The sequence below is a fragment of the Papio anubis genome, chromosome 7, assembly GCF_008728515.1.
Source record: "Papio anubis isolate 15944 chromosome 7, Panubis1.0, whole genome shotgun sequence".
NCBI classification, from domain to species: Eukaryota; Metazoa; Chordata; class Mammalia; order Primates; family Cercopithecidae; genus Papio; species Papio anubis.
The window spans coordinates 96,822,048-97,398,763 of record NC_044982.1 but is presented as its reverse complement, the minus strand read 5'-3'; the positions used below and the strand labels follow the sequence as shown (position 1 = coordinate 97,398,763).

General features: G+C 43.1%; 1 protein-coding gene, 3 long non-coding RNA genes, 1 other non-coding gene and 2 pseudogenes across 12 annotated transcripts; 4 read left to right on the top strand and 3 right to left on the bottom strand.

Moving 5' to 3' along the window:
* The first annotated feature begins 34,388 nt into the window (after nucleotides 1-34,388).
* Nucleotides 34,389-47,795, top strand: LOC101010239 (annotated as a pseudogene).
* Nucleotides 47,796-109,257: 61,462 nt separating this feature from the next.
* LOC101010603 lies at nucleotides 109,258-111,906 on the bottom strand (annotated as a pseudogene).
* Nucleotides 111,907-169,363: 57,457 nt separating this feature from the next.
* Nucleotides 169,364-203,594, bottom strand: LOC103886026. The gene is made up of 6 exons (XR_004185005.1): nucleotides 200,123-203,594; nucleotides 197,031-197,279; nucleotides 188,789-189,011; nucleotides 176,060-176,237; nucleotides 170,270-170,431; nucleotides 169,364-169,678 (listed from the first exon to the last, which is right to left on the bottom strand). It is a non-coding gene; the product is annotated as an uncharacterized LOC103886026 (long non-coding RNA).
* LOC116276270 lies at nucleotides 202,900-203,003 on the top strand. Its single transcript, XR_004185693.1, has one exon. It is a non-coding gene; the product is annotated as a small nucleolar RNA U13 (small nucleolar RNA).
* Nucleotides 203,595-221,410: 17,816 nt separating the features above from the next.
* Nucleotides 221,411-571,775, top strand: SLCO3A1 (solute carrier organic anion transporter family member 3A1). Of its 7 annotated transcripts, none has more exons than XR_002523199.2 (11): nucleotides 221,411-221,806; nucleotides 285,141-285,606; nucleotides 472,947-473,045; nucleotides 482,682-482,945; nucleotides 499,458-499,622; nucleotides 505,039-505,237; nucleotides 507,335-507,473; nucleotides 521,045-521,220; nucleotides 526,413-526,477; nucleotides 529,277-529,400; nucleotides 538,283-541,429. XR_002523199.2 is itself a non-coding variant. In XM_017960938.2 (11 exons), the coding sequence occupies exons 1-11, from the start codon at nucleotides 221,627-221,629 to the stop codon at nucleotides 571,336-571,338; spliced, it is 2,034 nt and encodes a 677-aa protein (XP_017816427.1). In that variant the 5' UTR covers nucleotides 221,411-221,626; the 3' UTR covers nucleotides 571,339-571,775. The 7 variants fall into 7 exon arrangements, 4 of the variants coding, with proteins under 4 accessions (XP_017816427.1, XP_017816426.1, XP_017816425.1 ...); XR_004185004.1 differs by lacking the exon at nucleotides 538,283-541,429 and adding an exon at nucleotides 530,986-533,260; XM_017960938.2 differs by lacking the exon at nucleotides 529,277-529,400 and adding an exon at nucleotides 571,301-571,775 and having other exon boundaries at nucleotides 538,283-538,525.
* On the top strand, nucleotides 330,291-347,110 carry LOC108586807. Of its 2 annotated transcripts, none has more exons than XR_002523202.2 (2): nucleotides 330,291-330,681; nucleotides 346,420-347,110. It is a non-coding gene; the product is annotated as an uncharacterized LOC108586807 (long non-coding RNA). The 2 variants fall into 2 exon arrangements; XR_002523201.2 differs by lacking the exon at nucleotides 330,291-330,681 and adding an exon at nucleotides 344,345-344,375.
* On the bottom strand, nucleotides 511,319-516,143 carry LOC116275766. The gene is made up of 2 exons (XR_004185006.1): nucleotides 513,431-516,143; nucleotides 511,319-511,597 (listed from the first exon to the last, which is right to left on the bottom strand). It is a non-coding gene; the product is annotated as an uncharacterized LOC116275766 (long non-coding RNA).
* Nucleotides 571,776-576,716: the final 4,941 nt, after the last annotated feature.

The window sequence follows — 576,716 nt, the reverse complement described above, 5'->3', positions numbered from 1 at the left end:
AGTGACCTAAATCAGATACCATCCTGCTGTGGTGCCCATAGTGGTGACGGAATCAGAAGCAGAAAATACAGGATTACTCAAAATGGGGCAAGATGCTATTGAGAGCCAGGAAAGAGCACAGATCACAAAGACAAGGGACTAACCATCTCCCCTTATGAAATGCAACATTTTTTTCTTTTTTAAGTAAACTTTCTTTTTCTTTTTATTTACTTATTTTTTTGAGACGGAGTCTCGCTATGTCGCCCAACTGGAGTGCAATGGCACCATCTTGACTCACTGCAACCTCTGCCTCCCAGGTTAAAGCAATTCTCCTGCCTCAGCCTCCCAAGTAGCTGGGAGTACAGGCATGCGCCACCACGCCCAGCTAATTTTTGTATTTTTAGTAGAGATGGGGTTTCACCATATTGGCCAGGCTGGTGTTGAACTGCTGACCTCAGGTGATCCACCCACCTCGGCCTCCCAAAGTGCTGGGATTACATGTATAAGCCAACACGCCTGGCCTACTTTAAGTTCAGGGGTACGTGTGCAGGTTTGTTATATAGGTGAACCCATGCATGTCGTGGGGGTGGTTGTGTAGATTGTCACCCAGGTAGTAAGTCTAGTACCCATTAGTTTGTTTTTTTCTTTATCGTCTCCCTCCTCCTACCCTCCACCCTCCAATAGGCCCCAGTATATGGTTGTCCCCCTTTGTATGTCTATGTGTTCTCATCATTTAGCTCCCAATTTTAAGTTGAAAACACGTGGTACTGGGTTTTCTGTTCCTACATTAGTTTGTTAAGATAATGGCCTCCAGCTCTATCCATGTTGCCACAAAGGACAAGGATGTGATCTTGTTCTTTTTTATGGCTGCACAGTATTCCGTCATGTGTATGTACCACATTTTCTTTATCCAGTCCACCACTGATGGGCATTTAGGTTGACTCCATCTCTTTGCTATTGTGAATAATGCTGCAATGAACATACATGTGCATGTGTCTTTATGATAGAACAATTTCTATTCCTCTGGGTATATACCCAGTGATGGGATTGCTGGGTCCAATGGTAGTTCTATTTTTAGGTCTTTGAGGAATCACCACACTGTTTTACACAATGGTTGGACTAATTTACCATTAGGTTGAACCACACCTGTTATGTTTTGACTTCTTAATAATGGTCATTCTGACTGATGTGAGATGGTATCTCACTGTGGTTTTGATTAAAATGCAACATTTTCTAAAAAGAGGCCACAGGATTAAGAAGGAAGAACATGGGCTTCCAAATTAAGCAAATCTGGATTCACAATTTGTCTCTACCACTTAATATCTGTGTATTTCAATGAGGAACATATGCTGGCTGAACATCCTCTTTGGTGAAACTAGGCTATAGAATCTTCCTTGGGAGTGTGCTCATGTCTCTGTTTACCTGAAATGCATCCCCCAAACAAGATGGACCAATACATGGACAGAGGGATAGACAGATTGATCAATATGTGATCACACAAGATGTCAATGGTATAATAAATCTAAGTGGTTGGTATATAGAGTTGGCTGTACAATTCATTTGACTTTTCTTTATATTCCAAAATAATCAAAATACCAGTCTGAGTTGATGTGAGAATTAAATATGATGGTATACAGGTGTTTGAAACTTGGTATCTCAAACTTCTGTATTTTTTCAGCGGCACACAGAAGGGTCTCACGTCACTCATGGAAGGGGTCCGATAACATTTTGTAGTAGTGATGGGACCCAGATCTTTCCATAGTCCCTGTTTCCCACCTAATTCCAGCTCTTATGTTTGTCCTGCATCACAGAAAAAAGTAGAGATGCTTACTGGATGGCAAGATAGAGGTTAGCATAAGAGTAGAGAAGCTTATCTCACTTTGGGCAAATCTTCCCTTTGTAAGTGTTATTAAACTGGAAAAAAATGAGGTGCCTTAGTATTAACCCAAGAAGAAGCACAAACTGCTAACAGTGATAACTCTAAAAGCAAGGCTGTGTTGATAAATCCCACTGGACAAAGGTTGTACTTAACTAGCTGAGGTCTCTGCTCATTCTTCATTCTACCCCATCTATCCTCCTTAAGGAAATTATGACAAAGAAGTGTTTCCTGTATCTAGTTTGCACTGTGGAGAAAACAAAATATGAATATGAAATGTAATGATTAGTTTCAGTAAAATGTCTATTTTTCCTATTATCAAAATTTTCACTGATTCTTGCAAAATAATATAATCAGTAACATGTTTAATTCCTTAAAGTCTGCAATGCATAGCTTATTTTTAATAAAATGCAGAGCTCCTTGGGGAAACAGCTGATTCTAGGGCAAAAGTAATACAAAATGAGGATCTAGTTAAAAGGACACAGCAGCTACTTTGGAGGGGCTTCCACTAATCAAACGTGGAACAATTTGAGCAACAAAATAAATAAGTAGAGTAACCAGTAGAATAAAATAAGAACCCATGAGTCCTCACTGAGATAAATGTGTAAATAAAGTTGCAGAAATAAAACACTTTCTTATGGAAGTATTCCAACTAAATGCAGAGGAAATGATGGAATTAGAATATTCCCATTTGGCAACCACTATAGTAATAATTATTTTAGATAAGAATCATCAAGGATGCTAAAACTAGTGGACAAAAGTATGATGAGAAAGGGCACATGTACCTTGTCTCTAAGTGTCTCCTCACAAGATACCTGATAATTACAAGGTAAACAACAACAACTTCCCCCAGTGGAGAACCCTGAAAGATGTTACCTTAATCTATTGATCAAAGTTAGTAGTACCAATTATCTTAGTGCAGGATGCTTAACAGAATAGCATAGACTGAATGGCTTATAAACAACAGAAATGTATATCTTACAGTTCTGGAGGCTGGGAAGTCCAAGATTAAGGCACCAGCAGATTTGGTGTCTGGTGAGTGCCCACTTCCTGCTTCATAGATGGCACCTTCTTGTTGTGTCCTCACATGGTGGAAGGGTGAGGAAGCTTCCTGGAGTCTCTTTTATGAGGGTACTAATCCCATTCATGAGGGCTCCATCTTCATGACCTAATCAGTTCCTAGAGGACCTACCTCCTAATACCATCACCTTGGAGTTAGGATTTCAACATGTGAATTTGAGGATGGGTACAAATATTCAGTCTATAGCACCAATAATGAGAGAGAGAAATCATCATCATGTGCCTCCTGATATCATGCACTAGGAAGGACACAGACCACTTCCATGACAGTTCCAACAAAACAGCATATGGTGAATCTAAACACAAGGAAGTGTTAGACAAAGCCAAACTGAGGGAAATTCCACAAAACACTTGTATATTTTTCAAAATTGTCAATCATGAAAGATAAAGACTAGAGACCATTTTGGAATAAAGAAACGTAAAGAGATACCATGTATAAATGTAGCGTGTGATTCTGAACTGGATCCTCAAGCAGAAAACCTTGTATTTTGCTATATAGGACATTAGTGGGACAATAGCAGAAGTTTTAATATTTGTAGATTAGCTAATATGGACTCTATCAAAGTTAAGTTTCTGATTTTGATAATCATGTTAGAGAATATTGTTGTTTTTAGGAAATACACACTGAAGTACCTAGAGGTAAAGAATATAATTACACTTTTTCTCTAACTGCCCAGAAAAAAATAATTGAATAGATACTAAGACACACACACACAGACACACACATATACACACAGTGAGAATCAAGCAAAGGTGTTAAGATGTTAACACTTGAGGAACCAAGATAAGGGTTATATAGAAAGTCTAAGTACTATTTTTGCAACTTTTCTCGAAGTCTGAAATTATGTCAAAATTTAAAAATAGAAAAAATCTTTTTCACAAAATGTATATATTTGTAAGTTCTTAAATTAGTCAACCTTTAAAAGCACATTATACATTTGGTTGGTGCAAAAGTAATTGCAGTTTTTGCCATTACTTTTAATATGTTTTAAATTTCCCCAAATTTCTAATTGTTTGTCTCCAAATTGGCAAAAAAAAAAAAAAAAATCTGAATTTCTCATGACGTCTGAGTTTTTGAGAATTTTACTTTTCTTGCCTTAAAAAAAAATTCTAGAGCATTGATTTTCTCTGATAGATGACCAAAATTCAGACTCAAATTAAAACTCCCACAGAGCTCAAGGTGAGCCCCCTTGTGACATTATGCAACTTACCTGGTGCTGTTGTGAAAGGATTTCACTGCACCTGAGCACTGAAGTTCTAAGCTCCCTCAGTATATCTGTATGCCCCTCTAAAGATTGTGATCTTGTGTTGTGCTTGTTTCACAGACCTTCACTTCATTCCCTACCCGACTCCCACTACTTGAGGACTTGGAACTTGAGTTTTCATATTGTTTCCACCGAGTCTAGCACAGTGTTTAAAATTTGGAATGCTAAAAATGACATTTGTTATGATCCCACATTTTTTAGGTGTCTCTTCACAAAAATATCCCCTTAAATGTCTACATGTCGTGTTTACTCACAGAGCTATTCCTTGAGGAAAGGGCACTTTGATTTACTGAATGCCCACCATGCCAGACTCTGCAAATCTGCCATCTAGTTCAGTCCTTAATATTACCATACGACTGTAGGTATTGATATGCTCACTTGGCAGATGAGAAAATTGAAGTACAAAACGTTTTAAAATTGCTGAAGCTTATACAGCAAATAAGTTGCAGAGCTAGAATTTTAACTCAGACTAGCCTAACGGCAAAGCCCATGTATTTCCCTTTGATTATCATTGGTTACTCTCAATTTCAATCAATTATTCTATTTCACAGCTTAGACAAACAATCCCATTGAACAGGCACCTACTTGTACAGCTGGTCCTTACAGATGCTTCCTTCGGTTCTCCTGCAGATTTGGGGGAGGGGAGATGGAAAATAAAAACATGGTTGTGGAGGAGAAAATTGAAAATGAAGCTCATAACTAGTTGGAATTAAGGAATAAAGTGGTTGCTTATTGACATGCTTTCTATGATATCTCCATTGGAAAATAATTTATAGGGATATGTTCTCTCATATTTTATCATTGGAAGGAAGTGAGAGAAAAATTCCAAGAAGGACTGAGAGGCACCTGGGCCTGGATTCATGTTAGGTATCATTCATCAGAACAGCTGGTTTGTCCAAAAATAATGATAGCCCAGGCTGCTGTTTTCCCTCAGCACCTGATACCCCTTCTTTACGTTTAGCAGAAAATAGAAGCTATGATGTTGGGAACTGCACACCTCAGAGCTGCTAGCATGAATGGCAAGGCTTCAGCTCACTCAGTTCCAAGCCCTAATGCTCCTTGCTTCCTTCTGACATGGCCACATACCAGGAAAGGCAAATGTTCCAGGGTCTCCAGGAAGAGTTGGGCCATTCATCCACCAAGAATGAGAGAAGCCACACATACAAAGGGAAGCATGGGAAAATAATAACAAAAGGGAACAGCTAAAAACTAATAGATGTTGACCTGAGAAGTGAGGAAGAAATTGATGCAAGACCTTGGAGGATATTGAAGACAAGCAAAATGCTCCTTGACACCCTGTCATCACATATTCCATGACATAGCCTAGGAAGGTCATTGGCAAACATCTTTGGAGAGCAATCTAGAATTCTCCAAATGACCCACTCACCTTGGGAGAGATTCTCTGTAGCTAAATAGGAGTTACCTGGTTTGAAGTCTAGGGAGATGAAAGGCTCCTTCATTGGCCAAATAATAGCTAGTGATCACAGGCATCACCACATGGAGGAAACGAACCACCAAACTAAGCCCTGTCAAAATTCATGAGTCACAAAATTGTAAACTATACAGCTGACCCTTACAACATGGGTTGTAAATGCTCAGGTCTACACTTACATGGATTTTCTTCTGCATCTGCCACCCGTAAGACAGCAAGACCAACTCTTCTACTTCCTCCCACTCCTCAGCCTACTCAATGTGAAGATGATGAGGATGAAGACTTTTAAAATGATCACTTCCACTTAATGAATAGTAAATATATTTTCTCTTCCTTATGATTTTCTTACTAACATTTTCTTTTCTCTAGCTTATTTTATTGTAAGAATGTAGTATATAACACATATAACATACAGAATATGTGTTCATGACATGTTATCGGTAAGGCTTCTGGTCAACAGTGTGATATTAGTGGTTAAATTTTGAGGGAATCAAAAGTATTCATGGATTTATAACTGAGAAGGAGGTTGGTGCTCCTCACCCTGTTATTGTTCAAGGGTCAAGTGTAACAAAATATTTCATTTCTTTGTACTCAAAGCCTCAATTGTTGCTGTCTTAAGCATTCAAATTCGATGATAGTTTGTTACGGATGACAGGAACACTGGGCCTCAGTATCCCCATCTGTAAAATGAAAGGATTGGCCTTCATGCACTCCAAGAGTCCTTACAATCCTAAAGAATCCCTTGATACGCACTTTTTGTTTCTTTTACCTGAGTAATGCATAAATTTTTGCTAAAGTGACTCTGTGTTATTCCTGCTAGCATATAAATTGCAGCGAGAACTAAATTTTTGAGCTACTGCGTTGGCCCTGAGTGTTTACTATAGAATTGAAATGTTTCACCAGATGGGAGCCTCAGCATAAACCATGTAAGTGGGGTCCACTCTTCCAGCATGCAGGGCACCCTTGCTTATGGTGTTAGACTCTCATTCAGAACTCTGCTAGCTACAACAGTAAAACAAGGAGGCCAAAAGCATCCCCCTCTCTCACTAAGAAACTGGTAGGAGGCAAAGAAGAGCCATTCCAAAAATGTTGAAATGAGAAAATGTACAAACTAGAAAAAAATTCCATAAATAGAAGTATATTTCTCCTACATTCAATTTTCCTTAATAATCTCTTTAAGGACTGTCATTTACAAATTTATCTCAGCCATCTTTGAACCTATTTACATTTTCACCATGTTGAGAGAATGAGCTCCATATCATCTTTACATTTATTTGTCCTAAATTTACCTCCTTTAAGCTAGTTTTAGTAGTCTACCACCTCTTTCTCTCTGTATGACTAGGTTGAGCAAATCCAAAAATCTGAGTTGTGAAACAAAATATACTGAAAATTAGCCATGTCAAATCCTCTGTAAACTGAATTATAATATAAAAATGCATAAAAATTGAATAGGTAGAGTTTTCCCATCCAACAGATACCCATGAAAGTCTCTCAGGAAAATATCACACAAAAGATGAAAGAAGCAAACTTGTTTGTAGCCTAAAGGGTCACCTGGTTATGACTTTAGGTTGTACAGTGGAAAGGACTTACAGACAAGAAAATCTGGGAGGGAGTCATGTTTCATCCCTTGCTCTCTATAACTCTTTGAGAAGTTCCCTGACCACTCCATCACCCTAAGACAACATGATTGCATATGTAAAAGGAGGGCGCCCTCCTGGTTAAGACTGTGGCCCAGGGAGCCAGCTTGCTTGGACTACATTCTATTCTCTCATGGACAGCTGTGTGACTATGGAAAAGGCGCTTCACTTATCTGTGCTTCAGTTGCTTTATCTGTAAAATGTGGAACTAATACTACCTACCGCATGGTGTTTTCATAAGGTTTAAATACATAAAGCTCTTGGAACATGTCTTGGACTTGATGAGCACCATAAAAGTATTAGCTGTTACGATGACAGTCAGATACTAAATAGATATTCATTTTTTTTCCTTCTTCTGCAAGTTTAGCAATACAAATGAAGCTCTATTCCATTCTGGTTCCAAAGAGGCTATGCTTGTACCATGCAAATAAAAACTGCTAAGCGTACATAGAGGCTAGTTTGATTGTTGATAAAGTAAATAGCAATAAATGACTTAAAAGTAGAAAAGACTTTGAACAAAAGGAAGAGCTTCCAGACTGCTAAGCTCACTAAGACAAGAGAATCTGATGCATTATTTCCTGGGAGTCTTTAAGAAGAGAGTGCATAATTAGGTGTCCTGGTTGCTATTTAGGAAGTTACCTAACAAGCATATGGTAGCATGTATTTGGAGAAAGAATGGCATCGAATGGCAGCTGGACAAGATGTTTTCTAGGCTGTTCTTCCAACTCATGAATTCTTATAAGGTCCTAAAAATGTAAAGCACATGGCATATTTCATTTCTTCGTATGTAAAGCTTCATTTCCTTTAGGGTGTCCTTGGTTGGTTTCATTGACTATGACCCATTGTTGGAGGGCTAACAGCCACTCACCTGGCAATGCAGGGCCAGTGGCTTGCAAAACACTAGAAGGATCTGAGCACTCTTGCCCAGGGCTGTGGCCAGGGGCTTAGGACCCAAGCCTAGTTACTGAGGCCTGTGGACCATACAGCAAGCAGATGTCAGCCAGTTTTACTCACAGCCCTCAGCGAATGCCATCATGACGAGCCCATATCTCCAAGGCCCACCCTGGAATTCACCTGCTGAAGTTTCTTCAGCTTCCTTTGTCTGTGCTTCAGGGTGTTCTCTGGCTGCCAAGTGTGCTCAGCCTGTGCTAGGGGCTGGCGTGAACTTCACCTAACCAGGGAAAGATGTGATGAAAAAATACCCCAACTTCCTTGCCACTGTGTTAATGAACTGAATGTTTGTGCCCCTCTCAAATTTATATGCTGGCTCTCAAATCCCCAGTGTGGCTTTATTTGGAGACGGACACTCTAAGGAAGTAATTAAGGTCAAACGAAGTCATGGGGTGGAAACCTGATCCAAAAGATTAGTCTTCTTATAAGAAGAAAGCAAAGCTGGGTGCAGTGGCTCATGCCTATAATCCCAGCACTTTGGGAGGTTGGAGGATTGCTTGGGAGGTTGGAGGATCACTTGAGGCCAGGAGTTTGAGACCAGCCTGGCCAACAAAGTGAGACCCCCATCTCTACAAAAAATTTAAAAATTAGCCAGGCATGGTGGGTCATGCCTGTAGTCTAAGCTACTTGGAAGGCTGATGGGGAGAATCCCTCAAGCCAAGAGTTGGAGTCTACAGTAAGTTATGATCCTATGATCACACCAGTGCACTCCAGTTTGGGCAACAGAGTGAGAATCTGTCTCTTAAAAAAGAAGAAGAAGAGAGCTACAGAGTTCTTGCTCTTTCTCTCTCCATGGGCATGCACCAGTGAAAGGCCAGGTGAGAACACAGTGAGAAGGCAGCTGTCAGCAAGCCAAGACAAGAACCCTCACCAGAAACTGAATTTGCCAGCACCTTGATCATGGAGTTGGCTCTACAACTGTGAAAATACATTCCTGTTCTTAGGAGGAAAGTCTACAGTTTAGGCTTAAGGAGGCCTTGAACATTATGGAGTATCATTGAAGGCATTATGTGAAGGGCCAAGTGTGTTTGTGGAAAGGAGAAGGGGAAGACCTTCGATAGGGCTCCTGGGCTGAATGCCCACAGGTGTGCCTCAGATTTTCTTTACCAAACATGACATACCACCTTCTTTCACTCTCCGACCTCCTTTGGGTGAGAATGAATTATATAGAACCACATTTCTCCCACGTAGAAACAGCCCAAATCCCGGGTACAGAGTAATTCACTGTATACCAGGGAAGTAAGGGTTCCTGAAGGTCTTTCCAACTCAGGGGTTCTAGGATTTTATCGTAAGACTACCCTTCATTTACATATGACATCATAACTCCCTGAAGGGAAGCCTCATGGGCTTACTGAGGGTTGGTTTCTGAAGGTGACACTTCCAACATGAAATGGTGGTTGGAGTCCCAAGTAGAAGGACTTGTCAGTTGGCATCTATGGAAGGTGGACTCGCCTGCCTCAAGCTTGGCAGTCGGTCCCAATGCCCTGTTGTCATGGCTCTAGATTTACTGCTTTGTGCATGCAAACATAACTTTGTAATAAAGTCAGTGGGTTTACATTATTTAACAGCATGTGTGATGCACTAACTGTTTGTGAGGGAAATGTGAAATCCTGTAACAAGTACCTTCCTCAAGAAAATGGGTGATTTTGATCATCACACGAGGAGCCTGGGCTAATTTCCCTGTCAAGGATATTTTTCCAGAGCATTAATCTAGTATAAATCACTTAAGTCAATCTCCAGAACCACTTTGGTCCTCATAATTTTTATTTGCATAATTCATCAATTAAAAATATTGGAGGAGAAATAAATTTGTTACTGCAGAACACATTCTTTTGACTCTCATAAAATTATATCGTATAAATTTTAGGCTTGCCTGGGCTCAGAATGAATTTGCTAGTCCCCTAGATATGCTACAAAGAGGAATCCTCATTTTTCAGGCAGCCCTTTTCTGTAGATACTTTGTAGACTAACAAACCTAGATTTGCATTCTCATTTCATGTATAACCTTGAAAAGTTGTTTCAACTCTCCAAACATTAATTCTCTCATCTAAATATTGGACACACACACACTCTGAGACTTAATTAATATAATAATATTTACTATTACTAGGGGTTGTTGTAAAAATTAATAAGAAAATGTACTTTGGGAAGCCGCAGCGGGCGGGACATGAGGTCAGGTGATCGAGACCATCCTGGCTAACACGGCGAAACTCTGTCTCTGCTAAAAATACAAAAAAAAATTAGCCGGGCGTGGTGGCGGGCGCCTGGAGTCCCAGCTACTCCGGAGGCTGAGGCAGGAGAATGGCGTGAACCCGGGAGGCGGAGCTTGCGTGAGCTGAGATCGCGCCACTGCACTCCAGCTCGGGCTACAGAGCGAGACTCTGTCTCAAAAAAGAATAAAATGTATGTAAAGTGTCTAATAAAAATCATCACATAATTGGCACTTTTAGTACGTATCTGTCATTCTTTGTCCATGAAGCATCCATATTCCATTCCTGTCTTTAAGCAATTCCCTACCTTTTTCATCTTGGTGGGAAATAGAAACTGACAATTCCAGATAACAACTTTCCCAGGATCCCTTGCAGTGAGGCCGCCACACCCACAAGGTTAGCCAATCAGATACACATACCCTAGGTTTGACCAATCAGATGCATCTGCTTGGACTTGAGCCGGAGGACTGTACTGCACATAAGCAGGACGCTGGAAAATCCTTCCACAGGGCTAAACTGGTAGCAGAAGCACATGGCTTGTTGAGGCACCAGAGACAGCAATGTCAGCTGTAGTATCTGGTGACCAGTGCTCAGTGTAAGTAGTGATGTTCTCACTGGAATAGTTCTAAGCCATTATTTGGGCTGTGGTCCTGGCAACATGACTTTCTGCCCACTTTTCAAACCCAGTTCTCCAATCTTCCTGGTAAAGCTATACGTAAGTCTATCCCTGTTACTTTTAACTGCCGACACAGATATGTGTGGTCTACTTGATTCAGGTGCCTTTCTGTAAACATACCTAAAAGCATGGCTTTAGCCCTAGAGTTTGATAAAGAAAACCAAAATGTAGGTTGAGAATGATGAACCCTTCACCATGAAAATGTTTTTCAAGCAGAAAATTACAAAGGGTAAATGACAAACATGATCATTGGTAGTCGAATATCAATCTTTATGCTAAGGAATCAATGAATTTCTGGTCATGGTAGCTGAAATGATCTTTAATCTTGCCTTGATCTTGGTTCTCTCCACCATTCATCACCTTTTACTTCCCTCTCTGCTTATCTGCTTCAGCATCCATCACCAGCCCACACTCCAATTGATCTGTTTTGTGTGGGGCTGCGCTGAGGCTTAGTTGTTCTTTGTAGCAGGTAGAGCTGATTCATTAATTGCAGGGCATTCTCAAGGGCCGTCGACAGTTGCTCTAAATTCAGTAACTTACACCTGGTCAATTACATTCCTTTTGCTGTAACTTTGTGTATACCTATTCACCTTTGCCCAAACCCATAAAATGTTGAAATTCTGAAATTTATCGTCTATGAAGTGCAAAAGCACCCTGATAAAGATTGCTGCAAAACATCAGCTTAAGCCTGGCAGTCTCGGCCAGGTATCATATCTCAGGTGGCCCATAAAAGTAAGTGAGTCTTATTATCAATGAGAGTTTGAGGAAACCAATCAGAAGCCCCTGCACAGTCCAACTGAACTCAGATTTTATTTACCTTTTATGTTTTCAGCTTTAATGTCTTGGCTCCGTGACCTAAACTTTATTTTTATTTGCACGATGTGACACAGTGCATTTATGAACACACATGCACATCCGTGCACACACACATATACACACACACATACACATGCTGTCTTACAGATTTTATCAAATCTCTTCCACTTAAAAAAATAACAGTGAATTATAAACTATTTCAGACATACAAAGAGGTACAAAGAGTTATATGGTAAACATCTACATGCCTTACTTTCCTTTTTGCCTTTTCCATGTGATTGTGGATTTAGCCAAACTTTCCCTGGCATTTAAAGCAGGCATTTCACTTAGGAACTTCAGATTAGCTTACTCTATTATTTCCAGCAGGGATTTTATACTATAGCTTAAAAAATCCACTGAAACCTTTGTTGCCTTTCCTAGATAGGGAGACATATTTGAGAAATTCAGAATTCTGATTTAAAACTTAAAGTGAACTTGGAGGTCAATGAATAAACTGGGCTATCTCCACACTTAGTATATATTCATCTATCCAGTAGGTCTATTAATGCCTCTACTCTGGTTTGAATAACAATTGATGCTTTGAAATGGGACTCCAAAACATACTAGCATAAAACAACCATTTTATTATGATCAGGGCACCGGTCATAATAAAATGGGGGCAGTTTATCTCTGTTCTGTGAGATCTGGAACCTTAGCTGAAAAGATGCAGTGGCAGTTGGTGACTCAAATGCTGGGCACCGGAGTTACTTTAAGATGAACTCACTCACATGTTCAGTGATTGATGCCACCTGGGACTACTGACCAGAGCTCTTATATGTGGCTTCTCCATGTGGCTTGGGCTCCCTCCCAGCATGGCTGTTCCTGGGAAGTCAAGTTTCCTACAGGGTGGTTTAGTGTTCTAGACTAATGATTTAGTAAACAAGGTAGAAGCTGTACCCCCTCTCCTATCCTAACCTAGCCTTAGAACTCATCTCTGCCACATTGGGTTAGTTACAAGTGACTCACAAGGTACAAGAAGGAGTGGCAAAGGATTCACAGCATTTTTATTTTCTATTTTGAGACAGGGTCTCACTCTGTCACCCAGGCTAGAGTGCAGTGGTGTGACCACAGCTCATTGCAACCTTGACCTCCCAGGCTCAAGTGATCCTCCCACCTCAGCCTCCCGAGTAGCTGGGACAACAGGTGTATGCCACCACGCATGGTTATTTATTTTATTTTATTTTATTTTATTTTACTTTATTTTATGTATCCCCCCTATGTTGCCCAGACTGGTCTTGAAGTCCTGAGCTCAAGAAATCCTCCTGCCTCAGCCTCCCAAAGTGCTGAGATTACAGGTGGGAGCCACCACGCCCAGCCACAGCATTTTTTTTTTCAACAACAACAATCTTAAATGGTCTCTCTGCAACTTGACCTTTAAACAACTCCCAGCATACCCACACAAGCCACCAAAGGACAGAGAAAGCAGCCCGTCTAGCCACTTACCCTTAAGAATGGCACACTTTAGTTTCCCTTGCCCAATATTGTCCTTTGGATTTTCCCCATTGCTAACTTGCATCTTATTTGCCTGCACACGTTGGCGAGCCCATTTAGATTGTTGACCCCAAGTCTAAACTCTCTCCCTGGCTCTCACCTGATTCTGCTCATGAAAACAGCCTCCCTGATGAGGTCTGCGTTCTCCCAATTCCAGTGCATCTCTAGCCCTTGAGGTTAAAGGCATGAGGAGTGGGTATAGTGCTTTGGAAATGAAAAGAAGAAAACAGGTTCAGGCCTTGCAAACACTTCTGAAAGCCTTATTCACATAGATTTAAGGTACGCTTCTTCTCATTAAAAGCAATGCGAAGTCTCTAGATTATATCTGGCCAAATGTTTCCATTTTAATAACAAATATTGTATTTGTTATTAAATATAAGTTATTAAATAACTTATATTTAATAACAAATGAAAGAGAGAGAATTCATGAAAGAGAGAGAATTCATGGGTTACATGAGGCAACCAACTACATCGGATTTCTAAATTGAAAAATTATTTATTCTTTCAAATGATTATTTTCTGAGTTCACTTGAAATCAAAGTCTATAGAGCACCCAATCATTTCTAAATAACAGGCTTGGGGATTTTACTGGAGTCAGGACATTGTGTTTCCCATTTATCATTTATGGTGTGTTTGTTTTTCAGAGGAATAAATCAGCCTAGAATCAAATGTTTATATTTATTCTTCAGATACGTCCTGGCTGAACTATCACCAATGTCTGCACTGTAGTGTGGAATTAAACATTTTCTGTTTATCTTGTCTCTTTACACATAAAATTTTTATTCTTTTCAGGGGCCTAACATTAACAAGGGTACTGGTCTTGGGATAAGAAATGAGAATCTACTCAGATCTCAATCCTCTCCAGAAAATCTGCTTTATAATTCCCTAACGCTACAATTACATGCAACCTGGATTCTTGAAATAAAACACAATTGAATTCAAATGACATCTACATGAGACCCAATAACTCGATTACATTGTTTTAATGTTCTTAATGTGGTCAAAGGCAGCCCATGGCTTTATCATAAATTAGGCAAGCTTTTGAGGGAAATGCTGAAAAATTGCAAGTCCTCACGTATGGACTGACAACTGAACAATTTGCTTGCTGTGCTTCAGAAAGAGGGGCCAGCTCTGTGAGGTGCTGTCGAAATGACTGAAAACCACCCACTGCGGATTTCTACTTCCCTGTATGAAAATCAGCCTTCTCAGGGATTATCACCACTGATAAGAGGGGAAAATTGCCTTCGCAGTTGATGATTGTGGTTAACTGGTAAGGGAGGCTTCACGTACTGGATCTTGGAAAATTCATAGGGATACAAAGATGCCAAGTGACAGGAGGAGGCTAGGGCAACCTGTGACAAAAGAGAACACAGCCACTTCTTCTACAGCAAGTCCGTGTAGAGCACCTATTATGCTTGAAACGCCCTTTCAAAAAAGCACATTTCAGTCAAAAGAATAATGCTCTGACTTCTAAAAGCACCAAATGTTAATTTTCAAGGAACCATGGCTCTTTTCCTTTGATAAGATCAGAAAAAAATTGTATGTATCTGTAAAATTGAAGAATGTTTGACCAAAGAAAAAATCTATAATTATTTTTGATTTTTAATATTTCCTCATTTTTGCTTATGTGACTAAATATTGATATAAAAGTTACAATCAGCATGGATATAATAATTTGTAATTCTTGGCTTAACAATATAGTTAGGATATTTTGTCTGCTTTTTTAATATTGTCATTATTAATGAACGTGAAACAGCTTGTCTATTTGAGGTAACCGATAGAAAAATTTGCAAAACTTATGGTTATTTCTAATTGTGAATACTAAAATCTAAAATATGGTCACTGTTTGTAATTGTTTACCATCATGGATAATAGTTAATGAAGTTTTTTTCTTCTACAAAATTCTCAAGATAAAATTCTGGGACGAGAATTACTGAGGCATAAGGCATGAACCTTATCTGTTGGATCTTCAAACAACTTCTCGCAGATTTTGTGCACAGCACAAGTCCAAGGGATGCAATTCACAAAGCTCCTTTCACCCAAAATCGTATGTTGTGAACAGAACCCTCGGCTTGACCCACCACGACCGTGCATGGCCACCCAGCAACACACCTTGAAATATCAGCCTACTGTTAAGTTGCTTTTTCAAAGAGTAACCCAAAGAATTTCAAGGAAAAAAGAGAAAATCCCACTCTCCTGCTTAAGTTGTTGTTTAAGGAGTTAATTAGGGATACAAGGACAGAATATTTAATAGTAATAAATTAATATAGGGCATTTCACTATAAAAACCATGGGTGGTTAACAGTATAATACTTAAGATGCAATTTCTTCAGGAAAATTAGGCACTTGTGAATTCAGTTAGAATTTTCAAATAATAAAAAATAAACATTTCAAGAAAAATTAAAAGAAATAAATAAAGATAAAAGAAGAAACAAATTTAGACAAAGATTAAAAAAACAGCCAAAATGATAAATATCGGCTAGGCACAGTGACTCACACCTGTAATCCCAACACTTTGGGAGGCCAAGGCGGGCAGATCACCTAAGGTCAGGAGTTCAAGATCAGCGTGGCCAACATGGCAAAAATCCATCTCTACTAAAAACACAAAAATTAGCTGTGTGTGGTGGCGGGCGCCTGTAATCCCAGCTGCTTGGGAGGCTGAGGCAGGAGAAACCCTTGAACGCAGGAGGCAGAGGTTGCAGTGAGCCAAGATCACACCACTGCACTCCAACCAGGGACAGAGTGAGACTGTATCTCCAAAAATAAATAAATAAATAAATATAAAAAGATAAATATCATGACAATATCCCTAAAAGTGCTAATAAAGTAGACTGATTGTTGATAAATCTAACAAGCAAGTACAGAAAAACAACAAATGAGCCATATAAAACTGAGAAAGGATAAAAAACCAATATATTACTTTTAATGCCATTACCTTTTTTTTGTTTTTTTTTTTTTTGAGACGGAGTCTCGCTCTGTCGCCCAGGCTGGAGTGCAGTGGCCGGATCTCAGTTCACTGCAAGCTCCGCCTCCCGGGTTCACGCCGTTCTCCTGCCTGAGCCTCCCGAGTAGCTGGGACTACAGGCGCCCGCCACCTCGCCCGGCTAGTTTTTTTGTATTTTTTTAGTAGAGACGGGGTTTCACCGTGTTAGCCAGGATGATCTCGATCTCCTGACCTCATGATCTGCCCGTCTCGGCCTCCCAAAGTGCTGGGATTACAGGCTTGAGCCACCGCGCCCGGCCTGCCATTACTTTTAATGGCAAAATACCACAATTTTTTGCACCAACCTAATAAAAGTGATTATGAATACTATGTTAATAAATGAAATTAAATTTGAAAACTGTAATGAGTAATATGTCCAATTACAGACCCATAAATTCAAATATTCATGAAGGAAGTAAAGAGTCTAAGCAGACATATGACCAAAAATAAATAAATACAATGACAAAGATATTGGAGTTTACCAGTTTAGAAAAAAACAGAATCTCATTCTTAAATCGTTTCAGACATCCAGTGAATAAATAAACCACTTGTTACATAAATAAATTGATGGCAAAAATAAGATCCGATGATAAAACTCTTCTTGTAAGGCAAATTTTACTGATTCCTAAAGTTGGAGCAGATGCTATAAAAATTTAAACCTGTAATAACTGCAAACTGCTCATTTTATAATATTAATTGGCAAAAGCAGAAATCAAGGTTGTGTATACACTGTGATTTCAATCACGTAAGGAAACCAACACTGCATGTTACAAACAATGAAACTGGGGAGAAAAAAATGTCAGAATATTCAGAGTGGTTCACTCTGGATTTAAGAGAGTGATTTCATTTCTCCTTTTTCTTTGAAGGTTTCCCTATTGCCTCTTTGAATTGGAGGGGCAAGACGGGCTCTCAGAAGGTGAATTGTGTCCCCCACAAAAATTCATATGTTGAAGTTCTAATTCCCAGTACCTCAGAGTGTGACTGTATTTGGAGATAGAGTTTTTAAAGAGGCAATTAAGGTAAAATGAGGTCACTAGTGTGAGCCCTAATCCAATGGCAGGTGTCCTTTTAAGAAAAGAAAATGTGGGAAGGAGATGTGAAGAAACAAGAAGACAGCCATGTACTAGCCAAGGAGAAAAGCCTGGAATAGATCCTCCTGAGAGGTGAAGGCAGCTGGCCTTCTGGGTCGGGTGGGGACTTGAAGAACTTTTCTGTCTTACAAGAGGTTTGTAAAATGCACCAATTAGTGCTTTGTAAAAACGCACCAATCAGCACTGTGTGGCTAGCTAGAGGTTTGTAAAATGCACCAATCAGTGCTCTGTAAAAATGCACCAATCAGCACCCTGTAAAATGGACCAATCAGCACTCTGTAAAATGGACCAATCGGCAGGAAATGGGCAGGGACAAATCAGGGAGTAAAAGCTGGCCACCCCAGCCAGCAGCCTCAGCCAGCAGCCTCAACCAGCTGGAATGCCCTACCACAATGGGTAAGCTTTGTTTTTTCACTCTTCATGATAAATCTTGCTGTTGCTCACTCTTTGGGTTCGTGCCACCTTTAAGAGCTGTGACACTTACGGCGAAGGTCTGTAGCTTCATTCTTCAAGTCAGTGAGACCGTGAACCCACCGGCAGGAACAAACTCTGGACACGCTTCCTTCACAGCTCACAGAAGGAACCAAACTGGCTGACACACTTTGATCTTGAACTTTAAGCCTCCAGAACCATGAGAAAAAAAAAAAAAAAATATATATATATATACACACACACACACACACACACACACATACATACATATATATATATGTATATTTTGGTGGTGTTGTTTAAGCCACCCAGTCTGTGGTACTTTGTTAAGGCAGTCTTCACAAATGAACACAAGGTCCTCCCCTTCCTTCCTTCCTTCCCTTCCTTCCTTCCTTCCTTCCTTCCTTCCGTCTTCCCTCCCTCTCTCCCTTCCACCCTTCCTCCCTTCCTCCCTTCCTTCTTTTTCTCCCTCTCCCCTCCTTCCCTTTCTCCCTTTCTCCCTTCCCTTCTCTCCTCTCCCGTCTCTCCCTTCCTCCCTTCCTCCCTTAGTAATCTCATTGGAGAACTTGAAAACAATTTAAAAAGCATGTATTACTTCTACATACAAATTTTCATTACACTACCTGCCAATACCCGTGGGGGCAGTTATTTGAATTACTGGGAGCTATATTAGTAATGTTATACTCGATATTTGGAACTCCAACTAAGGGAAAGCCACTGGACTATGTAGCTATGTCAATTCTGTTTTAGTGGCTTTGAGCTTTTTTTCATCAAGTAATAAAAATGAAAAGAATGGATGGGCGTCTTTGTGCCAAGAATAGTGTCAGTGGGGATAGAAAAGGAAAGGTCATTACCTCTGCATATAAGTTCCATCTGATCAAAGCTGCATTACTCAGTGATGTCGGGTTTTTATAGCTGTTCTTTTATAGCTATAAAAATATCTCTACTCTTGATATTCCTGAAGGGAAAATAATGCAGTTATTGCCAGGCTGAAACCCTGAAGCACAAAGCATCTTTATCCCCATTGAATCAATTGCCTTTATAATTCAAGTCTTGGTAACGCAAGTATTTTATAAAATACTATAACAGAAAGAAAATTTGGTTATGCATCCAAAGAGAGAACCCTACAAGGATCGAGTAGGCGATTCATACCCTGCAGCATTTCCAGTCCCATCAGGGGACCAGGCAGGTGACTTTCGTACTAGATGTACTGATGTAAACTTCACTTCCACAAAGAAATATGCTTTCTGCCATCATCCCTTCAAGTCTACCTTTTTCTTTTCCCATTTTTCATAAGGGCATATTTGCAGATAACTATTTCTCTACTATAAAGAAAAATGCCACTGTGAACAGCTGGCAAGTGGCACTGACCCTAATCTTCATTGAGTAGAGGGTGGCTGAGACTTCACGAACCTGGCAAGCATGTGCTCCCTCCAAAGGGGTATAGCTGCCCGGCCAAAGCTGACTCTGCAGAATATTCATCAGTAGCTAATAAATGAAAGAACATTTTTGATGGCTATGTGAATTCTCCAAGTTTTATAAATGTTGGCTCAAAACTTGTTAAAGTACCTTATTTACCAAATCAATTACTCTTGTGAGTGGGATGCAACCACTGCTAGTGGAATAAACAAAGTTCTGCTCTAGAAGTCAGAAAAATGAAATCCTGGCTCTGTGTGTGACTGTTGTGTGGTCTGAGGCATTACTGGACTGCTTGGCTTTCAGTTTCAGCACTTGCAAAATTTATGTTTTTTTGGGTTTTTTTGTTTGTTTTTTATTTGTTTTTTTGATAAAGCTTCTAGCAGAGGGTCTGATATTTACCAGGTCTTTAATAAATGTTAGGTGATTATAAATACACTTACAAAAATCTATTATCATGAGATGATGTATCAATTAGATGAGGCAGATAAAGCAATGGACAAAATTCAGTACCCATTCTGAACAAAGAACTTATGTTAAATACAGAGACACTTTCATAATAGGGTTACTACTTATACCCAAAGTAATTTAAACCTCATGAAAGATGCTTTCTTGAAATTTCATTTAATGTTTTCCACTGTAACCTATATCTTATTCTTAGTTAACCTACCTAAGATCTAAGACAGAAAAAGCTTGAGAAGATTTCCACTCCCCAGGTGGGCAATCAAAGGCTACATGATTTCCCTAAGATCCCACAGTGAGTCACAGAACGCAGGCAGCATTAGATCTCAGTTTTAGTCCACAAGATGAGTGAGCAAAAATATTTCCAACACAACATTTTAAAATGTCTTCCTTGGGTACCTGATTACTTCAATTATTCCAGGATGATCTGGTGATCTCTGGTGACTTAGTATGGATTCCAAAATGCCATCCTGAACTCAATAGGTGGATGTCCTTTATCTTTGGATTCAAGGAAGGAACGAAATACCCAAGAAGCAAAGGGGACTTGAAATGCAGAAGAGTTCAAGAAGGTAGCGGAGTAGTATTTGCCAGTTTCCAGTGTGTAAATTCTCCTACCATGGCCGATTTCAAGCTACCACTGTGGTGTCAACCAGACTGCCAATTTTTTGAAACTTTGGTAATCAGCTCTTTCATGCCACTTGAAGTAGGCTCCAGTACAACACCAGCTCTGCCTGTCTTCATTTCTGTGAATTACCACCTGAAAACGTGGCTTTGATGATCACATACTTGAAATAATACTCTTGTTTTTGTTGTTGCTTTTTCAATTTATTTTTAATTGCCCCAAATTATTTTTTCCCAGTACCACTCATATGTAAAATGCAAGTAATTTGCTTTTTGGCTGTGATATGGGTATAAATCCTGCCATATGAAAGAAGAGAACATCTTATGGCTATACCCTTTCAAGCATCTCTCTTCCAGCTCTTCTGGCGTAATGCCTGATGGAAGGGAACAGCTCATAAGCAGGGACTGGGAAATATGGTAATATTTTGACTTATAAATGTTTGTGAACATTTCTGTCTGTCAGGATTGAACTAATAAAATGTCCTAAGATTCCTCTAGTCAAGAAGTTGTTGTATTACCTTAGGATACAAAAGAACCTCCAAACACCATGATGACTAAAATAAGAGGACAGAGGGAAACCCCGGTTACCCTGACAATAAGAACAAAATCAATATATCATATTTTTGTGGCCTTTTATATTACAAAGCACTTTAACACACATTCTCAGAGTTCTGGATATTGCATTTTAAGAGGACATTGATAAATGGGAGAACATCCAGAGGAGACCACTAACAATAAGAAATACTTACACTGCAGGATTGTGTACAGTGGGGCATGGACTCTACCAGTGGTTTTACCTGTTCAATCTTATTTAATTCTTTCAACTCTCCCATGATCTTATAGAGGAGGAAAACAATAATCGGAGATTATGATTAGTAATTTGTCTTATGTCATGCATTTGATGAATGATGAAGCTGATATTTAAAACCAAGGAGTCTGATTCCAAAAGTTGTTCTCTTAACTACTAGATAGTATTCAAACCATATTTTGCCTGACATAGAGATTAACCAGTGAAATGCTAAATGTTTCAAGTTCTCGAAAGCTCCTCATCTAGATTGAGGAATTACATCTATGAGTGTCCCCAGAGGAAGGCACTAAGACCAGAGTGTAGAAAATGTGCTAAAATGCTGATGTGGAGACAAAATAGGCTCATCTTTCTCTAGCAGAAGCCTAAAATGGAAGGAACCATCTTGGGAAATCATGATTTTCTCATCATTAAATGACTCCCAAAGACTGGATTATAGGTTTGGGGTACTTCTAGGAAGAATATGGACTAAGAAGTGTAGTTTGGATTAGATAACCTTCCTATGCTGTCCAATGCAGTAGCCACTATCCACGTGTGGCTATTTAAGTTTAATTAACACTGAGCAAAAATTAAAATTCAGCTCCTCGGTCATCCTAGTCATGCTTCATGTGCTGAATAGCCATCTATGACTAGTGACTATTGAGTTGGTGGACATGTTGGGTGTGCAGATGTATAGAACATTTCCAATATTGCAGAAAGTCCTATTGCACAGTGTGGTTCTAAACTATAAAATCTGCCTTTTAGAATTCTCTGTGATTTTGAGAAAAGCAGGATAAGTAATAATTCTAATTTTATAAATGAGAAAATTGAGGTTGGAAACTTTTTTCCTAGCTTAAGTGTTAACACTTCATGACCCTCTGATGCCTACACACACCTTGCTCCCCACCACCAAACACCTGTTTCCACTGCTGCAGCCGCTGGGCTGTGGGTGTTCAGGCAGATTCTCTTAATTATTTCCAGTGCTTCTTTTTTGTGGCCAAAGGAGAACCTGGTAATGTGCTGTTTGGTGTGTAGATAATTATCAGTTATCCGTGACTCCCCTTTCATTTGCCCACAGAGCATTTCCTGAGATCTTTGAAAGCAACTGGGCCACAATGCTTTGTGGGCAAAGAGAGGAATTATAGCGGCTGGGAGGAAAATAAATTGTGATGTCAGCTTGATTACAGTGTTGGTTACTGCTCAGTCAAAACTTTGTGATAAAGAGCCTTTCCACAGGAAATTCATTTACAGATACCATCTACCATCTAGCACGGCACCTCCTGCTGACCACCTCAGCAGCAAAGGGAGTGCTGCAGGAGTACCTGTGGTCAGCTTGGTGTTGGCATTAGGGCAGATCCCTATGGAAGGTACAAGCCTTGCAGGACTTCCTCAATCCAACAGATTTGAAATTTATTCATCTCAACATTCAGGCAACTGATTTAAGAGGAAAAGCATTCAAGACCTGAGGTGCCTACTCAATAAATCCACACTAATCTATTATTGACTGGCTGACTTTCTAGTGGGTTCTGACCTTTATTTATGTGTCTTAACAATAAATCAGAAATAGTCACCGTGGGGTGGTGCATGCTTTAATTTTGGATAATGTTCAAGAAGAAACACTTGTGGAGCCTTCTCTATGCCAAATAGTAAGCTAGGTATTTCTACAATACCTTATCCCACTTAATTTGCATATCATCAACACAAGAAAGGTATTTTCCTCATCCTGATTTTATAAATGAGGAGACTGTAGTGTAATGAGCAGTAGAGCTGGAAGTTAACCTCGAGTCTTCAGATTAGAACTCTAGGGCGTTTTCTACTAACACATAGCTACCGCTTAGAAGAAAGGTGGCATAAGATTTTGATTTGAATATCCTATTCCTGGACTCCCAGGATATCTCATTGTATCTCATCAATGCCTCACTAACTTATTGCCTCCCTATGCCCCCAGATAATGCCATCAGTAACAATATTACTCAAATGCTACCAATATATAAGTTGGTCATTCTTTCTTTTTGTTTGCATATGACATTTCCCCTACCTAAAAATGTGTCCTCCCTTCCCTCGTAACTCTGTATTAATCCCTGAATTTCAAGATCATTTTAGTAATCCTATCACTTCAAGACAGCCACTTGGGGCTGGGCCAGGTGGCTCACGGTTGTAATCCCAGCACTTCAAGAGACCGAGGCGGTCGGATTGCTTAAGGTCAGGAATTTGAGACCAGCCTGGCTAAGATGGTGAAACCCCATCTCTACAAAAATACAAAAATCAGCTGGGTGTGGTGGCGCACACCTGTAATCCTAGCTTCTTGGGAGGCTGAGGCAGGAGAATGGCTTGAACCCGGGAAGTGGAGGTTGCAGTGAGCCGAGATTGTGCCGCTGCACTGCAGCCTGGGGGACAGAGTGAGACTTCATCTCAAAAACAAAAAAAAAAAAAAAAAAAAAAAGAAAAGAAAAGAAAGGAAAGCCACCTGGAGAATGCTGACAATCATGAGTTATGCAGGACCCCCGAATGGACCAACTTTTCCTTTAAAACTCATTTATAATGCTTCTATATCATTAATTAGTTTTCATGGCCCAGGTGTTTTAATGTGTGCATCTTACATACTTTAATTGTGTATCTCTTTTGAGGAAGAAAGCTATCCTTCATTGCTGGTGCTTCTTTCCTATAGTATGCTCACATTTTTTATCAAGAGAACATCCAGTATTTGAATTTAGAATCAGAGCTCAAGTTGTCTAAATGGGTTGGTTCCTTTTTTGATTTGAACTCTAAGGCTTTTTTATTCTGCTGGGGTTTTTTTTTTGTTTTCTGTTTGTTTGTTTGTTTGTTTTTAAGCCACCTATCTAGTTTAGTCCTCTCACACAGTAATGAATTAGAATTCATACTGCTTATTATATTAGATATTTCTTTCTTTAATACCCGTAATGATTCTTGGCCACTAAGACACACATCAAGTCAACAACTTGATGTATACATTATATCAACGATGCTTTATTCCTGTCATCTGAATTATTATCAGAGACAAAGTAATTGGGGAAGCCCTGAAAGGCAATAATCACCACAAACCATTATAATAGTTTATTGAATTTGATGAATAATATTACTTTGACCTCATATCACATTTATCTTTCAAGTAGTTGATGTACCTCATAGTAATTACTAAATACCTAGAATTTACTGTCACTCAGTGTATGGAGACCATGGAGGCATCAAGGAATGACTTGAATCTGGACATAATTAGTTCTGGACATAATTAATAGTAACACCTGAGATATCCGGAAGAGTAAGGAATAATCCACTTTGAATGAGAGAAACTTAAGAAATTGAAGACTATCCTTCTAAGTCATGAGGGCTTTTTAAATTTTAATTCATTCTAAAATAACCTTTCTATTTTCTGCCTAAGAAAATAGGGTGGCTTGTAAGAAAATTTAAAATTTATCCTAGTCTCCTGAGTGAGGGTGATTGTTAGGAACATTAAGGAAGACCCACATAGGTAAGATATGTATAGTTCCAAAGGGCCTGGGCTTTGAAGTCAAGCAGACCTGGATTTAAATCCTCTTTTTATTATTTAGGATGCTTTGGGGTGCAAGTGACATAAAATCCTCAACTCAAGTGCCTTACGCAGCAAAGAAACTATGATTTCATAGCAAGAGGTTGGGAGTAGGGTGGTTTCAGAGTCAGTCCATTTTTCACATCAGGAAGTCATCACAAGAAAGACCCAGATTCTTTCTTGTTTCTTTGCCACTCTTAGTGCTTTGAATTTGTCCTCAGGCTATGGTTGGACAGTAGAGCAATGGCATGTATCATTGCCAGCTACAGCAACATCCAGTAAAAGAAGGGACCGTCCCTCATCTAGAATTGGGTCACACCCATACCCCTGAGCCAATCACCGACAGGGGGCTGGAGGCATCAGGATTGCTTTAGGGCAATTAGGATTCATCTGCTGGAACTGAGGCACATGGCCCCACAGAGGAGGGCGGGCAGGAAGGGGCTGTAGCAAGAGGAAGGAAGGGACGGGTAGCAAGGAAACGTAGCTCACTAGCTGCAAGACCTTGGGCGCATTCATTGACATCTTTAAATCTTAATTTCTAAATCAGAAACGTGGAAATAATACCTACACTATACCTCATAGAAGTGTGAGAATTAGATCAAGTGACCTTTTCGCAGTGCCTGACACACAGGAAGGTTGGTAGATCGTTTTGTTTTAGGAAACTCCAGACTCTGCTTCCCGGTTAATGCTGCTTCTGTCTGGTCTTTTGTGAAGAAACATACCATTCCCAGTCGTGTGCGTGTGTGTGTGTGTAGAATATATCCATGGTTCACATGGGAGAGAATTTCTTTTACTTAGAAAACACCTTCGGAATCTGGAGGAACCTGCACTTATTTGAAGGTAATCAAAAAATTTTCTCTCTAGATGTCTGTGTAATTATGTATTTAATACTACATTTCAAATCAGAATTGGTTGATTGAGATAAATGGAGATAAGCAGAAGGAACATTCAACAAAGATTTCATGTTCAAGTGATTGTGCAAAGTACTAGGACAAAGGTGAGGCACAGCAAAAGTGAAAGAAATGTGGAGGAATGGTGAGTTTGTATAAAGCAATAGAATAGTGAGCAATAAGATAGAAAATGCCGTGTGACAACACAATTGGCAAGCTTTGAGTGTTAAGCCAGAAATTTGGGACTTTATATTCTTAGCATGGGGCAGGGGACAGAGCAGAACCGTGAAATATTTTCATTAGAGATGAAACATGAAGAAAACATTCTTACAGAACCTAACCTGGCAGTGGTATAAAAGAACAATTGGAAAGTGTATAAAGTACTTCCATCAAGCCAGTTAGGAGAATTTAAGTCAGGTTAGTTAGTCTCAAAAGACAAACCACCTTCAAACTCTCATGACATAAACAAACAAGCAAATGTTTATTTCTCATTCATCTGACCTGTTTGTTTCCAGGAAGCAGGGAACTCTGTTCTTTATGTTCACACAGGGATCCAGCCTGGTGGATAGTGCCAACACCGTAAATGGTGACGATTACCATGACAAAAGGAAAGAAAGCTCTAGGGGGTATCACACCAGCAATTAAATGCCTTGGCATGAAGCAACATACAGTGGTGTGGTGGGGCCAGCTTATGCCAGCTCACAAAAGCCAATTGTGTGCATCTCTTCCCAACTCCACATCCAAGTCTGTCATGTTGATAGCTCTAAATCAGCCAGGCTGGGAACATTTACACTAAAGAAACTGGCAAGCACTACAAATCATGGTTCACTCTTCCTCCCACTCCTCCCCACCAAAAAAAGATACCTAGTAGTTAAACTTTTACCAACACGCCTCCGGATTCACTTCACTTTCACTCAGGACTCATTGGCCAGAACTAGGCATGTAGCTCAACCCTGATACAAAAGGATCAAGAAGTTCAATCCTGCTATTGCCTCAAAGGGAGAGAGCCACAAATATTTAGTGAACACTAATGACAACCACAGGTTAATGCCAGAGCTTAGGTGTTTATTCATTTATACATTCATTCAACAATCACATCTAGAGCACTTTAGACTTTAATCTGGGAGCAATAAAAAAGAGAAGCAGAAGAGTTTTAAGCACGGATGGGATGCCAGTTATCAACTTATTGCCTCTCAACTCCTAATCTACCCTCCATTGACTGGCTTCAGAGACTGGAGATGGATCCTGTAAACATTTTCTTCTGCTAGTAGAGGCCGCAGGACGGACACTGAAGAAGGAAAGGGCTTATTCCTGGTTCCAGTGAGATTTCTCTGTTTTTTGATCCTATAGTACTCCTCTGGTATGAGAGATGCTAGTATCAGTGGCGCTCATGTCCAGGAAGTTTCAGAGGCACCCTGAAGGGTAACTTCTTAGCAAGTGTCATGGAAGCCTCAGTCAGTTTCCCAGCATGTACAGCAGCAGCCCCCCTCCAGGTGGCTTCCTGGTGGCTCTTCAGTGAGTCCTACTGATGCTGCAGTTTCCCGATGAGTTCAACAGCATGCCCCACGGGCAGCTTCCTCGCAAGTTTTTCTAGCACATGAATATAGATGGTTTCCTGCCTGCCAGGAAAATATTTCAAGTCATTTCTGGTACCTGGCAGTACCAGAACAGGAGACTTCCAGCTTGCCAGCCTCATCCCATAGCTCTCTGCCTGCTAACCTCCACCTCCCAACTGTGGAACAGCTCTGGTTAAGGCCACTTTATGACCACGAGGGATGTGGCACATGAGAATAAATCACCACCATGGAGATGAATGGAGAGCAGATAAATGATGTCTTCATAGGTTCATTGGAAGGTGAAGGAAATGTCTAGAGAAATTGAAAGTGAGGTGACGTCATTGATAATGGAGTAACAGCCAGGATTCAACAGGATTGGGATTAGGGTGAGCCCACCAAGACCAAGTCATGCTACTGCATGGTTAGATCCTGTTTTTATTTAAAATGTTGATATTTTGCTCATTTTGATGTATTTTACATTAATTTTCATTTTTTAAAACATAGTACATTAAAATAGTATTTATCTCGATTACCGATTTTTTGTTGTTGTTGTTGGCACCTACTTAAATTTTGCATGCTTCCCTCACCCTTGTCCTGGCTCTGGCAGCAGTGTCAGAGGGTCTGAGAGAGTTTGGGAAACAAGGGGGGTGGGAGGCAGGCAGAGTGGGCTGCCAGATCCCAGGCCAGAAAATGCAGAACATGGTGAAGACAGCAAGAAGCTTAACTAATAGGTCTGAGGCTAAGTAGTGATGGCAGTCAGAATGCTTTTAAATATGGATATTAAGGACATAGCAAGAGAAAATGGATAGAACAGAGTGCATATGGCAACTTTTTATATTGGTGATAGAACTAGTAAGCGGGTAATTAAAGATGATCCTCTTCATGAGGAAGACATGGTAATACATGCAGTAGGAAAACAAAAGACTTAAAAGGAATTACAAGGACTAATAGGACCTGGCAATTACTTTGGTGAAGATGTGTGGTGGTAGAAGGCAAATGACAGGGAGGGTCCAGAAATGACTGCATTGATGAACCTGGAGGACATTATACTAATTGAAATAAGCCAGACTTATAAAGACAAACATTGCATGATCTCACTTACATGTGGAATCTAAAAAAGTCAAACTCATAGAAGCAGAGAGTAGAATGGTGGTTACTAGATGCTGGGGGGAGGGGGAATTGGGGAGGTGGTTAAAGGGTACAAAATTTTAGTTGTGTGAGGTCAATTCTGGAGATCTACTATGTATAGCATAGTACCTATAGCTGGCAATACTATACTACATACTTAAGATTGATAAGAGGTTAGATCTTATGGTAAATGTTCTTACTAAAAAGCAACAAGAACAACAACAATAATAATAAAGGGAGTGGGAGAAAACTTTGGGAAGTGATGGATATATTTATAGCCATGTTGGTAGTATAGTAATGGTTTCACAAGTATATAGATTCCCCAAACTCATTGAGATGTATATATTAAATATGTGCAGCTTTTTGTATGTCAATCATATTTCAATACAGGGGTTTAAATAAATAAATAAATAGATTTTTTTATACTTTAAGTTCTAGGGTACATGTGCACAATGTGCAGGTTTGTTACATATGTATACATGTGCCATGTTGGTGTGCTTCACCCATTAACTCGTCATTTACATTAGGTATATCTCCTAATGCTATCCCTCTCCACCTCCCCACAATAGGACCTGGTGTGTGATGATCCCCTTCCTGTGTCCAGGTGATCTCATTGTTCAATTTCCACCTATGAGTGAGAACATGCCGTATTTGGTTTTCTGTTCTTGTGATAGTTTGCTGAGAATGATGGTTTCCAGCTGCATCCATGTCCCTACAAACGACATTAACTCATCCTTTTTTATGGCTGCATAGTATTCCATGGTGTATATGTGCCACATTTTCTTAATCCAGTCTGTCACTGATGGACATTTGAGTTGATTCCAAGTCTTTGCTATTGTGAATAGTGCCACAATAAACCTATGTGTGCATGTGTCTTTATAGCAGCATGACTTATAATCCTTTGGGTATATCTCCAGTAGTGAGATGGCTGGATCAAATGGTATCTCTAGTTCTAGATCCTTGAGGAAATGCCGCATTGTCTTCCACAATGGTTGAACTAGTTTACAGTCCCACCAACAGTGTAAAAGTGTTCCTATTTCTCCACATCCTCTCCAGCACCTGTTGTTTCCTGATTTTTTAATGATGACCATTCTAACTGGTGTGAGATGGTATCTCATTGTGGTTTTGATTTGCATTTCTCTGATGGCGAGTGATGATGAGTATTTTTTCATGTGTTGGTTGGCTGTATGAATGTCTTCTTTTGAGAAGTGTCTGTTCATATCCTTTGCCCACTTTTTGATGGGGTTGTTTGTTTGTTTCTTGTAAATTTGATTGAGTTCTTTATAGGTTCTGGATATTAGTCCTTTGTCAGATGAGTAGGTTGCAAAAATTTTCTCCCATTCTGTAGGTTGCCTGTTCACTCTGATGGTAGTTTCTTTTGCTGTGCAGAAGCTCTTTAGTTTAATTAGATCCCATTTGTCAATTTTGGCTTTTGTTGCCGTTGCTTTTGGTGTTTTAGACATGAAGTCCTTGCCCATGCCTATGTCCTGAATGATATTACCTAGGTTTTCTTCTAGGGTTTTTATGGTTTTAGGTCTAACATTTAAGTCTCGAATCCATCTTGAATTAATTTTCATATAAGGAGTGAGGAAAGGATCCATTTCAGCTTTCTACTTCTGGCTAGCCAATTCTCCCAGCACCATTTATTAAATAGGGAATCCTTTCCCCATTTCTTGTTTTTGTCAGGTTTGTCAAAGATCAGGTGGCTGTAGATGTGTGGTATTATTTTTGAGGGTTCTGTTCTGTTCCATTGGTCTATGTCTCTGTTTTGGTACCAGTACCCTGCTGTTTTGGTTACTGTAGCCTTGTTAGTATAGTTTGAAGTCAGGTAGTGTGATGCCTCCAGCTTTGTTCTTTTGGCTTAGGATTGTCTTGGCAATGTAGGGTCTTTTTGGTTCCATATGAACTTTAAAGCAGTTTTTTCCAATTCTGTGAAAAAAGTCATTGGTAGCTTAATGGGGATGGTATTGAATCTATAAATTACCCTGGGCAGTATGGCCATTTTCACAATATTGATTCTTCCTATCCATGAGCATGGTATGTTCTTCCATTTGTTTGTGTCCTCTTTTATTTCACTGAGCAGTGGTTTGTAGTTCTCCTTGAGGAGATCCTTTACATCCCTTGTAAGTTGGATTCCTAGGTATTTTATTCTCTTTGAAGCTATTGTGAATGGGAGTTCATTCACGATTTGGCTCTCTGTTTGTCTGTTACTGGTGTATAAGAATGCTTGTGATTTTTGCTCATTGATTTTGTATCCTGAGACTTTGCTGAAGTAGCTTATCAGCTTAAGGAGATTTTGGGCTGAGAAGATGGGGTTTTCTAAATACACAATCATGTCATCTACAAACAGGGACAATTTGACTTCTTCTTTTCCTAACTGAATACCCTTTATTTCTTTCTCTTGCCTGATTGCCCTAGCCAGAACTTCCAACACTATGTTGAATAGGAGTGGTGAGAGAGGGCATCCCTGTCTTGTGCCAGTTTTCAAAGGGAATGCTTTCAGTTTTTGCCCATTCAGTATGATATTGGCTGCGGGTTTGTCATAAATAGCTCTTATTATTTTGAGATACATTCTATCAATACTGAATTTATTGAGAGTTTTTAGCATGAAGGGCTGTTGAATTTTGTCAAAGGCCTTTTCTGCATCTATTGAGATAATCATGTGGCTTTTGTCTTTGGTTCTGTTATGCTGGATTACATTTATTGATTTGCATATGTTGAACCAGCCTTGCATCCCAGGGATGAAGCCCACTTGATCATGGTGGATAAGCTTTTTGATGTGCTGCTGGATTTGGTTTGCAGTAGTTTACTGAGGATTTTTGCATCAATGTTCATCAGGGATAATGGTCTAAAATTCTCTTTTTTTGTTGTATCTCTGTCAGGCTTTGGTATCAGGATGATGTTGGCCTCGTAAAATGAGTTAGGGAGGATTCCCTCTTTTTCTATTGATTGGAATAGTTTCAGAAGGAATGGTACCAACTCCTCCTTGTACCTCTGGTAGAATTCGGCTGTGAATCTGTCTGGTCCTGGACTTTTTTTGGTTGGTAGGCTATTAATTATTGCCTCAATTTCAGAGCCTGCTATTGGTCTATTCAGGGATTCAACTTCTTCCTGGTTTAGTCTTGGAAGAGTGTAAGTGTCCAGGAAATTATCCATTTCTTCTAGGTTTTCTAGTTTATTTGTGTAGATGTGTTTATAGTATTCTCTGATGGTAGTTTGTATTTCTGTGAGGTCGGTGGTGATATCCCCTTTATCATTTTTTATTGTGTCTCTTTGATTCTTTTCTCTTTTCTTCTTTATTAGTCTTGCTAGCAGTCTATCAATTTTGTTGATCTTTTCAAAAAACCAACTCCTGGATTCATTGATTTTTTGGAGGGTTTATTGTGTCTCTATCTCCTTCAGTTCTGCTCTGATCTTACTTATTTCTTGCCTTCTGCTAGCTTTTGAATGTGTTTGCTCTTGCTTCTCTAGTTCTTTTAATTGTGATGGTAGAGTGTCAATTTTAGATCTTTCCAGCTTTCTCTTGTGGGCATTTAGTGCTATAAATTTCCCTCTACACACTGCTTTAACTGTGTCCCAGAGATTCTGGTATGTTGTATCTTTGTTCTCAATGGTTTCAAAGAACATCTTTATTTCTGCCTTCATTTTATTATGTACCCAGTAGTCATTCAGGAGCAGGTTGTTCAGTTTCCATGTAGTTGAGCGGTTTTGATTGAGTGTCTTAGTCCTGAGTTCTAGTTTGATTGCACTGTGGTCTGAGAGACAGTTTGTTATAATTTCTGCTCTTTTACATTTGCTGAGGAGTGCTTTACTTCCAACTATGTGGTCAATTTTGGAATAAGTGTGATGTGGTGCTGAGAAGAATGTATATTCTGTTGATTTGGGGTGGAGAGTTCTGTAGATGTCTATTAGGTCTGCTTGGTGCAGATATGAGTTCAATTCCTGGATATCCTTATTAACTTTATGTCTCGTTGATCGGTCTAATGTTGACAGTGGGGTGTTAAAGTCTCCTACTCTTATTGTATGGGAGTCTAAGTCTCTTTGTAAGTCTCTAAGGACTTGCTTTATGAATCTGGGTGCTCCTGTATTGGGTGCATATATATTTAGGATATATATTCATCTTCCTGATGAATTGATCCCTTTACCATTATGTAATGGCCTTCTTTGTCTCTTTTGATCTTTGATGGTTTAAAGTCTGTTTTATCAGAGACTAGGATTGCAACCTCTGCTTTTTTTTTTGTTTTCCATTTGCTTGGTAGATCTTCCTCCATCCCTTTATTTTAAGCCTATGTGTGTCTCTACATGTGAGATGGGTCTCCTGAATACAGCAAACTGATGGGTCTTGACTCTTTATCCAATTTGTCAGTCTGTGTCTTTTAATTGGACCATTTAGTCCATTTACATTTAAGGTTAATATTGTTGTGTGTGAACTTGATCCTGTCATTATGATATTAGCTGGTTATTTTGCCCACTAGTTGATGCAGTTTCTTCCTAGCATCAATGGACTTTACATTTTGACATGTTTTTGCAATGGCTGGTACCTGTTGTTCCTTTCCATATTTAGTGCTTCCTTCAGGATCTCTTGTAGGGCAGGCCTGGTGGTGATAAAATCCCTAAACATTTGCTTGTCTGTAAAGGATTTTATTTCTCCTTCACTTATGAAACATAGTTTGGCTGGATATGAAATTCTGGGTTCAAAATTCTTTTCTTTAAGAATGCTGAATATTGGCCCCCACTCTCTTCTGGCTTGGAGAGTTTCTGCCGAGAGATCTGCTATTAGTCTGATGGGCTTCCCTTTGTGTGTAACCCGATCTTTCTCTCTGGCTGCCCTTAACATTTTTTCCTTCATTTCAACTTTGTTAAATCTGACAATTATATGTCTTGGAGTTGCTCTTCTCGAGGAGTATCTTTGTGGCGTTCTCTGTATTTCCTGAATTTGAATGTTGGCCTGCCTTACTAGGTTAGGGAAGTTCTCCTGGATGATATCCTGCAGAGTGTTTTCCAACTTGGTTCCATTTTCCCCATCACTTTCAGGCACTCCAATCAGATGTAGATTTGGTCTTTTCACATAATCCCATATTTCTTGGAGGCTTTGTTCATTTCTTTTTACTCTTTTTTCTTTACACTTCTCTTCTCACTTCATTTCATTCATTTGATCTTCAATCGCTGATACTCTTTCTTCCAGTTGATCGAGTTGGTTACTGAAGCTTGTGCATTTGTCACATAGTTCTCATGTTATGGTTTTCATCTCTATCAGTTCTTTTAAGGTCTTCTCTGCATTGATTATTCTCGTTATCCATTCATCCATTCTTTTTTCAAGGTTTTTGGTTTCTTTGTGCTGGTTATGTAGTTCCTCTTTTAGCTCTGAGATGTTTGATTGACTGAAGCCTTCTTCACTCAACTTGTCAAAGTCATTCTCCGTCCAGCTTTGTTCCATTGCTGGCGATGAGCTGCGTTCCTTTGGAGGGGGAGATGCGCTCTGATTTTTTGAATTGCCAGCTTTTCTGCATGGCTTTTTCCCCATCTTTGTGGTTTTATCTGCCTTTGGTCTTTGATGATGGTGACGTACTGGTGGGGTTTTGGTGTGGGTGTCCTTTCTGTTTGTTAGTTTTCCTTCTAACAGTCAGGCCCCTCAGCTGTAGGTTTATTGGAGTTTGCTTGAGGTCCACCCCAGACCCTGTTTGCCTGGGTATCAGCAGTGGAGGCCGCAGAAGATAGAATATTGCTGAACAGCAAGTGTTGCTGTCTGATTCTTTCTCTGGAAGCTTCGTCTCAGGGGTGTACCCTGCCGTGTGAGGTGTGAGGTGTTGGTCTGCACCTCAGTTGAAAATGCAGAAATCACCCATCTTCTGTGTCACTCACGCTGGGAGCTGGAGGCTGGAGCTGTTCCTATATGGCCATCTTGGGCGTGCCTCCATAGATTTTTAAATAACAAATTTAAAAATGACTTCCATTATGGACTAGGACATTAGGAGACTGCTGGTGCATTTAATAGAAATAAGGGTGTTAGTAAGAGAGGATCCGCCATGCTGAGTTTGGAGGAAGCAGCCATAGCAAGATGGCTTTTCAGTCTGGGCTTAGTTCCTGTCAGGGTTGAGGCTGGAGATGTGGGTGGTATCCAAGTGGTATTAGTGATGGCAGAGGTCTCTGAGGGCCTGTCTGTGAGATGGCAGAGGTCTTTGCAGACCAGCGCAGAGCAGGTAAGGGGATGCTCAGTGGGAAACAATCGCTTTTGAAGACCCACACTCGGTTCTCTATCCTCCCAAGAGTCAATCCAGGCTTCATAAACACCAACCTGGCCTCAAAAGACACCCTGATTCCTCCTTGGACCTGGACCCAGTATAAAAACTCCCCTTTCCTTCAGAGTTTGATCAGAAGAATTTAGTTTCCCAAAAGCAACTTTTACGGGAGAAAACTAACAACAATCACAAAAATTCCAAAAGCCTAACAATAAGATGTTTTCAGACTATACTCTGCTCATTGAAACTGAAATGTAATTAGACTATATACAAATCAGGCACCTGCAGTCCTGCCCCACCAAGCTCAGATTCATCTTCCTTGACATATGCACACCTATGTCTCTAGCCTGCTTGTTTCATCTTAAGGCTTGGTAAAGCTGTTTATACCAGTTGGAGAAGTGATGGCTCCTCTCCAATTCTAAAATAGCATCTTAAGGTCTCAGTGGTGGCACACACAGAGATATACCATGAGAAGAAAATTAATGATCCCTCACCAACGCCTGAAAAACCTTGGTTGAAATATTTCAGAAATCTGCAAAAGAAAATATTTTTCCCTAGCTATTTTTGTGTGTTTTCCACAATGAGAGTGTATTACATTTTCCATGGATAAAAAATGAATTGCACTTAAAAGTAATTAGAAAACCACAGAGCTTAGAGATTTATCTAATACAAAACAGAATAGTCAAGTTATTATGTGTAGAAAATAGCATTTTTGCTTCTGCAGAGGAGTTGGGCATTTTCTATAGGTAGTCTAGGGTACGTTTGAGAGAAGTCTATGAATTCTTGTATTATTGGGTACATACACCATTAGAGAGACTTGAGGAAGGCTTTTACTGATTAAATATTTACCAGTAAAGGCTTGACAGCAACCTAACCACCTCTTAAGCATTCAAATAAGTGGTGAAAGTGTCCCAGAGGAGAGAAACACAGGGAAATTATATAAGACAGAATTTCTAGCAACTCCTTTAATACATGCTTTATGACCTCTGGAAAGCTAAGAGAATATCTGGTTTGTAATATATTTCACACCTTTATCTTTCAAAGGCTGTACTTAGAAAATCCTCCACATTGATTGGTATTGCATAACTAATTTCATAGTTTTGGAAAACCAAAGAGTTGCCTCAAAATGAAGAAAAAAGCCGGGAATTCCAAGATGACCTGACAAGGAACCTCTTGGCATGCCTTGATCCTTTTTCCACCCAACCAACATGCATGCATTGAGATACATATACTCGGGTAAGCAACATACTTAGTGCCATGGAGGCTGTGAAAATGACTAAGTCACCCTGAAAGTGACTTGCATTTTAGTAGGAAAGATAAGATAGGAACACAAAGAACTAGAGCAACACCAGGGAGCCTGTGACAGGTGCCCCAGATCTTCAAAGATGGTGCTGTGAGTAGGGAATAATCATGTTTTACTGGGAAAGCCAGAAAAAGTTTCGATTCAGAATTAGTTGAAGCATCTGAATTTGGGGAAAGTATTTCCTTCAGCACGCTTGTATGGCAGGCAGGGAGGGACATCTAGGCAGGAGAAAGAAGATAAACAAGAATCAAATTCAGGTTTTGGAAGGACCTGGAGCTTATATAATTATCATAGCCTTCTTTGAGAAAAGTAACATCAAAGTATTTTTTAAATTGATAGGGCCCTTCCACATCCATGAGTGGCCCTAAAGCTTAAGTTTCCTGAGCCTCATGGGTCCTCCATTCTAGAGACCAGGCTGCAGAATCAAGCAGACTGAGTCCAAGTTGGTTTCGTCACTTGCGATGAGCATTCATTTCTTCAAATAATATCTACTTCATATAATACCTACTTGTAAAGTTAGATATAGCAACCTGATTCTTCTGCTAAGGAACTATTTCTCCCTTACTCTCAGACAAATTGCCTGAGCCCAACTCTCACTTCATGGGTGGGTTATATGGTTTGGCTCATGAAATAACTGTAATCTATTGGGCATATGACCTGAACCAGGTCAAACTGAATCAATCTTCCAAGATACTGCTGTAGCCAACAATACTGCCTTGTCCACTGGGGTGCTAAAGGAGTAGAATGTAAGCCTAGAGCAACTGATGGAATTTGAAGCCAACAGAGAGAACTGCAGAGGCTAAAGACAGAGAAAGTAGTTTAACAGCACATCTGAGCTGTGCTTGCACCAGTTCAAGACAGTTTCTGTTGTTTCCAGTCACTAGGGCCCTAATACACTACAATGATGGCAATCCTGTGATGTTGAACTACCCAGCAAATATCTAACCATTTGTTGATCACCTGCTATGTGCAAGGCAGGGCCTTCTGTGCCAGTCTCTGCTAGGAACACAGAGATGAGGTTCTGCTTTCATAAAATGTTTGGGTGCTGCTTGACCATATGGAATGGCTGGCTTTAAGTCTGTCCATCCATACTTTTCCTTAGTCCATCATAGCACTCTTTGAGAAAAGCAATAGCAAAGTGTTTTTAAAATTGGTAAGTCCCTTCCACATACATTAGTGGCCCTAAAGCTACTCACATATATGTCAGCTATCCCCTTCACATACGTGACAGTTATGCCTGAAAGACAAACTGATCCACCATTTTGCTGAAAAAAACTGACTTTATTGATAACATTGGTCAAACAGAGATGTGATTGATGCTTTCATATGTAAATTTAGGATTGTGTAGATTATTTTTGTGTGTCTTATCAACAATTTCCAGCCATAACTCTACCTCTAATTTTCATCAAGTGCTGGAATTTAAGTGAGCAAGTGACACGATTTTTGGCATAGCTTTAAGTACACCATAATTTATTTATCTAAAGTCAATTATTGGCAAACTTTTATGCTATAGTTATGATTTGTAACATATTCCTTGTGGCAAACTAGCAACTGATCAATCTCACCAATGTTCTTGAGCACCAGCACTGAGAACCATCAATGTGTAGATGACACCAAATTCCAGATCACACTGTGTATCTGATTCCTGCCCCAGAGAGGGAGCTGAACACAGAACCTTTTGTTCAGCACAGTACCCTTATCACCTAGCAGAGTGTTTGTCACTCAATGAATGTTTATTGAATTTAACTGAACCCCACCTCTTATAACAGTTGCAACTGCACGCTCTGCTTTATCAAAGCAAATAGTATAGCAGTTCTAAGCTAAATCCTCCCTGTTATTTCTTCTGCTCGGAAAACTCGTGTAGAGCAAATCATATCCCTACCACTGACAAAAAATACTTACAGCTCACAGCACAGATGGTAAATTTTTGACCTAGTAGTTTTGAAACTTAACTGTACACTAGAATCACCCAAGGAGCTTTTAAAAATCCTAATGCTCAAGTTGCACCCTGGACCAATTGACTGAGAATTCCTGCATGAGACCCTGGTGTCAGCATATTGTTAAAGCCTCTCAGGTGATTCAGATGATTCCAATATGTAGCCAAGGTTGAGAATCAGTACAGTAGAGCAACAATTATATGGTTTTGGCACTATTTCTGTAATTATCTCACCTTATTATTTGTCATCTATGTTGTCTTAGTGCAGACCAGCCCTGAAATATAACGGTTTTATAATACTAGTAACAAAATATTAGCTATCTGATACCATCTTCATTGTGGAATGGTTAAAATCTCAGCTGCCTCTCTTAAGATCCAAGAGGGAGGAATAATAGGCAACTTCTGGGGTTTGTTCCCTTCCCAACTTCCTTCTTTGAGAACTCTCTGGGCTGTACCCACTCATGGAAATGGACTACTGAAGCCATGATTATACTCTATGACCCTGCTCCCCACACTCCTAAAACCAACATACCCTGTCCTCTTACCATCGCTTAGAGGATCTTAAACCTGAGGATGCATTGGAGTCATCTGGAGGGCTTCTGATAACAGATTCCTTGGTCCCACCTCCAGAGTCTCTGTTTCAATAAGACTAAAATAGGGCTGAGAATTCGCATTTCTGGCACTCTGCAGGTGTCGCTGATGCTGCTGTTCTGGAAACTACCCTTGAAGAAATATTGCCATTGCCTATAGACCTAACCCAGACTGGGTCGATGATGTTTCACTCCCGACTCAGATGAAAACTCTGCAGATTGGCATAGCCATTTCCCAGGGCTACCATAACAAAGGACTACAAACTGAGTGGCTTAAAACAACAGAGATTTATCCTATCACACTTGCAAAAGCCAGAAATTCAAAATCAATATGTCAGCAAGGTCTTACTCTCTCTGAAAGCTGAAGAAGTTCGTTTCTTGCCTCTTTTAGCTTCTGGCTTTTGCTGGCAATCTTTAGCGTTCCTTGACTTGTAAGAGCATCACTCCCTCTCCACTTGTGTCACCACATGACCTGGGAGTCAGAGTCTCTTCTCTTCTTATAATGGATGAAGGGTCTACCCTATTTCAGCATGACCTCATCTTAAATAATTACATCTGCAACAAACTTATTTCCAAAAAAGTTCGTATCTGAGACATTTGGGGTTAGGGTTTCAACATATATTTTTGGGTTGACACAATTTGACCCATAACAACAGGTATATCAAAAATTTCTGGGGCTCCTAAATTCCATCATATGCCCACAAGAGTGGAGGATTCTGTCTGCACAAGTGCTGTGCACAAGTGCAGAGAGGAAGCAGAGAGCTGGAGCTTGTCATGCTGGGGGAAGACAATGGACAGAGCAACTTTCTTGATTCCATATGTGCTCCTGCCCCTAATCACAAGCCGTGCTGCAGTTCTCACCCTCAGTTTCCATGAGTTATAGTGTTCCTTTGATTCAAAAAGTCTCCCTTTTTGAATTAATCCATTCTTATTGAGCTTCTATTACTTGCAACCAAAAGAGTAGGTCTAAGATAGGGTATGTCTCCCCTGTACTCTAACAGGCCATGACTGACTTCTTCCACTCCAGGCATTTGCTATTTCTCCAGTTATTGCAGATACTTAACCTGCTATTTCTGTTCTTGTTGCATTTTCCTGGAATGGAGAAATAGCCTTCCTTTGGCCATTATAGATTCTGGGGAGTCTACAGAGTGCTTGACATCTCAGCTTTTGAAATACGTTTGATGACATTTTTTTCTTGCTTTCAACTGGCTTTTTGAAATTCCAGCCTCTTTCTGTGGTGTAGCCTCCCCGGAGCTGGGTGGCTGGGACATGGGAGAACACACCGGGCTGCTTTCTAAGTGTTCTCTCTGTTATGACTACCATACAGTGCTTGGAGACTATGTGGACTCAACTTTCTCTCCACTCAAGTACCTTCAGTATTCAAGATCCTTCCTGGAGGGTGAAGGAGTGGCATCATCTCTGACTTTGGGGGACTCTTAGTTCTGGCTGTTGGAAAGGACTTGTGCTGGGTATTTTATACTTGCCTCTCAGGTCTACTGTCTACACTTCTTCGTGTTGCACTGGGCTTTAGGAGTTCGACCCACACGGACTGCATGCATGGGCTCCCTTCCCCTCTGGCTCCTGAGTAGGCTTGACCAAGAGGGCGCACTGACAGGATATTGGATGAAGGGAGGGAGGAGAGAGAGACTAGGGTGTTCACTTCCCCTGCTCACTTCCTAGGGTTGCCATTGGCTGGCTGCTTCCCTCAGGTGAAGGTGACAGCCCTGAGAGGTGGCCCTTTCTGCAGAGTCCTCTCTGTCACAGAAACTGGTCTCTCCCTTACTTCTCCAAGTCTAGGGATGGTAACAAGACCCAACTATCACCCTAGATATCATATCACCCTTTAAAATCTCCTTATCCGCTGCCCATGTCTGTAAACCCTCTTAAGCTTAAACCATTTGAATGTGTTTCTCTTTCCTGATGGGACTCCAACCCATACAAAGCCTTGACCTTAATGTGACCAGTCACTGCCCCATTAAAGGCTCTGGAAGCCCAGGGAGCCTACTGATTCTTGCTTTATCCATTCACAGGGAATGTCATGCTTGACTAAATTTTTTTTGCTCAGACAGAGACTCCGGGACTCTTGTCATCAGCTTTCTGTTACTTTCTCCTTTTGCATAGTCCAGTGATTTTCAACCTTGAATATAAACCAGAACAACCATAGTTTCTTCTTGTTAATATGAGCCTCTCCTGTCTTTTTTATTATGTTATAATTATTCCAAATCAGAAGCAGTCCCTTGTCTTTTGATTCATACCTTCCTACAACGCCTACTACAGGGTCATGCACACTGTAGATTTAACAAAACATATAAACTTAGTGATTGTGTACTCTAGATGAAGTTCAAATTAAGATTAAAATTCTTTTTTGGCACACTATTAATAAATGTTTCTCTTATACACTAGTATATACTAAGATGTTTTAGATAAAAGGAGATAGCTACAATTGTTGTTGATGAAATCAGTTTTCAAAATGTCATTCACTATATTTGTACAACGATTTCATGAAAATAAAAATTTTATCTCTGAGTGTCCACATGAAAATCAGCTGATGTGGGTACAGACAGATGATATTCATGTGAATAAAACTAAACATAGGTGTTTTCTCTCAAATTTTCTTCTTAGAATTTCAAAAAATTGCTCAAGTTTGTGAATACAAAGTGAAAGAAACAACCATTACATCAGAGTAAGAATGTTTATGACCAAGTCTCCATTTCATAAACCCTCTGTTAAAATTCAATTTCTATAGCCTACACCTTCGCCATCTCTTAACTGGATTGCTGCAGCAGTGTCTTACCTGGTCAACTCATTTTCTCTTTTCATATATATATTTTTTCCCATTCTTCACATAGCAGCCAGAATGGCCTTTTAAAAATGCATGCCATAACCTCTATTTCTGGCAGTGATTGAGTGACTTGTGCTGGATTAGCTCTCTACCATAAACAACTAGAATACTGAACAAAATAATAAAAATAACTCTTTTCAGATGTTAAATAATAGACAGCACAGGACTCTGATCTTCAAGGGAAAAAAAATGTGAAGCAATCTCCTTCATCACTTTGAATTTTTGCCTAGAGGTATTTTCCATACTGACTTTGAGAAGAGAAGCCCCAAATAGAATGCAGTAATCTCATTGACTCAGCAGAGAGAGCTCAGAATTTGGGGCTACTGAGGCAGCAAGAATTTGCAGGTCAGGGTATCAAAGAGAGAGGAGCTGTGCAGAGAAAAAGGTCCAAAAACTATATAGCCATGCCCCTGAGTCTTTAGTCAAATAATAAACTGTGCATATACAGAGTGAGACTCCATGAGACAAGGCAAGAAACTAAGAAGAAAATACAACTAATGGAAAACAGTGACCCAAGCCACTACTGGAGCTTTCACAGGAATGGTAGACATGTGAGTTCCAAAGAGCTAGAGTGAATAAATGTATTGAAAACCTCCAGCACTCAGTAGAAGTCTCAGCAAAACCAGGCGTTAGGAGGAGGGCTAATGTGTCCTAAGCTAAAGGCTATGCTAGTGCTCGACTCACCTTAACAAAGTTTAAAAACAAGCCTTGAAAAAGCTACTCTCTAAATAAATTACTGCCTATGAGACAAGACACAGACTATTACTAAGAAAACAAAATGCAGATACTCAACAATGTAGCATTCATAATGTCTGCCATAAAACAAAAAATTACTAGACTTGTGAAGAAGCAGGAATGTGTGATTCATTATCAAGAGAAAAATCAGTTAATAGAAACAGACCCAAATGACAGATAATGGAACTAGCAAACAAGGACTTTAAAACAGGTATTTTAAACATGTTCAGGAATTTGAAAGAAAACATGGATGTAATAAGGGAAGGAACAAATAGAGAATCTCAGTAGAGAAAAGGAAACTATAAAACAGGACAAAAAGAAGATTTTGACCAGAAAAAGACAATACCTGCAATGAAAACAGTGAGATTACAGAAGAAAAGACCAGTGAGTGCATTTGTAGATATAACAGAAACTGTCTGAACAGAAGCACATAGGGGAAAAAAGGCTTAAACACTGAGCAGAGACTCAGTAACCTTTCGGTCGGTATCAGGTCCTTAACATACATGTACTCAGGAGGAGAAAAGATAGATATTGAGGGGAAATATAAGAAGATATAATGGCTGAAAGTTTTTCACATTTGATTTAAAAAATAATAAATCCACAGATGCAAGAAGCTCAATAATCTCCAAGCAGGATAACTATAATGAAAGTTATACCAAGGTACCTCATGATCAAATGGCTGAAGACTAGTGATAGAGAATATTAAATGCAACCAGAAAAAAACCTGATACATTACTTAGTGGAGAACAAGGGTAGGAAAACTATAGATTTTCATTAGAAATTATGCAAAACAGAAAATAATGGAACACTATCTTTAAAGTGCTGAGGAAAACAGTCAATGTCAAATTCTATATTCAGCAAAAAATATCCTTTAAAAATAAAGGTAAGATACAGACATTTGCAAACCAAAAAGAGAGAGAGAGAGTATTTATCACCAGCAGAATGGCACTAAAATAAATGTTAGAGGAAGTTTTACAGGCTGATAGATGATGTTACTGGAAGGAAACTTGGATCTAAAAGTAATAAGGAGCACAAAAATGATAACTATGTATTTAAATAGAAAATACTTTTCATTCCTTAATTTATTTAAAATTTAATTTTACTTCTTAACTGTTTAAAATGTTTAAAACAAAATAAACAGTAGGTTTTACAACATAAATGAAAGTAAAATGCATGACAATAATGACAAAAGATAGGGAAGAATGAAAGCATACTGTTTCTTATGTTGTGTATGAGTAAAATATTGTTATTTGAAGGTAGTTGTGATCACTGTTCTATAGCCTGCTGCCCATTCTGAGTATAAGTTAGAGAATTACCTAAGTAATAGAAAATAAGTGAAATGTGACAAGTGCCATGACAGAAATGGAAGGGAAATCCTAGGATGGTTCAAAGAGAAAGCCCTTATCTTGTTTTAGGGAATCAGGAAGGGGCTAACAGGAAAAGGATGGCATTGGGTGGTATTCCAGGCCCCAAAAAGAGTATTAATTTACCTATTTAACAAATATCTATTGCATTTGTACCTTGATCCAGTCACTGGGCTGTTCTCTTATAAATAAAAAAGTGGTCCTTCTTTTTGATGAAAGTGTTCACAGCTTGGTAAGATACTCTTATGTGAAAAACAAAAACAAGCAAAAACAGTGCAGTAGTCAGATTGTAGCAGCAGCTGCAGCAGCTCTCCTCTTCCTTGGCTCTTCTTATCATCTTTTCACTTCCAAAAACAAGGCTTCCAGGGTGGTTGCCTCTGATGGCATCACAAGGTGATTAATGACATAAAGGGGTGCAAGTCTTTGATGCCAGAGGAGATGGAGATGCACAAGAAGGAGGTGCTCTTCTCTTTGAGTGAGGACAGGAAGATCATCATCCTGGAGGGGGGCAAGATCCTGGTGGGTGATGTGGGCCAGACTGTCAGTGACCCCATGCCACCTTTTCAAGATGGAACCAGACAAGGACTGTCACTATGCTTTCTATGATGCAGCTCAGGAGACCAAGGAGAGCACGAAGAGGGAGCTGGTGTTTATCTTCTGGGCCCTTGAGTCTGCTGAACAACTCCTGTACCCACCAGAGTTTCCTCCTCCCTTGATCTCTGACAGTTCTGACCTTCTCAAACCACTTTAGGTCTTGATTCCTCTTGGGTTGGCGCAGATCAGTTTCCCCCAGTCATCCCAGTTTGAGGAAGGGGCTGTGCTTTTTTAATAACACCCTCACTCCCCACCTGTTTCCCCCTTCCCATGCTTCCAACTTCTGAGCACAATAGTGACTCTGTGCTTGTCTGTTTGGTTCTGCATACAAATAGAATGTTGTGAGATGACTCCTCCCCATGCTGGCTAATTCCTCTCCCTGTTCCCCTAGTCATAGCCACTCATGTAAGCAGAACCAGACAGGGACTTTCAATTAAAAAAAAAAAGAGAGACAATTTTTTAAAAAGTGCATGTTCAAGGAAAATTTGTGTAAACTACACAAAGGAAAGTTGAAGAAACTATTGGAAAAGGTAGCTGGGACAATGCCGTGATTGCTTTTGAATGTTAGCCTACATAATCTTCCAGCACAATATTATATAGTAGAACCTCGTTTATGTGAAATAATAAAATGACATTATTAGTCAATCTTATTGAACACTTCCTATGTGTTGAGGAATGCATTAGGCTGTTTCAATGTATTATCTCAAGCCTCACAACAGTCTTACTTATAAAATAAATAAAACCATTATTAGATGCAGAAATGAGGCTTAAAGGGTAAAGTTGGTAGATGTTAAGATATTTGCATTCATGGATTCCAGCTTGGTTGTGGAGTATTACCCTTTAATGGGTAATATTAATGGGTTCAATTTGTTATTATTTCACTTAGTATTTTTCACCTATGTTCATGAGAGATATTGACAATAATTTTCCTCTCTTATAATGTCCTTATTAGGCTTGATATCAAAGTTATGCAGGTTTCATAAACTATGTTATGAATCCCTTCCTCTTTTTGTACTCTCTGGAAGAGTTTGTATAACATTAGGGATCTTTATTCCTTAAATACTTGGAAGAATTTATCTATGCATTTCCCTTTTTTTCCCTTAGATTTTGACCTCTGAAGTCCTGACTGTGTTGGCTACTTTGTGATGTTTTCACACAGTGGTTTTTTATATTTTAACCAGCTTTTATAATTATTAGCAGAAAGATGGTTGGTCTGATACAACTGAGTCATCACAAGGTCATATTTTCAGGGCTACATGTAAATGACGCATAGATTATTAACACTGAATAGTTGGAAACATATGCACATTGGTATTAAATCATGAAAAGCCTCAGTTTCCAGAGAATACTAAGCAACTCCTAATAGTTTTTGAGTAAAGACACAGTATGATCAGGGACAGAATTAGGAAAGTAGACGTGGCAATGATGTATGCAGTGAAAGGCAGAAAATACAAGTAAGTGTCCTCCAAAAATGCAGAGAAAAGCAAAGTAGTGTCTGCCTAGGAGAGTGTCAGTTAAAATATAAAAGACTTCCTTTAAACCAGTGGTTCTCAAAGTAGGTCCCTGGAACAGCAGCAGAAGCATCACCTGGGAATTTGCTAGAAATGCAGATTCCCGGCCCTGCCCCAGACCCACTAAATCGGAATGTCTGGGGCAAGGCCCAACAACCTGTGCTCTAACAAATCTTCCAGCTGATTCCCATGCTCACCCAGGTTTGTAGCCCACTACTTTAAATCAAAGTTTAGCCTGCTTCACAGCTAGCAATGACTGTGAGGCCCCAGTTCTGGCCAATGAGACATACGGAGAAGTCTGCTTGGGGGTACTTGTAGGTGAACGTTTGCTTTCCTGATCAAAAGGACAGATGATGCTGGGGCTGCCCATTTTCCTTCTTCCTCCCATGAATGCTGATTGGCATAGTGAGTAAGAGGCAAAAAGCATAAGAACTGAGAAACCCAACAGGTTAAAGATGGCAGGGCAGAGATATATAAGAGTCAGGGTTCTTGATAACATTACTGTGCCCCACACCAGTCTGGACAGTTACAGTCACATAATTAAATGAATTTATTGTTCAAACCACTGGCAACTCAGTATTCTGCTACTTGTAGTTAAAGGAATTCCTAGTTGACGTCTGTGTCAGTTTATATTTGGCAGCTAGTAGGAGATCATAAGTGATGATTCCACATAATAAAGACAGAAAAGAAATGTGTGGCCTGTTGGTGGCCCAAATTTAACCCATTTCAGAAGAGATTTCTGCTAAGATTTTTAACCCCTTTGAGATCACAGCTTGAAGGAACAGTTTATCTCTTAATAGCTTGAGCAGAAAAAGCAGTTTTGAATGAAGACGTTTTTTCACTGGATGAAGTCACTTCTGCATGCGAACCCAAAAGGCAAGGGGCCACAGTGCCACTTCCTTGGTATTACCATTTGCCTTATCTTCATCCAGAAAGGGTGAGCTCCACTGGGGGGAAAAGTCCCACCATGAAATTCACACCAGAGATGAGCCTTGTTACTCTCTCATTCCTATTGTGAGGATACATCACTGAATACTACTTCTTGCTTCCCCAGGACTTTGTGGAACAAGAGAATGGTGACTTGGGGTGCCTGGCAGCTCCCTTGCAATGCAGCCTTACCTCAGTTACCAAACACTCCCTCTCCAAGTGGGCTCCAGGTGAAAGCAGGGACCTCTCCAAGTCTGACATGTGTGGGTGGCATTTATTACTTGTGCATGACAGTGCCCTGTTCTAAAGGAACTGACCTCCAGTACACAAGAAGACTGTAATGGGAAAGAGCAGCTGAGCGGCTTATAAGGAAGTTGCCTGGAGTGTCACCCAAATCCACCTTCTGGCTTCTAATTTCTGCCCTGAGCTGCAGGTACCACTTTGGTTCCCATTCAGGATATTCTGTGAATGGGTACAAATCCCAAATCACCTCCGCAGGGAGCTTTCTGGCACTAACCATCCTGTTGAAAATAATAAACCCTCCTCCAAACTCCAGCATACACATTCCCCACTCTTTGCTTTATTTTTCAGCATAGTACTTATCACCATCTGGCATGCCACTTGCTTTACTTTGAAGTCAAGTTTTTATTGTTGTTCTTCCTCCACTAAAGTGTAAGATTTACAACAGCAGTAATTGTTGCCTGTTCTTCATTGCTACATCCCCAATATTTGAGAAAGTACCTAGCATGTAGTAGATGCTCAATAAATGCTCAAGAATGGATGACTCTAAACTAATTGGCTGACAGGTCTTAACAACGGCATACCCTCTTCCTGGTCTTTGCCATTGTTTCTCCAAGATACTGTTTGTTTTGGAATATTTTTCCCCAAAGCTCTAAATTCTGCTTAATTTACTCCATATTGACAGAGACAAGTTGTATAATACTACTGATGATAGTAACTATTATTCCTTTAGACAAATGCTAGGTGCTTTAGATGCATTATCTTATTTAATTCTCAGAACAACACTAGTAGTTTTAGTCCCATTTTACCAATGAGGACAAGGAAGCTCAGAGATCTCAGCTGACTCATCCAAGCTCCCACAGTTCATCAGTGGCAGAGCTGGGGCTTGAACTTGAGACGGTCTGACTCCAAAACCTGTGCTTTATTCACCTCCTCTTTAGAGAATACAGCATTTACTGACACATCTATGTTTTCCTGATTTCTCCCCCTGTCTTGCTAAGAAAACATGCATTTTTATGCAAGCCCAGTAATCAAATGACTGATCAGAGAGATGCTTTAATCAGACCTCACTCCTGCCTGAATCAATATTCATCAATCTTGGCAAAAGTATAGTTTTGCTTAAATGCTTACACTTTTTGGATACTTACATATATGTTGGCAAGGGTTTTTTTTTTTTTTTTTAAAAAAAAACAGTATCCAGGCAGACAGTTTCAGAGTCCTATTTCCTAAAGAAGTATCTAAGAATATTCATGAGTGAAAGTCTTAAAATTAATAAAAACCATAGTGACAAACACCTGAAGAGTGCATATTGTATATTGGGGCTTAACACCTACAACAGCCCTATGAACAGACAGAGGGGTAAACTCATGTTCTGACCTGTTGCCTTTGCGGAAATGGCCAAAGTGAAAAATTACTTAACACCCCTTATCCCCCGACGAATGCTGTTTACTTTGTAGTTTAGGCTCTGCAGCACCCAGATGACACACAGGTCCTCTGTTGCCCCATGGGGTTTCATGCTTTTAAGCCTTCAATCACACAGTCCTCTCCTCATGAAGCGCCTTTCCCCCCTTCTTGGCGTTGAAACTCTCATATATCCTTCAGGACTCTTCTTGGATATTGTGTCACTTCCCCTGTGTAGCCTCCTAAACCCTCCAAGTCTTAGTTATTGGTTTCTCCACTGTGCACCCAATGTCCTGTACTTACCTGTGTCTTGCACAATGTATGGTCATTTTTCTTTTTCATGAAGGAACAAGCCTCATGAGGGAAGAGTCTGTGCCTTGTTCATCTTTTCAGTGGAAGCATGTGGTATAACGCTTGGAGAATGAAAGTTGAAGTACTGAGCTGAAATCACAGGGGCTAAGATTAAGTAACTCATAGCATGACTAGTCCTAGAGTCAAGGAGACCTAACTAATAATATATCAAATATGGTGTTAAGCATCCATAAGCAGACCCCCCCACACACCCTAGATTCTCTCAAACATCACCTTTGCAGCCTATGATTCTGTAATTTTGAGCATGCACCTGGCTATAACAGTGTGTTAAGTAAGCACTATCAGGGCAAAGGGGAGATATAAGACATGGTCCTTGAACTACTCGAATCAAAGGAAAAATGACCAAAAACGAAGGTACCAGTGGACTGCAGTCTCTCTGTTTCCTGGTCTAAATCTCTAGCAGGTGATAGTGCAATGCCACATATATGGAAAGAAATTCCTTTGACCTTTCATGAGGCAACACTCCAAACTCAATGCTTTAATTATTTTAGTCTAGACTAAAGAATTCCTCCCCTAGAACTCAGACACACCACAATGGATCACTTCAGCCAGGAGACAAGTTGACTGGCATTTTAATGGATTTCTCTGTAACAGATTGCCAAAGAGTCCCTAGACACAGCATGCTCAACCAACCGAGGGATGCAAAAGGCTTGGCTTGGGTTCCAAAAACTTTGTAATCTTTAGTTTAGGAACTATCTCTGTGAAGATGATGATAGAAATACCATTTAAGTGTTCAGAGCTCAGCAGGCTCCATGCAGGGAGAAGATCATGTGTTTATTAATAGAGGAACATTTAGGATAGGAATATTGGAAGACAGCCATCTATTTGAGAAAATTATTGAAATAAAATGAACCTTTTATGTGGGAAATGGGTTCACCTCCCCTTTCCAAATTTCCATCTCTATAGTCTGCTGTGTACCTCCTATCCTGGTCATCTCTTTGTCCTGTTAGCACAGGGAAAGGGGCTCTTTAGCCTGGACTTGGCCCTAAATGTGACTGGGAAATGCTGAATTAAACAAAGCTGAGCAGGTTTCTTTGAGGCAGGACTTCTCAGAGTCTTCAGTTTCCATGATATATATAAAATATGCAGTGTTTCCTAAGAGTATTTGACCATGGAATCATTGTTTTCCTTTTCAATGGAGTATTTCATGGGGCTGGTAGGCTGCAAGTGTATACTTTGGGATAATCAGAAATTAGATCTCATGGTTCAAAAATGAAACTTCAGTCTTCGTTGAGCTGTGGAGCAAGAGACAATATGCGTTCATTTAATATGGAAAATAGTAGTTGGCATTCAAACTACTTACTGCTCTCCCAGAAGAAAAGTCCTTTTCAGGAGAGCTAGCTCCTTTAACTCTTTCCTTTCCTGCCACCTGTGAGATACAAAGGCAGCAAAGAATATAAAGCATAAATACACTTCATTTGTTTGCTAGGGTTGCCACAACAAAGTACCACACCTGGGTCACTTAGGCAACAGATATGTATTATCTTGCAGGTCTAGAGACTAGAAGTTCAAAATCAAGATATTGGCAGCTTGACTCTTTCCAAGGGTTATAAGGAAAGAATTCATTCCAGGTCTCTCTCCCTGGCTTGTAGATAGCTGTCTTGTTGTTTCTTTACAACAAATTTCCTCTATCCATGTCTGTCTCCATGACCAAATTTCTCCTTTTATAAGGACACAGTATATCGGATTAGGGACTACCCTAATGGCCTCATCTTAACTAATTACATCTGTAATGACCCTATTTCCAAATGAGGTCACTTTCTCAGGTCCTAGGGATTAAGACTTCCAATATACAGAACACAACTCAACCCATAACAGATGTCAATCTCCCCACCCTGATTTCTGAGAGAGGAACAGAGACAAAAAGAGGGAGAGAGAAAAAGACAGAGAGAGAGAGAGAAAGAGAGAGAGATACAAAGAGACAGAGACAAAGGAGTAAGGATTCACTATTGGAAAAAGCAGAAAACTATACTGAAGACTCCCTAGGGGGTTTAGCTAATCTTCTGTGGATCTTTCTGTCTCTCTAACAATCAAGGCAACAGCAATCATTCACATTCACTGGTAAAACCCTGCACTAAGTCTCTGGTGAAGATTGTTGTCTGAAAAATATGGCGGCATCCCTCTGGGGCCCTGCAGTGAATTGGTGGGCACTCAACCTATCCAACTACCTATTTTTGTTTTAGTTTATTTTTTAATTTACAAACATTGTAGATATCAGGCACAACATGATGTTTTGAAATATATGCACATTGTGGAGTAGCTAACTTGAGCTAATTAACATATGTATTGTCTCACATACTTATTTTTTTATGATGAGAACACTTAAACTCTGCTCTTCTGGGCGTTTTTCAAGAATATAATGCAATGAGAGTAATTATAGTTGACATGTTGTATAATCGGTCTCTTGAACTTATTACTCCTGTCTAACTGAAATTTTGTACTCCCCCGTATTTCCCCCCAACCCTGATAGCCCACTACATGTTTAAAAACAATCAACAGTGATATTGTACCAAATTAAGCCAAATACAAAGGAAAGTCCAAAGCTCTCTTCATTGGCACATTCAGAGTGTTTTTACTTACAAGGAAGATCAATAGTGGCTGATCAAAGAAAATAGAACAAGGAATCCATGAAGAAAAGGAAACCTATATTGTTTTGTTTTTGTCGTGTTTTGTTTTGTTTTTCCAAGTAGCACCAAGAAGAGGTCACTCAGAAAGAATTTCCCTATACCAGGTCTTGTAGAGGCATCTTCCGGTTAATGCTGATTGCTAATCTGCCACTGAACGTGTATTGTCGGTACTTAAGTGCAGCTGTAAATCATGATGGAAGGGTCTAGACTCTGACACATTGACTGCAATGTTCACTTGAGTATATGGGGTTGTGAGGGGGTGATTCTTGAAGATTTATAGTAATATCCAACATGATTAGTTGAGAAAAAAAATAGGCTGTTAGGAGATGAAGTCTATTCTGTTATATGGTGTGACCTGCTCATAGCAAGCTGCCTGTAGACATCACTGCAGCCTGGACTTGGCGTTAATGATCAGTGCTCACTAGGGCATGAGCAGGCACTTGCTGAGTACTAGCCAGGGAAATGTCTCAACCTTGGTTAGGTCTGGGTTGTACTGGTTTCGTTTACCACATAGTTGCAAGTTGCCGTCACATCCCACTCAGCATTGCATGAAATTCCGTGTTGCAAACTATTCAAAATAGACCTTTAAATCAGAACTTCTGTGCTACTTAAGAAGTATTATCAGTCTCTACCCTAGTAACTGCAAAATTTCTCTGTTCATGATAGTAGTTTCATAAAAAATATTTATCGATGTTCCTCAATCTTCTTCACAAGACTTTGCAAAACTGTAAGAACTTGAGAGATTCTACCTGCCATTAACATTTGCTCTGCCAAACATCTGTAATAAGATTCCTTCTTCTCTGCCTCCCTGCAGTTAGATGACTTCTATAAACTCTCCTGCCTTTTAATAGGTAAATGAAACCTTCTAATGTAAAGGCTATTCCCATTCTTAAGTGACTTCTTCCTTAACAATTCTTATATACCTGGCTGGAAGCAAAACTTCCTCAATTTGATATTTTCTTCAAGTATGGAGCAAGAACTCCCTCGTTCTTACATATGTAGAGTTTGGACATCACATTAGAGAAAACTAGAGGATGTCTTTTTTATACATGCAACACAGATTTAGGAAAGATAATTCTTTTGTATCTCCAATCTTCTTTCCTCACATTTTAAATCCCATTTAATTAGTTTTTCACCTTCAAAATAAAAACAATTATCTATGAAAATTCTATACTAAATCAGGAATGAAAGAGGGGAACAACACAACTGACCTTATAGAAGTAAAACAAAAAGATTATAATGGAATACTGTAAACATTATGCCAACAAATTTAATAACAGAAGAGTTCCTAGAAAGACACAAACTACTGAAACTGACTCAAGAAGAAATAGAAAATTTGAATAGACCTGTAAGAAGTGAAGAGTTGAATTAGTAACAACAACCAAAAAACGCCACAAAGAAAATCCCAAGCACAAATGGCTTTACCAGTGAATTCTGCCAAACTAAAAATAATTAATACCAATTCTTCATCAACTCTTTCAGAAGTAGAAGAGGAGGAGAAAAATCCCAAGTCATGTGATGAGGCCCCTCTTACCGTGCTGCTAAAACCAGGCAATAATATCATCAGAAAAGAAAGCTACAGACCACTGTCTCTTATAAATATAGATGTAGAAAACCTCAACAAAACAGTAGTAAGCAGAATCTAATAGCATATTAAAAGGATTATATACCACAACCAAGTGAAATGTATTTCCAAAATGAAAAGTTGGCTTAATGTCTGAAAATTTATTAGTAAAATACATCAGATCAATAAAGGACAAAACCTACATCATTATCTGAGTAGATATAATAAAAGTATTTGACAAAATTAAATACTCTGTAATTATAATAACACTCAATAAACTGGGAATATAAGAGAACTTTCTCAACCTGATAATAGGAATCTACAAAAATCCCACAATATCATACTCAATGTTGAAAGGTGGAATAGTGCCCCCCTGTGCAAGATCACAAATGAGACAAGAATATTTGCCCTCAGCAAATATTCAACATTATAGTTAACATTCAATATTCAATATTCAAAAGTATATTCAACATTATACTAAAGTTCTAACAAGGGCAATTAAGCAAGAAGATGAAATAAAAGTCCCTCAGATTGGGAAAGAAGCAAAACGTTTTTAATTGCAGATTATATAATCTAATATATTAAAAATTCTAAGAAATGTATTTTTAAAACCATTAGAACTAATAAATGAAATCAGCACATGTGCTCTCTATAAGCAAAGTATCCAAAAATCCATTTTATGTCTAAACTCTTGCAATAAACAAAAAGAAAATGAAATTAAGAAAATTCCATCTATAATGGCATCAATAGAATAAAATATTTAGATATAAATTTAACAAAAGAAATGAAAAACTTAACACTGACATTACAAATACTGCTTTAAAAATTAAAGAAAACTTAAATAAATGGAAAAACATTCCGTGTTTATGGATCAGAAGATTTAGGATGTCAGCAAGTGTCAAATTGCTGTAAAGATTCAATAAAATTTCTATCAAAATCATGCCTGCATTTTTGTTTTGAGACAGGGTCTCACTCTGCTGCCCAGGCTGAAGTATAGCAGCATGATCATGATTTATTGCAGCCTCAAATTTCTGGGCTCAAGTAATCCTACCAGCTCAATCTCTTGAGTAGCTGGGACTACAGGCATGCCACCACACCTGACTCAATTTCAAACATTTTGTAGACAGGGTCTTGCTATGTTGCTCAGACTGGTCGTGAACTCCTGGCTTCAAGTGGTATTTCTGCCTCTACCTCCTAAAGCGCTAGGATTACAGGCGTCATCCTGTGTCCAGCCCTGCCATGCCCAGCCCTGCCTGCATTTTTTAATAAATTGACAAGATAATAGCAAATTTTATAGGAAAATTCAACAAACCTAGACTGTCCAAAATGATCTTTAAAAAGAATAATAAAATGGAAGGACTCACATTTCCCAATTTTGAAACCTATTACAGAGCCACAGTAATCAAAGCAGTGATATTAGCATAAGAATATACATATAGATCAATGCAATAGAATTGTGAGTCCAGAAATAAACTCTTAGATTTATTGTCAATGTATTTTTGACAATGATGCCAAAAAAATTAATGGAGGAAAAATAGTCTTTTCAGAAAATGATGCTAACACAGCTGGATATCCATGCAAAAGAATGAAGTTAGACTCCTACCCCCACCTTGTACACACAAATTAACTCAAAGGAGATCATAAGTCAAAATGTGAAAGCTAAAAATTGTAAAACTCTTAGAAGGAAACATAGGCATAAATACTTGTGACCTTAAGTTGGCATGTTTTTAAGATATTGCACCAATAGTACAAATGATAAAGAAAAGAATAGATAAAGCAAACTTCATCAAAATTGAAAGGCTTTATTTCCTTGAAACGATGACATTAAGAAAGTGAAAAGACAATTCATAGAATGGGAGAAAATACTTGTAGATTATACAAGATAAGATACAAATATCTGATAAGAATCATATGCTGAACACACACACACAAGCTTTTACAACTCACTAATAAAAACATAACTAACCCATTTTTTAAATGGGCAAAAGATCTGAATAAACATTTCACTAAAGAAGATGTACAAGTGGCCAGAGAACACATGAAAAAAACTGGAGGTCTTATAGACACCGCTGGTAAAAATGTAACATGGAACATTCACTTTGGAAAGTAGTGTGGCTGTTTCTTAAAAATATAGACACATATCGGGCCACCAAAATATAGACACATATCAGGCCGGCCGCGGTGGCTCATGCCTGTAATCCCAGCACTTTGGGAGGCCGAGGTGGGTGGATCACAGGGTCAGCAGTTCAAGACCAACCTGACCAACATGGTGAAACCTCGTCTATACTAAAAATACAAAAAAAATTAGCTAGGTGTGGTGGTCGGTGCCTGTAATCCCAGCAACTTGGGAGGCTGAGGCAGGAGAATCACTTAAAACCAGAAGGCGGAGGTTGCAGTGAGCTGAGATTGCACCACTGCACTCTAGCCTGGGCAATAAGGAAAAAAAAAAGTATGTGTATATATATTTTATATATATATATATAAAATACATACACACACAGACACACACACACATATCTACCTATTACTGTCTAGCTATCCCTAGTTATCTATCCAAGAGAAATGAAAACACACATCCACACAAAAATATTACATGAGTGTTCATAGCAGCATTATTGATAATAGTTCAAAAATGAAATCAACACAAATGTCCATCCACTGATGAATGGGAAAATAAAAGATGGTATATCTGTGTGATGGAATATTAGTTGGCAATAAAAAGGAATGCAATGCTGATACATGCCACAACACAGATGAATCTTGAAAACATTATGCTATATGAAAGAAGCCAGTCACAAAAGGCCGCACACTATTCAATTCCATTTAATGAAATGTTCAGAATAGGCATCTTCAGGAATAGAAAGCAAGAGAGTGGTTTCCTAGGGGTAGGAGTGAAGAAGGTGGGGAATGAGGAGTGACTGCTCATGTATAAGAGGTTTCTTTTGAGGTGATGAAACTGTTGTAAAATTAGATTATAGTGATAACTGCATAATTTTATAAATATACTTTAAAACCATGCAATTCTATGCTTTAAATGGTATGGAATTTTATGGTATGTAAATTATATGTCAACAAAGCTGTTAAAATTTTTTTTGAAAGATTCTATAAAGATTTCACTCCTGCTAATTAAAGTAGTTCATTTCTCTTTACCTTTCTTCTTTTTTCTTCCCTCCCCAACCTTCTGTTGGTCTGCTGCACCAATTCAATTCCTTCCCTTCCATTTTATCAAATACAATATTTTTTATTAATAAGTAATATATGAGCACAGTGTAAAAATTATAATAAACAGTGTAAAATCAGAAATAAATGCTTCCCACTGCTCTATAAACTGCTGTCCCACTCTCTAAATGTAACTGCTGTCAACGGTTTCTCATGGATCGCTTTAGAAATTGTTTACACATTCATAGCCCATGTCCATATGGTGCCTATATTTTTACACAAATTGGACCACATGCTATTCTGCATTTCATTTGTCTCCTTTAGTGCTGTATTTTGGAGATCTTTTCATGTTTGCATATATAGACCAATCACATCTATTTAGTAGCAGCATGGCATTCATTGACTCTTTGTGCCATACTTATATCACTGATTCTCTATTAAGAGATATTTAGGTTGTCTTCAAATGTGGATAGGTTTTGTTTTATATGTTTTACTATTACAAACCATACTACAATGAATACCTTTGTGTATTTCTGTGTAATTACAAGGAAGCACTCATGGGTTAAAAACCATGTGTTTTTGAATGTTGATAAATGTGACTAGATTGCCCTGAAAAATAGTGTCTCCTGTGTAATCCCATTGTTGGGGGATGAGAGAGCCAGTATGTATTCCAAAAGCTACCTTAGCTTAGAACAAGTTCCACCCTCTCTGACTACAGCCTTGACCACACCCAACACATTGCCCAGGCTGAAGTCTTGTACGGACGTTGTCATGATGTGTTTTGGACTCAGCAACTCATCCTCTCCATAGAAAGAGTCTTGTTCTGCTCTGTTCTCTGCAGTTTTCCTTCCTGGCAGCCAGGTCTCCATGACTTGTGCCAGAGACACAATCGATATGCAAGTGGCCCTGTCCAAGCAAAGGCCATGTCAGCTCATGTTCTGATTTTGTGATTCTCTGACGGATGGTCCCACCTCTTCCTTTGCATATTCCTGCTTAACCTTGAGGAAAGTCACTTAACTTCTGACAACTCCTGCATCAACTTAAGCAGCTGGTGGGGATGATAGTGGCAGAAGGTAATGTGAGCCACGTGTGAGGTTTTGAGCATTTGTGTATGGAGGGGTTCAGAGGAGCATAGAGATGGGAATAATACTAAATGGCTATTTTCGAGTTTATAGGAAACCAATAAAAAGATGGCTAGAATAATATTGTAGAGCAGCAACCCCCAACTTTTTGGCACCTAGGACCAGTTCATGGAAGACAATTTTTTTTTCATGGACCAGGGGTGGGGTTGTGGGAGGGGTGTACAGTTTCAGAATGAAACTGTCCCATCTCAGATCATCAGGGAGCATGCAACCTGGATCCCTCACGTGCACAGTTCACAATAGGGTTCATGCTCATGTGAGAATCTAATACTGCTGCTGATCTAATGGGAGGCGGAGCTCAGGAGGTAATGTTCACTGGCCTGCTGCTCACCTCCTGCCGTGCAGCCTGGTTTTTAGCAGGCCAAGGACGGGTACTGGTCTGCGGCCCAGGGGTTGGGGACCCCGTCTTTGATTCTCTTGCAGATGCTCTGATATAACTAAAGGGGGTGTGATTTCAGCTGTGACGCAAGTTGTTCCTTTTTTTCTGCATACCTTTTAAAAATGTTTTTGATTAACACTGTATATATTTAAGGAGTACAACATGACTTTTAAGTGAAACTTATTTTATTTTATAATGCAAGTACATGATGGTTAAGAACACACTAACTTAGACTAATACAGTTTGGTGCCATCGCTCTGATTCTTGCAAAATTGCCAGCAGTTTTAACCACCATTTCTTTCTTGCCCATCAGCAGAAATTTTATGGCAAAAATTCAAACAATATCTTCATGTTATTACAAAAACAATTTTGACCTCACAGAACCCTTAAAAGTCTCCTAGGGACCTCTAGGATCTGTGGACCACACTTGGAGAATCTCTGCTGTAAACAAATATAGAAACAAAATGCCGCAATGAAAAGGCATTTCAAAACGACTAAAATTCTTTGTGTTTCTTAAGCACCATGAAATAAACATATGATTCACAACAACATTTCTAAAAGTCTACAACATGATTTTTTGATATATATTAAAAATTCGTATACACATAATATATTACTATAGTCAAGCAAATTAACATATCTGTCTCCTCATATTTTTTTGTGGATGATGATAGCACCTGAAATCTACTCTCTTAAAAATGCTGGAAATTTTATATATATACATAATTTATAAATATATAATTTATATATGTATATATAAATGTATATATGTGTTTATATATGTATATATTTATAAATACATATATATTTATATATGTATTTATATATATGTACACACACACACACGCCTGTGTGCATGGTTTTATGTATATGTAGTAATATATGTGGTAATATATATATATTCCATATATAAGAAAATATTATTCAGCCATGAAAAGAAGGGAATCCTACCACTTATAACATTGATGAACCTGTTAAGTGTTATAGTGAAATAAGCCAGACACAGAAAGACAAATACGGCACAACTTCACTAATATGTGGAATCTAAAAAAGTGGAATTCCAGGCTGGGCACGGTAACTCACACCTGTAATCCCAGCACTTTTGGAGGCTGAGGAGGGCGGATCACAAGGTCAGGAGACTGAGACCAGCCTGGCTAACATGGTGAAACCCCATCTCTACTAAAAATACAAAAAATTAGTTGGACATGGGGGCGGGTGCCTGTTGTCCCAGCTACATGGGAGGCTGAGGCAGGAGAATAGTGTGATCTCAGGAGGTGGAGCTTGCAGTGAGCCGAGATTGTGCCACTGCACTCCAGCCTGGGTGACAGAGTGAGTCCCGCCCCCCCCCAAAAAAAAGTGGAATTCCTAGAAGCAAACAGTATAAAGGTAGTTACCAGTGGCTTGGGAGATAGACAGGTGGGGGAGTTGGGGAGGTGATGGCCAAAGGGTTCAAAATTGCAGTTATGTAGGATGAATAAGTTTAGAGATTTAAGGTACAGCATTAGGACTATAGTTGATAATTTCATATTGTAGACTGGAAATTTTCTGAGAGGGTTGTTACTCTTAGGAAAAGCCTTCTGTGGAATAGAAAAATCCAAGCGGGACTAAGGCTGACCACACTGACACTGCCAGAATCAGGCCATTGTCTTATCCTCAGGCTGTTAGAAGTGGCCCTGATTCTATCATCATTCATGTTACCTTCTTCCAGGGTCAGACTTCTAGCCCTGGCTAGATGGAGTTTTGATATATTGTTAACACTATCAGTTGCCCAGAAGTGACATCAGATGAAGAGAAAATACTCCCTGTCTTTAAACTTTGAATCAAATTAAGCTCCCACCTCCATTCTTAACATGCAGGTTTGAAGATCAGTTCTGACACTAACAAGCTGGGATGGGGTTGGGGTGGAGGGTCTGTGGGTGAGGGACAGCACTTAATTTTGCTAGACATGTGTTTCCTCAGCTGCAAAACAAAAGTTTTGGACTAGGGTGACGACCTCTATAATACACTGCAATTATCCCCCGTTTTACAGAGGAGAAAACAGAGGCTTAGAGAAATGAAATAAATGGCCTGACACTGCATTTCTAGCGACAGGTCGAACTAGATATCAGTCTCAGGAAAGTCTGACTTTCCTCTGGGCTCCACACCACTGGGATGTGTGGTACCCTGGTGTGGCCATTCCTCAGCCTAGCCTTTACAAATTCCCTTCTTTCCACAGCTGGACCATGTCCAACCCTGCTCTGTGGGCAGAACCCAGTCCTTAAAAGTCCCAGCCCAGTGCTCGAGGACTCAACATAAATTCTCTTGGGTGGCTGGTCCCCCCGACCTAGAATCCAGTGAGGGTCTCAGCATAGTACCCTTCTTCATGTCCCCGGCCTCTGCCATAGCTGCATCCCAGTGATGTACTGAGCAGCTCCACTACATCTCCCAATCCTCACAGCTCCTCCGAACCTCCCAGCTCTCCCAGCAGAAATCTGGATATTGAAATAGTCCCTGTCAGAACTCCTCCACCCCTGTCAGACACCCGACGCCAGCTTCTGTTTCAGGTGCTGCCTTCATACTCACCCTGGCTGCTGTACTGGAGTTCTTCTCAGTGCCTGGAAGGTGGGTCCAACCTGCTTCCCCTCTGGAGTGGGACTGGGTCCGAGCTCGGTTTTCTGTAGTCGGCTGATTTCTGGCACATTTAAATGGTCCCCGTACAAGCGTGTTCTTTTTTTTTGAGACAGAGTCTTGCTGTGTCACCAGGCTGGAGTGCAATTGCATGATCTCGGCGCACTGCAACCTCTGCTTCCCGGGTTCAAGCGATTCTCCTGCCTCAGCCTCTTGAGTAGCTGGGATTACAGGCACATGCCACCATGCCTGGCTAATGTTTGTATTTTTAGTAGAGACGGGGTTTCACCATGTTGGTCAAACTGGTCTCGAACTCCTGACCTGGGGATCTGCCCTCCTCAGCCTCTCAAAATGCTGAGATTACAGGCATAAGCCACCATTCACGGCCACAAGCGTGTTCTAAGACATGCTGTAATACTGATTCCCACCCCCAACTCCTTCAAAAATAGGAGACAAGAGCCATCATAGGTCTTCCCAGGCCAAAGAACATGCTGCAAGACATCACTCCTCCAAGAACACAGGGATTTGGGGAAGAAAGGACTGGTGAGTATTTCTAAAAGTTCATTTCTGAGGAATTCTGTAAGTAACATTATAAGGAGTTAAATAAAATACTAGCTGGAGTTCTAATGGGTATTTCCATTGACAGACCAAACAGCTGGGGAAAAAAAAAAAGATGGGATATGCGTAAAGACTGCCTGGCCTCAGGCAAGCCACACAACCACTTTGGACCACAATTCTCCGTCTCTAAATGCTCGTCTTGACCCCTGCTCTTCCATACCCATAAGCTTATTGTGAAATCAAAGTGGTTTATAAATCCTAAAACAGTGGTTAAAGATGAAGTATTTCTGATTCCCTGACATGAACTTGCTATAAAATGAATTCAAAGTCTAGGTAGGACTTATCCTACAAGAATTAGATATCATTCTTTTTGAATTAACATAATTTTGGTTTGGATTTAGATGGGTCTTAATTGACTGTTGTATGAATATGTTTCCTATCACATGTTTGAAATTCTCTTTCTTTAGATTAAATAGCATTTTGCTTTTTAAAAATAAAACTGAAAAGCATTTTAAGAATAATCACTTTGGTCTTGGTCCTGGTCTATCCATATTTCTGCCTTAAACATTAAAATAGAAAGTATTTGGGGAATAATTAAATTGTATCTCATGGGATATCTCCCCCCAATAAGAGAGGAAATGGAACAGGGAGATTTGAAGCAGGCCTAAGAATATAATACTGTGCTGCTGAGCTACAAAAATCCTGCCTGATTTGTAAATTTGCGTTTCCATGGCAACGCAAGTGTGTAGTTAAATAATCCTCACTCGTCTAGTACTGAATTCCAGCAACTCTTCCTAAACCTTCATCCTATTCTAATCCCACAGCTGTTGCCATGGAAATGATCAGATAAGATTCAGTCCTAGAGGTAGATGGGCCAACGGTGGGAGCTAAGTCCTGGCCTACATATAGCCACTGAAATATTAGGTTTTGTTTTGCTTCCTCCCAATCTGCAAATCACAGAAAGCGGTCGCTTCAAATGAGAGGTTAATTTAGCATGATGTCCTGACAATCAGTCTTGGGGTTTGGGCATGTGGAGTAAATGAGGAAAAGTTAATGCCCAAAAACTGCTGGGGAATGGAAAAAATCAGAAATGCTTTCCTCTAACTCATCTTTGGAAACTTTCTCCAAGAATCTATTACACCAGGGTATTCTCTCAGGAGTCGGGTATCCCAGATGCAATATTCCTAGGCTGGTCCCTGCCCTACCAGGAGGGTAGGTCACACGGGGCCACTCCCCAGGTTTTGACAGCCGAAGAGGTACCTGTTTGTTCGTTCTGCATTGTTCATGAGGAGTTCTGTTTTTCATGGTTGATGGGAGTTTATAGTGTGCCTCCAGGGTTGACTCTGGCTGTGTCAGCAATGGCTTTAGGAGCGACAGAATATTTCGATGCCTCTATCAACATCTTTGTATTGTGTGCATTCTTGCAATCAGATTGTTTGGGAAGACCTAAAATTTAAATCATTGTTTCTAAGCAATATCCGTAGGATATTTTGTTTAAATATTATAGAAAGAAGCAATACTTTTTCTCTTTGAACAGTGTGATCTCATTTATTGTGAAATCTTTGCAGGATACTTCCCTGAAGGGGAGGGGTTAGGCCAGAGTCCAAAGCAATTTTGCCTTTCTGTGAAGCAGATTCCTCGCAATGTGTGAGCCCTAATATGTCATATGAGAACAAGACACACCTCACAGTAAAATACGAAATCCCAGTAAAATATGGAGGGGACCTTAAAGGGTCTCTGGAAATCCAATGAGCAGTTTTCAGATGAAGACACTGAGGCTGGGGTTTCCAATATCTCACAGTTTAGGACCCATGAGTTTTTCTCTGAACTCCCCTTCATGCTGCCACTGCTTTAGCGAAAGATCCAATAGGTACAGCTATCTTTATTTTTATTCTCCTTTTTCCTGGACAGCTCCAGCAGAGTTCCTATAGTGTAATTCTTATTATTTCCTCTTAGAAGCTTCAATCATACATGCTAGACACGGTTTCATAAATTTTCACATGCCTATAATTTGTTCAATAAACACTTGCTTAGTTAATTTATATATTACATGATTTGAGATATCGTTGGGGTGTGATATAGCTTGAATTCATGTCCCCACCCCAATCCAATGTTGAAATGTAATCCCCATGTTGGAGGTGGGTCCTGGTGGGAGCTGATTGAATCGTGGGGGCAGATCCCTCATGAATCGGTTTAGCACCGACCCCTTGGTGCTGTCCTCGCAATAGTGAGTGAACTCTCGCGAGAGCTGGTTGTTCAAAGGTGGATAGCACCGTCTCTCTCTCTCGTTGCGCCACATGAGATGCTTGGTCCCCCTTCAACTTCTGCCATGATTGGAAGCTTCCTGAGGCCTCCCCAGAACCGGACGCCTGTATTCTACTTCTTGTACAGCCTGCAGAACCGTGAACCAATTAAACCTCTCTTCTTTGTACATTACCTAGTCTCAAGTATTTCTTTATAGCAATGTGAGAATGCTTTAACACACAGTGTTTGGAGTAAGAAGCTGCTATCAACCTGTTCATATTGACCTTGTTCCATGTGGCTCCTCTCACTATAGTGACAGAGCGATAGAGTGGCAGCTTCTAGGACCTGCTTAGACGTTGTACTCTCTGAGCAAGTTGCATGTTTTAGGTGGTAAAGGTTATGATTTTCAATGACATGGAGTAGAATTTGCTCTTCTCTTGATTTTCATCATTGTAAGTCACGCTGAAGAGAGACAAGAGCTGAATCATTTCTTAAATGAAGAAAAATGAAAAATTAGAACTAGGAGCTTATCTTCTCCCACTGACTTCTGTGACTCTCAGCAGTACTGTGAGGAGGAGGTTGTGCTCTCTCTCTCACAGCAAAAACGCAACTATGTAGCTTAGCGGTCATGCCTCAATAGAATAGAGCCAATGCAGATAACATTCTGATATGCTGTGTGCTATTCTGGTCCCTGCCCTACCCCTTATGTTAATTCAAACTTTGTAGACACTCTGTTCTGTTCTCCTGAAGCTGAAGTCTATCTGACTGAAGAATACTCTTCATGTGAAAAAAAAAATGTGTACTTGTTACTATGGTGATGAATACTGTCATTTCCACAACGAGGAAAAGTTCTGAAATGGGGGAAATAGTCCTAGACATGACCGTGTTAAGTGCTCATCTTCAAATCCTTCCTTTCCAGATCCAATCAGGCTCCAAATCTCCATTAATGCACTTCTGAATATATCCAAAAAATCACTCTTTCCCAAGCCACCATCATCTTTCTCTTAAAACGACTGTAGTAGCCTGTTAATTAATCTTACAGATCTTTTCTTAGCCCCATTCAAAGCAGGAAACAAAGCAATGCTTTAGAAAACTGAAACCTGATCTTGTCACTGTCTTGTTTATAAACCTTTCAATGCATTTCAACTTTTTAACCTCTGCCCCTTGGAATAAAATCCAAAATCCTCAGCATGGCACAGTATGAGTGGTCCATTTCCCGTCTCCCCAGGGCAGCCTGGAGCCACCTTTCCTGCATTCCCCATGCCCCAGTCATCCACCGGGGTCCCCAGTATGCATACAAACAAGGAGTGCTCCTCCTGCCCCTTGCTCTGGCTGACTCTGTTCACCCTTCAACCTAAGCTGAAAAGTTATCTCCCAAAATAAGCTTTTGCTGAGCTCTCAGATTGCAGAGTCTCACTCTTGCAAGCTCTCCCGCACAATGAGTATACATCTAAAGGAATTCACCACAACTGTAACCACAGAGCACTGTGTGTAATACTTCATCTGTAGTAGTCTCTTGTAGAATGTAAGTCCTGTGAGGACAAAGACTATGTCTTGTGCACAGATAAGATGCCTAAGAAGTAGCTATCAAAATAATGAATGAAAGCCTGTGGCTAAATGGAGAGCAAGAACAGTCACTGGCAATGAGAAGGTCCAGGCAGTTAGAGGCAGGTTATTGGAAAGGTCTCTAATGTCCCAGAATGGACAGGGAACAAGGGACACCTTTGGTTCAAATATTGAGCAGATAGGCCAGGCGCGGTGGCTCACGCTTGTAATCCTAGCACTTTGGGAGTCTGAGGCGAGCAGATTGCCTGAGCTCAGGAGTTTAAGACCAGCCTGAGCAACATGGCAAAACTCCATCTCTACTAAAAATACAAAAAAAATAGCCAGGTGTGGTGGTGTGCACCTATAATCTCAGCTACTTGGGAGGCTGAGGCACAAGATCACTTGAACCCAGGAGGCAGAAGTTGCAGTGAGCTGAGATAGCACCATTGCACCCCAACCTGGGGGACAGAGCGAGACTCTGTCTCAAATAAAATGATATATTTAGAGAGACAGCAGCTATACGTGCCATACCCTGAACCAGAGGAATGAATCGGGGATGCAAGACAAGTCACAGTTCCTTCTGTCACAGATCTCACAGTCTTCTGAGGGTGACATTTGCGTAAATGTAAGTCACATCATACATACTTCTAAGTTAAATGAGTTTAATTATATTGATATGGTTTGGCTCTGTGTTTCCACCCAAATCTCACATGGAAGTATAATCCCCATAATCCCCACGTGTCAAAGGCAGGGCCAGGTCGAGGTAATTAAATCATAGTGGTGGTTTCCTCCATGCTGTTCTCGTGATTGTGAGTGAGTTCCCATGAGATCTGATGGTTTTATAAGGGACTATTCTTCCTTCACTTGGCAATTCTTTTTCTTGCCGGCCTGTGAAGAAGGCACCTTGCTTCCCCTTTGTCTTCCACCATGATTGTAAGTTTCCTTAGGACTCCCCAGCCATGCTGAACTGGAGTCAATTAAACCTCTTTCTTTTCTAAATTACCCAGTCTCGGGTATTTCTTTATAGCAGCGTGAGAACAGACTAATTCCTGTCTTACCCACAAAAAGACATTCTGCATGTCATGTTTTATACTGCAGGATACAGAATGATTTGGCAGATCTAAATATTCTTTCCCCTCATAAGGCTGGGTTGCTACAAACATCTTTTTCTAGGGAAGTTGATTCTAGTATTTGAAGATGAGTATTTTTTCTTATATGACGGACTCTGAAGTCAAGCCAACTATTTCATCTGGTGCTCAACTGAAGCAAAGATGATTTGTTCCAGGGCTAGAGGGAAAGGAGCTGGAAGCAGCCTTAGGAGAGTGGGGAGCTGAGCTGCCATGCAACCTCAAAAAGGCCTCAGCCGATCCCACGGGAAGTTCGAGAGTTGAGAGGACCCTCCAGAGTTGTCTTGAATTGAGGCAATGGGGCTGGCCATTGAACCCCTACACTGACCAATTATTAATTGTAGGCTGCCTCAGGAATCGGTGTATGCTTGGCTGAGGCAGCTCCCTTACTCTGAGGGCAATTCCTGGGGAGAGATTCAGCTGTGCACAGTCAGAAAGAAGCACCCCAAGCAGTTAGGGGAATGAGTGCCTTTGTCCTGAAGGCAGGACCTGGGTGGCATGTCACAACATCTACTACGTAGAGATAGGCACAGTGTTTTCTAATTTTCCCTCTTTTTTCTCTGCCCTTGTCCATACCCAGATTTTCTTCTTACTTGAAAGGATTTCCTAGACATAAGCCTATTGGTTGATGGCAATGGTTCAGCGGAACTTCTACAATGCTCTAGCTCATAGAACGTTGAAACCATAGAACACTGGTCTGGGGAGGGGTAGCAAAAGATTTTAGGCACTGCTTGCTTCACATAATTCAATCTACTCCCATCTCCAACTGGTGCTGATGGGTGGGTAAAGGCAACCTGAAATGTCCTGTCCCTCCAAGAAAGAATTAAATATATTCTCTAAGGAGGAGAATATATGGATTATTTTGGCTTTAGGTATAGATAATGGTAAATAAAGATGAGTATAAGGCAGTTTTGTGGCCCTGAGCAGTGCCATGGGGCAAAGTGTTTGCTCTCTTTGGACCCTTCCATTTTGGAAGGAGCTGTTTGTCCTCAGCTGAAGTTTGAGAATGACTGGCAGGGAGACTCCCAGAGCTTCAAGTGGTCACTGAGTTCTTGCCTCAAACCAGGCACAGCTGTAGGCGGGTTTGGCTAGGGAACCACATAACTGAGACATACGCCTGCTACCTTGTCTTTTTCAAGAACCCACATGCTTGGTCGGGCGCGGTGGCTCACGCCTGTAATCCCAGCACTTTGGGAGGCTGAGGCAGACGGATCAAGAGGTCAGGAGATCGAGACCATCCTGGCTAACATGGTGAAATTCCATCTCTACTAAAAATACAAAAAATTAGCCAGGCGTGGTGGCGGGTGCCTGTAGTCCCCGCTACTCGGGAGGCTGAGGCAGGAGAATGCCATGAACCCGGGAGGCGGAGCTTGCAGTGAGCTGAGATGGTGCCACTGCACTCCAGCCTGGACAGAGCGAGACTCTGTCTCAAAAAAAAAAAAAAAAAAGAAAAGAAAAAAGAACCCACATGCTCCCTAAGTCAGGTTCAAACTACTCATCTCTGTGGCATTGCTTCTAGCAGTGACGGGCTGTCCATCTTGGCCCACTAATTAAACATGTTAGTCCAAGGGCAGTGATTTGTGAACACTTTGTTACATAAACCATCAGTGTGGCCACAGCCCTTTCAACACATATTATATTTTTTCAGGTCTCCGGACTCTTCCACATTCCCTCCCCCTCTCTCTGTTCTTTCTCTCCTAGTTTTGGGGCTGTGGAGTTGTCACAAAGAGAGTGCCTCATTGCATACGAGGGATGAGAAGGTCTACTAGGTTTGTCTTTGCCATCCACCTCTGCACCGTTCTAGCATAACCCCTACCAAGGCCAAAGCAATTAGATGTTCAAACTCTTCCTTTTTAAGCTTTATTACAGAAGTGTTCAAAGCTCTTACATCTTCCCTAAAAAAGTGTTAAAAACCTTTATCATATTTCTGGAACTCCTTTCCCGTGGGAACCAGCCTGCCACTGAAATCTCATTCTTTCAAGTCCTGACAGTGCCATATTGGAGTCTGGATGGAATCCAGAATCACAGACACACTTAAAAATTGGGTAAACTTTCTGGAAATAAAGTTAGTTAAGGGATTTTTGTTCTTTTTGATCTCACTAGATGACATCTCTTGTCACTCAGAAGAAGGACAACCTGCGAGCTTCTTTGTGCTTACATATCTTCATTAAAAATTGAAACTTGAGAGCCCAGCTGAAATTTATTTCTTTTGTTCTCACTTCTCACCTGCAGTCCCAACTATTCATTTGTTCAGACATGTATTAAGCACCTGCTGTATGTCAGGCTCTGTCTTGGGGGCTGGAAACATGGAGAGGAGAGAGACTCTCTCTGGCTGTTCCATCAAAGAGAGAAAACAGTGGGAGGAGTGGCCCCTGGAGCTGTGCAACTGGAAGGACCACCAGACCTTAAGGACCTCACTGACTACACCTGCACTGCCCAGTATGTAACCCAGCCCTGGCCCCCTGCAGTTATGAGCACTTGAAATGTGACTGATGCAACTGAGGAACTTCATCTGCCATTTTCTTCAATTTCACTTAATTTTAGCTTAAAAGTGAATACTCAATTCCATTATTGGAAAATGTTTACATATGCTTGGAAGAATAGGAATGTGAGCCTCTTTTATAAAGTCTAAATATTTTGAAATCTAAGTACAGGTCAAGCATTTCCAAGGTAAGTTTAGCATCCTAATCAAGATGTGCTGTAAGCATAAAATACATACTGGATTTTTAAGACTTAATGTAAAAAGGAAAATTTTAAAAGTCTCATTAATAATTTACATATGTATTACATGTTGAAATAATAATACTTTGGATATGTTGGGTCCAATAAATATATTACTAAAGTTAATCACTTGGGACTTTATTCGAACTTTTTAAAAATGTGGCTACTAGAAAATTTAATATTACATATGTGGTACATGTTATATTATTAATTCTCTAGGAGAAGAAATAGATAAGGAAAATGGGAATTAATTTTATCAGGATAAATGTTAGAGAAGTAAGGGAAAAATAGGTGGAGCATATTATATGGGGGATGTATAGAAGCTCACAGGCCTAACAAAGTAGAGAAGAGAGAAAAGAAATGTTCCAATCATACACGCGCAAAGACACAGAAGCAGACATGAATCTCCCATATCTGGAACGCAAATGAATTGCAATTAAAAAAAAAAAAGACTGGTGATAAAAGCAGAGTCAGAAATGGAAGGACTTTGTACACCAAATTAAGGGTCCTGAGGTTAATCCTAGAGACAGCGAGGCACCATTGAGATGCTTTGAGGAAGGCATGGCATGGTCAGAGCTTCGTGTAAAATGCTCTCCCTGGTGGTGGCGTGGAGAATGGGTTAGAGCAGGTGAACTGGAGACTTTCTGCACGTGCACAGGCAGCAAGACAGAAATCCGGGGATCCATTGCTACCCGCTGAAGGAAGGGATGTTCCATGAAGGAGGAGAGGAAGGGAGGCAGCAATCCAGATTGCTGCTCATGCTATAGGTAAGTGAAGTCAGCCATAAATAGGAATCTTGAGTAAAAGAAGAAATATTAATGTTCTTGTAACTTCTGTTCTGAAAAAGATCTAGTTCCTCTTAGTACAAACCAAACCTGTGAAAACAATCATGTATATTTAGGAAGTCAAGACTTAGACAACCAGAGAACCATGAAAATATGAGTTTCTGACAAACCAAATCAATTAATGTATCCCCTATGGTATGGGGAAAAAAAATGCAATTATGAGAAGAGGGAAAAAAAAAAAAACTGCCCATATTGTGAAAACCAATTTTCCAGGATTATGTCCAGCCTCGACATCCCTCTGATCCTGTGTATTTGACTGGTCTGTGTGGTCAAGCCTCGCTTTCATGTTCTTGAACTTGGGACCCTTTGGGCAAATGGCTTTGAATACAAATATTCCAGATCTTCCTTGGGACTCTCTCATTATGTTCTGACTTCATTATTGGTTCTAACCTCATTTCATTACTAACTTACATTTACTTTCCTAGTAGGAGGTCAGAGTTTTAAAAATAATAATAATAATAATAAGGAAATGTAAATCAGTATATTTCTGTTTTTCCATTAAGCACCTACCACTTGGGAATTGTGTGTCATTCTATGCCTCCTAAGGATGGTTGAATGCATCAGAATTCAAAATATTTAAAATGCCTCAGGCTTCTTAGAAGAATACTGTTCTGGGAGTAAAAAATAGAAATATACATTAATAAGTATCACAGAAAATGCTCCAAGTTTAATCATCACAAATGGTACCCATTACATGGCAGCGGCATGCACTGGTCTGGGAACAGGAGTCAGGAGGCTGGATCTCCAGTCCTACTGTGCATTTGGCCGTTGTGCCAAATGGGCCATTCATTGATCGCCCTGAGCTTGCACTCCTCGTGTGTGAAATTAAAATAATAATATCTGCCCTCTGTACTCCCACAGGGCTGTTGGGAGAAGCGAATAAAATATCCTCCCTAAAACCAATGGAAAAGTAGACACTTTCAGCTGTGCATCACTAGACATGGCCAATTTTTGAGGGTCATGATGGTGATTACGGTGGTGGGTGTCATTGTTGTTTAATCTCTCCAACACCAGCACAGACCTCAGCATATGGTCTATTATAGGCACTCAATAAATATTGTTGAATGGAGCCATCATTTCCCAGGGGGTTCTTTTCATGACTTTTTTTTTTTAGAAATACTTCTTTCCACCATAAGCTTTTTCTTTCATGAATTCTTAAAGCCATCTTCCTTTGTCTACATAACATCTTAGCCTCTGATTTTTCAGGGCTGGCTTTCTATGCTAATTTTTCTCCCTGCCCCTCTTTGAAAGCTCCCTTGTGGATCTAAGGTTGCCTCCGATTTGATCTCATCTATGCCTTTCTCTGTTTGCCTAAACTTTGCTTCTTATTCCTCCCAGTTTGAGTTCTAGGAAATCCGTGGCCTCCTTCTTTTTTCACACGCCCACAAATGACTTTGAAAATTTTAGTCCTCACTTAAACACTCCTTGCTGATTTCTCCTGCTTTTTTTTTCCTATGAATCTTTGCCTCGTTGTCAGTGAAATTCTCTATTTTCTTTTTTTATACAGTTCAACCTCCGCACCACTATAATCTTTCTCATCATATGGTTTCTCTTTTGGTTAAACCCACTATTTTGACACAGTTTATAGACCCTTTCCTTCCTCACCTTCAGTGCTTCAGCTTTGATTTAATGCTGGGTTTACATTGATTGTTTTCTTGGGGGCTAGAACCATTATTGATGCCATGATATTTTATGGTCACAGAATATTTAGTCTCTAAGAACCTCTACAAGCATAATGAATTTTGGAAAGGGCAAGAGAGATAAGACAGGCCACTATTTTAAATACACAATTGGTGTTTCTATAGGAAACTTGAATGGCATCACAATCTATTCTCTGAAGTGTTAATTAGCACTTTGTCTCACTAGACAGATTGCATTTTAGGACTACAGGAGTTTGTATTCTTTCATATCTTTATTCTACTTATTCACTGCTTTGCTCAGCATTATTCCATTGTTCTAGGCCAGCGATGTGAGTGAGCACAGTAAACCAAGGACAAAAAGAGATCATCATGGGAACAGTTAGTTAAATAGTAACTATATTTCTTCAGGCTTCACTAGATAAGCCAGGCACTCTTCTAAACACTTTATGTGTTTTAACTTATGTCGTCCTCACAGTGACCCAGTGATGTGGGCACAATTATTATCCCAATGTTGTATCCTAATATGAGAAGTTGAGACATTGAATTTACATAACTTGTCCAAGTTACACTGCTAGTGAAACTGCTAGTTCATTGATGAATTTGTACTCACCTTCAAATTGCAGGTCATTCAATACCTCTTAGGAAGATCTTTAATTACCCCAAACAGCATGAGATACACCTTTCTCTATATTTCTATACATATGCTACTTTGTGCTTCTTTATGATAGCAGTTACCATATTGCATTATCATTCTTTCTTTATTGCATTGCTCTCTGTAGACTGTGATTATCTCCAGGGCAGCAACTCTATCATATAGAAGGTATATTATAGACCTTTATATGTAGAGTAAGTGGATTACCATGTAACAGATGTCCAGTAAATGTACAGATGATGAATGAAAATATGAATGAACAAATAAATAGGACCAACTCACAATCTAACTTTCAACTATTTTAAGTCACCTAATCACAGATGTATCAGTGTTTGAGTTTTAAAAACAGAATCAAAATGAGTAATACAGAATGAGAGAATGAGAGATTTACTATTATGAGAATTAGACCTTAAAAAACCGTGAAAGCTTATTAAGCAGTCTATGTAAAGCTATTTCTTCTATATCTGAGGTTAGAGCTGAAGTCAACAGTGGAATAAATCAGAAAGAAAAGATGGACACGAAACAGAGGAAGCGAGGACAAACTGGAACCCATGAGAACGAATCTGGACACACTTTTGTTTCCAACCTCAGTGATGCAGGTCATACTGCTGCCTTTTACCAGGGAGTTGTATGTATACCTTGACCAAGATTCAGAGAAGTTGACGAAGGAAATCCTACACAAACTGAAGGAGATGTAGGCTTGGCAGCAGCACTGTGCCAAGATCATGAGCGACAACAGTGCCTAATGATATGACTCTTAACTTCCAAAACTGGGACATATTTCTCTCTTAGTCACCCTAACCAGGGCTCACTGAACACGTAAGGGAATTCCAGAAAATGTAGTTCTAGTTTAGCCAGGTCAACACTGCACAAAGCCACCACAAGAAATATAGTATCAGTGGCCCACCTGAAGTGAGACCTGAGACTCATTTTGAAATTTAAGGTTTCATCTGTTAGCGCCCATCCAAATGAGGAAGAAGAAAATGGAAAAAAGGATCCATAGAATGAGGTCACCAAGATGGCTGTAGTAGATTGTATTATTGGCTCCAATTCCTCAACCCTCTCTGCTTTCACACCTTTAATGGCCTCATTGTGGGCAGGTTGTATTTTCGTGAGCCTTGGCTTTGGGCTTGGCCATGACATTTATATTGGCCAATAACACAGCCAATGGTTTCGAGCCTAGTCCTTAAGAGGATGCACATGTTTCTCCCACCTTCTGGCTCTTTTGCCATCTCTAGGAGGACATGCTCAGGACAGGCTGCTGGTCCTAGGAGCAGTATCAGAAGCAAATGGAGCAGAGCCACACCAGCCCCGTTGCAGATCCATGAGCAATGACAATTCATGGTTGTTTTAAGCTCTGTGCTTTGGAGTTGTTTGTTACACAACAATAGTTAATACAACTCAAAGCAGACAGAGGAAGGGACTAGTTGGAGGCCTCGCTCTGAACAGCCGAAGTTTAGCATCTGCAGAAGTATCAATAACAACAGTTCTGTGTCTAAGCCTTTGCAATTGTTTTGGTGTGATGAGCCATGTAGAGTAGGAAGTGCAGTTCTTGGGGGAATGAAAGTGTCTCTGTCGTGGGTCATCTCTAGCCAGCGATGGAACCAAAAGGAGACACATTAATCACTAGCCAGAGCCTGGTTTTCAGGTGTGATTTGCCAGACAGACAGCTGAGACGCTGGTGACTTCATAGCTGCTGCATAAGCAGCTTCTCCTGATGGCTCCCTGTCACCTCCAGGATAAATGTGAAATGCCTCAAAGGACGTGTAAGATTCTTTTGTGGCCTGGCCTCCTCTTACCTTCAGAGACCTCTCTGTAGCCCCTATTATTAATCCTCTTTCACACCATGGAGTTCTCCTTGCCTGGAATGTTCTCACTGTTCTACCTAAAAAGCTACTACTTGTTCTTCAGAAGCTACCACAAATGTGCCATTTTCTCTGCAGATTTCCCACTCTTTAACTACTTCAAGCCCCCTAACCCACCCCTGGACAGAGTTATGGCTCCTCCAAGTACTGTCTTGGCTGCCTCCTCTGTTAAATTATGACCTCTTGTAGGCAGGAACTCTACCTCCTTCACTGCTACATCTTGTAACATTTAACCCAGGAGCCTGGCCCTCCCCTGGAAAGGTAAGCAGTAGATCATAGCTATTGAGATTCAGTTGCTAAGATACTTTCTAGAGGACAAAAGATTTTCTCTACTGAGGCAGATGTTGTTATCAGAAAAGGTGACCTACTAGGGTTTTGTTGATAATCACCGGATGCCAAGGCAGAGATATTGAGTTCTCACTTCTTTTTAGAAAGGAGGTCAGCTGGGAATAAGAGAAGACTCTGAAACTTAAAATATACCTAAAAATCTCAAACATATAAGATGACTAAATTCCTATCTAATGAAAAAAATAGCTTAACAGAACCTTATGTTAAATGGACCACTTAAATAGATGCTGACACGAAATGTGCTTATCAAGGCTTTCACTTGGTTTCAGATCCTTCTCTTTCAAGTATCTATTTTATTCTTTTTCCAGAATTCTGACTCATTTCCCAAACACCACTCCTTAAGCTTTCAACCCTTAAAAAAGCTGAAGCAATATTATGTTTTTTTCCTTCCTAAATTGACATTAGAGTAGTCAAAGCAATGTTTTGGCAAGAAAGCGTTAGGGCCGTCTCTTCTTTCAGTTTCGGATTTGGCAGAAGGAAGTGCTGCCTCTCCTTGAGCTTCAGGCTCTTGCCCTTATCTAGGCTTAATCATCTCCCACTTCAAGGGGCAGCCTTACATCATGTGCAGAAGTGTCAATGCTCTGAGCTCTCTGCAAGGCACATTTCCATTTGGTGCTCTAATAGGAACTACCAATAGTGGGCGCCAGAGGGAGACTGTGCAGCAGCAAGAGAGATGAGTAACTTGCTCCTTCGTTTCCCTCGTATTCTTTCAGGCTTGTTACAGTCTCCTTCACCTTGCTGTCTTCCCCTCCACAGCAGCAGTTTCCTCCTGTGGCAACAGCTGAAACTAGTTTTTTCACCATTTGCAAAAAGCAGCTGATTGCTCTCCTCCATCCCCATAGAGCCTAGCTGCAACCAAGCAACAAGGCTCCTGAAGGACCTGAGTTTCAGTTCACAGGATTCCTCCTCGGAGTTTCTAAGTTTAAAAAACTTAAGATCTTCCCTTTGTTCCTCCAACCCTGGAAGAGGTTGCCACTTCTGCATTTCTGACACCTTGAAACCTTTGTCTTTTTTTTACCCTCACTTAACTAGATAACAATTTTATATCCAGATAATAATTCTTGTTGTTTTTTTTAAATTCTTTAAGGTCTGGGGTACATGTGCACGATGTGCAGGTTTGCTACATAGGTGTACACGTGTCATGGTGTTTCACTTCACCCATCAACCTGTCACCTACATTAGGTATTTCACCCAATGCTATTCCTCCCCTAGCCCCCCACCCCCCTGACAATACCCGGTGTGTGATATTCCCCTCCCTGTGTCCATGTGTTCTCATTGTTCAACTCCCACTTATAAGTAAGAACATGCAGTGTTTGGTTTTCTGTTCCTGTGTTAGTTTGCTGAGAATGATGGTTTCCAGCTTTATCCATGTCCCTGCAAAGGACGTGAACTCATCCTTTTTTATGGCTACATAGTATTCCATGGTGTATATTCCAAATCATGAGTGAACTCCCATTCACAATTGCTACAAAGAGAATAAAATACTTAGGAATACAACTTACAAGGGATGTGAAGGACATCTTCAAGGAGAACTACAAACTACTGCTCAGCAAAATAAAAGAGGACACAAACAAATGGAAGAACATTCCATGCTCATGGATAGGAAGAATCAATATCATGAAAATGGCCATACTGCCCGAAGTAATTTATAGATTAAATGTTATCCCCATCAAGCTGCCATTGACTTTTTCACAGAATTAGAAATAATTATTGATGTTAAATTCTCTCTGCTCAAATAACTGGTGTGCTTTCTGTCTCCTTGTTGTGCCCTGACTGGCACAGGTTGAAGTCTGAAAACATTTCAGCTGCCTGTTATCTCCCCCATATGGCTTCATATGGTACCAATGTCCTTGTTAGGATCGTCTGATTGGCAGGACCCCTGGGCTTTCCTGGCTGCATCACTCCTCTTGTAGTGTTTTCATGCTCCTCACCCAGTGCCTTAGCTCAAACTGCTATAAAAATATATCACAGCCTGGATGATTTAAACAACAGAAATGTATTTCTCACACTTCTGGAGGCTGGTACTATAAAATTTGGTTTATTGAGAGGTGAGACCTCTCTTCCTCAAGACTTCCTTACTGTATCCTCACATGGTAGAGAGAAAAAGAGCCAGCAAACTCTCTTTTATCTCTTCTTATAAGAACACTGATTCCATCATGGAGTTTCCACCCTTATGACCTCATCTAAATCTCCCAAAGGCCCCATTTCCAAACACCATCATACTGAGAGTTTGGGCTTCAACATATGACTTTGGAGGTGGTGCATAATTCAGCCCATGGCACTCAGTCACCACTCCAGCCCCCATTCTGCCTCTGGAAGTTCCATGCTCAAGTCCCCAACACCTGCCCTTATATCATAGTTCACACCCTAGGCTTCTGCTCTGGTCTTCCTCAAGATTTTCTAAACTGCTAAGTCTGTTAAGTATCTGGTTATTGACAACTGGTTCTCATAGGGGGAAAAGTTCTGTTTTGAAGCTTTTCCCAATTTCTGTGGTGTGTTAATACTCCTACTGTGGTCAATTTCACTGAACACAGAATTGGGTAGAGATGTGCAGTAGCAATATATTTATATATTGTAAGATATATTAGTTACATATGTTATATATTAGTTTTGCCTTATAGTTAAAATAGATATATGGAATCTCAAGAGCACAGATGATGGAAAAATGTAGTAAAATAATTAAAAATGGTGAGTTTTGAGTATTTTTCTCTGTTTTTACTAATTTATTTAATTGCATGTTTATTTACTTTGAGTTTTAATGGTTTTGTTTAACAACCAGATCATAGAATTTGTAAAAAAATAACAACCGGCTATTACCAGCTAATAAAAGCAAGTTCACTTAGACCACTGGTTGGAGCTGCACCCTCAAAGTGTCCCCATTCCCTTGTGTATCTATGGAACCCTTGTTCTACGCAGAGCAAACACAATGTGAAAACCACATCCCTGGGGTCCAGTGAATCCAGGCTATTATTCTACTTCATCCTATCACCACAGCCACACATCTCAGAAGTAAGTCAGTGATCTCAGGGAGCAGCCATAAGGTATCCAATTGCAGATGCTCCAGAACTCCAGGAATACCAGCCTCTTGCTATTAGAAAGGGATACAGGCATCCCCTCCTGCTTTGCCCAGAAATACCTGCGTTTCCCTTTTGTGAAAATTCATCAGCTGACTTGGGTAAGAAAATAGAGAAGAAGACAAATTAAAAAGAGGTAGGAGCAGGGGACTATTTGAAGTGGTGGAATTCTCTACTCTTGGCAGAGCAGAAGTCCAGGCTGGGAACTGTGGTACAAGGGCAGGTTCTGGGGACTTGAGCATGGAACTTCCATAGGCAGAATGAGGGCTGGAGTGGGGGCTGGGTGCTATGGGCTGAACTGTGCACATCTGCCCCAAATTCATACGTTGAAGCCCTAACCCCTCAGTGCAATGGAATTTGGAAATTGGGCCTGTGGGAGGTAAGTAGGTTTAGATGACATCCTAAGGATAGAAACTCCATGATGATAGGTCAACCTTGAAGAAGACCTATCAACTTTTTATACTCCAGAGCTGTAAATTTCCCATAAGTCTTGTGAAGATCAACTTATCTTTTCAGCAAAGCTTGGTCTCCCAAACTCCCTTGAGGTCTTGACCCTCTCAGGGACTCAAAACCAGGAATCAGAGTTCAGGGTCAAGTGCATTTCTCTCTTCAGGACCCACTAATATCTGTATTGCCCTCACTTACCATTCCTCATTCCAATCCTTTCCACTTAATAGTTCAGAGGCACCTGCATTTCCCTTAAGGCTGGGAATTTTGGAAATGAAAGCAAAGCAAACTTTCTTCCTGCCTTCCCTGAACCAGTGGATGGTCACTCCTTACCTGTTGAAGAGCAAAGGAGGGAAACTCAAAGAACAAAGCCAGTTAATATTAGTGATGATTTCTACAAATCTCAAATATTATAAATATTAACTCTTCTGATTGTAATGTGAAATCTTATTGAAATTATTGGTGCACTTATAATGAAAGCCTTTGCATTGGGCTCCCCACTGCATCAAATGTCTTACCGTCTTACCTGTAATATTTACTTATACTGTTCTATCTCAGGGATCTCTAAGATCAAAATCAAAGTGGCTTCATTAAAATCATCAAAGGTATTTGAACCACAGCAACTCCATCTTAAATGGGGGCTGGGTAAAATGAGGCTGAGACCTGCTGGGCTGCATTCTTAGGAGGTTAGGCATTCTTAGGATGGGATAGGAGGTCAGCACAAGATACAGGTCACAAACACCCCGCTGATAAAACAGGATGCAGTAAAGAGCCAGTCAAAACCCACAAAAACCAAGATGATGATGAAAGTGACCTCTGTTGGTCCTCACTCCTCATTATATGCTAATTACAGTGCATCAGCATGCTAAAACACACTCCCACCAAGGCCATTACAGCTTACAAATGCCATAGCAATGTCTGGAAGTGACCCTATATGGTCTAAAAAAGGGAGGAATCTTCAGTTCCGGGAACTCCCCACCCCTTTCCCTGAAAACTTATGAATAATCCACTTCTTGTTTAGCATATAATCAAGAAATAATCATAAGTGTACTCAGTCAAGCAGTCCTTGCCACTGCTCTGCCTATAGAGTAGTCATTCTTTTGCCTCTTCTCTAATAAACTTGCTTTCACTATATTCTGTGGACTTGACCTGAATTCTTTCTTGCACAAGATCCAAGAACCTTCTCCTGGTGTCTGGATTGGGACCCCTTTTCAGTAACGAAATTACAAAATGGAAAAATGTTGGCCAGACTTAATACTTGAATAATAAGATGTCAAGTTATAACCTTGAATTAATTCCAGAAACAAATTAGTTCCTGATAGTCAACTAAAATGTTAAATTTGTCTTGCTAATTTGCAGACAAATTAGCAAGTCAGTTCAGGTCTGTTAACAGTTAACATTTTTAAATATTTGCCACATGCTGAGCACTGGACTAAGTGCCAATTACCCAGAGAAGCAGTCACCATTTTACACCCATTTTACAGATGAGTATATGAAGGCACCTAATTTAACTTGCTTAAGGTCACAGTTAGTAATGGCGGAGATGGAAATTGAACCCATCCAGTCTGGGTTTACAGCCTCTTCACTTAACCATTGTGCAACACTGACTACATTAGTCTACGCCACTTAACCCTGACTACCAAAAATTTTCTAGAATCTGAAAGCTGCAATAAAAAAAAGCTTGAGACTCTCCCTGCCTCTACTCTCTTTTTGCCTCTGTTTTTACTGCTGATTTCCCACAGCATATTTGATTTTGAAGGTTCAGTCTTCAATTCAGAAAACAATGAAAGTGTTGCCATCTACTTAATGCCTCCCTCAAATCTCTTTTGACTCACAATCTCACACATGAAAGAATCTATGCAGGATGCGTGAGTTTTCCCAAAATAATACCAAGGGTTAATGTCCATGGCGTGCCTACCATGTCCTCAGATGTGTCATATTTTCAACATATGGTAGTCAGTATCATTTGTCACATTACCAACTTTCACTCTCACAACTACACTGAAATATAGGTGTCATTATCGTCACATTTATCCATGAGGAAATTGAGGCTCAGTTAAGGTTAATTGCCCTGTAAATGTCTCACAGCTAGTAAGTGACGCAGCTGAGATTTGAACTCTTGATGATGCCAGGCTCTGACATAGCTAGCTCCTCACTGTAGTGCTCTGCCTCTTGGAGTAATGATGGAGAGAGTCCCCAGGCACACATTGCGCAAATTATACTTAACTACTGCAGAGCCTTATTATGCATTTTCATCTTCTTAGTGCTTTCTAATTAAAAAGGAGGGGAGTGGTGATCTTTTTGCTCTTTAACTTCTGTTTCCTCTGAGTGGAAAGCAGAGGGCCCCCTGTGAGAGACTTTGCAGAATAGACCTCATTGTATTCCAATCAACTGTTTAAGTGCAGAGTTTTCCTCTGTCCCTTTTTACTGGAGAAAGTTAATTAACATCATAGCCACTAATCACTTACCCATGCTTAGTCTTGATTATGAAGAATATGGGAATGCATTTAGTCGCCTGAAAGTCTAAAAGTGCACTCCTATTGTAAAAGGTTTTAATTAATAGGAGTAATAACAATATTAATAATATACTACTACTTAACATCAACTGGGTGCTTACTAAGGGCCAGGTACTCTGCAAAGTGTTTTTTTGTTTTTTTTGTTTTTGTTTTTGTTTTTTTTTTTGCTTAATCCTCACAAGAACTTTAATTTGAAGCAGACACTATTATTTTTCTCTTTATCTGGACCATAAAAAGTCCAAAGTGAAGGTTACTGTGAAAATGAGAGATCTGAGAGAAAAACCCAGGGTACACAACATGAGGGCTGGCACTGAGCCTTAATGTTGCCATAGCTTCCGTGTCTGAGGCAGTAGGGATAATAAATCAGTTCCTTTTCTATTGTACCAAAATACTCCTTTACTCATGCAGAACTCAAAGTCATGAACTCTAAGAAACTGAAAAAAGACACAGCCACAAACTGAAGTTACTGACCATTTGACTATAACTAAGGAGACCTTTTCCAGACCCTTGAGTTTGGGTAAATGGCAGCTAAGACCAAAGCAAGTCACATTAATCTTCCCAGCAGGTGCCCCTCTGACTGAGACTTAAGCAAAGCAAGGGTTGGTGGCCTTGAGTGGCCAAGTGCAAAGCTGACTGAGTGGTACAAATGATCAGCTCTTCTAGACAAGGCTGGTCCTGCATGGTACAGATCCTCCAGGACTGATGCTCGGGTGGGGTGGGAGGAGGAAATTAGACAGGCATTTGGAATCAGGAGGCTCTGCTGAACACTGACATTTATGGGCACATTCGGGCGCCTGGCTGTCTCCTCTACCTTTCCCCACACCCCTTCTTTTTGTCCTTGTATTCTTGATTTCACAAACTGTTTTCTTTCCCCAGAATATTTGTGCATGATCATAAAATACCCTTCCCCAACTCCTGAGACCCTTTTAGCCTCAGCTTTAAAGCTCGTTTTTTTTCATGGAAACCTTTCCTGACCCCCAGATGAGGTTAGAATCTAGTGTTCCTGTGCCAAGAAATTCTCTTTTATTTCACAGTGTATAGCGCAACTGTGAATATTTATCTGTGGACTTTTTGATTAAATGTCTGCTGTCAGTGCTTGATTGTAAATCCTGCATCTTATTCTGTCTCTAGCCTAGTGTGGTGCTGGGCACCTGATGGGCACTCATAAATAATGATGGTATTTGTGTCCCAGGGCTGTGCTAGCAAAATACCCAAAATGGGGTGGCTTAACACAGCTGAAACTTATTGTCTCATGTTCTGGGGGTTAGAAGTCTGAGATCAAGGTGTTGGCAGGGCCATGCTCCCTCTGATAGGTCTAGAAGAGAATCCTCTCTTGCCTCTTCTACCACTGGCCTTTGCTGGCAATCCTGGTGTTTCTTGGCTTGTGCATCACTCTAGCTACATGGCTAGCTTCTCCCTATGTGTCTTCACACCATCTTCCCTCTGTTCATGTCTGTCTCCGTGTCTAAATTTCCCCCTTATATAAGATGTTTTAGTCACATTTCATTACTATAAAAAGTACCTGAGGCTGGGTAATTTATAAAGAAAAGAGGTTTATTTGGCTCATGGTTCTGCAGTAGCATGTTCTTCTGGTGAGAGTCTCAGGAAGCTTTTGGTCATGGCAGAGGTGATGGGGAAGCAGGCATGTCACATGGCAAGAGAAGGAGCAAGAAGGAGAGGAGGAGGTGCCAGTCTCCTTTAAACAACCAACTCTCATGTGAAATAACTGAGAACTCAGTCATTACAGAGAGGATAGCCTGAAGTCATTCATGAGGAATCTGCCCCCATGACACAAACACCACTCACTAAGCCTATCTACAACATCAAAGGTTACATTTCAACACGAGATTTGGAAGAAACAAATATCTAAACCATATCATAAGGACAACAGTCATATCAGATTAAGGTTCACCCTAATGGCTTCATTTTAACTTGATTGCCTCTGTAAATAATTTATTTCCAAATAAGGTCATATTCACAGGTACTGGATGTTAGAACTTCACATATATTTTGGGGAGGGGACATAAAACAACCCGTAACAAATGATTAAACTAATAAACTTGTTTGGACATACCTCTTAACCTTTCTCTGCTATGGTTTTTCTCATTTGCAACATGAGAATAATACCTGTTTCAATCCCACATAGATTCATAGATTTCTGAGATGAAAGAAGTCAGTGGCAAGAGAATATAACATTCCTCTGCCCACCAGTAAATTTTATTTGACTGACCAACATGTTTTTGAACATTTTAAGTATAGTTAGACCAAATTATAGGCAATATCGGAATAAGTTCCAAACAGCTGGAGAGCAGAAGTTATATAATACTCAGAGTTGAGAATTTTTAAACCCAAATCAGGCATGTGGCATGACAAGTGCAGTTACTGTTGGGGTAATGAAAGTGACTCTACAAGAGGTACTGGAGTTAATAGCAGAGGCTGTTGGTTCAGAAAGACCTGGGTTAGAATCCTGGATCTGTGGCTGACTTTAGCTATGGAAATTTAGTCCCCCTGAGTCTTAGTTTTCCCACCTGTAAAATGGGTTAATAAGCCTTTAATAATCCCTGCCTAAGGTGATAGGAGAGATTGAATGATGTGTTTTTATACATGCTTAGCAGTGTCTAGTACATAATAACCATTCACTAAATGGTAGAATATGTCAGAACCACATATGATATATATTTAGACTGTTCATAATTATGTGGCAAACTGGAAAGAATAAAGGGATGATCTATGGTGGCGCCTACCTGTAACAGATCTCTCAGGCCCTCAGCAGCCCCTCGGTGCAACCAGGGGAGAATCATGGGAAACCTTCCTTCCTTCTGTGTTTCTTTCTTCTGCTATCAGCAGACACCCAAGAAAGGCTTAAAAACCAGTAACACAAAGTTGTGTCAGTGGTGAATGTCTTTGATATGGTTTGGCTCTGTGTCTCCATCCAAATCTCATGTTAAATTGTGATCTCCAGTGTTAGAGGTGAAGCCTAGTGGGAGGTGATTGGATCACAGGGGTGGTTTCAAATGATTTAGCACCATCCCCCTAGTGCTGTCTCACGATAGAGTTCTCACAAGATCTGGTTGTTTGAAAGTGTGTAACACTTCACCCTTTGCTCTCTCTCTCTCTCCTGCTGGCCATGTAAATATGTGCCTGCTTCCCCTTTGCCTTCTGTCACGATTGTAAATTTCCTGAGGCCTCCCCAGAAGCAGAAGCCTGTACAGCCTGCAGAACTGTGAGCACAATTAAACCTCTTTTCCTTATAAATTACCCAGTCTCAGAGAGTTCTTTATAGCAGTGCAATAACAGAGTAATACAGTCCTGAATCTCTTGGAACAGATGTGAATGGATTATCACATCTAATGAACTGGGGCTTCTTTTTACAAGAAATAAGGGACAAAAAGATGAAAGCAACTCTGCTGAGTGTTCCTAGCTGAATCTCAGATTGTTCTTTGCCATCAGGGAGAGTGAACTGAACCATTGCTTGAGATCAGGAATGTTAAGACATATACTTCAGTGACAAAGGGCATTGTGAGCACAGAGCTCCAGCTGCCCAGGGAGCAGAACTACAGCCAGTATGGCTGAGTGTGTCAGTGCCAAAGTGCTGGCAGTTTGTTAGGCTCCTCAAGGTGTAGGGCTTTCGTTGTGAAAACTAAGTTGGTGTAGCTTTTTGAAGTCCAACAGACCTTGATTCAAATATTGCCAGTCTACATCCTAACAATGGGTAAATTACTTAATATCTGAGTCTCAGTTACTTCAACTGAGAAGTGAGGCTGACTCCTATGTCCTAAGGCAGTTGAGAGAATTTGATGAGACGAGATATGCAAAGTGCCTAGCACAGTGCCTAGATTGAGATAAATAGCTGATAATAGAATCAGTGCCACTGCATGTTAGAGGTAGAATTGAGTACAAGGAGAGACGCACACTCCAGAAACCAGACCCCAATTAAAATAGCCAGGGTTCAAATCCTGGCTCACTTACTTACTATAGGGCCATTTATCCCACTTGGCAGAAATATTGACAGTGATATAAATATTTCTTTATATTTATCCCATTTGGTATAAATATTTACATTGATTATGAAGTGCTGCCCGAGACCTCACTAGGAGCATTATATTATATATGGTATGTGAATCACATTACCTTCCTAAAATTTCAGAACTTCTCAGTTCTGAAATCCATCTGGCCTCAAGGGTCTTAGATAAGGAACTGTAGACCTACATGTAGAACTCACTCCATGGGGCTGGGTGGACTGTTGGAGTGATCTATGTAGAATAGAGCCCTGCAGCACATAGAAGGGCTCAGAGAGTGCAGGCAAGGGCAACAGGAGAATCTGAATTCTTTTTTCATGCTTGCTGCATGACCTGGGGTGAACTACATAGCCTTTCTCTTTCCCCTTTGGAAATGAGTATGATGATCATGATACTTACCTCACTTGTTATGAAACGAAATCAGCTGATATATGTAAAGCACTTGGCAAAGTATCTGGTACATATCAGTAAGTGCAAATTCTTGTAATTATTGCATTTTATGTGTACATGAAAATTTCTCTTTTATAACAGGCATGCATCACAGCAAAACTCAGGAAACAAGGCAGACCAACTTGTATCGGTATTCCAAGAATTTTACAGAGAATAGAAAGGTTACACGGTATATTAATCCAAACTGACCTTTTGTGCCTTCCTTAATCCGATTAAAGCACTTTTCATTAAAATAATTTTCTTTTTACGTAATGCTACTGATGGATTTTTTTTCTCCTGAAAGTTCTGGTAAGACAAAAGCAAGAGGAAAACCGTTATCTCCTGCTTGTAGCTACACAAGTTATTTCAGATGAACACATGAGGAAGGGGTGATTGAAGGAACACCCAATGAGGATGCTGTGCCACATATTGTTGAAATCAACAACCATTTATTTCTGTTTCCACCCCCTCTATCCCTCGTGGGGTGGCTATGGAGCTATGTCACTCCAAGAGAACCTGCAGGGAACCTGGTTGGTGAACAATTCCAGCTGCCCCCTGTATTTGCATCTGCCACATTTGCCCTAAGACTACACTTTCCCACACCATTGACTACTGGTGAAATAAGCACAGTAGGGTAGGGGTCCTAGTGCCAGCCTATTCCTGCCCAATGTGGAAATCCTCTAATGGGCAATTTTTGCATGAGGACTCCCCATCAACCTGGTCAGGACGTTCTAGAACTGTGCTGCAGCCTGAGGCTTGCCCCAACCAATCCTTCCTTCCCTCTCTCCTTGTACAAGTGTCTGATCTGCATTGTGGTCTGAAGGCTCTCCCTACTTGGTTGTGCTTTCTCCCATTTCATCATTTAGAGACAATTCTCCTAGTAAATATCTTGCACATCTAATCCCATCTTGGTGCTTGCTCCTTGAGGGACCCTAATTGACACACCCTGTGTTTATCTCCTAGTTTTCCTTGCCTTGAGGGTTCTGGGTGTTATGTAAGTTTTGCCTCTGAGATGTTCTTGCAAGAGATTTGGAAAGGGAAAGAAAGGGAAGCATCAGTCTCTCCATGGCAGTGGAAGCTGATGACTAGGCTCCAACAGATACGAGTTTTTGGAACAGCAGATTCCCCATTCCACTGTCCAATTACCAGCCTGAGGGACTTGGGCTGCTGTGACACTGGCAGTATTTTTCTGATGCTTCCTGAACTTTGGACTGTAGCAGCAGGGACCTCAGATCAGAGCTGCTGTGGCAGGGTTTTGAAGCCCAGGAGCCACTCCTTAGCTCCTGCTTTCCCAGCTTTTTAAATAATGTCATAAGCACTCATTGTCCTGAGTGGAATTTCCTTCTGCTTAATTCACTGGGGTGATTTGTGTTTCTTGCATTGAATGATGACTGATACAGAATTCAGTTCAGGCCTTAAAAGCAAGCCTCACATCCCCCAAGTTCTTATCATCAGGACTGGGCTGTACAATCTACACGACTACCGGGGAGACCTTATTCCCTAGTCCCCACTCTAGATGTGGCTCCAGAGATTAATGGACAATCAGGAAGTTTTCAGGGGCAGGGGCAGGGGCAGGGGACATGGAGAAGAATGGGTGGAATTTCTCTAAAAGAACAGAGCCAAAGTCTGACCAAGGAACTCACTTCCCTGCCAGGGTAGTGAGTCTTCACAAGGTCTGCCCTGTAATATTTCCTTGGTTCTGGACCAGTGACTGCCATGTGCTCCCCAATCTTCTCCTCTCTTTTTGAATTTTTGCAGTTGCCCTGTTCCTGCTTTACTATTGTATATTGAGTGTGTGTTGAAGGGAGAAGGAAGTGTGCAGATAAATTGTCTTTTTGTATATATAGATTACTGAACCATGAAGAGACAAAGTTAGGCCTGAGAATCTTCACTTTGAGCTTAGTTCAGAAATGAGGCAGTGCTTTAGATGGTCTCCCTTGAAGAAGAGTGGTTGTGCTCTTTGTGTGGGAAGAAGAATACACATGAATAATTGGTGGCCAGGGGGTGAACTGTGTTGGAGACTGATTATTAGGCATAAAAAATCCATTCTCCTCTTCTTATGCATTTTAATCAGTGTCTGATCAGGAAAACACAAACCATGTCAGGTGTTTCAAAGAGAGGGAATTAACACAGGGAAGTGGCTTCAAATATATGGAAGCATTGACAAGACAAACAAGGGAAAATGTAGTAATCAAGAAATTAGCAATATCAGAAAATGGCCCTTCCCCTTGGGGTTAAAGGGACAAAGTAGGAGGTGCTGTTACTGTAGCCCAGGAAGCCAGAACCACATGGGCATGTCTCAGGAGAGCCAGGATCATGGAGGGTAGGACTATCGGGCAGGAGGCAGAACCATGGAGGAAATGCAGCTAAAGCAGAGAGGTAGAAAACTACACTGCCTTTCCTTCTGCTCCTGCCCTACAGTCCCCCACCAATGTCTCCTATTGGCCAACCCTACCCCAAACTAAGGAGCAAAGAAGCCTTGAGTATGAGGTTTCCTGTGATATACACCAGGACACAAGCCAGGCACTCTGGCCATAAGGCTGGGCTGCATTTCCCAGCATCCCTTGCAGTTAGCTGCATCGTGTGATTAGGTTATCTTCTTTGGGATGTGAGCGGAGGTGATGCCTAACCCTTCAGAGCCTGGGCCTTACGTCAGAGAGTGTGCCCCATCCACATGGTCTTTCTCCTACCCACTGGCTCCCATAGGAGAGATTCAGCATTCCCCAGGCAGAAAATAACAATGCCCTAGGAAAATCGGGGCTTCACATGCAAGCAGCTGTGTTCCCTGAGTGATTATGTGGAGCAGAGCTGACCCACTGATGTGGATAGCTCATCTGGAAACAGGTATGAAAAAGAAATAGACTATGTTCTTTAAGCCACTGTATTGTTGAGTTTCTTGGCTACCACAGCTTAGGTCTTTATCCCAACAGATGTTTTCAGTTTTTCATCCATTTATTCAAGGATTAATTCCAGCTACTAGACCTAGGCACCTAGGCACTTAGGTACTATGGATAAAAATATAAATTAGATGAGTTCTTATTCTCAGGGAGATCACTACCTACTAGAGGAGACTGACAAACATACAATGTTATAGCATAGAGTGCTAAATATTATGAAAGTATAACACACTGCAACTGAAGAGGTGACACAATTTAGGAATTATTCTTAAAAGTCAGAGTTGACAGACAGGAACTGGGAGGTTTACAACAATCACTACTAGTGAACAAAATTCTACTATGTGCCAGACCCTATATCAGGTTCTTAAATCCATTGTCTCACTTAACACTTACCTTTTGAGACAGGTGTTAAAACTCCCCATTTTACAGATGAAGAAACTGAGAATCAGAGAGTTTAAGTAAATTATCTAGGGTTGCAGAATTAATTGCTGAGATTTAAGCCCAAGTTGGCTCTAAAACTGATGATCTTTCCCCATGGTAAGCCATCTCTCTATCCAGTGAGCTTTGATTTTGTGCTACACTTAATAGTGCGCCCACTGGGTAGATGCCTGCTTGTCTGACCTGCCCTAAACATCTATTTAACTCATTGCTCAGGTCCACAGGAGAAGACAGAAGAAAGCGGGGAGACAAGAGGCTGCTCTTGTTACTTGATTTATTTGCTTTATTTCTAACCAGAATAAGGTGTTCACCACTAGCATGACTGTCCTCCTTGTTTTATACCAGATTTGTCCTAAATGATTTTAGACAATTTCCCAAAAAAAAAAAAAAGCTAGACTTAAAGGACAAAGATTTGCCACCATGAAGGATATTCAAATTAAACGCTCTGGGCTCTGGTCACGTTTAACATTTCTATCTCTGAAAGTTTTGGGGCAAAAGAAAGAGCATGGCAACTGCTTTCCACTGGGTCTGAGGACCCCATTTTTAACCATCTGAAAAAGAGACATGTGAACTGGCATTGACTCTGGGACATCTTTCAGTGATCAAAAATATCAATGACAATGCCAACGCTAATATCTCCAAATACTGGATTAATAATTGAACAAAATTGTAGCACCCCTTGTGACTCTCCCCTTCTAAATTTAAAATGATAAAATGAGACTGACTGATCTCAAGAGGAATTTTATTTATGTATCTCCTTGACATTCTAAGAGAGAATGCAAACTGTAGTTAACTGTTGGAAAGGAGCAACATAAGCCTTTTCAAGGTCCAAAGGCCCTTGCTCAGCTTTGAATGATGCTCAGTTGCCAGTCTCTGCCACTTTTGCAAATGATCATTTATTAAATAAGAAGGGACATTTTGAAGACAGCTGAGTCTTTAAAACATGAAAAAGTAACACAGTCTCAGAGCAAGAGAGTTATAAATTATGTCATGTGAACCCAGCCATGGTGTGCCCTGAATGCTTATAGAAAAGTCATTGTGTAACAGTAAATAATGGGTGGATCATAAGGTGTTTTCTTCCAGAGCATTCACAATGCTTCACTTGCTCTTCAGTTCACAAAGCATTACAAAGTATGTGAGTGGTATAATAAGACCAGTTTGGCAGGGGCGGGGACTAAGACCTGAAGTGATTATGTCCAAGATGACAGAGACAAACACACTTGTGGGTACAGAGCCTATATCTCCTGGGTCGAATACCCATTCTAAATATCAGCTCACCTATCCTTCTTGTTTGGAAAAAACCCAAACTACTTTTCCCTCTTCTCCCACCACAACAGTCACCAACGCAGAAGACATCCATGACCAAATGTTGGGCGTAGGGGAATGTTTCTCCCCACCACCAAGTGAGCAATCAGTTTTGCAGTGGATACCAACTGGGCATCCTCCAGTTCAATTCCAACACTATCTATGTGAAGCCAGTGCCAGATCCCACAGGTTGAGGGTCCCCAAAACTTGCCCTGCTTCGAATAGCAGGCACAAGTCCAGGCCTCTGGAACTTCTGACCAACCAGCTTCAAGTTGGGGTTCCCAAAACCTCCTCTTTGGGTTCCATTAGTTTACTAGAGCAGCTCACAAAACTCAAGGAAACACTTACATTTACTGGTTTATTGTAAAGGGTATTACAAAGGATACAGATGGAGAGATGGATAGGACAAGGTATGGGAGAAGGGGCATGGGGCTTCCACACTCTCCCTGGGTATGCCAGCCTCTAAAAACTTCCTCGTGTTCAGCTATCCAGAAGCTCTCTGAATCCAGTCTTCTTGGGTTGTTATGGAGGCTTTATTACACAGGTGTGATTGATTAAACCACTGACCACTGGCAATCAACTTGACCTTCAGCGCCCCCCACCCCAGCCCCCACAGGTTGAGGCGTGGGGATAAAAGTCTCAATCTTCTAATCATGCCTCTGTCTCCTCAGCATTTCTGGCAACCAGCGCTATCCTGAAGCTATCTGTGAACATTAGTATACAAAAAACACTTTGGAGATTCCGAGGATTTTAGCAGTTGTATGCCAGGAAACTGGGAAGAAGATTATATATATATATATATATTCATATCATACTTCTCTATCAGGCATTTTTGCTAAAATCCAATAGTGCTCAGGGTAACAAATTTAATCAAGATCTTATGCAAACTTGACTGGATATTGAGCTTGCCAATATACATATAAAATAAACTAGCTCACAAAAAGATAAAAAATTCAATAAAAAATTCAATCTCCCACCCTCTTTTAGGGCAATCCACAAAAATCAAATAAAATCAAATCTGTATTTTCCCTACTGTCTGGGCTTAGATTATTAGTAAGAATGAATAGATGAATACATCTTGATTAGTTTCATTCTTCTTCATATCCTAAGCATAAGCTAAAAACTGAAGATATTTTAGTCCATGTAAAATCATTTAATTTTTTTTCTCAGATCTTGAAAGAGGCTTCCAAGCCTAGTTGAGGGTTTAAGGAAAAAAGATAACTTTGTCCAGCTTCTTTGACAAATGAGGCTACATTGAAGATATGGCTCACCAGAGACCTGGAGAAGTCCATTTTGTCACCTCCCTGTGTCACTGGCTCATTGCACAAGTGGTCTTTCAAGGCAATTCCAAACACCATTTTGCAATATCTCACTCTTAGGATTGTCCTAGTTAGCATGTCTGGGGATATCTATTACCTTGGACAATACACATTTCCCCAAATATATGCACTCCCAAAATTAAATAAAAGGGGCATAACAAACAGTAGATTAAGAAATATTAAGTCAAATAAATGATATAGGGGAAAACAACAAACCTATGTGTTTTTACTACTCTCACACTCCAACCAATCAATTCTCCAGCAGATGTGAGTAGGGCTTTCCCCACACACCAACCACGCAATTCTGCAGTGGACGCCAGCTGCGTTTCCTCTAATTCAAGTCAATTCTGACACCATCTGCCTGAAGATATCATCGGACCCCACAGGTTGAAGGCTCAGTCCCAGAAGACTGTCTCCCCACTTCAGATACCAATCAAAAGCATAGGTTGTGACCTGTGCTTTTGACCCACTGGTATAAATCAAGGCTCCCATGACCCTCATTTGAGTTTGATTAATTTGCTAGAGAAGCTCACAGATTTCAGGGAAATACTTTATGTTTACCCATTTATTTTAAAGGATATCAAAAAAGATACAGATGAACAGCCAGATGGAAGAGATGCATGAAGCAATGTATGTGGGAAGATGCATGGAGCTTCTGTTCCTTCCTCAGCATATCACCCTCTAGAAACTTCCACACGTGAACATACAGAAGCTCTCTGAACCCAGTCTTTTGTGATTTTATGGAAGTTTCATTACATAAACATAATTGATTACATCATTGGCCATTGGTGATCAACTCAGCCTTCATTTCTTCTCTCCTCCCTGGGGGTTGGGGATTGGGGCTGAAAGTCCCAATCCCCTAATCATGCCTTGGTCTTTCTGATGAGCAGTCCCATCCTAAACTACCTACTCTGGCCACCAGTCATCTCATTAGCATGCAAAAGACACACTTATTACTTCAGAGATTTCCAGAGTTTTAGGAGCTGTATGTCAGAAAATGAGTCAAAGACCTATATATTTTACAACGTCACAATTACCCTATTATATATCATTAAGCCAAGAATCTCAAAATGTTCTGGTTTTCCATGAGTGCATACTTTATGTACATATCTCCATTTCATATACTACCAGAAGAGGCAAGGAAGAGGGCAGGGGGCCTGGAGCTGGGAGGGCAGCAGGTCTCTTCTCCTTTAATCAGCCATCCCTCCCTACCTCCCTACCAGTGGGTTATCCTCCAAGTGCCCCTCTCTCCAAAGGAAGAGCTCCTCCATTCCATCACAGCATCTCCACTACCCCCCTGTTCTCCTCTTGTACACCATCACTACCTCCTCCTCTCTTTCCCTTTCTGCCACTCCATTCCTGCAACTCCCCCAACTGGGCCCATGTGCCCTCCAACTCCATCCACATGATGCTTTGGTAAATATTCTGCACTTCCTGGGTTGCCTTCAAGATCCTCCCCTAGATGGTTTCTGCCTGCTCCAGTATCCATCTCATCAACAATGGAAAAACTGAGGCCAAAGCAGCCACAGGACTCTGGAGGCCTGAGCACAGCTATGTCCAAGAGGAAATAACCTCACCATAACTTGTGGACTCCCCTGCTAGGGATGACCAGGAGGCCAGTGTCTATGCTGGTCAGGGTCCTGTCAAACTCAGCTACTTCCCATTCTTTAGAAGTGGAGAGAGCGAACAGGTATGAATTTCCAGTGCATCTTTTTGAGCTTCCATTATTTCTTTGAACTGTTTTTTGATCTTCAGGAAGCCAGTGGGTATTGCCATGTAGGCTGAAGATGGAGAGACCCTGCAGCCCCCAAGGCCTTGCACCACCCTGTTAGCTCTCATGGCCTTTCCCTTTTGTTTGTTTGTTTGTTTTTGTTGTTGTTATTTATGGTGGCTTTGTTTTTCTTTCTGAGATAGGGTCCCACTTTGTCACCCAGGCTGGAGTGCAGTGGTGCTATCTCAGCTCACTGCAACCCCCACCTCCCAGGCCCAAGGGATCCCCCTACCTCAGCCTCCCAAGTAGCTGGGACCACAGGCTGTGCCATATGCCTGGCTAATTTTTTGTATTTTTGGTAGAGACAGGGTTTTGCCATGTTGCCCAGGCTGGTCTCAAACTCCCTGAGCTCAGGCGATCCACCCACCTCGGCCTCCCAAAGTGCTGGGATTACAGGTGTGACCCAAAGCACATGGCTGGCCTCTTCCTTTTCAACTGTGCACCTCTAGTCCAGAGCCTTGCATTTACTTCTCCAAATTACTCCTCTTCATGGAGAAGAAAAGGAGCTCTTTGAGTTCTACCAAAAGTAGACAATCAAGTTCAAGGACCTAGCATTAGACTTTTCTGAGACCTGTTTTTATTAGTTTGCTATTGCTCTTAACACTCTTTCATGCACAATGATGTAAAGTCTCTCAGGGGTGAATATTAATTAGCACCTGCCTATTTTGGCATCTTCCTCAGTGATTGGAGACAACTCAGAGACAAAGAGCCAATATGTCCAATGGCTGGACCTTTGTCAGCTCTCTAAGGACCCAAACGTTGAAAGAGATGGACCACAGAAAGGGCCTCTGAATCTGCAGTCCAGAACAGAGAAGTGGTAGGTAAGTGTTAACAGGGTTAGGAGTGAAATAAATCCAAGTCAGAAATAAGAATGAAGAGCCAGAACAGTGAGTGAGAACTGGGCTCAGTGAGGATTGGCAGTGGAGACATTAAAGCGATGTTCTTCTTTGGCCATAAACTCTTCTGAACACTTTATATATATTAAGTCACTTATTCCTCACCAAAAAAACCCCAGCAAGTTTGGTGCCATAATTATTATTCAGTTGAAGAAAGGGAGGTGCAGAGAAATTAAGTAATTTGCCCAACATCACACAGCTAGTAAATGGCATTGTGGTGTCCCAGTCTGCTTCATATTTTTTCAAATTTTTATGAAAATATACAAACTAATTCGAATAATAAGTCAGTGATAACCTATTGCTCACTACTTAGCTCCAATAATTTTGCCAGATTTTTATCCATATATATGTGTGTGTGTGTGTGTGTATCTTTTTCCTGAAACATTTAAAGTTTTATAATACTTTACCCCTAAATACTGCAGTACCTATATCCTTAAAATAGGGTGTTCTAAATAACAATATGATTTATTACACGTAAGGCATTGGAAAGTCTCTAACATAATCCAATAGACAGTTTATATGCATATATCCTCCATTACTTAAAAAAAGGCGTAAAGCTTTTAAAAGAACAGAAAAAAAATTCACACATTACATTTTAGCTTCTTTCTTCTTTGTTAGTTCCTTCCTTCCTTCTCTTTCTTTCTTTCTTTCTTTCTTTCTTTTCTTTCTTTCTTTCTTTTTTCCTTTCCTTCTTTTCTTTCTTCTTTTGAAATAGGGTCTCATCTTGTTGCTCAGGCTGGAGTGCAGTGGCACAATCACGGTTCACTACATGTTCGACCTCCTGGGATCAGGTGATCCTCCCACCTCAACCTCTACAGTAGCTGGGACTACAGGCACGCAACAACACGTCCAGCTTTTTTTTTTTTTAATTTTATTTTGTGTAAAGATGAGGTCTCACTTTGTTGCCCAGGCTGGTCTCAAACTCCTGGGCTTAAGCAATCCTCCCACCTTGGCCTCCTAAAATACTGGGATAACAGGTGTGAGCCATCACACCTGGCCTTGTTTTTTTAGAGAACAGCCCTTCCACTGCATTTTTTCATGACATCAAGTTTTTGAAGAGGCCAGGCCAGTTGACTTCTGAATTGTCTGCGACTTCTCTGAAAAGACTCACACTGGTTCTCAAGTGCATCACATCCACATCTATCCAGAGCTGAGAATGGAACCACTTCTGTCTTCTGCCAAAACCTCCACCCTTCCCCAATATGGCCTTCCCACAGCCCATTGTAGACTATTATGTTTAATGTATACAGACTCTTTGTCTATTTTAACAGCAGCCAGCAGTTTCCTTAATTTGTCTTTGTATACCTGAGTTCTGGCATAAGGCCTGGCACAGGGTGGGCCCTCAGTGGATGATTTGATAAAACAAATGAGCCTAATCTCTCTTTTTAAAATGCTTCAAAGAATTGCACTATAATATATATTCAGAAAATGCATAGATCTTAAGTGAACAGATCTAAGAACTGTTACAAACATGTGCTCTGTAATGGCCTGTACCAGAATAGAAAGCATTTACCAAACTTCCAGAATGCTGCCCCATATCCCTGCCCACCACCCACCCACAAGGTAGCCACTGCCCTGACTTCTGTCATCATAGTTTAATTTTATCTGTTTTTCAATGAATAAATAATGTCATAAATAGACTCTTTAGTGTCTCACTTCTTTCATGCAAAATTTTATCTGCAAGAGCCATCTGTGTTGTCCCAGTATTGTTCATAATGCAGAAGTTCATTACTTTTTGCTATGTTAATATCCCACTGTAAAAATTAACCATAATTTATTTCTTGATTTCTGCTTTTTGGGTTATTTTTCCATTTTGAGACTATTAGGAGTAATGCTTCTAGCAACCTTTTGAGTGCATATCTGTGGTATAATTTCTGGGACTTAGGGACACTGTATATTCTCATTTAGTAAATTTGATCAAACAGGTTTCCAAGGTGGATACTCTAATTTACACCAGCAGAAAGTTTAGGACAGTTCACCTATTCCACATCCTCTCCAACGCTGGGCATTGTTAGGCTTTTTAATTTTACTCATTCTGATGGGTATGTAAATGACATATCATTCTGGTTTGAATTTGTAATTTTCCATTATCACCTTTGCTTATCCTTATCGGCCATCTGTAAATTCTCCTTTGTGAAATACTTGTCCAAGTATTTTGCCTTTGTTGAACATTAGGTTGATAGTGTTTTCCTTACTGATTTAAAGGACTTCTATATATGCTAGACACAAATGTTTTCTTCCTGTGTGGTTTGCCTTCGCACTCTCTTAATGGTATCTTAATGACATTTTAAAGTCCTATTTTAAAAATTTTGCCTAACCTAGGGCCATAAGGATATTTTCTCTTTTTGTTCTGGAAGTTTTATTGCTTTACTTTAACATATTTACATTTGTGACCCATCTGGAATTCATTTTTGCCCCCTGTAGATATCCAGTTATTACAACACCATTTGTTGAAAAGACATTCTGGACTATAGTAGCAATTTTGTCATAAATCAGCAGACCACATATATATGGACCTATTCCTGGACTGCCTATTTTGTTCTTTTGGTATGTTTGGCAATTATTACAATAATATCACTCTGACCTGACTACTGCAGCTTTATAATAAATCTTAACATTTGGTAGCAAAAGTTCTTCAATTTTGCTCTTCTTCAAGCTCTTCTACAGTATTCTTGGTCCTTTACATAGTCACATACATTTTTAAATTGGCTTATCAATTTCCACAGAAATACCTGCTAGGATTTTAATTAAGATTTCATTGAATTTATGGTGAAACTAGAGATGATTTAATGTATTTACAGTATTTAATCTTCTAACTCATGAACATTATGTATTTCCTCCATATACTTGGGTCTTTTAGAATCTATATCTGTGATGTTTTACGACTTTATAAGTAAAAGCCTTTATAGGCCTTTCATTAAATTTATTCCCAGTGATTATTTTGTATTCTATTTTCAATGGTGGTTTTTAAAAAATATCATACTCTAATTGTTTCTACCTAGTATACAGAAATACAATTTATTTTGACAAGCTGAGATTGTATGCCACAATCTTGCTGAATTAAATTACTAATTCTAATGGCTTATTTGTTTACTTTTTGGTAAAAATAAAAAATAAACACATTTTTGCATATATTATGTTATCTGCAAATAACAGCTTTATTTCGTCCTTCCCAATTTTTGTGCCATTTATTTGCTTGCCTTATTGCACTATATAACACCTTTAGAAAAATGTTGAGTAAAAATAGTGACAGCAGAAATTCATGTCTTACTCCTAATTTGAAGGGGAGAGTTTTTAATATTTCATCATTAAGTATAAAATTAGTCATAGAGTTTTTATCAATAACCTTTATTAGATAAAGGAAATTCCCTGTTATTTCTATTTTGCTTAGCATTTCTATCACCAATCAATGCGAATTATATTACATATCTTAATGCATTCATTGAGATAATCACGATTCCCCCCATATTCTCATTTATTCAGTAAATTGTGTCATTCGAGATTCTAATTTTTTTTCTTTTTTCTTTTGACATTTGGAATTATTTTCAATAGTCAAACCAGCCTTGCATTCTTGGAATAATTCCAACTTGGTTATAATGTATTATCCTTTTAATATGTTACTAGATTCTGGTTGCTCACATTTGGTTAAGGACTTTTGTACCTAAGTTCATGAGGAAGATAAAAAATAATTTTGTTGTAATGTCTTTGTCAGTTTTATTATTAAAGCTGTTTAACCTCATGCCAGGTTAGGAACATGTTGGAAAATGTACATGATTCTTCTTTTTTATGCATGATGCAATTTAGGCTCACTTCTCTACAGTCCTTTTTTCTCTGAGGTCTTGGCTTTACAAATCCTGTCTTAACGGCCCTAAATTCCAATTTTATTTTTACCTCAGCTGTAAGCCTTTGGTCTCTGTTCTGTGACATACATCTTCAAGCACCCTGAGGAGAAATGTGGCGGCCACCATAAAGCTCATGTCTATCTGTTCCTCTCCTTTTAGGATCTTGGCCACTCAAATCTTGGCTGCCTTGCTTGCTCTGTGATACTTTCAACAGCTTTTTAAAATCTCATTTTTTATAGTTGCTCCTGGCAGGCACAAGTTATTTATCATAACCAGACTAGGAAGTCTAATCTTCATCTTTAAAGTTGACATCAGATTGGACCATCTCTCATTGTTCCTTCCTTGGTAATAGAATATTGGGATAGCAGTACCCACAAGAACGACTTCATGGTATAAGACAAAGATATGAAGTAGTGATTGCATGAATAGCATCATAGCCAGGCCTGGGCTTGTATTTCAGCTCTGCTACACCTAGCCATGTGAGTTTTGAAAACTTTTCTACACTTCAATACACACATTTTAATATGGAATTACAATAGTATCTACCTCATAGGCTTATTGGGAAGACTAGCTCTAGTGAAACAATATATTTGAAGTAGGTACTCTGTGCCTAAAACAGAGTAATAAAATAAAGTGCTGGCTACCACTAAATTAATTTTTTTATTATTTGAACTGATTTCTGATGTGTCTCTTAAACACTTTTTATTAATATTTTACACAAATATAGAAAAGTCTAAAGAGTTTGTGCTTTTTCTTGTGTCTGGCAGATAGTACGCACTCAACTATTCAATATTTGTTAAACAGGCTTAGTATTGAAGGGATTTAACTCCACACATGGCTAGTGATGGTTTATTCAATTCCCTTGATTCCAAAATCATGGTGATTTCCATCAGCAGTATTAAATCACGAACTTATCAGCTACTCTCCTTTAAACCGGGCACAATCTCAGTCACTGTAATCATTTTGAGACACCATCAACTGTTCTCACCTCCGTCTCAAACAACGTCGGGAAGAAGAAACCTAATGCTTTTTTTTCTTTTCATTTCTTTTCTTTTTTTTTTTTATTAATTTATTTATTTATTATTTTTTTATTTTTTATTATTATTATACTTTAAGTTCTAGGGTACATGTGCATAACGTGCAGGTTTTTCTTTTCTTTTCTTTTCTTTTCTTTTAAAAGGATCTCGCTCTGTCACCCAGGCTGGAGTGCAGTGGCGCCATCTCTGCTCACTGCAACCTTCGCCTCCTGGGTTTCTGGGTTCAAGCGATTCTCCTGCCTCAACCTCCCAAGTAGCCGGGATTACAGGTGCCTACAACCACACCTGCCTTTTTTTTTTTTTTAGTAGAAGATGGGGTTTTGCCATGTTGGCAGGCTGGTCTCAAACTCCTGACCTCAGGTGATCCACCTGCCTCGGCCTCCCAAAGTGCTAGGATTACAGGCATGAGCCACCACACCTGGTCAAAACCTAACACTTTTAGGGAAAATTATGAAGTCCCTCTATCTCTAAGGAACACAGTTCTTCTAAAAAGAGATAATTTTACTGTGATTTTATACTGTATAGTCTTTAAGAATAAATGTGTTTGGACAATAAGTTTTGTATGCATCCTGGCAATGGAACCCATAGCTGAAAAGAACACTCAAATGGGAGAATTAGCCTCCCTTGCCCACCCAGCTGAGCCTATCCTCACCCTTAGTGCCTGTGAAATATTATTGCCCACCTGGCTGGAGCACAGATATGTCTTGGAACCTGGAGGATAAGACGAGAGGAATCTCTGAGGGTAGAAGATGAGATTTTTTTGTGGAAGGGGTGGGCTTTCCCTAGGCAGGTGATGTTTTGTCACACTTTGAGAGATTGGAAGTGGGATGCGCTGCTGTGCTGAAGACAGAAGGAATACCAGATACCCTGCAGATGGAGAGTCCCTGGGCACAGGGCAGCTCAGGAACTTTACAGGTCTTGGAACATATGATTTAGGAGTCCTTATTAGAAAAAAGAATACAATACTAAAGATACAAAAATCAGCCTCAAAGATGATCATTTATCTAGGATGCAGAAACTACAAAAAATCACAAATTTTCAAAAGTTGACCAACATCACAAATACACAGTAAATAACACTTTGAAGACTTCATTATTTGGCATATTTCTCTTTTTGTTCACAGTTTTTAAATTTTGTTTGTTTGTCCAGTTTCTGGCTAAATATCCTGGGATTTTGTAACATTTCCTATAAAGAAATTAGGAAGGTAGTTCAGTCTCTTCATTAGCATGATAGCGTAAAATTTATTTTTTATTATTGAGAGTTTAGGAAATTTCATTTTGCTTCAAAAAGTATTGTTGGTAATGTCACATGATTTTTTTGAGACTGTTGCAGACACCAGAAAGCTAGTATCTACTTTCTTTCTTTCTTTTTTTTTTTTTTTTTCTTGGTATGAGCTGTTAGATTTGGAAGAATTTTCCAGGCTAGTATTTGACTTTGTACATTTCATCTCTTGTTCTCCCATTATGGTGCTAGGCTTCACAAGAGACCATTCCTGTGACATCAGGCCATGCTCATTTGTGGGATGATGCTAGGAGACCCAGCATGTGGGGCAGCTATTAGCATGGCTAATCCTCCAATCCGCTCCTATGGGCAGCTTCTAGGGACTATATGTGGCAGCAACGGCAATAACACAAAAAATTTACATCGAGACAAACTAAATGTATTCTCAATGCAACTTTCCTCTCACTATTTCACAAATGTCCATGGCCCCTCTATTCCCCCACCCCACCTCTCATGACAATCAGAGGGGATGCTGACAGAGAATAAAATGGAATGGCAATAGAGATGGTCCTTCAACACCTGGAATGAAAATATCCTATTCCTACAAATTGAACAAAAAGCTACAAACACTTGAACACATTTCTAGTTCTCCTCCCAGGGTCACGTAAGGGAGGGGCCCTGAAGCGAAGGCTTTGTTTGCTTCTTGGCAAACACACCTCTACCAGGATATCACCATTTCTGCCTACATCCAGAGTCCAGGTGTATCTTTCCTTGTGTGTGGCGAAGAAGTTCTAAATTCCCTGGGACTTCTTATTTTGCCTTTCTTAGCTTGTCTTTGCCTTCTGGAAACTCCTTCCTCATTCCACAAAGAACCTTACCTGGACCTATGGGTTAGCCTTGTGGAGATGGAGGGGTTAGGGTAGGAAGAGGATGGAGCGTTGTTCCTCCCCATGAGTTCCCAGCCTCCAGGGATAAAGGAGCTTTTCAACCTATCAGGAGAACCAGAGCATGATATTGTCACTAGAACTGACTTTAGTGGAGTCGCCCTAGATCCTTCAGGAGGGTCCCAGAGAGGGCATTAGTGGGGCTAACCTCTACAAAGCTGGGATCTCAGCATGTGGTGGATTTGAAAGATAACAAATGTATCTTCAATTGATGTCCCTTTCCATTGCACCCCCATACAGGAACCCTGAATCTGCCATGTGGCTCTCATGGTGTAGCCAAGAGAAGGAACTCAGAGTCTGATGCCAGTTGGCAAGGCAAGCAAACTGAAGTTATAGTCTCTGTTCTCACAAATTCTGTAACTTTTTTTTGTTTGGGTCATTGTTATGGATAAAACACAAGTTGAATACTGCTGCCTCAAAATGGCCCCTGGCCAGTGACCCTTTGGCCAGTCTAATCTTGAATACAATTGCTTTCATTGCTAAACAGTGCAGAGGGTTGAGAAGATCAGCTGCTGACTGTATCGCACACTCCCCAGAATTTGGAGATTGGCTGCAGTTCCTGTGAAACTGATTGAGGTCAAGCGTACATGGAAACCGAGGAATTAAGATAACCCAGGCACAAAGGTCTCGAAGAACAATGCACCCCTGTTCTTGATGTTTTTCTGAGGAATTTCCCAGTGTTGCACTGGACTGGGACCAGGTCCTTTCCTTGGTTACAAAGGCCCATTATCACAGGCAAAAGGCAGCATCCATGTGCCTTCCTGGAATTCTATGAAACTAAATACCATGCTGGTGTGGGGTGTGTGTGTGTGTGTGTGTGTGCGCTTGCCCACATAGGTCAAACATTTGAAAAATGTCTTATGGCCTTATTCAAGGTCACAGTTACTTAGATGTGCCTGCCTAATTCCAAAATGCATAGCTATTCTGTGCCACAGCTGGCTGTCCCATTATAAGAGATTGCTTAGACTGACAGAAAATAATGGTCTTCCAGAACCACTGAGTCATGCAGACTATGTGATGAGTTGAAACAAAATACACTATCATAAGAATGGCTAACTGTTATTAAAGCCTATTGACACAGTGAATGATAGAATATTCACACTAGAAGAGCTCTTACCATGAATCACAGTTTCAGCTTCTAGCTACTGAGGATCTACTAGGTGCCATGCATTTTTCCACACACTGAGGATACAGAAATGAATGAGATAGATTATTTTCCCTCAGAAGTTTACATCCTAGGTGGGAAGACAGACAATTAGCAAGCAAATGAACAAGACAATTCTGATAATTATAAGTGTCACAATGGAAATAATGTAGATGTGTGGTAAAGGGTCACTGTAAGGGGTGGGAGGGCTTCTTCAGATAGGGCAGTCAGGGGAGGGCTCTGTGCTGACTATCGCTTCTACAGATCCACGGTCCACCTTCCCCGGCTAGCTCTGTGTCCCAGGAGGTGGATCTTCATTCAGTTCTTATGATGCATAAAATCCAATGATATCCAGTGTCAGAGAAAGACAGAGATGCATTATGAAAGCCCTGGTGAACACCAACAGTAGAATCCCTGTGGAGACCCTTAGGGTTTGGAGTGAGACCCCGTGCCTGATATTATATTCCGTTGGGGAACCAGCCACTCAACTGGAAGCAGGGTGTGAAGATGCTCATATCTCATATAAGTGCCCCCAAAAAAGTATCTGTAGTGGAGGAGGATACAATCAAGTGGACAAGATGATACCATAAATGTCAGCCAGTCTCTTTTCCCGTCTATGCTAGTGTTTGCTCAGAGGGCCCATGAACAAAGTGGCTCTCATGGCAGAGATGGAGAAAACACATGGGCTCAAAAATATGGACTTCTCCTTACCGAACCTCATCTGACTAGTGCCCCAGCTGAGAGCCTAAATTCTCAGTAGCATTGAGTCCCTGACATGGTATCTGTTCTTCAGGGCACCTGCCAGTCAAATGACAGTAGATCAATTACACTGGGGTTCCTTACATCATGGGGAGATCAACAATTTTTCACAGCAACAGATACATATTCCAGATACAGATTTACCTTCCCTTCCTGAAGCAATTCTTCCAGCATTGCCATTCACAGATTCACAGAATTTATTTACCCTCATCTTGGTATCCCTCACATAGCTTCTGCCAGCAAAGGAAGTGGGGCAATAAGAACTTATACCCAAGAGACTCTGTTTGATCCTTTTCATGGATTAATCCACATCTCCACCTCATGATACAGGAACTATTGTGCACCTTTTGTAGCTGTGGAAACTGAGACTTGGAGAGGTTAAAAAAATCTTGTCCCAAATGATCAGCTAGCTTGTAACTAACTAGGACTAAAATCTAGATTTTTCTGGCCAAAAAGTATGTGTTAAAGAAACACTGCATTTATCGGAGAAATGGCTGATTCCAGGGTTGGGAAAGGGAAAACAAGATGAGCCAGAAACATCTTAAAATCCCAGAAAGTAAGGAAGGTAGTACCCGCTTCCCCTCCAATAAAAGGAGGAGGGAAGGAAGGAAAGAAAAAAGGAAGGAAGGGAGGGAGGGAGGGAGGGAGGGAAGGAAGGAAGGAAGGAAGGAAGGAACGAAGGAAGGAAGGAAGGAAGGAAGGAAAGAAGGAAGGAAGGAGAAAATGAAGGAGAGAAGAAGAGGAAGAAAGAGGGAGGGAGAGAAGGCGATAAGTGGGACTTGTCCCAGTGACACAGGAGCCAACCCTTTGTTCAGCCCTGGAACAAAGCTGGAAGAATTTGAGCGACAAAATAAAAAACATCATATTCGATTGTAACTCAAATAATAAAACAAATATCCATGACCTGTACTGATATAAACAATTGATCAAATAAACAAACATGTGGAGGAGAATAGATAGATAAATCTTTCTTAAAGAATTCCAAATAATGTTTGTAGATTCTCCCTTTCCCAAGAGGTTGATATTATGCATTCCCTTGTATGGAACAAAGAAAAGGGCACTTCACATCTGTGGTTTCTTCCCCCCAAAGCCCTTAACCCCAGTCTAATCAGGAAAAAACATCCAACAAACCCAAATGGAGGGACCTTGTGCAAAATCTCTGACCAGCCCTCTTCATAACTGTCAAGGCCATGGGAACCAAAGAAAGACTGAGAAACTGTCACAGAATTCAGGAGACTTCGGAGACACAACAAATGCAATCTTGGACTGGATCCTGGAACAAGAAAATCCTGACATGTGTAGAAAAACTAGCAAAATAATATCGGTAGTTTAGTTAATAGTACTGAAACAATGTGAATTTCTTTGTTTTAAAAAACATACCATGGTTATGTGTGATGTTAACACTTGAAAAAGCTGGGTGAAAGGTGCATGGGAATTCTCTGTACTGACTGTGCAACTTTTCTGTAAATCTAAAAGTATTACAAAGTAAAAAGTTTAAAAGTTTAAAAAAACACAGAAAACAAAACACTGTATTAGATCACCTTTGAGTCATGGTATTTGACAGAACTTGCCTGGGTATTTTCCATTTGGGAACATTCACTTGTAGGCCATGGAAAATTTGCCTCTCTGCCCAATTAATAGAGAAAATAGGGAAAGAAAAAAAGGAGGCATGTAAGGAGTTGATTAATCCTCCAGTTTTAAAGATTACTCCAAAGAGACTGTACTTTTAACAAACAATTTAATAAACTCAGTGACTCTACCATCAACTATCAGTTCAGTTGTTGAATTTTTCTCTATGTACCCATAAAAACTACAGGTCTTACATCTTATGATGAAATCTCCCACTTCACCAAAAAATAGAGCACCCAGCTTGATGAATAGTCACTGGTATAAATCATTTGAGACAATCAGAAGCTTCATTATGCATTTTCCTGAAAAATTGGCCTCTTTGGTGAATATTTTTAATGTATTTCTCAAATCTGTCTTCACTGCAACACATCAGGCTGGAGAATCAATATAGACAGTAACTGGAGGCAACAAAAAAGGAGAAGAAGTAGTAGCTACTGAGAAGTAAAACTGAGGCAGCTGGTCACAAGTCGCACGAGGACTCAGTCTCTTCATTGTAGTTGGCATTTAATAATTGCACATTTATTGAACACCTGCTTCTGAAATGCATAGAAATAACCACCTCCATGTGTCAGGACTAAATGGTCATTATTTTATTAACAACCTTACATAATAGTCATTATTATCCCCACTGTTAGCAGTAAAGTGATTGAGGCTCAGAAGCATTAAGTCACATTGTCAGCTGGGCATCAAATTAGATTTCCTTGGCTTCAGACCTCCAGCTTACTCACAGGGAGCAGAGCTTTGCTTACATGGGCAACACAGCACGGAGCCTACACCCCCAGCAAAGCAAATGAGAGCTCGGAGGCAATGACTTAAACAAATCATTTTTTAAAAAACATGGGAGAATCTGTTAAGCAACATTTGGCTGTTAGTTAACTCAAATTGTCCCTGTTTTTTTTTTTTTTTTTTTTTTTTTCCTGCAAAGGTATGCTCTGAGCTCCACGTAAACTTGGAAGGAAGAGAGGTTCTCAACAGAGGAGCCACCTGTTCAAGGTATAAGCCAGGAAAACATCTTTTTAGATTTTTTCCCCTCAAGTCATAAGAAACGTTTTTACTTTTCAAAGGCAGTAACAAAAATGGATCTATGTAATAAGAGAAAACAGTCTCTTGAGCAAAAGCACAAACAGCAGTTTCAATGCAAAGCTACAGCAGCTTTCCCTCAAGGAGAAAAGGTGCAGGGCTGGGGTGAGTAAGCAGCAGCCTACACGGCAGACAGGATCAGAGTCACAATCCAATGGAGCACACTCCAGAAATAAAAGCAGAACTCCAACAGGCAGAGGGGGAAGACACTGGATGATATGGTTTAGCTGTGTCCCCAAATCTCATCCTGAATTGTAGCTCCCATAATTCCCACGTGTTGTGGGAGGGACCTGGTGGGAGACAATTGAATCATAGGGGCGGTTTCCCCCATACTATTCTCGTGGTAGTGAGTAAGTCTCACGAGATCTGATGATTTTATAAGGTGGTTTCCCCTTTCATTGGGCTCTCATTCTCTCTTGCCTGCCACCATGTGAGACGTGCTTTTCATCTTCTGATACAATTGTGAAGCCTCCCCAGCCACATGGAACTGAGTCCATTAAACCTCTTTTCCTTTATAAATTGCCCAGTCTTGGGTATGTCTTTATCAACAGTGAGTGAAAACAGACTAATACACTGAATGACCAAACTTCAGCTCTATTATAGAAATATGTATATGTATGTATATAGTTTGTATATTTTATACCTATATGTAACTAAATTTATAAATACTAAATATAAAACTATATTTATATAAATATATAAATTATATCTAAAATATATGAATTGAAAATATAAAATAAGGTATATTGTGCTAAATAACAATTTTAATTTAAAAATGAATCAACAGGCTCATATTTTATTTGTTTAACTGGGAGTTTAGAGATCGTTAATAAGATGAGGGGGCATCCCCAAACTAGATAAGAAAATCCCTCAGAGCAATGGTGAATAATTGGGGTGGAGGGGTTCTGACTCCTTTGAGAATCTGATGAAAGCCATAAAACACTTTCCATGAAAATGAACATATACCCATTGATGCGAGTTTTCTTTCTGGGTGGTCCAGGAACCCCTGGTGTTGATCCCTATGGAGAGTCCAAGGGCGGCCTAAGCCTTCTCTCATGATCATTTCCCAAGCAGCAAAAGAGATGGACAAACCATCAAGATTTCTAAAAACCAGTTTATAAATGTTTTGTTGAAGGAGTTCTGAGTTTATCTATTTGTATACATGGGGTTTGATTTCTATGCCTTCCAATTTCCAGATAATGTTCCAGATACACATGTCCCCAAATAATTGAAGTCAGACAGATAATAAAAGAGCAGAACAGGGATCAAGTACTCTTACCCTTTGGTGCATTAGCAAGAGACTCCCAAAGTTTAGAAACTGATGGACATCAAAGACTGAAGAATCTGATTCACAGAGGCATGGCCAGGAGAGCCAGAATGTTGCTCCGTCCCTCTCTGCTGCACATCTGTGGCAGAATTGAAACAGGTGAATGATGGTGTTGGAGCTGTGAGGTCATGGAAGCCATGTGCCAAGCCCAGAGGCTGATCCCAAATAACAGAATGGAGCTGTGTCATGTGCACATTTCACTCTCATTCATTCAATGACATAGCCTAGGGAAATAAACGAAAATGCCCACGTAAGAGCAAGATAAAAGGTAAATAATTGAAACAGTGTAGACCATTAGGCCATGCCACTCAACAAGCACAGGCCAAATGGCAGCGGACACAACGCTTCTGGCAAAACATAAAGGACAAGCAAGAACATGTGAAGGATGTTAAGGAAGCCACTGACAAGGAAGCAAGCCTGTGGTTCAGTGAGACCAGCAAGTGAGTGTTCAAGGAAGCAAAGTGGAATTGAGGACCTGGCCCACAAAGAAACATTAACCAGCGGTGAACTAGACAAATGTATGAAATCATATGCAAAAGATGGAAATGCCTAGATATTTTCTTTGGTAATTGGTGGGAGAAGTATATTGGGCGAGTACTCTCCCTCATAGAAACGGGCGGCACAATATTCATTCTTGGCAGAAAACTAAAAATATTTTTAACAAGGAAATATGACTGCAGCCTCAGAGTCACTAGCCACTATATTCCTGGATCAGTCTGGTACATACATAGTCAGATTACATATTTGTTGAACGCTCCTAGGTTGTTGTCACTGAGAGATATTAAAGTACTGACTAAAGTGGATCTTATGGTACACCTGACCTTCAGCAAGAGAAATCAAAAAGGGAAAGCATCATCCACATCAAATACTACCTGAGCTCCACAGGTGTCTCGTGCGTGTATGAATTGCACATGGGGGAGATTGTTCCAGACCACACACTGTCTGTCACCACAACTGATTGAACTATTGCAGTGAAAGACTGTGGTCCTAACCCATAAGGAAAAAGTTTATGCCTCAGATAACACTTCGTCTCTCAACACGTCCTTGAAATTACTTACCAAAAAGTCTTCCAAGGGGCTTTGCACTTGTTATCAACAATAAAACCTCAAAGGAAGTCAAATTATCCCAGAAGAGTCAAAGGACATGAGACAGTCATTTCATTGACTTCAAAAACAAGTGAATATTATTGTATTAAACATCAAATGCAAATCACAGGCAGGAGATGATAATGGGGGAAAAATAATTCCTCCTCTTATTGTGACCTACCTTAGAACTGCATTTGTAGATATAATGGTCTATAAAATCCTGTTATTACACCTGCAAAATTGCTAGAAAAAGCTTTCACTCTTATTCATACAGTACTTTACAGTTCCCAATATACCTTAACACGTACTGTCTCTTGCCATAGAGTGAACTCAGATGCAGAATATAACAGTGAGGAAACTGAGGTTCAGAAGGTTAAGTGAACTGTCCAGGTTCAGGCTTGAAATGGGGAGAGCTATTTGACCATAATGGTAAGAAATCAAATTTAGCCACTAATAAGACCCTGTTCTGAGCTATAAAAGAGAAGGAACAACTGTTTGGCTTCTATTCTCTTGGAGTAACAGCTTGCAAGTTTCCGAAAGAACAACTTGCTAGTAGGGCATTGGCTCCTCGAACTCCATTATTAATCCAGGATGAATGGATGCCCGGTTTTGATGCCCGGTTTTGTAGGCTTCTCTGGAAATGATACTGGCTCTCTGCTCTTTCTTACATCCCCATCTCCTATTCAGAACTGCTGTTTTGTTGTTTTTCATTGTCTTTCCTTTATTTATTCATTATAAAGCCCCTCCAATTCTAACATCTCAAGCTATTTGAAATACAGGCTGGGCACGGTGGCTCACGCCTATAATCCCAGCACTTTGGGAAGCCGAGGCAAGCGGATCACAAGGTCAGGAGATTGAGACCAGCCTGGCTAACATGATGAAACCCCATCTCTACTAAAAATACAAAAAATTAGCCGGGCGTGGTGGCAGGCACCTGTAGTCCCAGCTACTTAGGAGGCTGAGGTGGGAGAATGGCTTGAACATGGGAGGCAGAGCTTGCAGTGAGCTGAGATCATGCCACTGCCCTCCAGCCTGGGGGACAGAGCAAGACTCCGTCTCAAGAAAGAAAAGAAAGAAAAGAAAGAAAGAGAGAAAGAGAGAGAGAAAGAGAGAGAGAGAGAGAGAAAGAAAGAAAGAAGGAAAGAAAGAAAGAAAGAAAGAAAGAAAGAAAGAGAAAGAAAGAAAAAGAAAGAGAAAGAAAGGAAGAAAGAAAAAAAGAAAGAAAAAAGAAAAGAAAAGAAAAGAAAAATACAAATGCAGGAGATGCAGGAGGCATTTGTCACATCCGTGAACATGCTGTGTGACTATATCTACCTCTGGAAGACACTGCAAATGCATGTTAGTCTGCAGCGCCTTTGCTCCTGGAATTTTCTCATTATAGAAAACCAAAAATGGCAGAAGATGGCTTATTTTGCCTGCAGTTTAGGCAACCTTTTATCTACCCTAGTATAACAATAATAATGTCTCTGGAACTCAATATTATATTCAAACCCCCAGCTCTCTCATGTAGTTGGTGGGTTCTGAAAACTAGAATAGAGGAATAACTTCAAGTTTAAAGAAGAAAATAAGCACAGATCTCATAAAACAATTCTAACTTCATGAAAGTTATAACTCTAGTCCAGATGTTTCATGCCCAATAGGCCCTCCTCTGCCTTCCAAATTGAAACTAAATCCACTCTAATCTTCAGTACTCAGACAGAGGACAACTTTCTACCTATGAATCCCACTATCAGAGTAAAATGTTTTAAAAAATTTCTCATCCACATGATGGAATATTATACACACATGCAAGTGGTGTTTTCAAATCATTCATAATGTCATGGAAAGGAAATAAATAAGATATTAAACCATGTATGCTCTCTAATCTCATTGACATGAAATATGTAATATGTAATATAGTTTATAGTTTACAGTTTAAATGGCTGGAAAGAAATACACAAAATATTCATAACAATGATCTCTGCTCTACAATGATGATTGACTTTTGTGTTCGTTATCTTTTCCTTTTTTATGTCTGTCACTTCATTTATTTTATTTAATTAATTTACTTACAGGAGGAGTTGAAACACATTTTAAGAAGACTTTTCCTCTTTTTTCCCCTAAACATGAATCATTCGAGTAAAACCAACTTAACTACAGAAATGTAATAAAGTAAGGAGAGTGGGTGCAGCCCACATGTGTTTAAAGGGCTGTGTGCTCAGGATTGCCTGCCTAGAAGGCAAGCACAAAGACCCTTTAAAGAAGATATTTTTCTCCCCAAACATCTACAAATGTTTCAACTTAGAGCTTAAAATTTTTTTTTGAGGAAAAAAAAAGGTACAAAGGTGGCCGGGTTCGGCAGCTCATGCCTGTAATCCCAGCACTTTGGGATCTGCCAACTTGGGCAGATCACCTGAGGTCAGGAGTTCGAAACCAGCCTGGCCAACATGGCAAAATCCTGTCTCTACTAAAAATACAAAAATCAGCCAGGCATGGTGGTGGGTGCCTGTAATCCCAGCTACTTGGGAGGCTGAGGCTGGAGAATCGCTTGAACCCAGGAGGCGGAGGTTGCAGTGAGCTGAGATCATGTCATTGTACTCCTGCCTGGGCAACAAGAGCAAAACTCTGTCAAAAAAAAAAAAAAAAGAGGGGGAGAAAAATATTAACAACAAAAAACTAAAAAAAAAAAAATCCACACAAACCACTCACTCCTAATCACCTTCCTTAACTGATTATGTTTGTCACAAATTTTACCAACAGATTAATGAAAATATTGAAAACAATTATTTTCTCACATTACATTTGTAAAGATAACAGAATTTAGGAGTTTCTCAGAAAATAGACCAGAAACTGTCATTAAGTTTCCAGACTAGAAAGTCTGGGACAACAGAGCTGCAGGTGGGGAATGGGAAGCCCAGGAGAAATCAGAAAATATTGGACTGGGGTGTGGTCGGGAGCTGCTCCATAGGAGACATAGCTGCGCGAGAAAGGGGAACACGATGTAATCAGAAAAACCTTAACTCCCCGCTGACATACAGCACTGGCTTTCACAACGATTCCAGCAGTTTGGTTCCAAACTGAGGTAAACACTTCAATGCTTATTCACATGCTTTCATTCACATTGTTTTTTCAGACTCAAGTTGTCCAAATTTAATACTTCTGCTAATGTGACTACACATGCCTAAAAAGTGGGGTGAGGTGGGGGGGTGCTTTTAAAATCAGGATGGGAAAAGAGATTTAAAATCATCAAATTAATCCTCTTAGCTCAAAATGAAATGAAGCACAAAATTATTGGTTTCCAATAGGAAATAACCCAAAATCTAAGCATCACTTTCCCTTCCTGCCCTAGTCTCTACCCTACACATAGAGAAGAAATGGGAAACTCAACTTAAGTCCAGTGTGTTTTGTTCTGTTGAAGAGCAGAGCTTCACCCCAGGCCCTGTGGCCAGCCTCTCCTGTCCAGTGGGATGCAGCGCGTGAGATACTTTCGGCTGTAGTAGGATTCCACAAGGCTGGTGGGGTTGAGGATAAGATCTTCAGAATCTTCTTGAGGCTCCCCTGTTAGCTACTCACCCACCATCTTCCTAGTGCTTCTCTCCCCTAGGCAAGAACTCCTGTCAAAACAGCCCCCACTGAGTTGTGGGCTATAAATTATCCTAGGTTCTCTGTCCCACTCTCATTATCTTCAATCTCCCCTTCCTCCCCACTGAACTTGTCATAGGCCCATCTGGGGCTGGTGCTGGACTTCTGAAACATGAACCTCCCCAGCCTTGGCCCTGGCTCTGGCTCACCCACTTCTCTCTGCCTTCAACTTCACGGTCATTGTGTGAGTAACACTTCTTGCTTTTGGGTGTATACTCTGGGTTCCACTGCTAGTCCTGGTTTCTCTTTTGAAAGTCATTGTTGCTACTGTGATTCCAGAGTAGTTGACTCTTCCCAAGCCACTCCTCCTGGCAGGAAATGGGAAGGTTCCTCGAGCTCTTCTGCTCCTCTTTCTCTTGGACCCACAAAGTTTTGGTCCTCAGTCTCAATTTGTCAAAGCCTACGTGCTCTTCTTTCCCTCCTCTGTTTCTTCAGTGCACATTTCTGCTTTGCAGGAGTGAGATGCCTGGGAGGAAGGGGATGATGACCTGGGCCAGTCTGTGTTCTGGCAGCTTTTCTGGTTTTGATCCCTTGAGTTTTCTCTGTTTTCTCAGCTGATCCTTCCCTTGAGTGGCTTGAGTCTCGGGAATCCACTGATTCTCTTGATTTACGTCTTTTAAGATCTTTCTCCTTATGTTTTTTACCATGTTCAATATCAAGGTAAGGATCAATGAGATCTTCTTTATATTTTTCTTTGGCCTTATAGCCAAGTTGCTGGGGAATTCCCATTTAATCATGAGCCAGACCATGTTTTTGAATGTGTTAAGGGAAATGTCTAACCTCCTATGTATCTCCGGGCTTTTCTTGTTTTTAGCTGCATCCTGCTCAGTTTAGGTATTTACTAAAGCATTCATACAATGTCATCCTGAGGAGTGAAAGTGATGCTCCACATCATGGTGAACAAGGGTCACTATCTGCTGGGCAAACAATTCTGAGAGGCTATACTGAGACTGAGCTGACTGTATGTGCTGGAAAATGGGACAAAATTTCTGTTCCTTTTTTTTGTTGCTGTGAACTAAATCCTGACAAAGCTTGTGTTCCTGAGCCAGTAACCCACTCGGTCATGCAAGATCCTCATCAAAAGATTCCATCCGGACATTGACCTGTGTCTCTTGAATAATCATAAAGACTTTCCTGCAGACAAGTCTTCTTTGGCTCCCATGTGTTCTTTCTTGTTCTTGTTGTTGTTGTTGTTGTTGTTGTTGTTCTTCTTCTTCTTCTTCTTCTTCTTCTTCTTCTTCTTCTTCTTCCTCCTCTTCCATTCCCTTAGGTCTCTGCAATAATCACATATTGCTTGTTTTAGAAAAATATTTTTTCTTCAAGCAACTTTTCCTGTATTATAGCAATAATATGTCAATTTGCATTCCTACAACTATCTACTTCAGTGTTCAGCTTACTCTATGCTCAGAATTTACTCTATACATTTTCCTCTAGCCCTCTTCCTTTCCCATTCTATACTCTTCCTAGTCAAGCTCTTCCACTCCCATTGCTTCAGTTACAATCTATATATTTATAACTCCCAAACATATATTGCATATCCCAGACTTCTCCTATGAATGCTAAACCTACGTATCCAGTTGCCTATTTAGTATATATCCACCATGATCACTCACTGGCAATTCAAACTCAGTATATTTAAATCAGAACTCAAAGACCCTTCTCCATACCCAGTCCTCTTTCTGTTTCCTACGTCAGTGAGTGACACTCCTATCTATGCCATTGCATAAGCTAGAAAACTGGTTTAACACCTCCCTATCCAACATACCACATATATCCAATACATTATCAAGTCCTATTGCTTCTCCTTACAAAATATCTCTCAGATCTTTCCACAGTGCTCCATACTCATAGACACTCCACTGGGTGAAGTCTTCGTCTCTCACCTGGATCACTTGTTTTTGGCTTGAATTGTTTTTGGTTTGTTTGTTTGTTTGTTTTTGTATCCACAGATGACTGCCTTCCTCCTATCATCTTCTCTCCAGCCAAATTTATCATTTTGAAAACATTAATTTGACCATAAATTTTTCAAACCTTAAATCTTTCAATAGTTTCTCTTTTGATTTTTAAAATAAAATGTAAAAATCACCAAAATTACAGGACCCCCAGCAATATAACCTCTTTCTTTCTCATCATCCTTATCCTCCCCTGCCCCTTGAGTTTTGCAGCCTTATGCTGTAGGGGAGGAAACCCCACAGATCCAGAATTTGAAAACAAGGCTTTGCTTTTCATAAGAAACGTAGGAGGAAAGAAGACTTCTCACCAGCCATGGGTCGAGGACCACTTCAAGCCCAATTCTTAACACATCAACATGACAGGCTTTATTTTAGATCTGAGCACAACAAATGCTGTTTCCAAGAATTGCCCTGTATCTAGCAAAGGGAGAGAAGGCCTCAGGATGCTCAGGTAGAGAAGAAGGGGCACTGTGCTGCTCACCAGAAAAGAAAAGGTAAGCCTTGTAATAAGCTATCAAACTTCAAAAGGCCAATTGTGTAGAGGCACTGACAACATTTGTTTGAAGGAATTATTTATCCTATAAAGTGTTTAGAATCTATAAGAGAGTGTAATATTTGTCCAGGAAAGTAAAATAGTGAAACTGTACAAGGGAGACACAGTATTTGCCCAGGGCAACAAAACATTAAGGATCTCTTGGCTGATATTTTGATATGCTGAGCCAGGAACATCTGTTGATCTCAGGGAGGCTGACTTCCTCATCTACAACCACAATAACTTTCATTAAGTACCACAAGGGAGAAAGCGTCTTTATGGTTAGGTCCATTTTGTGCACTGTCTGTGTTCTATTTGGAACACTTTTCTCTTTCTTCTCTTGTTCCTTCTCCATGCTAACTCCTACTCTTCATGGAGATCTCAGCGAAACATAATAGCTTCTTGGATAGCTTCCCTGATTAACTGACCATCAGCTGTTAACTGATTAACCACTTCCTTGATTAGCTGCTTTAGAACTCTCTGTCTTTGACCCACTTACCAGCAATATGATTCAATAATTAAATGACTAATATATGTTAGAATATGCCTATCAGGTTCTTCACGGTAGGTCCCTTTCTCAGTACAGGAACTTACACACTAAAAAAAAATTTGCTGAAAGATATGTTAATTCATTTGTATTATTTAATATTTGTTCATCTATCCTATTAAACTGTAACTCCCTTGACCAGGACTTTGTCATAATTCTCTTTGTCAAAAAGGAGATTGATGATTTAATGTGGTGCTTTGTCCACAGTATACATTCAGTCAGTGTTTTATACATAACAAAATAAAAAGGAAAGCAAAGCACTTCTTTACTGATGTCCCTGTGTGGTAGAGCAGCAACTTAAATCTTGGCTTCACATACCTGTACATTATTCAAATTTATTTATGACTTCAAAGAGCTATTGTTTATATGGTTATATCTATGAATATTTTTTCATCTGAGTTAAAACTGTGAAAAACTAAAATATATCTACTTAGCAATTTATTTAGGTAATAACAAACCCATTGCATGTTAGCAAAATCACCGTGCATCTGTATGAAAATACATGCATTCGTATGCAAATACAATGAAAATACAAATGCATGGTATTTTTGTTGACGTGCAATGGGTTTGTTGTTACCTTAATAAATGGAGATATATTTATTACCTTAATGTATTTGGAAATGCACTTTGGAAATACATTTCCAAAATTAAAACCTTTTTAGTTAGAAAAATGGCATTGTTTTGTGTTTTTAAAAAATATCTTTAATGTCTAGTTTAAAGATGATAACTAGATTCTAAAACCTGCTTCTGCTTTCAACCTGCTGCAAGATGTTGTTTTGTTTGAAGTATATAAAGAAAACTGTCATTACACAATTATGCAGCTGGAAAATAAAGAGATTTTAATAACCTTTTTAAATAATTGTGGATTAAATTGTGGATTATATCCTCCTTTACTACTACACCAAAATTCAACAAGTGGTAATTTCTTAAAGATGAATTGAAATATCAAATCGAAACATTATCAGTGAACTTTTTTCATAATGGTTATGTTAAAATCTGTCAGTTCACTTTGCACTTTGAACAGATATTTAACTCATGCATGCTTTTGTAATGTCATGCAGTGGTCACTTAGAAGATATTAATTCACTGAGTTATACAAATCTTCTAAATGTCATATTTCATTATACAATAAAAAATAAAAAAATTACATTTATTAACACCATCTCATTAGAAAAGCAATTATTGGGAAGCTGTCAAGCTTGCAGTGGCAAATACAAATTTTCCAAAAGTCTAACTTTTACTTGAAATGTTAAATTTTATCATAGGCAACAAAAATTCTCAGTTGTTAGTGATAGACCCAATTTATATATTTTTAAGAAAGTGTCTTGAGAATATCCAAATCTGCATAACTACAGTTTGTCTATTAGTCATTGTTCCAGATAAAAATGCTGTTTCCTTAAAAAACGAAAATGCTGACATTTCAGCTTGCAACTCAGACAACTACACAAGTGCTTTTCCCCGGGAAAACCATGATGCTTCAGTATGCAGCAGAAGTGCTTTAGACACTTGACTTTTATCTTGGAGTACTCATGAAATACCAGAGCTCGAGGGGCATTTGCTGGAAATCAATATTCTATCCTCAGCCTCTTTTAACTCTGAGGGAAAACTTATGCTTTCCAGTACCTCTGTCTTCCAAACATCCCATTCAACATACACAAATTATACCTCCAAGCCTGCCAGTTTTATTGTCAACACTAATATCCTTAAGGGCCTAGGTGAGAGAATACAGATGCCAGCCAGGGAAAAACAAAACAAAATCCATTCAAAGTCCAGGTCCTTTCACTGGTGGGTGGGGCGATTGCTTCCATATTAATTCAAAAGCACATAGAATTAGGAGAAAGAAAGATAAAAGACAACTTCCGGGGCTGTGACTAGCATCAGGGAGGATGATGCTATCATAGCGGAAGGAGAAATCACAAAGCAACAACTCAGGAAGGAGGCTTGATGACTGCACTGAAACTGGGGATAGTTTTTGACATGTGCGACCGTGTGAAGAGACCACCAAACAGGCTTTGTGTGAGCAACATGGCTGTTTATTTCACCTGGGTGCAGGCAGGCTGAGTCCGAAAAGAGAGTCAGCGAAGGGAGATAAGTGTGGGGCCGTTTTATAGGATTTGGGTAGGTAAAGGAAATTTACAGTCAAAGGGGGGTTTTTCTCTGGCAGGCAGGAGTGGGAGTCACAAGGTGCTCAGTGGGGGAGCTTTCTGAGCCAGGATGAGCCAGGCACAAGATAATGTCATCGCTTAAGGCAAGGATGCGATGGCTTGGCTTGGGCTCAGAGGCCTGACAATTTTCTTCCCATTAACTAAACGCAAAGGTTTCCCAAAACTCACCTACCTCGTTGATGTGGTGGTTTAGCCAAGGAGTGTAAAACCATTGTCATTAGGGAGTAAGGAAGTAGTTCAGGAAGTTCACAATGGAGCCACCACCAGGAGACAAGAGACCCCACTTCTAGAAGATTGGAGTATCTCCTAGTCACTCTCCCTCCACTGGTTCCCCTCTCCAATGGGCAAAACTTTAAAAAATACTTGTATACATTTTGAGATCAGGATTTGGAAATATCACAGGCCATTTTGGAATTTTTTTATTCACTATGGATTTTCTATTTATTAAATAATTAAGAACATCTTTAAGAGGATAAGCCATGAGAAGGAGGAATATCTTTGTCATGAGAATCTCTTGAAAGATGCTGTTGAAATGAAGATTCTTCAAAGAGAACACTTCTATTACTTTATTTTCAATGAATAAGAGTAGGATGCAACCGCAGCTTTGCATCCTTAAGGAAGCTACTTAACCTTTCTGAGCCTCTGTTTCCTCACTTGTAAAATAAAGATAATAATAGTATTTACCTCCAAAGATTATTGTGAGGATTAAATAAAATATTACACATGCGGTATTTGGCGCTCTGTTTAGCACAAGTAATACATCACAAATAGTGACAGAAGTGACAGTGGTGGTGGCAGTGGCAGCAGCAGAGGTTGTAGTAGTCATGGTGGAGACTGATGGTAGTATAAGCAATGGTGGTTGTGGTGGTGGCCGTGGCAGCAGGAGTGGTGACAATAATGTCAGTGGTTGTGGTGGTGGTGGCAGCAGAGATAGTAGGGTGGTAGCAGGTGGTAGTGGAGATTTTAACCGTGGGGTGGGGGATGATGAATGGTCAGGGTTAAATAACGTCTGGAAGAAAGGAAGGAATTATTAGGAATGGAATGGATGGAAGGAAGGATGGAGGTGGATGGAGGATGGAGGAAGGTGGAAGGGTGGAGGTGGATGGATAGTGGATGGAAGGAAGGTGGATGGATGGAGGTGGATGGAAGGAATGGAGGAGATCTGGTGGCGGTGGAAACGGACGGATGGCGGCGGCGGCGGCGATTAACGGCAGCGGCGGAAATGTGATGATGAAATGGCAGGCATGACAGCCGGATATGCCAGGATGCTGCGATGGGGACGGCGGTGATGATAAGTGGTCAGAACTGAATAAAGTGATGACGGTAAAGCAACAAACGATGATGCGACTTTAAGCGGATGTTAAGATCGACGGCGGCGTGATGCTCACGCATTACCATATGATTTGGCGGCGGTGATGGGGCGGCGGCGGCGGCGGCGGAAATGACAGCGATGCGAAATTGACGGTATGACGTGATATGGCGGATTTATACCAACAAGCCATGATCTACCCGGCGAATCGGCGGCGGAGCCGATCGCAAACAGCAGATGATGTACACCATGGTGATATGATTTGCGTCTGGCGGCAACGAGGATTTATGGCGAACATCGGCGAGCAGAAGAGTGGCGGTTGTCGGCGGCGGGGAGACAGAAAGGGTGGAGGTGGTGGCCTCACGGGGCAGCGATGGTAGTGATGGTGGTGGTGGTGGTGGTTGTGGAGATAGTCGTGGTGGAGGTGGTGGTGGTGGTGATGGTGGAGGAGACAGTAGTGATAGTGATGGAGACAGCAGTCGTGGAGGTGGTGTGATGTTGGCAACTGTGACGGTGATGGTGGTGGTGATGTCTGCTGTGGCAGTGGTGGCAGTAATATGGTGTAGTGGTGGTGGCTACACTGTGTTTAATTATTAAAGCCAGTTGGTTATCACAGAGGGAGTACAACCCTGACTCACTTGGTTATCAGAGTAAGATCAAGTCTTTTCAAAGGCATTGGTGAGAGGAGCTGGAAACCGTCTCCTCATGTGGGACTCACAGGGTTCTAGCTCTGCCGCTTAGGTTATACGTCCTCAGCTCAGGATGCTTCCTGTAGCTGTAGAAAGTCCAGGAAGGCAACTAAAATAACTGATGATGAGACCTGTTCATGGAATGGGCTGAACTTGAAAGAGGGGTAGAAGGATTGATTTAATTATTTTCCCCTTTGTCCCTTCAAACCCAACTTTTTTTCTCATTATGGGATAAAATATTTTATCAGACATGCCCTTCTAATTTTTAATCATTTTTACATAATAAACAAATAATATCTTTGTTTTGGCATCAAAACGTGGAGTCCAATCTAATAATTACATAATTCCAGTGAGACAAAGCACAATTATCAAAACACTGTGAATTCCTCACCCACCTCAAGCTGGTTTCAGGCTGGGTGCCTGGCCTCTGCTGTTCCTGGAATGCTGTTTCTGAATGTTCCTGGCAGGGCCAAGATGGGACGGAACAGGGGGAGAGGAAATAGTCTTACATGCTGGTACTGTTGGCATCTGGCTTTGGTCTCTCTTGGACGGAAGGTGGAAGGCACATATTTACTGAGTTTTGCTGTTACAGGCACTTTTGTAGAGTCTTTGCCAACTTGCCACACACTCACACACACAACTCATGCACACACACACATACACACACTCATCCATACACACACTCACATATACACACACACATACACACACTCATCCATACACACACTCACATAGACACACACTGCCACACACACTCATGTACATGCACACTCACATGCACACTCATGCACACACACACAGAGCAAAGCCTCTCTCCTGAGAACAAAGCCCCTCTTCTCAGCCGCTGGGTTTCTAATGGCCCACCCCTCTCCTGGGATCACAGTGTCTCTCCAGAACATCTTCTTTGGTCCCTTTCACCAAGTCCACAGCTGGCCCCTGGAGAACACTCACCTTTGTTCTTGATCATCTGATAAGGGTGGCATCGGTCACAGCTGCTTCCTTTTGAATTCTCTTGGCTATAGTAAGACACATTTCTATGTTCCCCAAATGCCAGGGGGCACATGCCAGACTCCCTGGGTGGCCCCTTCAAAGGCCTCTCAGTTGACTTGCAGTGAGGCATAAGTTCCCATCCACACTCATATAGGGGACAGGGGATGGAGTACACCACGCTGAAAATGTGTCCAAAGAAACCCTCTTTCTGTCAGCCTCTCTAGCCCTCCTTAAGCCTGAAAACAGATGAAGGGGTAATGCTTGCAGAACTGATTTTCCGATCTCTCAGTATGCTCTGCTAAGGACACGGCAGAACTTGCCACCTACTGTCCTCTTTTAAGGCTTTGAGGCCCTGCTGAAAGCTGCAGACAGAGTGAGTGACATTTTCACATTCTCTTACAATAGGGTTGGAGTGCTGGCAAATAAGAACAGAACAAAACATGATGAACACGCTTGATCTAGGAAGACAAACACAAAGAGAAAATAGTAATAATGAGAAAATACCCTGCATTTGTTGAGCAAAGCTTTTACATGTATTGTTATATAATTTTCAAGGACTGGGAAATGGATATGGAGATCACAGTAATAACCTAGCATTTAGATAATGTGGCAGAGTTTACAAAGAGCTGTCTCCCATATCGACTCATTTGACTCTCATAAGAAGTTGGCTGGGTTCGTGCTATTCATCTCATTTTACAGAGGAAGAATTAGGGTCAGGAGTGGCAAAGGGGGCTAATCTCACAAGCCAACCCATATTAATTGAGCCCTCCTGCCAATCATAGTGCTATTCAAAGTATAGTCCAAGAGCAGAAAATGAAAATAAATACTTGGAAACTCTTTTTTTTTTTTTTTTTTTTGAGGTGTAGTCTTGCTCTTTCACCCAGGTTGGAGTGCAGTGATGCGATCTCGGCTCACTGCAACCTCCGCCTCCCTGGTTCAAGTGATTCTCCTGCCTCAGCCTCCTGAGTAGCTGGGACTACAGGCTGGTCTCAAACTCCTGACCTCAAATGATCTGCCTGCCTCAGCCTCCCAAAGTGCTGGGATTACAGATGTGAGCCACTGCGCCTTGCTGAAACTCCTTTTTTTTTTTTTGAGGCAGAGTCTCGCTCTGTCTCCAGGCTGGAGTGCAGTGGTGCAATCTTGTCTCACTGCAATCTCCGCTCCCAGGTTCAAGCGATTTCCCTGCCTCAGCCTCCTGAGTAGCTGGGACTACAGGCACGGACTACCATGCCTGGCTAATTTTTAAAATTTTGTTTTGTAGACATAGGGGTCTTGCTTTTATGCCCAGGCTGTTCTCAAACTCCTAGCATCAAACAATCCTCCTGCCTTGGCCTCCCAAAATGCTGCTGGGATTACAGACATAAGCTACTGCACCCCACCTAAAAACTCTAAAAGGAATTTAATGTTGCCATGACATCCAAGCATGTGATCAGTAGACTCACTTCACTGAGCACGGTATGGACCAGTTTACATGTTGTCAAACTCATATGGTGAGTCTCACACAGCTTGAGCTCTTTTCTAGTCATGTACAGTAGGACTACATTCTAGTCAGCAACAGATTAGAAATTTAAAAAGAGAAAAAACCAGGCCCTTCATGACAGACAATTTAAGAAACATTTCCCTAGACAGAGCATTGCATTTAAAAGGATTCAAAGTCCAGGAAACAGTGTTGTGGTTGATTAGTGATGTCTGCCCTGAGCAAGGGGGTGGGAGGTGGTGACATGTGTACCACCCTGTGCCTATCAGCTAGGTCATGGTGTCCTATCCTAGTAGAACAACCTCAGATCTTAAAAAGAGACATATATGGGGGAAAGACTAATAAACCTGATTACAGAAACAGCTATTTTCGAAATGCTTTACAAATTTCAAATACACTAGCATGTACTATCTCATTTGAAACTTGGAACAATCCTGTAAAGGAGATGAAGAAGGGATTATTAGTCCCACATTGCAGAGAGGAAGATTGTGAGTCAGACCATTTAAGTTGCTGTCCATAATCACAGAGGTGAGCAGTGGCAAGTGCTGGGCCCAGAACCAACACTTGGTTGCCAGCTGCTTAGTCCAAGTATCCTCACTCCCTATCCAGCTGCCTCCCTGTTGAGGATGAAATAAAGTGATATATGTGAAAGCTCCAAGTAAAAATGAGAATGTCATACGATATCAGTTTTATTATACAGCAGCTTAGATAATTTCATGGATGGCATCCCTACATGGTTTTTAGATTGACATTCCAGAGGACAATCTAGCCTTCCTGATACTAAAAGAGCAATTGCCCCTTTCAAACAAATCTCTGGGCTAGAAAGACACGTAAGTCCAGGATGGCAATTTATCTCTTCATTTGCTATCCTAGTTCCAGATGTAACTACTGAGTGTTATTATAAATAGGACGGTAAAAATGTCCTGTCCAGCAAGCACCTATTGAGCACTTGCTCTGTGTCAGAGAAAGGCTACACTGCACTAGGCACAAGAAACACAGACATGAATGGGACCAACAGATGCATAGACTCTGAGTCCCTTAGGTGGCCCCTGTTCTCAATTAATATGGTTGGCTTGTGAGATTAGCCCCCTTTGGCACTCCTGACCCTGGTTCTTCCTCTGTAAAATGAGATGAATAGCACCAACTTAGCCGACTTCTTATGAGGGTCAAATGAGTCGATATGGGAGAAAGCTCTTTGTAAACTACCACATTAACTGTTCTTGCAATTAACTGTTCTATGTGTAGTAATAAAAAATAGATAAGAGGTCCAGAATTGCTTTCAAGGGAGACTGATTTACTCATGAGTGGAGATAGTGAGTTAAGCAGAGAGGAAAAAGAATTTACAAAGGAGAAGAAACTGCTCACAGCACACATGGAAGGGTGAAAGAGAAGACAATTGGAGAAAGGGCATTCACCCAAAAGGAATAGTACATGCAAAGGCTCAGAGGCTTCAAACCATCTGATGGGTTTGGGCAATATAGATGGTTCTACATATCGCCTGCATGTAACAGGGAAAAAAATCAAGACTGACTTTCACTATGTATTTTTTTTAAAGAAAGTCATCTATTGTTCACATGAATTGCAAACATTTCCCCTACTGAAACTATCCTACTACTTAATCTGTCTTATTTCATCTTTGATAATATAAGGACGCTAACGGAACCTACAGCTCTAGGCTGTTTTGTTAACCATGTAGAGTGCTTAGAACTGTGTTAGTCCATAGTAAATGCTCGGTAAGTGTTTTATTGTTGATGACAGTGGTAGTGGTGGTGATGATGATGATGAAGGTCATGATTTCTACTTTATTTGACTCCTCAACTCAACTGCCACATCTGAGCTTCCACACCCAATATAGAATGAATGTGAAATAATTTGTTTATGCTATGACAGTTTGGCTTATTGCTTTTCTCACATAGGTTCCTTTAAAGTCTGTTATGCTTGGTATCTTTTGGGCTTTGCTGAAAAGAGGCACATCTGAGATGCCTAGAGCTCACAGCAAGGAGACCAGGTTCCCTTGCACAGGCACTGGTGCCCTAGATCAGGTTTAAGCAAACTAAAATCCCTGGGACAAATCAACCCTCCATTTGTTTTTGTAAGTAATATTTAGTGGAACTCAGTCCTTTTTATTCACTGATTATTGTCTTTGTTTGCTTTTGTGCTACAATGGCAGAGTTGAGCTGTGACAAAGATCTTATGGCTGACAAAGCCTAAAATATTTACTCTCTGGACTTTGGTTGAAAAAAATTAGCCATCTCTTGCCCTCAGTGATGCCCAGACTCCTGCTACTCACCATTGGCTATACCAGCCATTCCAAAGCTGGTCAAAGTTAGGGCAGAGGTTGGTGCACTGTTGATTAGAGCACATTGGTGTCCTGATCTAATTCTCTTCTCCCAGAAACCTCACAGCAGTGCCAAACACTTCTTGAAAATATGGCCAGTCCTCATGATTCACAGATTCTATATTTGAAAATTCACCTACTTGCTGAAATCTATGTGTAACCTCAAAATCAATATGCACAGCACTGTCTTGGTCATTCATTGACATGCGCAGAGCTGTGAAAAATTTGAGTCACCCAACGCTCACATGTTCCCAGCTGAAGTTGGACAGGGGGACTCTCTGCCTTCTTGTTTTACTCTCACAATGTAAAACGAGTATCCTTTTTGCAGTCTCTTCAGGGTCATGATTTTCTCAGTTTTGTGCTTTTCGTCCATGGTTTTGCTGTATAAAATGGTCCCCAAGCCCAGTGCTGAAGTGCTGTCTAGCAGCTAAGTGCAGGGTGGCTGTGACACACCTTATGTGTCTTAGACAAGCTTCCTTCAGTCACACGTGACAGTGCCGTTGACCCTGAGTTCAATGTTAACAAGTCAACAATATATATTAAATGAAGTGTCTTTAAACTGAAACACACATACAGCAAGGCTATGTATTGATTGACAGATGAAATGTGACTGGAGGCTTGCAGTAACCCTAACCCTGTGTTTTTGTCTTGGTTAATTTAGTGTTTGAGTTGAATTTGTACAACATAACTACAGCAAATAATGAGAACTGACTATAAGAAAAAAAATGGTTCAGGAAGGCCCAAGGTGTATAATCACCTTGGCAGAGCACTGTGCACAGGGACCTGAGACCTTCCTTAGCAATAAAAGAAGCTCTTTTGTGTCACATTCTGATGGGTGAGAAAAGGTCTCTTGCTCTCTCATCTGCTGACTCCAAGAAGACAGGAGATATTCCACAGTGGTTTGAGTACAGGAAGTCTCCATAACTCATAAAATAAAGGTTTCTGGGAACTGACTCTGGACTTAGGGATATGGTACATGAGCTCTCCTTTCCAGAAAGTTGCTTATGTAGGATTCCAAATGGCTTAAATTCTGATTTCCTGCCTGCCTCTCTCTCTCTTCCCTCCTTCCCCAACCCCTGCCTTTTTTTTTTTTTTTTTTTTTTTTTGAGACGGAGTTTCACTCTTGTTACCCAGGCTGGAGTGCGATGGTGCGATCTCGGCTCACCGCAACCTCTGCCTCCCGGGTTCAAGTGATTCTCCTGCCTCAGCCTCCCGAGTAGCTGGGATTACAGGCATGTGCTACCACGCCCATCTAATTTTATATTTTTTTAGTAGAGATGGGGTTTCTCCATGTTGGTTAGGCTGGTCTTGAACTCCTGACCTCAGGTGATCTTCCCACCTTGGCCTCCCAAAGTGCTGGGATTACAGGCGTGAGCCACCACCCCCAACCCCCCTCCACCCCGCCACCTGCCATTTCTTTTTTCTGGAACTCTGGTATAGCTTCTGAAAAACACTTCATTCCTGACTGGCCAGACCTCACCATGTCTTTTCTTCTTCCAAGTACACAGGGGTGTTAAAAGTCCCCCAAATTATTACTTTGTGCTCATCCTAGCTGATGATGGCACCCATCTCTGAGGCCAGTCCTGGGCACTGCCTACCTCAGGGACGCAATCCTGTGTTTGCACAGTTACAAGAGCAAGTTGCCCCTCTTGCCTCTGTGGGGTGGTGTCTTGAACTGAGTAGGAGGGACATTCTGAAGGGCATACAATGAGCTGAAGTGCCTGGTGATGGTGGTGCCAACATCCCTGGGGAGCATCTAACTCAGGCGTTATCCACAAAGCAGCTCTGCAGGCTTGACATGGGGTCATGATACCCACCACGTGCGTTAAAGGAGATGGCATTTATCAGCTTCCTTTAGTGGTACCTCCTTGGATTCCCACTTTCTCTTCTTTCCTTCCCTCCCCTCTTTGCTTCTTCCTTTCCTTCTCTCTGTCCTCTCTTTATCTTGGTCAACTCAAATGGTATTGAATACTAATGAATATCACACCTAGGCCAGCTGATAAGTAAAATTTAGAGATAGGAGTTTGGAGTTTGATGCCTTCTTTGTCACTCACTAATTGCATTAATTTGATTAGCTCATTCATCAAATATTGATTGTTTACTAGGTGCCAGGTGCCATGCTGGGCACTTGGGCTAGGTCAGGCAAGGAGCAGAGTGTAAGTTAGAGAATGAAAGGAGCCATGGAAGAAAGAAAACACAGATGAGCACAGTGACCCAAAGGGAGGCCAAAACCGATCTCTGAGACCCCACGTGCTCAAACATAAAATGTGGGTGATGACTCTCACTCTCCTCGTGAAGGTGAAATGAGACAACACCTGTGAGAGGGCCACATAAATCATCAACCGTACGAGATGAATGTGTGCTGTGTCAGGAAGAATCATCTCATCCATAGGACCCGAAGGTTAAAATACACTCCTCATTTGGAGAGGAAAGTGATAAGGGATGGAAATCCACATTTGTGGGGTGCCTATTCTGTGCCACCTCCCACCCCTCAGGGACCTCCTCTCCCCTCTAAGGTGGGCCTCACTTTCCCAATTTTGAGGATGAGAAAGGCAAGGCTTAAAGTGAAGTAACCTACCCAACGTCAGGTCACAGCACTAGGAGGATGACAGAGCCGGGCTGAGAATCCATCTTCATCTTTCTGGGGCTTTTTCCTCCAGGGATCTGAGGTATAAACCCGGCTGGGTGACCTCTAAAGTCCCCCCAATTCCAGGAGCACACAACTTCTCAGCAATTCTTCCGGGTAAGGATAATTGGATGACCCAAAGAAAAACACATCTCGGAGGGACCTCAGGGGGAAACAGACATCCACAGGCTTGGATCAGATGGTTTGGAGAGGGGCAGAAGTTTTCACTCAAGGGGCTTCCTCCACTGTGAGGGGTCCCAGAGCCCAAGGAGAAAATAGAAGCATGGGGGATTTCACTGGTGCTTCCAAGCCTCCTAATAACAAAATGAGAAGGATGGGGCTGCAGGTGAAGAAGCCTTGCTTCTGACAGCAGGGCAATTATCAGAAGGGAGCAACTCAGGCTTCTTTCTTTAAAGAATGGAGATCTACACGCTCGACTTAAAGTACAAGGTGGCTAAGAAAAAGAAGAAATACACACACACACACACATATTCACACAAAGAATTGACAGTTCTGTTAAATATTGCTCACCAAGAAGTTGACCACGAAGAAGTGTTTATGTCATGCAATTTTCCCAGTGTTTGAAGTTTTGAGATATTAAATCACTTAATATTATAGATAGCATAGTGTTTTTTGGCTGTTATCTCATGTCTGATCCCTGGCAGGTTATGAATAAAGATAGTGTGATTTACATATTTATTAGCTCCTTTCTTCACAAAAACAGCAGCCCCACATCTCCCATAGTCCACAGTCTGCACTGACTGGCAAGGACATTTAAAATAAGACCTTGTCACAAATTCTCATTTTATACTGGTCACAGTGATAGTGTGCATGAAATGATAATAGGGAATACTCCCAAGTCTGTGCCGAATATCAAGTTTAAGTGCAGTGAGGTCATTTGATGAGTCTGTGATCCCTCTATAGAGGTAAGAAAGTCACTGATACCCCTGAACCCCATCTCAGGAACACAGTGGCCTAGATTGGCTTGCAGAACAAAGGTTCCAATTATAACTGCTCTGTCCAGAGGCTGTGGCATCAGTGCCCTTTGCAAAAGGGCCTGTCACCTGGAGTGGACATTAAACAGAGCAGCACTCTTTGCCTGGGGTCTTAATGCCCATGGTGGTTTGTTTGAACTTGAACTCCTCAGCAGAGTTCCAGTCATTCTCCTGGGAATATGGGCTCCTTCAACTGAAAAGCACTGAACACAATTAATCTCCTTGTCTGGTTCCCTTTATCTTGTAGAAACATATGTGTATAGAAAATTTCAGCAAGGAGTTCTCCTCTCAGACACAGAAGGACCTGCCATGTATAAATTATTTGGCAAGGAAGTACAGGCATTTTGACTTAAGAAGGGTCTGAGAAGGCAGAGCTGTTCCTCTGGGAGGAGACCCCAGGTGCCTTTTCCTCCCCTAGAGCAGTGATGGTCGCCTGTGGATGGAGAGATGATTGCAGGTAGACATAGGAGAAGAAAATTCTGAATGAATCCAAATTTTTATTTTCTAAGTACATCTTTGTGTTTAAATAAAATTTCTTGGACCAGCAGGTTTGTGGTGTCAGGAGTCCTTAAATAACTAAGTAATATTTCTAACTATTGACGTTCTTGAGCAATGATTCAAGTATTATGTGAGCGGCGTAGCCTATAATGGATCCGTATTACTATAGAAAAGGATGTCTCTTTAACACTGTACTACTTGACTGTAAATCCAACAACCCACTGGCCTCTTGCCTACTTCCCTGGGCATGGGAAGAACTGTAAAATCGTATGGACGTTTGGCACACAGTTTCTTTGAGAGAGGTATTTATTATCTCTTTTCTAAAAAGCCTGGAAGCAACTTTTTATCTACTCCAGAAGCAGGCATCTTCTAAGAAGTCACACCAAACCTAATTTGAGTCCTTATCTAATGAGAGCATCTTAGGGCTGCTTCAGAGATTTGTTGGAGACTCGTAAATCCTGTTTCTAGGCCATTGGTCCTCTCTGAGCTGTTTTAGGCAGAGATTCATTCATTTACCCAGAGATTCGTTCTCACAAACAGAGAAAAGAATGAGACGCATGATATAAAACTCAAGATTGCTGGGTGATGCTCCACAGGGCAGGTACTGATGGGTATGAAAGATCTTTGCTACAGTAAACTATTTGTTTCTTCTTTGCTCCAACTATTGCAAATCTGGAATCTTCCAAACTGAGCTTGACCACCTAAGGTGGGGGGCCTCCCACAAATGTGTGGCTGTTTTAGAAGATGAGATACATTCTTTTGTTATCATTTCCAGGCCTCACATGAGCTGGTGCCCTGTTTTGACCACCTGTCTTTCCCCTTGAGTCATTCAAGTAGGTTTACAACTCCTCACAGTAACAATGAGGCCTTCCCTTCAGTATTTGACCTCCCAACCAGAATCAATGTGCTTTAATGAGGGACCTCGTATCTCATTTGGCTCATCAAGGGTTTCTCTGAGATATCCAGTTACAGCATTCAAAAAGCACAAGGGAAAGAGACCGTTGACAAGCCCCAGGAGATCAAGTGAGGAGCAGGGGTTGCTACAGGAAAAGGTAAAGTTGGGATCGGGAGGCAGGTGGGAATCTGACCCTGAGAAAGCAGTGTCTGATTGCTTCAATCTCCACACCACCCTCTCTTCTCCACCTATAACAGAGAGTATTTTCTGTGTCTTTCCTCTCTGTTATCCTCTCAAAATTTTTTACATAAGAAATTTGGAAACTGTGTGTTTGTGTGTGTGTGAGTGCAAGAGAAAATAAAAAGAAATGAACATAACATACATTATGAAGTACTTACTAAGCTCCTGTGCCAGTCTCCCTTGAATTTGAATTGTTCGTCTCTGGGGATTTGATGATGGGCCCCACCCTGATGTGGGTAGGTAGCCTACAACCAGCTAATGGAAGCCAGGTTCTTTTGTGTGCGTGTGTGATGGAGTGTTGCTCTGTTGCCCAGGCTGCAGTGCAGTGGCACAATCTCGACTCACTGCAACCTCTGCCTCCCCGGTTCACGTGATTCTCCTGCCTCAGCCTCCCAAGTAGCTGGAATTACAAGCACCTGCCACCATGCCCAGCTAATTTTTTATGTTTTTGGTAGAGACGGGGTTTCACCATGTTGGCCAGGCTGGTCTCGAACTCCTGACCTCAGGTGATCTTCCTGTGTCGGCCTCCCAAAGTGCTGGGATTACAGGTGCAAGCCAATGCACCCAGCCCGGAAACCAGGTTATGTAGCAGTAAGGAAATTCCAGTTCCATTGGCAGCAGACACCTGGGGAGGTGCCTCATGAAGAACATTTCTAGGTTGACAGCTGTATAGACCAACCTACTGGGAAAGAAAAATGACAAGAGTAAGGAGAGTAACAGCAAGTACTCTACAACAAGAGTAAGGAGAGTAACAGTAAGTACTCTACAACAAGAGTAAGGAGAGTAACAGTAAGTACTCTACAACAAGAGTAAGGAGATTACTCTTGTAGGTCAACTTCTCCACACCTCAGCTACCTCAGTTCAAGGTAAAGAAACCAGCAGAATTTAAACCACAGGGCTGTCATGAAGATTAATTTATTAATATAAAGTTTTTAAGAGTGTAAGTGCTCAGTAAATGCTAGCATTCATATTATAGAAACACAATATGGAAAAGATATAAATGAGGTCCTGTCTACAGAAGCTTGACATCCAGTGGGAAAGCAGGAGTTAAAATAAACAGATGAAACATAGGGTAATTTCTGCAGAGGAGGTGAATGGATTTCAGAACTCAAGAGCTGGTCTCCCAAGTTTTCTCAAGAATAAGAAAAGGCTTCTCAGAGAAGGGGACCTTTGAACTAGAATATCAAAGATGAGCAGCAGGGGGGCCTTCCACAGAGACAAGATATAAGATCTTTTTTATTTTTATTTTTTCAGACCAAGAAAATAGAATGTGCAAAGGCATATAGGCACAAGAGAACAATGGATTTGGGACAAGCCCAGATACTTCAGATCTCGTCTTCTAAGCTTGCTAATTATGAGTCAAACACAAAATAAATCAGCAATATACTTTTTTTAATTGCCAGAAACTTGAAAATGCAGGCAGACAGAAACCAATTCATATTTCTTAACTACAGAGAGCAGGTGATAACATCAGCCTTCTTGTTTAAAAGAAAGCATCGGATATTTCTACTCCTCAGCTATTATTTAGTTCCAGAGCAATGGTATCACATCAAATATACTCTCTGGAAATTATTCTCATTAAGTAAACAATATACAAGATCTGAAACAAACCCTAAGGCAGTCACGCTCAGGGCCACTAATGTCCAATTTAAAGTCAGAAGTCCAAAAAGTTATTTTTGTTTTATTTTAAAGAGTCCAGTCTGCCAGTTACATACCCCTCAGTGTGTTGTGATATTATTTCCTACGTTATTTGTGGGGGTTCTCCAGAGAAACAGAAAAAATAGAATGCATATAGGGAGACATAGGGATTTATTTTAAGGAATTGGCTCACATGATTATGGAGGCTGAGACAAGTCCCAAGATCTGCAGTCAGCAAGCTGGAGACCCAGGAGAGTCAATGATGTAACTTCCAATCTGAGCCCAAAGGCCTGAAAACCAGGAGAGGCCATGGTACAAGTTACAGTCTGAACGCTAGCAAGCTCAAAACCCAGGAAGAGCCAATGCTTCAGTTCAAGCCCAAAGGCAGGAAAGGCCGAATTCCTCCCTTGAAAGCAATCAGGCAGAAGGTGTTTTCCTTACTCCTGGAGGAAGGAGCTGTCTTTCTATTCTATTCAGGCCTTCAATGCATTGAATGAAACCCACTCTCATGAAGGAGGGCCATCTGCTTTAGTCTACTGATTCAAATGTTAACCTCATCTAGAAACACCCTCACAGACACACTCAGAATAATGTATGACCAAATATCTGGGTACCCTGTGGCCCAATCAAGTTGACACATAAAATTTCCCACCACACCTAATTAGTTAGTGTGATATATTGATCAGCAGTTGCATTCCATATGGTGGAATTTTTTTCAGAAACTGTTAATTGCAACACCGAAGATAATTATTATACCTCACACTGAATGCATGAGATTTAAAGTCCAGAAAGACATCTCTGGCCTTCAGAAGACCTGATTTGCGTTACCTTAACTTCCTGCATTTCTTATGATTTTACAGTGAAGTCTAACGTGGCAGAAGATTATTAGAAGAGACACAAATATTTGTAATTTATAACACGAAGTTCTGAGTATTTCAATAATGAGAGAGAGAAAAATACTGTGACATCAGAAGACTTGACCTTGCTGAGTTTCCAAGGCAGTATGTGACCATTCTTTATAAAATATGTATCATTAAAATCCTGCTCCTGGATAGTGCAGACCTTTACATATGCCTACATGGCACAAACTGAAACAAAGTCTTGGCAATCACTTCTCTGATCTGATTGATGTAAACAGTGAATTCTGTTAATTTCAGGCTGAAGTGATTTTTCTTCTGTCCTGCTTTACCAGTCTCGCTTTGCACATTGATCATATTAATTGGTTAATTTTGAGCTTTTCACTGAGCTCCCTGCTGCTTGAAATCCCCAGGGAGTTTCATTTAAGGAAAAAAAAGTGAAATGTCTACTGCAAATATCCCCACACAGAACTCTTTTCCCAAAATAGGAAGAGAGACAAGACTTAAGTAAAATTTTTCTTCCTATGAAATGTGCATTTGATCCCTTCCTTTTGGACCTCATTTAATGCCATAGGACATAGGGTTCACTCTGGCCTCACCTCCTCTTTTTACTCCTGGCCAACTGGTGAAACCCTAAGTCCAGAAGCCGAGGAGCCCCCAACCTAGCCTGAGCTTGAAGAGTCGCCCTCATTGGAGCAGTCACCTCCTAAACTGGATTGATTTTCTTGTAGGTTTATGAAAAGGCTCCTCCAGGGTTGACATGTAAGAGAGGAAGGTTCCCCAAAGAAGCTCTGCTTCTAACTGCATCATATATAGGACTCCCGAAGAAGATTGTTGAGCAGGTGGATCCATGACTACAAAAAGATTCTGGGCAATTATTTTTCAGTCTTCTTCCCCTCACTCCTCATGAATTTTGTTTGGAATCGATTAGTTGATGCTTCTGTATTAATTGAACTAGACTAAGTCAAACTGCAAAAACTCAACCCCTAGATCTCAGTGGCTTATCACAATGGTGGTCTGCTTCTTACTCATACCAACCTAGATGACCAGCATCGATAGGCAGAGAGTTCTCCTCCTTTGGATGCCCAGGGACCCAGGTGGACTGATGCTCCAGTCTGGACTAAGAGTCCAGGTCCTCCATGCCACCATGACAGGACAAGAGAGTGAATGAAGGTCCTGCCCTTTAGCAATTTAAAATCTACACCCCAGAAGTGACAAACACTACTTTTACTCACAGCTCATTGGCCAGAACAGTCACATGATTCCATCTAATGAAAAGAACTGGGAAGTGCAGGTGCCCAAGAGAAGAATGGGACATTTACCACCCCTGGTAACGTCTACTGGAGCTTCTCTCTTTTCTTTTTCCCTTCACCCCAGACTCTTGACTTCCAAGGTCTTCTAACCTTCCTCTGATTTTACAACATTTTAGACTCTTTTCTTTTTTATTTATATTTTCTTTGTTTGTTTGTTTTTATTTTTGTTTTGAGACGGAGTTTCACTCCTGTCACCCGGGCTGGAATGCAGTGGCACAATCTCGGCTCACCACAACCTCGACCTCCTGGGTTCAAGTGATTCTCCTGCTTCAGTCTCCAAGTAGCTGGGACTACAGGTGCGTGCCACCACATCCGGCTCATTTTTTAAAATTATTTTTTATTTTTAGTAGAGACGGGATTTCACTAGACTCTTTTCTAGAATTATTGTCATCAGTAACTCTGTCCAAGCCCTCACCCTCCCCCAGACAAATCATACACACACACACACACACACACACACACACACACACAGAGTGGATAAGAAGGGTCTAACAATTTGTTGACAATGCTCATACACATTAGGTAAAAACAGAAGTCAAAGAGAAGTATAAGCATTCTGATTGCCTAGAAGTTGTTGAAATGACTCGTATAAACTGCTGTCAATGGCCTTCAGGCCCTGCCACTCTTGTGCTCATGTGTGTGTGAAAATGGTTCATTAACAAATCCTCTGGTCACATTCAGTGCCACTACACCTGTATATATTGTAGCTCACAAATAGTATTGATGTAGTCACAGTTAGACATGTCTCTATGTGATGCTCTATGTGTGTGTGTTGAAGGGAGGGGATTGGCAGGATTGTCCCTCTCCAAATACAGAAATAGCAAATTCAATGGAAATGATCTGCAACAATTTTTTTTGGAGACAGGTTCTTACTCTGTCACCCAGGCTAGAGTGCAGTGACATGATCTCAGCTCACTGCAACCTCTACATCCTGGGTTCAAACAATTCTCATGCCTCAGCCTCCCAAGTAGCTGGGATTACAGGCACGTGCCACCACTTATAGCTAATTTTTGTATTTTTAGTGGAGATGGAGTTTCACCATGTCGGCCGGGCTGGTCTTGAACTCCTGGCCTCAAGCGATCCACCTGCGTTGGCCTCCCAAAATAATTTGTAAATTTATAATACTCATTACTGGCAGAGATCTGGGAGACAGGAGTGCTCATATATTACAGGTCAGAGTGAACTGTAGTACATTTTCTTTTTCTTTTTTTCTTTTTCTTTTTCTTTCTTTTCTTTTTCTTTTTTTTTAGATAAGATCTCGCTCTCTTGCCCAGGCTGGTGTGCAGTGGCACAAACATGGCTCACTGCAGCCCCAACCTCCCAGATTCAAGCAATTCTCCTACTGCAGCCTCCCAAGTAGCTGGGACCACAGGGACATGCACCATCAAGGTCAGCTAATTTTTTAAAAATTGTTTAGAGACAGAGTCTCACTATGTTGCCCAGATCAGTCTCAAACTCCTGGCCTCAAGTGATTCTCCCACCTTGGCCTCCCAAAGTGCTGGGATTATAGGCGTGTGCTGCGGTGCCTTGCTCATACAACATTTCTGAAGGATGATTTGACAATATTAATCAAAAGATTTAAAATTGCATATAAACTTTGTTCTATTATTTCCATTTAAAAATTTTTCCTAGGAGAAAAAAAACAAAGATTTAGTTGTAAAGTTCTTCAGTATAGCACTATTTATTATAGGCTTGAAACATCTTTAATGTCCAGCAACAGGGAATTAGTTAAATAAATCATTTCATATTATTGGACACTACCCAACAACTAAAATTATGTTTTGGAAATATATCCACTGACTGTGAAGATGTGCATGAGTTCATGAGTTATTATTATATGTTTCCATTTTGAAAACAACTACACATGCATGCACATGCCCATGCTTTACTTTTGCATAAGGGTTGACTCTGGGTTAATTTTATCTTCTTATTTTAATTTACCTGAAATTTCTTTCTAGCTCACCTACTTGTGTAAAAATACTATTTTGAAAAATTTGAAACGTTGCATTTTGAAGGAGGCCCATGGGTGTCAAAGAGCTCTTATCAAGGAATTTGGCCCATTCACGCATCAACCCACTCATTCTCAATGCCCCCACAGATCTCATGAACACTTGGCAAAAGCTGTTCTTCTATATTGGTTTTACCTAGCAAACATCCTCACATTGATAGTTTACAGCCTCTCGCTTTTGTTAATCTCATTCTCTGACTACTTGAACACGAGTGCCCACAGAAGTCTCCCCCAGCTCCTCTCCCCAATACTTTTACTTTGGAACCCTTCTTTCTTGAACACAATTCTACACTAGCTGCATGGTTTCAAGCACCATCAACTATATGTAAGAGGCTTTCTCCAGCCCACCTGCCACATCCTTCAGAATTCATATTTCAGTAAGTGTGATGTATTACTGCATTATTGAACCATCAGAGTCAATTATCATCTCTTTATACACTTCCCCCACCCAATTATGGGAATGGGATTAAATACAAAATGTAAGTTGTTTGTATTTATGTAAACATATAACTCATGAAAACCTTTGAAAACCACGAAACTCACTTTGGGAATTTGGTATCAAAGAGTTAGTTATACAGACAGAGGAGGCTGAGTGTGGTGGCTAACGCCTGTAATCCCAGCACTTTAGAAGGCCGAGGTGGGTGGATCACTGAGGTCAGGAGTTCGAGACAAGCCTGGCCAACATGGTGAAAGCCCATCTCTACTAAATATACAAAACTTAACTGGATGTGGTGGTGGGCGCCTGTAACCCCAGCTACTCAGGAGGCTGAGGCAGGAGAATCACTTGAACCTGGGAGGCGCAGGTTGCAGTGAGTCGAGATCACATCACTGCACTCCAGTCTGGGTGAAAGAGTGAGACTCTGTCTCAAAAAAAAAAAAAAAAAAAAAAAAAAAGAGGAACACTACTAAGCAAAATTCCTGGTAAAGGTTTATTTATCCTTACCTGGAGTTTGACAATTTAACATTTTTCCAACATTTGTCTTTTGTATTTTGCAAATATGCAGCTAGATCAAACTCTATGCAAACAAGCTCTTCTGTTTCAGTATCAAAATCTGTGAATATCCTCCGGAAAGTTTCCTCTTGTTAAAATCGTGCTAAGTGTACCATTAAGCCTCATGTATGTGGCAGGTATAAATGGAGAAAACAGAGGCCATTTTATTGAGTTGAAACAAATGCCCACCTTTCCATCAGATCAGCCTTTGTTTTTTTGACCTGTGCTCTTCAGACTCCTGTTTCCTTTGGTGATGGCAACACATCCTTGCCTGTAGGGGCAATTTGCCCTTCATCCTATCAGAATCAATGAGCATCGTTTATTGGTTGAAAAGCAGTAAGTGCAAGGCATTGCCCTGGAAGAAAGAAAAATATGACTGTGCTAAGAATTTTTCAGCACATTCCAAAGTATATCTCAGCAATTCTGTGTTCTGGTGGGGTTAGAGTCCTAAGCAAGGCATCCGTGCAAATACAACATGGCACCCTCTGAGGCCAGGCACATGCCAGCTATTTCAGGACCATGCATGTGCGATGATAAATTATCCTGCTGGGTATGTTATCACACATCATGGTAAATCTGAGAAGCAATCCATCTGGAATGGCTTTAAACTCTGAAATATAAGCTTTCAGAATTAGGCAAAGTGCATTTTCTTTGAGCTAGCTAGTTACGAAAAAAGAATTGGCTGCAACAGACATCAAAGCCACAGAGAGATGTTCGATACACAAGTAGATAATGAGGTGACATAAGATTTGTTACATCAGCTGGTATCTCTAAGCTCCATCTAAAAGAGTTTCTTATTTATAAATAAAATACAAATGCCCCACCCCAGCCAAAACTTGAATGGGAGCAAGAGGTTAAACCGCTAAGGATAAGATACCTAATGTAATATGACTTGCACTATAAACCCAGTATCCTTTGGGATGAGCAAAGGCCTCTTTAAATATAAAATTACTATTTGTTGCATATAATCTTGATAGAGACATCACCAAATTTATTATGACTTTTCTCAACAAGATGGCTAATCACTACTGAAAGAAGATTCCTTAATTAAATCAGTAACAAATGGAATTCACTTAAAGCTGCATATTTCACACACTTGCTGAGAGAGGCAATACTGAGTGACTATCATGCTGGCTGTTCTGCTGATTGTCAAAAGCAGTCCCTGAGTTCAAGGCTTGTCTTATTTTATCAGCACTAGAGGGACTGAAGAAGGGGAAGTGCATTTGGAAAGGAATGCACCAGACTGACAGTTACGGACAGTGATGCCCTAAACAGCATACAGCCAACCAGAGGCCACAAGCTCTTTTCACTCTGCCATGAGCTTAGGGTTTCACATAGAAGGACACAGATTTGTCGGGGCAGGGTTGGTCTCCTGCAGCATAAGATTGCAGCAGGACATAATGAAACAGGATGACGTAGCAGAGAGGATACTGGATTGGAACAAAAGGATGTGATTTTTCTGCTATTTATTTGCTGTCGGACTTTGACAAATACCATGACCTCTCTGATCTGTGGTTCCCTTACCTGAGTAATAGTGGTCATAGTGTATTCGTGTATGAGTGTATTAGTCAGCTAGGGCTGCCATAACAAAATGCCACAGACTGAGAATCTATTTTCTCACAGTGCTGGAGGCTAGAGGTTCAAGATTAGGTGTCAGAAAGTTTAGTTTCTTCTGAGGCCACCCTTCTTGACTTGTAGATGATTGCCTTTCCCCTGTGTTCTCGATAGTCTTTCTCTAGGTAAGCATTCCTTGCATCTTTTGTGTCTTCAAATTTCCTCTTCTTATAAAGACACCAGTCAGAATGAATTAGAGAGGGTCCAATGTCATGCCTCATTTCAGCTTAATCACTTCTGTGAATGTCCTATCTCCAAGTAGAGTTACATGCTGAAGTACTGTAGGTTAGGACTTCAACATATTAATTTGGTTGGGGTGGGGGACACCATTCAGTCCATAACACAGAGTCAATGTAAGCATGCAATGAGATCATGAGTCTTCAAGTACATGATAGATTGCAAGGTGCTATACAATATGATATATTATCATTTGGAAGGAAATGTCATAACACAACAGCTTCAGACCTGCACCAGAAGTAGCTGATCACGGGAACCATCTTAAAGCCTTCCTGTTGTAAGGTAAAGTGGAAATGGGGAAAGTGCAGAAAAAACACACAAAATATTTTTATGTTTTTTTTTTTTTTGCCATTGATCATGCTTTCCTTTTCATAAGTGTACCTTGATTTCCTTTGGGTCTTTATCTTTCCAAACCCCTACAGTGGGTACTGTGAAAATGACCTGCATTTCCACCATAAACTGAGAGGTCCCTGCGAAGACTTTCTACTAGATCCTTTCTTTTACTCTATACAGCCAAGAGTATAGAGCACGCAACCCAAGCTGGCCAACTGGTTATACTCTCCTAGGACTTTGTTTCCTGTTTAAAGTGACATAAGGATAGAGAAAAACATTGTTGGGTTTTATTTTTTCCATCTGAAGAGTTTCTGATGGTCCAGTGCATCAGATGGTTCTGCTTCCAAGCCTGTTTTTTTTTGTTTGTTTGTTTGTTTTTACCTTATTACTAATTCTTCGTGCTTCCTAATATCCTTTACTCAAATTCTCTTTTGCTTAAGTTTGCCAGAGTTTGTGTCTGTTGCTTGCAAACAAAAAGCTATAAGGAAATAAGAGTAGAAGAATGAACAGAAAGAAATTTGTAAGAAAAGAGGAAAAATGAAAGATTGGAAGATAGAAAAGTGAAAGGAAGGAAGAAAGAATGGATGGAAGGGATGAAATGGAAGCGGGGTGGATGAAAAATCAAAGGATCGTGAGGCATAGCAACTCAGATCTTTCTCGAGGGCAATCAGTTCCATGCCCAGAGAAAGTAATATGGTTTTCCTCTAATGCTTAACATATAGAGTTACACCTCAGTGAGAAGATCTTTCTGTTCATGGCAACTAGTGCTACCCTCGTCCACCCAGTTTTCACCTCCCTAAGTAGCCTATGTTTATGAAACCTTATATAGAGTTTAAATTTGCTCCCAGTAATCTACACCCTCAAAATAGGTCTTCTGACAATGCTGCAAATATTCCAAGACTCACCGAGAGAGACGAGGTGAAGATATCACAGAGAAATCTTTCAGGAATGTTCCTCAATGAAATCACTATATTCCAGATTTTTGTCTTCAGCTTTGTCACTCCAGAAACTCAATTTAGCTAGGGGACCCAGAATTCCAGAATTGACAAGGTTAATTCAAACACACTCACAAAAGACTGATCGTAGAATAGGTTTCCAGTTTCTCAATATAAAAGTACTAGGTTAGAATCTGATCTGGTTCCAGACTTAGCCAGAATAACAATGTGATTTTGTGCAAGTTAGTAAACTTCTTCTCTGAGCCTCAGTAATGTCTGTAGTTGACATGAGGGTAGCATTAGCTATTACCTGTGAAGTGCCTGGAGCATTGTGGCGACCCAGTACATGTTAGTTGCATTCCCTTACCTTCTATGCCAGGTGCTTCTCCTGAAGCTCTTCAGATACTCTTGGCCTCACTGTTCTCATTCCAGCTACTGCTACAGCAACCAGCTCTGCATGGCCCCTGACTAACTTTATGCAGGCACAACCTAGCAGTCACTTCCTGCTGCCTGTGTCTGCTTCTCTCCATCCTTGGCTTTTCTATTGACTTGGAATATACAGGGCTCTGGGGGTGGGGGGCACTGCAAAATCCTTCTTAGTGCCCACCTGTGCACAACCCTGATATGGTGGGGGTGGCGGGGTTATCACCAAAGGGTGAATCTTTGACTAATGGAAGACAGGACTCAGGATAAACCCTTCCCTCTTTCTCTCCTCCACTGTCCTGAGACATATCTATAAGGCTTCTCAGAGGACTGTACTGTCCCTTTTTGTCTGGGTCCCTTGGCCCCTCAAAATCCAGTAAGCAGTAGCATCTGCTGGTGACTAACTCAGTAAGTTATCCTCATATTGGCTCTGTCTCCTTCTCTGCCTTATTCCCTGAAATGCTTACTCTCTACCTAGTAAGAACACATGAGCCTTTTCTTCATACTCTGTTTTCTAGGGAATACAAGATAAAATGAACTGTAACCCCCTTTCCCTTTCCAGTCATCAGAATAGCTCCATCGGTCTCTCCATTGTCCAGATCAGGCAAATTTTATGGTGCCCAGCAGGTGAAATTAACAGTTAAGAGTTTGCTGGTATATATATATATATACAATGGAATATTATTTAGCTTTGAAAAGAAAGGAAATTTTTGACACATGCTACAACATAGATGAACCTGAGGACATGATGCTAAGTGTAATAAGCCAGTCACAAAAAGATAATGTATAACTCCACTTACATGAGGCACCTAGAGTTGTCAAAGACAGAAAGTAGAATGGTGCTTGCCAGGGTCTGGGGAGAGGAGAAAATGGGGAGCTGTTGTTTAATGGATGCAGAGTTTCAGTTTCGCAAGATGAAAAAAATTCTGTTGTACAACAGTGTAAATATACTTAACACTACTCAACAGAACACTGAAAAATGGTTAAGATAATATAAATAGGGCTGAGTGCAGTGGCTCACACCAGTAATTCCAGCACTTTGAGAGGCCAAGGCAGGTGGATCACCTGAGGTCAGGAGTTCAAGACCAGCCTGGCCAACATGGTAAAACCCCATCTCTACTAAAAATACAAAAATTAGCCAGGCGTGGTGGTGCGGGCCTGTAATCCCAGCTACTTGGGAGGCTGAAGCAGGAGAATTGCTTGCACCCAGAAGACGGAGGTTGCAATGAGCCGAGATGGCGCCATTGCACTCCAGCCTGGGCGACAGAGCGAGACTCCATCTCAAAAACAAACAAACAAAAATAAATATTATATTACAAAGGGAATATCAGAGATGTTAGGGAGAGTTCATGGAGACTCTGCTGCAATAGAGCTCACCTCCAGTGACAGCCATGTTTAATGACTCTGCTTCTGGAAGGTTCTGGGAGACCATTGCCCCCAACCCACTTCATATCTACACTTTTCCTAAAACCCAAGCAGACTCTCTCCTATCTGTGAACACCTTCTTTCTGTAGACATTACATACAATGAGAAAGCAGCAGCTTTGTTATAATGATCACATTCACGATCTGTCTCCATCTCCTTTCCCTAGTCACCTGGATTTTGTTTCCTCAGCTGTCTAGTTTCTGCAAATGATTGTAATAATAATAGCAGCTAGTGTACCACGTGTCAGGCACCATTCTAAACTTTTTACTTGTATTAGTTCATGTAATTCTGACAACACCATTATATGATCAGTGCTATAAATATCCTCATTTTGTAGGGAAGAAAATCAAAGCACAGAGAGATGATATAATCGGCCCACATAGCTATTAGGTGTCAGTGAGCTCTCATACCAAAGCAGTTGGCTCCAAAACCTGGGTCCTTAATCCCCACATTTTACAATCTAATTCCCATTCTCTATGCTTCTTACTCTAACAATGATCTTATTTCCAAGTTATGAGGACATTTTATGGTTGCTCTTTATGGGTTCTCTACCCTACTCTTCACACCTTGCTCACTCCCCTTTGTTTTGAGGTCAAAACACCTCCAGTTCTTTCCAACGTCTTCTACATGGCATGTCCTCGTGTGTCCATATCTAATTATCTAACAGGAAATCCTATCCCATGCTCTGCGTATAGAGTCCAGTAGGAACATTCCTGCTAGAATTTGTAAACCACACTTTCATAAATACAGTCAAAGATTATGCTAGACTTAGTGTAATTAATTAGACTATCAATATCATCTAAGCTATGATTTAGGCCTTGAAAGCCACCTGTTACAGGCTGAATTGTGCATCCTCCCCTTATCCAATTTATATATTCGAATCCTAACCCCAGTACCTCAGATGTGAACTTGTTGGGAAACAGGGTCACTGCAGATATCACTAGTTAGGATGAGGTCATTTGGGTGGATCCTCATTCAATATGACTAGTGTCCTAATCACAAGGGAAATTTTGGAAACACACAGAGAAAACACCATGTGATAATAAAGGAAGAGATAGGGAGGGATGCTTCCCACAAGCCAATAAATGCCAAAGATTGTCAGCAAACCATAAGAAGCTAGGGAAGACGCCTGGAGTGGATTCTTACACACAGCCCTTAGAGGAACCACCCTTGCCCACACCTTGATCTCCAACTTCCAGCCTCCAGAGCTGTAAGACAACCAATTTTGTTGTTTAAGTCACTCTGTGTTACTTGGTCATAGCAGCCCTAGGAAATTAATATATCCCCTAAGATATTTTCTACACGTCAAGTCTTCCCTATCCCGTACTATGCAATTTTTTTTTCTTTTTATACCCAAGGACAGGACTTCATTTATTTTTGTATCTCTATTTAATTTTGGTTCAGAATCTAGCCCATCAAAATCATTCAGCATCTTGATTTTGTCATATATTGCATTTACTTCCCTTCCAGGTTTATATCATCTGCAAACTGAATATTGAACTCCTCTGAGGTAGGGACCGTGTCCTCCTCCTCCTGAGATTTATAAAGAGAACAATGAGTCAATGATGCTTAGAATGTTGTTGGCCTCATAGAAAGATACACATTCTTCCAGTTGAATGAATAGTAGTGGTTTTATTATTAATGTCACTAATGTGTTTATGTGGATGGCAGATTTCCCATAGGCCGACCCAAGTCAGTAAGATGGAAAATCTTATCTCTGTCCACTAAAATGACATGGTGGCAGTGTAATAAAAGACCTCTATAGTTATTACAATTACATAAAAAATAACAGAAGCCACTGAAAAAATCAACAAATCAACAATTTCGCTCATGTCTATACCTGCCTTCTTTCTTTCTTTCTTTCTCTTTGGTGGTGTGTGCTTGTTCCAGGTAGCTCTTGCTAGCTACTTAGTTATCTCACAGATTGGCTTGGCTGAATTCAATACAAAGGAAGGTATGGCAGTGCCTTTTGTTTTTTGCATGCTTGTTGTTTTGAAATACTTGACCTGAAATTTTCTGTTTGGCATGACACAGCTTTTGTGTGTTATTCACATTTTAATTACAAATAAATCTTGCTGTTTGATATTGTGACACATAAAAGAAGCAGCTTAGACTTCATTTTTCTCTCTCCAGCCTGTTGCACCAGTAGCCATATAGCACCTGTTGGCACATGATCTTGCTTCTTAATTTTCGTGGGCTCCCTGAGTGATCTGGAGTCCGTCACTGCACCTCTCTGGGCACCTGGAAAATGAAGAGCTTGGGACGGCTAACTTCTGAGGTCCCTTTTAGCCCTGACATTTTCAGATGTTTTGGGTGGGTGGTTGGAGGCAGAGGGATTTCTCATTATAGATATAAAAATGGAAATTCTCTTCTTCAGAAAAGCAATTCTTGCTAGGAATTTCAAGGGCAACAAAGACAGAATGGGAACAGGTTTAGTAATCATAACTCAAATCTTTCTCAAAACATTTTTCCTAATGTTTGTAAGCAGAAGGTGTCAAAGCATTACATTCACTGGTGTGAATTTTTATTAGATATCAATAGTAAATAATATATAATGGGAGGAAATTTCTATGAAATCTATTTGGGACCTTATGGAGATAAAGCCATTCATTTTGTGCTTGGATTCAATATGGATGCAGCATTAATATTTATCTATGAATAATTCATGGCTATTATTTTTATAGGTGTCTAAAACAATCTATGCCTTTGAAAGACATGTGGGGAATCAGGAGCTTCCCCAAACCTCCAGGGAGCACCGTGGATAATAATTCTTCTGCATGCGTGTGGCCCAACTAGGCTGAGCATTTGTTTGTGATCATTAAAGGCAGGTGCAGCCTGGTGGGGAGAGAAGGCAAGGGATCCCAGCAAGATGTCTTGGGGCCAGTGGTGATGGAAGAGCTTAAAGTTCCTGTTAGTGCAGAAACTTAGTTGGGCAAATGTAGAAAATAAACAAAATTAAATTTTGGCTTGCCCCCCACCCCCCCCAAAACGTAACCTCTAAAAATTGGTTTTGAGGAAATTAACATGTTTACCCTGCACTACAGAGTGAATTACAGCGAAACATTGCATATGCAATTTCAATAAAACTGCACCAGCCCAGGGAAATACTAACTTCAGCTTCTTTGTATAGATCTGCTAGCCAAGTCTCAAAGGGCTAAAGTAGGACAAAAAGAAGCCAGCATTTATTAAATATTTGCCACATTTCAAACAGTAGGATAGATTTGATTAATTCACACAAGAATCCTGTGAGACATGAGTCCATTTGTGAGATAATGAAACTGAGGGTAGCAGAGGTTACGTATCTCATCCAAACAAGAAATGACAGAATCTAAACTCTCCTTTCTATCCTGCTGCATCATGAATACAGTTGGAGTTTAATATTAGAACAATACTAACAACCGTAAAAACATATTAAGATTCAGTAAAATGCCTATAAACATTTCGAACATTGGAGCATTTTCCCAATAGCCCCAAGTTGAGGTGTACTTCAACAGGGCAAACTCTTCTCCAACACAGTTCAGAGCAAGATTAACCTGAGATCTGCAGATTTGCTTCAGATGTCAATGAGCCCTCTGGAATTGCATGCAAAATGATGCAAGTGTGTGTGTGTGTGTGTGTGTGTGTGTGTACTGCTCTCATTTGACTTTCAGAAAGTTCTCAATTTTAAAGAAGGTAAGGAATTAATGGCACAGATTTGTAGAACTATTTTTATGAGCCTCCAGGCTACTGGTGCTTTAATGAACCAGTGAGAAGATGGACAACGTGAGCCACAGAGGAGGTGGTTGCTTGAAATTAAGTAATAGCTATTGAGAGAAAATTCAGAAGAAATTCATTGCCAAACTTAAGAGGGAGTTCCAACAAGCATTTTATGGGTCAAATCACATCCACATTCAGATAATTCAGTCCTGAGTGCTAGTTAGGTAGGACCTTGACCCATCAGAGAGAAAGCAGAGGGAAACAACCACAGTGGGGCTTGCATCAGGAAACCACATCATAGAGAGAAAGATTGGGGAACCAGGGATGAAGGGAACATTCAGCCGTTGTGAGTAGGAGTGTAAATTGTTAGGATAACTTTGAAAAGCACTTTTACAATATGTCATAATCTGAAAACATGCATCTTCTACAACTCAGCACTTCTACCTTTTCGTAGAGAAACTCACTCATGTATGCCAGGAGCCATGCAGAAAAAATGTTATTATTGCATTGTGTGTAGTAGCAGAATTGAAAAGAACTTTTTAAGAGCGAAAAAAAGAAATGAAAATCTATATACTTATCAACAGGAGAATTAATTACTAAAAAGGTGTAAAATTTTTATAAAATGGAAAGTAAGCAAAACAAAAAGTAGCTAAAATGAATGAACTAGAGCTACATTTACCTATATGGAAAATTTCAATACAAATTAACAAAAATTTTTTAAATAAAAATAAAGCAAATAACAAAAGGTTACATACAACATGGATCCTTAATATAAAACTTAAAACTGTGCGAACTAAGTTATATATGGTTGATAGACACATGTCTATGTAGTAAAAGTGTGAAAATCTGCATGGGTGCACCTGTAGTTCCAGCTACTTGAGGGGCGGAGGTGGGAGGATCGCTTGGGCAGAGGAGGTTGAGGCTGCAGTCAGCTGTGTTTGTGTCACTGCACTTCAGCCTGGGTGACAGAGCAAGACCTTGTCTCAAAAAAATAAAAAATTAAAACAATTTTTTAAAAAATAAAAATCTGCATGGGAATGATATCCTCAACATTAAGACGGTAGTTATTTTGGGGGACAAAGTGAGAAATGGCTTTAGAGCAGTTACAAAGGGAGCTTCAGCTTTAAATGTGCTGTTTTATTTCTTGATGAAAATCTACAACATATATGGAATCTACAACATATATGGAAAAATAGTATAGTTTAACAAAGCTAGGTGGTAGGTACATAGTTTTATTATTGCTGACCTTAGTATTCTTTATACCTATCTCTGTGTGTCAAATATTTTATAAAAATGAAGTACAAAACATGTCGTAGGCTCCCTTCACTGGCAGGTTCAGTTTGAGGCTGCACGGGTTTTTTAGAGTCAATCCCTACACCAGCCTGAGACTAAATTAAATGCTGGATCTTTGCAGCTAGCAGCTTGTGCCCCCAGCAGCACCCTAGCATGCCCTTAACCAAACTTTCTTTGCTTTTTACCTGCTTTGTTTTACCTGGGACTCCAGAATCAATGCAGAGAAGAATGCAATGAAATGAAAATCCCCACTGGAATTCTTGTTTCTTTTGAGGACAGGATCCCTTTGAATATTTAGATCCTGTGTGTAATCCCTACACAATATATGGATGAGTGAGTCCTTACAGACTTGATGATGGCATTTCAGGAGGACTCTCCTTACCCATGGGGGATACATTGCAAGACCCCCAGTGGATGCCAGAAACCAAAGTTACTACCGAACCATATATATGTGTGTGTGTGTATGTATATGTATATTAATCTTATGTATATTAAACATTCTTCCTATATATACGCACCTATAATAAAATTTCATTTATGAATTAGGCACAGTAAGAGGAAAACAATAATAAAATAGAACAATGATAACAACATACTGTAATAAAAGTTATGTGAATGTTTATTTCTGGAATTCTGACCCTGGGAAACTGAAACCTTGAAAAGTGAAATCATAGACAAGCGGAGACTACTGTCGTCTCACGGAGAAAACCTTCACATCTTTTTGTTTTCAGAGCGCTGACCAGAGGTTAAATAGGGACAGAGTTTGTCCCTGGTTCCCTGTCCCCCAATTCCTTTCAGCTGCCTTCTTACTCCTCCAAGCAAGAAAACACCCAAACACACCACTCACTCTGCCCTAGAAGTGCCCGATACCTTCAAAACTGCCCTGCCCTGCACGAAGGTCCTCTCCCCTGACCTGACACCCCACTTGTGCCTGGCCTCTGAGCCAGTGCTTCACATTGCCTGTGCTCCCTTCTCACCCTTGTCCCGTTCAGAGCTCCCCTGCTTACCATCTCCTTGGGGACCTGTGTCCTACCAAGGGGAAGATGAGGTGGTGCATTTGCATGTAGTCAGCTGTCTGAGTCTTTAACCCAAAACTGGGACCCAGGGCATTGAAATAGAAGCAGGAAAGATATCTGGGGGCAGGTAGGCGTTTTAGTTTACCCGTATCTAAGGGTTTCCTGAGTTTCCTCCAGAGAAGCTTTAATTTGGGGGAATTCTTTCCTTTGGACCTGGTATCATAGACTTGGCACACACATTGGGAGCCAGTGGATCCTGGTTGAAACTTTGTCTGCTACTTTCTGGCTGGCTGGCCTTAGGCAAATTCCTTAAATATCCTGTATTCTTAAACAAACAGCTTTCCCAGAAGTAAACTAGGGAACTAAATAAGATAAACTGTAAAAGGCTGCATCAGAGCACTGCTCAGTTGATGTTAACTCCTGTATTAGTTATCTATGGCTGCACAACCAATTAGCCCAAATGCAGCAGCTTATAACAGTATGCATTCGTTATCTTACACTTCTTGTAAATCAGGAATCTGGGTGCAACATTGCTGGATCTTCTGGCTTAGGATCCCACAGGCTACAACCAAGGTATCAACGAGGGTGGGTCATCTTAAGACCCGACTGGGGCCGGATCTGCTTCCAAACTCACTCACGTGGTTGTTAACAGGATTCAAGCTCCTTGTGGGCTATCAGAATGGGGGCCTCATTTCCCCACTGGCTGGTGGATGGAGGCTGTCCTGTGTTCCTTGCCACATGGGCCTCTGCAGCATGGCAGTGGGCTCCATTAAAGTAAGCAAACCAAGAATGCAAAACAGAGAGGGAGAGAGAGAGAGAGAGAGAGAGAGATGAAAGTCATAATCTTTTATAATCTAGGCTCAGAAGTGACATCCTCTCCCTTTTACCATATGTTACTCATTAGAAGCAAGGAGATCTAGCCCACACTCATGGGGAGGGAACTACACAAGGATATGAGGCCCAGGAGGCAGGGCTCACTGGGGGCCTCGTTTCAAGGCTGCCTACCACTGCTCCTTTACTTGCCCATTTTGACTCATCCTCCCCAAAAGGACACTCTTATACATTGCTCTTTTTTCAACTTATTTTATTTTCAGTGATTTTGTAATGCATATGCATATCATCATTTAATATTTCTGTAACTTTTCATTCAGATACTTACCGAGAAAGTATAAAGTATTCCCTTATGTGTACCTCTACAGCTTCTTTCCTTTGAGAATTTCTGATACCTCAAGATCAGTGATATAATTCTGCTATTGCCTCCTTTCTTCTAAGCTGGGATCCAGCTAATGAGCCACTGGGGGACCAAGGCTCAAGATCAGTCATGTACGCCCTCCTTTCTGGCCCAGTGACCCCTCACACAGCACGTCTTTGGGCCTGAAGGTCGTTCTATCTGTCCACAAACACAGAATAAGCCACCATCTAGAAACTGCCCTTAATTCACAATGCCATTCTCCCTTTGCTGCCTAGGAAGATGAGCTACGCTGAGTTTCCCTTGCCCAACCCAGGAAGACTGAAGGCAGGCTCTCAGTTCTGTCTCTGCCTATGTCCATCTCCAGACCAGGAGGGCACAGTCTTCCCTTTCCTCTTGTGTCCTAACACAGTGCCATCAGTCAGGGCCCTGCACAGCCCTGCTGAGACACCCCTGTGGCCATACTTGTTCCAACCTCCAACACATGACAGTATAAATTTGTGATCATCCAGAGCATCATAAACACAGCTCCATCTCAGGAAACTCAGAACGCCAAAGTCGTCTTCTTGTCTCTTTTGTGCAGCTTTGTCCTCTGTCAAAACTTTTGGACCTTCAGAGTGCTTGACGAGCAAAGGAAAAATTGCTTAGACTGGTGTCACTTCATCACTTCCTGCTTGCGTGGCCCCATTCTGCCCCTCTCTGTGCTCTCTGCCCACTGTTCTCTGTTGTCAGCCTCACAACATCCAGGAGAAGTTACAGTCAGTATCAGTGGTTGCCTCCTAACTCCCTTAGGGTGATTGATGCCTCTTCACTTTTGTTCAAGTTATCCTCAGTATCTCTGATGCTCTTCTTATCTGACTAGCTCTTCTTCCTCCTTTAGAACTCAGCCAGATGCCAGTTTCAGGAAACTACGTCTTATTCTAAGCTCCAGAGTGGCCCTCATGTGACAGAATATAGTGCCACCATATGACTTAATATATTCTATTGAAATGTTTTATTTGCACACTTATCTCCACGTGGGACATTTGCCAAGATGGGTCCAATGCCAATGTTATCAGCTCATGGTTACTGAGCATTATCTTACATCAACTACCCTGAAAACCTAGGCATTGTTTTTATTTTCACTTTGCACATAAGGAAACCAAGGTGATGTCGCTTGCTGGAGGTCATGAGGTTAAGAAGGAGCAGAAGGAAGTTTCAAATGCAATCTATCAGACCACAAAGTTCATGCACTAAACTATTAGGCTACACTGCCTAGTTCTTCTCTCCTCTACCTCTCAGCCCTCAGCCCTCTGCCGTCTTCCCCATCCTCTTAGCAAGGGGGCCCAGCACTAAGTTGGTGCGTAATCAATGTTTGTCTAATACAACGGAGTTGGACCGTTTTTTACAGATAAGAAAATTACATTCCTACTGCCTTCATCAGAGCGAGGAAAATGAACAGGACTTTTTATATATCGGGGTCTTAAATAGATTTATTTCATGTTTTCCTAAGTGACTGAATAATCATCGTTCTCATCAATACATGCAGGCACAATACAAACTGCAGATTAAAAGGCTGTATACTTACAAATGTAATTTGTTATTGAAATATAAACATCTTGTACTTACATGCCTCTAGATTCAGCTCTGAAACACATCAACCAGGCTAAGGTGCATTATTAAAAATTAGGGGGAAAGAATATTAACTACACTTGCAAAATGTACAGTAATTTGTAAGGTGGCTCTTAACTGTTGCTGAGCCAAGGCTGTTCATCTGCCGTTCCTCACTGTCCCTTTAAATACCCCTCTGTCACTTCGGTGGAAGGAGAATGATGTGTATTTCTAATTATAACCAATCAGACACTTCCACACTCTGTTTGGTTCCCTGCAGGTTACACTATTTGCCAATATCTATTTAACTGTAGCAGTAACAGGAAAAACTCCCAAATCCAACCAGCTAAAAATTCTCTGGCTCTCTTCCACTTTAGTGGAATCATACTTTTGCACTTGCGGTCATCTTTATATATGAGAGGAGAGCAAGGCTGGGAGAAAGCTGGTGTTAAAAATAGAGCAAAGTTCCAGACTCTCACTCTCTAGAGCTCATGGAAGATTCTGGCTTCTTATTATTAATGATTAGCGTTGACACGATCCCCCAACCTCAAGAGCACGCTGAGGATCTTCAGGGAACCCCAGCTTTATCTGGGCAGCTGCCAGGGTTGGCATCTATCCGAAGATTCTGTTCTCCTCCTGCCCATCATGTCAAGGTACCATGCAGGGTGAGTCAAGGTGAGTAGCGTATGTGTCCACCCCCTGAGGCCTGCCTGCCACCCTGAAACCTTTGCCACCTCTCCCATAGCCACCACCTCCCTCTTTCCCATGCCTAAGGCTGCCTTGGCCCTGAATACCTCCACATGCCCCAACATTTGCCACTGAGGGATGGGCTTACCAATCAGCTACATCACTAAATTAAATACTGACAATATGCTACCAATAAGAGAACAACTTCTAGTTACAAAATTCAGCTTTTCTTGATAATGCCCCTGCTTGTGAATCTAACACAAAAGTCTCTCTAGGGATAAAATTCTAGAATAGTGAAGAATGTATTTTTAGGCAGATGAAAGCTTTTTAGAAGATCTTGGATTTGACTGCATCATAAATGGTGCAGGGATGAGCAAGCAAAGGGGAGGGGAACATGGGCTGTGTACTTTCCATGCCAAGCACTGTGCCAGAGTCTAAATTCAGAATATATCATTTCATTGCTGCTCTCACCCTTTGGGTAGATATGAAGATCTATATTCCTTTTTTTTTTTTTTTTGAGATGGAGTCTGGCTCTGTCTCCCAGGCTGAAGTGCAGTGATGCGATCTCGGCTCACTGCAAGCTCCGCCTCCTGGGTTCATGCCATTCTCCTGCCTCAGCCTCCCGAGTAGCTGGGACTACAAGTGCCCGCCACCACGCCTGGCTACTTTTTTTTTTTTTTTTTTGTATTTTTAATAGAGACGGGGTTTCACCGTGCTAGCCAGGATAGTGTCAATCTCCTGACCTTGTGATCTGCCCACCTCAGCCTCCCAAAGTGCTGGAATTACAGGTGTGAGCCACCGAGCCCGGCCTGAAGATCCATATCCTTGTAGTTGTGGAGACTGAGGCTCAAGGAGATCACATAGCTCTTCTGAGGTCACATGTCAAACTCGAAACTTGAGCCCTGCTCAGGGGATCTCCAAAGTGTTGATTTTCCCTTGACACTATATGGGGACCAGGGACAAGTGTTGGCCTGTGTCAAGTAAAGGTGCAGCTTCTGCACATGGAGCCAGGACAAGAGCTGCTCTTCTAGAGAAGGATGCATGGCAAGTTCCAGATTCTCATTATTTGGAGCTCATGGAAGATTCTAGGCTTTTCTTATTAATGTTTAGTACTGACACCATTACCCTCACCTTGAGAGCACAGCAAGGACCTTCACAGCAAGCATCCCAGCTTGATCACAGCTGTCACCAGGGTTGGCATGTATCAGAAAGTGCCTCCAACAGACACCTATAACAGAGTTGGCATCTGCCCAAATCCAGTGCCTAGGTGAGGGACTGTGCCCAGGCAGAGGCAAGGAACTACACAGGAAAGGCCAAGTAACCAGCAGATGCACCAGATGCGCTTGGAGAGTTGCAAGGAAGCAAGAGAAGGGCCCCAGGGAGGGCCGGGGCAGGCCCACAGAAACTGGTTCATGGCTGGAACTCCATCTATTTGGTAACTGGAGGACAGCACAGAGACCTTAGCAGATAACTCAGTCATCTGCAGATGAGAGCCTCAGGACTAGGGAGGGATCTACTCTAAGCCTGGCCTGATGCTGAAGTGCTAAGCATATATGCCAAGTCCTGGATAAGGCAGATCCCTGGGGAATATCCCTGGTATCTTAGGTTACCAGATTGAGAGACCTGCAGAGTTGTGGAGAAGTGAGGACACTGACTCTGTCAAGGCCTTGGAGAAAGCTTGAATATGACCACATTTTACAGAAACCAACAAGATGACCAATGCCCTCCACATGCGGTCAGTCAGCACATTACTCAGTCGCCAAAGCCTTTTTTGGGCACATGTGATTCTTTCATTCTACCAAGAGTTGGTGCCACCTGACTATGCAGTGTGTTATGTTCTTCTCTGGGTATACAAAGCCAAAAGCCAGGTTCTGTGCTAGGTATCACAGGAGATGAGTCAGCCAGGCAGACCGAGATTCTCCTTCATGGAGTTTATAATCTAGTAGAGAAGATAGGATGCAAATTAGAACAGTTATAATATCAAGCTATAATATCAAACTAAGAATCCTAGTGGAGGAGCAAAAAAAAACAAGCTTTGTATAACAGGAAAGAAAGAAGAGAACTTCTGGTACAGGGAGGAGAAAGCAGGGTGCCTGAGTTAATTTGGTGAGACGTCCAAGAACATGGGAGTTTTGCCGTAAAAATTATGAGGGACTAGAAGGCATGGGCTGTAGGACTGAGCTTCAGGTCTGGGGTGACCCTCCTCTACATGGCATGTGCCCCTTCTGTCCTCTCCAGCTGATCCATTCCAATCCAGAAGTCAATGCTCCTTAGCATCCTTCATGTCTATGCTAGACCTCAAAATGCCATCCCCCACTCTCCCTGCTTTTCCAGTGAAATACACTCTTCTCCTGACAATTGCTGGCCACAGTCCCCTCCACCATGAAGTGGTCCGAGATCAGATCTCTCTATCTTGACATCATTGTTGAATCCCCATCCCGCTGAGCATGCAAGACTGGGTGACTAGAGTTAGCAGGTCTCTCTTTACCAAAGTGTACTTTGTGATATGAAACAGCAATACTCCTGAAACAGGGGATGGAAAACCAATCTGTCCTTCTGATCATATTTGAAAAATACTGGAGAACATTGCAATGATCACGTAGGAAATTGTTATTAAACAGAGTGATCATTTGGGACACCAATAATCCCACCTTATGTGTCTATTTTCTAAGTATGAATTCTAGAGAGGATTTTTCTTCCACCTTGTGAATCTATGAGTTCTTGGATATGTCTTTTCATAGGAACTTTTCCTGAAATTGTCTCTGTCTTTAAATTGTAAGAGGACCTTGAGAACAGAGATGTCATTTTTTAACTCATTCTCCCATCTTTGCTACTCTATGAGGCCTGAATGCTGACCTGGCAACCTAGGGGACATACAAGGGGCTTAGTCTTTGTGGACACTGTTGTCTGACTGAATCTAGGGATGCTTAATGCAAGTCAGCCCTTCTGTGAGGACAAGCTTGCTCAGATCCATTTTGCAAGGCCTCCATGGTCTACCTATTCCAGGTAGTAGAATTCTAAAGCCCTAGGAAATTGCATCCTTTGGCTTAAGTTCTTTCTCCTCAATAGCATGAAGCAGCATAATGTAATAGAAAATGACCCTCAAATCAGGCAAGCTGAGCTCGAAGAGCACCTTTGGTAATGACTAGCTGTGTGGGCAAAGTACTATACTCAACCTTTTCAAAGCTCTGTTTATCTTCATAATGAGATTAGCCCATTCCAGAAAGATGTGAATATGAAACAAGTCTGGACTGTTGTAGGCCCTCAGTAAATGACAGCTATATACGACATTCCCTCTTTGAATTTCCAAATTTTAATGAAAATCATTTTTAAGAATGGAATCTATGCTTTTTAAAAACTATTTTGAGTGTACACAATTATATTTCTAACGGGCTGACTGAAGCTCAGACACATCTCCATAAAATATATTTATACACATATTATATATCCAGACCCTATACACTACGTCCCTATATACCTGAGTGTGCAGGGGATGGAAAACCAATCTGTCCTTCTGATCATATTTGAAAAATACTAGAGAACATTGCGATGATCATGTAGGAAATTGTTATTAAACAGAGTGATCATTTGGGACACCAATAATCCCACCTTATGTGTCTATTTTCTAAGTATGAATTCTAGAAAGGATTTTTCTTCTACCTTGTGAATCTCTCTCTCTCTCTCTTTCTCTCTCTCACACACACACATACACACACACATCATCCCAAATTAATTGCAGGTGTAATAAGTATTTGGTTCCAGCATTAACTCCCATTCACTCCTTACTAAGGAATTATCATTGCTAAACTGAATTAACATCGCTGTGTCTTGTATCGTAAACATACCTGCCAAAAAGAGCTTCCCTAGAGTTCCTTAGTCACCAGTCCCTGAACTTAACCCTGGCTGGGCTGGACCTGCGGCAGCACCAGTTCACCTGGTTGCCATGAGAAAGAAACAGAACACGGTCCTTTGACAGAACTAACAAGGTCCTTGAGGGTTTGCTTCAGCCCTCAAATAAGAGGAAGAATGCCACACACAGCTCTGTGCCTCCATGGATGTAAGAAACACCTGCCACACCTTGGGGATAACTTCTACACCTGGCTCTTCTGACATAATTGGCTGTTAACTAGATCATATCACTAATGGAGTTTCATCGTCCTTATTCGTGCACCTGTCTTTCTCCTGTGCAGGACTGTGAGTTTTTGTGCACGTGGAGTTTGTTTTATTTATCTCTGTGTCCCCAGCGCCTGCCTTCTGTAGCTTTTGGCACACACTTTGTTAGTTGAATGAATGGATGGGTGAGTGACACATTTACTATCTGGGTCCCTATATCAGCTTTGATCTAGAGTCACAAGAAAATTTTTAAAAATAATTTTTGTTGTTGTTTTTTGTTTTTGTTTGTTTGTTTGTTTTGAGGTGGGGTCTCACCCTATTGCCCAGGCTGGAGTTCAGTGGCACAATCTCGGCTCACTGCAACCTCTGCCTCCCAGGTTCAAGCAATCCTCCTGCCTCAGCCCCCCTAGTAGCTGGGACTACAGGCATGCACCACCATGCTGAGCTAATTTTTGTATTTTTAGTAGAGACAGGAGTTCGCCATGTTGGCCAGGCTGGTCTTGAACTCCTGACCTCAGGTGATCCACCCACCTCGGCCTCCCAAAGTGCTGAGATTACAGGCATGAGCCACTGCATCCAGCCCTATTTACTCTATTCTTAATGATCATCAAGTATTATCTCCTCCACAACCAGCTGCTGAGTCTTTTGACAATGAACAGCAGGTGATTATGTTGACCTGTACCACATCCTTGCATGTATCAGGTTCAGCCTCAAGGCGATGCCTCATCCTGTCACCCCCTCTACACCATTACCACCCCGAGTCACTCTCCATTCTGTGTCTCTCTCCTGGTCTTATTTTGGACTGTTGGAGATCAAAATGAACTGGGACATGGGCGTCCCCAGAAGGCACTGGAAGGTTTGCCAATGAATACCTTATCTAATCAATATGCAATTACCCAAGGGGCTTAACTACTTTAAAACCCTCCTCTGACACCCTGAAACAGTGTGCCTCACCTGCCAGTCCTTGAGAACAATGCTTACCTATCTGTCTTCTCCTCTTTCCTCCCTGACAGTCATTACTGCTCACTTTCTTTCTTTCTCCCTCTCTTCTTCCCCCTCACTCCCATTAGAAAGCTCACATCAGTCTCTGGAACGAGTTAATATGCTGGCTGGAAAATCTACTGGCTCAGGTGGATTTCCTCTTCGAGAAATCATCAACCCCGATTAAATCATCAAACAGCTCAATCCTTCCAAACAAAAGTGACTGCTTAATGTTCTACACCTTTGATTAGCCTTTTCCTCAACACCCTCTGGTTTACCACAGTCATCAAAAAAAATTAAGGAAGGAGCCTCCAGCCTCTGAAGTGTATTCCTGGGGGAATCATCCTTTATTGATATTACTATTAGCCACCTGCCAGGCCTTGAGGGATTTTCAGAAAACATCTTCCTCTGTGTCTACAGAAGGGCACTGGGGGGTCACTGGCAGCCCCTGCTGTCCCAGCAGGCTCCACAGCTATTGGTCCTGGCCAGACAGGACACTTGCACTTGAAACAGAATCCTGTGCTCAGAGAATATTCCTGTGCTCCCCCAGTATCTTTCAGTTGCCAAGCCGTTAGGTGGTCCTGGTGCTGAAAATGGAGCTGGTATTTTTAGTTCTATTCTCTTCTTTGTTTCTGTTGACTTTCAGGAAGAAAAAGCAGGATTGTTGACTTTACACCATCATCTTCACTGTGGCCTGAATGTTTGTGCTCCCCCCCGCTTCCCTCCACCCCAGGAAAGTCATGTTGATATCTAATCTCCAATACAATGGTATTAAGAGGTGGGGGGCTTCTGAGAGGTGATTAAGTCATAGGGGTGCTTAATGCCCTTATTAAAAGGCCCCATGATGTATATGTACCACATTTAAGCCCTTATCCTCAGCAAATTAATACAGGAACAGAAATCAAACACCACATGCTCTCACTTATAAGTGGGAACTGAACAATGAGAACACATGGACACAGGGAAGGGAACATCACACACTGGGGCCTGTTGATGTGTGGGGGGAGGGAGAGCATCAGGGTAAATAGTTAATGCATGCAGGGCTTATTACCTAGGTGATGGGTTGATAGGTGCAGCAAGCCACCATGGCACACATTTAGCTACGTAACAAACCCACACGTCCTGCACAGTACCTGGGAACTTAAAAAAAAAAAAAAAAAAAAAGCCTCCAGGGAGCTTGTTCTCCCACTTCTGCCATGTAAAAAACACGGTGAGAAGTTGCCATTTATGAACCAAAATGTGGGCCCTCACCAGACACCAAATCTTGCAGCACCTTGATCCTGGGTTTTCCAGCCTCCGGAACTGAGAGGAGTAAATGTATGTTGTTTATAAATTACTTAATTTAAGGCATTTTTTAATAGCTGCCTGAATGGACAAAGACAGTCACCAAAACAGATGTTTTCCTCTGAGTTTCAAAGTAACAGCAGGAAGGGTTGAACCTTCATGTCTATTTCTCCAAAGATGGAGTGAGGCTCTGTCTCTGTGCTGTTATTCTGTCCTACCATCCATCTGAACATCTTTAGCAAACGGTTCCTCTCTCCTGCTGTTCTTCAGCTGTCCTGCTGTCCAGACTCTGACAGCCTGGAGGAGGGTCCAGCCAACCGTGGGCCTGATTTCTGGGTAGACTTCACCCTAGCCTCAGTTCCCTCTTTGGGTGAGCTGGACTGTGTGACCTGAAAGAATAGAGTCTCAAGAGCTTTTTCATTCTCTGCATTCAAAAACAGGCAATGCCCAGGCTGGTTAAAAATGTAGGCTGGGATCCCATTACTGGGTATATACCAAAGGATTATAAATTATGCTGCTATAAAGACACATGCACACATATGTTTATTGCAGCACTGTTCACAATAGCAAACACTTGGAATCAACCCAAATGTCCATCAGTGTCAGTCTGGATTAAGAAAATGTGCACATATACACCACGGAATACTGTGCAGTCATAAAAAAGGATGAATTCGTGTCCTTTGTAGGGACATGGATGCAGCTGGAAACCATCATTCTCAGCAAACTATCGCAAGAACAGAAAACCAAACACTGTATGTTCTCACTCTTAGGTGGGAATTGAACAATGAGATCACTTGGACACAGGAAAGGGAACATCACACACCGGGGCCCATTGTGGGGAAGGGGGAGGGGGGAGGGATAGCATTAGGAGATATACCTAATGTAAATGACGAGTTAATGGGTGCAGCACACCAACATGGCACACGTATACATATGTAACAAACCTGCACGTTGTGCATATGTACCCTAGAACTTAAAGTATAATAATAAAAATAAATAAATAAATAAATTTCTGTTGTTTATAAAAATAAAAAAAAAAATGTGGGCTGGGGAGTCAGATTGCCTGTGTTTGAGTCCTAATTCTGCCCCTGCTGCCTGTGAGCTTTGCACAGGCCACCAGTTTTTCTCAATCCAGCTATCACATAAGCTGTACAGGCTGAACTGAATTCATGTGGACCAGTGCAGTGTCAGTCGCCAAGGTCAGTGGCTGAGCCTGAAGCTGACTCACATTGCTTCTTCCTGGGTACCCATACTTCACCAGGGGCAGAGAAATTTTCCAGTCTCCAAAATGAATCTCCCCAATACCTCAAAATCCATGGCTCCTCCATGCCTGATAATTTTATAATTTGTTTCTTCTACCCTGGGAAGAGAGGGGAGGGCGGAGGAAAAATGGTGCCTGGGTGGGTCATTGTCACTCCACTTTCCAGTCTTGCCATTTAATGGGGGGTCCTTTTCTTCGTAAGTCTTTGGTGACCTCACAAAGGGATGATGAGGGGGACTGTAATGCTACCATGTATCAGCCTTCTAGGGAGTGTTATAGGGATGGTTTTGGAGAGAGGCATTTCCAGGACATTTTATCCCAAAGCTTTCAGCGTAAAACAGAACATAAAGATAATCCCAAAAATCCTAAAACTTTTGGACACATTATCAGACAGGAAGGAGTTTCTTAGACTCTAGAAAGACAGCACATGTTAGGAAAGGAAAGGCACCAGACAACAAGACAGAGACATGGGTTTCAGGATAAGCCTCGTCCATGAGAATTGCAGTCTTGGCCAAGGCAGCAAAACTCCAGGAGCCTTGGCTTTCCAAACTCTAAACCATGGATAACAGTTTCTTTTTCCCAAGTCTGGTGAGAAATTTTCATGAGGATTTTGTTATTAAGACATTTGAAAATAATGATGTGCTATCAATATTATTATCATAAATTATGAATCATTATGGTAGGTAAAAGGGGAGTCTGAAAGTTAGATTTGTTCGGTGCTTCTCAGAATTGTCTGAGGAAAGAGGATTCTTTCTAGGTAAGTGATTTTAAAACTTTTTATTTCACTCTCAATGCAAAAACGTATTTTACATTGTGAGCCAGGGCCCATATATCTGTGTCTGTGGATATACATACAAAAAAAGGTTTCATGAAATAATACTTACCTTGAAAAAAAAATGGACTCTGATGCTTTCTATGCTTTTTTATTCCTCTTAAAATAAAATGCTAGTTATAAGTCTTTAAATTGAAGTGTTTTTTGTTTTTGGGTTTTTTTTTTTTTTTGAGACAGAGTCTTACTCTGTCACCCAGGCTTGAGTGCAGTGGTGCGATCTCAGCTCACCGCAACCTCCGCCTCCCGGGTTCAAGAGATTCTCCTGCTTCGGTCTCCCTGGGAGTAGCTGAGACTACAGGCACATGCCACCATGCCCGGCTAGTTTTCGTATTTTTAGCAGAGATGGGTTTTCACCATGTTGGCCAAAATTGATTTTAAAACTTCTAAAAGGTCACAACTATAGCTTGAAAACTACCTTTCTAGATTAGGGGTTTGCAGACCCCTCTAAAGGACCTGATAGCCCATCTCTTAGGCTTTGTGTGTCATAGGGTCTCTGTTGTAGAAGGAAGCTGTATTCAATGCATGCAAGAATGGGCATGGCTGTGTTTCAATAAAATTTCATTTACAAAAGCAAGTGGCTAGTCTACAGGCCATAGTTTGCTGACCCTGGTCCAAATAAATCCAAGTTCTTCAAGTACACATGTTCCAAAGGACTATAAAAGTGTGATGTTTGCACTTTTGTCTCTAAGTTCATTGCAAAGCTTGCTAACAACTTCAATCTGGCCTCCCGTGGCAATTCTCCCACACAGAGGGAAAGAGCTCTTCCACCAGCAGGAATCAGCAAGCCCTGGGTCTCATGACAAGTCCTTCTCCCAGTGCGAAGTAACAAACTGGCATCTGGTTTACAAATCAGTTCCTTTCCAGTTGAATTACTGTGAGTCATTGCCCAAGAGCCTGATCAGGCTTGCATGAAAAGAGAAATCATGTTTCTGAATGTACAAAATGAAGGACCAGACCCCAAAATATCACGTCTCACAAAGTACTGCCTTTCATTCTCCACTCCCTTCCCCTGAGCCCCAGCTGAGAAAAGTCAGTCAGGTTGGCAGAGGACAAACTATGGAAACCAAAACAATCATATGCTAGAATATGCAATTTTATTTTCCGTCAGGCCTTTGACATTGTGTGACCACGGGAGAGGAAAATGATCACTCTGGTAAAGGAACACATGCTTACCTGAAACTTCCTAATATGCAATCTAGGTAGTTTTTTAGTTTGAATATTCCAAAAAACCATCTTGTTTCCATTCAAAATGAGCAGAAACCATTTATGTCCAATGTTTCTCCTGCAGCTTGCCCAAGACAAGAAGAGTACACCCACCCAGGCTTTGTATGCTTGGTGTCTTAGGTTCCTGCAGACTTTGTTCCAGCTATTAGAGTTCTTTGCCCTTAGTTTGTTTTTTTGTTTGTTTTTTGTTTTGTTTGTTTTGTTTTGTTTTGTTTTTTTGAGACAGAGTCTTGCTCTGTCTCCCAGGCCAGAGTATAATGGCGCTATCTCAGCTCACTACAACTTCCACCTCCTAGGTTCAAGCAATTCTCCTGCCTCAGCCTCCCAAGTAGCTGAGATTATAGGCGCCCACCACCACGCCTGGGTAATTTTTTGTATTTTTAGTAGAGACGGGGTTTCACCATGTTAGTCGGGTTGGTCTCGAACTCATGACCTCAAGTGATCCACCCTCCTCGGCCTCCCAAAGTGTGGGGTTACAGGCATGAGTCACCACATCCAGACTTTAGCCTTAGTTTCAAAAATAATAAAACACTGGGAATAAGATGAACTTGGGTTGTTAGATTTGTGGAATGAGGGAAGCCCTTCAGGGCATATAATAAACGCTGAGGATAAGGCTCTGCTTCATGTCCTCCTCCTCCCTCCACCCCCTTTGCACTTGACGGGAAACAAAGAAAGCCTCTCCCTGCAACCAGGACTACCATTCAACCACAGCAGCACGAATATCATGCACATGCATTCCCCATGCAAAATCAGAGCTACTGTCCCACTTGAGCATTAACATTAGTAGAATCAAGCCTGGTGACCCCTGACATAGCCTCAACTGTGTGGGGAGAACCAATGCTTAAATGAATCCCCTTTTGCACGTTACTTAATGCATAAAGGACACAGGGCTCATTCTGAGTTCACCAAGGGGTCAGCAAACTCTTCCATAAAGGACTACATAGTAAAGAGTTTAGGTTTTGCAGTCCCAGAGGCAAAATCAAAGATATGATGTAGACACATAAAAAACAATTTAAAATGTAATCATTTAAAAATGTGAAAAACCATCCTTAGCTCACAGGTCCTACTAACACAGGAGGAGGGCTAGATTTGGCCCACAGGACATAGTTTGCCAACTCCTGGCTTAGAAGGATAGAGGGCAGGACAGGGGCATGGCAGAATTATTCAACTAGAAAGAAAATGTGACAGATGTGGCTTTGGGGATACACGCTTTCAATGTCATTGTCCCCTTTTGCTGGGTTGTTTTAATGAGAGGGAATTTATGGTACTGAAATAGAGATATTTACTAGGTTAAAAGTTAAGTGCATAAAGTATGCATGGTTAGAAGAACTTAAAGGAAAACTATATGCTCAACTTTGCTGATAAATATTTTGTATGATATGTATAGAAATAAGATTCTAATTTTTTAGGTTTAGGAGAACAAGTCTTTATGAATAAGTTGAAAACACAGGTATGGTGCTACAGACTAAAATTTCATTAAAATTCTATATTTTTGAAACTCCTACAATGAAGTGCAAACAGAAAATGTTTAGAACCTGGCCAGTAGAGCAGAAGTCACCATGAAGATTGGACTTGGTTGTGGTGTTATGGGATCCTGAACGCAAGCTAATGGCAGCTGAAAAGTAAAACCACATGTGGATAAAGTAGAAAGATCATCAGAGATGAGTTGCAGATGGTCTTTTGAGTTCCATTTGAAAGTAATATTATGGAGGGACTGGGGGAGAAAAAAGAGTGAAGTAGTGACAAACTTGGCAGGAAAATACAAAAAGCTGAGACCATGTGAATTGGAGTATTTGGGGACACTAAGCATGCCAGGCATTTCTGCGTAGAACAGCCAAAAATCACCCAACTTCATGATTCCATGTTGTCTTACCTGTTCGGCTCATCACGTGTAAGTGACCAGAGGCAATGTAACCAGAAGAATCAAATGGGAATTTTTATTAAGGAAAGAAGCCATGGCCTTGACTTGGAAAACAGACTCAAACACAAGAGCTCAAGGGCAAGATGAGGCTCAAAGTGGGAGAATGAGCATGAAGATCAGAAGCCAGAAGAAGCAGTGATGAGTACAGATGCAGCACACATACATGATCAGCACAAGCAGCACAGGACAAAATCATGAGCAAGATGAAAGCATGAACACCCAGATGAATATGGTGCCAGTCTACAGTACAGGAATGGCACATGCTTCACAACTTCAATGGCGCAAGGAATACTGGACTTGGATGGTTGATATAACAACATAGCCATAAAGTATAAGAAGCATATGGGATTATCTCAAGATGATAATTTTGATTATTCAACATTGTTATGCTCATAAATACATATTTGTGAAACATCTTCCTCACAGATGGCAGACACTTGACACATGTGCTGTCAGTGGCAGGGATTACTAATTGATCACAGTTGTTTTTTCCCCAAGGCTTGGATACAGCCTCAAAATTCTTCTCAATACAGTCATCCAGTATGTTACAGATAGTTCACTGTAATTGGTACATAAAGGCAAACATATATGCTATCCTAATCTATAGATGATAGATATTGATATGGTTTGGCTCTTTGTCCCCATCCAAATCTCATCTTGAACTGCAATCCCCACGTGTCAAGGGAGGGACCTGCTGGGAGGTGATTGGATCATGGAAGCGGTTTTCCCCATGCTGTTCTCATGATAGTGAGTGCGTTCTCATGAGATCTGATGGTTTAAAAGTGTTTGGCAGTTCCCTGCCAACCCCCTCCTGCCACCATGTGAAGAAGGTCCTTGCTTCTCCTTCACTTTACACCACAATTGTAAGTTTCCTGAGACCTCCTCAGCCATGCAGAACTGTGAGTCAATTAAACCTTTTTTCTTCATAAATTACCCAGTCTCAGGTAGTTCTTTATAGTGATTTGAAAACAGACTGATACAGATATAATATGCAATCTATAGATATATTTATAGATTATTCTGTGTAATCTATAGATACATTGACAGATTATTCTGTATAAACTATAGATATATAGATTTAGCTGGTAAATTTAAATTTTTAGCACAGTGTCCACTGAACTTTTATATTAATTACCACTTTAACTACTTATTACTTTCAGTTCAATAACCTTACTTGAATTCGTGCTGCCAGATTAATTTTTCAACAATTGTCGACACTACACTGAATTTGTCATCTATTGTCCCATTCTTGTTAGTGACATAGACTCTTCAGTTATGAACTGTCAATCATTGTTATATTTATTTACGATGTAATAATCACCTTCCAACTGATATGAAGTGCTCAGGGTGAAATTGGATTCATCTCCTAAGTCAGAAATGGTACTTGAATTAATGTTAGTTTTAATTACTTAAAGTCTCATTTAAAATTTTGAATTTTGATGATATTCTTTCTTTAATTATTTTTATGACATTCACACATTCTAGGATACTCTAGATTGTCCACTCTCATTGAAATGTTTGTCACTGAGCCAACAGCATCTAGTTGCTAAAATTCTTCTTAACTGAATGAAAGGTAGGGAATAAGATGTGATCTGTTTCTGGTAGAGTAGCCTGTTGCAGACCAATCCTTCCACAAAGAAACTGAAATATGTGGTCCAAATATTTTTTTTTAAGTTCTATTTGAAGGCACTGGGGAGCCATAAAAGCAGTAGAAAGGAGAATACTGATGTGAGTCCAACATTCTAGAGTTTTTCCTCTTGAGGTATCTGCCAATTCTGAAACAACTCAGGGCCAAGAGACTAGGAAACAGGGTACAAAGTGGAGTCTAAGAGTCTGAAAGACTGAACAAAGATTTTTGTAACCCACAGAGTTGAGGAGACAAAAATTAAAGATTAGAGCTCACCAAATAATAAAAGCCCTGGTAAACTCCTCAGACCTCTAGTTAGAAACAATAGGAAGGAAAAACTCTATGAGTAAAGATGAGCTGGAAATAAACCATTCCTCGCAAAAACTGAAACCAGTATTCAAACCACTCAACCCCAAACTAAAGGAGATATGACCCTATTCTAACTGACTGCCAGAAAGAAAACAATAAATCCTCCATGGAGGAAGATGTCAGGCAGAGTCTCAGATGATCTAAGTAATTTTCCATAAACAATATTTGACTCTCAATGAAAAAATTACCAGGCATGTTAGGAGTTAGGGAAAGTGACCAAAAATCAAGATTTCATAACTAAAAAAAAAAAAACAGGAAAAAGACAAGTAGAGAATTTCATTAGAATTTGTATTTTAAAGGGTCTAATGAAAATTCTAGAAGTGAAAATGTATTATAAAATAAGGGCTCACTAGGTGAATGAGCAATAGACTAGACACAGGAGAAAAGAGGATTAATAAACTAGAAAAATAGGTCAATTAAAAATAGCCAGACTATGGATGAAGACAAAAAAAAAGCATGTAAAAATAATATAGAATATATGGTATATATTTAAAAGATCAAATATTTAGATAATTGGTGCACCAGAAGAAAATGAGAAAAAGCATGGAGCAGAAGCAATATTTGAAGAGATGATAACTGAGAAAGAACCTCAGAAAACTGAAAAAGGGCATAAAATTAAAAATTCAAAAATTTATTTGAAATCTACATAGAGTTGAAATAACTATTTACAAAGAAAACTCCAAGATCAGATGTCTTCCAGACCAGATAGACTAGATTATCTTTAATGACTCTCCTAGTCTTAAAATTATAACTATAAATAATGGATGTATTGCCTTCATACATGATAAAGCAGAGAAGAGCTGTTTCTCCTGTGCCCTGCCTAAATTCTCAACCCACAGAATTATGATTATTATAAACTGGTTGTTGTTTTACACACAAATACATACACAACCTTCCAAAGAAAATTTCAAGACAAGATGACTCCACTGATGCATTCTTTAAAATATTAAAGGAAGTATGACAGCCTTCAGAAAATAGAGAATGAAGACTTTCTAACTAGTATTATGAGACCAACATAACCTTGGTTCCCAAAACTGACAAGGTATTATAAGAAATGAAAATTCTAGGTAAATTCCTCCTATGAACAGAAATCAAAATGATCTTAAATTGCAAACCAAGATCAAGGATATACTAAAAAGATAATACATTACTACCAATCTTAAGCTTATCTTAGGAATTTAAGATTGGTTTAAGATTCAGAACTTAACTCATCACATTAATAGAATAAAGAAGAAAAAGCAAAGGAGAAAAACTAAATAACTATCTTTACAGATGAAGGATAAAGTATGACAAAATTAACCCTGATTCATGATTTAAAAAAAAAAAATCTCTAGAAACGAGGCATCAAAGGGAATCTCCTTAATCTGACAAAGGGTGTCTACAAAGCACCAACAGCGAATACCATACTTAATCATCAACTATTACAATTTTCAACAGAGATCAGGAGCAAAACCGTGATGCCTGCTGTCTTAGTGTTTTGTGTTGCTAAAAGAGAATACCTGAGACTACGCAATTGATAAAACATAGAAATTCATTTCCTCACAGTTCTGGAGGCTGGGAAATCCAAGATCAAATTGCCAGCATCTAGTGAGGGCCTTCTTGCTATGTCATCCCATGGCAGAAGACACGGAAGCAATAGAGAGAACAAGAACAAGCCATATTCATTCTTTTATAAGGAACCCACTCCTGTGATAAAAATATTAATTTATTCATGAGAGGAGTGCTCACATGACCCAAACAACTCCCATTAGGACCCACTTCCAAACACTACGACGTTAGGGATCAAGTTTTTAACACATGAACTTTGGGGAACACATCCAACCATTGCACCTGAGCTCTCCCGGCCTATTCAACATTGTATTAGAGGCTGTGACCATTGTAATACATCACTAAATAAAATACATATGGTCATATATATATATAAAATAAATGTACTTTGATTAGAAAAAATGAAATAGAAAAAAAGCTGCCATTATTCACAGACAACATGATTGTACACATAGTAAAAATTACAAACAATTAGAATTAGTAAATGAATTTAGCAAAATTGTTGGATACAAGGGCAGTATCATAAACAAACTGCAACACGAACCAGCAACAAACAATTAAAAATGAATTAAACAAGTGAAACTATGTAGAAGAGTATCAAAAAATTCAAATACCTAAATATAATGAATATGAAAGACTTCTACAAATAAACATATATAACAGTATAAGAAGGATATAAATAAGACTTAAATAAGTGGAGGACACATATTTAGGCACATGATACATGGATTGGAAGAGCCTATGTAAATTTGTTGATTTTTCCAAGTTGACCTAAATTCCTGCCAAGATTTCTTTGTGTGTGTGTGGGTGGGTGGAAATTGACAACCTGAATTTTGAAATTTGTATGGAAATACAAAGATAAAGAGTAGTCAGGATAAATTTGAAATACTTCTACCATCAAATATCAACACTTATTATAAAGGCACTGTAATTAATATATTAATTAGTAAATTAGTATAAGGATAGACAAGTAGACTGATGGAACAGAATGGGAGTCCAGGGATCGATCTATACATATATGGACACTTTATTTATGACAGAAGTGATACCACATAGCAGAGGAAAAAATGAATGTGTTGACAATCGGTGATGCTGTATCAACTGGATATTCAGATGCAAAAATAAAACGAAATAATACAAAACTTAAACCTTCCTTTAACACACATACAAAATCCAATTGTATTTATTTATTTATTGAGACAAGGTCTTGCTCTGTCACCCAGGCTGGAATGCAGTGACACAATCACAACTCGCTGCAGCTTCAACCTCCCAGGCTCAAGAGATCCTCCTGCCTCAGCCCCCCGAGTGGTTGGGACTACAGGCAGGTGCCACCATGCCCAGCTAATTTTTTACATTTTTTGTAGAGACAGGGTTCCACTTTGTTGCCCAGGGTAGTCTTGAACTCCTGGGCTCAAGTGATCCTCCCATCTCAGCCTCCCAAAGTGCTGGGATTATAGGCATGAGCCACCATGCTCAGCTCCAAAATTCTGTTTTAAATGGGTTATAGAAGATGTAGGAGAATATCTCTTCAAAGCTATTCATTTTGGCAAATATTTCTTATAAAGGACAAAGTAGATACATTGGACACTATTGAGAGAACGGAATGTCAAGCCACAGAATTGGAGAATATATTTTAATCTGTTTTACCAACAAAAGATTCATATTCAAAATATGTAAAGAGTAAATAAATAAGGAAAAGGTAGACAATTCAATATGAAATTGGACAAAAGATTTGAACAGATGCTTTTTAAAACATATGATAATCACCAGGAAAATGCAAACTAAAGCCATAATAAGATACCACTTACACACTTAGAAGAACATGTACAATTAAAAGGGTTGACCAGACCAAGTATTGGTCAATTATGGAGAAACTGTAACCTTCACACACTCCCAGTGAGAGTGTAAATTAGTGAAACTACTTTGGAAAAGTATTTAGCAGTACCTGCTAAAGCTGAACATACTCATACTTTGTGACTCAGCAGTTCTATTCCTCGGACTAGATATATCCAACAGAAATGCATACATAGGGGGCGAGGGGAGGGAGAGCATTAGAAAAAATAGCTAATGCACTCTGGGCTTAATATCTAGGTAATGGGTTGATAGGTGCAGCAAACCACTATGGCACATGTTTACCTATGTAACAAACCTGCACATCCTACACATATACCCCAGAACTAAAAATAAACATTAAAAGAAAAAAATGTATAACATAGGTTCACCAATTATAGCCTTGTTTAAGAATGCTCACAGCATCTTTATTTATAATAGCTAAAAATTAGAAATGATCCAAATGTCGATTGACAGTAGAATGAATAAACAAAATATTTTATAGTGACAAGATAAATAAGTCTCTTCTATGTGCAAAATATGAATAAATCTCATGAAAATAATATCGAGCAAAAGAACTACATGATTTCATTTATATGAAGTTCAAAACTAGACAAAGCTAACCTACAGTACTGGAAATGAGGAAAGAGGCGACGTTAGCAGAAAAGTACTGTAGTGACTTTAAATACAGTGACCTCCCATCCTAGTTTTCTTTCTTTCTTTTTTTTTTTTTTAAATCATACTTTAAGTTCTGAGATACATGTGCAGAACATGCAGGTTTGTTACATAGGTACACACGTCCCATGGTGTTTCACTGCACCCACTAACGCATCACCTACATTAGGTATTTCTCCTAATGCTATTCCTCCCCTAGTCCCCCACCCACTGACAGACCCCAGTGTGTGATGTTCCCCTCCCTGTGTCCATGTGTTCTCATTATTCAACTCCCACTTATGAGTGAGAACATGCAGTGTTTGGTTTTCTTTTCCTGTGTTAGTTTGCTGAGAATGATGGTTTCTAGCTTCATCCATGTCCCTGCAAAGGACATAAACTCAACCATTTTATGGCTGCATAGTATTCTATGGTAAATATATGCCACATTTTCTTTATCCAGTCTATCATTGATGGACATTTGGGTTGGTTCCAAATCTTTGCTATTGTGAATAGCACTGCAATAAGCATATGTATGTATGTGTCTTTATGGTAGAATGATTTACAATCCTTTGTAAATCCCATTAATGTACCCAGTAATGAGATTGCTGGGTCAAATGGTATTTCTGGTTCTAGATTCTTGAGGAATCGCCACACTGTCTTCCACAATGTTTGAACTAATTTACACTCCGACCAAGAGTGTAAAAGTGTTCCAATTTCTCCACATCCTCTCCAGCATCTGTTGTTTCCTGACTTTTTAATGATACCATTCTAACTGGTATGAGATGGTATCTCACTGTGGTTGTGACCACAGCCGATATCATACTGAATGGGCAAAAGCTGAAAGCATTCCCTTTGAAAATTGGCACAAGACAAGGATGTCCTCTCTCACCACTCCATCGTAGTTTTCTAATAACTGAAGAGTTAACAAGGACACAGGGTTTGCATTGTTAAAACTGAGTTAATACTAAACAAACTGAGGTGGCTGGTTTCCCTAACTGGCAGGGTCCTGGGATCTGTTGGGGTGGTGATGGTTACATCTGGGTGATGGTTACATGGCAATCACTTTGTGATATGCCCTCTGTGATAAACTACTATGACTTGTTCTTTTCTTTTTTCAAATACGCTTCACTAATAGATTTATTAAGCAGTTCAACCTACCTGGTATTTATTGATAAATGTAGAATAATGTAGGGGTATATGGAAAACTACTTATGCTCAAATAATTTATTGATTAATGTGTGCTTTTTCCGCTGATTAAAAAGGCAAATTGTCATCAAAGTGACACTTATCACTACTATGCATTCAATTGGCACCTTCTCCCAGGGAGGTACTCTTCCAGGGCTGTGAATATAAAAGAGAACAATACCCCTATTTTCAGGTAGCTTTCGTTCTAGTGGTAAGGACAAGCAATAAACAAAGACCTGTATTATATAACATTCTGTTAGGTAGCGATAACTGTAACAAATAAAAAGAAAGAGGTCAACACAGAGAGTAATGGGACTGACATTTAGGAAAGGGTGGTCAGGAAAGGCCACCTTCAATGAAGGTGAGATTTCAGTAAAGACCTGCATCAACTCAGGTAACAAGAAAATACCTTGGGAAATGCGGAAAGAAAAATTCCAGAAGAAGCAATGAGTATAACGTTCCTGAGATGGGAGCACAAGTGCTCCATCCCTCATAAGCACATACCACAAGTGAAACTATTCATTTAAAGTTTTCCTTTCCCACCATCCTCTAGTAGCTCCACTGAGACAGGAACTGTATCTGGCTTATTCACCAACATTTTGTAAGCACCACTATCATGCATGGAACATAAATTTGCTCAATAAGGATTTTTATAAAAAATAAACTCAAAAACTCATTTTAATATATACTTTGATTTGTTTCTAGGCCATCTCTTCTGTCCCCGGAATTGATCTGTTCATTTGTGCATCAGTCCCGCACTGTTTGAATTACTGTGGCTTTGCAATTTTCCTGACAATTGTCAGCACAGTCACGGGAGGCATAATTCTAGCACTGGGCTATGCACCGGAGACACAACTGTTAAATAAAAATAGACAGATGGTGTCATTGTCCTCATGAGGGTCAAATCCTTGTAGGATTATGAGGTGAAAAAGTTTAATTTCAAAGAATAAATTGGCAGTTTAGTCTATATGTGATGAGTAAATGCATAAAAGCAGGAAATGAGTAGAATTCTTTGTAAGGATGGATAAACAGGTTTGCAGGTCAGATGCTGGCAAATCCCTAAGATGAGGCTCAAGGTTTTTATCTCAGACTAGCTTCTCGAGAACCATCCTAGGTTCTAAAAAGGGCGTGCTATTTCCAGTCTCAAAACCAAGTGGTAAGTGTTAGCATCTGTGACACAGAGCCCAGAATAAATGCCTACTGAGATTGTATGACCAGTGTGATGCGTGGTCTGACCTGTTCATCTGATCCTCCTGCAGTAGCAGCAACACAAACAGCTCAGATCATTCCTCTGTGCCCTTGCTTTGAACCAGTGCTGACCCAGGACCCAAGGTTGAAGTATGGATTTAAAAATTTAAACAGCTATCTGACACGGTTCGGAGGCAATAACCCAGGTGTGCCCCCATTGGCTGGGGCTTGCTTCCCTACCGCCCCAATGTGGATAATGTTGCTGGCTGCCTCAGATTTTGGGGGTGACATGGCAGGAGGTGAAAATGTCCCCATTTTTGGTCAAGAGAGGATATCAAGGCAGGTTTAGAAACTTCGTTAGCCCCAGTGTGCAGCAGAGCAATTAGACATGTATTGTCTTTGCACCTCAGTTGCAAGTATTTCCAATAGTTTGTGTTTATGTTGCATTCTCTCACCACAAGCTTCCAATTCAGGGTATAAAACTAGGCCTTTTATAGTCAATTTTTTGGTGTAAATCTCAATGCTAACTGAATTTCTACAGCCCAAATCATACCCTATACGAGCTCAGTAGACTGTTTAAATAAATGAAATTGCTTTATAATGCTAATAACTACCCAAGTTCATACATTTTATTTTTTAAAGTTTTGTTTTTTTAAAGCAAGATATAACTTTGGATGGCCTTCCTGCAGAGGGACAGGCATGTGCAGTGTCTTAACTGAAGTCTTAGGAAGGCAGAAGGGGAGCATAGCTGGTTTCTGGATCTGTCAGCATGCTGTGAGCCTAGTGTGCTCTCATCATCTGAGCCGCATTAGCATCTTCATCCATTTGCTTTCAGGTTCTCTTCTTGCCCAGAGATGGGATTTCTCCCAGGGCTTTGGGATGAAAAAGCATCCCTGGCACCTTCCTAGATTCTCTGTCTTCCTCCTGGGAGAAATAAAACCAGCATGGGTAAGTGTTTCGGCGCTGCAGCCAGCACTCCCAGCACGCTGTGAGGTCTCAGCCTCCCCTACCCGAGCTGGTTGCTTGACTCACTACTGTCACGTACCAGATTGTGACCTTCTAGAGGGCAAGGGGCCTACAGTGGTGGATGAAATGAATCAATGATGAATAAGGGAAACACAAGAAGTCATGGGATTCGCTGGAAGCAGTATGATAATGGAGTGAAGCTTCTGGGCTTAGAGATGATGAACCTCGTTCAGGTCTTGTCACTCACAGTCGTTTGACATTTGCAAGTTATTTTGTTCCCTCTGTCTCCCTTTTCTCCTCTGTGTAGAGAGGCCTAATACTTCCTCCACAGGAGGGTTGCGAGCACTGCACAGGATAGCATCGAATCCACAGCACCTTGACCCCCCAGCCCATTAATGAGAAAACCCACCCCTGAGAACTGTTTGTGCCTCAAGCCAGAAGACACCATGGCAACTGGCCTGCTCTCTTCTCTGAGGATTATCAAGACCCCTGCCTTTATCATGTTAGGCCAGCTCAAAGAATGAAGAGCAATGAAGAAAAATGTCTCACCTGTGCATCTTAACAAAAAAGTCTTCAGCACTCATATATCACTGAGCTTTTTGTTTACTGCCCTGTTTCTCAGACAGGCTCTGATCTTTCCAGTGAATCACTGCCTCCTAGCCCAGAGCTCAGTGCTGTTGGTAACAGTCTGTTCACTGCCTTAAAAACAAACTAACAAAATAATAGTTAATAACCTGACTTCAATCCATATGCTCATTGATTGAAGTACACCCAAAAAGGAGGACAAATTATAAGCATAAGGCTCAATGAATTGTATCTTCCACTCCTATTAATCCCATTGCTTCTAGCATTTATTCTTATTGTTACGGGGCAGGAATAATCAATTATCTATCTATAGGTTTCACATATGCTTCCAGTGTTGAGATTCCAGCATGAGGAGGAAAGAGTGATTAACAAAAGTGGTAAGAAGTATGTGACAGCCGAAGTGATTGGGAGCTGGGAACTCTGCTAAATAGGAAGAGACAAGAGGAAAGCAGACTAAAGCAAGTTAATTTGTGTCTATAGAGTCTCCCAAGTTCCAAGCATTAAATACAGTAGAGGATAAAGATTTAGAAAGAGACTAGAAATCAAGTCGAAAGACAAAGGACAGAAGGAAGTTCTGTAGATCCTCATCTTGACCAAGTAATTGATGGAAGAATGGGATTATCATCTGAGATGATTGTCATTGTCTTTATTCTGAAAGTTTAATGACAGTTAAAATGTCACTCATGGTTGTGAATCAGACCTAGAACCCACTAGAATTTAGCTTTTCTTTGGAATCTAATCAGATGCAAAATAATTAGGCTGATGGCAGTGGAACTCACCCCTATATAGTGTCATTTTTGAGAAGGGGCAGACATATAGGAAGAGAACTAGAAAAAAAAAAAAAAATCTGCTATTAGCCCGATGCAAGAGATTCCAAGAAATCCTTGTCAGGAATTCAAAAGGAGACTTAGGCATTTTCAGTCCATACTTGGGGTTGAGGAGAGTGGTGATTTCCAACCTCCTTGGAGAATAACATCTTGTACCTATCACCTGAGTCTTTTCACTCAGACCTCAGGAGATGTCCTGGAGCCCGCGGTACCCTATATTCAATAAACCCCCAACTCACTCATGCAGTGATAAACAGACGTGGGGAAATCATCACTTTCCTGGACCTGAGAGGAGAATCTGTGGGAAGCCCAACTGCTCTATCCCACACTACCTGGATGAGAGAGAAGATTTCAACCATAATATGATACTAATTTTCTATTTTATTGAGATCTTAAGGGGTTAAAATTTTACCTCTTCTTACTACCCAAGTTTAGAACCCACTAAAAGAGATATAGAAGGCAGAGAAACAATGAAGTTTAAAATTTTTTCTTTGTTATTGATAAAGACCCAATGAATGGGCACAGCTTAGATGTACAATGGTAACATGTTCCTAAAACTGCATCCCCACCATGAATCAGCAATACCCACCCAGTTGTAAGTAGCAATAGAAAACATCAGGTCTCCCCATCAAAAGCAGCAGTCTTGACTGCTAAACTAACCATTTGGCACACAGCAAACTAAAGCACAGGTTTCCTCTCAGAAGAAAAGAGGAAGGAAGGAAGGGAGGGAGGGAGGGAGTGAGGGAGGGAGGGTACTTTCTCCCAAATGCACTTCTCAGAAAAGCCACTCACCTTCTTTCAGGGATAAGTAAGCCAGGAAGAGGAGAGAGGCCAGGAGCATTTCTCCAACAGAAGTTCCTCCACATGGAGGGAAACATTAGGAGTGGGATGTAATATTCCCCTATAATAGATTTTTACTTATTTTCTTCCCATTTATCTGACTTTGTTCTTTCAAAGGGAAGGAACCACTTCTTCTCCTTCTTTCTGCTGTGCTTGAAATATTGGATTAGAGTATGTGCTGTCACAGCAATGTTGATAACTAAGGGATTTCCATATGTGCATGGGAACGGCAAATGGCCTGATAAATGAGGAGAACACCACACACAGAATTCCCCAGCACTGTGGAGTTCCCCAGCACTGCTGGCAGTAGGTCTTAGGTCCTTCACAGAAGGGTAAGGGAACTCTTTCAGAGGAATGTCTCCTTACAGGGTTCACCAAATCATCTGAAGAGTGGCTGGCTGGGGAAACAAGGGCAGCAGAGAAGAACGAAGGATGTTGGTTGAAGGAGCAAGGAGGATATAAGAGAATAGATGTGTTTCCAGGTCCACATCTAGATTTGAGCATATAAGTGGGATATTTGACATTCAATAAATATTTGCCAAGCACCTATGAGAGCCAGCTTCTACTGGCTTCATTCAACAAATATTTGCCAAGCACCTATGAGAGCCAGCTTCTACTGAGGACTCAGTGGTGAATAGGACCCAGTCCCTGTCCTAATGGAGTTTTCATTTTGGATGTCAGCAAAAAATAAAAACTAAAAATAACAAATAAAGAAATAACGTGCTATTACTACAAGTAGTGACGTGTGCTATGAAGGAGAATAAAGCTCAGTGAGAGGACAGAGAGTGGTGTAGTTGTCGGGGTACACACATTCTAGGTAGGGGCCCCTAGGTGGAGGAATCAACCCGCAGCCATGGATTGGCACATGCCATTCAGTCTTGTTTCCCATCCAATGAGAAAATCTCAGCACCGGATTCCCTGAAACACCCTCCCAGCATGAGTGTGAATATGTCAAAGGACAGAGTTTTCTAGGTTTTCACAGAAGCTGTTTCACTGCTGGACAGTTCTAAACATGTAATAAATGTTTTTCTTGAGCTAAAATCAACAAGTTGAAGTCCATATGCCAGTTCTCATTTTGGTTTCTGGAACAACCCAGAATAAGGCCTCTTCCTCTTCCATGTGCTGATAATAACAGCTGTTGTTGATTGAGAATGACTCTCTACATGGAGCTGTACTTTCCAATATAGCCAAGTTCCGTAACCACTGCAAGCATCAGTCTCTTCATTGGTAAATCGAGATTAACAGTGCCTGCTTCCCTGGGTTGTAATGAGGATTAAATTAGGTAATGCTTATATACCCACGAACTGAACCACATATTGACATAGCTGATCTCAAATGATACCCAAGAGCCCTGGGCAAACTCTTCAGTGTTGGTTTCCTATCAGGTTCTTTGCATATTAACTTGTTTATCCAACACTTACTGAGCCCTGAGGAGTGTCAGGCAGTGTTTCCAAAGCAGAGGATATAAAGATGAATCTGACATAGTATATGCTTTGGGGAATGGCAAGGTCTAATGGGAGGGACAGGAGAGTAAACAAATAATTACAGTGCAGCATAGGAAGTGCTATAATGAAGCGCTACAGAATTGCGGAGCATGGAGACACCAGCTCTGCCCAGGAAGAAGAGGGACTGCAAAGGTTTTGTACAGGAGCTAATGCTTGATTTGAGTCCTGAAGATGGCTAGGATTTCCCGGGCAGGTGATGAGAAAAGAACTAGAAAGAGATGTAACAAAAAGCACCCCTTAAAAAAAAAAAGGTATGCCATTCAACCACTCAACAGTCTCCTTTTTTTCCTGAAGAAAGATTAAAATTGGAATTCTGACTACTTTTATCATCCTTATTACCTAAAGATAATTTAAAAGAAAGAATTGTTTAAAGGGTTTTAGGCAGGTGCATTAAATTTTTTCATACCTAATTTGCTTACCGTAAATTGGAATGAAATGGAAAATATTTGGAATTTTTAAAAATGCAATTATTTAATACCTTAATATTTAATGCACAAAAGTAATGCCATGTTGGTATGATGTTTTGGTTTTTGCAAAACTAAGAACGAAAATACAACAATTAAAAAATGTTATATTTAATGGGAAGACCAAGAATAATGGTTTGAAGAAAAACATTTCCACCACGTGGTATACTCCAAGAATAGCTTCGTTAATTTAAACGAAACACAGAATTTCTTATCAGGTGCTTGTATTTCCTACAATTCATTAAAATAATTGCATGATTGCTTTTTAAAAATTCCCTTATCTGAGCACAACAGAACATTCTTGTAACCTACCTAAGAACAATTTCTTAGAAAAAAGATAAAAGAATTCAATAAGATGTGATATCCTACAATATCACATGGTTGTAAGGTGATCCCATAGAAATAATAGCAGAATATAAAGGTAACTATCAGTCAGGATCTCTTAAATTTCCTTTCAGCTCAGTGATTAACAATACAGCACCCAAATCCTGTTAACTAAACAGGATTAATTAACAGTCCTCCGAGTGTTTCAAGGGTCTGGCTGATGGTTTTTCCTGTGACTTCCTATAGCCTGTAAGTCCACAAAGACAGGAACCATGATTGTCACTTTCAGTTTATCTCCAGAACCATAGTGCATTCCACCCACACAGTAGGAGCCGAATAAACACTTACTGAGTGAATGAATAATATCATCAATTTTCTATATTTGTAGCTTCAGGAACGTTTTAAAAAGGCAGCCTCCAAATATGGTACTGAGAACCAGTGGAGTCACAGCTTTCAGAGTAGACCAGAAATACCCAAGAACTCACCACTCAATACATATATCACCAATATAGTTTATCAAATGAAGATCTATTTGAGTCAGGAGCTTCTGTTGAAATTTAAAAACCCTCTTGGAGATACAGATATATTGGTCACAGTCTAATGCCATTTGCTTTAATCTTACAATCAATAATAATTATTCAGACTGATATCTGAAATATAATTTTTTCATGTGTGTGGATAAAGGTTATCTTTTTTTTTTTTTAAGCGAAGTATCGCTCTGTCACCCAGTCTGGAGTGCAGTGGCCCAGTCTCAGCTTACTGCAACCTGTGCCTCCCAGATTCAAGCGATTCTCCAGCCTCAGCCTCCTGAGTAGATGGGACTACAGGCATGTGCCATCACACATGGCTAATTTTTCTATTTTTAGTAGAAACGGGGTTTCACCATGTTGGCTAGGCTGGTCTCAAACTCCTGACCTCAGGTGTGCCACTGGTCTCGGCCTCCCAAAGTGCTGGGATTACAGGCATGAGCTGCCATGCCTGGCCAAAGGTTATCTTAAGAGAAGACTTAAGCCTTCACGGGATAGGGAAATTGAAATGACAGAAGCTATCACATTTAGGCACATACCTCAAGCTAGGAAACCTCTTAAGTGTTTATTTCATTCTATTCTCACAAAACTCTATGAAAAAAGTATTACATCCAAGTTTTACAGATGAGGAAACTGAAGATAAGAGAGGTTAAAAGACTTGTTCAACACCAACACAACTAGCAATGATAGGACCAGAATTCCAACCAACCTGCACTTTTACTTACTACAGGAGTCAGTGAAATTTTTTCTATAAAAGTCCAGAGGGTAGATATTTTAGGCTTTGCAGGCCACTTAGTCTCTGGTCTGACCTCTCAACATGACTGTATGCCAATAAAACTTTTTTACTGAACTGTGAAATACGAATGTTAGAGAATTTTCATGTGCCACAAGATATTATTCTTTTTCAACTATTTAAAAATGTAAAAATCATTCTTAGCTACAAGCTATATGAAAACAGGTGTCAGGCTAGATTTGGCTCCTAGGCTCTCATTTGCCAGCCCCTGACCTGCTACAAGTACCTCCCCCTACTTTGGGGGCAGCAGGAGTGCTATGGGTGCTTGCAAAGTGGGTTTGAGGAAAAGTGGAGACCTGAGAAAATTTCTGTCACTTGAAGCCAAGGAATGAGGGGGCCCTGATGTGCCAGGGAAAGTTTATCTTTTGGTTTGATCTGATGGTCTTTCAGTCCGTAGGCTGTTACCATACAAATTGGGGTGTGAGGAGGAACTTATAAATCTTCAAACTCCAGAAAATTCTGATTAAGTCTTACCCATTTTAGGTCAACCCAAGGTTTCCCATGATGCTTCCACTCCCTCATCCTTGGACAGTGGAGAGAGCAAAACAAGAAGGAATGTGGCAATCACGTGTCTGAAAACAACACAGTCCAGACTCCTTCTCTCATCCATTCTTTCTTCTCCACCCGTATTACTTAAATTCACTGCAGACAACTGAAAACCGAAAATAACAGAGGTATAATTAACAACAACAAAAACATGTATTGGACATCTGGCTTCTGGTCCCACATGTAAGGAGGTTGCAAGTGGCCACTCCAGCCTAACAACAAGAAAAAAGCAGAACAAACTAGAAAATGAACACCTCTTCTTAGATCCATAAGAGAAGTGGGGTGACAGGGCAAACTACTGTCCCCCAAAATGGATAGGCAGATATAGAGAATCACTAAATACCAGGGCACAACCTCCTTAGGAACCCGTCCTAGGGCAGAAATTGATGAATTCCTGGAGGCTAGGTGTGGACAAGTCTGAGAGTGAAAAACTCTGGGGAGACCTAGTCATAGGGAGGAGGGAGCTCATGCTTTTTCTGAGTTTTACCTTGAGACGCTCATCAGGTTCTCACAGTAAACATCAGAGAAAAATCCCCTTCTGCTTCTGGCAGGGGTAGGGGAGCAGGAATCGTTATAAAATATTAGGTTGGTGCAAAAGTAATTGTGGTTTTTACCATTAAAAATAATACGAAACCTAGGCTGGGTGCTGTGGCTCGGGCCTGTAATCCCAGCACTTTGGGAGGCCAAAGTGGGTGGATCACCTGAGGTCAGGAGTTCGAGACCAGCCTGGCCAACGTGGTGACACCTGTTCTCTACTGAAAATACAAAAATTAGCCAGGCATGGTGATGGGCACCTGTAATCCCAGCTCTTCTGGAGGCTCAGGCAGGAGAATCGCTTGAACCCGGGAGGCAGAGGTTGCAGTGAGCCAAGATTGCACCATTGCACTCCAGCCTGGGCGATAAAAGTGAGACTCTGTCTCAAAAACAAACAAACAAGCAACAACAAAAAGTAATGCAAAACCTAACAAGACAGAGCAGTCTATCCTTAACAAGGCCTCCTGCCCTCACCGGAAACAAGTTAACCACAGTCTAACCTGCTGTTTTTATCAGAGCTTAACTGAGTTGGGGAAAGGGACATACCCAACTCCAGCCCACTCTAGCAATCCTGTCCTAAATAAAGGAGATGGGGCAGGGGGAGGAACTGAGGAGCACCTGAGGCTCACAGCCCAGGGGCACAGGCCCACTGAAAGACTGGGACCTAATCACAGGACTGTAAAACGCTCCCCCAACACCTTACCACCATGTTATGAAGGCCTATTTCTAGCAGTTCTTTTTACCCTGGACATCCCTGTCCAGCTATCCAGAAAACAGTAAAAGGCATACTAAAAGGCAAAAAGCACAGTTTGAAGAGACAGAGCAAGCAAGAGCACTAGACATGGCAAGGATGTAGGAATTAGCAGACAGAAATTTAAGACAATTATGATTAATATGTTAGAGGATGTAATGGATAAAGTAGGCTGAATGCAGGAACACATGGACAATGTAAGCAGAGAGACAGAAATCCTAAGAAAGAAACAAAAAGAAATGCTAGAGATATAAAACACTGTCACAGAAATGAAGAACACCTTTGAGGAGCTAATTAGGAGACTGGACATGGCTGAGAAAAGAATTTCTAAACTTGAGGATATACCAGTAGAAACCTCCAAAACTGAAAAGGAAAGAAAATGAAGACTAGAAAAACAGAATAGAAGATTCAAGAAGTGTGGGACAATTTCAAAAAATGTAAATATGAAGAATGGGAATACCAGAAGGAGAAGAAAGAGAAAAAGGAAGAGAAGAAATATTTGAAACAGTAATGACTGAGAATTTTCCCAAGTTAATATCAGACACCAAACCACGGAGCCAGGAAGCTCAGAGAACACTAAACAGAATACATTTCAAAACAATTACACCCAGGCAAATCATTTTCAAACTGTCGAAATTCACGGGTAAAGAAAAAGTCTTAAAAGAAGTGAGAAGAAAAAAATACTTACACAGAAGCAAAAGTAAGAATTACATCTGACTTTTCCTCAGAAACCACACAAACAAAAAGGGACCGAAGTGAAATATTTAAAGTGCTTAGAGAAAACAAACAAACAAACAAACAACAAAAAAAACAAAAAACCCAGCAACCTAGAATTCTGTAGCCCGCAAAATTAACTTTCAAAAGTGAAGAAGAAAGACCTTCTCAGACAAAAAACTAGAGGGAATTCATTATTGCCAGGAGACCTGTCTTGCAAAAAATGTTAAAAGAAGATCTTTAGAGAGAAAGAAAGTAATACGGGTCAGAAATTTGGATCTGCATTTAAAAAAAGGAATAGCATCAAAGAAGGAATACGCGAAGCTAAAATAAAAACTTTTTTCTTTTATTCTTAACTGATCTAACAGATAACAGTTTGATCAAAATATTCATAGCAACAATGTATTTGATTTTGTATGGTTACTTGTACAGATAGTCATGATAGTCCTATCATGATTTTTCAACATCACAATGGATTTATCAGGGTACTAAATGCAAAGTGATGAGTCTATTGGAATATAACTCTCTTGTAAGTTGAGGAGCATCTGCATACCTCGAGTGTGTGTGTGTGTGTGTGTGTGTGTATAGATATATTTATGCATGCTTATGTATAACTGAAATGAATAATAGTAATAAAACCAGGGATCAGAGGAAGAATTGAGGTTAGGTTTTTACTATACAGTATTCATTTTGCCCATAAAAGTTGCACAGTGTTATTTGAAAGTGGGCTTGGATTAGTTGTAAATATTTATTGCAAACTCCAAGAGTCACTAAAGGAAAATCATTTTTTAAAAAGTATACTTAATATGCTAAGAAAAGAGAAAAAGTAGAATGATATAAAATGCTCAATTAAAACCAAAAAGGCAGAAAAAGAATGGAAGACAAAAAATGGAAAAAATAACAGGGCAACAAATAGAAAACAATAACAAATATGGCAGGTGTGAATCCAACTATATCAATAATCACTTTGAATATCAATGGTCTCAATGTACCAATTAAAAGACAGAGATTATCAGAGTGGATCAAAAACCAAGACTCAACTATAAATGTTAGCCATAAGAAACCCACTTTAAATATAAAAACTCATATAGATTAAAAGTAAATGTATGAAGAAATATATACCAAGCAGACTCCAAAGCAAAAAAAGATATCAGGGATAAAGACACCCTTCACAAAAATTAACTCAAAATAAATCACAGACCTAAATGTAAAATGCAAAAGTAAAACTCCTAGAAAATAATACATGAGAAAATCTAAATATCCTCTGGGTTGGCAATGACTTTTTAGATATAACACCAAAAGCACAATCCATGAAAAAAAGAGTAAGCTGGACTTCTTTTTTTTTTGAGATAGTCTCACTTTGTGGCCAGGCTGGCGTGCAGTGGTGCAATCTCAGCTCACTGCAACCTCCACCTCCCAGGTTCAAGTGATTCCCCTGCCTCAGCCTCCTGAGTAGCTGGGATTACAGGCACGCACCACCATGCCTGGCTAATTTTTTGTATTTTAGTAAAGACAGGATTTTGCCACATTGTCCAGGATGGTCTCAATCTCCTGACCTCATGATCTACCCTCCTCAGCCTCCCAAAGTGCTGAGATTACAGGCGTGAGCCACTGTGCCCAGCCTGGACTTCTTCAAAATTAAATTTTTTTCTCTGCAAAAGACACTTCAAAAGAATGAAAATACAAGCCACAGAATGAGTAAAAATATTTACAGAAGACGTATTTGAAAAAATATACAAATAACTTTGTTTTTTTTGAGATGGATTCTCACTCTGTTACCCAGGCTGGAGTGCAGTGGTACAATCTCGGCTGACTGCAACCTCTGCCTCCCAGGTTCAAGCAATTCTCCTGCCTCAGCCTCCTGTGTAGCTGGGACTACAGGCACACACCACCATACCCAGCTAATTTTTGTATTTTTAGTAGAGACAGGGTTTCACCATATTGGTCAAGCTGGTCTCAAACTCCTGACCTCAGGTGACCCACCCCCCTCAGCCTCTGAAAGTGTTGGAATTACAGGCATGAGCCACCATGCCCAGTTCAAAGAACTCTTAAGACTCAACAATAAAAAACCAAACAACCCAATTTTAAAAATGGGCCAAAGACCTTAACAAATATCTCACCAAAGAAGATATGCAGATGACAAATAAGCATGACAAAAGATGTTTCACATCATATGTCATCAGGAAAATCCAAATTAAAACAATGAGAAACCACTATGTACCTATTAGAATGGCCAAAATTCAGAACACTGACAAGACCAAATGCTGACAAGGATGTGGAATGACAGGAACTTTCATTTATTGCTGGTGGAAATGCAAAATGGTCCAGCTACTTTGGAAAACATTTGGCAGTTTCTTGCAAAACAAGTAAAATCCTGCCATGCGCAGTGGCTCACACCTATAATCCTGGCACTTTAGAAGGCCAAGGCTGGCAGATTGCTTGAGCTCAGGAGTTCAAGACCAGTCTGGGCAACGTGGTGAAACCTCACCTCTACAAACAATACAAAAATTAGCCAGGTGTGGTGGTGTGCACCTGTAGTCCAAGGTATTTGGGAGGCTGAGGCAGGAGGATCACTTGAGCCTGGGAGGTTGAAGCTGCAGTGAGCTGAGAATGTGCCAGTGCATCCCAGACTGGGCGAGAGTGAGACCTGGTCTCAGGAAAAACAACAACGACAACTAATTATATCCATACCACATGATCAAACAACCATACTCTTTGATACTACCCAAAGGATGTGTATAGAAGCTTCATTTATAATTGCCAAAACTCAGAAGCAACCAAGATGTCCTTCATGGGCGGATGGATAAAAAAATCTGTGGTACATTAGGTAATGGAATATTTTTCAGTGCCAAAAAGAAATGAGATATCAAGCCATGAAAAGACATGAAGGAAATTTAAATGCATATTACTCAGTGAAAGGAACCAATCTGAAAAGCCTACCTACTATGTGTTTCCAACTATATGACATTCTGGAAAAGGCAAAATTATGAAGACAGTAAAACGATCAGTGGTTGTCAGGGATTGTGGGCAAAAGAGTAATGAATAGGTAGAGCATGGAAGATTTTTAGGGCAGTGAAAATACTCTGTGTGATACTATAATGGTTAATACATTTCATTAGACATTTGTCCAAACCCCTAGAGTATATACTAAGAGTGAACTCTAATGTAAGCCGTGGACTTTGGGTGATGATGTGTCAGTGTAATTTCATTGGTTGTAACAAATGCACCAGTCTGATGGTGGATGTTAATAATAGGGGAGGCTATGCATGTGTGGGACAGAGGATATATAGGCTATCTCTACACTTTCCTCCAATTTTGCTGAGAACCTAAAACTGTTGTAAAAAAATTTTAATTAAAAAGTAAGCAAATAAAATAAGTTCAAGAGGAAAAAAATGTATTTCCTTCTCATAAAAATTTAGGCAGCCCAGAACTAGATCCTTCTAACTCATAGTTCTGCTGTCAACTGAGAGCTTTCAATGTGTGCTCCAAGATGACTACTCCTTTCTGTCTATCACATCTGCATTTCAAAGAGAAAATTCTAAGAGAAGAGCAAGACTTCCCCCCCCACATCATTTCCTGGAAATTGCACACACTACCTCTGCTTATATTCTGATAGAACGCAGTGATGGTTGCACCTAGCTGCAAGGGAGTCTGGAAAGTGTGGTCTGATTCTGAGCCTCCAAGTGTCTGGCTAATATCTGAGGTATTTTTACTTACCAAGAAGATGAGAAAAGATGTTGATGCATAATTGACAGTTTCTGCCATGCTATTCATTGGAAGAGAGGAACCTTTACACCTTCTTCTCTTGACATCCACTTCTGCAATCCTGACATAAAGGATTTCAAGCACTAATTCTCTTGGGCAAAGTACAGAGTTGCTCATCCTGAGCTGTGTTTTATACTTTCCTTGTATATCTCTGGCTTTCCTTACCACTAATCTCAATATGCATCCTCCCTTCCTCTTTATTTATCTTGCCCCATTACTGCTGTGGCTCCTCCAACTGTGTTCATGACACCACATTCTGGCAACAAACTCTGGAAGGAGGGTAGAGACCTTTCATGCTGACCTGACACTCAAGACCATCAATCCAGATGACATCAGATGAGTTTTCCATCATCTCTTACATTGAATGCATATCACAGACTGAAGCTATCACCTATTTACCTTCAAACACTGAATCTCTGAAGTACAGACATGAATCCATTTTGATCCCAAAGATACATTAAGAAATTATGAAAGAAGAACCACAAGTACAGAGAAAGATGTCTATTTAGCCATTGTTTCTTTAAAAAATCAAGTCTAAACCCAATCTAAAAAGCTGTGATATGATCTCATCAGGCATTATGAAAGCAGTAGAAATGTATTTGGCATTTGCTTTACTGATGCATAAATCTAAATTTTGAAACACAGCATTAGTTGAACAGCTTTCAGTAACACAACTGCTAAGGTAAGGTCAGCAGTGGAATTTCTAATATAGCCTGGTTTTTCTGTAGGGTAGACAGCAAAATAAGCCATCGCTTTTTGTACATTTTTCTCCCTATTTAGAAGTACAATTTAATGTCATTGGAAGAGATGCTTTTTAAATGTATAAGAGAATCATTTCTTTGTTAAGAAGCAGGGACACTACCATAAAAAGGGCCTTTTTCCTCAGAGCTATCCTCTCCTGAGCTAAATTTTCCTATTATAACAGAATTAAAGTGACATACATATGAAATGTGTTCATTATACATCATGGACTGTACATAGTAGAAAATAGACTGTTCTAGAAATGCCAGTCTTGACTTGCCAGCCATCCAGTATCCTGAGGCCAGCATCACTTCTTAAACTTGTCTCTCTCTTATTGGTCAAATATCTTTGTTTACAATCCGGATATACAACTTTGAGTTTAAGGAATTGGAAACAAATGCATGCATTTGGCGGAAATTATTTTACAAATGAGTCAAATTTAGTGGATCAACCTCTTGATGTTTAAGAATATTTTGATTCACTGTCTTATGTGATCTTTTTCCTCATCTCTACATCCTCGGAAGAACTTCCCTAAATACATTACTTTTCAAAGCTCTTTTGAGTTCAATTTATGTCTTTTGGATGTAATATTGTGCAGAGATTGGCCTCAAGGCCTCCCAGGATGATTCTGTTTATATTTATTTGATTTAGTTTTATACTTTCTGCAGAGATGGAAGCGTGCCCCCAAAATGGCCCTCGGCAATGTGTTCATCACTCAGTTTAAGCATAGGACATAATTGCTTCTTCACTTCCCAGCAGGCAAGGTCAGGCTGTAGCATCAACTATGGGTCGGTCTCGTCTGCCATCACTGTAGCGTTGGAAACCTGAGTGGTCATGGAACTAGGGAGTTAGAAGCACAGGGATTTAAAAAGGATTACCAGACCAGGTGCAGTGACTCACACCTGTAATCATAGCATTTTGGGAGGCCAAGGTAGGAGGATCACTTCAGCCCAGTAGATCAAGACCAGCCTGGACAAAAGTAGTGAGACCCTATCTCTACAAAACGTAAAAAAGAATAATAGCCAGGCATGGTGGCACTCAACTGTCATTCCAGCTACTAGGGAGGCTGAGCTGGGAGGATCATTTGAGCCTAGGAGGTTGAGGCTGCAGTGAGCCATGATTGTGCCACTGCCCTCCAGCCTGGTGACAGAGAGAGACCCCATCTCTTAATATAAATAAATAGCATACCTTTGGCCCTATTAGCTTTTTCAAGACATGTGCCCCTAATCTTTTCAGACTAAAACTAAGACACTTTTCTTGTTTACAAAATCCCTACATGCTATGGTAGCCATTCACCCTTTCAATCTCAAGCTTTCTTGGGCCCACAGTTGTGTATGCCAGGTGGTTAAATGAGACCTTCAGCTTCTCAAAAAACATGATGTCTGAATGCTATTTTTAATTTTTTTAACTCAACAAATATTTATTGAACTCTCACTTATGTACAAATACAAATGAAGAGGTAGCTGAAGCCTTACATAAGAATTGTTCCTGTTGTGGTTTTTACCCTAATGTTCAAACTGAGAGTTAGCTTTGTTACCACCACTGCTCCCCTTGGGTTTAGTTGGGTTTTGAAGGACCCGGAGGAGTCTACCTGTGAAACAAACCCTGGGGCAAGCAGAGAGAGAGTTGAGAAAACTGTTCAGAATCATAGAAGCAGGAAAGGGTATGATATATAGGAAGCATAATTAGCAATCCAGGGTCACTAGAGAATGAAAGGTGAGGGTAAGTGGGAAAGGCACGAAGCTGGAGAATTGTGAATTCAGAATATATAGCTCATATAAAATAATAAGACATAAATTTCAGAGATAGCAGGATTGTGGATTCTTTCAGTCATTATTAAATAAAAGTCAAGGGTTACATAATGAGATTCACCAAAACTATACTACTTGTACTGTCTTGTTCTTATCATGAAAATGAAATAACTTTAACAAGCAATGAAAAGACCACATCTGGGCAATTTCTCTGGCTTCTATTGGTATGAGCCTCACATCACCAAAAACCAATTGGAAGGCAGCAATTATGCTTAAAATCTAAAGCTCTATCATCATCATCAGAATCACTTCCTCTACATGTTGCTAATTCAGAACAGACACAACATGGGCTCTTTTTATGGCCAAAGAGGAATTAACGTTATCTCAGGCTTCGTCCAGGTCCAAAGAAATTTCCATTTTGTAGCACATTTTCTATAATTTACTGTAGAGGCCTAAATAGAGCATTGCAACTTTAAAGAGGAGAAGTCAAGGGCATTTAGGATATTAGATAATCAGAGAACGATTAATGTTCACTGGATCCAAAGGTGCAGGTGCTGTTGTTTGCCTTGGCTTGTCAGGATGCTCCAAGGGAGAAGTGGGTCAAATTCTAAGGGTCCTTGCTGCATGGCTCATTGATGTAACCAGGCTAAGACAAACAGATCTTCTTGGTCTTAACTCTGTGTCCAGTGAGGACATTGTCTAATATGAAAGCAGCCAATATTTTTCCATATGATTTGGAGTGGCTCATGAATTGTAAAAGATTTGGATGTTGCCCATATGAAAAGGCAACAGTTATTTTAAGACTGTGGTTGGACTATGCTTGATGAAAAGGGCCCTAAGCCATAAAGATCCAGAAATCTAACATCATCTTTGAAATTAGCACATGGTTGATTGCTTTGAGTGCCATCACTGAAGGTCCCCAATGTCTTGGTGGGTCCATTCAGTAGAGGCATTAAAATAATCACAAACTTTTTTGTCTTTGTTTCTCTTTCAGTGAGCTATTTCCTCTGCTAGCACTCAGGTCTTCTGGGACAAGCCAATTATGAAATAAAACCATACATATTCTCTGTGCTGAGAATACCCAAGGGTCCTGTGGGGGTGAGGATGGAGCAATGATTAAATAAATGCACCCTTGGATGAGATCCCATTATAAATGGGCCCCACAGTTTAATGGGTTATTGAGCCATAAAAGAATCTTTGATGAATGAGTACCATTTTACCTCTACACATGTTTCTTCTGACATCCACTATCCTGTTATCCTCCCCACCCCTATGGCCCTGCAACATCACCATCCCTAACCCCTCTTTCTTCCTACATCCCACCTCATTCTCTGATTTGCCCATAACCAGCAGCTGGAAGACCTTAAACTCAAGAGTGAGACAATATGATCTATGCCTGGCAGTATTGTCTACAGTCTTGTTTTGGTAGGGACTGGGGAGGTCCAAATAAGAAAAGCTTCTAGGGTTTGGCTTCTGAGAATAGGAGCTAAAGAGAAACAACGTCACATGGTTAAAAGGATAAAGCTGGGGTGTCAGAAGTACCTGGGTACAAATGTCAACTCAACCACTTATAAACTGTCATATGAAAGTAATAGCATATCTATGATCTTCAGTTTCCTTGTCTGTAAACTGAATATAATAAAGGATTATTATAAAAATTACAAAGAGTATATACTATATATGGCACATGGCAGGTATGTGATAAATAAGAATTATTATTTTACCATTATTAGCATCATCAGGGCTGAAGACCAAGCTAAAGATACCAAGCTCAACTGGAAAGTCCAAAGAATAGGAAGAGATTTTTTTAATAGTAGACAAAGCCAAGAATCTGAACAAAAGTAAACTGACTCCTAGGCGGTGTGAAAAACATTGAAGCTGAAATACGAATGGTCTGCTAACACTGGCCTCAAGTCACATGATGTGTGACTGGCTCAAGCTTGTTTATAGTTACAGAGTGGGGTCAACACTCTACCAGTGGGTGAGGTTTGGAAGTCATCTCACTTCCCCAAACCCAGGATGCATTTTGTGTGATAGGAGTTCCTGGGTACCATCCATCCATGAAGACATCATCTTTCTCTTCTCTCCCCTCCTCTGGAATTGGGCTTCTTTGTACATGAGGCAAAGAATAGACAATAGAACCCAGTCCTCTTGGCAACAGGTCCAAATTTAGTTCTTTTGAAGAAGGATTTATACTACTTCATTCATTTAAACATAAATATGAGGGAAGATAGAATCTCAGGTAGAAATGAGAGATGAAACTCTGATGAGGAAAAAGGCATCAAAGACTAAAAATCAAACACAAAAAGGAGGTTACTGGCTTCTTACATTCAGTACTTATAAATCTTGGATTTAGAAAGGAAATGTCCTCATTACCAAAATGAAGAATGGACTTTAAGCAACCACTGACCCTAGGCAAGAAACTAAAGCCTTTTGTTCCTGCATTTCCTCATCTGTGAGATGAAAAAGCACTGGTCTAGAGTCAACTAAAAATCACATTGACTTTTAAGTACAAAAAAGCCACGGTGTTTTTTGAAGGGCTATGAAATGGCTAAAGATTAATACAAATATTCAAATCTTTATTTTCCACTACACGCCTGGCACTGTGTTAAGCATTTTTTTACATTAATTACCCCACTTAATCTTCATGACAATGAAGGCAGTGTATATTATCAACTTCACTTGACTAAGAACAAACTTAAAGCTAGAAAAATGAAAGGAATGTGCCCAAATTCACATAGCTAGAAAATGAAAGTGCTGGAAGTCCAAACCCTGGTGCATTCATGCATTTACTCAGCAAGTATTGATTACACATCTATGATGTCCCAGACACTGTGCTAAGTACTTAGGTGCCAGGGTGATCAAAAACAGACACATTCTTTGACCTCCATCTACCAAAGAAAATGAATAGGAAGTAGTTACACAAACCAACAGGCATTAGAAAAGCAACAAACAGAGGGTGAAAAAGAAGAGTCACATGGTGCTTGGGGAACCAACAAAACCAAACTAGGATTTGACCTAGTCAGGAAGGTTGAACAAGGCTCCCCTGAAGTGCCTTGAACTGAGAGTTTCGAGTGAAGATAGGAGGGAAGATCATCATGAGCAAAGGCAACAACAGAAACTGCATGTGCGAAAGTCCTGTAGCAGGAGGGATCATGAGTACTATGAGGGTCAAGGGAAGGCCAGTGTGACTGATGCCAAGAAAGCAAGAGAAACAACATACAAAAATGCAGATGGAGAGAGGCACAGGACCAGGCAGGCCATGCAGAGCCTTGTGGGCCAAAGTGAGGAACTTCGTCTTCCTCCTAAGAGCAATGGAACCCACTGAAAAGTTATAAGCAGGAAAACATTGAGCTACCAAATTAGATACAAATTGTCTTCTTTACTTTGCCAGTGAAAATCACATCAATTAAACACCAATCTAAGGGAAAGGGAAGGAAACAGAAGAAAGAGGACAGTGTCTTAGGCTTTTTCTTCTGGAGGATATTGACCTAACCACAGATCATTAACAATAGGGTAAATAGCATACAGTGAAAAATATGCCATGAAAATCCACAAAGAGTCCAATGTGGTTTCTAAAATGCTTTGCCAGTGGAAATCTTGCAGTAGTTCTCAGTCATTCTTAAAACACAGTTACAGGAGAAACAGATGAGTTTGCTTTGCTTTGTCTATAAACCAATAGATTTAAGGTGCCTACTCACCCAGTGTGGTGGTTAGTAGGATTAAACACATATAAATCATACACACCAATGCCTGACTGTTGACATCCTGTATTTTAAGTTATTGCAAGTGTTTTGAATGATGTGTGGATAATTTTCTCTCTGTTAAAGGATACCAGGCCCCTTTAAATATAGAAGTATCCTACTAGAAGGAATAAATTAATAAAATGAGGCACATCAAAGGTAGGTTTTATGTGTTTTATTGAAGTAAACATGTTCATCAGCTCTGAGAAAGAACTGTGGCATAAGAAAAAGGGCTTGAGCACCCAAGACGTTCAACCATTTCTAGGAAAACCAGAAGTATTGTGCTCACTTATGGTGACTGAACATACTATTCAGGCTTTATGATTATTAATAAGGTTTTGAACTTAAAGAACTTTTCTTATAGATTAAAAAGGAAAAGAATCTCAAGTTCAGTTCCCTGTGTTTCGCAAAGGACAGAGCTCTTCTCACAGATCTTAAAAGAAGCAGAAATTGAAGGGAAACCAGGAACATTCTAGAAAATGAGTCTTTCGTTAATTTGGACTTTGTACAGCAGAAGAAAGAGAAGATAAGGCCATCTTTGTGATCTCTATATGCCCTGTTTACAGATCTGATACTGACATATCACCCTCTGCAACACTTCTAACAAATGGAATATCCTGGAAGTGACAAGATGTGGCCCTCTGTGTGAAACACTTACTCTGGGGAAAGCCAGTTGCCTTATGAGGTGACTCAGGTACCCTTACAGAGAGGGCTTTATGGTGAGGGCTAAGGCTTCCAGCCAGCAGCTATGTGAGGGCACCATCTTGGAAGCAGATCTTTCAGCCTCAGTCCAGCCTTCAGATGACTCTGCAGCTCCAGCCATCAGCTTGAGTGGCCCTGAGTGAGAACCAACCAGCTTAAATGGCTCCCAAATTCCTGGCCTATAGAAACAAAGATAAGAAGGTTTGTTTCAAGCTTGTAAGTTTCAAGGCTTACTTAGCAATAGATAACTGATAAACCATATAATAATAGTAAAAAACTACAAACATGTATTGAGTTTACTGAAATATAATCTCCTGGTAGAAAGGAATCATGTCTATTTATCTTGCCATTGGCACCTCAGGACTTGGCACAAAGCCAGTGCTTAATACACATGTGGTGATTCAGTAAAAGTATAAGACCTTAGTCACATGGCTGATATATTATGTACTTTATACATATTTCCTAATTTAATTCCCCCAGCTACTCTATGAAATATACTTATTATCCTTATTTATAATCTGAGTCTTGGCAAGATTCTATAACTAGATTCCTGAATCTCTGTGACTCCAGACCCACGGACAGGGTCTAGTCATGCTGATGTATGTTTTCGTACTTGCTGTGCAATCAGTTGGAGACACGGTCTCTCTGCAGTTCTCAAGACTTAGAACTCTGACCATGGGATCAAAATGTGTCACCACTCCTGTGGAGACTGTAGCCAGCTTATGCTTCTGCAGGAAAGCAGAAGGAGCTCAGCTAGTTAGGATGGGAAGATACAAGTCAGCTTCCAGAGGGGGAAAGATGGGCAGGACCTGCACAAGGTGAATAGAAACAAGCTAGTGTCCCTCTCAGCAGATCCTCCCTCTCTCTAGGTGGCTTCACACAAGTCTCATCTCTGCCATTGGCAGCAACTTTTTAGACTGGTTCAAAACCACAGAAACAAAGTGCCCAAGTTTGTGCAGGTTTCACAAGACTTCACCTGGATTCTCCAAACACAGCACACTCTGGGGATTAAGTTCTTGGATCCAAGACCCTGGATCACATTCCTGACCCCTCACTAAGCCCTGAGAGAAAAATGTTGAGTTGTTGAAAATAAGGATAAAAGAGATTAACCTATCAAATCCAATCAACAATCAACACATAGTGAACACTAACCACACTTTTGCGTAACTAAATAACGCCGTTTGTTGGTGGTAACCTGGCTTATCCTTTTAAAACATAAAAATCTGGAGTATTGATGTAATTTATTAAGAGCATGAAGGTTTCCTTTTGTGCTGTTTTGGGTTTTTTAGCTTCATTTCATAAAACACTGTGGCTCTAGGATGAGATAAAATTAAACTTGGAAATAACCTTACCAGTATTTGCCCTTACAACTCTATCTAGTTTTACATTGAGGATGGCTATTCTTTCCTGAATTAAGTTTTAAGTAGAGTTCCAGAAGCCAGTATGCCCCATGGGAGAATCTGAAGGTAATATATCTTAATTTACCCCAATAAATAGCTTATTTTTCTGGTAGAAAGAGAGGAACACGGGAAACACATTTTAAATTTTTTTGTAGTTTTAAATTATTACGGATATATAATACCTGTACATATTTATTTTTATCTCAAAATAATTTTAGAAGAATAATGACTTGGAAAGAAGCTCATATAAATCAAAGGAAAAGGCAGATTACTAAAAAAGTATATTGTGGTGCTCTCACATTAAATATATAGAGAGAAATATTTATGTTTACATATAGAAAAGACTAAGATAAACACTAAATATTAGCTTTGCCCTCCATTTACCCTCCCTCTGTTTCTTTCTTCCAGTGCCTGTAAGTGCCTACTATGTACCAGGCACTGTCCTAGGCTTCAGGTCCCAGAGATAAGGCTCAGGTTTGCCCTCAAATAGCTCACAGTTCAATGAGAAAGTCAGCAAAGTCAACAAATGCTTGGAAAAAAAACAGACTTATAAAAGTCAGCGAAGTGCTTTGGATCTGTGTCCCCACCCAAATCTCATGTTTAATTGTAATCCTCAGTGTTAGAGGTGGGCCCTGATGGGAGGTGATTGGATCATGAGGGTGGATCCTTCATGAATGGTTTAGCACCATCCCCTCAGTGCTGTTCTCATGATGGTGAGTGAATTCTCACAAGATCTTATTGTTTGAAAGTGTGTAGCACCTCCCACCCATCTTGCTCCTGCTCTGGCCATGATGCACTTGCTTCCCCTTTGCCTTCTGCCATGATTGCAAGTTCCCTGAGGCCTCCCCTGAAGCTGATGCTGTCATGCTTCCTGTACAGCCTGCAGAACCATGAGCCAATTAAACCTCTTTTCTTTATAAATAAACTCATCTCAGGCATTTCTTTATAGCAGTGCAAGAACAGATTAATACAGGCAGTGTAGCATAATGGTTCTTAGAAGCTGCTTTTGTGATCAGCAGATAGACCTGAGGACAAACCATAGTTTTATACTTCCTAGCTTAAGCAAATTATCTCATTTCTCTAAGCTTCAATGCTCTTGTGTGCAAGTGGGGATAAAAATAGCTACCCCACAGATAATTGTAAGGGATAAAAGAAATCATATGAATATGAAGCACTCAGCATGAGAGTTGCCTATAGTAAGCACTCAATAAATGGCCCCCATTGACTTTATCACAGAGGGCATAGTGGAAGCCTAGAGGAGGCTAAAAGGCTCATAAAGATCAAAATCCCTGAGTTGATCATCCTATGGTTAACCCTAAGTGGATAATGATCAATCACAAACACAGAGTTTGTGTTCTTTACAGACCCAATCACTGGGCAAAACTTGCCGCTGTTATCTTACAAACATTTCCAGAATCTACATCACCAAACTCCTGTCTAAAAAGACCATTCATTTTTTTCCCCAAAGCTTTTAGCTTCACTTATGTTTGCTGCCCCTTCCGAAGGGTCCCAGGACAGCCCCCAGTAGACAGCAAAGCCAAAAACAGCTCAAAGGCGTCCACCAGAGGCCCCAGAAGGCTGACTTCTCATATTTCTTCCTTTTTTCTTTCTGCTTTTTCTAGAGATTTCACTGGAAAATGTTATTTCTACCATAATTAAAAGAGTTCTTAATCTGAATTTCTTGAGAGAGAGCATGGTGTGAGAGAGAATGCCCAGCCTTCAGAGTCAGCCAGTCCTGAGTCTGAATCCCATGGCTCAGAGCCCAGAAACCTTGAGCAAATAACGCGTGCCAGTCTCTGGCCTAGTGTTTTTGCATAACAGTGAAAATAACTATCTCGTGGATTTGGAAGGTCACTTATGGAAGGTCACTCACTGAGTAACCAAAACTTGGCACATGCTCAATAAATGTTGGGTTTTTTTTTTTTTTTTTTGCCAATAAAAATAATGTGTTGACTGTATTTACACACAGATTTTATAACTGTCACTTAATTCCAATATGCCCTCATTCTCTCATTGTGTGTATTCAAATGCAGAGTAAATAAGTCTTTCAGATGCTTTTAAAGTTGAAGCCCAACTGAATTGATTACGTTTTGAGGGAAGGCTGTGCATCTATCATTCATTTTTAGCATAATCAGACAATACTGACAAGAGGAGAAATGAAAACAACATTGGTCAAATTGGTTGAGCTCCATTAATTACCATTACCCAAAAGTCTGAGTGAAAATTCAGTTCAGCTAAATGACAGTATTCTCATTAGAAATCATATTAAAATTTTGCAACTGAAGGGTTAATATACTCTAAGGTATCTTTTTTGAATGCGCCAGGTTTTGTCAATTTGCCTCTGCAATTTCTAAAGTGTCTTTATCCTTATATCCATCCTCTCTGTAGCCTCCCAAAATAAAGAGTTAAATCTTTATCTTCACTAATCACAGAACCTTTTAACTATTCGCCCCTGGATTCTGTGTATCCTCACTACTATCTATCTAAAACACAGAAGCCAGAGTAACACTTCCATTTTCATATCAGCATCTGGTAAATAGCCACTGACCCAGTCTCCTCAGTGATACCCTGTCAGTCTAACTGCTCCACCATCCTTCCTCTCTCCAGACTTCAAGTTCAAGGAGCTTAATGCATCAGGGCACCTTGCCTTGCACCAACTCTAGTTAATTCATGTCCAGGCTGGCTGTCCCTATATGCTTATAAACTTTGGATACTGCCTATGATCCACCAAATAAAGTCGAGATCCCTTGGCATGGTATCAAGGATTCTCATAATGGGATATCATTTTCAGCCTTATTTACAAATAATATGAATGATATCCTAAACTAGGATATCTCAACACTTAATATGTGCACAAATCATTTGGGGATCTTGCTTAAACTTTAGATTCTGATTCAGTCAGGTCAAAGTGAGGGCCTGAGATCCTGCATTCCTAACGAGGGGATGTTGATGCTGCTGTTCCACAGACCAAAACTGGAATGCCCTCTGGTCTTGGTTAATTGGTTGATAACTCAAAGCCAAGCTCAAATGCAACCTCCTCACTAAAATTTTCTCTGATTTTCTGAAGTAAATACGAACTCTTTCTCCCTGGAATTCTTATATGTTTGATTGGGAAATCAATCACCAAACAGGCCCAACTAGCAGAGTTTTCATATATATTTCCATTTTAAGACAAGTTTTATTGTTTCCCTCTAAGTTGACCCAAGCATACCTTTAAATGATCTGCACATTCATGATTAGTTCTGCCCAGTAATTAAAGTACTGCAGGAAGCTCCCATTCATTCAGGGTAAAATAACCAGAAAAATGTGAACAACTTAAATGGTGCAGAATTGCATGATAATAATTTATGTTCATCGTAATAACCCAGAGGCATAGGGAGCCTAAAATAGCTTCTGAATCATCAAAGAGAGATTAAAATTATATTCGGCATATTTTAGTGTTAAGTGAAATTGTGTTCTAATTCTCTGAAAACTGACATAGGGTGTGTGTGTGTGTGTGTGTGTGTTCTGATTCCTTGAAAACATATAAGAAATGTGTAATTGTCATTGTCAGTTACATGCAATATTTATCACCCTTAGCACCAATTCTGTGCCTGTCATTCCCCTATCACACATGCATACACACTCACATGCACACACACCCATATGATTTCTCAGAAAATAAAATAGGAAAGCTTGGATTCTACTATGCTTCCAAATTCCCAAAATAAACTCCTTGGAGCCCTCTTTTTTTTCCCCCTAAAATTGAAGACCTTGTAGTTATCTGGACTAAGCCTAGATACAGGCTATTTCTCCATCGTTATATATTCTCATAATGAATGCATATTGTTTTTCATTCCACAGGGATTTGCAATGGGCGACATGCATTCCCACACTAAAATCTAAAAAATGAATTAAATATGCAAAAGAGAAAAATAACAGCCAAATATAAATGAAGCCAGGAAGAGCAGTTGCCTGGACATGGATTTCGTAAGGTGTTGCCTCATTGTTGGCCTGGAGCAGGGGTGTCAGTATGCTTAGGTCTGACTTCCTGCCTCCACTACCTCTTTCCTTTCTCCTTCCCACAACCTGCCAGGTAGTTGGATAGGTTTTAACCCGTTCTTCCACTCTGGGACTTGTGTATACACATATCCTCCTTTTTCCAGAGGTGATGTATGCCTCCTGTCCTCCCTGGGAATATATTGGAATTCTTGCTTCATTTACTAGGAGAATAAATCATACATTTGTACAATATTTTCTTAAAACATGACATTCAATGCATTATTTCCCTAATAAACTATTGTTCCTTCCCCCTACCCACCACTTCCACTCCAATGACACTTTCTTTCATCCAGAAATCTACTTCCTTCCAAGGAAGTGGGACATAGGTTTCATTCTGCATGTGTGTATTCATCTTCTAGGCCCCCAGACTTTGGCCAAGTGAGCTTCATTATTGGCTGAAAGTCTCACTTCCTATCAGTGGGGAATCCTTCTCATCCTCTTGGCTTTCTTAACTCTGGCATCATTCACAATGGAGTCTAGCTATACAATCAGGAAAGATTTCCTCTAGTTGGGGTGAGCCTGGAGTGGGCCCTGCATTGCCAGTGGGCCCCAAAGCAGCAGCAGGTGAGGTCTAGCTCTTCAGCTGACACCCTGCTACATCCTGTTTGTTCCTCCAGAGCCTGGCTCAATAAATAAACAGATGATGGCCAAGCACGGGCTTCTCTAGGACTCTCATGGCTCCCCTAGTTACCTTTGGGGGAGGCCTTTCTCAGGACATTTAATAGTTTGTATGCACACATAGCTATATTTTGCATAGTTGACCTGGCAAAAGTTAGAGTGGAGTCTGGGTCAAAACCCTGAGAGAGAGAATAGACAGGCACAGATGCAGGACTCAGGACTGTCAATGGAAGGAGGAAGGGGAGGGCCATAAGCCTTTATCTTTGAGGCCCCTTCATGGATACTTGTCTTTGAAGGAAGAGATCCCCTTCCTAAAGAAAACTAAACTCTACAGAATAAGTGTAGGTCAATGGGAGAGGCCCTGGGACAAAGTTAGAGTGGCTGTGCTGCAGAGGGGAAGACTGGCAGTCATTGCTAGGCTAGAAGCAAGACCCAAGTGAGTCTTGAGTGGCAGGGCCGGGGGTAGCAGGTTGTCCACAGTGAATCTTGAGTGGCAGGGCCCGGTGGGGGTGGGTTGTCTACAGGCTGGGGCCACTGCCAGTGGAATGCCCAGGGTGTCTTGGTCACTAGGAGAAGGAGTGTCTGTATCTTAGTTCTTAAAGCATGAGGGAAGGAACTTCTTTCTAACTGGAAGTTGAGCAGGCCTGGGCTGTTGCTGAGCAATGGTCACCCACGGTAGCCATCAGTCTACCAGCCATGGAGCATTCAGTACAAGAGGCTGTACTGGCCTCCCTCCCACAGCTGACCCATTTTGCCTGTGGACAACCCCCTGTTGTGGCCCTAGATACTTTATAGTAGACTAACAGAGGCTTGACCTTTTGTAAGCGGAAGGGAAACTTTGCACCCTGACAGAATTAGGACTGAGCTGAATGGACTGGAAATTTCCTCGAGCCAGGACAGCAGCTGTACAACATCCTGCCTCTGCTACACAAGCTCTCTCTTGCATTCTCCTCGCCTTACATTCTGTCTTCAGCTCCTAAGAATCCCTTGGTTTCTGATTGCCCACAACTTGTCTCCTGCTTGACTCAAAGCTTCAGGGTTTATGGTGGCCTGTTTCTTATAAATCTAACTTGCTTCTTACACACAATTTACCTTGACCTCCGCTATTTGTCTCTGCTATTTGATTCAAAGCACTGGACTTCCTCTTATCCATGACAAGTACCTGGTTCTTCCAAGTATGTTTTATTTTCCTCAGGCTCACTTTCTTACTCTTTATTTACGTTGACTGCCATTTACATCCATTGTGTAAAAATATTTAAAACCATCATGAAAAGTGCAGTCTTCATGTAGTGAAAAGTTACTAAAGATGAAGACAGAGTCATATCAGGATTTCATACATGACCAAGTTCTTGGCACTATGTCAACTCTTATTATTGTGAGAGGCTATGTGATAACTATGATGATGCATACTCTACAATAGTGGGCCTCATTATTATGTTTTTGTACAATCAAGGCACAATCTGTTAGAATGCGAAGAGACCCTGGAGATAATAAGACACAACCCTACCATTTTACAGAGGGGTAAATTGTGGACCAGAAAGATTAAAGGCTTTGCCCCATATCATAGGGTTAATCAGTAAGGATGCTAAGGTCAAAATCTGGGTCTCGAATTTTCTGGTTTAATACTCTTTCCACTATGTCAAAAGGTGATTCGACATACATAAGTGAGTAGAATTGTATTTTTTTAAAAAGTCAAAGTTTCAACAAGTGAAGCTCAAGAGGAATTTGTTTCGCTCATTCATTCTGTTCCCATTTATTGAATGTCCACTATATGCAGGCCCTGTACTGGGCAAAGGAGGTGAAGATGTGAGGAAGCAGAGGCCAATTCTATGAACCTTAAACATTAAGCAAATATCCATGCAAATAAATTACCCTGTATCTTATTGATTTGCAAATGCAACTACTTTTTAAACATCTCAGCACATTCAAATTTGAGACACGTTGTACCATCAATACGTCTTATGATGCAGTTGGCCTGTAAGGGAGTAAAGTTCTTCTGGATTGTATATGAATTTGCTTCTTTCACCCAGGCCACTTTCAACATGGGATTCCTTTTAAACTATACTCTCCACTTGAGGTTTTCTGGACCACAGAAAACTTGTTGGTGGACTTTAGACCACAAACCCGCAAGATGATCACCTCCTGATTCTCTCCTGAAAAGGAGAGACTTTTCTTTCTCCTTCCCTCTGGAGCTAAGGTTGAAATTGGCAAGTTTCTTTGCTGTCCTTTTCTACATGCTGGGTTCATTTCTCATGTGCCCTTGCTTCAGTAGGCCAGCTTTGCATGGGAAGTCTCATGCTAAATTCTTCACCTTGAGCTTCTTTTCGTGAACTTTCTCAGAGGTATGTACAATAATGGTGCATTTTACAATTAGTGGCATCTTAGGTTCTATAAAATATAATAATTATAAATTGTGATAAGAATTGTGAAAAAAAACAGTTCAAAATGGTACAAGGAAATATAATAGGTGACCTAATTTAGATCAAAGGCCTCTATGAATAAGTGATGGGTAAACTGAGTCCCAAAGACTAAGACAATAGGCCCAGGAGTTAAGCATCTCAGACAGGGAGAACAGTCTGTGCAAAACCCACTTAGGTAAAAAAAAGAAGACAGAATTGCGTTTAAATCTTTTTAGTGTGATGATCTCCAAAGTGTTAATATCCAAAAGAAAATAATGTCTTTTCAATGAATAGCTTTTCCTTAAAACTGAAATAGAAATATGATGGATTCTGATTTCTACACTACTTTCTTAAAAATTGTATTTTTAAAAGCAAATAGAGTTATGCCCTGTAATTATAATTATCACCCACAATTTCCTCAATCTAAAGTTGATTATGTTCTCTGTTGCTGTGCTAAAAGCACAGTGACTTGACATGTGGAACAGTAACAAGATAAATTGTCACCATTACATATGCCTTTTGCATAGGGGAGGTATTAAAACCATTCTCTCTCACTGTTTTTCTAGAACAGCCTCATCTCCAGGGTCTGAGCATTCCAGACAGGGGGAATAGCCCATGGCACTAGAGAATAAAGTATGATTTTTAATAAGTTCATGAAAGGAGCCTTCCCAGTTGGTATATGGAGAACACCATTCCTCTCAGCCAATCCTCTTTAAATCAGTGCAAAAGACAATGCCCACTGCAGCATTCCTCAAATGGTGCTTCCTGAGACTTCAAAAAAGTGATGGTAACAAAAGCACAATTCCTGATATTGTGAAATATATATAGTCATGAACCACATAACAAAGTTTTGGTCAAAGATGGAACATATATATGACAATGGTCCTATAAGACTATATTATCGTATTTTTAATGTGCCTTTTCTATATTTAGACATGTTTGGATACACAAATACTCATTGTTGTATTACAATTTCCCACAGTATTCAGTACAGTAATGTGCTGTGCAGGTTTATAGCCTAGGAACAATAGGCTATACCATAAAGCCTAGGTGTGTGGGAGGCCGTACCATCTAGGTTTATGTAAGTACAGGCTCTCATGTTCACACAACCATAGAATTGCCTAATAATGCATTTCTCAGACCATATCCCTCATCACTAAACAAGACATGACTGTATCTTGTTTCCTGATATACAGCGCCTAAAATTCTTGGAATCTCCAGAATGATAAGAGTGTCTTTTGTATGCTAATGAGATGACTGGTGACCTTCCTAAACTGCTTCAGGAAGGGGGCTGGTTTCCAGAAAGACCCAGACATGATTACAGAGTTGAAACTTTCAATTCTATCTCCCAATCCCCAGAAAGGGGAGAGAGGAGAGAAACTGAAGATTGAGTTGATCACCAATGGTCCAATGATGTCATCAATCATGACTATGCAATGAAGACTCCATAAAAACCTGAGAAAGGACAAGGTTGGACAGAGCTTCCAGAAAGCTAAACACGTGGAGATTCCTGCAGGGTAGAGCACCTAGAGAGGGAAGGGAAGCTCCATGCCCTTTTCCACAGACCTCACACTATGCATCTCTTCCATCTGACTGTTCAACTGTATCCTTTGTAATGTCCTTCATAATAAACCTGTAAACATAAGTAAAGTGTTTCCTGAGTTCTGTGAGCTGCTCTAACAAATTAATCAAACTCCAGGAGGGGGTTGTGGTAACCCCAATTTATAGCCAATCGGCAGAGGGGCAGGCCACAATCTAGGGCTTGTGACTGGTATCTGAAGTGGGATGCAGTCTTGCAGGGCTGAACCCCCAACCTGAGGGATCTGATGCTGTCTCCAGGTAAATAGTGACAGAATTAAGTTGACTCAGAGAACAACCACCTGGTGTCCACTGGAGAACTGGCTGGAGAATTGATTGCTTGGTGTGTGGGGAGAAAAAAACCATCCATCTGGTCACAGAAGCATTGTGTTCTGTGTTGAATAGAGAAGAAAGGACAGGAAAACACATCTTGGTTTTTTTCCACTATCTCCTAGTGTCTTTTTCTCATGCATGGCTCTACAGCAAATAGCACCCAGGGATTTCCTTGCGTTTAACAGACCGTCTTAAAACTTTGAAAATTCCAATTTGTTATAAATGTATTGAACAATCAGTATACTTTTACTTGTATTTTCAGAGTTCTGCTATAAGAGTTTCTTAATAAAAGTAAATGGTAAAGTCCTGTTAATTTACTGCATTGTAGAAGTGCCCAGTTATAGTATAGCTTCTCCAGATGAAATTTCCTTTCTTTCCAATCCAGCTCAGTGATCCTAAGTGACCAAAAGACATTAATTCCTAGGAGCATTTTCAGTCTTTGCTCTATTTTGTACCTAGATTGTGAGACACTCAGACCTAAATGTCAGTGTGTATTTGCTAGGCTGGAATGTAGCATGCATGGAATTTCCTTTGCAGGTCTCTCCCTAAGACTGGGGACATATTCAATCCAGGGAGTCAAGAGACTTACAGAGGGTTGCTTCTTTGTCACTTGTCTGCCATGATCAAACAGAAACAGAAAAAGTGGTCAACAGGGATGAAATTTGTGTGGACAGCTGCCATCTCTGCAGCCTAATCCTATTTTGGGTTGAGGACTTCTCACCAGATGGCCCTTTACCTTATTTCATCTGGACCCCAGGTCAATCATTATTCTCCAGAAAAATAAATTTCCCTACCCTACCCTACCATGATTGTTTCATTCAGAGAAGATCCTTAGGCTTTGATAAAGAGCCATGGATGGCAGATCATCCATCTATCCATTTATCCATTCATCCATCCAAGCAGTGACTGATGGGCACCTACTAGCTGTTCTGTGCTGTTCCATGTCTGAGACATATTCTGTGCATCAAAGCTGCTTGTTGTGTTGTTTATCTTCATCTTCTTCCTATTTTTCTTCTCCTCTACCCTTTACTCTTCCTCCTCTTTCTCAGTTTAGGGTTTGTACTTGCTACGGTTTGAATATGTCCCCTGTAAAATTCAGGAGTTGCCAATATGATAGTATTAAGAGGTGGGGCCTTTAAGAGATGTTTAGGCTATGGGGGCTCCTCCCTTGTGAGTGGGATTGAGGTTCTTATAAAAGAGGCTTCACACAGTGTTTGACTCATTTGCTCTTTTACCCCTGAGGATATAGTGTTCCTCACTTCCAGAGGATGTGCCATGAAGGCAACATCTCAGAAGCAGACACAGCCCTCACCAGGCAACCAAACCTGCTGGTGCCTTGATCTTGGAGTTCCCAGCCTCCAGAACTGTGAGAAAAATAAATGTTTGTCTTCTATAAATGATCCAGTCTGCAGTATTTTGTTAGAGCAGTACAAACATACTAAGACAGAAATATTATGAAAGTTGATTTGGGTGTCAACTTGACTGGATCAAAGGAACCCAAATAGCTGGGAAGGCATTATTTATTCTCAGTGCTTCAGTAGGGCACTGAGCCCATTCCCCTTCTGCTGAAAGGGAAACCCAACTCATTTGGCATTTAATTAGAATAATTCGGCTGCCTTAAGTGTGTCTGTGAGAGTGCTCTTGGGGGAGACTGGCATGTAAGTAGGTGAACTAGAATGGGGAAGATCCACTCTCAATGCAGCAGATGCCATCCAATGGGCTGTGGGCCTGAAGGGAACAAAAAGGAGTAAAGTCAAATTCTCATCCTCTCACTTCCAAAGCCAGGAGACCCTTCTTCTCCTGTCTTCAGACATCAGAACTCCAGTTTCTCTGGCCTTTGACTCACATCAGCAGCTCCTAGGCCTTTGGCCTTGGACTGAGAATTACACTGACAGCTTCCTTGGTTCTGAAGCCTTGGGATTGGGACTGAGTCAAGCTACTGACTTTCCTGGTTCTCCAACTTGCAGTTGGTCTATATTGGGACTTCTCAGCCTCCATAATTAAATGAGTCAAATACTCTAATAAATCCTTCATCTCTGTCTCTATATATACATGTATATGTCTTATTGGTTCTATTTCTCTGGAGAACCTTGACTAAAACAATACTGTTGGCCAATTATTTGATCAAATCATTGTAATTGGTTTGAAAAACAAAAGGAGGCCTCAAAATGAGCAACTCTAACTTCAACTGATAACTTCAGTCTTTGCGGAACAAAGTGATGTCTTACCTCCATGATCAAAACAAGGCAAGCACTCGACTACTGTGGTTCTGAAGCACTTTCAGAGAAAAGATAGTGAACCAGCTGACACTAATAAAGTTCTCCCAAATTTGATTAAACTTAAAACTGCCACTTTTGCCTGGGAAAACCCATAAGCTTATGTGAGTAAATAAGCCTCTTACTTAAAAACTAAACTTTGAAATTTGGAAAGAAAAGTTGCAGAGTTGTTGCCCCAGTATGCAAGGGCTGTTCCAACCTGGAGTGTTCATTGGAATTTCAAAAGGAAATGAAAACAGGTGAGAACATACTCGTATTCATAGGCTGTGGGAACCCACACATGGGATAACATAGAATCCAATAACTAATACACTTACTAGATAACTGATTGGCTTTAATGTGAAAAAGTGTGAGGCACAGGACCCCTGGAGGGAAAATCATCGATCTCACCACCTATGATCCCGAATCAAAGACAAAAACGATTATTTCCTTTCTCCTCTGCCCTTCCTCTAGTTGCTGGTAAATGGCCACACAGAAGCTAGGAAAGGGGAGTAGGTGATGCAGAGCAGTGGTTCTCAAACTTTACTGTTCTGCTGCACACTAGAATTGCCTGGGAGTTTTCAAGAATCCTGATGCCCCAGCCATGTTGAGAAGTGCAGTGAGAGCAACCCATTAAATCAGGATCCAGGAGCGGGTGGGGGAGAACTCACAATTGGCATTTTTTTGCAGGCCTCCAAGTGCCTCCCATGCAGAGCAAGTTTGAGGCCAGAGGTATAAGTGGTGCTTCTCAATGAGGCAGGATCTGAGACAAGACACAAGCTGCCAGTTGGCATGGTCCCCAACTGCACTTTAAGTAACAAGGTGTAGAGTTTCTCTCCCCAATCCAACCCTCACAATGGTGTCCTGGCAAAGTGAAAGAAGCTGAAAGAAAAGAGAAGTGAGCCTGGGCAGACCTATAAGCAGGATGTGGGCAAAGAGGCTCATCAAATCAACACAAACTGGAGAAAGGGATAAGAAAGCCTGCGTGTTCTCAGGAGGATAGAACTACTTGTCGTTTGAGGCAAGACATCCCACTGTCCCATGAAAGCTTTTCTCCTCCCCGACCCCGATACCATGCGCTCAGGAAGAATTCGTTTGTCCTGTATCGCCAACCGGAGGGCCCAAATTCCTCTGCCTCCCCATAATTACGATTGGATGAGAAAGGATTGGACTTAGGCCATCACCTAAGCATTGGCATATGTTCAAGGTTCTCCATTCTTGAAAGCTGAAAGCAAGCCAACCCACCTCCGTGGACTTTTGCTTTCCTTCCAGCCCAAGCTCCCTTCTTTCTTGCACACAGACAGCTTTTAAAAGGACCGATTATGGGCACCCACACTCTTAGTTTTCATCCCGCCAGTATGTAATATGGACATTTTGTTTATCATAGACTTCTTTACATTAATTTTGACTCTTAAAAAACAGTGCCTTAAAATATCAACCTTGCTCCTTTTCCAGTTTATAAGTATGATGATTGGGTTTTCATCCCCATGCGTGAGATGTGTCTCCCTCAAATCTTTTTATGAAGTAGATGCATTATCTGTCTGATATGAAAAAGAAAAAAATTATTTATCTTGATTAGTTCATTTTTGGCACCCTCCTCCCCTTATATTTAGCCCCAAGGCTCTTGTCTCACCCTAGTCTTAACCATTTCCATCTGCTCCTCAACCCACTACAGTCTGTTCTGCTATCAATGCAATAGAAACTAATCTCGAAAGACTCAATAAAAATTCTTCTGTGTCATTTGTTTTAAAGGACAATTTTTTAGTCCCTGTTTTCCATGCCATCCCTTTAAGCACTTCAAATATATCAAACCACAAAACATACACAAATACAATGATCATGAAAAATGTTACTAATACCTATGTCTATTCCTAAAATGTCAACGTCTTGTTTTCTTCCCCATTTCTTAATTTTTTTATACTATGCCTATACTACCTAAGATTATAGCAGTACTTAATCAAAAATCTCAAGGTTATAGTATTCCAGACCAGAAAGAAAAGGAATATCAACTTAGACAGCCAAGGTCGTAGGATCTGGCTGAACCATTGATTCTTAGTTAGGGCAGGAGGCCAGATTATTTCTCTGAAGATTATCTAAATCCAAACCATGGACATCAGGCTGCTACTTTCTTCTTAAGTTAATCTTTTTTTTTTTTTTTTTTTTTTGATTGTGTCTGAGACTGAGTCTGGCTCTGTCGCCCAGGCTGGAGTGCAGTGGCCGGATCTCAGCTCACTGCAAGCTCCGCCTCCCGGGTTTACGCCATTCTCCTGCCTCAGCCTCCGGAGTAGCTGGGACCACAGGCGCCCGCCACCTCGCCCGGCTAGTTTTTTGTATTTTTTAGTAGAGACGGGGTTTCACCGTGTTAGCCAGGATGGTCTCGATCTCCTGACCTTGTGATCCGCCCGTCTCAGCCTCCCAAAGTGCTGGGATTACAGGCTTGAGCCACCGCGCCCGGCAAGTTAATCTTGACTTTTCACATCAATTAAAAAAAAATAAGTCTACATTTTCCCCATGGATTTTAGTTTTTAGTAGCCTGGAATTTCCCTATCAAACATTGATGTCTGTCTTGGCTACCGTAACATAGCCCATTGTCCTGTCATTGTGATAACTGGGCCTGGTCTATTGGTGTTATTAAAAATGTGTGGCTGCCTCATTAGTGTCTCATCCTGAGTGAGACTATCCAGAGGTTTCATCTCTCAGGACAGGTAGAACCAGGGTAGTACAATGCATTCTCCTTCTTAAGATATTTGTTGACTTCATCATCTTGGAACACAGTTTCGATCTTTTTCTAGTTATTGTGTGTGACCACTGGTGCTTAGAAGGCCCTCCTGTTCTTGGTAGAGTTTCTGTATATTTTCCCTGGGTAATTTGCCTAACTCTGTTTCCTGTACTACCTCTTCTCTAGTTATGCAGTTTGACATGAGTTTTATGTCAAACATGAGTTTTATTTGATTTTATATTTTAAAATCAAATAGAGTTAATAGAAGAAATAAAAAACTAATTTATATTAACTTCCTCATTAAAATTAATAAAATATTAAACATATCCCATGATAGCCAAATTTCTATGTTCATCCTAATTACCTTTAATATATATTAACTTTTCTCTGAATATCATTATAAAATTTTGGCCTTTCACAAACTCATCATATTTCAGTTAACTACAACTATTATACCTTTTTTAATTCTCAAATTATAACTTGGCCAGCAGGAGACCTTGAAGCTGGCTCCTTTGTCCTTTCAGCACTGTCTCTGGCATTTTTGAAACTATCTTTCCTATCTGGAAACAATAGGGTACTCTAGGTTCATGCTACTCTTTGTGTATGTGTGATCCAGGGGTGCTAGTTCCTTCTAGTGAGGGTGAGAGATAGAGACCCAAATCTGGGCGTTTAGGAGTTCATGTGAGCATAGGCAGTGACCAAAATGCTACTGAAATGGGAGCGTTCCCTGACCCCCCTTGCAGGATGTGTGACAGGGGTGTGGCTTGTGTGTTCGGCCACTATCATGGCTCAAACCCCTTACAGGAGGGGGAGCATGCAGTTGGGCAGGTGCAGGAGCCAGGGTAAGCTCTTTTGGGCTTCAGCACCACAGTGGCATCTAGGGGTGGGTGCCTGTGACTCCCAAAGCCCCACTGGGTGTGTTACAGTTCTCTTTTTAGCTCTGCCATCCACAGATGGCTTAAGTGTTAACCAGCTCAGTGCCCTCTTGGTACCTGGATCCTCTTCTGGCATCCAGGAAGAATCAGGTCACATGGACAAATTTAAGGATGGTAAATGTGGGAAATTGTATTGCCAGATGGGAGTGGGTCTCAGCAGGATGGATGGGGAGCTGGAGAGGGGATGGAGTGGAAAGAATTATCTTCCCCTGGAGTTCAGCCATCCAGCAGCCAATCTTCTCTCCAACTGTCCCCAGCTGAACTCCTCTTGATGTTCAGATGCTCCTTCTCTTCTCTCATCTGTTGTGCAGCTCTTCTGCTCCTTTGCTCTTTGCTCGTGGATCCTGGAGTTTGGGATTTATATGGGTACAGGATAGGGGGTGTGGCAGGCTAAAAGGCAACATTTGGGGATGAAAACATGAATCCCTGTTCTCATTTAGGGCCGTGGGTTTCCAGGCTCGAGGGTGGGGCCTTTGCCAGGGAACTGCCCTCTTTACCCAGTATTTAATTTCCTTGCCTCCTGTCCATATCATAGGCGGTACCAAATTGCTACTGCTGTTGAAACACATAGCTAGGAAAAAATACTGCTTTTTAATGCTGTGAGTTCACATTGGGTTTTTTCCCTAATATTATTAACATAATTAAATTGCTGTACCTGACTCTTCTCAGAGGATGAGGTTTTATCGACCTCTAAGACTTTCTAATATATTAGTACAACAAATGACCTCAGCTTGAACCTTATCTACTTCATAGTTCCAGCCCTGATATTAATCTGCCTTTGTGCTTGGCTTCACATCACACTGACGTTCAAGACTCAACACTTTGTCTTTGTTCCAACATCTTGTTATGGCCCTTATCTCACCAATTCCCAAGTTCAAACTCTATCCCAGATGACTTCTTGGCCCCTGGGAAATGCATGGAAGAGATTTTGCCCCTGAGGAATAATTGTTCAGGATGGTGGCATGTTAATCTTCTATTACAAGGAAGGCCTGGCTTCACTTCTTGTGAAAAGCGAAGACTTTTTTCTGTTTCGTGATTCAGTTTTGAAGAACCTGGTATTTCCTTTTGTTTGTATTTCTTCTACCATCAGTTCCATATCGGTCTCTACAATTTTCTTTCAACACATTTAAATATAGGAATACAAAGCAAGAATGATGCAGCCTCTGTACATTCTCTTCGATATGAACATTGAAAGGACAGAAGCACTGTTTTTTCCTCTGTCTCAACTTGGTATATTTCCTTCTAGAAGTCTTGGTTTTCCTACATTTTAAAATTATATCCTCCTTAACTGATAACTCCAGATTTGCTGATCATTTGTTCAAGGGATCTGGAACTCCACAAGTGTTGCACTGGCCATAAGTTTAGCTTCCATCCACAGGATGGGGGCTAATGGGGGTGGCCACCACCTTGGCGGTTGTGTCATAGATACCCTTGCTACCATTATACTTAGCAGGACAGCTCCGGACAAGGAAATGGGAGAACATTTACTTACAGAGAAAAGACCTAGAAAGCAGTGAGCACAGGGGGCACATATCTGATCTCTTATTCAGTGTAAGTTTAGCAGGGTGGATTTTGATTTTTACAGCAGCCAAGGTTTCATTTTATGCCTTTGAGCTGTGGCAGAGTGCATGAGATATTTGTTGAAGGCTGCCCATTAGCCTAGGCAAAAATGCATTATAAAATGTGCATACATTTTTTAATACTAAGGAAAATTTTATAAATTGTAATTCTCATATATATATATACACACACACACACACACACACACACACACACACACAAATGATAACTCAATGTATGTGAATGTAAAATTTGCCATGTATGAGCCAGGCTGTATACTAGGCACCTAACACTGAATAACTCTTTAGTCCTCACAATAGCAAGCTGAGACAGGTTCATGATTACCATTTTAAAGATGAGTAAACAGAGGCTTAGTGAGGTTATGTAAATTATTCATGTTCTTAAACTAGTAGGTGGTGAGTTGTGATTCAAATCCAGGTACTTTGATTCTAACTCCAGAACCCATTGTCCTAAATATGTGTCTGTATGCATAACAAAAACTGGATCCTACCCTACATATAATTCAAAATTCTCCTTTTGTCACTTATTTTACTAAGAGCATTTCTTTCATAAAGTTTTAGAAAAGATTTTTTAAATGACTGTATACTGTCTTTTCTTAAAAGGGTAATTTTGCCAGCCTCCCACTAATGAACATGTTTTTCAAATTTTTCAGTATTATAAACAATTATTCAATAAGTATTGAACAATAAGCAAAGCATTATACTTACTTTTGTTCATGTGTCTGATTATTTTCTTAGATTAAATTCACTGAAGGGAAATTACTGAGTCAAAGGAAATGATAATTTGAGTACCTCCATTACCTGAAAGGGGTCCGGATCCAGACCCCAAGAGAAGGTTCTTGGATCTCATGCAAGAAGGAAGTCAAGGTGAGTCCGTAAAGTGAAAGCAAGTGTATTATTAAGAAACTAAAGGAATGAATGAATGGCTACTCCATAGACAGAGCAGTCCCTGGCTCTAGTTGCCCATTTTTATGGTTATTTCTTGATGATATGCTAAACAAGGGGTGGATTATTCATGCCACCCCTTTTTAGACCATACAAGGTAACTTCCTGATGTTGCCATGGCATTTGTAAACTGTTATAGCACTGGTGGGAGTGTGGCAGTGAGGACCACCAGAGGTCACTTTTGTCACCATCTTGGTTTTAATGGGTTTTGGCTGGCTTCTTTAGTGCAAACTGTTTTATCAGCAAGGTCTTTATGTATCTTGTGCTGACCTCCTGTCTCATCCTGTGACTAAGAATGGCTTAACTTACCAGGAATGCAGTCCAACAGGTCTTTGCATTTTTTTTACCAAGCCCCTATTCAATACGGAGTTGCTCCGGTTCAAACACCTCTGACACCTATATACATAGTACCAAATAAATTTTCACAGAGTTTGTGCGGACTTATACTTCTGCCAGCAATTTATTTTAGGGAGTCTTTTCAAACTTCCACCAGCACAGAAAATTTTCTTTAAAAAACGTTTTACTATTTTAATGAGTGAATAAAATGTATCTTGTAACTGTTTTAATTAGTATTTGATTAGGTGTGTGAACATTTTTTTCTGATAATTATATTTTGTATTTAAGTTTTCTGTGAGGATACTCTGCCCATGTCTTTTGGAGTATTTTGTTAATTGATTTGTAAGAGTACTTCATGTACTCTTTCAGTATTATCTTTCTGCTCTGTTACTACAACTACTTCTTCTAATTTGTAATTTGATTGTTGTGAACATGTTCCTTGATGTAAAGGACTTTCAACTGTGTTAACAGTAAGCTCTATCTAACTTTTCCTTTGTAATTACTTACATTGCTTTTATGCTTAGAATATCGTTCCCTTTCCAGAAGTTTGTTATTTATTTATGTTTTTGTCTATGTGTGGGTTCTTTAATCCATCTGCTGTTATTGTTGTTTTTGTCTTGGGCTGCTGGATAGTAAAGCTATAACTTGAGTTAATCAATTTTCCTAACCATTTGAGAAATAATCTCTGCCTTTCTCATTTTTGTTGTCCTTACTTTAAGCTGGAATACATACTAGAATCTATTTCAGGGTTCATTGCTCTGTTCTATCAATCTGCCTACCAGCTGCTGAGCTAGTACCATACTGCTTTGGTTGCAGTTGCTTATGATATATTTTAATACCTAGTAGGATGTGCCTACACAATTGAAATGCTCTGATTCTCCTTTTTCAATACATTCTTAGTTTTTTGCTTGTTGTTAATATAAATTTAAGAATCACAATGTCATATAAGAAAAATAACATCTTTTGATTGGCACATTTATTCATCATGTCATCACAATATTTTAACATGTCATTGCAAAATCATGATAGCATTTATTTTCTTTTGATTGTGCTATTGTCAATTTTAGATCAGTGTTATGTTGACTTCATAAAATGAATCTTTATACACTCAGCTTTTGTTTTTATATCTAGAAAAATCAGATAACATGGTATTATCTGTCTTTCTGAAATTCTGAAAGTTATCACTGGTAAAATTTTCAGAAAATGAAACATCTTTGGAAGTAATACAATACATACATGTACATGTATATCTCCAGAATGTCTTCTAAAAGTTCATGACCCTTTTTCTTAAGGTTAGGTAAACTATGCCATGAAAATATCTGTTTAATTCAACTTTTCAAAGTTATGAACACTACTGTGCTTTAACGAATATTTTTGTATTTGTTAAAATTCTCCTGTTTATTTTTATATTTGTCTTCTACTTTTACATTTTAGTTTTCCTCTTCACCTTTATATATTCTCTAGAGTTATGTTAAAAAGTTTTTGAATTCATATGTTAACTTTACTAATTCTATTTTTAATAATTTGTTCATTTTCTATGCTTATCTTTAGAAAATATTTTCTATTTTCATCGGTTTTGTTATAGACACCTTTTAATTATATATAATACATATCATTTAAAACTTATATATTTTGTCTTTTCCTATTGTCAAAGAGCAATAGTTCCATAAAAGGCTCACATAAAACAATTGCTTTCTGTCCATTTCTTCTTATACACCTTTGTTTTATATATTTATATATTTAATGCATAAAGTATCACTGATGATTTTATATTTTTACGTGTACTTTGCTCTATTGAATATTTTTGGCTATGTACCCGGTCTTGAATAAAGTTAACATTAATACCTTTATTTTTTCTTTGTATTTTTCTAGTAAATCTTCATTCTTTAATTTTTTATTTATATGTGTCTCCTTGTTTTGGATAGGTTTCTTGTGAGCAGGTCATAGTTGGATTTTCTTAGCCCAATCCTGAAGTCTTAGTATTTTAAATATAGGAAGATAAATCACTTAAATTTATTGTTATAACTGGCTATCCTCCCATCCTGGGTAATTATTCTGGGTATCTGTGATTTTGCTCAGACAGGGCTCAGGGAAACCGAGTCTCAACACTGACACAGAAATCAGTTGCAGGCAAGAAAATGAGTAAAAACTCACAATTAATCATGGGTAAAGAAAGAAGCATTATAAAAATCAAGTCTGTGGAATTGATCAGAAATCTAGAACAGGATACAAATCAAAGAATTTAAAAATGTCAGATACAATTGAGGAGTGCGTTCATAAAACAAAGCCAGGACAGCTTCCCTGAGGAAAAGACACACAGGGAGATGCAAGTATTTTTAATATTTTATAATGATAATGAAAAAAAACAATGATGGCAACAAATTACAACTACTCATTTATCAAATCATAATTGGGCCAAACACTGAACAATGTTCTTTAGATAATCCATCCCCACAAGTACCCTAGGAAGTGTACGTTTTTTCCAGTTTTACCAACAAGAAAACTCAGATTTTAAGTAGATAAGTTAATTTCCCTAAGACCAAAGTTAGGAAGTGTGTGAACCAAAATAAGTATCTCTCTCAAAAGTCTGTGATGTTTTCCATTATATTATATGGTTTTTCCCCCTGGTAAAGGTTAAGCATCCCTAACCCAAACATCCAAAATGTTCCAAAATATGAAAGTTTTTGAACACCAACATGACCCTCAAGGGAAGTGTTCACTGCAGGATTTCAGATTAAAGATGGTCAACTGGCATACACTCTGCAAATATTCCCCAATTTGAAAAAGTCCCAAATCCAAAACACTTCTGGCCCCAACCATTTCAGATAAGGGATACTCAACATGTATTAACATTTTTCTTGGTTTTTATTTTCCCCATTTCTATAAGTATGTATTTTTCTTTGACTTCTTCAAATTCAGTTTTTGTTTGTTTGTTTGTTTGAGATGGAGTCTTGCTCTGTCACTCAGGTTGGAGTGCAGTGGTGCAATCTCGGTTCACTGAAACCTCTGCCTCCCTGGTTCAAATGATTCTCCTGCCTCAGCCTCCCGAGTAGCTGGGATTACAGGCGTGTGCCATCACGATCAACTAATTTTTTGTATTTTTGGCAGAAACAGGTTTTCACCATGTTGGCCAGGCTGGTCCTGAACTCCTGACCTTAAGTGATCTGCCCACCTCGGCATTCCCAAAGTGCTAGGATTACAGGTGTGAACCACTGCGCCTAGCCCAAATTCTGTTTTTTAAGATCACACTTGAATGCATACATTCTCTAATCATCAAATTCATGAATGATATAACTTTTGACTCTTTACAAGATGAAGAATTTCATACTCTTCTTTCCCACATACACTCCTTTTCCTCCATTCTCGCCAATGACATTTAGAATTATGGACCTATTTATCACTTTTATTCTATCTCAAGAAAAATTTCCAACTGTACTTTATTTACGACATTTTTAAAACTTAATTTAGTATGTTTAGCTGGGTTATCACAATTCTTTTGAACTCATTTTTGCTATTGAGTTTTTGTCTTTAACATGTTGTTTCACTGGAACGTTTCTTTAATTTTTTCGAGAAAAGTGCATGGGTGGTATCTTTTTTGAACCCTTGACTAGAATATCTAAGAATCTCTTTTTGTTTTCTTTGCAAATTAACATTTCAGTTTGAGTCATAAGCACTTTCTAGTACCATTCAGACTTTATTCGTTTCTCATGTGGCATCTAGTCTCGTGCTGTACCCTTAATTCAGCCTATTCTCATTTTTATCATAAGTAACATTTGTTTTGTCTGGATGTTTGTAGAATATTTTAAAATCTTTTCCATTTGAACAAATTTGCTAGATTATGTCTGAGTACATCTTTAATTTTGCCCTGAACATGGTGCAGTATTTTAAGTTGTACATTTTTTTTTTCTAGCTCAAGTTTTTCTTCCATTTTTCTCCATGTTAAAGCAACGTCATTTGTTCTGGTTATACTTGCCTTGGGTCCTTCTTATCCATAGAGTAAGTCTTATTTTTGATCGACCAAATTACCTATCTTTTCTGTCATCATTTTTTGTTTCTTTTCTCTGCATCGATAGAAAACTTCTCTACCTTGTTTTCTATATTATTTATTTGGCTTTTTGTAATTTCAATTCTGGTCTTCACTTCATCAGAATTGAATTTTGATTCCACAATTTTATTTTTAGTTTACCTGAATTCAATTCTTACATGTCAGTTTCCCTTTCAATCTCAGAATCTCAAGTGTCACCTTTTTCATCAATTTCATTCTTACTTCAGAAAGCACATACTGCCTAGTATTAAGAACACAGAAAAAGCAAGATTAAATCTTTTTTCTGTTTTATGCAGTTAGCTTTTCCTTAAACAGGCATGATTTTTCTCTGCCTCATTGGTCTAGCGAGTCTCCTGCTATATGTTACAGAATATTTTTCATAGACTCAATGTATCTTTATACCATCCCCCAACACATATGCACTTACTCCCTCTCCAACAAGGGAAATCGCTGTCCAAATTGTTTGTACTCTGGATCTGCCAGAATCTTCCTCTTAAATGTTTAACTGGAGAGCAAGCTATGGTGCCTAGCTAGCAATGTGTACCATTACACCATGACATGAATTCCTCTTGCTTCCCTGTTTCTTTGTAAATGAAAGATGAATTCATTACTAAATACTCTGAAACATTCCATAGTCTTTTTGTGGCCTGAAACAGTGCATGGGAAGCTCTGATTCCAAGACACAGAGCTCTCAATGTATCTGGCAGATTGTATTTTCCAAAGATGGCCACTGCAATATATACCTCATTCCTTGGTTCTTCTAACAAAGTGACATCGAACATCCTTCACCAAGAGGTGAAGTCTGTGTTCTCTCCTCTTGAGTCCAGATGGAATTTTGTAACTGCTTCCATGAACAGGACGCAGCAGAACTAACACGGCTGACTTCTGAGGCTATGAAAGTCACGTTCTATGAAAGTCACATGGCCTCCTCTCTGAGGCAGGTACACTGGGAGCCCAGAGCATGCATGCATTAAGTCTGGCTGCCCTGAGGCTGTTATGCTGGAGAGATCAGGATGAGCCCACAAACAGATGTCCAAAGAAGCCCAGCTATTCTGACCCTCAGCTGTTTGTCTTTGTAGCCCAGGTGCCAGGTGCCAAATGAGATGATCCTAGCTGACAGTAGAGTCCAGCTCTCCCTCCTAAGCCCTGTACTGACTGCAGATTTCTTGAGCAAAATACGTATTGTTTTAAGCCACTAAGTTCTGGGGTGGGTTGTTACTCAGCAGTAGATAATTTTTTAAAAGTTTCCCATCCTTATTCCCACTTATATTACTTTATATCCCAGGGCATACTCTGCAACCACCCACCCCTTTCACCGAGGCTCATTGCGCCTTTCTGGGAGTTACAATTGCACAGACAGATTCAGCAAGGTGAGAATGCCATCCTCGGGCAGCCAGGAGGTGACCGTCAGGATTTTTGGTTGGGGAACCACCCAGCATCCTCTCTGTAGAACCTTCCTCTCTTCTTCCTAGAGAGGAAGTAGGCACTCCTCTTCCTTGGCCATCCCATGTGTCCTGTGTGAGGAGTAATTTCCCTGAGAAACTGACCATCCATAGTTGGGAATCCTGGGTTTTCAGCCCTTTTATGTCCTGTCAGCCTCTTTGGATTTTTCTTGGGTAAAGGAAGTTAGGAGGGGGAAATCCAGGCAACCATCATGATCCAGAAGCTCAGCATCTCAACTTTCATTCTGAGATTCAGATATGCCGCCAAAACAACAGTCAGACACAAAATAAAAAGGCAGGTTTCCTCTCTTCCACTCCCCCATTCCCTGGCCATGTTATTAGTCGTCTATGCTCCCTCCCTGCGGGACTCCACGGTGTGAGGATTCCCGGAGAATGAAAATAACCAGCGTCATCTTTAGAGACAATTGTTCCTCTTAGTCCTTTTTTCTAAAGCCCCAAATACAATAAAAAAGGGCAATGAATATAAATACTAAAATACAAAAATTGTCTAACTCTAGGTTTCTTTTGATACCATTCCAAGCCAATTCTTCTCAAGTCATGATGTACACCTGCAGAGCTTGTTAAACTTTAAATTCTGATTCAGCATATCTGGGCTGAGAGTCTCCTCTCTCTCTCTCTCTCCCCCCTCTCCCTCTCTCCCTGTCTCCCTGTCGCCCTCTCTCCCTCTCTCCCTCTCTTCCTCTCTTCCTCTTCCCCTCTCCCCTTCTCCCCCTCCCTCTCCTCCTCCCCCTCACCCTCTGTCTCTCCCTCCCTCCCACTTAATACCTGTGCTGCTACCCAGGGAGACACTTTGAGTAGTCAGGCTCTAGGCAATCCCTCTTGCTCTCACCTCCTGCCTGGCTAGGTGCAGTCTTATAGCTACCGTCAATACCATGTCCCTTTTCTCCTTTCCTCCTAATGTTTATGGGCTCTTCTTGCCATTTTCTCCTGTCCCATACCTATTGGGCAGCTCCAGTGAGGAAGGGTTTCTTCTTCTTGTGTCCTCACTTGTTTGTTCTCTCCCTCACAGTTACTGGCCACTCTGAGCTTGGCTCTTTTAGGAGGCAAAAATATGGAAATGAAAGACACCAACCAAAGGCTAATGAGGGAGAAGCACAGTGAGAGCTCTCCACAATAGGATCCATGCTAGGTTGTGCAGAGGCTGGCTCAGGTGGAAAGGGGAAGCAGGTGGGAGGGAGTCAGAAGGCAGTTAGAGAGTATTCTCTGAGGACTTCCTGGAGGTGGTGACACTAGCTGGATCTTAAGATATTAGTAGGTGTGAGCCCGCTGAAGAAAGGGGGAGGGAAGGACATTCCAAGCAGAGGGAACAGCCTGTGCAAGTGTTTAGAGGAGGAGACTGCATGGTGAGCTCAAGGAAATGTGATTAAGCACAGAAGGCGTACAAGGTGTGTGAAGGGCTGGGAGAGGGTTACGGTTATATATTAGTCTGCTCTGGCTGCCGAACTGGGAGGCCTAAACAACAGAAATGTGTTCTCTCACCATTCTCAAGACTAGAAGACCAAGATCAAGGTGTTGGCAGGTTTGGTTTCTTTTGAGGCCTCTCCCCTTGGCTTGCAGATAAGTGCCTTCCACCTGTGTCCTTACGTGGTCATCTCTCTATGTGTATCTATGTCCTCATCTCTTCTAATAAGGATACAGTCCTATTGGATTGGAGCCATATGAGTTTGTTTCACCTTGGTTGCCTCTTTAAAGGCCCTGTCTCCAAATAGAGTCACATTCTGTGGTAGTGGGGGTTGGGTTTGAAACGTATGAATTCTGGGGGAGATACAGTTCCACTCATAACAGGTCATCAAAGGTTGGACAGACTTCTCGTTCTGTTTGTTCACTCCTCAACCCTCCTACTTGCTGTAGTATGGGAGAGGAGTATGTCTGGAGAAATGGCAAGGAGGCAGCGTAAGGAAGCTAGGGTGCAGGAAACAAATGTATCCTGAGCAGAGGTTTTTTATCTTTCTCCCATTGGTATATGATGTCTCTATAACCCATGCTCTTAATTTAAGTTTTCTTTCTCTGTAGTGGCATCCTACATCCTGGAGATTTTTTTTCATGACCTCCTTGTATGTTCTCCAGAAACTCTTCTTTTTCTTTGATCAGTCCAAGGGTTAATGCACTGATTGCACCATGCCCACTTGAGGTACACAGGCCTGGCACCCACTACCCCTCAGGAGGGCAGACAGCTGTGACCACTTTCTGCTGAGCTTGGAACTCACGAACTCATGATAATCGCTATCCCTCATGCTTCCATTGTGGAAATGCTGTTGGGCCTTCACCTGGTTTCCAGTGCTGGCTCATGTCATTTGCCTACCGTAGCAGTACCCACTCTCCAAATATCAAGGTTTGTGTGCATTTTTCAGAGACGAGGAGCAAAGCTGGGAAAGCCCTCCTCCGAGAGAGAGGATGAGCCATTGTGTCCGGGAAAGGGGCTCGTGGGGACAAATTTTGCTGCAAGAAAGGTGTGTGTGTAGTTGCACAGAGGATGGAGAGGAGGGTCCCTGGGGAGAATGACTGGAAGGAAGTTTTCTATAAACATTGACACTTTCTGGGTCTCTTCTGTCCTAATCAGAGGTATTAAGCTTCTTGGCACGAGGCCTGATGGGCACTGAGGAGAATAAATGATCCTTGTTATTATTGTTATTATTATTATTATTATTTTGAGATGGAGTCTCACTCTGTCACCCAGGCTGGAGTGCAATGGCACTATCTCGGCTCACTGCAACCTCTGCCTCCCAGGTTCAAGCAATTCTCCTGCCTCAGCCTCCCAAGTAACTGGGATTACAGATGCTCACCACCACGCCCAGCTAAATTTTGTATTTTTAGTAGATGGGTTTTTGCTATGTTGGCCAGGCTGGTCTTGAACTCCTGACCTCAGGTGATCCAACTGCCTTGGCCTCCCAAAGTGCTGGGATTACAGGCGTGAATGTGGCCGATCCTTTATTTTTAAAGTAAAACACTTTCTATACCCTTAAGAAGCTAACAGTCTATGTGGATAAACAAATTATATTTATATGAATATCAACAGAAGTAGCAAATGATGATCTCCCCAAATGTACTAATATTGGGAAATATTTATTATCTCTCTTCTTTCTCCTTTACCTCAAAACTCATTTTCCGTAAATATAACACATTCCTAAAACCCTGGTTTTGTCATATCGATTCTTTCTATTTCCATTAATTTTCTTCTTTCTTTTTTCTGTTTCTCCACTTGAATTCACCATTTTTTAGAATTGTATCTACATTGATGTTTATCCTTTTCACTTCTTTGCTGAGCTTTAGGGCACGTTCAAATTAAGAGATATAATTTACAACATGAAACTATGAACATAGTAAGTAGCAAACAGAGGCTATTTGGTAGAAAGGCATATGGATCAGGCTAATTGGAAAATGGGGGTGGGGAGAGAAAAACTCTGAGAAAAAGAAAATAAGCTTCAACTCAGCCCAAATATTAGTTTCAAGCCAAAGAAGTTGGCCTAGCCCCAATTCTATCCTTGGTTGGACAAAATATATGATTGGTGCATTTTCAGAAAAAAAAAAATCCACAGGGTGAGAATCTAAGCATCTATTTTCCATCCCAGTGACAATCAGAAATCATTCTTTGCATTTATTTTTCAACTTTGTATTTGCCTGTGAACGAAATTGTAGCTGGCAAAAGATGCTTCATGTGAATTACTTGAACAACAATTTCTCATTGTGTTGAATTACATTGAAGCTGCTTGCTGGGAAATCTTCCACAGCCCAGTAACAGAGGAAGATATTGTTGTTTTTTTCCACGACCATATAGTTAACCCACTTCTCTCCTACCAAAATGAACAGAGGGTCCTCTCTAAAATGAAGGAGAAAAGTTCTTCAAATCCTAATCATTAAGCATTTACCTATAGCTTATTAATATCTTGCGAACCAAAAGCCAGTTTATCTTCCCAAGTCGCCCCACTTTCTTTTTTGCTTCCCTACATCAGATTTTAACATTACTTGGCTTCTCAATGTTTGGAATACCTCTAGTAGCCAGCAAAGTAAGGAATCATGGAACCACAGCCTTAGCTAGCAATATTTTCATCTTGAAAAGTCATCTAGTCCAGAAAGTAGTTGAGAGGCTGAAATAATCATAAAGGTTCTAGAGTCATTCATAATACCGACCTGTTCCTAAATTCACCACCCACCGCTAGAGGGAGAGATGAATGAAAAAGGGCCAGTGCAAGTGGTGGTTACAGCATTTCTCCAAGGCAACATTTAAGGAAGCCCAGTTGAGGCCTTTAATGGGGTTTAAGTTGTTGGCTTTGCTGCTCACGAGTGTCAACTATTTCAGAGGCTCCTTGGAGGGGGCACTGCAGTTTATGGAAGTGCTAAACCCCCTCTACCTCTCTCCCTTCCTCCTTGGTGCTCCTGTGTCCAGAGTTGGTTCCTTCCGGTGGGTTCGTGGTCTGGCTGACTTCAAGAATGAAGCTGTGGACCTTCATGGGGAGTGTTACAGCTCTTAAAGGTGGCAGGGACCCAAAGAGTGAGCAGCAGCAAGATTTATTGTGAAGAGCAAAAGAACAAAGCTTCCACAGTGTGCTGGGGCGGGCGTGGGGGGGGAGCGGGGGGAGGGGGACAGCTTTTGTTTCCTTATTTGTCCCCGTTCATGTCCTGCTGATTGGTCCATTTTACAGACCTCTAGCTAGCTACAGAGTGCCGATTGATGCATTTTTACAGAGCAATGATTGGTGCATTTTACAAACCTCTAGCTAGCTACAGAGTACTGATTGGTGTGTTTTACAATCCTCTTGTAAGACAAAAAAGTTCTCCAAGTCCCCATCCGACCGGGGAAGTCCAGCTGGCTTCACCTCTCACTCCCACCAATTTGGGGTGGCAAATGTAGACTCAATTCCTGCCACCTGCTGGTGGTGAGCTCCCAAAACCAACCTGCTGTCCTTTCTTTTGAGAAAAAATGGGGCTAATAAGACCAGCTCTCCCTGTTGTGAGCTGAGATATAGAATGTAGAAAGTACTTCATAAGCATTAACGTGCTGTACTGATACAAGCGTGTTTACTATTTTTATGCTGCTTCCTCTGTCTGCACACTGGGCTAGGGGAATGCCAAGCAGAAGCACCTGGTGCTCATAAACCCACCTTATCATCTCTAGAGCCCTGATCTACAAGTAAATAAAGGATGAGCAAAGAAGGAAGGGAGTTGAACTTGTTAAATTCCTTCTTTCTGACTGTTGTGAGGCTGCAGCCTAATTTCCCTGAGGCTGACTTTAACGATTCTTAAGGCTTCAGGCACAGGATTACTTTCATGGCTGCTTACCATTAATTATAGGAAGAATCTACAACCCTAATCCGAAATCCTTTATCTGGCAGCAAAAGTGTGTGATTTCTCTAAAGACAGCTAATTTTTTAATCTAAAATAAATGGTTAAGCTGAAAAAATTGGTGCCTTTCTCAGTGTGTACATGAGGCATTGTGGTATAGAACAAAAAAGGCTGGCCGGGTGTGGTGGCTCATGTCTGTAATCCCAGCACTTTGGGAGGCTGAGGTGGGTGGATCACCTGATGTCAGAGTTCAAGACCAGCCTGACCAACATTAAGAAACCCTGTCTCTATTAAAAATACAAAATAGCTGAGCGTGGTGGCACATGCATGTAATACCAGCTACTCTGGAGGCTGAGGCAGGAGAATCGCTGAGAGGTGTAAGTTGCCATGGGCCGAGAGTTCACCATTGCACTCCAGCCTGGGCAACAAGAGTGAAATCCATCTCAAAAAAAAAAAAAAAGGGGCTGGACATGGAGGCAAGTTCTGTCCCTTTCTAGCTTTATAAAAGAGGAACAACATAAGTCCCAGCCTCCCCACGAGACAAACCACACTGGGTGATAAATGAGATAATATGTATGTAGTTATAAAGAACCTGGGCTATGATGGCAGACACCCTGGTTTTCAAAGACTTGCCTGGCCATTTACTAGATAAGTGACATTGATCAGGTTAACCTTTCTAGGCCTCAGTTGTCTCATCTGTAAAACAAGGCTAATAGCAGTATCCGGTTTAGAGGATTGTTGTGAGGCTTACATTGTAAATGCGGTTGAAGCACTGAGAATGGTGTCTGGCCATAATAAGCACACAGTAAACATTAGCTTTTTTTTAGTACAAAGAACGTAAATAAGAGTTGAAGACTATAATGCACTCTGCACATTTCATTAGCAATGGGGTCACCATTTATAGACAAGTAAAGTCTCAGCTCAGCTTTGCAGCTCATCATCACAGAGGCAGGGAACAGAGCTAGCTTGTCAAGGGTCTTCTCAGGAGGAAGTGGGGAGGTACCCCATGATGCAAAGTGATGGGGAGGGAAAGAGGGGACATAAAGATTCTGTAGAAAAGTTGGCTCCGAGTAATGGGAGGGTGTGGGGAAGAAAGGAGGGGACAGTAAGGATTCTCATTATAGGACTGGCCGGGAATGGTGTGGCCAGTGATTCAGAAAGTGGGGAAAATGGGAAGAGACTTCTGTGGAGGGCGCCAATTCAGATAGGACGTGGCCTAGACAAGGTGGGGGCATCTCAAAGCGACACCAAACCTGGGTGAGATCATGTCTGGAGCCACAGAAGGATGAAGCAGTTTATATTTAAATGCCATGGCAAAACAACACCTCCACCATTACACCCTCTATTCTCATTCAAGTTCTTCGGGAGAAAGGAAAAATATGGTAGGGTTCATTGCTATTCAGTTTTGAAGTTGAGCCTGCATTTAGACACAGGAGCCTGGGAGAGTGGGTCATTTCCTTTGACACACTTATTAAGGAAAACATTTTAAATGATTCCTTGAGTCCCCCAGTGGCCCAGGTGGAAGGTGCTGTTTCCTGGTACCTGTCCAGTCCTCTGAGCTTTTCTCTCAGCTTCCAAACGCTGCAGTTGACAACTAGCAGATCCTATTGGTAGTGCCCTGTGGCCCACCCTCCTTGGTAACGGTGAGAGTGGGGAGTAATTAGGAGCGGCTGCCATGGGTCAGGCATTCAGGTCAAGGCCGAGGATGGTGGCCAGGGCCACAGAGCCAGGGGAGGGTGGGGACCCAGCAGGCCTGTGGCTGGCCGCTTTCTGTGCGCTCCAGCCACTGGGCCCTGGGCGGATAGAGGGCCGCGGCGATCTTGCAGCGCCTGGACACTGAGGCTGGGGCACCAACAGTCCGTGGGGCTCCCGACGTATTCCTCTAACTTCCCCTTTCTCTCTTTTCGGTCTGGGGCCTTTTCAACACCCTCTGTGGTCAGGGAGAGCTGGGGCAGAAACCGGCAGGCGGCAGAAGCCTCAAGCAGCTCTGACCTCTGGCACCTCCCCAAGGCCCAGAGCATAACATCTGTCCCCAGAAATCCCCAGGCGGAGAAGAGCGCGCGCCAAACCCTTCCTGGGTAGTCAGGATTCTCCCTTCCTGGGAACAGCCTGCCCTCTGAGGCTTGGGCATCCGGGTTCCCGAGCGCCGGGTCCGAGCCCCGCGGGGGCGCCTCCGCACCCCATCTCCGCGCCCGGCGCAGAGCCGCCAGTCTCCGCCGCGGGGCCCCGTGACCCGCAGCGCCACCTAGGGGCCGGGCGCCGCCTCCCTCCCTCAGGGGCACCCCCCGTACTCCGCAAGGACTCCCGGTCTCCCCAGTTCTCCCGGCAGCCGGACCCTCCCCGCCTCGGCCGCCGGGCCGCCCTCCGCGTCCCAAGCCCGCCTCCCGTCCCTCCCCGGGGGCGCACCGGCAGCGGGGAGCGGCGCGGCGAGGGCACGCAGCGGCGGCCCAGGCCCAGGCCTCCGGGCTGGGGCTGGGGCTGGGGCTGGGGTTGAGGGGGTGAGAGCAGGCGCGGCCGGCGGGCGAGGAGAAGCGGACGATGGCAGCGGCGGGCGGTCGCGGGAGGCGAGGCGGCGGCGGCGGCGGCGGGCGGCGCGAGGAGCCCCTGTGATTGGCACAGCCGGAGCCGGAGGAGGAGGCGAGGGGAGGGCGGAGGCGGGGGAGGAGGAGGAGGAAGGGGCGAGCGCGGCGGCGGCGGCGGCGAGGAGCTGTGCCTTCCACCTCTCCAGCCCCGGCAGGACGGGGGCGGCAGCCGCGAGCCCGGGGCGGGGACAGCACGCAGCCCCGAGGCGCGCACCCCCATCCGGCAGCGGCCCCGACACCCGGGGCGAGCGGGAAAGCGGCAGCGGCGGCGGCGGCGGGGGAAGGATGCAGGGGAAGAAGCCGGGCGGCTCGTCGGGCGGCGGCCGGAGCGGCGAGCTGCAGGGGGACGAGGCGCAGAGGAACAAGAAAAAGAAAAAGAAGGTGTCCTGCTTTTCCAACATCAAGATATTCCTGGTGTCCGAGTGCGCCCTGATGCTGGCGCAGGGCACGGTGGGCGCCTACCTGGTGAGTCCCTGAGCCAACTCCGCCGTGGGCCCCTTCCCCAGCCCGGCTCCCGAACGGCCGCCTGGCACGAGGAGGGGGCCGCCCGGCGCTGGGGGCAGGCGGGCATGACCTCGGTCCGGCGTGGAGGTTGGCGAGTGGTTCAGAGGCGGCCGCCGGGGGAGCTGCCGGCCGGGGCTGCCAGCGAGCGGGTAGCGGGCGGGACCGTTGATGCCGGTAGCAGCTCGCGCGCGCCCTGCTGGGGCTGGGGGTGCTGGGGGACGAGAGGCGGCGGGCAGGTGGGCGTAAAACTATTCCTCTCACCCGCTTAAGAGCCGAGCGAGACGGTGACTTCAGGGCTCTCCTTGGAGAGGAAAGCAATCGGGGTTTGCAGGTGACCCGCACATGGGAAGAAAAACCAGTTAGCATCCTGCGTCCTCTACTCTCCATTGCATCCTCCTCGAGAACAAATCTATTATGCATCATTTTCTCCGGGCGCTTTCTACATCCGCCAATTACAGGGGGATATAACAGCTTAGAGTAAAATGCTCCCTAGTGTGGCCCTGACCTGAGTCGGGGCTGCAGGGGGATTATTCCCACCCGGCATCCCTATAGCCCTCTTTCAGCGTCTGCGATAAAGTTACGGTACCTAGAGAGCAGCTGCGAGTTTGTGTAGTTCCTGCTATCCACTCTTAGTGCTAAATTCCCCATCGTGGTCTGTCGCCCACAGAAGGTTGCACCATTTTGCACAATGAATATGTATTTTATTTGCCTCCAGAAAGGGGATGTTAATGCTCAGAGGGCCCATGGGTGCATCACATTTCAGAGGAAACAGCTTGTAATGACTCAGCACTGTCAGGTACCTACTTTGTCGCTTTTGCCTCCCCTCCTCAGGTGGTCCCAACTTGAGTTCCAGGGAGCGTGCTTCCACACCTGAGTACAGTCCTGTCTAAACGGGAAAAAATTTTTTAGAGTTTATAGTGTTAAATCATTACTTGGCTATTGACCCGCAACTGGAATCAAATGTCATAGACTTTGAGTATTCCTGAGCAAGTTTGATGGAGATAGAATTGGACAAGATTTTGGCCATTGAATAACCACATCTAGAGATAGAACCACGCGTATCCTGATGCTATGATTAATCCCTCATTCCTGGCCTTGGGGTAAAGTTAATGAGGGCCAGACGCTGGGGGTTCTATACCATTCATAAACTATCTCTTAAGGCTCAGAGCTCACTGTTAAGGGGAAATACAAGCAGTTCTTGGTCTCCGGTGTTAAGTAAGTTAGGTGGTTGTGAGAGAGAAGGTCTTCAAACTCAGCTCTGTTCCTGGGGTGACAATTTCAGGGCTTTTGAAAATCAAATACATTTCTGTTGCTCCTTCTGAGACGAAAAGCGTTTACGTCCCGGTCTCTGTCTTGTGCATTTGTAACTTGTAGACTGCAAGTGAACCCTGTAGTCAAAAGCACACCTTGTTTTCTGTTCTATAAAATAACACTTACTGTGCCTATAGTTATAATATGCAGTTGCAGACAGTACATATTGGCCCTTGGAATTTGAGGGATAGGGGATAATTGTGTTTTGGGAGTCAGTTTATCAGCCTTTCCTTAGGGGGAATTTGACTGTTAAAATATTTAAGTACATGTATTACAGAGATGCAAATACACATTAATAAAATATATGTGGGTCTGTACTGTGACATATGCAAAGTACATAATACCTAACCGGGTTTATGTTTAAAAGGAGGTAATTAGTATATCAACAGCTGCCTCCAGTTTAACGGTTTGTTTGCCTCAAACCAGTTTTGATCAGTAGAGTGCATTATTCATGTGTGGCAAACACCAACAGAACTTTTCACCCCAGGAATGATAAAAGCACGGGCTTACTATTTTTCGGTTGCAGTGATCTAAGGATTTGACAAAGAAATGAAGCCGGGCTGCAACTAGATGAATGACCTAGCTCCTTTAGAAAGTTAAGAAGCCGAGTACTCCTGGAGTGGTGGACTTCTGGAGGCAGGGCTGGCCCCAGGAGATAGGAGGTTGACTTTAATCCCAGAACAGGGGAGTGACAGGCAGAGGAGGAATTTGGTCCACCTGGTGGTGGCATCCTGGCACTTCTAGCCTTAGCTGATGGAAAGCCTGGTTGGGTGGGGTAGGGTAACAGGAGTCAACAGGTGACTTGCAGAAAGCAGCTGGAGGCCCAGGAGAGGACAGGCCTAGGAAATTGAATTCATTTTGATTACTAGGAGTGGAGGCATAAGGCTCTAAGGGCTCTGCTTTGCCCGGCTGCCCTCGTCTTTGCCTTGCCATCGGAGCCTCATGAAAATAAATAGTTGGCTTGTCAGGGTTGACTGACTCAGCTTGCTGTGGGCTTTGCTCTTCTGGGCCACTTCAGAGTTTTCTCTTCATCTGTTATTTGGGAGATGGGGAAAAAAAGTTTGCTCCTTCAGCCATGCAAGACTTCTCTGTGGATAATTGGAGAATGAAATATTGCAGGCTGTTTGCAGGAAAGGCAGATTTCTTCCTTTTAATTCATCGTGGCTTTCTTAGGAAACCTGAGACCCTGTAGGGGACCACAGGGCAGGATCCACGTGCTAAGTGTGCGTTATGTGTGATCTTTACATTGGCAATCAGCCTGCCCCTCTAATGAGGCATTTCCAGATACCTGAGGAAGGGCTTGCCTTGGGACAGTGCCAGCAATGCTCCCTTTCACAGAGAGGAGAGTGATAACAAATTCTATGCCAACGACATTATTTCCTATTAGATTCCCAGAGTCCACCTTCTTATTTCATCTCGCAAGGTGCCTTAAAATTTTGCAGTTTCATTTGCTTATTTTTTCTGAAAAGACAAATTTCCCAGTGTCCTGAATGACACTAGTGTAGGCTTCCCAACTGCAGAACTGAAGCAGAAGGTTGCCTGTGATTTAAGAAGCAACTTTGAGAGGGAAGACTCGTGTGTGTGTGTGTTTGTGTGTCTGTGTGTGTGTGTGAGAGAGAAAATGTGTGTGTGTGTATGTGTGTGTGTGTATGTATGCATGTGTTAGTTTTCCACCAAGAACCTGCCCAGGGAGGAAACTCAAGAGAAAACTGTATTGTATGTAAGAAGGCCATCAATTGTTGACTAGGCTGGGGACCTGCAACTTTTGCCTTGGTGTCAGGGAGTACAGAAAGACACTGATCCTGAAAGCTAGACTCAGTGATCTAGATAAAGTAACCCAGGTACAACCTGGGCCAACTGTGGATTCTGAAATCTATTACAGTTACAAACGTCTTCACTGGAAACCATGCTTCAGATAAGCCAATAGTCACAGGGATGGTCCATCATAGTCACCTAAACCTCCTAACTGGCTATGAAATAATTTTTGCAGCATAAGAGGAGAGGCCTGCTCACTTTGATAGTCATTTTGTATGGAACGGAGAATGCAATTTAATTTTCTTCTACTTGGGTTTTGGCTTCGAGTGACTCCAGTCCTGTTTGCAAGGATGTAACATGTGCTTAAGTCTTGGACTGGTTGGAGAAGATGCAGGCATATGAGAACTGCATGGAGAGAAAGTCATTTGGCCTGTGCTTATTGGTGCTTTGCAGAGACCCCCTAAAATGTTTTAAGCCACTTGCTGAGGGTAGCCCTGCTTATAGAGGTTTCTGTGTGGTATCAAATTACTGAGGACTGGAGTAGATAAGGGTGTGTACAGGAAATTAAAACCTCTGACACCTCTAGATGATTAGATTGAGGCATACATACAAATACATTCGAATTTCCTCAGGTTGAAAACTGAAAAAAGGCCAGTCTAGTTTCCTGGGTGGGGCACCAAGGGTGTTCCTATGAAGAAGGGGTAGGCATTTCCCTATTTAGAGTTATAGAAAAATAAGTTTGAGGTTGTGGTGACAAAATAATGACATCGATGACTGAGTGTGGTTAATGAGGCTCTGTCTCACTGCTTTGTAGTCACACTTTTTCAGCTTGAGAACAGTCAGTGGGCTTGCAATTAATGGGTGAGGTGAAACTGCTAGATTTGTTATTCCTTTTTTTTCCTAAAGAAACATCATTTTGAAGATGAGTTTTTGCATATTCAACCCAGAAGCAGACAGCTGAGGAAACTGTCTGTTGACATTTTCAACAGAGAGAGACATTTTTGAAGTCCTTGTCAAATTACTATGATGACTAAGGTAACCATATTTTATTTAATCAAATTATTTGATACACTTATGCTTACTCAAAGTGACAAATTCCTTGCCATTTCCATAATTACTGTGTAGCCCCAGGTAGTAAGAAATAAAATTACCTTGATTTTTTTTCCTTTATAGCTTGGTTTAAAATGTTAATTATTAAGGGAAAAAGATATTTCTGAAAATTATCTTCAGCCAGCTTTGTGTATTTATCTTTGTTTCTGAAGGAGTTTTTGTTGGTGTACTTAACAATGGGAGAAACTGAATTAGTTGTAAAATGAGCCAGGGCTCTATCCTGCATTTTGTTAACTCTTCCCCTCATTCAATTTTAGACACCTTATGAAAAGGATCGCCGAGAGGCCTCTCTGCAGCAGCACCGCCTTGCTAATCAATTGCCCAGCATTTGCAGCTCATCTTGCGTGCTGCTGGATTCGCGTTTTCTATTATGCTGCATGGGCTTCTTCTTGCACGAAGTCATTGGCGAACTGCTGTGCAAAGGCAGCCTCATCAAGAGGGTCTCTGTGAATTTATTTTGCACACCTAAAAGCAAACTTTGAGGTGCTGCCTTGATCACGGAATGTATTCTCTTAACAGATTGGCCTGGATGAACAAGGGTAGTATTGCAAAAATGATGAAGATACAGATGCATTTCATGCAGAAATAGTGAAGAATAAAACTCCCTACTAGCTGCATTTCTCTGGCTTTAGTTCCAACTTGCGCAGATTTCACTACGTGTATCATTTAATAAGCATGTTTCTCTAAAGTGGAGTCAAAGTACCTCTCTTTTGCATGTGTACTCTATTCTGTACATTGCTGTATGCATTGCGTATTTACATATGTGTTCATGTACAGGGTTGCATGCAATGAATATTGTATGCCATACTCTTTGAAGGTGCAAAGGGACATTTCAATGGTAACTTTGATTGTATGGTTGACACACGGATTTGGGACCCGTTCTTCCCTGAAGAAAATCTCTGTATTTTCTTGCCTCTCAGAAATGCCTTTGATAATCTGTAGGCTAGAAAGATAGCATCTTTGCTCTTTCAGTTTACTTTTATTTTCGGTTTCTATGTCTGTATCTGCAAAATAGATATAAATGGGAAAAACAGTGGAATCATGGCCCTTGGTTCATGGGATAAATGAATTGATGTGATTCAAAGACGCTTGTATTTTATGTAGCCTAAGTGTTTATGTGTTAGCATGAGACAAATTACTGTTTAATGGTTAAAACTCCAAGTTAAATGATTACAGTTCCAAGGTGGAGAATGGCAAGTGTCTGTGGCAGCTGTCGCTTATTCAATGAGTGTCAGAAAACTGGGATTCATGCCTATGTCCTTCCCTTACCTGCTCTGTGACCTTGAGCTGTTTACTTAACCTCTCTGTACCTCACTTTTTCATTTTATAACTGGGATTATAATAGTACCCACCCTCCATTTTGCTGTGAGGATGAACTGAGTCAGTACATGTAAAGCACCTTGAACAATATCTGGCACATAGTGAGTGCCCAGGAAATATTAGCTATTACTATTATTAATAATATGATTATGCATATTTACTGCAAACATAATAACTATGTAGCCCCAACTGATGAGAAATAAAATTATTTCAATCAAACTTTGGTTTTGGTTTAGTGAATTACATATTCAAGTAGTTTCCTATTCTGCATGAACATTTTTGTCTGGGAGGTAAAAAGTTTTTAAGGGCAAGTAATAAGCAAAATATCAGTTGCTAATTCTGTTTATTCCCTTATAAATATGGCAGTCTATTTCATCTTAAAGATGCTGTAAAAATTAGTCACATGGGAGAGGAGCCCATTGCAGGAATGGTGATTCATGTTGATCATTTACAGTCCATGAGTACTTGAAGGAGGTTAAAGCAGGGCAGGCAGGACTGGCTGGGAGGGGCAGGTGCCCTCATGCTTCACTTTGGGAGGTCCTCAGTATCTCTTGCTGTGGTCTATGGCCACTGGGTGCTGAAGGCTGTGGGTAGGTGGAAAGAATGTTAGACTGGGAGTTGGAAGACCTGGATGTGAACTTAGACTTGCTACTTCCCAGCTCCTGGCAACTTGACTTACCTGAGCCTCAATGGCCTCATCTGAAAAATGGGGATAATGATAGAGCTTATCTTACAGATGCTTGTGAGGTTTAAACAAATAGTCATGTGATAGAGTACTTCTCATAGGGTATGGTATTCCACAGTTGCTTTAACAGTAATGGCATAACACTGCTCATTGACATTAGCACCAACAAAAGCCCGTCCTAGGGAGCTGAGGATTTGGAATATTATGTGAGGCCAAGGCTTCTGTTTCCTAAACTGGTGATCTGGGCTCCTGAAGCTTGCTCTGCTTCACTGGCTGAAAGGCTGAGTGACCAATTCAAGGGAGCCCAAGGTGTCAGGAGGGGGAGGACAAAGGGACATATGTTGTGGACATATGCTGCCCTCCAGGCAGCCTTGTTTAAAACGTGCATCCGCAGAGCTCAGCCTTGGTTGCCCAGAGTGGCTCAGGTCTCACGCCTTGTCTGCTGCCTTCACCTTGCCTTCTCTTGCAGTATTAAGTGGACTCTGGCAAGCAGGTCTGTGGGCATTTCCCCACTCTTGGTCTTTTTCTTGGTTTCTCATAAGCAGAACAAGGGACGTGTTCCTCCAATCTGGTTTCCCGTCCCGTGGATTCATCCATCTCGGCTTATGGACATACTTTTTGCACAACACCACTCCTGTTCCTTCTGTAGTCTTAGAAGCAGCCTTTCTACCCCCAGTCTGGTCACACCTGTCCTTGCAAAGGATAGAGAAGGAACTGGGCCTTTCTCAGTGAATCAGGTGGCAGTGTATGTTTTAGGTGAGTTTTTAGATTTGCCTTCAAATGCCACAGGCTTCAGGAGAGCATCTGTACTCAGAAGACCACAGAGCCCTAAAGCCCGGTCACTCTGATGACTTTGCTGAGGGAGTAACTGTGTGTAAAGCACTGAATCTAGTGCAGCCACAGGTGTGGAGTGAGCAAGCCTGGGGAACCTTCATCCGTGAGTTCCAGTGACAACACAGAGACTGGAAACATTCCCGTGGATGTGCACAGAACCTCAGCAGTTGGTAACTCCCAACTTCTTTATTTAGGTTCATTCTTTGTGGTTTTGAGTCGAGTGCCTCTGAAAATGGAAGCCCTTACTAACTGAGGACTTAGCAGCTCAATTGTTTAGTGGAAATGGTGTTACCAGCCTCGTTATTTCCCATATGACTGGGCGTTCCTCTTTAAACATGGATTAGTTGGTCATTAGTATTTTCCTGGACTTAGGCAAAAGTTGCACTTATTCCTCCTAGTCAAGACACATGGAAAATATTTAAAAGCAAAAGGTAACTTAGGCTGCCATAAGCCCTGCTTTTGTTGTTGTTATTTTGAGACAGGGTCTTGCTCCATCGTCCAGGTTGGAGTGCAGTGGCAGGATCACAGCTCGACCTGCCAGGCTGAAATGATCCTGCCACCTCAACCTCCTAAGTAGTTGGGACTGCAGGCACATACCACCAAGCCTGGCTAATTTTCTTATTATTTTTTTTTTTTGTAGAGATGGGGTGTGGGGTGGTTTCACCATGTTGCCCAGGCTAGTCTTGAACTCCGGGACTCAAGTAATCCACCTGCCTTGACCTCCCAAAGTGCTGGGATTTCAGGTGTGAACCATGGTGCCTTGCCAGCCCTACATTTTTCAGTGGGGTAGGGTGGGTAGGGTGGGGCAGGTGGGGCGGGAAGGAGTGTGAACTCATGTTTCCCCTTTGCCCTCGTGATTTCCTTTATAAATACCCCTGTTGTGCCTCTTCAGTACTCTCCTTTTCATGATGTAATAGCCCAAGTGGCATTTTAAGTTATCTGGTAATGGACTCAGCGCACTGACTGTAATGATGAGGTCTTATTTTTTTAATTAATTTTTTTTTTTTTTTGGAGACAGTCTCACACTGTCCCCCAGGCTGGAGTACAGTGGTGCGATCTCAGCTCACTGCAACCTCTGGCTCCCGGGTTGAAGCGATTCTCTTGCCTCAGCCTCCACAGTAGCTGGGACTACAGGTGCGTACCACCACCTGGCTAATTTTTTGTGTTTTTTAAGTAGAGATGGGGTTTCACCATGTTGGCCAGGGTGGTCTCAAACTCCTGACCTCAAGTGATCCACTCACCTCAGCCTTAGCATTGGTTCTTGTTAAAATCTTTGCCCTCTGAAAATTCTGAGAATAGGCTGTGCCCATAAGCCCATCCCAATAGGCAGTGATGTGACTACCACATTTGTTCTGCCAGGTTGTCCTTTGGGACAACTTTTGGATGTCTGGATAACGAACCTGTCCAGATAGCCCTTGAGACTTTCTTTGGTAGCTCTAAAGACTGTTCTGGCTCTCCATCCATCGATACCTAAGTTTCTAGTTGTGCAGAGTGTGAAGAAATGAGCAGGGGCTGATCAGGCTTTCAACAGATAGTTCCAGAGAAAATAATAGAAGGCAAACTAAGTCACTGCTCCTGTAACTACAGGAACTTGAGGAAGTTAGAAGTGATTATTTTTACCTCCATTTCTGCACTTGCAAGGTTGATGTAGGGAGAAGTGTCACAATGATGTTTTTCATTTAAAGACTACTGTAAATATTCATGGGAATGGCTATTGTCTTTCATCCCCTTTGCAAGAGGCTTATGTAAAATAGGCAGGCTGTTTCTAATTGTTGAATTTGTCTCCCAACTTCAGCTGATTAGAAGGAGAAATTACCACCTTGAATATAAGCAGGTTGAAACTGGGAGAGCTGCCCTCGGCTGATTATATAAGCTATAAAATACAGCACCTGAAGTCTTGTGTTTACTCTTCAAAGAATTCCCCTAATGAAGATGAAAATTTCTAAGCAGCATGGACCCATATGTGTTTATTATGTAATATTCAATTATGGCGATCCAACCTGTAAAATAAACAATGGGGTTGATTAGTTAATCTCTTTGTTGGCTTTCGAGTCAGAGAATTGTTTAAAGTAGATCCACAGAGCCACCTAGAGCTGTCCCCCTGGAACTCGGCTGGCTGTGGTGTCAGCACCAGTTCCCCTTCTCTCCAGTGGTGCATGAGGCTTGTCCTGGGTCTGTGGTCACTGTAGCTTTCAAGGTTGTGGAGGGCAGGCCTCCCTTAAGGCTGGCTTTCAAGGTTGCTTGTGCAGTGTGGTGGGATGGTCGTGAGTACAACCACTGCCGGTTGTGACGACACCATCCTTTGGCCGTTTCATTTCTCAAAGTGCTGCTGTGATAGCACTCAGAATTTGCTATGTCTTGTGGGATGATTTGCATAAGCAGCATGTATTCCAGTGTGGCACATCACACTATCCTCTTCTTGAAGCTATACATGCGTGGGGTGCACAGCACACCACACGGTCAAGTTCAGATTTCCATCCGCCTCCTGAAATGTAGGAAAGGAGCATTTTTTTTTTTTTTTTTTTTTGGCCAAAGTGATGATTGAGGAGAAGAAACTTAAAGGGAGCCAGACCCATGAAGCAGATATAGAAGAGCTTCAGACAAGCCTCTCCTGTCCTTATGCAAAAAATTGAAGGCAGGACCCCTGACTTATTGTGTGGCATGTTGTGTCGCCTCCCCAGTGCTGGTAAATACTTATGTAGGTTGGGAGGCTTCACATGCCAATGACAGTTTCTCAGCCAGCCAAAGGGAGGATTTCTTTTGGAAACAAAAACCATAAATTGGCACCATTCCTTTACCTTTGCCAAGCTGTATATATGCATTAGGGAGATGCATATAAATAGATCAAAAAGCCAGTGTGCAGTTTTGCAGCTTTGCAGCTTGCACTTGATGGAAGCAGATGAGGAGGTTCTCCTTGCTGCACAGGCTCAGAGTGGCACATGGAGCCAGCAGTGCTTGGGCTAAATCCAAATACAACCTTGTTCGATTTCTAGAGATGGACATATGGAATGGACTGTCCAACAGGCATATTGTTTCTGTGTCCCAGGGTTGGCCTGTTTTTAGGTCTTCTTAAGTATAACATTGTAGAATCTCTGCATTTGTTGCTTTCATGTTAGGCAAAATCAGGGCACCGAATTGAGGCACTTACCCAAATGTGCAGCCCCACCCTCCCGAGCCAGCTCACATTCCCTGGCAGGTATAAGCAGGTGAGCAGTCAGGAAGCAAAGTCAACTGATAGTTTTATTTTGGGGAATAACAATTATAAATAAGTATAAATAAAAATATTGTTTTGGTGAATGCTGGGGAAAAATTACTTCTCTTATTCTCTTTCAAAATGTTCCTCCTCTTTTTTTTTTTTTTTGGTCTAAGTAGGCTTAATGCTTTCTAAGAGGCACCCTACCTATCCTCAATGGAGTGAGCAGATAATATATATACATTTATATTTATTTGCCTTCTGATACTTAGGATTTCATTGGGGAATACTTCTGTATTTAAAAATAATAGTGACAGGGAGGTGATTAAAAATAGCTCAAGGGCTTGTGGCACCCAAGGCTATCAGGGGAGCTATTTTGTGTGACAAGTGAAACATTTAAATCCCCCAAAAGGAAGCTGAGTGTTCTCCTGTTGCGGTCTGTCGCCTTGGTGGCTACTTTTTGCACCCAGTGAGCCGAACTGGGATGGTCACAGGTGTTCATTTCCGCTCTGTCACCTCCTGATTGTTTGTTTTCTTCCTACCTCCCTCCACTGGCCCCTGACCCCATCAGTGTCACGCCTCACCATCCCTGACAGGATGTCACAGTCACGTGGGTGGGGCCTCTGGGAGTCAAGACCTAGGCCATTCCTGAGTGGGACCGTCATGCCAGGCATTTGCCATGGGCAGTGTCCTTTCTGCCCCTTCCATGGTTGGCCACCCACCGTCCCTATCCAGTGGAGAATGGAGCTGGGTGTGGTCTCTTACAAGCCTTTCAGATCCAATTCCACCTCTCACCACAGATTGTATGTGATTCCTGCCTTCCTGGACTAATTCTGAGGTCTTTTGTACTTTATTTGGGAGCAGGAATAAATGGGGACTTCATATTTTATTTAAACCTCTCCTTTTGTAGAGTTTGTAGGACAGTAGGATTATTCCCTAACATTTTCACTATCTCAGATGTTACACCAAAATTGGGTCATATTATAAGTGAGAAAATGACTTTTACAGTTTATCTGTTGGTGAGGTGGACATGGACCTGGAGGGGAGAGGGTGGAGGAGATGATGGGCATTTCAGAAGGTAAAAACCAGGTATATTTATTAACTAGGGCTGCTGTAACAAATTACCACAAACCGGGTGGCTTGAAACATCAAATTTTTTGTCTCACAGTCCTGCAGGCCAGAAGTCTTAAAATCAGGGCATCAGCAGAGCCGTGCTCCCTCTGAGACCCTGCATAGAACTCTTCCTTGCCTCTTCCTGGCATCTGGGGGTGGCCAAGGGTCCTTGGATTCCTTGGCTCGCAGCTGCATCACTCCCATCTCTGCCTCTGCTGTCACATGGCATTTCTCCCATATCTCTCTCTCCTCTTCTTATAAGGACACCAGTCACATTGGATTAGGGCTCACCCTAATGACTTCATGTGACTAGCTTACATCTGCTAAGTCCTCGTTTCCAAATCAGGTCACATTCACAGGCACTAAGAGTTCGGACTTCAGTATATCCTTTTGGGGAAAACAATTTCAGTTCATAACACCAGAGAAGAAAAAGAGCAAAGGCCCCTAAAACAGTCTGTGTGTACAAAGAAAGGCAAACTGTGTCTTCTTAAGTGTTTGGGTGGGTAGGAAGATTGTCGGATATTCCTAAGAGAGTCATTCATACCCAAAGATAACATTTCAGTCTTCACAGAAATGCTGACAGTCCCTGTTTTCTTTCTGTAAGAAGGTAACCATGTTTCTCTCTGGGGTAGTGGTGGTTAGACTTGCAGGAATGAACCCAGTTGGATGATTCATTAGCTTTGAACACATCATTTGCTCTTTCTGGGCCTAGCTGAATGCTGGGATTGGACTGATAATCACGTCATTTGATTAAGGAGAATGCATGTAAAAAAAAAAAAAAAAAATCCTAGACAGCTATGTGGGTGAGGAATATGTGTTTGTGTATTTACTGTGTGTATGTACATAGGTACTCATCCATGTTCCCATCCCTGACACCCAGAATTACTTAGCAGGAATCAGGGCTGGTAAAATCTCCAGCTGGTACTGTCTCCTTCCTGAAGCCCTATCCAATTCAGTGAGACCAAAAGAGACTTTATCACTGTGTGCTGTGCCAGCCAGTCTCAGATTTGGCCAGGTGTGTATTAAGTTAGGACCAGACATCTGCATTCTGATCTCATTCATCTCTGTGGTTTTTTTGGTAGGGGTGGGAGTGATATGGTTCTCAGAATTTCTCGGCGCAGGCTCCTTTTTTGAAAAAAAATGTCAGCTTGATCTCTGCCAAACTAATTAACTTCGACAACTTCCTTAAGTGCTGCAAGCAATTTAGAGTTGAGTAAGGCGTGTTCTTGGCCCTCATGGAGTTGATATATCCTTGCGGGGGAGATGGCATGTTTATAATTTTTTCATTAATGACTCATTCATTAGGACACTTCAGGTCCTGGGCCAGGTGGCAGCCAAGCCCTCTGGAAGCCTCACGTCTGGTCTAGTTGTGTTACAATAGATCAGACTAAAAATAGAAGCAAAGCATTGGGCCAGGGTGGGAGATGGGCCTAGGTAGACTGGTCAGAGATATAAAATAATTTTCTCAACCTTGGTTGGGGATAGATCCAAGGGTAGCAAGATGTCAAGTGGAACCGTTAGTAAGAGGCTGGCTGCAGAGAGTCATTGGAGGCGGCATGTGATTGGAAAACCTGGGATGGAGAAGGGGAGGGCTGGAAACCCAGGGCCAGAACTGGGCTGGGGCATGTCAGGGCTGGCACTGCGGAGCGCCACTCTAGTTAGCAGCATGGAGGCTGTCGGCATCTCTCTCGGCCAAACTTGGATCCCTCTGCCCCTCCTCCCCTGCTTTGAAGTGGTGTGGTGAAATGTGGCTGGAAGTCAGTCTGCTAGTCTGTGGAGGGAACTTCACCCAGGGCATGCTCAGACTCGGCTAGAAGCAAGCACAGCTTCATCGCATTCTGAGGCCAGGGGGCTGAAGGATGCAGAATGCTTGTTGTACTGGAATGCTGTGCTCACCAGGATGGGTGCCACATGGGGGGGCGGGGAACTATAGGGTCCTGGGCCTGAGGACAAAATGACACCTCTGTATTGAACCTCTCTTTGGCACATATACAAATGAGATTTGTGCAAGATGAGCTAACATTAGGAAAGGTCCTATTATGTTTGACTTTAAAAAAAAAAAAACACTTTTGCTGAACCTCGGATGTATCAGTTCTGGATAACTTTAAAGCTGGTAACAGAACAAACTGTGTTCACACACAGGAAGTGTCTCCAAACAAAAAGTGGGTGTGCAGTTTACAGTTTAAAAATTGGATGAAGGCCCTTCAAACTTCCCCTCCTGTTCTCCTTGGGAAGAGCTTGGCAGGCTGCTGAGAGAGGCCACTCCTCCCTGGTATAGGTAGTCATTGGGGCCTGGGAAGGAAGGTAGCCTGTGAGTGGAGCTACCTGGCGACTGGGATGAGGCCCCAGGTGATCCTGGGGCTGGGAGGCTGGTGGAGGTTTCCTTTCAGCTTCAAGGCCTATGTGAAAGGTTGTGCGAGTCAGGTCAGGAAGCATTTCTGCACTGTTGCTCTAAGCCTGTGGCCAGCCGATCCGAGCACTGGCTGAGCCGGCTGGAAAGCCCTGTGAGCATCCTGTGTCACTATCTTTATATATTCATCACTTGGCTCTAGAACTTCAAGTTCATGCTTTTTTTTTTTTTTTTTTTTTAATGGGGATGGAGTCTCGCTCTGTCACCCAGGCTGGAGTGCAGTGGTGGGATTTCGGCTCACTATAACCTCTACCTCCTGGGTTCAAGGAATTCTCCCGCCTCTGCCTCTCGAGTAGCTGGGATTACAGGAGTGCACTAGCACACCCAGCTAATTTTTGTAGTTTTAGTAGAGTCAGGGTTTCGCCATGTTGGCCAGGCTAGTCTTGAACTCCTGACCTGAGGTGATCCGCCTGACTCGGCCTCCCAAAGTGCTGGGATTACAGGCATGAGCCACCACACCTAGCCGGCTTCTTTTTTTTTTTTTTTTAAATATAAAGACATAACTGTTTTACTTATTACACAAGGAATATATGTGGTGTTGACAATTTGGAAAATACAAATAAACATAGATAACATTAAAAAAATCATCCATAATTCAAAGAACCTGGAGATAAACTGTGAACATTTTGGCGTGGGTCCTTTAAGTCCCTCTCTGTCTACCCGCATTGACGCATGACTTCCAGGCCCACGCGGTGGGAAAGGATGTGGGCTTTGGGGTCTTTGAAGTCCATGTCTGTGGCTGGTTAGTCTTGTGTGGCTTTGGGCATTTTGCTTTCCCTCTCTAATTCTCAATTTCCTCATCTCTAAGATTGGGATGATATTTATACTTTCAATGATCTTGTGAATACCAAATGAGAGAATCCGTCCAAAGTACTCAGCCCGTGCCTCTCTGCAGTATGTGCTACTGTCGTGATTTTTAAAAAGTAATAAAATTGGATCTCACTATAAATTCTGTTTAGGAACCTACTCTTTCCTCTAAATCATTCTGATGGCTTTTCTGCAACATCAGATGTTCTTCTCTGCTGTCATAGTTTCAAATGAAAAGTGACTTTATTGTTTTTATAAAACAATACATATTCATCATGAAGAAAAGTTTACGTAAAAATGTTTTTAAAAATTCCAAATCCCCCATTCAGAAATAATCATGACTGGTGGTGGGGTTTGAGAAGTGACTGTTAACCGCACCTTCCTCTCTGGGATTATAGGCAGGAGCATGGTGGCTCGTGCCTATAATCACAGTACTTTGGAAGGCTGAAGTGGGAGTATCACTTGAGCTCAGGAGTTTGAGACCAGCCTGGGCAGCATAGGGAGACCCTGTCTCTACAAAAAAATTTAAAAATTAGCTGAGCGTGGTGGCTCACGCCTGTAATCCCAGCACTTTGGGAGGCCGAGGTGTGTGGATCACTTGGGGTAAGGAGTTTGAGACCAGCCTGGCCAACATGGTAAAACCCTGTCTGTACTAAAAATAAAAAAATTAGCCAGGCATGGTGGCACATGCCTGTAATCCCAGCTACTCAGGAGGCCAAGGCAGGAGAATTGCTTGAACCCAGGAGGCAGAGGTTGCAGTGAGCCAAGATGGCGCCACTGCACTCCAGCCTGCACTCCAGTCTCTGCCTCAAGGGAAAAAAAAAAAAATTAAAAAATTAGCTGGGTGTGGTGGTGCATGCCACCACCCAGTCTCCCAGATATTTGGGAAACTGAGGTGGGAGGATCACTTGAGACCAGGAGATTGAGACTGCAGTGAGCCATAATAATGCCACTGCACTCCAGCCTGGGTGACAGAGTGAGACACTATTTCAACAACAACAAGAACAACAACAAAAGAAAGAATCATTTGGGAAGTAGACACCCCAGCCAGCCACAGGGGTTTAAAACATCATCTTGGGGGTTATGTGGAAAAAACTGGAGTTTGGATTGGAAAACTCCGTTTGTGTCCAGATTCAGGCTTCTTTTCCCTACTTTGTCCTCAGAATAAAACTCATCCAAGTCAGAACTGCAGGCTTTGTCCCCGCAGGAGCTTACCTGCTAGGTAAGCTCACCTCCTGGAGGAGCAGAGAATATGTGCATCCTGAGGGCTGTTCACAGACTCGGGGGAGAAGGGGGTCAGGGCAAGCTTGCCAGCTTCCTGCTTGCAATTCTATGAATCAAATAAGTTGCTGATCCTTCACTTTGGGGAGGTTTGAGTGAGGAAGTCAGAAGAGCAGATGCTTTTTCTCTGTTAACTTCCAGAAGGTGGACGTTCCTCTAGTCTATATCAAGGTATGAATTCTGGGGAAAAGGAAGAATAATTTCTCCTTATTATTAGGAATATATCATTTTAGAGTTCTTTCTATTCTTATACATGGAAAAATGACTGGCTGACTAGATATACTTATAAAATGTATGTTCTAAAAATAGCAGTAAATTTAATTTCACTGAAATTTAGCAGAAGACTTCAGTAAAACTGGAAAGAGGTAACTATCTTTTCTACTAATGTTGCTGCAGAAGTGTCCAAGGCCAGCCTTATTTTTCCTCCCTTACAGATGATTTATTATTGCCTATAGGTTAGATGTATGAGGAGTCTTTTCTTAATATTTGACATATAATTTAATTCTGATGTATATTACTGCTGTGTGATGTGTGTCATAGTCTTTTTTTTTTTTTTTGAGACGGAGTCTCGCTCTGTTCCCCAGGCTGGAGTGCAGTGGCGGGATCTCGGCTCACTGCAAGCTCCGCCTCCCGGGATCATGCCATTCTCCTGCCTCAGCCTCCTGAGTAGCTGGTACTACAGGCGCCCGCCACTGTGCCCGGCTAATTTTTTTTGTATTTTTAGTAGAGACGAGGTTTCACCGTGGTCTCGATCTCCTGACCTTGTGATCCGCCCGCCTCGGCCTCCCAAAGTGCTGGGATTACAGGCGTGAGCCACCGCGCCTGGCCGTGTGTCACAGTCTTTGGAACTGGATGTGTTCTTTTCAGTCAACAGATGCAATTCTTTATTAGTTTTGGGAGAATTTCCTTACATTATCTCTTCAAACACTGGGTTCTATGCAGTGAATTCTCTGCTGTGAGGCACCAATTGTCTGTATGTTACATTGTCTCTGAAATCCATAGTTGTCTGTTTTGATTCGATTACTTGAATCCCTTGTTTTTATCTACATTCACCATGTTTATTTTTAGCTTTCCTCTAGTCAGAAAATTGATTTTAAACCATCTTTCTTTAGTTCTCTGTAGATTGTTTCATATATTTATTTTCTAGTGTTGGCTTTAGTTTTCAATTTATTTCTTTAGATCTACAATCTTTTTTCCCTTTTTTAGATATTGCCTTTGGGCTCTTGATGTATTGAACTCATTCTTATTAAGTTCTATGGCTCAAAGATCTTTTGGGGGAAATCTTTCTCTGACTGAGTTATGTTTTCTTTTAGTTTGAGTTCTTTGTCTTTGATACCTACTGTTGCTTTCTTGCCTTTCCAGGAGTCTGTGTTTAGAGATACCATGCCTTGTGGTTTTTCATTTTATTCTTGCTGGAGTAAATCAGCCTATATCTCTCTTTGATTTACTTATTTGAAGGCTGTCTTTTTTCTCCTTGCCACCAGGCTGAAGTTTGAAGGCTGGTTGTTCATTTCTGTTCATGCTTTCTGTAGCCTGAAGACATGTGAAGTGTCTTGGGCCAGTTAAGCTGTAGCAGGTGTTATGCTGGGTGCTGAGTAGGCTTGGTTAGATGTGGACTTGGCAGCTTTCACTTCTGGAATCTTTTGAAGGCCCTTTTAAGTGGGTTTGGTTTTCCTGTGTGGGGGCACACAGTGCACACCCTCCAGCGGTATTCTGTGGCCTCGGGTCAGCCTTGGATTTGACTTTGGACTCCCAGAGTCTTCATTCCTTGCAGCAGAGATGATCAACACCACGGTTTATGCATCATCTCATCCTTTTCTCCCCAGCCGGTGTTTTCTCTCTTCTGTAGTCAGAAGAGGAGAATATAGGGATAACTACTCAGGTTGTTTTTATCTAGATGTGGTGATATTGATGAAAACTCTCAGAATGTTTATTTATTCACTGTTTTATCTTCCTGAGGGTGTTAGACTCAGGGCTCTGAGCCTTGCCACACTGGATCCTTTTTCCTTTACTTTCCTTCCCAGGCACCTTTTGAGTTTATAACACCGGGGTGTGCTCATTTTGTTTTTTGTTTTTGGCTGAAAAATCTTTTATTTCAGGTTTATTTTTTTTTAATTCAGATTTAGGAAGAGAGATTTTATGCAGAAGTTGAATTCTACCATTTTAGCTGGGAAATGTCTAGCAACATTTGAAAAGATTATGTAACATTCCATTGTATTCCATCTCCCTATTTCTGCATGGTAGGTTGCTTATGGTTTTGTTTTGCTGATATAAATTCTGGTTGCTCATTGCTTTTCATTTTTTTGCTTTTCGGAATTACAGAATGGGATGATGAGTTCAAGGACTGGTCACAAAAGATGTGGGGAGTCAAATCCTCTGTGGAAAGGGGAATTGCCTTTATCGAGGATGTAGTGTGCCCGGGAGCACACAAGCAGTCTGATCGAACTCTCACACAAATCCCATGCAGTAGATGTCATTATTTATCTTTTTCATATAAGGAAGTAGGGCTCACTTCTAGAAGTTAAAGAATGTGCCAGCTGGGCACAGTGGCTCACGCCTATAATCCCAGCACTTTGGGAAGCCAAGGCGGGTGGATCACGAGGTCAGGAGTTCGAGACCAGCCTGGCCAACATGGTGAAATCCCTTCTCTACTAAAAATACAAAAAAATAGCTGGGCATGGTGGCAGTTGCCTGTAATCCCAGCTACTCAGGAGGCTGAGGCAGGAGAATCGCGTGAACCCGGGAGGTGGATAGGTTGCAGTGAGCTGGGACCATGCCACTGCACTCCAGCCTGGGCAACAGAGTGAGACTCTGTCTCAAAAAAAAAAAAAGAAAGAAAGAACATACCTAAATCCAAATTGGCACAGCTCATGTTTGATCTTGGGTCTCTTGGCTCCAGCTCTAAATTCCCTTCTCTTTCTTCAGACCATACCTTGAAAAGATTCGCAGCTGAATGCTTCAGTGTCTTGAGTGTGTTGATACTGTTTTAACATGTTGCCACTTGTGAGAGAACACTGCTCTCGCTCTCTCTTTTAAACTGAGGTGGGCCGGGCGCGGTGGCTCAAGCCTGTAATCCCAGCACTTTGGGAGGCCGAGACGGGCGGATCACGAGGTCAGGAGATCGAGACCATCCTGGCTAACACAGTGAAACCCCGTCTCTACTAAAAAATACAAAAAACTAGCCGGGCGAGGTACAAAAAACTAGCCGGGCGAGGTGGCGGGCGCCTGTAGTCCCAGCTACTCGGGAGGCTGAGGCAAGAGAATGGCGTATACCTGGGAGGCGGAGCTTGCAGTGAGCTGAGATCCGGACACTGCACTCCAGCCTGGGCGACAGAGCGAGACTCCGTCTCAAAAAAAAAAAAAAAAAAAAAAAACTGAGGTAAAAGGTAATGAACATTGAACATGACTTTACTGGGACCAGAGAATGACTTCACCAGGGCCAGAGAATCTGTTCTCTGTTCCCTTCCTCCCCTTCAGGGCACGGTGGCATCTGCAAGTGACAGGAGTGCTCTGAAAAAGACCTGTTATACATTCCAGGGCTGGTCACAGGGCCCCTGCTCCCTGCATGCAGCTACCTGCGTGCTCAGCACTCGCCTGCGTTCCTGATTTGAACAGCCAGCCACTCAAACACACGGGTCATTATGTAATATTTCTGCCATAACAATTCCCACAAAATTACAGAGTGTTCTGTGTCAGTGTGAACAGACACTCTAATTAGTGTTTACTTGTTCAACAGGTGATCATTTTTCAAAATTTTAGTGCAAAATTACATTTACCTTATTCAAAAAGTATTCCACAGGGCTGAGTAACATGTTGATGTTTGCTAAAAGATGCTGATGGGAGAGTCGTCTATTTACTGTGGGTTTCAGTTTTCTCCTCAAAAACAAAGGTGGGTACCATGCCATCTTACATGTGTCGAGTGTTCAGCCAGTTTCAGTATTGAGGGATTATGTCATTTCAGACTGACAGCAACCCTGGGACATCTGTGGGGCAATTTTGCCCCACTTTTGTTTTTAATTTTATTATGACGAAACAAAAAAGTAGACATTATAGTACAGTGGACACCCATGTACTCACCACCTAGGATTGAATAGTTGTTAAGATTTGACACATTTGCTTCATATATACAGCTACATTCATACACGTACACACACTCATACTTTATTTCAGAACCGTTTTAAAGTAAATATAGAAATGATGACACTTCACACCTAAATACTTAAGTATACCTCTTCATAAAATATGGTCATTTCCCTATAAAACTGCAATGCTACTATCATTCCTAACAAAATTAAATAGTCACTAATTTCAGTTAATACTTCCTACATATTGGATTTCTCCAAAATGTCCTCAAAATATCTCTATTGCAATTGCCATTTCTAGCTCTATACCTAGCTTTCTTTGGAACTATTTGTTTATAAACAGCCACAAACCAATTCAAGATCATACATTTCATTTGTTGTTTGACTTTGTGTCATTTCCTTTGTTTTTTTCTTTATCATGGAAAATTACACATAAAATTTACCATCTTAATCATTTTGAAGTGTACACTGAACTCAGTGGTGTGGTAGTCCCCCCTTGCTCTTGGGGGATATATTCCAAGACCCCTGATGTGGATTCCTGGAACCTTAGATAGTACTAAATGCTGTATATGATATGGTTTTTCCTATATGTATATACCTATGATAAAGTTTAATTTATAAATGAGGCACAGTAAGATGAACAACAATAATAATACAAAATATAACAGTATACTGTAATAAAAGTTACGTGAATGTGGTCTCTCTCAATATATCTTATTGTTGCTCACTATTTTCTGACTGTAGTTGACCTCGGGTAACTGAAAACTGTGAAAGTGAAACTCTGGATAAGTGGGGACTCCTACATTAAGTATATTCACAACGTTGTGCAACTGTCACCACCATCTATCTCTGGACTTCTTCTTCCCATAGGGAAACTCCATACCCATTAAATGATCACTCCCCACTCCCCTTCCACAGCCCGGGCCGCCGCTGTTCACTTCCTATCTCTATGATTCTGACTACCCTAGGGCCTCATAATCAGTGTTTGTCCTTTTGCAACAGGCTCGTTTCACTCAGCATAATGTCCTCACAGGTCATCCAAGTTGGGGGCTGGGTCAGAATTTCCTTCCTTTTTAAGGCTGAACATTCCATAGTATGTATAGAGCACGTTTCGCTTATCCAGTCATCTGTCGATGGACACTTCCGTTCCTTCCACATGTTAGTTATTGTGAATAATGCCTCTTTGATCATCGGTGTACAGCTTTCATCTGGAATAATTTCCCCACTTTTTCCCCACTATGTTAACTTTTTGAAGAGGTTGGGTCAGTTGTCATTCCACAGAACATCTTATATAATATTCCATATTCTGAATGTATCTGATTATTTCCTTGTGGTTTCATTTAACTTGTCTCTTTTCTCTGTATTTCCTGTACAATGGAAGTTAGCTTTTGCTTGACTAGATTTAATTTTTGCTTGATTAGAGGAGATAACTGGTGAGGAATTCTTTCAAGTACATTGTATTAAAACACCTGGTTGACCCCTGCTCATGGTGCTAAGGCTGACCACGAGGTTGAGATGGGTAGTTACATCCACACCACTCCACATGAAAGGGACGTTTGCCGCCTTGAAGTTGGCAGACAGTCTGTGCTGGTGCGCTTTTAATAGATGAGGCAGTTGCTGACATTCTGAGTAGGCTCTGACTTGGTTACCAGTGATTTCCACTGTTTACTGAGTATCCGCTGCATGTACCTGACACATGTCATCTCATTTAGTCCTTTAGGGGTGGCAGTGTTGTCCCATGTTGTAGCTCAATGTAGGAGATCCTAATTGCACTTCTGTTATGAAGCCACTCCTGCCTCCCTTTGCTCTGACCTCTCCCCTCCCACTGTGGATCGTGGTCTCCTCCCCCAGCTCCATGGCATGATGTTGGCACTGCCTTTCCAGTTTACTCTCTCCATGGGGTAAAAACTGGACTCTGGAGCAAGAGATTGCCTGGATTCCAATCCCAGCTCTGCCTGTCACATGTGACGTAAACCTGGGTTAGTTCCTCCCCGGGCAGTTGGAGATGATTAAAGTACCTGCCACAGAGGGCTCTCCTGAGCCTGAAAGGAGTTACTGCCTGGGAAGCACTTGTGTGTAATAAGTCTTAGCCTCGTTCTCTGTCATTCCTTCCTTGGGTCCCTGGAGACAGTTGCTCAGCCCCTGTTTTGCTTTGAAGGTTTTGCCATAATTCACAATAGAGAAACACTGGGGATGACTGAAAATCAGGTAACAAACATAAAGCAGTGACAGTGATTCTAGAGCGGGGTTGGCAAACTATAGCCCATGGGCCAAACCTGGCCTCCTCTCTACTTTTGTAAGTCAAGTTTTTTTGGAACACAGACATGCTGATTTATGTACATATTATCATCACCATGTGACAGAAACCATATTGCCTGCAAAGCCTAAAATAGCTAGTATCTGGCCTTTACAGAAAAGGTTTGCTACCCCCCTGCTCTAGAATCTTAAAGAATTCTTAGAGTTATGGTCTCAGATCTCTAGGTAAAATCCCAGAGAAAATGCCACCTCAGCTGAGTGTGGTGGCTCGCGCCTGTAATCCTAGAACTTTGGGAGGCCAAGGTGGGCAGATAACTTGAGCCCAGGACTTGTAGACCAGCCTGGGCAACATGGTGAAACCCCATCTCTAGTTCTATAAATTAAGTTTTAAAAGCTAACTCCTGCTAAATTCTTGCCTTCAGCTTTCACTCCCGGGAGTGGCATTTCCCAACCTTCCCAGCTGGGAAAGTTCATTTAGTCTGCCTCTAAAGGACTAAATGAGATAATGTGTGTCAGGCACACATAGCGGATGCTCAACAAACACTAGTGACTGTGATCACTGGTAACCAAGTTACAGCCTACTCAGGATTTTGGCAAGTGCCTTATCTATTAAAAGGGCACCAACGCAGACTATTTGCCAACGTCAAGGGAGCAAATGTTTGTCTCACATGGAGCGGTCTGGATGTTACCACCCATCTCAATCCTGTGGTCAGCCTTAGTACCATGAGCAGGGATTCAAGCAGATGTTTTAATATAAAGTACTTGAGAGAATTCCTTACAGATATCTCCTATAATTAAGCACAACAAATTAAATCTAGTCAAGCTTCCTAGAGCTGAAGGCTGACTTCTTTATCTGAGGAGGCCCCTCCCGCAGATCTGAGGCTGGCATGCGTGGATAACTGGTGGTTCTGGAGGCCTCTCAATTGGAACTGTTCTCTTTACTGTGAGTCTTTTCTCCCAGCCAGTCCACTGCTTTTGTTTTGCACAGCACCTCCCAGGTGAGCCAGCAGGGAGCCCCTGTGTACTCTTCTCTGCTGTCCAGCATGGATGTGGCCTATGGTAGAGAGACTGCGCTGTGGGATCACAGGCCTTTTCTGTATTCACATTGCCTGCCCACACACACTAACCATCACAGCTTATTACAGATATTTGACTTTTGCCAATATGTTTGGGCTCCTGCTGTTTGACCCAAATGGATCTGATTCAAATCCTTTCAATGAGAAACCTCAATTCCATAAGTTTCTTCTGCATTTTCACAGAAACAGAACACTTTCCTGAAGTCATTCTCTATTATGTGCAGCTTATGTGACTTGATTTATTTCTTGATCTTTAAGGTAGTTTTTATTGATCTGAAGCATTAAATTGAATTCTGATATGAAAGAATCTTTTCCCTTATATATTATATTGTCTCCTAACCACTTAAGTAGCTGTTTAATCTTTTAATCAACTTGGTGTGAAGCTTCTTGAAATGATGATGGCAGTTCTCCTTGTATATATTTTAAAATTTTGGTATCAGACCTCCCCCTCTAATCTCTCTTAACCTTAAAAATTTTAAGATGTTTGTGTTCTTTGAAGCTACTTTATTAATTCAAGACCTATTTATTGAACTTCTGTGACTTGTCAGGCATTCTTCTAGGTACTGGGGACCCAGCATGTCAAAACACAAGAAATGGCTATATAGGCACTTACATGTGGTGCTTTTACTCATACCATCACTGCAAGGTTTGATATTCTTCAAAGAGTGGTATGGTGGGCGACTGTAAAAGTCCATTGAAGTCACAGAGGAGAAAATTGAAGTGGATCTGCAGAAACAGGCTCCATAGCAGAGGAGAGGGGAGCTCTGTGAAGAGGAAGGGATGATATTTCAGGGAAGGTCTTTGGGAAGGGGAAGGAGGTAACTCCCTTGGCTGGAAGGTCCAGTCAGGTAAGGGAAGGTTTTGAAGTCTAGGCTCATGCTAGTGGGCATAAAGGAGTTGTTACAGGTTTTTGCAAAAAGGAGTGTGGTCTGTAGAAGGAGGCATTTTAGGAAGATAGTAGCTTAATGAACCTACAAAAAAATCTGAGACTTGTAGTCTGATCTAAGCCTGCAGCCAAAAGCTAGGGAGTCAGGTGTATGGATGGCGTCACCCTTCCAGCTCTCCATTCACCAGGTGATGGGACCACACACAGAGCATCCTGTGGAAAGACTAGAATCTCAGGGCTTTCCTACAGGCGAGGCTGCACAGGAACAGAGAGAACTAGGCTGACAACATGAGGCAAGATCTAGCATCCCAGAAATGAAACCATCATCATGTGGCATCTGAAGCAGGGTGTGAATTTAGGCCTTTTTTTTTTTTTTTTTTTTTTTTGAGACGGAGCTTTGCTCTTGTCTCCCAGGCTGGAGTGCAGTGGTGCTTGACTCACTGTAACCTCCGCCTCCTGGGTTCAAGTGCTTCTCCTGCCTCAGCCTCCCAAGTAGCTGGGATTACAGGTACGTGCCACCATGCCCAGCTAATTTTTGTATTTTGGTAGGGACGGGGTTTCACCCTGTTGGCCAGGCTGGTCTCAAACCCCTGACCTCAGGTGATCTGCCCGCCTCGGCCTCCCAGAGTGCTGGGATTACAGGCATGAGCCACCGTGCAGGGGCGATTTAGGTCTTTTGAATGGGCTCCAGGATTGCAGATGTGTTCACTGTCCTTGGTGGTAGCCAAATGCCATCAGAAGAAATTAACTCATGGACTGTTTGCAGGGCATGGTGTCATCTCATGGTCTTCTAAATATTGGCCCCTACAGCTCAGAGACTAGATGATGGGACACTTGAAACTTCTGCTCAGTATGCAGACAGTGTTAAGAATGGCATGGTGACAGGGACAGATCAGCATTCCTACTACACTCTGTTTTAAAATCAGATTCTCATTTTGTGTCAAACCATCCAGAACTGTCATCTCTTAGCTGTCTTTCTCACAACTCAAAGCGTAGATTTTCATGCCCAGAAAAATTTTCATTCACAGACATCTAATCAATGAGATACTTATAGTAACTGAAAAAGTACCCATGCTTCATCAAAAGGGCCTTATGCTTAGAGAGAGAAATGTTGCATTTCGTGGAGATTTTATAATTTTTTTTCTTACACTTGGGAAATAAGAATTTGGGCTTTTTTTCCTCCTTACCAGTTTTATCCATTTCTCTCTTGTGAATAGTTGCAGCCATTCTTCCTGGCATTGAAGTATTTCTGAAATAGCTCTTCTTATCTAGGCATAATTACAACATATCTATGAAGTACGTGACTCTGTTTTGAAAATCAGCCTGTGATCTGCGCACATGCTTCTGAACACACACTTCTACCCACATGCAAATTCTGAGAGGTAAGCACATTGAATTAGGCAGCCACTTTTCCAAAGGAATAGAGTAATCAGATAGGCCACAGTTATATAGAATATCCGTTAGCATAAGGGTTCTACTAAAATATTTATTGCTTGACCCTGAGTTGGTGCCTATAAAGCAGGTACGTTCTGCACACCACTTACACTGTGACATGCTTGGTATCTGCCACTTATTTTTTCTGCCTTTTTTTTTTTTTAAAGCCACCATCTCCTTTTTCTACTTTGAAGTACATTAGTTACTATGGAAACAGTGATGTCATTGGTGGGGGTGAGGGTTAGTAACATCTACAAGGACAGTATAAAATCATTTTATTTAATGGGTTGAAATTTATATGACACTTGGGAGAAATTATGAGTATGCTTGAGAGAATGGTGTGGGTATACAACTGTAGCTACTATGATGCCTATGCATGTAACAAATCAGCATTTGTGTAGGTTGCAAACAAAAATATGGCTGAAAACTAAGAAACATGCAAAGGAGAGAAAATAGAAGGTCAGGGTATTCATATAATTGTTCAAGCTGCTCAGAGCATCATTTTCTGAAGGTGGCCTTCTGGTTAATACAAATATATAGATGCCCCTATATAGATGTGATTTATATCAGCTAATGGCCCATTTTTCTTCTATAGAGGTACTGTCATGGGACAGGTCTTTCGCTTTCTGAATGAAATTGGTGTTCCAGGCAGTAGTGGTTCAATTCTGGCATGCAACCAAGCTCTTAATGAGATTCCTGAAGAGGATCCCATGGTCTCAGAAGCTCCAGACAGAGATTTTATGTAAGGACAGTTGTGTGTCGCAGCAGAGATGGTACAGTGAGTCCCAGGGAGGGTACCTGGATCTCTTTAATAAGATGTTCAGGGCTCTGTGGAGAATGTCTGAATGAAGCTGGCTGTGTTCCTCTTTCATTTATTCTCCTTGGAAAGAAAAAGTGCTCCAGATAGATACATATGCTCCTCAACCTGCTTATATGTGTCTCTATCTTCTATCAATCTATCTATCTATCTATCTATCTATCTATCTATCTATCTGTCTATCTATCTATCTATTTTGAGATGATTGTAGATTCACATGCAACTGTAAGAAATAATAGAGTGATCCTGTACACTCTCTACCCAGTCTCCCCTAATAGTAACATATTGCAAAACTGTAGTATAACACCACAATTAGGAAATTGACAGTGATAGGGTCCACCAACAGATTTCCTCAGTTTTACCTGCACTTGTGCTTCTGTGTGTGTGTGTGTGTGTAGTTCTTTGCAGTTTCGTCACGTGTAGATTAATGTGACCACCACAACAATGAGGATATAGAACCTGCTGCACTTTTATTGCCACAGTCTCTCCTGCTCCCTAACCCAGGGCACCACTATTCTGTTCTCAATCTCTCTAGTGTTGTCATTTTATGCATGTTATATGAATGGCATCATATAGCATGCAACCTTTTGAGATTGTTTTTTCACTAAGCACAGATCTCTTGAGATCCATCCAAGTTGTTGCGTATATCAATAATTCATTTCTTTTTATTGCAGAGTGATATTCCCTAGTGTGGAGGTACTCCTGTTAGTTAACCATTCACCTCTTGATGGCATTTGGATTGTGCTTATCTATTTAAACAGAAGTATTTGGGAGAGGGCTTTTGGGGTCCTAATAGCACAGAATCAGGAAGCAGTGTAAAGTGCCCCAGTCTCTGTCTGTGGTTCTCTTCTTGGTTTTCAGCATAGATCCTTCCAGAAGCAGTAAGGCCCAAATTATTTAGAGTGATGGAATACGGTAGAGAGAGCAGAATGAAGCGCAGAGAGCTGGCTAGCCAGGTGATATGTCTCCTTTCAAATTGGGCTCAGGATGGGGCTTGGGCTGAGGGTCTGTGTGCCCTGAGGCCTGCATTCATGTATCTGCTTTTCTCTTACAAGATTTGATGGGAGAAGGTACCTTTTCTGCAGAGCCAGTGATCAAAGGGGATGTAACACAAGCAGCTTGGCCAGCTTGGTCCCTCCAACCCTTTTGGGGAAGATCAGTACCTGAACCCTTATTCTAGGACAAGAAGGAGAGGGAATCTTTTCCTTGGTCTTACTGATTGATTTTCATTTTGAAAAATGTTCCACCCTGCCTCTTTTTTTTTTTTTTTTTTTTAATTAAATGCTCCAGGATTGTCTAACTGGTCATATGACAGAATTTAAACACCAAAACTATTCTCTGAATATGAGCCACAGGTCTGTATTTCTGGTTTGAGGTTGATCATGAAGTGGCCTGAGCTAACAGACCCAGTGATTTGACATTGCTCTTTCCTTGAAATGCAAGATAAAGAAAACATGTTTTTTTCTTTATCGTGCAGTTTATGGAACCAGCAGACTAACCCGCCCCCCTCCCTTGTCTTCTGCTACTTAAGCTGTTGACCTAAAGAAAGAAAGGGTTTTTAGCCTTGAGATGAAGTTAAAAGCCACTCAGAGAAACTGTTGGATCAGAAGCTTTTAATACCAACAGTTATCAGCGAGCAAGTCAGCACATGGCCTTTCTGTTGGAGCTCAGTGGAGAATTCAAGTCCCCTGTGGTAAATAAGCCAAGTCTACCAGGAAGGGAAACACAAACATATTCCTCTGGCCCAGACTTTAGGAGATGGTTTTCTTAGCACAAGCAGCATGACTTCTTTGCTTGGCAAACTCCTTGTCATCTTTTAACACTGGAATGTCATGCTTGAGTGAGGTAACCCTGCTCCTTCCCTGGCCAGTTCTGGGTTCCCTCTCTTCTGGTCTCTTTTACAATTGACCCTATTATCATGCAAAACCCTTAAGATCAGTGCTTCAAGTACAAATGCTTTTCACTGGAGAGTTTGGTTCTAAAGCAGCCAGTGAGACCAATGTTATATGGAGGTGGAATATTACCTAAGAACATTCCCTTAGTTGCCTAAGGGAAGCAGTGCATTCCAGGATCAGGCAGTATAAGCAGTGCTTACCTCTGAACCCTGGGATCATGCTTAGCATGGTAATAGTGAGATCTGTGCACAGGAGAGGGCATGTGAGGACTGAAAGTCAATGTGAGGATGGGAAGTTTATGTCTCCCTTCTCAAGCACATACTCAGGATATGCATTTGCTAAGTGAAATTGTGGACAAACCATTCACACTCCTTAAATGATATATATTGAACCTGTTCATTTGCTTCTCTGTGTTCTTAGCTCCCAGTTTAAGGTTGGACACTTGGTAGCCTTTGGTAAATATTGGCTAAATGAATCAATGAATGATTAAACAGAGGGACATGAAATTTGCTAATACAGTATAGATTTGGGGGCTTCCCCCCTCCACACCCACCCCACCCCCACTATGTATGACTTCTTTTTTTTCCTTGAGATGGAGTTTCACTTGGTCGCCCAGGCCGGAGTGCAGTGGCATGATCTCGGCTCACTGCAACCTCCACCTCCTGGGTTCAAGCGATTATCTTGCCTCAGCCTCCCGAGTAGCTGGGACCACAGGCGTGTGCACCAGCATGACCAGCTAATTTTTTTTTGTATTTTTAGTAGAGACAGGGTTTCACCATGTTGGCCAGGCTGGTCTCGAACTCCTGACCTCAGGTGATCTGCCCATCTCGGCCTCCCAAAGTTCTGGGATTGTAGGTGTGAGCCACCGCGCCTGGCTGTGACTTCTTAATCCCACTCTGATTTTACTGAATATGTGCAATAAGTATAACCTCATCAAGTTTTCCTTGCAATTAGGCAACACCTGGTGTCCCAAAGAGATGTAATATCACCTTGTTCTTTAAGAAGGTGGTTGGGTTGCTCTATTAATGCCCAGTGAGTAAGCAAATGGCAGATGGGACAGCAGCCACCGTGCAAGCCAGGCAGGCGCCATCCACTGTAAACAGAGAGGAGAATGGTAGGACTTGGGAAGGAGCCATGTACTCCAGCCATTCAGATTCCAGACCTCTCTGTCAGCTCCTCTTAATCTCCAGGTTACTCAGATGCTTTGAGGCTGGTTGATAACAAAGTATCCCTGCTTCCCCTTTTTTTTAACAGCTGGCAGTAAGTGGTCTGGGTTTCACTTATATCAGGTGCCCGGGAGTCTTCCTGTGTGAAATTTGCTTGTTTGGAGACTGAAGAGAGAAACTTGGTACTGGGACCCTAGAATCCCCTCTTTCTGGTTTGCTTTTTCACTCTATCAGCTGAGGTACCACAGGGGATGCCAGAGACCTGAGACTTCTTGGTGGAAGCAGTCCCAGTTTGGGATCAGAACGTCCAATCCCTGACTGGTTCTCTTGCTCTGAGGCTGGGGCTCCCCTGAGGGATGTGCCTTGCTTTGGCTCGCTGGGGCACTTAACCCTTTGCATTTTCTTACATGCAGTAGTCTTCCATAGGGATTTCCACCTCTCAGTTATTTGTAATTATTTTATGCCATTATATACCCTAAAAGTGGCTGTGGGTTCTAAATTCCAAGTTGTGATTTATAACACTTAATAGTTACTAAGGCAATGCATTTATACGTTGTTCATACGCTCATAATCATTTCATGTGTTTCACTGGGTTGTGCATAGAAATTTTGGTTCCAAGTATTTTTTGAAGCAGAACTGTGTTTGTAATATCCTACTTACCAATGGTAGTGTAGCATCCTGATAGTATATCACAGTTACTACAGTCACTTCTGTGGGTCCACACCCCGTGCCAGGCACCGTGTTACATGTATTTCTTCTGTTGTCCGCTTCATCCTCACACTGAGACACTTGCAGAAACATCTCACAGAGCAGGCAACTGAAGGGACCCAGTTTCAGACAAAGGTCTGGCCTGATTGGAAAGCTTCATCACCATAGCATCATACGTACAGTCACATTAGCGACCAAAATAATGATAAGAATAGTGATCATATCTAACACTGTTCTAAGGTTTTCCTATGGATTAGCCTTTTGGATCCTTACAAAACCTTATGAGATACGTACAATTATTATCTTCGTTTTGTAATGAGGATTCTGAGGTCCTGAGAGTTGGAGAAATTTTCTCCCTGTCACATAGCTTGAAAGTGACAACACTGGACATCAAAAATGGGCATTCTGCTGGGTGCAGTGGCTTATGCCTGTAATCTCAGCACTTTGGGAGGCTGAGGTGGGTGGATCACCTGAGGTCGGGAGTTCGAGACCAGCCTGGCCAATATGGTGAAACACCGTCTCTACTAAAAAAAATACAAAAATTAGCCAGGTGTGGTGGGCGGGCCTGTATTCCCAGCTACATGGGAGGCTGAGGCAGGAGAATCACTTGAATCTGGGAGGTAGGCATTTACAGTGAGCCAAGATTGTGTAACTGCACTCCAGCCTGGGCAACAGAGTGAGATTCTGTCTCAAAAAAAAAAAAAAAGATGTGGGGGGCATTCTGACTTCAGAGCCTTTTTTTCTAATGTTAAATTGTTTTAAAATAAAACTTACTGATTTATTCAGCACAGATTATGTGAATCACTATAATCAGAAATTATTATGAAATGTCTATTTTCTAGTATTAAATGAGGCTTAAGTGATTTTTCACAATCTGCATTTTCTAGAAAGCTTTGATAATTAGATTTCAGTTCTAATTGTGACATTTCTTTTTTTTGTACATCATTGGAATTATTTGTTTGGATTAAGCATGTTTTTGTATGCTTACTCTATGCCAGGCCCCGTGCTGCATATTTTTGTATATTATCTCATTTCACTTTTTTTTTTTTTTTAAAGCCGATTCTTTTAGACCTGAGGCAGCTGAGCATCATGGAAACTAGTCAGTGTCTATCTTAAAAACAGCTAGACCCCTGCTGGCGAGCTCACTGTATGTGTGATGTATTCCAGGAGCATGGGGTCTGGTTCCCTTCCTCAGTGAATCGGGAGAGCTTTCTGGGGAAAGGAGTTGTGTGGATTCTCCAATTTTTGCTCCTTTAGAAGTAAAAAGCCTTTCCATCCCTTATAGGGACACAGAAAGGAGGTGATGGGGGTGGTGCTGAGCCTGCCCCCCTGCTCTGCATCACCTGGAAGGAGGGTGCAGAAGGAGCAGGGGTCTTTGTCTCCCTCTTTGCTCCCTTTGGCATCACTCTCCAGGCCCAGTAACGAAACCCCACCCCTGGCTGGGCCTTTTCTCACCATCTTCCTTCTCCAGGGCTACCTCCTGAGGGCTCACTCCTTAAAGGCAGGATGCAGTGGCTTCTCCTTGAGTGAGCTCAGAGGTCAGGGGCTCCCTAAGCTCCTGTATCAAGAGACAGAGGACATCTGAAGCCAGAATGCCCTTCCCAAAGCTGCTGTAGCACCTGTGTCTCAGGACGAAGCCAGGCAGATGCCTCTTTGTTCAAGCAGCCAAACTCCAGCATGTCACAAATCATATATTACAGGAAAAGGGAACCCTTTGCTGCTGGGCAGCTGGGCCCAAGATCCTCACAGTCTTTTAGGGATGCTTAGAATTGGCCCTTGGTTGGTTTGTAGCATTTATACAATATCAACCCTTAAACTGATGACCCTTGAACAAGTGCATCGTTCTCTGTCCTTGATTTCATTCACAGTAGACAGTTTTAGGTAGATCCCTGCTGTGAGCAGACACATACATGCGGTCTGACAGTTCAGATCCCTTCGCCCTCCCCTCCCCTATTTTTATGACTGCTAACAAATGGGTTGGACCTTTCTCTAAAGGCCTTTCTGGGCAGGTGATATTTGAGTAGATTTGAAATAAGTGTGGGATCGAATTGTAAAGCTATTTGGAGCAAGAATGTTTCAGGCAGAGGGACTAGAATGTATAAAGGCCCTGGGGTTGAAACATGCTTGATGTAGTTGGGGAATGGAAACACCAGTGTGTCTCTAGCAGAGAGGGCAAGAGGGAAGCAGGGGAAGATGAAAGAAGAGAGGTGGGTGGAAGACCAGACCTGGCAGGACCCTGTGAGCCACAGGGAGGCAGAGTTGGTCCCTTTTAAGTATTGGGGCTGGCAGATCTGACTAGTACATTTCCCCAGTACTCTTGCTCACCTCTGCATTTTTTTGCCTTTGATTGTTCCCTTTCTTCAGTGTGTCCTGCGCTTCTCCTTGGTCTCCCTTAATTATGCAATGGAAAGTAGTAGCAGAGCACAAAAATCCCACACTGAAAGCTTAGAGGACTGTATCTTTTTCTTACCAGCTAACTCTTACTAATTAGAAATTGACATCAGCGCTTGTCTCCCATGCTTCTCTTTTAATTGAGATTTCCCTCAAGTCCTCTTAGGCAAGATCTGCCTCATATGAGCCCCTGGCCCACTGCACCTGCCTTGGGCTGAGTGGCTCCTGTTTGTCTCCACATCAGCGTGAGTTGTGTGAGTTCCTCAGCAGTGCTGCATGCCTAGAAGGCCCCAGTGAGCATTGACTTGGACCTGGTGAATTTCCTCTTTATGCTTTGCTCTTCCGAAGAGAGACAGAAAATCCAGCCTCAGCATTAGTGTTGTTTCTACGGTGTGACCATATTGATGTGCTTACTGACTCCTAAGTCACCTACTGGCACACAGCACAGATGCATCCAATGTCCTTATCTTTGAGGCTTTGCTTTTAAGACTTCACACTGACTACATCAATCTGAATAATCGAGCTTAACTCCAGACAAGAATTCAGGGGTATGATGTGATGGCCCTCTGTTGATTCTCTTTAAAAGTCGTGAATATGAGTAATCATGGGTATTTAATGAGCTCTGCAAGATGGCAGGTGCTGACAAGTGCCTTATATATTCTGTTTCTAGTCTTGCAATTTGTGTATTATCATTCAGAACCCCAGGCTCAGGAGGTGAAAGAATTCCGCTTACAGCTGAAGTTGCATTTGAGTGGGAGAGGGAGCAGGAGTTTATTCTTCCCTGTTTGTTTCTGCGTGTGTCTGTATATTGGCCAAGCACATTTCCAGTGGGAAATCCTTAGTGGTTTTTATGGTGTTTTGTGAGAGGTTACAGGGGACTGACGTGTGAATGCCAGGTGTCATTATCACTGTCAAGTGTCTAATTCAGTGCTGGGTCATGGACAGGTTTAGAAGTGCCTTAGAATTCAGAGTTAATCCAGAGCGGGCCACAGGTTAATGACATTTTGCTTTATTCTTCAGTGCTTTCCTTTTCTCTTTAGAATATTATCATCCCTTTTACCCCTTCTCCCTTCCTCGGCCATTTTCCCCAGAGGGCAGAATGGCTTGAGCTATTTCCTGCCTGAGTTTTGCGGTCAAGACCCCTGCCTGCCCAATTCCTGCAACAATGACCCTAAGGCACTAATTACAGGCCCCTCTTTGCCTGCCTGCCTGAGACATTGCAGCCGCTAACCCTGCACCCTTGAGGCACCCTCTCCATTCAGTGACATGGTACTGCCTGTGTGCACAGGAGCCCTGCAGCAGCTGACCCAAACAATGCTCATTTTCATTGTGGCATCTTGGCATGGCCTGGCAGCTTTGGCCTTTTAGAACCCAGCTGGTGCCAGGGTTGCTGGCCTGCCCTGCAGAGGTGATTGGCCACTTCATAATAATAAACAGATTTCAATCCTGGGAAGTTCTGAGGCCTGCTGTTCTCTCCCTGTCTTTTGTGTCTTTTTGATAAAAGATGTTCGAGGTAGCCACATGGTTTAATAAAACCAGGCTGGATGCAACTACCTAGGTTTAAAATACCATTCTGCTAGGCTAGCTGTGTGTCCTTGGACAAGTTACTTAACCTCTCTGAACCTCTCCTTCTGTTTCTCCAAATTGAACTTAGTAATACCTACACTACAGTTTGTACCAGGATTTAATAAGATAATGTTTGTGAAAAGCACCTTGTTCAGGTCTTATACACTGTATGTGCTGAGTAGATAATTAGTTTTCTCAGGCAGAGTCCCAAACAGAAGGAAAAGCCAAATAAACCCCATGATGTGCTGCATTGTTCTATGTAGTGATCTGTGTTTGGCAGATTTGAGATTATTTTAAACCAAAGTAAAAGAACTTTAATTATGCTCTTGTTTGTGGTTTGGTTGGTTGCATTATTAACCGATTGCAGAATACTCCCTGCCCTCTCACTGTTTCATAGTGAAGGGCTGGAGCTGGAAGTCAATACTTTCTTTGCAGAACTTCCAGCTCCCTCTGTCTCAGAGATGGGGTTGGCAGTATCATCTGAATGGGGTGTGGGTTCAGAGACTGGCCTGTCAAATCAACGTGGGCTGCCGGCTGTCTTATTACATCCTGAGCATGTGTGTCTTGGGCCTTTATAGATATACTTGCTGTTGCCCTTTGCTCTTCATTCACTTAATTTCAGTCGTGCACATCCAGTTATACAAATGACGTATGCATAACTATTTGATTTTAACAAGCAGTTGGCTAAAGTGTTTAGTGTGACTCTGGAATTAAACTCCTTGGATGCCAGTCCCTTATACCAGGTTCAGAATAGTCTTAGGCATATGAAACCTCAATTTTTTTTCTACAAAATGGGTTAGTGATAGCACTTATCTCATAGGAAATTAGAAGGATTAACCTGTAAAAGCACCCAACATACTACCTGCTATGTAATAAATCCTTAATAAAAATTACTTGTATTAATATTAGCAATAGCTGGCTGGGTACAGTGGCTCATGCCTGTAATCTTAGTGCTTTGGAAGAGAGAGATGGAAAGATTATTTGAGGCCAGTAGTTTGAGACCAGCTTGGGCAACATAGTGAGACCCCCATCTCTATAAAACAAAACAAAACAAAGCAAAATAACAAACAAACAAAAAACACCAATTAGCTGGGCACTGTGGCACATACCTGTAGCTCTAGCTGCTCAGGAGGCTGGGGTGGGTGGATCGCTTGAACCCAGGGGAACAAGGTTTCTGTGAGCTACGATCGTGCCACTGCACTCCAGCCTGGGTGACAGAGTGAGACTGTCTCTGAAAATAAAACAAAACAAAACAAAAACCCTACAATTATTACTAGTTAACATATAGCTAACATTTGTGTACTTGTTATTACAGAATAAATATATTCCAGCTAAGTGGATGTCGGTGGTTTTCTGCACAGTGAACTCTTATCATTCCTTGACTGGTGTGGTAACACTGGAGATGCATGCTCCTTAGGTGAATGTAAGTTCTAAATTGTTGCCAGGAAAGGACTGTGGGTGGCCCTGCTGGACCTGGAGTGCATTTGCAGCACTTTATGGGCTTCATAGCACCTGTATGTCCCTGCTATCTCCCCCAAGGCTGTTACTTATCGCTCAGCACTTACCCTAGCCCTTCAATTTTCCTGGGTCTCTGGTCCAGAGCTCACACTGCCTCTCCTTATATCCCAGGGGTATCTTGACCTTTGGTAATGGGCTGTAAGATGTGTACATTAGTCTGAGGCTCCGTGCCTTATAAAACACTGTGCTGGGGCCGGGCGCGGTGGCTCAAGCCTGTAATCCCAGCACTTTGGGAGGCTGAGACGGGCGGATCACGAGGTCAGGAGATTGAGACCATCCTGGCTAACACGGTGAAACCTCGTCTCTACTGAAAAATACAAAAAACTAGCCGGGAGAGGTGGCAGGTGCCTGTAGTCCCAGCTACTCGGGAGGCTGAGGCAGGAGAATGGTGTAAACCCAGGAGGCGGAGCTTGCAGTGAGCTGAGATCCGGCCACTGCACTCCAGCCTGGGCGACAGAGCGAGACTCTGTCTCAAAAACAAAAAACAAAAACAAAAAAAACCACTGTGCTGGCTTGTTCTGTGAATTGACTGATCTGGAAGCTCTGTAAGGTAGGCTCATTTCAAATGCAATTGCTGTTCGCTTAGTGTCATATATAGCATAATGATTGCACCTAGAATCTGCTTGTATTGTCTGCATAACTGTAGGGTGGATCTGGTCTTGCTCTCACATAAGAAAAGAGACACACCTTGTTCTCTACATGTTCCTTTAGGCAGTTTGCCCAGGCAAATCAAGCAGGCCATTAAGGTGAAAGTATGATAGTTGAATTTTGCTCTTTTTCCATAGGTTGTTTGAATGTTTTCATTTTGCATCATTCAGAACTGTTGTCATTCTGTGATGTCTAGTTCATAAATACCATTTGCCCTGGGCAATTTTCTGTTACATTTAAGACTAACCTACTTTAAGGGAAAGATAGCCTTTCCTAGTCTAGTCTGCGTATCCTAGACTGAGTTATGCAGTCTGGGAAGCTTGCAGCATTAATTTCTTGATAGAAACAAAATTTGTTTACATGCCCAATATTCTACATATGTTTGTGTATTTTACTCATTTATGACTATAAATATGGAGGCATATCAGCATGTATATTGTGTAAATATGTACACATTTAACATGTGGAATATAGTAGGACTGAAGTTGTTTTGCCTTGTGTGCACTCAGTAGTCATTTCTCCCCAATGTTTTATTATTGAAAAATTTAAGCATAAAAGTTGAATTTTACAGTTAATAGCCATACACCTGCTGTCATGATTCTGCAATTAACATTTTGCTGTATTTGCTATATAATTGTTCGTGTCTCCATCACCATACTCATCCATTTTCATCTTCTTGCTGTGGTGGTGGTTATATTTTTAAGTAAGTTGCCTGGTCCTTAATCGTGACTATGTGCTCAGCTTGCAAGAAACATATATCCTGAACCTTTCCTGAACCTCTCTCTTGCAGAGACCTTGATACCTACTCATGATTGCCAGAGCCCTCCCAGTGGTCTCACCCAGAGCTCTTTCCCCTATGCCTGGCATCTACAATTCTGATTCTTACTGTGCATTTCAAAGCAAGGATGTTCAAGATGTTGTATCTATCATTTGACTTCCTCAGATGAAGAGACTTAACTGGAATTCTGAGAAAATGCTTTCTGGTCCCCATCCCTTAGCACAAGCCAAATAAAGCCTCTGTCTTTTAAGGCTCTGATAAATACCAGTTCTTAAAGGCAGGTTGATTTAGCCTCTGGTTATTTTCCCCAGAGTTCTCTGGTCTGGGCAGCCTCCCTCACCTTCCAGCCAACCAGTCCAGGTTGACCTTGGAGGAGAAGGAGCTCTCTGCTGGTCTGACTCACTGGTGCCTCATTACCGCCCTGGCTGGACTGCGAGGCTCAGAAGAAAGGAAGGCATTACTGGGTGGGGCCTGCCCATTCATTTTTAATTAAAAGCTTTCTCCTTTATGATAATATCACAATAATTGCCATGTAATGTGTGCATTCTGTCAGAAAATAGTTGTGAAAAGTTAAAAACTTGCCCTTCATACAATTACAGAGTGAACCCAAGTCAAATACTATTTTATTTAACTCATTAATGAGGGAACCAGTGAGTTGGTAAAGCCAGCTCAAAGAAGCTTTTGAGGAACTTGGTATTTATTGGCATTTTGGGAAAAAAAATGATAGAAGAGAACCATTATCAGGTAAGTGTGGGGGAAATTGTGATGGACCATTCAGATCAGCCACAGGTACCATAGCTTCAGGAATATTGCCAGCAGAAAGCACCCAGCTGTCAGCTCCCTTTAGGACTGCCTTGGCTGAAGACAGCCACCTTGTCTGAAGTCAGGCTTTCTTCCAGGGCAGACTGAACCTGATGTCTGATCCATGAGCAGATAAAAAGACCAATTCTCTTACCACTGATTGAGTCTCTTGAAGGTCACTTATCCTGTATTCAGAACTTCCCATAGGGTCAGCTAAGCCTTCTGTTGCAACTGCATCCCGTCCCCAATTCTCACTCTACCCAGACCTGCTTCTTTTCCTGCCTCTTTTTTTTTTTTAATTTATTTATTTATTTATTTATTTATTTTGAGGCGGAGTCTTCACTCTGTTGCCCAGGCTGGAGTGCAGTAGCACCATCTCGGCTCACTGCAAGCTTCGCCTCCTGGGTTCGCGCCATTCTCCTGCCTCAGCCTCCCGAGTAGCTGGGACTACAGGCGCCCGCCAACGCGCCCAGCTAATTTTTTTGTATTTTAGTAGAGACGGGGTTTCACCGTGTTAGCCAGGCTGGTCTCGATCTCCTGACCTCGTGATCCGCCCGCCTCGGCCTCCCAAAGTGCAGGGATTACAGGCGTGAGCCACCGCGCCCGGCTTCCTGCCTCTTATGTAGGGGTTCTAGGTTAGCCTCTAGAGTACCCCTTCATAGACTTGAGGCCCACTAGTGTTGATTCCAGGGTCAACTTCATGGGAAATTCAATCTCTACAGATACAAAATTAGTGAATGTCTTACAGGGTAATGTTTCTTTGACTTTGGGGTTTATCTTTTCTACTGTACAGCAATCTGTAAGTTAACATGCAGCTTCACTGTGTTCGTGCCCTTAATATATAGTAAATAGTAAAATCAAACCCAGGTATATTCTTCTGCATCAGTGTTTGACAAACTTACCATGTAAAGAGCTGGATAGTAAATATTTCAGGCTTTGCAGGCCATACTGTCTCTGTTGCTCTCTCACAGCTTAACTCTGCTGTAGCCGTGATGACTACACAAATGGGCATGGCTGTGTTCCAGTGACACTCTACTTAACACAAACAGGTGGTGAATGGGATTTGGCCTTGGGCCATAGTATGTGGACCCCTGTCTAGATAAATAAGTAATCCTGGGTTGGTCTATTAAACAATGTTCCAGTATGACATTGAAAGGACAGGCTGCCCCCTCCCCCCAAGCTTTGCCCTTTTGACGCTTGTAGAATATGATGTGTTCTCTCCCAACAGCCTACAAAGTGCTGATATTACCACTTTGCAAATGAGGAAACAGGCTCAGGAAAGGTCTCCATGGTCTTTACTACTTAAGAAGATGATGGTTCTTGAATTGAACCTGGTAGATCTAACACCGAGGCCCACCCTGACCCCACTCTTATCATCCTACTTTCCTCAGTCATGGGATGCACTGGAGCAGTGTTTTTCATCACTATTTGGAGAAAAGCACTCAACAAACAGAGCTGGCTGCAGATTCATAGAAGAAAGAGGTATCTGAAGAGTCCCTGCCCATGGCCACCCTCTCCTTGCCATGTGCCCTGGAATTGTCCCAGAATAGGCAGATTTACCTGTGAACAAGGCAACTGGAATGGAGGTAGGACTTATCCTCTGGCTCCAGAGGAATTTCCCAGCCTGGATAGTATTTTCCTGACCTGCATTTGTGATGTGAGTAGGAGGTAAGAACAGCTTATTCCATAAAGGCATCCTGGCATGGAGTGGAGCTCTTATCTCAGCTGTGCCACACACTGACTGTGTCAAGCAAGCCCCTTGGTCAGCCTGAGACTCTGTTATCACAGCTAAGAAATGTGGAGGATCTTCTGTCTTACTCAGCTCTCTTTATAAATGTTCTTTAACACAGGGCCTAGATTCCAGTACTGACTCCGTATCTCACCAGCTGCGTGACTACTCCCCAGTAAGTTTCTGAAATCTCTCTGTGCTGAAATTTTCTTGTATGTAAAATGGGGATAATAATAGTATTCCTTTAATATAGCTAATATAACAATAAAATGAGTTAATATATGTTAAGCTGTTAGAACAATAACCTGGTGCATAGCAGGTGCTATGAAAGTGTTTTGTTACTGTTATTTTTAGCACTTAGTATGATACTTGGCTAGTAATAGGTGCTGAATAAGTATTCTTCAATGCATAAATGAGCCACATAACAAATAAGCATTAGAATAATTTATAGAACTCAAATAGAGCTTTCTGCATTATGGGAAGATGCCTTATCTCTGCCCTTCTGCAAGGTAAACACTAACTAGCCACATGCAGCTGATGAACACTTGATGTGTGGGTAGTATGATTAAAGAATTGCATTTTACATTTTATTTCATTTTAATTAATTTAAACTTACATAGCTACATGTGACCAGTGGCTGTCCTATTGGACAGCCCTGTTCCAGAGGCTCAGAGGTTGGGATTCACTTGGTCTGTGTCATAGTTGGTTTGGACTGCTATAACAAGATAGCATAAACTGGGTGGCTTAGAAACAACGAACATTTATTTCTCAGAGTTATGAAGGTTGGAAAGTCCAAGATCAAAGTACTGACCGATCTGGTATCTGGTAAGGGCCTGCTTTCTGCTTCGTAGATGGCACCTTCTCATTGTGTTCTCACCAGGCCAAAGAGCAAGGCAACTCTTTGGGTCCTCTGTTATAAGGGCACTGATCCCATTCATGAGAGCCCCACCCTCACAACTTAATCACCTCCCAAAGGCTTCACCTCCTAATACTATCACATTGGTGATTAGGTTTCAATATACAAACATTTTTAAAAGGACACAAACATTCAGACCATACAGTCTATTATCAGCATTCCTCAAACATCCGTGGGTGGTTAACATGCAGCCAGAATTGAGAACAGGGCTAGAACTTTTAGGCCAGTACTTTTTCATCTATTTATCCATCTGTCCATCTATTCGACAAATGTTTGTTAAGTTCCTGTTATACATCAGTTACTCTTCTAGGAACTAGCAATCAGCAAAGATAAAGTCTTGGCTTTCAAAGAACTTGTATGTAGGTAGGGAACAGATGATTGAAAAGCACACAGTGAACAGGACACTTCTGGACAAGGTACTTGAATGCCAGGAGGACCGAAAGAGGATGTTGCCATAGTGACTGGCTTGGAAGCGAAGGTGGTGCTGATCAAAGGAAGTCTTTCTTAGGAGGGGACGTTTGAGCTAAGACCTGCTTGGGGAGAAATCAGCCTTGTCATGATCTGGAATAAGAGTGTTCCAGGCAGATGCAGTAGCACATCATCTCAAGTTGAGGATGGGTTTGATCTGTTTGCAGAACAGCAAGGCAACTGGTGTGGTTTGAATGGTAAACATATGGGATGGTGGTAGGAAATGAGGTTGGAGAGGAGGGCAGGGGTGGGGGATTTTATAGCATCTTGCAGGTGAGGGTCCGGAATTAGGATTTTATTCCAGGCCCAAGGGGAGCCATTGGAAAATACTGAGTAACTTGCCATGATGTGACTTTTGTACTCAAAATATCTAATTGCCATGTAGTGCGCATGGACAATGGGGGAAGGCATGGCAGATGTGGTGGTATCTCAGGTGAGGGGACAATGGTCACCAGGTCATAGGTGGTGGCAGTGGAGACAGAGGAGTGGACAGATTGGAATCTGCCAAGGTAGGGACAACTGATGGGTGGATTAGATGTGTGAAGGGAGCAGAGCCAATGGAGGAGGGTCCCAGCACTGTGTTGCCATGGAGTGGACAGTGGGGCTGAAGACCCCTGTAGCCTGAGGCACCGTTTTGACTTGAATGTTCATATGTACCACTGGGGATCTTGGTAAAATGTAGAATTTGACTTTGTGGGTCTGGGACAGGGTCTGAGATTTTTGAATTTCTAAAAGACTCTCTGGTGATGGCAACTACTCCTGCTGGAGCCCCACTTGACCTAGCAAGGGCTTACTCACCCTCACCCTGCATATGCTTCTGCCACACAGAGGCACAGAACAGTGAACCCCCAGAGGGACGGGGAGTGCATAGAAGCAGGTTGTAGCTCGCCTGCAAGAACTCTCAAGAATCAAGCTTGACTCTGTTGTTCCTCATCCATACCTGCATCCTGGACTTGTGGCTGTGAGTCTGCAGAGACTCAAGGCATTTGCTTTGTGAGGACACAGAAGTCCCTGCTTGTTTGTTTGTCCTTTGGGAACAGAGTTCCTGGGCAATTATTTCACAGCTTGTAGCAGTGTAGGTATATCTCTTCAAGTCCAATCTTTAGAACTGCTTTGAGGGGATGTATTTTACATGAAAAAGAAGCCTTTAAAGCAAAATGAGCCGTGGGCATGAAGGCAGTGTGACTCCCTGTGTATAACAACCCTGTGCTAGTAACACAATGAATTTTCTTGGTGTCTTGGAGAAATGACACTTTATCACTAGAGATATTAATCATATGATGATCAGTTTCAGCAGAAAGGAAGTTTGACTCTAAAGTAGTTCCTCTAGCTGTGGGTTCATTTCTTTATGAAACAATGAACCAGGAAAGGAAGTATCAAGTAGTTTAATGTGATACATATTTGTTGCTATACCAGGCCATAGGATTTAGGGCTGTTTTAAAATGAGTGTATTTCTTGTATAGAAGAGGCTAGCTCAACCATAGTGGTCATCTAGGGCTTGCACACGTTGTTTTATTGACGCAGGACTTCATATGAAAGCTTTTTGTAAATGAAACTAACATTTGATTACTGGGAGAAAATTACTGTGACTAGCCATCTGGTTTCCCAGCCAATATTGTTGATTTGTAGTGCTTCTAGTAGTTCTTAATAATCTGTCTCGTTTTGTATGATATGAGATACTGCAGCTATTTTCTTGACTTCCTCCAGCCTAAACACTTAGGGTTATTGCACCAAGTATGCACTCTAGCTTTCTTCTATCTAATCTTTTGAGTTGCCAAGTGCCGCGGCATTTATCGTTATAGATTATTAAATTATGTGTTGTTTTCCATTTTTATTATATTCTTTACTTCTAATAAATGCAAATCTTCTTTGCAGAGCCCACACAGATTTTTCAAAACTAGGCAGTGTCAAGGACAATGAACTGTGTAGACCCATCCTTAATCAAAACTACCAATCTCCTTTCTTGTTTTCCAGTAGGAAGCTATTCAGTTAAAAGCACTCAACCTGTTTGTCATTTTGCTCCTCTAAAGAAGCCTAAATCCTCCAGTTCTCAATGTTTGTGTCTCCTATTTATTTCTCTTCCATTTCTGCAATTATAGCGAACTCCAGAGACAAAACAGGCATGGTTTAAGAGTCCTTAATGAAATATCTGCAGTTCATAATATGATTGTCGAATTAAAGCAGGGCCTTTTCCTGTGTTGGAAGAAATGCTCCCGGCATAAGCATATGCACATCTCTTAACTCTAGAAACCAGCATGTTACATCCTGGATGAGGACTCAGAGTGATGTCCCCATCACAAAGCTGAAAAAACTTTTCTTTATCTGCCAAAAAAATAAAAGTCAGATCCATGGTGCAGTCACGATTGCTTCTCAGAGGTAGACTCCAGGTAGAACTGACACTTGGAGATTGATAGGTTTGGTTGTGTCCCCACCCAAATCTCATCTTGAATTGTAGCTCCCATAATCCCCAGATATCGTGGGAAGGACCCAGTGGGAGGTAAGTGAATCATGGGGTTGGGTTTTGCCATGCTGTTCTTGTGATAGTGAATAAGTCTCATGAGATCTAATGGTTTTATAAAGGGCAGATCCTCTCTGCATGCTGTCTTGCCTGCTGCCATGTAAGACATGCCTGTGCTTCTCTGCCACCTTCCACCATGATTGTGAGGCCTCCCCAGCCATGTGGAACTGTGAGTCCATTAAACCTCTTTTTCTTTACAAATTACCCAGTCTCAGGTATGTCTTTATTAGCAGGGTGAGAACAGACTAATACAGAGGTGCTTTTTTCTGGAGGGACACTCTGATTAGTGTGAATAAAGGTGAGTGTTATGTAAGATGTTTATCATCAGGACATGCTGTATCTTGTAAGAAAATAATCCAAATGGTACTTAGAAAATGTCTCAGTGATACCAGCCACGATGCTGAGGAGAGGTATTGTGGGCTTTTGGGAGCCAGACAGTCCTGGGTGAAACCTGTCTCTGTCACTTGTAGCTCTGTGATTTTAGGAACAATATGTAACTTTTGTGATCTTTAGTTGCCTCTGGAAAATCAAGATGATAATGCCGTTTTAGCAGCTGGAAAGTTGTGAGAAATCAAAGTAACTGTAAGATAACTTCCTACCACACTATTTGCCATTGTCTATACAACTGTTGCTTTTAAAATAAAGACGGACTGGATGTGGTGGTGCACACCTGTAATCCCAGTACTTTGAGAGGCTGAGGTGGGCAGATCAGGAGTTCGAGACTAGCCTGGCCAACATGGTGAAACCCCATCTCTACTAAAAATTAGCCAGGCATGGTGGCAGGCGCCTATAATCCCAGCTACTCAGAAGGCTGAGGCATGAGAATTGCTTGAACCCAGGAGGCAGAGGTTTCAGTGAGCCAAGATTGCGCCACTGCACTCCAGCCTGGGCAACGGAGCTAGACTCTGTCTAAACAAACAAACAGACAAACAAACAAACAAACAAACCAAACCCCAAAAACATATAAAACTAGATATTCCAACTAATGTCCTATCCTGGTTTTTAACTTTCTTTGGATCGAAATAAAAAATCAACAGCCTTCTTCTGATTTCTGACAGATTCTTTTGTGCTGGTGCCTTTGACTATCTCAAAACATGGCTGCAGGTGTTTTCCCAGCTGATGAAATGCTGGGACTGTCCTCTTGATAAAGTTAGTCTTCCTGGACAGTGGTGGCCGAGTGGATTGGTTTGCTCCCATGTGCTAGGTTGAGTCTACCCTGCAGCGTCGGCTCCAGCAGGAGTGTGTTAAGGGCAGTGTTGGAACAGACTGTTCTATTTTCTGACCTGCCCAGGCATCCTGCAAATGGATGACATGGGAGCATGAGGATGGGTGCGGGAGGCGAGAGGGAGCTGAAACTGCAGGACAGAGCCAAGCGAAGTTGAGAACAAGAAGAAATTTCTGCTCTACACACACAGGGTTTTTAAATTAGAAAAATATCATGCGATGCAGAAAGCAGGGGCTCATGGTTTGTTTCTGATGTTCTTGGCTTGCGTTAAGGTGCCTCTCTCGACACATTTTCTAAGTGAGAAGTTGGAGCTAGTGTGACCCAGTTAACATTATAGGGCTCCGTCATTTCTGGGGATGCATCTGGTGACCATCCATCATGTATCAAACACCTGCCTAAGAACAGAGCTGTGTCCCTGCGTCACTGGTGCACACAGCAACATGCTCTAAGCTTGTTGATCCCTAGTTAGGCAATAATCACTTTTTCACTGAGATTAAGAAGGCCTTGTCCTGTAACTGGAGAGACAATGCCTCTATTCTAGAAGCTTGAGATTACAGTCTTTCCAGAGAGTGCATTTCCTTTTACATTTGCTAATATTTCTCATACTGTATTAGACTTGCTTGTCTATGCAGTTTCCCCAAACAATGTGTCTCTCTTGGCTTTCAGCTTTTATTAGACACAACCATCTCATTTCTGTAATTGTTCTCCTGTCAGGCCTGGCTCCATTATTCTCTGGCCTCCAGAGCTATTTGAGTTTCTTCTGGAGTGCTGAGAAGGCTGCACTCGATTCCTCATTTCCAGTGGATCTGGGAAAACTCAGCTAAAGGAATTTAATATTTCGATCCACAAGATACTAACATCTTCAGTGGGTTGGCATCTTCTTCTTCCCTTAACTGTGAGACTCCAGAGCATACATTTTCAATGGAGGTGATATCACTGCTAGTGGAGGGAAAATTACTTCTGGCTGGTGGAGGGCAGAATATACATATTATGCATATATAGAGAGATTTACATTTTATGGGTAGTATTAAAATTTCATGGGGGGACAATTAGGAAGAAATGTCTAAAAAGGTTCTTGGAGGTGATAATGAAGAGAGGTTAAAAAACACTGCTGAGAATTTTATTCTTCATGGCTCATATTACCCAGTCACAACAAATAATGTGTAAAATGAAACTCTTTAGTTTTCTCCTGGGGATGAAGAGTGGCCAGGTGCCATAGGAGAAGGAAGGAAGAGCTGGTGTGTTCCCAAATGAAGAGCAATTCAAAACTCCTTGGGGAAAGTCATCCATGAGGTTTAAACAGCATTGGGATCTCCCAGAGGGTTTCAACATACCAACTCCTGGGTTCTGCAAGTGTACCCCAGAAACATTCTAGAACTCTGGACAGCACTTGGGTGATTCCTAAATATCCAGGCCAATACAAAGTCTGTAACCTCTGATCTAGAACAAGGAGAGAGAGTGACTTAGAAGGGAAGCTAGTTTAGTGTGGGGGGTTGGGGCTATTTTGCAGGCATTTCCCTAACTAACTCCCTTCACCTCTGTGCTTTGGTAAACTAGACAGTACCTGGTTAGTTCACCAACTGTCCCCCTACCTTTTCCACTTTGATGCATTTGCTTATTGGGTGGTCTCTACTTGGAGTTCCCTTTCTTTTATCATAACCTAACAGCATTTTATTTACTCTATAAGATGTGTGTAGTTCCAACGTGACTCCTCTTGCAGGAAGCTTTTTGTGAACCTCTCCCAGTGCTGCTCCATTTTTTCATTGCATTTACCACATTCCACCTTACATTTTGATCATTTCTATGCATTGTCTTTTTTCCATTTTATTGAGGTATAATTTATATACTATAAAATCTGTCCATGCCAAGTATATAAGTCAATGGTTTTTAACAAATTCATAAAGTTGTGTAGTCATCACTGCACTCAGTTCTAAAACATTCCATCTCTTCAAAAAGTTGCTCATGCCCAGTTGTGGTAAGTTCCTGTCCCATCTCCAGCTCCAAACAACCTACTTTCTTTCTCTGTAGCTTTCCATTTTCTGGACATTTCATACAAACAGAATCATGCAATATATATAGTCTTTCACATCTGGCTTCTTTCAATTAGCATATCTTTTTGAGGTTAATCTCCATCATAGCATGTATTAATAGTTTGTTCCATTTCAGTGCCACTACTATTCATTGGTATTGGAATTTAGTAGCTACTGTATTTTTCAGATTGTGTTGGTGTTATATTTTTGGGCATATCACATTTTGTTTCTCTATTAACCATTCATGGATGTTTGAGTTGTTTCCAATGTGATGTTATTATGAATAGTTCTATTTGCTGCCAATATAAATGTATGTTTTTAATTCTCTTAGGTAGATACCTGGGAGTGGAATTACTGGGTCATGTGGTAAATTTATGTTTAACTTTTTAAGAAGCTGTTCAACTGCTTTTCAAAGTGGCTGTGACCATTTTATCTTTTATGTTCCCACTAGCAACATCTGAGTGTTCCAGTTTCCTCAGATGGAGGTGAATACTTTGTATTGTCTGTTTTGTTTTGTTTTGTTTTTTTGAGACGGAGTCTTGCTCTATCACCCAGGCTGGAGTGCAGTGGTGTGATCTTAGTTCACTGCAACCTCCACTTCCTGGGTTCAAGTGATTCTCCTGCCTCAGCCTCCCAAGTAACTGGGATTACAAGTGCATGCCACTACGTCTGGCTAATTTTGTATTTTCAGTAGAGACAGGTTTCACCATGTTGGCCAGGCTGATCTCAAACTCCTGACCTCAGGTGATCTGCCCATCTTGGCCTCCCAAAGTGCTGGGATTACAGGTGTGAGCCACCGTGCCTGGCCTGTTTGTATTTTTCATTATACACATTCTACTGGGTGGGTAGTGGTATCTAATTGTGACATTGTACTTGCATTTCCCTAAAGACTAATGATGCTAAGCATCTTTTCAAATGCTTATTAGACATTTGTATATCTTCCTTGGTGAAATATCTATTCAGATTACTTGCCTATTTTAAATTGAGTTGTTTGTCATTTTACTGTTGATTTGTAAGGTTGGTAGATAGTTTTGTTCAAATCATCTTTATACCTACGATTTTCTGTCTCATTGTTTTATCAATTATTGAGAGGGATATTAACCTCTCCAAATATTATGGTTGCATTGTTTATTTCTCCTTTCATTTTGTCAGTTTTTACTTCATGTATTATGGAGCTCTATTATTAGGTTGATGTAGTTGCATTTACACCTGCCATTTTGTGATTTGTTTTATGTCTCAAGTCTTTTTTGTTCCTTTGTTTCTTCTTTATTGTAGTCTTTTGTGTTAAATATTTTCTCATGTTTTGTTTCAATTCCTTTTCCCCATGTTTTGAATTATTTTCTTAGTGATTGCTTGTATAATATGTGTCTTAAGTTATCACAGTGTAATTCAGGTCAGTACTAAATTTCTCTAGAACATGGAAACTTTCCTCCAATATAGCTCCATTTCATCCCCCTCCTTTGTAGTTTTATTGTCATATATATTACATCTATATATTGTAAATGCAGTATTATGATTCTATGCAATCTAATGCCTTTTAAAGAATTTAAGAGAAGAAGAAAAATACACTTATATAGCCTTTTGTATTTACTTACATATTTAACTTTTCTGGTGTTCTTTATTCATGTATATCTTAGTGTATATTTGAGTTACTATATGGTATCATTTCCTTTCCATCTGAAGGAATTCCTTTATTATTTTTGCAAGGAAGATTTGCTAGCAGTGAATCCCCCAAGTCTTTGTTTATCTAGGAATATCTTTATCTTGCCTTTATTTTCAAATGAAAGCTTTGCCGGATGTAGAATTCTTGGTTGACAGTTTATTTTCTTTCAGAACTTTAAATACATTGTTTCTGATAAAAAGTCAGCTCTTAATCTTATTGAGGACCCTGGGTATGTGATGAGTTGCCATCTTTTCTTGCTGCTTTCACAATTTTCTGTTGGTCTTTGCCTTTAAACAAACTATAATGTGTCTAGGTGGGGATCTTTTTGTGTGTGTCCTTCTTTGGGGTTCATTGAGCTTGTTGAACATGTAGATTCTTATATTTCACTACATTTTGGATGTTTGGGCCATTATTTCTTCAATTTTTTTTCCTGCCTCTTTCTCTTTTTTCTTTATGGGACTCTATTGCATGTCTATTGATGTGCTTGATGGTGTCCTAAAGGCATCTGAAGCTATGTTCATTTTTCTTCTCTGTTCTTCAGATTGCATAATTCTTATTGATTGTTTTCCAAGTTTACTGATTTACTGATTCTTTCTTCTGACATCTCATATCTGATATCGAGCTCCTTTTGGGACTTTTTTGTTTCATTTATTATACTTTTCAACTCTAGAATTTCCATTTGGTTCCTTTTTTTAAGAAAAGTAATTTCTATATCTCTTTTTTTTAAGAGACAAGAGTCTCACTCTGTCACCCAGGCTGTAGTGCAGTGACATCATCATAGTTCCCTGAAGCCTCAAACTCCGAGGCTCAAGTGATTCTTCCACCCCAGCCTCCTGAGCAGCTAGGGCTCTCTCCAGTGTGTGCTTATGGCTTTCTGGTCAACCAGAGATAATGCGGAGAGCTTAAGGATCCCTATAGCTGATTCCTATCTTCTGTTTAAAATTCTGTGTAGTTTGCCAGTCTTTTGCTTGCCCCAACCAGGACTACTGGTTGCAGCCTCAGGGTAGCTGAGGGGGATTTCCTTGTTTATTTGCAATCGATACTGCTTTCCTTACTGACAATGTGTGGAGTTTTTTCACATCACATGCCAAACAAAGTGAACTCCGTCCAGCAGTGGGGTTGCTGGTATGCATGGCCAGCCCTGCCTGCCACTGTTGTGCCAACCTACATGGGAGTAGTAGGGGGGGCAAGAACCAGATTCCCACTGATGTACCCAGAAGTTTTAAATGAATTAATGCTCCTCAATTTGTTGTATGTTTTGTCCAGGGTCTTGAAATGGTTGTTTTTGATAGTTTTATCATTGTTTTTGAGAGGATTTGCCAGACTTCTCACACTGCCATTCTAGCCCCATTGTCTTTTTCCATCTTCTAGAGAGGAAAACTCATGGGGCAGATAAAGTATGGACTCTGGCACCGGATTGCCTGGGCTTGAATCCTGATCCTGCCATTTATAAGCTGCAAGACCTTGGGCAAATTACTAGACCCTGGACAAATGACTTAACTTTTGTGCTTCTGTATCTTCATCTGCAAATTGGAAATAATAATAGTACTTACCTAATGAGGTTGTTGTAAGAATGAAATGGATTCATCTACATAGTGATAGCAACAGTGCTTGTTACTGCAAATGCAATATATTAGCTCTTTTTATTGGTGCAGCAAGGGCAGGGACTGTATCTTACTTGGCACTTTAAACCTTGCCCCACCATCCTTGGTCTGGTTTCTTGCACATAGTCAGCTAATTGGATTCTCAGATCTTTCCTAAGTAATGCTTGACATCCGGAGGAAATGATGGCAGCTCTCACAGTAACTGAAGATGCGAGGAGGAGGGACTGCAGGGGACCTCAGGAACAGATGGCCTGGTGCCTCGTTGAGGCCAAAGGTTGGTCAGTGTGTTTTCCCTCCTAGCTCTAGGAACTGCCCAAACTGCCTGGTACTGCTCAGATGCCATTGAATTTGAGACGAGGTCTGTACACTTACATTTCCAATCCAAGAAGTTAATTAGCACAATTGCCACCATTTCAGAAGTTATCTTGTTCCGGGCACTTCCAGGAGTGGACAGGACAATGTGGCGAGGATGCTGATTTTTAGGTATTTTTGCAAAAGGGAGTGATTATGAGGGAGCTGTGGGAGAGCAGGGGGTCTTATGGTGTGTACTCACCAACCTCAGCTGTTTCTCACCCACACAGAGCCATCGAGCAAATGAGAGATTGGTGCCTCTTCCTCCAGTGGACACAGCTAGGGTGAACAAAGTATGGGATGCCTTTGTAGAGGGAGGCATATGTCCTACGCAGCTGTATGCAGTGATCCTGGCTTAGCCACCACATGTCCAGCTCTGTGCTCGGGAGCAGGGCAGCATGGCCATGGGATAGTAGCCATAGATGTGAAATCTGCTTACCTGGGTTTGACTGAGGTATACCCAGCAAATGGGGACTTTCTTATGATTCTTAGCAGAAGGACTGAAGGAGGATGGCAGTGACAAGAAAGATGATTGTTGAATTTAAGTTGTTTTACATGGATGAGGATCAGGTGTGCTTGTGGAGAGGGTAGGGGTGGAGCCAGTGGAGAGGGTGAGAGTGAAGAGGAGGAAACAGGGCACAGTGATGGAGAAAGGTCTTCAGGAGATGGAAAGGAGTAAGTTGGGTAGAGGGATCTGTGTTCAACTGGAGGGAGGGCCATGCTTTTCCTGGGTGGAGGTGAGGTGCCCCACAGCACATGCCCTCACTTCCCTTTCCTCTGAAGAGGGTCCCACATCTGGCTTCAGCAGGAAGAGGCACTGCTGTTACATCATGCACTGATGTTAACCTCTCTACTCCTGTGTTCAATTACAGGTACACCTTTTGGTGTTTACTTGGGTGCTTATCGGTATAGCATTTTTAGCACCTTGACCAGATACCATGCATCCAACAAGTAGGAAACTGTTTTACTCCTGAGGGAGCGAGACCAAGTAGTGATATGTCTACTTTTCTCCTAGCGCGGGGGGAGTAGAATTAAACTGGGCATCAGGTGTGTCATTTGCAGGTGCGTGATCCATTGCAAATTGCTTCATTCCTCTGGACTTCCGGTTCCTCCTAGTAGACTGCAAGGAATGGACTAGATCATATCAACATCCAATTAGCAGTTAATGTCTGTTGGTCCTGTGATCAGTCACTGTGTGTCTCAGATGAAGCCGGTGAGGGTGTTTTGTGCCTGAGAAACACTAAAATAGGAGTAGAAGGACGCACAGGTCAATCAGAGCAGCAAGCTGGCAGAGGCAGGTTGGAGAAGGTGAGTTCTTACGGTTTGTGGTTGTTTTCTTCACTACTCTGACACTAAAATTGGACTTTTTTATTATTCTGGAAGCTTTTTTTTTTGAGACAGAGTCTTGCTCTGTCCCCCAGGCTGGAGTGCAGTGGCGCCATCTCGGCTCACTGCAAGCTCTGCCTCCTGGATTTATGCCATTCTCCTACCTCAGCCTCCTGAGTAGCTGGGACTACACGCGCCCAGCTCGTTTTTTTTGTATTTTTTAGTAGAGACGGGGTTTCACCGTGGTTAGCCAGGATGGTCTCGATCTCCTGACCTCGTGATCTGCCCATCTCGGCCTCCCAAAGTGCTGGGATTACAGGCTTGAGCCACCGCGCCCGGCTGTATGGAAGCTTTTTAATGCTACATATAGGAGGATGCTATTTTGTTCTGACCTGTGTTTATTCCATACCTACACGCACAAGCTTTGGTAATCGTATTATTTTATTAGCGTATTTATGGAGGTTCATTTCCAAGAGAGGATATAATTAGGTGGAAATTGATTATCTTGATAGTTAGGATTTAACCCTACCTGTCTGATGGTTTGCTCTTGAGGACTTTATATGCAATGATTTTTTACCCTGACCTGGTAGAGATGGGTTGTAAGCAGTACAGTCCTGTGGAATTACAAGTAAAATTTGAAGGCCAAGAAAAAAAGAAATGAGATGCTTATGCTCATCCCTGACATCCCACATCATTGCTCTCGCATGGCTGCAGGCTTGAGTCTGAGATTCCTGGGAACCAAAGCAAATGGGGAAATACAGCTATAATCACATTATTTATAGACTTTTGTTGGGTGTAGCTAAGGTGAGAGAAACAGTAGAACTAGTTCCCAGAAGAAGCAGAGCTTTTGCTAGACCTTAATTTTAAAAATGTCTCTTATCTGCCTTAAACCAATGTTTCTGATAGTATATATAGCTATCCCTTGGTATCTGCGGGATATCCAAGGCCCTCTGCAGATACCAAAATCTGAAGAAGCTCAAGTCTGTCCAAGAACATAGTATAGCCTTGGACTTTAACTTATGAAATCCTCTCATATACTTTAAATCTTCTCTCGATTACTTGTAATACCTCATGCAGTATAAATGGTTCTTATACTATTGGTTTTTAATTTATGTTATTTTGATTGCTGTGTTATTTTTTATTTTTATTTTTTTCCAGATATTTGGATCCATGGTTGGTCAAATCCCTGGATAGACCTGTGGAAATGGACGGCAGGCTGTATATATGTTTTCAAGGGATGCTTAGGTTTTGTTTTTTTTCCTTTTTCTTTTTTTTTTTTTTAAAGTTACATGGTCAAGGGAGTTTCAGGAAATGCTACATAATATATATTTTGATGGATTTTTGACAGTGAATGTTACCATTTGAAAAACTTATAAAAGTCTTGTAAAGAAAACTATATATCTTTGTTCAACCCACAGTTTTAAAAATTTCCCATGACCTCAGAACTCTTTTCCTCCTTATATAACTTTTAACAATAACTAAACTTATCATTACTTTTTAGGGCAAGTTTGGTCACCAATTTGCCTGGGGCTGCCCCTGCTTAGCTGATAGGCCCATTAGCCTTCATCCCCAGGTCAGGGGCCACCTCACCGACACAGGGGCACAGGGTTTGGTCACTTGGGTGCTATCGGACCAGTGGGGTTGGGCATCAGTCCTGACTCTGTGCCCTAGCTGTGTGGCATCAATGGGATAGTTATCTTCTCTGGGCTCAGGTTCCTCATCTGTAGAATGGGATAATAATATTTCTGCCTCATGGAATCGTAGTGAATAAGTGTGTCAGAATATGTAAAGCACTCCATACTGTACTTGGCATAAGTCATAACAAATGTTCAATATGATTGTATTTAATGATACCCCCATTCCAGAGCTTGCTCTGATGAGACACTTTTCTCCTCAGTTGCTAGGGGCTAACTAACTATGTGCTATTTCTTTGGGTACTGATTGTGTGTTTTTCTTTATTCCGGTAGAGAGAAGCTTTATTCATCCTTTATGATAATTGCCTGTTTTCATAGTTGTTGTCTCCATGATACTGTGAGCTGGTTGAGGGCAGAGACCAGGTCTTATCGAACTTTGCATATCCAGCCCCTGGCAGGGCACAGCTTTGCAATAAAGGATTTTCAGTGCATTTGACAGGAAGCCGGGGCCCTGGGGCATACAAATAAGCCCAATTCAGTGAAAACAATTCTGCCTAGCAGCATGTGTGTGTGCATAAATCATTAGTGCCTTAGACTAAGATCTCTGTCTTGAGAATATGTCTGATCCTCTATACATATTTGTTGAATGCTGAGGAAATCATTGAAATCATTATTCTTAAAGTTTCTCCAATAAAAGAGCCCTGGCACCACAGAAGTTGGTTCGTTAAAGGTGTGAAACACAAACTATTAATAATAGCCTGATGCAAAAATATCTGGAAGTGAATTGAAAGCTCCGATCCTGAGTGGTAGAAAATTCTATTAGTTGACTGTACCCAGGAGGGATGGAGAGTCTTTATTTTTCTATGATGGACCAAAGAGCTACAGAGAAAAATCAATGATGAGATTTATGAGTAGGAAGCAATTAAATTGAGTGGTTTTTTTTTTAAAAGAAGAGAATCATGAAATATTACATACTCTCTTAGAATGAACTGATGAACATAAAAATCCACTAAATAAGGAATAATAACATTTGCCTCAATTTTACTTTAGGGCCATTTAGAGGAAAGAGTGGAAGAAAAGGGAGATGAGAGAAACTAAGAAATGGAGTATAGAGGAAACAGTAGTCTGAGAAAGGTGCAAATAGTGAGGTAGAGAAAAATGCAGGTGATGGCAGAGACAGAGTCTTAAGAGACAGACCAAGGAGGCTGTTTTTTTTGTTTGTTTTCTTTGAGATGGAGTCTCACTCTGTTGCTCAGGCTGGAGTGCACTGGTGCAATCTCAACTCACTGCACCTCTGCCACCCGGGTTCAAGCAATTTCCTGCCTCAGCCTCCTGAGTAGCTGGGATTACAGGCACCTGCCACCACATGGCTAATATTTGTATTTTTAGTAGAGATGGGGTTTCACCATGTTGTCCAGGCTGGTCTTGAACTCCTGACCTCAGGTGATTCGCCCACCTTGGCCTTGGCCTCCCAAAGTGCTAGGATTTTAGGCAGGAGCCACTGCACCTGGCCCAAGGAGGCTTTTTTTTTTTTTTTTTTTTTTTTCCTGAGACGGAGTCTCACTGTGTCGCCCAGGCTGGAGTGCAGTGGCATGATCTTGGCTCACTGCAACCTCCACCTCCCAGGTTCAAGTGATTCTCCTGCCTCAGCCTCCTGAGGAGCTGGGATTATAAGCATGTGCCACCATGCCCAGCTAATTTTTTTTTTTTTTCATATTTTTAGTAGAGACGGGGTTTCACCATATTGGTCAGGGTAGTCTTGAACTCCTGACCTCAGATGATCTGCCCACCTCGGCCCCCCAAAGTGCTGGGATTACAGGCGTGAGCCACTGTGCCTGGCCCCAAGGAAGCCTTTCTAAGGAAGGCCAGGCTGACTCTCACTCGCAGACTAGGTGATCAGAGAGAACGATAGTGCCCTTATGAAAGACCCACGTGTAGAGAGGGCAGTACAGAGGCCCAGAGAGAGAGCCAGCAGCTTTCAGGATCCTGCTGCAAGGACGAGGAAAATTACCATGCACGACCCCAGGCATAACTGTGATGTGCAGGTGTGCAGAGCCTTTCTCTCCCTCATTTGAACCCTGTGACAAAACTATAAGGGGGTAATTGTTATCTCCATGTTATAGATGGGAAAGGAGAGTTGCAGGGGTGTTAAGTGCCTTTTGTCTCATATTACCCCGTTAATATGAAACTCAAAATCTCACACATTTTCCACTGTAACCCCTACCCCCACAACTTGCCCCCTAAAATGATGATGCTTTTGGTGTAGACTGGAGTTTACAGTCTGTGTCTATGAGATTCTCCATATGATTCTTAGTCTGCTTTTTTTAAAGACAAATGGTTTTAAAATGGTCCCCATTTATATGTAAACATGATCCAGGCTAAATCATTCCACCAGAAGTAAAACATCATTGACTAAATGTCTCTTTTCCCCAGTCGACACATGAGGTGGGTGTTCTCTTTGCCACCATAGCCGTGACAAGAGGCTGATCCTGTGTCGTCTTCTGTTACTTGGTTCTGCAGATCTAGGATCCTGGAATTCACAAGTGAATGCATTTTGTGTGCCATTTCCCTAGAACTGTAAATGACTCACTCCAAGGAGCTGCTGTCTAGATGAGAAACAAAACCTCACACTATTGCTGCTGCTGCTTTATTGTGGGGAAATGACTTCTGGGCTTAGGTGATTAAGTCTCTTTCTCCCGCTTTACTACAGGAAGACATGTCCTTGGCACATCAGACAAGATACTGAAGTTATCTTGCAAATTACTTTAATGAAATTAAAAAAAAAAAAACTTGGCTGGGTGTGGTGGCTCACACCTGTAATCCCAACACTTTGGGAGGCCGAGGTGGGCGGATCACCAGAGGTCAGGAGTTCAAGACCAGCCTGGCCAAAATGGTGAAACCCCATCTCTACTAAAAATAGAAAAATTAGCCGGCGTGGTGGCGGGTGCCTGTAATCCCAGCTACTCAGGAGGCTGAGGCAGGAGAATTGCTTGAATCTGGGAGACGGAGATTTCATTGAGCCAAGGTTGCGCCACTGCACTCCAGCCTGGGCGACAGAGTGAGACTCTGTCTCAAAACAAAATAAAACAAAACAAAACAAAGCAAAGAAACAAACAAAAACACAAAAAAACTTGCATTAAAATTGTGCCTAGAATGACTTTTCTGTTACAGCAATAGGAGTGCTTCATATACTTACCAATGGCCAGTGTTTGTACTGCCAGACATAGGAATAGTGTGATTTCCCAAGCTAGATTTATGGAGATCAGGGCTTGGCATTCTACATACGGCCTGTGGACCAAATTTGGCCTGCTGCCTGTTTTTGTAAATAAAGTTTTATTGAAACACAGCCATTTCCATTTGTTTATATATTGTCCATGCATGCTGCTTTTGTGTTATGGTGGTAGAGTCGAGTAGTTGCTATGGTGACCATATGGCCTAAATATCTACTGACTGGCTTTTTGCAGAGAAAGTATGCCAAACCCTGTTCAGGAACCCCTGTTGGGAAAAACCACAGGTTTTTGCAGGACCACAGCAAGGTTGACCTCTCCTGCACTGTTTTTAGCATCTGCTCCTTGACATGGGCCCTGCTGCTGAGCATGCAGTCTGAGGGTACAGCTTCCCCGAAGCTCTCCAGGAAGAGCCCACTCAGTTCTGTCACGTCTGCCGCAGAAGGGCTTTAAAATGCAGGCTCTCCACACTGCACTCAGGAGCTCTTCCCGGTCTCACAGAGCATCCTGCTCTCTCAGCCTTCGCAAGGGCTCCAGACTGAGCCAGGTGAGACTCTTGCCGGGACCTTTTGGCTCCACCTTGTTTGTTCCTTGCCTCCAATCAGCTACCTCCTCTGCTGAGCTGGAACTCTAAGGTAGCTCTGCCACAGGGGCCTTTCTTTGCTGTTACACCAGCATTAGATTGCTGAAGCCTCCTCTCTCCCCAGCACTGTGGAAACAGCTGCCTCGGCAGTCTCTCCTCACTCCCTGATACCTGCACAGCAGTGCCAGGTTAATATTGCAGAAGAGCGGCTCCTGCTCAAGATCCTCCCTTGGCTCCCCATTGACCTCTAAATCAAAGCCTCAGTCTGGCCTTCAAGGCTGTTTTTATGTCAGACTACTACTCACAGTTCTCTGAAGCCACTCCATATTCCTACCCTTCCCCAGGGGTGGTCTAAACTCTCCCTCTGCCAGCCTCCTTGACGCCACTGATCTTTGCTCTTGGAATGTTGTGGCAGCCTCTCCCCTCCCACAGCTATTAAAATCTAGTTGATCCTTGTTAAATCCCAGGTATATATTCCTCCACACACAGCCAAATGAATGTTCTCGCTCCCTCAAACCTCTGCCACTCTGTTACCCTGTTGCAGGCTGTGCCATTGTTAGGTTGTTTCTTTCTGCTGTCCCCAGACTGTAAACTCCTACAGGGCAGCATGCTTTCTTCATCATGGTTATGTTTTTTGCATCTCCCACAGAGCAGACACTTGGCTGTGTGGGACCGAATTTGAAGTGAAGTCACAGAGCATGCATACCAGTGATGTGGCTAGCTTTTTAGTGTGCACCTACTGTGTGCCAGCTGCTCTGATGTATGACCTCATTAATGTCCGCAGAAGCAAGTATGTTCTCTCCACCACACAGGTGTGGAAACAGGCCCAGGAAGATTGACTTGACCAAATGCTGTCAAAGCCAGCTGGGAACTGTTGCTCTCCTGCTCCAGACTTATACTGATAGGACCAGGCTGCTCTGGTGTAAACATCCATGCATGCACAGCCTCACTGCCACCTGATACACATGCACACACCTCTACCTGCATGCATGTTAGAGTCACCCGGGGAACTCTGAAAATACAGATGCCCAGTCTTGCAGGTGGGAGGAAAAACACAGGTGTTTTTCAAAAGCTCAGGTGATGCCAGTTCAGGTCAAGGCCCCCGCCACCCAGGCCAGAGTGAGAAGATGTACACACCTCTGGGAGAGCCCCTGAGTTGCTGCTGCCTGCCCCTAAGAATAAGTGTTTATTTGTTAAGTGAATGCCTGATAGCCTTGCCCCTGGTTGGCAATTTTTGAAGGTGAGGATGGGCTCATGAGTACTTGGCCGTGGTCTCTGAATGTGTCCTGTCCTATGGCAACATAGACTGAAGCTCTCCCTTTTGGGCTAAGTGCTCATAGTTGCAGTTGGCCTTAGTGTGACTTCAGCACTTTCCAGAAGGTGAGGCTCCCAGAAATGCATCCCAACATTTCCCACATGAGGAGATAGTGTCTGTATGAACTGGAAATGAGGAGGTGATAATTTCTATTTGTAGGTAACTTAAACTCTTTAATCTTTTGAATGGGGGAAGGCTTGTTGAGAAGAGGGAGTAAAGCAGAGGTACTCAAAGTGGGTCTTCTGATTAGCAGCATCAGTGTCACCAGGTGGCTTGTTAGAAATGCATAGTCTAGACCCCACTCCAGAGACTCTGGGCTTGGGGTTCAGCAGTCTCATCCCCTCTGGGGGTAATTTTACTGCCAGTGAAGGTTGAGAACCTTGGTTCTAGAATGATGGTGAGTATGTGCCTGGTGCCTGACATGGTCAGTGGTCCTCATCTCCAGCTGGGTATCAGACACATATCTATATCTATATACATATACATATCTACATCTATATAGATATATAGATATATTTTTTGAGACGGAGTCTTGCTTTGTCACCCAGGCTGGAGTGCAGTCGTGCAATCTCGGCTCACTGCAACCTCTACCTCCCAGGTTCAAGCAGTTCTCCTGCCTCACCCTTCAGAGGAGCTGGGACTACAGGCATGTGCCACCATGTCCAGCTAATTTTTGTATTTTTAGTAGAGATGAGGTTTCACCATGTTGGCCAGGATGGTCTCGATCTCTTGACCTTGTGATCCGCCTGCCTCGTCCTCCCAAAGTGCTGGAATTACAGGCGTGAGCCACCGCGCCTGACTGGGACATCTATATTTTTAACAAGTGTTCCGGGACATTCTGAAATGCAAGCTGATATTTTTTTTTTTTGAATAATCATTGTAGAAGCCTGATACATACTGCATTCTTTACATAATAACCTCATATACACTTGGTTCAGGATAAGGGCGCTTCCTCTTTCCTTTTCCTCTTGCAGTTGTGGCTCCTTCTCTAATTATCAAGACCTTCTCTATTAGTCCTGTTATCCATTAAGTAAAAACAGTCATTCCCTTCCACATGCTCTTCCTCAGGCTAGATTGTTCACTGCCACATAAAAGCCACAAGTGGGTTTTATGGCCTCATGCATACTTAATTATTCTGTCTTCTCAAAATTGTGTTTTAAATGAGAGAAAACATTAGCCTCTGATCTAATTGATCCACAAAGCATCATTTCAGAATCTTTGCATGACTTAACTGTTGACCCAGACTGGCGTCGCAGTCCAGCAGGAGGCCACAGGTCAAGGAGGGAAAGGCCTTACTACTTCCTGTCACCCCTGTGAGTTGCTCTGCAAAGAGCAGGTGGGAGCCAGGACAAGAGCTGCAGGCATGGGCATTATCTGTCTCTAAAAGAACTGATTATTTTTTGTTTTGCCCACAGCTGTCTCTGTCCCCATCACCCTTATCTGTCATCATCAATGTGCACACCTGCATGATATTTTATGACACGGCACACCTGCTGAAATGGAGCAGTTGTCATGTTTCAGATTTGTTGTCTTGTGTGTATGTCATGAGGCATCATGGCAAAAATGAGATAGGGCTTCTGTTGTAACCCTTCCTCCCACTTTGTTACCCTCCAGCCTCATGGTGGGGTCCTAAAGCTGAAGACCTACCAGACTGCTTCAGCTGCCTCTCCAGGGGTGACTCTCTAGGGGACCCCACCCAGACATGTTCTTTTCCACTTCTGCATTCAGCTCCCTTTGGATCTCTCTCAAGACTCACACAAAGGCCTGGGTGAGCCTCCCCAAAGCCCCCTACCTCCCAGGTCTTTAGGCTGCCTTCCTTTTTGTTCCCACATTGTGTCACCTATTATAAACCTCTGGTAGATCATTTATTCCATCATGTTTGTATGTATGTTTGTGTTGCAAAGGAAATAAATGAATTTGTTTTTACTTGCCCAGACCCTTTAGAACTTCTTTGGGAGTATTTGAAAGCCATTTGAATGAGGCCAGGACTAGCTAAACTTCGTTTCTCAACAGCAGCAAATACCTGGTGTTTTAAAAGTGACAATCTAATCACATAACTAGGGCTGAGTGATTTGCAAGTTGGCCTTGACTTGGCTAGAAAGCACAATGGAAATAGGAGTTGGAATCAGAATGCCAGAGATAGAGGGTATCATAAACGTCATAACCCTGCTCTGCAGAGCTTGCCCAAGGCTAGGGCTGAGAGACCCCCAGTAATGAGTGTCATGGCCTTAGCCCTCTGCTGCTCACTGCCATTAGAATCACCTGGGAGCTTTGAAAGCATCCGAGGGCCCCCAGGCCGCTCCCCAGACCAGTTTGGTCAGAACCTCCTGGGTGGGACCAGGCCTCTGAAATTTTTAGTGCTCCCCAAGTGCCTCCAATCTGCAGGTAGGATTGAGAACCACTAGGCTCAAGGAGTTTGTTTAAATATGTGGGTTTGAAAATGAGGCTAAGAGGAATCACCTGGCTATAGCTTTTTTTTTTTTTAGTAAAGGGAAATTGAATAGAGGCATGCTAATTAGCACAGGCGTATGTTTGTGCATAGATAACATGTATCTGGACACTGCAGAGAGGTTGTATATGCTTGGATGTTTACAACAGTGTCCATATTTGTAGATTTGGAGGAAGGTTAGATCCATATGACTCTCCTTTTTGACCTTTCCTTAGCAGACACACCCAGTTGGTGAGCAGATCCAGCTCATTCTCCCTGAAATAGAACTCTGCCCTAAAATGCTCCTTCCATCTTTTCCTGTTCATTTCCATTGCCACTGTGTTGATGTGGCCTTTTCTTCTCCCCGCTCTCAATATGGCCCAGGTGTCTTCTCTGCTGGCATTCTTCCATCCTCCATTCACCACACCTGGTGTGACCCTCACACTATTAAACCTTTGCTGTTCTCCAGTGCTCACAGATAAATGATGATAATGATAATGGTTATAACTGACCCTTCCCTAGCATTAACATGTATGTGTTGTTGACTCCTGACACCAGCTTGGTGAGGTAGCACTCTTGTCGCCCTTTTATAGATGGGGAAACTAACGCGCAAAGTAACTTGGCCAAGGTCAGCCAGAGTCGGAATGGACCCAGGTGGTCTGGCCCCAGAGCCTCTGTTTTGCTGCGTCTCTCCATGCATTCCTGTCATGTAGGAAGGGAGAGGCTGCTCTTTGCTAACAGACTTTTCATCCATTATTTCTAATCTTCACATCCCTCCTGCTGAGTAGATACTATGATTCCTGTTTCATAGAATCCAGGCTGGGAGAGTTTGAATAACATGACTGAGGACACAGAGCTAAGGAAATAACAACAGGGATTCAAACCAGGTTTTCCTCCCTCCACCATCTGCATTCTATCTACTTAATTGCTCCGGATTGTCTAAATTCACCCCTGTGGCATTTGTGGCTCCTTACAGTCTGTCTTCACCCCACCTTTCCAGCTATTTTCTTCCTTCCTTCCTTTCTTTTTTTTTTTTAAGCAAGGTCTCGCTCTGTTGCGCAAACTGGAGTGCAGTGGCGCGATCTCAGCTCACTGCAACCTCCCGGGTTCAAGTGATTTTCCTGCCTCAGCCTCCTGAGTAGCTGGGATTGTAGGTATGCACCACCACGCCTTGCTAAATTGTGTATTTTTAGTAGAGAAGGAGTTTTGCCATGTTGGCTAGGCCGGTCTCGAACTCCTGGCCTCAGGTGACCTGCCCACCTTGGCCTCCCAAAGTGTTGGGATTACGGGTGTGAGCCACTGCTCCCGGCCCCAACTATTTTCTCTTCCATGATGAAATCATGCCACCCATCTTTGGCTCATGCTGTTCCTTTTGCCTGAAGTGTTCTTCCCTGCTCAGCGAGGACATCATTCAGCTGTTAGATCTCCCATGACAAGGACTCTTGTCTTGCTCATAGCACCCTGCATGGAATTTGCACACAGCAGGAGAGAGTAGCCATCTCATTTTCTTACACTTCAAGAAGCCCTATAAGAGTGCATCTCATCGTGGCCCCCTTAGTGTGAGGTTTGCATCACACATCTCATCTCCAGTCCCTTTGTGTTATTATTAGGTACATGTTTACCTTCTTGCTAGATGGCTCCTTCAGGCCAGGTGTCCTCTCTCCATCACTTTTCTCTTGTGTCTAGGGCATTGCCTGGCAAGCAGCAGATGTTCGGTATATATTTGTTTAACAAATGTAGGGCAGACAAGAATACAAAAAACGGGGAAATCATAATCAGTTGGAGGGCAGTTGGCAGAGTCATAGTGCTTAGAACAGTCAGGGGTGTATTTACCTGATGGCCTCTAGGGAAATGTACACTGTTTGGAAATTTCCAGAAGGAAGCAAAGAGCAAATGAATACCCCACTGGGCTGATTTAGCTTGTCCATTTTGCCACTTAGGTTTTGTTAAGTTTGTTTTTATTTTGAGATGGGGAACAGGCTTTGCTAGCCTCCTGCGGAAAATCCCCTGGTTCCTCTGTCTTCCTGGCATGGACTTTATCCCTAGTATATATTTGGGATTGTGTACAAACTGCGGACTTCAGGACTTTTATAGGACTTCATGGGCGGTCTGTGGTGGAGGTTTGTGGGGGTGGGGAAAGCAGTGTTTCCGGAAGAGGGAAGAAGCTTTCAGGATGGAAACAGGTGCCAGAAAAAAACATTTTTGCTACTGGGAAAGTGAATTCGTTAACCGTTGAATTAGGGTTATGATACTAAATAAACGTCTTTCTGATTCGTCAGGTTAAAAGGCATTTACACAGCTGCCTTTTTGCACCTGGCACAGGAGGCCAGGTGGGAGGGTCCCAGGGGGAAGGACAGAGCGCACTGTCAGGTGGGAAGGAGAGGCCTCCTGGGCATCTCCTTGGATTGGCTCTGACATTTCTTCTTGCCCCCTTCAGGTGAGCGTCCTGACCACCCTGGAGCGTAGGTTCAACCTGCAGAGCGCTGACGTGGGTGTGATCGCCAGCAGCTTCGAGATCGGGAACCTGGCGCTCATCCTCTTCGTGAGCTACTTCGGGGCGCGCGGGCATCGGCCGCGCCTAATCGGCTGCGGTGGCATCGTCATGGCGCTGGGCGCGCTGCTGTCGGCGCTGCCAGAGTTCCTAACCCACCAGTACAAGTACGAGGCGGGCGAGATCCGCTGGGGTGCCGAGGGCCGCGACGTCTGCGCTGCCAATGGCTCGGGCAGCGACGAGGGGCCCGACCCCGACCTCATCTGCCGCAACCGGACGGCTACCAACATGATGTACTTGCTGCTCATTGGGGCCCAGGTGCTCCTGGGCATCGGTGCTACCCCAGTGCAGCCCCTGGGCGTCTCCTACATCGACGACCACGTGCGGAGGAAGGACTCCTCGCTCTATATAGGTAGGAGCTGCCCCAGCCGTGTCAGCAAGAGACCGGGGTGTGTTGACGGTGGATAAAAGGGTGGCCTGGTGGACTTTGATTTTGCCGTTGTACTGGTTCTCAGACTTGGCTGCACACCCAGTGTTCTTGAAAAATACTTATGCCTGGGGTTGCAACCTGGGCATTGAGACGGTTTTAAAAGTTCCCAGGTGATTCTCATGAGCAGCCGAATTTGAGCTCCAAGGGACTAGACCACTAACCGCTTCAGTGGGAAAACATGACCGGGAGGAGTTGTATGTTTCTCTCTTCTTTTTGGGTGTGTATGTGGACTTTGGGCCTTCTGATGTTAGCCACCAATGTATACTTGGGGTCTACACATTGGAAACTGCAGCTTTGAAGAATCAAAATGATGTCCTGGTGATTGTCCTATTGCAGCTCAAAAGGAGAGGTGATGGCTTTCCCAGCATTTGGCATCATTCAAAGTTGGTGACTTCCAGTAATTTTTTCAATAACGGAAGTATGCATGGGAATTGGGTATTTAGAGAGAAATAAGGTATTTGTGTTTTGAAAAGTTATTTTTCACTGTCAGTTTCCGATGTTTTATACTGGAAGGATGGAAACCACTTGTGGGTGGGGGTTAAGAATCATCTGAGTGGCAAGTTATTTATTATGTGGCGCGCGGTGTTTTCAGTCTCTGTGGTGGGTTCTGTTGGATGGCTGCGTGTGAGGTGAGAGCTGGCCAGCCCAGCATCTCTATCCCTTGTTTACAAAGTATAATTTTGTCTCCTGTCAGCTGCTGGATTTTTCTGACACATCCCCAGTCACTGAGTGCTAAGCTTTGAAAAAATTACCTCTACCCAGGGAAGCTTTTTGCCTCCCAAAAGCAATGTGCCTTGAGGTAGAAAGTTAATTATATTATGGAGGTTTAAGTGAAAATAGAATTTTGAACTGGATTTGACATAAAGGTTCCTAACTGCCAAGCTTCAAGCTTGCTGAGATAGGACGGTTTGGAAGCAGGACACACCGGAATGCGGATTTTTCTGTGTCTTTCTGACCCAGCTTTGGAGTAGATGCATTTACTGAACACGTATGTTGCACACAGATGTTCTGACTGGCTGTGAACAGGCTCTGGGCAGGAAAGGTGGAAGGAATGTGCGTCTCCATTCAGAGGATGGAGCACCAGTGTGCCTAGCCACCGCCTACCTATGGAACAAAGTGGAAGAGAAAACGGCTCAGGTCAGAGATGGTTAGGGGTTTCCATTATTACCTGAGAGTGGGTATGGTGGAGGAAGGGAACTAAGGTAATCGTTTTTCTTTCATTGCCTTAAGGCTTGAGTGAAAGCTGCTCCATGTGAGTTTTTTGCACACCAGATCATGGACTACAGCATGTAGCCACAAAAGTCTCCTGAGGTCCACCCTCTGACTTGACTGATGTCACCCTAGGACTCTGGGAGAGTAGGTTTCTGGTAGGAATAACAGGAAGTAGATCCATCAGAGCACAGGGAATGAAATGGGGAGTGAAAACCTGAGTTGTTGTTTCTGCTCTTAGAATCAACTAGAAAAATTTCTCCCCAGAGTCACCCCTGAAGTCCCAACAGTGCTGTATCACTTTTGCCTAGGGCTTCCAGCCATAGTCGCTGAACCCTCTTCTGGAAGTGTCTCCTGATGAGTTAAGTTGTGCTATTTCCCCACACTGGGTGAGGGTTGGTTTGAATGTGCCAAAAGCTTTATGGTGAGGAAGCACTTTGGTTTGGGACATAGGGGTGTGGGAGGTGGATGCATGGACTGTAGGGCTGATCATTTGAGGCAGGAGGTCTTCTTGAATTCTGAGGCCTTGTCTATGGGATTTGCATTGAGTCTTTGGTAGGAAGAACTATTCAGCCAAATTTCTATTTGGTCACCCCATTCCTCTATGATAAGTCTACATTGGGGGAGTGTCTCTTTGCATGACGTATGAACATCTTGGTGGCTCTGTTACATATGGCCAGGTTCCAAAACATCGTAGCCCATGCCGTGGAGATGATAGTTCTGTGTCTCTCTGCACTGGTTTCATGGGTTTGTGTTTATAGGGATCAGGAGAGGAGAAATCTTTTGCACAGATTGACCTCAATAGGTGGCCTTTTATTCCATACGTGGTTTATCTCCAGGTATAATTTAAGATCATAGCATATGCAGAGCATAACTGGTTCATTTATTTATTGTACGAACTATAAAAAAAGTGTTCGTGGTAGTGAGAATATTTCAAAGTTTATCTCCTCTAATATGGCACTAGTTCCTGAAGCCACTTAACTTTACTTCAGAGTATTTGGGGTAGCCCACTGAACAGGATTGATATAAAATTCTGGTCTCTTAACTCCCTGAAGAGGAGGAAAGTCTCAAGGGACTGATGCTGGGACCCTAGGTGTAAATGTATATCCATCGGGGAGGAATAACATGTGTACCCCTGGTTCCAGCTCCTGCAGAGCTGGTCTAGAGAGGGGCCCACAACCAGCTGTCTGATCATATGCCTAAATTGTGATACCATAGTGGAGACTGAAAGGATTCTAAATATGGCATGTGTAAAACACCAGCTTGTTCTTGAGCTGAGCCTTCCCTGTGGGTGTCAGCAGGGAAGAGAATGATCAACATGCACAGCTCAGGCTGCAGGTCAGTGGTGATGATACCTGCCCCTGGGTTGCCCACATCGTGGGTCACTAGATGGGTGCTGTTTGTACATTGGTGGCTGTGTCATAGCTTCCACTATAACCCAGGGCAAAGTGAAGCATTCCATCCTGAATTAAGCTGATATTTTCCAGTGAAATGACTTACTTGCTTTGACCTCTTGTGGCTGAGCCGCTGCCAGACTCCTGGATTCCTGGATGGGCTATTCACAAGGGGCTCCTCTGGCTGGCACCATTCTTCAGCCAGTCCTTTCCATTGTGGGAGGGAGCCAAGGGAACTCATTACCAGGGGACAAAACTGGATGAATGGGGACTCAGCTCTGCTGGCAGGCTTTCACTGCAGCATCATGTGGCACCCAGCCTCACAGTGCAGCCAGATAGTTACCCGTGGGTGGCACGTGGCACTCTTTGTTCTTAGAGTGACTGCATGGGCACGGTGGCAGTGGAGACCACGGGGCCCCTACTGAGGTCCGAGAATCCATTCTTTGGGAGTCTAGTCATGCCTGTAGCTCCATGTTGTGACCTTCCATTAACCCAGTTTTCTTAGCTGTCCTTCTGTTTCTCTAAGTTCAAAACACAAGTCGTATTTGCTTTTTATGAAAGTGTAAGTAGGATGATGTAATGGACTTACTGTGCTCTTTCATTAGGTTGCCCCCCCTTTTTTTTCCAAGGAGGAAAAGGTGAAATGGGAGTAGTAAAGATTTCTAAATAACTTTATTCCTAGTTAAAAAGCATTACATGTTCACTGTTTACAATTTTGAATATGTAGAAAAAGAATAATTAGAGAATATTTACTTGTAGCTTTATGGTGTATATAATTCCATTCTCTTTTCTGCATTAGTATGCTTTTCTATGAAAATATTTTCATGATAAATGATGTTTTGTAATTTCATTTCTCTTAATATTTCATGAGAATTTCCTTGTTACTAAATATTCTATGACATTATTGCTGCATATATAATATTCCCTTCTGAATATATATGATAATATTTAATACTTTCTATAGTTGGACATGGATTTTTAAAATTTTTGCTGTTTTAAACAAAGCAGATAGGTAAAGTGTGATTCCGAGAGGTTGAGTAACTTACCCAAACTCATTTACCTGGATAGGGCTGGGCTGTGCATCTAAAAGTGACGCTTATTTCAGGTATGTCTGGGATCTGCTCACAAGGCTGGGATGGGAGCTCAAGGGTGGTGCCTGGTCCTAGGAGTCAGGTGCAAGCCAGGGCATTCCATGAGACAGCCCGAAGCCTCCTGAGCATAAAAATTGCAGCAGGAGCCAGGAAGGTGGGAAGACAGCAGTGTGTCTGGAGTCCAGGGAGAGAGGTGCTACTGAAATGGAGAATGAGTGTCAGAGCCAGAATGGAGAGTTAGAAGTAGGATGGAGAGAGAGGAAGGTGGTCTTAGCTAAGGTTCATGTCTGGGTTCTGGAAAGAGCTTGTGCCCCTGTTTCATAGTGCTTTGAGCTGAGATGGCTGCAAATCAGACCTTAGACATCTGGGGCAGGAGCAGCTGATCTGTTCCATCTTTTGCTCAGCTCTTTCCAGTAATGTGGGCGCCATACCTTCACATGCCATTCATTCTGTTTCTGAACTGCAGTAGCTGCTAGGAGGTTTTTTTAAATGTTGTGTTAGAAATAGGCCACCTTACAACTTCCCATACCCTGTGTTCTGGTTATGCCCTCTGGATCTACCATGAAAAATCCCTATCCCTCTTCCATATTTTGATGGCTTCCCAAATAGTTGAGCACTAACCTTTCATGGGTAGGCGGAGGGTATCTAAAGCTTGGCTCTTCTAGGCTAAGACCTTTGCTCTATGCTTGATGGGGTTTCCTACCATACTTCCTTCTTAAGAGGGATGCCAAGGGCTGAGGAGCTCATTACCAGAGGACAAAACCAGATGAATGGGGGATGTGGGATATGGCATTGTATTAGTTTGCTAGGGCTGCCCTCAGCAAATACCACAGACTGGGTGGCTTAAATGACAGAAGTATATTTTCTTATAGTTTTAGAGGCTGGAAGTCTTAAGATTAAGGTGCCACAGGGTTGGCATCCTCTGCAGTCTCTCTCCTTGAATTTCAGATGGTTGCCTTTTCTCTGTGTCCTCACGTGGTCTTTCTTCTGCATACACATCCCTGGTGTCTCTCTGTGTATCCAATTTACTCCTCTTACAAGGTCACCAGTAAGATTGGTTTAGACCCACCCATATTAGTTCATTTAACCTTAATTGCCTCTTTAAAGAACTTGTCTCCAAATATAGTCAGTCACATGCTGATGTTCTGGGGGTTAGGGCTTCAATATATGAATTTGGGGGAAGGAACACTCACTATTCAGCCTGTAACAGACACCAAAGAGATCAGTACCAAACTAAGACTGCACTCCTGCCTCTTGTGCCAAAAGTTTTCTGTAAGGAACTGTATTGTCATTTTTTTCTCTAAGTACTTGAGGAATTGATGATGTAGTTTTTTTTTTTTTAATAGCTTTTAAAAATTATAGAATCACAAGTTGTGGCAAAATACAGGAAAGTCCCCTGTATCCTTCATCCTGTTTCCCCTGCCGTTGATGTCAATGGTAACTGCCATACAATAGCAAAACCAGGAAATTAACATTGCTATAATCCATGAAGTTTATTCAGATTTCTCCAGATTTTTTTTTTTTCATTGTAGAGATGAAGTCTCACTCTGTCACCCAGGCTGGAGCACAGTGGCGCCATCTTGGCTCACTGCAGCCTCTGCCTCCTGGGTTCAAGTGATTCTCGTGCCTCAGCCTCCCAAGCAGCTGAGATTATAGGTGCCTGCCACCACACCCGGTTACTTTTTTTTGTATTTTTAGTAAAGATAGGGTTTCATCATGTTGGCCAGGCTGGTCTCGAACTGACCTCAAGTGCTCCACCTGCCTCGGCCTCCCAAAGTGCTGGGATTATAGGCATGAGCCTCTGCGCCTGGCCAAGATTTCTCCAGTTTTTATATGTGCTCATTTGTGTGTCTGTCTATAGTTCTGTTCAATTGTATCAAATGTGGATGATGCAGTTTTAAGAATGCAGATTGGGATCAAGATGAAACCAGATAATTTTGAGTTGTGCATGTTAGGCAGACACACACACGCACGTGCACACACACACACACACACACACACGCGGCACAGAGACAGGGACTGGCAGAGTCTCCTGAGGATGGATGTTCTGGAGAGAATGGGAGCTGGCCAGGGGAAAGGGGTTCTTTGAGAAGGGAGCTTTTGCTGTTTGCCTGAATACACAGGACAAGTGCTGCAACTCAGGAGGCACACATATTAGACACAAAAATGTGTCATGTTTTCTTTTTTTTAATCACTTATCGTGAACCGCAGTGCACCCCTCAGTGTTTCCATTAATGATGCAAAGAGAGTAATTCTCAGATTTCATCTGCCAATTTTTTGTTTAGTACAAAGGCCCCCCGAATACTGGCCAGCAACCAGAGAGAACCAAATTTCCTTTCAGATCCCTGGGAGCAAAGAGTTATTTTGCCTCTGATGAGTTTTTATTTTAACTCGACATTGGGTAAAATGTGTTTTAATTCTCCAAAGAACATGGATCGGGTATGAATCAAATATACTGTGACTGCAGTTCATCTGAAAAAATAATTAAAAAGCCATCCCTCGTGGGAGCAAGCATTGCTCATTATATTCTTGCAACTTCATTGATATTGAAGTTTCCTTCATTAATTTATTTTTCTAAAGTAAATGGCACTCTAAAAGTGGTCAATTTGTTTTGGCGTTATTCCATTCCCTCTCACCAGCTGCTGGTCACATGCCATTTCCAGTGTGTTTTTAGCAGCCTGCTAGGAAACAGCCTGTGGCTCTTATCTGGTGCTTCCATATTGCCTGGGCTGATAGGTGTTTCTCATTCATTCACAGCCACTCATAACTCATGCCCTGTGGTTCATGGCATCACTGTTGTGCTTGCTGCCTGGGTGACCTTTGGACAAGACTCTGTGGGCTCTGGAGCCTAACAGTCTTGAAATTCAAATTCTGGCCCCTCCACAACTCCTGGGTTTTGGATGAGTTTCCAGTTGCCCTGAGACTTTTGCCTTTTCAGTAAAATGGTCTGATCTACCTGGCCAGGCTTTGCATGAATGTCAGGTATCCTGTACACTGTGGGGATTGGTAAATGCTGCCCTGTTCATCCTTATGGTCATAGCATCTCCATTTCCAGATGTAGAAATTAAGGCACAGGTGGATACATGACTGACCTGTTTAAACACAGGAGCAGATCTTTGGACAAGAGCCCTTGGAACCTGATTTTCAGCCTGAGATGTGATCCATCTTATAGAGCTGAGAATAGCAACCTCTTCAGTCCTAAACCAGCAGGGCTCTTCTTTTCCTGAAGACCTCCTCCAGTGGCTCATCTCAAAGTGCATGAAGTGCTAGCGTTGCCCCAGGCAGGAGGAGAGCCAGTTTGTATTAATTTGGAGGCACCACAGAGTATGGCCATTGCCCCAGTGTGATGTATGGATTGGCTTTCTGGGTTCTAGCATGTTGCTTCTTAATTTGGAAGCATATTGGCTCAATTTTATTTTAAGTAATATATTCTTGTTTTAGTAACATTGAGAAAAACAAAAATGTAATAAGAAAATGTAAATAATATATAATCCAGATACCTACAGCAAATTATTGTCAGTAGTTAGGTATATTTTATTCCAGCCTTTTTTCTTTGTATATAGTTTTGCTTAGTTAAAAACCATACTATAAATAAACCTGCTTTTTATCAGCTGGCATATTATAAAGTTTTTCCTGTGTCATAAACAATATACATCATTTTAGATAATTGCATTTTATTTTGTCAATCTAGAAATGCTGGAATTTGCTAGTTGGGCATTTAGGTGATGAATGTCTTCGTGGCTTTATTTAGCCTTGTCCACGTTGGCTGAAAACTTTAAAAGCTCAGGTTAGTTCAGATAGATTCAGTGTGAGCTAAAAGCCAGCCTCGTGGCCTTGCGGTGACTTTTTCCAAAAGATAAATGAGTGAGGCCGGGAGTGTCCTGCAGACAGGCTCTGGGCTGGCTATGGGTGTTGGCATTCTTGGTTTGCAGCCCCCTTCCACGTCTGCTCAGGGATCACAATCTTAAGTGCTGAAGGGGCTCAGTTGACAAATGAGAAAAGCAGACAGTGTGGAGCCTGGGGAGCTGGTCCTTGCCTCATCCTCCACCATTTGTTGCCCTGTAGGAATGCAAAGTTACTGTTTCCAGATCTTCTGATTGTTAACAGAGACTGGAAATCGGTATTTTTCAAGAGGATTGAGTTGCCAACTCATTGAAATCTTCTCCAAGCCCTTTGTGAGTCAACATTGTTTAGCATGTTTCGAACACATGGTAGCTGGAACACACACAGTGGCTTGCCATGGTGGGCTCTTTGCTCCAGACCATGAATTTCAAATTGCATTCATCTTTTGAGTTGCAAATAAATAAAACACGAAAAAAGAAAAGAAAGGAAAGCTGTCACACATTGTGAATGTCACAGCCAGCAAAACGTGTTCTTTGCTGTGGTTCTGAATGTTAGGGGTATTGGATTTGGAGGAAGGGGATTGAGGATCTTGCACAAACACAGGACAACCTGGCAGGGGTGAGGGGAACACCACTGCTGAGTGGACCTGCTCCTACTGACGCCTTGCTTACTGCCTCACAATGATGGGGATTCCCAGGATTGGAAAGAAATGAAACCATTTTCCCAAGCTTAACATGGCCAGAAGAAGAAAAACACAGTTCAAGGTTCCCCAGAGAGAGTATTGGGATGCATAAACCAAACCTTTTGGGGCTGGCTGGGGCCTACAGATATTTACTGTGTGTGCAAGAGCATCTTTGAAGAAACTTTAGAACATAGCACTGAAGTATTTGATAGGCAGGAAACAGGACCAGAGAGACCCATGATGACCTAAAGAAAGGTGAAAGTCCACGTGAGGGAATTTTCCTTCCAGAAGGATGTCAAAGACTACTGCTAGTTACTTCTTCACCCCGGCTTCCTTACTGCACCTAACTAGACAAGGCACACCGATCTTATTTGCTTTTCAACTGCGGCACAGGTATTGTTCTTAAAAATGATTTCGAGACATTTCCTCTAATAACATGCATATTGTTGCTCTTCAGTTTAAAGGAGTGTTTACTTTTCTGAGAGAGAATAATCTTGGCTTCATTTTCTTTTTGTCCTTTTCACCTACAAGAAGCATTCTGTGAGAGCAGATGGCATGAAAGGTTTGGTTTCTGTCGAGCATTGTGTTTTGCTATTGTTAACACTGGGATTTGAGGTTCATAGTCTTCCTCCTTAGTGGGAAGTGAGTTATTCATTGCTAGATAACTTTTTAAGTGTTAAAATGTCTCACAGAAGAGTCTCTTGTGGATATTTGCTTTTGTCTGTCCAGTACCTTGTTTTTTCCACTGGGAAACTACCTCTCCCATCTTAGGTGGTTGCTGTGGGTTGCAGAAGTGGCCATGTGGTCAGTCCAGGCATGGTCAGTTGTGACACATAGAAGGTCTACAGTAGTCTACAGTGACAGACCCTAGAAGTGGGCCACTCAGAGTCCACTGTGAGGTGAGAGAAGTGGACCAGCTTCTCTTGTAGGACTGTTACTGAAAGAACTCTGAATACCCAGAGATTCCAGTGTCCATCATTGCTGCCACATGCAGAGAACTTGCCTAAGAATGAATGAACTTACCTACAGAGAAAAGTAGACCAGGGAAAAGGGAGAGCAAAAGGGCTTCCTAGATCCAGCCGTGCTTGAAGCTAGCATCTAGCCCTTAGAATCCTAGTCACTTGAACACATAAATTATCCTTTCCAACATCTACAGCTGCCAGGTTTCTGCCTCATCAGGCTTGAGTGCCCTGTCATGTCATAGAAGTTGGTCTGGATTGCTTCCCCCTTGAGGTATAACCAAGCATCTTTGAATAGGGATAGAGTCCAGGGAAACTCCGGTAAGGCAGTTGTTCTCTGCTCAAAGTGCTAGTTCTTTCACAGTACAAAGATAACCACTCATGAGACTCTGAAGAACCCCTGACCCTATGCATAAAATGAAAGGGGCTAGCTTGAAAGTGTTGGCTTAGCTCTTCATTTCATTATTTCAGAGGCATTGAAGTTACGGAACTTAGAAGCCAAAAGGAATGTCCCCTCTCCACCTTTCTCCCTACCTATCAAAAACAAACAAAAGTATTTTAAAAATAACCTGTTGGTAGGCTTTGTGCAGGAGCAGTAAATGTTTAATAGCACATTGCCTATGTGGGCAGGAGCATGTTGAGCATGCTCAGTTTATTCAATGGTTCTGTTTATTGAATGGAAAAACTATAACCAACCCTGGCTCTTTTACTTGACTGCAGTTGCCAGAGCTACCTTAACTCCCTCAAATGACTGCATATTGTCAGGAATGAATAAGCTAAATAAATGAATATGTTCCATTCCCAGCGTGGCTTTGCCATTTCATTCCTGCCAAGCCGTGTGTATGTGTATGTGTGTGTGTGTGTGTGTGTGTGTGTGTGTGCACGCATGCTTATTTTAGCCCACATAATAGACAAATATGAAGATACCAAAGCCTTGTGTGGCTAGTGGACACTCATCAAAATTGAGGTGTATTTCTTTAGCACTCAGATTCAAGAATTTGGCTTAAGAATGTCAGGAGTCATTGTTGGCTACTTGAAGCTAAAGGTTCTTGGATGTGCTTTGCAGGAGTGGGGGCCATGCCCTTTTCGAATTATGTGGAGATTTATGTGTATGTGTACCCTGGGAGGAAAGCTTTCACTGGATTGAACGAGGTTCATGACCCACAGAAGGTTAAAACCATATAAAGTGCTAATGTTAGACTTTGGTGACAGGCATCTTGGGGTGAGATAAGTCTAGCTAGTTGAGGGTGAGATAGGCTGTATGGAGTGACAGATGGCATTTAGAGACTGGAATGTTGTTCACTGTTCAGCTCTTAGCTTGTTTTGCTCCCTGGGGAGCCACTGTACTTACAACAGGAAGCATTTAAGCATCACTTAGGCAACTGTGGTAAAAAGTCAGAATGCATTCTCAGCAGCATTGGAGACGCCCCTCAGCCCTCCACTCCCCCGAAAATTCCTCTGGGGCTGAAATTTTCCATCCCTTCTTTCATCCTAACCGTGGGTGTTTTGGGTAATATTCAGCAGATTTTCTGTGCTGGTTTGAACTGATGCACAGATAGGAAAATCAAACTTTTTTTTTTCTTTTTTTTTAGTTCAAAAACATTTTAAAACAGCACTTGGATCATTAATAGAATCTGAACTCTCAGAGTCAAAATTTTCCATGTGTTCTAACTAAGAAAAAGACTCACTGTTGGGGCAATGAAAAACAAAGGCAGAAAGTTGTGAGGGACTAAACAATTCTGGGGACACAAATGAACTGGGCAAACTTTTTATTGGCAAACCTTTTTTGGGATAGTTGGTACATTTGAGAAACCTTCTATTTTATACCACGGCCTCCTGTTTCAGGTGTCGGGGGACTGAGGGAGGATTGGCGTTGAACTCATTCTGATGCCTCTCCAAGGAAAGATACTTGTCTCCCTTTCTCTCTGTAATGTTCCAAGCAAGTGGGGCCAATGGGTGTGATTTCTCACTGCTTCCCTTTCTGGGCAAGACGCATCTACCATAAGAACATTCACGTTTGCCCACCTGCCTTGTGGGTTGTTAATGGAGTTTACAAAGGGAATTTGGATTCCCAGCAAGAGGTCTCATTAACACAGCAAGGATCTAATAGAATCTAAAATTGTGTATGGACACTGGAACCTTTTGAAACCTGGTGGTTTCTATTATTAGATCTAAATGATTTCACCAACCCTGGCCCCAGACTATACATTTGTATCATGGGGCAAAGAGCCTTCTCTTCATCAAGGTAAATCTACCATATTGATTGAAGAACATGCTAATACCTGTGATTCTGGTGCCAAGACAAGATAAAAAGGCCATTAGGCAGTACACAGAGGAAAGTGTCTCCCACATTGGTGCTTTTATTTTATTTTTTTAATATTGGCCTTGTTACTGGTTGTGTGTTTAATACTAGGATTCATTACTATCATAAAGAAAGTTTAACAGCTGTCTGCTTATTTAGACAAGTGCATTAAGTACAGGTGAGTTTGAATAGTGACCATAATAACACTGAATACACTAGCTCCCGTTTATGGGGTCATAGCTGTATGACATACAGACAACTAGTATTTTGCATATAGTTTCTCACTCCCTCTTCATAAAGCCCAAGGAGATAGAGGCTGTTATTCTTACTGTATAGATACAGGAGCTGAAACTCATGGGGCTTAAGCAACTTGTTCAGGGTCGCATAGTTAGTGAGTGGCAAGGCCCAAGCTACAATCCTGGTCTGGTCTCCATTATCCCAAGGGCCTTGTCTTTCCCATTGTATGCTACCCCTCCACCATCCCCAGGTATGGTTACATCCACACCAGGATAATATGGGACCCCAAGCATGTCACACTAAGCATGAAAAGTGACTCAACCCAACTACCTAAATAGGTATACAGCTCTTTCTCAGTATAGTACCCACCTGCGGTGCTTTGTCATTTTAGCAGTAAAGTGTGGAATGGTGAGGTGTTTCTAGGCCAGGAGAAGTCTGATGGGTCTGGGGTATTCAGGGTCTAGTTCCGTGGGAATTTTAAAAACTCTCATCAGATAAAGCATTGCTCCCACAAAAAAATCATGTGAGTTGTTTTCAAAATCTCCTTGTAGTAAAGTGAGAGCAGCTCACTCACCAGACGGTTTTGTTTACATTTCAGGCCTGGCAGCATTTAATTGGTATACATTCACTGCACTTATGCAACTTGGACTTGTGTGTTTCACTCCCAGACTTGATGAAGCTGACTTGCTTTTCTGAGCGAGTCAGGAGTGATTTTAAAACATACTAGACTCCAACTGGGACAAGAATGGTAAGAAGGTAGGGCAAGAAAGACTTCATGGATCGTGGATGAATACATGAGGAAGAACAAGAAGTAGAGACTACATAATTCCCAAGACCTTTCATCACGGGGAAGTAATCAGCATTAGCAGTTATTGAGCTCTGTGGTGTTCTAAAGACCTTCAAGAGTGGCATGTCCACATACATGAACTGTGTTTGCAGAAGAAGGTGGTTACACGATGGATGGATTGGGAGTAGCAAAGGCAGGTCTTCTTAAGGCATCCTCAAGGACTTGATGTCCAAGTGGCTGAACTGCCTTCCAACTCTATGTCCTGAAGCCACATTTTCCTGAAGTCATTGAGATAGCTTTTTAGTGACCTTCAGAAAAAATGACAGTCTCTTACTGGTCTGTCTGGGGGAGTTGAGAGAGGGTCTGGAGATTAAATTGGGTGAGGGACCACGTGTTCCATGTTGGAGCATTGGTGCAAAGTTGGGAGACTCAGCTCCTGCAGCTTATGATGCCAGATTCATATTTCCAGTCTTTTTTTTAATTAAAAAAGTTGTAAATTGTGGTAAAATATACATAAAGGTCACCATCCTAACCATTTTTAGCTGTACAGTTTGGTAGTGTTAAGCATATTCACATTGTCGTGCAACAGATGTCCAGAACATTTTCATCTTGCAAAATTGAAATTACCTATTAAACAACAACTCCCATTCCACCCCCTCTCCAGGCCCTGGCAACCACCATTCTACTTTCTGTCTCTATGAATTTGACTACTCTAAGTACCTCAGATAAGATCTTAGAGTATCTGTCTTTTGTGACTGGTTTATTTCACTTAGCAGGATGCTGTAAAGGTTCATCCATGTTGCAGCATTGGGTTAGAATTTCCTTCCTATGTATATTATATACCAAATATTCCACTCTGTGCTTACACCACATTTTGTTTGTCCATTCATCTACGAATGGACATTTGGATTGTTTGCACCTCTTGGCTATTGTGAAGAATGCTGCTGTGAACATGGGTGTGCCATGTATTTTCAGCTTTATAAAAGTATATCTCCATCTGGGTATCCTAAGGTGTGTTAAACCTAGTAAATCCATAATTCATCTCCCAGGTTTGCCTTATCATTGACCAGCCTTGTCCTCCTCTCTCTTGTCCTGCATTTAAAAGTGACAGCCTCTCATGGATCAGGCCTCCTGCACCTCTCATATGTCTGGCCCCCAGCATCCTCTACTCATCCCCTCCCTGCCACAGGCCAGCTCTCAGCACCGCTCAACTGGACCACTGCATCTACCTCTGATGAGTTTCACTGTGCCCAATCCAGCCTGTCTCCAAGTTGTCCTTCATGTTGCCACTGTTCCAAAGCAGGCTGTGAACTTGATGAACCTAGAGAGATGTGCATTGTTCTGGAACCTTTGTTACAAAGGTTCCAAGAGCTCTGCATGGGATTTAATTTTATTTTGTTACATGTCCAGTGAGTAATAACCATATGGTTATGTGTATTAATATAATGCATATGGTGAGATTATAGTATTGTATTTTTGAGACACTTAAAATAACCTGACTCCATTTTAACAGAAGTGTTAAATTTAATTGTCTACATTTTATTCATTCATTCAACACATATTAATTAATGACTTACCATGTGTCAGTCCCTGTACAAGGTGCTAGGGATCTATGGATGAATCAGACATAGCTTCTGTCTGTAGGAGTAATAATAAAATCACCCAATGTTTATTAAGCATTTATTGTGTGCCAAAGACTGGGCTAAGTTCTTGACATATATTATCTGGTGTAATTCTCAAAACAACCCTGAGTTAGTTTTTATTCGCCGCACTTTATGGGAGGAAATTCAGATGCAGAGAGCTTGAGTAAAGGGACAGCTTGGGGATTTGAGTCCATGGGGTTCTTTGCTTCTCACGACGTTCTCGACTACTGTCTTTTCCTGCTTCACAGCAAACTGTACCAGCAAGTGCCATGCAAAAGCCAACAGTTTGAAACAGGAAGGGCAAAATGAAACACCAGGCTGATACGTATGCATTTATAGATGTGGAGCTGGAAAATATTGACCACATGTGCTCAGGAATATTTTACAAGTGTGAATAATGACCAGTTCCTTGCAAAGAGACAGGCTTCCAAACCGTACTTGCTGTTAGAGAAAGGAAACAATATTCTGCATGTTCTTAAAGCAAGAACCCAAGTAAACGCGGTTTTTCATAGGTGTCAAATGCTGCTCCCTGATGCGATGCATTACGCAGGCAAAGAAATAACATGACAAAGCCTCTCACAGCCTCAGAAAGGAAGGCGATGTCTCTGAACTGGCCATCTGGATATAGCTAGGAGAAGCATTTTCAGAATTTGCCAAGGTTCACAGCTGGGGAGAGGGGCCAGTGGCATCCTCTGCTGTCAGGGGGCCCCTCCTCCTCTTCCTCTGTGAATGGGCAAGCCCTGCTTCTTCTGCTGGGTTGTATTTTTTTTTTTTTTTTTTTTTGAGACAGAGTCTCACTCTGTCACCCAGGCTGGAGTGCAATGGTTCGATCTTTGCTCACTGTAACCTCTGCCTCCCAGGTTCAAGCAATTCCCCTGTCTCAGCCTCCCAAATAGCTGGGACTACAGCCATGTGCCACTGTGTCTGGCTAATTTTTGTATTTTTGGTAGAGATGGGGTTTCACCATATTGGTCAGGCTGGTTTCCAACTCTTGACCTCAGGTGATGCACCTGCCTTGGCCTTCCAAAGTGCTGGGATTATGGAGTGAACAACCACGCCCAGCCTGGGTTGTGTCTTCAGTGTGGAAACACACACAGGAGTAGATGAAGGGAAAAAACAGAGATTGCTATTCATCACACAAAAGCCAAGCATGTTCTTTTAAGAAATCACTGTTGCTGGAGACTTTCAGGCAAGTGAGGTGAGCATTAAACAGACTTTTAGTGTAAAATCAAGGAACAGACTTTTAGTGTAAAATCAGGGTGGAAGATTAGGTTCAGTAATTTGTGGTTTGCAGTGATGACTGTCTTAGCTTTGACTGGTAGGAAGCTCCATTGAGAGAGTGCGTATCGTCTGCAAGGCACTGAGCTCACTGTTACCTTTATGACTGTTCACTTCATCTTTATAATGGCTATTTTTCCTCAATAGGAAACTGAGGCTCAGCAGAATTAGTAACTTGTGCAAAGTCGTAACTCCTAGTATGTCAGTGATAAGACTTGAATATAATGTTCACTGATCAAATCTGGCCTCAAATTGAGATTTCACAGAATAATTGATTTTTTTTCCATTATGGAAAACTTAAAACATATTCAAAATTTAAAAGGATAGTTGAATGAATCTATTCAACTATAGATTGTGTGCCCATTGTCCAGTAATTATCAGCACATTGCCTTTCTTGTTTTATCTTTACCCCTACCTGGTCTCCCTTCTCCGTGATTATTTTGAAGCAAATTTTAGATATACCATTTTATGTGCAGCGTTTTTGTTTTGTTTTGTTTTTTGTTTTATACAGGGTCTCACTCTATTGCCCAGGCTGGAGTGCAGTGGTGTGCTCTCGGCTCACAGCAACCTCTGCCTCCCAGGTTCATGCAGTTCTCCTGCCTCAGCCTCCTGAGCTGCTGGGATTACAGGCATGTGCCACCACACCCAGCTAATTGTTGTAATTTTAGTAGAGATGAGGTTTCACCATGTTGGCCAGGCTGGTCTCAAACTCCTGACTTCAGGTGATCCACCTGCCTTGGCCTCCCAAAGTGCTGGGATTACAGGTGTGAGCCACCATGCCAGACCTATTTGCAATTATTTCTAAAAGTTATTTCAAAACATAATCACAATCCCATTCTCATGGTCGTTACATCTAGAGACTTTATCAGATTGAGGTTTCATTTCTTGGAGGCAAGAGGTACTTAATCGGTGACAATGATGATGATGATGATGATGATGATATGTACTTCCATCTTGGGACACATGTAGCTTTCTATAGTGTTAATAGTTATGCTTGGCCATGACCTTGGGGATGATATTTAAATTCCATCATTACTCCTTTGATTACTTCTACTAAGAGAATCTTCCCCATTTCAACTGTTTTGTTATCCTGAGTTAGAACTGGAATGAGAAAACGAGGAAAAATCCTCCACAATTACTGAAAACAATTTAAAATTTAAGATTTTTTTTTCAGTTACTTTTCTCCTTAAGGTATATCCTGTTAGGAATACACACTGAAATTACTGTGTTTTAAAGTAATGGAAAATGGCTTCTCTCTTTGCAGTTATGACTCTAATTCAGTGAACAATTAAGTTTGCTTCATTTTGCTTTTGATTTTTATAGATTGCTTTTCCAAAAATATATAATTATGTAAGCTATTTACAGGGCTTCAAACTCAAATCTACAAACCAAGAATATTCTGAGAATTCTAGCTTCTAAGCCTGTCATTTCTATTCCGTTTCTTACCTTAGAAGTAATCAGTTGTTCTTTGTTTTTGGATTTTATCTTTCTGTTTTAAAAATATGACCAAATACATTTATATATTACTAGCTCCCTTTTTTTGTAATGAAATATAGTTTACTATATACAGTTTCTCTACTTTTTCACCTAAAAAGTATACTAAAAATCAGAGAATATTGCAGTATATAGAGGATCAGGATAACTAGCAGTATATAGAGACATAGAATCATTGAATTTTTAGAGCTGTTAATAATAGCAAATGTGGCACTCTGTGCTACACACTGTTTTCAGTGGTTTGCATAAAATAGACATTCTGTGCTACACACTGTTTTCAGTGTATTACGTAAAGTAATTCATTCTTGTAACAACAGTAATCTTCTGGGGGTATGTACTATTATTATCCTCATTCTGTAGGTGAGGAAACTGAGGCACAGAGAGGTTAGGTAACTTGCCCAAGGTCTCAGAGCTAGTAAGTAGCAGAACTTGAATTTGCATACAGTTGTCTGCTGTTAAATGCCACATTACACTGCTTCAGAATTGCCAGAGTTTAATTTTCTGATTTTTTTTTTTTTGGAGACAGAGTCTCGCTCTGTCGCCCAGGCTAATTTTCTGATTTTTATGAGTCAGCAAATTACAACCCCAGGATGGTTATGTTAAAGGTCTAAATACTCATGTGGACTGTCCCAAGGATTATTACCTTTTCTGATGGTACTGGCTTTTCTTTCAGCTTGTTGTTGAGTCTGGGCTTTGATTTTTACCTAACTATAAGCTAAAAACTTAGCCTATTATTTCATGGATGCATAGAAGACATGAGACTCCTGGATCAGAGACAAAGGACTTTATTACTCATTGACAATAATCAGTATGTGTGTCCGTTCCTCTTACCTTGTAAGTACCATAGGGGTGATGGTGAGGACCAGGTGGATGTCTGTACCCCCAGTGAGTTACAGGAGAGGAATACTGAATTGGGGAAGTACACTACTTTTATGTAGAGCAGGTAAGCAAGCCTACCTTTTGCCCCAGAGGCATACCTCTCTTTCTTCAAGGTTGCTTACTGAGAAATGGCTAGGCAGTGAATGGTCAGGGTCTTGCATTCTTGGCATACCCAGCAAGACATGTAGAAGCATAGAGACCCATGGGGCACTGTCTCCCAAAAATGCTTCCTTGCACAGATTTTAATTATTTTAGAATAAAGAGAAAAGTGGGTGCCCATACCATTTCTTTGCTGAATGACTTCTTTTAAATACGTTTCTCAATATTCCCTGACACATTTACTCCAGGTTTTGTCATTCTCAAATTCTAGCTGTAGCAAAAAGAGTCAACTCTTCAAGACCACCTTTAACAAATTCTAAATACTACTACATTACAAATCTATGGGTTTTCTCCTTTATTTGTAATGGGGACCGTTTTGGAACTAGCTAGAGAGATTAGGTTGACAAGCATTGATGAATTACATTACCATATAATAGGTGGTTTATTTTTCATTTCCTTTTCTATTTTCCTGGTTGAACTTCTTCTCAATGTTAAGCCTAGTTTTTCTTGCCAGTGAGTTTTATAATTCTGTAAGTTACTGCCCTTTCTAACTAAGGCCCTGACTATAACTTCACCTTTCCATGGTAACACATATTGAGCTTTGATTGGTAATACTGTTTGGAGGCATCCTTGGTGAATTTCCTGATCAGACTTCTATTTTTTTTTTTTTTTTTTGAGATGGAGTCTCGCTTTATCGCCAGGCTGGAGTGCAGTGGTGCCATCTCGGCTCACTGCAATCTCTGCCTCCCATGTTCAGGCAATTCTCCTGCATCAGCCTCCTGAGTAGCTGGGGCTACAGGCACGTGCCACCACGCCCAGCTAATCTTTGTATTTTTGGTAGAGATGGGGTTTCACCATGTTGGCCAGGATGGTCTCAATCTCTTGACCTCATGATCTGCCTGCCTCAGCCTCCCAAAGTGCTGGGATTACAGGTGTGAGCCACCACATCCGGCCCAAACTTCCTATGGTAAATAAGAAATATTAAGGGTTCAAGCCCTCTGCATTTAATGGTGGGGGAAGTGGCCATTTAAGTTGCAAGAGGAAATGGCAACACAAGGGACTTCTGTAAATGTGGTGTAATTTTGCTCCATTGAGGAAAACTAGAACCCGAGGATCAGAGGCATGGAGGGAGAGAACACAAAAAACAGGACCTGGACTAGAGAAGAGAGGTCAGGCCAAGGAGAGCAAAAGCTATCCAGAACGCAGCACCCCTTACCTTAAAACCTAGCCCACACCTATTAGCTACGAGGATGGGAATTGTTTAGTTCAACCAGCCTGATGATTGCAAGTATGATGTGCTAGACATGGAGTAAAGCCTCAGCTTTGTCCTCTCTTCTGAATTTTCATGCAAGGTGGTAGACTCTGGAATGGCAAGTGGATGGGAGAGTGAAAGGCTTGCCACTTCCTTCTTGGGGAATTCTCAGGAGATTTCACATGAGTTGCAGAGTGAGTTGCTGAACAGGTATCTGTGCCTATGTGTTGTCACTCTTTTAGGAGATTTTACACTTCTCATTGGGCCCCTTCTTGGAGTTTTTTTTTTTTTTCTTTTTTTTTTCCTGTTTAACCAGGCTTAATGGGGTTTTTCAGGACCTTAAAACTGTTTCAAGGGACACCATTGTTAGCCTGAGAAACATAAGAGGAAATACAAGACCTAATTATTAAAGTTTGCACAGCTTGTAATGGAGAGAGCACTGCTTAAGCCCTTCTTAACATAGCCAGACCACCGAGCAAGGAGTCACAAGTGGGTCAGTGATTGAGGGTGAGGGTGAGGGAGCCAGATTGTCAGGGTTTGCTCCTACCACTGACTAGCTCTGTAGCTTAGTTTCCTCCCAGATACAACGGGAATGATAATACTGTTTCTCTTATTAGAGATGCTGTAACGATTATAGGAAGTGACATGAATAGGTGCCATGACTGGCACATAGTAAGTGCTCAATGCATTATTATCAAACAGAGGATTGGGCACAAGCCCAATCTACTAATTTACATGGTTTCTAGATTTAGGATACAGTAGGTTTTCTTGCTAAGTATGATCTGGAGCTGCACTGTCCAGTATGGCTTCCACTAACCACATATGGCTATGTAAATTAACAAAGCCAAATACAATGTAAAACTCAGTTCCTCATTTGCACTAGCTAGATTTGAAGACCCAGTAGCCACACGTGACTGTTGGCTAGCATTTTGGAGAATGTAGATTGTTAAGCATTCCTGTCGCTGCAGAAATTTCTTTTGGATAGCTCTGGCCTGGAGGGTTTAACCTTGAGGGATTCGATGACTGCATGTTTAATTTTGGAACTTTTTTCCTGATCCCAGTTTCTTTTCTACAAATAGAAAAGAACGCATGTCGTGCAACTTTCAGGAATGTACAGACTTCAGTGAGTATAGGATTCACAGAGGTGAGGAAGCCCTTGCAGATACAATAGAGGAGTAGGAGTTTCTCCAAGGTGAAGGCTGAGGCTGTCCTGAGAGTTGGCCAAGGGTCCTTTCAGTGCCTTTTAGTCTGAATCTCCTGTACGGACCCTCTGGGTGAAGGAGGCTGTATTTCCTCCATTGCTTTGGCCCCCAGGAGGACATTCCTGAGTTCAATATTTTGTCCTGTTTCTCTCGTAGGCACCATATGTCCCAATTTGGGTTCCACAAATTTGGTCACTGTGATTATGGGGCACATAAGGCTTTCCATTTAAGTTGCTGAGTATAGATCATTAATCTTGCTCAGGCTCTGTCCCCTGAATCTGCAAAGAGGAAAAATCCATCCTGAAAGGGGCCGGAGAGCCAGGAAGCCTTTGTCTCCCTTTCTTTTGGGTTTTATCTCCATGAGAAGTGGGTGAAGGGTGTCAGCTGTGTATTTGTAGCTAAATAACCGGCTGTCTTCCCAGCTGACGATGTAAAAGGAAACCACCCACTTGCATTAAAATACGTTTCTGCTTTATGAGCTCTGAGGGTTCATTAGAGATGGCGTTAATAAGGACTTCTGTGCTCAGCTGTCAGCTTTCTGCCTTACCTAGTGGGCAGGTAACATGAGCAAAGCACTGTCTAGGTGCCAGGCCCCATGGGGCACAAGTGGCAGGAGGTAGAAGCTATGACTGTTCCTGCCCGCAAAGCATGAAGGGTCTCTGGGAGACAGCCAGGTGGAAGGGGATTTCTGAGCTGCATTTTAAAAAGTGGGAGCGGGCCGGGCACAGTGACTCACGCCTGTAATCTCAGCAGTTCAGGAGGCCGAGGTGGGCAGATCACGAGGTCAGGAGTTTGAGACCAGCCTGGCCGACATAGTGAAACCCCATCTCTACTAAAAATACAAAAAATTAGCTGAGTGTGGTGGTGGGTGCCTGTAATCCTAGCTACTTGGGAGGCTGAGGCAGGAGAATCACTTAAACCCAGGAGGCAGAGGTTGCGGTGAGCCGAGATCATGCCACTGCACTCCAGCCCCGACAACAGTGCAAGACTCCGTCTCAAAAAAAAAAAAAAAAAAAAAGTGGGAGTCAGGCTTATAAATCTGTGGAAAGGGAAGAAGGGGAGGGGGACATTCTGGGAAGAACAGGTTATTAAAGTTTTTATTTGAGACTATGAGAACAGGATATTAGAACAACTGTATTGCTTCCTAGTTATGCAGTCAGTCTTTGCATAATTGACTTAACCTTGGTTTTCACATCTGTAAAGTTTGGAGGCGGTACCTACCTTATGGGCTTATAAATACCTACCTTATGGGGCTGTTCTGAGGATGAATCAGTTAATACAGGTGAAATATTCAGATTCCCACCTGGCTCAGAGGAAGCACTCGGAAAATTAGCTTTCGTCATTATTATTTATCTTCTTCCTCTGCATATTGCTCTTCTTATTGAAAGAGAAGTAGTTGTTGGAGTTGAATTCAAATGCCATCTCTGCCAGTGACCCTGTACAAGCCACTTGGAGCTTTCTGAGCCTCAGTGTGCTCATCATTAAAATGGGGTAATACTATCTGTATTATGAGGATTCTTGTGAAATTTAAATGTGGTATTGTCTAGAACATCCCAGTGCAGGGCCCAGTATAGAGAAGCTACTTAGTAAGTGTTAGTTTCCTACTCTCCTCCTCCTCCCAAATTTCCTGGTAGTAATTTGGCAACCTGTTTAGTTAAAAAGTGATGAGATGAAATGGCATTTGAGGAAGATTAACTCAGCAGCTGTGTGTAGGATGGATTAGCTCATGTGCAACAGTGCAACTTAGAATACTCTAAACATTTTTTTTTTTTTTTTTGGTATCTAGGTATTTGTGTCATAGTTACAAGACAGTTCTTATATCATTATAATAGCTTTTTCCATGTGTCAAGCTACTCTGAATGCTTTACATGTATTTGCTGATTCAACCCTCCAGACAACTATAAGAGGTAGGACTTTTGTTCACATTTTACAGATGAAGTAACTGAGGCCAGAGAGATTAACTTGCCCACGATCACCCAGCTAGTGTGTGGTGGTGTGGGATTTGAACCTAGACTTCAGAATCTATGCTCTTCACCTCAGTGATTGACCCTTTTGAAATTCTAGAGACAACAAGTGGCTGTTTGTTGCATTTCTGAGTTACGGAACATGGTAAGACTAGGAACCACAGAAGGTTAATCAGGGGAAAAAGCATAGGCTGCCAGGAGATTTTATCCTAGTCCAGAGAAGTTGGGTAGGGGAGCGCAGGCCCCCAGGATTTTCTAAACTTAGCTGGGATGTTGTGCCCTTCTCTGTGCTCATCTGGGCCTGTCATCTGCTCTACTTCTGGAAGCTGCCTTGGGTGCTGTATTAGGTTGTTCTTGCATTGCTATAAAGAAATACCTGACGCGGTGGCTCACGCCTGTAATCCCAGCACTTTGGGAGGCTGAGGCGGGCGGATCACGAGGTCAGGAGATCGAGACCATCCTGGCTAACATGGTGAAACCCCGTCTCTACTAAAAAAACACACAAAAAAATTAGCCGGGTGTGGTGGCAGGCACCTGTAGTCCCAGCTACTCGGGAGGCTGAGGCAGGAGAATGGCGTGAACCCAGGAGGCGGAAGTTGCAGTGAGCCAAGATCGTGCCACTGCACTCCAGCCTGGGCGACAGAGTGAGATTCTGTCTCAAAAAAAAAAAGAAAGAAATACCCGAGACTGGGTAATGTATAAGAAAAGAGGTTTAATTGGCTTGTAGTACAGCAGGCTCTACAGGAAGCATAGTGCCAACATCTGCTTCTGGGGAGGCCTCCGGGAAGCTTCCAATCATGGTAGAAGGGAAACAGGGAGCAGGCACGTCAAATGGCCAAAACAGGGACAAGGGAGAGAGAGTCGGGAGGTGCCACATACTTTTCAACGATCAGATCTTCCAAGAACTTGCTCATTATCAGAAGGACAGTACCGAGAGGATGGTGCTAAACCATTCATGAGAAATCCACTGCCATAATCCAATCACCTCCCACCAGGCCCCACTTCCAACATTGGGGATTACAGCTGAACATGAGATTTGGGTGGGGACACAGATCATATAAGGTGCTATGGCAGAAGAATGTGGCTCTGCAGCAGGAGCCTCTACCTCTCAGCTTTGCAGGCTGGGCAGACCTTCCCCCATGGTTCACTGGCTGCAGCCAGGCCTGGCAAAGGTGGGCAGATGCTCAGCCACAGATGGATGCCACACTGCTGCCAGCTCCAGCACCTCCTGATGAAGCGATTCATGGGTCCTGCATGCAGGTCAGCGGGCAGTGCCAGAGAGGGTGCCAGGCTTCTGTTCCCTCCTCCTCTGCAGCATTCCAGTCCATAGCTTGGACTCTTTCCTGTCAACCTTGGCCTCCTACCTGCCTCCTCCATTCTTCTGCACACCTTTGCCCAGGACCTCTACCCTGCTATAAAGACATCAGCAGCCCCCATAGCTCACAGAGTGCTGCTTTGAGCCATGCCAGCCTGCTGCTGATGTGACACAGCTAGCAATTACTGAGTTCTTCCCACGGGCCAGACACTGGTCTATGTACTTAGCACAGAGAGGCCAAGTCACTTGCCTGGGGTCACACAGCTAGAAAGTAGCAGTCCAACCCTGAACCCTGGCAGTCAGGCTCTGGAGCCTATGTACCCAGCCCCTACCATTTGCACCCGGAGCTCTCACCACATGTTCCCATCGTGTCCTAAGCTCTTCCTTTTGTTGCCTTTCCTTTCCTTCTCTCCTTGTTCCCAGCCCCACCCCTTCAAACTTGCTTTCCCTCCTGTCTTAGGGTCACACCCAATGACAGCAGCTCCTGCCCGGCATTGGAGCCATTCAGGTCTCCTGTGTCTCTGGGCCTAGGTTCAGGTCAGCTTCCTCTCTTTCTGGTGCCTTCCTCAGGGGTCCTGATGCCTGCCCTTTCTCATAAACATACAATCACAATAGATGACAATGTTTACCAAGCTTGAGTCTCTTCTGGCACTTTGCTGAGCACTTCACAGCCCGTGAGACTCCCCCAAGCGGATTTTATGGAAGAGGGGATCCAGGCTCAGGGACACTGGCTTAAAGCGGTTGGACCCAGACCCCAGGGGCCACTGACTCCAGAACCAGGTACATATCACAGTGCCAAGGGGCCTTTCTGTGCTTACAGAAATGCTCAACTGGCATAGTGAATTTCAAATCAGTGCTTAAACTGATGGCCCTTTTTGTGGTTCAGGAAATTTGTGACAGGGTGATCCAAGAGCACCACTCATCTGGCACCCTCTGTCACTCAAAAAAACACCCCTGACGCACACTCACATGCTCATGTGAGTTGACTCTTTCCTCCTGGCTGGGTTTGCACCAGTGTGCCTGTGGGTATTGATCCGGGTTCAGAGACGCCCTCCGCAACCCAGAGAATGAATGCCCTGTGTAAATCCCCCTTTCTTTTTTTTTTTTTTTTAATTTATTTATTATTATTATACTTTAAGTTGTAGGGTACATGTGCATAACGTGCAGGTTTGTTACATATGTATACTTGTGCTATGTTGGTCTGCTGCACCCATCAACTCGCCATTTACACTGTATAACTCCCAATGCAATCCCTCCCCATGATAGGCCCCGTGTGTGATGTTCCCTTCCTGAGTCCAAGTGATCTCATTGTTCAGTTCCCACCTATGAGTGAGAACATGTGTTTGGTTTCTGTCTTTGTGATAGTTTGCTAAGAATGATGGTTTCCCCAGCGCATCCATGTCCCTACAAAGGACACAAACTCATCCTTTTTATGGCTGCATAGCATTCCATGTGTATATGTGCCACATTTTCTCTTAATCCAGTCTGTCACTGATGGACATTTGGGCTGATTCCAAGTCTTCGCTATTAGAATAGTACAAAATAAAACATACGTGTGCATGTGTGTCTTTATAGCAGCATAATTTATAACCTTGGGTATATCCCCAGTAATGGATGGTTGGGTCATATGGTACATCTAGTTCTAGATCCTTTGAGGAATCGCCATACTGTTTTCCATAATGGTTGAACTAGTTTTACAATCCCACCAACAGTGTAAAGTGTTCCTATTTCTCCACACTCTCCAGCACCTGTTGTTTCCTGGACTTTTAATGATCGCCATTCTAACTGGTGTGAGATGGTATCTCATTGTGGTTTTGATTTTACATTTCTCTGATGGCCAGTGATGAGCATTTTTTCATGTGTCTGTTGGCTGTATGAATGTCTTCTTTTGAGAAATGTGTCTGTCTGTTTATCCTTTGCCCACTTTTTGATGGGGTTGTTTGTTTTTTTCAAATGTGTTTTGAGTTCTTTGTGGTTCTGGATATTAGCCCTTTGTCAGATGAGAGAGTATATTCAACAGCCTTTCATGCTAAAAAAAACGCCAATAAATTCGTATTGATGGAACGTACTCAAAATAATAAGAGCTATTTATGACAAACCCACAGCCAATATCATACTGAATGGGCAAAAACTGGAAAATTTCCTCGAAAACTGCACAAGATAGGATGCCCTCTCTCCTCACCACTTCTATTCAACATAGTGTTGGAAGTTCTACAGTACTAGGCAAGAGAAAGAAATCAAGAGTATTCAGTTAGTAAATCCTCCTTTCTATGGGGAGATGTGAGTGAGTGAGGGGAATGGGTGAATAGCTTAACATTCACTTCCTAATGTCGCCTCTGAGCAGTTAGTGTCTGCCCCCTCTTAACCACCCCAGCATTTCTGAAAACCCTTGAGAACATTCCACTCAGGAACTGTTAAATGTTAATGAAGGATCAGGTCAGGAGTGGCCCCCTTGACCTTTGCCCTTGGGCTTTGCCACACTGCCGTTTTAGGAGGGTGATTTATTGAAGTGAAGGTAGAGGGGGTGAGTGGAAAGGAAATCACCCTTTAAAATTTATGACCAATTTCTCTGACGTTAAGGTGCAAGCCTCTGGCCATGCAATTAGAGGTTGTTAGGCAGCTACAATGGGAAATTAATTCTGCAGGCTCCCTTGCCTGGTTGTGGGCAGCACTGCTCCAGGGCAGGTAGAAAGTAGGCTTGTTTCACTGGCCTGGCCAGAAGGTTGTAGTGTTTTCCTGAGAAGGGAATGTGAGCTGGTTTAGATGTGTTGGGGTGGCGGGTGGGGGAGAGACACTGAATCAGTGCATGAGTGACCAGCTAGGACTGAGCCTAAAGACCTGAGAGTCCCTGGGAGGCTGTGGGGTCTGCCACCCAGCAGATCCATGTCAGGGGAGTGGCGCTGTCGCTCAGTGAGGTGGCCTGGTTCCTCTGGCCTTAGGGAAGGACAAACTTCAACTCTGAGACTTGACTGAGTGACCTTGGCCAAGTTACCTCGCTTTTCTGAGCCTCCCTTTCTTGGCATTTAGATGAACCGGAGGTTTATTTTGCTTAGTAAGTAGTCTTTTCTCTTCCTTCGTCTTGTAGGGTTTGAAGCTTCTAATCTCCCATGGGTTTTGTACTTTTTCTTACTTGGGATGTTTGTTTCTCTTTGTTTAAAAAAATTACTTTTCCTCCTTTTTGATTTTTATGTTTAAAATATCTTCTATTGAAAACAAAGCTGCTGGGAAGCTCCAACTGGGTGGAGCTCACAGCAGCTCAAGGAAACCTGCCTGTCTCTGTAGACTCCACCTCTGGGGACAGGGCACAGCTACACAACAACAACAACAACAACAACAAACAGCAGCAGAACCCCAGACTAGAAACGACTCTGTCTGACAGCTTTAGAAGAGAGCAGTGGATCTCCCAACACTGGAGGTTGAGATCTGAGAACGGACAGACTCCTGCTCAAGTGGGTCCCCACCCCCGAGTAGCCTAACTGGGAGACATCCCCCACTAGGGGCAGTCTGACACTGGCACACCTCACAGGGTGGAGCACACCCCGAGAGGAAGCCTTCCAAAGCAAGAATCAGACAGGGTACACTCGTTCAGAAATATTCTATCTTCTGCAGCCCTGCTGCTGATACCCAGGCAACAGGGTCTGGAGTGGACCTCAAGCAATCTCCAACAGACTCCACAGCTGAGGTCCTGACTGTTAGAAGGAAAACTATCAAACAGGAAGGACACCTGACTCAAAACCCCATCAGTACATCACCATCATCAAAGACCAGAGGTAGATAAACCACAAAGATGGGGAAAAGCAGGGCAGAAAAGCTGGAAATTCAAAAAATAAGCAGAGCACATCTCCGCAAAGGAGCCGCGAGCTCATCAGCCAGCAACGGATCAAAGCTGAAGGAGAATGACTTTGACGCAGATGAGAGAAGAAGGTCAGTCCACCAAATTTCTAGAGCTAAAGGAGGAATTACGCCGCACTCCAGTGCAAAGAACCAAAAATCTTGAAAAAAGTGGAAGAATTGACGCTAGAGTAATTAATGCAGAGAAGGTCATAAACTTAAAATGAAAGAGATGAAACCATGATTACGAGAAATACGCGGGATAAATGCACAAGCTTCAGTAACCCGACCGGGATCAACTGGAAGAAAGAGTACTACGATTGAGGATCAAATGAATGAAAAATGAAGCTGCAGAAGAGAAACCAAAAGAAAAAAGAAGAAAAAAAAAGAAATGAACAAAGCCTGCAAGAAGTATGGGATTATGTAAAAGACCAAATCTACGCCTGATTAAGTTTGAAAGTAGGAAAATGGAACCAAGTTGGAAAACACCTTTCAGGATAATATCATCCAGGAGAACTTCCCCCAACCTAGTAGGGCAGGCCAACATTCAAATCCAGGGAAATACAGAGAACACCACAAAGATACCTCGAGAAGAGCAACTCCAAGACACATAATTGCCAGATTCACCAAAGTTGAAATGTAGCAAAAACTAAGGGCAGCCAGAGAGAAAGGTCGGGTTACCCACAAAGGGAAGCCCATCAGGACTCACAGCAGATCTCGCAGAAACCTCCAAGCCAGAAGAGAGTGGGGCCAATATTCAACATTCTTAAAGAAAAGAATTTAAACCCAGAATTTCATATCCAGCCAAACTAAGTTTCATAAGTGAAGGAGAAATAAAATCCCTTTACAGATAAGCAAATGCTTAGAGATTTTGTCACCACCAGGCCTGCCTTTACAAGAGACCCTGAAGGAAGCTAAGCACTCAACATGGAAAGGAACAACCGCACCAGCCATTGCAAAACATCCCAAAATGTAAAGACTACCTAAGCTAGAAGAAACTTGCATCAACTAACTTAAAGCAAAATAACCAGTTAATATCATAATGGCAGGATCAAGTTCACACATAACAATCTTAACCTTAAATGTAAAATGGACTAAATGCTCCAATTAAAGACACACTGGCAAACTGGATAAAGAGTCAAGATTCATCAGTCTGCTGTATTCAGGAGAGACCCATCTCACACGAGACATACATAGGCTCAAAATAAAAGGGATGGAGGAAGATTTACCAAAGCAAATGGAGAAACAAAAAGCAGGGTTGCAATACTAGTCTCTCATAAAACAGGACTTTAAACCATCAAAGATCAAAAGAGACAAAGAAGGCCATTACATAATGGTAAGGGATCAATTCAACAGGAAGAGCTAACTATCCTAAATATATATGCACCCAATACAGGAGCACCCAGATTCATAAAGCAAGTCCTTAGAGACTTACGTGACTGACTCCCATACAATAATAATGGGAGACTTCAACACTCCACTGTCAACATTAGACAGATCAACGAGACAGAAAGTTAATGCTATTATCCAGGGAATTGAACTCATCTCGCAGCAAGCAGACCTATTAGACATCTATAGAACTCTCCACCCCAAATCAAACAGAAATACATATTCTTCAGCACCACACTGCATCTGCATCTAAAATTGACCAATGAATTGGAAGTAAATCACCCTCAGCAAATGTACAGCAGCCAGAAATAAACAAACTGTCTCTCAGACCACAGTGCAATCAAACTAGAACTCAGGGACTAAGAAACTCAATCAAAACCGCCAACTACATGGGTAAACTGAACAACCTGCTCCTGAATGACTACTGGGTACATAACTAAATGAAGGCAGAAATAAAGATGTTCTTTTGAAACCAATGAGAACAAAGATACAACATACCAGAATCTCTGGGACACATTTAAAGCAGTGTGTAGAGGGAAATTTATAGCACTAAACGCCCACAAGAGAAAGCAGGAAAGATCTAAAATTGACATCAACATCGCAATTAAAGAACTAGAGAGAAGCAAGAGCAAACACATTCCAAAAGCTACAAGCAGAAGGCAAGAAATAACTAAGATCAGAGCAGAACTGAAGGAGAGATAGAGACACAAAACCCTCCAAAAAATCAATGAATCCAGGGAGTTGGTTTTGAAAAAGATCAACAAAATTGACAGACCATCAGCAAGACTAATAAAGAAGAAAAAGAGAGAAGAATCCTAAATCGACGCAATTAAAAATGATGCGATATCACCACCCCACCCCACAGAAATACAACCAACACATCAGAGAATACTATAAACACCTCTACTAAATAAACTGGAAAACCTAGGAAGAAATGGATAATTTCCTGACACTTACACTCTTCCAAGACTAAACCAGGAAGAAGTTGAATCCCTAAATAGACCAATAGTAGGCTCTGGAAATTGAGGTACAATTAATAGCCTACCAACCAAAAAAAAGTCCAGGACCAGATGGATTCACAGCTGAATCTCTACCAGAGGTATAAGGAGTGAGTTGGTACCATTCCTTCTGAAACTATTCCAATCAATAGAAAAGAGGGAATCTTCCCTAACTCATTTTATGAGGCCAACATCATCCTGATACCAAAGCCTGGCAGAGACACACAAAAAGAGAATTTTAGACCAATATCCCCGATGAACATCGATGCAAAATCCCCACAAAATAATACTGGCAAACCGATTCAAATAACACATCAAAAGCTATCCACCATGATCATCAAGTGGGCTTCATCCCTGATGCAAGGCTGGTTCAACATTCGCAAATCAATAAACATAATCCAGCATATAAACAGAACCAAAGACAAGAACCACATGATTATCTCAATAGATGCAGAAAAGGCTTTTGACAAAATTCAACAGCCCTTCATGCTAAAACGCCAATAAATCTTTCGGGTATTGATGGAAACCGCACTCCTCGAAATAATAAGAGCTATTTATGACAAACCCACAGCCAATATCATACTGAATGGGCAAAAACTGGAAAAATTCCCTTTGAAAACTGGCACAAGACAGGGGGATGTCCTCTCTCACCACTCCTATTCAACATAGTGTTGGAAGTTCTGCTAGTAACAGGCAAGAGAAAGAAATCAAGGGTATTCAGTTAGAAAGAAGAATAAATTGTCCCTGTTTGCAGATGACAGGATTGTATATTTAGGAAAACCCCTATTGTCTCAGCCCTCCCTAAAAATCTTTAAGCTGATAAGCAACTTCAGCAAAGTCCTTCAGACAAAAATTAATGTGCAAAAATCACAAGTATATCTCTTATACACCAACAACACAAACACAGAGCCAACCATGAATTTAAACCGACCGCCAGCCTGCTCTAAAGAGAATCAAATAATTGTGGAACCAACCTTTACAAGGGATGTAAAGGACCTCTTCAAGGAGAACTACAAACCACTGCTCAGTGAAATCAAAGAGGACACAAACAAATGGAAGAACATACCATGCTCATGGATAGGAAGAATCAATATCGCGGAAATGGCCATACTGCCTGCTGCAGGTAATTTATAACCACCATCCCATCAAGCTGCCAATGAGTTTCTTCACAGAATTGGAAACTGCTCAAAAGTTCATATGGAACAAAAAGAGCCCGTGATCTCCAAGACAATCCAAGTCAAAAGAACAAAGCTGGAGGCATCACGCCAATTGGGATCTCCAAAACCGCCGTTAGCTACAGTAAACCAAAACAGCATGGTACTGGGTACCCAAAACAGAGATATAGACCAAATGGAACAGAACAGAGTCCTCGCAGCCACACCACACATCTACAGCCATCTGATCTTTGACAAACCTGAGAAACAAGAAATGGGGAAAGGATTCCATTTAATAAATGCTGGGAAAATTACTAGCCATAAGTAGAAAGTCAAACCGGATCCTTTCCTTACCCTTATACTTAAATGAATTAAGATGGATTAGAGACTTAAATGTTAGACCTAATACCATAAAACCTAGGAGGGAAAAACCTAGGTGAAAATTATATTCAGGACATAGGCATGGGCAAAGACTTACGTTCAAAAAACACCAAAGCAACGGCAGCAAAAAGCTAAAATTGACAAATGGGGATCTAATTAAACTAAAGAGCTTCGCACAGCAAAAAAGAAACTCACCACGAGTGAAACAGGCAACTTACAGAATGGGAGAAAATTTTTGCAATCACCATCTGACAAAGGCCATCCAAACCCAAAGAACCAAACAAATTTACAAGAAAACAAAACAACCCCATCAAAAGTGGGCAAGGCTATGAACAGACATTTCTCAAAAGAAGACACTCATACAGCCAACAGACATATGAAAAAATGCTCATCATCACTCGGCCATCAGAGAAATGCAAATCAAAACCACAATGAGATACCACCAAAGTTGAACACACTAAAAGCCGAAACAACACAGGTGCTGAGGATGTATGGAAATAGGAACATCTTTTACACTGTTGGTGGGATTGCAACCAGTCAAACCATTGGTGGAAACAGTATGGCGACCTCAAGATCAGAACTAGAGCCCATATGACCCAGCCCATCCCATTACTGGATATACCAAAGGATTATAAATTATGCTGCTATAAAAGGCCATGCCTTTACAAGTGTTAACTATCTCAATAGCAAAGACTGGAATTAACCCTAAACGTCCACTGTGTGACAGATTGGATTTAAGAAAATGTGGCACATATAATAACTAATGTAACAATTATGCAGCCATGTACATATCGTAACCTGTAGGGACATGGATGCAGCTGGAAACCATCATTCTTAGCAAACTATCACAAGAACAGAAAACCAACAACCAAAGACATGTTCTCACCATGGAACTGAACAATGAGATCACTTTGACCTCAGGAAGGGGAACACACTGGGGCCTATCATGGGAGGTGGGGGAGGGGAGGGGGGAGGGATTGTAACAGGTTATACCTGATGTAAAATGACGAAAGTTGATGGGGTGCAGCAGACCAACATGGCACAAGTATTACATATAACAACCCGCACGCTATGCACATGTACCCTGGCTAAACTTAAAGTATAATAATAATAAATAAATTAAAAATAATAAATAAAAAAAATAAAAAAAATAAAAAAAAAATAAAGTATCTTCTATTCACAACCCCATGGAGCTTGTCTGTGTGCAACTTCATCTCAGAGCACTCAGGCTTCCCTCTCTCCTCTCTGCCCAATGCAGTGCTTTGCATACTGTAGGAGCTGCATAAATGTCACTGGTTTATGGGCATCTGCAGTTCTGAGAGTGAGGGCTGGGGGCTGGTCTTAGGAGGGCAGCTCTCAGGCTACAAATGGAGGCTTGCGCCAGCGTACCCAAGTGCTTGTTGGCTGAGGACTGCCTGCCTTTGAGCTAGGCCTTACCCATCCGTGACAAAAATGAGAGAACAGTACAAGGTGGAGAGTTTGTCATAAGCTTAATTTATTCTATTTAGAGTCTTGTTTTTTATTCTAGATAATGCCCCCACCTACTGTGTTGCTGTTTAAATATACCTAATTTTAGGAAATCATAATTTTGGATCATGGCAGCTTTTCTTATTAAAATTTTACTTGTAGAAATAAAAAGGTGGCACTTCTGTCATTTACCCCTCAATATTTTATATTTGACTCTTCTGTGAAATCGGCAAATGTAGCAACTGCTGAACCCCACAGTGTCTGATCTATAACAGGCATTTCGGAGCCTCCAGTACTTGATTAGATATTATTACACAGTGGTGCTATGAGAACACACCTGTCCATCATTGAGATTTTGTTTTATGTATTTTCCTATAGCTGTGCAGGTAAAACATGCCATTTAGCAGTGTTACTATGGCATAACTGCAGGGGGTGCCACGTAGAGACCATAGTTTGATGTGGCCTGGAGTTGTGTGTCCGTGGCCCTCCCTCTTAGATTGATGATGCCCAGGCTCACTGGTTTTCAAACTTTGTTTTTGCAAAAGAACTCTTTGCTGGAAATCTTGTTTGTTTGTTTCAAGACCGAGTCTCGCTCTGTCGCCCAGGCTGGAGTACAGTGGCCCAATCTTGGCTCACAGCAACCTCCACCTCCTGGGTGGAGGTAATTCCCAAGAAGCTGGGATTACAGGTGTGCACCACCACGCCCGGCTAATTTTTGTGTTTTTAAAGGAGATGGGGTTTCTCCATGTTGGCCAGCCTGGTCTCGAATTCCTGACCTCAAGTGATCCACCTGCCTTACCCTCCCAAAGTGCTGGAATTACAGGCATGAGCCACCGCACCCAGCCCTTTGCTGGAAATCTTAAGAGGAGTTCCCCTATTGATCAGACAGAGCAAAGTGCTCTGCCGGAGTGGGCGTGGGGCCCAGGGCCCAGCGGTTTGACCTCACTCTGCCTCCCTTTCTCCCCTAAAAGCACCTTCCTTGACCTTCTGTCTTTGTAATTAATTCAAGTCTCCACAGAGCACACTGAAAACCTCAGGTCTATATAAAAATTGGTGGTAAAAGATACATAGCATAAAACGTAGCATCTTACCGATTTGTAAGTGTGCAGTCTAGTAGTGTTAAGGACACTCCCAGTGTTGTGCAATCTCCAGAACGTTTCATGTTGCAAAACCGAAACTGCAGTCATTAAACAATTCCCCATTCCCCCTCCTCTCAGCCCTGGGCAACCACCAGTGTGCTTCCTTCTGTTTCTGTGAGTCTTACTATCCTAGTTACCTCCTGGAAGTGGAATTCTACAGTATCTGTCCTTTTGTGACTGGTTTACTTCACTTAGCATCATGTCCTCAAAGTTCATCCAAGTTTTGCCTGTGTCAGAATTTCCTTCCTTTTTAAGGCAGAATCATATTTCATCGTATGTGTAGACCACATTTTGTTTATCCATTCATCTGCCATGGACACTGGGATTGCTTGCACCTATGGCTGTTGTGAATTAATGCTGCTGTGAACTATAGGTGTGCAAAATGTCTTTTGAGTTTCTGCTTTTAATTCTCTTGGTTACACCCAGAAATGGAAATGCTGGATTATATGGTAATTCCGTGTTTAATTTTTCGAGGAACTGCCATACTGTTTTTCATACCCAGCGCATAATTTTCCTATCTCGATGATAAAATAGAGGTGACTAGGAGGCTCCAGGAAGAAGTCGGAGCCCTAGAGGAGAATGGCCTGGGAATGTATTCCCTCCATCTGTTCTAGGTCATGATTTGGGCATCGCTGCCTTCCTCTCCCCAGACCAGCTCTTGCTGGATTCCAATGACCTGGTTCCCTCTTTGTGCCTCTTCAGGGCTGCCATCTGGTGACTGCCTCCCACGTTGCTTGTCTTGGGTGCCTTAGCATCCCTCACTGGGTCGCTTGGCTCTGCCCTCACCTCTGTCAATAGTCCTCCATTAGCTGCTCTTCATTGGAAACTTTTGAGCGTGCCATTTGCTACCTGCACATCTTGACTGAGATAATTACTAGCAGGATGCCCTTGAGCACATTGCACAACCTCACTGTACCTCAGTTTCCTTCATCTGTAAACTGCCTCCCTAGGGTTGCTGATGTATGTTGATCTATTACAAAGGACTGAAAACAGCCACTGGCACATAGGAAGCCCTTACGTAAGTGTTCACCATTATTTGTATGATTACCATATCCCTATGCAAGTTCCCTCCTAAGATGTAAGCTGCCTTAGGCCTCCCTAAGGACCTCCCAGCACAAAATCAAAATCCCTCTTATTTTAATTAAGCACTGTCTGTCATTTTCTTTGAACATATAAATATCACTTCATGATAGCAAAGTAAAAGCATCAGGCATGATCCTGCACTAGTTTGTGGTCATGGATTCAGTATGAACTTCTTACTTCACGGAGTGTGTCCCCAGGTCACCTTGGGTCTGTGGACCCTGAGAGCAGGCCTCTTGTAATGCAAGACCTGAGAAGACTTAGAGATAATTAGGTCAGCGTCTTCTCTGCAGAGAGGCTGAGACACTCAGCTGGTGTCACCCAGCTGGTCAGTGGCAGGGAGCCAGGCTGCACGTCTTTGAATTTAACCTACACTCTTGCCAATGGGATCAGCCCTGGGCAGCCTGTGAATCTGATCATGTTACCGCCGGTTGATTCCCAGATACTTTGTGTTCTGGGCAGTGCTAAGAACCACTGAGGAACACTCCCGGCCCTGGTAGACAGAAAGACCCTTCAGAGTTTATGGCAAACGGGAGAAATTTGAAAGTGGCCAGTATGTAGGGAAATGGTTTAGTTAGTTATGATATGTGAAAATTACGGAATATTTCCTAAATATTAGGTAGCGGTCAGAAGAATATTCTGCAACTTTGGAATGCATGTAGTAAGGAAACAAGTGAAAAAAAATAGGACTTTATGGTACGAGTTGAGTGTGCAGTGCACTTAAGGAGAAGGACTTGGGAGGATTATACTGTTTCATTTTTCCTAAATATGTCTCTGGTGCAGTTACATGAAAAAGGAAGCATGCTCTCAGAACCCCAGTTCCCAGTTTAGTTGTCATAATGCTTAAAGGCCAAGTGGTAAGAGCAAATGACTGGAGTTACCAAAATTCCCCTCCAAGGAAGGGCAGGTCTGCGTTCTTCTGCAAACATTCATCCAGCCAACAGAACCTGCCATTGTGGAATGGCAAAGGTAGGGACCTGCAGTGTGTGCTGCTGGAAGAAGTTTATAATCAAATGTGTCCATGAGTCCAAGACGGGATGAGCCAGTGGTGTTCATGGAGGGCTCTTCCATCCCCAGTCGTACCTCTTAAAGCCCAGCACAAAGCAAGCTCCTGTCATCGGGCCCCGAGTGACCACAGGATGTTATGTTGGCCTTTGGCCCTGTATATTTCCTTCTGTGGCCTTGAGGGCAGATCGACAGGGCAAAGGAAGCTTGGCTCTTTGAAATAGCCATGCTTGCCCCTTCTGGGACCTCCCTCTTGGGTGCACCTCTAATGATGCGACCCCTCCTTGTTGAGGGCGGTCTTTTCCAAGGCTCTGTGGCATATGGTGACAATGACATAGGAAGAGCAGATTATCTTTGAAATTTAGCTTGTGAATTCCAATTCTGTGAAATTGTGGGAATGCTCAGGCCTTTCCCGAACAAGCTCCCGTACTCTTGGTCTGGTTGCCGCCGGCAGAGTTAGTGTCTTTTAGCTTCTCACTCAGATGGTGCCTTGTTGCCTGGACATGCTATACTCCTTCTTCCTTTTCTTCTCTTCTCTAGGGTGTTTTTGTCGGGGGAGGGGAGCTCTCAAACCCTTCTAGGTCTTGAGATGATGACACTAGGAGCCTGGTCATTGTGGGCAGGAAATAGACTATAGATAGGGCCAACAGATCGTTGCCTTCGTCATTTGTTTAACCCACTTGAGTGTTTATTAAAAATGTGAGTTAGTTCCCAACATTCACTCTGGATCTGGGCTTCTCCTGGAACAATAATAGCTGAAGCCAGAAGCGTCTGTGAGGCAGCTAGACGGGGCAGACTTGCTCCAATGGCCCCACTGCCCACCCAGACTGCTTTCCTCATGAGTACCCCCTGCTTGGCCCTAGCAGGCAGATGACTTTGGGACCCTGGGTCGGTCTGTATGCTGCAGAGTTCTGTCTTGAATCCTGGGGCTCTTACTGGCACATAGCTGCTGGCAACTCCCCTTTGGCCCCTGTGTAGGCACCGAAAGTGACTGCAGCCCAGTTAGCAGGGGCTTTTCCAGTTCCACATGAGAATTGTTTATCCTACCAACTAGATGTTCCAGCAGGGCCGTGGGAGCAGAAGCAGAATTCAGATGACAGATATACAAATGGAGATAAAATAGAGATTGACTTCTGCATTCCTTGCTCAGCTTTCCACGCCCTAATAAAAGTCTGAGCCAGAAAGTGGGCGGAGGCCCTGGCCCTTTGTTACCTGCCCTTTGTTTCAGTGCCATGCTGCTAATGAGTGCCAACCTCCGGGAAGCTGGTTCCGCTCCTGCTTGGCGCATGAGAATACAACCAGCTGGTCCCTCCACAGTGGGCTCAAATGTGACCCTGTGTAGTGCTCCTGGGAGGTGCATTTGAGGTGTCCTAGCAGGGCTTCCAGAGCTCGAGCTGTCGCCAAGTTTAGAAGTGGCTGCATGTGTGGTGCCAGCCACAGCATCCTATTCCTGCAGATAAGTCTACAGGCTCTGTAGGAGTGCTGGCATGCACACGGCACCACCTGGGTGGAAAGCAGCAGTCACTGGTTAGGAACTTGGGAATTTTGTAGTCTAAGTGTTCTCCCAAGGAAGTGCAGGTCAAGAGAGGGCCGAATGTACATGAGACTCTTCAGGAAACATGTGTGTCCTTGTGTTTTGCTTGCTGCTGATGAGACAGAGGTTTGTCTACAAGGCTGAAAAGCTTTCAAAACAGTGCAGGGAATTAATCAGGGATGCCTGCATGGGTCACTCTCTGGTGGCCTGTGTTTACAGACATGAGGGTTGGGTTTTCCTGCCCTGATAAGAGAAGACTGTCCAAGGAATAGGAGAACCATGGCACAGGAAGTGTAAAGTCAGTCTGGGATGTAAAGTTGGAAGTCAGGGTCCTGTATCCTGACTAATGACCCCAAAGATATTCTGGGGTGGCATGTGCCAGCCTCCTTGCCAAGTGTCTCAGAGCCCACAGAGCACCCTCCATCCTTATTTCCTTTAATAACCTGAGGAAACTGTTGTCCATTTAGGAATCAATACTTTTTTTTTTTTCCTGCTTACCTCATCCTTTGGGGGAATAATTCCCTCCATTTTTATCCCTGGTGTAAATTTCCCAGCCCTCTGGCAGATGTCATTGTTATCCTTGAGTATTTATGCAGCTCTCATGTCCTTACTGAGTGCTGACCCTCTGCATGCGTGCATCTAGGTGTGGATGGGGTGGGTACATCAAAAAGGCTAGGCTGTGTACAGCTGCTTCTGCACACAGATGACTCTGACACACACACATAAACTGGCATAGAGAGAGACTGGCACTGGAGGGAAGGATGTGACCCATAGGACCAGACTGTCTGCCTGGGTTCAAATCCTGGCTCCACCATTTCCTGGCTGCATGATCCGGCACTAGGTTTCTCATCCGTTAGCGGGGATAAGGGTAGTACCCATGCAGAGGGCAGTTGTGAGGAGTAAAAGAGTAACTATACTGTAATCGCAGCACTTTGGGAGTCTGAGACAGGCAAATTGCTTAAGGCCAGGAGTTTGAGACCAGCCTGGCCAACATGGCAAAACCCCATCCATACTAAAAATATAAAAATTAGCCAGGCATGGTGGTGTGCACCTGTAATCCCAGCTACTCCGGAGGCTGAGGCACAAGACGCACTTGAACCCGGGAGATGGAGTTTGCAATGAGTTGAGACTGTGCCACTGCACTCCAGCCTGGGCGACAGAGTGAGACTCCATCCCCGCAAAAGAAGAGTAACTGTAGGTGAATTGCCAGCGTGGTTCTGGGCAGCTGTGAAGCCCTATGAAAGTGTGTTGGTGGTTGCCTTTATTATAGAAGGCAGACGGGCTTGTAGTCCCAGCTACTTGGGAGGTCAAGGTGGGAGGATCACTTGAGGCCTGGAGTTCAAGACCAGCCTGAGCAATATAGTGAGACCCCATCTTTAATAAATAAATAAGCAAGCAAGCAAGCTGAGCATGATGGTGCACACCTGTGTTTCCAGCTACTCGGGAGGCTGAGGCAGGAGGATCACCTGAGCCTGGGAGATTGAGGTTGCAGTGAGCCCCGATGGTGCTACTGCACTCCAGCCTGGGCAACAGAACCAGACCGTGTCTCTAAGAAACAACAACAAAAAGAAGGCAGACTGTGATGGATTCTATACAGAAGAGATAAATGCCCTGCTGTGGAAATGTAGAGGAGGAAAAATTAGTCCTGACAAGGGAGGTTTTTAGGAGAAAGGGAGATTGATGCTGCCCCTGGGGAAGAAAGTTGTAACAGGCAGAGGAAGCAGCTGGAACGAGGCAGGAGGCCGATGGTACAGAGTCTGCATGCTCAGGGCTGCCTGCTGTGGCCAGAGATTCGGGTGTGTGTATTGTGGAGGGGATTGCAGGGGATTGGGGAAGCAGAGATCAGTCTGCAGTGGTGGGTGAAGACAGCCAGTCATGTTGCACATGGTGCAGGGGTCCTGGCTGGGCAGGCAGAGGGAGCCCAGCCCTGTCACTGGCCCTGGATCCCAGGCCTTGACCAAATGGGGTCTCTAATCCCCAAGGGTCCTGGCAGGATATGGGGAAGGGCAGATGATCCCCTGCAGGGGAATGTTGTGCAATATCGTAGGTGCGCCCCACATGGGTGTGTGATCCTTTGTTTTTTTGCTGCAGGCTCCATAATGTCATCGGTCTTTCTAGCCACCTGAGAATGAGGTTCCTAGTTCTTAGCTAATTTCTCTTCAATTTCTCATGCACCACATCTTCCCACTGTTTATGTAATGTACATGTTGTCTGACTTCATTTGGTTCTGTATTTCACAACCAGTCTGATTGCTCTTGTCCCGAGTCATCGCTTTTTGGGGTGAGGGCTAATGTGTTGTTGAAAGTCTTTGGCAATGCTTAATTTTATAGTATGTGCAATGCTAATTCTGCCTTTAGTAATTTGATGTCAGAGACTTCTTGGGAAACACAGCCAGGGAGCCACCCTTTACTCCACCAACAGGTAGCTTATATCCAATCTGAGAAAGAAAAAAAAAAAGAAAGAATTTCTCTGGCTTTCACTTAATTTGACAGATGAGCTGAAGCTATTGTGTGTATTCTCTTAGTAAAGTCAGTTCCCACAGTTCCCTGGGGTGATGTGGCTTTGAGGTAAGAATGAGGTAACAGCCTTAAGTGTACATGATTTTATTGAGATAGAATTCACATACCACAAAATTCACCCTCTTAAATTGTAAAGTCCTGTGGTTTTTAGTATATTAACAAGACCGTACAACCATCACCGTTATCTGATTCCACAGCATTTCATCATCCCCAGAAGAAACTCCATTAGCAATCCCCTCCCATCCCGTTCCCTTATCCTCTGGCAATTGCTTATCCACTTCCTGTCTGTGGATTTGCATTTTCTGGACATTTAATATACATGGAATTGGTGGTGTTTTGTGTCTCAATTATTTCACTTAGCATAATGTTTTCAAGGTTTATTCATATTATCGGTAGTACTGCATTCCTTTTTATGGCTTAATAATAATTCATTGTATGGCTGTAACAGATTCTGTTTATTCATTCATTGGTCAGTGAACATTTGGGTTATTTCCACTTTTTGGCTAATATGAGTAATGCTCCTCCAATCACTCACGTGTAATTTTCTTTTTCTTTTTTCTGTTTTTTGAGACAGAGTCTCACTTTGTTGCCCAGGCTGGAGTGCGGTGGCACAATCTCTGCTCACTGCAACCTCTGCTGCCTGAGTTTAAGCAATTCTCCTGCCTCAGCCTCCCAAGTAGTGGGGATGAAGGCATGCACCATGATGTCTGGCTAACTTTTTGTATTTTTAGTAGAGACAGGGTTTCACCATGTTGGACAGGTTGGTCTTGAACTCCTGATCTGCCTGCCTTGGCTTCCCAAAGTGTTGGGATTATAGGCATGAGCCACCGCGTCCGGCCTTGTGTATAATTTTCTGTGTGGACATGCATTTTCTATTCTCTTATGTATATACCAAGAAGTGGAATCGCCTGCACCATTTTACATTTCCCCAGTAATGTGGATTCTTCACTGCCTCGTCAACACTTATTATTGTCTCTGATTGTAGGCACGCTAATGGGTGTGAAGTGGTTTTGATTTGCATTTTTCTAATGATTAATGATGTTAAGCATCATTTCATGTGCTTATCAGCTATTCCTACATGATCTTTTCGGTAAATGCCTGTTTGCATCCTTTGCCTGTTTTTAAATTATTAGTTTTTTAATTGTTGAGTTGTAAGAGATCTTTGTATTTTCTGGATACTAGACCAGATCTATCATTTGCAAATATTTTCTCTCATTCTGTGGGTTGTCTTAAGTATACATTCAGACTAGTACCTTTCACTAGAATATTATGCTCTTGGTCGGCCACAAAGGGTAGTGCTCTGAAACTTTACCAAAGAACAGTTGGATCTTTGCATCTGCAGCACCTGGGTGAGCACCTGGCATAAAGTAGGAATCAGTGATTTGAGTAAATAAATGAATGCTTCTGTTTGCTACCTTTTGAGAGTAAAAATGGATCTGGTAAGGTAGACAGAAATGGATAATGAATTGCTGAGCCAAACCACAAGAGGCAGAGATGCAAGATTGCATGCTAAAGCACTGTGTATCTGCCGATGACGTTCAAGATCAATGAAAGACTGGAGTGCAGATCAGGGATTGCACCTATGTTTCTGATGCAGTAAATTTACTTTTCCGAAATCAATAGGGTGACTCTGCAGAGCCCTGTAAACACGGTGTAATTACTGTGCTGAGAATTACAGTTGTCACATATCGATTCTGTCTTCTCAGTAGGTATTCGTAGATTTCCTCCTGCCCCTAGTGCCACTCTGCCCAATCTCCAAAATCTAATTCCCATTGACCTCATCACACTGTTGTGTCCAGGAGGGAAGAGAGGATGAAATGTAGTGAGGGGACTTCAGCTGTACCTGCACCTTAGTTGAGGAAGAGGCAGCTGAGTGAGTCACAGATTTAGGGACAAGGTGGGACAATGTTGCTCTGAAAATTAGATCAAAGAATCCCAAGAAGTAGATAGGCATCAACCTCAGTGGAAGCTGCCTCAGGAAATAACCTGCTCAGAGAAGAATTTCTGATTCTGCAGATTAGACTAGGAGGGAGGCTTCCTTGATCCTGGAAACAGGGCTCCGGTCATCCCTGCAGAGGAAACATCTATATATAAAGTGGCTAATGTAAGATAAACTGTCATCTTAGAAAGCATCATTCACTGACTTGCTCATTCGCTCATTCATTTGCTCACTTGTTTGTTCTAACATTCACTCAATAGACACTTAGGTTCTTGGTGTGTTGTAGGAGGGAACCATGCTATGGCTGGGGCGATGAGTGAAGTACAGCCTCTGCCCTCAAAGAACTTGTGTTCTCCTGGGAGACCCAGGCAGTGAGGCTAGAGTGCAGAGACGAACCAGAGGTTGTGAATGTGGTGGGGGGAGGAATGGGGTCAGGCCTCCTGGGGAGGCTTAGGAGGGCCGCCCCCCATGGGAAGGGAGAGCCTGCCAGGAGGAGTAGGTGTTTGTCAGGCAGACTGGGTGTGCCAGGCAGAGGGGGCCCGCTCATGTTGGGGCCTGCACTCACAGAACTACAGGGTGTGGAAGGGAACTGCGGGAAGCCTGGTATGATGGAGGCAGTTGGCTGCCACCCAGGAGTGGGGAAAGTGAGGTAGGCAGTGGGAATTTCCCACCTCTGTTTACCTTTGTTTTGAGGGGGTGGAGCTGGAAGGAGATTCCAGAGGGAGCATCCCAGGCTCTGAGGGCTGGTCTCAGGGCGGTTGGGGACATTTCCTACACTGCTGTGAGTCTGGGGTGATTGCTGTGCTTTTGCTCCTGTATTCGAACACCCATCTCCACCCACAGTGTCTTGTGTTGACTCGTCTTTGGAACTGTATCTTCCTTCTGGGGTCGAGGGTGGAAATGGATTGATTGGAATAGTGAATGGTTCTGAAACTTTTCCTTCTCAGGACTCTTACAGATACTGAGGCACTCCACAGATCTTGTGTTTAAATGGGGTATGTCTGTGGATATTGACTGTATTAGAAATTAAAACTGAGGATACACAGGTGTGTGTTCTATTAGCTAGGGGCGATGTCTTCACACAGCATGTAGAAACCCCCACTCATGAGGGAAAGATTGAAAAAGGCACATTCAGTCTTAGTATTGCTGTGAAGATAGTTTTGACCTCCTGTGCCTCCCTGCTCAAAGGTGTTAAGAGACAGACCCCCTGGGGATTTCTGAACCATATGCTGAGAACTGCGTTAGATTAGAAGCTATGCAGGTACCTCTACATTCTCACTTGTTCCTGAGTCCTTCATGAGTTTCTCAGGATAAACCATCCACCCATGGAGGTGGCAGATCCTGAATGCCATCTGCAGGACGGGCACTGTGCTGAGCCTCAGCCAGGCGGGGGCGGGCGGGTTCTGCACAGAGTGAGGCAGACAGAAGTCCTGCCCTCTGTGGTTTCCAGGGGCCCAACATTCAATAAATAGTTGCAGAAGCAAATATTTACCTCACCATTGGGAGAGGGCTGTGCAGGAGAGTGATGAACAGACTACCTAGTCAGGAGTCCCGCAGGCTTCCCTGAGAAGTGAATCCAGGCACAGACAGAAGAGGAAATGGAAGTTGGTGGCAAACAGGAAGTGGAAGTGGGTGGGGGAAGAGCGTTGCAGGTCCAGGAAGTGGCCCATGTATGATTTTTTATCAGGGTGGAGCTCCTGTGGTTACAGCCCAAAGAGTGAGGTGGGTAGAGATGGGGAGAGGGGTTGACCTGCAAAGCACCCTCTGCTTCCTCCTTCCTTCTCCAACAGCAAGGATCTGAGGGGAAGGAGTCCATCACTGGCCTGGACACCATATCCTGAACTGCCCTCCGTGGGCCCCCGCTGCTCTCTGCCACTGCCCAAAGGCTGGACAGCACCACCCCTCCTAATTCCTAGGAATTAGGCCCTTCTTGGCTGTGTGCCCTGAGCCATGTTCTCCTCTTGGCCTTGGCCTCTGATTAAATGCTCAGTTGTCTCCCTTCTCTGCTTCCCTCACTTGCCAGGGTCACCTTGTCGTCCTCTGCCTCCTGTTCTATATATCCCTTTCATAAGAATTACAGCCCATCTTCACACTATGAGCCACTGTTGCAAGTGCTCCACAAACATTCCCTCCTTCGGTCTTCACCGCACCCCTGTGGGCTTGGTCCTGTTGTCATTCTCAGCTTCCAGGTGAGGAAACTGAGGCTCAGAGAAGTTAAATACCTCACACAAGGCCACATAGCCAAGATGTGGCAGGGTTGGGATTGAACCCAGGCCAACAGGCTTCCATCTAGATTCTTAACCACTGTGCTGGGCTGCTTTTCATTCTATGTCATTTTCTTTTTCTTTTTTTTGGAAACAGAGTCTCGCTCTGTCACCCAGGCTAGAATACAATGGCATGGTTTCAGCTCACTACAACCTCCACCTCCTGGGTTCAACCGATTCTCCTGTCTCAGCTTTCCTAGTAGCTGGGACTACAGGTGTGCACCACCACACCCGACCAAGTTTTGTATTTTTAGTAGAGATGGGGTTTCACTATGTTGGCCAGGCTGGTCTCAAACTCCTGACCTTAGGTAATCCACCCACCTCAGCCTCCCAAAGTGCTGGGATTACAGGTGTGAGCCACCATGCCCAGCCCGTTATATGTCATTTTCTTTCCAGCTCTGGACCACATATTTGTATCCCTAGGCTAAGCACATAGTAGGAGCTCATTAGAAATTTGACACATGAATTCATCTTTGTATTCCCTCTTCCTGGTCATCATGTCTTGTGCATATACCCTTAATAAAGAAACAAGAAATTGGACCAATGAGCAAAACAGCAGTGACTGCTACATATTAGCGTGTTTGGAATCTGTAATTACCAGCATTCTTTAGGGCAGAGGTGTGAGTTCATAATGCCTAGACAGATTCTAAAGCCATCCCGGTCCCTGGTGAGTATGCCAACAGAAGGTATTGTTTTTACTATTATTAAAAGCAAAAGCCTCTTGGGATGTGTACTTTCCAAGCCCTGGGCTGGAGCTGTTAGTTCCCAGCAAGGACAAGATAAGGAGCGAATGATTCTCAAGGCAGTGATCAGAAGGCCCATCCCCTGGGCGTGCACTGGGGTCAGGGACCAGCTTTTGGAAAAGAAAATGAGCTAAGGTCTGGCTATTGTAATTCCCTTATCTCTGACTTCCTGCTAAGGCTGCTTGGTTTCTGGCGCTCTACAGAATTCCCTGGTGGCTTCTCAGCAGCAGTCCTGAGACCCAGAACCAGTGATCATGTGTGAGCAAATGATTGAGGAGGATTTGATGCAAAATGGGCCCTGAGTGTTGGGGATGAAAAGTGACTGTCAGTTGTGCTACTTTTTACCACTTCTGGGCAGCCTCAGTTGGCCTGCTCTGTGGGTTTTTCCCTCCAGCTTTGCAGATCTGGAGGCATATTTATTTGTGAGTGGAGTAAGCAGAATTTTTCAAAGAGAAGCGGTTTGCAAAAGATGAAAAGAAAACAACTTGGGATAAATGGCTCATCTGGCAATGGGAAATGGCCTCTGGCATTGAGAGATCTTTAACCTTGTCTGAGCAAGCAGAGGGGAATTTGGCTTCTGTATCATCTTAGAGAAAGAACCTTTCTGCCTCCCTGCTGAGGCTAGACCCTGGGGAGAAACAGCCTACAACCCCCGACACCATTTGAGAATTTAAAAGTTTCCCTATCCAGTCAACTTTTGTGCTCCTCCTTGTGCAAGCCCCCATGATGTCTGTTCCCAGGACTTGCTGTAGCCTCGCCTTGCCTCCTTTTTTTTTTTTTTTTTTTTGAGATGGAGTCTTGCTCTGTCACCCAGGCTGGAGTGCAGTGATGCAATCTCGCCTCCTGGGTTCAAGCGAATCTTCTGCCTCACCCTCCCAAGGTTGGGACTACAGGCGCACGCCACCATGCCTGGCTAATTGTTGTATTTTTTTTTTTTTAAGTAGAGATGGGGTTTCACTATGCTGGCCAGGCTGGTCTCAAACCCCTGACCTCAGATGATCCACTGGCTGGGATGACAGGCATGAACCACCGGGCCTGGCTGCCTCCTTGACTTCTGCCTGAGCACCCCTCTGTCTCCTCTATAGATTGCAGCCGCCAATGTGGTCTCAAAAGTATAGGGCGAATCCATTCCCATCACACCTGCAATCAAAGCCTCCGGTACTTCACTCAGAGTGAAAGCTCATCTTCTGTGGCCCATGAAGCCCTGTGTGATGGGGTCAGTCTGCCTTCCCCACCTTCTTTCCTGTTGGCACCTTCTTTCTTTCTCAGCTGCAGCCACACTGGCTCTGTTGTTCTTCACATGGATCAAGCTCAGTTCCCACCTGAGGGTCTCTGCATTTTGCTGTTCCCTCTACCTGGATCACTTTCCCCAGATATCCTCCTGGCTCTCCTTCATTTGGTTCAGGGCTTTGCTCAGATACTGCCTTATCAGAAAGGCCCTTCCTGTTGGCCTTATGTAAAGTCATATCCCTGTTGTCATGCCTGTACTCTCTGTCCCCCATACTCAGCTTTATTTTTGTCCACAGAACTTAGCCCTACCAGACGTAATATTAATACATGCTTAATTAATTACACGTATAATTTCTGTCCCACTACACCAAAATGTAAGGACCATAAAGACAAGGACTTCATTCAGTTCAGTGCTGTATTCCCAGTGCGTAAAGCATGGCCTGGCACATAACAGGTACTCACCAGGTCTTTGTCATACAAATGAAAGGGGAACGACTGAGTCTCCATATACATTTGATCCATGAACAACATGGGTTTGAACTGCATGGACCCATATCTATGCAGATTGTTTTCAATAAATATATTGGGAACATTTTTTGGAGATTTGCAACAATTTGAGAAAACTTGCAGATGAATTATGTAGCCTAGGAATATTGAAAAAATTAAAAAATGTAGGTATGTCATGAATACATAGGATATATGTTGATATTAGTCTATGTATTAATTGACTGTTTATGTTATTGGTGAGGCTTCCAGTTATCACTATTAGTAGTTACGTTTTTGGGGAGTCAAAATTTATAGTCGGATGTTTTACTGTGTGTGTTGCGGTGGAGGGTGACCCCTGTCCCTGGTGTTATTCAAGGATCAACCGTACTTCATTTTGTATTCATCTACCATGTGTGTCTGGATCCCACAGTCACTCAACATTTCCGCATTTGATGTCATGGAGCAAAGATGGGCACTGGATTTGAGCAGCCCTGTGTTTGAATGCTGCCTCTTCTCTTTCCCAGTTGGGTAATGCTGCACAAGTTAACTTCCTGTCTGATCCTTCATTTCTTCACTTACAGAATGGAGAGCACATGCCTCACCTTGCAGGCTGTTGGAGGAATGGAGGTTTGGGTACTCAGTATTTATTAGCCCTTATACTACATTAATTTGGCATTAGGCAAATAGAGGAAAGCCTTCTTGAAAAACAGCTTTACCAAAATAAAATTCATATACTATAAAATTTGCCCCAGTGAAATTAAAACCACAATGAGATACCACCTTACTTCTGCAAGAATGGTAATAATTAAAAAGTCAAAAAACAATAAATGTTGGCTTGGATGTGGTGAAAAGGGAACACTTTCCCACTGCTAGTGGGAATGTAAGTTAGTACAGCCACTGCAGAAAACAGTGTTGAGATTCCTTAAAGAACTAAAGGGAGACCTACCATTCGATCCAGCAATTCCACTGCTGGGTATCTACCCAAAGGAAAAGAAGTCATTATATGAAGAAGACACGTGCCCACACATGTTTATAGCAGCACAGCTTACAACTGCAAGGATATGGAACCAACCTAAGTGCCCCTCGACCAAGGAGTGGATAAAGAAAATGTGGCATATATACACCACGGAATACTACTCAACCATAAAAAGGAACGAACTAATGTATTTTGCAGCAATTTGGATGGAGCTGGAGGCTGTTATTCTAAGGGAAGGAACTCAGGAATGGAAAACCAAATACTTGTACGTTCTCACTTATAAGTGGGAGGGAGCTAAGCTATGAGGACACAAAGGCATACAGGGAGATATAATGGATTCTGGGGACTTGGGGGTCAGGGAGGTTGGAAGCGGGGTGAGGGATAAAAGATAACATACTGGGTACAGTGAACACTGCTCAGGTGATGGGTGCACGAAAATCTCAGAATTCACCACTTGAGAACTCGTCCATGTAATGAAAAACCACTGGTACTCCAAAAATGATTGAAATTTTTTTAAAGAAAATTAAATTATAGGCCAGGTGCGGTGGCTCACACCTGTGATCCCAGCACTTTGGGAGGCTGAGGTGGGCAGATCGCCTGAGGTTGGGAATTTGAGACAAACCTGGCCAGCATGGTGAAACCCCGTCTCTACTAAAAATACAAAAGAAATTAGCTGGGTGTGGTGGCGGGCACCTGTAATCCCAGGAAGCTGAGGCAGGAGAATCACTTGAACCAGGGCAGAGGAGGTTGCAGTGAGCTGAGATCACGCCACTGCATTCTAGCCTGGGCAACAGAGTGAGACTCCATCTCAAAAAAGAAAAAATAAAAAAAGAAAGAAAATTATAAAAAATATACACAGTTCAGTTGTTTAGTGTATTCATAGAGTTGTGCAACCATTGGCACAATTCAATTTTAAAACATTTTCATCACCCCTAAAATGGAACCTCTTACTCATTAGTAGTCACTTCCATTAGTCCCTCCCTGGCAGGTGCTGCCGAACAGTAATTTACTTTCCGTGTCTATTTGATTTGCCCATTCTTAACATTTCATGTAAACAGAATCATACAATATGTGGCCTTTTTTTGCTTGTTTGTTTGTTTCGAGACGGAGTCTCACTCTTGTCCAGGCTGGAATGCAGTGGCACGATCTCGGCTCATGGCAATCTCTGCCTCCCGGGTTTAAGTGATTCTGCTGCCTTAGCCTCCCGAGTAGCTGGGACTATAGGTGTGTGCCACCATGCCCGGCTAATTTTTTGTAGAGGCGGAGTTTCACCGTGTTAGCCAGGATGGTCTCAATCTCCTGACCTCGTGATCTGCCTGCCCCGACTTCCCAAAGTGCTGAGATTATAGGCGTGAGTCACCGCACCCTGCCTTATGTGGCCTTTTATGACTGCCTTCGTTCACCACCGTGATGTTTGTAAGGTCCATCCATGTTGTAATGGCCATGGAGACATCACATTTTGTTCATTCACCCATTGATGAACATTTGGGTTGTTGCGCTTTTTCATTGTGAAGAATGATTCTTCTGTGAAGGTTTGTATACACATTTGGTGTGGACGAGGAAACCTCTTACTGGATACATCCAAGCCAGTTCCGGGATGCCTTCTCTCTGTGGTATCTCAGATCGTCCTGTAGCTCCTAAACTCATTCCTTTCAAATGAAGAACATATTTTGAGAGAGCTATTTTACTTATCTCAGCAGACGTTCTTGTTTTTTTTTTTTTTTTTTTTTTTGAGACGGAGTCTCGCTCTGTTGCCCAGGCTGGAGTGCAGTGGCCGGATCTCAGCTCACTGCAAGCTCCACCTCCCAGGTTTACGCTATTCTCCTGCCTCAGCCTCCCGAGTAGCTGGGACTACAGGCGCCCGCCACCTCGCCCGGCTAAGTTTTCGTATTTTTTAGTAGAGACGGGGTTTCACCGTGTCAGCCAGGATGGTCTCGATCTCCTGACCTCGTGATCCGCCCGTCTCGGCCTCCCAAAGTGCTGGGATTACAGGCTTGAGCCACCGCGCCCGGCCTGACATTCTTTTGATATAGGATTAATTTATTATTTTCTCACTATTTCATATATCTAGCTGGTTATTCACTTGATTTTGCCACCTGCAGTACCCCTTCTTAGCTCTTCCTACAGGTTATCTCTTATCCAAGATGCTTGAGATGAGAAGTGTTTCAGATTTTGGATTTTTTCAGATTTTGGAATATTTGCATTATATATACTCACCTACCAGTTGAGCACCCCAAATCCAAAAATCCAAAATCTGAAATGCTGCAGTGAGCATTTCCTTTGAGTGTCATGTCAGCACTCAAAAGGATTTGTATTTTGGAGCATTTTGGATATCAGATTTTTGGATTAGAACTGCTCCCCCTGTAGCCTGATGTTCCTGATGCCTCTGTCAGACCATAGTCTGCTCAGCCATGTGGCTTTGTTTTACTCCACTCTCAGGACTTACTGCATTACTCTCTCCCTTGAGTGGCCCTTTTCTGAATGAAATTTGCCATTCCGCTCTGAGAGGACCCTTGACTTTAAGCAGACTTGTCTGAAACGTGATTTTTGAATACTTAGTTTATCTCATTCTAGTCAATTTCTTTATCTCCTAATTGCATTATCCATTATCCCAGTAGAATTACAAAGCATTTCTAGAAGATTCATTAAGTCTTGTCTGCCTGCTGGCAAGGGTGTGATAAGAAAGGCATAGTCAGGATTGCCTTGGCAAGTACTTGTTTGAACTTCTGAGGCTTTCTCTTCCCATTTTCCTAAAGGAAGGCCTGATTTTCCTGATTTTGTCTGAAGGACATAGGCAATAGTGGCGTGTCCTCTTGAAGGAGAGGGAAGAATGGTGGGGCAGAAGACCAGCTCTCTGGTTCTACTCTGAGGAAAGGAAAATAGGGCATATGTCAGGTAATGAGGTTGATTAAAAACATCTCAGTCCAAGGTGTGTGGGATTCCAGAGATGAGTCATATCTCACACTCATAGAGCAGTTTTCAGTGTATTTTCCCCTACAGTGTATTGCAAATCCTACCTCAGGGCCTTTGCACTTGCTCTCTGGCTTCATTCAGGCCCCTGCTTGTGGGTCTTCCCATCAGAGAGGCCTTCCCTAAATACCCTTCCCCTACTCATCTGCCACCTTTACTCTTGGTCCTCTTACTTGGCTTTGTTTTTCTTCATTTATTGCCATCTAGCATAAAATACATTTATTTATTGTCATTCCTCACCAGAATGCCAGCTCTCTGAGAGCGTCCCATTTACTGTTACATGTTTAAAACTTAAGATGGTTCTCAGAACATGGAAGGGACCCAGCACATGTGTGCTGAATGAATGAATGCATTGGATTTTATGAAAATCAAATATTATAAAATTCCCATCGTGTGGGGAGGAAACCTGGACTCAGAAGACTTGGGAGAATTATTCAGGGTCACAAGGTGTAGTCGCTGCTGAGCCAGAAGTTCAGCTCAGCTCTTCTGGGTCCTGGTGCAGCCATCTCAGGCTCACAGGGCCCAAGAACAAACTCTGGTGGTCATACAGACAGGCTCAGAAGATGCCACAGACTGCAGCAGGAGGTAGCATATGAGGTACCGACTGGAGTGAACATTTTAAGAATTACAGAGCAGCCCTGCACAGTGGCTCACGCCTGTAATCCCGGCACTTTGGGAGGCCAAAGCGGGTGGATCACCTGAGGTCGGGAGTTCGAGTTCGCGGGTGGATCACCTGAGGTTGGGAGTTCGAGACCAACCTGACTAACATGGAGAAACCCCGTCTTTACTAAAAATACAAAATTAGCCAGGTATGGTGGCATATGCCTATGATCCCAGCTACTCTGGAGGCTGAGGCAGGAGAATCACTTGAACCTAGAAGGCAGAGGTTGTGGTGAGCCGAGATCATGCCATTGCACTCCAGTCTAGGCAACAAGAGAGAAACTCCATCTCAAAAAAAAAAAAAAAAAAGAATTACAGAGCAAGGATTTCCTGTGGCCTGAGAAAGAAAACAGGAAACAACTGAAAGCTGGCCAAACAGCAATAGGAGAGACTTGGTGCTGAGGAGGGAAGGGTGAGCCAGGGAAGGAGGAGAGAATGAGAGGTGGAGATGGCTATGGCAGGTCCTAAGCCCAACGGAGAGCCCAGCAGTGATGTTATAGGAGCCTCGTGGTGATCTCAGGCTGTCTACTGCACCCCATCCCCAGCAGCACACCAGATGCTTTGTTCCCAGACCAAACTGAGGGTCGTCAGGCTGCTTATTTTCACGACCCAATAGTGAGATACAGATGAACTGGGAAAGGGGAGAGTTTATTTCTGTAGCCAGGTACAGGGAGAAGGCCTGGAAAATATCACCAGACCAACTCAAAATTACAGTTTTCCAGAGCTTATATACTTTAAGTATATAAGTCTATGTGTAAGTGTGCATTCATCTAAAGACATAAGTGATTACCTTCTTCCAATCTGTAACTCAGATCTGATTCCTGAAGACCTTCCTCTGCAGCCTCGGTAAATTAATCTAAATGGGTCCAGGTGCTGGGGGTGATTACCCTTGTCTCCTGCTAAATCATGGAGGTTTGGGGAGTTCCTTCAGACCCCCAGTACACCTGTTTAATCCTAAATAGGTCCTGTTAAGAATTCTTTTGTTATCTTGTCATGCTTCGAGGCCCAGGAAAGGCCTAGGCAAGACTCTTGGTGAGCTTTTGTTACATTCCAGCCTTTGTATATGGGCACTGGCTCTTTCAGCTTTAAATATTTAACTTCACCAGTCATTCAGTGCTGAGACAGTTATTATGGAGGCTACCCTGTTCAGCTGTTAGGGTGAGCAGGCCTGCCACAGTTTCTCTAGTGAGGGTTTAACTCTTAGAGGGGCAGCAGCCTGGGGCTGATTAACTCCTGAATGTTGTGCTAATGAGAAAGAGGTGTGGGTAGTGAGAGTAATGCCCCAAGTCACACTTCATCTGATTGGATCACACCATGGGATTTTATTGCAGTAGATATTAAGTTTATTGTGTCTGGAACTGGTTCCTTCCGGTGGGTTCTTGGTCTCACTGACTTCAGGAATGAAGCTGTGGGCCCTCCGGGTGAATGTTACAGTTCTTAAAGATGGTGCGTCTGGAATTTGCTCCTTCACATGTTCAGATGTGTCTGGAGTTTCTTCCTTCTGGTGGGTTCGTGGTCTCGCTGACTTCAGGAGTGAAACCGCAGACCTACGCAGTGAGTGTTACAGCTCTTAAAGATGGCACATCTGGAGTGGTTTGTTCCTCCCCGTGGGTTCATGGTCTCGCTGACTTCAGGAGTGACGCCGCAGACCTTCACAGTGAGTGTTACAGATCATAAAGGTAGTGCAGGCCCAAAGAGTGAGCAGCAACAAGACTTACTGTGAAGAGCGAAAGAACAAAGCTTCCACACTGTGGAAGCGGACCCAAGTGGGTTGCCACTGCTAGCTCAGGTGGTCAGCTTTTATTCCCTTGTTGGGCCCCACCCGCATCCTGCTGATTGGTCCATTTTACAGAGTGCTGATTGGTGCGTTTACAGTCCTTTAGCTAGACACGAGTTCTCCAAGTCCCCACCTGACCCAGAAGCTCAGCTGGCTTCACCTCTCGGTATGGATGGGGAACCTGCTCATTTTCAGTTTGTGAAAGTAGGTTTGCAGGAAAAGCAAACCTGTGGTAGAAACTTGCTGGAAATTTTAGACTTACCTGGAATGTTCCATTAATCACAAGACTTCTGCGTGATTGCTCAGAGCTCTAAAAGTAGATACAATGACCCTGTCAACTGTCATTTTTTTTTTTCTTTTTGGTCATTTTTAGGTGAAATATTTAATAGTGCTTTATACTTTCTACCCGTTTTAGGGCATGGTAAATGTATTTGTTAGACTGACAGCTACTGCAAGAAGCAAACCCTCACATGCATCATTGCCTTTTTTTTTTTTTTTAAATGCTCAGGTGAATCCAGAACAGGTTTTACTAATATGTGGGCAGCTCTGTGTAGTAGCTCTTGCCATGTTAGTGTTGCTGTATTCAGTTCCTCCTATTCAAGGTTGCTGTGCTTATCGGCATCAAGCAGGAGGAGAAAAGACCCTGGTGGAAGGGGCCTGGGAAATCTTGTGGACCAGGCCGGAAGTGGCACCTCATTGGCCACAGCTCCATCCCATCTCTGGTAGAGAAAGAGAGTTGAGCAGTGTGTTGGGAAGAAGCAGAAGCAAGCTTAATACTATCATCCTTTAAAATTAGTTTTTTTAAAAAATATATTTCGATGTGTTCTGGAAAGTTATTTCCTTGGATACCCCCCTTTTGCAGATGAAGAAGTGGCAGCTCACAGAATTAAGTAACTTGCTCAGGGTCACAGAGTGTCAGGTGATGGTGTGTGGTCTGGAATCCAGGCCTTACCCATTACCTTGTCCCATGCTTTGTCTTTCCATGAGTTTTTGAGTGTGGCCAGTAGTCCTGCCTCTAGACTTTTCCGCGTGTGCCATGCCAGCTCTTGGAAGGATTACAGTAATCACCACCATCTGAAGAGGTGCTGGGGACCTCAGCTCCCCCATGACAGCAAACAGACCTAGGGAGAGGGGACTGTGGGGGTACCCAGTGGTTGATGAGGGTTTTCAGAATCTTTTGGGAAGGGGAAGAGGTATATATTAAAGTCAAGTGCCCCAGAGAACAGGGGAATTGGATAGAAGACACATGATTAAAGAGAAACACATATGCGGACCTCTCTCCCACCACCAGCATCCCAGTACTTGGGGAACCCAAAGCCAAGCCCTGGCTCCTCAGGGATCCCCAGAGGAAACTTTTATCCCCCTGGATGTTTGGATGTTCCGTAATGATTTAGAGGCCCGAGATCCTGCTCAGATCCCTGGATTCTATGTGATACTGAAGAAGGACTTTTAAAACTAGACCTGGCAGGTCCAAATAAATATCCTCCATTGTGAGGAACAATCTCATTTGGGCCTCTGAGGCTCTTTTGAGCTTCAGACTCTTTAAAAATATCCTTCATTGACTGTTCACTTTAAAATCCAGGATTGAGACTCCCACCTCACCCCACAACTTCCCTTCGCTTTTGTTTTTCTATGTTGCCTGCTTATCCTTCCTCCTCTCACCAGCCTGGCCTCACCTAGGGAGTGGGAGTTGGCAGGCCTTGCCTAAGGGAGGGTTTTGTTGAGAGGCACCAAGTCCAAAAGGAATCTTTTGTCTACAGGTGCACTTGGATTGTGGGCAGCTCGCAGGGGTGTGTGTGTGTGTGTGTGTGTGTATGTGTGTGTGTGTTGAGGGAAATTCTTAGGAGTGTGGGTGTGCACACCTGCTCTAAATTGCTTCTACTGCCAGAATGTACTCCTGGAGGGATCAGGAAGGAGTAAGCCCTTAGTCAATTGAGCCAGTCCAGCCCTGAGGACATTGATTCCAGCCCCTTGCTTTCATTGAAGGGAGGAGAGAAACTCAAATAGGAGCCCTCAAGGAGATTGTGTGAAGCTTTCTGAATTCGGTGTCATTTTCATGCAATTTTGTTAGGAATTGGTGTGTTTCATCCCCTCCTGGTTCATTCCGTGAGTCATCCAGAAGGCATCAGAGCCTCGTCATTTTGGCAGCCGCAGGGCATTTGTGCCCAGCTAATTATGGGCAGCTCTGATCTGAAGTAACAAGGTTGAATCGAGATAGGTTGAGAAATGACCCAGACAGAAACAGGGGCCTGGGCTGGCAGCCCCAGCCACACCATAACTGCACCTGTGGCTCAGATGAGGTCAGGGCATTTTTGCTTTGTGACAGATTTGGGACGCAGAGAAAAGAGTTCAGGCTTTGTACTGACCGAGGCCAGCACTGACGCCAGTGCGGACAAAGAGGTTTGTAGCCAGGGGAGTGGAGGGACGGACAGCTCAGATTTTAGCTGAGGATGATTCTCATGGCCCACTAATGTATCATGTGTACCAGTGTCTCTCAGGAAGGTGTTTTTCCCACTGTGCACAATGCAACATCACTGTGTCCCCAGGGTACATGGGACAGAAAAATTCCTGTTAGAACTGGGCACAAAATTGCACTTCTGAACATTTCAGGATATGACCCTTTCAGGATACTGTGTCTAGCACCCAAATTTTGTGGACTCAAGTTTTCATTAAAGCACCAGGCAGTGATGATGATGTGCTTTCCAAATGCAAATTGTAGGAACATTTAATTGAATGGGACCCTTAGGAGCAGTAACCATTCTCAGATCCCAATTAACCTGGTGTATTAGAATGTCTCAGCAGTGGAAGGAATTCATGCCTGGGCTTTGGTGATGCTTCTCAAACAGAGCGTTTGGCACTGTTCATGGAAAAAGGTGATTTCAACTTGAAGCAGAAAGATAAAGTGGTGCTTTGTAGAATGTAAAAAAGTCTAACCCTAGCTTCTGCAGAGAGCTGGGCTGCTGCACCACCAATTATGTTGTATGGCATTTTACTTCCAAAGGGCAGCTTTGGTCACGGAGGAGAAGACAAAAGCATGGTGCAGTTTCTTGGGGATTTTTTTTTTTTTTGATAGCAAGAGAGATGAGATATAATTTGTATTTTTGAACTCTGCTTTCAGGTAACTTTATAAAGGGCTTTAAAACTGTCTTTGTAAATGATCCAGAAGAGTTGGGCTCTAAAGAAGTTTTGAAATACCTTAATCTATTTGTGCTGCTTTTTATCCTTTGTAAAAAACAAAAAGAGATAATTAGATGGTAGGAACCTATGTCTAAATAAACCCGGTGAGTTCTTACATTTATATTCATTTAAAATATTAAAATGACAAGTAATAAGAGAGGTTTTTAATTATCAGAGCATGTTGCAGAGGTATGAGAGGAAGCAGAGAGTACCATTTTCTAGATTAACTGCTCTACACAGAAACGACCAGCATATAGATTAACCCATAAGAGTACAAATTACTCCCCCGACTTGAAGCTTCATATGGTGATCTGTGGTGGAATGTCCCTCTGGTTATGCTTTTCTTTGGCTATTAATATCATTTGTCTCCCCACCTATCCTGTAGTATTGAGGTACTGTTGTGGGGACATAATGCAGAAGCATTGCCACATGATAAAGACAGCACTCGACATATAATAAAAATCAATATGGATAAGACATATTACACAGATAATCCCATATGAAATAAATTAAACCCATTTTACAGATGGATTTATTGTTTGGTCCTTGTTCTGTTGACTTCCAGACCTTGTTATCTGTCCTGTTTTCCTGGATCATATTATCTCTCAGATATCAATAATACAGTTTTTGGCTGTGTTGTTTTCAACCAGCCTACTTTTGGGGGACCACGAGGACATAGTGGCAGGACTAAAGGTCAAGGTCGCTTCAGTATTCTCCCAAATCCCACTGGCATAAGGCTCTTCCCCTGTCTGCTTTGTCTGCAGGATTCAGCACCAAGAGCTCTCAAGAGCAAATCCATAGGCAGCTAAATCAAGAAGGTGGCTCTCTTCCCTCCTCTTTGCTCCCCTCTTCCTGCACAGATGCAAGATGGCTTTGAAATGCCCCTATCTTCCTTCCCTTCTAATTGCCTTATTCAGACGCTTCCAACCTGAACATTTTCTATAGTCCCCTGCCTAATCGCCCTGGAAAGTACCCAGGTAAGCCACTCATGGCCCATCCATCAAAGTACAGTGCATGTCTTCTTTCTCAGACAGAGGACATAATCATCCATGCCTGCAGACGAGAGTGTGTGCCCCGAGTTTCAGTGCAGGATCAGAGACTGGAAGTCTGTATGCCTCCTCCCTTCCTTACAGTCTTTTACTTCTCCACCTGGGGAAAACAGCAGACGGAGGAGAGGAAAGAGAAGTTTAGCTGGCATCATTAAAATGACACTTTCTATTCTCCTGTGAGCTTTGTCTCAAGTAGATTCTGCTGAGTTCTGCTTGGATTAGTAAGCACAGAGAGTGAGTCATAGAGTGGCCCTCTAGAATTCTCTAGCCTGTGCTTATTATGTAGCACGGAGGTGTCCTGGCTAGAACAGGGCCTCTAATTTACCAGTCTTCTCACTAGGTGAGGTGAATAGGGCTCCACAAACCACTGTGGGGACCAATGGCATCAAATTCTAGTGCTAACAAAGGAAGTTCCATCACAGACAAGGAGTGAGAAGAAGCCAGTGTAGAAACAAGCGACCCCCGCTTCCATGCAAAGCTTTGTCCCCAGCCCATTCTCCAGACAGACAGAAGGTGCACACACAGACACACTAGCACAGCCTTCACGCGTGTGCTCACACAGGCACAGTATTTACGGCACTCACGATGTGTCCAGCTTCTTTGTGCGCTCACAGCTGGCACTGCACTGTCCGTGGTTACCCTTAGGGTGGCGCTGTTTATTGGCGCCTTTTTGCTTGGCACATTCTGGTTCCTCTGCATGGAATCTCCTTTCTCTTTCCCCTACCCAGAGGATCTGGCAAACTCATGTTGCTCCATGTAAAGTCAGCTGAGAGGTCCCTTCCTCTCAGAAGCCATCTGTGCCTCCACCCACCTCCAACACAAGGGTTTGCTTCCGGGTCCACATTGTGTATAGCACTGTCACCTTGCATCATTTTTTGGTGTGATAGTGTCTGTTGCACATACACCTGTGTCCTCGCTACACACTTTGAGAGGTAAAGCTCATCTTTTCATTGTATATAGTACATGTATAGAAATGTGCCTGGCACATAAAGGCAGTTAGCAGATATTTGTTGAATGAATGAATGAATAAATCATTTTTTGGGGTAGGAATGGTGTACAATATCTGACTACTACTACATGTGGATACTAAGAACTAATTGTTGTTGTGGAGTAAAATTTCTTATGTTTGCCTTCTTTTATAATTTTTTTTTTTTTTTCTTTTTTTTTGAGATGAAGTCTCACTCTGTTGCCCAGGCTGGATTGCAGTGGTGCATCTCGGCTCACAGTGCAACTTCCACCTCCCAGGTTCAAGCAATTCTCCTGTCTCAGTTTCCCAAATAGCTGGGATTACAGGTATGCGCCACCATGCCCGGCTAATTTTTGTATTTTTAGTAAAGTCGGGGTTTCTCCATGTTGGCCAAGCTGGTCTCAAACTCCTGATCTCAGGTGGTCCACCCACCTTGGCCTCCCAAAGTGCTGGGATTACAGGTGTGAGCCACAGTGCCTGGCCTCTTGTTATAATTATTGTTGTCTTTCTATTAGAAACATTACCAAAATCTACTTTTACTTCATAACATTCATAAGACTCAATCTATAGAATTCCTCTTCTGGTACAAGTGCTCCCTCATTGGGCTTGGCATCTTATGGACTTACCCTTACATTCTCCTAAGAGAAGTCCCCATTATTCAGTGGAAGAGATCTAGCTATGTCTACGGGTTTCCTGGTGGCGGGGGCTGGTCACAGACTTAGATTGAGTTGCAGGGGAGTTGGGCAGGGTGAACCCTTTGGATTGCTGGGTAGAAGAAAATTTGACCGGGGTGCAGTCATCAGTTTGGACTCTGACTTCCTAGCTAGTTCTGTATGTGTCAAAATCCTCCAGTGTGACATTTGCCATGATGACCAAGGAAATGTAGTATTTTTTCCTTTCAGCTAAATGTTAAAAGGCAAAAAGGCTATATCTGCTCACCCAGAAAAACATTTTAGCTCTAGCAGAAAACAAAACAAAAAAGTCTTACAACCTTAAAACCAAAAAGAGGCATTGAAATATAGTACCTGCTCCCCACGCTGTTCAAAACATTTCATGAGCAAGCACCTGTAGCACATGTAGGAGAGGGGCCAAGTATGTTCTGAACTAACATTTTAGTGTATTATTTAAAATCTGGCCAGAGCACAGCATATTTGCATGCTTGTCTTTGGGCTCTGTTTCTAAAACAAGGAGAGTGGTGATGAAATCCGCAGCTGGTGTGCTGGCCCCAAGCCTGGGCAGTTGGGGCTCCATCACACCCTGGAGCAGCCAGCAAAGTTGCTGGAGCCACTGATGTGAGTTGCCTTTGGGGTGGGCAGAGTTGTGGAGTCCTCTCCTTTCTCTGTAGCCAACACACGAGAGTCAACATGGAACTTGGGGTCTGTGAGCGTTTGCTGAGCCTGTGATCAGGAGGCACTCCTGGAGAATGAAAGCAAGTAGGTAGGAGACAGGTGGTATCCAGCTCCCAGGGACTCACAGGGAGCCCTAATGAAACAACATGGTTCTTTTTTAAGTGGACCCATTTCTCCCATTACGCCTTCAAACCTTCGGGTTTCCGCTGACCAAAAAACAGGCATCCAGGGTGGATCCTGCCACTGTGCAGTGCCCTGCTTTGGTTAGACAGTGCCCGTGTGAACATGCAGTTTCCTTCTGACAGGCAGTAGCCTTCTCAGGCTAGAAGAGTAGATAGAGCTTGCACCTGTGTATGAGGGGAGTCTGCTGTCCTCATGCTGCCAATGCCCAACCAGGTGAAGGTTGTGTGTGTGTGTGTATGTGTGCACGCACACGCATATCCTTAAATAGGTATAGGCATATGTCGTCAGTCTTCATTATTTGTGATTTCTGTATTTGGGAATTTGCCTATTTGCTAAAATGTATTTGTAGCCCCCAAATCAATACTCAGGGCTCCTTTGAAGACATGTGCAGGGTAGGGAAACATTTGAGTTGCCTGATGTGCCTGTTCCCAGCTGAGGTCAAACAAGGTGACCTCGGCGGGGCACGGTGGCTCACGCCTGTAATTCCAGCACTTTGGGAGGCCAAGGTGGGCGGATCACCTGAGGTCAGGGGTTTGAGACCATCCTGGCCAATATAGTGAAGCCTCATCTCTACTAAAAATACAAAAATTAGCTGGGCATGGTGGCATGCACTTGTAGTCCCAGCTACTCGGGAGGCTGAGGCAGGAGAATTGCTTGAACCTGGGAGGCAAAGGTTGCACTGAGCCGAGATCACGCCATTGCACTCCAGCCTGGCAACAGAGAAAAACTCCATCTCAAAAAAAAAAAAAACAGAAAAGGACAATGGGCAGTGCCCTGGGGCAGGGGAACTGAGGCAAAAGGGTAGGGATTGCAACCCCTCTGCTTTCTCATTTCCCAGAGACGTGGTCTTGGATATCCAAGGAATGAATGAATTCTCAGGTGCTTGCTCCTGCCGGGCACTTCACATTGGATGTCTTTGGACTTGACAGCAGCCCTCTGAGATACCATTATCTCCATTCTGCTGATGAAGAGCAGGCACAGCGAGGACACACAGCTAGTAAGGGGTGAAATTTAAATTCAAACCTATGACAAGTAAAGATACCATTATCTTTAGTTGATGGCTGACTGGAAAAACAGATGCAACAGCAGGAAGAATGGAGGCTGAAGCTGGTATATTGTCTGAGTGTCTAAAATCATGGTGCATTTGAGGGAAATGAAGTTGAGTGAGTGGTTGCATGACTCAAGGGCGAGTTAGGGCAGAGCTTCTCAACCTAGGTGATTTTGCACCTCATGACATTTGGCAGTGTCTGGATTCATTTTTGGTTGTTGTCATAACAGGGTTGGAACACAGGGGAAGTGCTACTGGCATCTAGTGGGGAGAGGCTGTGGATGCTGTCAAGCCTCCATCGGTGCACAGGACCAGCATCCACAACAAAGAATTAGCCAACCCCAAATGTCAATAATGCCAAGCCTGAGAATACCGGATTAAGGTGAAAGCAGGCTCTTGAAGTGTTTTGAGTGGAAGTGTGTTAGGGGCTGAAAAGTTACAAACTATGTCCAGAAACTTCAATAAAGGTATTTCCTTCTGATGTGCCATCATTCCTGGCTCAAAATTCACTTTCTTTCTACATTTTCTATATTCAGTAAGATATACTGTGTCTGCGAGCCAGGCCTATTGGTGCCTGTTCTGTGGTGAGCAGGCGCCAATAGGTGACAAGGCAGGCAAGAGAGAGTGTCCCCGGACCTAAGAAACCAGGCTGTGGACCCAAAGCCACCTGGAAAAGACTCATGGGATGTGGGACATCACTCAAGGCTCAAGGTCAGCCTGGGGTCCAACAGTAAGGATAAGAACCAGGACAGCAGGTTCCAGAAAGCCAAGTCCCTTCATAAGAGGTCAACCTGACCTAAACAGACATCTTTTTTTAAAAATTATTATTATTATTGTTATTTCTCTAAGCCTTCTTAGCATTTGCAGTGTATCCTGGGGGAAGTTGCAGTTTTCAGAGACAGACTCATGAATAAAAATGAGTTGTGTAAATTCCTGTATTGAGAGTATTTGCCAAGTGCTGCAGATCTCCAGAGGAGGTGACGGGCACCTTGGCCTGGAGAAACAGAGGAGGGTGAAGGTTTCTGGGTAAGTCACTGCTGGAAACTAGAAGGTGAAGGGAGAGTCCAGGCAGAGGGAAGAGCATGGTGGGAGGCAAAGGTACCAGCAGGCAGAGGCAGGCAGGGTAGGAGTGTGCTATGGGCAGGGCAGGGAGGCGGGAGGTATGGTGAGGAGAAGACCACAGGGAACTCCCCAGAAAGCAGAGAATTGAGTGCCTCCTGCGAGTGTCCACTGTGGTTTCCAGCGAGAATCTCTCCAAAAGAAGAAAGATGTGCTGTCCTGGCAGGAAGGCGGAGACATTCATTTCCAGTCCCTCTGTGGTAGGGTAGGGGTGACCCTCTCTCCAAGAGGTATGATAAAGCCAGTGTCCCCATTAGCATCAAAATAGAGAAGACAGTTCCTTCATTAAAAAAGCAAATTTTGCTGGCACTAGATACCCTTTACAGAGGGCCGGGCTCTGGGAGCCTCCCTGCCTGGGTTCCCATCCCAGCTGCTGGGGTTCCTCTGTGTGCAGTCTGGGGTAGTTAACTTAATTTCTCTGTACTGCAGTTCCCTATCTGTAAAATGAGTAGAATAATTGTTCCTGCATCCATAGGTGTTTTATGAGATTAAATGATTTAGTGCAAATAAAGTGCCTGGAATGGTGCCTAGAATATAGTAAATTCTTAGAATTAACCAGTGTTACTCTCTTTTTACCATTTAGGGACAGCAGAGGAAAGGGCTTTAAGAGAGTGTCATGTTCTAGAGCTGAACTTGTGAACTTGCACCTAGGTGTGCTGCAATTGGCTGACAGGTGTGCTTTTAAAAAAATTGAATTTGAATGCCTTTGCGTGGAGCTGGCATGATCCATGATTCGTCATAGTCCATCCTCTACCCCACCCCCTTGTCCCAAGCCTGTCCAGCATCACACATGCAGGGTCCCCTGCACTTGGCTGCCTAAACATGAGAGCAGAGGACACTGGCAATTGCATTAAGTGGAGAGAAGTTACAGGAGGAACATTGGCAGGATTAGCCACAGACTGAGTCAGCTGTCATGCCACACACTTGGTGAGAGCCCTGCTTATAAAGCAGCTGTGAATTTCACATGTTGGGTTCAGCCTGGGAGCTTATTGATGATCACTTTCTATGGCCAGAGGGGCATCCTGCAAGCTTCTCTCTCCAGGAGACAAGCTGCATCCAGGTCCAACCTTCCTCTCAGACCTGCGTCTGCACTGCTAGCACAGCCTCCTCCTTCCTACGCCTCCACCTGACCTGGTCCTATAACTGTGACATTGCCCCTTACAGCCACCCAGTGGTGGACACTCCAAGGCAGGCAAGAGAAGCAGCCTGCTTTCCCTGGCACTCACCAGCCCGAAGAGCTGTGCTAGTGGTAGAGTAAGGAAAGAACCCTGGCCCCAGAGGTAAAAGACCTCACTGAAGTGTGACCTTGGTCAGGTCACTGAGCCCTGCAGTCCTCTTCCTTGTCTATAACCCCTGGGGTACTGTGTTGCTTGCAGCACCTCCTTGGTTATTGGGTTGTTAGAGAGAGGCAGTGTTTGTAGTGGTGCCTTATTATTATTATTTTTAATGTTACTCTGCAAATGATGGACATTCAAAATAATTAGCAATGCTGCATTATTTCTTGAAGTTGTGGCCAACCATCCACAGCCTGGGCTAGAAAGCAGGAATGGGGATGTCGATTGTGGTGAGGGTCCCAAATTGTACTGGGGAGAAGATAGATGGAAGCAAAGAAACTCTATACACAGAGGATTTCAAAGAGTTAGTACCAAAAAAAGACTGTAAAATATCTTAATAACGTTTGTATTGACCATGTGTTGAAATGACATTTCAGATATTTTGGATTAAATAAAATATTAAATATTTATTAAAATTAATTTTGCATGTTTCTACTTTTAAGTGTAGCTTTTTTTTTAATATAGTAGAAAATGTGCAGCATATTTCACTTTAGACCAGCTGCATTGCAAGTGCTCACTGCTCACATGTGGCTATCATTGGACAACACAGCTATAACCATATACAAATTGCATTCTGTATGTGCCATTGGACTTCAAGACTTTTTCCTCCTTCTCCTTGGAGTAGCCTCAACTCTAACTTCTTTCTCTGGATAATTCCTGTTCATCCTTCAGAGCAAGGTCTAGCATCAAATTCTCTTGGAAGAGTTTTCTGACCCCTTAGTCTGGGGCCCCTTTTCCACAGCTCCTGATGATCGGCACATACCCTGGGGTGCACGGATAGTTTTTAGAAACAGTGGGAGAGAATACTTGAAATCAAGTGTTTCCAGATCAGTTCTGTGTTGTAGGATTTTTCTTGTCCAAGTGGCGTAGTTCTCAAATGAAAAAGTTTGAGAAAACGCTTTAAACATTTCATCCTGCTGTAGACAGGTTCAGTGTGACTATAAAGGTTATGAATGGGAATCCAAAGAAACATTTGCAGAATCATACTTACTTTCTACCCCAATTCTGTAGGATCACCGTGTCTGTGATTGGCTGCCAGTTACAAGCAGTGATTTTTCTCTATGTTCATAGCTTAATAGACTTCTGGATCTGGGTGATTTTTAATGGAGCTTATTTTTAGGTGCATCTGATCACATGATTTGGTAAATATTGGACCCAGAAACTGATGGAAAAAACAAATCCCACATGAATTTGTTGTGCCCTTTATTGTATAGTAGAGAGATGAAAATGAGATAGGGAGACATAAGGAAATACTATTGTTACATTTAAAAATGGCAGCTTTACACATGTAAATGACTAGGATTGGCTATTGTCGCCTTCACAGCAACTGAGTTGGGTTTGAGTTCCTGTTCCTGTGGCTGCAAGGACTTTGCCACATTACCCAATCTTAATTTGTCTCTGTTTCCTTATCTTCCACTGGGCATAGTGACCATCTGATAGTGTGACTGTAAATAGGTAGAAATGAGATAACACATCTAGTAGTTAGAATCTGTTAACCTCCAGTTAAGTCAAGTTTTTGCTATTCTTTTTAGTTATTCACTTACAGTTTTGTTAAGTAATGGTTCTCTATGGTCTTTTTAAAAATCTAGTTATCAAGGACTAATAAAGGAGCATTAAATTTACCCATATGGTGGTGTCCTCCTCAGTTTCTCTTTGTTCTAATTTTTAGATGGTGTTTGTTTTATAAAATATTCATCCTTTACAGTGTATCTTAAATGTACCTGACCTTGTTTGCTCCTGTTACCATTTTTTTTTTTCAATTTTTAAGGGTCTAATTTATTGAGGTATTACTTACATGCAATAAAATTTACCCCTTTAAGTGTAGGACTTGATGAATTTTGATAAACATGTACAGTTGTGTAAACACCAAAATGGGGAGTTGTCCAAGTGGTATAAAGTGATGGTTATGCAAGATGAATTAATTCCAGAGATTTGCTGTACAATACATGTCTGTGGTCAACCATACAATTTTTAAGTAATTTATACACTTAAAAATGTATAAGAGGGTAGATTTCATGTTAAGTGTTTTTACCACAATAAAACAAGAAAAACAAAAAGACACAAGACACTTTTGGAGATATCTGTTACCTTGATTGTGGTGACGGTTGCATAAGTATATGTGTGTGTCCAGACTCTTCCAATTGTGCGTGTTAAATATTTGCAGTTTTTGTATGTCACTTCCACCTCAGCAAAGCTGTTAAAAATGATATAGAAGAGGTTATATGTATTTATTTATTAGATAGGGTCTCACTGTCGCCCAGGCTGGAGTATAGTAGTGAAATCCCGGCTCACCACAACCTCTGCTTCCTGGGCTCAAGCGATTCTCCAGCCTCAGCCTCCCAAGTAGATGGGACTACAGGCATGCACCACGAACATTTGGCTAATTTTTGTGGTTTTTGTAGGGCCAGGATTTTGCCATGTTGGCCATGCTGGTCTCGAACTCCTGAGTTCAAAGCAATCTGCCCTCCTCGGCCTCCCAAAGTGCTGGGATTACAGGTGTGAGCCACGTGCCTGGCCAGGACTTCTATATTTTTTTAATTTAGGTGATATCATACCTCTCTGCCCCTCCTTGTATACTGGTACCTGCCCATTCCTGAGTTCTTGATTTTAGCTATCAGATAGCTGGCATATGTCTTTGAAAAGCTTTCTTGGTAAAAGTCTTATGATTGATGTATTTCCTTGGTTCTAAAGTATCTGAAAAAAGGGTTTTTGCTTCTTCATACCTCAACGTATGTCGCCCAGGTAAAAATACTTCCTTGCCACAGTCATTTCCTCCTGATTGTGCAGCTCTTGACTCCTAATGGAATGGGGCGGTAAGCTCAGATCAGCCTGCTCTCTGTTCCTTTGTGTGCAGGTACCGTGCTTTCCTTGCCTACCTGCTCATGAGAACAGTTGCTTTAACCCTGAGTATATCTAGGTGTAAATGCTCCTTTGTTCCTTTTCCTAGGAAATTGGTGCTTTACTTGCATTGGATTTCTTGTCCTTGGGAGGTGTACAAAATGAATTTCTCAACCTCCTTTCAGCTCTCTCCCCGGTTTCTTCAGCCTGTCAGACTCTGCTCCGGCAGGCCATGTCAGCCAAGAACTTCCCTTCTCCCCTCTATAGCCCTCTGTCTCCTTTCTGCTCTTTCTGTCTCTGCTATCCTGCCCTCTGGCTCCTGACTCCACTGCAGCGTGAATGTGCTTTGCTGTGTCACTAGACTCCTGGACCCTAAATCCAGCGGGCCCCTGGTGGTTCTTCTGTTGCTTTACCAGTTGGCAGCAGCAGATGGGGTTTTTGACATTCTCTTCTCCCTTGGCATTTCTGACAGAGTTTCTTCTTTTTGTCTCTAACATCTCCCAAGCCATTTCTTCTGAGTCTTCCTCCAGATCTCCCCTTCCTTGGGCCATCCCTTAGATCTCCCTGCAATCCCCCTCCCCGCCCTGGTTTCACCTTTAATCACCCCCCTTCTCATTCTCCACTCTCCCTCTGGGTTATGTCCTCTGTTTCCTTAGCTTTGACCATCACCTCCATTCACTTCCCTGCTTTGGCCCTCATATACTTAGATAAGGCTTCTCTAATTAGGGTATTAGTAGTACCTGCTCATAGTTTTGTTGTGAGGATTACATGAGGGACAATACATAAAGTGTTTAAAAGAGTCCAGCACATAGTAAGTGCTCAATAAAACCTGGCTGTTAGTAATATGTTGTTATAAGTATTATTACTAATGTGTTTCTGCTTTGTCTAACTTTAATTCTTGGAGACCTAAATCATATCTTACTACTTTTTTAACACTCCCTCTTAACACGCCATCACAGTGTGTCTGAAGTATAACAGAAGCTCAGAAATGCTTGTTAAAAATTAATTAATGGGTACGTTCTCAAAAGTATTGAAAATAAGCATTTAAGCAAAAACTATACAAGAATGTTCATAGTGCTCTTTATAATAGCTAAGAAGAGGAAAAAACCCAAATGTCTATTGGCAGATAATGGATAAACAAAATGATATATCTATACAATGATGTACTGTTCAGTCATAAAAAGGAATGAAGTAAGATACACGCTATGACATGAATGAACCTAGAAAACATTAAATGAAAGAAGGCAATCACAAAAGGACACATATTGTGAGATGCCATTCATAAGAAAGGTCCAGAATAGGCAAATCCATAGAGATGGAAAGCAGATTAGTGGTTTCCAGGGAGGGGATGGGGGAGAGAAAGTGGAGAGTGACTGCTTGATGGACATGAGGCTCTCTCAGAGTGATGAGTGTTTTGGAACTAGATAGTGGTGATAGTTGTGAAACATGGTGAAAGTACCAAAGTGTCACTAATTGTAAATTTTTGCTACATGTGTTTTACCACTTTTTTTAAAATGAATGAATGATTGGATGGACGGATACATGGATCATGTGAAGACATACTGCCTGAGGTTTTGTCAGTGCAATGAGACCAGCAATCAATTCCTCACTGCCACCCTGGAGGGTCACATGCACTGGTCCCCCCTGCGTTATGATGACCCAAGTGCTTCAGGCTCACATTGCTGCACCCCCCTTTCTGTATCTTCATGGCTCATTGTGAGAAGCGAAGGAGCTATCCAAGGATGTTGTGATACATTCCATGTTGTTGGTAACACACTTGGAGGTGATATCTCCTGGCAGCTGCAGAGAAAGCCAGTTCAGTAAGTTTGGGGTTATTAGGGAAGAAGGGGAAAAATGGTGAGAATGTGCCCTAGGAAAGTAGGGTCCTCAGACATGGAAAACAAAATATCATATGTTCTCACTTCTAAGTGGGAGCTAAGCTATGAGGACGCAAAGGCATAAGAGTGATATAATGAACTTTGGCAACTGGGGTGTGGGGACATTTGGAGGTGGGTGAGGGATAAAAGACTACATATTGGGTAGAGTGTACACTGCTTGGGTGATGGGTGCACTAAATTCTCAGACACCACCACTAAAGAGCTAATCCAGAAAACACCTGTACCCCAAAAACTATCGAAATAAAAGTTTTTTTTTTTTTTTTTTTTTTTTTTAAGACAATAGCATCCTAAGATACCTTAATAAAGAAAAATCAGAGAAGGTCTTTTGCAAGCAAATCTTATTAGAAATACTTTTTAATGGTTGAGATTAAAAACATATCTCCTAAATGATCCTCCCAGGAAACTCTGAAGTTCTTGAGGATAAAGACCTTGGCTGTCTTGCTAATGTTGTCTCCCTGAACCTTGCATGGGTCCAGGCACTGAGTGGGCGCTCAGTAAACATGGAGTATTGACTCAGATCCTGAATATTGAAATAATTGATTATTGAATCAGATATTGAGCCAGATAATTTTCCAAACAAAATGAATACCACCCTGTGCTTCTTGTTTGTTTTTTCCCATCACCCATTTCTGGGGAGTTTTTCAGGTTTTGCAGGTAGACCTGGGACTAGGAACATTGCTGAAGGTCATTGATCAAAGACAGAACTTCAGTCAGTTACCAGAGGTATTTTCTCCCCTGTAAATGATAGACCATCCTGCGGTACCCTGCCTTCTCCCTGCTGTTTATGAAGATGGATTATTTCTGATTCAGATATTTCCAATCCTTTAATTCTTTCTTTCTCAGTGAACTAAGCTCTTTTACTCTTCAGTGAAAATGGCACTGTGCATAAGTGTCTGGCATCCACACTAGGAAAAAGCTTTCTGTGAATATGTGGCCTTTTAGAATGAAGGCAGTGATCTTTAGAGTTCTTAATTACCCAAGCCACCAACTCATCTAAGCCCTGGTCCATCCTCGAAAGAGGAGGGAAGGATTTGGATGTCAGTTTAAGCCTTAGCATCTGTTCTGTATTCAGGGCTCATAGTACAAATGTGTTACTTTCCACCCCCCTCAGTGGAATGTATTTTTCTTATTTTTCCCTCTATAAAACATGCATGTGCCTTAGAATTTTCCCATTGGAGTTTATTTAATAATTACACAGGTTTACTTTTTATTATATGTTAATGATTTTACTAAGTTGATAGATTAAACTTAGAAATTATTAATGGATTCATATATGAAAACTGTTAGGAACAGGAGTCTCACAAAGGTTCAAACTTCCCACATATCAGTATCATCTAGTTTAAGGGTCAACAAACTATGGGCCCATGAGCCAAATCCCATTGACCATATCTGGCCCTTTACAGAAAAAGTTCGCCAACCCCTGGTCTGGTTCAACACTTAGCATAAGCTACTGCTCATACCTACCCTATTTTGGCCTATGTTCTGGCATTGATTGATTACTAAAATTGGTTTGCCATTCTCAATTCTCTTCACTTGTACTAACTATCATTTATGACTTCAGACTTGCTAGTTAACTTCTCTGAGATACAGGTGCCTCATCTGCAAAAAGGGGACATAATACAGTTTTCATCATTAAGCATTTCATCAAGTGAGTTTACATATACAGGTTGAGTACCCTTTATCCCCAAGAATCTTGGGACCAGAAGTGTTTCTAATTTTATTTTAATTTTGGAATATCTGCATGTGTATAATGAGATATTTTGGAGATGGGACCTAAGTGTCAACATGAAATTCTTTTGTTTCATATACACCTTATGCACATAGCTTGAAGGTAATTTGATAAAATAGTCTAACTGGTTTTGTGCATGAAACAAAGTGCTGACTGCAGTTTGACTGCACCGCATCACATGAGTTCAAGTGTGGAATTCTCCACTTGGCAGTACTCAAAAAGTTTCAGATTTTGAAGCATTTTGGATTTCAGACTAGGGATGCTGAACCTGTATAAATCACCTAGCATACTGTCTGGCACTTAGCAGATCCTTTCTTCTTTCTACCTCTTCCCTAAAGAGTATGACCATTTATCCATGAAAACAAAATTAAATGGCACTACAGTATAGAAGTAAATTTAAATTTGCTATCACTCATCCTGGGTTTAAATCACTGTTCTGCCGCTTACTAGGTATGTGACCTTGAGCAAGAGGCTTAATCTCATTAAACCTCCTCTAAAACCAGAGATAATAATGGTATCTATGTCCTAAGTACAATCGTGACTCTTCAGTATACAGTGCACGTCAAGTGCTTAGCATAATGCCTTGCACCCAGTATATACTAATTAAATGGTAGGATCTATTATTGTCATCATCAGTGTTATTATTTAATTTCTTAGGGTATACAAACTATTGGTGAGGATCATGGCATTCATCAGCTCTACCCACATTTGCCAACATCAACTCTTCTAGTCAGCCAAACCTTTTCCCACTGAGCTTAAGCGAGCAAAGAAAACATGTTTTCCTGGGGAAAATGAATCTAGAGCTTCACCATCCGCATTTGGTGCATTAGAAACATTCCAAACGGAAAAGCAACAGAGAGGCTGGATTTGCACATTTCTTTCAGACCTGCCGCCTGATTCCCTTCACACTTCCTGGCTGCATTGTCAACAAGTCCTCTTGGCCTTAGCTGTACCTGTGTGGCTGTAGTAGCACCACTCACATTTCTCAGGGGTTGGTGTGGCGAGAGGCCTCGCTGCCCTGGTGGAGCTGCCCAAGGGACATCCATTCATTGGTTTGCTTGTTTATTCATTCGCTTCAAATTTATTTTACTGTACTGGGTGCAGAGGTAACAAAGAATATTAATACCTAGCCTTTCCATTAAGGGGCTCACCATCTTGGACCCCAGTTTTGAAGATATATTGGAGAGGCAAGAGTTTGGGGGCTGGGAAATCTGACAGTTTAAAAATAATCCAAGCAAAGATGGTGAATGGATTCATAGGGTGATAGAGGGGAGAAGGGGGTACTCGGCTGGCCAGGGATGAAGCTTTAGTTGGTATGAAGTTTCTAAGCTCATTCATGTTCTGAGTGGGTCCTTTCTAAACATAACTCCTTGACTATAAATCCTTTTTACTCCAGGGATCATTCCATAAGGAGTGTAGCCCTGGCTGGCTTTGCAGTTTTCTCCCTCATATCATGCAGCTGTTGTTGGGCACGGAGCATCCTGTATGCACTAGGAAGTGAATGTGTCTCCTGGTACCCTGGTGCTCCTTGAACAAACACAGTCCCAGGAACAACAACTGGACTTCTGTGCAAGCTGAACTTCTGTTTCTACTTCTGTGCAAGCTGAACAAAGGCACCAGCCTACTTTTCCCAGGTCCAGGAAAGACTGCAGTGCACCATGATGCTAAAGACAGAGGTGCTTCCCTTGGCCTTGGGTCCAGGTGACCATAATTCATGTGCAGAAACTGGCATGACCCTTTATAGAACAGCAAGTTCCACTGGGGCGGGATTGCTGGCAGCTGTGCTTTTCTTGTCAAACACTGGCTTGGGAGAGTCAAAAATAGACGGTCCTGGGACCAGTCTGGGTTCAGGAAGTGGCATGAGCAAGTTGCCTCCCCCTTAGGGAGAGTGAGCCACATTCCTCAGAGTGACAGGCTGCCTGGGAGGGTAAAGAACAGGGCAGTGGCCAGGCTGGGGCGGGATGATTCAGATGCCTGGCCTTCCGGCTGCCATGGTCCTTCTCCCACCAGCCAGGCCCTCCTTGCTCTGCCAGCCAGGGACTCCCATTTCTCCCTGCTCCTTTGTGCCATGGCTCACCTCTGACTATGACGCTTCCTGCTCAGAAAGCTCTGTGGGACATCATCGCTGGGCAAAGAAAGTGTAAACTCATCCTGTGAGGCCCCTTGGAGTCCACGCGTATCTTATCTCATCTCTCTTTAGACTCCGCTTCATGCCCTTTATGCTCCAGCCACTCCAGACTCCAGCTTGACATTCCCCCAGAATGCCCATGCTTTCCCACCTCATGGCTTTTTCCTCTAGTTCTTCCCATCCTGCAGAGTGCTTCCTACCTGTGCGCATTCCATAGGTCCTTCAGGGACCAGCTCACATTACGTATGGTGATCGTAACATTTATCATCTAAACAAGGATTTTTTCAGAACAAATTTCACAAACTACCCCTCCCTTTGGGCCATGAGGTCATGCAGTCACCCAATCCAAAAACCCTTTACAAAGAGGACTGTATCCGTGTCTTATCTGGCTCTCTCAATTTTTTCTTGTTGGAAAGGTTGTCACAGATCCCCCTGCCACAGAGTATGGACATCAGGGTAGACGCTTAGTTTCGGCTCCAGGTTCTAAGCTCCCTCAGAATAGACACAGTGCCCAGTGAGTCTTGTCCCCTCACCAGCAGCCTGTATGACCCCTTGCCCAAAGATGATGCCCACAGACCCTCCAAGTAGCTGCTTGCTGGTGAGCACGCTTCGATGCTGCATGGCTGCATGCTTACATGCCTTCCTCTGTCCCCAGCACCACTTACTGAAGTTATGCACATCATTGCAGGAGAGGGCGTGCCCACAGCTGCAAAGTCTTTGGCACACAAGGCGAGGACTCTGCTTCAGCCAGCATGCCAGATTTTGGCCCTCAGGCAGCTGCCCAAAGAGCTCTTGCCAGTGCTGTGGCTCTTGCTAATATTTAATGATTGTCAGAGAGGGACCACCTGTGGGTCATGCTGGCCACACATTACTTTAGGCAAGAAACCCAGAGTGTGGCTTCTTGTTTTGCATCAAGTCCCTTAGCAATCAGGGCAGGGCCCTAGTTTTAAGATGGCTTAGCCCACACTGGAGTACCTAGTTAAGTAACAGGTTCACAGTCCAGCCTTGGCTCTGAGGAGGGCTTGTAGGAGAAATAGTTGTAGTTTCTTTCGACAATTCTGCATTTGCTGTAAGAGCTTATTGAAGATTCCTTTAAGGGTTCATAAGATTGATCTCCAATAAAGCAGTGATTTTCAACTCTTTTTCTCCCTTAGCTGGAGAATCCTTGTTTCAAACAACATCTTGGGTGGACATTCTGAAATGGGAAACAACCAAGTAAAGCTTTTGTGGGCAAAGGCAGTGTTAGGACTTGAAGTTCTGTGCCCTTGCCACAGGCTCCCTTTATAGAATTTCTGAGAAAACAGCTTAAAAATCACTGCTGTAGAGTTTAGTAAGGAAGATACGTGTCCTGGAATCACAAGTGATTTGAGTTGCTGACAAGTGATTTGAGTGAAGCACAGGCTAAGACGAGTGGGAGGACAGGTGTTGCCCACTAGCCCTACAGGAGGTGTTTAATGGATGCTGGTGGGTGGGGAGCTGCCTGGGCTTGCCCAAGACCACTTAGCTCCATTATAAGTCTCCCAAGCCCAGGACTGTGCATTACACCCAGCAAGGGAAACAGGACCCTCTCCAGGGATGCCTTCCCTGCATCACCCCCACCCCAAACTCCTAGGAATTGAGGGAATCTGTCCCTTTACAGAATGGCAGCCCCTGCTTGGGACTATGGGAGCAGCAGTGAGAGACTGACCTCATCCAAAGTGGATGATCCTCTCTAGTTATCTCTTGGTCTTATTTCCATTAAGCTGGAGATGGGAATAGTCAGCAGTAGCAGTCACATTTTAACAAGCTATGTTTCACAAGATACACTTGACCTTTGCTGTAGTGATCAATAACTGAGCATGTACCCTCTGCCAGGCATGGTCCTATATGCTGTGCATGCACATATTATCTCATTTCATTTTTACAACATTCCCACTTTATAAAGGCTGTTCCAGTTAAGAATTTTAATAAGAAGTCTTGGTGCATTTCTTGCACCTTTTTCTTAAAGTATGACCCTGAGAGTTACAGGAATGGGAGGCTATTTCTAGAGAAGTTCTCTCTGGCTTCCCAGGAGGAGAGTCAGGTCCATACCCTTTATCCCCATCCCTTGTTTGGCCTGATGGAGGGTGTCTGGCCCTACCTGAACGAGCCTTGGAAGGTTTCGCTGCAATTCTGACTTAGTCTTTAACTGACTGTCCCGGACAGATTGAGAACTGAAACCCATCAGAAAGAAGCATGAGACTGATTTTCTCCTGAGAGCTCAGCTCACTTTTAAAAGTAAATTACTTATATCCTCCTCGAGGCAGTAAAAGCAGATTTGTTTGGTTGTGGCATGGGGAGGCCACGGGGACTATAACTTTGTGAAAATCAAGGTTTAAAATGTGTGACAAAAAGCAATAAAATCATGTTGATAGACATAAAAGAGATCAACGTGGAATGTGCCCTGGTAGCAGAAACAGGGTGGAGGAAAGTTGAAATTCACAAACATGTGTACAGATCTCTGGTTTTCTAAGTCCAGTTAGAAGATATTCAACCCATGTCACATTCCTGGACCATAACATCGCTCTAATGTTGATCTAGAAGCTGCCGTCTATTGTACAGATGAATCCGTCTGTGTTAACAAGGCTAATCAATCAAGGAGGAAAATCAAGACAGGGAGCTTGTGAGTAGATGTTGTTTCTGGTCACAAGGCTTCCAGTTCAGCGCTGTACCTCTGACCCTCCCCAACCAAACAAGGTTCTGTTTATCCAGACCAGGGGGCCACCAGGTCAGGTTTGCAGTCGGTTATTCCCACTGAGGAGAGGGGTTTGTGCTTTCCTGTTTAATTGCTTGTCTGGCCAAGCCATGAGTTGCAGGGTCTACCTCTTTGTTGGCCTTTTCCAGGAGGAGGTAATGGGAACTCAGTGCGGTGACATAAATCCTCTTTCCAGACTATTATTCAAGGTTTGAAGGGAGATAAAGTTAAATTTAACCTCCCGCTTCAGCTATTTTCACAAGAAAAATAAAAATTTAAAGCATATTTCCTGGTGATTCCATCGTCTTTCTTATCAGAGATTTACAAATAATTCTAAAAGTTGAGAATTTCTGCAAAGTCTGAATACCCTTGAGCCTTTTTCCTGAGAGATAAGATGGTGTATTTATGCACATACATTCAGATAAGAGGTTGCAAATGTTTTTGCTTAAACCTCATCGGTAAAGGTTGTGATAAGTACCAATAATACTTTATTAATTTTATACTTGTATTCTTTGATAACATAGAAGGCATATTATAAAACAAGCAAACATGTACATAAAAAGAGGAGATAAAGATGAAATAAACAGTATTGTAAAATGTCTCACTAGCCCTGATGGCTTTATACTATCATCAGCTGATATCTGAAGACATAGAGATATTTGGAGTCACTTACAGTGACATTTATTGTTAACGATTTTGAGTATAAATCCATATTTCCAGTTATTTTATCCATAATTTCACATTTCTTTGCTGAATTGTCACTGTTTTTCAACTTTATGGTAGGGCTGGCAAAAGCTTTTACTAGGGGAATGAGAGGCCCTGCCATTTTTTGGTGTTGTGTTTGCATTATTATCTTCAACTCATGCTTTTTTTTGCAGTAATCTTTTTTTTTTTTTTTTTTTTTTTTTGAGACGGAGTCTCGCTCTGTCGCCCAGGCTGGAGTGCAGTGGCCGGATCTCAGCTCACTGCAAGCTTCGCCTCCCGGGTTCCTGCCATTCTCCTGCCTCAGCCTCCCGAGTAGCTGGGACTACAGGCGCCCGCCACCTCGCCCGGCTAGTTTTTTGTATTTTTTTAGTAGAGATGGGGTTTCACCGCAGTAATCTTTTTTTAAGTGAAATTTTTTCTTAAGTAGATCATACATAGAAGCACATAAGTGCTTCATCTCAGATCGTAAGTGTACAATATGAATTTTCACAAAATGTACACACTCATGTGACCACTACCCAGATCAAGGGAGATAGAACATTCCCAAAGCCCCCATGGTGGCTCTCCAAGTCACTCCCACCCTCTTCTTTCCCAAAGTAACCCCCAAAGTGACCTCTCTTTTGATATCTGTTACCTTATATTACTTTTGCCTGTGTTTGAGCTTTATGTGAATGAAATGATGGCATCTATTCTCTGGCGTCTGGCTGCTTTTGCAGTACATTCTGCTTGCTGGATTCATCCATGTTGTCACATGTAGTTGCATTTTCTTTTGTTTAAGTGCAGCACTCCATTCTGTGACAGCCCCATTTCGTTATTCCCTCTACTATTGAGGGCATTTGTGTAGTATCCAGTTTGGGGCTATCATGACTAGTGTCTCTGTGAGCATTACTGTCCCTGGGTTTTGGTGAACATATGCCCACATTTATGTGGCATGTGCACCTAGGAGTGGAATTGCTGAGTCATAAGGTATGTTCATTGTTAGTAATACTGTCCAAAAGTGTCAATGTACGTCTCCTAATGAGCACGGTTTGAGGAGCTCTTCCATGCTCACTAACACTTGGTATTACTGCCGTCTTCTTAGCTTTAGCCGTTCTGGTGGATACTGTCAGCATGGTCCTTAGGTCAGACAAGGGAGTCCCTCAGGCCCTGTGTCACAGAGGGCCCTGCACTAGTGCTACTCAGGAGTGTGCCAGGTCTGGAGGGTGGTTGCTTGTCCTGCAGAAGGTAGCCTGAAGGGGTAGCCAAGAGATGCTTCTCATCAGAGATGGGATAGAAGGAAGAGTGAGTACACAGAGCTGGTTCCTGTGGGCTTCCTAGTCTACATGTATGTGGGGGAGCCTTTGAGGAGCAGGATGGAGCCCTGGGTTGGGGGAAAAGGGTGCCATGACCAGAGCCTTGCTCTCCCCCTTGTAACAGGCTTCCAGTGCCGAGGAGGCTGGTAATTCCACATTTGGACCTGGTCCTCTGAGTTTACACTCCCTTGAGGAGTGTGACAAGGTGAAACCAGTGGAGGTGGGCTGTGGGAGCACTTGGTGGGCAGAGGCTGAGTGGCATGGTTTTTTGAGAGACCAGGGAGTACCTGCTGACCACCATGCTCGGCCTGTATTTGCCCTTTCCTCGGCCACTGTCCAGGTAGGGGTGTGATGGTAGAGTGATGGTGGGCAAGCAGCTGAGCCTGGGTCAGGGGGTGAAGAACCTCCCTGGCTTCCTGCGGAAAGAGGACAAGAAGGTGGATGTGCACCCCATGGGCTTCCAGGGAGATAAGAATAGGGAGATGGGGAAGTGGCTGTGGATGCCTATTGGCAGCAGGATCCTTTCCTTCCATCCTTGCCTGCCTCCTAGAGCTCACTGTCCCAAAGAAAGATAATGTGAGTGACAGGTGTCATTTTAATTCTCTAGTAGCCATGTTTAAAAAAAAAAAAAAAAAGTATGCAGAAAGAAGTAAAATTCATTTTATGTTGACCTAATAGAGCCAAAATATAATTTCAATAAGTGATTAATGTAAACCTTACTAGTGAGACGTTTACGTTTGTTTTTTTTTTTTAACTAGGTTTCAGAGTCAGATGTGTATGTTGACGCTTCCAGTCTGACCTCAGTTCAGACCAGCTGCATTGGTTAACCTCCTGGACAGGGCAGCCCCAGAGGGGATCATGGCCTTTGGTAGGAAATTAAATTAATTTGGGGTTTGTACTCTCCATAGCTATTTAATGTGAACTGTTGCCTTTCCATGGTTTTGATTTTGTTATGAAGATATGTTTGTAAAAATAGGAAGATAGAATGTATTTTTAGTTTGTTAGGTTGAATTTAAACTTTTAACATCGAGCCATACGGGGAGGAAGGTGTCTCCATTTCTACCTTTGCCCATAAATTCTGGTAGCAGTCAGTGGTCAAGAGAGAGGCAGGGTTGGTGGTGGCCATGGTCAGATGCTGTCCATCTTAGTGTATCCAGGCAGGGACACAGGCAAGGACCATTTCTTACTCATCTTTGGGGCTTCACAGCCCCAAAGATTCTTCGCGACCTGACCAGAAGTTGCTTTTTATCACTTACAGATTTGAGGTTTTCTAGGAAGGTGATGCAGGTTTTAAAAATCGCGTAGTTGAGAAGCCTGGCATCAATAATCACATACTAAGGGAACAAAACTCAGTTCTTTGTGTTGTGTCAGTAGGTGCCACATGAAGGGGTAGCATAGATCTGCCTTTTTCCCCCGTATTCCTAGAGCCTAGTGTACAGTAAGTGCTAATGAATTAACTTGTTTATTCAACATGTATTTACTGAACACCTTTCATGTGTCAGGTGCCAAGTGATATATTACCTTCTGGGGATACAACAGTGAACAAGACAAAGTTCTTGCTCTCTTGGAATTTATGTATTATTGATAGGAAGCCTGTTTTGTTAATAATAAAAAAAAAAGTCAGGCATGGTGGCTCATGCCTGCAATCCCAGCACTTTGGGAGGCCAAGGCGGATGGATCACCTGAGGTCAGGAGTTTGAGACCAGCCTGGCCATCATCACGAAACTCTGTCTCTATTAGAAACTACAAAAATTAGCCGGGTGTGGTAGCAGGCACCTGTAATCCCAGCTACTAGGGAGGCTGAGGCAGAGGGAATTCCTTGAACCCAGGAGGCGGAGGTTGCAGTGAGCTGAGATGGCACCACCGCACTCCAGCATGGATGACAGAGTGAGACTTTGTCTCCAAAAAAAAATGATAATAATAATAAATTGTGGTCACAGCTCAAATGACATTCTGACATATGATGGATTCTCAAAGAGCTCAGAAGAAAAATAGTAGTTTTCCTGAGTCTCAAAAATATGATTAGTCAGCAGACACAAGGGATATTTAAATACCTGAAGGAGGGGTCCTCTTGGCCACGCAGAGGATGTGGGATTTGCTGGTAAGGGATTAAGGGAATCCATTCAAGAACACTTGTCTCAAACTTATTTTGACTTACAAACCCATGTCTGTACTATTCTTTGTCACCAGACAGATAATTGTGTTTTATCACTTACAGATGTAGGGTTTTCTAGGGGCTGATGGGAAGGAGATATACATTTGAAAAATGGCATAGGGTTGGGTGTGGTAGTGCATGCCTATAATTCTAGCACTTGGGCAGGCCGAGGTGGGTGGATCCCTTGAGCTCAGGAGTTTAAGACCAGCCTGGGCAATGTGGCGAAACCTTGTCTCTACAAAAAAATACAAAAAACTAGCCAGGCGTGGTGGCATGTACCTGTAGTCCCAGCTACTCAGGAGGCTGAAGTTGGAGGATCACCTGAGCTGGTGGGCTGGGGAGTCGGGGGGCGGGGAGGGAAGTGGAGGCTGCAGTGAGCCATGATTGCACCGCTGTACTCCAGCCTGGGTGACAGAGTGAGGCCCTGTCTCAATCAGTCAATAAAGGCATAGATGAGAAGTGTAGCATCCTTAATGAAATAACAAGTGAATACAATAAATTAACATTTAAAAATAAAATTAAAGAAATTAAAAATTTAGTGAGCCCAAGGAAAACTTGATTACATGGGATGGTTCAGCATGAGACACAATAAAAGGGAAACTTGTAGATCAATTAGTAAAATAATCAAAATCCTTTGGGTCCTTTTCAGTGGTTTTTGAACTTAAGGGGAATAAGAATCACCTGGAGGGCTTGTTACACCACAGATTGCTGGTCACTGTGCTCATAGTTTGTAATAGATCTAAGGTGGAGCCTGAAAATTTGCAGTCCTAACGAGTTTCCAGGTGTTGCTGATGCTGCTGGTCCAGGAACCAGGCTTTGAAAAAATCACAGGTTTATTTCATTGTATCACTCTTACACGCACACAACAGCTTTATGCTTCGGTTTCATACAGTTAACGCAAGGACAGACCATAAGTCCTACCAATAACGCAGAGTGAGGTAGGATATAGCCCGATCATGGCTGCAAAAAGATAGCTGGAAAAACACAGCAACTATGTGTACAGTTTTCATCTCTCTCTTATACTTAACGTTGTTGTCCTTGACTAGTTTAGCCAGTCTCTTGTGTCTCCTTGTGAGGATATCAAAATTAGGTTGTCCGTAACCTGACTCTTCTTGAGTTGGTTCATCTCCTGACACTGCCCTTTTCCTGCAGAAACTACAGGGACCATCGCTCGCAGATAAGCCCATTGCTGTTCATTCCACTGTGTCTTCGCATAAGCTTCCTCTATTAACCTGCCGCAAAAGTGTATTCTTACTTAGGACCCCACTCAGCTGCCACCTCCCCTTTAGGCTCTTCTTGTCTTCTGTATCTTCCCTGTTCCATCTTCTTTCTGTACCTTATATGGACTCCTCCTGCAGTCCTTAACATATTGTATTATAATCTGTAACATATATAGTCCTCTTCCTATCATGTGAGCAACTCTGGGGCATCAGCCTTACCTTCTGCAGTTTTGTGGCCCCTTTTCCAGCCCACATGTGAGCAGATACTTATGGACTGTATGTCCACAGTAAATATGGACTGTATGATTGAATGATTAGTAAAAACATTCCAGATTTTTCAGTCTATAAAAATGAATAGGATGCAATCACAACCAATAACAAGAATGTAGAGGACTCAAATAACTGATATTTGGAAAAGAGTTGCAGAGTCATGGTACAAATAAGACCATAATGAGAAGTCCTGAGATTTCCATTACCTCGATGCTCTGCATCACAGTGAAGTCCACATTTGGCTGTACTTAGATTAATCATTTCATGGAAGAACCGAAGTGTTATTTATCTACTAATAAAAAACAATTTGCTGATACCAACACAGGGACATGAATGAATATCACAAAATAGTTATCCATCAACATCTGTCATCTCCATTATATTTTAGTCACAGTGATAGATTATCAAATGAACTAGAGGACAGAATTAGTCTGAACCCTCAGCTCTAACATAATTACTTGGGAAAATATTTGCCAAGAGTAAAAAGATTATGAGAATAAAAACTTCTTCCATTTGCCTAGAAAAGAGTAGCTGCAGAATTCTAATCATCTAGAATATTTCAAAATCCACTGTCAGATGACCCATGAGCTCAGTCCATATGTGTGTTTTCAAATGCATTGCTTACCACGTCTATCCTTCACATACCATAGATTTTTTAAATAATGGGGGGAGGGGGGAAGAGATGGTGCTTTAAGATGAAGGAAATGGGCAGTTTTTTGTTTTTTTTTTTGCAGGGGGTGGGGAAAATCACTGGATAGTGGGACTATTTACAGTATGGGGCACGGAAAGGCAGCATTTGTTTTGAAGACATGTCAGAGTGCTAGAGTTTTGTGGAATTGCTTTTAATAGAGAATTAAAGCAATGCTGTTACGACAAGAGGAGCACCAGGGCCACTATGGGGTCTAGCAAAGGACTGGTGTTGGCTGCTTCTCTGGGAAGCCTGGTTCCTCCCTTTCACTCTCTCAGCTCACCTACCTCTTGACTCTGACCATCCTTCTCAGACTCCTAAACTGGTTTCATCTCTCTTCCTCTTGGCCTCTGGGTGTCCCTAAGGCACTGTTCTTAACCCTCTTGCCTCTGGGTGTTCCTAAGGCACCATTCTTAGCCTCCAGCTCCTTCCTATATATACTCAGTTATTTATTACCAAATGCCCCTGGGACGTTTCCACTTAGATGTTCAGCCTCAAAAACAAACAAACAAACAAAAAAACACAAAAAACAAAAAAGCCCCTGTGTTGAGCACATCTACTTGAAACCCACCTGCCTTTCCAGATATTTTCTCTAATTTGAACATACCATGATCAGACCCTTCCTGATGCATTTGCTGTTGCCTAGAATGCCCCCCACTATCCCCTATTCTAGAATACAGCTCTTAAACTCAAATGCCTACAGAAGCGAGGAGAGGAATTTATATATGTGATGCTGGCTGGGAATAGGTTGCAAAATGGCAGCTGACTTTGGCCTCAGTGTTGGGGAGCAGTAGAGCCCGTGGGGACAGTGAAGAGCTGGAAAGCTGGTGCAGCAGCAAAGCGGGCACCTCCTAAGCACCAGGCCATCCTTGCCATATAGGAGTGTGGGCCCAGGGTTACCAGATTTCTTTATTTTTAAAGAGAATGCAGGGTATGTTTGTTTTTAATTGCCTGATTTTGGCCAAGTGCAATGGATCACTCCTGTAATCCCAACACTTGGGGAAGCTGATGTCGGAGGATCATTTGAGCCCAGAAGTTCGAGACCAGCCTGGGTACCATGGTAAGATTCGGTGTCTACAAAAAATTAGGCGGGGTGGTGTGCACCTATGGTCCTAGCTACTCAGGAGGCTGAGGTGGGGGATCACTTGAGCCCAGGAGATGTGCAGTGAGCCATGGTACTACTGCACTCTAATGTGGGCAGCAGAGCAAAACCATGTCTCAAAAAAAAAATTGCCCAATTTTATATGTGTTAACAATTGTTGAAATTAAAATCACCTTTTAGGCTAACATTAAGTAGATCATACAAACTATGTCTGTTAGTCCTGTATAGGCCTCAGCTGCCAGTGTACAATCCCTGATTTAGAACATCTGGCTCAGTGCCATCCAGTAGACATATGCAAGACGTTTGAGTGATCTAAAATTTTCTAGTAGCCATGTTTCAAAAGTTAAAAGAGAACAGGTAAAATTAAATTTAATATTTTTAATTTAACTCAAGATTTCCCAAATATCATTTCAGTATGTAACCAATAGGAAAAATCACTAATGAGAGATTTCACATTCTGTTTTTGCATGTAAGTCTTTGTGCTTTACACTAAAGGCACGTCTCAATTAGGCTAGTCGCATCTGACTAGTGGCTGCTACACTGCACGGCCCAGCTCTGGATGAGGAACAAGAATTAATTACATGTACATATAATGAAGTGGGATTTTATTCATTATGCTTGAGTAGAGCTAGATAAGTTGAATTGAGGGTAATCCAAAGTAAAAGATAGTAAATCTGAGAATGATGAGTCCAAATATGACAAAAAGAAATAGAAAAAAATAATTGCTGGGATGGCACTAGAGTGATAATTGATAGACTTTCATAAGTCCATCGTGCATGGCTTCCAATAATCCCTTAAGGGAGTTTTCTCTCTGGAGCTCTACCCTGTGACACAGGAGTTCACAGTTTAAGTTCTAATTCATACTTCAAGGTTAGCTTCCATTTTGGATTTATCATGCTGTTGCACTTCTAAAAGGCAAATGTCAAGGTGAGTGTTTTGTCCATAAGCATGTAAACAAAATGAGGATCAAAGAAGCCACTGTAAAATGGGGAGGAGTGTTCTGAATTCATTAACGACTTCATCATTCAATCAAGATTTAACAAATGCACTACATTGGTAATGATGAGCATTTCCACCCAATATTTACCGGCTTTCACTGTACATTCATACTGGGAAGCAGGGTTCTAGAGTTATTATCAGCTCTGACCTCATGAAGGTTATCACCTCGAGTGACTCCTTTCTTGACCCTGACTACGTGATTTTTGTGTTTCCTTGCTACTGCATCCTTGATATGCTCAAGGATCTGTTGAGGGTTAAAACGGAAAGCCACCGATCTTCTAAACCATGTTAGCATCTCCCCAGAGTGAAATGTCAACCATCTGGCATGCAGTATTGTGTACACGGATCATTGTGCTCTCATGAGGCCTCTCTATGCCCAGTAACAGTCAAGATGTGGTCATTTATGCTCCCTTGCTACCAGAAGGGACAAGGGAAAGTATGGCAGCTTCTCAGGACTGTCACTCATACCTATTTAACTCCTGTCTAATGTTCTCTGTGACAACTTTAGCATTTTGGAAGATACACACCATTAGTGCTCTCCAGGAGCCAAGGGTCCCAACTCGGGTGACTTAAGGCAATGGCACAATTATAATTCTGGGTTGAACTGTCAACATTATTGGAAAGTTCCCGTCCTAGGGCTATTGCTGTGGCATTTCCCCATATCTGAACTCTTCTGGCATGGATCTGTTGTGAAAAAAGCTGCCAAGTATGATGATTTTGAGAAACAAGAGTCTTAGGAACGTTGAAGGGAATCCAGGGCCCCTTATAGAGATGGTCATTTGTTAAGTCGTTAAGTATGACCTTCCTGGCCTGTGTCTAGACTCACTGGCTTTAGTAAGCAGTCTCCACTTGGTTTTGGCCAGTCTTATCTCCTAAGTACAGCGTTGATTGGGAGAAGAGGAAGCAGAAATTTTGCCTTTATGCAAGAAGGAGCTTGCCCACAATTGTCTTGGGACGCATACTAGTCTTTGTACGAATTGCTTTAGTGCGAACATTTCAACCAACACATAAAATTTCAGTTGTCTTTGTTTTGAGCCTTCTGAATTCAGAGGAAGTATTTCATACTGATATATTTAGATGAAAGAGAAAGTTACAGAGCACCTTTGGTTTGAGGTTACCACTCCAAACACTTTAAATGAAGATGAAATTTGAGAACTAGTTTATAGAGATAATGACTTAGAGTAGAAATTGAGAGCAAATACTTCCTTCCTTGGAAAACGCTCAGAAAGTGGATAGTAAAACAAAGGAGCGCTAAATGGAACTTGGCTGTGATGACATGGGCATTTCCTCTTTTCATCCACACATCTATTCTTCAGATAAATATTTATTGATTTTATCATGATATTCCAGGCACTTAGAATGCAGGCATAGTTAAGATCCATTTTTGTTTTTAATTTAATAGGCTTGGTCCATGGTTGCCAGCCTGCAAGACGAGCTCCCAATAATCCTCTTTTCCTGATGTGCATACCCCTGTTTGGTCCCCTTCCATAACGAATAAGGCTGACCTGTATAACCAATAAGATAATATGGAATTAATGATTTGTAACTCCAAGGCTAGATCATAAAAGATGTTGCTGTTTCTACCCTGCTCTCTTGGATCGCTTGCTCTGGAGGGAAGCTGGTCACCATGTTGTGAGGACACCCAAGCAGGCTGTGGAAAGGACCACATGGAGAGCTAAGCCTTCCTGCCAGCAGCCAGCCCCCACTTTCCAGCCATGAAAAGAAGCCCCCTTGGAAGCAGATCTTCCAGCCCCAGGCAAGCCTCCAGATGACTGTGGCCCTGGCTGATGTCTTGGTTACGACTTCATCAGAGACCACAAGCTAGAACCACTTAAATTCCTGACCTATAAAATTTGCGTGACATGATAAATGTTTATCGTATTAAGCCTCTGTGTTTTAAGATAATCTATTATGTAACAATACGTAACTAATACATAGTCTTTGTGTGTGCCAGGCTTTGTTTTAAGGCCTTTGCAAATAATAACCCATGAATCCTCATAACAACTCTTCAAAGTAAGTACTGTTATTACTCTCATTTTACACGTGTGGAAACTGAGGCCCAGAGATTATTTTTACTTTTTAAAATTTTGTCTTTTTTTTGATTTTGTAAAAATGTTTTACTTTTAATTTTTATGGATATATAGAGATGTTTAAATTACTAGCCCAAAGTCACAGTTTATAAAATGTTGAGCTGGAATTTGAATTGAACAGTCTACCCCTTAGTAGAATCTGCTTTTTAAAAAATGAACTAAGCAGCCTGACCAGAGTCCACGCTCTCAGTAGCTACGTTGTGTTGTCCTTAAGGAGGAGCATGTTTTAGAAAATTGGTTATAAAATCGGGTGATTGATGAAGTGCAGAGTTAAGAGAAGAGTGAACTGCCTTCAGAATCCAGTTCTGTTACCATTCAAGTGGAGGTCTCGGATAAATCACTTGTTGGAGCTTTTGTACAATCATCTGTAAAACCATTACTTCCCACTTGGAGAGATTTTTGAGGATTAAATGAGATAATGCATGAAAGCCCTCTAGCTTAGGTATCAGTACACCTGAGTTCCCTTCCCTTGCTCTGCACAGCCTGCTCATCACCACCAATGGGGAACTCTGTCCTCTGTAGGGCCCCTGCAGATATGGGCCTTGCCTGGATGCTGCTGCTGTCTGAGCCTAGGAGAGCTGTGCCTGGCATCCCAGCATAGGTACTCACAGCTATCAGAAGAGACTCCTGTTTGGGACCCTGCCCTCATTCCCACATAGGAAAAAATCATCTCAGCATCTGCTGGCCTTCATTGTTAGGTTGTAGACTACAATGAATGATATTCTGTGTTTAGTTACATTACGCACAACACTCTACAGAGTGGGTGGTTTTGAATCCTAACCACTAATTTACAAAATGGAGCGGCTCTGCTGGCTCTGTGAAGTATGTATTGTGGAACCAGAGGTGATGCTGTTGGGTGTGGGTGGTCATTTATGGGAGAGCAACATAAGCAGAGGAAGGCACGGAGACCTGGGTTCAAATCCCACTGCCAGTGCTATCTGGTGTGAGACTTTGGACAAGTTATTTAACCTTCTTGAGGCTTAGTTTCCTTGCAAGTAAAATACAAATGATGCTGACCTCATTGATTCCTGGTGAGGAACCCATGGAATAATGTGGGGTACCATGCATCAGTATCATTTCCCTTTCCCTTCATAATGATTATATTGGATAGCTAGTGTCATAGGAAGCTAATGGTTAGGCGTTCAAACTCACACAAGAATAGATTTTGTTTTGCGGTGGAAACTTAGTGATAACTTTGGACTAAGACAATGTCAAGACATTTTGGCAGACAATCATAGAGTAGTTATATTCTTGTGAGGTCTGCAGAAGTCCCTAGTGGGGAGAGCAGACACAGCCTTGGATGCTCAGACCTAGCTTGGCAGTGAAACTAGAGCTTTAGTCTTTTTAAGTCTATGTTTCTGACCCTGGCGAAAATAAGTTATATATACCTTGAAAGATTTTCTTGAAAAAAAAAAAATTTCTTGTACATGTCTGTATACACAAGATGGGGGAAAAAAGCAGTTTATAAAGTATAATATGCATTCATGATTAAAAAGAAGAAAAATTACAAAGCAATACTCATAGAAATTTAGACATAGAAGATAACTTCCTTATTCTGATAAAGAATGTCTACAAAAAATTCGAGAACCAAACACATGGTTAATATTGTACTTAATTGTGAACCTTTATAATAGGAATGATTTAAGGATGCTCTCTTTTGCCTTTTTCATTTACTATTACACTAGATGTTCTAGCTACTTAATAAGACAGGAAACAAAGTAAGATTAGAAAAGAACAAACAAAATAGCCCGTATTTGCAGATAAGATTATCAATGTTAAAAAAGAGATAATTTTCAAACTATTAGTATTCAGGTTTAACAGCTACAACATCAATGTACAAAAATCTTAACATTTCTATAGATAAGCAAAAACAAGTGGCAAATGAAAATTGTTTAAGAAAGTGAATATTTGCACTAGTAATCAAAACCATAAGGTATCTAAGGGAAAAATATGACAAAGATCTTTATCAAGAATATTATACAGCTCTATTGAAAAGCATAAAATAAGATATTTAAACAAAGGGTAAAATATACTGTATTCATGGATGGGATGATTCAGTATCATAAAGATATTTTTTTGCCCAAATATACCTGTAATTTCAGTTCCATTGCAATAAAAACAAAACAGGTATTTTCATGGGGGTTGGGGACTATATAAGATAACTCTAAAGTTCATATGGCAAAGTAGATGATCAAGAATAATTAACATGGTTTCGTGTAAGGGGATCCTACAGGAGGGAACTTATCCTGATTGTTATCAGGATTAAAAATGATAGTAATTAATACATGTGATATTGGCACAGGGATATAGAAATAGATGTTATTTGAACTGCCTAATGTGCTCAAAAACCAACATACATATACATATACAGGCTGGCTACCATGGACCAAGCCTATTAAATTAAAAACATACATATACAGACAGCTAAATGAGAGCAACAACATTACAATTAACGAGGAAAAATGATTCATTTAATGAATGGTGCTTAAACTATCAGCAAATGAAAGGGACAAAAATAATCACATCCCTACTTCATACCACAGTATAAATATATCAGGATGATTAACATCCTGAGTATGAAAAGCCAAAAATTTAAAACGTGTAGTGAAAAAATACAAACCCTAAGGGAAACTCTTAATGTAATCTAACTTGATTACATTAAAATTAAAACCTTAATAAAAGAACACCATAAACTAAGTTAAAAGATAAGAGAGGAAGTCCTAGCCAGAGCAATTAGGCAGGAGAAAGAAATAAAAATCTTCCAAATGGAAAAAGAAGTCCAACCGTCTCTCTTCACTGATGATGCGATTCTATACCTAGAAAACCCTAAAGGCTCCACCAAAAGGTCCCTGGAGCTGATAAATGACTTCTGTAAAGTCTCAGGATGCAAAATCAGTGTACAAAAATCAGTAGCATTTCTATACACCAGTAACATTCAAGCCAAAAGCCAAATCAAGAATGCAATAACATTTACAATAGCCACATCCACACTCATACAAAGTACCCAGGAATGCATCTAACCAAGGAGGTGAAAGATCTCTAGAAGGAAAACTACAAAACACTGCTGAAAGATATCATAGATGACGCAAACAAATGGAAAAACATCCCATGCTTATGAATTGGAAGAATCAATATTGTTAATATGGTCATACTGCCAAAAGCAATCTACAGATTCAACACCATTCCTATCAAACTACCAACGTCATTTTTCACAGAAGTAGAAAAACCTATTCTAAAATTCATATGGAACCAATAAAGAGCCCAAATAGCCAAAACAATCCTAAGCAAAAAGACCAAAGCTGCAGAGGCATCACATTACCTGAATTTATACTATAAAGACATAATAACCAAAATAACATGGTACTTATACAAAAACAGACTACATAGACCAGTGGAACAGAATAGAGAACCAAGAAATACAGCTATTTGATCTTCAACAAAGTTGACAAAAATAAGCAACGGGTAAAGGACTCCTTATTCAATAAATGGTGCTGGGATAGCTGGTGAGCCATATGCAGAAGACTGAAACTGGACCCCTACCTTTCACCATATGCAAAAATTAACTCAAGATGGATTAAATATTTAAATGCAGAACCTCAAACTATGAGAATCCTGGGGAAAGAAACCTAGGAAACACCACCTGGAATATCAGGGAAATAATTTATGGCAAAGTCATCAAAAGCAATTGAAACAAAAACAAATTTGGTAAGTGGAACATAAACTAAAGAGCTTCTGCACAACAAAAGAAACTATCAATGGAGCAAACAACCAGCCTACAGAATGGGAGAAAATATTTTCAAACTGTGCATTCGACAAAAGTCTGTTATCCAAAATTAATAAGAAACTTAATTCATTAAGCAAAAAACAACCTCATTAAAAAGTGGGCAAGGTCAGGTGTGGTGGCTCATGTCTGTAATCCCAGCACTTTGGGAGGCCAAGGCAAGCAGATCACCTGAGGTCAGGGGTTCGAGACCAACGTAGCCCACATGGTGAAACTCCATCTCTACTAAAAATACAAAAATTAGCTGGATGTGGTGGCGCACCCCTGTAATCCCAGGTACTCAGGAGGCTGAGGCATGAGAATCGCTTGACCCAGGGAGGCTGAGGTTGCAGTAAGCCGACATCGAGCTATTGCATTCTAACCTGGGTGATAGAGTGAGACTCTGCCTTAAAAAAAAAAAAAAAAAAAAAAAAAAAAAAGTGGGCAAAAGACATGAACAGACACTTCTCAAAAGAAGACATACAAGCAACCAACAAACATATGAAAAAATGCTCAGCATCATTAATTGTCAGAGAAATTCAAATCAGAACCACAATGAGATACCATCTCACACCAGTCAGAATGGCTGTTATCAAAAGTCAAAAAACAGCAGATGCTGGCAAGGCTATGGAGAAAAGGGAATGCTTATGCACTGTTGCTGGAAATGTAAATTAGTTCAGCCACTGTGGAAAGCAGTTTGAAGATTTCTCAAAGAACTTAAGACAGAACTACCATTCAACCCAGCAATCCCATTACTGGGTACATATCCAAAAGAAAATAAATTGCTCTAGTAAAAAGACACATGTACGTGTATATTCACTGTAGCACTATTCACAATAGCAAAGACCTGGACTCAGCCTAGGTGCCCATCAGCAGTGGATTAGATAAAGAAAATGTGGTGCATATCCATCATGGAATACTGAGCAGCCATTAAAAGGAATGAAGTCATGTCCTTCGTAGCAACATGGATGCAGCTGGAGGCCATTATCCTAAGCAAATTACGCAGGAACAGAAAATCAAATACCACATGTTCTTTTCTTGTAAGTACAAGTTAAACATTGGGTACCTGTGGACATAAAGTCGGCAGTAATAGACACTGGGGACTACAATGGGGATAGGGTGTGGGGAAAAGGATGAAAGGCTATTGGGTACTATGCTCACCACCTGAGTGATGGGATCATTCATAACCCTAACCTCAGCATCACACAATAAACCTATGTAACAAACATGCACATGTATACCCTGAATCTGAAATAAAAATTGAAATTATTTTAAAAATTAAAAAATAAAAACAAGACACATATAGGCAGAAGATTTCTGCTATACTTAACCAACGATTAATATTCAGAATATTTAAGAATTCCTAAAAAATAAAAAAAAAAGACTATGCCATAGAAAAATGGGTACAAAATAGGAACAGGGAGAAATCAGAGGTGAGGAAACGGAATAGGTAATGAAAAATAGGTATAAAAAACATGCGCAACCTCACTAGTAGTCAAGAAAGTGCAATTAAAACAATACAAAGACACTTTGGGAGGCCGAGACAGGCGGATCACGAGGTCAGGAGATCGAGACCATCCTGGCAAACACGGTGAAACCCCGTCTCTACTAAAAAATACAAAAAACTAGCCGGGCGAGGTGGCGGGCGCCTGTAGTACCAGCTACTCCGGAGGCTGAGGCAGGATGGTGTGAACCCAGGAGGCGGAGCTTGCAGTGAGCTGAGATCCGGCCACTGCACTCCAGCCTGGGCGACAGAGCGAGACTCCGTCTCAAAAAACAAAAAACAAAAAAAAAAACCAATACAAAGAGATACTATCTTACACCTCTTAGATTGGGAAGAATTAAAATCTGAGAACACCAAGGGTTGGCAAAAATATAGGGAAGTGAGGATTTTCACACAATGCTGCTAGCCAAGGGTGGTGGTGCGTCTCTGTGGTCCCAGCTACTAGGGAGGCTGAGGCAGGAGGATTGCTTGAGCCCGGGAGTTCAAGGCTGCAGTAAGCAATGATTACTCCACTGCACTCTAGCTGGGAAACAGAGCGAGACCCTGTCTCTGAAAAAAAAAAAAAAAAAATTGTAAGATTGCTTTGGAAAATAAGTGTCATTTTCTATTACAAGTCAGCAAATCTACAAATACAAATACACTCGAGAAAACCATAGATACAGGAGGAAACATAAGAATGTTCACTGGAGCATTGTTTGTAAGAGTTAAAAACTGAGACCAGTCTAAATGTCCATCCGGAAGAGAGTAGATTTAGAAAGTATTTGATATGTATAAGATAGAACACGATATGGCAATTAAATGAATGGATTAGATACATTTGAATAACTTAATGTTGAGTCAGATAAAAAGTCTCAGCTAAGTAGTGTTCCTTTTGTGTAACATTTTTTAAAACCACTACATGGCACTTTGAATTATTTTTGGACATATATATGATTTTGTAATTGTGAGTGTGTGTGTATAGATATACAAAACATGTATATTTACATATAAACCTTCATATATACACAAGTACACCCCGCAGTTATAAAATCATGTCTGTGAAAGACATCTAGAAGTTCCAGAGAACAGCTCTGGGAAGGGAAGGGGGGCAAGTTAAATTGAGCTGGAGCGAAAAGGAGGCTTTAACTCTGTAACTTTTTTTCCTTTTTTTTAAAAAAAGAATCTGGGGAGTGACTGCTTAATGAGTATGTGTTTTCTTTGTGGTAATGCAAATGTTTTGGAACTATATATATATATACACACACACACACACACGTGGTGGTTGTGCAAGGTAAATGTATTAAACGCTGTTGAATGCAGAAACAAAAAAAGGAATCAAAATAATAAGAGACCTAAAGGCAATGTCATAGAATTTGTTAAAATTGAGAGTTGATCATGCTAATTAAAGTTGAGGGTCAATTATACTAATTTAATTATTTTCTGTATTTGTGTGTTTAAAAGCCTTTGTTGAAGCAACAGCCATCAGCACTTTTGAGATGTACCCAGAGAAACTGTTGGAAATCTGTCTCTTAGTGGAGAACATTCTCTTTAGGTCTGTCCCTGTGTACCGGAAGGTGTTTGTGCATGAGTGCTGGTACCATGCCTGTGTGCACACACGCTTGTATTCATCTCATGCTCAGCTGCTGTTGCCTTGGCAACTTGGGATGCTCTGTCTCCTGCTGAGTCTGGGGTAGTTGGAGGGCTTTGCGCATTGGCTGTTCATTTCTCTTCGAGCACTGTCATCGAGAGCAAGGCTGATGAGTCTGTCTATCTTTGTCTCTGCCTCCTAAATATGCAATTTACCTTGTCATGAGTATCTTCTAGCTACTCTCCCCAGCTTGCATACCTCATTTTCAGCCATTCATTTCTAAGACATAACTGTGAATGCCTAATCAAAAAAGAAAAAAAGGAAAATTTACAACCTTAAACCATTTTCTCTAAATAATAAGCAGTTAAGAACCAGGAAATGCTTTAAGGACCAGGCGGGAAAAAAAAAAGACGAAAGAAAGAAAAGAAAACGTGCTGTATTTGTATTGTCTCTACAGATCCTCTTTTCCAACCACTGGGAATGCCTCAATGGGCAAGACATCCAGCTGTAGGACCTGGCACCAGCACATATTATGGGATGCTGCTTCATTAGTGCTTATGGAATAAATTCCTACCTTTTGGTCGCTGTGGTCCATTAGGAACCTTCTGGCTTGAACCTCCTTGTTCAGACTTGTCCACAGGGTTGAGCATGCCAGTACCTCCTGCCCCAGCCTCCTGTGCCCACTGGCCTGCTGTTCCATTCTTTCTGGCTGCCACTTGGAGTGCTTGAGCCAGAAACTGATAAGATAAGGACACCTAAATACTGGTTCAACTCTGGGTCTCACATGACCTGCCTCCCAACCCAGGGAAATTTTTTAGTGGCTTGAGACTGCATGAAAAGATATAAAACAAACATGTGCTGTTTATCAACACAGTAGGGTTTCCATTCTTAGAATGTTAAAGTGGTCATGTATTAAGGATATCTAACCCAACCAACCAGCCAGCCAATATTTACTGAGTTCTTACATTTTGCCAGGCATTTTAGAAATGTGAAGACTGAAATCCATAGAAGTTGTGTGAGTTATTTTTTATTAACTCAGTTGGCACCTTTGCCTAGAGAGGTACCTGCTCAATGCAGGTCCCTCCATCCTGCTTAAAAGGATCATTAGAGCCTCCTCTTTTCACATTGCTCTTCTAAGATCACTACATAGGGAAGACCACGACATAGGGACTTTTGGGTAAGTGCTGAATCCATATTGAGCCCTTAGCTGCTGGAACTGAGGGTCTTAGCCCAGCGAGGATGTGAAGATTTTTAACCTGTAGAGTGGATGTGTGGTTTTCCCGTTTAGCCTCAGTACAGATGTACATTCGCAGGGAAAGAAGGCACCTACTTGCTACCAATCCAGGTGTTAATTGTCCCTGATAAGCAGCCAGGGCCGTGTTCTAAGGCAGGCAACATCTAGACACAGTCCTTGGCCTGAGATAGCAAGAGGAAGAAACCGTCCAGTGGAAACTCACTCTGAAAAGGCCCTTGAACAACATACTCCTCATTCAGGACCTGTCTGGACAAAGCAATGTGTTTTTATCAGTCTGGCAACATTTCTTACAATTCCATAAGGCCCAGGTGATGAAAATAGCATAGTGTGAATGTATTTAGTGCTTTTTCTCTTCTGTTTTAAGAAAAAACTTTATTAACATGGAATGCAAGTCTATTAGTTCCTACTTGTCATTCTGAGAATTTTTCTTCGTATTGACTCCAGCCTTTCCAAACAATTAATTTTATTTGCCTGATGCACACATAGTGGATTAAGAGTTTTATGGTAAAGATATTCTCCAAAATTGGTACTAGCAATTATCTCTCAGGAAGAGCCTGCAGTGGGCAGGAGACTCACTTTTTATTGAATATTCTATAATATTTGAATTAAATTTTCCCAAATGCATCTCTTTTTCAATTAAATAAACTTAATTAAAACATCCTTTCTAGTAGAACACAAGGGATACCTATGCTGATAATATTACGTGCACTGTGCTCAGTATAGGATCATTTGAATTACCATACCCTAGTTCTTCTACTTAATAGCTGTGTGGTGCCACCAATTCCTTCAACATCCCAAGCCTCAATTCTCAAATCTGAACAGTAGAGGTGAGGATGATTGCTTATCTCACAGAGTATTATAAAGGTGAAGTGAGGCAAGGATATCACTCTTCCCTGCATTAAAATTACATTGCCTGCCTCCCCTGTGAACCGTGTGTACCTCGATAGTAGGAAATTCATCTTATGTATCTTTACATGCCCAAGTCCCCCAGCTCTGCTCTGAAACATTCTGATAGGAAGGGACATTCTGTCGTATTATTTACTGCTGTATCTCCAGTGCCTGGAACAGTGCCTAGCATAGTATATGTGCTGTGTAAATGTTTGTCGAGTGCACTTATGTGTGGTAGGAGGTAGTTACTTGATGGTGTTCAGCTTGCTGAAATGACTTACACATGTCCTGTCTCACCCCTAGTGGTTAGTGCTAATAAATGTCTCGGCTTCAGAGAAGATACACTATGGAATATACATTCCTTTTGCTTTTTAGTACTTTATTATTTTTTCCATCAGCTGGCCTGTCATGCATTGGCCTCAGCATCTATCAACAGACCTTGTGATTCTGCCTTCCCTTTCCCATCAGAGGATGTCTCATCAGTGTATATCTTGTTAGTGAATACCTCGTTATTCTTTCATCAGACCTTCTGTCATTTTCTCAGCTGCGTTGATGAGAAATCCTAGACTTCATGGGAAAGGTCAGGAGTTGGCAAATGAGAGCTAGACAAGATTCAATAGTGACATGCAGTGGTTGTCCTGTGGGATGAAGGGCTTTCGTGAGTGATACGGTGGGTACACACAACAGCTAGTTCCCCATGGAATTCATGGATACAGGGCCAGGATTACATGCACCACCAGCTAGAAGATGACACCAGGTCAGTCTGGCCAGGCTATGGGTCGGATCACACCCTTGGCAGTAGGTTTGAATGAGGTGGCACTGGGGTAGGCATTGCCTGGCAGTGTTCCCCATCAGTACTGCACAGCTGGGGACCAGCTGCAGAAGGGCCATGCTCACACTGCTCAGCAGCTGTAGCTGTCAGCCTCTATCATGGATTCTGATAATCATCCAGATTAACTGAAATGTGCAAAACAGGTTGGTGCCTCATGGTACGTGGTACGTGGACCGTCTCAGGCACTGGTTACAGAGGCAGATTCCTGGATCCCACCCAGACCTTCTAGGAGAGGCTCTCTGGGGTAGGGCTTCATAAGTATCAGCTTTAACATGCTCTAGTCTGTGCTAAATCACAGGGATGGTGGAGAGCCATGCTGGACTAGCTGGGAGTCTGGTTTTTGGAGCCGACAGACCTGGGTGGGGTCTAGGCTCTGCCACCTGCTAGCTGTGTGACTGTGGCACGCAGTCCTGCTGAGCCTCTGCATCCTCCTGTACGGTGAAGATCACGATAATGGTGTCCACCTCATGGAGTTGTCAGGATTAAGTGAGATAATGTATGCAGGGCATCATAGCACAGCATATGGCCTACCACAGGCAGGTAAGAGTATAGCTGGTGAGGCAGCGATGACAATGATGATGACTGTCCGTGGAGAGGGGAGTGGTTTTAGTAATTCTGCTCCATGCAGCATTAGAAGAGTAGATGCTCGAGTAGTGTCGAATAAATGATGAATTATTGGACATTTTATTGACAAACAGAACAACAAAAACCAAAGATATTAACTCCCTGGATTAGATGTCACCATAGTCTGTGTATCAACAAAATCTCCAAAGTGATTTTGAAGGAAGCTTTGAGTTTGGCAGGGGATAGATGCTAGTGAGTGATTTGGGAGAACTAAAGCAGGTGCATCCCAGAAGCAATAATTGGAGCTTCCTCTCAATTGTCCCTCAAATGCATTAGTCCCAACTGAAATCTGGTGGTTTGTCTAATGTTAAAAACATTCTTTTACTTTTCATCCTGGATGCATCTAAGGCCTGCGTTTGAGCTCCTACCTAAAGCAGTTCTGTCTGGCAGAGAGCAGAACAACACTCCAAGTGTGGTCTATGGCCCTAAGCTCTGAAAGCTTCATCATTTCCTTATGGGGATAATTACACAAAAAAATCGTTTAAAGCCTCTGAAACTCTTTTATTGAACCCTAATAAACATCAGTGGCTTTATTTGCCACAACTTACTAAAAAGCAGAGCAGTGGTTAAATGAAATGATTATGATTTGCATTGTTTATTTTGAAGGGTCTAATTAAATAATTAGTTCAATCTTCTAGCTGTTTTTAGAAACCAATATTTAGAACCCTACAGAGAGATTTGCTGGGCCCAGGAACTCACTTGGGGAAGTGGTTGGCCTTTGAAAAATAAGTAGAAAGTCATCAAGGTATCTCTGCCCACCTAGTGTTTGCTTATGGAAACCATCTGCTGGTTAAAGTTCCTGGCTCAGAACAGCCCTAGCCAGGCAATCACAGCCTGCACAGAAGTGCAGTGATGGCCATAGTGTGCCCAAGGGGCTGATCGCTTCAAGAGTGTCTGGGAAGTCGATGGTCTGTCACTGCGATCTTGACATCCTGTGTGGTTCAGTCTAGTTGCAGCTGGACTCATGCTGGGTCTGGCAGGTAGGTGAGAAACTCTACCTTGTTGTTGCTGTCCATGTTTCAAGGCAAGCGTAAGAGTGGCCCCACACAGAGGAAAACACACGTTAGGCTCAAGCACCTGCCTGCACTTTGCTGCTGCTTGTTTAAAGGAGTGCTTGGAAATGCCAGCTGCCCAGCCTCTGGAGAGTTGCGGAGACGGACCCCTGTCCTGTGGAAAGTTGAGTTTGAGGATAGCCCTGACCACTGAGGGATGCAAAGCACATCTATGCTAGTTCACTTCTACACAACCTGATGGATTTCTTGATATTATTCACTGGATAATTCCCTTGTGGCCCAGTCACCTTCCCTTTTGTAAGAATGACCTGTCTATGTGATAGAAAGAACTCAAGCCATGGGATCAAGTGGATGTGAATTCCACTGCTGAACCTGCCATACACTGACTTTGGGACTGAGCGAAAGCGTTTCTAAGACTCAGCCCAGAAACTATCACAGGAGGAATTGGAATAGCTAATTGTGCCTACTGAGGGTTAAAAGCATCTTGTATGTGAAAGGAGATAGTGCCACACCAGGTGTGCTCAGGCTGTGTCTGTTAGCAGCTGAGTTGCTCTGTCATCTCATGCTTGGGTGTGCTGTTGGGTAATTTGCTAATCTATGTTTTTATAAAGCCTAGAAAGCAACAATCAGAAAATATTAAATTCAGAGGTTAATTAGGTCTCTCACATAAGCCAGGTTGTGCTGCAGTTGCCTGAAAATTTTGCATTCTTTCTAACTTCTGCACTTTGAGAAAGAGCAGGGCTTGTTCGCCATCCTGGTTCTAAGAACAGATGGTCTGCCTGACCAAGAGCTCAGAGGTGACATTAGTTAAAGATCTATGACATAAGCTACAGCTTCTATGAGCGCCAGATTGACCTTTGTTAGAATGAATGAGTTTTACTGGACTTTGGTACAGCTGCTGAGTTAGTTCAAGAGCACAGATGCTTTTTGGTTAGAGGCATATTAGGTCATGAGCTTACTAGAAGTCAATCTCTGTGAGTCTTTTTCCCACAAATAATGAGTGCTGGGGTTCATGCTGGTGACTATTTTCTGCTTTGATCTGGCATATTTCTGCCCAATCCAACCTTTTTTGTGCCCAACACTCCTTGTGTCTTTAAGATGAGCTGAATAAAAAAATTCCGCAGGAAAAAAAGACAAAAAATTTCCTATTCATTTAAATGACTGCCTTTATTGTTAAAGACTCAACTCTTTTTCTAAACTAGTTTTCCAGTACCCCAGAAGACAAAACATAGTGAGTGTAGTAAACAGGATAGATGCATCTAGTGTAGAGAGAATCATCAGAATTACTAACTGAAGCTCCTTCATTCAGCTACCACTCCAGACCAGAAAGGGAGTTCCCCTCTAGGGAAAGGTCTACTTAAGATGCTTGTTTAAGCCCCCAAATTGATCCTTTAACAATGTCTCCCTTTATTTGATCTTCGTTTTAGAGAACCAGAGTCCTTTACTTCAGCGAAATAATTCCTAAAGGAAGTAGCAGAAAGGCTCATTAATTGATAGTTTGGGAATTGTGCTGCATCGAATTATATAACCTGGAATATCATATTATACTGATTAAGCACTCACATGCATTGCACAATAGTTTATATATGACCTAAGCAACATTTCCACTGACACACAGGAGGACTACAATATGTCTGTGGTGTAACATTTAGGACAATATCTTTATATATATGTTCTCAATTAGATAAAAGTCAGTTTCATGGTAGGTGCTGCTAAGAATAAGGGGGAGAGATTGTTCTCTTAACACCTGTCTAGTTAATGTGGAACTTGGTTGGAGAACCTATAAACACAAAATATTCAGGTGGTGTTCCGTAGTGAAAAGACAACAGCTTTCTACCATAGCAGACTCTGAGCTTGAGTTGAAGGGACATTGGATGGATATATGACTGGAGTATTGAGGCTGGAAGTCCTCTCTTACATTGAATCAGGGAAGACCACAAGGAAAAGGTCTGGGAGAGAACAAGAGGGGGTGGATGTCAGATGTTGTTTTGGGGGAGAACAGAGGAAGAGGAGTCGCTGAACAGGGATAATGTGGAGAGAGGCTTGCCTCATGGTGAGTGGCAGAATGGCTTGGGTTGTATGCACTAGAATGGCCTTGCATAGGAAGGGAGGAGCAAGGGAAGTGGATGATTTAATTGATGCTAAGAATCTCTCACAGATTTTTAGAGGCCTTAGAATCAGTAGACTCTTCTGAAAATTAGAAGAACTGGAGAGGGCTTGGAGGAAGGATAGTAGTATTTTTTTTTTCCTGTTCTGTAAGTTTTGGGGCATCATGCATTAAATTATTAAAATAATCCCCAAATCATAAAATTAGGGTATTTTGAGGTTACCATGAGTACTTTACCCAAGGAAGAGAGATCCAAGCTCTCCTAGTTTATAGGGTAGTACCTCAAAGACTCTTAAGTTTATTTATTTTCTAAATTTTTGGAAGCATCTCTTTCCAGAGGAAAGCCTTTGGAAAGAACCAGACTGACAGCCTTGAGGACTTGCTGATTTTGAACCTGTGGGTCAAATATCTAGTCTCTGATGGGGCCAGAAAGGTTACCTTTTCTAAAGAGGTCACCTCAGTGAACCAGAGGACCCAATCACAGATGCCATTGCTTGAATGAACTTGAGAGCAACCCCATACTTGGTCCCTAAATGACTCACTAGCAGAACTGAAAGACCTTTTCTTCTCCCTGCAAATATAGACACACATAACACATAATTCAGATTGCTATATTCCTTGGAATGGCTTCCACTGGGATTGACATGGGTCTGATTTGATCAAAACCTGGACCCAGCAAGTGAGACCTCCCTGGAGCTTAGGCTTTATAGTAACAGAATGGGGTTCACATCCCCCTTTCGCCTCCAGGTTGTGCAGTGCCCCTAAGGCAAGTCACCTATTCTTTCTGAACTCCAGTTTGCCTTTCTGTAAAAACAGAATAATAACACTTGTTCCATGTGGGTTTTGTGAACATGAAGTAATGTTTATGAAATATCTAGCTGAGTGGCACATTCAATGGCCTAAAAAAATTGCAGTTAAGATATTTTCATTTTAAATTCCTTGACCTGTGACCTCCTTTCTAAACTGGCATACTACGATAATCATTTTTACAGGTTTTGGAGAGTCAACATTGACACTGAAATCATAAACCAGGTTTAAAATTCTGTGTTCAACTTGGTAGAACATAAGGGTTTTATACACACGCGCACAGAGATAGACATCTGTTGTCTTCTCAATGATGTTTTTCAGTGATATTGGCAAATGTAATTATTACACCTAGAAAACAATAATTGGCACCACAATCGTTTATATGATATATGTGAATGTAAAACTGAAACTAAAAGCAAATCCTTTCAAAAAGCAAATCTGCTTTGGATAGCATCAGTCATGGTCAAAAAGGCAGATAAACTCCCTGTCTATCAAGAAGAGCAATATTTCAGCTATAGAAACTCTATTTGAAGAGATTTTATGGATTTCTGATGTGTAAAATGATTTTCTATCATATCATAGATGGAGTCATTTGTAGGGAGAATGAAAAATATATTACTTCTGACATCTTCTTTTTAATTGAACTGACATTTGTATACTCTGACATTTCTCTGTGCCAATGTGTTTTTCTTCTCAGTGATCCCAGCCATCATCCAAGTCAAGGTCAAGGGCTTCATGCTGTCCCAAATGTTATACTCTGCCAAGCCATCCCCTGAGTTACAGTTGGGAAGTCAGCAAACCTCTGCCTCACTCACCATGAGAATATTTTCTTTTTTTTTTTTTAGACGGAGTCTCGCTCTGTCGCCCAGGCTGGAGTGCAGTGGTGCGATCTCGGCTCACTGCAAGCTTTGCCTCCCGGGTTCACGCCATTCTCCTGCCTCAGCCTCCTGAGTAGCTGGGACTACAGGCGCCCGCCACCGCGCTCGGCTAATTTTTTGTATTTTTAGTAGAGACGGGGTTTTACCGTGGTCTCGATCTCCTGACCTTGTGATCCGCCCGCCTCAGCCTCCCAAAGTGCTGGGATTACAGGCGTGAGCCACCGCGCCCGGCCAGAATATTTTCTGGAGGAACAACTCTAGAATTGAAATAAGCAAGAGCCAGTTCTGCTGGGGGCATAGTCCAGGGCACACAGCTCAACCACAAGAGAAAAGATACAAAGTGTCCTGGGCTCCTTCACATCTCTGTCCTTCTGTCACTCAGGAGCCTGGTCAGGTGACTCAGGCTCTGAACAGTACCCTGGGTTAACTCCTGCCAGCCCACTTGGTTTCTGAGCTGCAATAGCCAATTTGAGAATGTCTCCAGCATGGCCTGATGCTTGTTGTACAGCCTGTGCAATAAGTAAACCAGGGATTCGTGTGTCAGGAAGACAGCAGTCTTTGACACCAGGGTGCCATTTGGATTTGGCTCTACCGCTATGATCTATGTCATCCTGAGCAGGTCACCAAAGGTCAGTAAGTCTCAGTTTCCGTCCTACATTTTGAATGACAGGACCCACATCCTTCAAAAGTCTGTCTAAATGGGGTGGTGCATGGACAGAATTTATCTCCTTCTAAAAGCTTCCTTATCATTAGCTACTATCAGTGTGGAGTTGTAATGAGGACCAAAGGGAAGTAACATGAAGCAATACAAAGCTTGTCCCACAGATGTTTTTTTCCTGAAGTCCTTTCTATTTAGTTCAGATGGGCAGGTGATGTGAAATGAGGGATGTGCATTAGAAAGGTGTGCATTCATCCAGTAGAGGCCTTTTCAAAAGCCCTATGCTCATGGAGAGGCACAGTGGCACAGAGAAGTCTTATGGAGAAGTGCTCTGTGGGCTGGATGCCCCCAGGCTTCATTGTGTAGCTCCTCCCTGCAGCTTCACAGCACTCTTGACAGCCCAGAGTAAAGCAAATGGAAGATGGTGGAGCAGGTACCTTGAGCCCCTCTAGGATAAACTACCACATGACACTTAGAATCTTTACTTTTTGTTATATCTGCAACACTCAGTGTAGAACCCTGGAAAGTTTTTGTTGAATTATGGGATGCTAGACTGCAAAGCAGATACTCAAGTGATCTATGTAACCTATTCAGTGTTTCTCTAAAGTGTTTCAAATAACATTACTCTTGGAAGGGGCTCTATTAAAACAACACCAATAAAACATATGGTCTTGATAAAGATCCCTTTTGGAGAATGGTGATACACATTAACATATTAAAGGCCCTAGGCAGTTCTGTACAAAGAAACCAGTTTAAATGCATTCAACCCAGCGTTTCTCAGCTTCATATGGTCTAGGAAACCTTTTTCACTTCTTCCTAGGACACTTATTAACAGCTCACGCATAATGGAAACCATCAATCAATGGCATATTGATTGGTATTAGCATATAATAAATCCTTGTGCATTTTTATGTAATTATTAGACTTCTATGTAGGCATTTGCTTCCTGTTACAGTGCCATTGTCCTTACCTGTCTGCAAAACAAAATTCATTTATATTTTTCTCCTATAACTCTGTTGTTGATGTCAGTGGAGATCAAATGTTCGGCTGGACTTTTTTTATGAGCCCTGTTGATCTTTCTGCATGATGACCTCTCTGCCGCATTAAGCCCCAAGCCCAGTAATAAATGATGGGCTGAGACTCACTGGGCAGTCTTAGGGGACCCTGATTGTTTAAACAGCTATCTCTAAGATCCAGTCAACTTTGTTCTGAAAAAATATCTGGAATGCCCCCTACTCTTCACCATCTCCATCACCAGCTGGCTGCTCCATCCCAAGCCATAATTGTGTCTTACATGGATCTTCACAGTAGCCATCTAAACAGACTGTTTCCAGCACAGCAGCCAGTGTGATCCTGCTAAAACCCAAGTCAGATCAAGTCTGTCCAATGCCTGGAAAAATGCCAGAATCCTCACAATAGCCTTCAAGGCTCTACATGACCAGGGCCCCTGCCATACTCCTCACTCACTGGCTATAAAAACTCCAGATGTCTTGGCCTTCTGGAATGCTCCAGGCAGGGTCCTATCTCATGACCACTGCATTTCCTCTCCTTTCTACCTGGGACGCTTTCTCTCAGATATCCAAATGGCTCTCTTCCTCACTTATTTCCCACATCTGTCAAATGCCATCTTACCTTATGTCATGATCAGATCAGGGTAATTAGCATAGCTCTTACCTCAAACATTTTATGAGAACATACAAAATCCTCTTTTCATGCTATTTTGAGATTACAATGCCTTTTGTTGATTGTAGTCACCTTACTGTCACATGTATGGAAATATCACATTGTACTCCATAAATATGTACAATAATTATATATTAGTTTTTAAAAAGATAAAAATTTAAACACATGCTTCTTAAAAAAAAATTCCATCTTACCAGAGAGGCTTACCTGGGTCACCCTATGTAAAATGCAAGCGTCCCCCACTTCCTTGACAGTTACTCACTCTCTCATTCCTTGCTTTTTTACCCCCTTGGTGCCATCAGTGCCTGCCCCGTGATGTATTTATATTGTTATTTACTGACTCACCTTCTCAAAGGAATGTTAGCTGTGCTGGGGCAAGGGCTCAGCTTTGCCAGGGGCAGCATCCCTAGCTCCTAGCGTGGTGCTTGGCCTGCAGTCAGAGCCCAGGATCTGACCATTGAACAGATGAGTAACAGCAGTGGCTAGCAGCCCTCTAGTGACGTGACCAGAGCGAGTTATATGGAAGAGGTTGTGAACATCAGGGAACCTCTCAGTTTGCTGTGTTATTTGGAATGGCTCAGCCTGGCAGCAGGGTCATAGACTGCTGCTTCTGAGTAAACTTGTCACAGCTGAAGGTGAGAGCCAGCGAATCACCAGCACATGGGTGGGGACTGAAGCCTCAGAGGAGAAGGAGGTGGAGCAAAGACAGCCCAGAGAGGAAGAGACAGAAGCACTGCAAGCAACCCACTGTCACTGAGGTTGCCTTTATGTGATAATCGGTGCTATTTATTGCATGAGTGCATCTTCTGCTGTCCTTGTTGCCTCTTACAGATACCATTGTATTTTCATCTTCTCAGTTACAAGCCTTTGAGATTGGAGTGGCTTGCACACGAGCAAACAGCTCTCCATTAGGAATCAGTTTGGATAAGAGCAGGAGAGGGCTCAGCTTTCTTGGGCTTTTCTTGCTGTGAAATGAGCAAATTGAAAGTGAAGGTTTTCAAGGTCCCTTCCCAGCCCACTGTTCTGGGAATTTAGTCACCTTGAAGCCAAGGGAACATGTATGTCACTCATTTCATGACTCAGAATAGGAGGCACTTCGGAAATATGGAAAGCCAGACCCAGAGGTGGTGTTGGCCTTACGGAAAGTGTCCCCTTCCCATCACTGACCACATTGCTCTGGACATTGTTTTCCTTGGAGTTTATGTAGACTGCGATGAAGAACCTTGTACAGGTAGATGGTTTTCCCCTGTAAGAGCTCTGGCTCACACCTGTAATCCCAGCACCTTGAGAGGCTGATGTGGGTAGATTGCTTGACCCCATGAGTTCAAGATCAGCCTGGGCAACATGACGAAACACTGTCTCTAATAAAAAAGAAAAAAAAAAAAAGGCTCAGACATCGCTTAACCCTAGGTCCTGCTCGACTGAGGTAGAAACATCCTCAGAGCATCCCCAGGAAGCTGGAGAAAGAACAAATAAATCACCGATGAATACAAAGCCGAATAACTTCAGAGAAGTGCTTTATGAAAAAGAAAATGGCATTTGTTGAATGTAAAAGAACAACTGCGGTAGCAGCTTATGGACCAAAGCTGTCACAGCCTGAAAATTAAAAGACCGTGCGTCACATGGTCCTCCAGGGAAATAGCCAGTGGCCCCGCAGCTCTGGCTACGAGGGAGGCTTCAGCTTCCAGAGAGAGGGGGACTGACATCTCCACTGGACTAGAAGAAAGGAAGAGGCTGTGTGCAGAGGGGTGGCTTTGCGTGTGGCAGACCTTGAAGCTAGGGGAAACAGCCATCTTTCTAGACTTGTCAAAGGGCAAGACCGGACCCTTCTCAGCATAGAGGGAGTGTGAACTTGGATTCTAATTACTCATCAGTTCTCTCAGCAACATGGGTTGATATTGGTATCCCATTTCATAGACACAAATAGAGAGGCTCATAGATGTTGAGGCTTGATATGAGTCACACAAGTGCTGCTGCCAAACGCCTCTGATGCTCCTGCAATACGTGGCCTATTCTTTGGGCCAGGTGCTGTGTTGTCTGCCATGGTGATCTGATCTCAACCCTACCAGCCGTTTTGGGTAGTGGTGACCCCATTGTGGCAAAAGGTGACATGAGATTTGTTCCTGTGGTCTGATGTGCCTGAGGAGCACAGCACAGGGAGCCTTTAAAGAAGGTGCCCCAGCCACCTGCCGAGTTAGGTTAAACTTATCAGCTGATGACTTAAAGTATTAAGAATAGACAAACAGGCATTTTTCAGTGATACAGAAAATGCCACTCGCAATCAAACGTTCTTTCTTGTTTTTATTTTTATTTGTTTTTTTTTATTGTTACTTAGTTTTTATTTCATAATCATAAACTTAACTCTGCAATCCAGCTAGGCATGGGAGAGAACAAGGAAAACATGGAACCCAAAGGGAACTGCAGCGAGAGCACAAAGATTCTAGGATACTGCGAGCAAATGGGGTGGAGGGGTGCTCTCCTAAGCTACAGAAGGAATGGTCTGGTGGTTAAGATAAAACACAAGTCAAACTTATTCGAGTTGTCCACAGTCAGCAATGGTGATCTTCTTGCTGGTCTTGCCATTCCTGGACCCAAAGTGCTCCATGGCCTCCACAATATTCATGCCTTCTTTCACTTTGCCAAAGACCACATGCTTGCCATCCAACCACTCGGTCTTGGCAGTGCAGATGAAAAACTGGGAACCATTTGTGTTGGACCACGTCTCCTTCGAGCTGTTTGCAGACAAGGTTCCAAAGACAGCAGAAAATTTTCATGCTCTGAGCACTGGAGAGAAAGGATTTGGTTATAAGGGTTCCTGCTTTCACAGAATTATTCCAGGGTTTATGTGTCAGGGTGGTGACTTCACACGCCATAATGGCATTGGTGGCAAGTCCATCTATGGGGAGAAATTTGAAGATGAGAACTTCATCCTTTCTTGTTTTTAAATCCAGCTGAGCTATAGACCCTTCATAAAATCATGGCGTCTAAAAGGCCCTTTAGAGCTCCTGCTGGCAGGGTATGCTGGGGAAGGATTTGCACTTTAAGTCAGGCACATGGGGTTTAATTCCTGGACCTGCGCCATGCAGTTCAGTGACTGGACAAGATGCTGAACCTCCCTGAGCCTCAGTTTCTCACCTTGTCAGATTGTTTAAGAATATGCTTACCTAATAGGTGACAGAGGCCAGGCAGAAATCAAGCAGGTTTCTCTATGTAAAAGGCTGAGCATACAGTAGGTTTTCACCAAAAATAGGTGACCTTCCCTCGCTTGGTCACTCCCACCCCTATCTTTTCTGGACCAGGAGGGCACAATCTTACCCCCAGTGAACAATGCTAAGGCTCTTTATCTCACCAGATCCAGGCTAAAGTTTAAACGTGAGCCCATTTTCCTTTGTCTGGGCTGGCACCTTGGCAGGGGAGAAATACATGGAGGAAAATCAGTACCTTTGTTTCCTCCCAAGGAAAAGGAAATGCAGAAGCCTGGCGGGCATCTCACCTAGATCACAGTTCACTGGGCCGTGGGGGCAGTGGGCCACCTGCGGCTCTTTTAAGTGCAACTCCGGTTCAAGCCAGATACCTGGGCACAGATGTGAAGCGTGGGTGGCAGAGAGGCAAAGAAAGAGCTGGAAAGAAAACTGGCACTCTTCGGAGGGCTGCAGGAGTGAGAGTGCCCCATGATTAGGGTTTCCTTCTAGGCCTGTATTTTCAATTACAGTCATAATCTATTGCTATTATGGGCACCAAACTATACTTGCCATGGGCTTTGCAAACACAGGAAATGAGCCAGCATTTAAACACTACTCAGAAAAAGGGGCCTAATGGCTAAAAAGCAGTAGGGGAATGCAAACCTGCCCTCTCCTCCTTCCTGGTCACAAAAGACCCACCTCTTCCTCCTCCACTTGTCCACTGAAACACTTCCCTTTAAAAATCAAATTAACAACCTTTATCGCTTACACATTTATTGGGTGCCTAGTCTGCCAGGCTACATGGTAGAAGTGGTGAGGGAAAAGGGGCCCTTTGAGGATATTGTCCTAGAAGGGTGGGAGGTTTTCAGGCTCCAAGCATTCTGGGAATTCAGCATCATGGCTTGGTGAGGAGACAGACTAGGCATTGAGGGAGGTGGAGGAGAAAAGTAAGAAGGATCAGGGCTGGACCTGATGTGGAGGGAACTGAGCTAGCTGTGAGTGTAAGTCCTTCCTAAGGGGAAAAGCTCCACTGTTTTGCTTTGCAGTCCCCCAAAAGGCTGATGCATTCTGTCTTGGTGCCATGGCTAAGCTTAAGGCATGGCTTTCAGAAGGCTTGGACAGCAGAGAAATACTGGGAAGCAGGTGAGCCACCATTTCTAGTTCCAGGTGGGAGAGCTCTTTGGAGTGATGTCTTACTGATGAGCAAGGTCCATCCTTGGGGGCTTGGACATGCAAGAGCTAGGCATGGGAGTAAGCACCTTGGCACATTTAATGCCAGGAGCTTTCCATAGGTCCTGTTGGCAGGTGTGTTAGTCCATTTTCACACTGCTGTGAAGATACTATGTGAGACTGGGTAATTTATAAAGGAAAGAGGTTTAATTGACTCACAGTTCCACATGGCTGGGGAGGCTTCAGGAAACTTGCAATTGTGTCAGAAGGCAAAGAATAAGCAAGTACCTTCTTCACAAGGCAGCAGAAGGAGAGAAAAGCCCAGGAGAAACTGCCACTTCTAAACCATGAGATCTCGTGAGAACTCCCCTCACTATCACGAGAACAGCACGGGGGAAACCACCCCTGTGATCCAATCACCTCCTACCCAGGTCATTCCCTTGACACATGGGGATTACATTTCGAGATGATATTTGGGTGAGGACACAGCCAAACCGTATTGGGTTCAGGACAGCTTTCACTCCCAAGGGAGAGGCAGAACACTAAGCAAGCAAGAAGATGGCCAGAACCTAGAGTTTACACATGGCAGTGAGGGTGGGGTGTGAACAGGCTGCTAAGGGTAACTGTTGGGGGCATTACCCAAGCATTACTGGTGATAAGACTGGTCCAGTCCCTGCTTGCCTGTGGGGCCCAGGCTCTGACCCCATTTGCTCAATCAGGAAGGCCCGAGCTTATAAGTACATGGCTTCAGAAACAGGGGCCCAGAAGAACTGGTGAAGACAGGAGCAGATAGCTGGAAAAAGAAGACATAAGAAAAATATGAAATGGAAATTTAAGATAAGGTACAAATGATTTGGTCCATGAATGATTACCAAATGAATTACAGAGACACTCCTCAGAGGATTAAAGAGTGGGCAGAAAGGATTTCAGGATCGGGCACTCCAAGGAGGAGATGAAATTTCTGCTAGACATTATAGGGTTTTATCAAACCCCAAGAAGAGAGTTAGACATTCTGGGCAGGAAGATGATGTGGAAAAGGCCCGAAGATGTAAGGCTGGGAGATAGCAAACCAGGTCTCGATGTTGCAGATTTGTTGTGTGTGTGTGTATATATATAGTATTTGATATAAACTAATGTATATTAAACATTTTTTTGTAGAGAGATCTCACTGTGTTTACTAGGTTGATCTTGAACTCCTGGCCTCAAACAATCCCCCAACTCAGCTGGGATTACAGACATGAGCCACTGTGCCTGGCCTGAAGAAGGCTTTGAAGGCTAAAGGAAGGAATCTGGTCCTGATCCCTTGGGATCTAGGCAGTGGCAATCTCTATGGCCCTTGTAAGTTGACATGGAGGTAGTGTGCAGCACGGGACAAAGAGATGGGAAGCAGACAGACTAGTGTGAAAGACTATTGCATGACTTAAAGAATGAGTTAATAAGGGGCTGAACCAGGATACTGACTGTGAAACGGAGGAGAGAGAATGAGTTCCAGAGAGTTATCAAAGCCAGAGTGGATGGGACATGAGGAAAAAGACTACAAAGACAGAGGGAGTGAGTGACAGATGGTCACAGTCATAAAAGGAGGAGGAGGGAAAGATTGGGGGAGGATGGAAGATGAACTTCGGGCCTGTGGATTTGAGGTGGCAATGAGAATCCAAATGCTTACATCTCAAAGTGAGTTATGTGGGGTTAAGATAAAGACTAGGGCTTGATCGCACATTTGAAAATTTTCTCTGTAGTGTGGATCTCTCTAGAAGTCACAAGGGAGACCACTTCCTTCAAAGAGAGGAGAAGAAAAGGGTACAGAGGATCAGCTGCTCAACACCCACTTTTGATGGGCTGAAGAAGGAAAGTGAACAGATAAAGGAGGACTCCAAGGTTAAGAGGCACCATAAAAAGCGACTAGATACCGTTTGCAAAGGAGAAAGAGCCGAAAGAAGACATCAAACATTAGCAGCTTCAGCTGCTGCAGGGAGATTAGGGAGAATGGGGGTTAAGATCTGGTTACTGGAACTGATCCCTCAAAGGTGCAGATGATCTTTAAGAATGTTGTTTCCATAGAGTTGGAGGAGCTGGGATTGAGGGGGTAGGGAAAGAGCAGGTGGCATTGAAAACATCTAAGTAGCAAAAGGAAGCAGGGATCCTTATATAAACTTAAAAAGCTGTGAGTGAAACCAAATTATGTTCCCTGACAGGAAAGGACCTAGTGTTGAACACATGGGAAAGAGAAGAGGCGGTGTGTGAAGCATGTTCTGGAAAAGGAAGGGAAGGGCTGGACACAATGGCACTCCCCTTCTGAAATCCAGGGGTGGAAGAAAATGAGTGTAGAGGTAGATATTTAGGGGAACAGAGGACTGGAGCAGGGTTGCTTACACAAAATAGCCACTGCTTCTTAGGGACGTTCAATGAGAGGGTGATGGCTGTGGGTGGTAGGGGAGGGTGGGAGAAGGCATGTGTGAACATTTAGGGAGGAGAAATTCTGGAATGATTCTTGTGGAGGATTGGCTCATGAGTTCACAGGGATGAGTGAAAAGGGATGAGGAAGTCACCAGGGGCACATGACACCTCCCAGGATGCTCAGACAGCCAGGGATCTTGTTTGGGTGGTGGGAGTTGGTCCGCAGACAGGGTGGAGGCTTGGAGCCATAGGCAGTGGTGAGTGAGACAGGGGCCCATCACACTAGCAGAAATGGAAGGGCAGGAGGCTCTGAACAGTTGGAGGTTTGGAGAGGTCGGAGGGAAACTTCTTGATGAAGCAGGCAAGCTGCTGATAAGTGGAGGAGGATGGGTGGGAGGTGCCGGGGATGAGATCACAGAGATGGAGCGGAGAAGGTGATGACGTGGTTCAGGGCTGGGCTGTGGCTGATGTGTACCTGAGTGCAAGGGACTGAGATGGACGGGCTGAAGAAGACAGATGTGAGGCCAGGCCTTGGGGCGGTGTGCAGGGCAGGCATAGCTGGAAGGGAACTGGGTGAGCGTCAGGGACTTAGGTTTTAGCAACCCTGCGGCTAAGTCTTAGTGTGGCCTTGGCCAAGACACTTGGGTTTCCCTGGTGAGGGGCTGCTGTCAGCACCATTCTTGCATTACTGTTCACAGTAGTCCTCAACGGCCAGCAGGGGCCCTGGTGATGTTCAGAGCAGTGACCTTGGGTGCTTCAGCCTCACGTGGTCACACCTCCACAGAACACAGTCTCCCCTCCCTCCTAACCAATGTTACGTCCATGTCCCCACCGGCATCTCTCATGGCGTCAGAAGTGGCAGCAGGCAGCTATCACCTTGTGACGCTGCCACTCCTCTTCCACAGGGATTGGAAGCTCTGAATTTCACAGCCAGGTTTAATTCAGTCAGCTCACCAGCCTCCTGGCAGCCTGACCTCAGCTCTCTCAGATAAGGTGGGGCTGCTGTGGTAAGGAGAAGTGAGGCAGGAGGGAGGACTGGCACCTGTTGGGCCACCAGGAGTGGGGAGCCTGTGTCACCTGTGGGCTGCATCTGAGTGGGTGAACATGGCGTCGGAGGGGATCCTGGGGTAGATTGGAGTGCAGAGATGCCCCCCAGTGCCTTCCCCATTTCAGTCGCCCTCCTAGTCTGTGAACCTAAGAACCTGGCCACTGTGGCTGCCAGGTGCAAGCTGGGTGACCCTCAGTTACAATAATGTGACTGCAGCATCTGGTGCCACTGCCATCACTCCCCTGGAGCTGGGCCTGGGACAAGGTGCCATATGGGGACTTTTTTTCCCCCAGGAGGCTATTTTTACAGTGCTCCAGCTGAACTGTTGCTGTGAACTCTATGTCTTAACTAGGAGTGTGTGCGTCATTAACGAGGCAGGTGTGAGCGTCCTGGGAGGGGCTGATGCGGTTCCTAATGGCAGCATGTGTGGGCTGGCCAGTTGCTGCCTTCAGCCTGCCAAGGTGACTTTGCTCATTGCCTCTCACTTGTGCAGGCAGAGATTGTGTGTGAGATTTAGGGTGCTCTGGAGTCAAACTGTCTGCCTGACTCTTGGCTCTACCACTTACCAGCTCTGTGACCCTGGGCAACCTATGTATTCTGTTTGATGTGTTTCTCAAAGCCTCAGTTTGCTCATCTGTGACTTGGGGTAGTGAGAGCACTGATTTCATGAAAGTCATGGGGAAATCAAATCAGGTAAAGGCAAAGCATGTAGCTCTTCAATGCTAAGTGTTCAGTAAATGTTACTTCCTTCCCCTTCACCCCCAGAGGCTTCTTCCTATTTATAAACTTCGTTAATCACTGCCATGGCCAAGTCCTGCCCTAGGCCCAGGTGAGCTGATGGTGTTTAAGGTACGACACATGCTGGAAGCACTCTTTGTACAGCAGGAAACTTGAACTGCATCTTGAGGGATGATAAGAGTTTGCTGGGCAGAAATCTGGGGGTATGGGGAATGATTGTCCTATGACAGAACCCCCCTCTTGAAGCCTTTCTAATTTCTAGATTTTAGCTGATCACCCAGTTTCATGGGCAGGCAGGAAAGGGAGGCCTTTGTCCCTTTTCCCAAGGATGAACTGCAGCCCCTGTGTGTGTTAGATATGTACAGAGCCCAGCAGCCTTGCTGCTTGTGGGGTGACTCCTTTCTACTTGGGTGCCTTATTGTCTGTTGGGTGCCCCATAGCAGAGACCTCAGGGTTTTGGTGGCAACCTGCCCAGATATGGAAGAGGAGAAGGGAGTCAGAGGGGACTTCATGTCAGGGCAGTGAGGACTGTATCAAAGCCCAACGCTTTTGGAACCATGTGGGGGAAGAGACATGGATACAGAATGCTGAGAGAGGGCACTTCTAAAGAACTGCTGCCTGTTGGCCATTCTCTTCCCCTGAATGCGATCCATTTACAAGATCGGGACAGACCTTTTTCAGTTGTTACATATCTGGGATATGAGCCTCTCTCTGAGTACCTCAAGTTTTTTACCAGCCAAGTAGACTTGTTCAAACAGTGTATATGCTATGTGTGCATGTGTATATATATATATGCACAAACACACACACACTATATACACACACACTATATATATATATGTACAGTATATATGTACTCCATCCATCCATCTATCCATCCATCCACCCACCTATATTTTTCCCCATAGCACACACTTTTGTTATGTCCTGAATCCTCTGGTTTGAAGCAATGCTGAAATCTGTCAGCTCAGTGGATTAATAGTCTAATCTCAGCCAATTTATTTGGCAGAAACACTAAATTCCTGAAATCATGTGAGCTGGCCCACTTGACCTCTAACCTGGGTAAGTGAAAAAATACATCCCAGGTTTTGGGCTAACTAGCATTGAAAATCAATCAATTTTTATTTTCATTTTCCTACAGTTTCACGGTGGCCACTCTTGACTCCCATTTGTATTCTGTGTGGGCCATGTTGATTAAGGAAGTGAGGAGGATGGATAGGCAGAAAGAGGGATGGCCCCGTGCACGTACCACCCAACACTCCCCTACAGAGAGAAAGCTGGCTCTGAGGGTCAGGCCAGTGCCATGAGGCTGACTGGCTTCTTTTGACATTAGTGCTCTAAAGAGACCTATTTCCATAGCTTATCCATGTCGGCAGTGGTGGAGAATTTAGCCAATCCAGAAGGTAGTATAGTGCATGGTGCAACACTTTCCAAAGATAGATATTCTTCCAAGCCAACTTAGAAATATTTTTAATCATTACCTTATTTCTGTGGTATTTGATGCAGAAGTGAATTTAGTAGCAGTGTAAAATTCCTGGCTTCATTGTTATGTGATCTCATGTAAATTGCATCTTCTCTCCAAACCACAGTTCTTGCCTATTGAGGAGATGCTGACAATAATACCTACCTCTGAGGGTTGTAGTGCGAATTAAGCAAGATATCACATGGGTTTTCCCAGACATGTCTCAGTACTCAACAAATGGCAGCCGCTGTCCCTATCATCACCAGTATGGCTGTGCTTGTTGTCATCATCGCATCCTCACATTTTTGGGTGGCCCAGATTTAGTATGCCCTTGATAGTGCAGCACAAGGCCTGCTGAATCCCTGCTGCAGATGTCATCTACAGTTTTAAGAAAGCATTCCCTAGCCAACGTGCAGAGTTAGCCTCTCCCATTCTGTAAACATTTCTCATGTACCTATCATACCATTTATCAAACCTTCTTTGAACTGTATGTTTGCAGACCTACTGTACCCCATAATGGTAAAAGACTGTTTCAGAGAGAGACAAAAATCAGTAAATAGCGGATGGGTGAATTCATAAACAAAATAATTAATTTATTTCACTTTCTGTCTTCTCTCACAGACGTTTTGCAAGAAGGCAGAAACAATGCATTTTAAGAAACCAACCACTCCTACAAGATAAGAGTGTTTTCCTCCATCTGAGAACTTCCTACACTTAAAGCAAGTGGGCTAAGGTCATAGATTTCCTTACTAGTTTTCGTGGTGACTTGGTCTTCATTCATCATTCATGAGAGACTTACTTAGCTCTTATTACATGCTAGGCATTAAGGTCACAAAAATGAATGAGACACAGCCTTACCCTGAAGAAGCTTCCACTGTGGTGAGAGATGTTCACACACACAGTTGAGACACTTTTATTGTAACGATGACTCTGTGCAAATCAAGCACCAGGGACACCAAGAACCCAGGGCTAGGGATGCCCGAGGGAGCCTGTGGGAGGCAGAGGAGTGTCAGAGCCTCCTTCCTTGTCGTTCCACCCAGCCTAATAGAGTGGCAGCCCTGGTTTCAGAAAGCAAAGGCCAAAGCTGACTTGTGGTCAGATTGTCACACCTGCCTGGAGTGGCAGGAAGACAAAGCCAATACATTTTATTGCTTTGGCTCTAGATTCAGCCAGAAGGTGTAGTGATGAGGCAGGAAATCCTGTCTGAAACCAGAGTTCCCATCTGTTGGCATGAAATCCTGATGAGCCTTTTGGGGGAGATAAAACATCAGTAACATTCAAGTGATTGATATCAAGAAATTCCCGACTTTAAAAGGACAAGATTTTAGCAGAGGAAGTTGGATATTTAGAGTTGCTTTTTTTTCCAAAATTATTTTTAGCCTCCAGCTATATATAACTTTTCTTGCTGACTTAGGTACAGTATGTGGATTCGACTGATTGTATTTAGGAACAAAAACAGATGTTTTAAGACCTGTGCATGTGAACATTCTACATAGGATCTGCTGAGTGATACCATGTAAGGACCAAGGGTCATAGTTTAGTGTAATAGTCACCCATAAGCAGTCACCAATGAAACTATTAAGGAAATCTATGACCTTCGCCCACTTGCTTTAAAGTGCAGGAAGCTCTCAGATGGAGGAAAAAGCTCTTGCCTTGTAGGAGTGGTCATTTTCTCAAAATGCATTGTTTCTGCCTTATTACGAAACACCCATGAGAGAAGACAGAAAGCTAAACAAATTTGCTCTTTTGTTTTCGAATTCATCCATCAGCTGTTTACTCATTTTGCCTCTCTGAAACAGGTCTCTTGCCTTCACGGGGTACAGCAGGTCTGCAAACATACAGGTAAAAGATGCTTTGATAAATGGTATAATAGGTACATGAGAAATGTTTACAAAATGGGAGAGACTAACTCTGCATGGGTGGTTAGGGAATGCTTTCTCAAAACAGTAGGTAACGTCTGCACCAGGGCTTCAAGAGTTGACAAGAGGCTTCCCAGGAAGAAGAAAGGCAGAAAAGGCATGGGCGCTGGGAAGCCTGCAGTGCTACCTGCAGTCAGGGAGTCGTGGGATTCTGGGTGTCAGAGCAGAGTGACTTTGTAACCAGAAGTCATGGAATCAACTGAGTGGATGATTGTGTCAGCAAAACTGTTCACTTTACAGGAGAGGAAGCGCAGAGAAATTGAGGGGCTTGTTCCAAGGTTACACAACTCTAGGGAAGACTCACAGCCAGAACTTAGGTCTAAGCTTCTTCAAGTGTGGCAGAAGGGCTTGGTGCTAAGTATGCTAAAGCCACCTCGAGGATTCCTTGATATTTCCCTGCAGCCTTACAAGGATAAACCTCAGCTTAAACTGAATCCACCTTTCTTTACAGAACATACAAGGAAAAGTCTAGTAGCTATTTGTATCCTAAATGTCCATATTTGTGCCAAACAGCTAGCCTGGTCATATTTTCAAGACTATGGGATTGAAATTTATTGCATTTTTTAAAATTCTTCTTTTTCATTGTTTGGTACTCTATATGAGAAGAAAACTGGAGCTTTCAGAACGTATTGTTATTAAAAGGTGAGGTTGATTTTTTTCTTTTTCTTTAATTTAATTTAATTAATTAATTTATTTATTTATTTTGAGACAGAGTATCACTCACTGTGTCCCCAGGCTGATTGCAGTGGTGGGACCAGCTCACTGCAGCCTCTGCCTCCTGGGTTCAAGTGATTCTCCTGCCTCGGCCTCCCAAGTAGCTGGGATTACAGGCATACGCCACCACACCCAGGTAATTTTTGTATTTTTAGTAGAGACGGAGTTTCACTCTGTTGCCCAGGCTGATCTTGAACTCCTGGCCTCAAGTGATCCACCCTCGTTGGCCTCCCAAAGTTCTGGGATTATAGGCATGAGCAACTGTGCCTGGCCAAGACTGATTTTTCATAAACAAACAACTTTAAAAGTTGAGATAGATCTTACCCTCCTACAGCAAGTCATTCTGAAGAGCTGGATCCTTACCCCATTGATCCTTACCTAGAGGGCTTTTGAGCTCTGTCTTATGGGGCTAAGATACCTTTTTTCCAGTTCATAGTGGTGGCAGAAGGATAGGTTTCTTGTATATCCTGGTGTTATATCCAGAGCCAAGTCCAGTGAATCAGTTGGGCCATGTGGTCGCCGGTTCCTCTGTCTTTTGGGCTTCCAGAACACCCCACCATGCCTGGGTGGCACTTAGTATTTAAATCGTCTTTTCCCTATTGTGGATTCACTAGGTTGCAAAACTGTGGACATAGCACAGACTTGTTCCCGAGTGAGTGAAAAACATTAATGAAAAAACAAAAGAAACTGATGCAATCACGACTTCTGTACATATCATGGGCAGAGTTAATCTGTTTTTTTCTTTTAGTGGAGTCTGTGTGTTCATTTCTAGAGTACAGTTTGGTAAATAGAAGTGACTGGCCGAGGAGTAAAAAGGGAGAGGGCTTCTCTCACTCTCATTCCAACCCCCAGGCTTTAATCTTCAGAGGAAATTGAGCCTTGGGTCCAGTGGGAAGTTTATGGAAATACTATGCTGTCCAACTTGCTTTTATAGTGAGTTAGACAGTTTTGGAATTCATGATTAGTCTGTATTTAAGTGGAATTTATGCTACCATGTATTGACATGTGTTTGTGTGATGTTCATGTGTATGTATTCGTCCACCAACTCATCTGTCTGCCTAACAGATGTTTGTTGTGCCTTCTGTGTGCCAGTTGCTCTCTCAGTCAAGTCAAAATCTTCATGCTGCTTACATCTAATATAAGAGAGACAAAAAATTAACATCTACACAAAGCAAAACAGGATTAGAAGCTAGAGAATTAGTGGGAATGAAGTACTGTTTTACAAAAGTAGGCCACAGAAAACCTCTCTGAGAAGGTGACATTTGAATAGACTTGAAAGAAGTGAACGAATGCCCCAGAAAATATTAGGAAACTCACAAATGCAAAGGCCTTCCCATTCATCAACCCACCTACACACCCATCCATCTACCTACCCATCCATCCTTCCATACATCCCTCCATACATCCCTCCATCTGTCCTGCCACTCATCCCTCCATCTGTTCATCCATCCATCAGTCCAGCCAGCCAGCCTTCCATCCATCTGTTCATCCATCCATCTGTATGTCCATCCATCTACCCATCCTTCCATCCTCCCATTGCCTTAATGGCGTATCCTCATGGTATGGCATATTGAGAGAGAATGATTATTGTTCCTTAGTAATAGTTTAGTAGAAGTTTTTTTTTTTTGTTTTTTTTTTTTTTTTTTTTTTTTTTTTGCTTCTAAGAAATTTTTCTTTTGGATTTTTTGTTTTGTGTTATAAGAGTGATATTTTCACTTGCAACAGATTTTTAAATTCAAGAAGCACTTAAGGATACAGGCTCAAAGGTAAGCCAAGCCAATCCCTCCTAACTTTTAAGTTCTTATTTTAAGGCTGTGGATGATACTTCATAGGGTTCTTGTGAGAAATGTGTGGGGAACACCGTAGGCACATAAGCTAATTGCAGCAACAGCAATGACACTAATGCTGCTGCTCTTGCTGCTGCTGCTGCTGCTGCTGCTGCTACTACTACTACTACTACTACTACTACTACTACTACTACTACTTCTTCTGCTGCTGGTGCTGCTACTACTACCGCTAGTAAATGTATCAGTGGCATCCACTTGTTTTGGAGAATGCTAGGCGCTGGGCCAGGCACTTTCCATTCTTCCTTTCTAATTTGCGACAATTCTGCAAGGCAGATATATCCTATTCCACATGCGAGCAAACTGAGGCTTGAGATGAGGCTATGATCAATTCTTTTCCTTCCCCAGGCATTCCCATAGCTGTCTCTATGAGTTCAGTGTTAAACTGGGATGATCTGGGACTCTCTTCTCAGTCAGCAAAGGCAGAAGGAAGTGTTTTGAATTCTTCTGGCTGTGAGTGGCTGCCATCTACCTTGCTGGTGCTGCTTGATTCATCACAGTAAGAGTTAATGTTTCCCAAGGGTCCTTTAGCAGTGGAGATGCTGGAAGAGTGGTACAGGGCTTTCTAAGTTACTTAACAGATTTTATGAACTGCTAATTACCTCATAAAGACATTTTATTGAGCTAGAGTGATCTGCTATTGGCACTGACTGTTTACATATCTCAGTCCTTTGGCCTGTTTATTTTGCCCCAGGTCAGTGCATCTCCAAGAGCTGTGCTCTGTGTGCAGCAGGGAGGCTTCGGTGCAATTCTTTACCCTGCACGTGTCCAAGCCCGTGTCCCTGCCCTAGTCCACCACAAGTCACCAAGTGTGGACACGGGTCTCTGTTTCTACATCTGGTAACTCCTCAACTGTCATTAGGAAAGGCAAGCAGGAGAACTATAGCCTTGGGCGTGACCTCCCGATTTGATTTGGCAAGAAACAAGAGCCTTGGCTTTCCATCTGCAAAGTGAAGGAAAGAATGGAGAAGGCAGGTGTGTGTTTGTCTAATGGACTGTTCCTCCTCCCAGCCTATGAGAAGTTTCTCCCTAAGGAGATAGAAATGACCAGAGCGGGTGATGGTATGTTTAACAAATACCTGAGAGCAAGTAGAACTCATCAGCTTCTATTTTATTTTGATTTTTCCCACTGAGTAGAATGCCTTAAATTGGAAAGTGTGGGACAAACAGGTTTACAAAGCAGCTAGAGTCCATAGTAATTTTAAAAATAATAGTCTAGGGGGCCCAAAGGGTTCTATGATTTCTGCTTTCCATTTTCTTCAGAGAATTTGGAGATATGAGTTCATAGGTCTGTAGCCAGTTATTTATAAAAAAGCTATGCAGGACAAGGAAAGGGACATGTACAAAGGAGGTGGCCATGATCATCATGGTTTTCATTACACTGGCAAAGATGGATTCTGAAAGTAATGGACAATTCATAAGAGAGTGTAACAACGTTCCCATCAAATATCTAGCATAGATTATGGCCGGGCACAGTGGCTCACACCGGTAATCTCAGCTCTTTGGGAGGCCAACCAGGTGGATCACTTGAGGTCAGGAGTTCGAGACCAGCCTGGCCAACATGGTGAAACCCCATCTCTACTAAAAATACAATAAATTAGCTTGGTGTGGTGGTGCACACCTGTAATCCCAGCTACTTGGGAGGCTGAGGCAGGAGGATCACTTGAACCCAGGAGGTGGAGGTTGCAGTGAGCCAAGATCATGCCATTGCACTTCAGCATGGGTGACAGAGCGAGACTTTGTCTCAAAAAAAAAAAAAAAAGAAGAAGAAAAGAATAGATTATTAAACAGATGGTGAGCTTTGATAGATCTCTGGAAGTTGTCATGAACTCTCTAAAAAGAAGCAAAGCCAAATAATGCATTACATTTTTGATAGGGTTGCTATTGTGTCAATTAAATGCTAAAGACGTGATTTCCTGGAGATATAGAACAAATTTTCTTATAATATCCTTGTGAACTTTTTAAATAACACCACATTGCTTTATTTATTGAGAGAGAAGCTTTGTGTAAGACACAGGCTAATGCCTTTACATACCTTGTCCCACATGAATCTCAAATTCACCATTTAAGGAAGGTACCATCATTTTTTTTGATATTGTGGATGAGCAAATAGGCTCAGAGATTTAGCAACTTGCCCAAGGTCACACAGCCAGCAGCAGCAAAGCGGAGTCTCATCCCGGTTTCTCTGTCGTCTTTACCCGTGCTTTGACCACAGCACCGCAGTGCCCTCTAAGGATGTCTATAAGCTGCACAGTTTGCTCCCAATGCATGCGTTAAAGGATTGACATTGGTCTGAAAAGACCCCTGGTGTGGAGTGCCACAAGACTGTGCCCTTTGCTTTGTGCTGTTCAACATTTTTATCCATGACCCTAATGAACACACAAAGACACACTTACCACATAAACTAAGCAGTTGGCACAGGCTGGAGGAATAGATCATGAAAACAGGACAATGCAAAATAATCTGTCACACCGTGGACAGAAACCTCAACTGCCATTGCAAAGGGCACAAGTCTGCAGCTTGGTTTTTAGTTTATTTTAGTTTTCAGGTAAGGCACAGATGTGCAAGAGGAAGCTTAGGAGTAGAATTTGAGACAAGGGTGTGGACAGTTAAGAGCCTGCACTGACTCCTCTGTTCACAGCGTTCTGTTCAATCTGCACAAACCATATTGAGAATCTTCCCTAGAATATCTGCGGAGACTTAGCAGTGGGCACAAAACTCATCATTCTGCTTATGTGCTGCTGTTTATACTGGGTGCCTCTGAGCACCATGTGGGAAACAAAGCCCAGAGTCCCCTGTGGAGGAAGAGAGGGCAACGCAGAGTGGGGGAGGCTGGTCAGTCGTATGTCAGGTGATTATGGTGCCAGAATGGCTGGGGGCCTTCTGGGAATTTCCACGATTCCCTTGAAGTCCCCAGCCAGGGGATGGTTGAGTCCAAATCCAAGGCCTCCAGGCTCCCATAAGCATCCTTGGGAAGCCACAGCACCAAAATCTGCCCTCCAGTCGGGCCTTGGTCTGCTGACCCCAGGAATAGCACCAGCTCCTGCCCCTCAGCATTTGCAGGACGTTTGCCACCATGCTTCACTCTGCAAAAGTATTTTTTCTACAGATGTTTATTGAACACCGACAGCATGAGACAGCCAGTGTTCTAGGCCCTGGGGATACATTTTTAATAAAATAGAAATACAGAGAGAAAAGATGAGGAGAGAAAAGACACAAATTCCAGCCCTCAGATCTGAGAGACAGTCTAACCCAGAACCCAGCCAATCCAATCAGGATTTGGGACCTAATGCAATATTCAGACAGCCCAAATATAATCGTTTTAAGCTAGAATGATCAGGACTTGGGTTTAAAAAGCAAAGTAGATTTTGTTCCACAATAAAATCACTGCTTCTGATTTTTGTGGAGAAGATACTGCAATTAGGGGTTTTTCCAGTCTATTCAAAGCCAAGTGGAGAATGCCAGAAGTTTGGCATTCCCAAGAATCTTTGTAAGATCTGGAAATGAGAGTTTTGCTTTTTGCTGGCGTATCCGTTAGGAGATCTTGACATTCTTGTTTCAGATGTGTGTGTGTGTGTGTGTGTGTGTGTGTGTGTGTGTGTGTGTTTAAACATGAGAAAACCCCTGACCTATGGTCAAACAACCCCCAAAACTGCCAGTTGATTAGAAAAATATCCTGTTTCCTTCAGGCCGCAGACGGCATACATTTAAGTAAATACTTTAATTAAATTACATCCTGTTGCCAAGTAATTTCTTAAAAGAGAGGCGGTAAATGGAATCTCTTCTGGGAAAGTTTGCTGTAATTACTGGATGGCTTTCTTTGGGAGAAAAATGTTTATTTAAAAACTCCGCAGCCTCTTGTACTTCCATGCCAGGTCTCTGACCCTGGGGGAAAGAAAGGAAACTTGTTCACTTCCAGAGGTTGCCAAATTTAGGATTTGTCCCTGGCGATGGGAACAGCTATCAGGGATTGTTTTGCCTTCCCAGCCAGGCTCCTGCCCTGGAGTGTGCATGAGCGGCAGGACCCCTTTGGGGATTAAAGATGTTTGCACTGGACCAAAACAGAGACTATTCCCAGGCTTCGTAGGTAGCCATATATAAACTCTCCATTTTGCATCTTTTACCTACATAAACGTAGTCAGTGCCTGGGCAAAGACCCATGTGAACATTTGTTTTTGAAAAATGTTTGTTTTCTCATAAAGAAATACATATTCTCTGTAGAAAATTTGGAAACACAATAAAGGCCAAGCAGGAAAATAAGCATAATTCATTTTCCTACAACCCAGGGATAAAGTACATTTTCGACTTTTTTTTTCCCCCTCCTTGTATTTTTTTTCCCAAACGCATACATGTAGTTGAGCTGACACAGTGTAAATGAATTATTTCATAGGATTTTGTTAAAAGGAAAGGAGAATGGCCTCTGGCCCCAGGAGCTGGGCTCCCAATGCAGCTGAGGCGTGTTCACTTGCCTTCATACATTTTTAATAGAACTCTTCCGTCTCATGTTATGAGAGGTAAAAGATCTATGATTCAATCAGGCACCTTCTTGGCTCAGGTGAAGAGTCTGTGAACCAAAAGGCCACAGGTCAATTACCTCGGAACTGCTAAGAATTGCAGCCGGCAGCTCAGTCTGGCTTCCACAGTTGCATTATTACTCTAATAAAATGTCCTCGGCTACACTTTTGTAACAGTTGGTGACAGGAGTCCCAAAGGGGATTGGGCATTTATCTTGAACACAGGCTCTGCCCACGTGCCTACCAGCATAGCCAAGTTTGCCTTAATAACGTTCCCTTGAATAATTGAACGCCATCCTCCTGTTGATTCTTTCTGTGTATTTTATCCCACAAAATACCCCAAAGGGTTAGTTGGTTTTCAAAAGCTACATGTTAGACATAGTTTGGTCTTTTTTTACCCTCCTTTCGTGGCCTTGAGATTATGAATTGATGCTTTCCTTAGCGGAATACCAAGAGAAAAGACCTTTACAAAGTAACAAAATTTCATCCTGGGAATCCATAGTGGACACTTCCTGCTTTGGGGAGAGCCTCTGGCAGAAGCTTTGCAGTGGGGAAGGGTGGTGGTGGGATGGCACAGGCCTGTTTGATTACATCGCATGCTAGAGCTGCAGTCAGTAACACAGCCACTACTGTGCCATCTAAGACAGATTAAAAACCTGGTGTCTTTTCTGCTGGTTGAACTCTGGAAACTTGACATGAACTTTGAAGAACTCTGCCCTAAATCCAGCTACTGGAGGGATAAAATACTTGGGACACAGTAGATCTAAAAGAGTCTTCAGGTCATCTTTTCTTGGACCGCGGATTTACAGATGAGGAAACTGAGGCTCTTCGAGGGTGGAGCAGCATACTCTAGGACTCACCCCACCATGGCAGAGAGGAGAGTGGTGCCCACCTCTCCATAGCCCAAGCCATGCCTTGCCTATGCTTCCTGGTACCTCTTAGTGCTTGCATTCTAAGTACACTATCAAGTACACTACTGAATTATGTACTGAGATGGGTACCATGGAAACGAGAGATGCCCACCATTGACTCAGCAGTTGGATTACCTGAAAAACAGATGCTAACCTATGGAGTTCCCATTTTGTTGTTAACTGGAATGTGTGTGCTGTAGAATTACATAAATGCACCTGTAGCTGCAGCAGCCAACCATCTGGCATCTTGTCTGGGCTTGGGCCGCACCCTGTGAGGGAGGGAGCGGGGGAGGGAGGGGAGGATGTTTCATCAATGTTGCCAATGTCTGCTATGCTTTTAAAGAAATGTTCTGCACGCATTTCTGGTATCTGCTTAGGCTTTATTTAGTGGTTCCAGGGGCAAGGAAGAGAAAAGACAAAAGACATCTATAGAGCCTTGAATGAGAAAAAAATTAAAGGAGTTGAACAGGAGGAGTTTTTTCAAAGAGATGATTCAGTAGAAAAACAATAGCAGTATAAAAAGAGTTTGAAAAGCATGAGGAGAAAGAAAGAGTGTTGATAATGTTAACCTTTCGGAACTTATCCAGTGCACAGCAGGAATGGGAGCCTGTTTTGTTTGGTTAAAAACATCCACCTGACAGTAAAGACTTCCCAGAAGCCCAAATAAGAGGGCTGAGTTTGCAGCTCAATTGCTCCGCTAATAACTCCTCATGCTCCTTAGGGCTGCAAAGGTTTTGGGAGCATCATTTCATGGATCGCTGACCTTGACTGTCTTCCTCTTGGGAATTTCACTGTATACTCTGTAAAGTGTGGTATGTCTGAGGTCAGTGCCTAGGGATGCCTTCGTCACCTTCACTCCTGGGAGGGGCATAGAGCTGGCCAAGTGCACAGTGTTTTGTGGGTACATAGTAGGTGTATATATTTATGGGGTACATGAGATATTTTGAAACAGGCATACAATGCATAATAATCACATCAGGGTCAACAGGGCATCCATCACCGCAAGCATTTATCCTTTTGACTATAGTTGCCTTGTTGAAGAGCACAATCTTTTGAGCAAGACTGAGCGTTTCTTCATGGACTGTGCCACTTGCTAGCTCTGTGATACTGGCCAAGTGGGCAGGAATTTTCGAGCCCCAGTAGGAGGGGCTCCCCAATGGAGGCCAGTTCTGTCCACTCCCAGGATTGGCATGGGGACTGAGGCCCAGGCTGTCCATGCGTGGTTGTCATTGTTGGTAGTGGTACTCAGTCTGCCCTCACTCTTGGACCATTGCGCGTGTGTTTTTCACTTAGTGTCGGGTCTCTGCTGTCGCAATGTTTGGACAAGACAGGGGGCCAGAATGAGTTCTCTAAGAAAAGGCTGGCGTTAAATGTTGTCCAGTATTTTCTCAAGCCCAGAGGGTCATCCCATGTGCAGGCGTGTTGCAGAGGGAGAAGGAGGGAGCAGTGGGGCCAGGTGTGAGGAGAACTGAACTCTCCCTGGGAGCAATCTAGGAATGCCTCCTTGAGGATGCAGAACCGCAGAGTGCCTCAAGGAAAACGAGGACTTCAACACAGTGTTCTAGGTGGAGGGAATGGCTGCAGGGAAGGCTGAGAGGCTAAGTGTATAGGGTAATTACCAGTCTAGGGCTGTGCTATGTTTTCATTACCATAGAGTCAGTGCAGGTGTGGTGAGGGTGTGTGTAGTTGGTGATGAAGCTGGAAGGGAGGGATTTTGGATAAGGCTGTGAATTTTCAGGTTTTACTCTGCATGTAATGGACAAACTGGGTGAAAGCTTTGGGTAGCGGGGCTGCTCTGGGTTTTGGCAGAAAGCCCTGGGTGCGGTGACTGGGTAGGTTGGAGTGGGCAGCATCTTGCAGGTGCAGAGGTCCCCGTCGAAAGCGGTTGCAATGCTCCTGGCAAAATTTGGGGAAAGTGGGCCAAGTTGGAGATGTGGTGAGGAGACAGCTTTGAGGAGCATCACGGAAGCAGTACTAAGAAGATCTGGAGCATGGTTGGATTGCCCTTATAAGGGACAGAGAAGAGATAACAATTACTCTGAAATTTCAAGTCCGTACAGCTGGCAGCTGTGATAGAAAGTCAGGATGGAAAAAGTGGGGCGGGGCGGGGTGAGAGAAAACAAGTCACGTTTGGACACCTTGATTTTGAGGCATCAGGGGAAGTCCGTGTCAGTGAATTTAGCTGGTAGTGTGGGATGTGGGTTTAGCACTTAGAGCGTGGATCAGAGCAAGGTATGTACAGGAAACTTTGTGATGCTATCTTATTTATGTAGAATTTTAGAATTTACCAAAGAATCTCACATATTAAAAAAAAGAAATAACTCCATGGATGGGGCATTGTTTTTCCATTCTGGGATGAGGAAACTGAGGCCATGCCTACATAAATGTGTTGATTAGAAAAGAGTCAAGTTGAAGGAGATTTCTGAGCATATTGTTCCAGCACCTGGAAGTGTGGAAATGGACACTGATGTCCTCTTAGTATTTCTGCCCTTTGGAGAGACTTCCTGCAACCCTCCCCTCCCCCAGGAGCAGGGTGACTTCCTCCTCCAGCATTCTCCCTCCACCTCTGTTCCCCTTAGTGGAGAAGTAACCATGTTCACACTTGGGCAGCCAGATGGACACGTCGTGGAGTGAAAACCTAAAGGGAGCTAAATGCCGAGACGGTGGGCAAATGAGAACGAGGGAGGAGCAGAGGGTAACTTCCAGCTGGGACTGGCATGTGCTCGTTCAGCACGAGCTTCCACAGCATGCCACCTGCTAGCTTAAGAGCTGTGCATACAGCAGCAAACAGAATAAAGAAAAACCCCTTCCCAGTCAGATTACATATTCTAGTGAGGGAGAGAGACAGTAAACAATATAAGCAGAGTAGGTGGTGGCTCGCTGGTGGCAAAAAAGACAGGGGATAGGAGTGTTGGGAGGAGTACAGTTTTAGTGTCAGAGAGGCAGGTCTTACTGAGGTTTTGGCATGTGTGTAAAGACATCAAGGGAGTGACGGACAAGCCGGGAGGTTATCTGGAGGAAAACCATTCCAGACAGGACAGCGAGGGCTGAGGCTTATTAGGGCTAGAGCAGGCTGGCCCTGATGAGCTGGGAGCAGGCCCATGGCTGGGACCCAGTGAGGGAGGGGGAGGAGCAGAACGAATGGGGGCACCATGGTAGATCATGTGGAGTCTTGGTGACCATTGGGCTGATCTTAGCTTTTATGCAGAAGGACCTGGGAAGCCATTGCAGGGTGCTGGGCAGAGAGGTGACACGATCTGACAACTCCTGGGTGCTCTGTGGAGAGTGGACTGTGGAAGAGTAAGGAGGAAAGTGGGGGCTGTATGCAGGCATCCAGGAGAGGGAATCTGGGGACTTGGAGCCGGGGATAGCACGGATGCCTCCTAAAGAAAGCAACGGCAGAATGTTCAGATGGATTCGATCTGGAGAAGGGGAAGAGGCCAGAAGTCCAGCATGGCCTGAGTAACTGACTAGGTGAGGCTGCCAATGGATGGGGAGGGCTCAGAGAGAGCAGGCTGGGGTGGGGGTCTTGAGTTTGTGTTTGGATGTGCTGTGCTAGAGATACTGCTGGAACATCCAAGTGGAGATGCTGAGTGTGCCTAGAAGTCAGGGGAATGTGAGTTTGGGAGTCATCGGGATACAGATGGTACTTAACACTGCGAGGCTGGGTGAGATGGTTTGGGGCATGGATGTAAGAAAAAGGGGGCCTGCAGCAACTCCCTTGCTGAGCAATTGGAAGAGGAAGACCTGGCTCAGAGACCAAAGGAAGCATCCAGGGTGGGCAGGACCAGGTGCAAGCCCTGCAGCCACAGGAAGAAAGTATTTGCAGGAGGAAGAGAGACCAACTGCGTCCCCAAAGTAGAGGATGGATCAGGTCAGGTGACAGCGACCATTGGATTCACCCACTTTCGTGCCTGGGGAGGCCGCGTTCCCTTGTCCCCTCCAGTGGTGACATGTGGCCATGGGAACTGTCAGTGAGACATTGTCTGGCCCTTTGGCCAGTGAGAATAATGCTTCCATGTATCAGTTCTGTCCCTGCTTTAGTACTGATAGCTTTAACTGTCATTCACTGATTTCCTGTTTAATCTGTCAAGTGATCTACATCTACCCCCTCATTTCATCCTCACCGTGGCATGGTAAGGTTACCACATTTTGCATCTGAGGGAACTGATGTTTGGAAAGATTCAATAGCTTGTCCAAGGTCATAGTTAAAGAGGCAGGGCAGGATGGAGAATCCAGGACAATGAAGCTCCCAGGTACATGGGTTTTGGAATGGTGGGCCGTTACTCCAGTGGCCCGGAAAACTCCAGGGCTCTTTCTCCCATACCGGCCATGTATGGGGTCAGCCTTCTATTTTTCCAGGTGGCCTCATGAGTTCCCTGGAGACCCTTAGATGAATTTGTAGAGCAGGTTGGTAATGACCCCAAATCAAAATTGCTCTGTGCTGTATATGTTATGTCAATAGCAGCGCAAAGATGAACTTTGCCAGTGGGAAGCATCATGATTTTGCTTTTTCCTTCGTCCAAACTATGTTTGCTGAAAATCCCTGTCATATGGCCCAGAGGAATATAGAAACCCAGATCTGTTTAAATAAATAATATATAAACTCATGGAAATATGCACACAGAGGACTATTCATTCTGAGAAGACTCTTGGGCAGATAGAGTGATCTAAGAGGACCAGGGACCAGGCTGCGGGCTGCCTGGTTTTACTTCCTGTTGCCCCCTTGCTGACAACATGAGTCTAGCTCCTTCCAGCCTTTGGGAGCTCACCACAGCAGAGTTTAGAGAGGGAGGACAAAGCTCACATAATTGCAGCCATGAAGTGGCTTCTAATACCCATGGAGCCCCAGATCTTTGGGACCTGTCCTTTGCAGAGGCTTGTCCGTGAGAAGTCCCTGAGAGTGTGAATATCCCCCAGTCTCCATCCAGTGTTACTTCCCAGCCCAGAAAAGGCACTGTTTCCTCTCCTGGCATCGGGGTGCAGCTCAGTGCTGTTGGCAGAGCCTATGGCTTATAATGCCTGGTGGTAGGGAAAAGACAGAAGTTTTGGGTGGTACCACAATTTGGATCCCTGGAGGCTGATCCCATCCTGAGCTAACTGGCAAGGAAGGGGTTTCATGCACTACCTAGTGTAGACTCTAGTGTCAGCCAGATGTGCCCACAACCTGTTTCTGCCAAAACACTGCCTCTTCCAGTATAACTGGGGCGTGGCCACTGCCCAGGGCTTGGACCAACACCACCAAGCCACTCTCCAACTGCAGAACCTCCCAAGGCCATGTTGAAATTAGAGGAAGACGCCCCATCTGTTTTCTACATTTCTCCTGCATGTCTGACAATCCTTCTAGCCAGCTGGATTTCATGAAACCCAAAGTGGATCTTGCCTGGAGCACATTCTCTTCTAATTTTTAAAGCCAGTCTGAGAGTTTGTTCTGGAAAATGTAATATGTATGGTTCTTTTGCCAGCCTATTATTGAAGAAGAGCTGTTTTTTCTTTTCTATCTGTGTTTGAGTTTTTCTTCTCTCACTGAAAATTCCACTTTGCCAAGAATTAAGGGACTCTAGCTCCTGGGAGCTGCCTTTAGGTTTAAACACTGACAGCTCTGCGTCCTCCCAACCTGGGCAGAGGTGTTACTTAACCCAGCCTCTTTACACAACTTGATAGGGAGCTCTTTACCGCCTTCAAAGCCACAGTATTTCTTTTATCAAAAAAAATCTTGTTTCCATTACCACTCCTTGGTCCTGAGTTCTGGCTTTGCTGCTATCCAATTAAACTTGCCTTCCTGGGCTGCAGCTTCATCCACTTCAAAAGGACCAACTCAGGTGGTCTCCAAGACTTCTTCCAGCCCTGAAGTCTTGTGACTCTGCAGGTTCTTAACTTCTCACCTTGTACTATGCTGGGAAGCACCCAAATCTCATGGCAATTACATTTTTCCTTCAACAGACCATTAGAATGTGACCTCTGTGAAGACAACAGAAATGGAGGAGGCAGCCCATGGGGATCTTCTGAAGCTGTTTTGGTTAACTTTGACTTGGAAGTCCTGGTTCCAGGTTCTCCTGTTTCCTGGGACCAGCTCCAGAGGTTCATTATTTTCGTAAATAATAAATGAATGCATACTAGGGACTTAGGCACTGTTTTGAGTACTGAGTATACAGAAGCAAATAAAGCCAAATACCCTGTCCTCACAAGAGCAATATGCAATATGGTAACATCATGCTGTGGGATGGTCAGTTGTATTCTATCAGCCCCCAACAGCTTTGATTCTCCATAATTAGTTTCTCTTGCTTACAATCATCATCTTTAAGATCCACAGTCATTTTTACCTACATAGTATTTTGTAACAATGTTCATGGCAAATGATATGTTTTACTGCCAGACAAGACTGCCTTTTCTTCCTGGCTTGTCTTGGAGGATTCATGCATTCTTCATTAAACCCTCCAACCAGCTCTCTGTGTGAAGATAGGAACCTGATGCTCAGAGAATAATGCGTGGTGACATTTCAAAGAAATGGTCAAACTAGCTATCCAACCCAGATCCCTGACTCTAAATCTAGGTTTCTTTTAATGAAAATCCCAGTGCAAAATGAAGTCATGTGTCCATACAACAGGGAGTCAGCTTCTAGAATGCTAAACCTAGAACTTATTTCATGGGTCCTATTTATCAGCCTCAAACTCCACCCCCAGCATCAGTTAAATTCCTGACAGATTTCTAAAATGGTCTTTGCATTTCTATAACACCAGGTTTGCGTTACCAAAAACCATGTTTTCACTTTATTCTCATTCATTCTTACTCTCATTGTCAAGCCAACTGTGTAATCCTTTGAAAGACATAGCCCAAGACTTGAAGTTATCTACAGATTACATTGCCTAGATCCAGCAGCTCTTTCAAGGACTAAAATATTAGCAGGCTTCCTTCCCTTCAGCTGGTTTTTAGTTTTTTACCCCCAGCTTACCATAGCAGCTTAGTGGTGAGCATTCTTGCAAGGTCGTGACTTTAACACCATCACCTGGGTCTCTGTTTTATGACAAAGTGGTCTGTCCTTATCCATGGCCACTAGAGCCCCAGGTAATGAGAAGAGCAGTTAATCTCACATGTGTAGTAATGGGACCTAAATGCCTACTGTGCTCCTTACTAAAATTATTTGAAGGTGACCAAGAACCTCCCTTGAAGGTCACAGAAGAGCAGAGTGTACTGGAGCTGAGAGACATGTGTTCAGGTGCTTGTTTCTCTAAGGAAGCAGTAGAGAATGTGAATGGATGTGCTACCTCATCTCTCCTGATTCTGTGTCCTCATGTCTAAAATGGAGATAGTGATCCCAGTCTGAACAACCTTGCTGGTTGGCCAGGAGAAAGTATATGAGCTAATAATGTGTGTAAAGGTACTAGGTAAATTACAAAGTTCTGTACCAATGTGAGATCATTATTTGTCTTCTATAAACATAAAAAGTAATTTTCGAAGAGGGAAACATGGGAATGTAGAAATAGCTGGCTGTTTTAAAGGACGCACACAAAAGTCTCAGGATACAAAATCAGTGTGCAAAAATCACAAGCATTCCTATACACCAACAATAGACAAGCAGAGAGCCAAGTCATGAATGAACCCCCATTCACAATTGCTACAAAGAGAATAAAATACCTAGGAATACAGCTAACAAGGGATATGAAAAACCTTTCAAGGGGAACTACAAAACGCTGCTCAAGAAAAGAAGAGAGGACACAAATAAATGGAAAAACATTCCATCCTCATGGATAAGAAGAATCAATATTGTGAAAATGGCCATACTGCCCAAAGATAGATTCTCACCGCTATTCCCATCAAAGTACCATTGATATTCTTCATAGAATTCGAAAAAACTACTTTAAATTTTATGTGGAACCAAAAAAGAACCCATATAGCCAAGACCATACTAAGCAAAAAGAACAAAGCTGGAGACATCATACTACCAGACTTCAAACTGTACTACAAGGCTACAGTAACCAAAACAGCATGATAGTGGTACCAAAAAAGACATATAGACCAATGGAACAGAACAGAGACCTCAGAAATAACACCACACATCTACAGCCATCTGATCTTTGAGAAAGGGGACAAAAGCAATGGGGAAAGGATTCCTTATTTAATAAATGGTACTGGGAAGACTGGCTAGCCATATGCAGAAAACTGAAACTGGGCCAGGTGCAGTGGCTCACGCCTGTAATCCCAGCACTTTGGGAGGCTGAGGTGGGTGGATCACAAGGTCAGAAGATCAAGACCATCCTGGCTAACATGGTGAAACCCCATCTCTACTAAAAATACAAAAAATTAGCGGGGCGTGGTGGCGGGCACCTGTAGTCCCAGCTACTCAGGAGGCTGAGGCAGGAGAATGGCGGAGTCTCGAGGCGGAGCTCGCAGTGAGCCGAGACGCGCCACTACTGCATTCCCAGCCTGGCGGCCAGAGCTTAGACTCTGTCTCAAAAAAAAAAAAAAAAAAAAACCTTCCTCCTCAAGTGATGGATTAAAAGACTTAAATGTGCATTCAAACCAGAAAACCCTAGAAGAAAAACCTAGGCTGCATATGACATGACATAAGCTTGGGCAAAGACTTCATGACAAAAATGCCAAAAGCAATTACAACAAAACCCAGAATTGACAAATGGGATCTAATTAAACTAAAGAGCTTCTGCACAGCAAAAGAAACTATCATCAGAGTAAACAGGGAGCCTACAGAATGGGAGAAAATTTTTGCTATCTACCCATCTGACAAAGATCTAATATCCAGAATCTACAAGGAACTTAAATTTATAAGAAAACAACCCCATCAAAAAGTGGCCAAAGGATATGAACAGACACTTCTCAAAAGAAGACATTTACGTGACTATCGAACATATGAAGAAAAGCTCCATATCACTGATCATTAGAGAAATGCAAAACAAAATGACAGTGAGGTACTATCTTGCACCAGTCAGAATGGTGATTATTAAAAAGTCAAGAAACAACAGATGCTGGTGAGGCTGTGGAGAAATAGGAACACTTTTACACTGTTGGTGGGATTGTAAATTAGTTCAACCATATGGAAGACAGTGTGGCGATTCCTCAAGGTTCTAGAACCAGAAAATACCACTTGACCCAGCAATCCCATTACTGGATATAAACCCAAAGGAATATAAATCTTTCTACTATAAAGACACATGCACATGTGTGTTTATTGCAGCACGATTTACAATAGCTAAGACATGGAACCAACCCAAATGCCCATAAATGATAGACTGGATAAAGAAAATGTGGTACATATACACTGTGGAATATTATACAGCCATAACAAGGAATGAGATCATGTCCTTTGTAGGGACATGGATGGAGCTAGAAGCCATCATCCTCAGCAAACTAACACAGGAACAGAAAACCAAACACCGCATGTTCTCACTCGTAAGTGGGAGTTGAACAATGAGAACACATGACACAGGGAGGGGAACAACACACACCAGGGCCAGTTGGAGGCTGCGGGGGAAGGGGAGGGAAAGCATTAGGACAAATATTTAATGCATGGGGGCTTAAAACCTAGATGATGGGTTGATAGGTGAAGCAAACCACCATGGCACATGTATACCTATGTAACAAACCTGCACATTCTACACTTGTATCCCAGAACATAAAGTAAAAAATTTAAAAAATAAAGGACACATGCAATTTTGACACCCAGCTTCATTAATACTAATTTTGCATCTGTCACCTTAATCTTTTCAAGAAAGCCAAATATTAGGGAAATTTGGAATGTCTATTCAAAAGCATGCAAACAGATCAGTTATTTGAATATTTCAGGTTCCATTCAGATGTTGGTTTTCATGCCAGGCCAGTGAATTTTGGAGATCCTGATTTCTAATGGGCATTTGAATCTGTTGTGCCCAGAGATATCCCAGGGTGAAATGAGAGCAATCACGTTATCTTCCCCAAGTTCCTGGCCCAGGAAATGGGCAGTGGCCAAAGGCAGATGATGCAACTATAAACCCATCCACATTCCAAGAGCAGCATCCTGCCATGACACTGGTGCCCTCCTCTCCTAAGAACGTGCTTGGTGGTCTGCCTGTGCAATTTTAAGGAGCAAGTGGCATATACCTGGACAATAGTACCAGCCTCTCCCACTGCCTGTGACATAGTAGGCCACCTAGGGATATTAGGGTGGTTAAGGCTGATAATGTCAGGTGGGGTGGTTCTGAAGGAGAACAGAATGGTCCTCAGCCTTCTTTAATTACTGTCCTTTGACTGTGGGTCTAAAACATCAAAAGCATCTATGGAGCTGTTTAAAATGACCATTTTCAGATGTAACATGTAGAAATTCAAGTTGACTTAGTCTGGGATCTGGGCCTAGGAGTCAGCATTTTGATGATACTAAGATCAATTCAGTTTGAGCAATCCTAGACCTCTGGGCATGTGTCCTCACTCCTCCTGACATTCTGTGTGGCCTGGACCCATCTGACCTCAGACTTTCTGCCTCCTTCGTGATGCCCATCTCATGGGGTTGCTATGAGCGTTAAATTGAATGTGGTGCTTTTGTAGATAGTGTCTAGTCTACAGGAAGCCTCAATATGCCCGGCCCCCTTCCCTTATAACAACTCTGGACAGGAAGAAGAACTGGATTTATTTCAGCTTTCCTAAGATGAATGGCAGTGCTTTGTTCCTCCTAACCCTTTTGTGTGGGTATAATACAGGTATGTTTCCATCAATCAACAGGTATTTATCCAGGGCAGACATCTAGCAGAACAGGCATTGCAGGGGCAGGGAGGGAGACACAGAAGATTCATATTTCCGAGCACAATAGACTAGAAGCCCTTTTTTGGGAGGTGAGACTTCAGCGCGCGAATCAAATGGTTGCCAAATGGGCAGAACTTTTAAGAAATCAGCTAATACACAGCAGAAGACTAAGTTGTGCAGTTTTTTTGCATGCTGTGAATTCAGAGAACAGGGAAAGCAATGGTAGACTATGCCGGCCAATGGAGTCTCGAATGAACTATATGGTCTTTTCAACCCGTACGTTTTAAATGCAGATGGAGATGTCAGGTTTCACTGAATGTATGTGCATATGTGTGTAATTCAAATCATAGTTACAGAATCTAAGGGCTCTTCCACTTATTTAGAGCCTGCCCCATCCTCCCCATCCTTCCTACATGTCAGCTGACATTAGAAATCGGAACTGCAGAGGTCCAAGGAGACGAAACACCATCTTAGGTACAGAAAGGAATTCAGAATTAGAAGCACATAAACACAGAGGATAAATGTAATGACATTTAAATATTTAATTTTAATATTTTAGCCAATCTGTACGCTGTAGATTTCTAGCTTAATGATGTTTATCACATTCTAATCATGTAATTGGAGGGTTGGCAGGAAGTGTGGTGGGGGCGGGGTGTTATTTAATTTAATGGCCATGAGGCTTAGCTTCAAACCAAATAATGAGCAGAATGCACCTTCCAAAGAGTGGGTGGAAGCAGGCAAGAGGTCTGAGAGGTCTCAGAAGAGCCCCACGTGACTCTGGGGTTCTTTAATGGCGCTGTCTACGTTCTCGCCCTGTCCTCTCTCAGCCAGATGGTTTCAGTAGTTGGTGCTGTTTTCCATCTACAGCGAGCTATTCTCATCTTTCCTTGAGTAAACACTTTTCCTCTTTCTTTTTACTGCTACCATTTAACATTCACACAGTGTCAGAAATGTGCCAGGCAGAGGCTGTGCAAACCTACTCAGGTCATCTTGCCTAGCGAACTTAAAATTAATTTTAAAAGGGAAAAGAGGTTGACTGTTGCAGACAAAAGTGGAGGATTACTTAAGGGATCAGCTGTGACTATTTTATTATGCCATCTAGAAAATGATTTTGAGGGGATCCACATGGTTGGGCCAATTGATGTAGGAACAAGGCTGTATGTCTGCCTAGCTTATTCATCTACCTGCTGAACACTTAAGAGCATTGTGACAGGCCCTACACCGGGCACTGGGAAATTGCAGAGTCACCTGATTTGGAGGAACACACTGGAAAACCCAGCATTGCCCACGTCCTACAAAGCACAGAGAAATGGGCCATTGATTGTAACATGGAGGTGGAGGTCTGAGAAGGTGCGACTTTAATGTGCCTCAAAGAGTGGGTAGGTGTTCACCAGATAGCTGAGGGAGGAGGGCAGCCTTTCCATGCAAAGAAGATAGTGTATGCTAAGATGTGAAAATATAGGAAAGTGAAAGCACAAGGCACACTGAGAAATCAGCAAGCATAGGACAGGCCTAGGAGAAGTAAAAAGTTGATGTCATGTTTTGGGAATGGTTTCCATCCCTAGGGTGTCAGGTGATCTTTTAGGCCATAGGAAGTCATCAGCAGGTTTTAAGATGTGTATTTTAGAGGGATGACTCAAGTGGCCACAGAATCATTAGAAGATAAGAGAGAGATTGTAGAAACAAGATGACTAGGATGGGCTCTTCTGTTCTGGGGTAATTGTCACTATTTTGGTGACCTACCTTTGTGCATTTGTCACAGACATGGCTGTTTGATGTGCCAAGAGTCATTTGACCCAGTTGTTTGAGCTGCGATGTTAGTAGTTGGCCAACCACTAACTGTGTTTGCTTTCCATGGATGCCAGTTGACCTTATTCCTTGACCAGAGCGAGCCTCCTAGACCTGGCTAAGCCCCAAAGGTAGGTGGGTGGGAGGAAGTGTTTGGACCTGTTTTACCCACAAAACTGAGGTAGAGTACAGATATCATGGACAGCGTTGCCCGTGGTATTATAGATATTCTGTCTCTTTAATTGCAAGCCACGAAAACAAACAGGGGCCAAACATCCAGTGAGAATTAAACATCACACAGTGCAGGTGCTCTTGCTCTGCCTGTATAATCAGAGGAAGCAGGCCCCAGATGTGAGGACTGCCAGCCCCTCGCTGGCCCTGGCAGGCTGTGAAGGTCCGTTCCACTGTGTGAGAAGCATCCTTGAGTCATCCAGTCCAGTCCAACCCCAACGCCTAAACATGCTTTGACACCTTTTTGTTCAGGACTGCCCACATTTGAATGGCAGCTTTTCAATTGGCTCCATACATAGAAAAGTTTTATTTCATTTGTATTCTTTTCTTAGCTGAAGTTCCCACCAGGTTCCTGGTTCACATTTTTCAATCCACTGCATCTCATCCATTTTCTTTATTTCCACATAATGACAACCACTTTCATAGATTGCGTGTCAACAGTCTTGGGTGTTTTACATGAGTTAATTCATTCAGTTCTTACTCAGAACCCCGAGAGGTCAAAATTATAACCCTCCTTGTAGAGATCGGTCCAGGGGAACTCAGAGAAGCTTAAGCACCTGTTTGTGCCTCCCTCCTCCTGTTTCTCCCCAGTCGGTTTTTTCATCCCCTTGGGAGTCTGCTTCCTTTGTGCTTTCAACACGTTCTGCATGCTTCTGTTGCTTCTGCTTCCCCTGTCTGAAAAGGAACTTTTCTCTAGACCCAGCTACTCCTTCCAGCTTCAGCCTGGTTCTCTCCTACTCTTGCTGTAACTGTATCTGGCAGCTTCATAGACCGTTATATGAATTCTTAGGACCCAGAGTCAGCCCCACTAGTGACCTCTGCCTCATCTCCACCATGACCCTCCCGGGGACACTCTCCTGCCTTGGCTTCTGGGAGGGAGGGCAGGTCTGGCTTCCCTCCTATCTCAGTGCCCACTGTTTTATCCCTCTCTGGGTCTGCTCTTCCTCTCCAGTCCTTGAATGATGTGTACCTCCTGAAACGAACTTCACGAACCCCTGTTCCTCTCTCTCTCTCTGGGAACTCATCTCTTATCCTGTTCAGACAGGCCCCAGCTACAGGCACATTCTGTCTGCTAGATCACTAGATAAAATCTCTTCCCATTGTGGGTTTCAGTGACAGCCCTGCCACATCCTCATTCTCTCAGGCAAGCAAACAACAGGCACCTTTAGCTCCCTTCTCCCGGCCTTTCCCTTCATACCCAAGTGGACAGGAAGTCTTTCTGGATCTTCATCCCTGGAGGCATCCCCACTCTGGAGCTCCTTCCTCTAGATCCCATCACGGTCAGGGCCCCTCATCTTCCTCCTCCTAGATCCCTTTGTCTTCAGGTCATCCTGTGCTCGGAGACTGAGGCAGCCCACAGAATTGCTCTTCTTAAGTCATCACCTGCCTAGGAAGCTGCAGTGGCTCCTTTGCCAACTGTTACATCAAGTCCAGCCTGTCTGATGCTCCAGCTTCTGCCCAAAGTGCCACCCAATCTGTCCATTGATTCCTCTTTCCCTTGACTCCTGGCTTGCTCTCTGGCTTCCAACAAGCAGATCTTCTAAGGTTGTCCCCCATCCTTTCGCAACACCTGCTGTGTGGTTCCATCTGCTTCCCCTTGGCCTGAACACCCTCTGAGCATCCTTCTATCTCTCACCTCCAGCCATCCTCTGAGCCTTGGCTTATATCCTGCTCCCTCTTACTTCTGAAATTAATAATGAATAGATGTTGGCTATAATCCCAGCACTTTGGAAGACGGAGACAGGTGGATCATGAGGTCAGGAGATTGAGACCATCCTGGCTAACATGGTGAAACCCCATTTCTACTGAAAATACAAAAAGTTAGCCAGGCGTGGTGGCATGCACCTGTAGTCCCAGCTACTGAGGAGGCTGAGGCAGGAGAATCACTTGAACCCAGTAAGCAGAGATTGCAGTGAGCTGAGATCGCACTATTGCACTCCAGCCTGGGTGGCAGGGCAAGACTCCATCTCAAAAAAAAAAGAAAAGAAGAAAAAAAAAATGTTGTTTCTTAGAGTAACACATACTCATTGTAAAACGTTTTAAGGAATAGAAAAGCATACACAAGAGATAAAAATCACTTATAATTCCGCCACCCAGAAATTACCATTATAATGTATATGTATCCTTCAAAGAAATAAATGTGCATGCATATATAGGGTAATATTATTTTTATATAACTGAACTATGCTATTTATATATCTTCTCTAACCACTATAATATGAAATTTTTCCTATCCCACTAATTTGTCTTTAAATAGCATTTTTAATAGCTGTATAATAGGCTATCATACGGATGTGCAATTGATTTATTTAGCCAGTCTTCTACTCTAGGTCATTTTGTGGCTTCCAGCTTTTCAGAATTATAAATAACAAAAATCCCTATTTCCTATCTCTAGTCATTTGTTTTAGACATTATATGATTTAGCATTTTTTGTAATGCAAAGGCAAGGTGCATTTACTGAGCTACTGCTGAGTGCCAGCATCTATACTCAGTACTTCCCTTCCTCACATAAGCCTTCAGAGCCTCCTTGCAAAGTAGATATTATCAACATCTCAAGTCACTTGGCTTCAGTCACCCAGTTGCTAGGATACAAGGTTCAGATTTGGCTCAGCCTTTGATCCCAAGTCCAACCCGCATCGCTCTGTCCTCTTGTGATGGCATTGACAGTACACCGGTGCGCATCTGTGGGCAAGCTCTAAGTGTTAATGAAGGGAAGGGAGGGTTTCATTTATTTTTTTACCATTTTCCAACTGGGTAATAAGATCCTCCTAGGTGTCTGATGTATACATTAGGGTTAATCTTAGACCTAATCAGAGCTGGAAGGGATTTTCTCATTTTATAAGTTAAGAAACTAAGAGGTTTAAGAAGTATCTAGTGTCAGGTTGTAAACTGTATTGGACAGCCTACAGTGGACACATAAAAACATCTTTAAAAAATTATTGCCATCTGGGCATGGTGGCTCACACCTGTAATACCAGTACTTTGGGAGGCCGAGACAGGCGGATCACTTGAGATCAGGAATTCAAGACCAGCCTGGCCAACATGGTGAAACCTCATCTCTACTAAAAATACCAAAAAAAAAACTAGTTTAGGCAATGTGGCGGGCACCTATAATCCCAGCTACTTGGGAGGCTGAGGCAGGAGAATCGCTTAAACCTGGGAGGCGGAGGTTGCAGTGAGCCAAGATCATGCCACTGCACTCCAGCCTGGGCTACAGAGTGAGACTCTGTCTCAAAAAACAAAAAAAATATTTTCTTTATTATACAGACTTATCTTTTCTGTGCACATGTATCAGAATCTGCAGCTGTACTGAAGTGCAATACAGGCTGTCTTGTCCAAGGCTGCAATTTCAGTAGCCACTGTACTGCATCAGTGTTGAAGAATCAACTGTGAAGCCCCACTTAGTTCACCTGTGAATTCCTTGATTTACTTCAGGTAGAGCAGAGCTATGAGAAGGCTATAGTCCCAGCTTAGGATTTCATTCCGCAGAGAGTTAAAATCTCAATTTTTCATTGTCTGTTACCTAGGTCTCTCTTCTTTAGGCAAGTGTTTCTCAGACTGTTTTCAATAGGGCTGGCAAGGGCCCTGTGAATTTCTGATAAGCTCCCGGGGGATAATGATGCTGCTGGTTGGGGCCCACACATTGAAAACCATTGCCTTTGGCCATATATATATATACACACACACATATCTCTGCAGGTTTCTTAATTAACTTGGTGTTTTTGGCCCCACTATTTAAAATGGCAAAACTTACGTCATTCAAAACCTGTGTCATTCAAATCGTTCATCCTTTACATCTTTTGAAGTCCAGAATGCATTCATAGGTTTGTAATCATCCTAGTTATGGGCTTGAGCTTCTTCCTGCTCAACCTCAGGCCCTCCCGCCACCGGCTGTAGTTTCAGTCCCATCCAGGCCTGAGTCCATCTTTCTCAAGCGGAGCAGTGTACCAGGCACTTCATCTGAGCAACAGATGCCCAGAACCTGGGATCTCGAGAGCTGAGGTTGGGTCCCCAGGACAATGATGTTCTCACTGAACTACAGGGTCTGCTGTCGCCTCTCTCTGCCCCTAATGGAGCACAGCCATTTGCCTGGGGACCTGGACTGCCACCTTGTTAGCTTTTGACAGTCACTTCTCCACAGGAACTGCTTCTCCGCTCTGTCCCTGAGTGGTATCTAGAATCTGTTTAAACTGCCACAGACCTCCCCAGAACCCCAATATCTCATTCTGGCACCCACATTTTACCATTGCCTGGATTTATTCTGCCATCCCTACCCCAACATCAGTCCAGGGACCTGGCACCCAGTTCTGATAAAGTTGAGTTTGCTGTACCCCCGTCGGACTCTGAAATTGTGCTGCCATCCCTCTCTCTCCTCTCCTGGGGAAGTTCCAGAAGCTCCCCAGTCCTGCTGGTGTGAAATGTGGTCGTGTTATCACTGGGAAGGAGTCCCCGACCTAGTTGACTGCAATAATCCAGACTTTCTAGTACAGTGTCTCATCCGCAGCAGCATTGACATTTCAGACCAGATCGTCGTTGTTGGGAAGTGACCTGTGTAGAATGTTTAGCCGTGTCCCTGGCCTCTACCCACTAGATTCCCACTAGCAGCCCCCAACCATGTGACCACCAAAAATGTCTCCAGATATGTCACGTCTGCTGGGGCGATAACCCTTCCTCTCCCTACCTTAAGAACCACTGCTTTGGGAGGCCGAGGTGGGTGGACCACCAGAGGTCAGGAGTTTGAGACCAGCCTGGCCCACATGGTGAAACCCTATCTCTACTAAAAATACAAAACTTAGCCAGGCTAGTGGCGGATACCTGTATTCCCAGCTACTTGGGAGGCTGAGGTAGGAGAATCGCTTGAACCCAGAAGGTGGAGGTTGCAGTGAGCCGAGATCATGCCATTGCAGCACTGCTTTAGAGCATTTATGCATTCAGCAGTTCATTTATTGTTGTGAGGCAGGTTCTTTCACCAATGGTGACTCACTTAATACTCACAATAACTCCATGAAATGATTGGCTTTAGCCCCATTTTACAGATGAGGAAGCCAAAGCCTGTAGAGGTTATATGTGAAAGGATAACAAAGGAAGTGCCAGTACCAAGATTTGATTCCAGGTTGGTCTGACATCAAAACCAATGTTCTTAGAGATGAGTGGTTACAAGTAAAAGACACCCATTCATAGGGTTTATTTTAAGGGCACAGTTGGATAGTTGACAGGCAGCTCGTGCCTGCATCTTTCTGCACAGTGGCTTCTCCTGGCCTCTGCTCCCCTCCCTGCTGTAGCTTCGGTGCCAACCCCAGCCCCCAACCTTATTAAAGTCTCTTAGTCTCTGTGTCTGAAATCCAGATTCCCAGGAAAAAAACAATGTGATTGACTCAGCTCGGGTGAGTCATTTGCTCAAAGTCCAATAAGTGGTGTGTGTTCGGGATGGGCTTGGTGAGGGGAGGAAGTGATTGGTTTCTCCAGTACCCCCTAGCTCTTGTAACTGACCCTAAGCTACCATTGCCCTGCTGTCACCATGGCCACGGAGGCCAATTTTGCCCAACCCCTTGGGACAAAGATTTTACCAACCAGTGCCTAGGCCACAGCATCCTACAAAGTGAAACCCCTGGAGATGTGGGCAGACACATCTGTTTCTTCCATTTAGCAAACAAGTGGAGCCAGATCAGCCCCCCAGAAATCAATCTTTACCAAGACTTAATGAAGAGTTAGCTAGTTAATAGCCCATGACAAATCCAAAGGCTGTTAGAGGTCTGACAACCTAGACATTAACAGCAGCAGTGGCCAATTTCCAAGAGATTACTGACATTCAGGGCCATTCAGAAAGACATCTGGGAGGAAATATTCATGGAATTGTTTCAGGCACAGCTAGGGAGGCGGGGAGGAAAAGAAGACTCAACAGCTTAGTAATGTACAGTGACACTGGCATCTCTGAGCAAGAGCACAAGTTGCTCGTGAGCTTTTTAATCATAGAAGAGTTCAGAACCTGAAGGAGCAGCGAATGTCAGCGGAATTTCTTCCAGCTTAAAATGAATCTAACAGGCCCCCAGATGCCCAGAACCCTGGTGCTGTCTGAGGTGTTTCCAGGGGTCGTTGCCTCATGACCGGGTGACCAATAGTCAATGCTACTGATCGCTAAGCTGTACACTTAGGTGACTGTCACATACAAATGAGTGTGGCCTTTAGCTTCTGATCTTGTGGGCTTTTTCTGGTGCTGCTGCCTCTGCTGTGTTTCGAAGGTGTTAGCACCTATGGCCTTTTCAGTGCCTCCAGCAGGTCTGGATAGTGCACCTCTGTGGGCTGAGCACTCTGCCCTTGAGGAGTCGCCAGCCACAGAGGGATGGCTTGTTTGAGACCAGACAGATGACAAGGCAATTTATTGCAAGCTTTAAGAAGAGTGGAAACAAACACACCTAGGGAATGCATTTTCGGACTTGTCTGAGCAGGTGCGATGTTGTCACACAGTCCCTGCACACGGAGGCATGGTGCCACCATCCAGAGATTCAGGAAATGCCTCCTGCTCTCTGGGAACGCACACTGGTATGGTCGGGAAGTGGATACAAGCCCTTGCCCTCATTATCCACATCTTACCCGTCAGTAAATGCTCTCAGCTGTGTCTCCAAATTACACCCCAACCCACTACATCTCTATCTTCCATCCACTGTGCTAGACCTGGCCACCATCACTACCACCAACCCCCACCAACCATCTCATGTCTCCACTCTGTAAGCCATTACTCCCTCAGCAACCAGAATCATCTTTTAGGTCACGTCCCTGCTTAAAATGTTTTGGTGGCTTCCTGTTCCACATAGGATAGAACCCTGACTGCTTTCCTCTTCAGCCTGTGTCCTGCTATGCTGTTACAGCTCAGGATGATGTAGCCTCCTGGCCCCTCTTGCTAGTCCTCACATCCATCAAACTCACTCCCACCTAAGACTTTCACACATGCTTTTCCCTCCACGGGCAACACTCAGCCCTCAGACACAGTCTTCTTTTCTCTCAGGCCCCAACCCAAATCTACCTTCTTATAGCAGATCTCTCTGACCCATCCGAAGTTGCCTCCTGCCTCACGTCACTCTGTCACATGCACCTGTTGTGTTTTCTCCATAGTATTATTACCTACAATTTTCTTGTGTATTTCTCTTACTATGATAGAGGTGCAAATAATCAGGGGAATTAAGTAAGGCATATATTATGCTCAGGGACCCCAGTGAGGTGAAGGCTTCAGGGCAGTGGTAACATTTGAGCTGGAACTTGAAACAGAGGTTTGATTTGCCAGGTCAAGAGGTGGATGGAGAGATTTCATTAGAGGCAATGGCGTGTGTGAAGGCACAGAGGCTAGGGGATGTGTTACCCTTAGGGAACAGCTTTTAGACAGCATACCTGTAGCCTAGACTGCATAGGAAAGCAGAGCAAGAGTTGCTGGGGGCATTTAGACTTCATCTTGTGGGCAGTAGGAATCCTCAGTGCACAGGGAGGGATTCACTAGACCTCATGGATTTGCTCAATGGAACCATAGGGTTTGAAAGTATAATTGAGGGGTTTATTTGGAATATTTTTATTCCAATTTTATTAGGAGCCAAGCCTGGAGAGGGAGGGAGAGTGTGTGCTAAGACCAGGAGCTTCAGTTTGGAGTAAGAATCAAGGAGGGGCTTTGGAGCATGAGATCTTGTTTTCCGATCCCACCTTGAAATGAACAGCTACGTGACAGTCTTGTGTGTGCTAGGTTCGTGCTTGTCTCTGAGAGATGAGAAATGGCAGAAGGAACAGCCGTGAAATCAGCAGATTAACTCTTCAAAGAAGACACTTATATTTTCCATTGATGGCTTCCTCCCTCTCCTGTTAGTTCAAGCTAGACAGAAGCAGAAGTGCTGCATGATGAGGGTTAGACGCTCTTTGTAATTCTACAGCAATGAGTCTTTTTTTTTTAAACACCCAGATGTCAGTACTATTTTGGGCATATGTACTGGGGAGCAGTTGGTGATGACCTCACAAGTGTGTGACTTTGAAGACCAAATGACACAGCTTTTGAGTAAAACAAGCTCTGGTCTTCTAATCCCTGGACTCCAGGGTTCTCGAATTCAGAGCAAAAGTGGTACTCCACACTGCCCCTGTCCCTGGTCATCGCCATATCCTCAACCCCTCCTCGCCCCAAGCTGCTGAGTGTGCACAGAACTTGTGTGGTTGGTCTGGGGCTCCAAGACAATTTTCCTTAGACAGACAGCCTGTACTCAGCTGGGTGTCCATGCTCCTATCATCTACCTTGAGATGGGGTCAGCATTGTATAAAGTTCTCTTTCTCCACTTTGAGCCTCTGTTTCCTCGTCTCAGGACAGAGGATGAGCAATACTTACCTGGAGACACTGGAAGAGAGACTGGCCTTTTGCATTCTGTAAGGGATCATATGAATGTTCGTTATTATGACTTCTGGCTTCCAGAGCATAAATCCTAAACTCACCTGAGTAAGAACTGGATAGGACCTTGGGGTTCATCCAGTCCAAATGCCAGGCCAGTGAAAGAGTTCTTTCTCAGCAGTTTCCAGCAGGCAGTCACCCAGCCTCAGATTGGATACATTGAGTCACAGGGAGATTGCTCTTTCCAAGGTTCTTTATTCCAGCCACACATACACAAGTTTCAGTGTTAAAATGCATTCCCTTATATGCAGCCTGGCTTCAAGTAATTTCCAATTTCTTGTCTTTCCCTCTAGAGCTGTGCTGTCCCAGATAGTAGCCACTCTGAGAGTGGCTGTTGAGTATTTGAAATGTGGCCAGTCCACACTGAGATGTGCTACAAGAGTAAAATGTATACATATGCATAAGTACATTTTCTATTTATATAAATACATTTTAATATTTATTATTTTTTCCTTTTACAGGTTGAAAGGATAATATTTTGGCTATGTCAAGTTAAATGAAATGTTGTTAGAATCAATTTTACCTGTCTCCTTTTACTTTTATAATGTGGCTACTAGAAAAATTTAAATTATATAGGTGACCCACATTATACTTTTGCTGGACAGTGTGGCTCTAGAACTATCCAAAATAAACTAGATCCAGCCCTTTTATCTAACAGCCCTTCAGATGTTTTAAGGCATGTATCTTTTGCCCCTAAGTTTTTCTGGACATTTATTCACAAGTCTTCACTGAGTGCTTGCTATGTGCCAGGCACCGTGCAGATGCTAGGGTGGGATGGGATGATGAGCAGGACCAGCATAGTCTTCTCACTCCTAGGGTTACAGTTTGATGGGTAGGTAGGCATCAATCACAGCCTCTCAAGCAGGACTGTGCTCCCAACAGTGACTTCTTGGAGCCCTCTTTTTATAAGACACTTTTATTTGACAGTAGATTTACAGAAGAGTTCTGAGGGTAACACAGAGAGTTCCCACAGACCCCACATCCAGTTTCCACCATGATTAACATCTTACATTAATATGTAACATTTGTCACAACCGATGACCAATATCAATACATTGCTACTATCTGAAGTCCACGTTTTATTCAGATGCTTTTAGTTTTTCGCTAATATCGTCTGTTTTGTCCCAGGATCCCATCAAAGACATCACATTACATTGAGTCATCATGTCTCCTCTTGGCTGTGACAGCTCCTCAGACTTTACTTCTTTGGCTCCTCTTGGCTGTGACAGCTCCTCAGACTTTTCTTCTTTTTGATACCCTTGACAGGGTTGGGGAGTACTGGTCAGGGATTTTGTAGAAGCTCCCTCAGTTGTGATTTTCTCATGGTTTGTTGTTGTTGTTGTTGTTTGTTTGTTTGTTTTGTTTTTACTTCTCATGGTTAAACTGGGGTTATGGGTTTGGAAGAGGGAGGACCAGAGGTAAATTGCCATTCTTCTCCTATCATGTCAAGGGCACATACAATCAGTAGGACTTATCACCAGGGGTATTGGCTGAGGGAGTGTTTCTCAGGTTTCTCCACTGGGAACCTGCCCTCTTTTCCTCTTTGCCTACTGTTTGGCAGGAAGTCACTGTGTGCAGCCCACACTTACAGAAGTAGACTCCACCTCCTTGAGAGTGGCACATGTACATAAATTATTTGGAATTCTTCTGCATGGGAGGTTTGTCTGTTCTCACCATCCATTTATTCAGTTATTGGTTTCTGTCAGTATAGATGCATGGATATCTATATTTTGATATATAATCCAATACTACTATGTTATGTTGCTCAAGGCATTCCAGCTTTGGCAACTGGGGTCTCCTTCAATTGGCTGTTGTGTCCCTTTGATGTATCCCATAGATGTTCATTTTCCAGCAACTTTTTACTTTCTGGCTTATGAGATGCTGTAGACTCATGCTGTATTAAAATGGGGATGTTTTTGTGCCTGTCTTATGAAGCTGTCCTGAAAATTAAATGATTTACTGTAAGTAATTCTTATTTCCCTGTATACTTCTATAATATTTGTTTTTTTGTTTGTTTTAACAGTTGTAGCACCACACTGAACTTTGGTCAAGCAAAAAATGATCCCAAGTCTTTTTTCACTGAAACGCTTTTTAAGTCAAAGCCCTCTATTCTTTTTTTTTTTTCTCTTAAGTGCTGGGATACATGTGCGGGATGTTCAGGTTTGTTACCTAGGGAAACATGTACCATGGTGGTTTGCTGCACCTATCAACCCATCCCCTAGGTATTAAGCCCCACATGCATTAGCTATCCTGATGTTCTCCCTCCACCTGCCCCCACCCACAGGCCCCAGGATGTGTTGTTCCCCTCCCTGTGTCCATGTATTCTCATTGTTCAGCTCCCAATTATGAGTGAGAATATGTGGTATTTGGTTTTCTGTTCCTGCATTAGTTTGCTAAGCATAATGACTTCCAGGTTTATCCATGTCCCTGCAAAGGACATGACCTCATTCCTTTTTATGGCTGCATAATATTCCATAGTGTATACGTACCACATTTTCTTTATCCAGGCTATCATTGATGGGCATGTGGGTTGATTCCATGTTCTTGGTATTATGAATAGTGCTGCAATGAATATTTGCATGCATGTATCTTTATAATAGAATGATTTATATTCCTTTGGGTATATACCCAGTAATGGGATTGCTGGGTCAAATGGGAATCCTGGTTTTAGGTCTTTGAGGAATTGCCACACTGTCTTCCACAATGGTTGAACTAGTTTACATTCCCACCAACAGTGCAAAAGCATTCCTATTCCTACACAGCTTTGCCAGTATTTATTGTTTCCTGACCTTTTAATAATTGCCATTCTTACTGGTGTGAAATGGTATCTCATTGTGGTTTTGATTTGTATTTCTCTAATGATCAGTGATGTTGAACTTTTTTTCATATGTTTGTTGACTGCATAAATGTCTTCTCTTGAGAAGTTTCTGTTCATGTTTTTTGCCCACTTTTTAATGGGGTTGTTTATATTTTTCTTATAAATTTAAGATCCTTGTAGATTCTGGACATTAGACCTTTGTTAGATGGATAGATTGCAGAAGTTTCATCCCATTCTGTAGGTTGTCTGTTCATTCTGATGATGGTTTATTTTGCTGTGCAGAACTTCTTTAGTTTAATTAGATTTGATTTGTCAGTTTTTGCAAAGCCCTCTAGTCTCTACTTGTGTGGGTATTTTTTCCTCTTAATGCAGAACTTCCTTTCCTTATTCATTCTCATATTGTATATTCCACGTCGTGATTGCATCCTGTTGTGATTTCCTACAGTGTTCATTTGTGCATTCCACTTCATACAGTCTCTGCATTTGACAAACAGGCAGACAAGACAAAGGCTGGGCCACATGCAGCCTCTCAAGCTCTCTGCACCCATCACCCCACAGGCATCTGCATGTGGCCCCTTCTTTAGCCAGCATCCCGCCATCTTGAATCAAGGTTATCAGGAAAGACATTGTCACATGAGATTCACTGTCTATCAGCTTTTCCCTAATTTATTCCATCTAATGACCTTATGAAAATAGGAAGTGAGGTTGGTCAGATTCGATTTGTCTTCAGAACATACATTTGTACTCATATTTATTGCCTTTATTTTTTTTAGAATCCACAAACCGTGGTTAACTTCACTCTGTAATTTTGCTAATGTCATTTCCAGAATCTGTGTCAGTGTTTAAAAAACTAAGCAGTTACCTGGTGCCAGTCTTGTGGTATTTTCTCCATTTTTCCGTATTTTTCCCATGTAGTCTTTGTTGCTTCTGCAGTTTTGTCTGCATCTAATAATACATGGGGCTTGCAGGGGCACTTGAAGTCATTTGAAGATGTATTTTCCTTCTTTCCCCTTTATTTCCAGGTTCCAGTTCCTTCATAACCACATTTGTTCAGCCTTTGGGGGTTGAAGAGCATTGCCCTTGAAGGCAAAATAAAGCATACAAAATTACAGTTAAGTAAATACAACTCCTTGCTGAACCATCTGCTCTAAATTGAAGACCCATCCTTTGCTCCTGCTTTTTTCTGCTCCAAAAAAATGGCTTTCTGAGATCTTTACTTTTCAGAACCTCAGGCCCTTTTGGGCCAGAGCAGGGCAAATACTTTGCTTAGAGGTCCCTGCCACTCTTCTATATCCATCCTTAAAAACAGGACACTCCTTCCATCATTTGTCACTGGAAATTCTAAATTGATCCAAGGGTTCTCGTTTAAACTATAGACTCATATTATTATTTCCTCCCATATGGTATTAGTGAGAGTGTTTATTTTTCTGGACTTCCTTCTCTCCAAAGCCACGTTCCCTGTAATTTCCCTTCCAAACAATTTGCAATTGTTCTAATATCCAGAGGAGGTCCGTTGAGACCTTCACTGCTCTACCTTCACTTTTCTGCCGAGAAAAGACACCTCTTATCACTGTCCCCTGCCTAAGAAAGCCTTGCTGGCAGCAGCATGGGTAGGGTTTATGGGAGCACCTGGACTTCAGGATCCTCAGGGTAAATTCCAGCATCCAGAGTTGATTGGAGAGAACAAACTCAACCCCTTCCCACTTTTAGCTTTCTTTACTGTGGAAGGATTTGGCTTTTAGCTTTCTTTACTGTGTCACCCAGTTAATTCATTCATAATGGATACACAAACATCATGACACTTTCTCCCTCCAGCCAGAAAATACATCCCCAAACATCTCAAGGTCTCCCTGCCTGTGCCCTTCCAGAAAGTAGCCCTTGCCTGACAGTTGCCCTTCTGGGCTGTCAGAGCACCCAGCCAGCTGCTCTGCTGTGCCCATCTCAGGAAGCCTGGCAAGCACATAAGTCCATTCTTAGCTTTCTGTCATTCCAAGCCGAGGGTGCTAGGGCCTGACTACCACCTGGACTGCTGGTAAGAAGATTGGCACTCGGGCAAGGCTGCAGAGGGAAGAGTAGATCCAATGCCCCTTCCCTAGGGCAGCCCGTCAGCCCGTCATTTCACTGAGCAAAGGGATCTCAGGAAAAGCCAGCTTAGAATAGAGGTTACCGTATTCATTTTCTTATTACTCTCAAGCTGCTTGCTTTTTCCTGAAGATAAGAAGGTTAGAACTGAGAATATTGGCAGGCTCCAAGCATCACACTTAGTCCTTGGAAAAAACAAAATACAGTGGATTTTCAGTCCCAACATAGAGAAGGTCCCAGGGACTGATGTGCCTATCTTCCCAGAAGTGCAGAAACAGACCAGGAGACCAGTCCATCTGTGAGGACACAGTCCCAGAGAGATGGATTTTCCTTAGGCCCCGCCTTTGGGGATGAAGAATCCAGCCCCATCCAGACCCAGCACTTGAGCCTCCGTGCATTGACCAGAATGTCTGCTGCTTCTTGATGCGAGTTCTCCTACAACCTCATGTGCCAGCCCACTAAAAAAATCGATGATCATCAGAGGCTGCATGGGCTGTCAGAGCCATCCCATTTCTCAGTGGACAAATGAGCACATTTGGTTGCAGAAGGGAGAGGGGCCTTGCCCTCAGCAACACCAGGGGACTAACAGAACTTGAATGTGGACCCAGCTTTGATGATGATTAATACTAATGCCTATTATTAAACAAAGCCCACCTCTTTGCCAGGCAGTGTTCAAGGCTAATGGCATTTGTCATCTCTCCTTTTTATTGTAAGTATGATACATCCTATTGTCCCCAGTTCCCCAGGTGATGAAACAAGAAGCAGAGAAGGAGTGTGACTTGCCCGTGGTCACACATCTGGTAAGGGGTCAGCTGAATTTGGACTTGAGCCTTATCATCACTGTTGATTACATGCAGCCATCTTTTGAATGCTGCGCTAGGTTCCTGTGTAAGCGTGAGAGTGTGTGAACGTGTGTGTGTGCGCACCCAATCCGTGTAGCATCTCTAGAAGGTGGAGGGTGTTTCCACAGATCCAGAAACTGAGGTCAAGTCTTGAGAGTCTAAGTTCAGTGCCCTTTCTGCTATTTAAGGGAAAGAGGCCTGTCTGTGGGTTCTAACCGTATAAATAAATAATAAATGGGGTTCATTATTGAGTTTTTTCCCTTTTACTCAATAAGTTAAAATCAACCAAAGGGTTGAGCTTCACCCCTCACCCATCCCCTAAGCCCATTCCTTTTAAGGGAATGGCCTTCAGATGACCTTGAAAATAGGATGTTGGGTGTCTCACAGGGTATGGCTACACCCCACTGGGTGATCCCACCTGCTGTCCCATGGAAGAGAAGAACAGGCAAATGTGGCACATCACCTCATTCACGTAGGGACACCCAGTGCTCTCTGGGAGATGAATATTCCAAACCCACATCACCATGGACCCCATCAGGAGGCACTTAGCTGCTGAGGTTCTCAGGGACAATACTTTCCTGGGGCTGCAGAAACAAAGTACTACAAACTGGGTGGCTTAAAGCAACCCAAATGTATTCTGTCACAGTCCCAGAAGCCAGAAGTCCATGATCAAGGTGTCTCAGAGTTAACTTCTTCTGGAGGCTCTAAGGAAGAATCAGTGCCTGCCCCTCCTGCCTTCTGGTGGTTGCTGGCTGTGCGAGCTGTTATTTGGCTTAGAGACACGTCCCTTCAATCTCAGCCTGCAATCACCTTCCCCTCTGTGCCTGTGTCTTTCTCTCCTTTCTCTTATAAGGACACCAGCCACTGGATTTAGAGCCTATCCTAAATCCAGGATGATCTCATCTTGAGATCCTTCATTTCATCTTACGTGACCCTATTTCCAAATGCATTATACTCAAAGTGCTGGCGTCAGGATTGGAGCAGTATCTGTTTGAAGGCACTATCCAACCCACTCTGTCACTGCTCTGTCATGATATACCAGCAGCTTGGGAAGCAGTTGGAAGTCTCGGGGTAACTGAGCTTCCCCCTTCCATCTCCAGCCTCTCTCACCAAGTAGATCAACCTCCTCCCTAGGGGGTGTGTCCCGTCACAGAGAAAGGCCAAAGCCAGGGTGCTAGAACAGGTTTCTGCAAGGGCAGTGTTATCTGTCTGTTTCCAGGAAGCTGACAGGTGCCCTGCGGCTGGGCTGGTTTAGCCTTCTCTCTGCCCTCAGGCAGGGGGCTGGGTTCCATAACTTCCCAAAGCCCTTTCCAACCGGGGCACATGCCACTTTCTCTGGCAGCATGGTACGTCCTCAGGAGTGTCACCTTCCCCATGCTACTTCCGTCACCCCCATCCAGCACTTTTCCCCAGGGCTGGACAGGACACATACCTGGCCCTCAGGGAAGCTTGTCACTTCACTCATTATCCAGCCCGTGAGCAGCGGCTGGCAATGTGCCCACCATGAGCTCTGTGCTCCCGACCAGATGGCATACGGGGAGCCCAGGGCTGCTCATTCCACAGTAAGCCTAGTGGCTGACTTCCCTGGATTTAGATATCAAAACTTACATTGGTGGAGAGAAGAGGCCATGCAGATGCAGGGGTCTCTACAGATGCAGAGGTCTCTACACTGAGGCCTCCTTTAGCACAGAAGACCCTGTGACCTCATCCAACCAGCATTGCTGCCCATAGCCCTAACACAGCCTGATAGGTGCATATTGCTGTAGTCAATCATGCATGGCTTAATGATGAAGACACTTTCTGAGAAATGCGTCATTAGGCAATTTTGTCATTGCAGGAACATCACAGGGTGTAGTCACACAAACTCAGATCGTGTATCCTACTGCACACCTAGGCTATAGGGTGTAGCCTGTTGTTCCTAGGCTACAAACCTGCACAGCATGTGACTGTACTGAATACTGTAGGCAGTTGCAACACAACGGTAAGCATTTGTGTATCTAAACATAGAAAAGGCACAGTAAAAATACAGCATAAAAGATAATGGTACACCTATAGAGGGCACTTACCATGAATGGAGCTTGCAGGACTGGAAGTTGCTCTGGGTGAGTCAGTGAGTGAGTGGTGAGTGAATGTGAATGCCTAGGACGGTATTGTACACTCCTGTACCATAGGCTACACTACATTTATTTCAAAAAATTTTCTTACAAATAAAGTAACCTTAGCCAGCTGGGCTCGGTGTTTCATGCCTGTAATCCCAGTACTTTGGGAGGCCGAGGTGGACAGATTATTTGAGGTCAGGAGTTCAAGACCAGCCTGACCAACATCGTGAAACCCTGACTCTACTAAAAATACAAAAATTAGCTGGGCACTGTGGTGCAGGCCTGTAATCCCAGCTACTCGGGAGGCTGAGCACAAGAATCGCTTGAACCTGGGAGGCAGATGTTGCAGTGAGCCGTGATTGAGCCACTGCACTCCAGCCTGGGTGACAGAGCAAGACTGTCTCAAAAAAATAAATAAATAAATAAAATAAATTAACCTCAACTTACTGTAACTTTGTTACTTTATGAACGATTTGGCTCGTTAGTCAAAACACTTAGCTTAAAACACAAACCCATTATACAGCTGTATAAAAGTACTTTCTTTATATCCCTATTCTATAAGCTTTTCAGTAGTTTTATTTTTGGAGACAGAGTCTAGCTCTGTCACCCAGGCTGGAGTGCACTGGCACGAGCTCGGCTCACTGCAACCTCCGCCTCCTGGGTTCAAGCAGTTTCTCCTGCCTCAGCCTCCCAAGTAACTGGGACTACAGGCGCACACCGCCACACCCCGCTAACTTTTTGTATTTTAGTAGAGACGGGGTTTCACCATGTTGCCCAGGCTGGTTTCGAACTCCTGAGCTCAGACAGTCCACCCACCTCGGCCTCCCAAAGTGCTAGGATTGCAGGCCTGAGCCACTGTGCTTGGCCGGTAGTTTTTAAATTTTTATTTTTGTTCACTTTTTAAACATTTTTGTTAAAGATAAAACATGCACATTAACCTAGGCCTACCCAGAGTCAGGATCATCAAGACATAATTGGGTGATGGAGATTCTGCAGCTTCATTATAATCTTATGGGACCACTGTCATCCTACTTGCGGTTCATCATTGACTGAAACATTTGTTACATAATTCATGGATGTATTTGGATCTGAGCTCCTGCAAGCACTGGTCTTACATTTTGACATTCACAGTAATTAATGACATGCCTTATATGTGTTGGGTGAGTAAGTGTTTGTAAATTAATGTTTTGTGAATTAGCATTTTCCCTCTTCTCTACCTTTGCACTGGGGTCTGGTGTACCTAAGTGCCTAATAAGTGATCCTTGTTCTTCTGGGTTTCCCCTCTCCTTCCATGAGTCTAGGGGCGTTTAGAGGCTGGCTGGCTCATGCCCACAGCTCAGCCCTGATGCTATTTCAGTATCACAGATATCAGACTGAGAGTGGACAGAAATGAATGTAGACATGGATGAAAGGGAGGGCTTCTCTGAGTTCTCTCCCAGGGATCAAAGAGGAAGAGACGCACAGCAGAAGAGGTCTTCTCTCCACTCCCCACTGGCATGTGATTCAAACTCCTAGTTCATTAGTAGCTGCCCCTCTGAAAGTCCTGAGAGACTGAGACTTCCCAAGGGTCTGTTCACTGAATCACGCCAGAGGTGTCCTCTTACAGGGGTTAGCTATGAAATCTCTAAAACCCAAAGAGCTAGTAGGGCTGTTGGCTGTTGGGAAGATCCTGAGAAAGCTAAGAGGCGGAGGATGTGCACCCCCTGTCCATCCCCAGTGGCCACCGTGGTGTAGATGGGGAGCTACAGGAGGTTCCAGACCTTCAGGAAAGCAGAGAGTTGAACAGCATGCTGGCAGAACAGGCCAGGAGGACCAGGAGCCTGCCGGGTTGTCCTCCTAGGCAACCCATCACCTGTTAGACACCCCATGGGCTTGTTCCTGGATGCACATGCACATCCTTACACAAGGGCCTCTCCTTTGGGGGCCACAGGGGTTTAGCTGCATGGTCATGTCAAGGCTCTGGGTGATACAGGGCAAGGTCTGGATTTTGGCAAGCCTGTGGCAGTCACACATCTGCCACCATCCAGATGGCATTGACGGACAGCTCCCCAACTCCCACCCAGCCCTCCCTGGAGCTCCCACTGCCTAACATCTCTACATGTTGCCCCAGGCCCCTCCTGGAGGCCTTGTCAAAACAGGATGAAGAGCAAACCCTGAACACTGGGGAAATCCAAATGAGGAAGACCTGATTGTTACCCAACTCTGAGCCTTCAAAATCCTGTACTAGGACAGCAAACACACACACACTCTTCTGATTCTGTTCCAGGAAGGGTTTCAGATGATAAAAGTTTTTGCAAAATGAGTAAGTGATTGGGTGAACTCCTAGCTGCTCAAAACCAGGCCCTAGACAGCATGAGACTGTCCTCCTTTGTGTGAAGGGCTCCCTGTGAGTCACAGGCCCTCTCTTGGCTCACCCTGCTTTGAGATGTAATAGGAGGGTCTGAAGAGGTAAACTTCCCTTTGGGGGGCTCTGGAGACACCTATTGGTGTCTTAAATGAAAAGGTCCCTGTGAAAAATAACAAGTAGAATTGTAGGTTTTTCCTACTAAAAGAAAGTTCTTAGCACCTCTGCTTACCACAGCAATCTTCCATACTGGTTCTCTCCGGAGTCCCGAAGGCCTCCAAGGGTTTGGCATGTTTTCAGTGATATAATTCCCCCCTAACACCTGCATGATTCAGTAGGGAGGAGCTGAGCTGTCTCTGTATTAGAAAACTAATCACCCAAGGCATAGGTAAGGGGTTTGGGGCCAGAATCCAGGTTCTCCACCTTCCCCTCCAGCCAAAACTAAGTTATGGCCCCCCCTAGAATGTGGGCAAGGTGGACTGCTTACATTTCCTGGAGCATTGACCTCACCTGGGAAGAATTGTTAGCATGTCCTGGGCTGGATGGAGTGGATGTGGCCACAGCTTCATCTCCCTACAGGCAGAGGAGAAAGCAAGGCCAAGATCAACGAGTGCCCAAGACCGCTGTTTGTTTCCAGGAGCCCTTGGAGATGCACCATTGGCCCACACAAACCATGGCAGTTGGATTCCCCGGCGCTACTGAGGAGCCAGGGTGTGGTGTGTGTAACCTCTGTGACTCCCCGGACCTTAATCTGGCAGAACCTGTCACATGACCAAGAGCACCTTCTGCCTAACAACCAGGGCAGTCATCCCAGCACTCTGTTCTCTTGAGAGCCTTCTCAAAGGTTCCTTCTCCTCCCTCATTCTTTGTGAAGTAGTTTGGGGGGCTTTTCATTTGCATTCCACCGCAGACTGCAGAAAAAAAAGGAGCCCTATCTTCCTGACCTTTTCCTGTTATTTGCTCACATCAGGCAGCAAGCTTGCCTTTTCTGGCCTTGGTCTTCCAGGAAAAGAGCAGCTCTTTTGCCTCTAAAATGAGTAGCTGGAGGTGAAGAGCAGAGGAAACCCAGGGAACCGTAAGCAGGGAAGCAGGGCTCCCAGGGCCACGGCAGGTCCTCCTACATCCATCGGAACATTCAAAGAGCATTTACTCAGAGGAGAAAGGATGGAGGACGGGGTGACTGAATGCATTCAGGGAATCCTGGGTTACTAGTGCCTTGGGAATACTGAGTAAGAGGCAGTGGTCCTCTTTGAGAATCCCCAAAGGTCATGTGTACTGTGAGTTCACATAGTACTTAGTAATTAGTGTGTGATCACTAATTCATAAATATTCTCTAAGCACTTATGGGGATCCAGGCCTTGTGCTGAGTATGAAGGGAATGCAAAGCCCAGTCCCTTACTTCTTGTGCGGCATAGTGATTAAATGAGCCGGTTCAGAAACTAGCCTTTCCTGAATTCAAATCCTTCTGCTAGTTCCTGTGTGACCCTAGGTTAGTGGCTTAACCTCTCTCATGTTCAGCTTCCTCCCCTGTGTATTGTGGATGAAAATAACCTTTCTTATGTTGACATTTTGCTTATTATCTTAAAATAAGATAAAAGCGTTTAACACTGAGTAAGCGTTTGATAAAGGTTAGCTCTTACTAGATTATTTGGAGGGGAATGGTGGGTATGAATTCTTCTGATGTTCCCAGGAGCTGTCCCTTTTCCTGTCCAGCTGCTTCTGAGGCATCTGCATGGCCAGAGGGCTTCACACATTCTGTCCACGTGTCAGGAAGTGGCAGCCTCCTTGGTGGCACTAGCTTGTATCAGCCCATGGCTATGTCCAGCCCGAGGCGTGGAAATCGGGTTTCCTGAGTCAGTCTTCTTCCTTTCCCTATGGGGATCTATTTTTGAAGGAAAGTTCTCCTGGATGTCACTTGTGTCAGCCCTGGGGCTGAGGTTGAACTCCTCTAACATCCAGCCTTCCCAGGAAGGGAGGAAGAGTCCAGGTCCACTGCACCTGGAGCCACTTGGCACATACCAGTTGCATTACGGAAAACCTGCCCCAGTGGTCAGCCACACAGGCCTTTGTGTCACATGGTCAGACTTACAGCATGCTGGCTGAACAGTGTTGGACCTGGCATTGGGAGATCTAGGTCTGGTCCCAGTTTTCCCACTTACAAGTTGTAGGATCTTGGGTAAATCACATAAGCTCAGGGTTTCAGGTTCTGCACCTGTAAATAAAGCATAAGGATACCACCTTGACTACATCAGACAGTTGTAGTAAGTTAGAAGCTCTCATCTCTCCTTGTATCAGGTCACAGTCTGTTCCAGAAGGATTGTTTCCTGTGCCATTCTCTGTCATCAGATTGTGAGCACCTTGATTCCGATTTCAACAGGAGGCCAGCAAACACCAAATGTCAGCAGGCATACTGCTGTGACCCAGGCAAGCAGAGAGGCGGAGACCTCCTTGCCCTTCTCCCTGCATCTGGCCCGTGCCCTTCACCGTCAGACTCTGCATTTGGGGAAGCACTGAGGTAGTGCGTTTGCACAGGAGTGCCAGTGGCCAAGGATGCCTCCCTTTCCAGATAAATGTGCATATTTTAACCAAAGTCAGCTGCCTTCATTCAATGCAGCAAACTTGGGTTAAGCATTTATTCTCAAAGGAAGAAAACTTGGAGAGCTCATGGGCTGGAAAGGGGCAGTTTTATGGAGGAGGTGACATTTGCATTCTGTCTGAATTTTGTGGGGACAGCTCAAGGAGCAGGCAGACCTAGGTCCAAGCCAGGTCAGTCATCCTGAGAAAAGCAAGGATTCAGTGGCCTGGAGCATGCTAGGCCGGGAACTCTGCAAAGGGGCCAGAGTGTCGTGTGGTCCAAGTGGGAAGTGTTAATTGCATCCGGAAGGCAGTGAAGAAGCAAGCCACTAAAGAGTTTTGAGGAGGGGGTTAGTGTGGTCAAGTTTATGTCCTAGAGAAGGCAACTCTGTTGGCAGCACCTTAGAAGACTTGGAAAGAGAAGGGCTTGGCAGCAGGAGACTGGTTGGCCTGAAGAGTGAATTTCTAATTGTGGACTTTCAGACACTGGCAAGCTGTTAGGGGAGTTATTTTGGGGTGGCAAGGTCCAGAGCTGTAGTCCAGAGTCAGTCTCTGACATGCCAGGCCACTCTCAGGCTCCGGCTCCTGTACCTGACCACCACTTGGAGCGTGGCTGTGGGTGATATCATTGTGGTCCCTCTGCTGGATGCTTATTAAGGCTTTCCCTGGAAATCAGTGTGCCTGGAAGTCATTGGCTTCTGTCCAACCTTTCTCCCACCACAGGGCAGCCCTGGGATGGCTCCTGAATCAGGGCCTGCCCACCTCCTGCAGGTCCCTCTCTGTAAGTCAGAAGGTACAGCTCTATGTGGACCCAGACCTTTGGAACCTCAGCATTTCTCAAGGTGGGAGTTGGTGAGAAGAAAAACCTTGGGACAGAAAACAGCTCACCCTGGGCTATCAGGTCACCCAAAAAGAACAACCAAAATGGGCAACTCAAAATAACACCTTAAAGTTAGCTCAGGTTCTGCTTATAAATACTAAGCTCCAGGCTAGAGGGAATTTAACCCTTTGGGAACCAGATATGCTGTAATGTTTCACCAGGGCTCATTTTGAGAATATAGTCATGTTAACAGAGAGTGTGGACCTCAGCAAAGATGGATGTTTTATTAATGTGATAGGTGTTGATCGGGATCCCTTGTGCATAGATATCCAGTTAAACCCATTTCAGTCCAAACCCTGGAAATGTGGGTGGAGTCCTCGGTGTAATGGCATGGTGTAGTGTCAATTTTCTCAAAGCCAGACAGGCCTGGCTGCAAATCCCAGCTCTGCCATCTATTAGCCAGCTGACCTGGACATGTGTCTTAACCTCTGCAAGCCTCTTTCCCTGTCTCTAAAATGGGAACAGTAAGAACCATTACAGAAAATTATTGTGAAGATTGAATGAAAGCAGTTAAACTCCACCTGCAGTTGGTTACTTTAAGTAGTGTAATGAAACTTTTTAAAAAATGGGCTGGGTGTGGTGGCTCACAACTGTAATCCCAGCACTTTGGGAGGCCGAGGTGGGTAGATCAGGAGTTCGAGACCAGCCTGACCAATATGGTGAAACCCTGTCTCTACTAAAAATACAAAAATTAGCCAGGCATGGTGGCACATGCCTGTAGTCTCAGCTACTTGGGAGGCTGAGACAGGAGAATTGCTTGAACCTAGGAAGCGGACGTTGCAGTGAGCCAAGATCGCACCACCGCACTCCAGTCTGGGAAACAGAGCTAGACTCCATCTTAAAAAAAAAAAAAAAAAAATGAAGCCAGGCAGGCATTGTTTTGTTGTTGTTGTTGTTGTTGTTCATTTGTTTGTTTTTTGCTTTTTCCATTATCTTATGGAACCCTTAGAGCAGCCCTGTGAAAGGCTATTCCCATTTTATAGATGGGATGAATGCAGTTTAGGGATGTTTACTCTGAGGTTATCAGTGACTGAGCGTAAGTTACAGCCTGAACCTAACACTAGAGATAGTCTCCTAACAGGGCCCTGCTGAAGCTTTAATCAGTGGCCCCCATGGAGACACCCGACGCTGAACTTGGCTTCGAGGTCCTCCCCTTCTCCCTTCGCCTGCTGAACCTTCACCAGAGTGTAAGAGGTAGTTGGGAAATGTCTATCAGATCTTTTGACTGTTTTTAAATCCAATTACTTAGTTTTTTGCTATTGAGTTGGTTGAGTTCTTTATATATTCTGGTTATTAATCCTTTGTCAGATGAGTAGTTTACACATATTCTCTCCCATTCCGTGGGTTGTCTCTTCACTTTGTTAGTTGTTTCCTTTGCTGTGCAGAAGCTTTTTAGCTTAATTTAATCCCATTTGTAACTTTGTACTCTGGCTGCCTGTGCTTTTGAGGTCCTACGTAAGAAATCTTTGCCCAGACCAGTGTCCTAAAGTGTCTTCCCCAGTGTTTTCTTCCAGTAGTTTTATAGTTTCAGGTCTTACACTCAAACGCTACTCACGATAGCCAAGATATGGAATCAACATTAGTGCCCATCAACAGATGAATGAATAAAGAAAATGTAATACATAGACATAATGGAATATTATTCAGCCAAAAAAAAGGAATTAAATTCTGTCATTTGCAGCAACATGGATAGAACTGGAGGACATTATGAAATAAGCCAGGCACAAAAACAAATATTGCATGTTCTCACTTATATGTAGGAGCTAAAAACATTGATCTCATGGAGGGAGAGACTAGAATGATGGTTACCAGAGGCTGGAGGGTAGGGAGGAAGGGGAAATGAAGACAGATTGGTTAATGAGTACAAAAATACATTTAGATAGAAGAAATACATTTCAGTGTTCAAGCACAGCAAGGTGACTAGTTAGTAATTTATTGTATTTTTAAAAATAGCTAGAAGAGAAGATTTGAAATGTTTCCAACATAATGGTTGAGGTGATAGATATACCAGTTACTCAGGTTGGTTGTTTGTTTGTTTGTTTGTTTGTTTGTTTTGAGATAGAGTCTAGCTTTGTCACCCAGGCTGGAGTGCAGTGGCACGATCTCAGCTCACTGCAACCTCTGCCTTCCAGGTTCAAGCAATTCTCCTGCCTCAGCCTCCCAAGTAGCTGGGACTACAGGCATGCTGCATCATGCCAGGCTAATTTTGTTTTGTATATTTGCTGGAGATACGGTTTCGCCATGTTGGTCGGGCTGGTCTTAAACCCCTGACCTCAGGTGATCCACCCACCTTGGCCTCCCAAAATGCTGGTATTATAGGCGTGAGCCACCACACCTGGCCATTTACCCAGATTTGATCATTACACATGATATGCTTGTATCAAAATATCACATGTACCCAATAAATATGTACAACTATTAGGTATTCATAAAAATTAAAAATAAAATTTTTAAAGAAGAGTTAGTTGGGATGAATGGAGACAAATTGGAATCTCAATTCCAGTTTTTCTGTCAGGGAAAAAAGGAGGCTAGGCTAAATAATTCAGTCGAGTTGCCATAACTATATGGCCGCCTTTCCCAAGTGGCCCCTATTTCCTGCAGTAATTAAGGAAGATCCATGTGCTCAAACCCCTTTATAGCCCTTTTCAAGAAACCATGTTATTTCCTTCTTTTTTTTAACAATGTTATTGAGGTATAATTTATATACCATAAAATTCACTCATTTTACGTGCACATTTTACAGAGTTGTACAACCATCACCACCATCTAATATTAAAACATTTATAACTCCCTGTTATTTCTGTCTTAAAGTGGATAAAAAGTTATGTGCTGGTCCTGTTAAGCTACCCTCACTGGAAAGTTTAAAAGGAAAAAAGTTTCCTGAGCCTGTTAGGAAAGGCAGTGAGGACACGGCTCAGAAGCCAGGAAGCTCCCAGGAAACTTTCCTTAGATTGAAAGTACTGAGCTTTCCTACAGACAACATTCACAAAGGTGAAACCACCAGAGGAGGAGCGGGGACCAGCCACCCTCCGTCCTTCCTGCAGGAGTCTCCATTGTGCGGGCATCCTCAGTGGAGGGCAGGATTTCCAGGAGAAATTCCGAACAGCCTTCGAGGGTTAACTTGCTGCATCCGTCCTGAAGGAAGGGGAAGGGAAGAGGCCAGCTCAAGTCTGCATTCCAGAGGGGAGTTGGTAGAGAGGCCAAGCACTCATAGAATGCCCTCAGTCTCTTCAGGGGAAGAGTGACCCAATGGAAAGAGCCTGTTCAAATCCTGGCTTCACCAGTTACCAGCTCTAAGCCTCAGTACCCTCATCTCAAAAATTGGAGAAAATTGTTGTCCTGTTTCTGGCATTTTCACAAAGTGAATGACAATATGTATCCATAGGGTCTGGGATGTCACAAGTGCTCAGTAAACAGCCACAATTTCAGTTATTATTGTTAAACAAAACAGCTTCTGAGAAATGCAAAACCTGAACACTCTTGAACAAGACACATCTGGTTCCTTGCAAGAAATGGGAATGTGTCTTACTGGTGAGTTCAAGTCCATATTCTTCTATTTACTCTGTTTGTGTGGATCTGGACGGGTTGCTTACAGAAGCCTCTCTGAGCCTGTTTCCTTATCCATGAAGTGGACCCAAGAATAGTGCCTGTCTTGTAGAATTGGGCTGAGGAGCAAATGAGACACTACAAGGACTGTGCTCAGCCAGGGCCCAGTGCCTGCCGAGTGCCCTGTCAAGGTTGGCCGTTGTCATCAGTGTCACCATCACTGCTGCCCTCTCTATGGCGGGCAGTGGTGAGGACTTGTGGCTATGTTTTCAAAGGGACCTTCTGTCCCAGTTCCCTTGGGTACCATCTCTCAATATTGCAGCTTCTCTGTGCATAGGAAACTCCCTAACTCAAGCCCTAAAGGACAGGCCTATGGAGGAGCATAATGAGAACTCATATGCAGTCCTAGGGTGTCTCTGGGAGTCTTCTGGGAGTTTCCTTCTTCACACCTTGTATGTAAATATTAGGAGAGAAGGATGAGGGAGTCAGCTAGAGCTTAAATAGGAGAAATGTTGAGGACCAGTCCCACTGGTGGCAACCAGGAAGTATGTTTTTGCAGACCATCATGCCCAGTGCTGTGTTGCCACAAACACCCCCTGCTCCCGCAGGCCAAGGGACAGGAACCCAGAGCCCTGCACACCATGCAGGGGTAGGAAGATGTTTGCTCCAGCTTTGCCTTAAGGAGGGAGATGGATTCCTAGTGATGCCCCAGTGAGGCCAAGTTCTATCCCCTCCTCCCTCTGCTTCCCGTGTGGTTTCTTCAGCCTGGGCTGCCTTGCCCTCACCTCAGCCCTCATGTAGGTCACGTGGCCTACATCCCCGAGGGAGAAGTGAGACTATTCTTACAGCATAGGAAAGTTGACTAAGGGAATGATATTAAGAGACTGAACTGGAATCTTTTTTCTTTGGCTTCTCTTCTTTTCCTCCTAACACAAATACACTGGACTTCTCGAACACATTCACAATCAGAAGTACATGTATGATGTGGTAAAGCCATTAACCTGGTGTCAAGTGTTATCAATTGGGTCATTAAATAAGACTCCTTAAGCATCGTCTAACTGCAAGCAGATGGTGCTGCACCTTTCGGAACTGGATGTCTAGAGCCAGAAGCATCCGTGCAGACTACTATTTGTGGTTTCCCTTGTAGCCTGCTTGGAAGGAATCACACCTGTGTGAGTCCTTTTGGGCTCCTATAACAGAATACCATAAACTGGGCAGCATATAAACAACAGAAATGTATTTATCGTGGTTCTGCAGGCTGGGACGTCCATGATCAAGACACTTGCAGATCCAGTGCCTGGTGAGGATCAGCTTCCTGATTCATAGATGGCCATCTTCTTACTGTGTCCTCATCTGCAGAAAGGGGTGAGGCAGCTCCCTGGGGCCTCTTTATAAGGGCACTCACCCTGTTCATGAGGGTTTCACCCTCATGACGTGATCACCTCCCAAGGACCCCATGTCTTGATACCATCACCCTGGGGGTTAGAATTTCAACATGAATTTGGCAAGTAAGAGCGCACAAACATTCAGACCATAGCAGTACTTGGCCAGGCTACCTCCTAATAATATGCCAAGCAAAATCAGATGGTGCAGGCGTGATAGAGCGGCACGAAGCTATTTGTGTCTTTCATAATTAGCATGTTTTGAAGGAAAACTTAGCCGTGATAGAGTTAGAAATTAGACTTTTCTGCTCAGCAAATTAGCTCTCAGATTGCATACCACATGAGTCCATTCCCCCACCCCCACCTTACTCCCACTTTCAAAGATGAATCAGATGGTTTACTCTGTTCTACTTTCCTCTTCAGAAAAGGGAAGCAGAATCCAAACCTAATTAAGACAGCGTTTCAGCTCTATAACTAAATTCATTCATAGCCCAACTGCACTGGGATGCATGAGCTTCCTCTGGCCACCTCATATTGCAAACCTGGTTCAAATAGTTATCATTCATCATTTACTCTCGAGTTTAAGTTTCTAGAAAAATTTTTAAAAATTAACTCTGCTCTTCTCATGGTTACTGGGGCCACAATGCTCCAGTCACTTTGATCAAGACAGCACGGAGGCCTCATACTAAAGCAAGCTTCTGAACATGCTCCTTATTAATTAACAGCTGCAGGCATTTGGAATATTCTGTCCGAATGGTGTTAACAGCCTCATCCCTTTGGTGGTCAGAACTAGAAAGCAGAAAGATCCCAAGTGAAGCTCCTCTTTTGAGCTACCTGCTAGCTCCCACCCCTCCTGCAGGCTTTGGACTTACCTGCCCTGTCACTCACAGCTGTGTGACCCTAGACATTCAGTACCTCTCTGTGCCTCGTTCGCCCCATCTGTAACACGCTGGGTCACACAACTGTTTCATAGAGTGATTCCTAGAGATTCATGAATATTTGGAGATTCCTACTCTGTGCCAGGCACTGTGCTAGGCAGTAAGTAAGGAGACAAAGAGAAATAAATCTGTGCTCCAAATCAGTGCTTCTCAGTCAGGGGCTTTGCTCCCCCCAGGGGACATTTGCCAATAGCTGGAGATATTTTTGGTTGTCATGATGGGGGATAGAGGGTGCTACCAGGATCTAACAGGCAGGTGCCTGGGATGCTGCTGAACATCCTACAATGGCCAGAATAGCCCCATGCCTGGAATTACTCACTTTGTCATGTCAGTAGTGCTGAGGTTGAATAACCTCAACCAATCCAGATAGATACGCAGATAATTTCAGTGCAGTGTGGTAGGAGTTATGAGAATTAAATAAAATATTTCATGTACAGGGGCCAAGACTTGGTAGTTCTCAGTGAAAGGTCATGCCCTGCAGTCCTTCATTCAGTGACCTGCGTCTTCAAGGACTCATGTTGGTAGCAGATAGCCAGACAAAGAAGACAGTCATTGCGTTCACTATACAAGGGAGGTGTTACTCCAGGTGCCCTACATCTGGCTTGCGTGATCCAGTCCTCACTCTAGGTTCCAGCTCTGTGAAAATCCCTGCCCATCTACAGGTTACCAGGACCTTGGGGGCAGAGGGATCCCAGAATGAGAGCTGGAACTGCTGGAGGAGGAGGCAGCCTTCAGCAATGAGTATTCCTTTGCACTCACCCTTCCCTCTCATCTGAACACTCCCATCCCTCACTGGAGCTCTGCTGGCGAAAATGATGAATGAGTCACCAAGTGAATCACTGGGGAAAGCCCTCCCCAGGAGCTGTGGCTGAGAACCCACCCAGGCAACATAACTTCCTGGTTCCTTTCTTGCCTCTGCCCACAAAAGATTAAAAATAAAATGGGAAATAGTTAAGATGACTTGCTGCAGTAACTTTTATACTTTTATAATAAGAAAGTGAAAATGTTTAAAGAAGACAAACTAGTAGGCTACCCGAATTAGGTCGAGCACGATGAAGACTCTCTTCTGTTGCGTTGGCATCAGGCTCATTCAGAACCGACTGCTTCAGGCAAGTCATTTTCCCAAAGAGGCAGAGGCAGGGTGGAAAGAAAACGTGAGCCTAAATAGAAATATCCAGGGCCTTAAGAAATCACTCACCCTCTCTGAGCATCTCGAAGTTTCCTAGCTTTCAAAATGGATTTGATGGCACCTCGTACCATTGTTTGGAGGGTAAAGGAGTTCAGGCATGTGAAGGGACTTCGAAAGTTAAAAGGAGTTCAGGCGTGTGAAGGGACTTTGAAAGTTAAACAGCCTTGTACAATTATTGCTAAATGTTGGGGATAGGATAATAGTATTGTAGCTTTGTTTTCATCTTTCAAAAACACGTCTTGAAATAGTTATGGAGGGTCGGGTGCGGTGGCTCACGCCTGTAATCCCAGCACTTTGGGAAGCTGAGGTGGGCAGATCACCTGAGGTTAGGAGCTCAAGACCAGCCTGGCCAACATGGAGAAACCCCATCTCTACTAATGATACAAAAATTAGCCAGGCGGGGGATGGTGCATGACTGTAATCCAAGCTACTCAGGAGGCTGAGGCAGGAGAATTGCTTGAACCCCAGGAGGTGGAAGTTGCAGTGAGCCAAGATCAGGCCACTACACTCCAATCTGGGTGACAGAGCAAGACTCTGTCTCAAAAAAAAAAAAAAAAAACAAAAGTTATGGAGGAAATGATGTTCGGGATTTGCTTTGACATAAGGGTGGAGGAGTGGGAGGGGGCAGAGATGGAACCTTGACCGTGAGTTGATGATGGTTGTGACTAGTGAGAGGTATCTGTGCCTTCGTTCTTCTAGTCTATTCTCTCTACTTTTATATTTGAAATTTCCACCATTTAAAAACATCTGTTAGATATTTTAGGTATACTGAACTATATACTTAAAAATGGTTAAGATAGTAAATTTTATGTTACAGACATTTTATCACAATTAAATATATGTATACACATCCGTCTTTTAAAGTCAGTAATTGAGATCAGCAATATGTATGAGGCACAAGGAACACAGAAAAGCAATCATATGAGAGGGAAAAAGAGAAAACCTTTTGCTCCCTTTTCTGGGAATTTGTTAAGTACAACCATTGAAAGAAGTAGGACTCTCCCTGGCTGGAGGACTAGAGAGTGAGCAGGGAACTTTGGCCAGGACATTGGAAATGCTGTTCTGGGACCACGTGACCTGAGATGGTTGAGGAGCGGTCAGGTGCTACACACATGCCAGGCCTGTGCCTGCCCGGGAGCGTGAGAACGAAGACAGGTTGCCCAAGCCTGGAGAGGCCCACTGTCCGCAGGGCAAGCATTCAGAGAGCACACCAGCACACCATCCTCGCGTTTGGCTACAAGAAAGGCAGATGAAGATACGGGACAGTGTGGAGGGCTCTGCATGCTGGGCTGTAGTTTGGACTTAGATGAAATGGGAGCTATAATCACTTCCCTTTTTGCCTTTTAAAAAATCTATGTAAGGGGAAAAAAATACACGTCAAAAATGGAGTCATTTGAAGCTAAGTGTCACCCATCTTGGAATAATTGTCCTCCAGCACTAAATTTTACAAAGTGATTGGTGGCACAGAGCACTCTTACTGATGGACAACACTGGCCTGGCAGTGTAGGAGGGAATGCAGACCACTGGCAGAGCAGCAGAGTCTGGGGTGGGCCGTGGCCTCTCCTCTGGCCCCAATTCTTCAGTTGTGAGACCTGGGGATATGTCACTTCATCTCTTGGGCTCTCCGTATCCCCACCTTGAAGGAAGGACTGGGTGGAATCCAAAGACTGATCACAGGCAGCTGTGTCTGTGTTTGCAGTTGTTCCTGGCAGGCAGACCACACTGGATGTGTCTTAGTCGTAATTTGGGGGCTCGGGCATGACGAGCTCTTGTTCCTTCTACTGAGTAACTTGCACTAGAACCTAAGGAGGCCTCTCAACCAGGGTCCTCTTTTCAGCTGTCACCAAGGGTATAATTAATGGCACAAATCAGTTCTTCCCTTTGACACACTTTGTGTGATATGCCTCGATAGCAAAGGCAACCCTTGTTCTGCTCATTTTCCCCCCTGGATTCCAATAGTTTTCCAATTAGTTCATAGGTTTCAAGGGATTTGGATGGTGCAAAATGGAGGCCTTTTGGAAGAAATGAAAAATTCCAAGCCCAATGAGCATAACCACCATTCTTTTTTGTTTTTTTTTCCTCACTGGCTAATGCATTGTATATTTAAAAGGAGATTTGGGCTCAGCCAAGCCTCAAGTCATTATTTACTCAACCTTTCTTTTTTTTTTTTTTTTTTTTTTTTTTTGGTGGTTGTTGTCAACCCATTATAACCAACTGAACTCAGCCTTTCTTTAACGACTATTTTCTGTGTCTCTGCTCTGGACTTAGGTGAATAGAAGATCTCAGAGAGATGACCCAGTAGGGATGGTAGTTTTCAAATTTTGGCAATGGGCCTCTTTTTCTTTAAACAGAAGATTGATTTTCTGAGACTATGCAGCAACTTTGTGCAAAAAGTATATTTTTGTCCACAAATTTGGTCACTTAGAACAACAGAAGTTTATTATCTCATGGTTCTAAACACCATAAATCAGATCAAGCAGACCTGTGCTCCCTCCAGAAGCCAGGGAAGAATTCTTTCTTGCCTTTCCAGCTTCTGGTAGATCCGGGCGTTCCTTGGTCTGTCACTATGTAACTCCAGTCTGTGGCTTTACTGGCATCCTCTGCTCCCTTTCTGTCTTTTCTGTGTGTCTGTTATAAGGAAACTTGGATTTATGGGCCCACTGGAGTCGCCCAGGATGATCTCATTTCAAGATCCTTAACTTAATTACATCTGCAAAGACTCTTTTTCCAAATAAGGTCTCATTCACAGGTTCCAGGACATAGACTGTTTTTTTGAGGACCATCATTCAACCCAGTACAAAAACCTTACACAGGGCAGAAGAAAAGGGAGAGCTCTGGTTATATCATTATCACATTATCAGGACCTTGACCTCCACACATTCAGCTCCCACCCCTTTCCCTCATCCTTTGCCTGGTAAGCCATGCACCAAGGATCCAAGTTTGAAAACCAGAGTTTTAGCAGAGAGAGCTTGGGAAACTTGGGAGTCAAAGGCCTATGCTGGGAAATGGGCCTGGAGTTTGCATAAGACCACTTGGCCTCTCGGTTTCATCATCTGTGAAAAATGAGATATTCACAGAGTCTAAATGAGATCCTTAGTTCTTGGGTCATTTTCGGGCTCGGTAGCATGAGTTTGCTCTATCCTCATCCCATGACATTCTACCCCATGGAAAAGGTATTGGAATGTTATAGGAACACTTCTGACTTCACAGAAGTGTTGGCTCCCAAACCAGTGGACAAGAAAGTTAATTCTGTCTTTCAAAGAAAGCGAAGAGCTCTAGAATTGTGGGGTTCAAGTTTTTATCTTTTCCTTTGGCAGAAAAGAGAGTATTCTTCAAGCCTATTCAATTCTAAGTACCAGATGACAAGCCGTATTAAATAGATCCCAGTGAGCTCCCCATATCCCTTCCTGCTTATACCACAAGTGGACTGTGGGCCAAGCAAGGCTTTGAGATCAGTTGCACTTTGGTGGCTTTTGAGTAGTTTCTCAACTCCATCTCATCTAGTGACATTTTAGACTGGATAATTCTTTGTTGTGGGAACTGTCCTGTGCATTGAATGTTCAGCAGCATTTCTGGCCTTTACTCTCTAGATGCCAGCAGCAACCCCAGCCCACTGTGGCAAGCAAAACTGTTTTCAGACATGGCTCAGTGTTCCCTGGTGGGCAAAGTTGCCACTGGTTAAGAACCAGTGCTTTAAGAGAACCTATCCTCGAGGCCAGGCACCGTGGCTCAGGCCTGTAATCCCAGTACTTTGCGAGGCCAAGGCAGGTGGATCACCTGAGGTCAGGACTTTGAGACCAACCTGGCCAACATGGTGAAACCCTTGTCTCTACTAAAAATACAAAAAATTAACTGGACATGGTGTCAGGCACCTGTGAGCTACTTGGGAGGCTGAGGCAGGAGAATCGCTTGAACCCAGGAGGCAGAGGTTGCAGTGAGCCAAGATCGTCCCATTGTACTCCAGCCTGGGCAACAAGAGTGAAACTCCTTCTCAGAAAATAAAGAGAACCTATCTTCTTTCAAGCCAGCCTGTCATGTATCAGAACTAAACAGTCATTTTCCTTATAATTTTTTTTAAAGGCCCAGTTGCTACCTGCCCATTGCTGATGCAGGAAGTCTGAGCCATTCACTTCAGTTAACCCCAACCTGAAAGATGCACTCAGAGCCAGACTTTGCTTCCCTGCTGTGCACAATTTGTCTCTTCCCTCTCCTTCATCTGCAAACAGAACCGGAAGTGATTTTCCAGAAGAACAAGGTTCATATTGTTTATTCCAATTATCAGGATCGTTTCTCCAGTTCTGGTCTCAGGTGGGCCTTAAGGACCTCACCAGGTGACCTGCCCAGGTGAACGTGGTGTGCTCCGAAGATCTGTTATTTATCAGTCTGTCTGGTTACCTTTTTTAGAGGAGACATTCCTCAGCAACACCTGGCCTCCGTTTTCCAGCCTGTGAGTTAGAACGCAGATGCCCAGATTTCTCTAGAGGAACACACTGCCTGCAAAGATGAGTTTTCCAGAAAAGCCATCTTCCAGGACAGAGACGCAGAGAAATTAAGCAACTCATGTTAATTCAGTCTGGGAAACTCGAGAGAGCTGACAAGCAGGGCAGTGGGAGAGGCCAGGAACTGACATGGCTTTCTGGTAGGCACCCCCACACCGCACATCCTGCTTCCTCCCTGTGCTGAGTGTGATCACTTCTGTTCCTTCAGGAAAGTACTTCACACCCGTGGCATAGAGCCAACAGTGAGTTGGATTCCGGGTCCTCTGGATGTCTGGGATGGTGAGATGCTTGAGAAAGTTTTGGCAGTTTGTTCAGATGAAAATCCTAGAAACTTAGACTTGGGGACTCTCCAATCTGCCTTCCTATCACCCAGCAGGAATGCCCTTCCCTTCAACCCTAATACCTGGGCACTTGGCCTCCACCTGAATACCCTTGGTGGTGAGCAAGTCACTACCCCTCTGAAGACAGCCAGTCCCCCGTGCTCCATGTTCCTTGTCACCTGCTATCTTATGACTGTATCCTGAATCCGACTCTGGCTTCTGGAGGGAAACTCAGTGCCTGAGCTCTTATTCCCCATGACAGTGTTTCAGCCTTGCTGCCTGCTCATTCTGTTTTCAGGGGCTAAACTTCTCCAGTCCTTTAGTTATTACATGGCATGGCTTCTAGATCCTTGCCTCTCCCAAAAGACCCTCCAGGAGGTAATCCAGCATGGTATAGCCTCCTCTAAATGTCATATTCCAGACTGACCACACTGGCAGCTGACCCTATGAGAATATGGGGGCTTCCCCTTTGTAACCATGACTCTGTTAATGCCACAGAGGTTGCATGGGCATTTGGGATAAGTGCATCACTGGTGGGGACTCATGCTGAAACTCCATTCCACTGCAGCTCTTCCTGCCTTGATGAGCTCTTGCTCCATACCTTCCTCAGCCCATCCTGAAGTTCTTGCAGGTGAATGCTGACTCCCTTTCCGACAGATAGTTTGACCATCTTGAATCCTAATCTACCTCCAGTGTATGAATCTTCCCTCTCAAATGGGCATAACATGCCAGTGTATCCATCACACATGCAGAGAATGGGATAGGAGAGACCCTTTGGCACACTGACCAAGACCTCCATCCTGCTCCCCAAGACTTCACACACCTGCTCCATGGCTTTGAGATGGTTCCACCAGTTCTGTATCTCAGCATCATGCATGATTCCCTCTCTCATATAGTCAGTGAGCGTTTTTGTCCAGTCTGTACTTGCCTCACAGTATAATGTGTTTATGACTTGTCTTCAATCTAATCAGCCTCCTGTCCCTATCAGAAAACTGCAGAGAAAATGAAGTGGGTCTGGCATGACTTGTTCCTGCTGAACTCTGTCGACTTCTGACAGTGACAGCTCCCTGCTTGCACAACACATAAATCCAGAGTTTAATAATCCATCCTCAGTTTTCAGCAGGCTTCAAAATCAGCCGACTGTCATGTCAGCAAGCAGCCGTGTCCCCCTTAGTGATAAATCAGGGTGAAATTTGCATTTTATTCACACCTTGACTGTTTTCCACCATTTGTCAAACAAAACCCATGGCGTAGGGGCCCCGCTGGAGGTGAGGCTGGAAAGAGGTGAGAATGCACTGGTTGCTTGCAGCTGGTCCTAACCTGGCTAGCACCTCTGCAGTCTGCCCTTCCCAGTCAAGACCTCAGGAAACCAACCCTGCCTCTAGATAGGAGGGATTTCTGCAGCTGCAGCTTATATTCTGCCACATGTTCAGGACTTTCCCCAGATGTAGGACGTAGTTTTGATGTTAGGATTTCTGCTTTGTCCTGGAACCCCAGCTCCCATCCCTATCTTGTGCCCTATGCGTGATCACTGAGTCTCTACTTATTTGCTCCTGCACAGGGCCTGGGCATGAATCCATGGATAGACAGTGCCCCAGGGACCTACCACTAGCCCACCCCACTCTGCCCCCAGAGCCTGATTCTCATTCTGCTCAGCCTCACTCTGGTGCTCACGGGCCTCCTTGGACACTGTACACCAGCCGGGGCAGTCCCTACCAGTCAGCACACACTCGGAGGGAGGCTCTGGGCCAGGTCCCCACCTGCACTCAGAGCCCTGCCTGCCTGTAGTCACACAGCCTGGCATGGAGTCAGGAATCCCATGAGGGTTTAAAATATGGGACAAGTGTGATTCAATATGTTTCAGGAAGATGAACCAAGTCAAGTACAGACTGTATGAGATTGGGGAGTGTATTAGTCCATTCTCATGCTGCTAATAAAGACACACCTACAACTGTGTAATTTATAAAAGAAAGAGATTTAATGTACTCACAGTTCAGGATGGCTGGGAAAGCATCAGGAAACTCACAATCATGGCAGAAGGGGAAGTAATCACTTCCTTCTTCACATGGTTGCAGGAGAGAGAAGTGCTGAACAAAAGGGGTTAAAACCCCTTATAAAACCATCAGATCTCGTGAGAACTCACTATCATGAAAACAGCGTAAGGGTAACCACCCCCATGATTCAATTACCTCCCATGGGTAATTCCCATGGAATTACCTCCTCCCACGACCCGTGGGAATTATGGGAGCTACAATTCAAGATGAGATTTGGGTGGGGACACAGCCAAACCATTCCAGGGAGGTCCCTGATATGGGTCCTTTTATTACCCTGTGGTTGGGGTAATAGAAGACCTCCCTTCCCTTCATGGGCTTTTCAGAGATGATCATTTTTTTGACAGACACAGCATGAGGACCTTCATTGGTTACCACAGATCCCCACAGAGTCATTTGCCCTGCCGTGTCCTCCTACAGGAGCGGGGAACCACCCTCAGAGGAGCTGGTGATCCTCCTACCTTGAACGGCACTGCTCCAGCCACGCTGGTGAGGCGGGCATTCCCTGGCATGAGAAAGTGTCTGGCTCCCTCTGGTGACAAGAGGAAGCACCTGAGCCTTTGCGACCATTTCCACTGGTGGTGGAGCCCGAGATGAGGATGGATAAACTAAGGTCCAGAGGTCCCCCACACTGTGGGTGCGGGGTGGAGTCCCAAGTAGAGAGTAGAGGACCCATGCCACTTAAGCTCAGTTCTGTCTCCCTCAGCACCCTGGGCTTCCCAGAACCAGCAGGGATATGACTCCGAGCAGGCTCTTCAGCACTCTCTGCAGGCGCTGGTTCCTTTGGAATTAATTAGGTTTATTTGAAATTAGTTTAGAGTTAGAGGGATTTCCAAAGCCCTCAACCTTCTGCTGCCATTTCCCCTTTCTGAGTGGGAGGAAGTGCAGGATCCTGCAGGACCTGGGCTCCTATGCAGTTGTGTGGCCGCAGGCTGGTAATCTAACTTTGCTGTGCCTCCATTTCTTCATTTGTAAACTGGTGGTGAAGACACCTGCCTCTCAGGGTTCTGAGGATTACATTCTATGCAGTGTCTAAAGGCCCTAGCACATGGTGGGTATTTAATGAAGAATGATTTTGTTGTTGCCATTATTGATGGCATCAATAGAGCTGGATCTCGAGGTAGCAGTGGGCTTTCCACTGTGGAGCAGCAGAAACAAAGTTAAGTCACTATATCCCCATTGGGTGAACACCTGAGCATATTAGTGAATGAGAGTGAAAAATAACTGGGATCTACACAAATTGGCTTTTGGGAACACCAGAGCTGGCTAGCACAGGGCCTGACTTGGGTCTTGCCCTTGAGGCCTGGGCCCATCCCCAAGGTTTTCCGAGCCTCAGGGACCTCCACAGCAGCACTCCATAGCAGGTGTCTCCCTGAGGCCACATAGCCTGAGTAGGACAAACCTGAGCCCAGGAGCTGCCGTGCTCCCTGCTGCAGCAGGTCATAGCCTGACCTCAGCGCACCTCCACGGGCAGCTGCAGCCCAGCCTTCTCCCGCACAGCCACACCACTGACTCTGCTTGTTTGCAAGGGCCTCCCTCTACTGTCTGCCTCACATCTTGGGGCTCTCCCACACCTCTGCCTTTTCCCAGGCTGTTCCTGCCTTCTTCCTCTCCTTCCTCCCCTTTCTTTAGTCCTCTGCTTTGTTTTTATTTCAGCTTCCCATTTACTGTACATGTATCATTGGGCACGTTACTTAATCTCTCTGTGTCTCAGTTTCCTTACATGTAAAATGGGAGTGTATCTGCACATAGGGTTGTGGTGACGATTAAATGAGGTAGTACATGGAATGTGCTAGAACCCAGCCCTCAGCTCACTAGGCATCAGCACCGTCTTCCTCACTAGCAACAGACCTGCCTCAAAACCCAACTCTGGCCCTACACTATGAATGGGCTGTTTCCCTCACGGATGTGCTGTGACTCATCAGCCATACGCGAGCTCGTGCCCTGTGAGAAAACAGTTTATCTTGTGTACCACGTTTAGGAAACTTATTTCCAACCCTGCCCTTTGCTAGGCATAGTGAGGGGTCCAGCAATAATAAATAAAACGGTCCCACAGGTCAGAGCTCCCTGGCAGTTTTCCGTCTGGCCAGTCCTAACCAGGGAACAATGCCCATGAAGGTGCTGATTTTATCCTGACATCTGGGGGCCCTGGGATGGCTACATTCACGTTAGTTGGCCCACCACCTGCATCTAGTACTCCATGCCACTAGGGGACACACTACAGCTTCCAAGCACCCTCTCAAGTGTTGGCCCACATGATCCCCACTCTGATCTTGGGAGCTGTGTTAGTCTCCTGGGGCTGTCATAACTGGGTGGCTTCAACAGCAGACATTCATTTTCTTACAGTTTTGGAGGCTGGAAGCCTAAGATGGTAGTGTTGGCCATGGGTCTCCTGAGAACTCTCTCCTTGGCCAGCAGACGACCAGCTTCTCACTGTGCCCTCACACGGTCTGTCCTCTGTACCTGAGCTTCCTTGGTGTCTCTGGGTCCAAATCCCTAAGGACACCCATCAGATTAGATTAGGGCCCCCTCTAAGGGCCTCATTTTAATGTAATAACCTCTTTAAAATATCTCTGAATACAGTCACAGGCTGAGGTTCCTGGGGCCCAGACTCAGTCCAGCCCATAATAGGGGGAGAGCAGAGCAGGTGACTGCCCTGTTTTCCAGATGGAGTTGCTGAGGCTTTGAGGGGTGAGTGCCTTGAGCACAGCCTCCTGCTGTTGCCAGGTTGTCCTGCAGAGCTTTGAAGCCTGAACTGGACACAAGGTCCTGCGGTCTCTGCGCTGCCCCTTGCTGGGGGCTTGGGTGTGGACAGCAGGGAGCCTGCAAAACCTGCATCTGAGAGGTTGTCCGTAGAGAGCTTCTGGGAGAATCCCACTGGGCTCACACATAGAATGTGAGCCCTTCAGGAAGGCACAAGCTGTTGTTTCTCTGGATGGATTTCCTGCCTGCAGCTAGCCAACCTGAGAGGCATGTGCCTTCGCCCGGGTAAGGCCTGGCTGGGCCTGGAGAGAAAGAAAAGATGCTTCTTTCAGCTGGGTCGAGTAGCCCAGAGTGGCAACAGCTGTAGCTTTGACCAACTGCAGATCCTCCCTGAGCATCCTGAAGTTGTCTAGCTTTGTGGAATGACATCATTATACAAATTATTTTCCGTGAGGCTGGGGCTTCCTACCCCACCCAGGCCTGGGTAGTAATCAGTTTACAGTTTGACACACATGGGGTCCTTCCTCCAGGCAAAAGGCTGTACTGCCCCTATGGAAAAGGTGATTTTTGCTTTTTTTAAGACAGGGTCTCTGCTTTTCCCAAGCCTACAATTATTATGGGAAGCCCAATACATGGAATTTTTTTTTTCATCCAGGCTGACTAGAAGCAGAACTATAGAAAAAGAGGTCACGTGCTATGATAGAAGAGAGAAGGTGAAGGAAAAGAGAAAATCTAGGAAGGCCCCTTGGAGGTGGTGGTATTTAAGGCAGGCTTTGAATGGAGGGCCAGGCTTTGATGCACCACTAGGGCCCTGGAGAAGGAGAAACTGGGCTGACAACCAGCATGAGCAAGGCCCAGAAACCAGACAGCGCTAGGGGCTATACTCGGTGCCCCAGAGGCCACACAGGGTACACCAGGCAGATTTCTGTGCTGAGTGCTCACAGTCATGGTGGCATACAGTGCTGCTTTAGCTAGCTCTACAAGAGATTTGGGTTCTGTCACCATACTCAGTGACTTTGGTGTGGCCACATTTGGCAAATGGCTGTCCCTTCACCTTCCAGGGTGAATATCAAATCGTATCCATATTCTTCCTTTAACCCACGTGCCCAGATGCATTTTGTTTTGGAGGGGGGGAGGTAGGTATTTTTCATTTTTATGATACATAGTAGCTGTGTGTGTGTGTGTGTGTGTGTATGTGTGTGTGTGTGTGTGTGTATATATATATATATATGGGGTACATGAGATTTTTTGACACAGGCCTACAATGTGCAATAATCACATCAAGGTAAATGGGGTATCCATCACCTCAAACATTTATCATTTCTTTGTGTTACGGACATTCCAGTTACACTCTTTCAGTTATTTTTAAATGTAAGATAAATTACTGTTGACTGTAGTCACCCTATTGCAATATCAGATACTAGAGTTGATTCATCCTGTCTATATTTTTGCACCCATTAACCATCCCCACCCACCCCCGACCCCCTTCCCAGCCTCTGGTAACCATCATTCTACTCTTTACCTCCCAAATGCATTTTGGGTACCAGCTATTTCTTTGGTCAGTGCCGGTGCCACTGGTGGTGCTTTTTTTTTTTTTTTTTGAGACAGAGTCTCGCTCTGTTGCCCAGGCTGGAGTGCAGTGGTGTGATCTCGGCTCACTGGTGCAATCTTGGCTCACTGCAACCTCCACCTCACGGGTTCAAGCAATTCTGCCTGCCTTAGCCTGCCAAGTAGTTGGGATTACAGGCACCCACCACCATGCCCAGCTAATTTTTATATTTTTAGTAGAGATAAGGTTTTCGCCGTGTTGGCCAGGCTGGTCCCGAACTCCTGACCTCAGGTTATCTGCCCACCTCGGCCTCCCAAAGTCCTGGGATTACAGTGTGAGCCACTGCACCCAGCCCATTGGTGGTGCTTTTTAATGGGAAAGTCTGGTCAAGGGCAGCGAGGGCAGAGGCTCATTCTAGTCCAGGGTTCTCAACCTGTCTGCAGGTAGAATCGCCTGGGGACTTTGGGAAAAGCCCAGTGCCCAGTCAGTCTTCCAGACCAGCTTCATCACAATCTCCAGGAGTGAGACCTAGGGATTCGTATTTTCTTTTTACAAGTTTCCCAGGTGAATCCAATGTGTAGCCCAGTTTGAGCCCCAATGATGTATCTGATCTAAGAGGTTAACAGGTGCGGTAATGTGGGGAGGGGCACATATGCTCTGGCTCTATCATATACGGTATGGATTTGGTAACGTTAGTGTTTGGTTTTGTTTGTAAACTTTGTGATGGAGATAATTCTACTACACAAATTATGTGTGGTGTCCAACACCTAATATGTGCTCAGTAAATGATCACCTCCTTACCCTGTCCTTCCCTGTTCTCCTCCTCCTCAGACAGAAGCAAAGTCAGTTATGTAATGCTGGCAGGCTGTTGGCAATGGGCACCGGATGAATGTGTATTGCAGGTTTCCTGCTGTTTATAGATCATGTTTTATTCATGTACATATGATGCAGAATGCTCCCTCTGAGGGGAGAACTTTCAGCCTGCAGATTTCAAGATGTGGCAATACATTTGTATAAACTGAGGTCACGGAAGGAAAGTGGGAGATGAGAAACGCAAAGCCCTGAGGGAGGGTTTCATGGGCATTGAGGAAGTGGAGGCCAGGGATGTTCAAGCAGCCTGGAATTGCTCTTTTTTCTAGGTCGGCACTGCCCTCTAGTGGAACAGAGTCACAGCCAACCCGCTTTTCCTCCTCACTCCTTCCACTGGTGAGAACCATCTAGGGTTAAAATTACTCCAAGTCCAGCTAAAGAAACAGCTCAGGGAGACCAGCCATGCACGCCCCCATTCTTGGACTCATTGTTCCTGAAACACAAAGATAATTCTAGAAAGCATCTATTCATGCCAGATATCAGAAGCTTTGCATGTGTTACATATAATTGTCACTGTTCTACAAGACTGATAACTCTTCTTCCCAGACTCAGAGTTAGGAAGTGAATCTTCCAGAAATTGAGCAATGTAACCAGGATTCCAGCCTGGTAGGAATCAGCCTTGGTTGATTCTCGAGCCTTCACCACTATGCCATGATACCTGCTGTTTCTCTAGGAACTAGGTCCTTGAGTCCTGAGTTCAAATCCACTTCCACCATGTACAAGCTGTGTGACCTTGGTGCAACTGACTGATCTCTCTGTGTTTCTATATTCTCATCTACAAAAAGAGTCTCATAAAATCACCTTATCAGGGCATAGTGAGAATGATTGACCTTGAATAAATCAGAAGGGGCAGAGAAAGAGCTGAAGAAAATGACTGCCTCTGGTTGGTAGGAAAACTGTGTTTTCCCCCTGCTGAATGCATTACTTTTATAATCAGACCAAATGACCACTTTCCTTGTAAAGAGGCAGAAGCCTTCACCCATGTGTACCAGCCCTGCGAGATATTATAGGAGACCGTTTTCTTGTTTCCTCGAAGTTGAGTCAAGCAAATCCAAGATTCCTCTAAAGAAAACCTCAGGCTTCCCCCTGAAGGGATCTCTCGTTTTGTCAAGTACAGAACCCTCAGCTCTGCCCTTCGGCTGCCCAGCTTGGTGTTGTCTCTGTCACTGCTAAGAAGTCAGGACTGACTGTCATGTGAGATCTCACTGTCCTCAGGTGCCCTCCCTTCCCACGTTCAGGAAGGGATCTGAGCAGAGGCTTGAGTGCAGGGCAGCGTGACTCCTGGATACAGTAGGTTCCTCCTTCACCACTCTCCCAAGGACAGCTGAGAAGTGCTTGGTCCTTGCAGTTCCATTCCATCAGCACCTGAACTTCTATTGCAATAGATAATTGTATTCTTCAGAAATACATTCTTCAGAGAATCATATTTGTCTCTAAGCTTTCTGTCATTAGGAGAACTGTGTTAAGGATTTATTAAAAATTACTCATAAGAAATAAGCCTTGTACGTAGAAACAGACGAGAAGGGAAGATCTAAATGAATGTCAGTGTTTCTGGATGGTGAGAGATGGTGATTTGTGTTGTCATCTTTGTAATAATGATTGCTAAAATTTATTGAGCACTTACTGTATGCCAGGCACTGTGGAAAGCCCTTGTGATGCACTAATCACTGAAACCTCAAAACAATCCTGCGAGGTGGGTACTGTTAACCTCACTCACAGGTGAGAGTATGGAGGGCCAGAGTAGGTAAGTACCTTTGTCAGGGTCACACAGCCAGTGACTGCAGACCCTGGCCATCCAGCTCTAGGGTCTGTGTTCTTGGCCACTGCGTTATTCTGCCTCTCTATGCTTGGTTTATGCTTTTAAAATGAAGGAAAGGGGTTTTGGTTTATTTGGGTTTTTTTGTTTGTTTGTTTGTTTGTTTGTTTTTCTGAGATGGAGTCTCACTCTGTCGCCCAGGCTGGAGTGCAGTGGTGCCATCTCGGCTCCCTGCAGGCTCCGCCTCCTGGGTTTTACTTACACCATTCTCCTGCCTCAGCCTCCTGAGTAGCTGGGACTACAGGCATCCGCCACCATGCCCAGATAATTTTTTGTATTTTTAGTAAAGACAGGGTTTCACCGTGTTAGCCAGAATGGTCTCCATCTCCTGACCTCATGATCCACCCGCCTCGGCCTCCCAAAGTGCTGGGATTTCAGGAGTGAGCCACCGTGCCCAGCCGGGGTTTTGTTTTTAAATTAACTTATATGATTCCATGAATGATAAACGCATAGGAAGAAAGACAGTACAAATATAATAATGCCTAAAGGGAAATATGAGACTGATGCTAATCCTTTACACAATCCTGTATTTTCCACATTCTCTAAAATAAGCATAGTTTACCTAAGTGATTTAAAAAGTCATAAAAGAAAAGAAAATCCTGCTGTTAGAGGCACCAGTAAGAAGAACAAATAACAGCTGATGGTTTTTGAGAATGTCTGTGTTCCAGGAATTGACCAGAAGCATTCTGTGCACTACGTATTTGACCCTCAATAACCCCATAGGAGGTAGGGACTGTTGTCATCCCATTTTACACAGGAGGAGACTGAGGCCGAGGGAGCATTTGTACCATGCTCACAGACACACCAGTACAGCAGAGCCTTGACACTGATCCTCCCTCAAGGTCAGTAGTACCTCTGTGTCCTTTTCCACCCCAGGAGACTGAGGGTGAGAAACACGAATGGGTGCGCCTAATTCAAAGTGAGTAGGGGAACCGATAGCAGCCCTTGGGTTTCTGGATGGCCTGTTTGGCTTTGCTTTCACGGGCATAAAGAGTTCATGCCAGCGGGGAGCAGATGCCTACAGCTCCTCGGGCAGCCTGTGCTCCCCTCACCCAGCCCCATAGGTTGTTCAACGCAGGAACCACGCCCCATGCTACGCTTTGACAAAGAGAAAAATAAAGGTTCACGTGGAAGGGTCAGCATTTTTCTCAAACAATGCGGCATGCACCACCATAGCCAGCCAGTGTTAGTATCTCTTCCAAGAGTAGGCCTTCCGGTGAGCCTGCAGAAGCCCCAGGGCCAGGCGAAAGGAGGGAGAACAAGAGTGGGTACCATGGAGTCTCCCTCTTGGAGCGTCAGTGGAAACTGATGTTTATGAAGTGCTTCATCTGTGCCAGGGCTGGGCCCCCACGGTTGCTTTCATTTATTACTCACCACAACCCTGTAAAATGTCTTATTTTTGCAGTGCACACTTAGTTTTGCACACTTAGTTTTGCAGTGCACACTTTGTCATAAAGCAGGTGTCTGTAAGGCTGTGGATCTGTTATCGGGCTTCTCTTTTGCTTCATTGCTTTATTTGTTATTTCTTGTGCCAAAGGCACCTTGGCTTTAAAAGAAGTCCTGACACCCAACAGGGAACGTCTTGAAAACAGTTGTGCTTCTTCAAACACGTCTAGACTGGTCTTGGTCCTTAGCATTTCTATAAAGAATTTAGAATCAGCTTGCTACCTTCCATAAACACAAAATGTTCCCTAGTACTTTTATTATCTATTATTATTATTATTATTATTATTATTATTATTATTATTATTTGAGATGGAGTTTCACTTTTGTTGCTCAGGCTGGAGTGCAATGGCGCTATCTTGGCTCAACGCAACCTCCGCCTCCCAGGTTCAAGCAGTTCTCCTGCCTCAGCCTCCTGAGTGCCTGGGATTACAGGCAAGTCCCACCACACCCAGCTAATTTTGTATTTTTAGTAGAGACGGGGTTTCTCATGTTGGTCAGGCTGGTCTTGAACTCCCGACCTCAGGTGATCTGCCCACGTCAGCCTCGCAAAGTCCTGGGATTACAGGCGTGAGCCACCACACCCAGCCCCATCTATTGTTATATCAGTAATAGTATTAAAGTTGAATAATTCTTCCTGGACCAGAAAATTTCAAGTTTCCAGTCGTTTTTTCCAAATTATTCTGGTTACATGCACCTAGCCTGACCCTTTATGTAGGCTTAGTGAGTCCCGTGGTCGGGTTGCATCTAGAAGGTGGTACATTGAATAGGAGAGTCCACAGTGCAGACAGAGACATCTGCAGAGGGACTTGGGGAAAGAGCACCGGTCAGGGAAAGAGGAGGTTTGGGTCTCGGTCCCAGCTCTGCCCCCAACTGGCCAGGTGAGCTTGGGCAGGCCATCGCCAAGAACAGTCACGCACTCCTTCCTCTGCATGGCCACTGTGACTAGTGCTCTCAACCACACATCCTTTCAACAAACAGCAAACTTACTGTCCATCAGCACTGGGGCGAAATAGGAATATAAAGAAGAAGAAAGCATCATCTCTGCCTCAGGGGCTTAGCATCTACAACAGTGTCTCTTGGACTGTGCTGCAGTCAATGCCAGGTCTGAGAAATGACACACACAAAAAAAAGTTTTGTGATCAAATAATTAACACAAAACCTTTGTGCAAGATTCCATTCAGGCATATTAGCATTTATAAGATCTGAGAAGTCTTGGAGTTTAACCCAGATTTGCTTAACGATCGTATTAGTTTTCTATCATTGCTGTGATAAATTATTGCAAACTTAGTGTAAAACGCAAATTTGGAGGTCAGACATCCATATTGGGTCTTACTGGGCTAAAATCAAGGTGCTGGCAGGGCTGTGATCCTGCATGGAGGAGAAAATCTGTTTTCTTGCCTTCTCCAGCTTCTAGAGGCTGCCCACATGCTTTGGCTTATGGCCGTCCACCATCTTCAAAGCCAGCGTGACTAGTCAGCTCTTTCTTATGCCATCTCTCTGGCTCACTCTGCCATCACATCCCCATTTCTGACTCTGACTCCCTCTTCCACATTTAAAGGATCCTTGTGATGAGATTGTGCCTATGGGGACTCTCCAGTATAATCCCTTCATCTACAACCTTAATTCCTCTCTCTGTCACCCAGGCTGGAGTGCAGTGGTGCAATCTTGGCTCACTGCAAGCTCCACCTCCCAGGTTCACACCATTCTCCTGCCTCAGCCTCCCGAGTAGCTGTGACTACAGGCACCCACCACCATGCCCACCCAATTTGTTGTATTTTCAGTAGAGACAGGGTTTCACCATGTTAGCCAGGATGATCTTGATCTCTTGACCTTGTGATCTGCCTGCCTTGGCCTCCCAAAGTGCTGGGATTACAGGTGTGAGCCACCGCTCCCAGCCACCCCAGCTTTATTAAAGCACATCTGACAACATGTGGCACATGGTGTGGAGGACTCGGTGCAGGGTGGGGTCTTTCTCTAGCCCCTCGCCATCATGTACTCTCATCTTGGTACTGCTCCTGATATCATATGATAGATTTGTGTTTGTTGCCATTCTTCAAACTCCACAAGGGTGAGGTTTTCGTCTGTTTTGTTCACTGCCATGTCCCATATTGTTCACTGTTACTAACATAGTCCTAGCAAGTAGAAGGTTCTCAGTGGGTATTCGTTGACTAAGAGTAGTGGAAAGTCTTTCTGATAAGATAGCAAGCTTCTTGAGGGCAAAATTCTTATCCAAGTTATCTTTTCTTCCCCAGGGTCCAGAGGTGGCTGGTGCTAAATGTAAAGATTGTTTAGTGTGGGAGAAGGCAGACTCACCACCGGGAAGTCTTGCTGGAGATCATTTTCTTAAGGAATTTGCCATAGTCTATACTTGGACTAATCTGTCATGCGCAGAAACTCTTCATCATCTGGACATAAGTTGAGATCATAAGCTTCTCAGGCAATTTGCACCAGAGGGTCCCAAACTTTCTTGGTTCACAGCGTCCTGAGTCCAAAAGAAATAATAAGTTTTGTTTATCAAGTATTTAGGTTCATACTACTTAATAAGTGTTTCCATCCTAACAACATAGAGTAACTGCTTGAAAAACATGATACATATCAACAGAAAAAAAAAATATATGTATATATATTTTAACCATAATTGCTTACTAATGGGATGTGTGTCCTGTTGGCAAATGCATGGTTTCTGAAACCTTGGATTCAAAGTGGACACTGCCACCCCCATTTTCTGTTGCATATTGATTTCCACACTTGGTTTTCTCACAGCAACTATGGAAAACTCAGCTCACAAAGATGTGATGTCATTGAAAGAAATCCAGTGTTGAAACCATAGGCTACCATGGGATGGTAGATTCACATGTCCAAGAGATGTCAAGTATTGCTATGTTTCCCTCAAAAACTCACAGTATTCTGCCTTACCCTTGTGAGTTCACTGCAGTACTCAATGGTGTCCCAGCACACAGCCTATAAACTGCAGATTTGTGTTAATATAATTCACTGAAGGCCTGTGTACAGACCAGAATGCCAGAGCTAGATCACCATGGAGGGGCACTGCATTCAGCCCCTGATCTCCTTGTCCAGCCGTCTCATCCCTGGGAGGCCGGGTTAGCAACCCATTGTGCTTGGCTTGGCAAGCAGCAGAACAGTGAGGTGGACTCCAGACAGCCCGTCTGGTCTGCACACTGATGAGGCTTGAGATTTCAGCTGCTTCCCAGCAAGAACTCCTTCCTGGGCCTAGCCTGCTCCCAGCTCCAGCCCTCTCCCCAGAGATAGCTTTAGGAAATGAAGTATGGAGGGTGTAGTGAGCTTTGGAAAGAGAAGGACTAGGAACCCTGGAGGGTGCCAGCCCTCACTGTTGTAGGAGAGACACAAGTGTCGTCTATTTAACAAACCCTTCCCTGGGTCTTTCTGTGTGCCACACACTGTTCTAAGAGGTTTGCAAATAGGAGGTCATTCAGTCCTCAGCACAACCCCAGGACATCGATCTATTGTTACCCCCACTTTACAGAAGAAGAAACTGAGGCACGGGACAGGAGGTTAAATATATGTTGCCTAAAGGTTCATGGAGCTGGGAAGTGGTAGAACTGGGATTTGAACCCAGGCTGTTCATACTCTTACCTGGACTTTTCCCTGAGGGGGTTAGAAAACCCCAGCAATCCTTCCCACTGTGCTGCTTTCTAGCAATGTGCTGGGGCCAGGTGCTGAATCACTCTAAGATTCTGTTTTTCCCCGTTGAAACGGCCCAGTAAACTTCTCCCTGGGGTCATTGAATGGCTTCCAGGAGATTAGGCATGTAAAGTGCTTTCTATTATCCAGGGTGGTAGCACAGAAAGCCTTCAGGGCTGCCTGGCTAGGGACTCCGAGGCACTCCTCCCCACCGACGTACATGAACCTGGAAGACAGCAGGGGGCAGCACCGGGCCGCTGCAGAGGGTTCTGCACCTGGAGGCGCCGGCCCTTCGTTCAACAGGGACCCTGCATCTCAGTGCCTGGCAATATGCCGCGCCTCCATTCAGGCAGAACGTTCGAGGTGGCTTTGCCAAAGCAAGAACAAAATCACAGCCTGAGAGGATGAATTAAGGGGGAAACCAAGGAAGCAAGTTCAGCATAACCGTTCTGTTAGCTCAGAACCTGCCTTGCATACCTGGACCCTCTGAAGCTGTTCGTTTCAGTTGTTGTCTTAAGATATTTCTGAAGGCACTTCCTGAAGCATGAAGGCCCCTCCCACATCCCACCACCAGCATTGCAGGTGGAGGTTTACCTTGAGGTCTATGTGAGGAGGAGTGACATAGAAAAGTGACTAGAGGTTGCACCTGAGGAGGAAGATGCTGTTTATACCAAAATACATGTGCACAGTGTCTTTGGTGTTTGGCATGGCGTCCTGTCAACTCTGTCCTCTTCCTTTTTAGGGTTATCTTTGTTCAGCTGAAACCCAGATGAGAACAGGACCTTGAAAAAGCCACAATCCAAACTCTGGAAACCCACACCCTCTCATAGAGGAATTTGGTGGGTGTGGTGTCTCCACCGCAGGCCACTGCTGTTCCCTGTTCAAGCTACCAGCCCCGCTCACTGGCCCATCTGGGCCCTGTGGGGCTCCTGTGGACAGCTGAGGCCAGCAGCTTGAGGGACACCCCTCCTTCTCTGCAAGAGGGCAGAAGGCCTGGGACCCCAGCTGTGCTATGATGTCTGGCCAGTCCTCACTTTCAAGTCTACTGTCTTTCTTTCAAGTCTACTGTCCCCAAGCATGGGGGTAACAGCACAATCTATATGCAACATCTTCAGCTTGTTGGGTTGTTTCTGTTTTTCCAAGGATTCTGAAGGTTTTGTCCTTTGACCTATTAAGTATTAATAATAATTCTCATTTTTCAGTCTGTAAGGCATGGATCAGTGACGAATACATTGCTTGGGGGGTTTATTTAAAGGGAAGAAGGCCTATGATTGTGGGTGATGGGGAAGGTGCCGGGAGTCACAGCAGATGGTGAATCAGAAGGGTAGGCACAGCACCCTTGGCAAGAGAATTGTATTCTTGTGCTGTGTCCCGTTCTTTTGGGAAGGCCTGAGCAGTGAGTTTGTTTGCTGAGCCATCTCTAGAGTGCCCGTAACTCTGACTGATGGATTACCACAGCCTGCAGCCTGGATGGGAGGATATGACTGGCTTCAGTACTTTGCAGGAATCTCTCGGGTTTAGCGTGGGTGCCGCTCCTGAGTTGGACAACTGCTCTCCATGCCCCCTACTTCCTGCTGCTTTCTCAGATCCTCTTCCTGCTGCTCTGCTCCCTAACCACAACCCCACTAAATAAAGCCCCCTAATTCTAGTCCATCCCCAAAAGATCTTTTCCAGTAACATCCCCTGCCCCCAACTTTGTGTGCTTGGTTATCTTAATCAAAATTATGACAAACCAGAGATAATGTGCTAATCATGTGAACGTCACTCCTCTCCAAAGTGATACATTTTCATTTTTTAAAATGCAGCTTATTAACAGAAATAAGATTCTGCAGTTTCTGTTTGGCCGTGGAGTGACTGTTTGGAAACAGTGGAACTTCTACATTTCTTCACATCCAAGTAGGATTTTGCTGAGGGTGGACTCAGCCCTGTTCCTGTGATATAAAACATATTTTCTTCATTCTTTCCTTCATCAAACATCTCCTAAGTGACTGCTTCAGGGTTCTGGGTTCCTGTCTATAAATATGTGTTAGTTCGTTCTTGCCTTGCTATAAAGAAATACCTGAGGCTGGGTAATTTATAAAGAAAGGAGATTCCAGTGGCTTGGGGTTTTGCAGACAGTACTGGAAGCATGGCATTGGCATCTGCTCATGGTGAAGGTCTCCGGAGGCTTCCAGTCATGGCAGGAGGCAAAGGGGGAGCAGGCGCATTACATGGTGAGAGCCAGAGCAAGAGGGAGAAGGGGAGGTCCCAGACTCCTTTAAACAATCAGAACAATCAGATCTTGTGTGAACTGAGAGCACACTCATCACCAAGGGGGCAATGCTGAACCATTCGTGAGCCCCATGATCTAATACCTCCCATTAGGCCCCACCTCCAACATTATGGATTACACTTCAACATGAGATTTGGAGGAGACAAACATGCAAACTATATCACGTGGCTTCCTTTGCCCAGTATTTAAAACCATTTGCTTTCCCCTGTGTAGTTTAAGTTGTTTTTCCCCACCCTAAGTCAATGAATGACTTCAGAGGAGGGAAAGCTTCAAGTCAGCGAGGCCCCGATTTTTTACTGTTTGGTTCAGCACCGAATCCCCAACCCTGAGAATAGTCCTTGGCACATAGAAGGAGCTCAGGAAAACTTGACTGAATGGATGAATATGTGATTGGTTCCACAACATCACCAAGAGAATTTAGGGTGAGTTGATCTACCCCTATGAACAGACTAGGCTGGAGAGCTACCCTCCACTGGGCTTAGGTTCCCTGCCGTGAAATTCATCTCTCACCCTGCTCTTCAGGTGCCTGTGTGGCCTGTTAGCACCCACCCTTGGAGCTACCTGGGTTGGAATTACCCATGCACTGACTGTCCTCATCAGATGGCCAGCTTCTAAAGGGAAGAGCCACTTTCTTGACTCTTATTTTTGCCTCCAGGTCCTGGAGAACTGTCAGTGCTCAAGAAATGTCTACCCAATTGAAATTTAAATAGATACAGCCTGTGGGTTTGAGTTTGGGTACTTTTCCCAGAATGTCCTAAAATTTCTGTGTAAAATACCAGGTATTGTGTCCATCAGATACTTAAGCACTACCCAGAACTTGCCATCTTCTCAGGTCCTACAGAAACGCTTAATTCCTGAACAGCTGTAATAGCCACAACAACAATGGAAACAGATAATGACTTCAAAACATGGAGAGAAATTGAAGAATTGAAATTAATAAATATGTAACTAAATGTTAGATATTTACCATTGTGGGAACTTTGCTATTTGCTAAATTTCAGTGTCAGAACGTTTTATTATATTTGAAAATAATTTGTGGCATAGATTATCCTCACTTCACAAAAAATTTCTGAGTTTGCACAATGGGTGTCAAGGGATCTTAGCCAACCATAGATTAAATGAGTTACATAAAGCGAAATAAATGTAAAAGCAAAATTATAAAAGTCTTTTCAAAAGTGTGGATTGCAGAAAAAATATTTAATGATAGATGCAGATATATTTTAATATGTTTGATGTGGGGTGAAGTCCTCTAAAAGTAAAGGACACAAATTTCAAAGCAACCTAGCAAAATACTATAGAATTGTAGCATAATATACAGTGCTTTCATAGAGTTTCCAAAAATTATAAATTCAGGCTTTCCCCTCTAGGATTTTTAGAATAATTCCTAATGTCATTTGTAAAAGCAGACATCTCATCTCATCAATGTAAAATAATATCCTTGACCTTTGGTGATTTTGCTTATTGAATAGCCTCTGTTTTGTAATCTCTCTTTTTTTTTTTTTTTATCATCTTCTTTCAGGAATCCTGTTCACGATGCTGGTATTTGGACCAGCCTGCGGGTTTATCCTGGGCTCTTTCTGTACCAAAATCTACGTGGATGCAGTCTTCATTGACACAAGTAAGGAATATATCTTGATGTCTACCTTCCACCCACAAGCATTTCCTCCCTCATAAATGCGGCTTCAGCCTGTGGGTTCTAAAACCTTCTTGCTCAGAGACAGTCTTGATGCCCCTGCCTCTGTAGCTGGGGCTCACCCGAGATTAGTTGAAAGAACATGAGTGTTGGTTCAGAGGGCCTGACTCAAGTCTGGGTTCTGCCAACATCTACCTGTAGGCTGAATAACCCCCAGTAGCTGATTTTACTCCTCAAATCTGTATTTTCCTTATCTGTAAATAAAGGGTAACAATAATTATATCTGCCTGGCAGATAAGAATTTAATGTGAGTGTCTGTGTAGAAATGCTTGGCATATGCTCATTGAGTGGTGGCCCATTAACCTATGTGAGGATCCTACTTTCCAAACTAAGAGTTGGAGCATGTGTTCTGGAAGTGCAAGTGTACGAACGGGGTCAGTGAGACAGAATATTGGAAAATGCTTTTAGAAGACACTGTTGTGGTGGCCTTTGTGAGGAAATATCCACATTCAAAACCATTTTAATCAGAACTTGTGTTCTTAGCAGGAAGTGCAAGTCTCAGAAGACCCTGAGTTCCCCAATCCACGATTGTGGGATTGAATGGGATGCGAGATCGATGGGCTAGACTGTGCTGTGGTGACAGACGGTCCCAAAACCTCAGTGATTTTATACAACTAAGGTTTATTTCTTGGTCACACTACATGTGCAGGGTAGGTCGGCAGTGTCGGGGTCAGGGAGACTTGGCTCATCATGGTCACCTGTTGATCTGTTCTCAGGATCAGTAAGCATTCCCAGTGCCCCGTGCCCAGGCTCACAGAAGTTCCATCCTGACCCCAGCTTGCACAGTTACCAAGGCAGGAAACCAGTTTTACTCTGGCCCTTGAAACCTCTACTCAGAAATGACATACAATGTTTCCCCTCATATTTCATCAACAAAAGCAAGTCACGTGGTATATTGGTTTCCTGTTGCTGCATAAGAAATGACCCCAAACCTAGTGACCTAAAACAGCAGACATTTCTTATCACGCAGTTCTTCATATTTTTTTCTGTGAGTCTGGAATACAGGAGCAGCTTCACTGGGCAGTTCTAGCTCAAGGTCTCTTATGAGGCTGCATTCAAGGTGTTGCAAGGTGGCAACCTGGTCTTGGGTCATCCCAAGGCTCAACTTGGGGAGGATCCACTTCCAAGCTCACTGCCATGGGCCCACAGGAGGGGGCTACCTCACCGTGACACCCCTGAAGCAAACAACCCAAGAGAAGGTGAAAGAGAGCACCTGAGGCAGGAGCCACAGTCTTTTTATAACCCAATCTCAGAAGTGACATCTCATTACTTCTGCTGTATTTTGTTTGTTAGAAGCTAGTCACTGGCCAGGCGCGGTGGCTCACGCCTGTAATCCCAGCACTTTGGGAGGCCGAGACGGGCGGATCACGAGGTCAGGAGATCAAGACCATCCTGGCTAACACGATGAAACCTCGTCTCTACTAAAAATGCAAAAAATTAGCCGGGCGTGGCGGTGGGTGCCTGTAGTCCCAGCTACTCGGGAGGCTGAGGCAGGAGAATGGTGGGAACCCGGGAGGCGGAGCTTGCAGTGAGCCAAGATTGCACCACTGCACTCCAGACTGGGTGACACAGCAAGACTCCATCTCAAAAAAAAAAAAAAAAAAGAAGCTAGTCACTTGTTCAGGTTTACTATCGAAAGAGAAGGGATTATTACACAAGGACCGGAATACCACGCAGCAGGGATTTTATGGACCATCTGGGTCATTGCCTACCATGTGCAGTCACATCTCTACCTTGTGTCTGAAAAGGAACACTATATTTACATGTAGTTTAGCATGTAGCAAAGCTGTATTTCCTTTCTCTCTGAAAACAGAGGGTGAGAAGCCATTCCAGCCTTTGCTTCTCATGCCGATCTATCCTCAGGATCAATAAGAATTCTCAGTCCCCAGGTTCTCAATTCATCATCTCTTGACAGTGCTAAATTTACTAATTCACCCCAAAGAAATAATGTGGTTTTAAATCCAATCAAGTCGCTTTGTGATTCACTCCATTAATCCCACTGATATATTTACTTGTAGCTAATGATGTTACAGATTCCAAGTGGAAAAAAAAAAAAAATCAGAGGCAGCCTTATTTATTTATACTTTTAAAGTGCTGAGTCTGTTCAGAAGGCGATTGAGTGCTGGTGTTTTGTAGCCATTGGCTGGCCCTTTGAACCCATTTCCTAGGGAGTGCGGTAAGGGGTGGGCTGGGAAGAGACAGGACGTGTGAAGTGAGTCGGTTTCCATCTTGTTCGTATAGACAGGCCAGCTTCCACCACTGCACCCAAGGCAGCACAAGACAGGGCCAGCAGAGGGGATAGAGAGGAGGCATTCTCCTGATACAATGGGGAAGCCACCTTGAAGGGTAGCAAAGTGGCCAGGTGGCATATTTTGCCCTCAGTGGTATCAGTGGTGGCCTTTGAACCAAAACCGTGTGAATGACCAGATTATTTGAGCTGGAAAGAGCCTCAGACATCATTCCTTTCCAACTCTTTCATTTTACAAATGAGGAAACTGAGTCACAGACAGGGGAAGGTTTGTCCCCAATCCAAGGAATGTATCTCTATAAAACCCAGATCTCCTGAGCCTGCCTGTGAAGATTGCACTCACCAAACTCTCTTAGGAGAATGAAACGGCACCTTCTCTCAGTGCCCGCAATGACCAGCAGGTAGACAGATGGCTGGAGGAGGCTTAGCCCATCTACTCCCGGTTCCCTCCATTCGCTGAGGCTGTTCCTTCAGCCTGGAATGCTGTTTCCATCTTACTGTGTTCAGCATCTCTGTTTGCCCGTTAAGGCCCAGGGTGTAGCGGTGTGATCCATGGTTCCAGTCTCATTGGCTACTTGGTGCCTACATGGATGTAAGGCAGGTGGGCTCTTTTCAGTCCTGTGTGGGCATCTCGCTGATGGCAGCCTTCCCCACCAAGTTGATAATGGACTTCTCTTTCTGTTTCTAAAGAATGCAAGGTGCATTGTCAGTCATGATCTTTGCATCCTTCCCATAGGCACCGTGAGGGTTGGTGCAGCTCTTTACCAGTAGAGGGCAGAATAATATCATTTATCCTATTTAGGGAGTCAGCCACAGAATTCTGTAGTTTCCAGCAGTTTTTATTGTTTCTAATCTTGTGACTGAAACTTGCCGCCTGCGGGTGGATTTGGGCTGTATTTGAGGAAGGGATTCTTAATTTCTTTAGGGCCTCCCCTATCTTTTCCTTGCTTTCCTAAAGCAGTACTCTTCTGTAGGGCTGTCCAATGTATGGAAACATTACTGTAGGCATTAATAGATGAGGGCCACACACATGGACACATGTTTCTGAAGTCCCCACTGAGACTGGGGTCCAGGAAAAGCAGCAGCCTGAAATTTGTGGGGAAGTGGCAAGGCAGGTCCACAGAGGGCCCTCGGTATGGGGTAGATGGAGGAGAGAAGGTGGCATCCACCACATAGCCTGGTGCCCACATTGAGAGAATCCAGTGAGGAAGCCTGGTTGAAACTTGTGAGTAGATGCAGCTGGGGGTGCCAAGGAGGGTTGGTTGTAGACATGGGCCAGCTCTGGGGTGACAGCCTCCACAGGGCACCTTGCCTGGAGGTCCCAACTGGCTCCACTTAGACATGGGCTGCCTTTGCTGCTATCTTTCATCCGTGTTTGATCCCTACGTGGTTCCCTTTGCTCCTCAGCTCAGGGAGAATCACTCTGTTCCCTGAGAGCTGGGGGAAGAAATGATGGTACCTCCAGGATTTCTTTTTTAGGTTCTTTATTAAACTGAACCCCAGGTGAGAACAGGACCTTGAAGAAAAGAAGGACTTGGTAACAGAATACATATCTAATCACTGCCTTGGCAAGCCTTAACTATGTGGGTTTATTACAAGAAGATTAGTAATACCAGCAGCCATGAATTGGTCACTTATTAAAGCTGTACATAGATTGCCTCACTGGAGCCTCAGCACATTTTTATGGGAGTGTAGATCCTACTATTAGGTGAGGCATTATCATGCAATGGTTAAGAATTCGAGCCCTGGAATCAGACTCCATTTGAATCCTGACTACCCCCCTTACGAGTTCTGTGATCCTGGGGACATTACACACACATCCTGAGTCTGTGTGTGGATGGCATGAGCTACTTATGCAAAGCATTTAGCACAATGACTGGTGTATAGTAAGCACACAATAAATACTTATAATAAGAAATCCGAGAGGTTAACAGTTTCCACAGCTAGGGATAGAGCAAGGATTCATTCCCAGGCCTGTCTGACCTCAAAGCCCCATTCTTAACAGAACAGCTGGGTTCCCTGAAACATCTCCAGGAATGTAGCCAGAAGGGGGCTCCCTTCCATGGACAAAGGCCTTGTTGAGATGACCTAGCCTCACCAGCACATCCGTGCAGACTTGTCCTGAGGCACACACCAGCAGACCTCGCAGAAGGCTGCATGGCATTGGCAGCTGGAACAAGATGTGGCCATCTGTTTGCTTCACAAGAAAGGTCAACAGACTGAGAGCCTCCTGCTCTGCTGTCCTGAGGGTTGGCTGCTACTGCTAGATTCCTTCATTTTGGGCTAATTAGCCCAATGGCTGGGATTCTAGATGTTCAATGCCACCCTCCAGCCTTAGCCCCTTCCTGTCTCCATTTTCTAATTAGGTTTGTAACTTAATGATACTCTTAGAATTCTTGAGTCCCATAGCAAAAGTGTGGCAACATAGGTTAAACAAATAGGTAAATGAACTACCAAAAAAAAAAAAAAAAAAGTCCATATGTCCCAGGAGTAAGAAGTAAATGTCGCCAATTTGCTTTGATCTGCTCTTCTCACAATCTCAGGTATCCTCATGAGTTTGTGGGTGGGTTGGTTGGTTAGGTTTAAACTGGTTTAACTGTATTTCCAGTGACTTTTCATTTGATCTTGGAAATGGGTGGAAATCTCAGTGAGCCCCCTAGGTCAGTTGACCTTTGGCAGAAAGAGTAAACAGCTGTCAACAACTCTCAACTTACCCAATACAAGCAACAAATAAGAACAACCCAAAAGTCAGACACAAAGAGTGGAAGGGTTAGAAAAATGGATCTCGTAAGGCTGGGCATAGTGGCTCTCACCTGTAATCCCAGCACTTTGGGAGGCCGAGGCAGGTAGATCACCAGAGGTCAGGAGTTTGAGACCAGACCAGCCAACATGGTGAAACCTGCCTCTACTAAAAATAAAAATTAGCCGGGCGTGATGGTAGGCACCTGTAATCCCAGCTACTTGGGAGGCTGACACAGGAGAATTGCTTGAACCTGGGAGGTGGAGGTTGCAGTAAACTGAGATCTCACCACTGCACTCCAGCCTGGGTAATAGAGTGAAACTCCATCTCCAAAAATAAATAAATAAATAAATAGGGGAAATGGATCTGGAAAAGGAGAAAAACCTTCTACGCCTGTTGACACCTATGTCAAGACAAGTCCAAGGTGTGCCTGGCTTCATGACAGACATTTCCATCATGGTACACCCAGTGTATGGCTCTCTTTGTTCCACTCTGCAACCCTTTTCTCCTGTCCCCTTTACCAGACTTCCCTCAGAATGAAATGGCATCTGTTCTCATTGTCTGAAATGACCACGGGGTAGATTAGTGGCTTGATGAGGGAGTTGAGCCTGTTCACTTAGAGTCCCCTGAGTGTGCCACACCTTGGCTCAGCCTGTTCCCTCAGCCTGAGATACTGTCTCTACCTCATTTTATTCAACATCTTTCTTCATCCATGTGTTTAGTTTTGTTGGCAATTGAATGTATCTAAGTAAATGAAACAGATTGGTGCTTTCAGTTTTGTTCTGGGCATCTTACTGAAAGCAGCCCTTGCCAGAAGGCTGAAACTGCAGCCGTTTTTTTAAAGTTAAGACACTAACTAGAACCAAATAGAGAAGTAAAGAGGTTTTCAAGCCTTCCTCCCTACCTTTACCTAAAACAATACTTTGCTATGTCAAGCCTGCCTGAGACGGCTGTTCTTATAGAACATGGATTTTTATTTCCTAAACCTTTTGTACTAGTCAGGGTAGACTAGGTTATGTTGCAGTAACAAACAGCTCCCAAATCTCAGCAGCTTAGAATACTAAATGGTTCTTTCTTCTTTGTGCTAGATCCAATGCAGATCAACACGAACATTTCGTTTATTGTAGCCTGTCAGATACCATCGTAGGAGGAAAGGGGTTGGAGTCATGCACCAGCTCATACACACTTCCACCCAGAAATGATACATAACCCCCTTGCTCACATTTCATAGGCAAATCTCTGTGGCTTATGGTTACACCTAACTTCACAGAGTGAGGAGGTGTCATCCTCCTTGACATCAGAGGTGGAGGACACTAATAACATCTACCACACTGTCCTCTTCCAGCCACACAGAGAACTCTCCCTCAATATCTCTAGTACTGAAACAGTATCTGTAGAGCATTGACAGATGATTGCCAGCAGGTGGAGGGAGATTTTTCACCATAACTAGCCAAAATGCCTTGTTAGCTGGGCACAGTGGTTCACACCTGTAATCCCAGCACTTTGGGAGGCCAATGTGGGTGGATCACCTGAAGTCAGGAGTTCAAGACCAGCCTGGCCAACATGGTGTGAAACCCCATCTCTACCAAAAGTACAAAAATTAGCCAGGCATGGTGGTGGGCGCCTGTAATCTCAGTACTGGAGAGGCTGAGGCAGGAGAATCACCTCCACAGGAGGTGGAGGTTGTGGTGAGCTGAGATCACGCCACTGCGCTCCAGCCTGGGCGACAGAGCAAGAATCCGCCTCAAAAAAAAAAGAAAAGAAAAGAAAAGAAAAAATAGTGTTTGTTATAGAGATGGACAGAGGTAAGACATTTTTCAGACAGGTCCAACCGTTAGTTGTCTTTCCTAGATCAAAGTCACCAAGCCTCCCCCCGCCCTCAGGGCAGCACACTCTACAGCTGAGCGGTTTCCCTCTGCGTGTTATTTCTGTGTCTGCCACAGTGCTCCGCATAATTGAAATGGAGAAAAAAATCAATACTTCCCAAAATAGTCAGTGATGAGTGTCTGGGATCTACAGAATGCCGCTGTACGCCACCTTCACGCAGGCCCCGTCTCTTGTCCTTGCCCAGGTGGCAGGTGGGCTTTGGTTCTGACACAGGTGACGTGCCCTTCCCCATCTTTCAAACTGAGCCAATGTTGGCTTTCCTCACACATACACATACCTACAGGGAGCACGTTGACATGTTCACACAAACCGTCACCTCCCCCATCACTGTCCCTCTCCCTGGGATGTTTTCTCACACATAGAACAACAGAGTCACTAAATTCCTAACTAAAATATGACTTTTCTAATTTTGTTCCCCCAAACAACTGCTAGGATTTCTCTCTCTTTACCCACTCACATCTGCCAGCTTTTCAATTCCCCCTTTATGGAGCCTGGAGATAATGGAGGAAATACTTCAGCTCCCTTTTGCTGTCTTCTGTTTTCATTCATTGCTTGGCAGCAGGTGAAGAAACACAGTAAGTGACTAGTGAAAACATTCCTGTTCAGCTACCAGAGGCAATATCACTTCCTTGTGTCTTCCCTCATTTGCATAAAGATGCTTTCAAGATCACCTTGTGTTTTCCCATGCCGTACCTTTTAAAAAGATCCCTACTTTGAGATTCTCATTTATATACATATATGTACATAAAAGTGCAAATAACAAGATCTACTCTCTATATAAAGAGCCTACTATGCATCAGGTGATTCTTGCTCATTGCCTGTCATCCTTGCAACCACTCTAGGTTGAAGCTGTCTTCATTTTGCAAATGATGCAGCTAAGACTCAAGGAGGGTAAGTAACCTGCCCAGTATCATATGCTAGTAAGTGGCAGAGCTGGGATTCGCAAGTAATCTGCCCAGTATCACGTGCTAGTAAGTGGCAGAGATGGGATCTGACCCCAAGTTCTCAAAGCTTACACTGTACCCTCTCCAGCTTGTAGCTATGCAGAAACATCTGGTCCATCGTAGTGCTGTTATTGCTGCTGAGTGTATGTCAGCGTCTCCAGGACAGTGACTAACCAGTGTTCTAAAGGCCACTTGCTACTTACTGGAAGAGCTGGTGGCCTTAGGCTCATGGCACAAAAAGCAGGAATTGATCATTCACCACAGGCCCTATAGGGAGCCCAAAACAAAGTCCAGACATTGAAGAGGGGCAGTGGAACAGAAAGGTGAGAGCGTGGACCTTGTTCCGTCCTTCAGCCCCGTGAACCTGGGCAAGGAACCTAACCTTTCTAAGCCTCAGTTTCTCCATCTATAGAAAATAGAGATAATAAAAGTCCTGCCTTGTAGAGTTATGGGGAAGGTTGGCTGGAACAGTTAAGAATGTGCTCTGCATAATGCCTGGTGCAGAGGAAACCCTCAATAAATGATGACTGGCATTATCATTAATGCTAGCTGAGGAGTCTTCAGGGAGAGCATTTTATGAATGCTGAAGTGTTCATCTGGTGTCTGCGGTCATTACTCTTCCCAGAGCTGTCCATCCATCTGGTCCAGGCCTGCAGCCCTGTTGGTCCTACTTCATACACCATTGCCCAGATCTCCCCAGTTCTCCTTCCGTGTTCCAGGGGCGTGGTTTGTTATCAAAGAGACATTTCTAAGCAGCTCGCCTGGGAGCCGTGCTGTGCAAGGCAGTTGTAAAGAGAGAGAAAGAAAAAAACTGTACCAAAGGGTAAGCTGAAGTTTATGTTCTTGTGACTTAGCTGGCAAAATCAAATAGTGGTACAAGGCCACCAAACCACATGCATAGCACCTTTAAGCACATGAGTTGGCTGCAAAGCTTTGTATTAGAGAGCTGGTGCCAAGCCACAGGCCACCAACAAGGTTGGCATTAACCTCTCCACTAGTAGCATGGGAACAAGGGACCCTCACCATAAATAACAGGCTACCATCATCTGGATGCCCCAGCATGTGCCAGGTACTCTTCTGAGCATTTTATGTCTGGTGTGGTCATTTAATCTTCCCACTAAGTACTACCATCATCATAGATGTTATACAGATCAGTAAACTGAGGCATAGAGAGTTCAAACCACTAGCCTAGGATCACACAGAGAGCAAGGGGTAGGACTTCAACCCAGGCAGCCTGGCTTCAGAGGCCATGCTGTAAAACCCTATTGTGTGCCTCCCCTGACGAGCTGTGAACCTAATTTAAGACACTGAGTGGGGCTTTGAGTGGGATCTCATATGAGCTGCTTTTTGGAAGCCAAGAGTGAATATACCTGATGAAAATCTACCTCTGAACAATAAACACTCCCTTGTGTTTCTTTGAGCACACCTTGGCAGCTCTGCCAAGCCAGTCAGTTTTAACCTAAATTCAGAGAATGTCTGGCTTCTCACTGTTTTTGTTTAGACTGATGTAAACACAGGGTAGACAAGAAAATTAAGGAGGGAATGTGATCAGCCTTCGGCTTTGAGAGAAACAGAACTGCTGATGTGCAACAATAGGCTTCGTAGCCTGGCAGCCACTGTTCCCAACCCCAGGTCATTTCTAGAGCCTTTGCCCTCTCTATTCAACTGAGTCAGATTCTCAGTAAAATCCCCAGTAGTGCAGCCTTCTTTTCTCCACTAAGCTGTGCTCTTTCCATTTGCAGGTAACCTGGACATCACTCCGGATGACCCCCGCTGGATCGGAGCCTGGTGGGGTGGCTTTCTGCTCTGCGGTGCCTTACTCTTCTTCTCTTCCCTCTTGATGTTTGGGTTTCCACAGTCCCTGCCCCCGCACTCAGACCCCGCCATGGAAAGCGAGCAGGCCATGCTCCCCGAAAGAGAATACGAGAGGCCCAAGCCCAGCAACGGGGTCCTGAGGCACCCCCTGGAGCCAGACAGCAGTGCCTCCTGTTTCCAGCAGCTGAGAGGTAAAGGTGGCCTCATCTGCCTCTGCTCAGAACAGTAGGGGGATTGGGATGGGGGTGATGAGTGAAGGGGTGGCACCCAGGACTGGGGTTCTTGGGGACTTGGTGGAGGCAGAATAATATTGGCCTGCATGGCTGGCCTCTACCAGCCAGGTGCTTAACTTATTCCTGAGAAGTAAATAACCTGACTTGCTTAATAAAAACAAAAATGAAGTAGCTACCATTTATTAAAGGGACCCAGTGGTTAATATAGGACCTGACATTTAATAAACGTAAATGTCTTTAGAAGGAAGCAAAATATTCTGTGGAGCTTTTTTGAATTCTTTCAGGCCACCTATAAGCCCCTGGAAGCAATAAAGGACTTTTGAAGTTGGCTTCCTTTGCCTGATATCAGCATTCTTTAAAAAGCCACCTCCAGCCTGGCGCAATGGCTCACGCCTATAATCCCAGCCCTTTGGGAAGCCAAGGCAGGTGGATCACTTGAGGTTAGGAGTTTGAGACTAGCCTGCCCACCATGGTGAAACCCCATCTCTACTAAAATATAAAAATTAGCCGGGCTTGGTGGCATGTGCCTGTAATCCCAGCTACTCGGGAGGCTGAGGCAGGAGAATCACTTGGTCCTGGGTTCAAGCTCACCAGAGGTTGCAGTGAGCCGAGATTGCACCACTGCACTCCAGCCTGGGTGACAGAGCAAGACTCCATCTCTAAATAAATAAATAAATAAATAAATAAATAAATAAAGCCAACTCCAAAGTACATTTCTGTAGATTCACTTTGTCCTTTCATTGCCTCCACTAAAGATGAGAGGTGTTTTCCTGAAGAAAGAAATATTAACCCAGTCTTAATGACACAGTCACACTTTAGAATGCAGCAAAGCTCTTGCTATCATTTTTTAAAGAAAAATGTGCAATTTTTCTGAAAAAATGGTGAAGCACAAACAGTGATGCAGAATGAGAATGAGAGCCCCCCCACCCCCCAAGTTGTTTCCATCTTCAGCACAATCCTTTAAAGATGAGGAAAATGACGAGGAGCTGAATGTAGCCTGGCAGTCTCAGAAGTTGCTCAGCGACCATCAGGCGAGGTATGTGTGGGGTTCCTTAATGCACACGACTCCTTACTTAGCTCCCCTGAAGTCCTGCTGGATTTTAGAAATGAGTGGGCTCATGCAGCCAGGAGCAAGGTCAGGCACTACTTCCCAGGGAAGCTGGGATGCAGAAGGGAGATGGCCAGTCCCCTCTGTGCAGAAATGAGGCACTCAGCCGGATCAGACTTCCGCAGTGGCACATGCAGTCCTCCTGTGCTTTAGACATTTCCTAGCAGTCAAAGTCTGTTTACTAAACTTCTGTGTAACAATGTGTGCCTTCTATGGAGATGCTAGACATTCATGGAGAGAAGCTTGAACTGCTTTGTGCTCAGCCCCCTGTTCTGTTCCTCACCAGCCCTGCAATCATTAACTCCCCCCTGCTTCTTTTCCACGAATGTAAAACTGTAATAACACAATTCCTCACTGCCAGTGCTGTCTCGAAAATGAAAGCACTGCTGCAGAAGACTATCTGTTAATCGTACCTGTTAGTCCATGAGGAATCTGAAGAACTTGTGTTATTTCTGAAGAGAGACAATTTTAATATCCTAATGTTATGTCTGGCCCCGTGTTCCACAATGGTTTCTACCAATGCTGTAATTTGGAATCATCCATAAAATTTAAGTTCCAGAATGCACTGGTAGATGAGAAGGCCAGCCAATCTGTGTCCTCTAAGGTTGCCTTGGCTTAGAATGCCCCCATCCCCATGCATGTGTGCTTAATAAAATAGGCTCACTTCCAGCAGCCCCTAGGCAAGGAAGGTGCCTGCGACTCCCCTAGTAGCAGGAGAGTGATGCCTGCGACTCCCCTAATAGAACAGCCATCCATAGAAAGTGTCCTGGTAACTAGACCCCTAGGAATAAATTGGGCAGGTATGAGAGTGTGGCTTTCAAAGGACATCCTGGCCCTGGGCGACTACAGCATTTCCAAGTCGCTCCCCACCTCAGAATAATGACCCTGTTTCCCAAGGGCTCTGATTGTAAAAACTGCACTAGTAATCACTTATCTTTCATCTCTGGGAATAAAAAGATGAAAAAGATATAATGGTGCCATCAGAGAACTCACCATCCCACGTAGGATCAGGCCTGTAAGTCAGCAAAGGCAGCCCAGTGTTTTGAGAACCGCAATAACAAGCAATACAGGTGGTTACAGAAATGCAGCAAAGAGACAGAGAGAAGCCCACCGCTCCTAGGCCATGAGTTGCGGGTGAGGGAAGGGTCAGCGGCAGAGCTGAGCCGAGTCTTGAGGCCTACCATGGCTTCAGCATTCTTGGGTCATGATGCAGTTGCTCATTAACTCATTTGTGTTATCCATTGGTAGTTACTGAGACCCTACTAGATGCTGAGCACAGCCAAGACTAAAGCGATTTATATTCTGGAGCTTATATTCTCCTAGGTTGCAATAGGCAAGGTCAAAGCAATGACAAGATAAGCAGGCACTCTGGGTGAGCTGCCGTTGTGCTGACAAGTACACAGTCAGGTAGACGAGTCTGGGACCTACGAGGCCATATTGATTACAAATTGTAATCTGTATACACACAGGCTTCACTTCTGATGGTTAATGATTTTAATTTAGAATTAACAATTCCCAGAAGCAATTGGTCCATAATGGACTAACATGATGTCCCAACAGGAAAGGAAGAAAGTGTTTCTACAAGACTCCTTAAGAGCCAAAATACAGTGAAGTGAGCTATTATGCTAATAAACACATTTTATACGTGCCAGTGCATGAAGTGGGGCCACAGTCGTTTATATGATTTATTTCTCCATGTGAGACACATGTTTTTGCTATATGAGCTTTTCCACCAAAAGCACCATGCAGTGCTCCCTGGCATTCCAAAACCCTTCATCCAGTTTGCATCCTGGGAAACCCACGCTTCAAATGCAGTGCTATACATGCAGTGTGTTACACATTTGTGGATGTAAATAAGCTGAACAGCATTGCATGTATACATAGAATTGACATTGCTCCTAAAACCTCTATGTTGCAATTTCTCATCCATTTTGTCTGAGCTTGCAAATGGGTTTCTTCTTTGGCCATCAATCTGTGTCCCCTGCTGTGCTCTGCAGACAGCAAAGGCCCCTGAGAAGAGCTGGCATTGTGCTGAGAAGAGCTGGCATTACACCAAGAAGAGCCCTTCCAGCCCCTTTTCTCTGGAACTTAGAAAGTCTTCCCCTGCTCCTGGGAGAAAATGGGGCTCTCTGCTTTGAGGCAGACCCACCTAGGTTAAAATCCAGCTCAGTCACTTCTTTTTTTTTTTTTTTTCTTTTGAGACGGAGTTTCGCTCTGCCGCCCAGGCTGGAGTGCAGTGGCCAGATCTCAGCTCACTGGAAGCTCCGCCTCCCAGGTTTATGCCATTCTCCTGCCTCAGCCTCCTGAGCAGCTGGGACTACAGGCGCCTGCCACCACGTCCGGCTAATTTTTTTTTTTATGTGTTTAGTAGAGACGGGGTTTCACCGTGTTAGCCAGGAGGGTCTTGATCTCCGGACCTCGTGATCTGCCCATCTCAGCCTCCCAAAGTGCTGGGATTACAGGCTTGAGCCACTGCGCCCGGCTGCTCAGTCACTTCTTTTTTTTTTTTTTTTTTTTTTTTTTTTTTTTTTTTTGAGGCCGGAGTCTCCAGCTCTGTCATGAGCTGGAGTGCGATGGCGGGATCTCAGCTCACTGCAAGCTCCGCCTCCCGAGGATCACGCCGATCTCCTGCCTCCAGCCCCTCCCAGAGTGGGACACACGGGGGTTTGTACGTTTTATTTTTAGTAGAGGCGGGGTTTCACCGTGTTGTAGGATGGTCTCGATCTCCCGACCTCGTGATCCGCCCGTCTCGGCCTCCCAAAGTGCTGGGATTACAGGCTTGAGCCACCGCGCCCGGCCTCAGTCACTTCTTAATCATGCAGGCTTGGCCACATCACTTAACTCCTCTCAGCTTTCACATGTGGTGTCTGGTTTAGTCTTTACCAAAACTGTGTAAGGTCAGTATCACTGTTTATTCCTGTCTCTAGATGAGGAAACCAAGCTCTGGTGATATGGGGGTTAGAGTCTGTGGTTCGATTTTCAGAGCATTCCCCTATAAAAAGCAGGCTTCAGACATCTGCTTCCAACAGTCAGCCATCAGTTGGGTTTGCAACCCTTATCCAAAGCTGAGAGACGGAAAGCCCAGAGTCTTGCTCCAGGTCAGCCTGGAAGTCCCCATCTTATAGCAACAGCCCCATAACCATCTTACCATGCAGAAAGCAGATGAACAAATACTTGGGTTTGTTACACTCCAGTATGTCCCCGATATGGGGGCCTGCCAAGCCAAGGCACATTTTTACTTCTCAGCTGTGCCACCAAATAACTTTTCCTTTAAGACGTGGCTCTGGCTCTGCTCCTCCCTGATCTTGCATTTTGGATGGCCTGTTTTTTACACACCTCACGTTCATCCTCTTGTGTCCTCTCCTCCCCTTTCCTACTTGGTAAGCCGTGTGTGGACAAGGCTGCACCTAGTGTGCTGAATCTAGCAAATGCTCAGAGTTTGCAGAATTGCTTGTGAGAGGCTACACCTGGAGGGAAGAAGTTCAGGGACTGTAATAGACAAATGTACAGTATCACCATCAGATAGTGTATTAAATATCACCTCCACAGTTTTGTGCTTCATTGTAAGTTGTCTCCGGCGTCTCTTGCCCTGAGAGGCCTTGATGGACGTGACAAGGGTCTCTTCTGCAGCCGCATGTCCATGTGCCTTCTCCCTCCAGCTCTGTACATCTCCTGGAATGCATCAGGCAATCTCTTGTTTGCTGCTATTTCTCCCTGGAATGCCCTTCTTTCTTCAGTTCACTTCTGGGCTGGACTCTGTTCTCACCTCCCCAGGAAGCCCCCCAAAGCCCCTCTGTGTACATGCCCCTGTGTACGCGGTACTGGGTTAGCTGCGTTCCTCTGAGGTCCCCAGAATCCCTGCAGAGCACCTGTGAACACATTACCATGGCAGTCTCTCTGCTTGTCTGTGTCTGCCCAAAGATTATGCATTTTCCAGGGATGAAGCTGTAGTTCATCTGTTCATTTCCAATGCACAGAACAGTGCATAGCATGTAGGTGATACTGGTTGAATGAAGTAATAAGTGAATACTTTCTTGCCAGCCTGCATGTATGTATAGACGGGGACACATGCACAAATAGCAGGTAATGATTTTTTTGTGCACTGTTATATTTCATCCCTGTACCTTAGGAGGCATCGGTACCACTTACCAATAAGGAAAGTGAGGCTTGTAAATAGAAAGGAAAGGCATTTGAACCCGGGCGAAGGCTCCAGTGTCTGTCTTTTTAACCATGGCATTATGCTGCCACTTCTGACAGTAAACGGACACTCTCTTAAAGAATAACTGGCGTCAGCAGGTGCTAACTGACTTCTTAGCAGAGTGTACTAAAACTCCAGCTGCTGGCTGCAACAGCACAGATGTACCCTAAAATGATGGGTCTTCCAGACACAGCTGCAGCCTAAGAGGAAGGGAAGAACCAACTCCCTGCGAGCATTGGCCTGTCCTGACCCGCTGCCAGGTTTTCTAGCTGGGATGAGTGTAATCACACCAGAGGTTTAAAATCCAAAGGGAGAGTCCTGCCTTTGATCACTGAAAGAGCAGGGCAATCAAAAGCTGAGCACTCTTGTCTCTGAGCGCTTCACACTGACTGCCAAGTGGTCTCTTCCTGTCCCAGAAAAGATAGCAGGTGCCAGCAGGTGCCGGCTGAGTAGGCAGGGCTGGGGCCTCAGGCTCAGAGTCTTTAAAGCCACCACCCAAATCTAGGAGATGAGTTATGATTTCCAGAGCTCTTGCATCAACCTCCCATTTGGCCCCCACAGGTGGCTGATGGGGTGGTTATGTTGCTAACCTTTGTCCTGATCCCTGAGTGATGTTAAACCAGGTACTCAGATTCCCGTGGCTGGGCTGGACCTAGTTTTCCAGACTCCATAATCCTGTGCTCTTTCCCCTGTTTCCTGTAAGGGTTCACTAAATTGTTAATAAACTGCTGAAAGAAAAGAAAGGGAATCAGGCTGAGGCCCATGTAACAAAGCCCTTCCTGTGTCTGAGAAACTTACACTTCTGCAGCCTGCTCCCCCTCCAAAAGAGGCCATGCAGAACCCAAGCTCTAGAGAAGGTTCGAGGAGCTGAGCTCCTCCTGGGTCCTTGTTACCTCCCCTCCCCTCCAGCAATGCAGTCCATCATGGAGTTCAGCCGATTTTGCCACCCAAATCTCTCTGCAGCCTGCTCTTGATCTCTGTTGATCTGAGGGTCCTTGTTAACATTTATAAGGTAACACTCCACACTCCAGCATGCCCTGGGCCCTCCAGGCTGTTGTCCACTCTGTGATCTCTTCAGAACACATCTGATCGAGTTGCCGCCTCTTGCTTTAAGGGATGGAGGCAAAGTCCTTCCATGATCACTGAGTCCCTCCAAACCCTTCTCATGCCAGTCATGCCCTGTTCCCTCCACGCCCACCTCACTGGCCTCTTTTTAGTTCTCCTTATACCCCAGGCTCCTTTCCTCCTAGGACTCTGCATTTGTTCCCTCTACTGGAATTCTGATTTCATCTTCAGACATCAGCTCATGTGTCATTACTTAGGAACATCTTCCCCACCCGGTGGTACCCCTTCCAAGGCACATCATAATTTTCCTTTATGTGCGTGAATAATTTTCCTTTATTCACTTACCCTCTACGTTTCATGAAAGCAGGGACTGCAATTGTTTTTGCTCATGTCCTGGTACACAGCAGAGGCTCAGTGCCTGCTATTTGATAGGGGAGGGAGTAAATGGATTGCTGCTTTCCCTAAAGCTCCCCTGTCTCCTACTTCCCACTCAGGGTTTTGGCCTGTGTTTGACCAATCCATGGACGTAGACTTGGCAAGAGCTTCAGGTGTTCTGAGTGCCACCACCGGCCCACACGTGACTACCTGTGTTGGAGAGGATCTGCTCCTGGCACCCTGGCTGCTGAATGGTAGAGGATGTGCCAGCCCTGGAGCCAAAACTGACTTGCCCTGGGGACTTTGGGCTTCATGTTGTCAGTTACCCATCTTCTGGCAGGTGCTTTACATCTTGGTCAGGGAGCACATTCACCCCGCCCCACCACTGTGCTTCTCACAGTTCAGCAGGAGCCACAGATTTGCCTGGCCACAGGACCCAGCTCATGCCTCTCCACAGCTCATGCCTCTCCACAGCTCATGCCTGGCCACAGGACCCACCTCATGCTTCTGCACCTTGGCCTCCTCCATCCATTACCATCTAGCTGTCAGTTTCTGCTACATTTTTCTTAATTAAAACCCTGTGCCTTTCAGCATAATGTTATGAGGAACCTGGTGATCTGAGAGTCCTTGTTCTGCCAGCTAACCAGCTGAGCATTTTTTTAAATCATGCACTGTGTCCTCAGAACCATGTTCTTCCTGTGTGTGGATTTCCCGTTAAACTTTTTCTTTCCTGATTCCATGGTGAAGGAGACCATCTGCCCTCCCAAATGCTTGGAATCCTGTGCCAGGCTGTGATTTACATTCTGCCATGTCACAGGAGTTGTTTTTATAGGTCCCCACAGACCAGACTGGTCACTAGCTTAAGTTCTCATCAATACTGATTAATAGGGGACCTGCTGTGGACAGCACAGGAGGGATAGGTCCATAGATAAGCTACAGCTGCACTTCTCAAGTTATTTCAGCAAAGCTCCTGAGACAAACTATGTGAGGGTGCCTAGCATGATGCCTGGCACTTTGTTGATATTCCTGGAGCGTGTGTTGAGTGAAAGAATGAAGGAAATAATTAGAAGGCAACGTTTCCCAATTAGGGTCCCTTGAGATGCTCAGGGAAAAACAAATCAGCAGCAGCAATAACAGAAGGATAGGGAAATGGTTAGATGGCCAAATAACTTTGGGAACCTGTGTGCCGTTTGACCCTCTCTGAGATTCATACTCCTCAGACATGTGACTCGGAACTGTTTTATTCACATTAACTCTGTGGCCACTTGGCTAATGCTTCCAGGATACAGGGTAGAAAGTGGAAAGGCTCACAGGAGGTTCAGATGCATGAACTGAGGACCAGAGAGAGGGGACTTGGAGATACTAGCTTAAAGACTGTAGCATTTCACCCCAATCTGGAAGGATGAGCAGGATCCCCGTGGATGGAGAAAGAAGAACTTTGGGATGGGGGGCAGGGATAAGCAGAGACACATGGACAGGAATGCCCAAGACATTGTTGGGAGCTAGACATCTGGTTTTAGAAAAGGTCATGCTAGGAGGCAGACTAGGGGCCGCTTCCTCACCAGCAGTTCCTGGTACCTGAAGCTGCTCGTGGAGGCTTTCGTGAAATTATGAATGAGTTATTGAAAGCCTTAGCATTGCCCTTCTGAAGTATCTGGACTTTATCTGAGGAGCCCTTGTTTCCAACCAGGAGTTTGAGTCGGCATCTGTGGAGTTCCTTGAACCACCCTGTGTGTGGGCCACAGCCCAGGAATTCTGATTCCGTGGGTAGAGAAGAGGTCCAAGCATCTGGATGTTTTCAAAGCCCCCTAGATGATTCTGTGTGAACTCCTAATTGCAAATGAATGCCAGAAGCAATGGGGGTTCATTGAGTGGCCTCCTCTGGGGGCCAACAGGTCAGAGCTGGTCCTTCTGCATTTGTACAGGCACGGGACATGTAATGACAGGGGACTCACTCAATGAATAAGCTTGGGACATTGTAGACACTGTGATCCTCATGGAGATTCATAAGTGATATATTAGCACATGAAGGCTCTGAGAAGGCCTGCTGTAAACTCAACACTTGAGGCAATAACATCAGGAACTCTAGGCTTAAAGATGGGCATTTATGTCCATCAGGTATTTCACCCCCACTGTTTCTTTGTGAATGTCAGTATTTCTCTTTCCAGACTTTCCAGGGTGAATGCCCCCATTGTTAGAGTTTTCATGAATGCCAAATGCAGTCAGCCTTGCTGCCACGGAGGTGGGCCAACACTCTCTCAGAGAAGGTTCTTAGGGGCTGGCCAGGAGCAGTGAAAGCGGCTGTTTGCTTACAAAAAGACTATTCCCTTAGTCTTTTTCTCTCTGCTACCTCTGACCTGGAAAGACACCATGTTGAGTCTGAATAAGACGTTGCTACCTCCCAGGCTCCTTTCTTCATCTCTGTGATCCTGAGTGGAGCCTGCGCTTTTCTGACTTCACACTCCAGAGGGACAGAAATGACTGGGGCGACGCCAATTTGGAGCTGCAGCTTGCAGGAAGCTAACTGGGCCTCTGCAGACACTTGCTTCATGCTTTAAACTTTCTAATGGGCAGCCACACGATTCTTTTTCTCTTGGGCCTTCTTGGTGGGGTTATGAAGCATTGGTGACTTGAAAGGAATCAATAGAATTGATGGGGGAGTTATCCCAGCCAGTCCGCACCCAGCCAACATTGGGATTTCATTCTAAACGCTCATTTCTGGTGCTGATCATTTCTTATTTGTTCACTCAAGCCACGAGCTTTTCTGTGCAAAGTTAGCACTACTCTCTGCCTCTTATCTCCAGAGGATGGTCAAAAGGAAACCCGGTAGCTGCTTCTTTCAAACCTGCAATGAGAAGGTGCTAGGAAGCGCTCCCCTGGGGTCCTCAATAGCCCAGGGCAGAGGTTAGGAGGCAACTTCATCCAAATCAGTGAAACCACATTGGGTCTGAACCTGGAGCCGGAGGCTGCCCCATCTGGGGCCAGTGTGTGGCAGGCACTTACTTTTAGAAGACTCCCAGACGCTGCAGGCCTCCTCTCCCACCTGGGCTTTCCTCCACCCCTACACAAGGGAATGGCTTAGATACCTCCAGAATCGACAGTGTAAATGAAGAAGAGACCGACATTCTGGATTTCTGGCCCCATAGGCCAGGAGTTTGAGTCAGCATCACCTGGGGAGTTTCTTGAACCATCCTGTGTGTGGGCCACAGCCCAGGAATTCTGATTCTGTGGGTAAAGAAGGGGTCCAAGCATCTGGATGTTTTCAAAGCCCCCTAGATGATTCTATGTGAACTCCCAATTGCACATGAATGCCAGAAGCCATGGAGGTTCTTTGACCTCCTCTGGGGGCAACAGGTCAGAGCTGGTCCTCCTGCATCTGTGCAGGCAGGGGACATGTATTGGCAGGGGAGTGACTTACCAAATAAGTTCACCCTGATTGTAGAAGCAAGAGTCTAAATGTGTTTCCACCCGGACAGTGAACCTGTGGAATGTCACTAATGGTTTGTTCATAAGTTTGTTTATGTTGCCTCAAAGTTTCTTAAGAGGCTGTAACAGTTAACCCTTCAAAGCTCTGCGATTCATTCCTTCATTTTTAAATTTATTTATTAGATTCTTTAAGACACCTTGAGTTTGTTAAGCGTCTGCTCTTACTGGGCGTGGTGCTCACATCTAATGACAGAGCTACTCCATCCTTGCTCCCAGGTGGCTTCTGGCTTGTGAGAAGAGAAGGACTCAGGCAAGGGCATCCAGTTGGGGACTTAAGCCTGCACGGGGCACATAAGCAACCAACTCGGTGGTTGTTAAACTTTGATGCTATTCCATGACACTATTTTTCCTAGGAGTCACCACACCTTGGATTCACACCTGTACTTCCATCACAGTATTTTTCTACATCTTTATTCTTCCTCTTTCCCTTTTAAGTTATGATTTGAAGACTGTCATTTATCTCATCTAAGCTCTCCCTGCCTCTCTGTTCTCTCTTTCCTGTGGGTCTCATGTGTTGGGAAGCTCCTCATGGCAACTCAACATTCAGAAAAACAACTTTTATAGATTCAGGTCCCCACAAAATACCTGAATGTTAAGAATGTGGACTTTGGAGCTCAGGCTGACCTTAGTTCAAATCCACTCTCCCTCACCTCCCAGCTCTGGATTCTTGGGCAAGGTGGAATTTACAGCCTCTCAATGAAGCCTTGGTTTTCTCATGTCGGGAATGATGATGTTAAGACGACCTGCTATTGTAACGGTTGTGAGAATTAAATGAAAAGCCCTTAGCACAGTGCCCCATCAAACACTGGTAACCGAAAAAGCATTGGCTACCATTGTAATTACTGAGCAGTTGCATGCATTAGCTTCATCTCCCCTTCTTGGGAGCCCTGACAGTGGTGTGTTGACAGCAATGTTATCAAAGGAAAAGAAAGTCAAGGCCAACTTCAGTAGAGAGATTAAAAGCAGAAATACACCGAGAGTCCAGCAGGTACACTGAGCCCCACAGTAACCACTGCGTGGGGCACCTTCAATTCCAGGGAATTGGACATGGAAACCAAGGCCATGGACAAGTACATTGTTTCCTGACCTGGCCTGCTGCCTGGCCCTCAGAGGTGGGAGCTGCCTGGCCCTCAGAGGTGGGAGCTCTTCTGGACCACAGAGATGGCCCGGGAACTAAGCCCAGCCTACCTTCTCCATGGCTGTGGCTGCCCCACCCCGTGCTCTTTCCCTTCTCTGCTAGCTCACCAAGCAGCACACACAGATACATCTGCAGCAAACCGTGTATCCCCATGGCTCCGAGGAACACTACACATGACGAGGAGCCTCAGGGTTTCCTCCCTGACTTAACCATGAATCACTTCTTTTATATTAATTATGATTCATACTGAGCTCACACCCGTGTGCCGGAGACACTGGGCCACATGCTTTACACACTTGGGTCTCATTTCATCTTTATAGCAGTCTGTGGGATGGAGTTCTGTGCTCCAGTCACTTCCACATCTACTAAAGCCTTGAAGCCAGAATTCAAATCCCCATTACCTGACTCCTTAGACCAGGTTCTTAGCCATTATTTTATACAACCTCATTCAGCAAAACCTTTTCTACAGTACAAGCCTCCTCTTTCAGCTCTATAAGTCTTTCTTCCTTTTATTAATATTTCTCCCTCCCTCTCTTTCCGAGTTCTCTTCCCACAAAAAAAAAAAAAAGGACTAAGTCCCAGATACATCCCCGAATGCTAGATCTGGTCATTTTCCCCAACCTAAGTAGAAATGTTTTATTATTATTATTGCTATTACTATCAGTATTTCTTAGAATTAAGCTGCACCTTTGACTACCGGGAGTAGCCTGCATGCTTAATCTTCAAACCAGGAGCAGCTCAGAAGCCAGACCAGAATAGCATACTGGTTACAAGCACATGCCGTGGCAGCAGGTACCAGAGTTTGAGTTTCTGCTGTGCTGCTCTAACCATGGGACCCCTCTCTGCCTCAGTTTTTTCATCTGTAAATGGGGGATTTAATAGTCCCAAGATCACAGGTTTGATATGAGCAGATATGTAAGCATTTAGAACTGCATTTTTGCACAAAGGAAATGCTCTGTCAACATTAGTTTTCATGACTCCTCTAAAATCTGCCTTTCTCCATCCTGAAGGACCTATAAGTTTCCAAGAACCCTTAATCCTACAGGAATCTCTTTTGAAGACTAGTAGTAGAAAACCTGTTTTCCCTAGAGACCGCTCTCCTGCCGCTCTTTCCAATTTTGTTCATCTTGCTGGTGACGGTACCAGGCTCCTAATGAGAGTTGAAAAGGTTTCTCCAGCTGGTGAGGCTGCATAATTCAAGCCAGCCTACCTCCCACCTCCAGCTCCCAAGTTCTGAGGCTAAATCGGTAGGTGGGGGGTACATGGCTAAGAGAGTCTGTAGATGTTTAATGGCCTGGTGTGGCCTTGGTTCACCAGTTTCTGTTTGCCTGGGTCACCCCATTAGCTGCCACCTCCTTAAAAAGTCAGAATTTTATAGGCTTAACAATCTATTTGAATGAAAAAGCTTGAAACACAGGGTTGGCCCTAGGACCAAGCTAATTAATAGCCCTTCTCAAACTGGGGTTTTGGAAGGTAGGCTGAGCCTTTGAAAAGCAATCATCTTTTGAGGGTACTACAAGTGATTGCAACAAAAACTGGGGATGGGAGGAAGAACCTGGAAGGAAATAGCGAACCCAAGAGGAAACTGTCATTTCTGGAGGCAAATTGCCTTGGTAGAGGGGAAAAAAAAAAGAATGTTCTTCATGCAAGTAAGGCCCACTGAGGCTTCCTCAAGTCAAATGATTCAGTCATATCATTCTCAAACCTAATGATTTTTCACATCTAATTCAAGGAGAAATTAGTTATTAGATATTAAGACAAAAGCAGGCAGTCTCCTATCTTGACAAGGAATCCTTCCCACTGAAGTGGAATTATCTCCAGAATAATTAAATTGCTTGCTTAAGTATAAAAGTATTCCATTAACCGGAGTTGCCTTCGTTGAACAGTGCCTTCCTCATCGCCAAACAAATCATGGTGACTCTGAACAAGGACAGGGAGATACCAGGACCTAAATAGATAATGTGATCAAACTGAAATCATCATCAGTGTCATTTCTGAGCCAAAGAGCAAAGTTGCTAATCAGCAAATGCTGGAGGTATCAGCCCAGCAGCAGTTTTACTTGTGATCAAGCGTGGCTGTGGTGCTTTATTCTTCAGGAATCCTAGACTCTGAAGATTCTGCACCCTAACAAAAAAAAAATGAAGGCCACAGTGAAAGCATGGCAGAGGATCATTTTCCTGGAATGTCCCCAACCTGCCTATTTGACATTGGCAATGTTTCCAGAATTTAGATATCTTTATTCGAAAAGAGCACTGTGATGCAGAAATGGCGTTATTACTTGCCAAAACATATAAACCGCCAGGACATTCAAATGTATTCATTACAAGGAGGCACTGTTATAACCTGATGTGATCCATACTGTTCTCACTACATTGTGAAACTTATTGTTCTGTGGCATGACCAATAGGTCTCTTGCCATGGGTACAGTACACCATCACAGCGTGCCACACACTATAGCAAATCAGCTTTCACTCATTAGTAGTGATTTATGAGGATAGAGTTTTAACATCCAAGGGGCTTCTGTACATGAAGATAAATGCTTACCTCACTGTCCTCTGTTTAAGCCCAATGAATTCATCTATATTTGTTGAACAATCCACATATTTAAATAATTCACAGTCAGGATTCCTCTAAATATTTGTACCATAGTTTAAACATAATGTGGATTTAACACAGGAAAATTTCCCAACATTTACATATAGGTGTTATAAAGGTAAACACTTCTAAACATTTATTTGAAGTGATATTTCTAAAAATTCAGATGATGGTAAATGTTTTAAACCCTGTAAAAATAGACAAAACACACACATAAAGGCCAGTACACTTAAAATCAAGGAGGGTATAAGTGTATTAATACCATGGACTTAAAGTTGTTTTCTTATTATCTTTATTCTTATTCATACCCTTTTAAAAGTGTTATTTTTATTTGTGCATTGATTTAATCAGAGAGTTGCCTCCTAAGGTTTCAGGAATTTTACAAGGAACCACCACAGAACAGCCAAGGCCACCAGCTCTGGTTATCATCTAGTTATGACATAGAATTCGGTTGCTCAGGCTTTGCCAATTCCAAGCTTTTGGTCATCTGACTCAGTCCATTTGCATAACTAAGTTCTTTGTGTTATGTCAAAGAACCCTTAGATGCCTGTCTTCTATGTAGATTTTCATTCTTGAAACTTGATACCATTCCTAGAAATGATAAATTCTAAGTTTTGTATATCTGCCAGTTCTTGACTTATTGAGCTTGTCTGTTAACATTAAAAACTTATGCATCCCCTATTATTATTTTATTCTAATTAGTTGGGCCATTTAGAGGTTTCATCTCCTAGGAGATGAGATTGAGCCTGTATAATTAGCTCGCTTCTTTAGGACAGCTGGCTAATTCTTCACCTTGGAATGCAGTATGAGACTCCCTGCCCACCTGTTTATTTTGCATGCCACCACGGCACTGATCAGTTTTTCCTAGACGTGGTGTAGTACCTGCTTCCTCTGGGACTCTGTGTTTTATCTGTTCTGTTTGCATAGGTGGAAACAAGTAAACTGCATGTCAGATATTCCACACTTTATGATCGCAGCAGCACAGACTTCCCCTAACTAGTTTCTGGGATACCACCTCTATAATTTTTGCCTTATTTGCATTCCACCTGGACCATTATGCACCTAAGACTTCTCTTTAAATAACTTTAAATCTACTTACTTTTTGTAACCTAGCAGTGTCTTAAGCCGTAACAGCCATGAAACCACACATTAGATGTATCAGCTGTATTTCAGCTTTGTTGTAAGGACACATTAAATCATGGCACAAATATTGAAATGACAGGGTTGTCCTGGTGCCCCAAAGCTCTCTTGCACACTGCCAGAATACATCATACCATAATTTAGGAGACTTGGCTGAAGACCACATGCCAACGATTCTGATTGCTGGGAATATCCAAATAATGTGCTTGTTTCCAAAGGATTTTTAAAAAACGAATCTCCTATTTTAAAAGCACCAATATAAGGGGAAGTCTTAGTGGCGTACGAAACCACATGCTTTAAGAAAAATAAATAAAGAAAGAATGAAATACAAGACCTCAACAATTCCTACTTTCCGGCTCTGTCATTAAAGTGGTGCATGAACCTCAGAGCACTTTTGCCCATCATCAGCTCTCATAGAAGCCCTGAGCACCTGGACTGAGTGGGAGGCTGCTTCTAGGGTAGACCAGGTGATGAGAATAGACCCGCTAGGGAGAAGGGAACACATTCAGCAAAGATCTACAGGAAGAGCATTCTTGTACAGGGAAGACCCCCAAGGACAAAGACCTGGGTGGGATGGACCTGGGTGCAAGCGAGAAATAGCAAGAGCCACTGGGGCTTGACTGGAGGGTGGGAAGAGGAAGGGCTAGGGGGTGTGATTAGATCACTGAGAGGCAGACCTCAGGCCATGGCACAGCATATGGATTTTGACCATTCCAGGGTTTTGAGAAGGAAACTGATTTGAGCTGATCTCACTGACTGCTACCCAGGGAATGATTATATTGGATCAAGAGTGAAAACTAAGACCCCAGTTGGGTAGCTCTGGTGGTCTTCAAGTGAGAGCTGATGAAAACTTTTGCCAGAGAGGTAGCCATGAAGATGGCAAGAAGGGGTTTGATTAGGCATGTACACATTTTGGAAACCACAAGAGTTTCATATCTTTCTTGAAACTGTTAAGTATATTTTCTTAACACACGTATATATATAGATCCATCAACAGGTATATTGACATATACTTAAATATATTGATATTTATAATTTATTTTATACACACACACACCTTCTGAGATTGCTTTAAAAAATTTTTAGTGTGTCTAGTGAGCTGTAAGAAAAGTCCTGGTATAGTCTCTCCTGTTTTAGTAGATAGTAATTGGCATCATGTCAGTGTATGCTTTGAAGGCAGAGATTTCACAATCATGGATGACTTATGGGGTGTAGATTTTGGTCTGAGCAACTGGGTGCCTCTGGATGCCGTTTGCTGAAATGGACAAGAGCAGGCCAAGAAGGGGCCTCAGGAGCAGGAGGCTATAAGATGGGAGCACAGGGTGTGACCTTGACCCTGAATGTCGGCCTTCTCTCTCCCTGCAGTGATCCCAAAGGTCACTAAGCACCTGCTCTCAAACCCTGTGTTCACCTGCATCATCCTGGCCGCCTGCATGGAGATTGCAGTGGTGGCTGGCTTTGCTGCCTTCTTGGGGAAGTACCTGGAGCAGCAGTTCAACCTCACCACTTCTTCTGCCAACCAGCTGCTTGGTGAGTGTGTCTTCAGGCCCCCTGAGAGGGTCAGGGAGGGTGTCCTGTGTTTACGGCACTAAGAATTTACTGAGCCCTGCTGAAGAACCCCACTCTGCTCTGGGCCTACAGCAACAAGATATATGTGGCCTCTGTGCACAAGGAATTTAAAGTGTATTCTCAGAGCAAGATTTGCCTGCCTGGAGCAATTGCTAAAAGCACATGATAATAAAGAGTGAAAATATAAAATGTACATTTGAGAGGCCAGTAAGTTGATAGATGGGTGTGAAATGGGAAATTTGGGGAAGATATGATGAAGAAGGATAAATCTGGAAAGGTTAGCAGGTTTTAGCCACATAAAAAAAGAATATTCTTGGCAGCATGAAACCCATAGTTAACACATGCAGAGCTTGGAAGCCATACACTCCCCTACTCTTTCCTGTGCCCACAGCAGACATAACTAATGGATCATGACACTCCTTCTCCCCAAGGTCAGGCATGGCTTTACAGTTCTTTAAATCGTAGACTACAGGTTTCTACTGCCAATTGTTCGGAGTTGACATAGTAAAGAAAAACAATTTGCACTCATGAGAAGCAGTGTTGCTTAGGCAGGGTAAGGAATGTGGTCCTGCAGCATGTCTTAGTTTCCTTTTTGTTTTGTGACAGTATATCATCCTTTACTTCAAGTGACAGGAAGCTGCATTTGTTGAGTTAATCAGCGGAGATGTTGATCAGTAGTGGACACAACAGCAACAGAGACATAGCAGTTAAACAAGAGGGAAGAATCAACAACGGCTCTCAGGTTTCTGGCTTGGAGAGATTGGGGTACCAGTTGTAAAGACTGGAAATAACGAAGAAGAATCAGATCTGTGCAAAGTTTCTAGTTCAGACCTGAAGCTGTTGAGTGTGAAATGCCCATAGCATATCTAAGTGATGTCCAGTATTTAGCTGGGGGCTCAAGAGGGGTCTCTGGGATGATAATCTGTGTTATAAGTAGTAGTGGAGATTCAGTTGCCTCAGTAAATGGATGGTAGTTGAGGACACTGGAGTGGAATTTACATAGGAAAAAATGTGTAGAGTTAGAAAAAGATAGGTGAAACCCCAACCTGAAGAAATAGGGGAGTCTGCAGAGAAATTTAAGCAACGGCATCCAAAAGAAATGCAGAGAATGTGGATCATGGAAGTCAAGGGTGAGATGATTCCAAGAAGAAAGCAGCCATCTGCAATGTGAGCAGTCAAGCAAGGTGAGGGCCCAAATGTCCCAGTTGGCTTTAATGATGAGGATGGCTTGCAGCCTGTATCAGGGCTGTGTTCCTGAAGTGGCAGTGGTGGCACCTGTTCTGTGGTGTGGAGAGCAGCCCGTGAGAGGGAAGGAGTAGACAGTGAGCACGGGACTTAGCCAGGGGAGAAAGGAGAGAGGACATGGCCTGTGGCATGTGTGGGAGTTGAGGGAGGGAGTGGTGACTATGTGGTTGCCAGGACAGGAAAGACTTGAGCAGGTTTCTCAGTGGAGGGAAAGGAGCCCACAGCTGGGGATTTGCAGGAGAGAGAGTGAATATTCTTACTTTATGTAACTGATTAAAACCTGCTAACCTTTCAAGATTTATCCTTCTTCATCAGAGAAGACTTTGCATGGAACTCCCTTTACAGAGGAGTTCACCTGTTCTCCTGAAAGAGCAGAGGGAGGGACATGTGATGGAAACTACTGAGAGTGTGGTGATACGGCCAGGCATGGGGGCAGCTACAGCTCCACAGACTTCATCTTCTCTGTAAAATAGGAGTCAGATTGTCTGCTGAGAGGAAAGGGAAGGTGATGTTTTCTGATCTTCCTCTTTAAAATCTCCTGTCATGTCACAAGATGGCCAAGAAACAAACACAAAGGTGCTAACCATCATGAGTCATCAGAGAAATGTACATTGGAACCCCAGTGAGATGCTGCTAAACATCCACCAGACTGATAGCACCAAGTATTGGGGAGGATGTGGAGCCACTGGAACTCTCATACTCGGCCAGTGGGAATGCAAATTGGTGCCACCACTTTGGAAAATTCTGGCTGTGCCTAACAAAGCTAACCATATGTCTATGCCATGACCTATCAGTTCCATTTCTGGACATCTGTCCAACAGAAATAAGTGTTTGTGTTCACTCATTTACGTAGCATATGTAATAATGTCCAGAGCTGTTTTATGCATAATAGACCCAAACTTGAAACAACCCAAATGTCCATAAACAGTAAAATGGATAAATTATAGAATATTCTATGGCAAACTATTACACAGAATGAGAAAGAAAGAACTTTGATACATGCCTCAATGTGGTTGAATCTCACAGAGTTGAAAGACATGAGACTCAAAAGAGCACATATTTAGATGAATTAAAAAGAGGAATAGTTAATTGAGGTGATAGGGGCCAGAATAGTGGTTACCCTTGGGGGAAGCTAACTGGGAGGTGCACCAGGGAGCCTCCTGAGCTGCTAGAAATGTTCTAAGGTTAATCTAAGCTGTAGTTACAGGGGTGTGTACAGATGCAAAAGTTCATCAGGCTGTTCCCTTAAGCTCTGTGTATTTCACAGGACATAACATATCTCAGTTTAAAAGTAGGGCTGGCATGGTGGCTCATGCCTGTAATCCCAACACTTTGGGAGGCTGAGGCGGGTGGATCACCTGAGGTCAAGAGTTCAAGACCAGCCTGACCAACATGGTGAAAACCTGTCTCTACTAAAAATACAAAAATTAGCTAGGCGTGGTGGCACACGCCTGTAATCCCAGCTACTCGGGAGGCTGAGGCAGTAGAATCGCTTGAACCCAGGAAGTGGAAGTTGCAGTGAGCTGAGATCGCGCCGTTGCACTCCAGCCTGGGGAACAAGAGCGAGACTTCGTCTTGAAAAATTAAATAAATAAAAAAATAAAATAAAATGTAAAACCCTATCACAACAATATGGCCAGATTACCACCCAGGGTACCACAAGTCTTATGTTTTTCTTTTACACAAATAACCCTCTACCACCCACCACTTGGTAAATTTTACCTCCAAGAGGTATTGGCAAAATGCAGTCAGCCTTTAATATCTGCCTGACAGAGACAGGGCAAAATATACCTCTTTATAATTAAAGTTGTAACTTCTTTGTTATCCCTGGGATCTCTCAGGTTTAGCCCTTCGGCGCCTGAAGAGTTTATCTCTCACCTGCTGACTCCTCTGCTGCTTTTTCTTCCATTTTGATTACATTTGCACAGTTGCTTCAACTTTGGGCCGTGTTCTGTTTCAGAACAGATGCCTTCGTCTTCTATCGACAAACAAATCAATAGTCTTCAGGGCAGAAGGTCAAACAAACAATTCTGCCTTATTGCACCTTTTTGTCTCCCAGTGATTTCTGTTAGTGTGCTTGGCAGGAGGCACCTTCTCCTGCACTGGGCAGTCCAGGCAAGCAGCACGGGTGCCCTCTGTGTGTGCAAGAGGGACTGGCAGTGGGCAGTTAGAGAAGGCAGACTTGGGAGATGAGGCCCAGGCAGTCATTCCAGAGTATCAGCACTGGTCCCCCTTCACCCCCTGTGAAGTCATCAGCAAATGGGGCAGAGCTCAGAGAAGAGTAACACAGGTGATTAAAGAGCTAGTGGTGTTGATTTGCGAGTGAAGATAAAAAGGACTCAATCTGCATAGGTTAACGTAATGAGAATGGAATTTCAGGGAAGTTCTGATCACTTCCTCCAGTGTTAAGGACAGCACACACATCAGGGAGGGAGGGGGCTTGGAGAAAAGGTGTAAAAGCCTGTGATTGCCATGGTTACCATCCTTGACAGGTGACACCCCCACTGTCTCTGCTAGGAAATGAAACAAAACACAGGCTTGCTTTCTGGGTGTGGGCATGTTGTCACTGATGTCCATTCACACAGATCCAATCTGTTCCTTAGCTCATTCATTCTGAAAATAATACTTGGATGCCCACTCCGTGCTGGGTACCATGCTAGACACAGAGAATCTAGGCTGGACTGAACAAGACAAAAAGGGTTTTTGTCCACAGGAAGGCTGTATCCTAGCAGAGAGAGAGAGAGAGCAAGAAACAAGAAACCCAAAAATAAGTGAGGCTGCTTCAGGAAGCTGGGAGAGCCACAAAAACAGTATGGAACCTCAGGGTGGGGGTGCATGGATCTCTACAGAGTGGCCTGGGAAACCTGTCTGAAGAGGGTAGGGGCCAGCCAAGTAAACACATTGGGCACGTGTCCCAGGAGAGGGAACTGCACGTGCAAAGCCTGGGGAACTGGAACTGTTTGGCCTGCCCCAGGGAGAGAAAGGAGGGACAGTGGCATGGTTGGGGTGGGCAGTGTGGCACGGGACAAGGATAAAGATGCACCCAGGAGCTGGCTCATGAGATCGCTTCTATACCAAGGGAAGAAAACCAAGCACAGATATTCCAAGAGCAGTAGATGATAGAGAGATATTATATGTCATTTTAAGTATGACTTGTGCTATTTTCTTGCAGAGCTATACCCCCCTGATTATATTTTCTCACCCCAATATTAAAATTAATTTGCATTCCCTTAGCACATACCAGCTAGTTAATGTAGTCAATTGACCTAGAGGTCTGTTGATTGTCAAGAAGGCAACCTAGACTGGAAAAATGGCCATGCGTAATCTACATGGTAGATAAATGACACGTGGCAATTGAAAGCTGAGTTTTAGATGAAATGAATCAGAATAGAGCAAAACCAACCCAGGAGCTTGGAACCCTTTGGTCCTTCTAAAATTCCATGGTTCTCTGCGAATCAGAAATAACAGGTTTATGGTCCTGCTGCCTTGCAGATAGCCCTGTGCAGAAGAGAGAGAAAGGAAAAAAATATATATGCCATTTAGTCACCAAGAGCTACAAAACATATTGATTGATGCCACTACCTGAGGGGTGGCAGAGCTGGTTCAGACTCTCTCTATGGCCTGGTGAATTCCGTGACCTTTAGGTTAAACAGCCTCCGTATTTTCTGCGAAACTCTCCCTTCTTGCCTTATTAAGAAGACGGGGAGAAAATCCCTAAATGATCTCCGGTCCCCTTCCCACATCTCAAAAATGCACACAGAGCACATCACTGCTTCATGATATCTACTGTCCCGAAGGCATGTCTGTATTCCCAGTCTGCCTGACTCCGTCTCTTGGTAGTCCCCTCTTAAGCTTGTGTTTCTCCTGAGGGTGCCCCACTTAGCAGGACAGGTGCATGCACTTAGACTCATGAAACAGAGTTGCTTTATGTCTGTCTCTCCCAGTTCTCCATGAGCTCCCTGGGGGAATAAATCAGGCCCTTCCTAAAGACTTCAGGGTCCCATGGAAGCAGTGACACTGCAGTGGGGTCACTGGGCATTCACGGGACTCAGCCTCAGGCCTTCCACCCTCCCATCTGTGGACTGGCCCCTCCTTCCCTGTTCACAGCCCTGCCCCTCTGTCTTCCTTCCAGGGATGACTGCAATCCCGTGTGCTTGTCTGGGTATCTTCCTGGGCGGTCTTTTGGTGAAGAAGCTCAGCCTGTCTGCCCTGGGGGCCATTCGGATGGCCATGCTCGTCAACCTGGTCTCCACCGCTTGCTATGTCTCCTTCCTCTTCCTGGGCTGCGACACTGGCCCTGTGGCTGGGGTTACTGTTCCCTATGGAAACAAGTGAGTACTGGCAGTGTCTGCCGCCCTCCCGCCTGCTCAGGGACCCTAGCACTCTCCCTCCACAGTAGGTTGAGGGAGCCAGCTTTGTTCCTAGTGACCCGAGGAGAGGCATCAATGCTGCCTCTGCATCTTACTCTCCACGTTGGAGAATCAGTAGAACCCTCTAGGCTGAGAGAGCAGACCTTTCCACTCAAAGGTGGGGAAGCCCTGGGGGAGAAGAGAAACCATTTCCTCCCTAGCACACTCACATCACGATTTTTGGCATTTGACTTTAGGAAAACTGTGAAGATAGAAAATAAAAATTTTAGTTCAAAATTCAGCTCAAAATAGAAGAAAGAATTGATTTCAACAATCCCTTACACTATCAGAAGCTGTCATTAGGCTCACATGGCAATTATAGGAGCTGGCCCATGGCAGGTATTTTTAAGTGTAGCGGGGGAAAGGGAGAGAAAAAGGGAGGTGGAGGGAAGAGAGAGAGGAAGATAAGGAAGTTAGTTCTCATGGGACCACTTTTCTTTCTTCCTAGTTTTTATCCCAAGACTTGGGACTAGAGTCCAGTGAGAATTGCCCTTAGAGGGAATTATGGGGAGTCTTCAGCTATCCAGTGTCAATAGCTGTCCCCTTTTCCACACGAGACTAAGGCTGCCTTGGAAATCCAGCCTGGAGCATCGAGGCTGCAGCATGGCTGGCCTTCAGGTTACCAGTTTCTCTCTCCAGAGCCAGAGTCTTCTTCCAAGCAGGCCACCCAGGCTGCTCCTACACTTGTGCCAGAAGATGCAGTGGAGCCAGGGCTTCTCTGCCACCCACAAGAGTGAGCAGGCAGAATGGGAGAGCAGAGCACAGGCAGCTTTCTGTATGTCTGTGCACAATCCAGGCACCGTATGCCTCTCCTTCCCCTTTACACCACCACGGGATTGCCCCTTCCAATCCCCACCCCAGCCTGGCCCTCACTTCCTGTTCAGATATAGCTTCTTCCTGTTTGCACATGCTATGCATAACAGCTGTCTCAAGTAGCAGATTGCTCGACTCCCAATAGTAAAGTGTAGTGGTTAGGAGCACAAGGTCTCACTATAATGATGTTATTCTTCCATAAAAAAATAAAAAAGTGTATATCCTATAGTCAGATGGCCCTGGTTCCAATGCCTCCTCTACCATTTATGAGTTCTGTACTTTTGGACAAGTCACTTAACCTGGCTGTGCCTCAGTTTCTTCTCTAAAGCCCATGGGGTTAAAATGAGAATAAATGAAATAATCCATGCAGTACTTTGAATAGTGCATGACACATAAATTGCCAGGTGTCGCCATCATCATCTTTATCATGAAGTGCTCTGAACCTTAGGAGACAGAGCTGAAAATAATCAGACTAAAGAAGAAACATTTCCTGTCTTCCAGAGCTAATACACTCACTCTACCCTTTTGCTCTTTTTTCAATTTGCTTGCTCTAGATAACTGTGCCTTTAATGATGCAAAGGAAAAATTAAAACATCTTAGTGTTATTTTTCTCAGGACATTGAATCAATTAGACAATAATGATGGAAGCCAGTCTGGTTGTAGCTGTGTAGCAAGTAAGCATCATGAGGCTTCCTGACTGCAGAGGAGGAATAAAGCAGAGACAAGAACCAGCCCAAAGAGGGAAGGAGTTAAATCCTCAGCGTTGCAGGCATAGGTGTTTGTTCAGGACGGGGGTAAGCCGAGGCCATAGCAATCAGGAGAGGCATCATGGAGCAGGTGGCCCTGAGCAGAGTCCCAACTGCCGCCAGCCCAGAGGACACATCAATACCAGTGATCAAAAGCATCTTCCTCCTCACTTCATGAGAGGGGCTGGAGTGGACTCAGCTCCCATCCAGCCCACCACCTAAGCTGGCGTCATTGGCCAGGGCGCAACCCACATAGCTCTCAGCAGTGGCCCTGGGCTGCTCCTTGCTGGACAGGGAGGGTTAAGGTTGGAAAAGGAAAAGGGAAGGGAGAACCAGGTAACAATCCCATAAGCAGGGTACCATGCGACTCATCACAGCAGAGGCGAAAGGCTGTCACTGGGGTCATCTGATTCCAAATTGACCTGTTTCTAATGGCTTCCGTGTTTCCTTTCTTTTCCAGCACAGCACCTGGCTCAGCCCTGGACCCCTACTCACCCTGCAATAATAACTGTGAATGCCAAACTGATTCCTTCACTCCAGTGTGTGGGGCAGATGGCATCACCTACCTGTCTGCCTGCTTCGCTGGCTGCAACAGCACGGTAATGGGATGGGGCAGGGGATGGGGTAGGGGATTCAGGCAGCCAAAGTGGCTTAAAACCCAAGTTTTTGCACAGGTAGTTCCCCTTCCCTGTGACTTTTTCCGAGCTGTTGCCCTGCTGTAGTGGAAGATGTTCCATCAGCAGGATGAGAGGACTGATTCAAGTCTTCTTGCTAAATCAAGTGGGTTTGTAGGAAGTTTCATTGTACAACTGGAAATAAAAATTCAAAGGAAGCTGTATGTTTGGAACCAAAGGAAAATATGGTGGTTCAAGGTGCTTGCAGAGTGTCAATGGAATAGGATGTCTGCATGGGTAGCGAGCTCCCCATCACCAGAAGTATGTCAAGAGAGGCTTAAAAACCATTTATCAGGAAAGACTTCTTCCAGACCTGAAACACTCTGACACTAATTCAGCCTCTTTCCTACCCAGTTCACTTTGCCATTTTCCTCCTGACTAAATGCCTCCCACCTCTTTCCATGTTCCTGACACATTTCTGGGAGGGAGGTGGAGTGCTTTTTCCTGCTTAGCATGGATTTTACAACTGGCTGTCAGCCCACAGCTTTCCGTGGTCTCTCCCTGAAAACCTGATGCTAAGTGACGGGTCATCCAGTGGTGCTGATCCCACCTTCCAGGAGTCCTTGGCACCTGCCCTGCTGCACCCACACCACCACTGCCCTGTGCAGGCCCTCCCCATCTCTTGCTTGGACCTGTGCGGTAGTTCCTACCTGGCCTCCCAGGATGGCCCCTTATGTCCTGCGTTTTGTTCAACACTGCAGTCAGAAGGGTTTCTGTAACATAGCAAATGACCCTCTCATGCTACTCTGTCAACTAGAAGATCAGTTCTAGGTGCCACGTGTCTTCAGCTCTATCTCCTTTCAGTTTGTGGTGTTCAGCTTCCCCCATACAGCCTGTCTTTTCATACACCTCCCTCCAGTTGGACAGGTCCTACTCACCAGTCAATAGCCTCCTCCAATATCCCCTCCTCTGAAACCATCCCTTCCCTCTTTTATCTTTGGCGTTCTTCTCTCTGAAGTCCTTTGGTACCTCTTTCTCCTAAAGACACTGTTCTCATTTTATTACGGTGATTTGCTAGAAGTGTCTGTCGTCTGCTCTGGTCTTTGGATTTCTTAAGCAAGGGCCAGCACCCAGAAGCACTCCATGAATGTCTGTGCAAGGCATAGTGGGAAGGAAAATATGAACCCCCAGTGGCAGCTTTCAAGGGACTTAGAGTTGAGATCATTAGCTGCTGCTTCTCCCTACATCTTATATCTTTCAGGAGTAGCAGTTTCTCTGAAAGAAGAAAAATGGATCATTTATTTTCATTTTCAAAGATTTCATTTTCCCTTGTGTTTAACATTTAGATCCCTGGCCAGTTATTAACATTTTCTCTAGAGAAAATAAATCACCATGGGGGGATGGGTGGGAGAAACTGATTTTTTAAAATTAGATGATAAAGCAATTTCTTTATGTGAGTGGAAATAAATTTTAAAAGAAGGGATGGGCCTTGAGAATGGTTCAAATAAAAATACAAGCCATTATTTTTCATGACAACAATTTCATTAACATTTTAATATTCAGAAAGTTACATTATAAATCAGTCTCGGTTATTGTCCTGTTGTAAGAATTAAATTGACTCAATATAGTCCAGTGTCCTGAGACCAAACGAGTCTCTATTCCAGGGAATGCACTGACCAAAAAAATTATCTTAAAAATTGCATTTCCCCTGATCTTGCATGTACAGGAGTCTTATTGAATAAGAGCCTTACCAGGCCCATCTATGGCTACATCCCGCTGCTGAAACAGCAAAGCTGGAGAACGCAATTATCAGACTGCAAGCTCCTCTGCTTACCTCTGGACCTACTGTTTATTCCCCCAGACACCTGCCTTTTATTCACGTTACTCAAGGCCTCACATTGTCTGCTGGGGTGTAGGTGAGGCAAGGAGGGTGTTCCCATGCAATTGCAATGCAGAGATGGAGAAACACCAGGCCCCAGAACTGGGATGGGGCATACTAATGCCTTCCCTGCAGAGGCAGACCTCTAGGTGCCCTGGCTTCCAACAAGTGGATGAGGGATTTGGAGGCCCAGAGCAATGCTTATCCTGGAAAGGGGCCCTTGTGACAGTCTAGCCTTAAAAACAACCACAGCCATAAAACTTGCAGCAGCAGCAGCAAGGTTTGTCAAGAGCCTATTAAGGTCCAGGTAATGGGGCCTTCCGTGTGTCACTCGTGGCCCATGGCAGCTTGGCCCAGAGTCAGAGAAATCTCAGGCCAACATCCATAAATGAGTGAAAAGCAATTTAAATCCTTTAAATCTCTGCTGCAGCATTTTGAGAAAATGCCAAATGGTGGCTATATTCCTGGTACATGTACTCCCTCCCTCCCCCACTTTTTTCTCCACTCTTCTTGTCTCCAAGCTCAGGAGAAAAAAAAAAAAAAAAAAATCTCTTTGACAAGCTAAAACCTTTTACCTCCTTCTCCTTTTCACAGTGGCCCCCTGGAATTCTCCACCTTCCCCAATGTGAATTCAGCCATTCTTCCTGGTTTCATCAATTCTTCCACCCATGGCCTCAACCCTGTGTATATTATCTCATTGATCCTCCCAGCAACCTTGGGAAATAGATGTTTTTATTTCCTGAATACCGATGAGGTTAGTCATTTGGCCAAGGCCATGCAGTAGGAAGTGGGGGATCCAACTTTTGAATGTAGGATCTGTCCAATGTCAAGTACACATGGACACCAAGAAAGGAAAAATAGTGTCTTCCTCTGCACCTCCCCTAAGATGTCCACCTTTTTTCTACCTCTTCAAACATGGACTTCTCGTTTGAGACATTTATTTGGCCTTTACTCTCTGGCCCTGGCTGCCTCTCCAGCCTCAACCTCCCTATTCCTCCCACCTTTTTTTTTTTTTTTTTTTTTCTTTTCAAGACAGGGTCTCGCTCTATCACCAGGCTGGAGTGCAGTGGCACAACCTCGGCTCACTACAACCTCTGCCTCCCGGGTTCAAGTGATTCTCCCGCCTCAGCCTCCCAAGTAGCTGGGATTATAGGCACACACCACCACACTGGGCTAATTTTTTACATTTTTGTTGGAGACAGGGTTTTTCACCATATTGGCCAGGCTGGTCTTGAACTCCTGACCTCAAGTGATCCACCTGTCTCAGCTTCCCAAAGTGCTGGGATTACAGGCCCTCTCACCCTTAAAGAGCCACTTGGTAAGTGGAACTTCTTGGAGTTCTCGCTGCCCCTGGGCCCTTGCACATGCTGTTTCTCTTATCTGCAGTAGTCTCTCCCTTCGAAGCTGTCTTATCTGTCAGGGCTGTCTCTCCTTCCCCACTGCTGAGAAGCCTTCTCCACCTCATTGCTTCCTCCAGGGCTGTGTTAGTGCCCTTCCTGCAAACCACTATTGCCTCTGCTCGTGCCTAGCAAGGCTCTCACCTCACCTGTTCTAATGGCTCATTTACTCATTAAGCTGCAGGTATAGGGGCTCTGTTGTGGACCCTTGCATTCTCACCGTCAGCCATGGCTCTGGATAAAGGGCCCAGGCTTTCTCAACACCCAGCTGGTGGCCCCTTACTGACCTCCGAGAGCCCCAGGGATCCAGGGGTAATACCACTCTCTTGTTTAGCAGTTGGCAGGTGGGGAGGTCAGAAGGTGCCAGTTTCAATACTAAAAACCTGATCCTTGCTCACCACTTACCACTTTATGGTTTCCATCAAGACGTGAAAATTCCCCGTAACTCAATTAGATGTAAATAAGTCACTGATCAAATAATTCTGATTATAGGGAAATCTGATTAGTGTTAGCAGTTTCCTGATAGTAAGCTTTTCTTCCTGCTCTGGATTGGATTTTTTTTTTTTTTTCTTATATCTCCTTGAGTGATAGCAGTGGAAGTTTCCAGGCCTGCATTTAATGTACAACTTCTAATTCTTCTCACTGCATATGACCAGGAAGGGTGACCAAAAAAAATTGTGAGTTAATTCTGTAAGTTTCCTTTGGCGTGAATGTATTGTCCAGATTGTTTCTGTACCTTTCACTTTCAGAAGTCATTATTCCAACAGAAGCATGTTAGTATGCTGCGGACTGATTGCTGGAAGTTGTATCCTTTTGATGTACTGAATAATTGACTAGGAAAAAAAAAACTTCCATCAGCCACCACTAGAATGTTGAAAGTCAGTATGAGTCCAGCACTGCAGTTTGTAGGGTACTAATGATAGATGACTAATTTATCCCCCCTATTCCAGGCAACAAATATTTATTGAGCACCTGCTTCAGCGAAATGCCAAGTAGGTTCTGTGGCAGGGAGGAGGACAGCTCCATTATGGACGCAGGCAGGCAGCTCATGGTTCAGTGTGATGGGTCTCGATATAGGCTGCACATTAGGATCACATGGGAGCTTTTAAAACATAAGGCCTGAGCCCCACTCTCAGCCCCACACCTTTCACCTTTCTGTGATCTCCCCACCGTGTCCTATGTTAGATAGCTGGAGCAGGGTGATTCTGATTCCCTTATGTTGGAGTAAGACCCATGTATCAGTATTTTTTAAAGCTCCTCAAGTGTTTTTGATATGTAACCAGGATGGAGAACCGCTGTTCTAATACAGGGCCTCTCAGTCACGGCACGATTGACATTTTGGGCCAGATAATGGATTGTCATGAGGCGCTGTCCTATGCACTGTGTGTTTAGCAGCATCCCTGGGCTCTCCCCACCAGATGCCACCCCTGCCCTCCCCACCACAAGTTCCGACAACTGCAAATGTCTCCAGACATTGCCAAATGTCCCTTGGGGGATATCATTGCCCCCAATTAAGAACCACTGCTGTCATAGAAGGGATGAGGCATGTTCTATAAATTGTATCTTTCTTGAAAAAGGTCAGCATCTAAGCTGACACTGAGTATTCATCCTTCAGTCTTTTTCTTCTCACCATGACCATATTTGCCCACTATAAAAACCAACTGGAGAGTTAGATGTGCCATATAGCAGCGGTCCCCCACCTCTAGTACCAGTACCAGTACTAGAGAAAGGAGCTCATGTTTACTATAAAATGAGATGTCGTATTATTAATAGAGTTATGTCCAAGGGAGCACCCAAAGCAACACCTAACCTTACCTTACAATACAGTTAAGTGAAAAGAACACATTGTAAAATAATATATAGATAATAATCCCTTTTGATAAAGAAATATCTAAATATATGCATATCTTTGCATAAAAAATATTGCAAGAACATATAGCCAGCTATTCATAGATGGATACTTCAGGTTAGGGGCTGAAAAAGTAAATTTTGCTTATTTCAAAATTATCTAAAATGATTATCACTTTTCCAATGAGGAACAGGTTTTTTTAAATTTAAAAAATCCAACATTAAAGGTTAGGTGGTTAGGTTCTAAAAGAGGGAAGCAGCTATGTAGACAAATCAGTGAACTTGCAATGTCAGGCCTGCTGGGTAGAAATTGACTGTGGGTGGGGCAGGGGTGGGAGGAGGGAGTGGGCATGTTCCCCACTGGGGGATGGGGGAATGAGACCCCCATCTCTGAAAAGATTTAAAAAAAAAAAAAAAACTAGCCGGGCAGGTGGCTCACTTGAGCCCAGGAGTTGGAGGGGGAGGCGTGGCAGGGCCAGGCGTTCATCATGAAGGGTAGTGGGTGTTTGGTAGCCAGGCATGGAAGGACATTCCAGCAGGAAGAGTGCACAGGCTGAGGTGTGACAGTTTGGACCTCATGGTGCAGGCAGGTTTGGAGTTGGAAGAGAGAAAGCTGGAGGGAGAAAGAGGGGCCCCTAGTTCCTTCAGAGTTGTAGTCACACCTTTCACCTTTCCGTGATCTCCCCACCGTGTCCTATGTTAGATAGCTGGAGCAGAGTGAGCCTTTCTGCTCACCAAAGAACAACCCCCTTTCTCCCCTCAGCAGGAGAGAATTAAGATCTAACAGGACGTGCTCAGGCTCACATGCCACAGGTTACCGGGGTGCAAGGTGGGAGGAGGTCTTGCTTTCATCTCAGAATTTTTCTCCCTGGCCTTTATTCTTCAGCCAGTGACCCCACAAGGGAAGAAGAGATCATATTTCTTCTTGCAGTTTGTCAGTGTCCCCTTTGCCTTGAGCTTGTAGGTTGCCATTAGCATCCTTTGTGATGAGATCTGAGGGTTATGCCTGGAAATACCAGCTTTGGTTGAACCAATGAAGTGAAGAGAGTCTAAGCTGCAAAAAGACAGTAATAAACGACAGGAGAATGTCTGAGGTACGTCAGTGAATCATGAGAAAATCCATTTAGTGTCTGGGACACAGAGAAGTATGTTGCCATTCCAAGGAAAACACCCCACTTTATTGTGGTGGTGTCCCACGTTCTTTGCTATCTCAGCTATTAGGATATCAGGTGCAAAAGATCAAAGATCTCACAGGCAAAAGCAGGAAGAGTGCGTGGCCTGTGGTGGTACTCCCTGGTAAACTCCCTTTATGAATATTTCTAGAGACAGTCAGAGCCAGGCATGGTGGCATGCCTCTGTAATCCCAGCTACTCAGGAGCTGAGGAGGGGAGGAGCACTTGAGGCCCCAAACTTGAGACCAGCTTGGGCAACATAGTGAGACCCCCATCTCTGAAAAGATGTAAAAAAAAAAAAAAAATTAGTCGGGCAGGTGGCTCACTTGAGCCCAGGAGTTTGAGGCTGCAGTAAGCTGTGATCATGCCACTGCACTGCAAACTAAGACCTCATCTCTAAAAAAGGAAAAAGAAAAGAAATTTTCATGTCTCTCTGGTAACTGCTTTCAAGGAGGAAAAGTAAAAACAGTATTCCAGGGGTGATCCTCTACCTTTCAAGTTTCCACAGAAGGCTCTTCATACAAATATCCCTATACCATCCTCTTAGAAAAATAATCTTTCCACCTAGAACTTTGCTTCCTTTGTACAATTAATAGGAATCGATCATCAGGATTGATTGTGGGGTGGGGGGAGAACAAGCAGAAAACAACTTTATTTGCCAGTATTTTGAAACACTGCTGAGGAGTATCTTGTTCTTGTAATACCGGCTGTCAAAATGGCATGCTGACCGCTTCCTTCATCAATAGAAAACAAATCCAAGATTCCAGAGAGTCATTTTTCTATTTTTGTGGTCTCTAGCTTTATTGTAATTATTTATTCTCATCATTGTATGTGAATAGAAACATTTCTCAGTTGAAATTAATGACTGAAGGTGGAACAGAAATACAATTTTCAGTGATGTGCTATTCTCCTTTCATTGATTTATTTTATAACATTTTCAGTTTTTAATAAATACATTTATATGATTCAAAAATCAAAAAGTATAAAAAGGAGGACGTGAGGGACTCTCCCTTTCACCTCTGTCCCCTATTTACTTCTTCCTCGACCTGCCAAATAGACGATTGCTGTCCTTGGTTTCTTGTACATCCTCCTGGATTTTTTTAGTGCACATAAAAGGCCCTATTTTGGACCTCACTATTTTGTTTGGCTTTTTCAGTTAGTAGTTTACCTGGGAGTTATTTCTAAATTAGTACATAAGGGATGTTCTTCTACCTTTTTATGCCTATACAATCTTCCATCGCGTGGACCTAGTAGTCTGTTTTTAACCAGTCTCTTATCAATGAGCATCCAGACTGCTGCAAAACTTGGGCTCTGACAAACCACATTGTGACTCATATTGTATATATGTCCTTTTGTGCCTGGGCAGGTCTGTCTGTTGGATATGTTCTCGTAGAATGGACGAGCCGGTTCCCCCTGTCCTCCAGGTCAACAAACTTGTCAGGTCTGTTCTGGGAGCTCAGTGGCCACCTTATTATTAACATGAAGTGTCATGGTACATTTTATTGACAGTAAAGCTAGATTCCACCACCCCCCAAGTTCGGATGCCAAGCAGAGAATTCACCTCTCCCAGAGAATGGCAAACCAGGAAGATACTGCTTTGCCTTTGAAATGGGGATGGAAAACGGGGGCATTTGCCAATTCTGCAATCATAAACTAATCTGAAGTCTGGTATACTTTCTTACTAGTTAATTGTCTTAGGGACAGCCAGAGAAAGCATTAGGGGTCATATCACTTCATTCAGATCATGGTAGTCTACAGGTCAATTCCAAGATCCACCTGCTTTTTGAATTGGCCAAATAGAACTATGCTATTGGGGTTTGGGGTGAGAATTAGGATACCAATCTTTATCATCCCCTTAGATTAGACTGCTCTCTCATATCTAGCTTTTCTCTAGATTTTCAAACTTCTTAGAGCTCAAAGCATTTGCAGGTCTAGGACTTCCCATGTAGGTGCCCAGTTACTGCCAGCTGAAGGGGTATCCCCTACTTCCCCTTTTCCCTTCGGATCAAAGTTGAAAACCCCATTGGTGGAAATCATCTCTCTGCACTCTGGGAAAGGTGAAACTACGTAAGTCCTCATCTGCAATTTCTCCTACCACACTCCGACATCTCAGTAGAAGATTACTCCTTAACGGCCTCACGACCTTATATACCCAGCTCCCTTAGCATAATGTTGAACAAATCTGGGCTCTTATGTCACATGAGCCCCAATAAAGGAACTTCCTACCCCTTGCCGTCTGACCACAACCTCAGCATTTTCCCTTGGATCCCCTGCTGGAGAGGTTGCAGGGCTGCCCCAGCCTGCTCCCCATGTCTGGGACCACCCAGCCCATCCTGGTGGATTGACTCATCACATGGAAAAGGAAACCCATCCAAGTCCTTGCTCAGAGCACTCTGGCATCTCCTCCCCAGCCTCTTTCACAGCTCTCTATGAATAAATTAAATCTGAATAATACATTCAGATTTGCCTAGAACCTTTAGGAGAGATCCATCCATTTCCAGCTTTTCCTCTTGGATACCAACAAACAGACATTTTCATTGGTCTTGTGCCAGTCTCTGGCTTTTCTTCTGTCATTAACCCTAAATCATCCCATTTCTGTCCATTCAGCCTGGGGCTATCTTAGCCCCTTTTGGCTGCTATATCAAAACACTTTAAACTGCATGGCTTATAAACAACAAATTTCTCGCAGCTGTGGAGGCTGGGAAGTCCAAGACTAAAGTGCTTATGGATCTGATGTCTGATGAAGGCCTGCTTCCTGTTCATAGACGGCACCCTCTAGCTGTGTCTTCACGTCGTGGGAGGGGCAAGGCAGTTCTCTGGGGCCTCTTCTGTAAGGACACTAATCCCATTCATGAGTGTTCCACCCTCATGACCTAATCACCTCCTGAAGACCCCCCACCTTGTAATAGCATCACATTGGTGATTATTTTTCAACATATGGATTCTTGGGTCAAGGGACACCAAACATTCAAACCACGCACTGCTACCCTTTGTTTCGGCTGCAAATCCTATGGCAGCTTAACCCTGCTGTCTGCTCACCTCATTAACATGAACATAGACATCATGGACACATTTAGCTCATCCGGATGGGGCTGTGCAGGCACCGTGCCAGCTGTAGCCTGAGATAAAGATGTCTCATTGTATCCCATTCCATTAGTGCCATGATCACAGGATCCATTTCAGGAGGGATTTTCTACTTTTTAGGGCAGAGAGAGGCCAGTTTCCTCTTTATGGTAAATATAATATAATTGAGCCATAGCCTAGGTATGGGCAAAAATAAGACCAAGATGCAGGCAGCAATTGCAGATGACTTGTTAAACCAAAGAAAGCTCACCGATCACATGGCACATTCAGAGGGTTCTGGCCTCACTCAACTCCAGTGCCCATATCACATTCCTGAGAGACTGCGTGCTACAAGTGCATAGCCTCTCAGGAACACTCAGGAATGTGATGTGGGGGTACTGAAATTGAGGGATTCCTGGGGTACTTAGCCAAACAAGACCATAGCCACCCACAAGGGGCCCATTTTTCATTTATGCCTAACTACTCTTTGAGTCCATATGGTTCTAAAAACTTCACTCCCAAATCTTTTTCCTCACAGACCACTGCAGTAACCAAAGAAGGATGGTTGCAAGTGGTTTGAACTAGGGCAGGGTTTGAGACAGATTTAGGACATGGCAAAATGAACAGAACTTAGGTGTTCACTCAGTCAACATATATAAATAAATTAAATATATAAATATGTGTGTGTGTGTGTGTGTATAAAATCCGTGTTGTGAGCCAAGCCCTGTCCTGGATGGCTGGGGTAAATTAGGAAATACAGCCACAGTGGTCTCTGTCTTCATTAGCTTTAGTGTCAGGGGGAAGATGAATTTGATGTAGGTATGTGAATGGGGGATTCAGAATTACTTCCTGGTTTCTATTAAGTTGGTGCAAAATTGCCGTTTTTGCCATTACTTTTACAGTCAATAGGGTGCTGTTACTAAGGTAAGAGGTGGAAGGAAAGGAGTTTGGAGCTCGGGTTGGGGCTGCGTAACCGTCAGGAAAACAGTGTTTTGAAGTAAGAGGAAGAAGCAAAGCAACATTTCCTTACTAGATGCCCCTGGCACAGGTGGGTGAGTCAGAGCTCAGGGGAACATCCCAGGAAGCTGTGCTGCATGGCTGCTCAGGAGATCTGATGGGCACTCTGGGATGTGGGGAGCCACATGGCCTGCTGCAGCCAGGTCACTGGAGGTGGACATGGCGCCTCCACTGGTCAGCAGGGTAGGCAGAAAAGAAGGCGGTGCAAAGTGGGGAGTGCTGGGACAGACCAGCACGTTCTGGGGATGTCTGTGTGTCCATCCTCATGCCTGACCTTGTGGCCTTCTGGGAGCAATGGCCTCAGCTTTACTTTATAGAGGAGGAATACATAATTTTCTCTTTACCCTTCACAGTTCCCAGTTGGGACAGACCCCTGTAACCTAAGACAGATTAACAGGAGGAAAACAAAGGTTTAGAAACACGTATACATGATGTAGACACAGGAGATAGCCAGAGAAATGAGTGAATCTCAAAGAGGTGGCTCTGACTTCAGACTTGAATACCATGGTCCAGTGAAACAGAGAAAGAAGGGTGTGGGGAAGGCCAGTTATGAGGAGATGCCCAGAAACAGCACTTTAAACAAGAGTAACATTTGTTATGCAAACTTAAGTCAGTGTCTTCTAGATTGATGATAGTCTGTAGGGATTCAGTCATTCCTCTCTCTGGTACAGAGAGGAACCACCCTTACAAATGGAGATTTCCTTTGTAAATGTAAATTTAATTTTCCTTACACAACGGTAACTTCTGTTGTCAGAGGTGCTTCCTGTGTCTGTGGTTTCTCAAAATAATCAGCTCAAAATATTCTTTATGTAAAAGAGGCATATTGCAAGGTGGCATATGCTAGTCTCCTACAACTCTTGCCTTCTGAGTCCCAGGTTTCCCTCCTGTCCAGCCCCCATCCTTTCAGGAAAGGGAATTTGGGGGAGATAGTTCCCAGCCTTAGGTGGGACAGTAGTGCTACGCTGAAAGCATAGAATCCACCACAGGCACTCGTTCCTGGAGGCAGTTTTGATGCCTCACCATGCTCATGAGTCTTAGGAAGGGATATAGCAAGTCGATCTGGGAAGGATCCAGGCTAAAGATTAAATTTGGAAAGGCTATGATCCAATGCAGAGATGGTAAAATGAAGGAAGGAGAGCTGGGGAAAGAGTACAGATGAAGAAAGGAAGAGAGTCCAGACCAGGTGGGAAAGGGGAGAAGGTACCAGCAACAAAGATGGAAAGTGAGTGACCAGAGGGGTCCAGGGAAACAGGGACAGTGGAGCCTTGAAGCCAAACAAGGGAATGATGAGTAGTCAGCAAGGGGCCTGTGCTCCTGAGAGCTCCGGGAAGAGAGAAATGCATGGTGGGCCTGGGATATGGAGCCCACTGAAGAAGTTAGCATCACCGGATTCATGTGTGTGGAAACAAGCCAGTCGGAGTGAGCTGAGAGCGTGGGAGAAGAGGAATGCAGGTGGTGAGCTAAATAGCTAGAAAAGTTTGGCTGTGATGCTGGGGAGGAGTGGGCAGTTTCCTCTCCTGGGGAGAGGAGGAGTGGCATTTTCAGTGAAAGTTGGGGAGAAGTCTTGCTTCCTAATAAAAATGAGGAAGGTTCATGCTCATGTGCGTTCTAAAGCTGTATGCTTACTTTCATCTACGTCTCAGCTCTGTGCTAGGAAAAGATGCTTGGGAAAGAATGCAAAAGACATAGGTCTTGTCCCAAAGGGTTCCTGTCTCCTCTAGGAGGCATGTAAAGGTCTCTGCAGTAGGGGTGGAGTGACCCTTGAAAAGGGCCCTGTGGGACTTGGAAGGAGGCTGGGATGTGCCCAGTGAGGTTCTGAGAAGAGAGGCAGTATCTGAGCTGGGTTTTGAAAAAAAGCTAAAAAGTCTCTAGGCAGAGGTACATGAAAAGGGACAGAGGGGCGGGGCCTCAGGATCTTCTGGGAATTACAATAAATGCCCCTAGGTACACTAATTGAGCCGCTTTCACAAAGGCGCCTGCTCTGGGCAGACACTGAGGGGAAGGGTGGAGCCCCAGCATACGCCTGCCCCCATCATTCCTTCCCCATGGATAAAAGCCCCTGTTGGGGGCACAGCTATACAGACTGGCCCTGTTGGGTTTGGGGCACATGAACACTTTCAGACACCCCTGAAATCATCCCATATAGCTTAATGGGATCAGAAAACCCATATCTCTATATTCTGTGGGCAGAGGGGGAGGACCAGAGGAGGAGAACTGTAAAAGCCAGAGGGGATTTGTTTGACCCTCAGGAGGATTTACCTGGGCATGTGCTCTGAAAGCCAAGCAGTTCTGGAAAGAAAAGCAATGAATCATTTATGATTGTTTTCACTTTGTATTCATTAAAGGCCTCTGCACTATTATTATGGAACCTTAATTGGCTTGGCACTGGGCACTGCCTCTCCCAGTCCCTGCTCCTCCCTTTGCCATCAGAAATTCCTGGAGCGAGCGGGAGAGAGGACCCTGCCTGGAACAGGCAGCTGGGCTAGAATCCACCCGGAAGATCAAATGAAATGCAGTCGCTTTTCTTTCTTCTCTCTGATCATATATTAATAAATGTGTCTCGTTGGGTTTTAACTCTGCTCCCCACGAGCTGCTCCAAGCTTCTGCATCTCTTAGCCCCCTTTGCTTCCTCAGCCTCCAGAGAACTTTCCATCAGTTGTCCCTCACCTGGCCTTGCAGACGCAGTGACTTCACGCGTAACGGCGTGCAGCCTTTGTTCCAAGTGCCATGTTGGGCACTCAACCAGCAACAATATGCGGGTTACCTGATTTACTTCTTTTAATACACTTCAGTGTAATTATAACTGCATAAAAGAGAGGACAAATTGGTAAGTAATTACAATGTTAATTTGGCAATGTTTTATCATATTGTGGAAGCGCCATTTCCTCTCTAATTGTATTGGGGGGACACAGTTATCTATGGTTCAGCTTACTGAGGGATTCTTGAAAGTGGAAATGAAACACACAAGAGACAGAGAAATCAGCTCTCCTCCCTGTAAATATTCCTTTATTTGCGTGTGTTTTGCAGCCTCCTTAAAAAAGCTAACTCGCTTATTCGGGCCTAATTAATGGAATGCCACAGAATGCGTAATTAGGCTGTGACAGCTTCAGCTGATGGATGGATTTGCCTTTGGAAACTGGAGATACCCCCAGATAAAAGGGCTGAACGCTTCCCTTTCAGAATCTCACGGGCTGTGCGTGCCTCACCACCGTCCCTGCTGAGAATGCGACCGTGGTTCCTGGAAAATGCCCTAGTCCTGGGTGCCAAGAGGCCTTCCTCACCTTCCTCTGTGTGATGTGTATCTGCAGCCTGATCGGTGCCATGGCACAGACACCCTCAGTCATCATCCTCATCAGGTAAGCCATCGGCACAGCCCCACCTCTCCTCCTTTCCACCTAGTGTTCATCTGCAGGCCTCCCAGGGACCGGAGCTTCAGACAACATAGGAATCTCTCGAGCCAGGTGAGCTAGGGCCACAGCAAGGAGCACAGCTTCTCTAGGCTGCTGGGAATCAATTATGTTTGATAGGGACCTCCCACCAAGAGAAGGCAGGGCATGGGGGAGAAGACAGCACTTTCATGTTCTCCCAGAAATAGACCTGCAGGCAATTTTGAAAAGGATCCTGCATTGAGCCTTACAGGACGCAGCCTTGTTGGAGGAAAATGAAAATGGCATCAGTGCCCAGCCCCCACCACCCTGCCACTGCTTAGCCATATGAACGTGGGCACTTCCCCCTAGACTTGTTTCTGAATCTGTAGCTGGGGGTGATATGACCCATCCTGCCTGCCTCCTGCAGTGGAGCAGGACCCACTGAGACCTGAGACCATGTGTGTGCAAACTCAGTAGAGATGTGACGGGTTAGTGTGCAGCATGGCTCATGGCAGGTGCGCAGTGACCATTCTTATACAAAGAGGTTGTTGGAGAGAGCCAACCAAAATTCTGTTGTTACCTGTCTCTGGGGACCTGTCCTGGGGACAGATGAGATACCTCAAAGATGAGCCATTAGTAATATTCTGAGTAACTTTTATCATTTGCAGAGTTACCTAGATTTGCGTTGGAAACCCAGAAGTTAACTAACACATAGCCTGCCGTTCATCTGAATCAGGGGAAGGCCAGCTACACAAAGACTCATCAGCTGGGCGTGGTGGCTCACGCCTATAATCCCAGCACTTTGGGAGGCTGAGGTGGGAGGATCGCTTGAGCCCAGGGGTTTGAGACCAGCCTGGCCAACAAGGAGAAACCTCGTGATGGCACACGCCTGTAATCCCAGCTACTTGGGAGGCTGAGGCAGGAGAATTGCTTGAACCCAGAAGGTGGAAGTTGCAGTGAGCTGAGGTCATGCCACTGCACTCCAGCCTGGGAGACAGAGCAAGACTCTGTCTCAGGAAAAAAAAAAAAAAAGACAGACTTGCCTTCTTGGGATGCAGTTATCTAAGTGAACAGATTCAATAGCAAGGGCTGGAAATAAAAGTAGGAATGAAACGCATGGAAGTACCCAGTGTCCATGCACCTCACCTCTATTTTATTTAGCTTCTCTCTTCGCCACCACATTTCCTCATCTTTGTTATGAATTCCAAGGAAGAGGATTTTTACAAGTGCTAATGTTACCTAGAACATCATTAGCAAGGCCTTTTGAATTTGCAGAGCATTAAGGGTACAATAGCAAACTGCCATTTTATACTTACTACGTTTGAAAAATAAATTTTAAAAATTGACACCTAGTGCTTACAAGGCTGTATCAAAACTGACAAAATCACAAATTGCTGGTGGCATGGGAAAAGGCTATCACTCCTTTCAAAAAAGCAATATGGCAATGTGAGTCAAGAGCCATAAAAATATTCAGGCCCTTTTATTCAGTAACCCTGCCCCTTGCCATTTATCTTTAAAAAGTACTTCTCTACAAGAAAAAAAAAAAGAAAGAGCTCAATGCAGACAGATTTTTATTACAACGTTAACTATAATAGCAGAAAACCCTGAATTGGAATAGTGAGTTAAACTATGGCACTGCAGCTCCATGGAATAATGAAAATTCTTAAGAATGTGAAAGTGTTTATGAAATGAACTATTGAATTTAAAACTATTTAGAGAAGATGATTATGTATAATATGCATTTGGACAAAACCCATCAGATCTCACGTATAGGTTTTAGGTGGCTGCCTTACGAGTAGTTTATTTTTCATTATTAGACGTTCCCGTGAAGTTATACACTAAAGGCACCGAGAAGCATGAAAAATGACTAGTCTCTTATTTGCTTGCCCCATGACTCCTCTGCAAAAACCCAGCCTCTAGACACTCACTAGTGGTGACTACCAAACATGGAAAGTTTGTTGAAATTCTTAATCACTTCCAAATCTCAGTTTGATAAACAGCTCTTGGAGCTTTGCTGGAAATATTTGATTCCCTCTAAATTAATCAGCAACAGATGGCCTAAATGACCTAGGCTTATAACTCCACGCTGTGCTGGAAGCACACGCTACGCATTGTGCATGTTGAGAGGTCCAAGACACAGCTTTATTCCATCACCTTCCTAGTCTGATTTGCCATCACAGATGTCTCAGGCTGGCACAAGAGCACAGATGTGCACCAGCCCTTGCCCCCTCCCAGAAGAATGGACCCACTGTCATGCCAAACAGGACCATCCCACCAACAACAGTGCTCAGAACATCTGGAAGCAAGGTTAAAAGCTGATGCTCAGCCCCTCTTAGGTCCCACACTGGGCTCCGAGAGTAATTAGGCGGTGTTCTCAAGGTCACCCAGCTAGTACGTTTAGAGCGAAGACTACCTCCCCAGTGTTGTCCAGAGCTTTCAATAGTGTTCGCACAGAGACCTCCATTTCTTCATAACTCAAGCCAAGAAGGATTATTCTTCTCATAGGAACCAGTTTCCCAACAGGATATGAAGGGAGATCTTAGCACCTTGCTCACTTTGTTCCTAGTGACATGATAGCTGAAAGGAAATCAAATTTCAGGTGATAAATATTCTAACTCATTATACCAGCGTGCTTTCTTGATAAGGAGAATTTGCCTCTATTTATGTGTCTTTCAAGTCAATGCTTTCAAATGAAAGTGCAAAAGCCGGAGCCGTGGAGCTGATAATAGCTTTGAAGAACTTGGATTTTGTAACGTGCACATTCTAAAGAGTACTGACTATGTTTCTGTCCAGAGACACTGGACTCATCATGAACGTTTTACAGGTGTCTAACTCAATCAGCCAGAGTCACGTCCCCATCACTTAATGAAAGTCGTGACCTGCTGCCCTGGGTTGACTTACCTGTACTGTATTCTTTCTAATTGAGAAGAGATGTGTTTTCCCTGAAAATCTTAGAAACGGGGGCAAAGATTGTAAAAACTCCAGTGTCTTCATCCATTCAGGCTGCTATAACAAAATACCTAGACTCAGTGGCTTGCAAACAACAGGCATTTATTTCTCTCAGTTCTGGAAACTGGGGCATTTAAGATCAAGGTGCAAGCAGATGTGCTGTCTGGTGAGGGCTGGCTTTCTGGTTCAGAGATGTGCCTTGCTGCCATGCCGTCACTTAGAAGGGGTGAGGTAATTCTCTGGGGCATCCTTTATAAGGGCACTGGTCGTATTCACAAAAGCAAGAGTCTTCATGACCTAATAATCATCTTTCAAAGGCCCCACCATTACCTTAGGGGTTAAGTTTTAATGTGTGAATTTGGGGAGGACACATCCTTTTTGGATTGTCACTGGGTTTGTCATGCCAAGAAACCAAAGACATGCCCACCTGAGGCTCAAGCCAAGTGGTAGCTCGTTGGATAGATATCATTGGATGGCTGGATGAATGACCTCTGAGATCATTTAAGAATATTATTCTAGCCAAGTGTATGGACTAGGTTAATATCCTGTGTACTGGATATCCTGTTGGTAACTTTGTTATTAACATTTATTTCTACGGAATTGATTTCTAGGCCCTCCTTGCATCTCATGGGTCGCTCAGTCACACTGAAATGCTCCTGGGTGTTTCTAAAGGCTCAGCCACACTGGACTGGTTCTACACCTAGCCAGGTCCTTCCAGGGAGCATAGAAGTGTGATTTCTTCCCCCTCTCCCCTGGGGACTCATGATGGCAACAGATAAGAGGAAGGTTCTTTGCCACTGGTGCTCAGGATGACCTGAAGCACATATGCATGTGGTCAGTCAGCTGTCTTCCCCTTCACATGCTTTCACCACCAAGCCAAGAAAGGGCTACCCACCCACCCACTTACACTGTCACTTAGCACATGCTGGGCACCACACATGGTGCTAGGGTTGAGGTCATGATGATAAAGAAGACACAAATAGTCTTTGGCCTCAGGACAGAAGACAAGCATTGAAGAAATACCAGTTGCAAGAGTAAGAGGTATTACAAAGGAGACTGTGTTATCAGCTATGTGGACCCATCTATCTGAAATTGGTCAATGTTTCCGAACTTCTTTCTACTCTCCCATCCCAGAAAATGTTACACTCTGGAAATGCTCTAGAAAATATATAGAAGACCATTCTAAGGGACTGTTCTGAGGAAACCAAGGCCAGGGAGATTGGATCACTTTGAAACAACTGTAATTATATGAAGGTACCTTTCCAATTTAAAAGGTGCTTGTATTAGGGTTTTCTAGAGGGACAGAGTAGGAGATATAGATATATGTAGATATATGTTTATTAAGTATTAACTCACATGATCAACAACATCCCACAATAGGTCATCGGCCAGCTGAGGAGCAAGGAAAGCCAGTCTGGGTCCCAAACTGAAGAACTAGGAGTCCAATGTTCGAGGGCGGGAACGGTCCAGCATGGGAGAAAGATGTAGGTTGGAAGGCTAGGCCCATCTGGTATTTTCATGTTTTTCTGCCTGCTTTATATTCTAGCTGTGCTGGCAGCTGATTAGACAGTGCCTTCCCAGATTGAGGCTGGGTCTACTTTTCCCAGCCCACTGACTCAAATGTTAATCTCCTGTGGCAACACCCTCACCAACACACCCAGGATCAATACTTTACATCCTTCAATCAAGTTGACACCCAGTATTAACCATCACAGTGCTGAAACATGCTAAGTGGATTATTTCCCAAATGGTCCATCCAGGGTGTCCAACCATGCTAACCTGGTGGATTTCACAAAATGACTAGAGAATGGTAAAGGTGCTCATGGTTTCAGCCTGTTTGTGAAGCATACGGGGAATTATTTTCTCAGTTGATGTTTTCCCCCCCAATACATGTACCCCACCAACTTAAGATGCTTCCTGATCTTAGCAAAACCAACATGTCTTTAAATGTAGGCTTTATGACCACATTTGCATTCTGTCCTTCGAATGACAAGGTTAGCTCCAGTTATTAAAAAACACTGTTAAATTCCTAAACTTATCTTGGCACCACAGTTGCAGTTATTTTTCAGACTTTAGGCAGGGACAAAAAAAAAAGGCACTATTAGTAATTTTCTAAAGAAGAGCTCTGATGGACAGCAGCAAATGACTTTGGGGTCTGTTAATTACAGGAGAGTGATAAGAATCTGTTTGTTTTTTTTTTTTTCTTTTTCTCTTCATCTCTTTGCACGTAGGACAGTCAGCCCTGAACTCAAGTCTTACGCTTTGGGAGTTCTTTTTCTCCTCCTTCGTTTGTTGGGTAAGTATTATCTCTTTATTTCCTCAATAATGAATCGGATGCTTATTACTAGTTGAGTAAATATCAGTGAAATTATCCCATTTCCTAGGTCTGTCTCTTTTTTCTTTGAAGTTTAATTATTAATAAATAAGAAATGTTAAGTCTCAAAATTTGACTCAGAGATAAACTCAGACACTGCCTGTATATCACAAAGTTCTCATTTATACCAACTCTTATCTTCATGCCACCCTGAATTCTCATTGGCATAAGGAGGAAAAGTGATGGCACCAAAGGGGAAAAAAAATCTGGTGGTGTAATTTGGCATCTTCATTAAGCAAGCCTTGAGCAGCTTGTGAAATGCTTCATTTATGGGGCCGCCAGCTGGGAGAGAGAGGCGTTCTCACAATGCCTTGAAAATGGAAACTTCGCATCCTTTAAATTTTTCCAAACTGAGTTTGTTTACCGTGAATTTCTGGGATGGGACAAATGTGACCTTCATACTATAGGGCCCACGTTTCAAGATTTGGTATAGGAAGAAGGAATAAAGTCTAACCCTCTCATTTTTTTTTTTTTTTTTTTTGAGACGGAGTCTCGCTCTATTGCCCAGGCTGGAATACAGTGGCCGGATCTCAGCCCACTGCAAGCTCCGCCTCCTGGGTTCACACCATTCTCCTGCCTCAGCCTCCCAAGTAGCTGGGACTACAGGCGCCCACCACCTCGCCCGGCTAGTTTTTTGTATTTTTTTTTTTTTTTTTTAGTAGAGACAGGGTTTCACCGTGTTAGCCTGGATGGTCTCGATCTCCTGACCTTGTGATCCGCCCGTCTCGGCCTCTCAAAGTGCTGGGATTACAGGCTTGAGCGTCCGCGCCCGGCCTAACCCTCTCATTTTTAAGATAGGCAAAAGGAAGATGAGATAGTCCATGGTTCACCCAAGGTCCTTCCTGTGCACTGGCTGGGCTAAAGCTGGGCCTGGTTCCCAGCTATGCCTGCCTTTCTCTTGCCATACCATACTGTTGCTTTATGAGCATTGTTTTGTTAAGGCCAAAATCAAGATAACTTTTTTCCTTGAATAATAGGACAGTCACCTTCCCCAGTGGGCTTTAAGTGGCATCTGAATGTAGAAAGGAAAACAACCATGACCTGTATTTTTAGAGTAGAAATAAAATTCCTCATTGCAAGTATATAATTGTGGATAAGCACAAATACCTAGCTATAGAAATGTTTGTAAAAGTGGAAAATTGGCAGCAACCCAAAAGCCCAACAGTAGGCAATTAGTTAAATCAGTTATGGTCTATAATCGCAGTAGGATTTATGTTCCCCTTTAAAATTCTGGAAAGAAAAATATAGACTTAGAAAGGGTATGTGATATGTGGAAGGGAAAAAAAAGAGGTCTGTAATGTAATAAAATAGGAAAATATTGCAAAAGATATTTTAAAAAATCAGCTATTATCTTTGAGTAATAAGGTTATATTTTCTAAATTTGTTTTAAAGTTTTTAACAAAATGTCTGTTACTTTATAAGATTTTTATGTATTGATATATGAAAGCAAAATATTAACCTTTAGATCCATTAAGGTCCTCCCTGGGGAATGGCAAATACATAGCATATGTCTCTCCTCACCTCCCTTCTCTGTCTATAGCAAAAACCTTTTCATCAATCTGTGGTCATTCCCTCTGTGCCTGGTAGAAGACCTCAGAATACTCTCAACCACTAACAATCCATGTTTCTTGGTATATACATGCGAACTCAAATGGCATTGTCTTATGTCTAAGTCATGGAAAATAGAAGTGCTGTAGGTGTGAAGATGCCCCAATTAAAACAAGTTCAGCGCTAATTCAAAGTAAAGCATTTGGGCCTTCCTGGGAAGCTGTAGTAGCATGCAGAAATACCAAGGCAGAGTTATGATCGTGCTGATTTTTTCCTATCAGTGGGAGGGTGCAATCTGCATACATCATTACACCCCTACTCTCAAGGCAGTGTGGGGTGGATCAATAGGTGGATGTGTAATATAAACTGGCACATTGGGACCCTTATTTCTGCAAATGGTAAAGCCATTCCACATATGCATTTGTTCAAGAAGCTAATGTTTATTGACAACCTATTGTGAAAACCTATTGTGTTCTAAGCCATGAACCATCCCCAGGTAAGTGACCTCAGCTCTGCCCTTATGAGTCCTCTGGGGCTGGCCAGGGAAGCTAAGAGCCCAGCCTTCTAATCTGTGGAGTTGCTGTGGAGATCTCTGCACCTCTAGACAGATGCTAAGGACTCAACACAACTGGCAAAACATTTTTTTGATAGCACAAGATGAAAAACAATTTACAAGCTATTTCTGAAAAGTTAATGAAAATTACAGGACAGTTGAAAGTGAAAGTGAACATTATGAGGCATATGATACTGTTAAAATCATCATACACTGCTGTAAAGCAGTTTCACTATCTGTACGTCTGCCCCAGGAATAATCAACCAGGTATTACCTAGAATAGTGTTTTTCAACTTCTGCAACTGTAATCTAGAGCAAGAGATGACAAGTTTTGCATTATGGCCCAGTACACACATGCCTATGGCTAGATACAGCTAAAACCAAAAAAAATCATGAAAAAATACTCTAATAGGTATGACACATTCTGACATTTTCTATTCTAGTCTATTACATGCTTTTAAAAAAGGTGGTCATGACCCACTCTATTGATTTTATTGCCCATTATGAGTCTTAAAGACTGGAAAACCCTGCTCTAGAAGACTATGACACAGCTTCATCTTTTAATTAAAAGCAGCTCATCGAAGAAGTCTTAGCATTTGGCCTAATTCCCTTTCTTGCAGGACCCAGTAAGATTAACCACCATTATTGTTAATGAAGGGCCGGCAAAGACATCAGATCCTGTGGCATTCTCAACTTTTGTGCTGGCCTAGCAAGGGTAATGAGGATACAATGGGGACATCACAGGTTAGTGTGACAAGATTCAAGTTGGCACAGGTGTAACAGGAATATGTAGAAGGGACTCTTAATCTTGCCTCGGGATGGGAGCAGTGGGTTTGGACAGGATGTGATGTCTACGCTCAGCCCTGGGGAAGGAGTAAGAGTCATACAGATGAGCAGGGAGAAGGACTTAAGGGGTCAAAGCCTGGGGATGAACAAAGGTCCTAGCATGTTTGGGGGCTGCAGAAGGTCCAGACTGGGGGGAAAAGGGGGACAGCAGAAGATGGAGCTGGAGAGGGTAGTGGATGAGGGACTTGGTCAGGAAGGGCTTCTGCCCTGTTGCTGCATTTGACCTTTATCTCGGGAGGCTGAGGCAGAAGAATCCCTTGAACCCAGAAGGCAAATGAAAGTTGTTGATGGGCTTTAACCAGAGAGTTATTGTATATTAAAATACACAGGATCCATTGTGTATTTTAGAAAGGGCTTGTCTGCCGTGTGGAGAATGAGAACATGGCTGAAGAAGTTGCTGTGTAATGAAGTGAATGCTGGAGGCTCGTGCTGAGATGGTGCTCGCAGGATGGGGAGAGGGTAGGGTTGAGAAATAAAAGGAGGAAACTGTATTATTCTCTGAGTGGAAGCATACGGACTGGAAGGGGCACCCACAGTGCCCACTCCTAAGAAAGACTTGGGTCATGTGGTGAACAGAGGAATTATTTATGAGACAGGAAGAAAGGATGTGGAGCACGTTGGGAGTGGTGTAGACCAGCGCTGTCCAATGGAGCGTTCTGTGATGATGGAAATGTTCTCTGTCTGTACCACAGGTACTGTTGCACACCTGAAATGTGGCTTCTGTAGCCTACTTATTTTTATTCATTGTCACATAAGTAGCCAGATGTGGCCAGTGTCTGCCATACTGGACAATGAGGGGGCCATCTTTGATGCACCATCCTCATGGATCAGAGTGAGGAAGTGGGATAGGGCACGGGAAGACCCTCTTTCTAGACACTTGGGTGTACATGAATAGGGCAGGAGCTAGAAATGAATGTGAGATTAAAATGTGAGCTAGAAATAAATGTGAGATTGTTGCTTTACACGCCAACGGCAAGGAGTTGGTAGAAAGGGCCAGGGCAGGGCCTGCAGAGGCACTGGTTAGTGGGGGACTGGGAGTGGCCCCAGCACCCTGGAATAGAAGCAGAAGCATGGCAGGAGAGTGGAGCAAAGAAGCTGAGGATGATGATCAAAGTAGGGCTGAGATGGGAGAAAGGAGAGAGGACAAAGATACAGGAATTGTAAAAACTAGTTGTAATAAATAATGGCAAAAGAGAACTGGAGGCTGTGGCCAAAGCCTTATTGTCTGACTTCGAGATTATGGAAGTGGAGCAGTTCTGACCAATGACAAAGCCCAGGGTGTTGCTGGCCAGAGAGGAACAGGGGTCAACAGCCTGCATGTTGCGAGTGAGTTAATGAAAGGCTCACACAGACAAGTTTATGTTGAGTAGGGGAGGAAGACACTGAGCTGGAGAAGGGTCAGTGAATTCAGAGTAAACTGAACAATCTACTCATAGCAGAATTCCTGGTATAATTGAGTCCATCCTCCTTTATTCTTCTACAGTTGTCTTGGCTGCTCCTTTTCTCGCCGGGCTGTGGGCAAATCTCTGCTCCTGAGTTGGTCTAGAATCTTGTTCCTGGGGCCTACTGCTTGCCAGCGTGTTACACCAAATTAAATTAGTGGAAACAAATATGCATGGAGACTCTTCCACATCCAAGGTGCTGTCTAGGGGCTGCTTGGGGTGTACAGATAAGTAAGTGCTAATATCCTGCCCCTGGTGGCTCCAGTAGGAGAACGAAGCAAGTGTGGGGAAGGTGTGGGGTTAGAAGAGTTATAGAGGGCCTTGATTTTCAAGGGGAGAAATTATACTTGGCTGAGTAGTTGCCAGTGTGGAGCAAATGGGGGCTTCAGATGGGAGAGTGAATATACATTCAGAATTCTGCTTTAGGTAGAGCAACCGGTGAGCAGGGCATGAGGTTTAGCAGGATGCAGGATAACCCACCAAAAGCATTGAAGTGAGAAGCTGACCTCCAGTGAAGCAGTGGGGTTGAAAGACAAAGACAGAGCCACATAGTGAGACAGCATCTATTGAGGCCCCCCAACCCAACTGACCTAAGTAAAAGTGAAAGAGAAGCAACAAAGCTCAAGATGAGGCTGAGGTTTGGAGCCCCTGGGACTGGGGCTATGGAGAAGCCTTTAATAGAATAAGAGATACAATAGATCAAGTGTCTCGGGGTATCGTTAGGAATAGGCTTAGCTTCCACAATACTACCACAAACTCTCCACACACTAACCCCACATCTTAATTTTCCAGTGTGCCTGCCTGGCCAAAAGCAGGGGAAGGCCCTCGGGGTACGTTTCTGTAGGCAGGGGTCATTCCTGAGCAGACCGTCCTTGGTCTGGGGTGATCTGTGAATTACTCTAGAAAAGTACATCCTAGACACTCCTGATGTGGCTTGTCAGACATTTGTTGAGTTCCTGCTGTGAGCATCGTCTTGCATATGACGAAGTTTATAGGCAAGTGGAGAAATGAACGTGTTAAATGCTGCTTTGGAAGAAGTAAGCACAGCATGCCCACGGGCCCCAGGTGAGAGATGAGAGGGAGTGAGATACGGCGGTGTGATGCGTGGAAGACCCCTTCCACTTGCCTATGCTTTTAATTGTTCATTTGGCGAACGTATGTTAGGTGCCAGCCATGTGCCCTGGCTGTGTCAGCAGTGTACCTCACCTCCTGATGTACCTGCACCCCCCATGATCTGCCTCCCTTACCTGCACTGAGGTGACCTCCAGTATTTACCATGGGCCCTCTACAGTCAGTCACACCTGCTCTTGAGCCTAGCTCTGCCTTTCCTGACCATGTGGCAGATTATTTAAGCTCTCTGGGCCTTAGCAACTTTAACAAGGGGTCCAGGAATGAAAGGAGAACATAGTAGCTGCTCCAGACTCTCCAGTTTAAGAAAAGTAAAAGTCAGGTGTCACTGGAAAACAGCCCAGATTCTTTCTTGACATTGCTGAAGCAGAGAACTCATTAATGCTTCCAGGAGAATACACTTTTCAGCATCTCCCTTTCTAGCTGGTGCTGGACATAACAGTAATTCCACCAGGTTGAATAGAGATTCCATGGTGAATTCAAGTCTTGGCAGGTAAGCCGGAGAGAAACAGATATCTTTTTAAATGTAAATGGCCATAATTTTCAGCTTCCATTTTGTCCCATAAAAGAATTTGAACTTATTTTTCTCACAAAAGCCTTCCAGTTCACCTTTTAAGTTTAGACTAAGGAATATAAATAGGCCTAGCCTTTTCAACTAAGAGAGTAAGTTAAATAGCCAAGATATAAGGCCCTGAGGTTTTAATCTCTGTTAATAGATTTCAGAAAAACAGAGACTGTTCTTAAAGAGTGCAGCAATTTATGCATTGAAATATATACAGCTGCAATGTAAGCCAGAGTGTAATAGATTTAGTCCTTTTAATATTCCCTAATAGCGGGGAACAGCACTGAGCCTGCACATACCCTCCTCAGCACACGGTGGGTTCCCTATTAACACCTGCTTCATCCACAAGTTCCTGCCTAGAGGATTTAGGGAGAAGAGAAGATATAGGAGAGAGAGCTGCTCTTGCAGGCTTTAGGGAAGAGAGCATTCCTTCAGAAGACACAGTTACTAAAAGATACACCACCATCATCAAGCTCCCTTGTAACTAAGGAATCCACAGAGTGAAGGTGCTCAAAACCAGAGGGACGCTGACGTACACCTGGCCCCCCTTGGCCTCCCTTCTAGATGCACCTGATTATCCTCCAAAACTGACTTATGATGTGGAGATTTTTTATTTATTTTTTTTTTTTTTTTTTTTTTTTTTGAGATGGAGTCTCAGTCTGTCACCCAGGCTGGAGTGCAGTGGTGTGATCTTGGCTCACTGCCACCTCTGCCTCCCGGGTTCAGGCGATTCTCCTGCCTCGGCCTCCGGAGTAGATGTGGAGAATTCTTGCCAGTGGAGGTTATTCACTGAATCACAGCTTGAAAGGTTTTCTGCAACTCTTTCTCTAGAGGTGGTGAACTTCTAAGAGAGGACGGATTTTCATTTACCCGAAAGAGTTCAGGACAAAAGCCAAGCAGCAGCAAGGCAGATTTTTGGAGCGCCCACCCTGTGAGAGCTTTCTCAAATGGCGTCCCATTGATTCTTACAAAAGCTCTGCCTGAAGGTATGATTGTGCCCATTGTATAAACAGCGAAACTGAGATTCACTAAAGTTGTGTGAATCACACAGTTCCCAAGTGGCAGAATTAGAATTCAAAATCAGCTGTCTCTGGTTCATAAATTTGCATTTCCTCCCCGTCACCAAAACTCCAGATATGAACTCCCTGTCTGACCAAAGCCTACAACGATGACAACTCCGTGTCTCTTCCTGCTGACAAGCACAGTACCTGCCATTACTGCCTCAGGTGTCCAGCGAAATACGGAATTTGTTTACAAAATAAGTCTCCCAGCGTTCTCTATGTATTAGCAACCCCAGAGAAGGAAGGGCTGCCTGCTTTGCAAAGATCAAACTCCCTGTGTGTTTCACCCTCTGCACACTTCAAAACCAGGCTTCTACAAGCCAGTTACTCCAGGAGCTTAGCAAAAGGGTAAATAAAATGTTCTCTGTATCCCTGGAAATCCCCAATAAGAGCTCTAAAGTCTTCTCAAATCAACAAACTCTGAATTAGAAGGAAGGAGATTACTGCGTTTGGAGTTTTGAAATATCAAACCTGCAACAAATAATCTCTCTCACTCTCAGTTTATTTGTATGTGAAATAAGGCGGGGCAGGGGGAGTGGTTATGGAGGGGATGCATAATGGATTAGAGCATTCTATACAGTCCTGGGTGGGGGGAATTAATGATACTACTTATCATGACAGTTGCCACACTCACACTGTAGCAGTCTCCCCTTTGTCTACGGGGAACCAACTCCTTGCAGGGACTGCCTGAGTTTTTGTTTGGTCCAACTGAGTGGTAGACATATAAGGATGCAGGGCTGGGCATGAAAATGAGTCACCAAGGTGGGACTCCCTTCTGTGACTCATCAGGTGAGTTCCAGAATGGCAGAGGCCTCTAACAAAAAAGATGCAATCAGTTCATCTCTGGTACTCTCCGCACACCTACAATTTAGGACCTGATAGCTAGAGATCCCCTTTGGGAAAGAATTTTAAGTGAATATGAAGGAAAAGATGAATTTGATGGAAAAGAAAGTCAATATTTTCACTATTCAGAAGTATAAAAGGAATGTCATAAAGGTTATACTTAAGGTACTTAACCTAGAGTTTATTCTAAAATGCCACCCCAAATCCCCTATCTAACATGAATAAGGTGGCAAAAGTTCTGGTTACATGGAAAGATCAGACGCTTGCAAAACACACACACACATCTCATTTGTGTAGTGTTTACTTAGCCCTTACCAAGCAGGTGGTATTCGCTCCATTTTAAAGAAGAAACAGACATTGAAAGATCAAGTGACTTTCTCCAGGGCTTTTGGCACCTTGAAATTTCTTTCATCTCAGCTGAGTGCAGTGGCTCACGCCTGTAATCCCAGCACTTTGGGAGGCCAAGGCAGGCGGATCACAAGGTCAAGAGATCGAGACCATCCTGGCCAACACAGTGAAACCCCATCTCTACTAAAAATACAAAAATTAGCTGGGCGTGGTGGCATGCACCTGTAGTCCCAGCTACTCGGGAGGCTGAGGCAGGAGAATCACTTGAACCTGGGAGGCAGAGGTTGCAGTGAGCCAAGATCGTGCCACTGCACTCCAGCCTGGCCACAGAGCGAGACTCCGTCTCAAAAACAAAACAAAAAAAGTTATATTTCATCTCTACCATGAAAGCTCTCTAAAATACTGAGCAGAGCATAGCATGAAAAACTTTGGTAGGTTTTTTTTTTTTTTTTTTCTGGAGACAGTATCCCATTCTGTCCCCTAGGCTGGAATGCCATGGTGTGATCATGGCTCACTGCAGCCTGGAACTCCTGGGCTCAAGCGATCCTCCCATCAGCCTCCTGAGTACTTAGCTTTCACATTGCTGTTTAAAGGTTTTGTCATCTGGTAGTGGAGCTTGACAATAGACAAGATAAAATTGCCATCTTTATCACATGGAGGTATGCCCTACTTGAAAGACAACCAAATATTATAAAAATTCTCACTCAGGTACATGAATGAGTTACATAGTGGTATTTTAGAGGGATATTTTGGTTTTAACAAATGTTAACAAATGATTCCTTTATGTTGCAAATTTCCTTCGACGTGCTTAAAATATGACCTGATTTGCACCGACCTGGAATTTGTATCCAAGCATCCATGCATTATAGAGCAAGGGACACCTACCTGTACCCTCAGTTCCTTCCCACAGCAAAGCATTTACTAAAGGTGTCCTCTCTAACCTTGGCTCACCATCGCCAGGTGATGGGTGGCTAGAACAAAGTGAAATGACCTCAAGAAAGGTCACAAGGAAGGAGGAGCGTTTGGGAGCTTATCACAATATAATGATTATGCCCCATGCAGAGAGAGGAAGGTGAATGGATTTGCTTTGCCCTGCTGTGCCACAGAAACAGGCCACATTAGTTCCATTTATCTCTAGGTCTATCTGTAATACAAACTGGCTCCAGATCTTCATTTTTCACATAAATAATGTGGCATGTGGCTTAGTTTCTATTATGCGGTTGCCATGGCAGTTCCTCCAGTTGGCTCTTTTTCAGTGAAATGAAAAAAGGCACTTGTTAGGGGGCAGGGAAAATGCACAGGGTTGGTGGGGAAGGGCTCAGACACCTGGGCAGCCTTTGGGATCACAGGAAATGCTAGGAATATGAGCTTCCATTTGGCAGGACCACAGCCCGACCTAGTAGCCGGAAAGAAGGAAGCAAGTTGTGTGGGATTTTGAGCTTGGAGCTTATTTATTAAATCGAGCTGCTTGGGAAGTTTAATGAGGTTTCAACCAGAAATCTTCTCGGGGCTTCTTTGGGGTAACAAGCAGTGGAGGTGGAGAGTTCCTAGGAGAAGTACAGAAGCACCTGGGCCGAGAGCCTGGCACTCTGCCAAGCTCATTAGCACTGATAGGGTAACACAGCCCTTCTCTCACCCGATTCCAGGCCTGTCATTAAAACCAGGGGAAGGGCTGCTTCCTTCATTAAACCTTCCCTCTCTCCCTGACTGCCTTTGGAGGCCCCCACAGAACAGAGGTGCTGCTGTGCTTATCATGCACGTGCTGTTATTCTGGCGATCATGGATGGACTTCAGGGGCCTATGAACCCCCTGAAATATGAGTTTGATTTTATGGGTAGGTGTATTTTTCAGAGCTATGGGTCTAGATCTCATCAAAATCTCAGAGGGACTTTCCTTAATACAAAATGAAATTCAGATGCTCTAGGACTGGCTCTGCAAGGAACACTCCGGATAGAGGTACATGGGCCCTGGGATTTTAGAGTTGGCCACACCTAGTTCCAGAGATCACTTCCTCCTTCTGCAGTCTGTCACTGAAGATGGTTGGCACTTTATTCTGGCCTCAAGGTGACAGTTTTTTTTGAACAGTTAATTTGTATTAGTGACTCATCTATGACTTTCCCGTAGTACAGATTACACTCTCCCCCTGCACTCAGAATCACCTGGGAATGTTTAAGTGCTGGGGACTGCGCTGCACACCAAATGCTCCGATTTCATTGGTCTGGGATGGGACACCCTGGATGATGATTGTCATGGGCAGCCAGGTCTGATAACTCAGGGCTAACAGCAGGCAGAGGAACAGGGAACTGAAGTAAGGAAGGGGAAGAGTTTTCATCTCATCTGCCATTTTTGGTGACTGGTTGTAGGTGCCGGAAATGCTCTACCGTGAGGGTTTCAAAACTGGTTACCAACTCATTCTGAGCTGGGAATATTCTTACCCACTGGTAATATACAGGGGAAGGGAAGTTGTCAGTATATATGCAGATATTTTCCATTTTAAACTTTATGTGTATGCGCACAGACGTACTTAAGTCCAACTTGTGGTCCCTGTACTCAAGAGCACACACAGCCCTAAAAGCCCCATGCAGAAGAACACCACACATAGTACGCCGCCGCTTTGCAGGTCCCTCAATGAGACTGCACTGCTTTCACTGACACTGAGAATGTTTCCCTTCAAGGAAGACTGTCTTGGCCTTCTCAGGCTCTCAGCAGAGGATGATGATGATGATAATAGCAGCCGTCACTCACTTTACATGGTAAAGTGGCACAGTACACACTGTTCTAGATGCTTTTTTTTTTTTTTGAGATGGAGTCTCGCTCTGTTGCCCAGGCTGAAGTGCAGTGGCACGATCTTGGCTCACTGCTACTTCTGCCTCCCGGGTTCAAGCAATTCTTCTGCCTCAGCCTCCCAAGTAGCTGGGACTACAGGTGTACACCAACATGTACCACAATGCAAATTCCAGGTTGTCTCTTTAGTAGAGACGGGGTTTCACCATGTTGACCAGGCTGGTCTCGAACTCCTGATCTTAGGTGATCCACCTGCCTCAGCCTCCAAAGTACTGGAATTACAGGTGTGAGCCACCATGCCAGGATGATGCTTTCTATGTGTAAAGTTAGTTTTCAGAGCAATCTGGTGAAGACTGTAGTATTATCGTCATCCCCATTTTGCAGACGAGGAAACTAAGGCAGGAGGGTGTAAATAACGTGCTCAGATTTATACCATGATAAAAAGGCAGAACTGGGACACAAACTCATGCACTTTGCCTCCTGAGCGTGTCTTTGAGCCATGGAGTCACACATATTTGCCCAGCAGTGCTATAAGAAAAGCTAGGCAGAGACAGGAACAGGAGAGCACTGGCCACTAGATCCAGAACCTTAACCTTCTTTTCCCTGTGACAGGCTTCATCCCTCCACCCCTCATCTTCGGGGCCGGCATCGATTCCACCTGCCTGTTCTGGAGCACGTTCTGTGGGGAGCAAGGCGCCTGCGTCCTCTACGACAATGTGGTCTACAGATACTTGTATGTCAGCATCGCCATCGCGCTCAAATCCTTCGCCTTCATCCTGTACACCACCACGTGGCAGTGCCTGAGGAAAAACTATAAACGCTACATCAAAAACCACGAGGGCGGGCTGAGCACCAGTGAGTTCTTTGCCTCTACTCTGACCCTAGACAACCTGGGGAGGGACCCTGTGCCCGCAAACCAGACACATAGGACAAAGTTTATCTATAACCTGGAAGACCATGAGTGGTGTGAAAACATGGAGTCCGTTTTATAGTGACTAAAGGAGGGCTGAACTCTGTATTAGTAATCCAAGGGTCATTTTTTTCTTAAAAAAAGAAAAAAAGGTGTCCAAAAAAATACCAAAACTCAATACACACACAGAGACACAGACGCACACACACTCAGACAGACACACCGACTTTGTCTTTTTTCTGAACATCAAAGCCAGACAGGATTCAAAATAAGGAGAGAATGAGATCGTGCGGCGGGGTCCTGGAGGCCACTCGCGCGGCTGGGCCACAGAGTCTGCTTTGAAGGCACCTCATGGTTTTCAGGATGCCGACAGCTGCAAGCAACAGGCACTGCCAAATTCAGGGAACAGTGGTGGCCAGCTTGGAGGATGGACATTTCTGGATATACATACACATACAAAACAGAAAACATTTTTTTAAAGTTTACTAAAATAAAAAAAAAATTTAAAAAAAAAAACCACAAGTTGAAAATTAAGCTTGCCAGATTAAGCACTAGTGACACACCGCGTGCCACCCTCTTCCTCCAGATGGGGGTGGGGGCGGGCGCACAAGTCGGAGGGGTGGAAGCCCCACTCCTCTCTCTGACTTTCGCAATATGGGTCACTGTGTAGACGACTCACCCAGTCTGCATGTGGTTCAAGGCCCCAGAGTTCTCTTAGTGATGCTAATGGGTGATCTGTGCTGGAGTTTGTAATTGGCACCTCTCGCCAGCTCCATCTCCATGTTCAAGACTGAGGGCCTGAGGGGGAGCCGGGTGGGGGGCCAGCACCTCCCAGTGGCGGGCATCCACCTTCCCCCAGCCCCACAGAGTGACCTCAGGAAGCAGTAGGCCTCGCCTGGCTATGACTGACCCGGCTCAGAGCTGGTGAGACCCAACACAGTCCAAGTCATTTGCTTACACTTGCCAAACATTTTGCCATTTTTAAAAGAAAAAAACACAATCCATATGAATTTCAAACTGTTGTATGTATAATCCTCTAATACTATTTTTAACTACTTCTAAAATCTGTTAACCCTTCAGTCACTAACACAGTTCTCTAGGCCGGATTTATCATGCTGGTTGCTTTTACTTTTTTTTCTCCTTTTTTAATGCACCAAAAATATGTGATACAAGGGATGCAATTAACCTATTGTAATTTTTATCACTTTATCCTCATTCGGATATTCTACAAAAACAAGAATATATAATGTGTTATAAGAAGAAAAAAAAAATGCTTCAAAAAGAGAGTGAATATGCAGCCTGCCTTTAAAAGAATCACATTTGAGACAACAGGGGATAATGTGATGAATTGCAAATTTGCCTTTTAGCTTTCTTCCCCATGATTCAGTGATCACTGTCATGGGAAGCCCTTTTATATTCATGCTTGACATTCCAAGAGGCGTTCTTTTCAGCCTGTGGAGGAGAAACTCTTAGATGTGGGTTTGTGGTGTATGGATGCAACACTTCCGGGGATGGGAAAGAAGAACAGTTCCCTAGCACAAGCTGTTAAGAAGTCTGTAGCGTCTCTGATAACAAATAGACCCACAAGCTCCTGGAAGCTGTTGTGTGTCCAATGCATGAAAATGTCTCTGACATTTTCAGGGTTAGTCTGGAACTAAGGCCCTTGTCTGTGTTTTGAAGGTGGGTGAACCTCAGAGAATGAACCTGTTATGATTTGGGGTAAGAATCACGTTAGAAAACCTCTTGCAACCAGTACACTAGGCCTTCTATGGCCATTTCCATAAGGGGACAGAGCTTAGGTAAAGGCACACACTCATACACAACAAAGGGCCCTGCTAACTTACCGCTCATGCTTCTTCAGTAACCTTTGTTCATGTCACATTCCTGGCACTGGAAAAAAAACTCAAAGGTTGATTGGTTTGCTTTTTCACCTTGGACACATTTGCAGTTTACCCACAAGGCAAACAAAAGAAGCAGGAGATAAAAAATGGTTGGGCATGGGGCAGATATGGTACCAAATTTTTAATGAACGTTGTAAATGAAAAGGCTTGAATGACAGCCCAAATCTAGAGAAAGCACTGAGCAAGACCAACGAAAAGAAAAGCTGTGTCGTGGTGTGGGGCCACCATGATCAGCTGCCTGGGGCAGGATGCTTCTGAGACAGGCCTTTCATCTGCTTAGTGTTAGTATGTCCTTGCTTATGAAAATGGGGACACTCATCAGTATGTTAACTAGTAAAGGGGAGATGGTTCTCCAACCACTTCATAAAATATGTATATTCTGTTGTTCCTAAGGCTTTGAGAATATCCTGTACAGGTTTTGGTTTAGTTTTGCAAATGTATTGCTAATAGGTCACTCCTATAGATTATTGCTTGGCCCTTCAAACTCAGTACACACACACTGAGGCCCTTTGACCTAGTGTTTTATGGAACTCTTTGTTTTGAGAGGGAAAAAAAAAAGGTTTTTAAAACTCTTTGCATTTTGGACTTTTTTCCCTAAAATTTTAGGATGAATGTGAAAAAGATGTTAGAATAACAGGAAGACAACTCCAGGGCTGAGTTTTATCAGCAATTGGGTATAAATTTAAAGACCCCTGTTGCAAGATGGCTCTGAATTCTGTTGTATTGTCTTTTAAAATTTTAATTTTTCTCATATACTACCGAACAGAAAACTCAGTCTAGATTTAATTTGCCTTTTGTGCTCTAAAGAAGCATTGTACATACAACACTAGATCAGCCCCCTCGATTATCTGTTTGGTTTCAAATGAATGAAAAGATTTCCTGGTAAGATCTCCATTGGATTTACAGAACACAAAAAATGTACGGGATGGAATAAACCTAGAAAGTGAATGCTAGAGTTCTTTCTCTTCTGCTATAAACTCCTACACTATCTCAGTTGAACATGCCCAGGGGTGGATGAAAAGTCTCTCTCTGCTGAAACTGACAGATCTTTGTAACTCCTACGCATAGACCAAGAAGGTTTCGGTTTTGTTTTTGTTTAACCAATATCATTCCCTCCTATGAAGCAAGCACATTTTGCAAAAATGCCTCTCTAGGGGACGCGGTTTGCTGTCTTCTCTCAGCTGAGGCTGTGTGCTGTCAGGGAAAGCTGGCTCTGAGGCACCCTGGGGACACAGGGTTCCAGAAGGCCACAGCATGGCATGCTGGCTTTCCTCACAGCTAACGAAGGATTGGGAGCAGCCTCCTTTCACGGTCTCCCCAAGGAGCTTGCTGGGAACACTTAACAGACAAAATAATAACTGGAAACCCAAGAGCTCCTAAGGAATCATTTGACAGAGTTGCTAACATCTTCCAAGCAGGAGGGAGCGTGCCCCTCCGTAAAAATCACTTCCTTTTCACCATCTGATCATGGAATAGCTCGCTCTAACGCTTTTAAAGATTGGTTGAGTGGCATCTGTACATTCCAGTCCCCCAATCCCACTCCCCTGTGTCCAGTAATTGCCCTCCAGCTTCCCCTCACTCACACTATGGCAGGGCTTCCCAGCCCTTCTTGTTGAAAAACCTGCAGAAACGTTCCACATGAGGGCAACCAGCTGATCCCTGGGATGGTAGTCACACCACTCTTGAGGAATTTTCCCAGGAAAAAGGTTCTCCTGTGGTTACTAATGGTTATTCTTTCACACCTCCCAGAGGAGGTCTTTCACTGAGGAACGTGTAAAATGGAGATAGATACATGTACTAAAATAGAGAAACATCCGAGGAAAAGTAGTTTCTGGCTCCCCGTGTGCCTGCTGGGCTGGTTTTCTTGCTGCCTGCTGCTTCCAGTCCTGGGAAGTCTGGTTTCTTCTCCACCCAGCCATGCCTGCCAGACCTGTGTAGTCTGCTCTAAGCCCTGCTAGGAACCCCAAAGGCCCTACTCAGCAGTGGTAAGCTATGAAGGTCAATGTATAGATGTCAATGCATCTGATCATCCAGTCAAGGCCAGAAAAACAGGATGAGCTTCTGTTGCAGTTGGACGGAGTTACACTATATTTTGTTGTTGCTTGAATATTTTATTTGGTTTGGTTTAGATGAGGGAAGAAACCATGCAAGCAGTTCTTTCAGTCTAACAGATGGAGAATACTTGCCGCTGCCTGGTGCTGTTCTTACCTGACCATCTTGATGGCTTGGGAGAATCACATATCTGGCCAGAAGCCAGAGGAAAGTACCAGATACATAGCAGGGGCCTGCTGACTTCACTGGCCTCGTGCCACTCTCCTCTGATTGACCTCCTCAACCATGATCCATGTTTCCCTTTAGGGACTGTTTCCCCTTAGGTTAGAATCCACTTCAAATATCTAAGAGGCGCCAACTTTTCCAAGAGAGGGTGTTAGTGAAATTAAATTTGGCCTGGAAAATTAGTTCAAGACCCAAATATAGTATTTACCCATTTTCTACCCTTCCTTCTTTCCTTTTTCATTACACCTGCTTCACCCAACTTATTTCAAACTGCTACTCCCCCCAACAGCTGCAAGAACGTAATCCCTTAGAGTAACCACCCTAAATGACAGACTTTGGACCCCACGCCCCTAGTGTATTGTCATTGCTCTAGAGTAATTGGAATACCCTCTCACTGGTGGAAGATACAAGGAAGATATTTTTGTTCAAATGCCTCTTATGGGGCCTGTTGCCTAGAACAGCATGTGGAATCCACCGTGAATGCACGCAGCCACCCACACCTGCCTCATCAGTAGCTTCAGCAACCCAGAATGCTTGGTCATCATGGCAGGGACAACTTGGGTTATAAAAGCTAAAATGGAAAATTCTGGAAAGCAAAGATAGCCCTGTCCCTTAGAAACCTGTGACTGCCATGGAGACAGGGACAACTCACACTTCTCAGAGACTATCCACGTTAGCATTTTTCTTTGCAGAGTTTGTTTTATTTGGGGATGCATTGTATGAGCTTGATGTATTCGAAACATGTATTTGTTTTATTCATTCCTTAAAATTTTGGCTATATGCCAAGCCCTAGATCAGATACAAATGTGGAAAAGATTTGTTCCCTACCCTCCGCAAGAACCCCCATTTCAGTAAGCTGGACAGATCTGAACACAAACAAAACCCATGGGATAATAGTATTAAGAGCTAGGGTCTGTCTGGGGATAAGGAGAGCCAATTCAAGATGGTGGTGAGTTCTGCCTCATGGCAGCAAGAATCAGGAAGGCTCTGGAGAGTGGGTGGCTTAGAAACTAAGAACTAAAGAGCAGTGAGTGACTTTTGGGGAAACACGGTGAGAAGATGAGGGGCAGAATTGCCCCCAGAGAGCCACCAAAACACATTCACAAGCGTTTTCTGTAATAGGCCAAGTAGTAAATATTTTAGACTTTGTGGACCTGCAGTCTCTGTTGCAACTACTCAACTGTTGTAGTACCGTGAGATCAGCCATAGACTACAGGTAAACAAATGGACTATGTTCCAATAAAGCTTTATTTACAAAGACAGTCGGTGGCTGAGGGAAGGCCATAGTTTGCTGATCTCTATTCTCTTGCACAGGCAAGGCCTCAAGCAGCACTGCGTGTTTGGGGGACCCTAGCAGCTGAGCATAGGTGAGGCAGATCCCAGCGCCTAAGACTCTGCTGTAGCATGGGCCAGGGCATACATAGGAAAGGACCTTGAGCTAGGTGTCCATCGGCCTTAACACTCCTGACCATGAGACTCTAATTCAGATATCTCATTTCCAAGAATAAGGTAAGTACCCCTTTGCTCTCATGGTTAAAATTGAAGGCAACATTATTTTTCTCTTGTGTGATGTGGCGAATTCGAACTGTATGGTCTACATTCCCATACAGCTGTGACACTGCAGCTCAACTAGAGTAACCATCCTTTTCTCTTAAATGATGGAAATGGGCACATGAGGGAGAAATGTTCGAACTAGAGAAGAGTGAATCCAGATACCAAAGAGTATTTCCAATCCTTTTCCTCCCCACAACCAACACAAAACACTGTCACCCTAAAGTTAACAGATATGCCAGGTAAAATACTTGGTAAGCACTAGTAATAACTACTACTAATAGTAGCTAACATTTTTCAAGCACTTAACTATGAATCAGCTGCTGGCTGAGCTTATTTCATGTATTAGCTCATGCAATCTCAACCATAGGGTGGCTCAAATTCACAAAGCAGACTTAGGATTCAAACCTAGGTGTATGAAAAAGCTTTCAGGTCTTAAAAAGCTCTCCTTATTCACAGACAGACCCATAACCACTATGGGTACTACCTCCCTACTGGGCAAGACACAAGGGACCTCCCTCCCCACCTTTAGACACTGATCAAGAAGACTGTGGCCTAAGTAAACTGTGGGGCCCCACACGCTCCCACTTGCCTCCTGATGTAACAACCAGGACACCATGGCAACAGTGTTCTGGGGCTGTGTGTTTTTCTATTGCCATTCCTGGTATTAACCCCTGATCCCAGTGGTCCATTGATACGAAGTGTTTTACCTGAAATGGACAGATAAGAGGAATCAGATAGGAGACTCTCCTACTCTAGTGCATTCTGAAATGCACTATCAAAGCACCAAGATGCCAGGGAGGCACTCCACAGTGCTGGTCATCAGCTCCCCTGGAGAGACCCCAGATACCTGCCATGGCTGGCACCCCTTTAGTCTACAGCATCAACCACAGGAGATCAACTCTGGCCCCAGGGCTTCAAACACACTGAAGCTGGTCCCTAATTGGATATACTTCCTCTCCAAAGGAGACCAGGGGCACTTGTCATATTGAGTTCAAGTCCCTGGTCAAACTCAGGCACTAGCCACCCTAACTTGCTGTTCTGTCTTCTATTCTCAGATTCCACACTTTTAGGAACAGAATATCCAGACATTGCCATTTTTGTAATAGTGACTCAGGTCAACAGTCAAGAGTTGGTGATTATCATAAGTTTTCAATTTTTTCCCATAAGATAGAATTGATTATGTTCTTTTGCTATGAGCAAATGAACAACATAGCAAGTTTTCTGGAGGTTTAACATTCTGTAGGTGGACACTTGCCATCCCATTAATGTTTTTCTTAGCATTAACCTTATAGAAGATTCTCACACTAACCTTATAGAAGACTGCTCTCATGGAGACATGTTTGGCAAGACCATTTGATTTTATAATCTAAGGCCATAAAATGAATTGGAAGCATAGAATTTACAAAGTGTTGCTATAAAAGGATCCCAACTGAACACAAATGGTGCTCCCATCCAGCACTTTAAGGGAAGGAAGGGGCCAGGACGCTCATGTTTATTAAGCACCTGCTACCCACATGCCAGGTTCTGTGAATTCATGATCCCAGGTACTGCTCCCAGCAGCCTTCTCACACCAGCCCTACGAGGTAAGTATATATTCTTTTCCACTTCACAGGTTTGAAAACTAAAGCTCAGCAAATCCAACCCTTCTAAGATCACATAGCTAGTTTATAAAGCTACCAGGAGCCAGTGACAGATCTGACTCCTAAACCAGTGCTCTCTCCACTACAACACACAGCCCCCGAAGTTAGAACACGGAACTGACTTCTTTAGCCTCTGTAAAGCCAACAGAGCGTCTACCTATGGGAAACCCCTAGCAGGAGTCTATTGTTTCATAGAGAAGTAAGCCAGGAGTTGGAGGCTTGCAAAAGAGAATCTCTGCAAAATTTTGCCTATGGGCACAGGAATCTAGGTTTCACTTTAATAATTAAATGTTGAAAACCTTTCAAAACACTCTTTCCTACTTCAACCTTAGCCACATCAGCAGGAATTTCCTAGCCATTCATCAGCCTTGATCTTATTCATTCTGCTAAGCAGGGATGAACCCCAGCTCTCTAACTTCTGTCCCACCCTTCCCAACTCCCCACACCCGAGTCTTTCAGTGGAACCCCAAGACTATAAGAACTTGGGCCTTGTGAGAGTGAAGGAAGGATGCTCCAACTTGCCCAGGACTCAGGCTTCAGCTTCACAATCCTGAGGAAAGGAATGACATTTCCAAACTGTCACCTTTGTAGCACTAGGTCAAAGTCAAAGTCTAAAGAGGACAAATAAATGGACAGGGACTTCTATGGCCTCATTGTGCCTATTGAACAGGAGAGCTGCATGTAACAGTCGATGAGACCTGCACAGCTTGTGAATCATCACCGAGACTAGTTGTGTTTTTAATACCTTTAAAATGAAGCCACAGCATCTATTCTGGAAACGTGGCATAGGCTTAAAAACCTTGCTCCAAAGAGGATATCGTTTCACCCAGCATGCAGTGAATATCTGTGGCTACACAAAAAACAAACTGTCCTGAATGCTGGAGGAGAAAGTATGACATTGTGATGCCAGGCAGTTTTCTCTGACACTCGGTAATCTCTTCAATAGAGATGTATGGTGACACTTAGAGCCCTAGAGCACAAGGTCTGTCACTAGTAATTTACATAAGACAAGAATAAATTATTGACTGGGAGACATCTTATTCATCCCCAACATCTGCTTGGCTGTGGGAATGGTCATGTAGATGAATATCTTTCCCAGAAAAGATACTTGGCCTTCAAAAAGGTCTCTGGGCTCAGAATCTGGCCCCTTGGGGTTACCTGGAATGAAACCCAGCACTTTATTGCTTTGACTGCCTACTCTTGTCCCTTCACTGCAAAGCCATCATGCTATTAAATAAGCCTAACAAAAAGTAGGTGAAGCAGAAAAGACCGATCTCTTTTTCCTCTTGGCTCTTCTTCCCTCCTCCCCCTTTAGGCACAGAGTACCAAGACATTGAGACTGAGAAAACCTGCCCCGAATCACATTCACCTTCAGAAGACTCCTTTGTGAGAAGCTGAGGGCCTGGCCCTCTTCCTCTTCCTGGAGAGAACAGCCCACCACCACCCACAGACCTCGCGGGCCTCACTTAGCGTGCTCCTCCCTGCCCGAGAACCCGAGGGTCCCCATGTGGATTATCCAGCCAGTGTGTGGTCCTTTGAGGCCCCAAGCGCAGGCCTGTGATGAGGACTAAAGAGGTGACTTATGGTCAGGAGTACTCCAAACAGCTCTCAGAGTAGGCATCTTTCCTGGGTCTCTAAAGAGTCATGCTGACCTGGTGTGCAAATTCCCTTCACCCATCCCTCTGCCTCCTCTGGGGATGGCTTGCTGACATGCTTTAGAAACTCCTCTCTTGGAAATGCTCCTCTGACCGAGGGCTTCAACAGCTTTAATGAAATCAGCCGAGAGGGTAAAAACCACCCTGTTGCACAGAATGGAGGGGGAAAAAAGCACATACTCAATAGATTTTTGAGTGTGGTATTCTGTATTTTTGCAGCTTTTATTTTCCAAATGAGCAGTTTAGAAATCTGTGATGTAAAGTACATACTGTACGTTTGCTGAAAATTATATTAAAAGCACTATTTTAATTCTTCCTCTGTCTCATGCTCTAATCTCTGTTACCTTTCTTGTGCCTTCAGGTAGAATGATTCTAAAAGATTCTGGAGAGTGCTTCTGGCCATGTGTGTTCTATATTTATGGGCTCTGAGGTTATGGACTTAAGAGAGTATGAGCTTTAGAGCCAAGAGAGACCTGAGCTCAAATCCCTACCCCACCACTTGCTGCTGGTGTGATGTTAATGTAGTGATCGGACTTCTCTTAGCCCCTGTTTCACCATTTGTAAAATGAGAATATTAATGCCTGCTTTCTACAACTATGGTAAGACTTAAATTAGATCATGTGTATAGGTACCAAGTGCAACATACAGCACAGAAATTGTCATTGTTCATTACTATCCCAACCTCTGGCTGGAATCTAAATGCTCCACACCATGCAGCTTCTACTGGTAACATTTAGTGATCCTATTCTGTCACTGTCTGGTTTTCGTTTCTGATTCTTCCACTGCCTGTAAAGCCTAGCAGACAGGCAGTTGACTTCATCTCACAACAGCCCCAGTGTCTGGTATAGTGCATGTCATTCCGTGGATGATCAATATGCAAATGAATGAATGATGAACAAACAGCCTCAGACCCAGTCCCATTCCTCAGTGGAAACTATAGCATTTGCCTCCCTTTCTGTAGGTTCACAAGCCACCCAGTGGCCAGAGCTCCAGTGGCTTTCCCACACCTTGCTAGGCGTCTTCGTAATTGACTGGCTTCCTCTCCATATCTTTATTAATTCACTAGCTGGACTCCTACCTCATATGAGTAGGTAGGTTGGGTTGACACCTGCCACTGACTTGCAGAATGGAATCCCCACTGCATTACTCCACTGGCCAGACTGGAGTTCCAAGCATGGATGCTTGCCAGAATTCTTTTTTATTTTTATTTTTTTGAGACAGAGTCTCACTCTGTCGCCCAGGCTGGAGTGCAGTGGCCAGATCTCAGCTCACTGCAAGCTCCGCCTCCCGGGTTTACGCCATTCTCCTGCCTCAGCCTCCCAAGTAGCTGGGACTACAGGCACCCGCCACCTCGCCCGGCTAGTTTTTTGTATTTTTTAGTAGAGACGGGGTTTCACTGCGTTAGCCAGGATGGTCTTGATCTCCTGACCTCGTGATCCGCCCGTCTCGGCCTCCCAAAGTGCTGGGATTACAGGCTTGAGCCACCGTGCCCAGCCTGCTTGCCAGAATTCTATCTGTGCTTTGTCTTTTGGGCAAAGGACCTAGAATGCCTCCTCTTGTCTTATGGGGCTAGCCCCATAACTGACCCACTTTTCTTCATAGTCTTCTCCATCCTGAATCTTTTCCTCTGTAGCCCATTATCCACTGCAGCTGAGTTCACCCCAAATCAAAGCTTGTCAAATCTATTATTACTTGAAGACAGCACCCACCTCAGCCCTGAGTTGTCTTTTCACTCTGAGGCCTTAAGGGGTCAGGAAAGAATGTGCTTGACTTTCTTCAAGTCCCAATTATAGGCCATTGGTGCCTTGGGGGATTCTTTTTTAGCCTGGCCCTGTTATTTATATGATTGTTTACTTTTTGCAAAGCAACATGATTTATTCTCTCCAGTGTAAAAATACCAAGAAAATGCAATTTCAACATTCTCTGTCCTGATGTGAAAAGATGCTGAAGTAGCTGAAAAAGTAGTTAGTGGTTCCTCCTGGGCTTCACCTGCACCAGAAATTCAGATGGAGGCAGAAAGGAAAGGAGTAGGGTAAGGCTATTGCTTAAGGTATCATTGTGTTCAGTCCCACATTTTACATTTGTTTTTGTCTATAATACAGTTTATTTTCCCTGTCTACCATTCCCCCATAAAGGTGGTCAGCTTAAAGAAAACTTATTTGTCCATTTTATCTCAGCCTTACAAGGACATATTCTTAGTCAAGAGATTTATCTTTCAATAGTTAAGTGAATTCATGAGAAATCTGTCCATAAAAGCTGTCCAACTATTAATAACTCAGAGAGAATACACGGCTTCATCAGACCCCAAAATGCCCCCTCTTCCCAATGTCCTCTCAGCTGCCATGGGGCACCAGGGCCTTGAACTACATACACAAATAGCTCATCTTCCACACTTGAAAGTCCAACTTGACCTCTTTTCCAGTCTTCAGGAAAGGGTCAGCCATGCACTCAAGCATTTGGCTCAACCAAAACAACAGCAGGTTGTTTCTGTGGCCCCATAACATGGATTCAGAACCACTCACACATCCACTTTACAAAGAACTTTCTGTCTTCTTCTTTTTAGGCCTTGTTACTTAACGAGCTACTGCTGTAGAACAGCTTCCATAACTCTTGAGACAAGTGTCTACAGTTAATGCACAAGGCAGACTCACTTGCTTTCCTGAAAGCCTTTAAAACGTGTCTTAACCTTCTTGAGTTATAGTATTTCCAGTTATAAAATACACGAACATGTATTTATGGGATCCCCAAAGGAGGGCACTTCAGATCTTCCAGAATCCTGCTCCTCTGTTGCTCATAAAATTAAGGGGTGAAGTAAAGAAGACAGAACAGCAAGCTAGGGTGGCCAGTGTATGAGTTTGACCAAAGACTTGAACTCAGTATGACAGGTGCCTCTGGTCTCCTTCGGAGAGGAAGTATTTTCCTGTGAGGCCTCTCTACATCACACATCACTGAGACCTTCACCACAGTACACAGGTGCAACTGAAACATGCTGCCAATGAGAAGGAAGTGGAAGTCCCCTGTCCCCATACTCTACTTGGCAGCTGACTCCTTTCTTCCTTCAGAAGCTTACCTTGCCCTCTATCTTATGCTTCCGTTTCTGTGGACAGTCATTCTGTATTAAGGCAACTATATTTTCATAGTAAAAATTAGTACTTGATGTAAGTTTAAAAAAACAGCCCAAAGAAAATGAGAATTCTTTTCCATTGTTTCTAAAATCATCATTTTCTAGCTCTTCAAGTTTTGTGCAAATGACTAGACATGACAATGCAGTACTACAAAAGGAGACGTTCCTCTTCAGCAGGAAGTTGGAGATAAGATTTTATTTCCATCGCATCTCTGCCTGCAAATGTGACTTTGAAGAGTCACATTACTGCTGATCATTTTCTCAGGTGGTGTCAGTGGATTGATCCTGACAAAGTCACTGAGGCAGCTACTGGGGAGGAGAGTGCAGAGTGAAGACCCATGCTGGGTGAGGAGGGAGCTGAATGTACATAAGGAGGCCTCACTCCGACTTGGTCTCACCTTCCACTTCCTGCATCCCATGCTCCCTGGGAAGATGGACCCTGAGGAATATGGTTAGTTTCATTCCATATTTCAAATGGATATATGTCAGATTAAAGCAAGGCCATGACTTTTAGCAAGTGAGTATGGACAGGACTCCATGAAGTCCTCTGCATACAGTGGGCACTTCATAACCGGGGGCAATAGGAGAACAAGATGACTTAGGGGAGGGGTCCCCAACACCCCCAGCCACAGACCGGTACCTGGAGGAGATGAGTGGCAGGCAAGTGAGCATTACTGCCTGAGCTCTGTCTCCTGTGACATCAGCGGCGGCAGCATTAGCGTCTCATAGAGCATGAACCCTGTTGTGAACTGTATATGCAAGGGGTCTAGGTTGTGCTCCTTGTGAGACTCTAATGCCTGAGAATAGTTTTATCATGAAACCATCCCTACACCTTCCACCCCCTACTCTCTCCATCCGTGGAAAAATTGTCTTCCATGAAGCCAAAAAGGTTAGGGACTGCTGGCATAGGGGAAAGAGCAGGTAACAAGGTTTACATCCTGGCGGTTCAGCCACTTTTCAGCCTGGCCAGGTTAGCAAGTCAAGACTCACTCTAAACCACAGTCTTTATGTAGCCATAAAATGGGAAGATTACAGCCGCCTGCTTGGCAGAGACAACATGACAATTCAATGTACATGTATAGCCCAGTGTCAGTCCCCGGTGGGGCTCAGGAAGTCATGAGTTTCACTGAGAAGTCTCATTTTTGGCCATATAAATACAAAACCACTTCCGATTGCCAGTATTTGTTACCACTCTGCTCTTTGGGAACCTTCTCTCCTGCTGAGTAGTGACTCTCTTAATGAGTTCTCAGTCAATTCCTTAACTTTTTAGTCATTTCTACTTATTAAAAGAGCTTTGCTTCACTCATTAAGATCCAGTCCTGACCATTTGAGAACTTCATCCTCATATACCATTTAACCCCCACAATGGCAGGCCTGGCCTGTGGCTCGGGGGGCCTATAGTGGAAGGGGAAGTGTGGTCTGCCCTCTCCTACCCCTTTTCTCTTCCCTGCCCCAACTGGGCTCCAGATGGAGGTATGGGAGCTGAAGAGGGAAGTGAGGTACATTCAGCAGACTGCCTGTGGCTAAGCTTGCTGCCATCACTGATGACCACTACTGATGTGGCTCCATCTGTCAAGTACATTTGGAGGCAGACAGGCAGGCTCCAGTAAGCCCAGCTGAAGGAAAAAACCATCCAACAGTTCCCTTTGGCTCTGGGGCTCCCTTTTGAGAGGCAGCTCCAACTCCCAACAAATTCTCAGTTGCCTGCTGTGAGCTCCACCCGCCTTCAGTAAGTACCCTTTTCCCCTGCATGGGTTAGTCCCAGGGAAGCCCACAGCCCAATCTTATCTTTCCTTTTAGCTTGAACTCTAGGATGGAAGTATTAGCAGGGCTCTCATTCCCCACTATGAGTAACAGGTAGCTTCCAAGGGCTGTCCCTGCCTCCCTCCTCCATGGTCCCATCTTTCCAGTGTACTCCCCACACCTCTTTTCAGTCTGCTGTGATAGCAACAAGACACATTGGTAAGTCCACATGCTGGCAGGACATACAACCAGTGTGCATACCCCTAAAGTTTATGAGCAATTGCTTTGGGAACACTCTTCCCAAACAGTGCCTTGCTTCAGAAACATTACTCACCCAAAAAGGTGACTTCTCATGCTCTTCTCCAGCCCTTTGTGTGTTTGGGAATGGGTATGGGAGCAAGGATTTGGTAGTGTGAGTTTTTCTGAAAGGAGAAGAACTCAAAAGATCCCCACCTTGCACACCACACCACCACACTATACAAATACGGAAAGAGAAAGGCCAGCCAACAGGTGGCAATGATGAGAGATGACACTACCTCCCAATTTTTCATAATGAGCACACACCCTACACCTGAGCCTTCAACTGTCTCGTAACCTCCAGGTAGGTATGTCTTTGTAGATTTCACACTTAATCAAAGAGTGTTGGTTGAAAGCCTGGTATGGAGCCCTGTAGCCTCTAAGGACCTGTAGAGAGATCCAAGGAGAACCTGTACTCAAACTTTCAATCTAGATTGAGGCAAGACAAGCACCCACATAATACAAAGACCCCTATCAGAGCCCTGTCTATTCAAGGGCTCCTACTGAGCAGTAGGGACATAAGAGTGATGGGCATTCAGAGAGGATAGAAGCCCTATGACCTGGAATAGCCAGAGGAAGCTTTCTGAAGGACTTGGAGCGTGCAAAGACCCCAAAGGAAATATTTGTCATTTAGGCTTCAGGTACAATGCTTTGCCCTGCCCATAGCAATAGGTTTCTGAAAGGAGGCAGGGCAGTGGCTATAAAAGTAAAATGTCTATGAATAGACACTAGGATAACAACAATGTACCAAGTGCTGCACGAAATTCTTTACAAAACTGTCTCCTCATTTAATCCTGGCAAGTCCCCTGTGAAACAGGAATCATTTCATACCAGCCCCTTAGCTGGGATTTGAGTCTCAGTTCCTCTACTTACCATCTGTATGATCTCAGTTTCCTCATCAATAGTATGAGGATAATCATACTCACTCCATAAGAAGATTATGAGGATTCAGTGAGATGATGATTCTAAATCACTTAGTACTGTGCCTGTCCCTTAGAAAATAACCAAGAAATATAAGGGCTCTTCTTCCATTTCAGCACATAGAAAACACATTCTCTCATATTTCCAGGTCATCTGACAGAGTGTTAAATTTTTAACAGAGCTAACTTGCATAGGTAAATAACTACAACAGCAATTATCTCCCTAAGGGCAATTATTTGCCATCACCATTTGCACCCACCGAAATTACATTCACAAGAAACAGAGTCACCCATTGGCAGATAAATGTAATTAAATTGGAAGAATGACATCCAATGGCTGATTGGATTAATAAAAGAAATTTATTCCCTAGAGGTATTTCAGAAATGCTTCTCCAAGCTGGATCATATTTTTTAAAAGCTTGTACTCTGAATTCAAATTATGTATTCTTTTCTAAAAATCAGCATGCCTCCAGCCCTTCTAAACACCATGTACCTCTGAGAAGCTTTGACTACAATGGTTTTATAAACCACACACACAGATACAAATCCGCTTGATCTTTGTATAAAACTATATATATATAAGACATCATACTTTGTGGCAAAGGCGATTTGGCAAATATTTTGACTGGATTATATGTTTTCTGGTTTGAGAATTTTATTTCAAACAGTAGGCAAAGACCATGGCATATGTTGTCACCTCACACATTTAAACAATTTTTTGCCTTTAAACCCTCCAAGAATAATCATATGCAGATTTGGTCCAAAATACCTTGAAAAAGTGAGTTTATAAACTCTTTATTATAATTTCTCGTGAATTCCACAGCAAACTAGTAATAATTAGCAGACTCCAAATTTATGGATCTTGATAAGGGATTTTTCCTTTTCCTTTTGGGATGTCCAGCACTCTCATTGTTCTTATGAACACGGGTCTAAGTCTTCATTCCTAAATCTGTCTACTGTTGTCACTCCGAAAGCCTCAAGATAATTGGTATCCATTAGTTACATGAATTTTTAATGCAGCTCTCCATTTGAGTTTTGGTGGCAGTCTACATTGGCATACTTAGGTTCTTGAAATACTTCTGTGAGGTAGAGATAAGAAAGCCATAAAACTTTATTTTACTACTGGAAAAATCCCAAAGAGGAAAGGTGTCTTTCCCTGTAGCTCTTACTTTGCTCCTGTCACAAAAGAAAGTAAAACCATCTGTCCCAAGATGGCTGCCAGAGAAGAACACAAGCTGTTACTGGCCTGGAAGAGCATTTCAATCACTTCCACATTTTCATACACGAAAACTGAATTTTCATACAAAGCGATTGCAGAAGTAAAAATGGGTGCATTCAATATCAATTCTGCATTTGACATGCTCTCAGAGTCTAGACCATGGTTAGCTTTGATAATTTCAAGTTGCATTGAAATGTGCCCTTAGAACAAACCACATTCATTAATAATTAAGATTAACCTAATTAGACTATAACTGAAATACAGTCAAATTGCTACCCTCTTCAACTCTTTGGAAGACCATTTAATGATCTTTCTAAATATTTACCCCAAATTAAAATGTTTGGTATTAGAAAGATTCTTCTGTTGTCTTTTTTTTAAATATAAGATCATCTTTTCTAGAGACTAGTGTAAATGGCTCTTAGTTGTTGCATAGTTGGTAGCTGTGTGCATAAATTAGTAAATGTAGTGAATCAATGTTCTCTACTTCCCTGCCTGTATAGGCTCGGATCCACGGACATCACCTTATTTGCACAATTCTGCACATCCTTCTATCTGTGGCATACTGGGTGTACACAAGGTTCTGTTCCTTGAGTACTGATTAATATAAATTTCCTACCTGATTTGCTTTCAAAAAAAAAAAAGTAAAATCATGGCTACAGAGAAGACCATACTCAGTCCTGTTCATTTACAAAGATTTCATACTTAGTTACAATCTCAACAGTGATAATGGCCAAGGGGAGGGTCTGACACCTAAGGCTATTTCTAACCATAGGCATCTTCTGTGATTGACCAAATCTCTGCTAAGATTATATGATGAAAACCAGAACTGAAAGTGCCTTGTTATTCCCCATCTTCCTTTAGCTGAATTCAAATCAGCTACTCGGACTGATAACCGTTTATGTCTAGGTAGGACTTCAGAGTTGCCCAAGATTTTTGTAAAACCAGTTGTGTTTTTCTTGATTTTCTAACAACCCAGAGAAATATCTGGAGTGTCAGGGGCCAAGTGGCTTACCCAATGGCCACTTGGCTAGTAAGCGGGAAAGCTGGAATTAAAATCTCAGTGCATTTTCCTCCAATATTTGAGTGTTTCTCCTCCTCATACTACTTCTGCCTTTGCATATAAATCAGGAGTCAATACCTCATCTGAGGTGTAAATAGATATGAAATGGGACCAGAATCCAATGCCTGTAAGGGTCTACTAAGATTTCATTTTTAAATAGGTTGAATTGCATGGGTCCAGGGAGCCACATAAGATTTTGTAGTCTCTGTAGTTTCTCCAGGGCCATCTTTCCAGGAAACAATTGTGATTTGGCCATTGGGCTAAAGTAGAGCCCTTGTGTCAGGGAAGACTCTGTCAGGCAGGGGCCTTTGGGGTTATCAGTCTTCTATGAGCTCTGGAATGGGGAATGCATGCTTCTCAACAGATTGGAACATTCAACATAGGCATCTTCAGGCTGAGAGACCAGCCTGAAGGTTCGTTTCCTCTGGCAACAAACCAAGGCTCCAGGTAGTTTAGGGATACCCTGAACTTCAGAATGGGACCCATTTATGACTGCAGCATGGGTCCTTTTGCCTCTTGGTGTAGTTCTTGACTAACCCTTCCTGAGGTCCATGTTCTCCCAGGACACTCAGTACAGCTTGATTTATTTATGTATTCCTTCTGAACCTCTCCAGTACAAATTTGGCAGCATGGGCCACTCTTCTTCTAGAAGAGCCAGGTCAACAGTCTTTTGTCCTGGGACTCCACTGAGGCCAATCTATAAGGATTAAGGTCATCTCACCTTGAATATTAAGAGCCTGGGAAGCTGTGCTCCCCTCTCCTCCAAAGGTCCCTTTGGACATTGGCTAGCATCTTATATTAGGCAAGCCTGGGCTAGTGTGCCCTAACCCTACAATGTTTTCAAGTCTTCTGGGAAGAGGTTTGGGCTTTCTTCCCCAAAATGTCCTCAAGATAGACTCCCAAAGATTGCTCCTGAATGTACTTCGTGCCCCCACTTAGCCACGGGAAACCATAGAGCCTCCTGAAAAAAAAGCCTGAGCACCTTCCAAAGTAAAACAGGTGCAGACTGAGGTATGAGGCAGTTTTCACAAAATAAGCAGGACAATTTCTCGTTATGCCAGATGGCAAGATCAAGTGACCTGCAGTGCAGGGAGCCATTGCTATTTTTCCTCCTACTGCTGTACCCTGAAAATGCAGATTATCCCAGAGGGCAGCTGAGACATAAAAGTAGCAGCTGTTATTTATTGAGGCCCAATTATGTGTCAGCTACTGTCCTAAGTGTTTTAGTTCATCTTCACAAATTCATATGGCAGGTACAATTATGTCAGTTTTCCGAAAAGGAAAGAGATACTCAAAGTCCCTCCTAAGAATGGGTAGAACTGGGGTCCAAGCCCCAACCTCTGTGACTTTGCCCCCAATAGAGGGCACTGGCCTTGCATTTTCTAATCTTGGAAGAGTTATTTTAACAATTGATGGTGGTGATGTGAATGGTAGGTTTTAGGGATAAAGCTCCTTTGGTTCTTCCTAGAAAACCTTCTATTGCAATATGGTGGGAACAGCCAGACCCTGGAAGGGTCCATTCATGTCATCCACACAAGCCATCAATGCTGCTCACCCTCTGTGGTCTGTTGGGTCTAGGATGACTTGTTAGTCTCAGGATGCTCATATCATGAAATGATTCAGGTTTCACAGAGACTGTGGCATCTGAGGCAGCTGCGGGAGGAGGAAGCATGGCCCCTGTTTGGCTGCCCATCCTCAGGTTTCATGACACTGGCTTGCTTACATCAGTACCAGAGAGAAACGGTGATGGTGGTGAGAGCAGTGTGGACACTAGAAAGAGTCAGCAAGACACAACTGACCGGATGTGACCATATCCAGGAAAAAGCCAGCTCAGAAACTAGGGGTAGACTTCTCTGGACTCAGCCTGCCCAGGCATGTGCATGTTGATGTGTACGTGATGGGAAAGGGGTAAGTGGTCAGTGGTCAGTGGTCATTGTCTCAGCAGGAGTAGCAGCAAAGGCCACAGCGCTGACTGACAGAACTTTCAGTGATGGTGAAGATGCCCTACATGCTGTGTTCAATCTGATAGCCACTAGCACATGTGGTTTTTGAGCACTCAAAATGTGGCTAGTACAACTGAAGAAGGGGATTTTTATTTTAATATTAATTTATGTAAACATAAATGGTCAGTTATGTCTAGTGGTTATACTAGGTAGTGCAGGCCTAGAACAATGTACTACATACCACTTGAAGATGAAGAGGCTGGAAGATGTGACCCTCTACTCCTGCAGTTTTCATGTCAAAGGGTTAGAAAGGGTCCCTGAGAAAGTATTAGTTTGGATTCCCCAAGATATTGCAGCCATGACTCCTTTTTCTTTGTCCAGGAAAAAAGAAATATCTGCTGCAAGATTTGGAGACCAGAGTGACGTCATTACTGTATCTTGTATGTCCCCATCACTGGGGCTCTCCAGAGCTGCCTCTCTAGGCCACTTTCAAGCTCTTCTGGGGCTCAGAAGAATTTCAGCTGCTGTCTACCATTGCTGGGGGCTCTAGGAAATTTAGACTATTTCAGGATCTCTCTGCTAAAAAATAAAACAATATGCCATGCAGCCATTTTATATCTATTCTTCCCATGCTAGGTGGGGTCTACAGACTTTACCAACTCCCCAGGCTCCAACTGAGCAGACAGACACAGGTAACAGCTACTTGTGGATTATTCCCTGTCCTACCTGGGCGTTTCATCATTAAGTTATCCTACCCTAGGAATATGGGCACAGCTCAGGGCACCTTTTCTGAGGACCCACACTGGAGTTTACCTCCAATATCCCATCCTCTGATTCTCTTTCCTTCCCTCTCTCATCTCAGGGGATTTTCTTCTAATGGTGTTTGAGGAGGGAGAACTGCTCTGACCAAATTCTGGTTGGTCATCATCCTTCAAGGCCTTGGATTTTAGTATTCAAATGCCCAAGCTTTTAAACTCTTCTCTTTACTTTTCTGGTCTGGCAGTGGATGTCTCACAGGCTAGTGTCAATGTGAAGACTAAAAGGTAAGTAAGAAAAACCACTAGAAATGAAAATGTATTGGTTAATACTGCAGAATATTTTCATGCCACCAAAGCATGAAGATTAGAACCTGCATCTCAAAGGAAATCTGGAGCAAGATTTAGAGAGCTCCCCATACCAACCTCCAGACATTTTACAGCTGAGAAGGTATCCACTCACCTTTTCTTGAAAGAAAAAAATAGTACTGAAGGTCTCTTTCCCATCCCAAAAGACTGCCCTTGCATTTGACCTGACTTGCAGGCTAGAGCCTGGCCTTCTTATTTTCTTTAAGCACCTAACCAGGGTTGCAGTCACCTGGTCCTCACTGCAATCAAAAGTCATTGTTGAAGTGGCAGAATTCAATGCCAACCTAAGATCTTCAATTCCTTCCTCCCAATTTTCCTGTTCACAGTCCTCTCTCCCAAGATCAAAAAGAGCTATGCCAACTATGAGATTCAAGGGATTAGACAAACGGTGAAAACTTTCTCCTTGCCAGGGCAAAATAAACCATTTCTGTTTCCTTATATAAGTTCACGCCTTATATAATTTCAAAGGCACCTCTATGGATGAAGACTCTAAGCGAACCCAAGATGGAATGTCATATTCTATTCCCTCTCCCAGAGAGGGAGCAGTGAACATTCCTTGCATGTACAGAAGGTCATTTAGACTAAACCAATAGAAATGATATATCCAAATAGGCCTAGAAGTCAAAAGGCAAGCAGTGCAACATTGAAGAAATATACAGTTTCCATCCCTTTCTTGGGTGTGTGGCTTTTTCTAGAGGTAAAACCATAATGAAACTAGGGCATCAAGAAGATAGTTTAGCAGTCATTTTCTGATAACCAACGAGGTTCTCTCCTCAATGGATGTGTATGAAACAGGAAGGCTGAGGTTAAAAACACAATTAACTAGGATACAATGCAGAATGGTGGCAAGTCCTTTAAAACATGCAGATAGGATGGAATCATTAGTATACTTTTCACACTGAGGATTCCATGAAAGCCCAAATGGAGTCTGAAATAACTTAAACATGTTTGATCCCTCCCCATGGCATTGTCATTTACCACTTAATTTCTGTGGCTAAAATTTGCCCTGGGCTGGGCATGGTGGCTCACACCTGTAATCCCAGCACTCTGGGAGGCCGAGGTGGGTGGACTTGCCACGAGGTTAGGAGATAGAGACCATCCTGGCCAACATGGTGAAACCTGTCTCTACTAAAAATACAAAAATTAGCTGGGCGTGGTGGTGTACACCTATAGTCTCAGCTACTTGGGAGGCTGAGGCAGGAGAATCACTTGAACCTGGGAGTTGAAGGTTGCAGTGAGCCGAGATCATGCCGCTTCACTCCAGCCTGGGTGACAGAGCGAGACTCTGTCTCAAAACAAAAAATTTTTGCTGTGTACAAAATCTGTAAACTCTTCATAGGGTGACTGCTCCTTTCTTGACTTCTTAGCAGAAAGGTATAAGGAATGTTCATTCTGATTCCAGGATGGTGCCACATTCTCAAAGTGATGGAGGGGAAGGAGACAGGGCATCCAGTGCCCAGAGGAGCCATGTTTGACTCAACACAATGCAAACCAATGGAAATCATGATATCTTCACTGGGGATCACATTCATTCATGTGATAGAGCACCTTCACCATGGCCGACTCTGCAAGCTCTTCCTATATCTTCTCTCACTTATTCTTCTCATCTTGTGGTATATTACTACATCCGTGCAACAGAGTAATGCTTTGGAAATACTAATGAATTTTTCTCTTTGTATTTACTTACTTCTCTTGACCCCTTTCTCCTTTCACTCAGGCAGGCTATTTTGTGTTGGTTGCCTTGGGAAGAGAGGGTATGAAATCAGCCATTACAGAAGTAAAGGCCCTTTGGCAACTGGAATCACTCAAGTTTGAGAGTTGGGCTCAGTAATAGGTCATGCCTCTAACTCAAAGCCATCTGCCAACTAGAAAAGTGACCCCCAGTCTGAGAGGAGGAGGAATTAGAAAACAATTTGAGATAGCATAGATGTTAAGGGTGGAGACCCTATGGAAGTGGCCCAATGCCCTGCTGCCTAGGCTGAGCCTGAGTAGGTGGAAAAAAATATCAGATTTATTTCTGGAATGTGGGGGCAAGGTGACCTTGGTTTTACCTGCCAGGTAGAATGGCAGGGAGGCAGTTCATATCCAGAGAACTGGTTACAAGGTACATCATCCAGTGGTGTGCTGGAGACAGCAAGCTGGAGATGACTGGGACATTTCTAGGATTCTGTGAGCTGACTGTCAAATCATTGGCAGCCTGAAATCAGCCACAGTGGAAGTGTCTACACCCTGGAAATTTGCAAATGCTTCGAATCAGGACTTCCTTGTCTCCACCTTCCTGACTCTAACTCCCTCAGAGCCTGTGGTTAAATATTTACTAGCACACAACTGGAGGTGTTAGAAGGCTTAAACAGGTCAGAGCATGACACTTGTGCTCTCAAAAAAATGGCTGAGTAGGAGAATAGAGAGTTCCAGATGTAGGGATCCTCCAGACACAAGACTTCCTCTGACAACTGCCTCAATAGACAATGAAGACCCACACAGGGGAGGACAGCTCAGCAATTGCTCAGATGACATCGCGGACCAGTAGGGCCCTGGAAATGATCATGTTGTTAGATAAGGTTCTCAGAACATAAACGTAAATCTGGGAAAAAGGCAAAAAAATCCCAAATTATTTGAGCATACAATTTGCCATCCTGCAGAACAGGGACTCAAAATACAAATTACATTCTTAGAAAAAAATAGTTACATATCTTGCACCCCTGAGTTTGTGAAGCGAGATTTGTATCTACTACATGTATTTCACAGACAAGAAACAGGAGTATTGGAGGGTTGGCCTCGCCCCAGGGTCTCACCGTGTGTCTAGCTCCCTGATCTGTGCTGTTTTCATCACATAGGGAAAACCAAAGGCTGAGAGAGCAGCACTGGGAGCGGGCACAGTATCACCTGGAACTGATTTTTGGAACAGGGTCTTAATCAGGTGCAGCCACAGAGAAGTAAAGTCTCTTCCCAAGTCCCAACTCAAATGAAGCAGCAGATTTCAAACCCCTTACCCAACGAAGGAATAAATAAATGTTAAACAGAGTGTGAAAAAAATTCCTTTGAGCTAGTCAGGTTTTGCTAAATAATTCAGGAGCTGAGTTTGATGAGGAGTAGGAGGGAAAGCAAGATTGCTAATGCAACGGATGGCTTGTGTGGGAGGAAGGGCACAGTCTGTGGGATCCAAGCAGTGGGCAACAGGGTGATCTGCTGAGATCTGAGCATGGCTGGGGTCAGCTCTTGATGAGCCTTGGAAAATAGTAGATAAACAGCATTACCATGAAAAGGCAGCAGGGTCCTCACTGATGGACATCACCAGTAGACCCTGAACCAATGAGTCAATTACTCAGGGCAGGGTATTCACCGAATGTCCTGCCTGGTATTTCTCCTGCAATGAGAATAGCAATGCCCCAACCAATATCAAGACAAAGGAGTTAAACAGAGCTCAGGCACTAGCCTGTAGGACTTTCTGAAAGTAAGCGAATGGAAGTGCCTTACCAGGGAAGCCTCTTCTCAGCAACTGTCTCCTTCCACGGCACCGAGAGGGCACCCCAGGTCAAGGCTTAGGAGGACTCTAATATACCCGTAACTCAATGTGAGAGCCATATCCTGCCCTTTTCTTCCAGGTTCTTAGGCATGCCTGAGCCTTTGAATGCTTGGTTTCCCTGAACTTTGGAGGGAGACTTCAGCATGCAGTTCCTCTAACTCAAGTCTCCTGGCTACGTTGGCCATTAAAGTTAGTTTTAGAAACCAAGATGGCATTTCTCTCCTTAGTGCCCAACTGGCATCAGGTGAGGAAGATACAGAGAGCATGGGGCTACTCCAGACTAGGGGACCCAAGCAGTGACCCAAACCCCCGCCCCTCACTCCCCAGTCACCACCCAGGGACTGGCGCCCTCTGGGCACCCTGGGCTGCCTCTAAGCTGCAGAAGTAGAGGCAGAAGCTGCTCTTTCAACACCACTCACATCTTCCCCTTTTACTTTCTAACTATATGGCTACAATTTTGGCCACAGAGACTGTTTCTGCATCTTTCCCAAGCAAAGATAGAGAGAAAGGGACCTGGCAATGTCACCTCTAACAAGGCACATGACTTGTGTTGGGACACAGAATTTATTTTCTCATTTTTCTTAAACATGTCTTACCACAATATCTTGCAGAAAAGGTGCTGTACTCAGTTTTTTTTGTTTTTTGTTTTCCCAGTTTAGCACAACTTGAAGGAAGCAATACAAACAAGGAGGAGGTTGTGCCTGACACATGGTGTACTCTGGTATTTTGAGACTTAATTATCTTCATAAGAGCTCTGTGAAACAGCTATTAGCACAGTAGCCCCCCATTATCCACAAGGGATACTTTCCAAGACCCCCAGTGGATGCCAGAAGCCATAGTACCAAATCTGACACATGCTATGTTTTCTTTTGTTTTTTTTTCCAATCAAATAACCAAGCCAAGTACTAAGTAACTCACAAGCAGGTAGCACATACGGTATGGATATGGTGAACAAAAAGATGATACGTGTCCCTGATGGGATAAAGCAGGGTGGCACAAGATTGCATCATGTTACTCAAAACTGTGCACGATTTAAAACTTACGAATTGTGTATATCTGGAATTTTCCAGTTAATATCTTCAGACTGCAGTTTACTGTGGGTAAATGAAGCTGCAGAAAGCAAAACCTCAGAAGGAGATTCCTATACATTCATCTTATAGATGAAGACACTGAGGTTCAATGAGGCAAATAAACTAGCCCAAAACCACCCAGCTAATGCTTGGTGAATCTGGGTCTTGATCTCAGGTCTGACTCCAAACCCCAAGCTCTTTTCAATTGGCAAGTTAAAAAGCCGGGTGTTTGTGAGGTTCAAATAAGGTAATACCCACTACTTAGCTCAGAGCTTGGCACATAATAAATGCTTAATAGAAAGTTTACTAGTCTATTTTTCTTTTCTTTTCACATAGGAAGAGATTTTTAAAAACAGATGAATTAGCCTGGCAGTTGGAATGACCATAAGCACTTAAAATGGAGATTTAGGCATCATTCAATCATTGGGATACTGTCTGGAGTTTGAACACCTGGGTCCTCGGTCCTCACACAAGGATTCTTGAACTTGTTGTGTGAACAGAGGCAGTTTAAGCAACCTCTCTGGGCTTCCAGATTGTAGGGTGTAGCTTCCCAAACTTCTTTGAGCTGGTCATTCACAGCCCAGGGACTCTGGCTCCCTGGATAATCAGAGGATTAATTCAAGGAACCTGGGAATCATGCAGATGTCAAGCATTGTCTCTAAAGAGGGAACGCATAACATCTCACCTAGGCACACCATTATTTTCCAGTTGCGTGTGGAATTCATGATTAAGAAATTATAAATTTCCTTAAAGGCACTATTGACCTCAGAAGACATTTATGTCATTAAGAATTTATTAGCTACAAAATCTAGCGCAGGTTATTTATACTTTCTGAGCTTCAGGTATTCTCATCTGTAACGTGGAAATATTAGTTCTCATTGCAGTGTTTCTTGAGGATTTATTATGCATTGAAAGAGTTAAACACAATACCTGGTATAGTAAGTACCCAATTAATGATAACCTTAAAATATCTATTATTATTATTACTATTGAAATGCTTTAATGTTAAAAGGAGCTCCTCATCCTCATTCTGCTAAATACTAGGGATGAAACAAAAGCCAATTATAGGAAAGAGGAAGTTCCAGGTGTGGAAATGCCTCTCCCTAGGGTTTTGGCCTGCGGCTCTTTTGCAGTCAGAAGATCTCTAGAGCCTAAGAAAATGCCTACAATTCTGCCTGGTCTTTGACTACATGTTAGTATCAGGAGTAGATGAGTGGGTGGAAGGATTTGAGATAAGTTAACTACAAATATGTAAAAGTGATTTAAGCAAGAAGGGCTTACTAGTACCTCTCTTATCAAGAGGTCACATACAAGTCAGCTGACCTCTGGTCTGGGACCTCAGTCCTTACATCAAGGTCTTCTTCCACCTTGACCTCTCTATCCTTCTTCTGCCATCCTCAGCCAGGCGGTGCCTCTCCTCATGGTCCAAACATGGTTGCAGCAGCTCCAAGTACAGCATCCTCAGCAGAATCGACTTCACAAAGAGGAATAAAAGGGAGGCAAAAACCTGCTATATATCCTCCTTATTTCACCAGAGAGGAAAACCTCTCCCCAACCTTTTAGCACACCTTCCCTGATACCTCAACTGGCCACGCATGGGTCACATGTAGCAACCTCTAAATCAAGAATAATATTGTCTGGGTGAAGACTTGCCCAGGGCTGAGCTCATCTTTTCTAAGCATAGCCCCTCAATGCTCAACTTCTATTAGAGAGAAAGAAGTTCCAGCAGGCAACACCCAAGTGTACCGTAGACTGGGCCTAAGAGAAAGAAAGGGAAGATGTAATAGAGACCTCTCTCTGCCTGCTCGGAGTGTCTCACATCCTCCCGCAATACTCCTTTGTCCACCACCACCTGATTGACTTCCTAAAGCTCTACTTGCCCCTTGTGGCTCCAAGTTTAAAAACCCAATATGGCAGTGCAAATTCTGAACCACATTCTGCAGCAGGTCATTCCAGGCTGACCTTACCTGAGCTGATCTGCTCTCTGCTGTCTTGTCCTTCCTCACTCCTTCCTTCTTGCCTCTTCACCTTTGCCCAAGCTTTCTCCACTTTTTCACCAAATCATATCTTGTAAACACAGAAGGCTGAGTTTGTTCCCACTTTTCCCGAAGGGTCTGGCCTAACCAGTATTCTGTTGCTTTTCTGAATTCTTACAGTTAAAAAAAAAAAAAAAAAGCCTGCAGAAGAATAGCCTGCTTATTGAAAAATGCACATATCATAAGTATAAAATCAGCACCAAGATCGTATTTAAATTAGCTTTGAAACTTATTGCATCTTCTATCACTATGTAACCTTTCCTCTGTGTGTTGTCTTCCTTTACCTTGATCGAGGGTAGGAACTCTGACTTACACCCTCTAAAATAATAAGTGCTCAATAAATACATGTATGTGGTTGCCCGTTGAACAACATGGGTTTGAACTGCCCAGGTCCACTTATACCTGGATTTCCCTCTGCCTCTGACACCCAAGACAGCAAGATCAACCCGTCCTCTTCCTCCTCCCCCTTAGTCTACTCAAAGTGAAGACTAGGATAAAAGCCTTTATGATGATCTACTTCCATTTAAGAGTTAATATATTTTCTCTTCCTTATTACTTTCTTAATAACATTTTGTTTTCTCTCCTTTTCTCTACTAGCAAACAATGTCAATACTCTTACTATTGCTCTACCTTAGTGCTAAAAAAGAAATATGAAAACTGAAGAATGACAGCATAACGTTGCAGACATTTTCCCAAAGAGTAGGCATAGATCACTAATGGTACACAAGATGTGGTTAGGTCTAGCATTGCCCATATAGAATGGCGAAATAAAACTAATTAATTTGGTTATTGGTTAATCCCTTTGGTTACTGAATATGTGGTACACAGATATGTCATTAGATAGCATTGATTCATACAGTAAGGAAACTATTCTACTTTCAATTTTTTTTTTGTATTCATCTACTTAGGTTAAAGAGGAAATCTATTTGGTATTGCTGTGTCTTTAACATTTTAAACTACTACTAATTGCCTGTTTTAAATTAAAAAGCTCTGTAGCATCACTATCTTTGCAGGTAACAGTATCTAGAAAAAATTGATTAATATTATCATATTTTTATGCAACCTTTTTCTGGCAAGAGATACATACAGCTTTTCTAATTTCAATGGTGATAACATTTGATTTTTTAAAGAATTATGAAAAAGCGAGCTCATTTAAAGAAAAATTGTAAGGACTACACATGACATGCTGATATTGCAAAACATGTGAAGGTGTTACTTGAGTGGCAGATGTTTGATAGTGTGATATAAATGGCAGTCAAAAGAAGATGGAATTGGGATTCAGAAACACCCTCATCCTCAGGCGGTAACTGTAAGAGCCAGCGGACCTAGTTTCTTTCCTACCCAGGCAGGTGCTACATGCAGTGAGTTTGTCTTGATGGAATGAAGTGTAGTGGGCATTGCAGTTAACTCCCAAAATTCCATCCCACATCAGTTTGGTCTAACAGCAAAAAGTCAGTTGGCTTATAGCATTTCCCTGGTGATTGATTTTGGCTAAGAGGAGGCAAGTGTGATGTAATTTAGTCCAATCAGATGAACAGGAAGGGCTTTTATACCATGATTGGGAAAGTGAACTTTCTCTTTCTCTCCTGTGAATAAGAAAGACTGTCACTCCAATTTCTCATGGCTGTCACCTTATAACCATCAAAGAAACGATTGCAGGCTGAAGGCAAAGATGAAGATACCAGCATGGCGAGATGAAGAGGACAGGACCTTGATGGCATAGCTGAGAAGTTTCTCATTCAATGCTTAGGTCCTGACCTACTTCTCCACTTCCAATTACAGGAGATAATCTTCCCTCATTAAGTCAACTTGAGATGGGGTTTTCTGTTACTGCTATGGTCCAAATGTTTGTGTACTCCCCCAAATTTATAGGTTGAACCCTAACCACAAATGTAATAGTCTTAGGAAGTAGGGCCTTTGGGAGGTGACTAGATTATGAGGGTAGAGCTGTCACAAATGGGATTAGTGCCCTTATAAAACAGATCTCAGAGAAATGCCTTACCCCTTCTACCATGTGCAGACACTGCAAGAAGGTACCATTTATGAAACAAAAAACTTATTTTTTGGTTCATAAAACTCAAAGGCCTTTGCAAGACAATGAATCTGCTGCTGCCCTGATCTTGGATTTCCCAGCCTCCAGAACTGTGAGAAATAAGTTTCTGTTGTTTATAAGCAACCCAGTTTAAGATATTTTGTTACAGCAGTCCAAATGGACTAAGTTTTGCACAGTTCAAAGCCCCTACTAACCCTTAACTTTTTGAGGAGTCCCAAAGGAGCTGGATACCCTGCCTGATTCCAGTTAATGATGCAGAGGTGAGAGGAGGCAAGCAGATGAATCTATAACCCCAGCTCAGGTGATGTGTGGCTTTCTTCACATCTTCACACCTTTCAGTAGGAATTTATGCCATCCTGCTTCCAATTTCTGACTCTCCTTTCAAGACAACAATGCAAACAGGCTGGTGCATTCAAATAACCCAAAGGGATCATGATGCATTTTCCTGGGATTGTGGTCCTAATCCACCAATACTGTCCTCAGGCCTGCATGAAACATCATTTGAAATTGAAAGTGTGACGCTGACACCCCTCCTGGCCCTGCTATCTTGTTCCACCACCTTGGGGCAATGAACATTTGCCCTCTCATCCCTTTGTATTAATCTTTGTCACCTAAAACCTCTAAAAATGTCATCAATCTGCCTCATTTTTCTCTTCAGACTAAATCCTTTTAGTCCATTCTTATATTATTTCTAACTTTTAAATTATTATTTGACTCCAGTCCAGATCAGACAGTGGTCAAGATCCTCTATAGCTAAAATTCCTTCTATTACATATGGTTATAATAAGGCCTGAAAGAGACTGAATTTGGGAAACTACACTTTGTGAGTGTAAACTGAGTGAGGCACAAGTGTAAGATATTATGACTGAACAGAGAAGGAGTTCAATTATGTTCACCACTTTTTTCTATTGAACTGAACTGTCATTTCAGCCACTCTTGTTAAATCGGCTGCTCTTGCAGGGCTGGTATATTAGAAAAGCCATAGCCTCTAATTAGGAAACCTCTGCTCTCAGCTCTGCCACTAGCTAGCTACCTGTGTGTGATCTTGAGCAAGTAACATTCCTGACCTAGGCCTCTCCCCGTTTCCACCAAAATTCTGTGACCCAGTGGCAAAAATGAAGTGATCAGCAACCCGTAGACTGAATCAGAGAATATTCTAGGGTTACAGACCAAGGCAAGGCAAGCAGTGATTTGAAAGGGTAGGATTTTGTTTGAACGTTTTTCCTTCTTGTCTCTTAGTGGCTCCATATTCAGGCTGCTTCATCAGACTCCAGCCAGGTTTGTCTTCCTCCTTTTCCAGGAAGGGACCATGGAGCCCATGCAAGAGATTTTCCCTTTGATAGCTCAGTGGTGTGCTGGCACATGCTATAGACCTTACGACTCCCCTCCCCTTACATGCGTAATAAAATAGGCTTCTAGGGGAGAAACTCTCAGCTGCAGCGAGCAGTCCTAGATAGAATGGAATGAGAAGCAGTGACTTTAAGATGACCGTTGTGTGTGCTATATGTGGCAAGGTACCACATGTTTCTGGACAACGTTCATCAGGCCCTTCTGTGTGCTTGGCCTTATTTAGCCTTCAAGGCAAATCTGCCAGGGGGATGTCACGAGCAGGGCATTCAACTTGTATGCACGCATATGACCACACCAGATGTAAAAATATCAAAATACTTCTACGACAGCTGGCAAATAGCCTCTGCCCCAAACCCTGAGTGCCCTTTACTTTCTTGGCCCCAGCAAGTAAAACATGTACCTGAGCATGAAGTGAGGCTTCCAGAAGCCAACTCCAGTGCAGACAGCATCTGTTATTGTTAGTGCTTTGCTTTCCTTGAATATTTTAAATATCATATTTTATGCATAGTGCATAGAATATATAATTATACAGGTCAGGGGTCTACAACAAAGTTTAGTTGCTTACCCATGGGAGTAATGATGAATGGATAAAAACAATGCGGTGGAACTGAATCCACAATGGAATATTATCTGGCCATGAAAAGGAATGAAGTACTGATGCATGCTACAACATGGATGAACCTCAAAAAATTAGGCTACATGAAAGAAGCCAGATATAAAGGGCCATGTTTGTATGATTCCGTTTATATAAAATATCCAGAACAGGCAAATCTATAGAGACAAAAAGTATATGAGTGTTTGCCATGGCCTGGGGGTGGGAGGACAGCTGAATGGTATGAGATTTCTTTTGGGGATAATGAAACTGTTCTAAAACTTATTTTGGTGATGGATGCACAACTCTGTGAACATACAAAAGCCCATTGAATTATATACTTTAAGTGGATGAATTGTACATGAATTAAAGCTGTTTAATAGATTACAGGATAATATGTCAATATTTACTAAGTTTAAAATTTTATATATATATATATATATATGCACACACATGTACCATCGCATTAACAAATTATGTACACTGTACCACAAATACAGAGACTAGACTTTTATAGGCTGAGATGAAAAATAAATAGAAGTTTTCATATTTTCTGCCTGTAACCCAGTGGACTGCTTTTGGAGACCCCTGCTCTAGAAGCAGCAGCAGAGGCTCAGAAAGTTTGCAGAACTCATCTCTTCACATTGCCTTTGCTCTTTCTAGCACAGCCTACAGATTCCAGGGCTTCTCAGAGGTTGAAGAAAGCCAGAGAGCATGGCCATTTTTTTGATGCTTACCATCAAGAAAGAAATGCCAAAAATGTGATTAAAATATCAAGAACTATTTAAATTGTTTACATTTTTAGAATTAAGGCTTTTGACAAAAGAGAATGCTATACAATCATTCTATTCACAAGATAATTAGAGCTTTCCTAGAAAAAATTAATTCAAAGCACACGGAGGCAGTGGGGTGTGGTAACAGAACAATTGGAAGGTTGTGTGCTAATCTCTTTGTTCTCTCCAGTCAGTCTCTGTGTGAGTCTGTGCACAACCTCATTTGGTGATGGCATTTAAGGTCCTAGTAAGTGTGTAAGCCAAGCTAAATCGACCCTGGGCTTCTGCTTTGTTGAGAACATGAAGCCTGTGCTTCAGGGCAGAAACAGGAGAGCTAGAAAGCGGGTAGGGGAAGTGAGTGGCCTGCAGAACCCCTTTTGCTGCCTGCAAGCAATCATTCTGCAAGATTGCTTGTCTTTCACCAACTGTAATTGGGAAGCAAAGGAAAGTGAAAGAAGGTTGTAGGAGGAGCCACCAGTTCAAATGGGAAGAGGATTATGAAGTCTTCTGGAAGCAAGGCAACTAATTAATTCACAGCTGGCAGGATGCTTCCTGTCGAAGGTTGATATTAACTTCAGTTCTTAAAAATGTATTCCATTCATGTGGATTTTGCAATTATTTTTTGAAGAAAAATTTAGTTCTTTTCCTGTTCTGATAGCATGCCCAGGAAACAAGATGGTTTCTGTTTTGGGGCAGATGATTCTGGAAAGATGTTAGAATTATAGTACATTGAAACAAAATCTTCCAGTATCATTAACCCACACCTAGTGTTAAGCCCTGTCTTTTTTACAACATTGCGGTCTCAGTAAATGGTTGATAAATAACTTCAGCACATTCACCAAGTTATTTTTGGTTGTTTCTAGGTCCACAGGTCAGGAAAATGTCAATGGAAAGCAGCTAGCATGAAGACCCCACAGTGTTCCTCCCTCTACTAGTCTGGTATTAATCTGGAGCTGAGATGCTCCCAATATGGTTGGGACATTTGTTCCCTCCAAATCTCATGTGAGAATTTGATCCCCAGTTTTGGGGATGGGATCTAGTGGGAGGAGTTTGGGTCATGATGGGGACCCATCATGAATGGCTTGGTACCCTGCTCACCAGGAATGAATGAGCTCTCACTCTACTAGTTCACTGGAGAGCTGGTTGTTTAAAGAGCCTGGCATCTCCCCCACTTTCTCTCTTGCTGCCCCGTCTCACTGTGATAAACCTGCTCCCCTTTGCCATCGACCATGAGTGGATGCTTCTTGAAGCCTTCACCTGAAGCAGATGCCGACACTGTGCTTCATGTACAGCCTGCCATACCATGAGTCAAAATAAACCTCTTTTCTTTGTAAATTACCCAGCCTCAGGTATTCATTTGTAACAATGTAAAATGGACAAACACGGAAAATTGGTACTGAGGAGTGGAGCTTTGCTATAAAGATAGCTGAAGATGTGGAAGCAGCTTTGGAAGTGAGTAAATTGGCAGATATTGGAAGAATTTGGAGGGCTTAGAAGAAGACAGGAAGATGAGGGGAAATTTGGAACTGTCAACTGAAGGATCGTGAGGTTCATAAATGTGGAAAGGAGAGCTGTATTTCTCATAAATGGTTGCAGCCTGAAGGGTGGCCATTCTGAATGACTAGGAAGCATAGCCTCTGGCCAGAAGCCAGAAACAGGCACTTGGAGTGTCAGAAGAATAAAACAAGGATTTGTGCTGAATGAGGTGGCCAAATATATATTCAGCAAGCTATAGGAGGAGCCATGAATATTTATGAAAGAAGAAACATGCACATGTGCAGTTGACCTCTAAGCCCCTTCATGGGGTCCCATGTTCAGAAAATGGTAGTGTTAGCAAGATGTGAGGGGGGAGTTTTTGGGCCTCTGACTTCAAAAGATGAAGCAGAGGACACAAAACCCCTCAGTCAGTGCACAGCCTCCCTAGACTGACCAGAACCTCTCAGTGGTTGGTGGTCTCTTATCAGGAAGGAATGCTGGTTGGTTGTTCTGTTGAAACTGCAAAAGGGAGGGCCAGCATCAGGTGGTTGCTTGAAATCAGTAGTGAGGTGACTCTTTTGAAAGGGCTGGTTCCAACCTAAATGCTCATCAATGATAGACTGGATAAAGAAAATGTGGCACATATATACCATACTATGCAGTCATAAAAAAGAATGAGTTCATGTCCTTTGCAGGGACATGGATGAAGCTGGAAATCATCATTCTCAGCAACCAACACAGGAACAGAAAACCAAACACCACGTGTTGTCAAAAGTGGGAGCTGAACAATGAGAACACATGGACACAGGGAGGGGAACATTACACACTGGGGCCTGTTGGAGAGTGAGGGGAAAGGGGAGGGAGAGCATTAGGACAAATACCTTAAAACCTAGATGTCAAGTTGATAGGTGCAGCAAACCACCATGGCACATGTATACCTGTGTAACAAACCTGCACGTTCAGCACATGTATCCCAGAATTTAAAGTAAAATAAAATAATTTTTAAAAAGAGAAAGGGTTCCCCTTTCCCCTTTAGAGCCTTTAGAGAAGAAAGCCTAGTGGTGGTTAGCAAGGGAGGGGCTCTAATGAGGCACGTTTGACTTCCTATTGCATCACGGCTGGGACTCAGTTTTAAGGTTTCTCTGGGATCCCCTTGGCCAAGAGGGGATCATTCAGTAGTCTGGGTGGGGGGAAGGGACTTAGGATTTCATTTTTATTTCTCAGAATGTATTGGAGACTGGTTAAATGATTATGACCAAAATGCTGATAGAAATATGGGCAGTGAAGGCCAGGTTGATGAGGTCTCAGATGAAAATGAAGAACTTATTGGGAACTGGAGCACAGGTCACCCTTGTTACACCTTAGCAAATAACTTGGCTGCATTGCGCCAATGTCCTTGGGCTTTGTGGAAGGCTGAGCTTCAGAGTGATGACTTAGGCTATCTGGAGGAAAAAAAAATTCTATGCAACAAAGCATTTAAGAAATGGCAAGGCTGCTTCTACCAATCTACGATTAGATATGGGGCAAAGGAATGACTTAAAGTTGGGACTTACAATTTAAAGGGAAGTAGAGTGTAAAAATTTGGAAAATCTGCAGCCTGGCTCATGGTGGAGAAGGAAAGAACATTTTCAGGAGAGGAACCCAAGGGATAAGAATCCAAGAGGCATGAGGAGCAACCATTTGCTAGAGAGATTAGCATGACTGAAAGGGAAGCAGGTGCTAACAGTCAAGACAATGGGAAAAAGGCCTCAAAGGCACTTCAGAAATCTTCCAGGCTGCTCCTCCCATCACAAGCCCAGAGGCCTAAGATGAAAGACTGGTTTCAGGGACAAGGCCAGGGGCATTGCTACTCGGTGCTGCCTTGGGGTGCTGCTTCCCCTATCCCAGCCATCTCAAGTCCAGCCTCTACTCAAAGAGCCGCAAATAGGAGCTCAGGCCTCCACTTCGGAGCGTGCAAACTGCAAGCCCTGGTAGCTTCCACACGGTGTTAAGTCTGCAAGTGTGCAGAATGCAAGAGTGGCGGAGGCTTGACAGTTTCCCCCTAGATTTCAAATGATATATCAGAAATCCTGGGTGCCCACGCAGAGGCAGTGCCCCCATGGTGAGCCTTTTTAGGGTAGTTCCAAAGGAAAATGTGGGGTTGGAGTCCCCACACAGAGCCCCCACCAAGGCACTACCAAGTGGAGCAGTGGGAATAAGGCCACTGCCCTCCAGACTCCAGAATGGCAGAACCACTAGCAACTTGCACCTTAGCCTAGAAAAGCCACAGTTACTCAACTCTACCCTGTGAGAGCAAGAACAGCAGCTGATCTTTGCAAAGCAGGCACAGAGGCAGGGCTGCCTAAGCCCTTGTGAGCCCACCCGACACAACCGTGTACCCGGGATGTGGGACATGGAGTCAAGGGAGATTATATTGAAGCTTTAAGATTTAATGTCTTCCCTGCTGGGTTTCAGACTTGCATGGGGCCCGTTGCCTCTTTCTTTTGGCCAATTTCTCCCTTTTGGAATGGGAAAATTCACTCAATGTCTGTGTCACCATTGTAGTAATATATTGAGAATAAACAATTTGTTTTTGATTTTACAGGCTCATAGGTGAGAGGAACTTGCTTTGAGTCTCAGATGAGACTTTGGACTTTTGAGATGATGCTAGAATGAGTAAGGACTTTTGGAGACTATTGGGGAGCGATGACTGTATTTTCCAATGTGAGAAGGACATGAATTTGGGGGACCAGGAATGGAATAATATAGTTTGGATTTTTGTCCTCTCCAAATCACATGTTGAAATATGATCCCTCATGTTGGAGGTGGGGCTGGTGGGAGGTGTTTGGGTCATGGGGGTGAATCCTCCATGAATGGCTTGGTGACCTCCTCATGGTAGTGAGTTCTCACTCCATTAGTTCATGTGATAGCTGGTTGTTTAAAGAGCCTGGACATCCTCCCTTCCCTCTTGCTTCCTCTCTCACCATGTGACACACCTGCTCGCCCTTTACCTTCCACCATGGATGGAAGCTTCCTGAGGCCTCAGCAGAAGCAGATGCTGGCACTGTGCTTCTTATATGGTTTACAGAATGGTGACCCAAATAAACTTCTTTTCTTTATACACTGATCAGCCCCAGGTATTCCTTTATGGCAACGCAAAATGAACTAACACACTGGTGCTTTTTGTTTGTTTTTTGTTTTTTTTTCTGAGACAGAGTCTCACTCTGTTGCCAGGCCTGGACTGCAGTGGCATGATCTCGGCTCACTGCAATCTCTGCCTCCCGGATTCAAGCGATTCTCCTTCCTCAGCCTCCCGAGTTGCTGGGATTACAGGCACCTGCCACCACACCAAGCTGATTTTTGTATTTTTTAGTAGAGACAGGGCTTCACCATGTTAGCCAGGATGATCTTGAACTCCTGACCTCAGGTGATTCCCCCAGCTCAGCCTCCCAAAGTGTTGGGATTACAGGTATGAGTCACTGCGCTCGGCTTAATTTCAACTTTTATTTTAGATATAGCAGGTATATGTACAGGTTACATGAGTATGTTGTACCCAAGGAATGTACATAGTACCCAATAGGTAGTTTTTCATACTCCTTCCCTTTCCCCTCTAGTAGTCCACAGTGTCTATTATTCCTATGCTTATGTTCACGGGCGCTCAGTGTTTAGCTCCCACTTATAATTGAGAGAATGTGGTATTTGGTTTTCTATTCATGCACTAATTCACTTAGGATTATGGCCTCCAGCTGCATCCATGTTGCTGCAAAGGACATGGTCTCATTCTTTTTTATGGCTGCCTAGTATTCCATGGTATATATGTACCACATTATGTTTATCCAATCCACCATGGGTGGGCACCTAGATTGATTCCATGGTTTTGTTATTGTAAACAGCATGGTGATGAATGTATGACTGCATGTATCTTTTTGATATAATTATCTGTTTTCCTTGAGGTATATACCCAATAGTGGGATTCATGGGTTGAATAGCAGTTCTATTTTAGGTTTGAGAAATCTCTGCTTTACTTGGTGGATGAACTAATTTACATTCCCACCCAGTGAAAAAGGTCCCTTTTCTCTGTAGCCTCTCCAGCCTCTGTTGTTTGAGTTTATTAATAGCCCTTCCGACTGATGTGAGATGGTATCTCGCTATGTTGATTTACACTTCTCTAATGATTAGTGATGAGAAGTTTTTCATATGTTTGTTGCTATATCTTCCTTTAAGACATGTCTGTTCATATGATTTGCCCATTTTTTAGTGAGATTTGTTTTTTGCATGTTGATTGAAGTTCCTTATAAATTTTGGATATTAAACGTTTCGTGGATGCATGGTTTGTGAAGATTTTCTTCACAACATCCATTCGGGAGGTTTTCCATTTACTCTGTTGATAGTTTCTTTTACTGTGCAGAAGCTCTTTAATTAGGTCCCAGTTGACAATTTTTGGTTTTGTTGCAATTGCTTTCGGGGACTTAGCCAAAAATTATTTGCCAAGGGCAATGTCAAGAAGCGTATTTCCTAGGTTTTCTTCTATAATTTGTATAGTTTGAGGCTTCATTTAAATCTTTAATCCGTCTTGAGTTAGCTTTTGTGTATGGTAAAATGTAAGGGTCAAGTTTCATTTCCCTGCATACGGCTACAAGTTTTCCCAGCATCACTTAGTGAATAGGGAGTCCTTTCCCTCATTAGTTTTGTTGGGCCTGTTGAAGATCAAATCGTTGTAGGTATATAACTTTTCTCTGAGTATTCTGTGCCATTTGTCTGTGATATGGTTTGGCTGTGTCCACACCCAAATCTCATCTTGAGTTGTAGCTCCCATAATTCCCA

Bases quoted from the DNA above. Each gene is read 5' to 3' on its own strand.
- SLCO3A1 (XM_017960935.3), top strand. From the start codon at position 221,627: ATGCAGGGGAAGAAGCCGGGCGGCTCGTCGGGCGGCGGCCGGAGCGGC. The intron at 221,807-285,140 runs GTGAGTCCCTGA...TGCCCCCTTCAG, and splicing joins GCACGGTGGGCGCCTACCTG to GTGAGCGTCCTGACCACCCT. The intron at 473,046-482,681 runs GTAAGGAATATA...TTCCATTTGCAG, and splicing joins TGCAGTCTTCATTGACACAA to GTAACCTGGACATCACTCCG.